The sequence below is a fragment of the Pomacea canaliculata genome, linkage group LG13 (assembly GCF_003073045.1).
Source record: "Pomacea canaliculata isolate SZHN2017 linkage group LG13, ASM307304v1, whole genome shotgun sequence".
NCBI classification, from domain to species: Eukaryota; Metazoa; Mollusca; class Gastropoda; order Architaenioglossa; family Ampullariidae; genus Pomacea; species Pomacea canaliculata.
Genome location: NC_037602.1, coordinates 7,999,475 through 8,555,532, shown reverse-complemented (window position 1 = coordinate 8,555,532; position 556,058 = coordinate 7,999,475). Strand labels below are relative to the sequence as shown.

The 556,058-nt window shown below is 39.9% G+C and overlaps 30 protein-coding genes and 3 long non-coding RNA genes across 70 annotated transcripts; 16 read left to right on the top strand and 17 right to left on the bottom strand.

Moving 5' to 3' along the window:
- Positions 1-3,812: 3,812 nt before the first annotated feature.
- Positions 3,813-10,332, top strand: LOC112554418 (E3 ubiquitin-protein ligase MARCH8-like). Its single transcript, XM_025222186.1, has 5 exons — positions 3,813-3,986; positions 5,776-6,047; positions 7,562-7,766; positions 8,078-8,287; positions 8,951-10,332. Exons 1-5 carry the CDS (start codon positions 3,882-3,884, stop codon positions 9,332-9,334), a joined length of 1,176 nt encoding a protein of 391 aa, XP_025077971.1. The 5' UTR covers positions 3,813-3,881; the 3' UTR covers positions 9,335-10,332.
- A 1,538-nt stretch (positions 10,333-11,870) lies between these two features.
- On the top strand, positions 11,871-16,603 carry LOC112554419 (nucleoside diphosphate-linked moiety X motif 17-like). The gene is made up of 7 exons (XM_025222187.1): positions 11,871-12,199; positions 12,430-12,546; positions 13,470-13,653; positions 15,073-15,098; positions 15,582-15,683; positions 15,807-16,051; positions 16,383-16,603. Exons 1-7 carry the CDS (start codon positions 12,122-12,124, stop codon positions 16,465-16,467), a joined length of 837 nt encoding a protein of 278 aa, XP_025077972.1. The 5' UTR covers positions 11,871-12,121; the 3' UTR covers positions 16,468-16,603.
- Positions 16,604-19,504: 2,901 nt separating this feature from the next.
- LOC112554303 lies at positions 19,505-31,150 on the top strand. Of its 3 annotated transcripts, none has more exons than XM_025222030.1 (2): positions 19,505-20,487; positions 28,752-31,150. In XM_025222030.1, the coding sequence occupies exon 2, from the start codon at positions 28,775-28,777 to the stop codon at positions 30,800-30,802; it is 2,028 nt and encodes a 675-aa protein (XP_025077815.1). In that variant the 5' UTR covers positions 19,505-20,487; positions 28,752-28,774; the 3' UTR covers positions 30,803-31,150. The 3 variants fall into 3 exon arrangements, with proteins under 3 accessions (XP_025077815.1, XP_025077816.1, XP_025077817.1); XM_025222031.1 differs by lacking the exon at positions 19,505-20,487 and adding an exon at positions 20,520-25,724; XM_025222032.1 differs by lacking the exon at positions 19,505-20,487 and adding an exon at positions 25,830-26,091.
- Positions 31,151-75,452: 44,302 nt separating this feature from the next.
- On the top strand, positions 75,453-92,899 carry LOC112554114 (solute carrier family 12 member 3-like). Its single transcript, XM_025221717.1, is given in 25 exon segments — positions 75,453-75,674; positions 76,393-77,365; positions 78,949-79,074; positions 79,617-79,788; positions 80,160-80,299; positions 80,403-80,628; positions 80,906-81,045; positions 81,351-81,535; positions 81,537-81,561; positions 82,096-82,203; positions 84,388-84,511; positions 84,926-85,027; positions 85,190-85,345; positions 85,709-85,805; positions 86,126-86,240; positions 86,920-87,054; positions 87,958-88,064; positions 88,240-88,376; positions 88,686-88,925; positions 89,158-89,313; positions 89,621-89,735; positions 90,136-90,222; positions 90,590-90,701; positions 91,116-91,183; positions 91,629-92,899. Coding segments are annotated over 24 exon segments (3,681 nt in total). The 5' UTR covers positions 75,453-75,674; positions 76,393-76,690; the 3' UTR covers positions 91,762-92,899.
- Positions 92,900-93,678: 779 nt separating this feature from the next.
- Positions 93,679-115,528, top strand: LOC112554596 (solute carrier family 12 member 3-like). 3 transcript variants are annotated; one of them, XM_025222460.1, is made up of 24 exons: positions 93,679-94,135; positions 101,805-102,685; positions 105,080-105,208; positions 105,727-105,898; positions 106,093-106,232; positions 106,472-106,697; positions 107,042-107,181; positions 107,469-107,678; positions 107,789-107,896; positions 108,258-108,381; positions 108,738-108,839; positions 109,252-109,407; positions 109,542-109,641; positions 109,855-109,966; positions 110,112-110,246; positions 110,570-110,676; positions 110,989-111,134; positions 111,363-111,563; positions 111,974-112,117; positions 112,380-112,494; positions 112,818-112,904; positions 113,521-113,632; positions 114,120-114,187; positions 114,609-115,528. In XM_025222460.1, exons 2-24 carry the CDS (start codon positions 101,858-101,860, stop codon positions 114,739-114,741), a joined length of 3,795 nt encoding a protein of 1,264 aa, XP_025078245.1. In that variant the 5' UTR covers positions 93,679-94,135; positions 101,805-101,857; the 3' UTR covers positions 114,742-115,528. The 3 variants fall into 3 exon arrangements, with proteins under 3 accessions (XP_025078245.1, XP_025078247.1, XP_025078246.1); XM_025222462.1 differs by lacking the exon at positions 93,679-94,135 and adding an exon at positions 98,505-99,150; XM_025222461.1 differs by lacking the exon at positions 93,679-94,135 and adding an exon at positions 100,689-101,090.
- Positions 115,529-119,698: 4,170 nt separating this feature from the next.
- LOC112554583 (solute carrier family 12 member 3-like) lies at positions 119,699-132,277 on the top strand. 2 transcript variants are annotated; one of them, XM_025222425.1, is made up of 24 exons: positions 119,752-119,844; positions 120,006-121,435; positions 122,211-122,345; positions 122,540-122,711; positions 122,826-122,965; positions 123,347-123,572; positions 123,723-123,862; positions 124,053-124,265; positions 124,547-124,654; positions 124,860-124,983; positions 125,250-125,351; positions 125,566-125,721; positions 125,919-126,018; positions 126,173-126,284; positions 126,671-126,805; positions 127,243-127,349; positions 127,934-128,082; positions 128,411-128,680; positions 128,923-129,090; positions 129,752-129,866; positions 130,179-130,265; positions 130,672-130,783; positions 131,035-131,102; positions 131,372-132,277. In XM_025222425.1, exons 2-24 carry the CDS (start codon positions 120,008-120,010, stop codon positions 131,502-131,504), a joined length of 4,500 nt encoding a protein of 1,499 aa, XP_025078210.1. In that variant the 5' UTR covers positions 119,752-119,844; positions 120,006-120,007; the 3' UTR covers positions 131,505-132,277. The 2 variants fall into 2 exon arrangements, with proteins under 2 accessions (XP_025078209.1, XP_025078210.1); XM_025222424.1 differs by having other exon boundaries at positions 119,699-121,435.
- Positions 132,278-144,649: 12,372 nt separating this feature from the next.
- Positions 144,650-154,117, bottom strand: LOC112554391. The gene is made up of 6 exons (XM_025222150.1): positions 153,777-154,117; positions 153,421-153,642; positions 152,736-152,966; positions 148,875-149,096; positions 145,381-145,608; positions 144,650-144,957 (listed from the first exon to the last, which is right to left on the bottom strand). The coding sequence occupies exons 1-6, from the start codon at positions 154,021-154,023 to the stop codon at positions 144,650-144,652; spliced, it is 1,458 nt and encodes a 485-aa protein (XP_025077935.1). The 5' UTR covers positions 154,024-154,117.
- Positions 154,118-157,233: 3,116 nt separating this feature from the next.
- LOC112554556 (fucolectin-like) lies at positions 157,234-159,435 on the bottom strand. Its single transcript, XM_025222370.1, has 5 exons — positions 159,299-159,435; positions 158,886-159,116; positions 158,434-158,655; positions 158,248-158,309; positions 157,234-157,851 (listed from the first exon to the last, which is right to left on the bottom strand). The coding sequence occupies exons 1-5, from the start codon at positions 159,336-159,338 to the stop codon at positions 157,831-157,833; spliced, it is 576 nt and encodes a 191-aa protein (XP_025078155.1). The 5' UTR covers positions 159,339-159,435; the 3' UTR covers positions 157,234-157,830.
- A 2,955-nt stretch (positions 159,436-162,390) lies between these two features.
- Positions 162,391-165,891, top strand: LOC112554225. Its single transcript, XM_025221904.1, has 6 exons — positions 162,391-162,479; positions 162,654-162,899; positions 163,038-163,265; positions 163,754-163,975; positions 164,251-164,313; positions 164,701-165,891. Exons 1-6 carry the CDS (start codon positions 162,446-162,448, stop codon positions 164,961-164,963), a joined length of 1,056 nt encoding a protein of 351 aa, XP_025077689.1. The 5' UTR covers positions 162,391-162,445; the 3' UTR covers positions 164,964-165,891.
- Positions 165,892-166,368: 477 nt separating this feature from the next.
- On the bottom strand, positions 166,369-170,536 carry LOC112554113. The gene is made up of 5 exons (XR_003097201.1): positions 170,260-170,536; positions 169,939-170,131; positions 169,292-169,513; positions 168,731-168,799; positions 166,369-168,362 (listed from the first exon to the last, which is right to left on the bottom strand). It is a non-coding gene; the product is annotated as an uncharacterized LOC112554113 (long non-coding RNA).
- Positions 170,537-173,663: 3,127 nt separating this feature from the next.
- On the bottom strand, positions 173,664-176,664 carry LOC112554458 (15-hydroxyprostaglandin dehydrogenase [NAD(+)]-like). Of its 2 annotated transcripts, XM_025222238.1 has the most exons (8): positions 176,551-176,664; positions 176,131-176,224; positions 175,599-175,722; positions 175,144-175,250; positions 174,687-174,783; positions 174,426-174,502; positions 174,013-174,158; positions 173,664-173,904 (listed from the first exon to the last, which is right to left on the bottom strand). In XM_025222238.1, the coding sequence occupies exons 2-8, from the start codon at positions 176,221-176,223 to the stop codon at positions 173,697-173,699; spliced, it is 852 nt and encodes a 283-aa protein (XP_025078023.1). In that variant the 5' UTR covers position 176,224; positions 176,551-176,664; the 3' UTR covers positions 173,664-173,696. The 2 variants fall into 2 exon arrangements, with proteins under 2 accessions (XP_025078023.1, XP_025078024.1); XM_025222239.1 differs by lacking the exon at positions 176,551-176,664 and having other exon boundaries at positions 176,131-176,365.
- Positions 176,665-176,999: 335 nt separating this feature from the next.
- On the bottom strand, positions 177,000-181,540 carry LOC112554461 (15-hydroxyprostaglandin dehydrogenase [NAD(+)]-like). The gene is made up of 7 exons (XM_025222241.1): positions 181,308-181,540; positions 180,437-180,560; positions 179,903-180,009; positions 179,520-179,616; positions 179,012-179,088; positions 178,095-178,240; positions 177,000-177,986 (listed from the first exon to the last, which is right to left on the bottom strand). The coding sequence occupies exons 1-7, from the start codon at positions 181,398-181,400 to the stop codon at positions 177,779-177,781; spliced, it is 852 nt and encodes a 283-aa protein (XP_025078026.1). The 5' UTR covers positions 181,401-181,540; the 3' UTR covers positions 177,000-177,778.
- Positions 181,541-188,858: 7,318 nt separating this feature from the next.
- LOC112554459 (15-hydroxyprostaglandin dehydrogenase [NAD(+)]-like) lies at positions 188,859-194,352 on the bottom strand. Its single transcript, XM_025222240.1, has 7 exons — positions 193,994-194,352; positions 192,629-192,752; positions 192,095-192,201; positions 191,422-191,518; positions 190,881-190,957; positions 189,214-189,359; positions 188,859-189,105 (listed from the first exon to the last, which is right to left on the bottom strand). Exons 1-7 carry the CDS (start codon positions 194,084-194,086, stop codon positions 188,898-188,900), a joined length of 852 nt encoding a protein of 283 aa, XP_025078025.1. The 5' UTR covers positions 194,087-194,352; the 3' UTR covers positions 188,859-188,897.
- Positions 194,353-198,359: 4,007 nt separating this feature from the next.
- LOC112554703 (acetylserotonin O-methyltransferase-like) lies at positions 198,360-203,613 on the bottom strand. The gene is made up of 8 exons (XM_025222673.1): positions 203,120-203,613; positions 201,515-201,701; positions 200,841-200,981; positions 200,381-200,498; positions 199,717-199,928; positions 199,343-199,483; positions 199,084-199,206; positions 198,360-198,804 (listed from the first exon to the last, which is right to left on the bottom strand). Exons 1-8 carry the CDS (start codon positions 203,195-203,197, stop codon positions 198,578-198,580), a joined length of 1,227 nt encoding a protein of 408 aa, XP_025078458.1. The 5' UTR covers positions 203,198-203,613; the 3' UTR covers positions 198,360-198,577.
- A 5,110-nt stretch (positions 203,614-208,723) lies between these two features.
- Positions 208,724-247,429, top strand: LOC112554057 (gelsolin-like). Of its 6 annotated transcripts, XM_025221643.1 has the most exons (29): positions 208,724-209,057; positions 218,425-218,642; positions 219,084-219,158; positions 219,666-219,722; positions 220,271-220,342; positions 220,560-220,612; positions 221,133-221,223; positions 222,136-222,246; positions 222,918-222,984; positions 223,647-223,782; positions 223,920-223,998; positions 224,195-224,296; positions 224,733-224,889; positions 226,249-226,352; positions 226,860-227,009; positions 227,886-227,969; positions 228,428-228,493; positions 229,199-229,279; positions 229,611-229,694; positions 230,067-230,128; positions 230,449-230,548; positions 236,298-236,390; positions 236,679-236,723; positions 237,299-237,367; positions 237,876-238,001; positions 242,914-242,985; positions 243,556-243,574; positions 244,030-244,069; positions 246,928-247,064. In XM_025221643.1, exons 1-28 carry the CDS (start codon positions 209,000-209,002, stop codon positions 244,065-244,067), a joined length of 2,469 nt encoding a protein of 822 aa, XP_025077428.1. In that variant the 5' UTR covers positions 208,724-208,999; the 3' UTR covers positions 244,068-244,069; positions 246,928-247,064. The 6 variants fall into 6 exon arrangements, with proteins under 6 accessions (XP_025077428.1, XP_025077424.1, XP_025077425.1 ...); XM_025221639.1 differs by lacking the exon at positions 244,030-244,069 and having other exon boundaries at positions 246,928-247,428; XM_025221641.1 differs by lacking the exons at positions 208,724-209,057; positions 244,030-244,069 and adding an exon at positions 212,532-212,743 and having other exon boundaries at positions 246,928-247,427.
- Positions 247,430-248,471: 1,042 nt separating this feature from the next.
- LOC112554060 lies at positions 248,472-260,439 on the bottom strand. Of its 2 annotated transcripts, none has more exons than XR_003097188.1 (2): positions 257,821-258,878; positions 248,472-252,655 (listed from the first exon to the last, which is right to left on the bottom strand). XR_003097188.1 is itself a non-coding variant. In XM_025221645.1 (2 exons), exons 1-2 carry the CDS (start codon positions 260,412-260,414, stop codon positions 252,094-252,096), a joined length of 639 nt encoding a protein of 212 aa, XP_025077430.1. In that variant the 5' UTR covers positions 260,415-260,439; the 3' UTR covers positions 248,472-252,093. The 2 variants fall into 2 exon arrangements, 1 of the variants encoding a protein (XP_025077430.1); XM_025221645.1 differs by lacking the exon at positions 257,821-258,878 and adding an exon at positions 260,338-260,439.
- Positions 260,440-263,840: 3,401 nt separating this feature from the next.
- Positions 263,841-267,149, top strand: LOC112554559 (keratinocyte-associated protein 2-like). Its single transcript, XM_025222373.1, has 5 exons — positions 263,841-263,956; positions 264,420-264,574; positions 265,412-265,475; positions 266,363-266,429; positions 266,937-267,149. The coding sequence occupies exons 1-5, from the start codon at positions 263,866-263,868 to the stop codon at positions 267,043-267,045; spliced, it is 486 nt and encodes a 161-aa protein (XP_025078158.1). The 5' UTR covers positions 263,841-263,865; the 3' UTR covers positions 267,046-267,149.
- A 509-nt stretch (positions 267,150-267,658) lies between these two features.
- LOC112554558 (DNA repair protein complementing XP-A cells homolog) lies at positions 267,659-272,202 on the bottom strand. Its single transcript, XM_025222372.1, has 7 exons — positions 272,060-272,202; positions 271,371-271,539; positions 270,412-270,515; positions 269,810-269,921; positions 268,913-269,078; positions 268,465-268,582; positions 267,659-268,316 (listed from the first exon to the last, which is right to left on the bottom strand). Exons 1-7 carry the CDS (start codon positions 272,070-272,072, stop codon positions 268,165-268,167), a joined length of 834 nt encoding a protein of 277 aa, XP_025078157.1. The 5' UTR covers positions 272,073-272,202; the 3' UTR covers positions 267,659-268,164.
- A 242-nt stretch (positions 272,203-272,444) lies between these two features.
- LOC112554533 lies at positions 272,445-278,306 on the top strand. 2 transcript variants are annotated; one of them, XM_025222333.1, is made up of 11 exons: positions 272,445-272,700; positions 273,059-273,211; positions 273,514-273,610; positions 273,924-273,982; positions 274,368-274,460; positions 274,728-274,925; positions 275,344-275,508; positions 275,949-276,075; positions 276,676-276,824; positions 277,095-277,194; positions 277,397-278,306. In XM_025222333.1, the coding sequence occupies exons 1-11, from the start codon at positions 272,476-272,478 to the stop codon at positions 277,519-277,521; spliced, it is 1,491 nt and encodes a 496-aa protein (XP_025078118.1). In that variant the 5' UTR covers positions 272,445-272,475; the 3' UTR covers positions 277,522-278,306. The 2 variants fall into 2 exon arrangements, with proteins under 2 accessions (XP_025078118.1, XP_025078119.1); XM_025222334.1 differs by lacking the exons at positions 277,095-277,194; positions 277,397-278,306 and having other exon boundaries at positions 276,507-276,800.
- A 93-nt stretch (positions 278,307-278,399) lies between these two features.
- On the bottom strand, positions 278,400-282,931 carry LOC112554534. The gene is made up of 4 exons (XM_025222335.1): positions 282,438-282,931; positions 281,620-281,853; positions 280,723-280,869; positions 278,400-280,049 (listed from the first exon to the last, which is right to left on the bottom strand). Exons 2-4 carry the CDS (start codon positions 281,825-281,827, stop codon positions 279,793-279,795), a joined length of 612 nt encoding a protein of 203 aa, XP_025078120.1. The 5' UTR covers positions 281,828-281,853; positions 282,438-282,931; the 3' UTR covers positions 278,400-279,792.
- Positions 282,932-284,791: 1,860 nt separating this feature from the next.
- LOC112554119 lies at positions 284,792-287,418 on the bottom strand. 3 transcript variants are annotated; one of them, XR_003097205.1, is made up of 3 exons: positions 287,004-287,221; positions 286,327-286,498; positions 284,792-286,102 (listed from the first exon to the last, which is right to left on the bottom strand). It is a non-coding gene; the product is annotated as an uncharacterized LOC112554119 (long non-coding RNA). The 3 variants fall into 3 exon arrangements; XR_003097204.1 differs by having other exon boundaries at positions 287,043-287,221; XR_003097203.1 differs by lacking the exon at positions 287,004-287,221 and adding an exon at positions 287,229-287,418 and having other exon boundaries at positions 284,793-286,102.
- A 334-nt stretch (positions 287,419-287,752) lies between these two features.
- On the top strand, positions 287,753-315,187 carry LOC112554587. 2 transcript variants are annotated; one of them, XM_025222433.1, is made up of 37 exons: positions 287,753-288,251; positions 288,751-288,962; positions 290,169-290,304; positions 290,635-290,796; positions 291,245-291,422; positions 291,788-291,946; positions 292,428-292,545; positions 293,038-293,114; positions 293,355-293,470; positions 293,726-293,846; positions 294,180-294,332; positions 294,873-294,965; positions 295,259-295,441; positions 295,562-295,719; positions 296,414-296,555; positions 297,138-297,311; positions 297,644-297,811; positions 298,023-298,137; positions 298,642-298,937; positions 299,809-299,949; positions 300,443-300,558; positions 301,943-302,081; positions 302,758-302,839; positions 303,117-303,364; positions 303,696-304,364; positions 304,710-304,856; positions 304,971-305,171; positions 305,341-305,570; positions 305,865-306,059; positions 306,333-308,507; positions 308,936-310,689; positions 311,444-311,610; positions 312,331-312,436; positions 312,944-313,064; positions 313,373-313,629; positions 313,823-314,016; positions 314,285-315,187. In XM_025222433.1, exons 3-37 carry the CDS (start codon positions 290,182-290,184, stop codon positions 314,476-314,478), a joined length of 9,672 nt encoding a protein of 3,223 aa, XP_025078218.1. In that variant the 5' UTR covers positions 287,753-288,251; positions 288,751-288,962; positions 290,169-290,181; the 3' UTR covers positions 314,479-315,187. The 2 variants fall into 2 exon arrangements, with proteins under 2 accessions (XP_025078218.1, XP_025078219.1); XM_025222434.1 differs by lacking the exons at positions 287,753-288,251; positions 288,751-288,962; positions 290,169-290,304; ... (3 more) ...; positions 292,428-292,545; positions 293,038-293,114 and having other exon boundaries at positions 293,398-293,493.
- Positions 315,188-315,990: 803 nt separating this feature from the next.
- On the top strand, positions 315,991-338,348 carry LOC112554015 (myotubularin-related protein 10-B-like). Of its 4 annotated transcripts, none has more exons than XM_025221571.1 (16): positions 315,991-316,148; positions 316,717-316,791; positions 322,287-322,350; positions 322,601-322,746; positions 325,077-325,103; positions 327,960-328,035; positions 328,716-328,798; positions 329,236-329,292; positions 329,813-329,900; positions 330,126-330,246; positions 330,955-331,042; positions 331,422-331,510; positions 332,251-332,378; positions 333,754-333,900; positions 334,303-334,478; positions 335,556-338,348. In XM_025221571.1, the coding sequence occupies exons 1-16, from the start codon at positions 316,080-316,082 to the stop codon at positions 336,402-336,404; spliced, it is 2,283 nt and encodes a 760-aa protein (XP_025077356.1). In that variant the 5' UTR covers positions 315,991-316,079; the 3' UTR covers positions 336,405-338,348. The 4 variants fall into 4 exon arrangements, with proteins under 4 accessions (XP_025077356.1, XP_025077355.1, XP_025077357.1 ...); XM_025221570.1 differs by lacking the exon at positions 325,077-325,103 and adding an exon at positions 323,654-323,722; XM_025221572.1 differs by lacking the exon at positions 325,077-325,103.
- A 300-nt stretch (positions 338,349-338,648) lies between these two features.
- Positions 338,649-343,843, bottom strand: LOC112554018 (activated RNA polymerase II transcriptional coactivator p15-like). The gene is made up of 5 exons (XM_025221587.1): positions 343,809-343,843; positions 343,017-343,097; positions 341,702-341,839; positions 341,508-341,613; positions 338,649-340,579 (listed from the first exon to the last, which is right to left on the bottom strand). The coding sequence occupies exons 2-5, from the start codon at positions 343,071-343,073 to the stop codon at positions 340,494-340,496; spliced, it is 387 nt and encodes a 128-aa protein (XP_025077372.1). The 5' UTR covers positions 343,074-343,097; positions 343,809-343,843; the 3' UTR covers positions 338,649-340,493.
- On the top strand, positions 343,838-347,795 carry LOC112554019. Its single transcript, XR_003097184.1, has 3 exons — positions 343,838-343,974; positions 344,909-345,032; positions 346,884-347,795. It is a non-coding gene; the product is annotated as an uncharacterized LOC112554019 (long non-coding RNA).
- Positions 347,796-349,981: 2,186 nt separating this feature from the next.
- Positions 349,982-405,050, bottom strand: LOC112554016 (FERM domain-containing protein 5-like). Of its 13 annotated transcripts, none has more exons than XM_025221575.1 (18): positions 404,797-405,048; positions 396,779-396,883; positions 396,324-396,366; positions 380,814-380,892; positions 380,244-380,341; positions 378,454-378,574; positions 378,149-378,236; positions 377,723-377,811; positions 377,080-377,143; positions 375,994-376,020; positions 374,434-374,454; positions 368,115-368,203; positions 365,691-365,768; positions 364,203-364,271; positions 363,742-363,854; positions 363,247-363,264; positions 359,281-359,307; positions 349,982-356,987 (listed from the first exon to the last, which is right to left on the bottom strand). In XM_025221575.1, the coding sequence occupies exons 1-18, from the start codon at positions 404,884-404,886 to the stop codon at positions 356,152-356,154; spliced, it is 2,055 nt and encodes a 684-aa protein (XP_025077360.1). In that variant the 5' UTR covers positions 404,887-405,048; the 3' UTR covers positions 349,982-356,151. The 13 variants fall into 13 exon arrangements, with proteins under 13 accessions (XP_025077360.1, XP_025077359.1, XP_025077361.1 ...); XM_025221574.1 differs by lacking the exon at positions 374,434-374,454 and adding an exon at positions 373,211-373,249; XM_025221576.1 differs by lacking the exon at positions 374,434-374,454 and adding an exon at positions 371,401-371,415.
- A 1,479-nt stretch (positions 405,051-406,529) lies between these two features.
- LOC112553925 (probable gluconokinase) lies at positions 406,530-413,213 on the top strand. Of its 2 annotated transcripts, XM_025221416.1 has the most exons (6): positions 406,530-406,909; positions 408,868-409,163; positions 410,016-410,046; positions 410,281-410,367; positions 410,887-410,930; positions 411,358-413,213. In XM_025221416.1, the coding sequence occupies exons 2-6, from the start codon at positions 409,123-409,125 to the stop codon at positions 411,740-411,742; spliced, it is 588 nt and encodes a 195-aa protein (XP_025077201.1). In that variant the 5' UTR covers positions 406,530-406,909; positions 408,868-409,122; the 3' UTR covers positions 411,743-413,213. The 2 variants fall into 2 exon arrangements, with proteins under 2 accessions (XP_025077201.1, XP_025077202.1); XM_025221417.1 differs by lacking the exon at positions 406,530-406,909 and having other exon boundaries at positions 407,403-409,163.
- LOC112553924 lies at positions 412,138-436,242 on the bottom strand. 2 transcript variants are annotated; one of them, XM_025221415.1, is made up of 8 exons: positions 436,074-436,242; positions 426,235-427,084; positions 425,392-426,066; positions 423,322-424,847; positions 417,069-418,167; positions 416,336-416,455; positions 415,977-416,142; positions 412,138-415,524 (listed from the first exon to the last, which is right to left on the bottom strand). In XM_025221415.1, exons 3-8 carry the CDS (start codon positions 425,641-425,643, stop codon positions 415,340-415,342), a joined length of 3,348 nt encoding a protein of 1,115 aa, XP_025077200.1. In that variant the 5' UTR covers positions 425,644-426,066; positions 426,235-427,084; positions 436,074-436,242; the 3' UTR covers positions 412,138-415,339. The 2 variants fall into 2 exon arrangements, with proteins under 2 accessions (XP_025077200.1, XP_025077199.1); XM_025221414.1 differs by having other exon boundaries at positions 425,392-427,084.
- Positions 421,162-423,295, bottom strand: LOC112553927. Its single transcript, XM_025221418.1, has one exon. The coding sequence runs from the start codon at positions 422,735-422,737 to the stop codon at positions 422,171-422,173; it is 567 nt and encodes a 188-aa protein (XP_025077203.1). The 5' UTR covers positions 422,738-423,295; the 3' UTR covers positions 421,162-422,170.
- Positions 436,243-440,685: 4,443 nt separating the features above from the next.
- On the bottom strand, positions 440,686-450,014 carry LOC112554354 (very-long-chain (3R)-3-hydroxyacyl-CoA dehydratase-like). 3 transcript variants are annotated; one of them, XM_025222099.1, is made up of 10 exons: positions 449,894-449,984; positions 449,469-449,517; positions 448,401-448,517; positions 447,930-448,095; positions 447,592-447,658; positions 447,158-447,268; positions 446,630-446,757; positions 445,586-445,805; positions 444,784-444,915; positions 440,686-442,445 (listed from the first exon to the last, which is right to left on the bottom strand). In XM_025222099.1, exons 3-10 carry the CDS (start codon positions 448,439-448,441, stop codon positions 442,348-442,350), a joined length of 963 nt encoding a protein of 320 aa, XP_025077884.1. In that variant the 5' UTR covers positions 448,442-448,517; positions 449,469-449,517; positions 449,894-449,984; the 3' UTR covers positions 440,686-442,347. The 3 variants fall into 3 exon arrangements, with proteins under 3 accessions (XP_025077884.1, XP_025077882.1, XP_025077883.1); XM_025222097.1 differs by lacking the exon at positions 449,469-449,517 and having other exon boundaries at positions 447,930-448,100; positions 449,894-450,014; XM_025222098.1 differs by lacking the exon at positions 449,469-449,517 and having other exon boundaries at positions 449,894-449,995.
- A 251-nt stretch (positions 450,015-450,265) lies between these two features.
- LOC112554315 (death-associated protein kinase 1-like) lies at positions 450,266-540,630 on the top strand. 2 transcript variants are annotated; one of them, XM_025222049.1, is made up of 29 exons: positions 450,266-450,674; positions 453,368-453,586; positions 469,835-469,973; positions 470,142-470,265; positions 471,729-471,804; positions 472,046-472,198; positions 472,958-473,003; positions 473,255-473,344; positions 474,101-474,220; positions 517,766-517,885; positions 518,210-518,308; positions 518,949-519,047; positions 519,543-519,641; positions 521,345-521,443; positions 522,775-522,873; positions 523,385-523,483; positions 523,776-523,877; positions 524,273-524,371; positions 526,786-526,863; positions 527,555-527,744; positions 528,030-528,131; positions 528,442-528,636; positions 529,227-529,486; positions 529,678-529,866; positions 530,206-530,391; positions 530,855-531,061; positions 531,609-531,824; positions 532,249-532,449; positions 532,723-540,630. In XM_025222049.1, exons 1-29 carry the CDS (start codon positions 450,610-450,612, stop codon positions 533,134-533,136), a joined length of 4,185 nt encoding a protein of 1,394 aa, XP_025077834.1. In that variant the 5' UTR covers positions 450,266-450,609; the 3' UTR covers positions 533,137-540,630. The 2 variants fall into 2 exon arrangements, with proteins under 2 accessions (XP_025077834.1, XP_025077835.1); XM_025222050.1 differs by lacking the exon at positions 521,345-521,443.
- A 211-nt stretch (positions 540,631-540,841) lies between these two features.
- On the top strand, positions 540,842-544,938 carry LOC112554317 (leucine-rich repeat-containing G-protein coupled receptor 6-like). 2 transcript variants are annotated; one of them, XM_025222053.1, is made up of 3 exons: positions 540,842-541,061; positions 542,785-543,705; positions 543,920-544,938. In XM_025222053.1, the coding sequence occupies exons 2-3, from the start codon at positions 542,788-542,790 to the stop codon at positions 544,607-544,609; spliced, it is 1,608 nt and encodes a 535-aa protein (XP_025077838.1). In that variant the 5' UTR covers positions 540,842-541,061; positions 542,785-542,787; the 3' UTR covers positions 544,610-544,938. The 2 variants fall into 2 exon arrangements, with proteins under 2 accessions (XP_025077838.1, XP_025077837.1); XM_025222052.1 differs by having other exon boundaries at positions 540,845-541,061; positions 542,788-543,705; positions 543,920-544,937.
- A 218-nt stretch (positions 544,939-545,156) lies between these two features.
- Positions 545,157-555,174, bottom strand: LOC112554316. Its single transcript, XM_025222051.1, has 5 exons — positions 555,089-555,174; positions 552,116-554,267; positions 551,335-551,488; positions 548,945-549,173; positions 545,157-548,688 (listed from the first exon to the last, which is right to left on the bottom strand). Exons 1-5 carry the CDS (start codon positions 555,122-555,124, stop codon positions 547,717-547,719), a joined length of 3,543 nt encoding a protein of 1,180 aa, XP_025077836.1. The 5' UTR covers positions 555,125-555,174; the 3' UTR covers positions 545,157-547,716.
- Between the last annotated feature and the right edge of the window lie 884 nt (positions 555,175-556,058).

Genomic DNA, 556,058 nt, shown 5'->3' with positions numbered 1-556,058 from the left:
GGCCCTCACATAAATCCAGCAATAGCTCAATGCACGAACGTTCATGCGCGATAAATCCTCGGTGTCCAGCAGCCTTCTGTCTCCAAGCGCGTCCAGCGAGAATGTGATACGGCTGACTATACTTCCATATGCCTAGTTACCATATCAATCAAAAGCGCGGGGCCCTTTGAAGCGCGGGGCCCTAGGCAGATGCCTCGTCCGCCTGCCCCTAAGCACGGCCCTGTATACACGACCGTGGGGTAACCCGGCCTTGGCCCCGATCGTCTTGTACATACAGAACACCGTAGACGAAAATATACGTACTGTTCAAAACAATGGAAAGGCCACTTGTATACTCAACCAATTTTCGTGCCAATAAATACACAGACAATAACATTGAATTAAAAGCATTTGTAAATTCATTAAATGAAACATTATAAGCCAATTTCATTGAAACAAATCATTGTAACAAAAATTTGAGGATGGACTGACATAGACTGTTTTCCAAATTCAGAAAAGCGATATCAGAGTGAAAAGTCAATATCGAGTGTTCACCATTGGCCTGAATGTAAGCAAGGCACCGTTGTCTCATAGAAAGATAGAGGGGAGCTCTGTAGGTCTTCCCCACCTCACCCCACATCATGACTGATCCACCACCATAGCGATCACATTCCATCCCGGTACCGCTCTCCCTGTCGTCTCATCTGATTTGGCCATCGTGGAAGGACTTGGCAAAGGGAGATTTATCAGTGATGAGGACTGCGCCCACTGTAGCATTGTTCATGCCAAATTCCTCTTGCCCATACCATACGAGCAGTAATGTGTGCAGGTTTCGGAACAGGGTAGACAGCGGGTCGCCTTTACCAAAGATTACTCTCTCTGTCGGTAGTGGCTGCTTATATCTGTGCCTTGAGTGCGCTGGGAGAATATGTTCTCTGTCTTATAGACGACAGAACAGTGAACCTGACCTGCTGTCTGGATGTTGACTGTGTGCATCCGGGGTGTTTTCTCTATTCAACACTTCCCGTTGCATTGCAGACTTTGAATGATAGAGTGAGCAACTCCCAATCGGCGGCCAATATCTCGCCCTCCTGCAGCCATGCAATGACCCACTCTTGGTCAAAAGTACTTAATCGTCGTCTCTGGTGCAAGATTAAAAAGGTGCATAGAAACCACCAATACTCCTACCTCCCGGGCTCTAACATTATATATAACGCAAAATCTATATATTTTGCGTTGACAATAGACATGGCTTGCACGTGCAGTACATCTTCTCTACTGTTCAGTTCTGCCTGGTCATATGGATATATGTTGCAATTGCACGCCTTTTTGTAGGTACAATGACCTTTCTTCCTTGACGGCTGTAATGAACACACACAAGACCAAACTGGATGTCGGTCAGGATGGTCATAAAATTCACGTTGACTGTTACCCAACACAACAAATTTAGCAGAAATGGATTTTGAAAGAAATTGCTCACTGCTGGTACAAATACGATTAATAAAAATGTACAAAACATGAAGATGGTCTTTCCATTGTTTTGAGCAGTTTAGTTTCACTTACACGCGTACCCACTGGGATGTTCTGGAGCTGTGAAGTGGTAAGACCTAATGTATTACGATGAAATGTTGATCACATTTAGGGGACAAAGTGTAAACATTGCGGTGCTACCGAGCACTCCTACCTCACCCCTTCATAATAGAATACTTTCAGAACAAAACGTCAAAAACTTTGAGTTAATTTGCTGTATATCTTTTTTAAAGTCATGTCTAACACACAAATAATAATAATATAAAGTGAAAGATACTTTGGACAGCAAGCTATCCAAACCACATAATCTACATTTTAACATTCCCGTAGACAAAATGAACATTCTGCCTAGAATGGAACAAACGACACACATTTGCATGGCTCTCAACCACGGACCAGTTGCACAGCATATTTCTCATCTTAAACACTTATAAGTCTTATAAATCTATTTAGTCAATCAGTTTTACGGAAACAGTCCAAAACACACAACAAAATTTTAAAACATTTTTGGCTAAAATTGTTTTAAATAAGATAAGACTGTTTAATACTTTCGTTCCCGTCCACACACATTTTGTATGCGCCTGTGCAACGCATCTAAATCTTAGAGGTGCGATTTTTGGGAAAAAAACTGTTTAAATTTGCTTCTTTACAACAGTTTTACATTTTAGAAATGTTGAATCATTAGCTCCATGTGAACAAACATATCGCAACCCTCCGCCTTATTTCCCAAGACAGTTTGGCGCAAACCGTGTGCATCACTCTCTTACTTAACGTTTTTATTGTTTCACGCCATCTTCTTTTATCGTGAAGAGGATTGTGACAAAGTCGCCATAAACTGTCAAAATGCTTCATCAGTTATGCGACATCGATTGCTCGAACTAATATCTATATACGTCCATGTTCAAACTGAGAGGGGAAAAAAAGCAACGTTGTAAAAGCTTCCTGGATAAACTTCAAATATAATTGCTGGGGCCATATTTATGAAGCAGAGGTAACTTTGTTCCAGGATTAGTCCAGGTTAGTTCCAGATACAGCAAGGAGCGGATGCGAGGTCCTATAATTGGAAACAGGCACATACCTAAAGATTCTTGTTTTGCACTCAATCCATGTCAAAGACTCTGTAACTTGAAGGCTATAAGGTCAGTGAACGTGATCCACCGTGTCTAAGGCACGTTTGTGCCAGGCGGACCCTATCCATCTCCTTTATTAGTGTTTGTCTCCCCTCATAAATTAGGCTCTCAGCAGCAGCAACAAAAAAAAAACAAAAACAAAAAAAAAAATAAATAAACCGGAATATGAATGTACCTCTGTTTCAGAACCTACAACCCTCGAAACCTGAACGGTAATAAGAACTTTAGACTCAACAGAATGAAAATTAGAATAAAAGTGGAATTGTCAGTAAGATACCATGCAACGAGTATTTTAATCACCTAGCCCAATGCATCTTTCAAGTTAGTAGCTATAGTTCTTGATCACACGTTTTTCACAAAGCAAAACAAATCAAAATTACATCAAGTGAATTAAAATAGTCGCTCACAGCGCTTTACAAAAAATTATAAGTAATAATAATAATAATAATGGTGTCAAAACAGAGTTCATTGTGTTCTCATGAGCATACATATCTTTATAAATATGTGTTATACGTGTGTTTATAAAAATGTGTGTTCCTCGAAAGCTAATATTACAGCGGAGACATCATCCTTTAACATGTTTTCTATCATACAACTGTTTATGACAACTGTCGTTTTAGTTATGTGTATTTTAATATTATTCAACATTCATTTCTCCACAATCTTCGATTTGCGGTGTTTCTTTGGCTCATTAGACATATCAAATGTGCGGAACTGCACCGAAACGTAGTTTACACGAACTTGTATTACTGGACTGCTGGCAGGCGATTTTTTTTTTTCCAGTTAACTTCTAAAACGAGGTATGATACTGCATAGCTTCCGGTTTATTCACATTTCAGATGAGCTACTAAAACGAGGCATGATACTATAAAGCTTCCGGTTTAGTCACATTATTCTGTGTAGGCTCGCCGAGACTAACAGTGGGGAACTTCGCAAGAGAAAAGCGTTGGTCTTGGCAGACAGACAGCAATCCACCTACACACGTCCATGGTTATACACGCTGTCACAATTCTTCTTTTCGTCATCAATAGAACGCCGATCATGTACCATTATGGGTTAAGACCCTTTTACACTCTCTTATAAATAGATATAAATGCAGATATTTTTTAAACACTGACGACTACGTCCATAAAACCTTCTTTCCGAGTAACCTGAAAGCGTTGGGAAGAGCAACAGTGCGCATGCGCAGTGATTGTCGACGTTGAATGTGGCAATGAAAGATGGTTTGGTATCAGTCTGCCGATGGCCTCAGATTTCTGTCTCGTTTGCGAAGAATCTGAATTGCTTATACCGCGCGAATCGAGGAAACTCGCCCGCTCCGATGTTTCCACTGAGAATCCAGTTACCGTATGTTTTGAAAACTCTTTTTAATGTATTTAAAATGAAATATTTTCTCTAGATCTCGATCATTGACATGTCTAATCTCATTTCTCCCAACTACGGGTTTACTTTCAGCACCCTCTAAACAAAAAATATTTAAATAATTGTGAAATTTCATGAAAAAGTCAAACTTCACATGATGGAATATGACACATACCTGATAAACGACTAACTCATTCTGAATGGGAGGAGCTGGAAAAAGTCAGCGTTTAGTCGTTAAAGCTGTTTGGCACAGGCAATGTAGACATCATGTCTTTTTTTTTAAATAAAAAAAAGGAGTGTGGTGATCTTACTAAGACACATAGCCTGGTTAAGTGTTACAGTTTTGAATTGAAAGAACTTGACAGATGTAAAATAAAAATATTTTCATGGGAAAAAAATCTATTAAAACCTTTCTTAATTCAGACCATACCAACCTGCTGGAGTTCACCCCTTACCTCCCGATTTCACCGTCATGCATACTCGATGCGAGTTTATGGGTTACAGATTTTCACTTGCATGGATATTTACATTTCATGATAAATTGTGCTTGGGCAGGACTTGTGAAGAACAGGCATGTTTTAAATAAATCCCATATAAATAAACAGTGCCTCCGAGAAGAAAAAAACACGAATAAAAAGGGGGAGCGCCGTAGCTATATATATATAAAACTAAAGGGGCAGTGATAAACATTTTTAAAGAAAATTTCGTAATGCAACTAGCATCACCAGTGACATTTTAATTTTATGGTTCCGCGTAATTCGCTCATCATCTGTTTATCGATATTGTACGCGTGTTATTGGGCATTTTGCACGCAATACGTTGCTAAGAATCCAATCTAAAACTGAGTTCAAAGTAGCTTACAGAGTTAAAAGAGCTTAAATGTCATTACATTGCATTTGAAAATGAGTGTCGTATTAGTTTTTATTCCTTGCCTTTAGACAAACACAGCCGTGTCGAGCTTTATAGACGCTAAGATTGGAAGTGAAGGTGTCGACGATGTGATGTAGTGATGTAAGCCCACCTACAGAAGGTTATAGGGCCTTTAATCGTCCTGCGATCTTTGCGTCTGTAAAACCTTTCTTGCGTCAACGTGTGGAGCGTGACGCTGTTAGAGTACTATGTCCAGTTCACAGCCACTGTGATGATTAAAAAGGTCGTCTCTGGTGAACAATACATTGAACTGGGGCGTAGGAACCATGGGTGGTGGGGTGGGAGGGCAAAGGTCCTTTAGCTAATGGAATAACAGAATACTAAATCAATGTTCTTATATCATTATTTCATTAAAACGTAACTGTTACGAGTTCTTAATGTTTGATTGTGTAAAAAGAAAAAAACAAGATAAGACCTCTGCAGTGATCTAAAAATATAGACTTGGGTGGTGGTGGTGTGGGGTGGGGGTTGTCTGATATGTGTAACCGGACCCCTACTCACAAAAAGTCCGATAGTCGCCTTTGTTGATAAGGGGATTTTGATAATTACATTTTTGGTCACAAGTGTCTCTTTGGTCAGAAGCGTCACTTTCAGTCAAGAAGGTAAGTGGTGAACGTAAGGAAAAAAAAAACATTTACATGAGATTGGTTTAATATCTGTTTCTTTATTCATCGACCATAAATGCATTTTCACATACAGATTGCAATGACGCGCATTTTACATTTTTCCAGAAAACTTAGTGACTCAAAAACAGAATCATTTAAATACGTAAGAAAATAAATTAGTATATTTATTTATTACAAAATTGAAAAATAATTAGCATGAAAGATGCCACTGTGTGCAGGATGAAGATGACTCGCAAATCCAGTTTCCAATACGGCAGCTAGAAAGTACTCGGTCACCTGTGATGTCGGCCGAGTCTCAAGAGACCATTCTAAAGGCATCAGATCATGTAACAGGAATATCAGAGGGAAGCTCTGTCTCAGAGTCTCAATCATCTGATCTGGGGTACGGTTCCGTCTCCTCCTTGCCATGTCCTTCGCAGCAGACAGTACGCAGTGGCACCAGTTCTGAAGTCAGGAAGTCACAGGAGAGTAAATCAGTTTGCTCACAGAGGTAGCGTAGCCAGTGGCATAGAAAGATGCTCAGTTTTTGGTAGGGACAAACTTCATGCTGACAGAAGGGGCGGCCTTAGGCATGTGCAAACTGTACACCAGCATAGCGCCGCCACGCCAACAGCAACAACAACAACAACAGCAACAACAACAACAGTTTATTTATTTAGCCCTTTACACAATGAGCGCTTTATAGAAATAATGCATAGACTAAATCATCAAGAAACATGCAACCGTATTCACAAATAACAGACACGCTCACTTCTACAGCATACACACTCACAAAGTAAATTACAGACGCACGTCATGCACGCTCATGGTCAGGGGAGGATCGCCATTCTGAGAAGATGTGTCTTAAGTTTAGATTTAAAGATGGTAAGAGAATCAGTGTCGAAGGCTGACGGGTAATCCTTTCCAAGTTAATGGGACTTGGTAGGAGAAAGACCTCTGTACATACACCTTTGTCTTAGACGGACACGCAGAAGCTTGGTGTCAGAAGAATATATATACAACAATCAATCAATCAATCAATCAATCAATCAATCAATCAATCAATCAATCAATCAATCAATCCTCTCTGTGCCGTCTGGCACGTGAGATGACAAGGGACCTCCATCTGCTGGTTTCCTGGGGTTGTTTCGAGTTATAGACCTCTGCTCTTAAGGCTCGCCTCCATTTTTCTTTGGATCTCCCTCTGTTCCTCTTTCCTTGCGGTGTCCATCGTTCTGGGGATGGATGCATGCAACACGCGTGACTTAGCCATCGCCAGCGCCGCAGTTGGGTTGCTTCTGTCCGAATCCTATATCTCTCGATCAGCTCTTCGTTTAAGATGGTGTTGAAGATCTTGTGTATGCAACGCCAACACTTGGTTTCGAACACTTCCAGCACTTTGACGCGTATAGAAAAACACTAAGGACGTTATATATATATAGAGCAGAAAGAGAAAATAACGACACAACTGACGGCAATGTGGCCGAAAAACATTATGTTTCTTGTTAATTAGTCTGCTGTATTTACTAATGTTGCTAAAGTCGGAACAGTAAGCTATAGGTAGTATTATAACCTTCAGCCGAAATGAGAATATCATGGGCCGCCACTTGGTTTTATTGACATTGGCGGACGAAGGGGCCACCGATTCTTTCTCTGCCCAAGGCCTCCACGAGTCTAGATTCGCCTGACACTGAACGACATTCACTTTCTTTCCTCCTAATTTTTTCTTCTTTTTTTTTTTTTTTGAGGGGCGGCTGTCCCCTCTCTTCCTCGTTCCTACGCCACTGGTAGCATCAGGTTTCCAACTGTAGGTGGATATTGGGGGTGTTAAGGATGAGCTCAATTGCAAACTGCTTGCAGATGGAAAGAAACATGTTTATGCTTTCTTTTTCTATAAGTTTTTTCCTATTAGTTTTCTCCCTATTCTCTCTGTGGTGTGTGTGTATGTGAGAGAGTTTTACTGTCTCCCAAAGTAATTATCTTTATTTTGGCTTCTAGATAAGTAATTATATACGCCTGTTTCAGTTCTGGAAGTGATGGTCCTGTTTGCCGCATATGTCATGATGGAGAAGATAAAGAGGAGCTCATATCACCATGTCACTGTACTGGCTCGGTGGGGATGTTGCACCTGTCCTGCCTGGAGCGTTGGCTGGGAACCAGTCACACCACTCGATGTGAGCTGTGTCGATACGAATTTATGCTTGAAAAGACAACACCCCCCCTAAGCGAGGTAATGTCTGTTCCAATGATATATTACAATGCCACAAAATTAAATTACTTCTTAAGATTTGAGCATTAAACTACAAATTGTTTTTAGAAGAATTATGTTTCCCAGCAAAGAATAAATCTATCAACGTACACGTAAAAACCTTTCATGGTTATTAAAGAGCACTTACCAGATTTTCTCGATTTGCAGCGAGCTCAATGCACTTTACAACACAGAGATCGTAGAATGAGGATGTGATGGTCTTGGGAGTGAAAGGACAATCTATGCTGTGGTTTATGGATTCAGCCTTGTATTTCTTTTAACGTCGTTTTCAGTTTTTCAAGTCTCCCCCTCATCCAAATCATGGACTCAACACCATCTGTGATATCAGCTGCTTCTTTGTGTTGACACCCGTTTCCATAATTAGTGCATACCTATGCATCAGGGGTGCCCTTCGTTACTCACAATGGCCTGGTAGCTGGCAGATGCAAGGCCTCATTCTTCTTACTACCTGTCTGATTGTTATCTACATCACCTGGCTGGGTGTAAGTCTTTGATATTATTGATTTCTGATTTAACATTAGAAGATCAAGACAGAAAATACCATCAAAATCAAACCTTCCATTTAATAGAGGGAACACTTCTCTCTTTATATTTGGAACTGCTTAAAGTTCTGAGAGGGAAAGGGTACATTTTTTTCTGAAGAGTGGGTAAAGTTCAATACAAGATACTGAATATTCTCCTTCCATTTTTGAGATACATGCCTATAAACAAGGCCACACACAAAAAGAAGTCGACACTAACATCAGGATTGTGCACATATATTTAAACTGGGACAAGTGGGATGTCAATATTAATTAGGCATCTATGACATCATGACATTGATTGGGGAAATATTACTTTTCACGGAGGTTTATTCAGTCATCAAAAAGAAATTACGACCTGCTAGGCCTTTAAATGCTTTCACCTTTTTTAGGTCACTTAAGCACCTTTGGTATGCATTCATGTAATTACTATTACTACAATTATCAACATCTGCAATACTTTTGCATTACCATGTCATTTATATAGACTGGAGAGACAACAGAAAAATAAATATAGAATTATCTTTTACTCCTGTTTATTTAGAAGTGGATAAAATGATTTGGATAAACCGAATTTAGTGTTATGTGTGATGTAACAATAAACATATTTTTTTGTTCTAATAGGTTGCCCTGCACTACCACGTAACAACATTTCAAAAATGGCGACTGAAACACCAAATGGTAAAAATCACCTCTAACAAGTCACTCAATGGCAAACCTGTCTTCCAAGCCCTGAAACGAAAAAAAATTGTGAAGCAGAACCCTTCTCCCTCCTCTCATCAGAACTCAGACCAGCAGAGCAATGAACTTAATGAGGCTATGCTTTTGTTCCATCCAGTGCTGAAATATTCCACAAGTCTTCATGCCACCAAATGGGAGACAGATTTGGAAAGTGGAAATAGGCTAGAGAATAAAGCAGAAATGGCAGATTGCATGGACAAAACCAAGGCTACATCCGCCAAAGAGCACAGTTCAGCCTTGGATATTAAGTTTGAGACAAATGTATAAAGTCTCCCAATTTCTTGAACTAGAACAACACCTATAAAATCTCTGTTAACACATCAGTTTTGGCCTTTTTTTTTTTTTAAACTTTCCTTGAGGAATTTTAGCAGTAATCAATTTGTGCAGGATGTTTTGGTATTCAGCTTTCTGCTGTAATCACTTAGATGCTTCATTTAAATGGAATGGGGATGATTGTCAATTTCTTACAAATATTGAATGTTCCACCTGTTACATCTAATCGTTTCTTAAAAGCCAATTTATCTACTACTCTGAGATCTCCTGTTTAAGCAAGCAAGATGGAATAAAAAGCATTGCTTGTCCCCAACCATCAAGAAAAAGTGTTATTCGCAAATCATGCTCCCTGTATGGATAGTTATAATTTACAAAATTGTATGTCACAAGCTGTTGATAATTGCACTGTTTACAATCCTTTGGACGCATTTTGGGTTTCCTGTCAGCTTCTGACAGATTTAATCATCAGCTAATGTAACCAAATGTTTTAAAATTACAGTGGTGTGAACAAAGAAAAACTGGCTTATTGCAACAAGTTATCCTCATGATTTGTGTGCTCTGTGAAAGATTTTCCTTCCTTTCTATTGTAAGCTAACAGCAGGAAGTAGAACTGTTTTATGAAACAAATTATCCTACTCATAAAATCTCATTACTGCATCTTTATTTTTGTATGAATCATTTTATGTGAAATAAAACTATAACTACTGTACAAATTCTGAATATATTGTATACAATTTCAGTAAAGAAAAACCACTTTAAAGTGCTTATTTTGGAATGATTTTGTGCATGCATGTGGGCATTTAATTGCAGAAACTTGCACTAGGGTGTTCATGTATATGAGAGTGGCAGTTTTGCAAAATTATTTTTTTCTCACCTTTTGCCTGCATTTCTGAACTGCATGTTAAAGAAATATTAAAGAAATAATTTTAAATAATACCTAAGTTTTGCTTATTATATCAGTATTTTATGATTAAACCTATTATTTGTTTAAATAGATATTTATGTTTTGTACACCCACCCTTTTTGTGTTTCTCAGCATGGTTGAATGCTGCCTATATATATATCCTTCTCTCTGTATGTTCCTTTTAATTCATCAGACATGTTTCTTGGATTTCTTGCATAAATCTCTGATACATGATTTTAATTACTTGAAATCACTTCCATACTTTAAGATAGTTGACATACATTTACCTTTCTTCAGCACAGTTTAAAGCAAATCTATTATATACGCAATATCTTTTTTTACCCTTATGAACATTTATAATCATGCATATTTTTGTTTAAAGTTCTTAGTTTATAAATAAATACTATGATTTACATACTATTTTGTACTGTATGTATGTTTTATATACTTTCAAGAGTTGTTGAGACCTTTTGCATTTGACATGCCATTATTCATCATCATTCTTGATTCTGCTTGAGAGTTGCAGTTTAAAATGCTTCAAATTAAAAGTTGGGAAAAATTACAGTTTTTTACATTTTGAGAAAATTTATCTATTCAAAAATAAAATGTCTAAAGTAACATGATGTTCTGAGTATCTGAGATGTAGATTTGATTAAAAAATACACCAGTGTCATTTCAGGAATTTTTATTTATATCTGCAATAATTTGTAAACTCATGATTTCTAGGAATACATTTCTATACACCAAAGAATGTACATATAGATAAATCTAATTAAAACCGCACATAATTTACATTCACAGAAGCTAAGAACTATGTTAACAAGTGTCTTCTGGCAACACTTTTGTGTGCGTAAAACACACAATTAATATGTTTACAAAAAGGTCAGGAAAAAAAATGATAGCATACTGTTGTAATTATATATAAAACTGTCATTTATTGTTTCCTGGTTCTTCAAATTTTAAAAGTTCACTGTTAAGCTTTTCGTGATCAACACGATGTTTCATGAGGAATTTGTTATTTAAATGAAAGACAGGAATGTCAAATCTGTACATTTTATACCATCTCTTGTTCTCGGGCAATGTTATATCCACTTTCTCTAGTTGATACTGAAATGTAAAGGAAAAAGGAGATCAACAAAACTAAAACACAACATTAGAGTGTCGTATACAAACCCTTTGCATATAAAAATACACTTTATGTGTCATTTGTATATGTTAGCTCCTGCTAAATTAACCTTTGAAATTGCTTTTTGTAGCATATGATTGTTGCTGGAAATTACATTGGCTATTGGGTATCATTATTTCTTTCAAATTTCAGCATACTCCCCCATCCACTCTCATGCATGCTTCTTATTATAGTGCCAATTTAGTAGACTGGAATATATGTCCATTTTTCCTACCCTGTGCTGATAGGAGCGAAGTTCTTCCATGGCTTCATCGCAAAGAGGGCAGGGATTTTTGGTAAAGAGCGTGAGACGAGGTAAGTTACTGCGACTTGAACACATTCTTCTAATGATCACACCAGCCCTTGCATAAATCACCATTTTTCGAAATGACTGAGAAATAACCTTTCACTTAAAGACAGATCACGCTTTTCAGCACATTCGCATTGAAGGGAGATAATTTCTGCGTCACTTTGTCGACAAGTGAGTTATCTAAACCGAAACGTTAGCAGTAATATTTCGATGAATTAAAATTCGAAAGCTGCAAAGTCATTACAGATGCCTAATACCTTGTGGGAACATAAATATTCAGCACTTTTCTTCTGAATGTATGAAGGCGAACAATTACTAAGCACAAATCATTGTTATTATTACCGATAGTAACGTACCAATGTTGGTAGGACGGAGTCATCAAGCAAGCTCTGTAATATTATTATGGCATCAGTCAGAATTTTAGCATGTATTCAACGAAGAGGAAAGGATCAAGCTCCAAGATTAGCTTCATTTACTGAGGTGACTGCTGAAATTTCCTGCTAAATTCTATTGCTTGAATATAAGAATAAAAATGCGACTATAAGCAGTGTACAGACCAAACAGTTTTCACCATTGTTATAAACAATAACTTCTACAACTAAACCACTAAATGTAAAACGACTTTTGGTCGCAGTATCCATTAAAGCACTTCAGTATTGTAATCATAAGTCATAGTCACTTGTGTCATCAACACAAAATGATTGTTTCAGTGCGTTGTTGACTATTTTGAGGAAGCTGATGGAAAGGCTCAAGTCAGTGTACAGCTAGTGGATGACAAACTTCTAATCACTGACAGTCCTTCAGAAAGTTGTCAGTTGTTCATCAAGGTAGGTACATCTGACTTTATTACCAAATCAAGGTGTAGATTTATTTAAAAGAATGTAATTTACCAGGAAGGTACTGCATGGTGCCCTCATTCTTGATACCCATTATTTTGCATAAAATACTACAAAATTGTAAAAAAACAAATTAATTGATGGACTGATTGTTTAATTTATTTCAGTTATATTTTGAACTTCTTGAAAAAAATTTTAAACAAGAGACTTCATGTTGTTTCTTCTGTAATGTGAATGTAACAAATGGTAAAACCTTATTATGCCAGTTACTATTGTTAATACAGGGGAAAAAAGTTTTAACTAGTTTGTCTGAATTTTTAACAATACCACTGAAGTAACCCAGTGACAACACTACAAGTACACTGTTCATTCATGCAATGAATACCTGTCTAAAATCTCATGTGCTACTGTTTGATGTTTTTTGGTCTCAACACATATACTGGTTGACTCATTATGAAGTGGTATTAAACATTGCAGAATAGGAGAAAATACCCATAAATTTTTGTTATGGTTTGTTGTTGCTGTCAGAGTGGTAGTGGAAGACTTCAGACATTGTTTAAATAGAGATACAAACCCATGACATCCAACTCTCACTGTCGTGGTAACAGCATACGTTAGCCATTGTGCCATCACCTATCAACAAAGTTCTTGTGACAAACCCTACAAAATGTTATTAATTAGGGCAGTCAAAAGGTGGCTTTGCGGCCTATGCTCCCGAGGAGTAACAAGGACTAAACTACTAACTAAAGGTGGCTTAGTTAATTTAGAATGTAGCCTTGTACGCGTATAGCTGAAGTACTTGAATGATGACCAGTAATAGTTTAAAAAAGCCCTGATATTTAGCAAAAGAGGAGAATAGCACAATGCTTGTAAATGATAAAAAATAATCAAGCCTCTTTTTTTCAATGTTCCAGCATCCGCCATTTTGCCCTGTTAAAAGTCTTAGTCCTGAACAAGCTGCCGACCTTCCACTGTCAACACATCAAAGAGGAATTAACACAGGAGCAGCAGTCATTCTGGAGTCAGCAGATGGGAAAATTTTATTGACAAAAAGAGCCCCACATCTTCACACATTTCCAGGGATTTGGGTTCCTCCAGGTCATTTTATTTTATTTTATTTTTTTTTTACATCAGTCACATAGTATAACAGAGACAAGACAAACATGTAAAGGTGCTGCTTAGTGTTCAGCAACTTTTTTTGGTAGCTATATTAATAATTAAATTTGTAGAGCACATTTCCCTCTTGTGGAGGCGAACTTGGTGTGCTATACTAAAAGACTACAAACAGTTAAGCAACAGTTATCATACAACAAAGAAACATAAGGATTAGTAAATGGATGGCATTGTGGGAAAGATGTATGGATTAAGATAAATCTTCCTTTTGTTACTTCAGCATGTAATTTAGGTTACATAATGTCTGCTGACATGTCTCTTGATGAACACGTTTCTCACATTTGTCGTTCTGCATACTCTATGAGCTCTGGAAGATCAAACTCTTTTCGCCATAATCTCCATCTCAACCACCAAAATTCTCATCTGCTCACTTGTTCTGTCTAAACTAGACTACTGCAATTGTCTTCTTGCTGGCTGTCCACAGGTGCCTCACTGATAAGCTTCAGAAAGTCCAGAACTCAGCTGCTCGCTTTATTTTCAGGACTCGCAAATCTGGATATGTCACACCACTTCTTCACTCTCTTCATTGGCTACCAGATAAAGCTAGAATAGATTACAAGCTCTCAACTCTATGCTATGGATTCTTTGAAGGCGCCTCCCCCCATTACTTTACTGAAGTCTTGTCTGTCCACACTCCTGCCTGAAACGTTTGCTTCTCATCAGACTCGTGCATTCTGTTCCTCCCTCCCACAAAGACAGTAACATGCGGACAAGGAGGTTCTCCCTCTTTGCTGCTAAGCAGTGAAACCCTCTTCCACATCACATTTGCCACTCGGACTCCAAAGTTACATTCAAACGCTCTCTGAAAACATATCTGTTCACAAAGTACTATCCCTGAATTACTATTCTTAACTCCCTGGTAATACTGTCTGTCATGCCAAGGACGTGTACATATATATTAGTTCGTGGTCATGCTAACCAACAACTCAATCTTACACTGTTTATAGTATCTACATCACTTCATACCTTGATCCATTGCTTTACTTTCTACTCTTGTATCTCATCTTTATGTTGTTCAGTGTGCCAATAGGTACCTCACTGTCCACTGGCTTTCATTTATCATTATTGGTCTGCGCAGAGAGTGCAATCTATTTTGGTCGTGATGCTGCGGTTATAAGTATTTCCTTTATAACAGTTAACAGTTTTTAGTTTTTGGTGTTCAAAGGAAACATAAAAGAAAATGCACATAATAGTTTCCTATTTCAGTTTTTTTTTAATTAATTAAATGTTAAGTCTTCAAAACTCTTCATTTAGGATGTGTGGAAGTGTTTGTGATGATTTTTCTTTAATACAAGTTTTTACCATGTTTTTGTTTCATTTTCAATCTCCAATTGACTGGACCAGGTGGTCATATAGAACAAAATGAAACAGTAAGTCTATTATAATAACTAAAAGATTTATTTTCTAATGTTTATATCCAATACTTAGTGCATAATCATAATAAAAGATGTGGACATTGTGTGTTATTTCTTAAGTTATGTGGTTGCTTGAACTGCAGAAATGTCATACACAATTCAAATTGTTATTTCTTTGTTATTAAAGAACAGGAAATGTTGACAGCGTATCTGTTCAGTTTTTAAGAGGATTGTTTTTTGATTCATTTAAATTAGGAGCAGCAAAAATTAAACAGTTTTAACATTCCTTTAACTCTTATCCAGCTTAGAGTTTCTTTCCCATCCACTGAGCAAATGTGATTTTTCAGATATAGAAGTTTGATGGAGCCAGAATAATGTAACACGATCATGAAATGGGAATAGTTTGCAGAGTAAATTATTATCACCAGCAATCTTTTTTTGTCTTACCTAGTCCAGTTCATTTTTGTCACTGTTGTTCATGTTTGTTGGTATTATCAGCTTTCACAGACAGGACTCCGGGAGCTTTTTGAAGAGACAGGACTCAGACTTACAGAGGAAGATTGTGTTGGAGAACAGCTACTGCCTTTGGCTTTGTGGGAGGTATGATTGCAAACAGTTCACTGTCGATGACTGCATCCTTTAGTTAGTAGACTATTTGATTATTTCAAATCCATCTTTTTGCCCGAGTTTTGTAGTGAGCATTTTCATTTTAATACTTTGCAGTCAGTTTACCCACCAAAGTTATCTCTTGGAGCTCCTGCTAGGCATCATGTTGTTGTCTACTTGTATGCAAAACTGAAGAGCCCATTGACCAGTGAAAGGCTACTCAAAGAAGTAATCATTGATCCTAATGAGGTGGCAGCTTGTGTATGGTTGGACAGAGAAATTGTCTCTGCTATTGTCAATCAAAGTGAAGAGAGTGGATGTACTAAGGATCTGGACTCCACCATGATGCCAGATACTTTGAGGTACTGCCAACTCTCACTTCACTTTCTTTTCTGGCTATGGCAAAATACATGCTTTAAAGAAATTCAGCAAAATAATTTTCCGCTGAGTAAATTTATTATCCTTCTGTTTATGCTAATCTTTCGGGTATATTTCTGAGGGAAGTTTTTTGTTATGGGTGTTTCAAACCCTAACCCTAGCAAGCTAAACTAAGTAAGACAAAGATGACTTTTAAGACTATGATCCCTTCAGTCTGATTTAAATTAGAAGCAGAAGATTCTGTACAAGTTTATGATTTTTGTAAGCTTAATCATATTTTATTTTATATCCAAATTTGATTTCACAATTTTTCAGAGCCCTTGTTCTAGATGATACAACAGAAGCAGGTGGAAGCCATCATTCCTTTGGAGCCATTCTTGCGATGTTCTGGGGACACTGATGATTATGAAAGAGTAAGCACGGGAACCAAATATGCCCTGGAGCAATTCCTTTTGAAGACATCAATATGAAGGCTGCTTTTATCATTGCTTTCAAATAAAATAAAACACTTCTAGCACCTTGCAGCTTCTGAAAAATCTAATCCTTCTTTTGTATGAGTCAGTGCACCTTGAGAATATGCTTTTTGTTTTGTGTTTGTGGTTAGTTCCTATACATGTTGTGGTTGGCGAAAGTGCAGTCTGATGGCACATTGGTAAACAGCTTGCTACCAGCACAGTATTGTGGATTATTGATTTACATATGACTCTTCTATATTTCTTTGTGGAGCTGGCACAGGGTTAGCGGAGCTGCCTGTGTTAAAACTTAGTGACTGACTCAACATCAAACACCCTCATCTATCCAAAGAGTATTGATTTTGTGACAAGAATAACACCCAGATTCATTTACCCAGAGGATTTCTGGTACTGACTGTATGTATGGATTTTGCTTATAATCCTGTGACTGGATGCGCAAGAAAGAAAGACAGGGAGTGAGGAAAAAGGCAAGCAGGGGGAAATTGCACAGAAAAATATGCTTGTTAATCTTTTGCCTTTGTCAAACTTGAACTTGGAAGGCTTAACTGGTGTCACCGCCTAGTGGTTGCAGGGTCAGACACTGACCAATTTTAATCCAGACGGTTCAGTGTTTGAAGTGAACAACAATATGTGGGGCAGGGACTGTTAACGGGGATGAAGTGTCTTGTCCAACAGCTTATTATTATTATTTTTTGTCCATTGCAGTGTTTCAAACACTCAAAGCATTCTCGACAAACGACGGCACGATGTGTGTGCTCGCTCTCTAAAGTACATGAGGTGCCATTTCTTCAAAACTGTAGTCGGAATGGTAAATATAGGACGCAATAAAAACATCGCGCAAACGCCCACACAGATGTGAACAAAATTAAAGCACGGACTTGCGTGCTTAAACGGTATAAAACTTGAAACAAGCATCATGAAGAGAAGAATGAGTGATTTGGGCCAAAAGAGAAACGAAATTGAGAGGGATTTTTTTTTTTTTTTTTTTTTTTGAAAAGGATTGACAGCGACCTTTGAGTATTCTTAGACATATCACAGTCTCCTCCTCCCCCACATTTGAAGACCTGCAATCGTCTAAATGATGGAGATATCAAATTATTTTAGAGATATTATTCTGGATGCTTCCTCCCACATGATTTAGGGAAGCTGTATATTAGGCTGGGAAGCTGGGAGAGTAAGGGTGGTGGGTTGCGTCGACTCAGGCAAGCTATACTTGGAAGGACGGATTCAGGTATATCTGTGGCAGATGAATGTTTGAGCAGGTGTTGTAAGGAGCTAGGAATTTTCACCTTCCGCGTTGCAAGCACCCATCTCCTCAGGAATAGAAATGCATTACATTAGGTTGTTGCAACAACAATAACAGCAATAATAATAAAAATACTAATAATAATAATCATCATCATCATCAATCATCATCATCAAGAGCACTTATTGCAATAGAGGAAACGAATAGCCGGGGGAAGCCTAAAAGCACTGGCAAAGAAGTGTACTGGTTCGATACCAGTGTGGTGCAGCAAACTTCTCTCCCAGTCGAACCCAGCTGTGGGAATATGTACAGTGTAACTGACTCCTTAGGAAAGATAAGTCATCGAGGTTGATGAGATGGGTACCACCCATGAAGCTAGCCCCAAGAAAAGTGTAGTGTTTAAATTGCATATTGAATGACGAGCGATCACAATTCAAGGCGGCATGACATTTAAGAGATGTAATAATGTTTTCTATATACTGGCAGGGGCGGCTTTGATCACATGTAATCTGTGGACCTGCACAGTGCCACCAAATTCCAGGGGCCGCCACGCCAAAACATATATATATACTTGAATATAAAACAGAAACAGCTAAATTGCAATATGGCCGAAAAACACCGTGTTTCTTTTTAATTAATCCGCTGTAAATCACACCAGCGAGTTAATATCTTACTGCGACAAAACAAAATAAATGAAATAAAATTGATAAACAGCAAACACTGACAGGATACCTTGGAAGCACAGACAAATTAAACCAGTTATTGCTAAACTTTTTCAGAAGCGTCTTAAAGAATTATTAATAATAAATGATTTGTCTGCTAATAAAAATCTTAAGTTCATGCGTATAGGTAGTAAATGTAGTTAATAACAACAAAAGTTAAAAACAGCAACGTGGATGAAAAACAAAACCAAAAATCGCATGTCCTGAACAATTGGGAAATCCTTCCAGCCCTTAATTTCTGCAGAGAAATGTGGAATGGGGAGGTCAGACACTGTAGAAAACATTGATCTGCTAGGAAGGGGATTTTTTTAAATTCACTGTTTTAGCGAATGACTTTTTTAAAAGTATTTTCGTCACGAAACTGACCGCCAGTGAAGATCTGCTCTTTTGCTTGGACACGTGACTGCGGTGTATCGAAATGGCTAATTTACACCAAAGAAGAGGTGCCACCTTTTCTCACACTGGTAATCAACTTTGGTAGAGCAATCTCTCCATCTATCTTGTTTGTTAACTTGATAGAGTTTACTTCTATCCTCTTCGTACTTGTTTTTTGTGTTTTCTTCCCTGAAAACGGATGTATTTGTCAAAACAACAAACATCGAGATGCTATAAACATTATAGACATCAACGTAAAAAGTGAAAGAGAAGTTCATTTTTGTGCTCCACCATGTCGAAGCCAACACACCTGACTGCCCTTGGAGACTATTTACTTGTCTATCCCTTTAATGCACAAGATATTTCGTTTGGATTCAAAGCCAAGAAATAAAAATGCGACATGTTTTTATGTTTTTAAATAAAAAAAAACTATCCTGAGCAATGGCATAATCTGGAATTGCTATGTAACTTGTTATATAACCTCGAAGACACGTAGCATTTTATGTTTACGAACTTACTGAAAAAATAAAAAATTAACACGATTGGCTGAGTAGCTATGCCTAGTAGCGATTTCGTACCTATTTTGATCGGGTGGCTGGAGGGGATGCTCATGAAGGGGATAGAATCATCCTAAAAAAATCTGGGTCAGGTGTCCACCATAAGAGAAGTATGTCTGCTCCTAGGAACCTGCGACTTTCTGGTCGTCGCTGTAGTGGTGACAAATGAGTGTTATTACCACTAAGCTACAAAATCGTCCCCTGTGACAGTTGTAACGGCGTCAGCCCTTTAATTATAGGCACTTAGTGCCGAGAGGTGATGGTTGGGGTGGGGGAATAATTGCATTCCTTTTTCATAAACATGCTGACTCGCCGTGTGCGAGCTGAGTTAAATACTCGCGTCGTTCTGTAACGGACCCCTAGCGGTTTGAAAACGAAAAACAAAATTATTAGGACGCAACACACAGAGGCCATCCGGCTTTTTTTTTTTTAAAGGAAGCTCCGCTGCATATTTTCGGAAAGCCTCGTGCAACATCGCACAACCACTCCCTCTCGGTGGCGTGTAGCTGTGAGAGTGCGGTGGATGAAGTCGAGGAAGGAGTGGCATAAAGGCGTTGGCTTGCCAGCCAAGTGTCGAGGGCTTGTGGAGGGCTGAGAGCAGGGGGAAGTAGACGAACGATGAAGGAGGAGTGTCAGGACTATAGGCAATCGTCAGACAATGGTTACATAAAAAGTCAAGATTGCTCAAGACATTGGCACTCCGCGCAGCAGGCTGTCAGTCACTCTAGGAGCGCGGAAACATTGCACATGCAGCAGAAGTGCTAGTACTGGCGGCTGTTGCGAAGCGTCCGAGAAACGCAGCCGACTGATCAGCCACACCACACCACTCTCCGCCATCGGCAACACACGAAGCAGACGATGCTTGGCCCCAGCAGACGCGTGATGGTCAACTCGGCCGGGTGGCTGGTGCGCCCCTGCATCTAAGGACTTAAATCCAGTTTAACTTCATTATGGTTCATTTCTAACCTGCATTGCATGATGTAAGTGTGCATACATGCCTTGCCAAGTGCGTTGCTCAAAATCTGCGAACCAGCGAATCAGATGCAGGTAAGTGCGCTTTGAAAGTTTGAATCCAAACGGCTGATTATAACCATCATACGACCGTGGAGTTACACAACACTCAGTCAGTCCATGCCCTTGCCTAATCTCTCGGGTTTTATTATGCATAACATGCTTCCAGGGTGAAACCTCGACAGCGTATCAAGTCTCTCGCTTCCTTTGTGTGCATTTAATAAGCCCTGAGCCAGGTCGGCTTGACCCAAGTGTCTTTTTTCTTCACTTTTCGCTATCCACACCTCGCTACATGTTCTTCTTTTTGGCCATCTCCAACAACAGAGATAAGCACGCTAGCCTGTCAGACCGACTTCTGGTCTACCAATGCAGTTAGTTTATTGCCAAAAGAATTATCTTTGATTTTTTTCAGAGGTCTTAGTCTTGGTTTTCGGTTCAAATTTTCTCGAATAAAGCCCAGCACCCGTTTCCCCTCCTCCTGTGTCAGTGTCGTAAACTGCAGTCGCACGCGAGCGAACGCAACGACAGTTTGAACCGGATGTACTTTTGCAGTGAACGACATCTTGAGACTGTCGTCTGTCACTGGGAAAAAATATTTACTCGAGCCAACGACAGGTTTTGATCTTCACAAACGGTTGTAACCCTGTCTAAAGCCTCAATATTAGGTGACATTCAGCCAGCTTTCCGAGCAAGTAGTATCTCAGTCGAGATCATCTGATCGTCACTATCGTGCATGTGTCAGATGTTGCACCCTCGACCTTCGACCTCGTTACGTATAATGCGTTTGAGGACACCAGATAGCAGTCCTAAAATAATAACAATAAATTGTGATGACAGTATCCTGACAAAGCTCGGTCGGGCTAAACAGCCATTGTCAAGCGAGGATAGGCTGCAAGCGACTCAGATTTCTATGTTAGATATCATTGACAACAAAGGCAACGCAGTGACATTTTTTAAATACTTTAATCCGAGTTTTGACAACATTAACACCTATGGTTAAACTCGTTGGAAAGATAGGATAGTCTGGAGGAAACCCGGGAAGCTATTTGTATTTCACTATTTGTATGTCTACTTCTGCACTGATGAACCATTTTAAAAAAATGAAGGCATGGCTTTTTCTTTCACCTCTCCATAACTACAGCTCGGTTCTCTGTAATGTTACTGCAGGCATTGGTGGTGGTTGTGGTACTGTAATAACGAACGCTCAGTGTAATCGTTCACACTGTCTACTCATTAGTAGTTTCATGACATTCTCGTTGGCCTTTTTCACGCGCCCTCACCGATTATCAGAAACCTCATCCACCGAATGACCTGAGGTCGTGACTAACAAGTCAAATATTAGCAATTATTGCTCCTGTGTGGTTTTCTTTTTTTTTTCTCTCTCTCTCTCTTCTGTCTTCGCGTCTTTCGCTGTCCACATGATTTGCGCGGCTCGTATCTGTCGTTCGGCTGCTGCTGTTATCTCTAAGCAAACAATCCGTCGACCTGAGCTGCAACCGCCAAGCCTTTTTTTTTTTTTTCTTTTTAGTTTTCTACATCCTTATCGTTATCACGAGAGGAGGGAGGTAGAGCCATAATCTTGAACATTTTTATACCGCTGTTGCTGCTTGTTATCACGAAGGAGGGAGCAACAGACAGACCGACCGACCGACTGACCGCATCAGCCCTGCCGACATCGATAGAATCAAGGGAACCAATCCATTAACATGGGTCGGATAAACATATCATCGGGTGAAGGGGAGGAATATGAGAGGGACCGTATCAAAACCGTGTCAAAGGAAGGGGTGAGGGTATGATGAAGGCTCAGAGATGGTTGAGAGGGCGCTGTTACACATATATCACGAGTGCTGGGTCGTTTGAGAGATGGAACTCCTTCAAACCACGGACGCATATCTCTGGACTGCTTCCCGAGATCATTTCTTATCCTCTCGCCAAGTTGTAGCCCAAAGAGTCATAGACCATAGAAGTATGTTTGTCAGGTCTTGGAGAATCATTTAGCACTTAAATAAAATAACTGGGACCACGATGAAATTCTTAAAGTCATCTATAGACTTGCAATAAATTTGTTATAGTTACTTTTTGTGTTGTTTTGTTTTTTTTTAAAGTTTTTTGGAAGAAGTTCTCATCCTCCACTTCCCGCGACTGAGACCCAATAAACTGAAAACATAACAGACCATAAAGCTGGAGCTTTGGTACCTCCATCAACATCATCTGCTCTTGTTCTTGATGTTGATATAAACCGGAAGTAAATTTATGCTTTGGCCTCGTTCTAGAAAGTTAACGCAGGGAAAATTTTTCCGCAAGCAGTCCAACAGAGATATTCATTCGTCCGTGCTCAAAGTTTGTTACCGTACTGAGGAGGAGAATAGTAAACTGAATTCGTTCCTTTTGTTAGTCTTTGTCAAGGTTCTTGTCGTTTCTCGTTAGTTATTAGTTCGTTTCACTTCCTTCAATGCTTGTGTGGATAATCTCTGATTCCCTCAACAGTTTCTCTTTCACATAGCTCGCGAAAACACAGAGAGAGAGAGAAACCAATGGAAGCAGAAAAAACCTGGCACACGCCGCTGTTTGTGCATGTCGGTGTGTTTTTTCACTCTGATGCCACTGGCGAGTTCCAAAAAAGAAAATAAATTGACTGTTTACTAACAGCAAAGAGCGGCGAGTGGTACTGCTACTTTGGGCAACCAGGAATGCAAGAACTATTTCTTCGTGACACCGCCATTAACCTATAACATTCTTTTTTTTTTCCTCTTTTCCTCTCTGGAGATGACAGGACTTCACTGGCTCTATCGTCAAAAGATCGTTTCACATCGACATTATTATTGGCCTGCAGGAGGATCACCAGACAGGAAGAGCGGGTTTTTTTCCTTCCCCACTTTTTTTCTGTTTTTTTTTTTTTTTATCTCGGTCTTGGTGGAGGTGAACAACCTTGATACAACAGCGCCGTGAAGGAGAATTCCGGACATTTGCATCACCAGCGTCTCCTTTCCCGACCTCTCCGTCCTCCCCGTTCCCCAATCTCTTGTAGCTGGGTCACTGTGACCTACATTTGCTGACACTGGGTCGATAGTCTCCCATGCGTAGTGAGGATGCTTGTGAATGTAGCAGTAGTGTGGAGGGCACGCAAAGAACGAGAGAAGGAGGGATGTGTGTGTGTTTGTTGTTGTTTTTTTTTTTTTTGAACATTTAAAACATTTAGATTAATGAAAGTACCTTGTGTATGTGTGGGCGAGGAAGGAGGGGGAGGTTACTACGACCAGTACATCATAAAATATCATGTCCGTTTTTCTTTCAGTTGATTCCATGCATTTTTAACAAAGGTGCGTGCTTAATAATTTTTATACAGGAAACCATAGATACTATTCGTCTCCGTAATGAAATAGACAGGGCCCCTGGTTCTTAAAACTAACGAATCTTAATGTATACATGACTTCCTTTCTTATTTGACCTTTAGGATGACTATGTCCACCCACAATCATCGTCACACCCGCTTCAGCCTCGATATCTCTCTTGTCATCTGCACTCACTGGTGCATACACTTTTTTGAATAATGTAGACATTTTGTAGTCACCACCGCCGATCGACTGTGATTACCTTTTCTTGTTTCGGCGGAGATACCACCCCAGCATGAGACAGGGTTCCCCACAGACTTATATGATCCTGTGTCTGTTTTATGTACAGTTTGTAGCTGCTTCTTCTTTCTATGGTGGGACCGGCTCAAGGCTGGCCTCTGGCATGAAACGAACCTCATGTTGACTGATTTGACCCCCAAGGGCTGTGGCGAAATGTAGGACTTGCTGAGACAAATTCCTCCCTTTCATATATTTACTTTGACTCTCCAATAGCTTTGAAGAACGCCTTAATAAAAACAAGGAGGAATGATCTCAACCTGACTCCCCTGACGGATTCGATCGCCCGGCTTCGCCTTCTCTCCCTCACTCCACTGGCCGGTATCTACATAATCAGATTTAGGTCGGTCCTTAAATGCGACTTCGGAATTCTCTAATTTGGTCAAATATGTAGGTCCGGAATACAGAGAACATTAGCTGTGACATTTTTCTTGTATAGTTAGGGGATGTCAGAGTGTATGCAATTTTCTTGCGGAAGAAGCAACTGTGAAGACAGACATTTCTAGAAGATCTACATCATATTGATGCCATGACACGAATCTGTAGCAAAATGAGAAATAATTGGCAGGTGGGTGAGGGAATGCGTTCTCAACTTGTTCGCATGTTCTGTGTACCACATATGTCAATGCCGTTGAATGAAAAAAAAAAAACAAAACAAAACACGATGATGATGTAGATGACGATGATTATTTAAAAATTTCAGACTTGTCCAAGATAACTTTCAGATCAGTATTTCCTATCCTGGGAGGGTAAAGGTGTATCTTCAAAGTATTATAGTACGCGCGCACGCACACACACAAACAACAATAACAACAACGCGGGCGTGCACACACACAAACGCACAAAGATCCATTCGCACACATTACTTATTTTTACTGTTTTGTCTTTGCTTGTCTGTTTGCTTGTCCCTCTGCCTATTTATCCACCAATCGCATTTGAAAATATGTCAGATTATTGAAAATATGTCAGATTAAAAACAAGTACTTCTGTAAACATTCACGGTTATAGGAAGTAATTCAACTTTCAATTAGGAACGACAGCTAAGTGCTTTCAGAATACACATTCTTCCAAAAGGTTATTAGATAATAGCCCTCACACCTAGTCGCTTTTCATCTTCACCTGCTTTTAACCTTCAATGTTGAGGGTCTTCGCTAAAGAGAACACCCCAAATTCTAACATTTCCCTTTCCTAACCGAGCGATCAGCTTGCAGGGGGGAGGAAAAGAATGAATGGCGCGGCGAGTAGTCTATCTGACGTCGCCAATGGACCAGCCAGTCGATGCTTCCATCGATCTGGTTGTGTGCGCGTGCGCTCTCCCATCCTTCTTCTTCCCCCTCCACCCCATTCCTCCCTCCTACCCCTTCCTACCTCCGATCGGCCTCCCAATGCACGCGCACGCCAGTGCACGAGCGGTGACTCAAACCGTGCACGCATAAGCTGGTGGAGCACAAGACAAAACGCACTCCCTTACCGTGGACGATGGTCGGGCCTCCTGGCTGGCCGCAACAAGACAGCAAAATGCCGATCCTGCGGACAGGGCAGCTGGTCCGCTTGGTTGTGGTCGTCGTACCTTCTGCAACAGATGGCACCGACACGTCGGATTTTCCGTTACAACGAACCTAAAAACCGACAACTGCCAGAGAGGTATTTTTATTATTATTATTATTATTATTTTTCTCAATGCATCGTGATGGGTGGCTAGGCTTCTCTCAAGATGCATCTATTGTATATGTTATGCTAAGGTCGTCGATGTGGAAGTGCGGTTGACGATGTTGTAGACGGAATTGCGAGGATGCAGCAGGCAGGGAGGGTTACGTGAAGGAGTTGTTACCCTGCGGATGTGTACAGTGGCGGCAGCGAACACAATCCTGGTCATTGGCAGGAACGCGAGCCTGGTGCGCAGCGCCGCCTGTCTCCGAGGACAGAGCTGGTCGTTGTGGTGATGCTGTTTGTGGTGGCTGGCACAGGTGGTCGAGGTTTCGTCGAGTGTTTGTATTGATTCAGAGTCAGTGTAAGTGTGTAACATTATGTGTGCAGCGTTTCGTTCTTGCATCATCATCATCATCGTCATCGTCGTCGTCGTTTCCGTTTATTTATTTTCCTGTTCTCAGGTGTCAATTAAGTGCACAAACACATGCTTTCATGTATTGCGTACATGTGTATGTGCGCGTGGGTATATATATATATATGTGTGTTCGCATGCTCTGTTTTTTGTGAATTCATTCATTTCATTCCGTCCATGTGATGCATTAACCTATGTTGATACTTTAAATAATTAAACTATTCATGGTATTGTCCTGTGGGCAGTCACAATTAGCCTGCAGGACTTAGCTCTTGTCATAGGTTTTTAATTTTAGTCGGAAGTGCGGAATATTCTACCAGTGCTTATTTCATCAGGTATTTTCATAATTAAGACTTTGTCAATAACTGAACTTACTAGATTGATTTATAAAAACTCCGCGTGCCCATCCCAGTCTCCCCCAAAAAGAAAAGGCTTTAAGTAATAAAAGAAGGGTGGTAATCGAGCAGATACTCATCTGGAAAGTCGATACCGCAGATACCCAACATTATAAAAAAAAAATGTTTGTAATCGATAATACTACCGGTTGAAGAATCGAAGACCTTTTTTGTGCTCTGCCCTACTAACCGATAGGCCGAGGTAAAATATGAGTCAGCTCGCTGATGATGGACGCGGGTGAGTGGAAAATACGCTCACCACAGAGACAGGTGTGGCCTGCAGGCAGGTAGAGTGCGTGCATGGATGGGTTCCAGAGCGTGAAGATGGAAAAACCCAAGGAAGTGCCTTTTGAAGATATTTCTAGAGGTCTAGTGGTCCTGCGTGTGTGCATGGTGTGTGTGTGGTGGGGTGGGGATCAGAGAATTCTGAATATACTTGCAAGAACGTCTACACGCAAGAAAAATGCATAGGTATCACGTATCCACACTTGCATACACATTCATCAATCCTATACATTTAGCTGAGGAACGGGAGGTGGGGAATGAAGCAGAGAGAATGAAGGGATTTAATCTGAGCCACACACTCGTTTTTCATTCCAACCCTCGGCGCTCGCTACCTGTTTGTAACACGACACCTAAACACGGTTTGAATAGCAAGTAGTTCCAGATCATTACCCTTGCAGAGTGTGCAGCTTAAAAAAAAAACAACTGCAACTGCAAAGTAGACCCGTCGATACCTTGACCCTCGACCCTCGACCCTGGCCTCTAGACGACCAGACCGTTCCCTCCTTCGTTCAACGTCGGCGCCAGCGTCTCTGCCTTTTATTAAAGGTTTCCAGAGATGTGGGGAGTAGGGAGGGGGATGGACGAGAGCTGGGAGAAAAAATACCTCGACGCAAATATTTCTGCTGAACAGTTCGGTGGGCAATGAAAGGTATCGATCAGTTCAAAGTAGCAGGCAGTGGTATGTCAGGTCCCCCTCGACCCCTGCCCCCCGTGGCTCGCTACCCGTCTCTCTTAACCTAGCGCTGCAGGCTGCGATAAAATTTATAATTTCCTTTTTCTTTCAAGTGGTAATTCAGAAGATAAGAATGTTTATGATTTTTCTTCTGTAAGTCAAGCTCGCGGTAGGTCTCCCAACTCCTACCCCGCTCCTTACAAAATACAATCATACAGTTTTCTTTTCCTTTCATCTGTGCGCTACACAGACTTTATTTGACACATTTCATTCCGAAACAAAACAAATCCCAAACAGTTATTCTCGATTTCATTTGTTTTCTTCTCTTTTTTTCCCCCTTTTTAATAGCATCTTATCTCCCTGCTCATCTCACTTAAAGCGCCACGAAGGAGCACTCAAAATCTCCTTCGGCGCTGGAGAGTGCAGCTGACCATAAAAGCTACCAACTCCTTCCACAGTCGGTCAGCAGGCAACCCCGGCGACAAACAGCATCTTTAATAGCTTTTATTTGTGCCAAGCCCTTGTGATGGGGTGTCATTCTCGACAGGAAGTGGCTGTAAGCCACACAATCCTTCTGCAGCAACAAATGTCTTGCAGTCAGCTCTGGTTTCCAGCCACTCAGGTCTTGCACTCCTCCACAGAAAGAAGTATAGTCTTACCTACATCCACCATTGTGAAATAGTTTGTATCGATTTCTTTTTCTCGTCTTGCTGTACAGATCTGATGTGATACGGCTTTAAAAATGTGATGAGAGGCAAGCGGACAAAGACCTGAGAGACAGAATTAATAACAGGTGACAAATCTGCGCCAGGTGACTCGCGAGTTGCCTTTAACCTTTTTACGGACAGCAGGATGATTAAATCGAGTTGCAAGGGGGACAGAGGTGGAGTGTGGTGCTGGCACCATTGTGTGAGAAAGATGAAGAGGAAGTGGGGAGTAGCGAGCAGAAAATTGCGATGATTACTAAGAAGAGAGAGAGAGAGAAAAAAAAATAGGGGCGAGGGGTAATAGATGGGTAGGAATTGAGGTTAATATCTCTGTTTATCTCTTCCCATACTTTTCTCCTATTCCTCAGTGAATTCATGCGTTCATCACACACGCAACGTGCTTGATTTTCATACCTTTAAGGTTTCTTCTTCTTTTCGCTTTTTCCTCTGTGAATTCATGCGTTCATCACACATGCAGCCATTTAATTTTGATACCTGTAAGGTGTTTTGTTTTTTGTTATCATATATCACTAAATTCTAATGTTTCAGACACGCCTGCCTAGCTCGTGACCATGGCAGCACGCAAGTCCAGGGCAGCCCCTCAACACCACAAACACCATCAAGAACTGGCACTGCATCGTTCGACGTCTCCCCGGGCGGTTGACGACAGACGCGCGGCTTCGACAGCGGCGCCGCCTACACCGTCCGACGTGCTTCAGCTGGATGGAGACGTCAGACGCATGGTCCGCAGCATGGTGGGCAGCCTGGAGACCGTGGTGGGCAGCTTGCATGGCATCGTGGGTAGTCTCCGCCAACTTGTGTCGCAGATCGACTCGGTGACAGAGAAGATTGACAAGTGCTGTGGCGGTGGTGGTGGTGGTGGTGGTGGTGGTGGCGGTGGAGGTTGCGGCAGCCGCGCAACGCCGCGCCAGGCCAGACGTGGACGGCACCTGCCATCGACTGCCACATTAGCTGTGACTACCACCACTACCACTGCCGCCACCATCACCACCACGAGCAGCACCCGCAGCTCGCTTCGTGCATCCACAGCGTCTGTCTGCGTGCAAACCGCGCACGTGCCTGCCAGAAGTGACGTGGCTGAATTATGTTTGGGAGCACGCGTTGGAAAACACCGATCCCAGGACTGGTCCAGGAGGCGCCCTGCAGTTAGGCCCGGCAACTCTGACTGGAGCAGCAGCAGTCCGTGCGAAGAGTCCTACTCCACGCTCAACTGCAGCACATCCATGGTTGGCGGTTGTTCCTACGTCACAGGGCGTAACCTTTTCGGGCAGCTCCAACTTCCGGTTCCGGTTCCGCTTCGCAGCGCAGCTGTGGTGGTGAGCAGACGATCGAGTTTCCAAGCAGATGGCTTAGGCGGAGAGGAGCCTCAGCCTGCGTCCCTTAACCCGCTTCCATGGCTGCTTCCATCTTCCGAATGGGGCACCGACCCGGTTTCTCTGCCAGTAGCCTCCTGTCGACGAAAACACTACATATCAGCAGACAGACAGAGGTGTGCTTCTGTGGAACCTTCTGAAATGGGACTTAGTCCAGAGACCTCACCTTACCTCTGGAGTTGTCCTAACCGATCGAAGGATTTTCCCCCGTATCCTAGCCACCGTCACGTGGCCACAATGTACGCACAGACCAGAGACTCGGAGGAGGAGGACGAGGGAGAGGGGCTGACCGATGCAGACATCCAGCACTGGCAGCTGATGATGGAAACTAAGTGTGGGTCTGTGGGGTCCCTAACGCCCCAGATGGATTGGTCCTACCTCGGGTTGACGGACGCTGCTGCTTCGCAGGAAACGGATCTCCCCGGAGACATGGTGCAAGGTGAGGGATTCTCGTATCTCCCCGACGGACTGTTGGTCGACCTTCCCTGCCCGAGACTCCAGCCCTACGATCTGGGGGACTGCTCAAGCCTTCAGAGACTATCGCAGCGCCGCCCGTCGGAAAGGTCGGAACAGTCGACGAGAGCCACGTCGGACTGGGCCAGTAGCGAGTGCTCGTCCATCAAAAGTTCCGATGACGAGGACGATTCCAGGACGCATTCCGCGAGTTCCTCCCCTTACTTGAGGCACAAGGTGTACCAGACTCGCTCCAGGCACTGCGGCACCGTGTCGCCCCTCGTGCAGCGAAGAAACGGACAGAACGAGCGGACCAGCGTCTTCGTCACGCGGTCAAAGTTCGTCGTGTCGCAGGCGACAACGTGCGGCGCCACGGCGGTACCGCCCGCGGTGGCGGTGGCACCTGCGGCCTACTGTGGCATCTACGAGTCGGCCATGGAGGCGGAGCTGGAGCAGCTGAGCGAGGAGGAGCTGGACGTCAGCGACTTCTCCGACGTCGAGGCCGACGCCGGCAGCGACTTCACCAACAGGTCGTCGCTGACGTCAGGGGAGGCCGAGGAGGGGTTGCTGTACGACCGCAGCGTCAACACGTGGAAGTCCTACACCATGACACACATCGACTCCGATGATGCGTTGTCGGAAAGCGCATCTGATGTCAACGAGAACTTCCTCGATGTGGCTTACGCCAAGCCTGCGTTCGACGATGTGAAATCAAAATTCAGTGATATACATTTACCGGCGCTAGCCTACTAGATACACAGCATGATATTTTAATCCGAGAAACATTGTTTTGTCTTTCATCCTGTTTACATTTGTTAGTATGAGAGCAGGCTGCTTGAGAAAATGAATAGATAAGATGCCGAAGAATAGAAAGACATTTACGTTTTCCTTTTTTTATTTTTTAATCAGCAACATCCGGGGACTGTTAGTTTGATGAGTTAGGTCGCATTTTTAACTGAATGCCAGAATATTATAACAAGGCCAAAAAGAAAAACTGTTTTCTCATTTTCAACGGGTAATTAATCCGGACTATTTATTGTTGATCTTCCGCAAATGTTCTTTTAACATCAGTTTTCGTTCACAATACATGCTTTGTTATGTCGTGTTTGTTAAATATTGCGTGCATGTGCGAATGCTTGAATGAGCGCGAGAAGGGGAAATAATAGAAACGAGTCTCATGATTAGTGGAAATGGTTAACAAAGAGCGAGAAAGAATGTTAAATCATGGACGTGTATGGGTGGATTGCTGTCTGTCTGCCAAGACCAACGCGAAGATTCGCCACACCAATACACACACAGATAAAGAAAAACTGCAGTCCTTAAAATCCAATAATCATTCAACTTATATTTGCAATATTACTAATCAAACTGTGGTGTTTGGGCAGTGGCAATGAATTCCTATTTGTTTGGAGGGGTAAACGCCATGCGTTCTCTCATCAAGGGAAGGAAAGTGATTCTTTTCTCACCTAATAGACTTCTGTGCATCAATATGACGGATAAATGGATGATTGATGGTTTGCTGAAAAGATGGATTGACGTTTAAAATTTGATTCCTTTTTCCTTTGAGAAAAATATGTCGGAGACGCGCACACATATTTTTTTAAATACCACCTTTTTAACCCAGACCTTTTATGTTTGGGGCAGAATTTCTGTAGCCAGAACAGCTCAAGAAAAAAGCAAACTACTATGTTCCAGATAATTCTGAGCAAACAGACCGTCGTAATAAGTTGGAAACCTTTGCATGTGTCATTTGGACTTCAGCATTTCCTTGTATTTGGCACCCTCTCTCAAAGCTTATGACCCTTCAACAAACCTGAGGTCGAGTTCGAAGAGGTGGGGAAGGTGGTTATAGTGGTTTTACCCCGAGTCAGCAACTCAAGTTATATCACAGTCAAAGCAATCAACCTGTAAATAGATGCTACATGCAGAGAAAGAAACAGTCTGCCTGAGACGAGAAGTGAACCAGGGCAGCCAACCCTCACTAACCGTTGCGCCACTGGACTGCTGGGTCATTGTGAGTTTTGACCATTGAAAGGTAAATAGAGCTATATTAATATGATAATGAGGATGACCATAGCGGTGTGTTATGCTTTATCCCATAAAACCCAACATTGATTATGACGACGACAAAGAAGAGGAGGAGGAGGATCTGAGGTATACTTTTCACAAAAACCCAGTCAAACGAAAGCAAAACTTGGCCATTTAGCCACGGGAGTTTCCAGACTGTTTTTCTAGTGTTTAAACGCATTCTGTGAACCTCAGTATTATATCAAAAAGCTGTATAGGCTTAGGCACCGGGATCTTGGTGTTTAGGAAATCCTGTATTAGTTGAACAAGTCGTTTACAGGCAGTTAGCAGAAAGAATATCATTTGTTTGAACATTTGAATGGGGGGAAAAAAAGCAAAATCGGATTGGTTTACAAGTCCTTTATTTTCCAAGGCATGAGCTGTAATATTGTGTCAAATAAAAATGATTTCTTCGTAAGACGGAAACTCCCGAGCGACAGCCAACAGAATGTTAGGCATGCGGACTTAATCGTGTATCTTATTATAATAATTATTATTATTATTTGCTGGAAATAGAGTAATCAAATGTGATTTTTTCTATAAAATCTTTCGTAAACCAAGGCTTTTCAATCCCTTTTTAATTTAGTCATACACACAATTGTTACACAGACACCACCACTACCACCCGACTTCATTCCAAATACATTCACGCATCAGTTACATAAAGATTTCGAGTTCCTGTCATTGATGTCTTTCAAGATGTTGTTACATTCTGCCAATGTGTTTAATCACTTTTCTACGGCTTGTTAGAGTCTCTGCAAGATAAAAAGCGTTTTAAGCAAGTTGTCATTCCGAAATACAGCCTGTCTCTGGTTTATGGTCTTGGTGGTTTTAGGCTCCAATTGTCTCATTCTTGTAAAGCTTTAAAGTGTATTTCTTGCTGTAGTCACTTATATCTGTCTTTCTCTTCCTTAAATATTAATAATTAGATTTGAAAAACAAATAATTTGTGTGGAGGTGATCTCAATACTCTGAGCACAAACGAATAAACAACAATTCAACCATAAATCATACAAATTTTGGTGTAAAGTTTATACCAGTCTCTTTGATAAGTTTTCAAAGGTCCACCTGAACTGAAATGTTGCTCAATTTACTTAGTTAAGCTATTAAAATAATAGTCAAGCTAATAACCTGAGCATTTTGACTTATGTGAATAGACGACACACTAGACAACTCATTCAAACTGGCAGAAGATAAACTAATCAAAGGGACGTAAGCCACAGAAAAAAGGTTTCACCGGTTATCTCCCATTGCTTAGTGTTTTGTTTGTTACCTGATCCGCACTGAAAATTTGTTTATATATATATATCTTATCAAGGCTTTTAAAGAAGATACTGTTACTGTTTGCAATTGTTCATTTCAATCTGTTTGTTTTATTTCTCTTTAGCAAGATGAATCCGGATGCTATTTTTTATGACACAAATAAATCACACAGGAAAGAGAAGCATTCATGCCAAAACTTTTTTTTTCAAACTACTTTTCTAAATACAGTTTGAATTTATTGAGGATTGTCCCCAACAACATAACAGCTGTTGTAGCCAAGCCCCGATCACAATCTCTCTGATCCATTCTTGCTGATGCCATCGTAACAGATGAAACTGGAGTTGATAGTAGATGCTGAGAAAATGTTCATCTCCTCGCGTGTTTTCCACGTGAGAGTTGTTCCACATTAGAAAAGGGCGATTAATGTATAACACATATATTTGCGGATGCGATTTCTATCTTAAAAACAATTAGTGAAACAATTGTCCAACGCTGTGTATAAAGTAGTGGGTCTTTAATGAAATGTTTGACAGAATTGTTCATATTAGGGAAAGAATAAACAAAAAACAAAATAAAAAAATTAGCTCCACCTAGGTTTTAACACACTCGATCATGTCAAACAAATGGCGCTGCGTGTAACCACTCGATTATATGGTTTCTCTTGTATGGTTGTGCAAGTGCGGTTTCCCACACGACTAAAGTTTGCTTCCCTTTCACCTGACACGCTGGAGTTACTGAAGCATGACTAAGTGGCAGAGTGCGCTCTATATCACCTGTCACACCTATCGTCTTATCACCTGCTTTACCCTACTACCTTGATGGTGGTAGCCGGGTGAATGGTAGGGTAGCTATCTGCCCCCTACTCTTTTTGCGTTTTTCAATTTGACTCAACGGTTTGACATGCGAAGTTGTTGTTGCGATCCCCATCACCGTATTGGACTGTTTTGTGGGTTTTTGTGTGTGTGTGTGACTGACATACTTTCCATGATCGACCTCAATCTGTAACGTTGACTAAAGGTCTTCTCTGTGACCGTTTCAAGATTCTGTCAAGATTCTCCTAGTGTAATGTGGCCTCTTGTCTGGTAGGACAACATGAGAACAGAAAGAATCTGCAATCCCAATATCCATGGAAAAGTCAGTCCTCATTATAGTTTGACCCCTGCCCTCTCTCTCTCCCTGATACCCCAGATGACACAAGAGAGAACAAATCAAGCTGTAGTCAGATAAGATTAACTCGATTTAGGAGTTATAAATTGTCTGGTCCTGCATTATCCTTCTTCTCAAACGGAGTTTTTGTTTGTTCGTTGCCGTGAACGTTATGTGAAATGTGTGTGGATATATTTTGATTCTGTCGGGTTGCTGGACGGTGGAGGATTGGAGGGTTAGCAGGCTCCGCACTCTCTTTTTCCGTTTCACACTAGACACTTCCTCCATTTATTTTCTCTTTCTTTCGTTTTGCTTGCTTATTCATCCCCCACTCCTCACATACACCACTGACCATCTTCCTGGTGGGAACCTGTTCTTAATAAAATGCATCATCATTTCCTCCACCACCACCCTTTAAACAGATGTATTAAGGGAAAGTCATTTCATAAACTCTCCTTTATGAGCTGGACCACTGGCTTTATTATCTTAGAATGGGGTAAGGACAAAATTGAAATTGGTGTCAGTTTTGCACATCAAGAGCTTAATGCTCTGTGGGCTTGTCTCACCTGGAAAGTCTGGAGTTTGACAGACCCCAGTAGTACATGTGTACTCACAGACGACAGGTCTGTCTCCACTATCATTATTGCACCAGGGACACCATATGACTGCAGAAATAATTTAATTAAGGCATCAGTCTGACAACTCACGATGACAATACTTCGCTGAGAAAAAGAACGAAGTCGAAATAGAAAGAAAAAAAAGGCGCCGGCTACAAATTATTAATTCGAAATTCCGTCGGATAATAAAATAATCTCTTATGACTGATCCTGTCTGGGTGGAGCTTGCGTGAGTCATCCCCACCCGACCATTGACGCAAAGCTGCCGTCTGCCAATTGTTCTCTAACGGTTCAGACTGGCCTCACCTGTTCAAGGGGGAAGTAATCGCTCTGAAGTTGTTTATCCCCTCCCGCTCTTGCCGCAGTTGTCGTGGATCACCAGGACGCAGAGGTCAGTTATACTAACAGACGCTGGGGGACAACCGGCGCCTGGGAACAGATTGAAATAGCATACACGGATATTAAATGTTCCTCCGTCATCTAGCGGTCGTTAAAGTGTAACCCAACACCGCGCATTAAAAACTTTGAATAGACTCTCGAAAGCTGACTATACGCCCTGAGTATTGTGGAACATCTTCCACGGTCGGGGTCGCGCTCCCTTGTTAAACTAATAACCCTGGAAACCGATGCCAGCAGTCACACGGACTAGCTGCTGTTCTGAGCACTAAAGTATCAGTCACCTCTAACCGACGACATTTGAGGGGCATGCCTTCTACACATAAACACACCACAGAAGACACAGGTAATCCTTCATAAGAGACACTAATTTAATTTACAAATCCGTATCACTTTGCTCTGCATATGAGCAGGTCTTGTCCGTGTTCTGAGTCGGTAATCGAGCATGAGTCCACAAGTTTGTTCATTTTTTTCATTAAGAAATTTTCTCTTCTGGTGGTTCGCAAAAGCGTTCTTGTTTTCAGACGTGGGTATGACATTTGAAACAAAGCAAAATCCAACCAACCAAGCAAACAAACAAACCAAGCAAACAAGCCAAGCAAACAAACCAAACAAACAAACAAACCAACCCAACCAACCAAACAAACCAACCAAACAAACCAACCAACAAAACAAACAAACCAACCAACCAACCAGCCAGCCAACCAACCAACCAACCAACCAACCAACCAACCAACCAACCAACCAACCAACCAACCAACCAACCAACCAACCAACCAACCAACCAACCAACCAACCAACCAACCAACCAACCAACCAAACAAACAAACAAACAAACCAAACAAACAAAAAACAAAAACAAACAAACAAAAATAAATAAAAAGAACAAACCACTCTTGATGACGTCCATGCAAGCTAGTTTGAGAATGTGCGTAGTGTGGAATGCCGGGTAAGGTGCGTAGCTATGTCAATAAGTTTAAATAGTTGGAATACGAATACGATAAAAGGATGTAACCGGAGGGCAAGATAGGTCAGAGTTTCCCCACCTGGGATCCAGGAACGAGGTCAAACACTCGTGAGCATTTTCAGATCCTGTAAATTTGTTGTTGTTTTTACAGAAGACTTGAATCCAAAACTATTTCAGCAAACATTGAATACTCTATCGCGGTCAGTTTTCAGGAGCTATTCAATTTACGATTACTCGGGTTTATCTCACCGGAAGTCTTCGTCTTTTTTTAAGTACACGATTGAGTGGCTCTTTAACTGGCTGCGAAAAAAAAAGAGAAAAAAAGTCCGATCTGGGAATTTCTCTCTCTCTCTCTCTCTCTCGACCGATGTCAGCGACGTCAACGTGTTTGCCAACTTTGCTGTTTGTTGATTTTCATTTGGGAGCCACCGTTGACGCATCTTATAATGGGTAACATAAAAGCTGTGATATCCGTGTTTTAGGAGGTGACAAATTTTTAAAGGAATTTAATTTTATGCATCAATCTTTTGTGTGTGTGTGTGTGTGTTTTAAATCTTTTGTCAATTCAGGCGAGAGAAATGGAGTATTTATTATATTCAATTCATATTGCGTATAAAAATCATTCAAATGTCTCTTTAATTCACTCAGATATACAAAGAAGATTTCCCGATAAATAGGGGTAACTGTGATACAAATTACAAAAATGACTGGACAAAGGTTCCCGCAATGAAAAATCACTAAAAATAGTACCCCTCACTCGCAAAAAAAAAACCAATTAAAAAACTATTGCCTTGATTGACAATATTGGAAATTCTTGGTAGTAAACTTGCTATGGCCTATGGAACAGGTTTTCCCAGTCGTTATTTATCACAGTCTTAATAAAGTCGTGCGCCATTTGTTCTCCTTAAGATTTTGAATGTTCCCACACACCGGACTTGAGAAATGCAAAGTAAATCAGATTTATGAATATTAAAAAGTAGAATGACAAAATATCAAAGTTCTTAGGATAAATATCTCTGAAAGCAAAAGGCAATGTTGATGTCAGCGAAGTATCACACTTCGCTGAAACTAGAGGCGTCCATCATGCGAATTTTCATGTGAACATTAGTCACAACAGTTTCCTTGGCTTTATTTAGAAAATTCACGAGAAACAAGGTTGGGCATTCGAAACCAACTGAGGTTACATGCAGTTTGCAAATACTGTTTTGTCGACAGATTATTTGGCAGTAAGCACGAACGTTGTTCAGATACTTCACACGTGTAGTCAGCCAATAGCTCCACATCAAAACCGGACAAAGTCTACAGTCCACACTATAAGCTGGGGGTAAAGGTCACATGATTTCATAAGTCTGCGAGATCGTCAATATTTCGGCCGCGGCGGTTCCTGAGCTTTGCAGGCCCTTTACAATTAAATTTCTCAGAAACATGTTTTTTGTTGTTGTTGTTTTGTTTTTTGTTGTTGTTTTTTTGGTTTTGGGTTTGTTGTTGTTGTTGTTTTTTTTTGTTTTTGGTTGTTTTTTTTTAATTTTTTAATTTTTTTTTTTTTTTTGCAAGTTGTGAGTGCGAGGAGTTCACTTGCTAGGAGCAGGGTCTTCAGAGTGCAGTTTGCCGTTGTATTCCGTTTATATTCAAAGCTTTAGGATAGGGTGGGTTGGGGAGGGAGGTGTTTTTATCTGTGATTATTGTCAAAGGACTTTCTGCTCCGTCCCAGCATCTGCTCGCACTGCCCCCACTCCAAACTTACTTTCGATTTCGATTTCGTCTGCGTGATGAATAAGCTCCTGTGCAATAAGTTTTTGCCTTGGGGAGGGGTCTGAAAGTCTGAACATTATTATATTCAATTTTAAAGGTGTGCACACTCTTCTACTTCACTCAACTGCGCCTTAAGAGATATAGCACTTAAGAACCGAAACAAACCAGCTAGTACCCCATCTGGCCAGATCTGACATAAACTGGAGACGGAGGTGTATTTACAAAGGGTTTGCAATGAACATTTTCGAAAGCAAAGTGTGTTGCTTAGCAAATCTGCATTCTGCGTATGTTGACGAGGACGAGTTCCTTCTCGCCGAACAGATGTGGTGAAAGAGCATGGTCGACTGACCTAAGGAGGACCTAGGCGTCTGAATGGTTCCGCGATTACTGCGCATGGCATGGACTGCTTGCTTTCAAGTGCATCGGTGCGGAACGACGAGCCGCCATTCTGATTGGTCCACGAGGGTGAGAGGCGCAGATACAAACAAAATGGGTCGAATGTCATCCGTGTTCGCATGGCCACTTTCCGTTACACAATTCTGTCCGGATGTATCAAGGTATATGAGTTTTGTGGACTGGAGCTAAAAGCACGTGTTAGATGTAAACAAATTGTTACAAATTAATTGTTTATTATTACGACGGTCTCACGTTTTGTGGGTTTCTTGGTCACTGTCAACCATAAGCAATAACTAATATAGAGAAAAGAAAAATAGTTTTATACTATACTAAACAGATTTGAGACAACTTTTGTTCCTTTAGTAGAGGTGTGTGTGTGTGACAAAATCATAAATGTTATAAATATTTTTCGAATATCTTTTTTCACTTATTCTAAATAAGAGATTTTAAAAATTATATAATAAGGAAAGATCACATATCTACTCTCTCTCCCCCTCCACACAAACACACGCACGCGCACACACACACCACAAAATATCTAATTATAAATATGTATTTTACAGACTCCAAGCACCTGTGTTACTATAATTTTGCTAATTTTAGTGATAAGAAAATTTACAGTCACTAACTTTAAGCGTGCGTGAAATTCTAGTTTTTGTATACGATCTGTAGCACCGTGATTTGCTTAGGGATTCTGCATAACTCTGTGTGTATATATATATAAAGAAAGTAAATACACATGCATAAAGAAACAGAAAAAAACATCATAAGAACAGAGACAAACGATAAAATAACTCATAAAAAAAAAACAGAACACATGTATAGCAACCTGAGTAGACACCAACTGACCACAGAATGTAAACAATGCAAGTTTAAACTTCCACTATTTGAAATTAATTTTATGTCACTCAAATCCACTCAGTATCCGTAAGGTGTATTTCTTATGTGAGAATTTAATTATTTTATTTTTTATTTAATTTTATTTATTTTTTTTTTTTTTTTGCTAGCATATTTATGAGACTGATTTAGTCAATGGCATATTCAGATGATATCTGTGCTCGTGATCAAGTTCATCAGACCATCTGAAACCAAATTCATCCATGTCTGAATGAAATATTCTAAACACTTTGCAAATTTCGAAAGGAGGACGACATTCGTGCGATCGTCACGCTAGCAATGTGTCAACCAGAAACATTTGAACCGTGTGGTTTTCTGCGCATATTCTTTGCGCACCTGATTACGAATAGATGGATTGCGGCTTTATGGCAATATATGACAATATTTGGACTGGCGATCGCAGCAGCTCCACGTTAACAGCCATATTCTTCTCGATCTCTCACATGCACATTGATATGACTAGTTACAGTTCTGCGCAGACTCCTGTGAGATAACCGCGCAAGGATGATCACGAGGTACTGAAAAAAAAACAGAGGAAGCCCAGCAATTGTTAGTTCTGCGGAATAATAATAATAATAATAATAATAATAATATAATAATAATAATAATAATAATAATAATAATAATACAACAGCCCTAAAGTGACAGCCATTTCTATGTAGCCATCGTTCGAATGGTTCATGTGAGAAAAAAAGTTCCTTTGGCAGACGTTTCTCCAGCCCCACCCCATCCATTTCTCTCTCTCTCTGTAGAGCAAAGCTGGTGTCAAACAGGGGTGGTCAAAATGCATGTGCACCTGAGCAGGTCACATATCGTTCACCTGAAAAGGGAGGACACGTTCATGCCTCCTTTCACCTTCTACGTCACAAGTGCGAGTGCAGGAGTCCGCGTGCGCCGGGTACATTGTCATATTTCGCCCACCCCACCCAGTCACCATCACCCACCACCCCGACAACAATGAAACGGATGTGGCTGGTAATGAAGACGGTGATTCTGAAAGCTTGTGGGTCAGGCGCAGGCACTTTCAAAGGCTGACCTACTCGTGTCGCCGGGTGTTTATTAGGGAGGCACCACGTGACCCTGGCGATGACGCACGAAGTAAGGTAAGGCAACTCCAGCACAGGAAAGACAACTCTCATCTGTGAAGCGATGTCGCCCTTTGCTGTTATGTGGTTTCACGATCAGATGACAGAATTTGCAGCCCTTGTCATGGAGGATGCCTCCGCTTTCCCTTCCCCCTTCTACCCTTGGTGTTCAGAAGCTTAATTAATAATACAATGATACAATGTCGAAGAAGGGTTAAGCGTATTATAGAATAAAAAATACATTTAAAAATTAGATTGGACATATTTAACATTGATTCAATGGTTCTGGTCCATTTATAGTTTATATGTGGATATACCTGAATGCATTTACTGATTTAACTTATCTTCTTTTGTCATGAGTTGCTGCCTAAGATGAACAATGTTTTTCTCTACTTAGATTCTTTCCCCGCTCAATGTATTTTTTTAAATTAACAAAATATTAATAAACAATCATTACCACAGAACAATGATTTGTTTTGAATTAAGTTGCTTTATAACTCTTGATTTCAGTCTCAAGTTTGTCTCTGAAGAAACTTTAGACAAAAAGTCTAACAATAAATGAGTCTGGTTATAATAATAAAAAAAATACCTCCCTACCGAACAAGCCAATGAAAGTTTAGCTTGAAAGTAAACAGTCTGTGATGTAGTCATTACACTTGGCGGAAACTCCCACTCTCAAAATTTATGAACCGTTCGCATATATTTGAAATGAGTCTGCGATCACCTTATTTTCAAACTGAGTGTAAACATGTTGCTTCTCTCTTGGCTCTGGCAGCCATGCGTTTTTAATGACGATCCAACCTGGCTATAATGATAAACTCGTTAATGTTCACCATCCCCACCCCAAAAGACATCACCGGATGTAAAAACAGTCCCTCCCCATCTATAAATAGTTTCTTTTCTTGGTGACGTTTCTAGGGGAGAACTACTGTGGCATCGACACTAGTTGAAACCTGATATCATCTGAACAAAAGCTCCTGTCTTTATCATTGACTCCGTCCACTATTTGTAACTGGAATCCATAAACAGTGCCGACCGCCAGCCAAGTTTTGTTTTGATAAAAAAAAAACCCAAAAAACAACAACTAAAAAACGAGTAGTTTTTTTTTTTTAAAACGTGAACTTCGTGAGATTCGTTTATTGATAGATTCGTTTTCCTTTCTTCTGGCAAAGGAATGTTTTTAAATATATTTTTTGTTTTGGACAAAATGACTGGGCAGACAAAACGATAGAGGTGAAGGTATGTTAATCAACCTGGCAACCTCATTTGGCTGTTTGCAGAAGTCAGGGAGGAGGAGGAGGAGGAGGAGGAGGAGGAGGAGGAGGAGGAGGAGGAGGAAATTGGTGTTGTACACCGAGCCAGCAGCTAGGGCTATATCATGGCAAGGCAGCCAGCCCAGTAAACAGAGGCCCCATGCAGAGAAAGAATAGCGTGCCCGAGACGAGAGCTGAACCCCGGACAACCAACCTTCACTGTATTGGTGACAGACGCTAACCGTTGCGCCACCGGGCCGCCCGACCGCCAGGGAAAAGAAGTTGCGGCCCCTTCATTTTGTGAATTCCAGATTTATAAAGGAAAGCAAAGGTGGCTGGCAGGCAGGCAGGCAGACCAAAAAAAAAACAACAACAAAAAAAGAACAAACCAAAAAAAACAACAAACAAAACAACGCCCCTCCCCACAAAAAACAAAACAAACAAAAACAAAAAAGAACAAACAAAAACAAACAAAAAACATTAAAAAACTTGTAACCATCACTGAGTCATACATTCATAATCGTCAACTAATTTGCATCCTCTCTCTCTCTCTCACACAACTCACTCATAGCACTCCTATACACCCACCTAACACAAATACTCTTACACACAAACTCAAATTCGCACATAAACATGTATACACCTACTCACAACCGTCTACATCACTTTCTGCAGTTGGACGGCGGAGGTGTTAAAGCTATTACTGTACCTGAGTGTACCTGTTCCTTTTAACAAAGAGAGAAGGAGGAGGGATTTAAAGCGTCTTGACGAGAATAGGGAGTCGAAGTACTAAGGAATGTGGTGGCTGTCATCTTGGATGATGTTGCTATGGGGAGATGACAGAAAATATTATCTACACCTTGCAACTGTGCGTTCACCACTTTGCACGACTGCTGGACGATCTTGGTTAGGTGTTGCCTCGGTCTTCCCGAGCCACGAGGAGTGAAAAGTTGCAGAGGAGTTTCAGCATCTCCGTGAACTAGGATCGAACCTTAGTTACAAACCGCTTTGCAGATCGTTTACATCGATGCTCATTACTTGATGATCTTATCTTCAGATCGTCCCATTAAAAACCTACCTGAATGGTCCAAGTTATAAACAGATTCTGGTACGAAGAGATAATATAAACATATTCTGTAAATTTCAGCGCCTGAAACACAGCAAATTATTTGTTATCCACGGCTACTAAAAAAGAGAGACTTGAAGAGGCGATGAAATAGTTTTATTTCCTTTCTCAAGAATCGTACTTCCCTTTGCGATTTTATGTTCGAGACATTAATAAGTGATATAAAAGGAGTCTCTAGACCGTGATATTTGTCACCACTCTGGTAGGTCTTTAAGATGTGACCTGAAGTCCCCCTGTGGCTTTACAATACTTTCTTTATTTCTTGTCTCCTAAGAGATGCCTTGGGGATATAATCATGCACACGACAAAAATAATTCCCATTGAAGCTAAGATTACCTCTTTCTATCCGTCATCGTGATTTCATTGGTGTCAACCCCTCACTTTGAACCAGCTAACTGATGTCAGCAGCAATACCACAGAGACTGGGGGGCTTCACTGGAAGAAAGAAAAAACACACAATAAAGCTATTGTACTTCAAACTTTACTATGACTATTTTTTTTTTATTTTTTTTTAATAGGTGGTATAAGTAGGAGAATATCCGGAATGACTTCCCGCTTCAGAAAAGGAGCAGCTAAGAGGATTCAATGGAGTTATTTAAAAGGCGACCTGAGAATGCTGGGAAGGTCTCTGATCATCCAAGGGTTCACTTTTTTTGCTGCTGAGTACAGTAGGCAATCAGTACCATAATACTAAAAACAGTTCGTTGTCTTCAAACGGGGAGGTCAGAGGTCAGTCAAATATAACTCCAGCTCAAATCGTCCTGTGTAATTATGTCAAGAAACAGTTCGCTCGTCCGGACCCAGGATGTCTACCCGGCAATTTCTTGGGCGTTTAATTAGCCCCGGGCGAGCCCCACTGTCCTAAACCTGTCTCAAAGATAAAAACAAAGGATAAAAATGTCTTTGACCTACTGAATGTATTACTGAAATGTGCTGAGATTTTCTGTCAAGTGTCTTAAGTGAGTTTTAGTTATAACTAATGTCTTTGAATTTCATTCCCTCTCTCTTTCTGCTTCCGTCCAAATGTTAGGACATGCAGTTTTCTTCCTTTATCTTGTTTTGACATTTTTTGTGGCAGCAGGCAGTCACCACCACCACGTCTGTAAATGTATCACTTAACTATCGCACAGACGACAACTGTCAGTGTTGTTGCTGCTTTTGTTGTGTTACAAGAATAAGAAATAAAACCTTTCTTTTTCACGTCGTTTTCTTTTTCCACAACCATGACAGACGTGAAAAGTTTGTTGTTTTTTTATTTATTTTTTTATATTTTTATGTTGTTGTTTTTTTGGTCTTTCAGTCCTATGAATGTCTTCTAATTTGTTTCGATAAATGGAGAGTTCAGTCACCTGAAAAGGAAAGAAACCACGAGTCTTTGTTTACCTACGACGGAGAGCGCAATACTCCTCACCCAGGACATTCGAGGAGATTTATCTTAAAAAAAAATAGTTAAATACCTGGTTCGTATCGGAAAATAAAGATGTAAGAAATCTGATTTCATTGGTTCGCATAATAGCACAAATGAAAGCGCACAATACAGATTTTTTTTCTCTTTAGAAATCCTGTCTGCCGTATTTGGTAAAGTGATAGGCATGTATCTTTCTCCGCCCTGAGGCATTGTATATGCACTTTTATCTGTAACAACAAGAACGACAAGGACCCATTATTCTTTTAGGTCGAGTTTTATCGTTTAATCGGATGAAAATTGAACCTTTTGGGATTTTTAATTTTTTTTTTTAGTATGTAAAGAATACAAATTCATCATATGCCCAAACGTGACGGCGTTCTCTCTTTCTCTGTATGTCAGTCTGTGTGTGTGTGTCTCTCTCTCTCTCTCACACACACACCTAGACACGTGTACACATACGAACACACGTACATACATGGGGATATTTTTCCTACAGATCAGTATGAGCCACTTATCCGAACGAGTGGATTAAAGAGTGATCTTGATGACAAAAGCCTCTGTCGTTCGGGTAGGTGTTCCCTGCCTCTGCCCAGCTTAATTTATCTCTGGACTAATTAGCTATAATACAACCTTGATGAACTGACACAAGATGGCAGAAAGAACTTTGTGGCCATCCCTCCACTCTAAGGGCCTTACAAGCGCTGTACATACCAGTTGATGTCACGTGATATGACGGGCGACTTGTCCACTCTGCTAACTCTCGGCACCAACCGGGGTAGATATGGGTTGGTAGCGGGAGAAGGGGGACACCAGACAGGAAAACAAATATGTTTATCAAACAAATTAAAACATAAAAGAAGTTCTAGTTGAAATGATTTTGTTTATAAGCAGATTGCCTTGTCTGATCAACCAGCGCCTAATACTTCGTGGATTCACGGCGATGTAGTGGAGCAGCCCCTCAGGGGCGGGAGGTATAAAGCGAGGGTAAGTCTTTGGGGCAAACTGTTTTGTTTCCAAAATTATAAAACGGTCCCAAGATCCAGCAGGTGTTATTTTACTCACAGAACAATAGTTATCAAGCGGTGGCAACAGGTGCTTTCGGGTAAAATATGAAGTAGTGCTCGCAGGGTCAGGACGATACTTATGAACTTCGAAAGCAAGATATTTTACCTTGAGTTGCCTATTTTGGCTTATTCTCGCTTCATAAGAAAAGTGTGTTTTCAAAGTATGCTTAGATTATGGCGAAAAGATCCCACGAAGGGCAATTTCGAAAAAAAAAATAAAAAACTGCATCAGGAGCCTAACACAAACACGAACTCTGCGTGATCGCACGTAGAAGGCAACCCCCAGTCATGTCTTCTTATTTTTCTCCGAAGTTTTTTTCATTCTTATTTTGCGTGTCACTCTGTTTTGATTCACCTCATGTGAAGGGGAAAGGGGACCCTGCGAGGTGTGACCCTTTAGAACTCTGTCCCTTTTCGCTCAACCAAGCTCCGACATTTTATGGGGCTGAACAACCGTCCCAACTTTTGTTGCTCTTGTGTTTTGAGTTCTCAGCGTAGGACGAGCGTTGAAAACTATTGTAATCTAATATCCCATAATGCATTGCCCAGAGAAATATTAAAAAGAGAAATCAATGCAGGAATTGTTGCATGGTTTGGATGTTAAGTTTTATTTGTATTTTCTCACCTTCAGAACACTTATAACATGTCGTTACAAAGGAAACATCGCCACGACAAAAATACCTTGTATCATAAACTCTCCTAGGAAACAACCTGTACACCAGTTCGGCTCAAAAGAAACTTTTCTCATGGCTTTTACTCCGCAAATTTAAGGAAAGGGATTGCTGAAAAGGACACGTTCACAAGCAGCCTTGTCATCCAGAGAAAAGAACTCACAGCTAAATTATGAGTGAAACTCAAAAGGTTGATTTCTTTGATTTACATTTACAATATTGACATGTTTGCATCTTTGATATGTATGTGTGTAAGTAGATAGGGTGTGCAAGAGACATGTATAGTGTGTGTGTATGTGTTGGAACACAAGAAGGTGCAACTGTCTAGCTGAGGGCCTGAGTGAGTCTGGCGAGGTGGAGCCTGTCATTAATGTCCCACAAAACTCCCCTCGACATGCTTGATGCCCGTACACAGGCGGCGCTCGGCCTTTATATCAAAGTTTTATTGTACTGAACGTGTGGATCGGTTCTGTCTCTCTCTCACTGTGTGTGTGTGAAAGAGAGAAAAATTATAAAGAAGAAAGGGTAAATGAACCAGTTTTTGTTGTTTGTTTGTTTGTTTGTTTGTTTGTTTGTTTGTTTGTTTGTTGGTTGGTTTGTTGGTTGGTTGGTTGGTTGGTTGGTTGGTTGGTTTTTGGGTGTTGATCTTTGTAAGACGTAGTGAGTCTGGTTGTGATACAGCGTTGGGTAATCTCTTTGTTAGTGTTGTTGTTGTTGTCGTCGTCGTCGTCGTCGTCGTCGTCATTGTTGTTCATTTTGTCTCTCAGAGACATAACGTGTCAGAATTTCAGGATTTTAGGTTTTTGTTTCTGTCTTGTCTTTTATTTCTCACACTGCTCTTGTCTCGCTTCGACATTTTTGTAACCGTGTTCGTTTTCCAGCGACAACTAAAATTTTGAACAAATTTCTTTTTCTGTAAGAGCCTCTTCTTTATAATTTTTCTTTTCCAATATTGTTCTGTTTATTAAGCTATTCCATCCATTTTCATCAACATATGCCAGGACAGAATATTGTCGAAAAATTCGACATGAAACCTTTCGGTTCTGAAGTTCCACTGAAACTATTTCTGACACAAAAGTACACACTACCTGTCTCTTGCTAGATGTATATTGTTTGTTTACGGCTTGCCTTCATTGCAATCATCCCGGTGTTTCTGGACTCTTTGTAAGCAATTGTAGCCTTGTTTGCGAGTCTGATGTTCCGTCTATTCTTTGAAACGAACGTCGGCGCGAGGTGTTGTTTACACTCCAGGTGCTAAGTGCTGAAACACTATCATGCTTAATTACCTGTAGAAACCATACCTCGTTGTGGAATTTTTTTTCACTGGGGTCACAAGGTATGTGTGCCTTTTTCTGGGATCCATCAGGTTACTTCAACGTGTACTCAAGTAGATCACACTGGACATAAATAGTATTATGTATCGATAGTGTTTGTGCATATTAGATTGTCTTTATCATCGGAAGAGTAAAACAATGGTAGGTTAATGATAGTGGGCAACAGGAATAGGTGGTTAGTCTGTTGTAGGGGAAGCTTAAGACTGCGCTCAAAGAGGACCAGTTCTGTTTGGAAAATTGCGCATGTTTTTTTTTCTTTCTTTCTTTCTTTCTTTCTTTCTTTCTTTCTTTCTTTCTTTCTTTCTTTCTTTCAACTTTACTTAAGTCGACGAGTTAAACTACCAAACTGGCTGTATTGGTGTTAGTTTAGTAGTTTTGAATTTGAAATAATTATGCCACCTTCAAGATTAACTTGTTTTGCTATTCTCTTTTTAAAAAAAAATAAATAATAAACCTCCTTACAACCTCTCAGGTGGCGAGCAAACTTTGCAACAACCTCCCTCAGGCCTGCAAAAGCTTTCGATCTCTGCACAAGACATGGCCGCATTCTCTCTGCAGCATGAAAGTATGAAGCAGATGAGATTTTACAGGATACAACAGTTTCTAACAAGGAGAAGAAGAAGAAAAAACTTTTCTTGTCGACCTTCATCCTCCTCCGTCCTTTCTCCGGGTTGGCCCTGATGCCTCCCTTGCAGTGTTTACTTAGCTTGCTTGTCTCTCGTGTCACGCGACCCTGTGATGCGTGAAGGACACGGGGATGTCGTGCACGTTGACCTCCATGTGCTCACCGTTCAGCAAGGGCACATAATTCCTCCCAGCAGGGGAGAGAAGGCGACCGTCAACTGCTCCATTGTATAGCGACACCAGCGGTTCTTGACACCGGAGACAGAGATCTGGAGGTGTGTGAGTGTGTCGAGTCCCTCTGTACCTATCAGAAATACAAACGTGTGTGTGTGGTTTTGTCTGTGTTCGTGTGCGTGTTTGCATGTTTATGCATATGCAGGCCTGTTCTTAGCCCCCGCGGGGCCCGAGGCAAAGGGCATGTGTGGGGCCCTCACGCCACGATCACACGGTTTTAGTTGGGATCTAAAGTCACTTTTTTCCTCAGGGATATCTCGTCTTTTATCATTGACAGCACGCTGCATACACATTACAACATAAGCCTACGATAAATTTATTTGTAACGTTCGTCAATAGGTTACAATCAAAAGCGCGGGGCCCTAGGCAGATGCCTCGTCCGCCTGCCCCTAAGCACGGCCCTGTGCATATGTATGTGTATGAGTGCGTTTATTCCAGTATATGGATGTTAATCCGATTGATTGTATTTGTGTGTGTGTGACTATGTATGTGTTTGCTTACGTATTTGTTGTGTGCGTGCGTGCATGTTTTGTGTGGATGGGTACAGGTGGGTGTAGGTGTGTGCCTGATGCATGTATGCATAAGCCCTTCACTTTAGTTAACGTATGAGCATGTGGATACAGGTGTGCACGTGGATGTGATCTGCATATGTACATTTGTACTCTTGTGTGCATTTATATTTATTCCAGCATACGTATGGTTATCTCTGCTCTTGCCTGCATTTGCACCTGTGTGTGTCGGTCGGAAAGAGGGAAAAGTGTATCTGTGCGCGCACCATCATGCAATGTTTAAGAACATTTTGGGTAGTGTTGCTGTTAGCCATGATTGTACTATCAGTCCGCTGATATCAACATATCAAACAATCCGCTCCAGATCGTCAACGATTCCCCCAGAGCTTAGTGTCCAGACTGGTCTCCTTTAGCAAGAGCTTCTGTTTAACATCTTCGCGTATTGGATCGGATTTGGAACGACAAAGATGTTAAAGATTACCGAGTTTTCCCTTTTTATAAAAATGTATAGCCTGCAATTGGATTCCTTGTTAGTTTGAAGGTAAACTGATACAAAAACTAGTCTTTACTCAATTTCTCGCTGTATGTTTCCTTGCGCTGTTGTATTCGAGGCTTTAAAAGGAGTCTTTCGATTGCGTTATGTTACCACTCGGGTAGGTCTTTAACAAACAAAAAAACAAAAAAACAAACAAAAACAAAAACAAACAAACAAAAACCAAACAAACCAAAAAACAAACAAACCAACAAATAAACCAAACAAAGACAAAAACAGAACCCTAAAGAGACAAGTGAAGCTTGAGCTGATCCTGTTACGCGATATAAGTTTAAAACCTCTTCAAAGTCTCTTTTTTTCAGACTGCCGACTGAGGCCTTTTCAAGCGATGTTACTGCTACCCAGGATTTTAAATATTAACAAAGCCGAAGGAATAAAGGGGCTCACCGTCTTGTAGGTCACAATCGACACTGAATCTAGTAAAACTGCTATAGTGGCCTTTTAAGTTCTCAGTAAGTTTAATAGCACTGAAACGTGTCCCACCCTTTTCTCCACCGATCTCTTATGAAAACTTGGGGACCTCGCTTCTATTCACCACCTCTGTAAACGATGTATGTTTTAAAAAATGGAGGACAAGACTAAGATATTAGGGAAACAGTTACAAATGACTGCGAAGGATACAATAAATAAAAAATTATAAATAATAGTGCATGTATGGCCTTGTTCATCCTGTGAAATCGTAGGACATGACTGCGTGCAAAGATTCACCAACACTCCAGGAAATAGGACCGAGAGTAGAGTTCAACTAAAGATGAATCCGAACTTAGACGGTGGACAAGGGGAAGGTGATCTGCAAGCCACTGAAGTCCTCATATATGACTCGATGGAAAGTGTTGTTCGGGAAGCTGAGCCATGACATTTGAACTTTTTTCCCCATTTCTCCGATCTTTGAACGATGTGCACTCACCACGAGTTCGTTTGTCCTACGTTTTCTATCAGATAAAAGTTGTATTGCCAAAGGCTTTCAGGAGGAAGAGTGGGGTCGGGGTGGATGAAGAAGGGGCTGACAGTCGTTCACGGATCGCTAACCATGTGCGTCGGGGATGTCTCCAGGCGCCACACGGATGTAAAGTCCCCTCCTCCTCCTCCCAATCCTCTCTGCTGAGTCGATTGCCGGACTTGGGTAGATGTGATAGTGATACACCATAAATATATATCGCAGCTCTTCCTCAGCAGCAGTAGGGTTTAAAAGCGTACGAGAAAAACCGGTAGGAAACCGGAGCAACCGAAGAAAACTACCGAAGGTCAGCTCTTTAAACAGGTGTTATAGACAGAAATATGTTTCTCGGATCAGAGATACGAACTCATGATACCCGATTCTCACTGTTCTAGTAGCAGGCGCTTTAGCCAATGCGCACAGTGAAAGATATTTGCGGGTATTTTTACGGGGGCAAGACAAGACACTAACAACAAAAGGGTAAGCAACTCACCATCTTGCAATCCTTTACCCAGTCCAAGTTTTTGACTGTCGACAAAGGTTTTTGCGTGAGGCAGAAGCAGCTTGAGGAACTATTTCTAGTTTCTAAAGGTATAAATCTTGCAATGCACTGCTGTCTTCATCCGTTGCTCCCGGATGTCGTTAACTGTAAGCAGGATAGCACATTACTGGTAATAGTATGATATCGCGGGCAATAGAAACGATCGGGCCATTAAAGGGACATTTCGGGCTAGTAGCAGGGTAGCTATAGCCTTGTCACTGTCTCGTTGGCTAGTTGGTTGCTTTGGCGAGAAAGTGGGTATCTAGAGGTGACTCAGGGCCATGAGGAAAGAGGGAAGGGGAAGCTTGAGTAGTAGGTCACCTGACAAGATCTGAATCCAAGACTTCTTCATTTCAGCGTTTTGCTGCTCTAGAAAGGTGCATCTTGGGCCCGTGGCTCTTGCTGATGGAGTCCACACGTGCGCTGGATACCTTTCCGCCGCAAAACAAAAACAAAAACAAAACAAAACAAAAAAAAAAACAAAAAACAAAACAAAACAAAAAAAAAGGAAAAAAAAAACAAAACAAAAAACAAAAACCAACAACTTTCATTTCTACCTAGTTTTCTCAAATGAAAATTATTGATAAACACATTGTGGTACATGATACACTAGTCTACAATGTTTAGCAAACAGCACCATCATGGCGATAAAGTTTTAAGGTTTTGTCTGAAGATTTCTCTTTGCAACGTAACTCATTTGTTTCTTACTCACATCTTTTTTCCTTTTTTTTTTTGTATTTCTCTTCGATAAAGTATTTACTTAAAACAGATTCGGCTACGATGTATTTGGTTAGGCTTGGTTGCTTCTAAGGGGAAATCATCTTTGTGAAAAGTTGTAGACAAACTTATAATATAGTGAGCTGCTTAAAGATATACCTTGTTTCCCTTACTTATCTAATCCTTACCATTGTAAGATGTAAATTACGAGAATTCGGTTTCTTACCTGAAGCAGAAAACTTGGCAAAAGTCAACTCAATAGAAGTGACAACATTTCCGGTGTTTTCAAAAATTCCAAAACAGGGATACCTCATACCTTGCTTGATTTCATTGTGCTGCGATCATTAAAAGGAAGGATCAGAATCACAAACTGGTATGTCAAGCTTTTCTTTGGTGGAAAAAAAGAAGAGGCTTTATTTTCAATGGTTGGCTGCGTTTCGCTGAAATAAGAGAAGGGCTGTGTCCTGAAAGGAAGAAACGAAGTGGGTAGAGACGTCTGGTAGGGAGGACACTGGTGGTGTCTCTCTCTCTCTCACACAAACACTCACTCACACATACAAACACAAACACAAACACACACACCCAAAACACAAACACACACACACACAAACACACAAATTTCTGGGACTAAGACAAATATTAACACACACACATGCTGTACTCAAAGTCTAGATGTCATGGCTGCCTATAAAGCACAAGTTCAAAGACGTTAGACCGTGGACACCTATAAGCGATGATAAATGCTTGAGATAGTAACTAACCGTTGAGGTCTTCACAGCCACCTTGAATACATTGTAAAGTAGTCTGGTAAACGGAATCCAACAGTCGCTTCACACCGCAGTTAAAAGTCAGACGAAAACCACATACCCGTTTCAAACAACAGTTAGGAGTTCGAGGAAAAAACCCACACAGTCATCCCAGGTAGGTAGATAGTTTAAAAATATAGCACACAGCAGGTTTTCTCGACATGAAAACAGTAAGTTACTGTTCACTTTCTCTTTTCCTGTCTTCCCACTCTCTTCTTCGATCTTTCCTTACCTGCCTCTCCTCTGTCTCTCTTTCTTTCTTACACTCTCTCACACACTTTTTCATCATACAATTTTACGATCTTATCATCAGGGTAGAAGACTACAACCTGTTTACAGTCGCTGCTTTCATTTGCATGTCGCGACACACACCCTCGTGACGTCACAGAAAGGTTATCTCGCGAACATCTCCGCACGGCTGACCTTGGGGAGAATGGCACCCCGGCCAAAGGGTAGAAAGACGATACTGTACTGCAAACAGCAGCCATGTTCGTGAACCGAGTGCAAAGTCGCGTTAGCTGGATACTAAAGGCTAGTCGCCAGCTAAAATGCTTATAAAATATTAATAATTTAATTGATTGCTATGATACTAAAATTAAAATGCAGTGAGGTAGGAACTAGCGGGGAAGTCGCCCTCTTAAAAAAAAGATACCGAGGAAGCAAGAATGTCAGCATGGAGTTTTCCACCTCCTCCTAAAAAAGATGAGCATCTACCTACGCCATTAAAATGTTAGTTAAAAACTAATATTCTAGTTGATTGCTATGAGTAAGCTAGCACGACTGTCGACCTGATGCTGGAAAAAGGTGCTATGCAATTATTATTATTATTATTATTATTATTATTATTATTATTATTATTATTATTATTATTATTATTATTATTATTTTTTCACTACCCAACCACAAACAGAAAAAACTCCAGAGGGAAAATTTATTTTCTGTCTCCCCTAGGAACTTTCTAATTATAAGCATATATTTTACAGGCTCCACACAGTTGTTTTGCTATGCTTTTCAAAGAAGTAGAGCTTATTTTTGCGCAACTAATTACTGGGCTGGGATTGAACACGTTGCAAAAATGTTCACACTGTAGCGAAACCACAGTTTGACCAAATAGAGCTGGTTAATTTTTAAGCAACTATTTTGGTAAGGCCCCTGAATGATGTTCTAAATATGGAAACGGTTCTTGGAGGAAAAATGTTCCCACCCCCACCATAAAGCTTGAGTTTTTGTACTTCTTTCAACGCGAGAGTTTGGATCGTCTGCTTTTTATTTTATTTTTTTAAATTGATGTTGATAGTTAAGCTGGATGCGAATTTGTCCTTTTCTATGCTGGACTAGTTGAGGCCAGTATAAAGTAAAAAAACAAAACAAAACAAAACAATAACAACAACAACAACAACAAAACCCGCGCACCCCTTCGGCATTCTCCAGGATGGGTATACCGTATAGCAAAATAAATAAATAAATAAATAAAATAATAATAAAATAAAAATAAAAAAACAAAAACAAAAGTGTGCCACTTGAGCCGTCGTTCCTACCACAGAGCCTGCGGTCAACACAAGATTTCCGGAAATCCTCGACGATTGGTATCAGTACATCAGTATTGGTATCAGTACATCAGTATTGGTATCAGTATATCAGTATTGGTATCAGTACATCAGTAACCAGTGTGATGACGTGTACGAGCGCAGACGACACAGACAGGATGTTGTGGGACTGGCAGAGGTACAATGGATCTGGTTTGGAGAAACACAGACGCTCCAGGGCCACAAACTTTTTATTTCATTCCTGACTACTTGTGTGTAAATTTAGCAACACAAACTGGCTTTTCGATACCCATGAACTCAGTCCTCAACACAGATGAAATCATTTCTAATGCTCCCTTTCCCTGTTGTCCTTTCACCCGTATGCACATCACGTGCGCCCTACTGCTCCAGGCATTCTCCTTTGTCCAACAGGTTGTTGTGGGCATGGCAGCTTTTATGTTGCCAGCAACACCTCGGATGATTTATTTTTTTTATATATATAATCAGCATGAATTAGATTCTATTTTTGATCGGCGTTGCTTTAACCAGGTTTCAAAAGGTTGAGAAACGGCTGTCAGTGTCTTATCAATGGTTTGCCGGATGTCCTATTGTAACTACTGCTTGGCTCTTGGTGGATTTCATCTCATGTAAAAGTGTGTCACTTAGCGAATAGCGCTGCAAGGGTTCTTTCTCTCATTAAATAACGCATATTTTACATTCTAGTAGAATCATTTATTTACATAAAAGAAATTCGGGTTTTTTTTAAACCTCTCTGATATCTCGCGATTAATATTTGTGAGAAAAGATAGCGAGCAGGGAGGAAACAGAGAGAGAGATTCGAACGATGGTTATTTTCGATGCGACATTCAGGTTTCCACAACTGTAAGGTAACCTAACCCTAACCACAATTTCTACCGGAAACGAGCTCACTCAATGCGGTTGCCCGGATGACGATTATAGATCATTGTTCCATGGGGAAAATGAGAGGTCAAACGGCGGAAAACGAATCTTCTCGTCATTTTTGTAAAGTAGATATGGTCATTGATTTATTTATAAAGTTAGAAAACTGAAAAAAATCTACACATTTAAATAAAATTTTACAGCTTTATTTGTTCTTACAATTACACTGGGTATAGGACCGATAACTCTGAAAAATAGAAGAGGGTGTACTTTGTGTATAGCATTTTCATTTAGCATCAGATTTCAGTTAAATCAAGTACAGTTTGTTATTTTTTTTTAACCTAATTGATTCCCTTTGATATTCTCCCTACAGCATATCTTAACCTGAAATATGTTGATATCTATATACGTTCATAATACATACACATAAGCACGCACAAACGTACCCACCTACGCACACACAGACACCTGCTTCAAAGGTTAGAAAATTAATTTTGAATCACTTAATTTTGTTAAATTCTTTCTACCTTTAGGTTTGCTTACAAAAGCTATAATTTTGTCAGTGACAAGTTTCTATTTTTTCCCCCTTTAGTGTGCGAGGATAAAAGATCCAGTCGCGAAAAACATTGATAATGGTACACAGCAACTATAAACCTCTTGACTTCAGAGATTACAATGATAATAATTATATTGGTGGCGATATGACAGTAATGGACAGGCATATCTGTGTTTTGCAAGATTCATGCGCATGCACTCCCTACAGAAGAGAAAGTTATCTCCCTTTGTGGCGGCCACACGCTGCTACCCACGAAAAATATTCAAAGGTGTTTGATAGATAATACAAAAAAAGTTACTATTTGTATTACCCAAAACTTTATAATATAGTGTAATATAGTGTCTTTGGTATTATTTTGGGGGATAATGTAGAAGTTTTAATTCAAACAACCAACAATTGCTATATTTCTAACTACATCATCGCAATCTCAACGCGTGCATCCAAAGTTCGGGAACTAAAGTTCTTCGATCCATCGCAATGCGTAGGGAAGCATTTACACCTGGCCGACCCTAAGTGTTGTGTGCCTGTTGTTTTAATTTCAACAGTAAACTTCGCCACGTGAAACCACCGTCTCAGATTTTGCTGAGCTTGCATACCAGCCTCGACCTTTGACACTTCGTCGCGGTACCTTGTACAAGTGTCTTCCCTCACTTTGACCTTTTTTTGTGGAATGACGGAGTGGGGAGTAGTGGTCTAGTGACCCCGAGTTGACACCGTCCAGCTGTGATGATATCGGCCTTCACCTAATCCTACCTCCTTATCTTTCTCGTGTGTGTGTAGTCGCTTTTAGTTAGTTTGTAGTTCTGGGAGAAAAGTGCTTCCATCTAGATTTGGCGCTATGAAGGGAGAAGGCTTCGCAGGCGGAAGGAAAGTACCCGAAATAAAACTAGCCCCCAAAAGATTGTTTACATACAGGTCCTGACACGAGATCCGAACCCTTGACCATTCGGTTCTGAATGTAGTAGCGTCATTCATACATGACGTTTCAAGCATTGAGAACCGGGTGAGCGGGCGAACATCAAGGATATACCACCCTTTTTTTACTACTAATACATGCAGTATTCAGTCTAATACCATCCATTCCAACACACATCACCCACACTTATGGCTCTGTTCGAGCGATTGACCGCTGCTGGTCTGAGGCGAGGAGGAGGCACAAATCGTGCTTCCTTTCCCTTTCTTCGACAAAAATAGCAAAAAAACAAAAAAAGCAAAAACAAAACAACAACAACAAAACAAACAAACAAACAAACAAAAAACAACAACTGAAGATGTGGTAATGTGGAAGTAAAAATCCGTAGTTTCAGTGGTTTTTTTTTTTTTTTGGCCGTGCACTTTTTTTCATTTTTGTAATTTTTGTCACAGTCATCCCTATTCCTAGACAAATGCCTGGCATCGTTGCATATTTGTTAATGAGCCAGCAATAAGTTTGGAATTAAAAAAAGTTTTGAGTGATATTCTCCCTCAGTACAAATTGTATAAAGTACAGCAGATTTGGCAAAAACAAAAAAATTAATTCCTTTTAATATTTATCACCCCGTTTTAAGAGCCGATATGTCCATGATCTATTAATTATAATGATGGAAAATACGTTCCGCATCAAAGCGAAACAATTTTTGAGTGGGATGAAATTACAGATAAGGACATACAGCTGTCAAACTACTGAACATAACTTTTAACAAGTGCTATTAACGAAATATTAAGACAGACTGTAAATGTTCAGAGTAGGTGAGTAGCACCGATGGGACGGGATCACTATTACCAAAAAAAAAAAAATAATAAAAAAAAAAACCCACCCCCAACCCCAACCCTCACCCTGTTCTCCTCCCGCTGGACCGTTAAAGGATGGCTGGTCATGCGGTTACTAGGTCAGCTGGAACTAGAACACAATGTTGAGGCTCGTGTGATATGGGTAGAGTGGGGTAGAGTGGGGTAGGGTGGGTAGGGTGGAGTGGAGAGGGGCTGGGTGTCACGCAGTAGCCGTGTGTTTGTACACATCAACATCTGATTGGGTGGTGTCCTCCTCCTCAGGCGACTGTCAGGTGAAGGCCAGACTCCGCGATTGGTGGATGGGTTCAGCTCCGGGTCACCGATGATGCAGGGGTGAGATGTCCAATGAACATTGAAGTACTCAAGCTCGAACACCTATACGCCTTTCTCCAGCTACTGAAAACAAACAAACAAAATCCCGTTACTGACATCTCCCTGTACCTCTCACACCACATTGCAAAGACTCTTCTCTCTCTACTCTCTTTCTCTACACACTAAAACAACAGTAATTCAGAAATATATATATGTTCAGCAAACACAACAGGAAAGCCGATGTGTGCCCAGTCGTCAGGCAAACCAACTGTAATTTATAAAAGTTTCTCTGTCGGTGCCTGTGATTGTTCGGATCATAATATATTCAGAGCATTATAACGGCCGACTCCCTGTAATTATCTAGCCCGTAAATAGACAGAACGCATGACCATGTTTCCAGGACACTGATTGGTTGATCTCTGACCTTCTGGCCCCATATGCAAATGACCAGCCTCCTTCCGCATACATTTCAAGTCTGTAAGTATGTATACAATTGAAGTGTTTAGCTAGAATAATACTTTCTGTAGCTGCAGACTGGAATTGTATACATAAAATGAATTGGATAACAGCTTCTGAGTATAATATAAATGAAATACTTTCGTTTTTACCGAGTTTTTTTCTCTCTAGCTATAGAATGGATGTATAGTGCATATATAGAATGCAGCTTCGTGATAAGATAAACTCCAAGATGTAATTAAGATTTTGAATTGCAATTTGAAGCCATTGTCGTTTGTTGGGTGGGGAATGAGCAGATAAGTTCTTCGTGTGTTAGTTCGTTCTTTCTTTTATTTTACTTTCCCTTTTTATTTTTCCGTTCACCTTTTTCTTTCGTTTTGTTCCTTTTTTCCTTCATTCTTGTTTTCTGTATTTCCTTCTATCACTTTGTGCTACTTGTGATAGAGTTTCTTTCCCTAAATGTCATTGCATAACTTAGTACATGGCACATTTAATAAGCAGCCATCTTAACAAGTAAATAGCACCTACAACAAAATGTCTAAGTTATTACTTTCAGAAAAGTAAAAGAATCCTTCGTCAGCCATATGAGACCAAGACCAAAGTCTGCACTATAGTTCTCATGAGCTTCCTCAGTTTATGTCAGCCAACAAAGGTCTGTCAACCGTGTCATGACCGTTAGCACAGTGGCCTAGTGTGACGCAAGTAGCTTTTGTTTCTCGTGACGACAGAAGACTCCAGTGACGTTAGACGAGGTCTGATTCCACGACCTACCATCAGCATTGTCTTGACCTTTATGTCTCTATTTCTCTCCACTTCTCAAGTGCCACAGGTTAGAAGGAAGGACTCTCTGTTAATGACTCTACAAAGCTATGCTCCTGGCCCTCAGTACACTTGTTTAAACTTTTCTTTGTCCTCCATTCTCCGCACGGGTACCTCCATGCTACTGTCAGGGAAGGAAGGGAAGAAGACAGCGAGCGAGTGACAAACGAAAGGTACTCAAACACAGCATGATACTGTAGCTGCGGGTGGTCGGCTAGTGAAGTGGAGAAGGGGAAGGAACCAGGATGACGCACAGAAAACCCCCGACAGCCAGCCTCGTGAACAGGTGTAAATTGCGAGAGCCTCCGAGACGAACTCTGAACATGGGGATGGACAAGTAGTGCAATGATCAAACAAGCATTTGTTATTGTTAGTGGTGGTGATGGTGGTTTTAGTAGGAAAGTGCATGCACTTTGAGGTGATTTTGCGTGATGGTGGAGAGGGAGGAGGAAACTGGAGTACCCAGTACCCACAAAAGACTCCCCAGCGCCGCGAGAAAGTCTCAAATATCGAGAGTATCCCGAGACAAGACCTGAACCCAGTGTCTTTTATTGCAGTGGTGACAAGCTATAGCACTCTACTCAAGCGTTTGTCGTCTAAAGTCTATACCATAACTGAACTGGATTTCACGTTGAGCCAGAACACTACCCACCTCTATCTATCTCACCATATTTCGGGTGTCACATCGAAGTTTCCAGCCCTATTGCCCGATAAATAACGAGGAAGGGAGGGGTAGAAGAGATGGTTGCGTTTGATTGGTTGGTTGGTTTGGCAAGAGTGCATCAGAGAGCCCTTCGAGCAAGGTATCATATACAGAGGGCGTCCCGTGACGAAATCTGAGCCAGGACCTGCAGTGCAGGGAGTCAACAGAATAAAAAGAAACAAGCAAAACAAAAATCCCAAACAAAGCCCCCAAGAAAAAAACTCCCACCGAATTACCAGCGCCTGAAAGGTACTTGACCTACCCGCCTGTATCTATGTAACGGCTGTGGATTGTGGCTGTGGTAAACTAAGAGCTGTTTACTTCAACTTCCAACCTCTAGCTATATAATTTCGTTGCTAGTTATGTCCCTAATGGGTATGTAACATCTGATTAAATCAGGGGCATCCCTAATGGGCAGTGCCGGCGATGACAGCAGAATACAAATAATGGACACGAGCTTAACTTCGTCACACTTCTCTGAGAATTCTAATTCCAAATTATTTTTTTTTCTTCTTCTTCTGCTGTTGTTGTACAGCTGTAGCATCCATTTCAAGTGCTTCTGGGAATTTTTCTTACTGCTGGACATTGATCAAGGCCTTGAGGTTAATAAAAAAAATTTCAGCATTCTCTTCACAGTTGCTGTTTACCATGCACAAATATTTCATTCACCAAGGGTTGGCAGATGATACTTCTCAGGTCCATGCATTTGGCTTATCCACATGGCCTGCTCTGCAGTGTACCCGAGAAAACAAATTCTGTAGGTAGTCCTAATTTAACTTCATTGTGAACAGAAATGCTCCTTTATAAAATGTCTTGCAGCGAGAACTGGTGAATTATTTCCAGAACAATGTTCGTCACCGAGTTATTTAGTTATTAATGATAACATTTCGATTGTAAGTTTTTCTGTACTACACAGCTACTTGTCGGGTAGAACAATTAATTTAGCTTCTTCTTGAACAAGAAAACCAAACCGAAAAACAGTTCTGTCAGGACAAACAAACAAATCAACCTTTGTCAACCGACCAAGCCATAGAAAATAACCCCGGAAAGACGGATAAAACCGTTTCCACATTTGCCGACAGGGACAAAATTGATGTTATGTCTGTTTTACATAGATTAAGTCCGTTTCTTAAATCCAACGGCTTTATAGTGGTGTGAGAAATGTGTCACCGAGGCTGTGTTGACAAGAAACCTCACTTGAAATTAGTTCTATAGCATTTCCATAGCAACGGTCACGCCGCCATGACAGGCACCACCGCGAGCTTATTATCTTCTAACAAAGCTTCTAACAATGGCCATTCATAATTAACTTCTGAAATAGGATTGACCACGTTTCCTGTGCTGAAAGATATTGAGAATTCAGATGATCGTAGGATTGCAGTTTGTGTGTGCAAGAAAGGAAACCTTTGATAACAGAGGCAAGAATCGATAACTGCTGCAAGTTCCAGTAATTTTTATCCCTCGATAAAAATTACCTGGAATTACATCTCGAGTTATCTGTTGTATTGGGATAACAAAATATCATTGAACGACTGTATTGAAATTAAAGTGGATTTTATAATAACAATAATCAAGTATGGACTTTGTTCGAGTAGGGAAAGAGGGGGAAGATGCAGTTAAACCCTGGTCTAATCCAACTCTTTGTATATGTTTTATATGTTTGTCTTTTATTACTTGTCTGCATACTTGCTCGAATGTTCTAAGTAGGGTGGCGTCTGTATATCAGACACAAAGTTGTCTTGTTCTTTCTTGGATATAGGTTTTTTTGTTTTTGATTGTGGCTGGCTTTTATTTGTTTGTCTCTGAAATAGAAAATGACATGACTCGCTCAATGGCTGTCACGATTATTTAAACGAGCCGACAAAATCAAAGAAAAGAAAAGAGTAAAAACCAGTCGTTAAGGTTCTGCACGAATGGACTTTAGATACTTGGCATGTTTCTGAGTTTAGTCATCCTTGTCATAACACTACGCTGTTCAATACAGAAGAAGAAAAAATCTTTCTTGATCATTAACCTTTCCTGCGGTTGTGAGAAGAGTGAATTGTTGGCGACATCACTATTTTGGGGGCCAGCTATTTTTGGTGATGGGGATGCCCATCTCGCCGCCACTGCCTTTACCTCCTCAACCCTCAATAAGTTTGACATCCATCCCCGACAAGATCAGTGGATGGATATGCAACGTGATAAGAACACTTTAAATTAATGATAAAACTTAACAGAAAAAAACACTATCTGTTATTGCTACCATGATGGGTTAAAAAAAAAAAGTCCGCAGGTCAACATTTAAACGGGAGCCTGAAACTGAACTCATTTAATGAAACCATTTTCGAGGTGCGCAACATTAATACCAACACTTTTCTTTTTTGAACTTAGCAATAGCCTATAGATAAATTTGAAAAAAAAATCACAGTTTTGTGCACATTTTCTAGAACTACACGACTTCCGGTTCCACGCTTTAGACATTTGCGCTTCGTGTACATTACATCAACACTTGGGGAGAGACGCAAGAAAAGACTTTTCAAGAAAACTGCTGGTTTTTTCCCACCAGGGTTTATTGGACAGTATATTCGCCACCATCTCGTGTTCCTCCCACCACCTTTTTTATTTAAACAGTGGAAAATACCGTTTGCACGCCTTCATGGAAATTTTTTATGGCGAGTCGGCATGACATCAACAACTCGACCTCACGGTTCATGAATTAATGATTGAGTGCTCGTGCGTAGTATGGTCGACTTATTGCTGTCAAGTGGCCCCATGACAACCCATTCATCATGGCTATGAAAGTAATCTGCCACATCCCATCCCCTCCCTTTTTTTTTCTTTCTTAGATGCCTGCAGGCAATAAACAGCAACTGTTTCATACAAGATGATATTCCGTCAGTCAACTGTGTAGAAGTCTGGACTGAAAAGTGGAACAAACTTTCACAGGTCATATGTTTTGAAAGACTTTTCAGGTCATTTTATCAAACACTAAACTGTTCGCTAGGTACTTCTTGCTGTTCATTGTACCAACACACGCCAAAGTATCCTATATACTCATATGGCTGATGTTTGCTAATGGTGGATGATTCCACTCAATGTAAAATTTAGACCATACAACTTTTCCTAGTTTTGTCAGGGTTACTCCACGCCATAAGATAAGAACATTTTTGTTTATTTAATCTGAAGCCAGACCATAGCCTGGAGCAAGCAAAGACTTTTCCCTTTGCGTGTTAAAAATGGATGTCAGAGAATTTCTTTCTGTAAGTGTGCTCTTGGTAAAGTTTTTATTGAAATACAGCCTGTGCCTATGACATTTTAACAATATACTCACTTACTTTCGTTGTTTCTGAGTTCCCTGTCAAATGTTGAATAATTAAATGTCTGCCAACTGGATCTACCTGCACATTCAGAACTTCCACTTAGTTCGCGATTTAACTTCGTGAATAAGTGATTTCTGTTATTGTTCAATGTTTCAAAGACCTTTGACTGTGGTTTCTGTTCGCTTTTACTCCCACCCACCACTTTCTATACCGACGTTGACAACCAATGATGGTTAATCTAAACATGATAAAAAAAATAAAGACAAAGATATATTTGGGAGAAAATTTTGAATAGTTGATTTTCGGATCGGCCTGCTAGCGCAAGACGAGTGTATTTAAACTTTACTGGTTGTTGTTGTTGTTGTTGTTGTTGTTGTTGTTGTTGTTGTTGTGGTTGTTGTTGACAAACTTCAACTCAATAGGTGAGAAATCTCTTGCAGTTTGGGACGTTTTGCAATTTCTGACCATCACGTGAGAACCTCGTTAAGATACAAGAAAACTCAGAAAATGTTAGCTTAAGCAGCTTTTATTCTTCTATGATCCACATTTGCATTGCTTTTCTACAAATTCTTCTGCTGTGAGTTATATATATATTTTGCATTTGATCATTTTAACATAAAACAGAACTTGGCTAGAATGAGTTCCATTTGTTCACTTCTGCTGAGGAAAGAATCAACAAGCACGCATCACATACACAGAGGAAGATTTTTTTTTTTTTTTATTTTTTTGCAAACTGAAAATAATAGTTTAAAGCATTTAAGCGCAATACCTCGTTCTCCTGTTCTTAAGTGAAATATTCCACGTGTCTGCACATACCTGTGTGTAATCTTTTGACGATTTCTGATTGACTCACCTTCCACATATCCAAAAACTCTACTCAAATGAGCCTCGCTGGGTAAACAACTCCATTACATAATTATCAAATGCATTCTGTAATCATATAGTTAAATTGTTTAGCTACAAAGTAGTCTATTACTCCAGAATTTAATTTTGGATATAAAATAAATTGGTTAGCAACTTCAGCATATTGTAAATCAAATACTTTGGTTTTACCGTTTTTTTCGTCTCGAATTATAGAATGAATTAAATATATAATCAATTGTGTAGCAAGTGAGAGAAAAAATGATATACATTCCCCTCTTGGTGTGCCATGGTGCACTGAGTGGGTTTACGGGGTCAGTCAACGGTGTCTGTGTACCCGGCGCTGGTCCTAATCATGCACCTGTTGATTTCTTAAGCAGTATTTTCCTGTCTATTCTTCTCTCACTTTCCTTTTCCATCTCTTGGGAGGGGTAACTTGCTTTAAAGACCGAGTGCTTCGACTCACTGCACTTTTACCTGTAACTTCTGACAAGCAGCTTGAAAGGTGTTGAAAGGTCAGTCACCTGCCACCAGGAGCCGCCGCCTCTGACCTAAAAATGTCCTCCTGTTCAGACTTTAGTCATGCGCACAGCAAAACAGGTTCACTTTTTAAAAATATTTTATTTTTGCCTCCCAGCCTCGCTTACTGTATGAACTGCGCATGTTTACATCTGCTGAACACAGCCTGTAACGGGTTATGGGTCTCAAACACAAACATTCTGTTTGTTCTGGTAGCTTTTAATGGCGAGGGTATTTACAGCCTACCCCACTCAAGAAAACACAGACACAACCCCCCATGTGCACAATTTTACATCTGAGTACAGATACACTTGCTTTCAGGACAGTTCGTGTGAACGGGGGAAACATCAGGGTGCGAAACAGCTAGCTGACGGATTATGCAAATGTTTTAGGCGTCAACCCACTTTCCCTCTATGTGAGAGCTTCCGCAGATTAGTCAGGTCAAAGGCAAAGGTCAGAATTAACAAAGACTGGAAGCTCAACACAAAGAATGTGTCAAGAAATTGACTTTTTTTCTGACCTGGTAACCCTTTAGACTTGATTTCTCATCTCTACCCTTCAGACTCAAGGGACTCTCCTATGAAACTTCTCATGAAGAATGCGCGAAGAACCCGCGTTGGAGGAGAAAATTGCTTTTTGTTGAAGCACCACCACCATTCCCACCCCCACAAGATCAAAACTTGGAGGGAAATGTTAGCCCTTTCTATTTGCTAATTTAACTAAAGTCAAAAAGAGTAGTGACGAGCACAAACAACATAATATAGTTAGTGTCATGGACAGAGAGAAATTTAAGTAATACTGATGACCAAAGAAATAGGCACAAACCCATTGAGGCCTCTAGAAAAAAAACCCACCTCATAATAATACTTTACCCTGGTGGTTTGTGCTCTTGATGGTAGAACAAAAGGCTCCGCAGGTCTGTGGTGTTGGGGGAAGGAAGTTACTCCTACAATCCATTTCTCCAGCCGGAAGTGATGTCTGATTATAAGGGAAGTTAAGAACCCAGTCAGGTGACACATTTGTACGCAGAGACAATACAAACATATTATAGTCTTTAAATTACAGCTCCGTGAACAGAATCGTTTATTTACTTATTTCAAAGTTGGCAATTTCCATCTGTTATCAGCAAGTCCCGCAAAGCTGTTCATCAAATTTTGCAAGATGCTGCTAACCAATAAGTAATAGAGACAAAACTTTTGGTGAGCAGCATCTCCACACACAAGCAAATGGAATCAAGGGAAAAAAACACAAATATCAGTTAGAGGCATTTTTGCAGGAAGGCTGTTACATTATCGTAACCACAATTTGAAAATACTGCTCTTACTTAGGTTTGTGAAATTTAACAATTATGTAGAATTCTTACAATTTGTTATAAAAAAATAGCAGCAACGCAGACATATATTTTAGATATATTAGGTGTAGCAAAAATGTCTGGACTTCGTAGATTCTATGCCACATGTATCATGTACACTTCCTTTACTGATCTTTGTTCAGCAGTACTCCTGTTCAGTTGAGTGTCATCAGTAAGGTTCGTAAACACAGGTGTAAAAGCCTTAAAGACAAAAGGTAAGACATGCATATTTTGATCAGCAGGCAAATCGTTTCCAAAGGACAGCACTTGCTGATAGGGTTTGCTATTTCTGTTGTGCCAGAGGACCCTTGTAACTGCATCTATTCTCGTGTTTGTGGTTGTATTCTTTAGAGGTCTATGTTCACTTTGTATTGTTATTGTTGTTGTTGTTGGTTTTTTTTTTTTTGTTTGCTTTTTTTTTTTTGGTAAGAGCACCTTTGAAAACTATTCCTTCTACCTGTTCAGCCACTCACATATATATATATATAATTCTTATACTTTATTCATCGACTGCTTGCCTATTTTCTTTTGAACATTATAAAGCATTTACACTGTCACACAATGCATTACAAATTCTGAAATTCTGTCGAGTTCGTCCTTTTCTTTGTATATTGCCGTGACATAACCTGATGTCAATTACTTATCGACTTCAGACAATTTCTTGTTATAGAGGACACACGATCGTAGTTATCGCTGCAGCCTCATCAATAGCTGGCATCATTGAAACTGACTTATTTAGCTGCTTATTTTACTGACTGCCGATTTTTTTCTGATTTTTTTGTTGGTCCTGTCTTTTGCTAGAAGCTTGGTGGGATCTGTAATGTGCTTATAATAGAACATACTTCTTTTGTTATGTCTACTAAGTCTTCCCCACCAGCGACCTCCCATCCTACTTTATCCAGGCAATGTTTCAAACATATTGTTAGCTCGTAGACCATCTCATTGTTTTATGGCTAATAATATATTTTTCTTTATTCAGACTGACAGTCCAAGCTGACAAGAAAGATTTTGTCACACATGGCTCCTGGCACAAGCTCGAGACAGGACTGTACAGACTGTATGGTGGCGATGGCTGAATTTATACTTGTCACCGTTGTGACAGATTCTGAGAGGACAGTCATACAAACACTAGGAATATATGAGTAAAACTGCCATGTTGCTGAAAAAGGAAATGCATTCTTCCCAGACACAGGTCCTACACAAGATCCTATCATCAGTACCTTGAATGTTTTGCTGTTATATCGTATACCTCATACAGTAACCTGAACAAGGTGCGGTTGTTCGGTTGGCACACCTCACAGGACTTTGTGGACATGGCGGTCGGCCCTCCACGTACAGAGGAAGCTGTCTTCTCAATGTGCGATCATTTTATAAAGTAGCAATTCCTTCCTGTTCATTCAGCCCATTTACAGACGGGGTATTTTATGTGCAGCTTGTGTCAACAGACAGGCTGAGCTCAGCCATCTTTACCAGGGGCAGACAACTGGCAATAACATTCTATGACGTCATACGCGGTTATGTGCCCGAGGGTGATGTGAACAGACGAGGGAAACCGCCTGTATCGAACTTCTCGAGAATCGTTTCTCCCCTTGCAATTTGGTGCTCGATTAATTATCATTAATAATTGATGTGATATTATCATTAATAATAGATGTTTTTGAGCGAGAAGTGCATCATCACTCGGTAAGGTCTTTAAATGCGGGGAACTCTGCGTGTGGGTGGGTGTGATGTATATACATATATCGTCCATGCATTTGAGATAGTGTAGTTGAAGTATTTATGTCACTGCCTTGCGGACACTGATTTTGAGGTCTTAGTCCATCCCCCTCTTTCATCAGGAACAATGAGAACTAGGTAGTTTAAAGTGTGTATCCGAACACAGCTGTTTAGTGATAAAGCGAATAGTCGAGTGTTTACACACCGGCGTTAGAGGCGCAGAAAGTAACGGGTGCACATCTTTGTGGCGTAACGTACTTCGCTCGTGTTGACCCCGGGTGGATACTACTTAGACTCTTAGAGGGAGAGGGAAGGAACAAAGATGGGTACCGCCCTCTAACAAAAACTGACCCCAACGACCGAAAGTGACTACAGTAGCCGAGTCCTCGACCTACATCAACAGGTTTCATAGGAGTCTCTCAACGGGAGTCTCGAACTTCGTTTTAGCGCTCGCTCAATCTTTTTTCTTTTCTGTTTTTCGTTCCCCCCCCCCATTTTTTTTTTCCCCTACGACGCATTTTGAACCTTTGAAACTTTTAGAACAAGGCGAGGGATATGAATCAAGTATTGAACTAAAGAACTGAAAAAAGATGGGTAGATTCTATCTCTGCTGTCCCTAGTCTAAAGTAAAATGATTTTTGTAAACACTGACGGTAAAGAAGACAGTTGACGGAGAAGACAAAAGTTCAATATCTTCATAGCATCAGAACTGCTGTGCAAAACAAACAAACAAACAAACAAACAAACAAACAAACAAACAAACAAACAAACAAACAAACAAACAAACAAACAAACAAACAAAAAAACATAAAACGAACATGCTTAATAATGGGAGCGCTACAACCCATTAAAACCTACAAAGGAAATTATGAAATTATGAAGCTCCTTGTAGTAAGATATATGGCGATAAAATGAGACACTGTAATATATACAGAATTAAGATGGTTATAGTGAGGACACACTAATCCGAAGGCCCAGTTGGGCGACATACCTGTAATTCTGTACATTATGTCGGAGAGTATTCCACTGTGCAGTCCATCCACTTCTCGTGTGATGATGCATTCCGCTGTCACGTGACTGCAGGACTGATTGCGCGCGTGATAGGAGATAAACTTCTAAGGCTGTGAGAGGAAAGTTATCTACAGGATTAATCAACCGTCCGAAACCGCCAGGAACCCGCTAATATAATGAGAGCGCAGTGTGATAGAAGGCAATAAAAGGGTTTCCGCATGATGTGTTTTGAAAAGGCCGGGAAGTCTTTAGAAGCCATTTTGGTATACCAACTGTCCAAACTGTCTTGCGATCAAGGCGATCAAATATGTTTACGCTTGGTCTTTTCAGTATGGAAAATTAAGTATGCAAAAATCAGTGAAATTTAAGGAAGAAACTACCTTTCATCATCGAATGGTTGATTCTCAAGTCGACGTCAACGACAATGATGGCATCTGGTAGCGTCTCGGCTACAGAATGCTTCTTGGTCTCGGTCATCTCACACACTATACAAGCGCAACACTGACAGACTCCACGACTACATAATCTCGTAACTGAAATAGCTTTTGTTAATGATGTATACTGCCTATCCCAGCTGAGTATATTTGGAAAAAGTTCTACTGTACAGCTTTTCCTATAAATATCCACAATACACTTAATCTCGATAATCACATGAACCGGCAACAAGTAATCGACTGATGAGTCACACAGGTGGCGGCATCAACAGCAGATTAATTGAAATCCAGCTGCTTTAATTAAAATTTGTTTTTTTAATCCTCGTCCTGTTTAGTGAAATGGTTTTTGAGCCTGGATTATATTGCATTCGACAAATTAATGTTCAGGCGTTTCTCAGGTGATAATGCGAATGATCCTTACTTTCTTATCATATCCATTACTACAGTCTACAGCTAGCATGACAGCATTCATAGCCGTTAGCTTATGTATATTTATAACTAAGGGTGGTAGTAATCACCCTGTCGTATGATTGAAATTCTAAAATTGAGAGAGATAGACATGTTACATTTTGTCTTCTTTACAAGAGAGATAGACATGTTTCAATTTGACTTCTTTACAACCACATCAAGAAACGTAAAGGTGAGCCATGAAACCCCATCCAGGTGAGAGAGGGGAGGACACAGGGTATCTGGTGTACCCGGGGCAGCGGCTGTGAAGGGGGCCCAGCCTTAGTCAGCGGATTTGTTTTCCGTCTTCTTTTTATTTTCTGTTTAAAGAAAGGTTGACGTAGATACTTCAGTGTCATTATTCTTCGTTTACTAACCACTCAGGTGTAAACAACTCTGTGTTCAAGTAGTGACGTAGATCCTAGTGTACTTGTCTTATGTTTGCTTTCTATATTACCTTACTGAATGAAATGTAGATATTGACAATCAAACTGTAGACATATTAATATAAATACATGTATATATACACTGGGAAAATAAATTATAATTACAATTATATGGTGCCCGGAGAGATCGTTTGCTGGGTCGGTGCTGGTTGGTTGGCCTTAGTATAGTAACACATGCTTTGTACATGGAAAGTGCACGTGGTATAAAATAAAGACCCTGGTGGTCCAGTCCACAAGGAAGGTGACACGTACCTTCCAAGATCAAGATGAAAGAAGGTTCCCCGTATCACATAATCTCTTGCTTCTGGCGGTGGTTCTGGTTGTATGGTGATTTGAGCTCATGGCCATCTTATCGTCTCAATGGATGTTGCCGATGTTTGGTGGGTGTGATATTTACACATGCGACTGTTCTGAGGTAAGTTGAATTTTTTTTTTCACGAGATACTAGTGATTGTTTTTAATAAGCTCATAAAAAGGTATATGGGAAAAAGAACTGAAACCTTTTTTGATGCCGTGGCTCTTCTTTCACAACCATTAACAGTTATGGGAGAGAGAAAGATTGCGCTTGACAATTACATTAATGGTCCTCGAGATCAACACTGCCTAGCAAAATTATGACAAAACTAACACAGACCACAATGGGGAACTTTTAGAATATGACTGAATATGTAGCTTGATGATGTTTAGATATGAAATACAAAGACACACAAGTTTTATAAAAAAGACCATGGCCACGAGAACACAACACTCCCGTTTATTCTCTGTGACAAAAGGCTGCACCGCCAACAGACACATTCCGAAAAACTATGAACGAAGTTGTTTCGTTCATCTGTCAACTAATCAAACGAACAGGCTAGAAACCCAAGAGAAAAATCCGAAAACAAAATTATATTTCCAGAGATTTCGTAAAAAAAAGCAGCTAATGAGGAAATCTTCAGCTGTACAGGACATGGTGTGGCCGTGGGTCCAATTATGCCAGTGAGAACATTCAAATCGATTCCTCAGAAGCGGAAAGCGACTTCAAGAAAAAAAAAATGAACAAGAAAAACAAGAACAAAAGCTGCAAGAACAAAAACACAAAGAACTGATCTGCAGAGAAAATCTTAAGATTTGCATGAACAGGAAGTAAATCCCTCAGGTCCACAGGCGCTGTAGCTGCGACATTTTGTGGACAATTTTTCCTTCACCACTCCCTCTCTCCCTCAGTCTAGGACTACCGTACACAAAATGTACGATTCATTATATCAATAAGATAGAAAAAAAAAACAACAACAACCCCAGCATAGAGAGATATTTGTCGACAAAAGCTGCTTTCTCATTACGGCAATAACATCCTTAAACAGAGTGTAAGAAGGACTAAATGGACAAAGTCATCGTGATCGCCTAGAACCACGAACATTTCTTCCTCTTGTCCCCTTTCTTCATCACCGTCAGTTTAAATACTTTGTCCAAACAGCTTAATAGAGAAAAAAGCTGTGCGATTATAATACTGTCATTATCCCTCTGAGTTAGACATTTTTAACATCGATATCAGGGTTAGTGTGTTATATTGTGTGTTTATATATATAAAATATTATACCAACGCTTATACCCACCCACCAACACACACACAAATGCACAATCGAGTCGTCTGCCCAGCCAACACATTATCTTACAGCAAATCGATTCTTCGCTTGGCAGACAGAGTTGCTGAGACAGGGTGACATTCGTCCAACTGTGACCAGGGAAAATCAGTGTTGATTGGAGGCTTCGTGTGTCAAGGTGTGGATTTTGTGATTTTAGACATCGACTTGTGGGCAAACTTCACCTACTGGCCACCCACCCATCACTCCTATCTAGGACTTCTGTCTCCTGCACCTGGACCAGGAACTATAGGACAGTGTATAGGAGGACCCGAGGCCCAGCCGGTTACACGATCGAGGTCAGTCAGACGACACGGACGAGTTGGCAGTCATCACTTTCACCTGGCGGTCCAGGTAAGACCGGTTCTGGCTGTTTGTCGTAATCGCCTCTCTCTGTCCGGTAGCCACTGTGATGTAAGGACAAGTCTTTGCCTTAGGGGACTGATGGCCTTGACTCCTGTCTCCCGCCCCACCAATCAAACCCTCACCTCTTACTGCGAAAAGTAAGCTCAATCAGATGGGGGTGGCAGAGGTTGAAGGATAACTCCTTTTCGCGGGACATTTGATGAGGGAGGAACTGGCTTGGACATTTCTTGCAGAGTGAGTTTAGGACTTTTTGAATGTGCGGCAACTTCATTGAAGCTCAAAACAAATGAAAGCTTCCTACACTTTGTACCAGACATTGTACCAGGGGACAAGGTATCTTATAAGCTCGCTTTTGTCACTAATGTAGGTAAGAATAATATTTACCTGAGTTTTATAAGGGCCAGTTGCATAATATGTTTCTTAAACTGGTCTAAAGAAGCAATTTTGGTTTTTTCGAAAGCCGGTCCTAAATCCTTCAAATGTGTTGAGCTAGAATTTTACCAACCTTTTAAACGTGGTTGCCTGTTCTAACCGGTTCCGAATTGGAACTAGCTAAAAAAAAGTTGAACAGCGATGACCACGAAGGTATCTTAGTGGTCGAGTTGGCCTATCGCGTCGTAATGGGACCTACTAATGCTCTGTTGATTTGACATATATATATATATCCCATCGTACTCAAGAGTGGTTGGACCATCGGCCACGCACGCAGCTTTGTTATTGTTGTATTCAATAGGACACCTAAACATTCCTTTCAATATTTCTGCTCCCACTTTTGTATCAAAAGTTCTCCTTTTACTGCTTTTACCATGGGAACCGCCATTTTTACATCCCAGTGGCGATCGCAACAGGTCCTCCTCAAACACATTGCTAGACACTTCATTGCCTCTCAGCAAGCTCGACATGCTGTGTACCCGGCCTCTGGTCGCCACTAACTGGACCGTGACGACCTTCGACCTTTAGCCTGTGTGTATTCATCGCGACTGGGTGGCTACAGATTCCCAATCCCCGCTCTTGTCGGAAACACGTTCCCCTCATCTTTCTTTCATCGTCATCACTAGAAACTATAGAGTTTGGTCGGAATTTATGAGGCTAAAGCGGCGATGTGAGCTGTTCGCGACAACACGATCGAAATGGCCATTTATTTGTTTTGGCTTTTATCGCTTGTGGTACCTTAAACACCTATTTCCTGACAAACAAGGGGTCCGTTACTTTGATTCTTGCCAATGCCAGTGAACACAAACAGAAAAGAACAAAGCGGCCGCCATGGAGAAGCCAGAACTTTGGTCAATACGAAAACCAACTGCAGGCAGCAATAAACACTCCAAGTCTTTCTGAACGATGCAAATAGCACAAAGGACGAGCCACGTGTTTACATTGTCTTTCTGCCCACACATTACAAAAATGTGGATGAAAGGCTACCGCAGCTTGTGGAATAATTTAAGTGCTGTTAGAATTGAGGTGCGAAGTCATTTTATGCCGAATAGCAAGAATTTTTCTTCGTATTACATGGCTGAGACACAGGAAAAGGTGAATCATTGCCATCACGACCGAAACAAACGATGGTGGGTGTTCTCTTTCAGTTGAACACAGGAGCTTGGCTGAATAATGTCAGTTGTTGGCAATTTACTTTTGGCACTCATCTAATCCTTTTATGTGAATCAATCTCCGAAGTTCTGAAGAAAGAAAAAAAGTTTTTTCCGCTGTGTTCAGCAAAATGTCGGCATGAGATTATTAGAATATATATATACTATAACATCTCCAGTCTTAACTAGAACTAAACAACTTCACACATCATCCTTTAAATGCTGTACAGTTTGGGTATTTATTGAAACAAATGATCCAGTAGTTTCATAAAATACAACAAGAAAATAAAAAAACAAACAAACACCCAGAAACGACCAAAGTAAATACACTCGGACTGTTCTTGTGGGACATTCGTCACGTGATCAGGGTGTGGACTATTCGTGACACCGAATCTTAAAGTTAAAGTTGAACATGCAGTTACTGTAATCATGAACGACAGCTGACCAGGTTCATATTTTAAATAATGAACAATGGGTGGATGATGCTCAGCTGCCGTGGTCCGTCAACTAAACGTGTTCGGGTGCGCAACCCTCCAACGATCCCAGCTCAAACACCTGCTTTTAGACATCTTGTACCCGCTTGTTTGTCTGACGATTCTAAACTGACCATTCAGCAGGTACCAACGTGTCCAGGTGACCTTACCTCGCCAGTGTATTGTGGACATTGTCACAAGCTCCCGCTGTTCGGGAAAGTCGGCGGGTCAGCAATGGCCCCAGTAAAATTATTTGTTGAATGCATGATGGCGAGCTATTGTTCCCTTAGTCTGCGGCTTTTTCGACCACACACACACACATGAGACAAAGCACAGGAAGGTTTACTGATCAGACTTTCGAAGATGTTTTTAACAGCTTTTCTTACTATGTCCTCAAAACCCTCTTCTTTCAACCTTTCCGGTCTTCGTTTATGGACATTAACCATTTCCAGTCCAATAGACATTTTCAAATTTTAAAATGTTTAATTTCACATGGCATCAAGTGGCTTAATAACTTGTGTCTCAATGTTCCTCGTACTTACTGATTAATATTAATTAGTGACATTACAAAATTTTAGGTGAGATCCATACGAGAGGAAAATCATGGAATGTCATCTTGTTCTCTAATAAGTAAACATGTCATGTAATTATTTTTATTTTATTCAATGCTGTAAACTCTAGACCATAGTCTATGTCCAAGACGCTACATCTGCAACATCAGTGTCACAAGAAAGCTTAAAAAAAATAATAATAAACTGTGCCACGATGGCTGGGTAAACAATTTTGTCGAGAAAATCGAGAAGTATCTGACATGTCACTTGACAGTTTTAACTTGGTCTCGTCCTTACCGAGAGTAACGCTCCATGGGAGACATCGTGACCTCGGGTCACGTCCAGCAGTTACGTCTCCCATCCTCCCACCCGGTGTATACTACAATGGCCGAGCTTACTTTTGTAAAGCTAACTGCACGGGGTGGCGGCAGGGGAACGGGTGGATGAAAAGGCGACTCCATGAGGTTTTACTGCTTTAATACATGAGTGATAGATTTTAATGACTGTTGAACTAACCGAACCCCTCTAATAAACACTGACACTTCAGTTTACTCGGCCTTAACTTGTGTGGATCCTCCAGAACTTTTTTTTAACAGAAAGGACCAATTGTTAGTACAGTTATGTCTCCAATACTGGAGCAAGTCTGTTGTGATTGTTAGTCCAGAGTTTTGTTAGGTTCCAGTCGTACGAAGAAGTGAAGTGTCCTTTCCCAGACGAAGATGGACATTACACGAGCTCTGCCATTGCAATGTGTTTGCTTCATGATGCAGTCATCGACACACCAGCTCGAGAAAAACAATGTCATGTCGTGTAGACTCAAACGGCGAGGAAAGCAGGTGAATGATCGGGTGGGTGAAAACAAGAAGTTGGTCAACAGACACCACATCACACCACCCAAGTCATCACATTGTCCGTTGTCCACCCCCAACCCCCCTAACTCCTCGTGCAATGACGTCAGTGGGCAACCGTACCTAGGCAAAACCCGAGAAAATGTGGCATACTGCGATCCACCCGTGAAATTCAGGGTAGAACGCGGTGTTGATTTCACGCGTAGCAGTTTAGGTGTTTTGGAAGGGAGGACTACGAGAAGAGATGGGAGGGTACTTAGACTACACCTTTCAGTCGTGCTCCGGGCCACGTGCAAAGGATACTGCCTACTATTGGAGTTCGGAAGCCATGACACCCGCAGCCAACCAATGAACAAACGGGTTGCCGCGCTTTTTGACCGCTTGACTGGTTTTCGTCAAAAAGGAGAGTGTGACACCTCGAGGCAGTTTCTATGGAGGTCGAAGGTAAGGAGGGTAGGGTGGAAGGGGAAGAGGGCTTCATCGTGAGCCACCCCGAGTCCCTGCTGCTGGAAACCGGTCATAACCAGCAGTGAGCAGACCTACAGCGTCACGGGAAGTGTCCGTAGCGAGCACCCGTATATAAGGATCTCACGTACATCGCACTCAGGAAATCTACCCGTGAAGTGTTTCGTTCATAATTCGTTGCTGCCGGTGCCTTTCACCTGTGGACATTACCTGTGCTTACACCTGGTCTGTATCTGTCGTGTTCTACCTACTTTTAACTTCAGCAGTTGTTACATACAAAACTTTAAAAAAACATTATGCATGCTTTTGAACTTTAAAATTTTATTTTAATGATCATGTGGGTTTTTGTTTTTTTTCTCGCGTTAGTACTTAGTGGGATTTTTTTTAAATTTTGTCCGTGTGCTGGTGTTGCTATCTGCCAGTCGGACTGAGAAGATAAAATGGTGGCTGCTCAACCCTGATTGTCGGAAGAAAGACCCAAAGTCGCACAGCAACTCGCGGGGTCTATTGATAATACTTTTAAAAATTTCATTTCCTTTGTGGGGATATAAATACAGATAAAAACCTGCCTCCTTTCCCCCGCTGTGACATGCAATGGCTACACATGCACTCATTCTTGTCAGACATGCGCAGTGCGAGCTGTGCTGCAAGTTGGGGTCACGAAAAGGTCGGCCGTTGACGATTGGCGAGAAGACGGGTCATTGGGTCCAGTCTGTCGTGCACACCATCCATGTACATGCCTCTGTGATAATTATTTGATATTAGAGATTTAAATAATTATTTACATCTTTTGTGGAGTATTTCATCCCACAATGAAGGAGCTAAAAACTGAGTGTAAATAGTGTAAAACACGGATTACAATCTCCAAGACATCGATCGTTACAAATTTCTCGTTAGGTTTCGCAACTTGAAATTTGCTTAACATGGATTTTTCTCTTTTCAGGTTTTCTTCGTGACGAGGGCTGTGGCTGTCGCCTTGTGTATATGTGTAAACGGCTTTGAAAGGGAAATCCTGTGTTTGATATTTGGAAACGAAGATAATTTTCTACAGCACCGATTTCTAAAAAAAAAAATCTATCGCAAAAGCGAGTTCAGGTTCTCTCAGGAGTGTTCAAAAGATTCGCACGATGAAGCGGTGACTTACAAAGCCCGGACAATTCTCAGGAATTGGCGGCACATCAAAGTGAGTTCTGCAACTAGTGTTAAAATCTTTCCAAAAGTAAGTATTATCATTCAAAGCAATGGCAGACAACTGTGAGGTAGGCGAAAGGACTACATCCGCATCCTTGCCTGCAGGTTCTGGAAGTGGTGTGCAGATCACAGTTACTCCCCTCGATGACTTCCACGTTTCCGACTCAGGTGTTGAGACGGAAGCAGAATCACCTCCCTTGGAGTTGAAAGATGAAGACAGATCGACTGGTCATCCAGATCACAGCGGTTCCAGGCCCATCCTGCATCCCGCTTACGAAAAAAAGGCAGCGGCTGGACTTAAAACAGGGGGCAGGACTTCACCACATCTGCCACACAAATTTCTCTCCCCCAACGCAGCAAGGTCGGACAGCGACCTCGGGGACAGTATCGACAGTGCTGGGGGTAGCAGGAAAGGGTCGTTGATCGATCAGATCATCCCACAGTTCAGGCAAGACTCTGTCGACAACTATTTCGACCCGCACTCCGACCGGGTGTCCATCCTTGAGAGGGACGAAGACAACGCAGCGAGATATGCCCGGACACGGGGGGGCCCTCGTCTGTCCATCTTCTCCATTTACAGCCACACCAGCAACCGGTCAGACGAGTCCTTCTGGGACCCGATGGAGTCCATCCCCAGTGCCAACCATTACGAGCTTCCAACCTCTCATCCCGATACGTTCTTGGGCCGGAGTAGGCCGACCTTGTACCAGCTGAGAGAGGAACCGGTAAGTTTTTTGACATTTTCTTTTAATATTTTTCAAAAACAGTTTAGTTCGTAAAAAAAAACAAACAAACAAAAAAAACCAACCAACATTTGTTGTACCGGTGTAAATTAAAAGCATGTGCAGTGTTATGGCTGTCTATACAATGTGAGCAAACATGCGGATCTGCATTGCAAGAATATCTTGGTTCACTCGGGTTCAGGTAAAAAAAAAAAAAAAATAAAATAAACGAAAAAAAACCTGGTTCTTTATTTAGGTGAGACAAATCTCGAAATTTTGCTTAAAGATGGCGACGTGAGGTAATTCATACAAAATAGGATTAGTTCCGCTGTTCCGAGAAACATGAACCTTTAAAGGTGGCTCTGCGTTGAGCACAGACTTCAAGCTCCACAGTCGGGTACTTGGGTATTGTTACACCCATGGAAGTATTACTCGATGGCACATGTCAGTTGATGTTGCATAACAAACCTGTTAGCACAGCACCCGACAATAACACACCCGAGCAGCAGGACACAAGCTGTGTATTGGTGGTGTGCAGGTAGGACAGGTGTGGGTGGAAAGCAACCTTTAGTCGCTGTTTAAAAGCGTCTAGGGGAGGGAAGAGACGGGGTGGATTACTATAGGATGAGAGGTGGGAGGGTGAAGAGCGAAAAAGTGCAGTCAACAGGACAGAACGACACATGCCTTTGAAACTTTCTAGCCTATTAAACAGATTCTCGATTCTTTTTGGTAGCCTGTAAAGAAAAGTGAGATCTCGAACACCTTATGACATTCAGTATTGGCTTTGAAATTGTTACTTTTTGAATACCGACAAAGAGACATTTTTAAGGCGTATTTGGCGAGGTGTGTACGCCTACAGAGAATAAAAGCGACAACATTAATAAAGACCCGAGCATTTGATGAGACCATTGTTCTTCAGAAAAATAAAGTCGGCTTGATATGTTCATACATACGTGAATATAAAGCAAATATTACAAAGCCACGCAGTAGGCAACTTGTGTCAACTTGTTGGACAAGTCATGTCAAGTGCAGTCAGACACTAGAAAGCAACAGAAAAACAAGCTGTCGATCGGAAGAATTTTTCGGCATTCTCGACTGTTTGTACAAGATACACGGGTAGCTTTCACGACCCTTTTATTGCTGAAAACATCGAGATCAAATTCACATTGTTTACAAATATTACAGACTTTTCTTTGTATATTTTGGCGCCATTCTTCGAGGATTTCAATAGTTTATTGCATGCTTTCCTTTTCATTGACTTGTCCGACTTTCATTTCTTTGAATCAAGTAGTGTATTCATAGCGAAGTCCTTCCCATGATTTTTTTTCTGGTATTCTACCCCGATCCCATCTCAATTGTTACGAAGTTTAATTTGCTTCTCCCTGTTCAACAATTCTTTTATTAGATTAATCTGGACGCCATTATTAATAATTTATGACCATGAAGACTAAGATATGTTGTCAAAGTTGTAAATATTTGGCTAAGTTTTATATTCTTATAATTTGCCAAACGTAAGTCAAATATTCGCCAATAAGTCCTCTTTAGTCAAGACATCTACAACACTTTGTGAATGTTTATTTTAAAAGGAAACACCCACGCGGCCTACCAGCACCATTGGTACTGATCTTGACGACAACGCCGTTGAAGAACCAGAAGTCAAAAAGAAAAAGCCTAAAGGACCGCAGAAGCTAGGATGGATCCAAGGGGTTTTGGTAAGTATTACACAGAAATAAGTTTGGTCTATGAATTACTGTCTGGCGTGAGACCCATTTGTTAGGCTAAAGAATTAAAAATAATAGTTATGTAACAGCAGTTGTTTTGGAGAAGTACAAATGCTAGTTCTCGGTCTCATGGTTACTTGTTTGTGATTAAAAATTGCAGCCAAAGGATGTTTTTAACTTTGCTAGACATGGAGCCGTTAAGGTCAAGGTAGAAGAATAATAATTTTGTCCATCCAATGACTAAGCTTTGTTGATATGTGGGTATCGTGGCCTTATCGGGAAAAGCAGGATCAGAACTGTCAACTAAAACATTGAACATGGCGACAATGTCATTCTTACTGTCTCATTACTTTCATGGTCTTTGCATTTTTTTTTTTTTTGTCAGCCGTGAGATGGTGTTATCAATGTTTATCGAGAGCTTTCGGAAATGTTTAGACTGCATTTTATTTACTTTGGCGCCTTGAAAAAAAACTATTTTTGTGGCCTGAAATCGTTGGTATTTGTGTTCTAATATTGTCACTGCATTCCAACAGGTTCGGTGTATTCTCAACATTTTCGGTGTGATGCTGTTTCTTCGGATGACGTGGATGACGGGGCAAGCTGGGATTGGTCTGTTCTCCATTATCATCCTCATCTCAACAGTGGTGGAAGTTATCACGGTCATGTCCATGTCAGCCATCTGCACGAACGGAGAGGTCAGGGGAGGTTAGTATCGTCTGTTGCGATTATTGGTGAAAATAAGACGAAGAAGTTAACAGTTGAGTGCACACGCTGCACAAAGAGCAAAAGGCACTTGACTGGAACCCTCAGGGGAGGAGGAGAGTTGGGAGACCAAAGCAGACTTGGAAAAGAAGAGTAGAGAGCGAGGCAAAGGACGTGTGAACTACGTGGGCCCAACTGAGTGGGGTTGCCCTATCCCCTGGCTCCTCGAGGAGTAACAAGGGATAAACTAAAACTAAGCCGAAGCTTATTTAGTTACTCACCAGGTAGAAAGGTCAACACTAACAGCGGATATACAAGATCATCTGGAATTCACGCTGGATGGCTTCTAAATGGATGCTTCTTGCGTTTTACAGGTGGGGCCTACTATATGACATCCCGCAGTCTCGGACCAGAGTGGGGCGGTGCCATTGGAATCGTCTTCTCCTTGGCGAATGCAGTATCAGTCGCCTTGAATGTTGTGGGTTTCTCGGAGTCGGTTCGAGACATCATACATGTAAGTATAACCCGCGGATAAATGCAAAAATCAAACTCGGCTAAGTGTAATAAAATTATGGACTCTTTAAAACCTTTCATGTATATGTATCTGTTACTTATAGGGCCAAGGTTCAAATTTTACTGGTGACCCAACCCACGATGTGAGAGCCATCGGCTGCCTCACCAATTTGCTCATCCTCGGCATCGCAATGATCGGTCTGGACTTTGAGAGCGCCACGCAGCAGGTGCTGATGGTCATCCTTGGTGTTGCCCTCGCTAACTACTTCGTCGGCACCTTCATCCCGCCGTCAGAATCCAAGCGTCGTCTTGGCTTCGTTGGCTACAAAGGTAAAACAGTTAGCCTGTTGGCTTTGTTGGCTGGCATGATAGGTTAGCTTGTTGGGTGGCGAATTCTTTTTATGTCTTGGCTTTTTGGCTACTACTTTGCTTAAACATTGATTCGTGAACATAACCGGATTTCATACTTCTGAAACTATTTCGGAAACCTCCACAAGTAAAAACAGTAAGTTGATGGCTGCAGTGATTTACGACGGAGAATGGTTTAGGCAAGATTTTTCATATCAACTTGATAGCGAAGAGAATTTTTTTCTTCCCTTTTTTCCAGGATCTCTTATCTCGCAAAACTTTGGGCCAGATTATCGAGTGCAAGATGGAACGATGCAAGACTTTTTCTCCGTCTTCAATATTTTCTTCCCTTCGGCTACGGGTATCTTGGCTGGAGCCAATATCTCGGGTGACTTAAAGGTGAGGGGTTTTGAACCTTTAAGGTAAAGGGTTTTGAGAAAATTGTTGCATCAAAGGCTCGAAGTTTACAGAATGTTTCAAAAATTAATTTTTATGCATGCTCATTCCTGATAATGTAGCATCAGTACTGTTTTGTTTGCTTGAGTCGTGTCCAGAGTAAGTACTGTTCCACATTAAAAAAACACCATATTTATAGCGATTGCACAACCAATACCTGAAAAGACAAATTGTAAAAACTTTGATTTCATCTTTGAAACTCCGGCGACAGGTTTTTATGACATCGGTATCTAACGTTGTATATTTAGAATCCGTCGGTGGACATTCCCAAAGGATCATTCCTCGGCATTTTCATCACTAGCACTGTCTACCTGGCTGTGGTGTGGACATGTGGAGGCTGTATGGTCAGAGACGCCGTGGGAAACGCACTTGATATTCCTCCAACATCACCATGTCCATTGAAGAGATCCAAACGTGCATCAACGAACTTGCGATTATGGCCTCGTGAACTCTTATGATGTGAGACATGATCCTTTTCTACTGTATGAGAAAAAACCTAAGCAATAAAAAAAAATATATAGATATGTTTCCTATCTTTTCTATTTTTTTTTTTTATCTCAGGCATAATGCACACACTCACACACACGCAAACTCACACATTTTTTATTGTGTGTATTATTTTATTTTTCCTTGTTTAGCTTTCTTGTATTGTTTTCCGCTATACATCATACATTACTATACAGTGTAGTTGGTAAATTTAGACCTAGCCTTAACCGGAAAAATATAGACGAACATTGGCATAAAAAAATTAAATAATTGTTTTAAATGACCGTCATGTAGCAACTAATAAACCAAGCTCAATGCAGTGTTACTATAAAGAATACTAGCACCATCCAGAACATGCAAACAGATATGCAAACAGCATGGCAAAACACACCAGGACTAGCCGGTTTGATGTAAGTATTCAAAGCAATGGGAAAGACTGGGGGGAAAGGTCAAACTAGCAGAACATAAGCGGAAAATCAGACGAAAGTGCTTTTCGACTTTTTTCAGATCATGGGAGTGTCGTCTGGATACCCGCCAATCATCTATGCTGGAATTTTTGCAGCTTCCATCTCGTCCGCTCTCGCCTGTTTCGTCAGCGCACCCAAGGTCTTCCAGGTGAGTGGTTTCCCTGTTTGTATCTCTCATTTCTCTCTTTACCGTGAGCCTCATGTTTAAAGTACGACTACACAGAGACTTCATGCGAAAACCTTAAGATGTCAATCGATAGCAGCCACATTTTTCCCTTTGTAATTCCCACGAAATGAAATTAATTTGTCACAATCTTCATATCTTACAACTTTTCCCCAGGGACACCTCAGCTAGACCCTGACTGGATCCTGCTTTATACCTTAGACCCATGAGATATGTGCACCCGGTCCCTGGTTAGCTTGGTAAATTTCTAATTTTAAGTCCTTTTAATGGCATCCACAAAGGAATTCGACTTAATAAATTCTTTTAAGTCAGTTATGTTTGTAATTGGTGTTTTATTGACTAGCCGCATGCACGCTTTTATGGTATCATCTCTCGGAAAATCTCGTACAGCTTCGCTGACTCGGCGAGAATGCTGACGATTGGTATTTCACATTTGCAAAATAAAGAATGTGATGTTAGGAAAATGTTAATATTGTCGATACTGTAGTCATACAATCGACAGCAGAAGCAAGCTGTCAAACGCAGTTCTCATCTTTCTCTGGATGGTGTGATTGTAGGCATGTATCTCGAGAACGGAAAGGGGACATTCCCCAAGAGTTTGGAAAATATCATCTTTGACTGAGCGCTAAGTGGTCAGGTTTATGAGGTTCAGTAAGAAGAGAGAAGATCTTACCTACTTTTGACAGAGAAAACGATACTTCACACAAACATTAAAGTATCGAGTAGAACATTAGTGGGATCACTGTGTAAACAAAGTAGGAAAACACCTTTGACGTAAACAGATGTCTGACACTTGACCTCATAAACTGTAGTGTCAGTGACTTTTATTGCTGGTGGGTATCTTCTCTTGGCGATGCCATGACAAACAAGAAAACGATACCTTTTCAATTCGTAGGTTGTTTACTGTTTTCAGTGCTCTTGTTTCAATTTAACGACTCGCAGCATCACAAAAGACAAGGGTTAAATGTCACCATGGCGGAGCTATCATGTCGCCTGCAAGAAAAGTATTTTTTTAAAATCTCGTGGGAAGAATTGTCTCAGCTCTTCAAAATCTCGTGGGAAGACTTGTCTCAGTAGGTTATGAGGTCGAGAGGTTGGTGTAATGAGGGACGCACTGTTCTTAACATTGTGGTGCTGCTGCAGAGCATTCATATGACCTTTTCAAGAGTTGCATCTCAGCTATTGAATGTCACTTGGAGTTACTTTCGATCGAGACTGGAAACGCCAAAAAAAAAAAAAAAAGACCAACCTGATTCACAAACATAAAGACTCATAAAAACAGGAAGTCCCCTTTTTACTTACTATAAAAGGCTTTCGTTGCAATTCACTCCTGTTGTTAAGTTCCAGGGTAATGACAGACACAACACTCTTTTCCCGGTTGTCCCTCTATTAGCAAGATCCAGAGCACAGTATTCGAAGAACACATAAATAAACTAAATTTAAAAAAAAACTGGCACAAAAATAAATTAATTTTTAATGTAACAATTAAGATTTAAATTCACTATACTACTAATTTAATATTCTCCAGATAAATTCAGTCGAAAAGACACAGACTTAACAGGTTTTCACGCAAATAATTTACTGTTTTTAACGAGTCCGGTGAGGAGTCCTACTCAGTGAGGAGTGGCTGTTCTGGGTTCAGAACTCGTCTCGGCTACACTGTTCTTCATGCACGGAATGGCCGTGATATAGCCTTAGTTGCTGCTTCGGCGTAAGCTCATAACCCAAGTCTGTTCAAGACTTCCCAACCCAGCACTGAGGTGGGCTGTCAGGTTCCGCTCTCCAGATCGAGGACACAAACAGCAACAAAAACCGTTTTTCGCAGACCTTATCTCCACCCCCTCTCAAAAAAAAAAAAAAAAAAAAAAAACAAAACAAAAACCAAAAAAATAATAAAATAAACAGTGGCCGTCATGAGATGCTCATACCCAGGTTATCCCTCGCGCAAATCACTCTCCATCCGCCCACCTCTTCCTCTTCCCGTTGGCATCCCCCGCCCCCCCCCCCAAAAAAAAAAATAAACCCAACTGTCTCAACTTGTTTGTTTATGTGCATGCCATGTCCTAAATGTTTAGAGTCGCTAGCAGAAGTAGACTGCTCTTGTAGGTTAGTGTATCTACAATGATCTTTTCCTTTTTTTTTTTGCAGGCCTTGGGACGGGATAATTTGTTCCCTGGTGTTGGTTTTTTTGCCGTGGGCAGCGGCAAAGGCGATGATCCTCGACGTGGCTATTTCCTAACCTTCTTCCTGAGTGTCGGTGTCACCTGCATCGGTGAGACATTTTCTTCAGTTTTCAGTCTTTCTTGACATTCTTGTTTCTCGCCTCATTTTCCTTCAAACAAACCGTATTCGTCATTTCACCTTGTGATGGGGAAAAAAAAAAAAAAGAGAGAGAGAAGCAAACGATATATCTATGTCGTAATTTTTCAAAGTTCTTATGCAACGTGTGTGTAACAACCCTTCTATTTTTACAAAATCCTTCTGCAACCATTTGTGCAACAATCTTTATTTAGTCTTAAGGCCGTCATTTAACTTCAATTTCATGTTTATATTGTACCTAATGTGGTTTTAAAAGGTTTTTTTTCCAAATTATTTGGTTAAGAGACAACGGCTTTTAATACAAGGGACTTAATGAAATTAGAAGTGACAGTATACATGTAGTTTTTGAACTGAATTTTCTTTTCAGGATCTCTAGATGCTATTGCTCCAATTATCTCCAACTTCTTTCTGATGTCGTTTATGATGATCAACTACGCTTGTTTTGAAGCTGCCCTCGCGAAATCACCAGGTCAGTGGCACTTAGTCCGGCACAAGTCATTTTATAACTCAAAAAGTGTAAGATTGTATCGCATTGCAAAGCATCTATAAATGGAACGAGAATGACTTTTTAATTTATCAAATCCAAAACTTCCATGCAAACACCCAGCTAATTAGGATTTACTGGGTACAGGATTCCGCCCGTCATACCGTTTCTTCAACAAATGGCTGAGCCTGCTGGGAGCCCTGATGTGCTTGGTCATCATGTTCTTGCTGATGTGGTGGGCCGCCCTCGCAACTGTCATCGTCTGTGCTGCCCTCTTCCTGTACATGAAATACAAAAAGCCAGGTCAGTGGAGAAAAATGTTCTCGCAAATTTTGCCTGGCCCAAAGGACACATCTGCTGCCATGTGTGCTTCTTAGCAGTTTGCTGCCATTTATTTCCAGCAGTTTGCTACTATTTATTTCTAGCAGTTTGCTACCATTTATTTCCAGCAGTTTTCTATCATTTCCAGCAGTTTACCACTATTTATTTCCATAACCTGTATTTTTTTTTAATTACTAAGAACGGCTCGAACAAAATCTGATTTTGCTCGCAGAAAGTAAGACGCTTTCTGGAAAGATTAAATCTGTTTGAAATAAGTTTTAAGTTTTTATTTGGAAGATCACGGCTTTCAAGTAATTAACTGAAAATAATTTGGGTTTTTTTCAGATGTCAACTGGGGTTCATCGGGGCAAGCTCGAGTGTACAACGAGGCCCTTAGATCAACTCTGCGACTTGTCAATGTCGGCGAACATGTCAAAGAACTATCGGTAAGGATGAATGATTGACAGACACTCTTTGGAAGCATTTGATAATCAGACCCCCTTTCTTCTTTTCTGATGGATCCATCTTTTAGTCGAGAGATGTCTCAAATAACATGCTTTCTCTCCCTTGTTGCTGTACTGTTCACATGACTTGTTATGTTTAGTATGAAATAATGTATTTTACATGCCAACTTCATGCCAATATACTTTGGTATCTTTGTAGGACATAATGTAAGAAAGCTAATTTTGTGTGAATCGTAAATAACATATAAATTGTTACAAACATCCTTACAACACTCAGTTTGGGTATTTTCGTTTGCTCCAGGCCACAGATGCTGGTTTTAACCGGGTACCCTCGCAACAGACCTGCTTTGGTCGATTTGGCCTCCACGATCACAAAGCGTCAGTGTCTCCTTATTTGTGGTCACGTGCTTCAGGTGAGGGAACTAAAGACACGTGTAACTAATCTTAATTAATCCTCTTCTCTCAGGATGGGGCAATGGCGCCAACGACTCTCCTCCGGCCATCTTCCAAAGAGGTGGAGATTTTTTTCCGAAGTAAATGTAGTCTGTGTAAAGCGCTGAATTCCATTCAAGTGACTGCTCCACAAGATCTGGTCTGTGCATCTCTTTTCTCTACTGGATCCTTCTCTCGTGAGCTTCTCAATTTGTTTTTATCTCAGTAGCAGAACTTCCTGGTACTGATGATAGATTGATGTTTTTCTTCCTTTAATCTTTGGTGAAATGGGCTTTAGATGATTGTCTTGGTGAAATTCCCAGTCCTTTGCTCGTCAGTCAGGTTTGACTTTCTGATGATCTGTCGGGGTTTCTGCAGACTCACTGGTGGCTGCTACACATACCCTTTTTCTGTCTCATCCTGGACATAGTAACAGGCACTTGATCAACCAAAAAAAAAAAATAAATAAATAAATAAATAAATAAAAATAAAATAAAATTAATTTTAAAAAAATCATTTGGGGTTATTCAGACTTGATTATTTCATTTATTTCATTTTTCTACCATATATACACCTTCGTACTTCATCCAGACCTATGGCGGACACCCACTACCACATTGTTCCAGCTTATTTTGTGACAGGATTGTTCTACCTGTGCAGGGTGATATGCATGAGCACCTGGCCCACCTGCGATCAACAGCCGTCCACCGCTGGTTCCAAAGCCGCCACGTGCGTGCGTTCTACACCAGCCTGGCAGCCCCCGGGGTGCGACTTGGGGTTCAAGCCCTACTCCAGGTGCGTTTGTACTTAACTCACAATGTACTATGGAAAAAAATCTATACTCAGTGCGTTAACATAGACAATTTATGCTGTATGCCCAGGTTACTATCATTAAGGCTCTGAAACTATTCCCTCCCCCTCATCTATCTACACAGCATCAAGGGAGCTTATTCACTTATGTGAAAAAGAGAAATTTTATTAAAGTTATCGCCCCTTTTAGACTGTAACGCTTCATTGCCCCATTAAATTCATACTTAGTGAATTTTTTTCTTTGTGTTATTTTAAAGTGTTTTTTTTTTTATTTATTTTTTTTTTTTAGCGCGTTTTATTTTGTGTTCTTTTCTGTAAAGACCAACCTGAACGGTTTGCGGTTTTTTTTTGGTTTTTTTTTTTTTGAGATATCAGTAGATAGTTTTGTTGGCCTGGAATGCTGATGCACAAAAGTTTTAGTGTTTGGTTTAAAATATTTGAGAACATAAGGTGTTCAGAGACTTGCAAAATAAAAGGCACGGAGAAACAATTTAACTGAAATTAAAACCTGTGAAAACCATAAAAGTAATGTAAATTCGAGTCAGAACAATATTCTGTGGTTATCGTTTTGCGGACTGTATGTGTCGTCTGCTTTGCTGTAATATATTTTCGCAGTGAAATAGTTCGTCTTTAAGAATCAAGTAAAGGGTTCAAAGTTCATCACGACGTTGACCAACACGAATACTCGCGGTTGACAAGAGTAGAAGACGATTATATGATTATATTATGTGACCCTCATAAAGCGATGGAATGAATTAACTAATCTAAATTATTGAGTTATTGAGTTATTGATGTTACATTAAGTAAAGAAGCTATTTGAAAACAAAAAGCTAGGAAACAATTGGGAAAAGTGGCTAAAAAAATAATCCATTTTTCTTCTCTTTGCAGTCACAAGGTTTGGGTAAGCTCCGACCGAACGTCCTTCTGATGGGCTTCAAGAGCAAGTGGCAGACGATCAACGAGAAAGAGGTTCATGACTACGTGGGGATCATCCAGTAAGTGGTGTTAGGGGAGCATTCTGTGCTTGAGTCATGTAGATGTAAAAATTAGTTAAAACAAATAAAAAACAAATTATGTAAAATTGCAAGTTACGATAGAACTAAAACTCCACGAAGCTCGTTTCTTCAACCTTCAATCTAGCTCTTAATTTAATTAATGATTTTTTTTCAGCGACGCTTTTGACCTTCAGTACGGAGTGGGCGTCCTTCGCCTTTCAGGCGGCCTTGACGCGCAGAAGGTCCACGATGACCTGTTAGATGTTACCGAGGAGACACTGGAAGACCTGGAATTCTCTAGCTCTGATGAAGGTAGGAGAAATGGAAAAGAAGGATTCGTGACGTGTGCTACAGTGAATTTTGCAAGTGGACAGTGTTATTGCACACTCCCCAGATTTTCTCTTATTGTTATTATGTATAAATTTATTTTAGTTTTCTGGAATATTAGTTTATTTCTCAACATGAATCATAATTTTTAAAAATTTATTTTACTGAGTGCTCTGAAAGGCGGAGGAATGTATTAAAAAATATTTTGCTGCTCAACCTATTTTTGTTTTTTGTTTTCTCAAACTTAAATATAATTGTTGCTTTCATATCATCTATATTTTGCGTTGTTGACAGACGAGCAAAAAGGTGACAGCAAATTCAAGAGGTGGAGCAGAAAGACAAAAGCATCATCCAAGAAGAAACCGAACTCCAAAGAGCCCAGTACTGCTTCCGTAGAAAATGGAGTTGTCCTCACCACCTTTCGCCAGAACCAGCCAGACGGTTATGTGAACAATGCCTTCACCATCGCGGATGAAACGAGAGAAAGGAATCAAAAGAAATTTGAAAGCGATGATGACTCTATTGACGACACAGGTAGGCAGAGCGAAATTATTTGAAAAAATTGTGGAAGAGCAAAGTGAAGTTGAAACAGATATTTTCTGTCGAAGAGAATAAGATTTTTCCATGTATTTTAATTACGTGCTTACATTTATTTCAACATTTGAAAGCCCTCAGAGTGTTTACTCGTTTATTTTGCTCAATGTAATTAACGTATAATTAACTCATCTGCCTTCTTATGAGTTTCTTCCCTTGTTCGCATCCTCAGATGACGAAAGGAGAGAGAGGGATGCTGATGCAACTCCTGATGTCCCACAAAACATTTTGGCCAAATATGAAAGACATAATAACCCCATGTTGAGCAACAAATTCCGGGGCAAACAAACCGGAAACATTGATGTCTGGTGGCTTTTTGACGACGGAGGTTAGTTCATTTTAGTAAATCTCTTAAAGTAAATAGCAATCAACATACAACTACTGCGCAATGGCTAACTTAACCACCAATCCCCTCCTTTCACCACCTCTTTCTTTTCATTATACCCTAAAGATGTTATAAATCTCACATCTTCGTTAATTCGATTCAATTTTAGTTAATTTAGAGTGGTGGTGCGTGGTTGGAAATTCAATCCGGATGTTGCTTCTTATAGTAATGTCTTGAGGAATTTTATGGCAAGTTTACTACCGATCGTGAGACAGACTGTGTAATTAAATATACAATGATGCATGTCCAGGTCTTGGGCTGCTGATTCCTTACATCTTGTCAACACGGAAGCGGTGGCGAGAGTGCAACCTGAGGATCTTCTGCGCTGGCACCAAGAAAGCCAACATGGAGAACGACCGTAAAGAGTAGGTCTTCGAGTACCTAGTACAATCTTTGCTTTCCAGCTGTTAATTGGGCACGAGTCAGGACACGTGACATTTCAAACTTTGCGCACTGAATCTGAAGACCCAGACTTCCAAAACCAGCAGGTGGACTTAGTTTCGGAGGACCTTTTGTGCTGCCTTTTTAATTTTTTTTTCTTAAAAAAAAAAATAAATAAAACAAAACTAGCGCAGGGTGATCGCCAAGTAGCAGACGATAATATTAAAGACAATATGATACGCGTTTCTTATAATGGAAGCTTCAAGCTCATTGTAATCGAATGCACTGGATGACATCTTCCCTTCGGGTGATTGGTTAAGTCAAATTCATCTCAAAGTTGTTGTGGACTGTAGAATACTAATAAGATGGCATTCTCTGTTGCAGGATGGCATCACTTTTACACCGATTCAGGATTGAATACTCCGACATCATCGTCGTGCCGGACCTCAGCAGTAAGCCTCGCAGGAGCAGGTGAGCTTCGGTCCTTAAACTGTGTGTTTGTTTGTGAGGGGAGCAATGGGGTCACCTGTCATTTCAGTCCCAACCCTAATGCCCCAGTCATATCACCCCGACTCTTGAGTAGAATTGACCCAGCTATGTTCATATCGTCTCTCCATTATCATATCATCGTCCCCAAATCGTATGTCCAATCGACCTACTTTCTCTTGTAGCACGATATAAATGCACGCAAACAAAACTCACCTGCGTAAACATCCATTAATTCGGAACTGGGACAAAGTAATGATGGTTTTCTGTCTTGAGCAAATAAGGTAATGTTTAACGGAAAGTAATTGTAGGAGTTGTGCTAACAGGACCTACTATTTCTTTATTTGTTTAGCTATAAGGAGTTTGAACACGTGATCTACAACTGGCGCCTGAAGGCCGACGAATCCCAGGAGGACTACCCTTGGAAAATTTCCGATGAGGATGTGATAACTCAAAAGCAGAAGGTATGGAGTTTGTTTTGTATTTTGCGCTCGTTAGAATGTCTCGGTTGAGCAACGCCGGCGCTAGGGAGGGTGGGGTGGCGAGCAGGGGCGACCACCCAAGGCCCCGCGCTCGAAGGGGATGGCGGGATGGTACCTCAGGAGATGAAGATAATTTGTAGTTTTCACAACCTTTCAAATTACAAGAACTCAAATTTCCTCACTCGGAGTAAAAAGTAAATTCCTTTTCTTTTGTGTGAGTAAATTCAATCTTTAGAGGACAAGAATTAAAAAAAATTATTTCCGCAACCATGGAAAAATCTTACGCTTTCTCTGTCTCTTTTCATTATATATCGCATTAAGCCAATGTCTGGGATGTAATGTTCCTCACTGTGTAACTGAAGCAAAACAAACTAAAGGAAATGACCATCTTTGCAGATTTACATGCAGCTGAAGATCAGAGAGAAACTAAAGGAACATTCTAGTGACGCATCGCTCATCGTTGTGTAAGTAAAACAGGAAAACACTTCAGATAGCTATATTGTGATGCAGGAAAATAGTTCAGTTGTCAATAAATGCTAAGTCTTTTTAATAAATGTACATCCGAGAAGAAAATTCAGACAGAAGCATGTCGATACTGGCACCTGTTTTGGGAATTCCTGCTAAAAGCAGTGTACCCAGATTAGGTCTGACACCCGGGTAAAGCTGGCCATGGCAGAACAGGACCACATTGGGAGCAGCATCAACCTGTTTAGGAAAGTCTTTGAGATGAAGACAATAAAATGAGCTTAAAGAGCATGTGAATGGAAGCATCATCAACTTAAGGGAGTTTGGTGGGGGCGGAGTAACTTTGTATTAGGCAGTTTTATGTATCATTAACTTTTATTTTAAAATTCACTAATGAGTAGAATAACGGGAGTTTTTATTATTATTATTATTTTTATTTTTCAGGACCCTGCCTGTGCCTAAGAAGTTCTGTCCTGCCGGGCTGTACATGGCATATATGGATACCCTGACACGTGACCTCCCGCCCACGCTTTTGCTCCGCGGAAATCAGCAAAGTGTCTTGACCTACCTGTCCTAAGCACCGCGGACATCAAAGGGTCACGAAACTCGTAAGAGTAGCAGAGTCTTGACCGATTGTTGAGATAGAGAGTGGCAGACTATTGCAAGGATACTGTGCTAGAAAAAGTTACCTGGAGACATTTTTACCTCGTGTTTGTCCCATGTTGCGGACCTCGTCTTCACAAGTCTTCATCTTCCTGCGCTCTTGGGTCCAAAGTGGGTGGACCACCAGCTCCGGAACCTTCGATATTGACTAACAGGTTGAACCAGATAGTTTTGTTCATGCTTAAAAAAAATGGTGATTTGTATGTAAGCAAGAAAATGGCAAATAATATGCAGTGAATTGCTTAACAGGAGTTAGACTGCAGGCAGCTAAACCACATTGGTTTTGTTTTTAATATGCGGAGATGTTTTAATGACATTTAACAGTCCATGTACATATTCCCTTGTCATCCCAACAAACTAAATCTTGCTGCTTTCAACAAGTGGGAGATTCTCTTACAGTGATGTGCATTTAGCGATGAACATAGGCCAGATGATATTTTTTATTTTGTAATATTTTTTAAAAGCATGATTAACGTTTATTTCATTGATCACGGTGTAAAAAAAAAAATCTTCGAATGTTATAAAGAGGAATGTTTGTGCTTTTAAGAAAATCGCTTAAATTTTAACGTTTTAAGCAAGTAGTTTTCTAAGTGCCCAGAGAAAATTTGCTCACTTAGTACCCCCTGGTGGCATCAGAAATAGTACTGTAGCTCTTGTGGGAGGTACCTCACTGGTGAGTATCCTCCTTTCTCAGGTTGAAGTTTCGCAGTTTATACGTTGATGCGAATGTGAAAGGAAACTACGGAATGACAACGATGTAAAATATGAATTGCGTGTGGTTATATATTTAATCAGTTGCGATGTAAATCTGCATTTATAGAACAAACTCGGAGCTTCACAGAGTGCCTAACGCAATGCCAACAATGGCTCAATTTTAATCAGTGTGATAGTGCGAATTTCGAAATGCTTGAAGTGGGATTAGTCCTATCCAACTGTAATTTCGAACTTCACTTTTATGCAACTAACTTTTTAAACTGTGTATTAATGAATGTCACGGTTTTATAACTGCACCCGACATAGGAAAAAAATGAAATAAACTTGAGAGAAATTTTGTTGTGGATGTTGATCCTTCCATTGAGCAAGAAAGTGGACAATGTCGAGGTCTCTCGAAGGTATCATTCACAGGAATTATATATATATATATCACAAACATTCAAACTATGAAACGGGAAGCTAACCAGCAAAACATGGAGATTAGTTTTTTTCTCTCTCTCTTTTTTTCTTCTACGGGAGGTGTGTATCCGCCTTCCCTCGCTCCAAGTAACCTGAGAAGCAATTCCCTCCCCACCCTCTCCCCCCACAAAGTCCGACAACTGTACTTGTCTATTATTATAATAATAGCTGCATTACAGTACGTAGGCAAAAAAAAAAAAAAAAAAAAACAGGTGAAAGGAATATTTACCTGCAGGCGACATAATTGTGTGCGGCATTGCAGCAACACCTGTCAACAACTTTTCTGTGTAATAAAGATGGCGCCTTGCAGTTTGCCACCAGCATTACAAACGTGTTTAAGTTTTGCCATTGATGATATTCTTCGAAGCTGATTGTCTATATTCACTGCAAGTATTGTGACTGTACAGGCTGGGGACAGGTGTCTTTGAAAACCTAAACTCGAAGATTATTTCTTGAAAAGAGAGAGAGAGGAACACCCCCGAAACAATCCCCCTCACCTAGATTCCCTTCAAGTCACCTCCGACCCCCACCTGTCAATCCCCACTTTTGTGTTTGCATAGCGTACGAAATAAAAACCATTGAACCGGAACTGAGCTCACATTTGTTGTGAGGTCAAGCCAGTTCAGCTGTTGCTTCGTGTAAACACAAATTGCAGTTTTTTTTTGTTGTTGTTAAAAGCAAGTTGCAAGCTGTTTGTAAATGCCAATCACCAGAGGGCGTAGTTACGAAGCGAGGGTAAGTCTATTCCCTGAACGGAAACATTGGGGAACTGGAGGATAAGCGTGTTGTATCCGTAGTTATAAATCAGTGTCCAGACCCCGCAGATGTAGAATTACCCATGGAATTGTGGTTCCAAAGCAGTGGGTAAAGTTACTTTGTGGTGAAATAACTCGAGGTACCTATTCCTAACTTAGCTTACCCCTGGTTTCTCCACTCTGCCCGAGGGTAACGTCTCACCTTGCTTCATAACTACGACCCCAGGGGTATTGAATAAACATCCGGATCTTCTCTGCACTTGAGCGTGGCTATTCCCGACCTCATATCTGCGAATAAAATGCATAATCATTAAGGGAAATATGGCGGCGGCCTCCGAGAAGCGGCTCGCTGACACGATTGTGAGTAAACGGTTTGTTTAACACCCGAAATTTAGAGCGGAAACGACGCAGCCTTACTAATTGACTACCATCCTGCTTTCCCATGTTTTTAACTTTATGTACTAAACGAAGGTGCTTTGAGTTTTGTACGATGTTAAAACAACCGAATAATGAAAGGATTTAAATGTCCAACGATAAGGACGAATATAACTGAGTGGGCTGCGTGCGTGCGTGTGTGAGTGTGTGTGAAAGAGAGAGAGAGAAATAAAGACCAACCTGAATGGTTTGCGTTTTTTGCAGATATCGGTAGATATAGGCGATATAAAACTAACCTGCAAATTTCAGTCTCCAAAACCCATCCGTCAATTAATTATCCGCGAGCAAAGTATGCGATTAGCACCTGCGATCAACGAGCGCCGCTAACTGTACTACGTCACGCTAACAGTGTACTACGTCACGTTGGTGCACTATTCACAACATTGCCTGCAATCAACACCAATCACAGCGACAGCTCGGGCTATTCGGACGTTGAAAGTCTGCATTTCTCATGCTAAAGTAGCAGGTTTTTTTTTTCAGAACAGTCGCTCATTCTCTCTCGCTCTCTCCCTACCTCTCTCTCTGATTGGTGTTGACTGCAGGCAAAGTTGTGAATGGTGTACCAGAGTGACGTAGTACACTGTTATCGCAGTACACTGTTATCAGTGCTCCTTGATCGCAGGTGCGAATTGTAGCGAATAATTAACAGATGGGCTTTGGGTGCTGAAATTTACGGGTTAGGTTTATATTGCTTACATCTACTGATATCTGGAAAAAAAAACCCCGCAAACTGTTCAGGTTGGTCTTTAAAGGGAGAGATGAAAGAGAAAGAGCAACATAGTGAGAACAGAGACAGGAACCTCCGGGCTAACATCAGACTACACAGCTTAAATCCCCAAATCCTTCTATACAAATCAATAATAACAGATATTAAACGCATAAAACATCACCCTACTATGCTAATAACACGTATAAAACCTCAAACAAACCTGACAAAGCTCCCATAACACACTCGGACCTGGCAGGCTTCTTTTAAGTGGTCTCCCCTGTATAACTCTTATACTTTTACTGTGATAACGGATATTGTGTAGAGGTCATGTCTGACTGAAAATATACTTTTTTAAATTTTTTGCTGACTCGAAATTTTTTCCGGTTTGTTCTTTTATTTCGTAATAAATAAGATTCCGCCATCCCCCTTTCCTTATTTTCTTCTTAGTTTTAAACGGTGTTTATGGTGGAGTCCGGTCGTGAAGTGCGGCAGTGGACTTTGTGACATTTTATAGCTGACACGTGTTCCTAGATTATGGTTTGAAAAGACAGGTTCACTGCGTTGGTCTGCACCGGTGTCACGATCCGAACCTTCGCCTCACAAAGTCTCAAAGTGAGCATGCGCCGGCCGGCAAGATATGCGCATGCGCAGGCAACATATACGCATGCGCAGACAAGATGGAGTCGGTTATTTTGATCTGTGGCGATAATGGATATTTTGAAACGAGGAATCGGTCATATGTTAGTACCTGACAGTATCTGTCTAGACTGTAGCGATGTAATCCAAAACAATTTACTTGTATGATAGGAAATATTTGTATTGAATAAAACGATGTAAATGATGTGTAACATAATCATTCGCTCATATTCGAAGACAGATTATATTGAATTTAAGGATGTGACCCCCAGAGACTGGTATTCACTCGTGTTCTAGAAGAGTCCAAGTTTTAAATTCAACAATGTGAAGCACCGAGAATGTAATCACTCAATACGCTGTCCGACGACCGATTACTCATATCCAAAGACGGTTTATATCTCGAATTTATTAATTCGGAAGAAAAGTCCTGAAGGGGATTTCGCACTTTTGAGGATGAAAATCTGGGGGAGGGGTATAATGGGGAGTAGAAGATGAGAAGGAGAGCTGAATGAGATTTTTTTTTCAACTTGTGGCTCAGTAAGGCTTCCTTTAGTTGGGGTATACAAAGCAGCCAGTCTCGTAAGAATCAAAAACCATAAGACCAAGACATTATTGAGCTAGTCCTAAAAAATCTGAATGCTCCCTATGCTAAATACGGAAATAAAGTAGTAGTTATTTCTTATTGTTAAAATTTTCTTTGTTTTAGTTCTGTTAGTTGACAAACTGTCAGACTACATCAGCTATGTTTTATACCATGATATAAATATCTTCCATAAAACATGTATATCATCCATCTTGTTATAAGGAATAAACTGTAGTGACTTCTTTTATAATATAAGATAGATTCCTAAAATCAGATGAACTGAATTTTAGGTGTAGGTTGAGGTCTATATCTGTGTGTTTTCTTGTTCAGCTACTTTGAACAAACATTGATAATTAGAACAAATTTAATATAGCCATTTTGTATAGTTCACCACACTTCAGATTGTCATATAGAAGCATACAAATCAAGGGTGTAAATAAATTCACTAAAACTGAGCCCTGACTTTTAACCTATTGTAATTAAAACTGACCCATGGATTTCAGAAGTTGTAAGTCATATTGGTGGATCAACATTCAATTAGAATATTCTCATCTTAAAAATAAAATGTAAAACATGTTATGATACAAAACTCGAGAACAAAATTTCTCTTAAAAAACCTTGATGATTATCATATTCCTGCTAAAGCTTAATTTTAAAGAAATAAAAGTCATTAGGCTCATCTAAACCCCCAAAATAGTTACTTTATCCTAACTACAGGATTCGTACAGATGGGAACTAATTTCTGGTCTTCTTTCCAAACTCGTCTTTAATATTTCCTAGACTGCTACTTTCAACAGTACATTAATGACAACAGTACATAATGTTTTCCAAGAGATCTGTAGCATCATAATGAGTTGTTGCTCTTTCTGTTAAACATGGGACAACTGAGAAAAAATTGACAAACATCTGTCTTATTGATATTGATATTATCTTATGTTGATGAATATCTGTGTGTTTCTATGAACCATTGTGTGTATGTGTTGTGTTGAGTTTTATGTGTGTGAGCGCGAGCTCACAGAAGTGATAGACAAGTATAAGAGTGCTAAGCAAAAAAGAAAAACAACAAAACAAACAAACAGGCAACAAAAGCCATACAGATCTTTGCAGAAGTATCCATAAAATTAAATGAAGCTCGATAATTTGCAGATATGTATGAAACGGTGCACTGCATACTGTCTAAATTCATAACCGGTTTAGACTAACAAAACTCTCCTTGAATCATGTGTTAGTTATCTCTTTGCCTTGATTTATTATCAAATGTCACAAAAGTGTTTCATTCAGCAATTGTGATTTAACATTCCTAAAATAATGGACTATCACATCCTTCATTCCCAAGACAAAAAGAAATTAAGCTTATGACTTAAAGATGAGTGCAGGATTTTGTAACTTAAAAGTGTGAATGAAAGTAACACCTCTCAAAGTTAACTAAACTGATAGGTTGGTATGCTACATTACCAGTTTTATTCAAGACCTTGTAGTCAGTAAAATTACTAAATTTTGAATACTGCTTGATGCACCTTATAATTCTTTTTATGCTTTGTTTTTCTTTCTAAGAAATATTTCATGTTTGTTTTCAACAAATTATACAAAGTGAACAACCTTTCCATGAAATAAAATGTTCATGGAATGAGATGTGTCTTTATTTGACTATTATTGCTTTAATATAACAGCCACATACAGATGGCTTATGTGACCAATATTTGGACCAAACTACATGTAAAGAGAAAGTCTTGAAGAACTGAGACTGTATTCTTTGAGTTGGCGCCAGTATCAGTAACAATGAAAATTACAACTGTGACAGTGTAGGGACTTTTAGTAAGCTGTGTTGATTTATTATCCAGACAAAAAACTGTCAATTTGTGTAGATTGTTCCACAGACTATGATCATGTATTATTCACTAAAATGTTCTTGTGAAAATAGTTTCTTAAATGCTCAGAAATACCATGATGTCATAGATAGCACACCACCGCTTAGTCTTCTTCCTGTTTGTCTGCTCCAAGTACGGGAAGTAACTCTCGTTGACAACAAACTTTAAGCCTCATTGTCTTTACAGAAATGACCCTTCGTATGACGGAAATGACCTGTTGAGTCATGGACAAGCTCACTTTGAAAGGCGAAAAGCTATCTCAAAGTTCCGATTACGACTGTGGTCGTCGAGAAGAGTTTGGTGGGAGTAGCACCTGGCTCACCTGGTTCTCCACAGCTGCGTTTGCCACACACACAGAGAAGCAGGTCCGGCTAAGGGATGGACATTACACTTCTTCCTCCGCCATCCGATTCTTCAGTTCATTTTTGTTTATTAAGCCGGCCTGGTAGACATTTCAGCCATAAAAATACATAATGATTCATAAAAGCGCCATTACACTACAAGCTATAATAAACCGTATAACACACCCAGGAACAGGTAAAAACAATCAAGCATTATGATCAAATACATAAGAAACGTGTAAACTTCACATTGTCGCCTTAGTGTCGACCTCCCTCGAGGTACATTTAAAGCTGTCACCAGTCTCGCGAGGCCAAACCAGGAAGCCTCCCCGAGCTTTGTTGTTGACACAAGAGTTCCTGTGGGGTCCATCGTGAATAGATGATAGGGAGGGTGGAGGAGGACAATGCTCCCTATAAGTGCAGCGCTGAGCAGTAGACCATGCCACTTTGCTGTTTACCAGATCATCCTGTTCTACCAAGTGAATCGGGAGATACAATATGTTTGTGCGCTTAACGAGGGAGCATTAAGCAGACAAGGAGCAATCTGAGGAATTTTGTTTTTGTTTTGGAGATTTTTATCTATATTCGCACTCAAATCTCCTCCTTGTTTGTGTGGAAGGCCTGATACAACATCCATGGCTGTGATCTAGAAAAGAAAGTGCATTTGTTCTTGTTGGTGCTTCACTTGGTGAGGTCATTGAACTTTGGCAGAAGCATCTCGAACTTTTTCTCATCTTGACCAAAGGGATTTAGAACAGGTTTCAACATCTGCGAGAATTCGTCAGGGAGACGACAAATTAAAGGTGAAGGCCTGAGCAGTGTAATACAGAACCTAGTCACCGACATTATGAACATAACCCCCACATCCGGTTTGTTATTTGCCGGTATGGAATCTCGGGTAAGACTTTCACGAACTCACCCGACAGCTGGAGGAGCAAGAACTTTTTGGATTCTTCTAAAGGCACAGGAACTCAGTCTCTAAGTAGTCAAAGATTATACAAAAGTAAAGCTGATATAAAATAAAAGGCCTACGGCAACAAAACCAGGAAAATTAAAACAAAACAAAAAAAGACAAAATAAAAAAAAAATTGAGAAGAAAAGTGAAAAGTATATCTGATTATTTTACACATTAAAACTAGTTCAGTAATGTGTTGACCTTATGGTTTTCGATTCTCGCGATTTCTGCGGCTTTGTGTAACCCCAGCTCCATGTTTAGTAGTTGTCAAAACACGATAATGGTTTCATTTCCCACTTATAAAGCTACCTATTCGATAAAAAGCTTGCTAAACTTTAAAAAAATGTAATTTAATTGGCAATAGGGGATTAAATGATAGATACTGTAGTTCTGAATCGTTTCCATTCAAAACCTTTTACTTGTATTCGTGTCGAAAACATTGATACGCCATGTTTCACTCTTTCTAGATAGAAAACAATTTGTCTCGAATTTGGAGAGTCAGCAGGTCCTCTACAGGACGACCAGTCCAGTCTTGGACATTAGTAAGTCAGTTCTTCTTCTGGACACCGCGGCGTCTGCTGCCCTCCAACGTGCCTCGAAGGATAGTCTTCTACAGGGTGTCGTGCTGGGTCACATGACCAAAGAAAACCAACTTATGTCGCTTGAATGTTGAAAGTAGATGTTCCTGGTGTCCTACTAGTGTAGCAATCTTGTTTCGTACAGTCGTTGGTTCTATGCTCTATATACGAGATCCCGAGCAATGGGTTGTGGATATCAAATTGCGAAGTGGGTCGCCGAGACCTGACAGAAGTTGAATACAACAGGATTTCATCATACGGAAGTTCGACCCGTAAATTTTTTTTGTTTATCTAGTTCATCAGTGTCAACAAGAGAGGAAAACTTGTTTTCGCCAAATAACGAGAGAAGGGGCGAGGAAAAAAAAAAGAAGAAAGAACTAGGGGAAAGAGAGAGAGAGAGAAAAAAAAGAAAGGAGAAAAAAAGGAGGGGGAGAGAGCGACCTCTGTACAAGATGGGGTTTTTTCCCCCCCATAAAATTCTGAGCAAAACATACCTACTTCAAGAAATAAGCAAGCACTTCTCAGGATTGTTTAAGGATATAGAATTCCAGCTCTTCCATTGGCTGTCGTCTTGACAATATAAAAGTAATATAACTATACATCCCCGGCAAAACGTGGAAACCGAGGTCAAAGGTTTTCTCTCCATCGTTATAAAGCATATACATCTCTGGACTGGTTGCAGATGATTTTTTCCCCTCCAAAGTTAGGTCAAAGTTCATATTTGCTTCTTGCAAACGATGCGAAATGTCTCATTGATGGAGGTACAGCAGCTCAAACTTTACGCTCTGTTGCGTTTTCAGTTCTTTGTCATGGGACGTGGAGGTCAATGACTTTTGACAAAGAAGATATAAAACATAGGTTACTTACAAATTTATTGCAGGGTTATTGTTCACTCAAGGAATTTTTATCGTGGTTCTGGAAGAAGTGGTTCGCCGAGGTCTGGCAGCCTACAACTCCACGAGAGTTGATCTCGGCAAACAGTTTAGAAATATATATCCGGAACCCAACCCTTCCTCACTGTACTTGGATTCGAAACTATATGGCATGATTCCCATATACAGGACTTTTGGATGACCTCCCCTTGAAGATTATAACTAAACAAAGATGCCAGATGAGCTTCATGAGGTCCTTTTTGTACCACTCTAGAGCTGTGTAGTTTTTTTTCAGAAGATTGTATTGAAATCCGAAATTTTGAAAGGAAACGATTCAGGTCAGTACCTATCATTTAAGTCCAGTTTGCTATCTCACTTGCCTTCTCCTTTAACAGTAAAGGTAAAAGCACTCAAATACAGCTACTGAAAATTGGGGGAGTGTTAAGACAAAAGGAACACCTGCTGTTTAAGCAACATTAGAACTTTAAGCCGATCTTAGCTACTTTTCTGATGTATTTAAAATTAGGCACCAAGACAGAAATATGCATAAAATGGCATTAAATGAGTAAAATTGTTCAAAACAGTACCATTATTTTTTTGCCACAACAGTAATAAAACCATTTAGATGTTTGGTTTGCATTCAACCATGACCCAAAACAAGATTTTTAAAAATAAAATTCGAACTGACGACCCCACCGCGTCGTCACGGTTGAGATGCACGTAGATAAAAAGATGACAAGGAGCAGCTAGAGTTTTCATGCTTCGGTGGCGAGGTTCAGTGAATCATAAAGGATTTGCCGCTTGACCGTCGACCGATTTTACGCATCGTAAACTATCTTATAGTTGAGATTGTCTCTGTTAGCCAGAATCTTCTTCCTAAGGTCTATATAAACACATTTTGGTTCTTTTGGACAGGTGCTTGAAATAGATATCATTTGGATCGCTGATTTTCTTGTTGAGAGGATTGCTGAAAACACACATCACCAGAAACTAAAGGCAGGTGGCGCTGTTTATGGAAGAGACATACAGATGACTGACGTTTTGTGTTGCAGGTCTTGGACTGTTCTTGTAGGCGAACAATAAAGATAAACCAACCCGACCTAAGATGACATCCGAAGCAGGCAAAACTCGAGAGGCTGCGGAGAAGGACATAGGTAACACAGAAGTGAAAACAGACTTTGCAAGTAAAGTCACAGGAGAGTCCCTATATGAAAACACTTCTGCAAAAGATGCAAACGAGTTTAGCGAAAGTTACAGAGATTATGCAAATGTGAGCTACCCATGTCAGACAAACAAAACACATGATTTGGATGTAGCCGGACTACTGGATGGCTTAGAGCAACTGGAGGATAAGGCATCATCAGGCTGCTCGCCAGGATCCAAAAATTGCAACAGAGATGGGTCTGACATGAACGATGACATGGTCGTGAGTGTAGAAGGTCTGCTGCTCCCTGATGAGGTCTCAGTTCCCACCTGTGGAAGAAATAATGGCTGCTTTCATCATGAAGACGAAGCGCCCAACGATGGCGGAGGGTGTGAACGCAGCTCACCAGATGTCCACGGCTCTCCACCAATCCAGATCTTCGTCATTTCCAGCGATGAGCAGGTTAAGTCTTGCTTGTCGGCACCGCCGCTGGAACGATCATCCGGTGACGACAGCATGAGGGAGACGGAGACGCGGTCTGAAGAGCCGACGTCAGGATACGTCACGCCTCGACTCGGGCAGCAGCCAGATGACGTCAGCAGTGTATATGGCATGAGGTCATGTTTGTCCCGCTTGTCTTTGCTCACGAACAGCAGTGTGTACTCTGACATCACTTTCTGGGATCCACTGGAATCTCAGCCGCATGAGGACCACTACCAGCTACCAGTGGACGGCCTGGACCGCCTGAAGACCAGACGGCCGACCATGCATGAACTTAGGGAAGAGCTGGTAAGTGTCTCGTGTGTGTGTGAAAAAGAGTGTGTGTGTGTGTGTGTGAGAGAGAGAGAGAGAGTGTGTGTTTCTCGCTCGCCATTTCGTCAGTTGTCAGAAGTCTTGAACTGCTTTCAATCTCCCGACGGTGAAAAGGTACGAAACCACGAAAACATACCTCAAACTGCAATCCTTCGTAGCAGTTCATGATAAGTACAAAGCCAATTAATCAATTTAATGTGTTCTTATATAATTCGCAAACGAAAACACAAAGTGGTTACATAAAAAAATATGAATATGAATACACTTTGTGTTAAGACCGGTGCGAATACTTAATGTGATGGTAGAGAACTAAAATGTGTTCGATCGCTGATATGAACCGTATTCATCCCTGCTACTACAAATCATGTGTTTTCTCCGCTTCTCATGCTGCTCACTATATTCAACAGATTGTTCAAAACATGATCAACACACCAATAATAAAAACTGGAAGTGCTGCCACTTCTTTCTATGTGAATCTGAACTTCTGTCATCTTTTACTTAACTTAAATGCATTCGTCGAGAATATCACATTTCTGACAGTCGGAGCTTGGAATAAAGAAAATCCAGTTTGTACCAGGGTTTTATGATCCATGGTTCTTAAACTAAGCTTTCCAACCTTTATTGATGCGTTTTTATTAGGAAAGTTTGCTCAAATGGTTTATAGTTCGAATAATATTTTTGTAATTTATTTAATTAAACCGTAGATGAGTATACTGAACAAATATATCTTTCGATTTCTTTTTTTTTTTTAGTCAATTCAGAGACAGCTATACTTATTCCTACAGACCGACACATGGCAGACCAAAGTATTCTGCATTCTGACAGTAACCTACCCACAATTATTCATAAAGGAAACCAGGAATATAGACATCAAAGCTTATACGCAATACGAAAACCGAATTGTTTATACACAAACTTGCAACAGTCAAGAGAAATAAGCCAGGCTTCCTTGGGCAATGTTTTGTAACATGAGAAAGGAAAATTCGCTTTACAAGGTGAATGAAACGAGCTAAACATTCTTAATAAAAGAAAAACTGGGAATCCGGAAGGAGTTGAATACAGCAGGATCTGACCATTGTCATCGGACTGTCTACCTCGTTCACCAGTGACATTCGGTTTTGAAAGTCAACAAGCGTGCTTAACTTGTTTTCTTCAAATAACGAGAACAGGAGAGAGAAAGAGGAAGAAGGAGTTAAAAAGAAAAAGAAAAAGAAAAAGAGGGAGAGAGAGAGAAAACATAAAAGGAGAGAGAGAAAAGAGAAAAAGGAGGGGAGAGATATTATTTTCCCAAGATCTGAGTAAGACACCCGTACTTCCGTTCTCAAGAACTAAGAATTCATCAGAACTGTTTAAGGATATACAATTCCAGCTTTCATTGGCTGTATTGACAATATAACCATGTCTGTTAGTGAGATCAGTGTCCTCTGCCCGTGTTTGTTAACCTGTATATGGGGAGCGAAGTGGGAGGGAGGGAGATCGGAGTCACTTACCTCCCTTTTCCATACTTTTTGAATATGATTTTCTGGCTTAAACCTAGTCATATGCTTACGATTCTTCAAGCAAGCGTTCCATCTGTCTGAAAACAATATCCCAGCTGCTTGTTGACAAAATATCAATACCCTAGCACCTACAATGTTAAACGCGTTTATTCTTTCAAGAAAGAAGACGGGAAGAAGCATAAATTAATTATATCCTGTAGTATCTGGTTGCATGCTATGAACTGTCGAACCATCTGGGATTTAACAAACAATTAAAAAAGTAAGCAAACAAAGTTTAAAAAACCTGTGAAAGCTTTACTCGGTAACTTAACACTTTAATTGCTGCATTTATGCACCGAGGGTAGGTTGTCCTCCTGGGAGGAAAACGTGGAAACTAAGGCCAATCGTTTTGTTTCCGTACTTAGAAAGAGGTGTAAAGACTTTCCGGATGTTAGTTCGCTCCTAAGACACCCGTGACAAAGATGCCCTTGGGTAAAATAACATAAAACAACATCCAGGGGATCTGGACAGTGCGTCGTAACTGCGAAAACAAAAATGTCTTTTATTGCCCCTATTTTGTTCCAGGACAACAACTTACCCTCGCTTTATAAATAAATTCCCTGGTGAACATTGGAATAGAACTTGATGTCCACATCTACCTAGAAAAGTACAATTACTAGATTAGTCAGACGAGGAATTCATATCGAGCCACTAACCCACTTACACGCTGGTCAAGTTGATAACCTCTGACCTTTGTAACACACACAGTGTGTCCATCATAGTCGCATAGAATCTATAATATACAGACGTAGAGAGTGAGAGAAAAATGTAACAGATGTTTTCAGTTTTTATGCGCACTGCATTTTTGATTTTTTACCCTATTTTTTTCAAGGATTATCGATTGTCCTTTTCCGGTGTCTCGAACCTTGACACCATCACTGTGGAAGATGGAAAGACTGCGGAAGAGGAGAAGAAAGATGAACCCAAAGGGCAAAAGTTTGGATGGATCGTAGGGGTGTTGGTAAAAGAAATTTCTTCATTTCTTGCTTTTTACCCCATGAAGGACTCTGAGGAAATGTCAGCACCACTACTTCCTCTTTGGTTATTTCTTTCTTTCTTTTCTTTTTTTTTTTTTTTTTTGCTCTTTGTGTTTGTTTATTTCTTTTCTTTTGTATGTTTCCGTTTCTTTCCTCTTGTTTATTCTCTTTGTTTCCCTTTTGGCATGCCATTCTCTTTTTATTTCTTCTATTATTTTTTGTTTGTTTCTTTATTTGTCTAGCCCTTTTTTAACCTTTTCTTTATTTCATGTTGTTATCGGGGCGGTCTGGTTGCGCAAGGGGTAGCGCCTGTCACTAATACAGTGAGGTTTGGCTGTCCTGGGTTCAGCTCTTGTCTCGGGCACACTGTTATTTTTTCTCTGCTTGTGACATCTGTTTACAGGGCTAGCTTCCTTGCCGTGATATAACCTTAGTTGCTGGCTCGGCTTAAAACACTGATCCCCCCAATTTTTTTTTTAATCATGTGTCATGCTCCCGACAGATCCGGTGTCTACTCAACATCTTTGGCGTGATGCTGTTTCTGCGCATGACGTGGATCACAGGGCAGGCTGGGATTGGTCTCGCTTCCGTTATCATCTTGAGTTCCTCTCTGGTGACGGTTGTGTCGGCCATGTCCATGTCAGCCATCTGCACCAACGGCGAGGTTCATGGAGGTAGTGACATCCTCCCTGCAAGCGAACATACAGAGCGATTCACACACATCCACACAACCTCCACATCCCCTCCTCACTGCACTCTACCAGAAAGGACAAGACATATTCCATATTTACTTTTCCACCTGCACAGTACAACACTGCCACATAACAAGGTTCTGTACACTTTGCCTAAAGAGGTCGTTATGTTGCAGGTGGCGCTTACTACCTGACCTCCCGCAGTCTGGGGCCGGAGTTTGGTGGCGCCCTAGGAGCGATCTTCACCTTAGCCAACGCAGTCGCTGTTGCCATGCACATAGTCGGGTTTGCCGAGACTTTGCGAGATCTCATCAATGTGAGTTACTGATAAATAGAAAACAACAAGAAAACATTAAAGCCTTCCATTCAATGTCAGCGAAATTTTTCGTGCACCAGACTGTAACTATTTACATAAAATAAAAACAATAGCTTACTATCGCCCTAGACACATTTAAAGGTCACAAGGCAATACTTTGCCAACCCCTCTTTTTAAAAGACTACCCATGTTCAATATTAAAAATAAAACTGAATTCATGAAGATCGTGTCACGTGCAGGATAACGGTCTTCCAATCACTGGTGACCCACTGAATGATGTGAGACTCATCGGATGCGGTACCATAGTGATGCTGCTGTGTGTCGTGATGGTTGGCCTGGACTTCGAGAGCAAAGCGCAGATCTTACTTCTTGTTCTTCTCATTGTCTCCCTCCTCAACTATTTCATCGGAACGTTCATTCCTCCGTCTGAAGAAAAGCGACGAGAAGGCTTTGTCGGTTATCAAGGTAAGCAAGATAAATTCAAGGTTTCAAAAAAAATATGACTTGATTGCAGATATTAATGAGGTTCACATTTGAAGAGACTTCGCGAACTTGGGTTTAGATAGACGATGGGAAAATATTGAAAGAAAGTCTGTCCGGTCGGCCATCGAGCTCTTGGCTTATGTGACTGAATGACCTGTGCTTCTATTATGATAATTATGATTGCATACTAATTACATATATCACTGCATTTACATAACCTATAATTAATGAAATGATCAGTTGTATTCATTCAGCTTTCAAAATATTTATGAAAGGGAATGGATTGTAGAGACTATAATTTTATACTCTGTAATTTTCTTCTCCAGGATCGATCTTTCAGGAAAATTTTGGGCCAGATTTTAGGGCAGCGAACGACATTGATTACGACTTTTTCAAAGTCTTCGCCATCTTTTTCCCGTCAGCCACTGGTATTCTTGCAGGAGCCAACATTTCCGGTGACTTGAAAGTAAGCTGTAGTTTGAACATTCTCAGCTCTTTATCTATGTGAGAGAGAACCTAACTATCACAGTATCCTTCACTGTCTTTCAACATTATCAAATTGTCTTACAACTTCCAGGATTTACATACATGATTTATATTTGTTTTTCGAGTTCTTCATTCCACACATTCAAGCATGCGATTGATAGTAGCCGGGATAATGTCTGCACAGGAATATTTAGCCCTAAGACACACCAAAGGTTTAGAAATTCTCACACAATCCCTTTTGGCCATAAAGTTTCATTTTTACTTCAGAATCCGTCCATTGCGATTCCTCGGGGCACCTTCCTCGCCATCTTGCTGACGACAATAGTGTACCTGGCCATCGTGTGGACCTGCGGCGGTTGCATGCTGAGAGACGCCGTGGGCATCGGGGTTGTCGCCACCAACGTGACCCTAGGTCTGGATGAGATTCGGAATTGTGGAAACGAAACATGCAAATATGGACTTCAGAACTCACATGCGGTGAATACTTTTCTCCAGTTTTTTGTTTGTTTGTAATTAACACAATCTATATATCCATCGCTATTTATCTCAAAATTTTCTGTAAATAGCATCAGCAATGACTATTTCAGATAATGGGCTTGGCATCTGGGTTTCCGCCGCTGATATACGCCGGTATTTTCTCAGCTACTCTCTCCTCTGGTCTTGCTTGTCTTGTCAGCGCACCGAAGGTGTTACAGGTGGGTTACATGTTTTCTTTTGGATCCAGTATTTTTCGAATATTATTATCGCGCCTAAAGTGTTACAAAGGAGTTAAAATTTTTTTATTTTTTTTTTTCGTCTTGTCTCTTTCTGTATTGTCACAGGAGAATTAACTTTATTCCCTAAAATATTCTCTCTTCTTTGCTTGAATTTTCTAGATATCCATCGTATTTTATTTTTGCTCCTCTTCGAATGTTTCCGTTTCTTCAATTTCTATGCCGGTCATCTTCTGTGTGCTTTCTACGTGAGCAAATGTGTGTGTGTGTGTGTTTTCTATTGTTATTATTGCTGGTGGAGACAACACTATGTATTTCTTTATTCCTGATCTCTGGTTTTCAGGCTTTGGCCAAAGATAAAATTTTCCCTCTCATTGGACTGTTTGCGAAGGGTTATGGGAAAAACGAAGAGCCAAGACTGGGTTACATCTTAACATTCGTCATCGCCGTCGGTGTTACTTGTATTGGTAATGGCTTTCACTTACGTGTTGACGATAATAAAGCTTAGTATGTTCAAACTCATATAAATATTTTTGTTCTTTTTGTCTTTTTTTATCACTTCATGGTCTTTGGAATGAATCGAGTATTTTCTGCGGTTGAGATTTCATTCTCATTACCGCTATAATTATTTTATTCTTTCTCTATTTTAATCTTATCCCATTTTTTCAGAAAATAATTGTTATTCCCGATTTTCCTTAAAAATTTTTTTTTTAATGTTAACGTTAAATTTTGTCTAAGTTAGAAATTCGGTCTCCACTTGTTAGTGCGGAAATGGTGTTAAAAACATTTAAATGTATTTTATTGGTTTCTTTCTTGTAATCAGGATCACTGGACTTGATAGCCCCAATAATATCAAACTTCTTTCTGATGTCCTATGCCCTCATTAACTTCGCCTGCTTCGACGCTGCCTTCGTCAAGTCTCCAGGTAACTTTTGTTCTTCTTGTCAAGTTTTACTGAAAATTTTAAAGTAATTTTTGACCGAAATAAATCTGAAATAAATCCCTACATATACTTTATACTATATGAGAGTTTGAAAACCTGTAATGTAAATCATTGTGGCACTGTTGATACTGAAGGTGCTCACTGGAGTGAGAGACAAGTGAAATAAAAGTAAATAGAACTCGGTTTGTTCTTTGAATTATCTTTTAACCTTTGCTCTCTTCTAATGCAGTATTTTAAATAATTTTTTTCTATTGTACAAACACATAACTTTAAAAGCTAGGATCTTGCCCACTCCCTTTTGTACAGACAGCGACAGTGGCCAGGACCTGTCACACTTCCCTATTGAATAAGGATCAGAATCCAGGATCTTAGACATTTATTTGTTCTCTTGCAGGGTTTCGTCCGTCCTTTCGCTTTTTCAATAAGTGGGTGAGTTTGCTGGGAGCCTTGCTGTGCCTTGTCATCATGTTTTTCCTCAAGTGGTGGGCGGCTCTTGCAACAGTCATCGTCGTCGGCGCTCTGTACTTTTACATCAGACACCGCAAGCCAGGTTAGAGGTCAAAGATTTTTCCGAGACCCAAATTCAAATGGACAATACTTTTCTTGTTTTGTTTCATTGACATGCTGTATTTCTGAAATCATGATTAAGTCTTAACTGGAGCTGTTTGTGTTATTTGTTTCCAGATGTGAACTGGGGGTCCTCCAGACAAGCCCGCGTCTACAACGACGCCTTGAAGGCCACATTGAAACTGCTCAACGTCGGCGACCACGTCAAGAACTTCCGGTAAGAGCCTCCCTCTGTCCATGTACACCTGTTATTTTACAGGTAAGACATAGGAAGGTTTGTGTGATTAGGGAGTCTTTGTATGAGTGCTAATGAGAGTATGCAAGACAATCCAGAAACGTACATCCCTATGTGTGTGTATGGAAATTAATGAAAAAAATAAAATAAAAAGTGCGCGCATGTACAGGTGCGATTCAGTCGGATTCCTTTTAGTCCACAGATTCTTGCGCTGACTGGCTGTCCTCGGAACAGACCTGCTTTGGTGGACTTGGCATATTCAATCACAAAACGTCAAAGCCTTTTCATTTGTGCACAGGTATTACAGGTAAGCATTCCGAAGATTCGGGAATCTAAGGTAGAAAAGTAGATAACTGTAACAATAAAATTTACGGTTAGCAAGCTATAAGCCACTCCTAAGGGAGATCACTACGATCGGGGATGACATCTGCAGTTGTTGTATTGTATGTCAGGGCACGATGATGGACCATGTACACCGCCTTCGCTCGACGACGATCTATCGTTGGTTCCGTCATCGCCACGTCAGCGCCTTCTACACCAGCGTCGCTGCGCCCACCGTGCGTCAGGGGATGGAGGTTCTGATGCAGGTGAGTAGCCTCCCCTCGTCTTCGATGTTTTGCTGTAACTACGTGATCAGTAACACAAACACGCATCATGCACTCTATTTTAACTACACCAACAAGAAATATGTATATTTACCTACATTGTTTGAAGCATATCCGGAAAATACAAGGGTTTATGTCATTTAAGGGTTTATAAAATTCTGTTTGAATTATATCTATGAGTACCTTATATGGTCAGCTATTTTGGTCACTGAAGCATTTGGTACTTAGATAAAACTGGAGTATTATTAGCACAAAGCACAGTGATAGTTTTGAAAATTATTTTGTTTCTCAAATTACTTGTGCAGTCACAAGGCCTGGGCAAGCTGCGGCCAAACACGTTGATGCTGGGTTTCAAGAACGACTGGCAGACCGTGGATCAGGAGGACGTGCACAATTATGTTGGAATTATTCTGTGAGTTCTTAATTATTCTCGAGGAACTGGTTGAGGAGGAGTAAGAGAGATGCTATTAATTGTTTGTTGATCAGAGTTTTCGTGTCAAAGAAGAGATACACAGATCCCCGGGGTTAGTGGATGATAGCACAGAAAACAGAAGATGGAAGAGTGGAGATGTTCAGGATTCTCTTCCCGATCATTCATGTTGATAAGCCCGACATTCCAAGATAAACCATGATCTCCATCTTAATGAAGTGCTATTTGTGTAACATTTACCCCCCCCCCCCATTCTATATTTGATTGTATGTTACTACATTTTATTTTCAACAGTGACGCCTTCGACCTCGGATATGGTGTTGCTGTACTTCGTCTTCCAGGCGGACTCGACACTCACAAAGTGAGCACATGCGAGTCAGAGGATCCTGAGGATTCGGTTATAGGGCATCTGGACATTGACACTGACAGTTCTGATGAAAGTGAGACTTGTTTGAGTTTATGTACAGTAATCTGAGCTGAAGAACATCAAATTTCTTGTTAGACATTGTTTGTAGTATGTTCCATATTGATTCTATTTGGCTGGTGAATGTATTTATGCACCTCACTAACTCCTGTTCTTTGCCTGGTAGTATCATCTCTCATCGTAAACAATTGTTTACTCATGGAAAACACGAGGATTGTTAAATGTCATTTGATGTGGCATGCAGATGAGTCTGACGATAGTGACAGCAGTGTCAGGAGCAACAAAGACCCTCCCACCAAGTGTTCAACCAAGTCGGAGGCAGGGACGAGAAACTCGGGATCGCCGCTGGCTGTGAGCTCACTGAAGTTCATAGATCGCCAGGGCTACGTCAACAAAGCTTACCTGGAGACGGAGGACTACATGGTGTCTGCGGATGAGCCTAGTGGTGTGTATCAAAAATATCTGGACAATTTGTAGATAAAAAGTTGACACAAAAGCTCTTAAAAAATATCTAAACTCATGTGCGGTTGTTATAATCTTCAAGAAATAAAAAGACATTCTAAATTAGACAATATGTTAAGATATTACTTTGATGTGTGACTTTTGAGCATCTCAATACCCAAATACTCTCATATCTTACTAAGAATTATTCCAATATAGAAAAAATAATAATAAAGTATAAATGCAGGTAACAGGCGGTATCCAACACAAGGATAAGGTTGATGATAAGTTAACAACTGCTGGTGTGAAAGAACCTTTAGTAAATGAATTAAACTGTGTAGTTAATTAAAGTAAGAAAATGCGAATGCAATGGATTCACACATAAAATAGTAAACAAAGTTGGATGTGGCACAGGTCACTCAGCTAAATGGAAACCTAGTACAAAAAAGTCCAGACGTTCGACCATCAGTGTGCTTCCAGAGGGGTTCTCCTCCATCGACAGATTCCGGAACAAACAGACGGGGACCATCGATGTCTGGTGGCTCTTTGATGACGGAGGTGATGATACTTCTTTGCTTACTTCTTATTTTCTTAGTGTCATCGAAATTTGCTAAAAGATTCTTATCTTTGGTATATCAAAAATAGTTTTATACTAGAGCAGAATAATTAACCCTTGCTGGTTTATTGGAATGTATTGTTTGCAGCTTACTTCACAGTTAAAATCTCGCATCTTACTGGTGTTAAGGTGGAAGAAAACTGTTGTTAAGACCAACTTTTAGAGGAAGAAAAGCATGTTTGTGGTCTGTGTGTCTATGTGCAGGTCTGGGGCTGCTCGTGCCTCACATCCTGACGACGAGAAAAAAATGGCGGAACTGCAAGCTGCGGGTGTTCTGCGCTGGCACTAAGAAAGCGGATGCAGATGCAGACTACGAAAGGTTAACTGTCATGTTATTTATAGTTTAAAAAATTAGGATGGGAAGATGTTACATCGTATCCGGGACGAGTATAGCTAAAGCAGTGCATTTATAAATGACATTGCACTTGATCTAAGTAAACTGGTCTGCAGACGACACAACAAACACTTCAATGGTTTAATTATTTTTTTTCTTCGAATCCCTTATAGTTTTGATTAAGAAATCAACTGATTAATTCGCCAGTCTCTAATTATTTTACCAGAAATGTCGTTATTCTAGTCTTCCAGTGTTATTTTCAATGGATGTAACGATGGAGTGATGATGACTATTTGTATTGCATTCAGCATGGCAGCTTTGCTGAGAAAATTCAGGATCGACTACTCTGAAATTACAGTGGTTCCAGATATTAAAAGAAGGCCGACAAGAAGCAGGTAATTAAGTGGTGGGGACTAAAAATCCTTTCACATCGCAAACCGCGATCTTTTATTTGGCAGACATCGTCTGTTTACTTGGACATTTTCTCTCTTATTTTCTTGATAATTCTTTGTGTGAGTGCAAGCCATAGAGTTTGTTGAAGGAGAGAGAGAGAGAAAGAAAAAGTGTAACAATGCTCGCGAGTGTAAATGAAAGAGTGACAGGTAAGCAAGTGTGTAGGTGTAGGTCTACTCGCAGGCACTGTGCCCACTTATTTGACCTTTCATTTGTGTGCATTCTTATTTTTCTTTCCTTTATTCTTTTTCTTTGCTTTTTTATTTAACAAATGTTTTTATTACTTGTATTTTATTTTCCCTCTTTCTCAATTTTTGTTGTTTATTCTTCTTTCTTTACATCTTTCATTTTTTTCTTTTTTTTTTTTTTTTTTTTTTTCTTTGTTCATTTTATTTTCTCCTTATTTCTTAAGTTTTTGTTTTTTATTTGTTTTCCTCTTCGTTTTTCTCTCATAACAAACACTTCGGCCCCATGTCTTTGAACTCTCGATTCAAAAACAAGTTCACCTGGTCATCATGCCTATGTCGACGTTAAGATGTTAAATATTTTTTCTTCTAGCTGTAAAGAATTCGCAAATCTTGTCAAACAATGGCGGCTGAAGAAAGGTGAAAGTCAAACTGAATATCCATGGAAGATATCGGACTCTGACCTGGCCACGAGAAAAGAAAAGGTCTTGTAAAAAAATAGACAAGAGGCTTCTGAGATGTACTAGTGACTGAACTAATTGTGTGTTAGCAATTAGCACAGCTAGTGTGGGTGGATCGGGTGGGCGGTGGGCAAAAGATATGATGTCTGGTCAGAGAAAACATCAAAAGTTGACAGATGTAAGTCAGCTAATGTGTGTGAATGTTCGACAAAATTACCTACAAGAAGCAAAATGTTTGAAGTCATAACAAATACTATTAAACAAATCGGTCAGAATGCAATTAAGGATTTTTTAAAAATTAGTTCATTACAAAATGATTAAAATTATAGTATTTGTCATGTTTACGATAGTGGAATTACAGCTAAAACAGAGAAACGTTAAGATGAAAAAGTGAAATCTTATACAGATAAAATATTTAAAGATTATTATCATATATTGCCTTGTAATCGTTACTGTGAGACATTCTAATAGAAAGTGTACTAAATTTAAAAACAACTTTTTTCTTGTACAGATCTTCATGGAGCTGAAAATAAGGGAAAAGCTTCTGGAGCATTCCATGGCTGCTTCTCTAATCGTTGTGTATGTATAGTGTCTCATGAGTGAGTGAGAGTGAGAGAGTGAGAGAGTGAGAGAGTGAGAGAGAGATTTTCAGTCACCTGTCATGAAATCATCATCATTTATTCGATCTTCACTATATTTTGCAGAAAATAGTATTTTTCCAGAGTCAAAAGGTTGTAGACTATGCTTGGTTACTGCATGTTACTGCGGAGTGTGTTTATCTCTCATCTTTATTTTCGTCTTTCTAAATTTTTTTTTAGTTCGTATGCCAGTGACTCAGAAGAAGTGACAGGTCAATAAATAACATTCAAATCACAGTTGGAAACATTTTGCAGGCGATGCGGGTTTTCTTGCAAGTATTCAGTAAATCTAGAAGTCTTTTTCCAGAAGGAGAAATACTGAGTTGCTTGTATACTAACTAATCTTTGGTTTCTCATGTCAGAACCCTTCCTGTACCTAGAAAGTCTTGTCCGGCTGGACTGTACATGGCATGGCTGGATACCCTGTCACGTGACCTCCCACCTACCCTGCTGCTCCGCGGAAATCAAGAAAGCGTGCTCACCTATTTTTCGTAAAAAAAACCCCACAAAATCGCCATCTGAGACCCGAACTCAGTTTACTGTGACTAATGGCTGAGGTTGACTCATTTTGTGTGGACAGTTTCAGAATCGAACACATTTTTTCACAGAAGCTTCAATATTAAAATAAAAAAGTTTTTAATTCTAAAAACAAGACTAACCAAGATTTTTTACATGTGCTAAAATATTATTATCTGCTGTAATCAAGAGGATTTCGATACAAATGAGATCCTACAAACTGTATGATTACGGTTTTTTAAATGATTATTAGCAACTGAAACCAATTAATCTATCAATTTGTTGCTGTGTTCGGCATTTGCTTGTCAAATGATATCTGGTGAATGTGTTTGTTTATAATTCAGTTTATCCGGAATTTCGTGAGTTTATACCAATACCTGGATAAGGTCGGGGTAATGTCGAGGGAACCAAAAGATGTCAAGAACTAACGAGCACTCGGTGGCTCGAGGGCAGGTTGGGGTCACGCCACTGAACCACGCTCATCACTCACTGAAGCATGTGACCGATGTCCAGCCCGCTGACGTCACTCGGGTGGCCTGGGGTTTGAGGAGACGGAGCCAGTCGGTAGTCGGCTGTCTGGGCGAATTTATAGTGTAGTCTGAGACAGGGTTATTCTCACTTTATCATGGGTAGCTGCTAAAAATAGCACTACTCGGAAAAAAAGAAAAAAAAAAGAAAATATATTTTTGTTAAGCCAAAAGTTTATAATATTTACAGTTTATAGAACTGAGCATGTTTCCTTGTTATCCTGTATATTATGAGAATTATGAACATACGTTTTTCCTAATTAAAGTTATGTTAATAAATTTGTCAGATTTGTGTTACTTTGAAGTGTTTGGTTGTGAAGAAATCTCTCTCACTTCATATCTACGCGCGCACACGCACACACTCTTCTGTTTTTTATTTCTTGCCATGCTTTACTTTTTTATCTCTGGAAATCTGTTTCCTGTTGTTAAATATATTCGGTTTTCCGAATGCTCTTTGTTTATGGCAATACTACATCATTATTTTTTTTCTTTAATTTAATAAAAATCCCACTTGTATCAATATGGGAGAGATTTTGACACACCCACAACCCCACACCCACACCCACACCCACACACACACTTTCGGTTGTAATGGTCCCAAGCAAGTAAGCACTTTGAGAAACACTGGAGCACATAACTATGATAGATAAAGAGTATCCTGTCTATAGCTTTCCTAAAACAAGTGGAAGATACCTTCCGACTTCCTATGACACGCGTTTGCACGAATAACTGACTAAACGAGAGTGCAGACGACAGATAACATTAGTCTGTGTCGTTAGAGCGACCCCACACACAAACACTGGAGTCCATGTCGACAAGATGTGTGGCAACGAGAGGAGATAAATCGTCGAGAAGACGGCAGACGACAGTCAACCCAAGCGCGATGACTGACATACTGACCGGAGTTTAAGACAATTGATTATTTATTAATTTAGTTATAGAGGTTCTTGATGTGACTTTTCTAAAAGAAAATTGTTCTTTTCTATTCCACAGACATATTCCATCTTTTCTATGACCATGTAAGCTGCTATTTTGATGTTTGTCTTTACGATGGAAGACGGGAGGACGACAGTTTCTTTATTATGTGCAAGAGGCAGTAAATGATGAAGAAGAAAACCAGCATCGTTACACTGATATGTTCAAAGTACTGTGTCGACACCGATGTAGTCTATCGTGCAGTAGTCTGGTCTGAGAGGTCAGAGGTCGTAAACAGAGATCCGCGGAGTAGCGGCAGGATACGGGAGGGGTAGTGACTGGTGACTGACTGGAGAGGAAGACAAAGGATGGAGATGAGGAGAAAAGAAACCGCGACCAAATTCTTTGTCATGAATAATTAACCTTTCTGGTCTGAATGTTTGAGCCTAATTATCAGCTTAGTACAAAGGGTTTTCACTGAAGGGGAAGCGATAGAGCATGTCCATTTATCCAAAAGCCAGGCTGTGGCGGTTGTTTTACAAAATTTTAAATACAATGTCAGAACGCCAGCAAAAATATTGCCAACAGGCATATATAATATTTTTTAATGTATCTATTATAAGACTATCACACTACCGTAGAAATGTCCATTGCCATTAAAAAAAGTGACCACCTATTAGCTTAGATACAACCTTTTTTCGTTTTATTAACTTTAATGAGATGACTGTATTTTCAGTTTGTCTAACAATAGACAATTAGCTTTTATAGCTTCGTCTGCTCACGACTTTCATTTCCACATTCAGAATCTGCTCTAACCTGCTCGACTTGTTACTACAGGGACACGTGTTTCTATGTATAACATTTTTAATGTATTCGTTTCTGGTAGGAGGGTTGCATTTGTTTTCTAGTATAATATATTGCGATGTCTCGTGTCTGAGGGCACAACCTGGCTAACCTTTCCGGATTATTAAATATTCAACAATTTCACGGTAGCACACACCACCATCATGATTTGACAAACTCGAGCTAAATTTCAGACCTGTAGCTGGTCCGAACAACAACAACAATGTACACAGCATCTTACCCCTCTCTCCCCCGACATTGAAGGAGAACTTCACACACACACACTGTCTATTGAATCGGACCATACTGTACTTTAATTTTTTGCCGCACCTGGATGATGCAGCTATAACATGACGAGTGATTGTTCTTTGCAGCACACTTCCAGTTCCGAGAAAGTCGTGTCCTGCCGGATTGTACATGGCGTGGTTAGATGCCCTGTCACGTGATCTACCACCAACGCTTCTGCTGAGCGGAAATCAGGAAAGTGTCTTGACCTACCTCTCCTAAATGTTATAGAAAGAACAGATAATAAAAAAAAAATTAACATTATTAACTTTAAGTCTTTTGTTGCCTCCCCCGGTGTGTGTGTGAGTGAAAGAGAGAGAGAGATTATATGTTTTCTACTTACGAAGAAGGGAATATCCGCTAATATTTGTAACATTAATCTCAGTCGAGTGACAAGCACTAAGTAAAAAGCGCCACACTGTCTTTTCTTGTACATTCAAGGTACTGGAGAGTCCGAAGTTTTCACAAATGGCAAGCTTGACATCACCAGCTCAATTCACATTTATCACATCGGCATAAACAATGCAGGAATTGTCAGCAGCAGTGTGTAAATCATACTTCACAGGATCCGGTACAGTTAGTGACGTAGATAATGACGCTGACGCCTCTAGATATTGCAACAACAGATTTTTAAATACCCAGAAACAGTTTGGGTTTATGAGAAATCAGTCTTTCAAATTTTGTTTACCTTTACCTAATGTTTTTAAATGAAAAACGAGATTAAAAGTATTAAGTAGACAGTTTAAATGATTTTTGAAGAAAACGAAAACATTTTTCGGAGTAATTTTCGACTGCTGCCTATCGCATATCGTCTTTATGTTTGTTTTCTTTAAAGTCATCAAAAAGTATATCCCGGTAAGTGTCACTGCGGATTTCATTGACAAGATTAAGAATGTGGCTCACTCGCCCAATCCTCGCTAAACAAAGAGAAAAGTGATTCATAACAATGTTGTGGTCACTGTGGCAACTCGCAATTCATCCGACGCACAGACGACAGGAGAGAGGGGAGAGCGGAGGAGACAAGATGGAGGAGGTGGGAGGGAGGAAGGATTGCGTCTGGGGACACAAACGAACCCTCGGAGTGACAAGCTCGTTTCTATGGTGTCGATGACGTCAAGAAGCGCGAGACAGGGAGCTGTGTGCATGTGTATGAGGTGGATACCAACAGCTAAAAGCTCCTACAACATATCCTGAGTACATAAGGCTGCCGACGACTTCAGAAGCTCAAAAGATGTTGATTACACCTTTTGAACTCTTGCACTTAAAAAATTTAGTGAAATGGAAAATATACACACCACCCAATGCACAAGCAAAGCTAATAAGCTAATTAGGGTTAGCATTGTAAATAGTAAACACAGAAATATTAAATGGAAAAGGATAAAAAGTAAAATTAGCGAGTAAACTAAAAGAGAGCTAAACAATTTTAAAACACTTAAAGGAAACCTTTTTATTGAATTTAAGATTCTTGTGTCGGGATAATTACAGGGATGGAGTACATTCCAAAATAACTAAAGAATCTTTTACAAATATTATATTTGATATTACACTGGGATTTACATTCCTCTCTCTGAAGAAATCAGATTCAACGGTATTACTTTGTCGAAATTTGTTTGACCATAAATTCTGTTTTATCATAGCAATTATAATTATGAAGCTCACATACTTACATACTTACTCACATAATTAATATGGTAAAACACTCCCTACATTTTTCAGTAATTTTCCCATTCTTTAACTTGCAGCAAAAGTCGTCATCCACGGGAAAAAAGCAAAGAATAACATGTAAATACAGTGGAATAAATTTATGTAAATTAGATGTCCCGAAATCTTGTCTTGCTGCTGACGAGCCCATAAGATGGACAAGGATTCATTAATCATGATGCGGGCGGGGGAATAGGGATATGGAGGGGTCATAGGGGCTCCTCCTACCTTTATCGCCTGGGGTCTAGTGCTGTTGTGCTTCGAGACAGCTCTCCTTCAGTTAAAGGGAACATATCTGCTTTGTTTCAGCGTGGTACTAAAGGGCTGAGTTGTCAAGGAATTTAGGTTGTCTTCAGACTACATATAAGTAAGTGATTGTGAGATCACACACATACACACACTCTCTCTTACTTATTCATGCACGCACACGTGATCTCTCTTTCTTTCTGTTCCACACACTCTACCAAAAAATAAATAAAAATGTCGAACACCATGCACACAGTTAATAAGGAGACACAAACTCAAATTTTAAGAAAACAACCGTTTAAACATAAGAAAATAAATTTCATTCAAATTGATTGGACACCAGTCAGAAATATAAAAATAAGACAGGTCCTCTTTAAAATACCGATGATATTTTTTCTGTTGAATGTCTAGTACACAGCCTGAGAGCTTTCCTGTTCTGCAGGTATATAAGATCGGCCCCCCACGACCGAAATTACAAGCATTGTTGTGTAGATGTGCTCACACGAGAATCTTCTACTCACCTTGTGGATCCTGAGGCTGCGGCGCTGAGTCTTCGGAATGTGAAGTATATCACTTGTTTCACGATTTATGAGATTATTGTTTTCTAAGATAATCAAAGTGTTTGTAGTGAAATTTTCTGAGGTGAAAAAAATCTCTGTTGTATTGACAACAACTTGGAGATGTCGAAACAATCCATCCACTAGTCTACATTTTGTTTTGTGGTAGAAATGGGCGACGACCTCAAGACTGTCTTATGTGTGAGAGGCTCATCGTCGACTTCTAGGTCGGAGAAAGCCCTCGAACGAAATGTTCCGTTTGAAGCAGAACGCTACACTGATCAGAATGCCTCCAACACGTTGCCTAGCGACGGTATTAAGAGTCCATCCGGGCCACACATACAGAACATGACATCGGATGTGGCGTCCAGTGACATCAGAAACAACCCCGGCGAGCGATCTTCAAGAAAGCAGGCCCCACGGACTCACGAGGTGCCCACCATCCAGGTCGACTTCTACGATGACGACGAAGAAGATGAGGAAGAGCAGTCGCCTCCTCCTCTATCCGCGGATGACAAGAGACTGACACGAAAGACCGGAGTGTATCACAAACCTCACTTCGATGACAATCATTTCGTCAATGCAGAGGTTTCACGAAGCGTTAACTTCTTTGACGATGCTGATATTGATGACGATGACGATAACGATGATGACGTTAGAAACAATGAAAACCATGACAGAAGAGGGAAGGGTGGCAAGACCGCGCAATCCGCCTCCAAGAGAGAAGAGCGAACCCCAGCATCCGTTACTCCTGACCACCGAATAAAAGATGGCGGGTTCGTACTGGATTCGGGGATCGATTCGGAAGAAACAGGAAACCTGTCCCGTAAAATGCAGTCTGGTCGTGATGTCTCTCATGGGAGCGAAGTACCAACTGGCAAGGATTTCAATCCTGACGATTCCGACTCTTCTTCTCTTCACAGCACGAAGGCCACCAGTTCGAAGCCCACTCTACGCCCAGTCCAGGAAACAAAAACGACGCGAAAGATCAGCTTTGAAGTAAATGACGATGACGAGGGAAGTGAGAAAGTAAGATTTTCTCCATGCAGTACCCGCAGGCCTAGCATGCATCCTGCTTACGAGAAGAAACTCATGGTCAGTGCTATGAAGGGAGGGAGAAAGATTTCCCAGGAGTCGTACTCCCAGCAGCACAAGCTCCCAATGACAGGGGCCGGCAGGCGAATCTCAGTCCATCAGAGGAAGATTTCTGGGGGGTCCGAGGGTGGAGGCAGTCTGGGCGCCAACATGGTGCCGAGCAGAAAGGGTTCCATGGTGATGATCGAGAAAATTCCACAGATCATCAAGGAGTCGCTGCAGAGCTACTTGGAGCAGGTCGCAGACCCTGCCTTCGCGATGCAGGAGAACGAGGAGGAGGACGATGACGAGGACTCCGATGATGTCATGAAGTACCGGACATCCAAGATGCCCCGGATGTCCATCTTTTCCACGTGGAGCTACGGCAGCAACCAGTCGGATGCCACGTTCTACGACCCCGAGGAGTCGCTACCGAAGCTGGACCACTATGGTTATGTACAGGCGCTGCCGGATATGAGTGGTTACAGGGCCAGACCGACCTTATACCAGCTCAGGGAAGAACCAGTAAGATGATTATTTTCTTATTCCTTGCTCTCATTCTCCCTCACTCTGTCCCTGCATGCACCTTCCGGTATATTTTTGTCTTAATCTGTCAGTGAAAGGAGAAAGACAGAATAAATGATAAAATGAATGAATGAAAAAACCAAGGTGAAAGAAAAACTTGTGAGGCGTGTTTACTAGTAGTATGTAGGCTATGAGCGCGGACATAAACATAAAATACTTTTTATTCGTCATTTGTCATTTATGGGATGTAAAGACTCAGGTACATGAGCTTTCTCTTCCGCTGCCTGGCCGCGCTATGTGAGTGATTCATCACACGGACAGGTAGACATCAAGCAGACCAGGCTGACAGGGTAGCAATGACGGATCTCACGGGGTCGTACGAGAAATAATGAGCAACATTTTTTAGGAAATAGCGAAGGACGAGAAAGGCCAGACTCTCAAACAATGTTTGTATGCAGAAAAGCTCACTCTTCCAAAAATCAGAAAAATGCCGAACATAATACTGTAAAAACATTTTTAAAAAAAACGAGACAATTAGTCTGAGATAAGAATGTAAGTCTAGTTTTGTCCGGTTTTCAGTTTGTATTATTGTATTCACAAAAATAGAAACAAAGTATAAATAAATTAATTAGTTAAGAAAACATGAATTAAAGAAACAAAAAAGAAAGAAAAACAGAGAGACAGAAAGGATGAATGAAACAACGAAAGTAATGGGGAAGACCGTAAATGGAGAAAACTTGCTCTGGCCTTAAATTCGAGTTTCTCTCCCCTACAGGAAGCGCCTCTTCGTTCACCAGCTGACCTCGGCCGTGACTTGGAAGATGCTGACGTGGAAGAGGGTAAAGGTGAAGAGAAGAAAGCTAAGGAAGCGCCAGTCTCCCAGAAAATGGGATGGATACAAGGAGTGCTGGTAATCACACATTTTCATGCTTTATTTTACGTCTATTTGTACCACAATCATCATCATCATCATCATCATCGTCATCATCGTCGTCGTCGTCGTCGTCATCATCATCATCATCATCATCATCATCATCATCATCATCATCATCATCATCATCATCACTGGTCACTCATTCACTGTCCTGCACTCCGTGTGTTCAGGTTCGATGTCTGCTCAACATTTTCGGTGTCATGCTCTTCCTGCGCCTGACGTGGATGACAGGGCAGGCTGGGATCGGTCTCGCTTCCGTCATTGTACTCATCTCCTCCTTGGTGACCACCCTGACCACGATGTCCATGGCGGCCATCTGCACGAACGGCGAGGTCAAAGGAGGTCAGTATACCCTGTGTGTGTGTGTCAGTGCCTGTACTTCCAAGCGAACTTGTCTTACTTTCCTTTCATGACAGACAAGGCAAGCTTCATAGTTCGAGATTTGATGTTGGGCAGGTGGAGCCTACTACATGATATCTCGCAGTCTGGGACCAGAATTTGGCGGAGCCATTGGAGTTATCTTCTCGTTAGCCAACGCAGTGGCGGCCTCCATGCATGCCGTGGGTTTTGCCGAGACTTTGCGAGATCTGCTTTATGTAAGTAGAAACTAGAAGTTCTCGGTGGGATTTTTGTTTTTGTTTGATTATGAGCTTTATTCATAACATTCAAACATGTTCCGGTTGTTTATACCACCAAATGCACTACATATTTGTTGCCAAAAAGTAGTCTCAAGACCTGAAACTTTTTTTCCTCCAATAAACATATTTTTGTCGTCGCTAGGATGGTCTTTCAATGTTCACCGGGAACGGACAAATATTCGTGGGGAGATGATGTAGTGCATGCTCTTTCCTCTATCACATTCTAGAAAAGAAAAAGCAGACATTCTGGATAATACCAAGTTTATATAATTACCAAGTTTATATATATATATATATTTTTGAGAAAGTCTCAATTTTGCTTGGTGTTATCTTCCCCAGAAATACGACATCGCAATCACTGGCGACCTTCTTCACGATGTCAGAGTGATTGCCAGTGGCACCATGGTGCTCTTGCTGATCATTGTGCTCATCGGCCTGGACTTTGAAAGCAAGGCACAGCTTGTCCTTCTTGTCATCCTCATCGTCTCCCTCTTCAACTATTTCATCGGCACCTTTCTTCCTCCGTCTGAGGAGAAGCGGCGCGTTGGCTTTGTAGGATATCACGGTCAGTTCAAAACCAATTCAAAGGCCGTACAGCCATGTAAATCATTGTACAGTATGACACAATACAACTTTATATGTAAGAGATGCACATACACGTTTTCTGGCACATACAAGTTGAAATGCTAACTAATGCACAACTTTTGTGTCTCAGGGTCCGTTTTCCTGCAAAACGTTGGACCGGACTTTCGAGAATCTGACGGAACTGACTACGACTTCTTTAAAATATTTGCCATCTACTTCCCCTCGGCCACCGGTATCCTAGCTGGAGCTAACATATCCGGGGACCTGAAGGTAAGTTGGATTAGGCGAGGTTTACATTTAGCAACTTTATATGTAAATGAGGTCATGTCACTATGTGATCATGTGACCAAGTGGCCATGTTGCATGTGCATGTTATTGTTGTCACCAGCATTAATTATTTTTTCTGAATTTCTTCTATTGTTTATTCATTATTATATTTATGTATTTATTTGTTTATTAGAATCCGTCAAAAGCCATTCCTCGTGGCACCTTCCTCGCCATTCTGATCACGACGATTGTGTACCTGGCCATCGTGTGGACCTGTGGCAGCTGCATGGTCAGAGACGCCGTTGGAGCAGCAGTTGCCAACGCCTCCAACATGTCTTTGACTTTGGAAGACATTCAGACTTGTGGCAACGTGTCTTGTAGCTTCGGACTTCAGAACTCACATGCGGTGGGCTCTAGTTTGCTTCTTCTTGTCTAGCCGATGTTTCAGATGTTCATCGTGTTTTTCTGTCTGTCTGTCTGTCTGTCTGCCTGTCTGCCTGCCTGCCTGTCTGTCTGTCTGTCTGTCTGTCTGTCTGTCTGTCTGTCTGTCTGTCTGTCTGTCTGTCTATTAATTCCTTTTCTAGAGAGAAGACAAAGCGATGGTTAACGTCTTTGATGAAGAGATGAAGAAGTAATAAATAGCATATACAACTTCTGAGGAACATTTTACCTGTATGGTATTTTCAGATTATGGGCGTGGCCTCTGCTTACGGCCCTCTTATCTACGCAGGTGCGTTCTCTGCCACCTTGTCCTCTAGCCTCGCTTGCCTCGTCAGTGCCCCAAAGGTGTTCCAGGTGAGTCCTTCATCTTTGTTCATATTATTTCCCACTTGTTCCTTCTCCTGAATGTTTCAGGGCTGGGTACACGACAACACACAACACGAACACAGATTGAACAGAAGCAATGTGTGTGAGCAAAAAGCAAGATAAAGATAAATAAGTAGACCTTGCATATGATTATGTGAATAATTTTTTGTCGTTTATTTTTTTTCCTCTCCAGGCCCTCGCCAAGGATAAACTCTTCCCCTTTATTGGAATATTTGGCAAGGGGTATGGCAAAGGTGGCGAACCACGCCCGGGGTACATTCTGACATTTGTCATTTGTGTCGGCATGAGCTGCATAGGTAACACCTGGATTTTGAATGTTAATGATTCGCATAATTAAATAATTTTATTGTGTGACCTATGTAATGTAAATATTTATGTGAGTGTGACTTATATAATGTAAATAATTTTAGACCGGAACTGAGTATTGACTTTTTTTGCGAAACTTCACTGTCCCTTTTATACTTCTTTGTTTCAATTTGTTTCTTTGTTTCTTTTGCAAGGTTTTGTTTACCTAAAAATATCTGGCTTCGTCATCAAGGATATTAAATGCTTTCTTTTTCAGGTTCTTTGGACATCATCGCTCCAATCATTTCCAACTTCTTTTTGATGGCTTATGCACTAATTAATTTCTCCTGTTTCGATGCCGCGTTTGCCAATTCTCCAGGTGAGTTTCTCATTACAAACTCTCATACAGCTTACTTTAACAGGAATGGAAGGAAACCCAAAGAATAAATGCCAATCTCTCTATGTCATGTTGTACACCTGCAAATATTTATCCCAGTTTTTTTTTTCTCCTCTCATTTTAGTGGCGGGAAGAGTTGATAAAAAAAAACCAAATGAAACTAACAGAAACTTTTGAATATATTCTCCTTCTTCAGGGTTTCGACCGTCATTCCATTTCTTCAACAAGTGGCTGAGCTTGCTGGGAGCTCTCATCTGCCTCGTCATTATGTTTCTTCTCAAGTGGTGGGCTGCCCTTGCCACTGTTATCATGGTCAGCGGTCTCTATGTCTTCCTCGTCCGCCGAAAGCCAGGTAAGGGACTTCTTCATTGGACAAATGTTGTCGGATATTAATGTATGCAAAATTATTTATATGAATATCGTGTAAACATATTACAAATCTAGTCATATATTAGACAGTTGTCTACTTTTGAAATAAAATACGTTCATGAGAAAGCGGCCAATGATGTTAATATTAAAGTTATTATCACACCTTTTCAAATTCCGCAGATGTCAACTGGGGTTCATCAGCCCAGGCGCATGCGTATAACGACGCGCTGAAATCAACCCTCAGCCTGATGAATGTTAATGAGCATGTGAAGAACTTCCGGTACGAATCTCACACTACTTCATGCTCATGAATTTGAATGTCGATTTCAGACTTTTTCAATTACAAAAAGAAGTAACTTGTAGAAAAGATATTTTAAAATATCGAAAAATGTGCTTTATCCACCAGATTCAAGTTTTATTTAACTTCAACACAGTCCACAGATTCTAGCTTTGACGGGATACCCACGGAACAGACCTGCCTTGGTGGACTTCACTTCCTGCATCACCAAGCGTCAAAGTCTTCTTGTCTGTGGCCATGTGTTTGTGGTAAGTATTAGTCAAATATGTGCCCATGTATTTAATAACAGTAAATGCAAAATTTGTAAAGCGCATTCTCACACTCCTGAGGATCATGGTCTTAGCGCTTCAGGACAAGAACGAGACACGGACATCATACAATATGAGTCAACAATGTCTTACTATAAGTGTCCGCCATTAGAGAAGAAACAATTCACTTTAGACCAAACTATCATGGCCTTTCAAAGTATGTGAACATAAATATAAAACTTACTTCACGACAGTCTCTTGACCACAGAACCCACAACCTCCATCTGACGGAAACGACACGACCTTAAACATGTGCGGTCCAGGGTTCAAGCTGGACAGGTTATCATGGGATTGTGGTTATGACTGTGAATAATTCTCCTGTGCAGGGTGACATGCAGCGCCACGTACGTCATCTCCGGTCCACTGCAGCCTACCGATGGTTCAGTAACCGTGACGTGCGCGCCTTCTATTCCAGTCTCGCTGCCCCTACAATACGTCACGGTGTACAGGTCCTGCTGCAGGTAATTTGGATAGATATTTTATTTCTCTTGTTGAACTTTTAGAAAGTCAGTGAGGTGATGATGCAAGTTGTATTATGCCTACGCATGTTTTTTTATTTTGAAATTCCTGCAAACATTCAATTTTTTAAGAAATCTAACAAACATAAAAATTTAAATGCTATAATAACCCTGGTTTCGTTACTTACATTTCTATGCATGTTTATATTAGATGCTCGCACTCAATATCAATAAACGCAAATGAAAAAAAAATAGGCCAGAAAAAATGCTTCCACTGCAAAAAAAAAATGATAAAGAAATAAAATGCATACATGCAGGATTTCATGAAATATAGTTAAATAGTTTTGCAAGCATTCCCAAGCTGAAAACACACGTGCTCACAAAACATAACAGATATTCAGAATAATGCACTCAAAACATTTCGTTTACTCCTTGTAAAGTCGCAAGGGCTGGGCAAACTGCGGCCAAACACACTTCTGATGGGCTTCAAGACCAACTGGCAGACGGCGGAACCGCCGTCCGTCCACAACTACGTCGGCATCATTCAGTAAGTCGTTAGGGTAGGTCGTGATGTAAGCACCCGGAAATCACGTGATGTGATTGTGTTGATAATGATTGGCTGGTCATGGGATGAGAATAAGAAATAAAGGTGAATTCTATTCAGCAAACTGATCTCCCTTTCCATGTTTAAAATCCTCGTACATACAGCACGCGACCTCATTGGTCTCATAAAAAGACAAAGGATCGGAAGAGTCAGTCATGGTAAGCAAGGGACAGTCACTAAACAGACTTTGGAAACATTTGCAATGACTTCATGTGTTAATTGCTATCGGAAGTTAAGCTTCCAACCATCATACACCCTCACAAGATACCTCTTCTATCGCCCACCCAGTAAATCACCAAAGAAAGCTGTATCTTGTTAATGAGACTGACCAGATGGGAAGGTGAATGAACCAAACTGAACTGTTTATTTGATGGGTCAACGACCCGTTCAAAGTAGGGTGAAATATTATTACATCATCATCAATAAAAACATAAACAAGGTGAGTGAGGTAGGGAGTGAGTAAGCGATGTATTTATCAAACTTGTCATCAGCCCTGAATTCAAACAGGACAATATTTTGTCTACTAGCGACGCCTTTGACCTCCACTACGGCGTTGGCATCCTGCGTGTACCTGGCGGCCTTGACACACACAAGGTCAGCGATGATTTGCTTGACGCAACTGACGACACCTTAGAGGGTCTGGACGAAGACAATGTTAGCATGGAGGAAGGGGCGGGTAAGTGAATTTGTATGTTCGCTTCTGCTTCCTCTTTTGGGACACCTTTCTTGTTTTAGTAATTTAATGTAGACCATAACATGGTATTGACAATGTTGAGCATTAGTCTTTTCATAAGCACGTAAAGGTGCACCTCATCAAGGAACTCGGAATGGCGATTGCTCACCTGCGTATAAAATGTCCTGGATTATGGCCCTTTGTTAAGACACACACTCACACATACAATGTTGTTAATACTGCCGTGAATTTAGGAATTTCTGTAACACAGCTCACTACCGCAATTCTTAATGTTAAAATAACTTGTCTTCCTGATCGATGTTCATTGAAGATTTTTCTGAGGACGATGATGCTGAAGAAAGCAGCAAAGACAAAGACAAGACCTCGGGTGGGCTAACAGAACCATCCGGCAACGATGTCAGTCTCAAGACCTTCAAGCACAGCCAAGGGCAAGGACACGTCAACAACGGGTACATCGACGACCTAGTTAACGACAGTTCTGATAACGATGATCACGCTTCTCATGATCGTCAAAACGACGACGCGAGCGATGGGGACTCGGGCAAGAAGGCGAAGAAAAAGGACAAGAGAGGAGACAAAGGTAAGGAAATCAAGAAACTTGCTGGTCACGTGGTAGAATGCTCAGCGATGAAGTTGTAACCATGGATGTCAAGTGATCGCTGTATCACGTGATCACGCAGCCATGTCCGCGCTGTAGAAATTTGCATCAATTGTTATGTGCGAAGTCTATTTCCATCTCATTGATTGATTATTTAATTTTTAAAAATGCTGAAATTTATTAGTTTTAACATTAACACACAATCATATTTATAATTCTGTAAGATGCTGATGGCACTGCCAGAAACGATGGCGACGAAGCACGTGACCCCAGGCCGGCGCAGTCCAGCGCGCTGTCCAAGTGTGAGTCTTCAGACGATGCTCCGAGCTTCAACAGGTTCAGAGGCAAGCAACAAGGAACCATCGACGTTTGGTGGCTCTTCGATGACGGAGGTCAGAAGGTCGATCTTCTGCTGTCTATACACAGTCTACTCAATACCTTATTACTGAGTATTGCTTATAATTGTTTTCGCTGTGTATATTTATAACGGTACAGCTAAATAGTTGTCGTTTTGTTGAAAACGTCTGAAAATTTTTATTTTATTAGTTTATTGACTAGTGGAAAACTATGGAAATAAAACAAGTTTATTGAATATTTATAACAATTTAATTTCAGATTTACATTTATTTTTAAATCGATAATTAGGCAAATTAATGTTTTAAAGGTATATATACATACTTGTTTCTTGTATAACATATATATATATAGTAGATCATTTTAATATTACACAAGTTTATTTAACTTTTTTACTGGTTTATTTTAATACGTACTTATTTTAATATTTATACAAGATTATTTCAATATTCGTATTAGATTATTAAAATATTTATAATACTTTGGTTTAATATTTATACTTTATTTAAAATAGTCTATTTCGGTTATAAGACTGTTTATATTTTATGTCCTTTGCATCTAATGTACGCAGTTTACGGGTGTCTACATCAACTTAAGTGTGCCCACTAATAGCTAAATATATCAACAGTCCTCATGTACCACCCCCAACTCTTGTAGAAGTTATGTCTGATTGTGTGCCTCCCACCTGTCCCCATGCAGGTCTAGGACTCCTCGTGCCTTACCTGTTGTCCACCCGCAAACAATGGAAGAACTGCAAGCTTCGTGTGTTCTGTGCCGGCACCAAGAGATCAAACATAGATGCAGACCACAGGCAGTGAGTTTCACTTCAGAATATTTTTTTTTATACTGATTTTAGAAAACTTTAAGGTACAGCAGCCACCGCGAGAAATTAAAATAAACCAAACGTTGCAGACGACATGCTTAGTCTCATGTCATTAACATGATAACTATACTCAGTTAATTTTGCATTGATGTTTTGTTCTTTGACAAGGGAGGGAAAGTAAATAAATGGAGAGATTTGTCTATTAAAGAGTGTCGATGACCAGTCTTAATGTAGTTTGAGGATGTATTCTTGCCATCTCTGTCATTATACGAGTGAATCACGAGGCTAATTTTTTATCATTAGAATGGCCACATTGTTAAACAAACTCAGGATCGACTGTTCTGAAATAACAGTGGTACCGGACCTCAGGACAAAGCCAAAAAGAAGCAGGTAAGATGATAGTTTATATAAGTCTTACAAAAATTATATAATTATTTGAATTGTTTTGTGTGTGTGTGTGTGGATCTGCCTTATTATTTGTCTTTCCCTGCACTTTCCCCCTCTTTTTTCTTGTTCTTCCTCTGTCTCTCACACTCCGTCAATTTTTCTCTCCTACTGCTTTCCTCCCTCCTATTGAACAGGTAAATTGTGTGAAAGTCTGATGACACAGCTTGAAAACCCAATAAAGTCTTTGTTTTGAGACCGTTGTTATTCTTATGTCTCTGTGTTTATATTTTAAGCGCCTTGATTCTGGCTGAGGATAGAAAAAGGCGCTACACATATGTTTTATTTATTATTATTTATTATTTAATGTACTTGATGCTCATATTGAATCTTGTGGTGTGTGTGTGTTTAGCTATAAGGAGTTCGAGGAAGTTATTTACCAATGGCGACTAAAAGGGGGAGAATTTCAGGATGACTATCCATGGAAGGTTTCAGACGCCGATCTCGCCTCTCACAAAGAAAAGGTTCGAACCTCAGTCTTACTTCCAACGAGCGCATGTGTGTGTGCATTCACTTATTAGAATATATGTTTATAGGGGTGTAGATTTTGTCCATAATAGGATTCAGAATACGGATAATTTGGTTCTTACACCTGTGTGTGTAAATGCTTAAAGATGAAAAATTTAGAGACCTTAATAAATAACGAAGTGAAGAGATTTAATAGTTACGAGGTTTTGAAGTTAATAGCTAGTGACAAACTTGATATCTGTTGCAGATATATATGCAGATCAAAATCAGAGAAAAACTTCTGGAATTCTCCAAGGATGCATCACTCATTGTCGTGTACGTTCTTAGAATAATAAGTTTTATATTTAAAAAAATTTCCATTCTGTTTTCTTGTACATAGCAAAACACTAATCAGGTACATTGTCAGGTAAAGATCTGTAAAAAATCATCAAGCCGTCTATTTTGTAATCCGGGTGCTTTTAATTTCCTAGAGGAAGATGATGATACATGCCAACGCAGGGGCAGCAGTTATTTTTCATATGATCCATGGTTCTGCAATGTTATTCGCGATTACTGAGCATAGTTGCACTAAATTTTTGTTCCAGAACCCTTCCTGTTCCCAGAAAGTTTTGTCCTTCTGGACTGTACATGGCCTGGCTGGACACTTTGTCTCGGGACCTGCCTCCCACACTTCTGCTTCGTGGAAATCAGCAAAGTGTATTGACCTTCACTTCTTGATGGCACATGGAGAATGTTTGGCAAAAACATCCATTGCCCTGTGTTCTACTGATACAATTCTCGATTTTCACATGAAGATCTTTTGTAAATAGCTTGCACCATTTAAATGTAAATACTTTACATACTTACACCAACTGCAATAGTTTGAAAAACACAAAGAAAAGAGAGAAAAAAAGTGTCCTTTGAAGTTAATTTACTAAGAATAACTTTTATGTACCTTTTCTGAACATGACAAATTTTAAGACATAATCGTCAGTAACCTCATATGTTTTCAATGTCATTCCAACAGAAAGAAAAAAAGGGTTTGAAGATATAGAGAAGTAAAAGTTATTATTTCTGTTTTGATGCTTTAAGTATTATTTGTGGACATTTTCCGAACATGCAGGTTTTTTCCCCCGAGTTTATTAATTTTTTCCCCACTGGTTTTAGAAAATACAAACCAATGTAGAAAATGATGTCCTTACTCTACCTGCAGTCTAGTGAGCTTTGTTACAGTAGGTGGCAAATCACAAAAGTATAACCTCCCGCTCTCACTCTCCTCCATCCTCTCCTCAGTCATCTTGTTTCCTCTTGTGACACACGCAACCTGATCATCAGATTGAGACTGAACATGGCTTGTTTGTTTTCTTCTTTCTTGGGCGTGTCTGGGAAAGTGAAAAAAATAGTATCCATACTTCATATTCATATACATGTATAAAAAAATTGTTTCTCCACAAACGTTGTATGCAACCATTGTGCGATCACAAGTAAACATCATCAGCACAATTACAGACTGTTATTGTTTGTGTTATTAGTCTTGCGCGAGACGACATTGTTTCCAATAATATGATCAATAATTTAGAGGAGTTTAGGAAGATTCCTGATCACCATGATGTCTACTAACTACGTCATCGATTAATTTATTAAAGAAAAGTATTTCGAATCGTATCACCCCGCATTAAACCTTGTTAACAAAATACATCAGTGAGGCCAGGAGTGGAACGAGTGCTTTAACGACTGAGTCGTTCATTACAACTTTAAATAATACATTCAAGACTTTCAAATATCAATAAACGGAGCAAAGAGGTTTCCATGCATCAGCAGAATTTTTCAAACAGTAGCTACAAAAACTAAATATGTGATCAATGGTGTTAAAACAATGGTGTTAAAACCTCAAACTGAGAGAAGGAGATACAGGGAGAAGGAAACAGTTGACTGTCAGGGAAAAGAGAAAGCTAAAGTTTCGATACCTTTACTGAGGATTCGGGTAATGAGTCCACAGGTGGGTAATTTGGAGATAATGTGCGTGTACCTGGGTTGGGATGCTGGTACTCTAAACAATACACTTCCCCGTGGACAGACAGGAACATGTAATGACAAGACAAGCTTCTTCAGCACGGAGGGAACAATGGCACCCTCGAAGATCACGACCAGCCACAGGACCGACTTTCTGCTCGTCAGTGTAGACGTTTTCTCAAATCCGTTTATAGTCAACATACCTGAATGGCAACTTAGCCTACCTAGCAGACCATCCGTGCATGAAGTTGAAGAACTATTGAACCAAGTCGCTCATGCTTGGCAACATCATCCCTGGTGAAAGGACCAGTCATCTGAAGTCAGCTGGATGTCAACCGAAGATCTTTTTCTTAATTCATTATTTAACAAAACGGCTTTTCTCTGGCTTTCTTATGAAACCTTTTTAATATTGCCTCAAGCTCTTTCACTGAGTTGCCAAATTACTTTTTCAAAGCCGTTTTCTACCAGACAAAATATCTTCAAGATTTTTATCTTTTTGTAAAAATATTGCATGCATGTATATTTTTCTTGTAATTCTCTCTAGCTCTCTCAAAGATTCTTTTGTTCGAAAAGCAGATAATTCCATCGATGTCGATGAACATTTTCTCTTACAACTTCCGCTGTTCACTCGAGTCTTTCCTCCCGTCTTTCGTCCCGTCTTTCTCCCTCATTCCTCTTCCCTTCTAATAAATTTTCCCCTAAGTCCTACCTTGCTCTTTTGTCTCCTTTGTTCATTTTTTTCCTTCTGTCGCTTAATTTCTCTACTGTATGTTAACTTGTCTGCGCACAAGTTCTATTGAATGACCGTAAAATATCACTATGTTGGGTGTTTATAGTCACCCAAGAAATCAAACCTGTCTTTGGTCACACAAATTCAGACCAGGAGTTAAACTGAGTACACTTATGAAAAACTATCTGCAAAAGACAATTTTATTTTCAAGGAAAGCAGATGCTGTAAAACAGTCAAACTGGGGGAGGAATATACATTATCAATCGGAAAAAGTAAATTAATATATTACAACAGTTGTTTCTCTATCAATAATGACAATGACAATGACAATGACAATTCTTTGTTTACGAGAGGTAAAATAAACAAGAGCGGTATCAATTTGTTTTGAGTCACAGAAGCTTCCTCTGGGTCTGTGATATCTTATATTTTATTTAGCTGAGAGTAGATCAGCTAAAAATTTAGTTTCCTCAAAGTTTTTAAGCGGTAGGGGATTGTTTTGTGTAAACTTCTGGGAATGTTGGTTCCATTTTTGCGCCACGTCAGGCATATAGGGAAGTGGTCGCTGCAGCCTGTCGAGGGTACACACAGACTTCGAGTATGTTGTGTTGGTTGCTGACGTAGATACGGTCAATCAGTGTCTGTGATGTGTTAGTGGATCTTGTTGGGTGGTAACTAGTTGGTGAGGCTCGATAGGCTGATCCTCTCAATCCATTGTCTATTCGGTTTCAGGAGGTCGATGTTGAAGTCCCCTAGCAGCATGTATTCTGGCATCTAGCATGGAGCTGAAGTGGTCCGTCCACTCGGATAGTTCGTTATGGTTTCTTTAAATAAATCCTACAAGAAATGGAGCCGTGTTTTTCAATTTTATTTCTAGCCAGACTGACTGTAAGTCGTAGTTTTCGAGGTGGTTCAAGCGTTTAGTATCGAGTGAGGTGCTGGTGTAGGTGACTAAACCAGTTCCATGTTTGTGTTCTGGGTGCCGACGTTCTAGTGTGTACCCGGGAATAGCAATGTCGTTATGGGAGACAAGTTCCGTAACCCGGGCTTCAAAAAAATGTAGAAGTGGGTTCCGAAGTTGAATATGAATGTTTCTACCTCAGGTATTTTTTTTAGGGAGCTATTAATGTTTAGGTGGCCTACACGAAGCCCATCTTTTTTTAGTAGGCGACTTTTTAAATTACAAGAGCAAGTTGCATTAATCACTTTTGTCCACGGAGATAATTAAGTGATAACTAATTAACCATCTAAAAGTTCGTTTGCAAAAAGTTAAAGACTTAATAGGTGTTTTTATCATATCAGTTGTTTGATTGTTCACTTCTTTTTAAGGACATTCTTCCAGACTGAGCTTTAACTCGGTAGAATCGATGTTCGAAAATCTTCCGAAAGGTAAGTGGCTAGTCGCGTGAATTAAAAAAAATTAGTATTTTTGAATGTACCAACCTCAGTATCTTACAAAGAAATCATTGGAGTTGGTTTTCCACACGAAAAATAGAAATGCAAAGCATTTCAAGTCAAAGATAAGGTTTGTTGTGAAAAGCATGATAATGTAGCACATACAAACATTACTGTGCATCTCATAAATTTTACTGTCAGACAAACATGTCTCTAACTCTAATTTTAAAACAAATTTGTTTAGAAATAGAAACTGAACATTGAAAATCATTTTCTACCTCCCTACCACCACCTCTACCCCGTAACACAGTTTTCTATATCTCGCGAGATTTGCGGGTGAGGTGTGTGAGTTGTCAGACAGAATCATCCTAGAGGTGCACCAGTGTAGAACACCCTCCAGCCTTTCTGTTGACTCACGACGGGGTCACCGAATGGGACGAACACCAGGAGACCCAGCAACAGCTCACACGTCACACTGCTGTTGGACACCGCCGCTGACGTCATAGAGTTGAAGCCAAAGCAGCTGTCCGTCTGCGCACATTCCGTTGCGCATCTGATGGCGGAAACGCCGTGAAACGATTTGAAAGTTGGGCTGATTAGTCGGGAGTTGTCCATGACAGCTGAATAACCACCTGTGCAAATAATAAATTAGAAAAAAATGATATACATAGGCCGGATAACTTTCTCTTACTGTAAATATTGGTCTAAAAATAGCATGATATATTCCTGAAAAGATTAAGAATAGTTCCTACTAGAAACGAGTATTTGTCAAGGGTTGTCTTCTCAAGTAAAGACTTCTTTTCTTCAGAATAAACATTTTAAGAGATCATGTTGTGATTCTATCATGGTCTTTGAAGACGGTATCAAAGTAAGCAACAAACCACTAAAGAATAATAAAATGAGCATTTAGCATTTATTCCATATAACGGTTACTTCCATCATCTGCTTCAAATAGTTTAGTCTAAGGATATTGTTTATGACAATAAGATAACTTTCTGCCTTTCATTATTTTGGCCAAATGGCGAGGGAGGGTTTTATTGAGACTAGTCTTCACACACCTCTACCGCGCACGAGCACTACAATTACGATAACCGGCTTTATGTCATTAATATTTTTCAATAATTTTGTCTAATCCGTAAATTACTGACTTACATGTCGTTAACAGATTAGCAGCAGGTGATGTCAGCTGAACAGCAGTTTTTTGGCATTCAACCTCAATTACTGCAAAGTAAAATAAAAATATTTAGTTTTTGAGGGAAACAAAATTTTCATTGGAAATTAGTGACTACGAAACAAAACAGAGCAAAATTTTTTTTCGTACATTTCAATAAAATCATTTATAAAATAATCATATATATCGTTAGTCAAAGTCTGAAAATGCTTCAATGTTATAGCTTAAACAGCTGCTATGAATATAAACAAAGTCCTATCGTTGGGGTGTCAACTGAACATAAACACTTCATTATCTATCATCTTTTACTTCAAAACTCGATCATTAATTATGTCTATAAAACTTCAGAACCTTAATTGTCGTTTCACCTTAAAGAAAAAAGTCATTAATCCGCGATAAACCTGTTTATTACAGTTATATCAATATATTAAATAAATATATATTAAAATATATAATAAATATATTATTGTTTTCTTTTTATACTTTGTGTATTCAAAAGTGTCTCACACCCGTTTTATCGACAAACACACGAAACTCGCAAATCGTCAAAGGATCGAGAGTTGCTTTGAACAAGCTGACGTAGCGACCGATGATTGGCTGGATGCAGTCCACTCTGAGTCCGGGTACAGGGACTTTGTCAGTCCTATTGAAATCAAATCAAATCAAAATCAAAACAGACTTTATTGTCTGCCCAGGAGGACAGAAATTTGTCTTTGCTCACATACACATACAGACATTTAACACACAGTTAGGAGTAAAAGTGAGGAGTAAAATAGTGTTGATTGCACCAGTCCATCAAGGCAGTGTATGTTTATCCTAACAACAAACCTTGGGTGACCAAGGGCCTAAAAGCACTGCTGAACAAAAAGAAACATTTGTTCATCACGGGCAGAAGCCCACGACAGAAGATTAGTACATAGAGAGGACCATGATGCTATCCGTTGGGTGGGCAGAGGCTCTACGAGCATACTAGTTAGTCCGCTTTCAGTAGTTTGCCGGTGGACCAACGAGTGTCGACGAGATTGAAACAGAGGTCGAGTTAGCTCTCGCCATAAACCCGATGTGTCAGAATGCGGCTCGTGGTTACATCTTGAGCTCGCTGGAGGGACCTGCCAGACGTCGAGTGTTGATGCTTCCGCATGACGCAAGAGATACGCCGAGAAAGATCTTGGGTGTCCTAGTGGAGGCGTACGGCGAACGGAAAGATGTCGACATCAGTGCCACAGCAACGTGATGAGGTGGTCGACGAATACGCCGCGAAGCTCCAGAATTTAAGCAGGCGAGGTAGAAGGCGGCGCAGAGCGTCGAAGTGGCGGCGATTGACACCATCTCGGAGGACTGCAGCCCGACCGGTCAGGGAAAGTGACTGCCCCCGTCGTCCGTAACAGGATGACAGGGAAATAAAGTGTAGCTGGCCTGACTGGAAAGTGTCCGACGGCGGAGGTTGTCATTTATGGCAGTTGATGTCCGACGGCGGAGGTTGTCATTTATGTCATTTATTGAAGCACTGCTGGCCATCACTGGAAGGGAATGTCACTGGATTGGACAGCGACACCCGGACTTCAAAGTTCCGCAACCTTTCACCTTCAGCACATGAATTCAATGTTATTTGTAGATGATATCACGATCCTAAACTAACTGTCTAAATGAAGAAACAACAAACAAACAACTCATTCACTAACATAACGAACGAGCAGCTACATACGATCTCTTTGAAAAGAAATATGGAAAAAATTTTTTTTAAATCGTTTCTAATAAAATTTTAAAAATATTCTCTTCACTTTTTTAAACTAAATGTACCTACTACAACAGTCTGTCCTTGTGAAAATTTCCACGCTGGTGACCTGGTAGAAACCCATCAAGTCGACCTTCCACCAGGTGGTACTTTCTAATGGCTCATCAAAAGTGTGTGTGCAGGAGCCATGAGTATAGGTCCCGTCTGAGTTTCCATCCACCGCTTGTCTGGCTCGCCCAGTATCTTTTTCTGTCACTTGTTGTGCTGGTTTATTCAAAGCCACATTCTGCGATGCTTTGAATCAAAATAGAAATAGTCAACAACAACAACTTCTGACATTTGGTGAAAGTAACAATTTCCTGATGTAGAAATAAAAAAGAAAAAGTGAAAACAAGTCTCTACTCACCTATAACGGTAGGAAGAAAGGTCCACAGTAGTATGAACATTTCGTTTTCAAACGATTCAGAAATCTTTTGTTTTCAAGAGTTGATATTCAGTGTAAACCTTCCCGTGTCTGTCACAGCTGGACAATTGCTCGTGTTTGTGTGTGTGCGTGTTGCTCGGTAAACAAGTAGAACTTGCCACTCAAAGACCACGTGACAGCTCCACCTAGGACTGCGACAAGGAGGAGGTTGGCTGCTACCTCGCAAGAACTGAGCGTTTTGTGGACTATGGAGCTTCAAGCGTGTCGAGGCGAGACGGGATGAGAAGGGATGGGTGTCTGTTCGATATGTACGCCAGCAACACTGATACCCCCACCCCTTCCACAAGACAGTGTTAGCTCCCCTGGTCCAAGAGAACATCTTGCATTTTTTCAATTTTATACAAACACACTTCTGCACTCTCAAGAAATAATTATGACCTATGAATGATGGTAAAGAAATTGGACATTAAATTATAAGCCACTTTAGCACATATGCTATTCTTAACCATTAGTCAGTATCCAAACTTAGAAGATTTTTTTCTTCCCTTTTCTATATTCCTTTTCATTCATTCATTCATTCCTTTCTTTCTTTCGTTGATAAACCGGTCTTTCGGGACTTGTTCATGTCCAACACTATCACCAGCACCAGGAAACTCCAGGACGTGAACGTTTGGGCACAGGGAAATAACTCCTTGTTAGATGGTGGACATTATATTTTAGCACATTACTTTATACGACCAGATACACTTGTAAAAAACCTTCATACCTTCTTAGCTTCATGAGCTGAAGATAAAATAAAGAGAATTAATTACACTTGACTGTATTTTGTCTTCGTAGGTTTGAAAAATAAGTCCGTTTGCCTTTTTCTTTACTCAATGAAAGGAAAGCTATAGTATCTTCTATTCAAACTTGTCCCCATACCTCCCTAAATCCCTCTTACTGGAGGGTCTACCATTGTTTCAGGCCTATCAAATGCTCTACTTGGCATCTGCCGCGAGTATGGATTAGTCTGCCACTTCATTGATCAGAAGAGAGAAAAATAAAAAATAAAGCTGTCCTCATTCAACCGTGACTGACTGAGCATTTAAAGAAGGCAAGATACCGGAAACGCGCATGCGTGAACGGACAGTCTTCCTCATCTGTATCTGTTGTAAAGATTCTTCTATCACAGGGGTGGGCAAACTTTTTTGTTGCGAGGGCCGCATTGCTGGGTCATGACTAGTCCGAGGGCCGCACCTTGTAATTGAATACAAAAACGACGTAAAATCGCCAAATTGTAAACACACGCATTTATTTAATAATGAGCACATGAAATATGTAACACTGTAGGAATAAATATAAAACCAGAATGAACAATTAAGCACACACAATTTAATGAGAAAAATGTTTTTGAATACAATTTTGCTGAACAATTCTTTTAAAATTTGGCTCAAAATTACTGGTAGATACTCTCATAACTGACTGCAAGTTAGCATCTGAAAGCAAAGACCTGTTCTTTGACTTGTTTATAGTCATGCAGGAAAAACTTTGCTTACAGATGTAACTTGAACCAAATATTGAAAATAGTTGGGCAGCAAATACTCTTAAACAAGGAAATGATTTGTTGGAGAGGCACTTATAAAACTCAACCAGTGACAGGGAATAAAACCTTTCCTTCAATGCATGATCTGATTGAAGGTGTATCAGTTCAAGTTGTAATTCATCAGGTGCATCATCAACATAAACGTCTGGTCACCTTACCTAACGGCGCGTCTACATCCCCCCTCCCGCACTGTCTGGTCATGACCTTCCTATGTTGGTCAGGCCGCTTCGTAACTCGTGTAACAAAGGGTCCACTGGCTACCGGCGAGACAGTTCAAGGCCGGCCATTACGTACGCAGCAGGCGTGGGAAGGGACTAAGCGTAACTTGTTTTCGGTAATATTTTTTTTGTGTTGCCAAAGGGCTTCTGCGGGCCGCAGATAACCACTTGGCGGGCCGCATGCGGCCCGCGGGCCGCTATTTGCCCACCCCTGTTCTATCATGTGCAACATAGACCATTACACTTCTCTCTCCGACCAAATCGAGGACACCAAGTATGTAAACAATAGACATGACATACAATTTGTGATTGCGGTTTAAAGATCTTTATATTATTAATTCCATGGGGAATAAATATATAATCTGTTGCTGAGTATCCTTGCCAGAAAGCCGTTCGTTGGAGCTTAATTTGTACTTTTGTTTTCCGCCCACTAGTGTAGTATGTAGTAAAGGAATTTCTAATTACACTTAAGAGAGAACTTGCTCTGTAGTTAGTATTATTTCTTAATGTGTTCTTCTTTGTGAATGATGCATACTGAACCCTCGGCAAATATAGACAATAGTTTCTTGAAGCGTTTTATGGAGCTATACTGTTTGCAAAGCAGTTTGCATCAAATAAAAAAGTAACAAAAAAGCAATACATAAAAAGATAAAAGATAAATCTCTTTTTTATAGCAGTTTGCAACGCATAGAAATGTGTATATATCATCTTATAAAACCTAAAATATTATTCTTATCTCCTAATGTAGACTACAGCTGCTTAACATTCAGCCGTTCTCAATGAAGCCTAAGGTAGGTAATAATCCTTTTTAAAGATTAGCTTCCATTTTTTTGTCCTAAGTTATTGACATAATGAGCAGAGGACTAGATTATAATTGACTAATTACTGTTGTCGAGACACTCGTTACAGGAGGCTCAGTCTTTCCAACCATTGTCCTTGTTGTAAAAGCTTGGTTCAAAGTGTCAGCAACATATATTACAAATGATACTCTCAAACAGACATGTGTGCACAAAATATTGTTATGAACCGTTTTCTCTTACTACATCTCTAAACATCATTACAATTGAACTGCTGTGTCATGGATCATTGAGAGAAGGATTAGATCGCAAACCACCTTAAAAAAAAACGCCCATCAGATTAATTCTACAAACATTCGCCAACCATTTTGTTGAATGTGGTTGGACTCACATTTGAGACAAGACTGTCATGAGGGACAAGGACGACACTCACCGAGAACTGCTGGAAGAACAATGAAGAAGTAAGTGTGCATTGTGTTTCTGTCTGTTGAAAACCTTGTATAACAACGGGGTCCGGACTGTGAGGAGCAGGACTGGAATCTGTCCAGTGGCGGCACAGCCTCCTCCACACAAAGACCACGTGATTGCTCCGCCTCTGTCTCCGCCCCGGACTGCTCAATTGTGTTGTCGAGTGTCGTCCTTTGTCCCGCGCGAGACCTGACTGTCGTCTCCTGAGTAGCGGGTCGTCAAGATGCTGGCGTCTTCAATTTAAAGACCAGTCATTGATGAACAAGAAACATGATGAGAAGTGGAATGAATTATAGAAAACTGACAATACAAACAATAAATCTGAGGTTCAATGAAGCTGCTACAGGACTTGATGCAGAAGATGGTGTTGCTCCAACGATCAGAGTGCCATCATGAAAACTGAATGAGCCTCATGCTGAGTCAGCTTGTACTGGAGGACAATGTGTACAGATCCTTGCACACAAACAAAGGTGTTCGCACGGACCATTCTTTTTATAAGAAAGGACTCGACTAAATCTTTTTAAGTTACAAACAAGTTACTCTGGCCATCGGCAAAACTACAGACAGTGTCTTAGCGTCCATCGACACTTATCTATCTGGTATGTTGGAAAACATGGCAACCCTCATGAGTCGACCAAAAGCTCGGAGATCATTCAAACTATCATTTAAGTAAAACTTCCCCTGGAAATTTCTTTTTCTTCCTAATTAGAAATTAACCAAAGGTCCGGTTTACTTTTCGTGTATAATAGAATCAACGTGAGTAAAGAGAAATAAATTTTTCTACCGACCTCTCCCAACCCCTCTCCGCAACCACTACATCCACATGTTCTCTCTCTTTAAGCTTTATAAAGGTGGCCAGGTGTTGCTAACTATTGCAACTGGGATGTTATCGTCAGCTTTCGGTCTACAATATCATTTGAGTCAAGCTTATTCCATTAAATAACCGACATTTGTCATTTCGATGTATCGATACACATGTGCATGAATGGTATCGGTGCGTCAATGCACAGGTATCGGTGTATCGTATAGCACATCATATAGCTTTTATTATTACTCTTTTGTTTGGTATATTTTGTGTATCAGTCGAACCAGGTCTTTTAAATATACATCCTAGTCTTGTAAGCGTTCACACCAGCAAATATCGACATTTTAAAACTTATTTTCTTTCTCAAATTATCACTTAAAGCCACTTCAATTTAATTTATACAATTATACTTGTATTTTGAATCTGTATTTCAATTTCTTTTCTTTAATATGAATTTTGCAATGCTCTGTCTTGGAAATTTTCACGTTGTCTTGCGAATTGATTTCTAGAGAAATATTTCATGAGGTGTCTCATTCTGGATTCAAGAATGATGCCACAGTTGAAGCTGCTTTGTATTTATTGTGGAGAAAAAGTCGCAGCATTGTCGAATACCATGACATACACACTTATTGAGTTTTCTTACTATTTTATTATGACACGCAAAGTAACAAATACCGTGTAGAAGAAGGTAAACAATTATTTTAGAAACATGAGTGTACTACCTACTTTTTATCCCAGTCTCTTTCGCTTCTCTTTATCTCTTTCCCTCTCAATCTGTCCATCTTTTCTTCTTTTATTCCACAGAGTCGTCTGCGTTTTGCTCCACATTGTTTAAGGGGCAAAATCTTACTGTATTAATTATATTCACAATCTGGAACTGGTGTTTATATCATGTATAATACCTGATCCTTAAATGCAGTAGCTACTACTTGCTCCTGGAAATATCTAGCAGACAAAGCGAGAATATGAAGACTAATCGTTAGCCCAACAGTTTTGTTCTTGGTGCAAATCATTAATTATTAAGTCCCTTACGTATAAACTATCTCTATGTTTTAAAGGGTCACTACCAAGAGGATGTGAATGCCAGTGAAAGCAGTGCAAGGAAGGAAAGGTCAGCAGGTAGAAGGGAACCACTAGAGCCTGGTACTAGTGACATCGTGAACTATTACTAAAATATTGATTTAATTAAAACATAATAATAGTAAAGTAACAAAGCATTAATAAAGTGACAAACTATTTACAATGTATGGAGATGTATTGAAATCAGATAATATAACCTTTACTTTTATTCTTATTTTATGGCCAGGACATCTACATTTCTCAGCTCCTTAACTTGCAATGAAAATCGAATTGAGTCTTTTCAACCTTACTACCTTATCGTCCTTTGTGTCATTAAGTAAGGAATATCAAGAGTGAAACAGACCAATCACTGCAAATTCTCGTGACACGTGACACATGTGTCACTTCAAAACGATTGTAGGCATAGTAAAGGCTTTGTCCAAGATGTAAGCAATATACAAATAATACTTTAAAACAAACGTGTCATCAGCTGCTAAACAGGTTTGTGCACAACACGAAATATTGTCATAAACTTTTTTCTATCCTACTTTACATGAGAGTACATGGTGACTTCAAAGAAAGTAGTCATCACGAAGACGTACCTACAAACTACAAGACTCATTCTACGGGCGGGTAGGAAAATACACTCGCCAACCATTTTGTGGAATGAAGTTGGACTCGGTGACCTTTGCACTGAGGCTCAGCACCAGCTCGCACGTGACTCTGGGACTTGACCCCGTGGCTGAGGTCATGATGTTGAAGAAAAAGCACTTTTCGTTCTGCGCACACCTCGCTGCGCAAGTGACGGTGGAAACAGTTTTAAACGATTTGCTAACATTGGCGACTACTCGGAAATTGTCCATCACAACGGAATAGGCACCTGTGGTATTAAAAATATTTCAAAGGAAGAATGTAATGAATTTCTTAACTTGTTTATTTATTAAATAGTGATCTTTAAAGAACGTGGATGCTCGGTTCAGTCATTTGTTCTCGTCATGTATCTAACAAAAATTCCCGATAGTATCAAGCTCCATATATCTCAAAGCCTCATTACCAAACGTGACTAGATAATGTAGGTCACAATGGCCCCTTACTATTAAAATGTGTTTCATTCAGTTAGTAATTTAACTTACATGCCGTGAGTGAATTAGTAACAGCAGTTGATGTCTGTTGAGGAGACCTTTGCAAACACCCGCCAGCACTGACTGCAAAAACAAAAATCATTGTACAGAAAGAACTAGCGGAATGTTTCAAGATATTTCACTTGAAAGTAGTGACAGACTTTTAAAAAAGGGAATACATCACAACTCTCAAGTTTAAAATGTTGTCACCGGTCTAAACTAATAACATGCGATATCGTAATAACGGTTTTTCTAGGAGAGATTGGGGATAAACATGAGATTTTCTAGTATCTGAAATATTTCTAGAAAAACTTATCCAGTAGACATTGTCCACGCTCGAAAAAAGAGTTCATGACTTGGAGTTATATTCAGAAGTGAACCAGAATCATTCTATTGCTCTGTAGTGTTTCTTTGCCGTGTTGAACACAGGAGATAACAAGGGACATGGTCATACCTGCTTTGTCGGCAAACACACGAAGTTCACAAAGGGTCAGAGCATCGAGGGTTGCTTTGTACAAGCTGACGTAGCGGCCGATGATTGGCTGAGTGCAGTTGACATAGAGACCGGATGTAGGGACTTGGTCTGTACGATAGAAGCACTGCTGACCTTCACTGGAAGGGAACTTCACTGGATTCGTTAGTGACACTCGGACTTCAAACTTTTGTAGTCTGAAGTCTGCAACAAATGAAGTTCATCATCATCATCATCAACAACAACAACAACAACAACAACAACAACAACAACAACAACAACAACAAGGTCTCTCTTACTGTTCCTTATTGTTTTCCACTAATAATTTCTTGACATTTTGAATACAATTTACTCGCCCAAAGAGGGCGTGGCACTGCGCGCCATGACCACCGCCTGACCTCAAAGTCTCATGAAAATGTCCATTTGCCTATAGATTGTTGTTGAACATACTATTTTGTACTGTAAATAATTGCTTGTATCTCCTTCATGTCGCAATAGCCATCGGTCATTAACATTAAAGATTTCGTGATATTTCATTGACACTCACAATAAAGAATAAACCTACTGTTGCATACAATCGCTAGTAATACAAAATAACATGTAACACTTTGAACTAAAACTGCCTACCACAACAGTCTGTCCTTGTGAAAATTTGAATGCTGGTGACTTTGAAGAAACCCATCAGGTCAACCTTCCACCAAGTAGTACTTTGTACTTCTACCTTCGTGTGAGAGCAGAAGCCATGATAAAAATTGCCATCTGTATTTCCGTCCACAGCCTTGCCTGCAGGCGCGTAGGAATACTGATACTCTGACACATGCTGAGCTGGTTTATTCAGTGCCACATTCTCCAACGCTGAAAATCAGTGATTGAAAAATATTTAACTTTTCTGGAATGTTTGTCTTTAACCCAAGACTGAGCTCTTGTAATATACTTTCTGAGTTTCTTGCAAGAGTAAGAACGAGGAAAGCACTTCAAAATCAACCTTTACTTACCCACGACGGTGGTCAGACAAGTCAAGAAGAACACAGACATTTTGTTTCGTGTGTGTTCACGAATCTTGATGTTTGCAGAGATGGACCTGGAAACTGATTGATGTTTGGGCCAGCTTCTCCATGAACACCCAGAGCCTGCTGCCAAAAGACCACGTGATTCTTTCTACGACCAGGATTGGCTGACGATGTTGCCAGGCAGAATCTCCAACAAACTGTTTTGTGTGTAAAATAGTGTGCATTGATTCTGTTTGGTATGCACAACATAAACAAGAAATATAAAAGTCTGTCATGCCTTCGACGTTTCTCTGCATTTTATAGCTGATCTCAGTGTTTTCCAGTGCGATAATGAAGTTCCTATTGAAACCATGGTTAAAGACAAACACTCAGAACGGAATAGAGATTGGACTTTGATGAGTGGTGTCTGGTGGTAAAGTCAAGTCGTGTTGGTAAATATATTTTAAGTGACATTAGTGCAGTCCTTAAAGTCTGTGTACAAACTATAGTTTCCATTCTCGGGCACAGTGAGCAGTTTTTAAACGTTCAACGGGGAAAAAAAATAATTGTTTCAGTGACATCATGACTTGAAATTCAATATTACATTGATATTTTATTACTTGAGACAGAACCTTTGCTATGTTTTCTTATATTTAATGCATCTTACAACAAAAGAGCAATCTGTTAGGTCGATATCGCTCTCGAACTATGTATTGGTCTCTTAAAAGTCTTCTCACTGTTTGAATTTTCTGTAACGGACATCTTTTATGGTTATTCTGTTCAACATGTTTTCTCGTTATTCAAAATTAATCTCAAGTCTTTCTTTGCGACATTACCACATGTGAACTAAAAAGACATCGAATCTTTTTCCCCTTTTTGTGTACTGGCTACTTCCTCACTCGTTCCTCTGCAGGTTCACGAAACTCACCACATTGATTACAGGAAGGAGAAGGGCGTTGAAGATGCCGAGTTGTTCATTTTTAATACATTATATAAACACTTGGAAGACCATAAGACACATGCAAAGCTGATTTTTGCTGATTTCAGTTCTCATTCAATACAATACAGCCATGACTTCTAACATTGAGACTAATTTTAATCTTCAACATCAACTGGTTTTGTTGGCATCAGATTAATAAAGTTATTCATTGTTATTGTAAGTTTGCTTCAAGTTAAAGTTTCTTTTTTTCACAACTGCGACAAATGACAATATGAGCGACCGACAGAAGTTCGTGTCTCCTGTGTCTGGTTTGGTCTCCACATGTCGAATGGTCCTTATCACTACTTATTTCTTCTTATTATTTTTCTTCTTCTTCTCTCTCTCTCTCATTCTCTCTCTCACACACACACACACACAAATCATAGAAACAACTATTCTTGTCTGTTAATTAGCTAGTGACTAAAATTGATTGATTGTTTCAGATTTTTTCTTCACTATTGACAGTTTCGTTTACTGTTTAGCTCTTTTACGGCAGTAGACAGATGTCACTCTATCTCTCTCTCACACACACACACTAGCAAACACACACAGAACCTCTTCTAATTGGAGACATTCCAAAATGGTTAAAGTCACACCACATTAAATGAGAAAGTTTTTAATCTTTACTACAATCTTTAAACAAACACTGCTTTGCTGTGCACAGAACAATACTTCAAGTTTAGAAGAAATGCAGCTACACACCAATAAAGTACTCAGTGTCAAACTGTTTAAAGAGCTCAATAATAGTTTCTAATAAAAAAAATATAGAGAGACAGACTCACAAATATCAAAAAGAAACATTAAAGATTAAATGGATTACAAAAGCAGATGCTCTTGTAAGACCCACAATTAATCACCAATTAAGAAATCGAAACCCAAATGGCAAAGAAAAACATGTTTCGTGAAAGTAAAATTAAAAAAGCAGCAGGTCACCCTTCATAAGCCGCCGAGGCTGAAGTATTGGAAGCTGGTTTGAGGACAGCTCACGCTGTCCGTGCTATAGCGTGGGTAATCATGCGTGTCTGATAAAGGTTCAAAGAAAGGTCAGATGTCTAAAGGGCACGAGTGAGGAACTTCTGCTGCTGAATGCAGACTAACTCAGCTTTAGTTATCTTTCAACTAACGAGTATCTGTCGCAGGTGTATTTGTGTGTGTGCAGGTGTGTTTATATATGTACATAAAGTTTGTGTGCGTACGCGTGCTTGTGTGTTTCCATTCTACTTTCCATGTTTGTTGGAATTTTAGGAATTAGGCATTCTGATAGAAGGAATAAAACTGCTGAAAATCGTTTTCATTCATAGAAAAGTTAACTATTAACACATACTAGAAAACTAAACTCATTATTTTAAGGGCGCCTCAGGGCGAATACCCGCCAACCATTTTGTAGAATCAGGTTGGACTCGCTGAATGGGACAAAGGCACTGAGGCCCGACAGGACCTCGCACGTGACACTGGGTTTTGAAGCTGCTGTTGACCTCCGGAAGTTGAAGACAAAGCAGCTGTCAGTCTGCGCACATCTCATTGCGCAAGTGGAGGCGGAAACGCTTTCAAATGATTTGTTAGCTTTGCCGACTGCTCGAAAATTGTCCATAAAGCCAGAATAAGCACCTGTAGTAGATAAGAACTAATATTTGAGAAGAAGAAAGCATCGAAAATAAAATGTTTCTTATTCAGTACTAATTGATTTAAAATACTTTAAGCCAGAAAAATAAAATGTTTTTGTCATGAACTACAATCACGGGCACAAGATGGCTGTCTTAGTAGAAAAAGACTTTTTTTTTTAGTTTTTGACAGTTAAATTATTGACTAATTTTTGAAAAAGATGTGAAAGAAATGTTTCAAAAGTAATGTTAAAATGTTTAGACATCATGACGATCATTATAAGAACAAGTCGGTTAAACACGCGCGCGCGCACACACACACACACACTTCTGTTCTGTTAATAACTTGCATCGCTTACATGTTGTGATTACATTAACTGCAGGAGATGCTGGTTGGGACGAATTTTGTAAACATCCGCTCTCATTGACTGCAAAAAATAGTCCAGAAAGAATCATTCCTAATTCACACAGAAGCCTCTCTTATTAAACTCGTTTATTCTCAAATGTAACCGAATTTTTAAAAAACCTAACTCAATAATGGATGAGTCCTACCTGCTCTGTCGGCGAACACGCGCAGTTCACAGATGGACAGAACGTCGAGGTTAGGTTTAAACAAGCTGACGTAGCGGCCGATGATTGGCTGAGTGCAGTTGATGTAGAGTCCAGATGTAGGAACTTCATCAGTTCGATAGAAGCACTGCTGTCCTTCATTAGAGGGAAAAGTTGTTGGATTCACCAGAGACACTCGCACTTCAAACTGCTTTAGTCTGGAACCTGCCATTTATACAATGGCTTGAAATCATGCAATAGTAGCAATAATAAGATCAAAATTATTTTAACTACAAAACCAATTTAACTTCATATAATTACTGTTTTATTGTTTTTTCATGTCTAAAATAAAGTGACTTACTACAACAGTCAGTTCTTGTGAAAATTTCCACACCGCTGACTTTGTAGAAACCCATCAGATCCACCTTCCACCATGTTTTATTCTGTAAATCTAATTCATTTGTGTGGGTGCAAGAGCCATGAAAAAAATTTCCATCGGTGTTTCCATCCACTGCCTTCTTCGCAATTCCAGTATAAAGTAAACTTTCTGACGACTGTTGTGCTGGCTTATTAAGCGCCATATTCTCCAAAGCTGCAATCACGTCCACAAAGCAGAATTTCAACTGTTAGTGAAGCTATTCTCCGAATTAATTGGGAGAGAGACAGAGAGGACATTAATGTTTAGTGAACACAAAGATTAAAATCTTCTTCCCGACACTGGTATTAGCGACAAACAATTTACTCACCAATAACTGCTGGAACAATACTCAAGAAGAAAGTCCGCATTTCGCTTCTATGTGGTAGGAAATGTTTCTGGAAAAAGTGTTCGAACCTTGTCGGACTGCAGTCGTCTGCTCAAAGATCACGTGATGGCATCGGCACTGCTTGCGTGGATGAAACGGCTGGCGGTGTGACCGCGCGAGGTCCTGCCTCCAACACACACGCGCTCTCTCTCATACACACACTCTCTCTCTGTCTCTCTCTCTCACACACACTCCGTCTCTCACTCACACACACACACACTCTGTCTCTCTCTCACACACAAACACACACAAACACTCACACACATACCCTCTCTCATACACACACTTACAAACACACAAGTCTCTCTCTCTCACACACACAAACACACACACAGAACCTATTCTAATTCGAGACATTCCAAAATGGCTTAAGAAACACCACATTAAATGAGAAAGTCTTTAATTTTTACTACATTTTATAAAACGTTGAGACGACACTATAAAAACACAATTCCCATAATTACAGACAACGATAATTTCGCAAACGATGAAAGACACACAACATTTACAAAACTGTAATAAATACATAATCGGTTGACTTTGCACAATAACATTTTCATCTCGTGCACATACAAACAAGTCAATGCTGAACTAAAATCAAAATTTGGTTTGCCTACATGATTAGTGGGAAGAAATAGAAATCTGTTTTCATATCCTGTTTCCCTGGCTTCATGCTCCCTAACAACTTGGAAAACCATTGTAAATGGTCTTTGTCTTGCGACGGAGCTGGTCCAGATAAACCTATCTTCAACAATGTCATCGAAAATGCATCTATCCCACCTAACCCTTTCAAATTTTATAGCTTAGCCAGGTCTTACATGTTCAGCACACATTAGCACAGAGCTGGGCAGTCATCTAACAATCTTTGTATAAAGTGTTGAATATTTCATGTTGCTCACTCAATATTCAGTTTGAAGTAATGAATGTGTATTACTTTCTCATCATCGTAAAGTGTAAACATCTGTCGATCCATCTTGTCGCGAATGGTCTGTCTGTTAGGGTGTCCCTCACCTGATGCATTTCATTATTTAGTGAAATCAAAAACTTGTTTATTGCGTTTTACTTCATGTGTATAGTAAACAAGGCTAACCGACACTTTTACAGTTTAATTGTAAGTATGAAGGGGACGCTACCGAGAGGACATGTAACACCAGCGAGACCAGTGCAAGGGAGGGAAGTCTCGCCGGGAGCAGACGACTACCGAGTTTAGCCCCGGACTTTATGGCATCTTCAACATCCATCTTCAGATTCTCTCAAGTTCATCTTGTAGTTATAAGCTTTGTGGATTAAAAAAAAACTTAAATATAAATTTATTCTGATGTGTTCGCAATGACATCTACAGATGGCAGTTATTCAGCTTTCAGTTTAAATTTTAGCGATCGCCCTAATAAGTGAATAGGAAAAGACTTCATGCGAAAAACTTTATCAAACTGACAGACCAGGTCACAGACGTTATGAGTGAACTTTTACATCACAGATAAAGATAAGTAAGTAGGAAGAGTATACACAATTAAATAATATACGTGTACTGGATATTAGTGATGACAAAAGGGGAGGGGAACGATGACAGCAAAATGTTGCAACAGGCTACAAGAGGACAACATGGACCTACTATGTGTATGTGTATGTGTATGTGTATGTGTATGTGTATGTGTATGTGTATGTGTATGTGTATGTGTATGTGTATGTGTATGTGTATGTGTATGTGTATGTGTATGTGTATGTGTATGTGTATGTGTATGTGTATGTGTATGTGTATGTGTATGTGTATGTGTATGTGTATGTGTATGTGTATGTGTATGTACGCGAGCGTGTTTCTGTGTGTGTGTGTTCAGTGGGTTATCTGTAGGTAAGACAGTGGTCATCAATCAAGTTTAAAAAAAATTGTCCACACAGGTGCTTGATATTTTTAATCAACAGGACAAAAAAACACTGCTTTGTTGTGCACAGAACAATATTTAAAGTTTAGAAGAAATGCACCTACACACCAATAAAGTACTCAATGCAGAAAAAAACAGAATGCATTTTTTTGACAGCTATTACTGAGTTCACAAAAAAAGGCTTTGTGGGCATGTTTGTTGTTTACTTTTGGGAGGGTTATGACAAGTCGCTGCATTTATTCATTGCGCCATTCTTCGTTGGTAGCCAATGTTGTGTTTTCTGTTTTATTTCAGTTAAATATGTGTATCTGGAAAATTGCATCTGTTTTGAGCCTCTCTGCTCAGAGACTCTTCTCTAAGAAGTCAAAATTCAAATACTGTAGTTTTGTGGAAACAGTTTGTAGTTAAGTATTGTTTTGTCATTTCCTTCGCTGATTTCAAAAAAAAATTCTTTACCGTCTAAAGTTCTCAATACTTGCTTTCTCTAAATGCATAGTACACAAAATAATCAATGCAATTTTAAATGTTTTAAGCCGAACTGTTTACAAAGTTTGATAATAGCTTCTAATTAAGAATGTAGAGAGACAGACTCACAAATATCAAAAAGAAACATTAAAGATTAAATCGAATACAAAAGCATGCTGCTCTCTTACGTCCCACAATTAATCACCAATTAAGACCTGGAACTCAAATGGCAAAGAAAAACATGTTTAGAGAAATTAAACTAAAAAAGCAGCAGGTCACCAGTTCATAAGCCGCCGAGGCCGAAGTATTGGCTGACGTCATCGTGGTTTGAGGGCAGCTCACGCAGTGTGTGCTATTTATAGCGTGGGTAATCAAGCGTGTCTGACAAAGGTTCATAGAAAGGTCAGATATCTTAAGGGGCACGAAAGTAGAACTTATGCTGCTGAATGCAGACCATCTCAGCTTTGTTTATCTGTCAACTAACGTGGATATTTCGTAAGCGTGTGTGTGTGTGCAGGTGTGTTCATATTATATCTATATATATGCTTCCATTCTACTTTCCATATGTTTCTAGGAATTTTAGGAATAAGACATTCTGATAGAAGGAATAAAACTGCTGCAAGTCATGGCTTAGTCATAGAAAAGTTAACTATTAACACCTTCTAGAAAACTAAACTCATTATTTTAAGGGCGCCTCAGGGCGAATACCCGCCAACCATTTTGTGCAATCAGGTTGGACTCGTTGAATGGGACAAAGGCACTGAGGCCCAACAGGACCTCACACGTGACACTGGGTTTTGAAGCTGCTGTTGACCTCCGGAAGTTGAAGACAAAGCAGCTGTCGGTCTGCGCACATCTCACTGCGCACGTGGACGCGGAAACGCCTTCAAATGATTTGTTAGCTTTGCCGACTGCTCGAAAATTGTCCAAAAAGCCAGAATAAGCACCTTAAGCCAGGAAAATAAAATGTTTCTGTCATGAACTACAATCACGGGCACAAGATGGCTGTCAGTAGAAAAAGCCATTTTTTTAAATAGTTTTTGACAGTTAAATTATTGACTAATTTTAGAAAAAGATGCGAAAGAAATGTTTCAAAAGTAATGATAAAATTTTCAGACATCATGATGCTGCTTTTAAGAACAAGTCGGTTAAACACGCGCACACACACACACACTTCTGTTCTGTTAATAACTTGCATTGCCTTACATGTTGTGATTACATTAACTGCAGGAGATGCTGGTTGGGACGAAGTTTGTAAACATCCGCTCTCACTGACTGCAAAAACATCGTTCAAAGAGTATGAGTTCTAAGTCACAAGGCAGCCTCTCTTATTAAACTCGTTTAGACACAAATGAAACTGAATCTTTAAAAAAAAGCAACTCAGTGATGAATGAGTCCTACCTGCTCTGTCGGCGAACACGCGCAGTTCACAGATGGACAGAACGTAGAGGTTAGGTTTAAACAAGCTGACGTAGCGGCCGATGATTGGCTGAGTGCAGTTGATGTAGAGTCCAGATGTAGGAACTTCATCAGTTCGATAGAAGCACTGCTGTCCTTCATTAGAGGGAAAAGTTGTTGGATTCACCAGAGACACTCGCACTTCAAATTGCTTTAGTCTGTAACCTGCAATTTATGCGAAGGCTCGAAAACATGTAATATTAGCAATAATATGACCAAAATTATTTTAACTACAAAACTAATTCCACTTCATATAATTATTTTTATTGTTTTTCCATGTCTAAAATAAAGTGACTTACTACAACAGTCAGTTCTTGTGAAAATTTCCACACCGCTGACTTTGTAGAAACCCATCAGATCCACCTTCCACCATGGTTTATTAGCTAAATATGATTCATCTGTATGGGTGCAAGAACCATGAAGAAAATTTCCATCGGTGTTTCCATCCACTGCCTTCTTCGCAATTCCACTATAAAGTAAACTTTCTGACGACTGTTGTGCTGGCTTATTAAGCGCCATATTCTCCAAAGCTGCAATCACACCCATAAAACAGAATTTCAACTGTTAGTGAAGCTATTCTCCGAATTAATTGGGAGAGAGGCAGAGAGGACATTAATGTTTAGTGAACACAAAGATTAAAATCTTCTTCCCGACACTGGTATTAGCGACAAACAATTTACTCACCAATAACTGCTGGAACAATAACCAAGACAAAAGTCCGCATTTCGCTTCTATGTGGTAGGAAATGTTTCTGGAAAAAGAGTTCGAACCTTGTAGGACTGCAGTCGTCCGCTCAAAGACCACGTGATGGCATCGGCACTGCTTGCGTGGATGAAACGGCTGGCGGTGTGACCGCGCGAGGTCCTGCCTCCAACACACACACACGCTCACCTGTATCAGAGAGGCCCCATCATAACTGCTTTGTGATACAATAATGTTACATTTTACAATGAATATCTTACTTAGCCTTATCACGTAGAGAACAAGATGTTGCTTTCTTATGACTATGACTACAAGTACGACTACTACAATTGTGACTATATCTACTACATCGTCAACGTTGTCGTCATGCTCATCATAAGAAAGTGACGAACTGTTAAATGTACATAACATGTATACAATAATATTTACTATAAAATATATGCTGTGTATTATAATAATACATAATAATTATCATTACCTCAATCGCCTGCACAGTGTCTAATGTGCGATAACTCTATTCTTCTATCAGCAGAAAGACAGCTGGATTATCTCCCTTTATGCTCCTTTCGTTTCAAAATGTGACTTGTTCTTTACTTTGGCAAAACACAAACATCTACCAGTGGGCTTGCCATGATTTCATGCTCAGCTGAAATATTTTTTTTCTGTTATTCCCGACTGGTCTTTAGAACTATGAACCCGAATGAAAACGACTATGATCGTGAGCCACATTACAGAGAACAAAACCTAAAAACCTTTCAGGCAGGGCAGCCTTAACAGAACAAATGATTGTGTTTTCGTAAAACTTTGTGCAAAAATCGCTTTCGTCACAAGAGTAGCCCTAAGATGATAATATATTACAGAATATTAATTATTATTCACAACATTCGCTGAATTTAAGGCAGTGAGTCGTCGCGTGCCCCGTCCTTTGCTTTAGTCAGACCAGAGAGCATGCCCCTTAGGAGTGTGAGTATGTGCTTTACAAATTTGCATTTATTATTATGATTAGCTATCTCCCTTTCCTGCAAAAGAAAAGGTTAAGATGATACAATAACCTTGTGGTTGCTTTGTGAGGGTGGTACCCATTTCTCCCTTGCTGCTTTACCAGCCCCGACCCTTTGAGGATTCTGGTAATGACTACAAAAACGGGTAAATTTTAGAGTATACTATGTCACCTCGGATAATGTGCCCCACGACCGGTGGTCTGTTTGTCAGTGTGGACGGATTTTCAAACCCGCTGTTTTTAGTCAACATACATAAAAATATACATAGCAGACCGTCCGAGTATGGAGTCGACGAACTATTGAAACAAGTCGCTCATGCTTGACATCACCTCTGGATAATAGATTATTTGTGTCTCCATTATTTAACAAATTGACCTTTTCTTTACACGGCTTATGAACTTTTCTCTCATGCCTCAAGCTTTTGCATTGCGTTGCCCAAGTACATTTTTATAACCACTCTATTCCAGACACAAGTACATTCAGGATTTTTCCCGACATCCTTTGTAAAAAAACATTTTTTGTAATTCTCCCCTGACTAGTTTTACCTGTGTGACATGAGTGGCTGTTTACTATTTTTTGACCTCTCAAAGCCTCTTTTGTTTGGAAGCAGATAATGCCGCTGCCCAACATTTTTTCCTACAATTTCTAAATTTTTCCAGTCTTTCGTCCTGTCTTTCATCCTCATTTCTCTTCCTATCTGATAAATCCCCATATGGTGTGCCTTTTTGACTCCTCCTTTGTAAAGTTTCAAGAAGCCGTCATTCAAAGAAGTCAGAGGACTGGCAACAGTAAGGATGCTGCAGCATCTGCACCAGCTTTGAAGATACTTGTATCACCTGTGACAGAGACCATGACATTTCTCTGTCCAACCAAGTCGAGAACACCAGTCTATCATCTATAGAAGCGACATACAGTTTGTGACTCTGAATTATTCACACATGAATACATAATCTATTGCAGAATATTTTTTCTTGACACCAGCTCGTTTTAGGGAAATTTCTCTTTTTTTCCACCCACTTGTGTAGTCTGTTATAGAAATAAAAGAATTTCTAATCAGACTAAGGAGCGAAACTGCTGTGTAACCAGCCGGATTCTTCATATGTTCTGTTCGGAAATTACAAATACTGAGATGCCTAGTCTCTCGGTAAATACAGGCTGATATTATGATTTGTTAAAGTATTTTATAGAATGGAGCTATACTGTCCATACTGTGTTTGAAATATTAGGCTAACATTTCGTCCATAACAGCTCCTGTAAATTTTAGTTTATGTAGGGCTTTGGCAACTTCTTGCTCAGATATAGGTTTATCCAGACAGGTTTATCGTGTACTGGTACACGAGAGGACCAATTTTTCAGCTTCTCAGTACACTATAGAACCATTTAGCAATAAATCTTCGAGAATGTTTTCCCTTGTCTTTCATTCTGTGTGAGATGTGTGGAAGTTAACAGACACACATAAAGTTTTTGTCCTCATATTCCTGGTATCGTTTGGGTACAATAAAAATCTGGGTATGCACTGTTATATACTGATCGAGTTGTGTAGTAAAAAACACATATATATATTGCCGGGATCTATAATGACCCCACTAGCAGAATTATCTTTCCAAGAATTTAGATATTAGATTGGACAGAGAAAGAGAGAAAATCACAAGAGAGGCGGCGAGCACCACCGAGAGCAGACGACCATTAACCTTGCTGCTGGTTTTCTTTTAAAAAGAGTTTTATTCCATAATGCAAAGATACTGAAAACACTGAATACACACTGAATAATATAATTCACAGCACACATATACATACAAAAGGAGCATGTACACACAAAGTAATACAATAAGTTAAAATACATTCTTCAGTAAAACAAGTCGTCCAGTGTTTACACAATCACTTGTCATACAGGCATCGCCATCTCCTACCCTGTACTGTAAATAGCATATAGTTGGAGTATACTCGTCTTTTAGAAACAATCCTCATGACCAGCCTCAAGTCACAAGACAAAAGTCACTTGGTCTTCATGTCTCCGCTTTATAACCTTCAACATTTTCAGTTTTCTCCAGGTCAAAGTACGGCAAAACTGTGTTTGTTTACAACTGCAAAGTTACAAATTATGGCAAAACTGTTTGCATGTAAATGCCAAGCAATAAAATAATAAGACGAAATTTGATTATTTAATAATCAAAAAGCAAACATCTATTTATAGCAGTTTACAACACGTAGAAATGTGTATATACTATACAGTAAAACTTTAAACTTTGTCATGTCTTGATGGGAATGGCATCTGTAGACAACACACAAATATTGTAATGAACTTTTTTTTCTCTCTTTTACTCTACATGTCGCTAGGCGTCATGACAGTTAAGAATTAAACTTCAATGTCATGGGTCATCGACAATCGCGTCTTCTAAAATTTTCTGAGTACTAACAATTTCAGTAAACGGAAGGCTGAGGGCAAACACTCTCCAACCAGTTTGTTGAATGAGGTTGGTCTCAGTGAAGGGGACAAACTCATTGAGGCTCAGCACGAGCTCGCACGTGACACTGGACTCCAGGAAGTTGAAAGCAAAGCAGTTGTCGGTCTGCGCACATCTCACTGCGCATGTGACGGCGGAAACGGCTTCAAATGATTTGGTGACATTGCCGACTACTTGAAAATTGTTCATGATAACTGAGTAGGGACCTGTAGTATATGAAAATAATATTTCAGAAGTTGAACTCTTTGGAATTAAAACTTTTTCAGTAAATAAATATTTGTCTAAAATTAGCACACAAACTCTCTGTACTGTCCCGAGAAGAACAAAAATTATTACCACCATGCACTAACTTCAAGGCTCAAGATACTTCCTCCTTGTGATCAAGTTCTTGCTGATAGCCGTCTATTAAAAACAGTTTTGTTTATGTCAAAGACATGAAGATGAAGACAAGTTGGAATTAAAATTTTAAGATGCAATTTAAAAAAATCGTCTTATACGCACATTGGCCCGCCTAATGTACCAAGTGTCATTACATATTCCTACTGGTAAGTTGTGATATCCTGAAACATGTTTCATTCTGTCAATCAGCTCTACAGCCTTACATGTTCTGAATTATCTGCAGAAGTCGGTTGGGTTGATCTTTGTAGACATCCGCTCTCACTGACTGCAAGAGATCGTTTAAACAAAAAGTTTCAGTTTCAAAAATAACAGATGTCTCTTCTATTATGTATGTTGGTTATGTATGTTTATTAGAAACTGTAAAGACTCACATCATAGCTGAGTCCTACCTGCTCTGTCGGCGAACACGCGCAGTTCACAGATGGACAGAGGGTCGTAGTCAGGTTTAAACAAGCTGACGTAGCGGCCGATGATTGGCTGAGTGCAGTTGATGTAGAGTCCAGATGCAGGAAATTCATCAGTACGATGGAAGCACTGCTGTCCTTCATTAGAGGGAAAGGTTGTTGGATTCACCAGGGACACTCGCACTTCAAACTGCTTCAGTCTGGAACCTGCCATTTATACAAGTAAATGTTTGAAAAAAACCTGCAATGTAGGCAACAGAGCATCGAGCATGCACTCGCCTAGTCACCCACTCTGTCAAAAAATAGTTAAACCAAAGAAAACAAACTAGCAATCATACACATTACTAAGAAAAGGGAAACAAATCAATTTTAGTTTTTCTCCAAATTTTTACATTTTAATAACATTTTAAATTACAACATTTTGATATATTACTTACTGCAACAGTCAGTTCTTGTGAAAATTTCCACACCGCTGACCTTGTAGAAACCCATCAGATCCACCTTCCACCAAGTTTGAATTGTCAAATTCTGCTCATTTGTGTTCGTACAAGAACCATAATATAAATTTCCATCGGTGTTTCCATCCACGGCTCTATCCGCAGGCCCAGGAAAAGATAAACTATCTGACACTTGTTGTGTTGGTTTATTCAGCGCCACATTCTCCAAAGCTGCAATCACACAAGTGAATAAACATTTTAACTGTTTCTGTTATTATTGAAAAAAATTCCTCTATGATATTATTAAAATATTTTATACGTTGTCTGGAGGAATTCGAGAGAACACTGACTTCTGGCGAGGATGAGAGAACATTTGAGACAAGACTGTCACGAGGGACAAGGACGACACTCACCGAGAACTGTTGGAAGAACAATGAAGAAGTAAGTGTGCATTGTGTTTCTGTCCGTTGGAAACCTTGTATATCGTGGTCCTACTGTGAGGAGCAGGACTGGAATCTGTCCAGTGGCGGCACAGCCTCCTCCACACAAAGACCACGTGACTGCTCCGCCTCTGCCTGCGCCCGGGACTAGGTTTTAGCGCGCAAGGTCTACTTCACACACATTATTGCCTGGACCTGACCACTCACTGCACGGATGTGTGTGTTGTTTGTGCATCAACAACTCCACTGTCCCCGTTAAAACTCTTCTCTTCCCACTACTATTGAAGGATCTGGATTTCTCCCATTCTTGCTCAAACACATTATCTCATACTCAACACATAAGGCCACACAAATAATTATCGGTCATTTTGATCTTTCCTCTGGCGAGGTCAGTCACCTTCTGTTTTCAGGTAATGGTGAAACTACATTTCAGTAATAATATTAGGATATGGACTAGTTATCAGTCTTAAAAACACAGTATGATGTGGATAAAGGCTTAGGAGATGCAGACATGTAGGATTAGTACTGGATATTCGACCGTCAAAGGCGGTTCAACTAAGCCGCCATATTGTGTTGTCGAGTGTCGTCTGTTAATCACCGCGCGAGAGCTGACTGTCGTCCACTAACTTAGCAGTCATCAAGATGATGTCCCCCTGAAGTTAAAGATCATTGATGAAAAGAGTAGGATTATGAAAAATTGAACAAATTGTAGCAACCTGGCATGACAAATAAAAACAAGGTTCAATGAAGCTGCTACAGGACTTGATGGTCGTCGTTGCAGAAGATGGTGTTGCGCCAATGTTCAGATTGCCATCATGAAAACTGAATGAGCCTCATGCAGCGACAGCTTGTACTGGAGGAGAATGTGTACAGGTCCTCGCACACACACAAAGTCAGTTATCCCAACTCACCATTCTTTTTTATAAGTAAGGACTCTGTTGTGATTTCTTGGAAGTGCAGCCTTTAAACGAAGAAGTGCTTGTATAACTATTTTGCAAGCTAATTTTTAAAAGTTTATATTGTTTTTATTTAGTACTTACACACATCAAGAGAAAGAACAGATTCTCTGTGTGCGTTAATTGTTGTATATAGAATTAGTGCGCGTGTACTACAACGAACTTTTGTCTTTGACAAACATGAAATTAATAAATAACAACTATATGTAGCATGATTTTTGGTGTCCATTGTATGGGTCAGTGCTTTTTATCTTCGTCGTCTCTTTGACTTTTATAATTATCATCTTTATCTTTCTAATTTCGTGTCTCCTACCTAACACCACAATGTGTTCTAGTCGTCACTAGAACTAACTATAACAGCATAACAGTCACACAATCATTTTCTTTTTTTGTATTGTGACTGCATACACCGCAGCATCTTGATGATTTGAACTCCACGTGACCTGTAAAGCCATCGATCTGTGTTTGCCACCGACAAAAATTGTCATTGCGACCTCGGGATATGAACTGTAACAGATCACAATCATGGTCTCTAGAGAAGATGTACTCCACCAGAGCAGCCTGACTTTCAACCTAAGACTTTTAAACTTTTCCGAATGTTTGTTTTCCAGACAGACCATGTCGACATCATTTTAACAATGATGAGAGGCAGACATAGAAATCGTAATCTCAAACAATCAAAAGGAAAGTGTGTTCCCCATCTAAGCCGCTCAATATTCCATTTTCAAGAAGGACTACAGGAGTGGTCTCTCTTTGACCGGGGGAGCGGATAAGAAGGTTGATGAAAACACTGATTGGAACTACTTCTGTGGAGAATACTCACACACCAATAGTGCAAACAGATTAGGAAACTTAAATTCTCTCTCTCTTAAACACATACACAAACTTGGGACAGAGGATACGACCAGCCACAGGACCGGCTGTCTGCTCACAAACGCGGCTCTCCTGGGTGGAATTTCAAATGATTGTCGTTTTCGTACTCCATTTTACCCTGATCATGAACCTTTTTCTTCTATCTCACTTTCCTTTTTCACCAATCCAAGGCTGAGCTATCAAAAATACTAACAGGTATCGATACGATTTCTGACAACATGAACAAAACTACAAAAATATTGTAGACATATATTTGTCTTGTAAGTCTTTCTTGTTTGGTTTAACGTGTTTGATTCTAATGGTTGTATCACACTCAGGTAGTTTTCATTTGTTACAGCTTCACCCAAAATCATTGCTCAGCATCTTTTCTTGTATCTAAAGTATTTACTACCGTATATTGCCCTGCTCTAGCTTCCCTTCTCTTACATCCGCCCTTTGTGTCATGTCTGCCTCTTTTAATTCCTCCATCCATTCCATTCATCCTTTCTCCCTCTCTTCTTTTATCCTTCACAGACTCGTCAACTGCCTATTTGTGTGCACAAACTGGCTGTATAGTGTAAGTATCTAAAGTGTTTACAGACAGTCGAATAATTAATTCTGCATGTAGTCGTGCAACCTTAAGCTACGATTAATCTAAGAAATCTTTTGTTTTACGGAGAGAAGTTGCTGCAAGGCCGCAGAGCAGAGGAAGAAACTGGAGAAATATGCGAAATGCAAGTATAAAAAGTATATAAAATATTATTGGTTATTATTCAATGATTTATTTACACTAAAATGTGCACTTTATCAGAACCTTGCACAGCTGCCTGATTGTGCACAACACATTGTAATCCGGTTTAATACAATATCTCCTTCAGTATTTTATATTGTACACCGCAAATTTCTAAGATGTTATGTCCACCCAGTAGCAAGGAATTATTTTCAAGTTTGTTTAAATCTTGACAAGTACATTCTTCTAAAGTTTAAGCCATTGATCAGATGCACTTGTAAGAAGCCGTGGTGACCATTGAAAGAAGCCAGAGGACTGGAAACTATACGCATGATGCAGCATCTGCACCAGCTTAGAAGTTATTTGTATCACGTGTGACAGAGATCATTAAATTTCTTGTCCAGCGAAGTCAAGAACATAAGCTTGCAATCAATAGAAGCAATATTTCTGACTGCCATCCACATCTGTCTGAATTATTCACACGTGAATACATAATCTATTGCAGAATATTCTTGCCCTGACACCAGCTTGTTTCAACCTAGTTTCTCTTTTATCATCCATTTGTGTAGTCTGTTGCTGACAATGAAAGTAAAGGAATTTCTAATCAGACAAAGTGGTAAAACTGTCAGATTGTTTATTTGTTCTTTTTATATATCATAAATACTGAACGCGCCTCGACTGTGGGAAAATACATGTTGATAAAAGATCACTGGAGCCAGACTAAGGCTTTAAACGCTTCGTTAGCCGGCACATGTAAGGTTGTCGTACTCATATTCAAGTTTTCTTTTAGGTACAATTCTCATCTGTCTTGGAGATTCTACCTGGCAACAGCCTCAGCCAATCCTGGACGTAGAAAGCCATCCCGTGGTATTTTTGCATCAAGTTCTGAGTGTTCACGGAGAAGCTGGCGCAAACATCCATCAGTTTCTTACCCTGAAAGACATGGGATGGTCCAGATATAAAAGCATTAAGATTCGTGAACACATTCGAAACAAAATGTCTTTGTTCTTCTTGACTAGTCTGACTACCATCATGGGTAAGTCAAGATTGATTTTAAGCGCACTGTTTGATATTCCTCTTGCAACAAACTCAAAGCTGTTATTTAAAGCATATTAAATTGCTAAACTTAAAAAATACCAGATAAGTTAAAGATGTTTTAATGATTGATTTCCAGCGTTGGAGAATGTGGCGCTGAATAAACCAGCTCAGCAAGTGTCAGAATATCAGAATTACTACGCGCCTGCAGGCAAGGCAGTGGACGGAAACACAGATGGCAATTTTGGTCATGGCTCCTGCACTCACACTAAAACACCAGAAGGTTATACGACGACTTGGTGGAAGGTGGATCTGATGGGGTTTTACAAGGTTACCAGCGTGGAAATTTTTGCGAGGACAGACTGCTGTAAGTGGGTTTGAATGGTCGAGCGAGCGAGTGAGAGAAGGAATAAGTGAATGTCATTTTTCTAAACCTGTAATCTCATAGACCTGACGACATATGTCCGTGGGACCATACCACATCATCATATTAAATTAACGCCAACCTAATCAAGGCAAGAGAACAACATACAAAAGAAAAAATTGCCAGTAACCTCCAAGAGTTAACTATTTTCTCTCACCCTACACAATCCTGGCAAGAGTTAGTTGTAATACGGTCAGGTGACTCTATGGATTATTATTGCTAAGGGGATGATGATGATGATGATGATGATGATGATGATGATTGATTGATTGATGATGATGATGATGATGATGATGATGATGATGATGATGATGATGATGATGGATGATGATTGATGGATGATTTGTGGATGATTGATGGATGATTGGTGGATGATTGATGGATGGATTGATTGATTGATGATTGATTGATGATGATTGATGATGATGCAGGCAATAAGCTACAGAAGTTTGAAGTCCGAGTGTCACTCACGAACCCAGTGAAGTTCCCTTCCAATGAAGGTCAGCAGTGCTTCAATCGCACAGACCTACTCCCTGCATCCGGTCTCTATGTCAACTGCACTCAGCCAATCATCGGCCGCTACGTCAGCTTGTACAAAGCGACCCTCGAAGTTCTGAGCATTTGTGAACTTCGTGTGTTTGCCGACAAAGCAGGTATGACCGTGTTCATTTTTATTTGCTTTACTCTAAATAAGCCGGCGAAGGATTAAACTTGTGTTTTAGGAGAGTGGACAGGTAGCGCTGTACAAGTCTTTGTAGACATGTTAAATGTACTAGAGGACGCCATGCTTCTCTTCAATGTCATTCTCAGACCAGGGAAAACATTTTAAACTTGTGGTTTATCGCACTTATTTTTAAAAATAGATATCACTCTTTCAAAATAAAAGATATCAACGTCCTGAGGCAACCAAACCATTGTCTAATCACAGTGAGCGGGTGTTTCCAAAGTTCTTCCCAGCAGGCATCTGCTGCTGCTAACTCAGTCACAACATGTAAGTCTTACATTATATAAATAGAACAATAAATAGAACATATTTTGGGTCATTACTCAATGAGTAGTAAGTAACTCCGGGATGATGAGAAATGAGCATATAATATTTGAATGCAACGAGCCATTCTTAATACAGATATATAAATACTTTTTAAAAGTTGGTTGAAGAAAATATATATAAATTTTTTTATTAAATTGAGAATATGACTGTAGATAAGAATTCGATCCCACCGAGCAACATTGTTGAACCTTATTAGTACTGTATGATACAAATGTTCATTCTTCTCTGTGCAGAATATTAATGTTATTTTCGGACTAATATTTGTTGGATAAGTAAACTATATTCACGCATGATGTTTACTCTGGAAAATATTTTTACTTATTACAGGTGTTTATTCGCTTTTTATGGACAACTCCCGAGCAGTCGGAAAAGTTTACAAATCGTTTGAATCCGTTTCTGCCGCCAGATGCTCAGTGAAGTGTGCGCAGACAGACAACTGCTTCGCCTTCAACTTCAAGACGTCACGTGACGCAGCCAACAGCAGTGTGACGTGTGAGCTGCTGCTGGGGTTCAGTGCGTTTGTCCCAACTGATGTGATGAGTGTAACTCATCAAAATGGTTGGAAAGTGTTTGCTCTCAGGTTCCTGTAATATGAGTTTCACAAGTTCAGGTTATATCCTCATGAGTATGGCTTGCTTTACATGGACATGACTTGCAGCGGTTTTCTTTTTTATAATTGATAAAGTTTAGTGACTTGAGTATAGTAAGAGAAAATACCCATTGAAATAGTTGGTCTTGTTTGGTGAGCGATTTCATTTTGTTCGTCTGACAGCATAATTTTGTTTCACACCATGAACAAATTCATTGGACCGACCTGCAAAATAATAGCACAGACCTGAAATATCACACGTGTCTTGATAGCGGTACCTGTCGACCTCCCAGTAGAAAATTATTTAAAATGGCTTCTAACAGGCAAATACATTGTGGCCAGCAATGAATACCGACAGTCCTCGACCAAACCAGGTTTTTTTACTTGGTTTTCATTAAAGACCATAACTGTAAAGATTCCTGATAGAAAGAGTAGAATTAGTTAACAGTTAATTAGTTAACAGTTGATTAAGGAAATCTGTCTGAGTAGCAGGCCTGAAACATGTAACCTCGGTCCTATTCCCTCCTCTCTGTTTGTCGATTGTCTAGATGTCTTGTTAAAACAAAAAACTTAGAGACTGAATATTTTACTGTGTTGTAAAAGGGAGCGTGTCTGTTATATGCGAATATGGGGGCACGATTGTTGGTGATTCGGTCTAGATATTATTTATATAAAGCACACTGAGCAAATCTTTTAAACAGCGCTGTAGATATCTTCATTATTATGATTATTGCTATCTAGGAAGCATTTTCAATCTGTTTCCTAAATCACCTACACACACACAGAGAATCTTGAATTTTGTCTTTACACCTGTTTGCTTTTAATGTGCATGAGATGGAGTATAAGTAGTAATCTGCAGAGATAATTTCATCTTGCTATGTTTTTATATTTGTTGTATGCTGTATGTGGGGTACAAAGCATCATTGCTATCTTTAGCATTATATATATATGTGTGTATTTTGGTGCTGTGGTTTTTCCCTAATAAAAATATCAGGGTATTATTATTATTGTTGTTATTGTTATTATTATTATTGTTATTATTATTATTATTATTATTATTATTATTATTATTATTATTATTATTATTATTATTATTATTATTATTATTATTATTGCACACTTGCAAAAATAGCAAATACCATAGAAGTCCCTAAAATAGTCAACAAGGTTAATACGGTTTTATTAGACGTTGCTTAACAAGGGCTGAAAAATAGTATGTGAAACAAGAATGAGCAGAGCATATAATAATAGTACTGAGTAATAACCACTGATTACCTTCGTTGATAGATAGCAAACGATTTGAACAAAGAATTCCAAAGACCAAATACATTTTATTAAAAGTCTTAGAAAGGGATGAAAAGAAATCACACGTGAAACAATAATTGACAGATCATATAATAATTAATTCTGAGTGATAATGAGTGATTATTTTATAGATATATAGGTTCTTTAAAGTGCAGAAGAATGGCGTAGTCCACCATATTGACCCAACAGAAATCAACCTCTCGATCGGACTGGGTTTTCAGAGCATAATAAAAGCCGGTCAGTGTGAAAACTTCCAGCTGTTGGTTACCACTCACTGGGTGATCTGTTGGGAGTTCGCCTTCCAGCTGGTCCCCTCTCACTAGTGTGAATTTGGTTGGGAAGTTCCCAGTCAGTGTGGACGACGACATGTGTATTAGGTGACAGGACAAAGAAAGAGTGACAGCAAGAGCCAAAACAAGAAGGACGCTCTAATATTTCATGGTTTTTTGCACTATGTCACAGCCACACAGTAAACAAAGGTCTTAGATTAATTTATGTTCCACACAACAAACTGTAAGAGATGATCATTCTAGAAAATAGCCAAGATTTGAATCTCCTCATCAAAAACATTGGTCTCGAATTTGGTAAAATGATGTTGACCTCGCTAAAGGGGTCAAAGGTGTAGAGGGTACAGGAACACATAGTCACTGTCATCTGACGTCGCAGCTGACGTCATGAAAGAAAGCAGGTTAGCATGTGGCGGTGGAAAAAGCTCAAAATGATTTGTTAACTTTGCTGAGTAATTAATAATTGTCCACGAAAATTAAAATCCACCAGTCGTACATAAAAAAAAATAGGAGGACGAGGGAGCTGACAATAAAACTTGCTTTTCGGTAAATATTGGTCTAGAAAAATTAACAACAATGGGCTTGTATAGAGCATTATCTCCCCTTTGAATGCTTCACTAATGACAGATGGTATGACGTGAAAATAAATAGACGTCACAACAAAATGACGGTACTCCAGGCCAAAGGTCAGCGTCTACACACAACAAGAATACAGTCCCCAGGACACACATCAAACATGTCGGAGTACACTCCATAGTAAACACAGTTCTAAATATAACATCCAGCAGACGGCACCAGTTCCACTGTAACGACGAATGAGTCCCAGCTCACGCAAAAGGTCACTGATCAACAAAGGTCAAACGGACATGAAGATCACTAAACCGTTTGTCATCTACATGTCGAAAAGTAACTGTAGCCAACGAAACGAAGAGGCTCCACATTCCACACCCACGATGGCAGGACCGTCAAAAAACATTCACAATCACGAGGAAGACATCAGATAAGACAAAAATACAACAGAGCTCAGCCTCCTCCATTCAGTTAGGAGAGACAACCACTTCTACACTTCTTTTAATAATTTATACATGTACCGTGCACTTCTTGGTTTGTATCATTATCATCCTCATTATCTTTATTAGATTATGTCTTTTGGGGAGTCATTTATAAATATATTGATCAATTAAACGTGATATCTTTCTTTAATAATGCTATACTTTATTTTTTCATTACCTTCTAGACAGATCCTCTTTGAGCTAGTATCGAGTGTATGTAGTCCGAAGAGGCGGTGTATGTAAGATATATACATATAGTAGAACTTAGCGTGCCGCCGCAATACATTGGTCTACGATGTGAACAAAGCGATTCTGTCAGACGAAAAAACTAAAACTTTTCACAACACAAGACCAAAATATTTCCATGGGTCTTCTCTCTTACTATTCTCAAACTACTAAACTTCATCAATGTCAGGAAGAAACTGTCGCAAATCATCTCCATTGAAAGCAAACCACAAACATCTGGACATACCGGAAAACTGCGAGACTTATATTACAGACACTTGAGCGCAAGCACTTTCCATCCACTTTGTTGAATTACTCTGAGCTCGTCGAATGGGACAAACGCACTGAACCCCAGCAGCAGCTCACACGTCACACTGTTGTTGGCTGCGTCACGTGACGTCTTGAAGTTGAAGGCGAAGCAGTTGTCGGTCTGCGCACACTTCACTGAGCATCTGGCGGCAGAAACGGCTTCAAACGATTTATAAGCTTTTCCGACAGCTCGAGAGTTGTCCATAAACAGCGAATAAACACCTGTAATAAGTAAAAATATATTTTCCAGAGTAAACATCATGCGTGAATATAGTTTACTTATACAATAAATATTGGCCTGAAAATTACTAATATTCTGCACAGAGCTGAATCAGAATGGTTTGCATCATGCACGAACACGAAGGCCAAACCATCTTGCTCACTGGGACAGAGTTCTTGTTAACGGCTGTCTTCTCAATTAAAAAAAGTTTGGTTTCTTTCTGTCTGTGTGTGTGTGATATTTCCTTAGACCAACGTTCATAAAGAACTTTGATAATTGTATAGAGAATAATTTGCCTTTTCAGATATTATTTACGCAGTTCTCAGTTCCCCCAGACGTGTTGCATTCAGTTCAATACCTACTGACTTACATGTCGTGATTGAGTTCGCAGCAGCAGATGTCAAATGTGCAGAAGTTTGTAAACATCCGATCCCACCGACTGGAAAAATTCGTTTAAACAAAGAGAAACATCGCGAAAACTTACAAACATTTCTTAGATTTTTTTTTTCTTCCAACTACTGATAAATCCCCCTTTAGCTATCAGATAAAAATAAATGAAACAAAATAAAATAAATAATAATTATAAAACAACACAATCTCTCTGTTGTTAAAACTAATGACTTTTTATTTCATTTGAAGCTTTAAAATGCTGCCACTATTCAGGAATAACAAAATGCGATGAGAGGGAGATTTATTTTTTTTTTTGGTTCTGTTTTTGGGCGAGACATTCAAGAGGACCATCACATCTCCTTCCTTCTGTCTTTAAGACTTGGTTGTTATTTACGTTTATGCTGCTTGACACCACTTTTTCTCTTTCCTGACAGAATAAGTTAAAGGCTGGGGAATAGTTTTCTAGATTAAAGCTACACTAGAGTCATCTAAATTTTATTGTCAGAATAACGTACAGGAAACGAAAATGGAGAAGTCATACCTGCTTTGTCCGCAAACACACGAAATTCACAAATGGTCAAAACCTCGAGGTTATATTTCAACAAGCTGACGTAGCGGCCTATGATTGGCTGAGTGCAGTTCACTTTGATTCCCGAGTTGGGAACTGAATCAGTACGATTGAAGCACTGCTGACCTTCATTGAAAGGGGACGTCACTGGATTTGTCAGTGACACTCGGACTTGAAAGTTCTTAAGCCTGCTGCCTGCAACAAAGCAAGCTAGTGTTTAAAGAGTTTCTTTGCTGTTGGCTCACACTCTGACTCTGAAAGGAGGTTAGGAACAAACGATTGAACGAACGAATAAAATGGTACATTCAAAGACATAAATAGCGTATTAAAACCATTAGAAGTGAGGTTACATTGTCTCCTAGTCCAATTGATACCCTAACCTGATAACCCTAATCCTAACCCTCACCTTAAAGTGAAATCCTAAGTGATGTGATTTTACAAGGCCCGGACCTAATTTTAGCCGATGCACAAACAGCTTGTTACGTCACACATCTGTCATGCGCACCTATGTTTCCGCTATAGTGACGTTACGCTTATTCAGTTATTATCCAAATGAAAAACAGATTTTTTCTTCAACTTCTTGCAAAAATAAATTAGCATTTTAAATGGAAACTACCTACCACAGCAGTCGGTCCGAGTGAAAATTTCCCATCAGGTCGACCTTCCACCAAGTGACGTCCTCTACTGGGGTCCGCGTGTGCGTGCACGAGCCATTAGCAAACACGCCATCTGTGTTCCCGTCCACTGCCTTGCTGGCTGCTACATACACCGACACTTGCTGCGCGGGTTTATTGAGAGCCACATTCTCCAGACCTGGAAATTAAACCTTGCAATGCAATCACCTACAACTTTTGATATGTCTCTCGACATAAGTGCAAACATTTTTACATTTTAAATGTCATTTATTATTGGGAACATTTCTGAACAATCAATTTACTCACCAGTAGTGAAAGGAAAAAGCATCCAGAGAAAGATGGACATTTTGAATCTGTTTAGGACACTTGATGTATAAAAAGATGTTCCTTTCCAGATTTAGACCGTCCTGTGTCTGACAGAGCCAAAAGCTGATAAATGTTAAATGTATATACATATGTGTGTGATGAGATGTGCAAAGATCACGTGATGTCTCCGCCTCGTCTTGTGTTCAGGACTGGCTGGCGCGGTTACTGCCCACGATGTCCTGCACAGACTTTGCAACATGAAACTACTTTATGCAAGCCATGAGATCGGTTTGTTACATCAAATCACTTTTAAATTATGTATCGTAGTTTTTCCTATTAAAGATTTTTTAGCTTTATATTGAATTAGAACGGCAAGTATTGCATTAACATGATTTAAACGAATAATATTACTTATCAAAGCTATCACAAGAAATCTGTATAAATAGTATAATATTTCACAGTACATGTTTTTTAAAGGCAGAAGACAGTATTAAATTTAATAGTATTCGGGATTAGGAATAACTTTTTCTTTCATTCTTGAAGTAATCACATCGTATCAGGTATCAGGTTCATTTTTGCTGAAGAGAAACAGAAACTAAGCAAAGAATAAAGAAAAACAAAAAGTAATAAAAAAAGAGAAAACAAGAAAGAAAAAGAAGGAATACAGAAAATAAAAAATTAATCAAAAGGCGAAAACAAGAAAGAAAAGTAAAGTGATAGCTTGATGTTTTGTTTCAGTCGTTCATGCACACAGTCCAGTATTTGTGTGAGTTTTTCATGAAAGAAGTCCCATGGTAAGTAACTACTGTTGGATAAGAGAAGAAAACAACGGATAACACCTTAGGAATACACGGAGAAATAAATAATTAAATGCAAAGCTTTTGGTTGCTTATAATAATAGAAATGTAAACAAACCCAGGGAAGAATGGCGACAGAAGTCTGATTCAGTTCATGTAGAGTGTGACATCCATGATGTTATATATATTTTAAACTTGCTTGAATTTTTCAGAACATGACTTGCAAAAATTAACAATCTTCCTATATGATGCATGATGTTCAACCTCACATCGGGAAAGAACTCTGGAAAGAACAGTTAAGTCGGGCAATGTCTTATTATTCTGAAAACACCGCCTGCGAGTATGGAGCTCTGCTGTGTATACTATTATTTCTGTAGTTTGTGTTTTGCTGCAGTCCAAAGATAATAGTCATCCTCATTCCGATCTTTCTTTCACAAAGAAGATTCTAAATCACAAGCATTGCTTGTTATTTCATATCACTAAATCAATAACAAACAATGATATTCATGTAGTTATCATCTCTCTAAATGAAAGAACTTAACCTCAGCTACATAAGTGTGTACTCATCTTGATTTTTTCCTCGGTTTTGTTTCGAGGTTATGTGTAAAATAATGATAGAATTGTTATTTTTGACAATTTTGTCTAAGACAATCTTCCATCTTTGTTTAACCTGGTCAAAAGGTCAAAATGGAACCTGACCAATCCTTGCTAATGACCTATTATGTCTACTCAAATTGAAGGGTGACACCAGGAAGTGGTCAAGCTGTGTAATGTCTTTCAAAAGATGCTTTCAGACAAACTGTTAACTAAGTACAAAAAAAGACCAACACTGATGAAATATTGTCATGTTAGTTTACTATACAATACACAGACCTATATAATTCATGACAGTTGAGAACAAAAAAATAAGTCTTTCCTTAGGTAAAAATAGTCTCTGATGAATGTTGTGTAATTGTGAATCTTAAACTTTTAATAGCAAAAGTACATGCATGTCATATTTAAGGTAAAAATTATTACCCACAATATACAAAGGTTACCTAGAAATTTAAATGTTGGCAAGTACAAAATGAATTTTAACGCCTGTTGCTGCTAAGAAAGAAGCTTAAAGTATCCACTTGCAAATACTGGACCAACAGTCTATGATGTGTTAGTTAGGTCTTCGTTTACAAGAGAACGGAGAACAGGTAGATGGCTAATCTAAGGACTACGGACTAGCCTCAGAACCTACTTGCCAAAACTTTTTCTAAAAACCACACTTTTGTGAAAGCCATTCTCATTGACTGCAAAATATCATCCAAAAATTCAAAGGTGTCTAACGCAAAAACTGCAAACTGAAGTGTGTTTATTGGTGGCTAGTGACAACCAAATAGAAGACAAACACCCTGCCATGCTTGGTTGGCATGTATTTAAAATCTGAAAATGCTTTCACAGTTGCAAACTGCAATAACTAAAAGCAGCAGCCTGTCTCTGGGATGTTAGTTAAAATAAATGCGTGTCCAATGGTCTTTGATTTCAAGACTCAAGTATGTGCCTGAGAAAACATTACACCTCTCTACTGTCAGAGCCAAAGATTGATCAACGTAAATTTTTAAAAGTTGTATTGTAATCTTTCTTCCTTGATACTTTTGTTTGCAGTACAAAATATAAAATAACAAAGGAAATGATCTTTTTATGCCAGGCACACCAATGGACAAAGCATTGTCAGTAGCTTTTGAACAAACTGACACAAAGGCTTATTTTGAAGCATTCCTGGTAAACACGATATTGATGTCTGCCTCCTTCTCGGGTTCGGACTCTCATTATTAGCACAATAAAGCAAAATCAGGAGGAGGGATATAAGAAAGGGTTCTTGAAAGTGATGACTCGTATTATTCAATCATTGCTGAGTTCTGTCAGTGAGTACATCGCTCAAACTTTAAAGCTGTTTATGAGTTTAGCAAAATTGGTTTGGTGGGTGATTATTGCTGTTCGTCAACTGCAGCCAGCCCGCCTGTCCTCGCATTTAGTTTTCTTGTGTTTAAACTGCTTTGCTATGTATTTTCAGTTAGAAATGTGCAATTTATATTTCATTAAGATCAGCTCACGACCGTTCTAGCCAGCAGCTTTTTAATCCGTTTAAATACAATGGCTGTGCTTGACAGACCGTAAAGAGTGACGCAGCCGCCAAAAGTATTTTAAATGTAGTTCCTTTGTTGATTTTTCCACTGAACTTCAGGACTGTCATTTTTTTCATGAAAAGGGACGAGTGGCTGGGGCAGTCAGATATCTTTTCCATCGTTAAGGCTAAATCCTGACTGCATTTTGAGCCTTCCATTTGGATATAACACGAAGATACCCGAAAAATGACAGACAGACGGGTGGGGCCGAGGTTATACCAGCTGAAACTAATGGCCCCTGTCTTCAGCGAGAGATTATTTGGGGCTAAAGATGTTGTAGTGTGAACAAATTCAAACTCGTCGAAGATAATCTACTGCACTCCCTCTATGAAATATAGTATTAACAAACAGATGCATTAACAAGATTCATGTATTTAATAATATTGAGCAATAATATAAAATTTGTATTCAGAGCAGGATCCGTTCAATAATATTTTATATAAAACAGAACCTCAATCCCAGACTTCTTTATTTCATTGTAGACCTAAGTGGCTTTGCCAAGTTTGGCAGCAGCCAATTCCTCAAGAATCAAAGGTTTGTCGGCAGGGACTGGGTCAGAAATGCCATCCTCATCCACAAGCATTCTCTTTAGATATCGCCCTGCCTTGAACTGTGGAGATACTTCCATAATGGCGCCGTTGTTGTTTTCATTCTGGAGAAGCCGCATAAAGGCTCCAGCCACATCTTCCAGTCTGTAAACAGATGGAGCCATAATATAAACACGTGACAGTCTAGAGCTGAGTTGAGCAGTCAACAGTAGGACTACATTTAAAATACTGTTTCTGGCTGTATCTACTTACTCAATCACGCCGAAAACATCAAGTGTGGCCAGAAATACATCTTTGTCAATAACTTGTTCTTCTTTCGGCGAAATGAAGTTTGTGTTGACACCAAAGGGACAGAGGCTAATCCATCGGACACCCTGTTCTTTCTGGTAAACACTGAACTGTGAGAAACAGCATTCGTGTGGTATAAATTTCATACAAAAATAATCGGGATAGTGGATTGTTTTCAAATCTACATTCATGTGTGTGGGTTATTACCTATATCCCTAATTGCTAACAGTAATCGTCATTATAACTGTGCCACGAAAAGGTCTACATTTCACCGAGTGTGCTACGTCTTTGGTCCACGTGTCACACTTTCCTAGGTTTCTGTGGCTATGCCCTCGGCAGTTTTCGGTATTTCAGAAAGTCTGAGTGTGATAACTTACCGCCATGCTTTGCATGTAACCGATCATTGCATGTTTGCTGGCAACATAAACTGGGGCGACACAAGAGCTTATCAGACCTGGAAACAATGTAAACCTTGATGAGTTATCACTTACGGTAGGCAGAAATATTCTACCAATTAATGATGCATTGCTCGCTTATAATTAAGTTATCTTCTTTGATGCTTTAGCTATCATTCATGCGATTCAAGACATGCTTTAGCTACTACACCAACCGTGTGTAACGGTCTTTAGATGACGTACCTCCCATCGACACAGTGCTGACAATGACACCACCACGACCTCCGCGGTCACGCCTCATGTGTTCCAGGGCCAACTGACTTCCTCGAATCTGAGCAGTCTGTAGATGGTACACCATGTTTGTCATTCCATGTTATAAATCGAATAAAACAAGGATAGATATATTTTCCTTTGTCCTTCGTCCTTCGTTGAAAGGTAAGAAGTCTTCATGAACTTTTCTCCATAAAAGCTAAAGCATTAAACGCCGCATTCGATTGCATCAAATGATGGGAGGGGGGGTAGTTAAAAGAAGATTTTTGTTCATTATAACTCCTCTCAATCATGACTGCTACTTTTGACTTAGCTTCATATCGTGACACGATGGATATAGTAAAACTCAATAAATTAATAAGCGCAAAATGGTGCATATAAGCTCTCTCTTTCTCTCTCTCTCACACACACACCCAGACATGTAACCTACAGTGTTGATGGCGATCATCTTCTCCGGCACACTCTCGTCCATGATGCCCGCATTGTTGCAGCAGACATCCACAGCCCCGAAGTTCGAGACAGCCATATCAAATGTAGCTGCAAGCAGAAGGCCAGGATGACACACCAAGCACATTCTGATTTATATTTTTTGAATAGAAACACCAATGACAGATTCCAGACACTATAAAAACTATATGGTATCTATACCGACCTACCGTTATCTCTGTTTCATGAAATATTTATAAATTCATGTGTGTAGATAGTATATCTGCAGATGTAAAAAAAAAAATACTAGTTTCTTGGCATGTACGCGCACACGCAGGCACACACACAAACACAGAGATACAAACACACATGTGGCTCAATTGTTACACGAATAGCACTATTTATAAAGTCAACATTGTACACTGGGATAGAAAGAAACATAATCCTAGAAAAACTAACCTTTCAACTGGTCAGCCTTAGTGACGTCACACTGCTGAAAGATGACCCTGTCGTCGCCATACTGTTTCCTCAGCTCTGACTCCGTCTCTCGACCTACTGACTCGTCGATGTCACAAAAGAGGACCTGCAATTAGTTATATCAGGAGAACACATTTGACACCTAGTGATTACACCAGGCATGACTGGAGAGAGTTACCGCATAGATGCTCAAGTAAAAGTAAGAATAATAAATAAATGACATCAGAAACACTGAATAACAATAACATTCTGATACCAAACACATTCACTGAACATAGGTAAAAAAATATACACGGGTAATGAAAACTAGAGTGGGACATTAAATGTAAAAAAGTTAAAACAGTCTGAAAGAGATTGCTGATTTACTTCAACCCACGTGATGAAAAAAAACCTCTTTGTATCCTCAAAGTTTGAACATCTAGGCACGATGAACTTAACTCCAGTTAATATAATATACATTGGTGCCATAAACTTGATAAGACTACACAAATGACAAAATGCAGACATTACTTACCCTCGCCCCGTTGGCAAGCAGAGCTTCTATGATTTTTCTGCCGATGCCCCTGGCACCTCCAGTGAGAAAAACTCCTTTGCCGGCGATCTCCATGCTGATGTAGAATAAAACTGTGTTGTGTGACCGACTTACACACAGTATTAACAAACTGTTGGCTGCTTATATCGTTGAAAAGTGGTCACGTGACGTGTACAGTGTTTTTGAACTGACAGCAGTGTGCACAGAAGAACTAATTACTCTTTTGAAAGGTTGACTTGACCTAGGTCATAACGTTCTCTTGTCGTGTGCAGTGGTTCTTTCTTTCTTTTTTTTATTTTTTATGTCGGTGATAGAAAGTGCTCGAAAGTGACAGATGGTGACAAGGCGAAGGACATTATATTGTGCTGCATGAGTAGTGTATTATGAATTTAGGAAACTTACTTTCTTCCACTGAAAACCACCGATATCGCCAAGTGTAGTGCACTTTAGGCAATCTCCCTGCACGCACACGAACCCAGTGCCAAAGGACGAAGAAAGTACAGGTGAGGGTCAGTGAGAATGACACGTGACTGAATTGGAGAGTGGAAGAAAATGTCGTCTGCTGAGAGTTAGGAGAGCGTTGTCTATAAAACCAGTGATTTGAGTATTGTCTCCATTGGTTCCATATGTGTGTTCTTCGTGAAAATTTATGTTTTTCTATCTGTGCAGGTAAAGGTTATTTAAGACGTGGACTAGAGCTCATTTAAACAACAAGAATCTCTCTCTCGTTTACTCTCTTTCTCTCCGTCTCATCCCACTCTTTCTCTCGTCTCTCATTATTGAGACCATGTACCTTAATTTTTTTCTGAATTTCTCTCTTTATTTTTTTTTCCTCTGTGTGTGTTGAGAGAGAGAATCAATCCGTCAACCATCTAAAACAAATATATAACAGAAAAAAAGACGGCTCTCCCTTCTTTTATTGTGAGGTCGAGGTATAGTACATCTGAAGTAAACATATTACAAATCCAAAATCTTAGTCTGACGTCTATGACGATCAAAGGGACTACTTTCTATGAAACATACATGTCATTATTCACTTGTTGTGCTTATTTGCTAATCACTTAGCAAAGTTCGAATTGATCGTATTTTGAGCAGTACATTTGGAGAGCACATTCACTACGAAATCATAGAGAGAAGGGCAGACGGACAGACCCACAGACACGGAGACCAAAGGAAAAGAGAGACCAGTGGTGAAAGATATGATTGCAGACAAACCGACAAAGCAGCGACTAAACCATAATAGTCTAAACTTATAATCTTCATGTCTTCAACGGTGAAAATGACAGTCGCCTGTCTGTAGCAAGACAACACTTTGAACTAAAGATCTCCTGGACTGGACAAATTAAAACACAACAAACGGAAATATTGCATTCTTTCTATAGGATATTGCGAACTTTACCATTTAAAACACGGGCAATCTTATAAAAGTAATACATTTATAAAATAAAGAATTTTACTAACAAAATAATATAAAATTCATTTAAAAGATTTTTTCATCTTAATTACTAACATTGACTAAGTTACCCCAATGGGTATTTGAATAATTTGGAACATTACAGTTCAACATTTACTTCGACATTAAGCGGAACCAAGATCACAGAATTTTTTTTTTTTTTTATTCGTTGTAGACTTAAGGGGCTTTGCCGAGTTTGGCAGCAACCAATTCTTCAAGAATCAAAGCTTTGTCGACAGGGACTGGGTCAGAAATGCCATCCTCATCCACAAGCATTCTCTTTCGATATCGCCCATCCTTGAACTTTTGAGACACTTCCATAATGGCGCCGTTGTTGTTTTCATCCTGGAGAAGCCGTATGAAGGCTCCAGCCACATCTTCCGGTCTGTAAACAGATGGAGCAATAATATAAACACGTGACAGTCTAGAGCTGAATTGAGCAGTAAACAATAGGACTTCACTCAAAGTACTGTTTCTGGCTGTATCTACTTACTCAAGCCATCCGAAAGCATCAACTATGGCCAGAAATATATCTTTTTCAATCGCTTGTCCTTCTTTCAGCGCCATGAGGTCTGTGTTGACACCCGAGGGACACAGGCAACACCATCGGACACCCTGCTCTTTCTGGTGAACACTTATCTGTGATAAAAAACAATCATGTTTTATAAGTGTCACACAAAACAAATAGGCGATTACCCAGAGAGTTTACAGTGAAGAAATGTCAAGATGGACCAAAATGAACCGGTCGTTGGATGGGATAGCTACTGGGAAAAAACTGTTTTGACTGTTTCGTACTTTCTTTGTTTTTTTCCTAGTTGGAGCTCCAAACCTGATAGTGGAGGCTTCAAAGAGAACTTTCTGCAGAAGTGACTGTAATAAAAGAATTTCATCTCTAAGATAAAATTCTGGTTTAAATGTGTTTTAATGTATCTATGTGAAACAGGTTACTAATTTTGTGAGATTAAAGCTGTTGAATATTATATTTATTTATTAAGTCTCGTCCGAAAGTAACTACAGTGACAGAGGGGCTAATTTTTTCGGGGTTAGTTTTATGTGAGAGCGGTACCCATCTGCTCTCCCTCGCTGCTTTACCTTCCCCAGGGTTGATTGTGTGTCTACTGTATCACTTTTCTGGACAACAGACTTTAGATAGGGCAACATAAAACACGCCCTTTAAACAGTATTAAGACTTCCGTCTACTTTCAAAACCCATTTCAGCTTTGTGGTCAGATCGTTGGATGAATGGTCAATTTTCAAATCCACGCTCATGTGAATGTAGTATAACCTGTCACTAACTGTGATAGTCGAGTGGGCTACGTCTTCGGTCCACGTGTTACATCTGAAAAAAAATTTGCAACTAATAGCTCAAAAGTTTTCAGCAGTTTTAGCAGTCAGAGTGTGAAAACTTACCGCCATGCTTTGCATGTAACCAATCATTGCATGTTTGCTGGCAACGTAGACTGGGATGTTGTAAGAGCTTACTAGGCCTGGAAAAAATGCAAAGCTTGATGAGTTAAATGATTTAATGTAAGCAGCAGTGTTCAGCCTGTTAGTGTTGCATTGCTCGCTTGTCATTAATTTTTCTTTTTCTTTTGAAAGAGGTTTACATTTTCAACAGTCAATACGCGGCTGCATTTTAAATATCAGTAATATGCAACTTATTGATCTAAGAATCAGCAGAACGCTACAACGTGCACACAGCTGCACAGCTGCCATCAACCCAGCTGTGTCGACCCGCGTAGAACAAGCGTATTATGTCATACTGCCATGAAAGACATTGTTTAGTCATCGCTGCCATGTAATTCTGACTTCTCCCATCATGCATGCCCTGTAAGACATTCTTTAGCTACAATAATCCGATGTGAGACATACTTTAGCTACTACACCAACCGTGTGTAACGGTCTTTAGATGACGTACCTGCCACCGACACAGTGCTGACAATGACACCACCACGACCACCGCGGTCACGTCTCATGTGTTCCAGGGCCAACTGACTTCCTCGAATCTGAGCAGTCTGTAGATGGTACATCATGTCTGTCATGCCATGTTATAAGTTGAATTTAGCAAGGGAGACAGAAAGAAAGGGAGAGAAAAATGGTAGAGGAGATGTCTGAGAATATTGTTCTTTATCCTTCATGGAAAAGTTGAAAATGCTTTGTGAGCTATTCTTGGATTACTTTTTTCAAGACTTCTCCAACCTTACAGTAATATATTATAAATTGAAAATAAATAAAGGCAAAGTTGTTTTATTAAGCTCTCTCTCTCTCTCTCACACACACACACACAGAAATGGAACCTACAGTGTTGATGGCAATCATCTTCTCCGGCACACTCTCGTCCATGATGCCTGCATTGTTGCAGCAGACATCCACAGCCCCGAACTTGGAGACGGCCATATCAAATGTAGCTGCAAGCAGAAGGCCAGGATATCACACTAAGCACATTCTGATTTATAGTGGGAAAAAGAAACATTCATAAGAGATTCCGGCCACTATAAAATAATCTAAATGTATCTTCTGACCTACAGTTACCTGTTAAGAAAATTATTTATAAATGTGGGGGCGAAAATGTTATATCTTCGTGGAGAAACAAGAGAGGCAACTGTAGACTTATCAGCTTAATGTTCGCATGCTACATCGTTTATCTCAAAATCCTAATTACACTTTATACCCCAAAACATTTTTCAACAAACATCAGAGATGTAGTCGGAAATTTCTGAAAAGCACGCGCTGACACACACACACAGACTCCCTCCTTCGCACAAAACAACATATGGATAGCACCGTTGACAAAGTCAACACTGAGCACTCAGATCCTTTACAAACTAACCTAACCTTTGAACTGGTCAGCGTTAGTGACGTCACACTGCTGAAAGATGACCCTGTCGTCGCCATACTGTTTCCTCAGCTCTGACTCCGTCTCTCGACCTACTGACTCGTTGATGTCACAAAAGAAGACCTGCAATGAGTTATATGAAGAGAACACATTGTACACCTATTGATTACACCAGGTAGGTATGTTTGGAGATGTTGTGTCTGTGAACAGCTTGGATGCTCAAACTGAGATGAGGTAAACATTTCCCAACGACTACACTGTTGACTATTTTCCTTTACTGTAGGTCGGGTACCACAAGTATGATTGTACGGACAGGACTAGACATGGGGCAAAGATGCACGAGTAAAGCAATAAGATATTCTATCTTAGAGCTATATATTTATGCGTGTGTCCATGTCTTCACCTGTAAATGAATATTTATTATGGCATACAGAAAGGTACATCAGTAATCAAGCTAAAAAGATAGCTAGGGTATCCATAGCTTTAAGGTGATAATGGCTGAATCCTTCCCTCTACTTTTACTATCTGCACGGAAAGCCTCATGTCTAGATGACTAGTAAAATGTTAATATCGTTGATATCTTGGTTAAACATTAAAGGACTAGTGCATGCAAATTTGTTTATGATGATTGGGTAAAGCTCAGTGCAAGATACTATTCCACACAATCTGTTTCATTCTAGAAATATGCACCTACCTACATCACGATACCCGTAGTAACTGAACCTAGGTTAATATAATTCACATTAGTACTTTGACCTTTATAACGGTAGACTAACCTGTCTGGGGCGTTGTCAATAGTTTGAACATTTTTTTAATCACCTGTTTACTAACAAGTTTCCTACCCAAATGAGAAATGCAGACATTACTTACCTTCGCCCCTTTAGCAAGCAGAGCTTCTATGAGTTTTCTGCCGATGCCCCTGGCACCTCCAGTGAGAAAGACTCCTTTGCCGGCGATCTCCATGCTGATGTAGAATAAACTTGTGTTGCGTGACCGACTTACACACTGTATTAACGAACTGTTTGCTGCTTATAGCGTTGAAAAGTGGTCACGTGACGTACACTGTGGTGTGTGCAGACGACACAACTTTCTCCGAGGGCGACAGATGGGTAATACAAGAAAGTAGCATCAGGACGTGTGTAAACTGGCTGTGATGTGCACAAAATAGTCCACTAGACTTCTAGCAGCACTAAGCGCTCTATTTACTTGTAACCTTTGCTCTTCGTCTGCAGTCTGCAGGAGAGAGTAGTTGTCGCGAATGGTCTGTATGTTAGGGTGTCTCTCACTTGTAGGGTCTTACACCTGATGCATTTCATTATTTGGTAAAAAGCAAAAACTTGTTTATTGCGTTTTACTTCGTGTGTATAGTAAACAAGGCTAACCGACACTTTTACACTTTAATAATAAGTATGAAGGGGACGCTACCGAGAAGACATGTAACACCAGCGAGACCAGTGCAAGGGAGGGAAGTCTCGCCGGGAGCAGGCGACCACCGAGTTTAGCCCCGGACTTCATGGCATCTTTAACATCCATCTTCAGATTCTCTCAAGTTTATCTTGTAAGCTTTGTGGATTAAAAAAAAACTTAAATATAAATTTATTCTGATGTGTGCGCAATGGCATCTACAAATGACAGTTATTCAGCTTTCAGTTTAAATTATAGCGATCACCCTAATAAGTGAATAGGAAAAGATTTAATGCGAAAACATTTATCAAACTGACAAACCAGGTCATAGACGCTAGTTAGTGAACTATTTTTAGGAAGAGTATACACAATTAAATAATATACGTGTACTGGATATTACTGATGACAAAAGGGGAGGCGAACGATGACAGCAAAATGTTGCAACAGGCTACAAGAGGACAACATGGACCTACTAAGTGTATGTGTATGTGTATGTGTATGTGTATGTTTATGTGTATGTTTATGTGTATGCGTATGCGTATGCGTATGCGTATGTTTATGTGTATGTGTATGTGTATGTCTATGTGTATGTTTATGTACACGCGCGCGCTTTTGTGTGTGTGTGTTCAGAGAGAGCTTACTTACTTCTCAAAGAATGAAAGTAACTACTAGATTACACAACAATTCTTTATTTCAAACAAATTTTACACACAGACTTCACAGACAGTTCAGTTTGATTGTCACAGATTATGCGCAACAGCTTTGAGAAAGTCTAAAACATCCTCCTGTGCGTACCTTGCAACAAGCGCTTGCAGTCGTGTGTTGACTTTTTGGTACTGCTTGTTTGTTCGCATCCTGACGCCCATGGCAAGCTGTTCCATCATAAGCTCGGTGCTTGCCTGCTCCTTGCGTATAACTTGCTGACAAGCCTGCCAAGTGTTGGGTGCGTGACAGACATTCGCTTATCAAAGGCACGGTGCCAGCCTTCGACCGAGTTATTAGTTCTGGGCAGGTTGTCTCCCACACGATTGTAGACGTTCCACATGGCGTCCTCGCTGCACAAAGCCCAGCCATGTACTTTCAAAGCAGGCGAGGAAGTCTGAAAGCGTCTCGTCAGTGTCGGCATCCAGCGAATCCATGAGCTGTTGAAACGCCTCGATGACGTCGTCAGGAGGCACGAAAGCCAAGGCCTGGATGGTCTTGATGAGAAGAGAGTTCTCTGGCTCCAAGTACCAATCTTGTAGTCCAAGCGACTGGAGGTTTCTCCAAAGACATTGGCCAAAGTGAAAAAAACACCCTTGCACGGCTGTGGTTGGGAAGTGTTCACTGATGCTGTTTAATGCGGCTCGTTCAAAATGTATTGTGATGGTCTCTGGGTTGAGACCTCTCTGGCCGTTGAGGTTAGTAAAGATCGCGTCCTCGGTTTTCGCATCGCCAGAAAATTGTGACGTTGTCGGCTTTGGTGCGGTCCATGACATAGGCGTAGCCTTCGTGCAACAGCTTTCGCTTATTCCTCTTTGTGAATGTCAATTCCATCTGAAATGCACCAGATGCACTAGATAAGTTCCAAAGTTTAACGTGATGTTACTAATATGCTCCAGCAGACAGACATATACAGACACAGAGGCAGGAGTGTAGAGTTGACATGTGAAAACCAAAGTAGACATTGAGGGAACCTGCGCCCACATACACATATCTATATAATTTTTGGTTTTGTGGTAGAATTGTACAACGAGCTGAAAGCTTTAAACGTTTAATTACTTCTCAGAGAGAGACAGAGAGAGAGAGACAGAGAGAGATGCTTACTTACTTCTCAGAATCTTGCACATGTGTAACCAAGTGGTGCGTGGTGAGGGGAGTCGAACAGTGACCACAACAGTCCAGCACTCAAATCAGAAAGGCACGGCTGCGTCCCTTGTCTCGAGCTTTCACTTCTCAGTTTTCTCTACTGTCCTTGCGTCTCAGCTCTGCCCTTATATACCTATCGGGCGGGTACTTTTTGCGATCCTTCGCGATCGCATGCATCAGCACTTTTTTTTCTATGCATCAGCATCAGCACTTTTTTTTTTTCATGCATCAGCATCAGCACTTTTTTCTCCATGCATCAGCATCAGCACTTTTTTCTCCATGCATCAGCATCAGCACTTTTTTTTCATGCATCAGCATCAGCTCTTTTTTCGCGTGCATCAGCACTTCCGCCAAAACCTAACAAGCGCTGGACTACCAGCCCTCTACACATGAATGAATGAAGCACTATCTCGAGGGAACGTGAGACAGATGACAAACAGAAATATTGTCCAGGTGGAAGGTGAACGTGAGAACTGGCAGAGACACACATTGATACAATGGCGAGAGAAATGTGTGAGCTAATGGTTCATAGGAGGAGGGATAGTGCGAGAGAGTTCACTGATACATTGATACAATGGCGAGAGAAATGTGTGAGCTAAGGGGCGTCACACACTTGACTTCGGCTAAAGGTCTCGCGTGAAATGCCGAAATATTCGTCGACAAAACGTCCGTCGGCTGAGGGCCCCGCGCCGAAACCTCCGTCGACGAAACATACGTTGGCTAAACGTCCGGTTGGCAAAACGTCCGGCTCCGAAACGTCCGGCGTCGAAACGTCCGGTCGACAAAACGTCCGGCGTCGAAACGTCCGTCGTCGAAAAGTCCGTGTACCGCGAGACTTATATTACAGACACCTGAGAGCAAACACTTTCCAGCCACTTTGTTGAATTACTCTGAGCTCGTCGAAAGGGACGAACGCACTGAACCCCAGCAGCAGCTCACACGTCACACTGTTGTTGGCTGCGTCACGTGACGTCTTGAAGTTGAAGGCGAAGCAGTTGTCGGTCTGCGCACACTTCACTGAGCATCTGGCGGCAGAAACGGCTTCAAACGATTTGTAAACTTTTCCGACTGCTCGGGGGTTGTCCATAAAAAGCGAATAAACACCTGTAATGAAAAAAAAAAATTTTACGAGTAAACATGATGTTGGAATATGGTTTAGTTATCCAATAAATATTTGTCTGAAAGTAATTAATATTCTGCATAGAGCTGAATCAGAATGGTTTGCATCATGCACGAACACGAAGGCCAAACCATCTTGCTCACAGGGACAGAGTTCTTCTAAATTACAGAAAATGTGGTTTCTGGAGAGCGCTCTTGTGTGTGTGTGAGAGAGAGAGATATTTCCTTAAACCAACGTTCATAAAGAACTTTGATATTTGTATTAAGAAAAGTTTGTCTTTTAAGATATTAATTACGCAGTTCTCAATTCTCTCAGGTGTGTTGCATTCAGTTCAATTCCTACTGACTTACATGTCGTGACTGAGTTCGCTGCAGCAGATGTCCCCTGTGCAGAACTTTGTAAACATCCGATCCCACCGACTGGAAAAATTCGTTTAAACAAAGAGAAACATCATGAAAACTTACAAAACATTTCTTAGATTTTTTTTTCCAACTACTGATAAATCTCCCTTTAGCTATCAGCAGAGGCGGCGCTAGGACTACGCGGGGCCTGGGGCCGACCATCCGCGCGGGGTCGGGGTAACGGAGTACGTGTATCAACATCCCTATTGATATGATGCCGGAAGCAATGATTTATATACAGTTAGATAGGCTGGATTAATTTCGCGAAATAACGCACGAATTTAGTGTTTTAATTGTTCGCAACCTTTCCCACCGTTTGTGACAGTAGCGGTTTTTTCTTAAAGAGAAATAATATGGTGACGACAACTTAAGGTGCAGAGGGCTGATGTGTAGGTACCTTGGTACAGTGATCGACGGGAGGCTCTCTTTTAGTGATCACGTGAACCAAGTGTACACAAAGGCCCAGCAACGGCTGTACCTTCTGAGGAGACTCTGCAGCTTCAATGTCAGCTCTGGGGTGCTGGAGACTGTGTACAGGTCTCTTGTTGAGAGCATCCTCTCATTCAACATCGCTGCCTGGTATGGTCACCTACTAGTCAACGACAAGGCAAGGCTGGCCAGAGTCATCCACCAGGCACATAAAATTATTGGTCAAGCACAGCTGCCACTTTGTGACTTGTACCTTCATGCAGTCAGAAGGATGGCACATAACATCATTTCTGACCTAGCCCACCCTCTCCATCCCAACTTCCAGCTGTTGCCATCAGGCAGGCACTATTAAGTGCCACGTGTACGGAAAGCTGCCTACCAGAGGTCCTTAGTGCCAGCAGCCATCACCATCCTAAATAAAGTGACAAGGACTCAGGAGGAATTCAACACACTCTGAAGAGAGGAGGGTGCTGACATCCATTATCAGCCATCACCTTGTTGAATGTGCGCTCTCTTTCGCACAAACAAGACGAGCTCTCAATCTAAATAATTAATGAAATGCAGGGATTTCTGTCACAGGCCAATAGATGACATAGATGACAATTTGTAATGTTGTTTGCCTGCAGGTGATGAACAGATAGTAGTGATTATGTGTGCTTTAAATGTCTGTATGAGTATGTATGCCTGCCCTTGTGAACAAAAGAACAATTTCTGTCTTGGGGTCTCCTCGACAGACAATAAAGTCTGATTTCATTTGATTTGATTTAATAAACTGCTTGTTATTATTGCCGGGTTTAAAGTTAAGACATGGGTTCAATAATTTGCTTAATTAGAACTTAGAAGTGTTTACTGAACGTCAATTTTTTGGTCACAACTTGTTTAGCACAGCTGGCAATAAGTCATAAAGATGACATCGGGGCTGAAGCGCGGGGCCCCTTCCAGAGCGGGGCCTGGGGCGGCCGCCCCACTTGCCACCCCCTAACGCCGCCTCTGGCTATCAGATAAAAATTAATGAAACAAAATAAAATAAATAATAATTATAAAACAACCGACTCTCCTAAATTAAAGCTACACTAGAGTCATCTAAAGTTTATTGTCAGAATAACGTACAGGAAACGAAAATGGAGAAGTCATACCTGCTTTGTCGGCAAATACACGAAATTCACAAATGGTCAAAACCTCGAGGTTATATTTCAACAAGCTGACGTAGCGGCCTATGATTGGCTGAGTGCAGTTCACTTTGATTCCCGAGTTGGGAACTGAATCAGTACGATTGAAGCACTGCTGACCTTCAGTGAAAGGGTACATCACTGGATTTGTCAGTGACACTCGGACTTGAAAGTTCCTCAGCCTGCTGCCTGCAACAAAGCAAGTTAGTGTTTAAAGAGTTTCATTGCTCTTGGCTCCCACCCTGACTCTTAAAGGAGGTTTGGAACAAACAATTGAACGAACGAATAAAATGGTACATTCAAAGACATAAATTTTCTATAGCGTATTAAAACCATTAGAAGTGAGGTTACATTGTCTCCTAGCCCAATTGATACCCTAACCTGATAACCCTAATCCTAACCCTCACCTTAAAGTGAAACAAAACGGAGGAAAAAATCAAGATGAGTACACACTTATGTAGCTGAGGTTAAGTTCTTTCATTTAGAGAGATGATAACTAACTACATGAATATCAATACATTATTTGTTATTGGTTTAGTGATATGAAATAACAAGCAATAATTCTGATTTAGAATGTTCTTTGTGAAAGAAAGATCGGAATGAGGATGACTATGATCTTTGGACTGCAGCAGAACACAAACTACAGAAATAATAGTATAGACACCAGGGCTCCATACTCACAGGCGGTGTTTTCAGAATAACAAGACATTGTCCCGAGTTAACTGTTCTTTTCAGAGTGCTTTTCGATGTGGGATTAAATATCAGGCATCATATAGGAAGAGTGTTAATTTTTGCACGCCAGGACTGTCATATTTTGTCATGAAAAGGAACGAGTGGCTGGGGCAGTCAGATATCTTTTCCAGCTAACTGACTGCATTTTGAGCCTTGCATTCGGATATAACACGAAGAGACCCAAAAAATGGCAGACAAACGGGTGGGGGCCGAGGTTATACCAGCTGAAACTGATGGCCCCTGTCTTCAGCGAGAGATTATTTAGGTCTTAAGATGTCGTAGTGTGAACAAATTCAAACTCGTCGAAGATAGTCTACTGCTCTCTTTCTGTGAGATATAGTATTAACAAACTGTCGCAATAACAAGATTCATGTCTTTCATAATATTGAGCAATAATATAAAATTTGAATTCAGAGCAGGATCCGTTCAATATTTTATATAAAACAGAACCTCAATCCCAGACTTCTTTATTTCATTGTAGACCTAAGGGGCTTTGCCGAGTTTGGCAGCAGCCAATTCTTCAGCCATATCAAATATTTAAACAACAAGAATCTCTCTCTCTCTCGTTTACTCTCTTTCTCTCCGTCTCATCCCACTCTTTCTCTCGTCTCTCATTGTCGAGACCATGTACCTTAATTTTTTTCTGAATTTCTCTTTATAATTTTTTTCCTCTGTGTGCGTTGAGAGAGAAAATCAATCCGTCAGCCACCTAAAACAAATATATAACAGAAAAAAGACTGTTCTGCCTTCTTTTATTGTGAGGTCGAGGTATAGTACATCTGAAGTAAACATATTACAAATCCAAAATCTTAGTGTGACGTCTGTGACGATAGAAGGGACATATAATACGAAATTGTAGAGAGAAGGGCAGACGGACAGACCCACAGACACGGAGATCAAAGGAAAAGAGAGACCAGTGGTGAGAGATGTGATTGCAGACAAACCGACAAGGCAGCGACTAAACCATAATAGTCTAAACTTGCGGCTCCCTGTCTTCATCGAGATATGAAAATGGCAGCCGGTAGCAAGAAAACAAGTTTGAACTAAAGATCTCCTGGGCTGGACAAATTAAAACACCACAACAATCGAAAATATCTTATTGCATTTTTTTCTATAGGATATTGCAAACTATACCATTTAAAACATGAGCAATCTTATAAAAGTAATACAGCTATAAAATATATAATTTTACTGACAAAATAATATAAAAATCATTTAAAAGACTTTTTCATCTTAATTACTAACATTGACTAAGTTACCTCAATGGGTATTTGAATAATTTGGAACATAACAGTTCAACATTTTCTTCGACATTAAGCGGAACCAAGATCACAGAATAGTTTTTTTCGTTGTAGACTTAAGGGGCTTTGCCGAGTTTCGCAGCAGCCAATTCTTCAAGAATAAAAGCTCTGTCTGCAGGGACTGGGTCAGAAATGCCATCCTCATCCACAAGTATTCTCTTTCGATATCGCCCTTCCTTGAACTGTGGAGACACTTCCATAATGGCGCCGTTGTTGTTTTCATCCTGGAGAAGCCGTATGAAGGCTCCAGCCACATCTTCCGGTCTGTAAACAGATGGAGCCATAATATAAACACGTGACAGTCTAGAGCTGAATTGAGCAGTCAACAATAGGACTACACTTAAAGTACTGTTTCTGGCTGTATCTACTTACTCAAGCAATCCGAAAGCATCAAGTAGGGCCAGAAATGTATCTTTTTCAATCGCTTGTCCTTCTTTCAGCGCAATGAGGTCTGTGTTGACACCCGTGGGACACAGGCAGCACCATCGGACACCCTGCTCTTTCTGGTGAACAGTTAGCTGTGATAAAAAAACCAATCATGTTTTCTAAGTGTCACACAAAACAAATAGGCGATTACCCAGAGAGTTTACAGTGAAGAAATGTCAAGATGGACCAAAATAAACCGATCTTTGGACGGGATAGCTACTGGGAAAAAACTGTTTTGACTGTTTCGTAGTTTGTTTTTTCCTAGATGGGGCTCCAAACCTGATAGTGGAAGCTTCAAAGAAAACTGTCTGCAGAAGTGACTGTATTAAAAGAATTTCATCTTTAAGATACAATTCTGGTTTAAATGTGTTTTAATGTATGTATGTAAAGCACGTTACTAATTTTGTGAGATTAAAGCTGTTGAATATTATATTTATTTATTAAGTCTCGTCCGACAGTAACTACAGTGACAGAGGGACTATTTTTTTCGGGGCCAGTTTTATGTGGGAGCTGTACCCATCTCCTCTCCTTTGCTGCAATACTTTCCCCAGGGTTGATTGTGTGTCTACTGTATCACTTTTCAGGACAAAGGATTTTAGATAGGACAACATAAAACACGCCCTTTAAACAGTATTAAGACTTCCGTCTACTTTCAAAACTTATTTCAAACACATAGTGTGAAAACTCTATGCAAAAAGAACACAGTAAGGTTCCCGTTTGGTCCCAGTGATGCTCATCCTGGGTCAGCTTGGCAGGGGTCAGGGGTCAGTATTTAAAGAGTGCTACGAGTGGCTTTGTGGTCACATCGTTGGATGGGCACCCGTCACGCCTCGCCTACACGAGATAAGGGAGCAAACTACCCACAAGATGGAGTAGCGGGCTCACAACACCACACTTAGTGGCACAGCTCTGTTGAGAGCATGAGAACACAAGGCTGGGAATAAAGACAATCAGCCTCATCCTTTGATGACAGGCGGTTGGGACACACGGGTGACTAGGACACGTATGATGAGCTGAGATCAGTAAGCGTTGACCTTTTGCACCTCCGTCGTTTCCTCTACGACAGCTTGTGCGCCGTTTGTTGTTGTTGCCATTTAGTATTCGTATCTTGGTATCTGGGTCTCATTGTAATCATTTGGAGGATTGTTTGCAGTCCGACGAGACTCAGCAAACTAAGTCACGTGCCACTAAATATCGCAAATGAAAGAAACACGTCAGAAAACCATCGAGATATGTTCAGAATCAATTTAAACGATATTTGTCTTCACCTACGACATTTCAAAATAATCGGCTAATCACAGACTTCTCTCCACCTACCTATCCAATCATACACACACATCCTTTTAAGTTACAAATGCCCGCCACATATCGGTGCACATTAAAAGCATCCGAAGCGAAAACAAAAACGGCGCACGATGTGTCGTACTGATGGATGAGCATGTGGTCAGTTTTCAAATCCACGCTCATGTGAATGTATTATAACCTATGTCACTAACTGCGACCAGTGATGGTGGAGTGGGCTACGTCTTCGGTCCACGTGTCACATATGAAAAAAAACTTGCAATAGCTCAAAAGTTATCATCAGTTTTAGCAGTCAGAGTGTGATAACTTACCGCCATGCTTTGCATGTAACCAATCATTGCATGTTTGGTGGCAACGTAGACTGGGATGTTGTAACAGCTTACTAGGCCTGGAAAAAATGCAAAAGCTTGATGAGTTAAATGATTTAATGTAATCAGCAGTGTTCAGCCTGTTAGTGTTGCATTGCTCGCTTGTCATTAGTCATTAATTTGTTTTTGTTTTTTTTTTGTTTTGTTTTGTTTTTGTTTTTTTTTTGTTGTTTGTTTGTTTTTTGTTTTTTTTTTGAAAGAGGTCTACATTCTCAACAATCAATACGCAGCTGCATTTTAAATATCAATAATATGCACCCTACTGATCTAAGCATCAACCGAACGCTACAACGTGCACCCAGCTGCACAGCTGCCATCAACCCAGCTGTGTCGACCCGCTTAGGACGAGTTTTATGTCATATAGCCGTGAAAGACATTCTTTGTCATGCATGCCTTGTAAGACATTCTTGAGCTACAATAATCCGATGCGAGACATATTTTAGTTATCACACCAACCGCGTGAAACGGTCTTTAGATGACGTACCTGCCACCGACACAGTGTTGACAATGACACCACCACGACCACCGCGGTCACGTCTCATGTGTTCCAGGGCCAACTGACTTCCTCGAATCTGAGCAGTCTGTAGATGGTACATCATGTCTGTCATGCCATGTTATAAGTTGAATTTAGCAAGACAGAAAGAAAAAAAGGGAGAGAAAAATGGTAGAGGAGATGTCTGCGAATATTGTCCTTTGTCCTTTATCCTTCATTTAAAAGTTGAAAATTCTTTGTGAACATCTCGCTATAAAAGATTTTAATCTGTTTCAGCATAAAACGCCGCCTTTGATTGTATGAAATGTTGTCTGTTCTTGGTTATAAATCGATTGTTTTTCGTTATATCCTATCTCAACAAATCCTGAGATGATTGATATTGTTAAAAGAATCAATAAGGACGTGAAAATAATTCGCACAGTAAAGAGGCGATAAAAAAAAAGATGGGCAGAGCTGCGCTTCAGACAGATTCCTTGAGACGCACGCTATTACACTTCTTGGATTACTTTTTCAATTACTTCTCCAACCTTACAGTAATATATATATAATAAATTGAAAATTAATAAAGGCAAAGTTGTTTTATTAAGCTAGCTCTTTCTCTCTCTTCTCTCTCTCTTCTCTCTCCTCTCTCTCTCTCGCGCACACACACAGAAATCGAACCTACAGTGTTGATGGCAATCATCTTCTCCGGCACAGTCTCGTCCATGATGCCTGCATTGTTGCAGCAGACATCCACAGCCCCCAACTTGGAGACGGCCATATCAAATGTAGCTGCAAGCAGAAGGCCAGGATATCACACTAAGCACATTCTAATTTATACTGGGGAAAAAGAAACATTAATAAGAGATTCCGGCCACTATAAATAATCTAAATGTATCTTCTGACCTACAGTTACCTGTTAACAAAATTATTTATAAATGTGCGGGTGAAAATGATATATGTACGTGAAGAAACAAGAGAGGCAACTGTAAACTTGTCAGCTTAATGTTCGCATGATACATCATTTATCTCAAAATCATAATTACACTTCATACCCCAAAACATTTCTCAACAAACATCAGAGATGTAGTCGGAAATTTCTGGAAAGCACGCACTCACACACACACACACACTCCCTCCTTCGCACAAAACAACATATGGATTGTACCGTTGACAAAGTCAACACTGAGCACTCCGATCCTTTACAAACTAACCTAACCTTTGAACTGGTCAGCCTTAGTGACGTCACACTGCTGAAAGATGACCCTGTCGTCGCCATACTGTTTCCTCAGCTCTGACTCCGTCTCTCGACCTACTGACTCGTTGATGTCACAAAAGAAGACCTGCAATGAGTTATATGAGGAGAACACATTTTACACCTAGTGATCACACCAAACAGGTATGTTTGGAGATGTTGTGTCTGTGAACAGCTTGGATGCTCAAACTGAGATGAGGTAGACATTTCCCAACGACTACACTGTTGACTATTTTCCTTTACTGTAGTGCGGGTACCACAAGTATGATTGTACGAATAGGACTTGACATGCAGCAAAGATGCACGATTGTTTGTAATCCAATACGATATTCTTAGGGCTGTGTGTGTGTGTGCATGTGTTTATATGTAAAAAAAAATTATTGCGACATACAGAAAGTTACATCCGTAATCAGGCTAAAAAGATAGCGAGGGTATCCATAGCTTTAGGGTGATAATGGCTGAATCCTTCCCTCTACTTTTACTATCTGCACGGAAAGCCTCATGTCTAGATGACTAATGAAATGTTAATATCAATGATGCATTGGTTAAACATTAAAGGACTAGTAGATGCAACTTTGTTTATGATGATTGGATAAAGCTCAGTGCAAGATACTATTCCACCCACACTTTTTCATTCTAGAAATATACACCTACCTACATCACGATGCTCATAGTTAATCTACATTTCCAGCACTCCCCTTGCCCGAGGCCTTTACAGAATAAACATATCACTATATTGACATTCGTGTTGTTCTCGTCTTTCTGTGCAGTGTGATGTTTGTCCGCTAGTATTTCGAGAACAGAAATAAAGTTTTCGGGAAAAAGTATCTTGCTTCAGCTTTACCCAATCATTAGACACACAAATTAGTCATTTAAAATTCAGATTGCGCTGACTGCAACAACATTATATAACATTACAGCAACTGTAAGCAAATATGAAACTGATTTGAAATACTTATTTCCTATCTAAATTTGTATACTTTGTGTGTACGTACATATAGGCAATATATACATAGGTACACGTGGACAAATACTTGAATTGAAGCTAGAGTGAGCCATAATTAAGTGTAAAAAATATGCATACCGTAGATAAGACAGTTTGAAAAAGAGTCTACTGATTTACTTCAATATGTGATGGAAAAGAAAAATGAGCATTCAAAATCTTGGCTTAGTGAACTGAACGCAGGTCAATATAATTCACAATAGAACTTTGACCTGTATAACGGTAGACTAACCTGTCTGGGGCGTTGTCAATAGTTTGAATATTTTTTTAATCCCCTGTTTACTAACAAGTTTCCTACCCAAATGAGAAATGCAGACATTACTTACCCTCGCTCCTTTGGCAAGCAGAGCTTCTATGAGTTTTCTTCCGATGCCCCTGGCACCTCCAGTGAGAAAAACTCCTTTGCCGGATATCTCCATGCTGATGTAGAATAAACTTGTGTTGTGTGACCGACTTACACACCGTGTTAATGAAATGTTTGCTGCTTATCTGGTTGAAAAGTGGTCACGTGACGTGCACTGTGGTGTGTGCAGACGACACAACTTTTTCCGAGGGCGACAGATGGGTGCTGGGAAATATTCAAGAAAGTAGCATCAGGAGGTGTGTAAAGTGGCTGCGATGTGCACAAAATAGTCCACGAGACTTCTAGCAGCACTAAGCGCTCTATTTACTAGTAACCTTTGCTCTTCGTCTGCAGTCGGGACTTTTTTTTTTTTTTTTTGCTTTGTATCTAGGTCAGCAGCAAAAAACCGAAAGAGGAAAAGGTCAAGGACATTTTATGGTATTACATTCGTAGCACAAATAATGAAAACTTTCAGAGAAAACCTTCGGTGTCGCCAAGTGGAATGCTCTGTGGGCAAGTCTCGCTGTTTATTCCCCTCCGGAACACTTATTCTCGCAAATATTTGATGCGCTAGACCCTCCCAAAGAACTGACTGTTGCAAAACGGCGATGTATTTTCTAAGGTCCTCATGCTATCTGAGATTATCCGAAAACTGTTTTGATGATTGTTTGTAATCTATGATTCTTAGACATCATTTCTAGTATAGGACGCAAGCGGATGAGATGTAACTGATTCGCTGATAATGGGCAGACAGTGATGTCTGGAGGGTGGAGCGAATCAGCGACGATGCACTTTATCGGTCAAGGCTTTTTTTTAGGACTTGTAGTCAAAAGTGACAACGACGGTGACATCGCTGACAAGGTGACATGCTTATCAGGGTGGGCAATGCGTTGACACGGGCAAAGAAATAAGGAAACTTTAAAGAAAGGGTGAAAGATGAATCATTGCTGGTATAAGAGAGCACTGTGTAAACTAACAGTCCCCGTGTGAAGTGACGAGGCGATTTATGCATGTCAAACCAGTTTTCGTGGATTCTATACGTGGCGACATCGCAAAACAGAAGGGAGACGAAACATGCTGCCTGCCACCCGCCCCAAGCAGTTGTATCCAGTTATTTCCACCGGCGGCAGCAGCCATTGAGAGTGGAGCTCCTACTCCCCCTCCAGCTCCACACCCCTTGCACTTGCACTTGTGTCCCAGTTCTCTAGGATGTGAAAGTGATTGTACTCCAACTTTAGCGGTACGCATGCACCTATGAGTGATAAGGCCAGCACTGTATGGTGTCAGCGCCTTCTGTCGGGTAGGTGTGTGAATAACTGTGCTGCTTATACAATGTACAGAGTGAGTGGCTCGCCAGTCAAGCCAGGTGATTATCAATCAAATGTTGGAGGAATAATTGTTTTGACTGAATTATTCACACATAAATATAGCTATTAGCGTTAGAACACACACATACGAACGCAGGCACACGAACTCAGTTCCCCAAAGTGAAGAGGGTTGGTTCAAGGGTGAAGGGTGCAGGGGAAAGGAGGGGTAGCGAGAGAGCGACACACGGCCGAGTGCATAAAGTTTAGAAGAAAGTGTCGTCTGCTGCGAGTACGAGAAAGTTGTCAATAAAAACATGTATTGGACTATCGTCTATATCGGTTGAAGGTGTTTGTTTTTGTGTAAATTGATGTTGTACTGTCTATGTAAGGACTGTTCAAGGAGACCAGCAGTTTGTAAAAGGGCTTATTCGACATTTTTTCGTTTGACTGCTGTTTAGTGGGAGGAGGGAAAACTTCGTGTGAGCCTGGAAATGTAGTAGATTGGCCGAACAGATGTGTTGTTTGGAGACTACAAGACAACATTCTTAAACTATCAAGGTGAGAGTAATCACATACAGCTGGCCTCCTTTCGACAGTAGGTGTGTCTTATTTAAAGCACACTTGGCAAATAGCAAAGTGGGACATCTTATAGGCTATGAGCAAGTGACAGACATAGGTGACACTGGCAAGTTGAATACCTGACAGTATTCGCTCATATATATGGTAGTTACAATTTTTACAAGACAGAGCGGCTCGCGTACGACATCACCCACAGTCTTGTTTACAGCAATGACAAATATTTTAATCATACTCGCACAGTGCAAGTCTGAGAGATCGTGCGCGTATCTAATTGTGTGTGAGAGAGAGCTAATTTCTTAGACATCCAGCAGCTAGTTTAAGAAGACTTTATTAGTTATCAGAAATATTTTTCAGTATTCGATGTTGACAACTATCGTCATGTATTTAATATTTCCTTTTCCCTCATCTTTACGGTCTTTGCAGTTGAAATACGCAACTAGCGTGTACAGGGGACATAGCTCGTAATCCGACTAATAATATTGTCACGGTAGTCTCCCTTTAAGTGAGGTCAGAGACAATCGCTTGAGAACGAGCAGAAAACAATGGAAAATGCAAAGTAATTTAGGTCAATAAATTGCATTCTGAACTGAACACATATTTGTAGACTAGAGCACACAAGAATCGCAACCAGAATTTATATCAACTATGAATATTTTATTATCAAATCGCCAATAAAATAATTGAGGCTGTTCAATTGGGCAATTGATTGGTGTTCGATTGTTGCAGTCATACAAATATGCTAATGTCGCATTTTTTAGCTATCATGGTCTTCCTTTCCGTCCACTTTCCATCTGTCCTCTTTTTTTCTTTCTGTCAGTCTGTCTTTGTAGTTGTTCTTTTTCCACGCTGTCTTTTTGTTCAAATAAACACGATAAAGCAGATCTTGATAGTGTATGTTTATTAGACACACGAGATCATGCTTATGGATTAAATATGTGGAATACATCAGGCACAACGTTAATAAAATATACGTTTGAACATAGAAAAATAGGATACTGACAGTAGACTTTACAATTTTGTGTCCTAAAATTTGAAAAGAAAGGAAAAGTTCTTTAATCTTTTCGGTCTTTGAGAAGCGAGGTTTGGAGAGCTCGCCTTTACCATCGAGCCCCCTTCTCCATAGCTGTCTTACATTAAATTTACATGTAGATCAAATATATTAAGTCAGATTTAATTTTGCTTTGGACTCGGGCGCTCAATATTCTCGGACTCAAAAAAGACAAACGAGCAAAAAACAAACAAGCAAACAAAAGGAGGAAGAGAGAAAATGAGCCAGATACTGACCAAGTCAACTTATCAGCATGCTCTTTTATAGACCACATACTGTCTTTTTCAATACTTTTTGATAAAAAAAAAGTATCACGTAGAATTAAAAGTACAAAAAAATTGATACAGAAAATGACAAGAAATAAGAATAATGCTTAGGAAAAATGACCAAAACTGGTCCTTTATCTCATCAAGGACAACTAACACCAAAATACATTATATAATAGCTGGATGCCTCATGCCTATAAGGGAGAATATCCATATTTATGATATCTACCATAGATAGCAAGAGACAGTGAGCTTGAGAAGTTAAATGTGTTTGCTTTTGTGTGTAGAATATATGCAAGTTTATCTTCTAGTCTCGGGAGAATTAAAATAGCAAATTTCTACACCGTTCGGATAGCAAAGTACTCGGTATCCAAAAACCCAACCCCACATACGATAATTTGATGAGTCTTGACTTCGCTCTGGTGTAACAATGTGATTCCGTAAAAGGTCAATACAAAACTAATATGTGAACACGTTTACGAGAGAGACTGATTTATCCTTTCTCTTGGCTCTAATTTCCTACATTTAATAACATTTCTTGTAAGCTATGTACACAAAATGAAGCTGCAGAGAAGGAATATTGATCTTGTAAGATGATGAAAAGGGACGAAATGCATCATCTCTCCTTTACCTCATCATCCTTCAACACATGGAAAACCAGTTCTTGATTTTTCTTCTTGCCTTTCTTTTTGGGCATTCTGCTTTCGGATAATCTTAAAAGCCGATATAACAATCCTCCGTTAATTAGGTTTCAACTGCGCAAAATCAACGCACACACACACACTATGTGTGTTTCTTAAAAAGAGAGGTGGGTGGACGCACAAGTTACGTTTGCCTTTGGAGTGCAGACGTCACATGGACCTAGTGTTGCTGCTGGCAACGAAGTACATTGAGTTTAATCCAATGAGTATTCTCCAAAGCTATCCAAAGCATTTACCATCTTTTTGTTTGTTTGTTTGTTTGTTTGTTTGTTTGTTTGTTTGTTTGTTTGTTTGTTTGTTTGTTTGTTTGTTTGTTTGTTTGTTTGTTTGTTTGTTGGTTGGTTGGTTGGTTTGTTTGTTTGTTTGTTGGTTGGTTTTTATTTTTTGTTTTGTTTTTTGGGGGTTTGTTGTTGTTGCCGTTTTGTTTTCATTTGTTGTTTTTTTTTTTCGGGGGGGGGGGGTGATTTAAATATCATTTTTTTCCTTTGTGGTATCTTCTTGGCTTTAAGGATTGTTTTAAATTCTGCTATATTATTGCCCTTTAATCCGTGACATGTTATGTCCTAACAAAGCTTTTTCTTTTTCTCCTCCTTTCCCTTTTCCTTCTCCTCTTTATCGTCATTTTCTTCAGTTTTCAAATTGTCTTTATTTTTTGTTACCAGAAACTCATTGTTCGGTCTTTATCGCATAAATGGCGTCAAAATGGTTGGAACCTTGTATTTCTTTTATCTCTATTTGGTCAAATCCGTGTTTGGCGAGCAACTTGCGATATTCTTTTCCTGATCTCTCGTGTCCAATCGACAAGGTCGCCATGCCGATGTCCTCCAGCAGGGCAGGTAAAGGACCGCCTTTGTCGTCGTGCAATGTCTTCTCCAGGACCAAAAGAGCTCCACCTGAGAATTTGAAGGTACCCAATGTTATTATGAAGTTCATAATTTTAATCGACGTCTTTAAGTCACTTAACATCGCAGGTTCATCACACTGTGTCGTCCTTCCGTCTGACTGCAATAGAAAAATCTGTTTGCATAGCGAGACTTTATTAAAGCTTTTATTACCAGCTTGGAGGTGGATATAGCATTAAAACAAACATTAAAGCAAAATGTTCATTTTCTTGGTCAGTAACACCTGGTAACACCCACCTTGATTTTGACTATTGTGGCAGCACAACCCACCTGGCGTTAGACTGTTGAAGACTTTAGTCAGCAGCACATCGTCCCTTTCTTCATCCCAGTCATGCAGAACGCGCGCCATGATGAACAGGTCTGCCATTGGATAGTCGTCCTTGAAGAAGTTTCCTGAAAGAGGAACAAGAATGATTGAATACTAGCTACTGGTTTCACAAAGACAATTTTTTTTAAACCTGTAGATACATATGTAGTGCGTGTTTTTTGAGCGTGCTACAGTATTTATGTGACTATTGTAACCTCTTACCACCGATGAAGCTGACACGAGATTTCATCTCCTCTGGCTGCTGTTGGAGAGACACTTCCACCACCTGGGGGAGATCAAAGACAGTCACGTGAACATCCGGGTACACCGTTGCCAGGTGATGGGCAAGACAGCCAGATCCTCCTGCCGGTAAAACAAAATGAGAAGGTTGAAAATATGTCGTAAAGAAATTAATGATTAAGTAATTAATAAATTAAGTTATTAACGATTCTAAACTTTTAATTCACACCATTATGCTATTAACCATGTTACTGCTTTCAAGTGAGGCAGAGATTTATGCTTACTTTTTTACTTTTTTTTTTTTCCTTCTCTGGTTTTCGAGAACGCTGTGCCACAGCTGATGTGCCACCACTTACCGCCTATATCCACAGCCTTCCTGTGAGTGGACAGGTCAAAGGCCGTGACCAGAGCAGGAATGCACCTGTCAACAGTGCAGTCCATCAATTTCATGAAGGTCGCTGGGCCTGGTGTCGTCATTTCTGGCAATGGTCCCGTGACACCACCACGTGCAAGTGAGGTCACTGCCGGTTTCGTCTTTCCGGTGTCTGTGCCGGCAATGGGCTTTTTCCTGACAGGGAGGATTTCGTGTGATATCAGACTACTCCCCACATGCTCATCAACTAAATATTGCGGCGTGAACCCTGATTTTGTTTGGTTCATAAAAACTAAAAAAAATACTTTACCAACATGAAACAACAGAAATGTGCATAGTTGCATAGAGCCACGCAGATAAAGCGAGGTTTACATATTCTGAGATAATTTGAATTTTATAGCATAGATACAATTGATTTTTGTCCAGTGGTATGTTAGAAAGTATTCACTTCAACTTCACATTCAAAGTATTCACTTTTTTCATTCTTTGTTTATTTGTTTCTACCTTACTTGTTGTGTTGTTGTTGTTGTTGTTGTTGTTGTTGTTGTTGTGTTTTGTTTTCTTTTTTTTTTTTTTTTTTAGTGTATTAAATTCATCAGAACGAACTTTAATATAAATTCTGAGAAGTACGACAGCATTGTACTAACATTAAGTCACTGGAATTATGGCCGCGGTGAATCATGGTGAAGACATCCTTGGGTGACACATCATGGCCACCATTTTCGGCCCTGCCGCCCATCATCATACTCAGTTTGTCGGTAGGCCCTGGTGACAGATTATAGCAGACGATAAGAACTGCGAGCGAGAGAAGAAAGTAGAGAACAAGGAGGTAGGGATAGTTGAAATATTTGGTTTACAAAATATAGTGTTATCTCGGTTCACGCTTTCGTTTACGCTATTTTTTTAAATAATTTATTCAGTTTTTTGTCTACAGGTAGTTGCACTTCGTAAGTAAGCCAGATTTACAGAATCCAACGCAGAAGGAAAAATATGTAGAAAAAAGTCTCATATAAAAAACACAAAAACATCATATATCAAATCTTTTCTTCTCTTTTTTTTTTTTATCTGTTCTTTAGTCTGCTCGCGGGAGAGAGAATGTCATCTTACCGTTCATCAGTACGTTGGGAAAATTAAAGAACAGTGCTGGCGTCATTTCCGAGAAGAAGACGACAGGTATGAGAGAGGCTGGCTTTGTCCTCAACAGGTAGCGCGACACGTACGGGGCATTGCGATACAGGTAGGCAGCGTCTGTAAACAATGTTTGACGATGTTTATTTTTTATTTGTTTCTCACCCGTTCTTTTAGTCGTTCTTTTGTTTGTTCGTTCAACTTTGTGGCATTTACACACTTCGTACATTTAGTTAAAGCTAAATGTTTCTATTTATTTATTTATTTATTGTAATCCCCAAACATATGTCTAAAACAGTAACCAGGTTAATATTTTAGTTCATTTTGTTGTAAAAATAGTCATTATTCATTGACATATATCAATCAGAGTAAGACTTAGACGCGGGATGATTGGTCATGATTCAGGATTGAAAAGAAACACCAAGCTGTTCGCTCTCCTTGACACTTCAAGAACAAGTGAAATATGTTTCATTTTTACGAAGGTACTTCCTGTTATCTATTTAGTAAAGCGTAATATAATATGGAAGAACAGTTCTTATAATAATTATGAATTGTAAAAGTTTTTTAAAAATCTGTTTATTACATTCGTAGAAGATTTTAAATAATTAAAGTGTCAAGAGTGTGAAGATATTTTCTATGTAACAATTTCTAACCTTTCTTCTCGTCTTCATCTTTCTTTCTCTCTAGCAGAGTTATCCCAGCAAGGACATTGAGAAAGCGTTCAGCTACACCTTGGTCATATCCACATTTCTCAACCAGGGACATTAGACTGATCCAGTTTCCTTGGCCAAGGGAGTCGATTTCGTCAAAGATTCCAAGGCGAACAGCTGCTGATAACACCTCGAGTATCAAATAAATACATAGCATTAGGAATAACCAAATGAGCAGGGGTATAACTGGCTGGCGGACTTGCCTAGTGAACTAATGAAATAACACTGAATGAATTAATTAATTTGTTTTTAAATCGTCAGTTATAAATGTATTCGTGTATTTGTCTGCCTGACTGCCTCCCTTTTTATGTCATTTTTTTTATTATTGTAACCAACAGTATCGGTGTAATTATCCACCAAGGTGTGTGTCTGCTTCCTAATCGTAATGTTTTCATTTTCATTTTATTTTCTTTCTTTTTTCGATTCCCATTCAGCCTTTTACGCCCCTGTCCACACGTGAGCATCCTGAATCCAGTGTAGAAAGTTCACGCTGAGTTCACTGCTTGTAAACTCAAGTACAAGCCCCGCCCTCCACAATAAGGTGAAGAGAAGAACTCTTAGGCGCAGGGAAGGTTTCCTTTATTCCGAATTACATCCATCGCTATGCTCATCACTAAAGCAAGCAAGGCAATTTATTTTCTAGAACGAAAAATTTTGTTTCATTTCGCTTTTTTAAAAAAGGCGTGGGGGCTGGATTTGTTGTTGTTGTTGTTGTTGTGTGTGTGTGTGTTTTGTTTTGGTTTTTTTTGTTTGTTTTTGTTTTTGTTTTTTTTTTTCTTTGTTGGTTTTGAGAAAACTAAAAACAAAAGAAAAATACATAATTTCTCTATGATTAAGCACTATAGTCGCCTTAGCTAATATTGTTGAGCGGGTAACAACGCATCTTTATAATTGAGGTTAATTTTATTGCAGCATGCTCTCTGCATTTATTTACTGTATACTAATTGAAGCCAAGACAAAGTATACCAGAAATTATCCTAACACAAATATTTCATCACGTAAGTCCAAGTCTTTAGTTCAAAAGAAAGGACCAGATAAGACTTCTGAGTCTTAAGATTGTAATTGTTAAATCTTTGGAAAAACGTTTTGCTGATAAAACATCGCAGAATTGAAGAAAACAATCTATATCTATATATACCCATTTTCAAGCAATTACCTATGTTCTGAGAGCGCCATGGAGAAAAGTCAGTTTTAACTTTTTCGCAGAGATTTTACGATTTTGAAATCTGCACGCATCAAAATTTTAGGATTTCCGTTTGAAACCCTTTTTCTTTTTCTTACGAGATGTCTTCCTGTACCAAATTTTAAATAATGACTCTGCTATTAAATAATAATTCTGATATTTAGGAGTGTTAGTACGCACTAGAAAATTTTGCAGTTATTATTTTTATTTGGGTTCCTTAAATTTTAATTATCATTTTTCATTTGTAATAATTGCAGCTTCAAACATTTTACATTACCAATGTCTAAAAAATTGACAAAGATGATGAAGAGATTATTAAAATACGATCAGATAAACCAGACTAAAAGACAAATTCATAAACCTACCAAAAACTTTCGATGTCCGTAGATGAACTCCATGACCATGTCCGACTCTGGATCAGACCGAAGAATCACTTTTTCCATTTTCGAGACTTCTGAGAAAGCTCCCAATAATTTTCAATCAAAACAAGTGTATATTATCACAGACTATTCTCAATGCTGAAAGGTCCTCGGTCTTAGGCTTTATAAACGCTGGATACTTTTTAATTTTTTCTGAAAGAGTCTTTTTTAGGAAAGAAAGGTGAGTTCTACTGACGTCATTGGGTTCATGGGGTCACTCTAAGCACGCACTACGAAGTGTCAGGTGATGATGAAATCGACTGTTTGCTGCCTCGAATAAACCGTGCGTCAGAGGCCTCCTAAAAATATGTTATTTTATCACATATAAAAGCGTTTGAGATTAATTTTAACTACAAACTCAGTAAACAAGATACAAAAAATAAAATAAGGCTATTTCTATAAACTTTATACTTCCCAGTTCTGTCGTTAACTTATGTAATAACCACCAGAATTTTTTTTTTAAATCTGAGCTGTGTGCATGAGAGAGGTTCGCCTCCTCGTAGTGCCAAGGTAATGTTATTCTCGTGCAGAAAGCAAGCTGCCAAGAATTAGGGCCAAAGAAAATATCAGGCACACTGCCAACCTCTTGGCCAATCAGCACACGATGTATGTTGGTCAACGTAGATTGAGAAAAGTGATAAAAAGTTCGGTTCAGCAATAACATGTTTCTCGGCCCTCCCTTCGCACGTGCGCCGTGCTGATGCAACCGCACTCACCCAGTCGGCCAAGCCAGCGACAGAGCTGCAAAATCATTCATCGCTTCTCATCTATTTTCAGCTCAGTGCGTGTGCTTTCATTATCAATGAAGGTTGCAGTAGATGCCAGCTTAAGTTACCAAGCCTAAGATGTTCCTCCTTTCCTCCCTCCTCCTCCCCTGTCAAGAGATACGAGGAGCAGAAGACAGAACCACTGTGGAGCACCCGCATCCAACGAAATTTTTTATGGCGTGCAGCCAATGGGATCTCTTTTAGGCAATATGTAAACAAACACGTTAAGTTTTTAATTTTTTTTAATCTCACTTCCTGTTGCAAATTTTCTTAAGTCTACCGTGTCGGTGTCTTAGGACGGGTGTCTGCTGCCAAGAGGATGGTTCATTTAGAGATAATGCGTCATTCTTCTGCGTAAGAAAGATAGTTTTGTTTTTCCTTTTTGTTTATGTTTATTATTTTATTTTTTTCTTGAATGAAGAACACCGTGCACCTTGCACTTGTTGCCACGTGTACTAAGCTCTGATTCTGAATGCACTTTTGTGTACTCTTACATTTTCAACACAAATCAAAGACCTTCCTCGTCCCTGTAGTTTGAGTCAATTAAAGGCCTACACCAGTTCAAACATATTTTCAAATGAGTAGATTTTATTAGTTTGTATAACATAACTATTTCCTAAATATATGCTCAAGAGGTACACGATTTGGAAAGTAGAGATTCTGACATGGAAGTTATTTTCCTTACTCACTCGCGAAGAGGGTAACTAAAAATTGACTGCGTATTTTCGTAAAACTAACTGTAGACAGCTCTACTTTCTGTAAGCATTCCAGCAACAATTACTTCAGTTTTGTATTCGATTCTAGAGAAGGGAACGGTTGAGAAAGAGTCTTGTTGCTGTTGGTATGTATGAACAAAATTAGGGAGAGTTTAGGGGAACGGTGGAACAGAAGGTGTGTTGTACACCTCAACAGTCTGGCTCGAACAAGGTGTGCAAATCATATCATAGTATACCGCACAGGCATATGCACAAAAAAGGGGGAAAAAGGGCCACAGTCAGGCATCGAACTCTGGGTTAATGAGAGCGCCACTCCTGCTTTCTGATTAGCTACCATCCTGTAAAGGCTCGAGAACTGTTGTACAGTTGTTCCTGGAGCACCTCTGACTAGCTGCCAGATTCACTGGTTAGTCCAGCTTCTTCAGCTGCTGATACCTACTACTTAAGTGCACCTTTAAGACGGATTTAGTTTCCTTTGCAACTCCAGATCTTGTAACATTGCTAAGGATTCTATGCAAATTCATATCATCATCGTTGTCGTCGTCGTCCTCCTCATCATACTCATCTTCATCTTCTTCTTTACGAACATGTTCAAAGTTATGAAGGGCTTTCTAAAAGCCAAGCGATTAAAGAGACAAAAAAACTTTAAATGTTTGCTTACATCATTAAGTTAAATAATAGTGTCTATGGCAGGGGTCTCAAACACGCGGCCCGCGGGCCGTATGCGGCCCGTGAAACATTTTTGTGCTGCCCGCGGTCACGTCCGCGGTGTATATGTATGTTGTGCTTGGTGTTTTTTTATGGGAACTACAGTTTCTGCTTTTTTATTAGTGACAGAGACAATGTCAACTTATTTTAATAAACTAAACTGCCTGTGCATGTAATAAACTACACTAAATGTAATTAATAATTATAAAAACTTTATTTTACATTTAACTGCAGTGACAGTAGTGTTCGTAAAATTTAATGAAAAAAACATTTTCTTTTCGTGGTGCGGCCCGCTGACTGGCTGTTACTTTCCACTGCGGCCCACATGCTAATATGAGTTTGAGACCCCTGGTCTATGGTTAAACATCATGATCTGTTTTCATAATGTAATATTTTAGCAAAGGACTCCCTGCCGTTTGAAAGTAAATTTATTCTTCTGTAGTTCCATTCAAACAATCTGTACATAGAGGGAGAACAGAAAATAGCGAAATGGTAAAGTAATCGTTGCTATCAGTGACCGGAAGTTCAGGTCATGGGTCAACTGATAAGCTACAGACACGTGCCGAAACATCTTTCCAGTCGAGTTAGTTTTAGACATTGCACTTTTGCGTATTTTGGTTTGGTGAAAAAACTCCTGACACGAAGCCAAGACCAGTATCGCACTTGGCGATAACAGCCATTCTTGGACGGGTATGGCGCGTGAGAAGTCACTTAATGGATGGTTACAGCAGGTGTCAGCAAGGCGACCTGAATACCACATAAAACATTCCTGCTAGCGCCTGGTGTACACATGGTTACTGTTTAACACTACTACTAATAATAGTAAGAAGAAAATAGATTTGAAAGCGCATTTTCCACAATTTAAAGAAATCAAAATACTACTTACAAACACAAAACGAAGTAAAATATAGAAATATTCAAACTAAAAATGAATAAAACATACGTAGATCAAAGCAAATACACACAAGAACAACCAACTGTCTTGATGGATAGCTACAAAAAATATTTTCTTTGGAAGTTAAGCTGGAGGGACAGATTGTCTTCATAACCGGCGTTTATGAATGTTTGTGTGTGCAAGAGAGAGAGAGACCCTTAATTATATAGATGCATCTATGTTAGAATAATGGTTGGATGGTGTTTGTATGTGTGAGAGGCAATGTGTTTATGTGTGTGTGTGAGTGAGTGTGTGTGAGAGAGTACTTGAGTACTAGGGCGCCAGTGTCTTGGTGTCAGTGTCTTGGAATGCATTAACGTGTACGTGCCATGGTGCACGTGCTTACCGTGAGTTCGAGAGTGACCTACCCTGTGTGATATCGAATATGGGGACGTGGCCGAGTCATGATAAACTGGGTAAGATGCGGATTCCACTTAATGACCCTCCCACCCATGCCTTCATCCTATCATCCTCACACACGCACATACCAATAAAAAAAAAAGGAGCAGCTACAAGTTCAGCTCATGGTTTTCGTAATGCTGTAAACAGTCCAAGATGTGGGTCCATTTCAGCAACTTTCATTAAGGAGATACTCGTGTATCTCATAGAAATTGAATGAATTTGATTTTGCTGTATGATAAATACGTGTGAAAAACGAGTTCTCCACGCTGTCTCTCCACTTTTTCTCGAACAAACGATACGTAAATCCAGTATAGGCAAAGTATGCTCTAGGTCCGCAATGTTACAGAGAAAATTCTGTTATCATTATTGTTGTTGTAGTTGTATTTATTTATTCCTGTGCTAGACCCAACTAAAAGCAAGCCCATTCTGCCTTCAGCGCACGGCAGTTAGCAAAAAAATGGGAGGGAACTCTTTGGGACTGCTTCGCAAGTCGTCAGAGTTGTAGTTCTTTTAAAACAAAGCAGACGACTTGCTATAGCTACTCATACCTATCGCCATTTTACCATCTATAGCAGATGTCAAAAAAATTTTTTTTTAACAATACTGGAAAATATTTCAGTCATTTCAATCCATCGCAACAACGGTTAGTCAGGAAATCAATGTACGCATGTCTATCAGCTATTTATAACCTGCAGAAGGAACGGGCGTTGTGTCGTCTGCTTGTGTAAAGCAAGTTGTTGATCTCGTCGCTGCAGACCGCATACTGTTCCGAACAAAAAAGTCTTACAAGTCCTGCTGTATGATTTGAAGGTAAACCACTTCACTGCTCGGTAAATTATACAGTAAGCTAACCTACTCTCCCTGGTCCGCTCCAGTTTACTCCTCTAGTTTGCCAGCTTATTTCTATTGTTTGGTGATCTGCAGGCCTGTGAATGAATAAAATCCGTGTCAGGATAAAAACCACTCAAAGCCTTCAATGCATTTTGTCCCGCGGTCTTTTATTCTGAAGGTCTGAGTACTGTTTAATGGGCCTGATAGTGGAGTTCTAGTGAGAAATGTCAAGACTACACTGGGCGTGACTGTAAAACACAGCCAGGAATTAGACAGGGGTGTGTAGTGGGGTCTGGTTTGTGGTCTTGTCCTCAGGCTGGCTGTTGTCATATGGGTTATAAATAAATGAATGAATCAATGAAAAAAAGAAGAAAGAAACCATAGAAAGGGCGCAGACATGTATCGTGTAGTGCATAGTGACATATCACAAGTAAATGTATAAATTAATGCATGAATGCAATGTTTTGTTACCATCAATAAGATACAGCATAAGTGGTGACGATTTGTATGTGTGCAGGTTTGCTGCTATGTGGCATGCCAACTTGGAAGCTCATTCAAAACATTAAAAAATATAGCTGAAAGGAGTTGCACTGCATGAACTATGTTTAGGCTCCGGATCAAGTTGTGAATTATAGACAAAGGAAGCTTAATTTTAATTAGTCACTGCAGCGGCTTGGGCGAAGGACCGTGCCATGACCATGATTGAAGATGACACCTACCCTCCATATATCTCTTTGTCTTTTTCGTTGTCTTCTTCTTCTTCCTTCTCCTCACCTCGTCCCCTCCACTTCTATTGCACGTTTACTTGGAATTCTATGATCTTGCTTCCTTGATAAAGTGTCACCCAATGTCTCAAGCTCACAATACTGGGCGGTAAGAATTGGAGCGAGAATAACAGGCGAAGCATTGCAAGACATGTTCAAACCTATAAGTCAGGAAGCAGATTTTTTCCCCCTAATGACAGCCCTATCAGTAAATGTTCTACTAAGCGAAGAGCAAGCAAGCCCAGCCGATCAGCTGGTGTGTACCTGCAGTTTAATGGAATTCTAGCGGGTAGTGTACATACCTGGGACTACTCCATATAAAAATAGCCGTTCCATTCAAAGAAGTCATTGTCAACCTCATTTCAATAATTTTTCAACGAAGGTTACTGCTCTCATCAGCGAGGGAGTTTATTTCAAGGCGCTGGTTGCGGAAAGGCTTACTAGTGCGACAGACTTCAAACATGCGGGGGCTGTTTCCACAATCTGTGGTTTGTTATGAACACTTATGAACAGGAGGTGTGAATGTTAATCATGACAACAAAGAGTTTTCTGGTGTGGTTTCTAAGCACAGCATGACTCACGGCTCACAGGCGCAGACACGTCAACAGATTTAAAACTACATAGGTGTTGAGAGCAGGTGACTGGCGCTCAGGACTAACACCTGCTGAGGAAGGTGTGAAAAGGAAAATCGAACAGAGTTGCCGATGGACTCGGAGCAGATAAGTGAAAACGGACAGATCGAAGAGATGGCATGGTCTCCAGGTGAGTTCATTGAATACTGATGAACTTTCTGATTAGTCTGTATGTTTTTTGCTTTTACCTCTGCTCCTCCGTTTTCTTTTTATTATGGGGCCTTCTGATTCCTTATTTGTTCCTTATGTAAGTGTTTCTTCCTACGTTTTTCCGGAAGACGATCTTTTCTTTCTCCACACCCATGTGAGAAAGTGCAAACTTCACACAAAATGTGGTCAGGACCGGAAATAGATTTTTTTTTCAACAGCATTATACCAAAACAACATGAGGTGAGTGGTTACTCTAGCTACTGTCAGAATGGTGATTTTCGGGTGATTTTAGTAACTGGTAGTTACAATGGCGGGTTTGGTAGTGAAAGCTGTGTGGGCTTAAAAGAAAACTAAAAAGTACAGGAAGAGGAATACAAACACAAACAGAGCAAAAACACAACAAAAAAACAAGAAGAGCAAACAATAAAGAACACGAACAAAACAAGAAAAAAAACATCAATACAAACTCGAACATAAGAACAAAGAAAAAAAAAAGAAACAGGAACAAGCACAACAAGCAAGTACATTAACTAATACAAAAAAGGACGAGGAGAGCATGTTGCCAGGATTTTTTCATTCTATGGAAAAGACATACATTTTTAATTGCCCCACGTCTTGACCCTCAACAGGCGACAATCAGCCTTCTCTTATCCCCACCTCTTTCCTTGCTCTTGGCAAGGTCTCGCACGCAACATGAGCGCACTGGCTAGTGCACCCGTTTTATGGCCTGTTTTCTTCATTATTGTCGGGGTAGAGGTACATAAGTATTCAAAGCGATTGATCAACAAGCCCTGCCTTTGATGTCTGTTTGTAGTTTAATACCTCACCGTGTGCTTGGCTGCAAAATTGCTGCTTGTGGTGCCGAGTTGTTAGCAGATATGAGTCAGTTGGAGAGTCAGTTGGCGAGTCAGTAAGCGAGCGTGTGTTGTATATAGCTCATGATCTTGATGGTTGTGTTACACCGCTGTCCATCTCCGATATATCGATGGCTTAGTAGGGTGCTGGTGTGTGGCTAAGGCTGTAAACTAGAGTACAGCTGTCAATTCTGAGACGAAAAGAATTTACCCTGGGCTGTCAGTGGAAGCATTGCAGACTTTTCACTTCCATTGCGAATTTATTATTACAGCCAGCATAACTGAACACAAAAACAGTCATCTATCCTTGTACTGTGATTTTAAGGGGGATATGAGTTTCTTTATCCTGAGATTATTGTTTGTTTTGCCACATTCAAATGTAATAAAACCCGTTCTGGATACAGTATTCTTTTAAATAAGTAATTAGTAAACGTCCAGTTAAAAGTACTAGCTGAGTTGGTAACAATATTTAGATATTCATATGAACATTTGTCATACACATGAATTTATTAACATGCAGGATGAAGAAAAAGACTTTAAAAATCCATTCCAGACTGTAAATGACCCCGTGTACTCAAAAGAGATTTAACATAGCTTATCTTTTGCCGGCAGTGTCGTCTCATATTTCATTACAGAGGCCACTGTGTTGATAAAGCTTTTAACTCCATTAAAAAGTCTTACTTCACAACGTGGCTTCGTGCTGTCACAGAAGAAGGTAATGGAAAGCCATGTTGACACAAGACTCATACCCAAAGTGCAGACTTGTTCTATGTCCTCTGTCTTGCTTTACTTACCGCCGTTCAAGATTATATATTGATGACCTGTCTAGACGTAGGCAAAGTAGGCAAATAACGGGTAAGACACCTCAGCATGTGGAGGTGGTAGGGAGAGATCTGTGTTATCTTTGCATTGCTGTGTTTCCGACCATGTTCCGGATGAAAAACGAAAAGCCACCCATGTTGCTGATCGATATTTCTTATCGATGTCCTTGGTGTCTCAGATTAGTAGTGACAGTCGGATTTCTGGTTCAGAATTCGATTCGGGAAATTTCTTTTTTTTTTTTTTTTAACGTATGGTAGCTGTTTACAGAGTCGGATACTTGCCAGTGACTGTCAGAGTTGCTGATTCGGTGTTATATACCAGTTCCCTTCTCACCCACTTTCTCAGCTCATACAAAGTGACTGCAGGTGACATCACAGAGACTGAGGGGGGACCCTGTATATAAACTGAAAGACTGACCGAGGGAACTTGAGTTCGATTAAAGCACTAGTTGGGGTGACCTACCCTATTTCTGCTCGACCCCCGCTGCTAAGCACAAATGAATGTATCAAGGACAAGTAAATAGAACTTATGTTGAAATCAAAAGGAGGGTGACCTGGATTATATAGTATTACTGCACAAGAACAACATTATTCCCATAAAGATAGTTGGCAAACTTTACAAAGCCGGAACGGCTGAAGGTATAGGAATGCTTTGGATTTGTCCTCATTGGTTTTATCTGTTTTATCGTTGTTGTTACAGAGAGTTAGTATAATGTATATTGTATATAAGCCAGAATTCATCCTCACTAAGATTATATCTAATTATTTATCTTTCTTCCTCAGTCCTTTTTCTTCTCTGTCTCTGTCTTTCTTATTGCTTGTGTTCGTGTATTCTTGTTTGTACTTGCGTGAGTCTTTGAACGCTTTATGCGTGTTTCTCTCACGTTCTTTTCTTTCTTTTTTCTTTCCTCTTTTTTTTTTTTTTTTTTTTTTCTTTCTCCTCTCGTCTCTGGTTCTGTTTTTCCCATGTTAAACAACTGCTATTCAAACGGCTTCTCCAAGGCTACGTTAACATACACCTACTGCTACTTAACCGTCACCCTAACTGACCTCTAATCAGGTACAAGACAGCAACAACCGTTAACTTTCATGCACAGCCCATAGAAACTCCTTTTGACATTCATAGCACTGGAGACACTTTTAGTATGTACAAGCCTGCCTGTTATTCGGGTGTACTATCTTTACCGATAAATAAAGAAAACCATGTCAACATGTCGCTTTATACTTACAGGTCGATCTCAGTGCTGTTTATTGACTGCGTACTAATCCAGCACCTCTTCTCAAAACCCGATCTGTTTTTATCTTTATTGTCAGGTCGTGAAGGACTCGCCCCGTCCCGTTTACGGTTGAAGAAATCTTTAGAGTACCCACACTGTGAAGTTCGTTTGGCAATACTTGAGAGACGACAAATATTACAGGCTAACCCTATAACAAAGATTTTTTTTTTTTTTTCGAATTCAATACAAGATAGTTTAAAATGCAAGACTAACTAAGCATGACCATGTCGCAGACCAAAATTCACTCTGTTGGTCAGCTTAACCATGGTATTATTTCGCCGTTCATCGCAACTTTAACGATAGGATGTTTCAAAATACACCAGTGTGACTGATAAAGCCACTGTATTCATCAGAGTTCACAACAAGCCAGCCACCAACTGCAATGCCTTTGTACCGTAGAAAGTATCACGTGACACAGACGCATCGTGTGCCGCGAGCCGTGAAGCGCGACAGCAAGACGTCTCGGCTATTCTCCCAAACAACAGGGCCATCAGATACCGACTGATCAGCCAGATAAAGCCAGACACACAGACTCCAAGTCTGATGTACACAAACCGGTATCTACGGTGCTTGTTAAGACCATTCCCTGGATAATAAATAACACTGCAGTTGTTTGAAAGTGTGCACCTGTCGGGCTGAAAGTGCCTGGCAAGCCAGCTTCAAAGTGCTGAGGAAATTTATGATAAGGGATTGGTTGTCAAGTAGTAGACAAAGGTAAGACAATTCTTGCTTCCTAGCTAGATTGGACAACATGCTACTTCTGAACATTGCGTGTTATTAAGTTGTAAACCACGACATCTTGAAAAATAGTTAGTGTTTCGTTGGTAGAGATAGAGCTTGTATAGATAATTCCCTTCTCCTACCTCTGCCATTAGATTTTTATTAATAAACCGGTAAAACCAGCAATCAAACTAGCACCACACGTTTTATAAAAAAAAGCAGTAGTATACAGGTACAAATCAAACTGATTTCTATGCCAATAGGATTTAGCCCTAGGTTATTATTTATATCCAGACGTTGCACTGTCAAGTCCTAATCAATCGGCAGCATCCTGTCAAAAGATGGACAGGCGGATACTTTTACTTGTCTCACGAGTTCTGACCTTGGGCTGTGGGATTTGCTGCCATCGTAGACCAAATGATAGCAAACGCTGCCCTTTAAAAAAAAAAAAAAGACCCCTTAAATAGTAGCAAGAATTCATAAGCGAAACAAGGAAAATATGTACAATGTGTAATTTAGATGATTTACGTCCAGTATGGCAGAGAGGAAGCAGAAGAGGGAAAGCAGGTACTCCTGCATGCTTTATTTATACCTCTGTTTATAAATTAAATCTTTCACCCTAAGCAGTAAAGAATGAAAGCTAAAAATGTAGATTGAGAATGTACCTTGGCCCTTGATGGGACTTTGGGAGTAGCCTTATTCTCAAAATCTGCGCTAAAATTAATTTAAATTTCATTTCAACGTAAATAGTAGAAACAAGTGTCTTAAATGGTTGTGTGGTGGGCAGAACAGGAGTTCTGGTCTGTGATCACATGACTACTATAAGGCTGTGGAGAAGGGCTGCGTTGCATAGGCGGTCTTAACTTTTCGTCTTAAGATGCCTTGCTTAACTCGCTTTTCGTCTTGGCTAAGTTCGCGGTCTCAAGCCTGTTGCATGAGCGAGCTCAGCCCCTTGCTTAGCTGAGAACCGGGTCAGGTCAGCGCGGCGGTCGAGGTCAGCGATATAAATAAATTCGTCCAGGGAGCGGCCGAGGCTTCCCTTGCCAACCGTATATTCCACCAATGAAAACTGCGCTACAGCGATGGTGCCGAGCCGCGAAATTCGTCTGCACACCATGGCTGAAACGAAGTAGAGATGTGCGACAGCGAAATATTAGTCTTAATCGAGGAGGTTACCAGGGAGAAGAAGAGGCTTTACCAGAAAAAGAAAAAGATGAAATAAGAAAGAAATGAAACAATTTAAAATCTTCCACAATTTCATCTCGCAGTCGTCAAAAACATCCACCAACGGGCGGGGGCAACCACCAGAAACACCCGTGATAAACAGAGAAAGTGATAAATATTTTAGATGATTGCAGACAACTGATGGCCGGCATAAACATCGAAGGTTAGTCATTTTGTTTACCTGTGTAGACTTATTTTTTCACGTCTGTGTCATCCGCAGAAAAAGCTCTAGATACCGAGAGAATGCAAATGCAAAGCCGATAGTCAGCACACAACAGCCGGTTTAGAAAATAAATATTTCCATCCGAAATACAGTTATTTAAAATGACTAGGTACATTTCTCATTTAGTTTTTGTGACAGGTGGTGAATCATTTACACTGGTTCCTCAAGAAGTCTTTTATGATAGGGGAGAGTAATAAAATAATATTGACATATGTAGGAGGTGCAATATGTGTACTTATGTAGAACACCCCAGTACCATCTTCTAATTCAATAATGGAAATGCTTTTGTTAGAAGTATATGCAGATGTATTATTTTCTTGAATAACAAGCAAGAAGGAATTGAACATTTCAGACGATGTTTTCAAATGGGAAATTTTTAAAATGTACTTTATATCACATAGATATTCCTGATAGTAAGTTTGAACAAAACATAAAATATTAAGGAAAAGCGCCAATGTTTTTTGTACTTTACTTCCAAAGCTGGCTTAAAATTATAAATTATTTAATTCAAGTGCCAAACATACACTATGACATAATTTGGGAGGTGTACACAGCAGGTTTGTCTGTACATCCACAGTCAATTTGGACATTTAACCAGTTTTAACTACAAGTCTAATACATGTTACAGTACCAGTGTTCTACAGCTTAGATTCCAGTAGACACTGATCAGCTTCTGAGTGACATGGATGTGCAGTGTCTACATTCTTTACCAGTTGCATGTTATAAAGTTCTGAAATAGCTATACCTGGGTCCAGTGAAAAGTGCTAAATATTAACTCTAAAGAGAAAAACATGTCCTTCACAATACCACCAGCAGCATGTAGTAAATATCAACATTACTGCTTTTTATAGTTACTTTGCATCACAAAGAATAACAAGCAAGATAACAAGCAGGTGATGTACCAAGCAGCCAGTATTCCATCCGTCAACTGAGTCATCTGAAGAAAACAAAATACCTGATGATACAAAAGAATCCACAACAAAGATTAAAGAAAGAAAAACTTTGTATCTCCTGGACAGTGAACTTGATCGTGTAAAAAAAGAATCGCAATTGATGGAAATCAAAATAAATCTGGCACAGGCTGAGGTAACAAATATTACATGGAAAAACAGATGGAAAATGAATTGGTAATGCCAGCTGCTCAAAGTGTTGACCAACTGGTTGAGGCGGATGCTGCTATTCAGCCAAAGTCAAATTGAATAATAAATGTTGTGACCATTCAGTTAGAAACAGCACTATGGAACATCTGATGATTTTTGCTGCTTTGGCAGGGATGTATCTGATGTCACACAATATATTCTGGAGCACTGGATATTAAAGGGGAGGAGTTTATGTATTTCTAAACCATGATGCAAACAAAAGGGTGCAATATATTACAACATGGAGTAAAGTAGTTGTTTCTGAAGAAAATGGAACCAATTTTTGAGAACATCATTGGTTCTCTTAATGGTGTCACTTGTTGAGCTGTGGGCACAGTTGAACTTTTCCTTGGCTCTAGTGTCTGCATTTTTAAAAAAGGGGATACTAAGCCAATCAGTCAGCGGGTAGCTACTGTCTCCCATATTCATCCCATGTCAATGCCAAAAGTGTCAGCCACTACAACTTGCATTATGCCTTGTTGCATAAAATTGTAATGCCACCATCACCTGCAAAAGACATAGGAAACATTATTGACCCCAATGATTTATATATTTTAGTACTCACATCTCAACGAAACAGTCCATTTTTAGTTAAAAAGGACGATGTGAACATTAACCTATTATGATTATTTACCTCTTGAGCCACATGCTTACAACTTGAGACATACTGCAAGAAACTGCCTGTCAAATTGATAAACATGTATTAAATCAAACTATATCAGAGATTCTGGGTGCTCTGCTACTTTATTCTGTGTTGTTTTACTTAAATACAATGACATCAATTTTTTAATAATGTTAAGGTTAATAATACTCTAAAACAATACTTGGAGCACAGTGGATGGGCCAGAATTGTGCCTCTGCTCATATGAGCCAAGTATAGCAAACTGTGAATTTTCTTGGATTATTGCTGTCACCAGAGTGAAAGTAGAAAATTTTCATTACTTTTATTGCAAAGTTCAAGTTTTATCCTTTCCAAAAATGTATTGGTTTTGTGGTCTCATGTTTACCTGAGAGCAGCAATAATAACAACAAACATCACCCACTGTCGTCAACACCGTCTTAAGTTATACGCCATTGTTTTGTTATGTGATTATATTTTGAAGTCATGCTAACATTATTAAATATTTGTAACGTAATGCTGTCAATTACACTTATTAATTATATATTTATATAGTGGTGGTGACTGTAGTCTTACCTGCAACAAAGGCGGAATAGAGTCTTTTCGTTGAAAATGATGGTCGAAATCATTTTCCACTGTTATGTTCGCTCGACGGAATCGAAAACGATGAAACAAATCGACGTCATACATTTCAAATGGATTTGATGGATCGCTGAAGTAGTCAAAAATCTGTATCTGTCAATGGTATACGCAGGGCAACTCAGTAAACAACACGATCAAGCGCCACTGTTACTACGACAGCCGCCGTACGGTCATGCGTAAGCAGCGTGTCGCGGCTAAGCAAGGAGTTAAGACAGGGGGGGACCAGTCTTAAATTTTAAGACAAAGACCGCTTGCTTAGCGAGTTGAGACCGCCCATGCACCGCGCTTAGCAGGCGTCTTAGGTTAAGACAGCGTGCTTGGCTTAACTGCGGTCTTAACTCGAGTTAAGACCGCCTATGCACCGGAGCCAAGGTAATCACAGTACATCTGATGCAATCTGTGCATGTTTCATGCAGCCATTCATGTATCTACAGAAAGTGCAAGCCGTGACGTGCTTCTGTTGTGACCCCAACAAACATTTTTTCGAGGCCACGGCCATGTTAAATGTCAGAACCATGCCCCTTCACTTCTCCTTGTTCATTTGCATTGCTCTCCCATGGCTTCAGAAGTTATTCCAAAGCCTATACGAGCTACAGCCGAGCCAGAGTGCGAGGCACTTCTCATCGACACAGTCAATCGACCTCTGACAAACTGTATTGATCACTAGAAGATTAGTTCACCGCACCACGCCTGAGCGGACATCCGTCAAGGTGCAACTATATAGTTCTGTATATACAAAATTAATAAGCAGTTTGTAATCTGCATAGTTCCAGAAGCATGATCCTTTTGTGCGATACTCAAATGATGTCAGTAGTACATGTCTTGCTTTTTACAGAACTGCTTTTCAAACCCTCACTCCACCACGTAGAAATATTACCACATCAGACTTAATTTAGTAATAAAGTCATTTCTATATTGGTAGTCAAGTATTACTTTAGTCACAGTGTATCATTAAACTGCAGTATATAGCTACTCTGATGTTCGTTTCTGTAAAGGGCATGCGTGGGTTTGGAGAGTTCGATTACTTTATTATGCGTCTTGCCATTTGCGCCGAGGTCCCAGTGTCATAGGTTGACTGGAGCACAAGTTTTTGTCACGTGTAGAGGGCAGCTGTGATTGGGAATTATGGAGAAGAGCTTGAAAAACACTGTTGTCATTATGGTTGGTTTCTCTTTCATAAAACTTAAATCGGTAAGCGTTATACTGTACGGCACGTCTCTGCAGATATTTACAATCGCTGTATATTTTATCTAAATTACTTTATTGCACAAGCTTTTAAGACATAGTTTCCATTTGCTTTGTGAACTAGGTATGTGACTGTGAGCGCTTATGAGCTGTGTGACTGTGAATGCTTGTGTGAATGTGTGTGACCCGTATACTTTGCCTGCTTTCTTCTTACTTGCTTTATTTAATAGAGGAATAAATGTCTCTGAAACTACCATGTGTTTTTATTATTTGATTCAGTAAAACAGTTTGAACAGTCCACTTACACTGCAAAAATTAAAAACACTGAAGTTGTTGGTACCTGTACTGGAAATTTCTTCCATTCGCTAAAATACCGATACTCCTGCTGTTAAACATTACTCTCTATGTTACTTGTCTCCATGATTATGTCAGTCTTTTGAAGTCTTATGCCTTTTATTTATTTTTTTTTTTTCGTTAGTCCACAAAGACTTTGCAATTTATATTTACTTTTTATTTCCTGCTTTCCTCATTCCATTTTCCGCCTTCTTTCTCTTTATGCAGAATATTGTACTGATCATTTCACAATTCATAACAAGTCTTCTGCCAAGAGTCTTTCACCTTGTATTGTATTTTCTAATTTTAGCGCTGACGCGCGAGCCCCGTGGCATGACGTCATCCTGCGGCTGTTGCTCTGACTCTCCTGTCCAGCCTGTACACATTCTACCTGGAAGAGTCAGCATGTCGGCAGTACCTTCATTCGCTTATCTAGGGCTAAACTCCAGTGATGATGTCATAAGAGAAGGATCTCCTTTTACCGACGTCAGCGTGAACAATCCTTGCCTGCTTGTCTGGAGAGCTTATGCAAGTTGATTTACCATGTCGATACGCTGCCGGCTTTTGCCTTGGCTTTGGGACGTTGTGTATTTTGAGTTTGTCATAAATGTTTAGCTTTTATCGTTCCTTTTCTTTTCCTTTTTTTGTGTCTCGTATATTATTTTTTTTCAGCCATTACTAATATTACTTTAAGACATTGATTAATTTTTATTAAGTCGAAGCATGTTTTACAGTAAGCTTTTTTCATATTCCCTCCATCGCCATCTTTCAATGTACAGTGACGTCAAATTGTCAATAAGCTGACGTATACGCACGCAATGTACGTCAAAGTTTTGCTAATGCGTCATCTGAGCTGGTCTCTCAAGCCCGCCATTTTATTCAGACGGGAAACAAGAAATACTTGCAAAAAATTATTCGCCAGCATTTTGAAAATCTAGAAAGACTATAATCAGAGAACTCACTTTTCAGGGCTTGCGTATCCGGAGCATAGAAAAGAAAGATTATGGATTTTTTGATGAGAGTGGCTGTTACATGGTCCTGAAGGTAAGGCACTGACTATTTGTCCTGTTAACCTTCTTTCTGACGGCCATTTTATTGTTGCCTTTCACTTATCTTCTTACGGAAGTATTTCTTTTCATCATTCCATTCAAATTTAGGTGCTGGTATTTTTCTCGGGTTTTTTGGGTGGGGTGGGAATTTTTATCTTTCTTGACTTAATTTCATTTACATGCATCCATAATACCAGTGCTGTCTTTACCAATAATCAATACCATCAAACACTTACCTGATGGCGACATCACAACGTTTAATAATGTAACTTGACACATTGATTGATGAAGTCTCCGTTGTGTTCCCAGTATCACGTACCAAAACAGGGTACTACCCGCACTACCCATTCAGTGCGCGGACTAAATGATACGGGAACACATGTACCAAAGAACTCGCACACCTGTGTACATACAAGACTAGACTGATGCTCGCATGATGTCAGCGTGTAACATCGAATGGTGCTGTCTCATTATTATTACCATTTTTTCCTTCTCGCTGCAGGTGAACGAGGATAGAACATGCTCCATCAATGTGTGGCAAGGGCGAAAGGCTACCAGGGTACACATCTTTAATAATTGACTCTTAGGGAACAGGTAAAGCTTTTTGATCTCGGGGTCCAAACCTTGCGCTTTCTACAACTCCCGCCTAGTGTCCCTGGCAACGGTTCAAGGTACACACAAACCAACCACCATTTACTACCAAGCCCGCTAACTACAAACCTACGGTGGTGGTTGTACTACGCTCATTTATTTATTCCATCCATGCTAGCAGACCCCCTAATCTTTTTTATTGATGTCGTCTTTTTTCATTCATCACCTCGCCCTTGAACATCATGAGTGTCAGTTTACATTCTGTTCTTTGTTTCACCATTTCTTCTGGTGTCTATGTCTTTACACCACCTGGCCGAGAAAAGCTGAGTCTCGTTCTTCGTCATTATCTGTTTGCTGTCACTGTTTATCTGTGTTCAGGCAAATATGTGTAAACAGGCGAGCGCGCGCGTGCGTATATGTGCGTGAATGTCTTTAAGCATATGTGTGAGTGACTTTCTCACAATTGTGAAAATTTTTTTAATTTCTTTAAAATTTTTTGTTTTTGTTTTTCAATAGACAGATACGATAGAAAAGATGTCCCGTGAACTTGATGAACACATACATAAAGCAGCGATCTTCACGAGAGAGGTACTAACCATCACATGCACACATACAAGCACGTTTGAGAGTCGATTAAATCTTTCCACATCACCGTTCCTAACCCTGCTTATTCTTGTGAGTATTTGCAGTCTTTGAGGTCAGAGTTCATGAGCGTACTTTACAAAAGAAGGTAACTAAAGAGTGCGTGCCAGACTATTTCCGAGCGATGACAGGTCAATGGGTTTTCCCCTCTTTGTTTTTGCAGATGCAGGGTCACGAGACAGACTTCTTTCTTCGAAATTTTCCAGAGGGAGTCGTGTAAGTGGAGTTGAGTCAGTTCGATGGATGGACCAACGCAAAGGCAGACAAACATAACGCTAAGAGTTGCTTCTTCCCTACAGATCACTCCTGGAAAAAAAAACTTAGAAGTCAAAGAAAATCCGTATGAAAGAACTATTAATTGTGAAGATTTTCACATTTTTTGTAAATTCTGTTTAATGTCTCAAATTGAGGTTATTATCAGTGTAGGGTAAGAGTGTAGCTACTGAAAGCGTGTGAGCTCGCATACGCTGTGTGTGTACGTCGGGATCGGAGTGGGGGCAATGGGGGTTCTACTGTACTGCAATTCAAATGTTAGCGAGTCATCCTTATTTGATATGTCCTTTATTTCTGTTAGTACTTGTTCATTATGTCTTCCTGTATGTTTCTCTCTTTACTCCTTTCTTTTCCACGTCTCTCCATTCCTCCCTTTTCATTCCTTCTTCCCTCTCTTCCTCATTTACTCAACCAATTAACCAGTCAGTCCACACACACTTTTTTCTCTTGTATTTTACTGCAGGTATGTCGATATCAAAGGCAAGGGAAAGATGAACAAGACGGCAAAGAAACTTTATATTATCAAAGGAAGGAAGTATGCCGTAGCATCCATGGTAAGCTCTCACCCGAACAGGATTAGTAACACATCCACAAAGTCAGGGACATCCAACTTATTCAGGTGGTTGGCAGGATTAAAACAATGCCAACGTTTTGTGGCCAGTGGATGAACTGTTTGCTGCTCACTTGCTCCTGTTCTTTTGTATCTGGGACACATGTCTGACTCTGCGAATCGGTATAAGTATCGGCCACAATGAGGGTATTTCATTAATTATTTAGCGCATGCGCAGTCCGCGGTAATCGGTGGTTAAAGCGAAAGTTGGGGTAATCCATTCAGCTGATTTTACCAAGACACATGAGGGTAGAGAGGGTCGGAAAGATCACTGTTGTTTTATAAATTGCCGCAACAGTAAATTTTAAAGAGGAAGGAAAAAAGTTAATATGATCTGCTTACCAGATGGTAGATGTCTAAAAACTCGAGACGAAAATTGTGGTTACACACGTAGGTACGAAGAGAGAACTTCGTGCTGACAGAAGACTCAACAGTAGGCGGTCATTTCGCATTAGGATTTTCACATAGATGACCCTTGTTAATTCAGCAAGATACCAATATTACATCGTGGGTATAAAAGCGAGAGTAGACAACCGTCACCGCGTCGACCAAAACAACTGCCTACAGTGTCCGCTAGAACTTCTTTGCCAGGCTTGGAGACAAGTAAGGTAAAAGATGCATCAGGCATTGATTCCGAAATAACAATAGGAGGGGAAAAGACACACATTAATAAATGGATTAATAATAAATATCCATTAAGCTGTTACACAATTAATACTGTTTCTGTACAGGAACGGGTCGTTGGATCAAATATGAACTTTATATTTAAAATATCATTTATTTAAATTAGAAATATCTTTTCTTAAAATTCCTTCACAGTTATATCTGCTAATAACGTTCCTCACTTTTTAATTAGGGGGAGATCAATCCGGATGAGTTGGATCCCTCGTCAGTGATCTTGTTAGATGGCTATCCTCGGATGTACTTGTGGATGGGTCAGCGAACTGACACTGTGACCCGTGTAAAGGTGAGCGCCCATACTGAAAGACTGCACTAGGATGCCAAACGATGTCTGCTGTCATTTATTAATGGTGTCACAAGGGATGTCGTTTGTCTAACTACATCGAAAATGTAAAGACAGAAGATAAGCGGAAACCTTGCACCTTTCGTCTGCAAACTAGTCTCGCAATCGACTCGAATGGACAGACTAGGGTTATAGAGGAAGAGGCTTTGATTCCCAGAAGTCCCTTGCTGTGGAGAGCTGGCGCCGTAAACTTTGGACCGTACACAATCCATCAACGGCAGCCAGAAACATTAAGTATTATATTAACTTTGATGTCAGGCGTGCTTAGGAACTCTCCTGGGCTACGATTAGTGAGTTCTCTTCTAGAGATTGTGATTAGTTCCTCCACTTGTTTGACACTACAACTGTGTCATATTTTTTCCCGTACAACTTCCCAATATCGATAACGACTATTGGTTTGGATGGATTGTATGAAAAAAACTTGCTTACAGTATACTACTTTCCTATATGAGAAGCTGAACAACTGACTGCTGACGATTCAAGGAAAAGACAAGATTAAGCACACTAATTATAATATATGTTGAATGTTTATTTCAAAGAACTATTCTCATTTCGGTCATTTTAATTTTTTGTGCTTTTTAAGTCTTAAAATGGTGATGGATTTTGTAACGCAGGCTATTCAGCTGACCAAGCGATTGAGGGCATGTCAGAGGAACGGAAGAGCACATATAGTCGTCATAGGTAGGTACAGCGCTCACTACTCTATCACACAAATCAGACGACCAATATTACAATGTTTCTGTTTATGATGGTGATGTTCTGGATGTTTTCTTCTACAGTTGTTTTTGTTGTTCCTGTTGCTGACAATGCTGCTTTTATTTCCTTCTTCGATATGAGTAGTTGTTTGTTCTTTCTCACTAATTGATTCTATAACAGTTTTTCTTTATTACTTTTTTTTCTTTTGTACTAGTTGTTTTTCTATGCTTGTTGTTCTTTGTTATATTAGAAGTTCCTTTTGTATACTAATTGTTCTTCCATAAAGTTGTTTTTCTTTATTAATTGTTTTCTTTATTAGTTGTTGCTGTTTTTCTGTACTAGTTGATGTGTGTGTGTGTGTTTGCCAATGTGTGACATTTTTCTCTTATGATTAAAGAGTAGTTTGAAAGCGTCTGTCATAAAGCGACTGAAAACACACTGTCATGCAAGCGTCATTGTTTAATATATAGTACTGTTGCTCACAGATTCTTGTGTGTTGAACACGATGGCGAGCAGATTGAGATCGTCCTGTAAATCATCCTTTAATATGATGTACTTTTGTGAATAAAAAGCTTCTGCCATTTAAGTGTTAACATAATTTTGATTAACCCTGTACTAATGTCATGTTATGCCTGCTTGTGCTGCAGATGATAATGACACGGAGAACAACGCGACCTTCTTGAAAAAACTACAAAACACCAAGAAATTCCACAGCTCTCTGAGCGACAGAGGTCTACAAGACGGCAGCTCCACAACTTCTTCCAATGTTATCAATTTACACCGGTAAGGCCCTTCTAGCGCGTTTTCTTATGACATCATCATCACATTATTATTAGTAGTAGTGTTGCCTTTTGGCAATCTGTGCATGTGAATAAACAGACCGCGATTGCGCTATTCATGCCTAGTGTGTCTTTGTGCAGGGTCACAGGTCAGCGAGTGCTATATGACATGCCCTTTGCGACTTCTGTCCCACTGCATCAGCGTTTCCTTGTGTCCACGGTCAGTGCCGGTACTCTCGCTTGCTTTGCTTTGTTGATCACGTTGCTGTAGTCATTGCTGCTGCTGCTGCTGCTGATTGCTGCTGATGATGATAATGATGATGATTGATTGATTGATTGATTGATTGATTGATTGATTGATTGATTGATTGATTGATTGATTGATTGATTGATGATTGTTGTTATTATTATTATAGGAGAGCTTCCTTCTGGACCGAGGTCCTTGTCTGCCACTCTTTATTTGGGTCGGAGCAAAGGCCCAGGAACAAGATTACTTTGACGCTATTACCCGAGCAAGGGTAGGCTCCCTTGGAATGTTTGTCTAGTTACGTTTTATTTCCCCGAATATGCTCCACAAGCGCGCTTGTGTGCGTGTGAGGGGAGAGAGAGTGCCAATGAACCCAGAAAACAATATTCAAAATGTGTGTATGTGTGTGTGTGTGTGTGAGAGAGAGAGAGAGAGAGAGAGCAGAAATAGAAAGTCACGCTTTCGAAGACGAAAGCCAACAAAGGAATGCAACTAATAAAAAAAATAAAAGTTATGTGACTAAACTATCACCGTAAACTTTTTGTTGTCTGGAAATTCAAATGACGTTTAAATGGATGCGTATTTCATCTTAGTGTAACAGCTTTCAATTTCCACCCCACCCCACCCTCATGTCTCGTCTGTAGCCTGGCTTCACAAAGTTTTGTGAGAGAGATCGCCTCATTTGCGACTTTTTTCAAATTTATTAGAAATTTGCGGAACACCTGTCTTACCCGGCCTGGCTACCATTGTGTCGTGTGATGGAAGCAAGGGAACCCGTGTGTTTCAAATACTTCTTCCGAACGTGGAAAGAGCTGTTAATGACTAAGCCTTTCGCCTCGCACAGATACAGCATCGCCAGTATAGGTAGGATGAGTCTCGAATAGCGACTATCTTTCTTTTACACCAAAAACGTCAGGCAGTGTTTTTGTCTAACCAACCATCAGCAAAACTCTACAGTACTATGTAATTTAGCTTTCTGACCTTTCTGCCCTCCTCTCTCTCTTTCTCTTTCTCGCTGTCTTCTGTAACGGTGTACCATGATTCGCCAGAGAATTACGGAAATTTTAACAGCTCCTTTGTATACCCATTAAGTTCGCTCCTGTAAAATTACAACATTATATGACTAAATTAATTTCAATGTTTATTTTTTATGCTATGTTACGACGGGAAGGATTAAGTATGCTGGTACTGATAAGCTGTATATAGCATATTGTTTATATTTACTACGGTTGGTTTTTGTTCCATTTTTATTGTTTAATCCCTAATGTATAGACTGGTGGCCTGGTAATAAAGGTTTATATGTGCGACAGTTCAATCGTATCTATCTATCCAGCTGTAGGTGACCGCCTTTCCCTCTCTCTCTGTTTCCTCTGCTCTCGTACTTTTCCTCACATTCTTTTATACAGCACAAACGCCTTTATAAGACAAACAGGCAAGCATGAAGAAAGAGGCGTACTGAAAACTAACCAAACTTTTGGCCGTAATTTATCAAGAAACCTACCAGAATATCTTTACTTGTTAAGATCAAAACAGCTGGTTTGTGAGACGTTAGACGTCTAGTGGGGTGCAATTTTGTTGACGACTGGGTGAAGCTGAAATTAAGTGTAAGATACTATTTCGCATTATCCCTCTTCCGGAGTTTTCATGTTTGTCCACAGATACGCTTAATTAACTTATGGACCCAAATCTCCCATTGGCTGTAGCCTCCACAACGTCAACGTATCCGTATTCAATTCTGATATTTGTGCTTTTGATCTCTTTCTGTAAATTTCTATGTTAAGAGGCCCACGTGCGACAAGGGATAACGAATGTCAGGAAGATTATCTTGTGTTAGCTGAATAATAATAGCGTTTCTGTGCTCTCAAACTGATCACAGATCACAAAACACTTTTGAGGACAGATGCTTAACACTTTACAACAGGCGTTGAAAGAGCTGCAAGTTACGTAGGTAGTGTGTGAGGGCAAAACTTAATCTGTATATATAATCATTTGTATCTTGTTTATCTTATATATTATATGTGTCATTTGTCTTCTACTTTGAAAGGTTATGTTGAACGCCACTTCATGAAAATCTCTCTGATATACTTTGTAATATGCATTCTCATTAACATCTTGAAAAGGACATTTACTCAGATTTTAGAAAATGGTGTTTTACACTGTGCTTTACTCGTTTAAAAAATAATGCTCATTGCACGGACCTACGTCTGTCTTGTGTCCGACCAGAACACGGACAGTTTTCTCAATGGGAGCCTGGGGCTGTTCCTTCCAGTGCCACACATAAAGCTTCAGAAGATGATCTTGAGCTCACCACTGATGGCTCGACTGAGGTACTGATCTCAATATGCTTTCCCTTTTCCTTCAAACGCTGATTTTTTTTTTCCTTTTTCTTTCTTCTTTATTTCTCAATCTTTTCCTCTTATACTCCTGCTGATTCAACGTCAGAAGCTCTTCTCCTCCTTCTGACATTCTCATGCGCCTTTTGTTCCTCGTAGAGTTTTAGTCATTAGTTTATTGCTGCCTCTTTAAGGGTGAAGGCTTTTACTTTCACCTTTTTGATTTAGCATTTTGCTATGACACGTCTTTAGCTTTTTTCTACGCTGATTTGCTTCACTTTACTGATTCCTTTCTTATATTTTTCTATTTCCCCCCCCCCCCATCTGCCTATCCAATCTATCTCTCTCTTTTATTGTGCATTAAGTTTCCAATTGTGTACATTGCATATTGCGTGGGTGTTGGGTTTGGTGTAAGCTTGGAGGTGTACGGGAGTTGGTCCGTCAACTGTTGGCAGCTTTTGCTGCTTGAGGAATATGAAGCTTTGCTGCTGATATTCGCAGATGTTTCGTGTTGACCATGCGACCCTAGCCACCCTAGCCACCCAGTGCCGAGAGCCTGGTGTCTTCAACAGTTCAGACTGTTATGTTATACTGCACCGACCGAGCTCAGACCCTCAATTGAATTCGAATTTCACCATTTTCTATTGGCTAGTACGTATCACGTGGTCTGTATGTTTCCCTTTGCTAGTAGCCATAAGGTCTAAGATGTGTGTGCGCATAATTTATTTGGCTCTGTTTTTTGGTCTTTTTTTTTTTGTATCTTAAGCGAATCTGTATTATTTTAAGTCTCTAAGGTTTTATGTATATATAATGTACTCTTTTAATCATTAAATGCATGCACTACGATTAACTTTATAATGTTGAAGAAGAGTTATTTTAACTGTTTTGATATACATGTACCTAAGAAATTTTGTAAAAGAAACTTTCACATGGCCTTGACATTACTTTTGTCGATGTTCTTTCTTATTACTTTTAACTTTAGATATTTTCCTATTCATAGGTTATTTAAAATTGAAGTATTATTGATCTACACGTTAGCAGGTCATCTTTAATTAATACAATAACTTATGGTATTTTTGTTTCAAATCACTATCAATATTTTTCATCGTATTTTACGTGTATAGTTAGCCTTCATTCTTTCCAGTCAATGAAAAATATTTCACTAACCATTTGCAACAAACATAACTTACGTATAGCCTCTTCAATCAGTATTTGCCTTGATCAATACTTATAATTTATTAGACTTTACAATATTTGGGGAAAACACCAATATAGTCAGTATTTAGCAGGATCTGTCAGATATTTTATTCCATTGTGGGTGCAAGGTTTTCTCAATAAATTTGACCTAACTCTGATTGCTTGTGTGTCACTATTACTGCAGCTTAGTGAGCTTCTCGACCTTTTATTGTATTATTATAAAATATTGCTTGTGTTATTTCGATGCCATTTTTTACAAATATTTCTTTAATTGTGGGATCAGGCATAAACACGTGCGTTAAACATGAGTGTCGTATTTGTCGCTTACAGGGGAGAAGGAGCTCAGCAGAGACTCAATCCACTGCCCTGGCGTTGTCGATGAATTTATCATCTAAACTGGACAATGCAGTCGTGGTGAGGGGACGACTTTCATCTGAACCTATCTTTAATCCATCCAAATACCAAAAACGATAAACGCGGTATTGTGGAGTGAATAACAAGAGCTTTTGATCTGGCAGGGGAGGTTGATAGGGAAGACAACTATGTTTGAATGTTAACGCATTTCCTGACCTGATTGACTTTCACTGCTTTGGCGTTTACAAGTTCCTTACAACGTTTTGTATGTGTCAGATGTTTTTGCAGCACAATCGAAGCAAAATCCTGACTCTTTTTCGTATTTCGCCATATTTACTTCTGCTGAAATCAAAGCAATTTTCGCTTGGTTATGTCGGCGAAAATCATTTTATTCCTTCACGTGCTATATGAAATTACTCCGTTTCTAATGCAATCTGTTTTAAGCTTCTTTGTGGGCACTAACAGCTCAGCGCTCGTGAATCATAGTAACAAGTGTTTGTGTGTGGGCGTGTACTCAGATCCGTGCGCTGGATGGCCATGAACCACGCAGTCTCTTGACCATCTTCGACAGAAGCATCGTCGAGGTGCGTTACCCATGCCTTTGTTGTTGTCGTCGTCGTCGTCGTCGTCGTCGTCGTTGTTGTTGTTGTTATTTGTAATACACAGCACCACGACCAAGATAGATCTTCCTCGCAGATCAGAACTGATAAAATATATGTAATGTCAGATAAAACTATGGAAAGTCTACACTCTAAAGCATTAAGGGGGATAATGGCTGTAGTCCGGGACTGAAAAAAGTGCCGTGGCACTGACTGAAAACTGAACTGGATGAAGCAGGAGTTATCTGTATTTTCACATTTGAACACCGTGGAAAACGTGGTGAAGACCACATTGCATCCTACGGTTTACCGTCAGTGACACTGCTCATTTTTTTTTTGGGGGGGGGGGGAGGGGTGGCTCCATGTCCATGTCCAATATTTTGTACTCGTGTCTGATATTTCATATTTGTTTCATTTCTTTTCTTTATACACTGTCTCCAGATATTTTAAACCAACAGTACGAAAGAACGCTTTAATTCACGATGATCTTTTCAAATTGCTCTGGCTAATTATTACACAATTTTTTGGGCGTTATTGAAGAAGACTCGCATTAATCGTAAATTTACATCGGTATTATGATTCTACGGAGAAGTGCACCTTTCGCACGATGCGAGGTCCCCTAGAAAATTCGGGGTAGCCAGTCCGTTTTATACTCTCAGCGCTTTGACTACAATCATTTAAATTTTATAGCTGGAAATCCAGGGGGACGGCGTCGATGTCCAGATGTACTGCGTCAGAGAGTGGGCTGAAAGTGGCATGAGAGTTCATCAGGTATCGGATACAATATCTTTAATAGATTCAGTCTTCACGTTTTATTTATTATCGATGATGTGTTACATAGTTATACTTCTATATTTTATATTTATACTTTATACTTTTTCTATCTTTAATCCTAGACGAGCTTTGTCAAGTAAGTGGCCTGTAAAGGTTTTGTGATAAAGAAAGCTTTTTTCGTCTTTTCTCAATGTAAATATAAGTAATGAAAAATTTATACACATACATGGTGACAAATATATACACATACACACATTCCACATACAATCACTCATGATCAGCAGCATCCATCATGGCAGGATCGATAAAAACAAACATCTCTCTACAGGTGCCGCCTTCTGCCTCTTCGCTTAACTCATCCGCTGCCTTCGTTCTAATAGCGCCCAACCGCAGTATTTTGTGGTATGGAAAGGTCTGTACCGAGGATTATTCTTTACCCACTCCAGTGTAAAGACGCCTGCTTAGTTTCGATTTTTTCTTTCTTGATAAGTATTTTCTTTATAATGTTTTCTTAACCTTAGTTTAGTTTTGTTTTTGTTTTGGCGAAAACACGGAAATTGGTCACGCTATAACTTCTCGTACTTTTTACATCTAACATGTACTCCCCATTCCTTCCACCCATCTCCAACTAATGGACAAACACTCGTTCACAATGCCATTGTCCCTTCTTTCCATTATATTGACCTGTAAGGTTTACAATGGGTAGAGAAAAAAATCTTTTCTTTTACCGGTACGCTCTAAGGTTTTATTATTATTTTTTTGTGTCTTCTCAATATTGTTTCAGTTCACAGGAGGCCTTGTGAGAGAGTTTGCTAAAAACATGCTGGCGTTCTTAGACTCCTCGAGGTAAGACTCTCAAACACTCATGTCAGAGTTTTTCAGAACGTATGTCAGTAGTAAAAGTTCTTCAGCTGAAAAATTAGTTCATCAAAAGAAACCAGTTATTATATTTACAACTGTGAGTTTAATATATAAAAGTCCTTATTCCCATATTTTTTACACGGTCGTTTTCACATAATTACGACACAGCCACGTGGAGGAGGCAGACTGTTGTCATGCATTGCTTTTTTCTTTATATTTATTTTTCTCTTTATTTCTTCTTTCCTCTATTTATTTGTGGCTGTTAGATTGTATTCTTACAAAGTCGCTCATTATGATACGGACAGGATGTATACATACGAAGCCATTACTGAGGGCGGTGAAGCAGACGACTTCTGGGGCATCATTGGTCCGCAGCAGCCCTATCCAGAAGAATTCATTGACGTTGTGAGTTGTCATCATTCTGATTGGCTGGTTGCTCTCGAGCGCCTGTCCTCTCCTTTTTTTTCTTTCTTTTTTTTTTCTTTTTTTTTTCTCTTTTTCTTTCAAATCAGTGTGATGAAAGTGGGTTTGCTTTTTGTTGTATAGCGTCATGTATGCCCGGAACTAGTTGCAGGAAGATTCATGTGTCCTCTCTATACATGAATGAATCGGCTGCGACTTTATTTTCCACCCGCCTGCGTGGGTGCAAATTTGTTTTAACTGACAGCAATGGTCATTGTGATAAACTATCTTCCTAAATCTGGGTTAATATCCTCCTACCTTATGTTCTAGAAATAAATAAATGTCCATACACAGAAAGGCGTCCTTTCGTGATGTCACATTTGTTCACGATTAACATATGGTCCCAACTCCTATTTACTGTCACTTTAAGAACATATAGGTATCAGTTGCAGCCCTGACGTCTGTGGTGTTAGCCCCTTTCTGTGAGTGGGGATATTAGTAGGCCTGAATCTAGATAACGGATGTTGAGCCAGATTTGAGGTAATAGTATTTACTCGATCGATACAAATAAAATGCAACCCACTACACCTTTAACTGTTGGTCGTTCAAAAAAGCCCTTGACTTGCTTGTCTCTGAAACTGGAAGCTTGCTACAATTGCAACAAAGGCCCAAACTGGCTCAATGCTAATACTGGCTTCCCTGGCGTGAGCAGTTTTACGGTGACTTGTATTTATTTTGGAGTTAGGTAGTGGGAGCTAGGTCCTGGACTGTAGACTCCGACCACTTCCACGCGATGTTTTTTGTTCCTCCACCCGATAGTATTTAATCTTTACCAGTCTGTTAACGTGTAACAGGCCATCTCCTCATCCTTGATTGGCAGTTTGGACACCTGAAGATATTACCACCAACTCTTGACATCTTGCTCGGTTCTTTTGATGCACTCAATGAGAAGCCAGCTCACTCTTGGCTGATTTTTGTCAAGTTCTTTGATTTGCTTCTTTTCGACCTCCCTTTACTATCGTCCTTGGAAACAAGAATAGTCTGAAGGTTTGCACACACCACTTCCGTCTTTTTGTTGAGGACAGCGTCTCTTCGAGTAGCGAAGTCATTTGCCCGAATCTCATTACTACCTCCTCAATGGTGCTGGGGTCTTTGTATGAGCTAAGAATCTTCTTGCAGAATCTCATCTCTATGGACTTAATCTCTTCGGACATCTGTAGTCATGATTCGAGGCGTAATATTATATTATACTGAAAATACGTTGTTTTACATTTCATTCCTTAACTCAACAGAGCAAAACGACGCTAGGGACTAACTGTCGCGTGATGTGACAAGGGTAAAATGGCTGACACATGTCAGTGTGTCGTGGCTGACACATGTTAGTGTGTCACTGCGCGTTCACTAATCTTTGCCTGGCGCATCACAGCGTGAAACGCAAGAGCTCAGCCAGCTTCCACTCGTCAGTCTAGTTTTGCGGTAGCTCAGGCTAAGAAATTAGGTAACAGTTACTATGGTAACGGAAACAAACCCTAAATATATCTCGCCTGAGGTGGAGCACCGTGATGAAGGGTCCAGAAATAGACGCGTGTCACTTTCTGCATCAGATCGGCTCCAGAATATTACATGGCGCACAAGCCGTCATGTGTTATGAGCAGCTAACGAGCTTTTGCCCAAGTTCAAAGCCATTTCAATGACATACACAAATAAAATTATTAATTCTGGATACATCATTATCCCCATCATCGTCATCATCATCATCATCATCATCCCCATCATCATCATCATCATCTAGACCCACACACTTGGCCCACATTTTGTCGTCGTTAAAAGATACAGAGGCTGACCAAACAGGTTAGATGAATGAGCATCGTTAGAAGATATCACCTGCAGGTCACTAGAGATTTGCTAGTGGTGAAAAGTCGAGAACTGCGTTATTCAGTCTGCAAGGCATCCGCTCTACGAGCCTACAGAACGATTCCTGAAAGTCGTCTGGGAAGAATTGTCCTTTTTATTATTTTCTTAGCTTTCCGGAGCAGAATCGTGAACTTGACAAAGAAATCGTCTGTCAGATGCAAATGAGATTCCATTTTATTAGAATTCTCTGTGTGCTGTCATTTTCCTGCGCGCTGCGCCAAAATCCAATAACATTCCTCCCCAAGAGGAGTTTGCCTGGCCCTTGAGACGATGGAAATGGTGACGCTGTTGTCCATAACCTTCACAACAGACTCTAATTAGGCAAATGCGGGGCCTGACCACAGTCACTAAGGCCTAGGTCACTGTGCAGCCAGTGCAAGGGTTGGAGGGGGAGATAGGTTCTTAGGTCAGAAGAAGCTACTTTATTTGTATGGCTGGCTGAATGAACAAACTACCCGTATTCTCGTTCTCATTGTAGGTTGTTCGTTCATTCACTGAATGTCTCTCTCATAACTCCCTTATATATTTTTACATGGATTTGGTGGGAGATGGGAAAAAGGTGTGTGTCAGAAAGAGAGGAAAAATATGTGTAAATGCGGGAGAGAATGAGTGAATATGAAAAGGTTCTGAGGAATCTGTGAAAATTCGGGAGTAGTAAGATTAGTTTTGCTTGCAAACGATAACTTTAGAAAGATTCTTAATGTGACAGCCTACATGTACGCGTCTTTTTCAGTCTCTGGTGTGAAGTGTTTCACTAGGGAACGATCTGAGGTAATTGCACTCCCTCTTCTATCCCAGTGACTGACTAGAAAAGACTTCACCGGCTTTGTATCGCTTCCTTTCGCATTCAAAACAGTTTTTTTTTAAATCAGAGGAAAGGGTAGGCTCATTTAACAAAATAACTTTGCGGCAGTCGCTTAAAAGCATTCACATGCGAAATGCCCGTGGTGAAGTTGCCGGCGTCTCAGATTTTCTTCAGCATCCATCAGATACAGTGCGCTGGCCAGCTGAAGGGGAAAAAAATGCTGGTTTGCAAGGGAGACAGCACCTGCCTTGCTGCGCATGCTGACACTGGATTCCACAGCCATCTTGCCTGTTGTATGTTCGGACTAATGAAGCCGTTCAGCAAGCGAGACGAAATGTAATGACCACGCAGCAATGTCGTGCAGCCTGGTTATTGGGTCTGTTCCAGAGATAGTGTGACCTTAAAGGGCAACTCGAGTGCAATAATTCTTTTTCTTTATGATTGGGTTAAGTTCATTTCAAAAATAATAATTCTCAAAAATTTGGGTGCATAATTGTGCTTAATTTTCAAGATATACGCTTTCAAACATAGGAATTATCACCAGTTACTAGGAAAACAAAAGAAAATTAATTTCCTATGCTGGAGGGTTCCGTTGGGCGCAAGTAGTATTTGTAACATGGAGTGTGGCTCAGAAACCTATGCATGTTTTTGAGTCAGAAGGAGAAATATCGCTCAGGTTGTGTCCAAGAAGCGATTTTATTTGCCCTCAAAATGAAGGCTGATTTTGGAATACAGCCCTATAGAATTAAACTTTATATAGAAGCTTGGACTGAAGTTAAAGAAATAAAAAGGTCAAAACTGAATTACCTTGACAAACTGGTAAGTAAGTCTTCTCCAGAACACAATTTAATGGGCAATAATTAGGGACATTGCTGTCTACACTGTATTATTATTATTTTCTGTTACCAAGTGGGCCCATTTGAATTGATTTTTCCATGTGTATTATTGTTAATAAAATATAAACACATTTCAAATGTGTTTGTTTACGATAAACTCCCATAATTTTTTATACTTGATAAGTAATTTCCAACATTGGATTTTTATTTTATAGTTACAACTGACTGTTGATAATGACTTGCTTACCATTAAAACTATAATACATCATAAAAATTTAATACACATTTACCGATGCATAAACTTATTTCCTCCTCATTTAGCTGCATACAAAACTTACTATTTACTTACTCGCACGTCTTCCCGTTTAAGCTCATCCTACGCTTGTCAACCGCAATTTTTTCTTAGCTTTTTCAAGAAAGCACGTCAGTGGTACCCTCAAACTGTCGTGTCTTTAGCATTGTGCTGGATAAGGATACGACTGATGATGTGTTTGTGACTGACTCACCACGCTGCTTCTGAACCATAACAATACAGAAAGCGTCGATGGGGCATATCTGGTGCTTGATCTTTGTTTAAGCTTTTTACCAGCAATCGCATTTGGTTTTAACAGCTCGTCCTTTCGTATGGTTGGCAATGCTGTAGGAAGGTCTCGTTTTACTGAAAATGCAAGATTTAGCTGCACTGTATAATTGACTGGATAACATTAGTTTTTGAAATGTTTTGAGCAAATTATTGAGTTCAGTGTTGTGACAAAGTTTGCACTTTTGAACAAAACAGAGATCTGTATAGACAGATATCTGAACTGTGTTAATCCATGGATTTTGGCATCGTTTTAGGTAGTCGGATCACTCTCAATCTTTCTTAGTAGCTTGGATTTTCTACCATATTCTGATGCTTGGACAGTGGACATCCAGCGAGACATGAGGAGAGAGACACAAGAATCAGATACGGAGAAACTGACAAACCGTCGAACAGAAGTGGAGTTCGATCGCTTTAATGAAGCGCTCCACATTGTCCAAGTTCTCTTCGGCCTGCAAATGCACTTTACCCTTTGGCACCCGTTCCTCCGATGCCCTGATCCTATCAATTCTAGAGTGGGCCGAAGGTCCGTACACTAGCTGCCACCAGCCTTCCAGCCCTCTGCTCCCTCCAGACGAGTCATTTGTAGCTTGGGGGAATGAAATGCTTGAAGGCAGCGCACTAGCAAAGCGGTTCGATGAGGATGCAATTCCTGAAAAGTTCTCGTTAGACGCACTTAGAGGGCAAAACGCTGCTGCCAATGAGAGATGAGATGACAGGGCTGCAATGCAGGATGCCTAAGCTCGTGCGAACATCAGGTCAATGGGGAGCCAGCAGCCAAAATACAGAAATAAAAATGGCTCTTAGATACAAAATTTGCACGCTGAAACATGTCAGTGCGTTACAGCTCTAAATTAAAATACAAAAATTCCAGATATTGAACATTATTTTTCTTTGTGTAAAAAGAGAAAACACACGCGTCTACATACGTACACAAGGTCTCATGTGACGGAAAGAAGCTTATTTGCTGTCCTCCACAAACGATGCTAAATCGTCGTAATACCTGCTCTCTGGTAAAATATCTGCTCTCTGGTAAAAAATGATGAGAATCATAGCAAACTGCCCTGCAAGCTTTTCATTGATCTCTTATTAGAGAGTTATTCTCGCGAAAGCAATAATTTGCGAATTTTCTTCTCCAAAAACTTCAAAACACTAACGTGACGACTGAGTTTAGTTTTCTACCACCTCACTAATTCAAACCTTGATCGTATCCGCATTTTTTCACGAGGAGCCGATCAGTGTTTCCCGTAAACTACTTTGAAATCAGCTCGAAATAAATATGAAAGAAAATGATGTTACCTCTTTTCCGCTCATCGACAAAAAAGATGACAATTTCCCCGTCAACGGATCACAGAAATGGCTTCGCGGTGCGCCGAGGACGTAAAAATCAGAGCAGCAGGTCATTCTGCTCGGAATAGATCGGAAATAGGGTTCAAAGGGAAAGTGCGCTCCATCAAGAAGGTGGTGCAACGCGGACAATCAACATGGCAGTTGTCATTGCAAAATTGGGAAAACCTAGCTTTACTGTTTTCCTCCATTCCTTCATTTAGTCATAGAATTCCATCTTTCATTTATTAATTTATTTTAGTAGCTGCTGCACATCTGCTGTCTCTGTAGGTACTGCCGAGGAGGACGGCACGCCTGTCTTGTTGCAATCGTAGGCTGAATGGTACTCTACAGCTGGAAGAGATCGACAGCTTTACACAGGAGGTAACCATTTTGCCTCGCCTGTTTAATGTGATGGAGAATATATTCGCACATGATACCATTTTTGTATAGCTTTTAGTGTATGCTTGTTACTTAACCGATAGATTTTATGCAGGCACAAGGAAAAGTTATTTAATCATATTTTCTTGGAGTAGTACCAGGCATCTATTTTCAGATAGATATGTGTTTTCTGTCATATTCTGCATCTGTAAATTGTACAAGAATACTTTTAAAGTTATTGATCAAGTTCGTTTTGCAATAATCACTTCACTTTTTGTGAAATTGTTCAAGGATTTGTGTGAATCGGAAATTTTCATTCTGGACACCTTTGATCAGGTTTGTATTTTCTGGAAAGTAAGTTTTTTTTCAGAATTGGTTAAAACTTTTTCTTTGATGTGTGCTTAGTTACTAATGATTAATTCTATCCTTCATTTTCTAAGAAACAGGTAATAGACTAAAATAGCAAGGTAGGATATTAGATATTAGGATACTGTCACTAAAACAACAACATATGGCCACTTGTTGTTGTTGTTGTTGTATCAGTAAGATAATAGGGGAAAGATTTTAAATAGCTGGATTAAAGATGGACTATCAAAGAAATGAAGAAAAAAATAGCTAATTATGGAAAGTCTAGGTGGGTGATAGAAGAATATTAAAACGAACATTGAACCTGAACAATTAATGTTTTAATTCTATGTAAAATATTTTTTAAATTGTTGATGCTTCTTACTCTCCAGCTCTTTTCATATTTCTTTGCCTTTCTTGCTCTTCTTAATCTTATTTCCGATCTCTCCCCCCTCCCCTTTAGTTTTTTTGCTCTTCCTCTCCTCTCTCTTCTCATATACAAACATTTCTACTTGTTTTCCTTTTTGTGATTACTTTTTGTGCGTGATTGACGCTTTCTTCCCTAGGTATTTTTGTGGTGTGGCAATGCTTTGGATGACCACACCAAGAAGACACTTTTGCCGAATTTGCTACAGGTGATGACTATAACTGAAACTGGCCTGACCATGTACCTGCTTCCTTTATAAATGCATACTCACTAACACACTTGTGTGCCCATTGTTCACTATTTGCTTCCCAGTTGAGATTTATTTTTATCTTTTTAATTATTTTCGCTTCCATTTAATATTTTGCCTGTATAGGATTCTTTGTTATGTGTGACACATTTGTTCCTCATCGTTTACTTTCTAACATTTCTAACATTCAGCCCTTATCCTACTTACTTCCAGATTCATTTTTTCATTCAGTTTTTCGTGTCTTTGTCAAAATGGTGTGGGCGAAAGATTGTTGGTATTGTGTAAGGGAATCTACGGTCATTTTGCTTTTCTTTTGTTCATTTCTTTCTATCTTCATTGTGTTGTCATTCTCTACCTTAATTAGCTTAATTATCATATGCTTCTATCATATGCATATCACGTGCTTCTTTGTATTTTTATGATTATTTTCTTTCTAAATCTTTTCACTTTTTTGTTCTCTTTGGGTTAGGATTATCTGGACTGCGATCCAGCCCAAAGGAATAGCAGTGAAGTACAGCTCTGGATCGTCATGCAGGGAAAAGAGCCTAAGATATTTTACCAGCACTTTCCATTTTGGGATAGGGATGGATATACGGTGAGTTATTAGTGCTCTGTACAGTGTCGTTTCTTCTAAGCAGCCAGAAAAAGAAATTGAAGATGATGGAACCTATCCTATACTGAAATATTTGTATAGGTCAGAGTACATGGTATTTTTTACAAACAGGTCGTGCGTTTGTAACCCCATAGTTGACTTTCAATGATTTTTTTTAAATTTTTATTCAATCGTGTTAGAAAATGTGTGCTTTTCTTACGGGTGGTCTTACTGCGCAGCGGTTAAGTGCATGCCATCGAGACAATATCAGTGGTGGGTCTAGCACACGTGATATCTCTCAGGATGTCTGAGTAGGTCCCAGGATTGGACTTACTAACCCTGATATTGTCTTAGTAGCGGGCAGGAAAAGATTAAAAGGTGGGTGGGTCTAACGTAGTGGCAATAAACTAAGGAGTTCATTTTGTCTAGAGTACGGCTTGTGCCCAACCCTTTCCGTCTGCGCTTTTAAATTGCTCGGATAAATCAAGCAACTTATCCATTTTCTGGGTAACCAATGGGATATACAGTCACAGACCCGAAAAACAGCGGGCGATCTTTCGCTTTACAGTCGAGTTTTCTAATTACGAGGCCACATCCCTTCTCCTCTAACCCAGTAATTAACTCGCCGTAAAACACCAGCAGCCATTTCTAGAGTTCTCTAGTCCTTCACTTGCAAGGTACTAGTGTTTTCCCTCCAAGGTAACCATTCTAGGTCAAGCATCGCTTTTTGATGATAGTCAAAATTAGATACAAAACACTTGGACATCAGAAGATACCGTAGGATCGGATAAGTTCTTACTTGTCACCGCGGTACCATTTGGTCGACACCTCCTTGCAAAAGACTACCGATTTTGAACTGATTATTTCTTATCATCATCCACATTAATTGATCTTCACTTAACAGGTCTCCACTGGTGCCTTACTTTCTGTGGATCAGATTTGTAATTTGTTATCATCTTTAATAGATGTGTATACATATATGGCATACCTTGTTTCAGGGGTTCTAAGATTAACAACAACAGAGAGTGATACAGAGGAATATGAGAAGTTATTTACTTTATTTTTTATTGATCTGTCGACATTACTCAATGTCAATACCGTCTCGAGTTCTAAATTTTTAGCTTTGTATGGGGGAAATAGCGTTACATATTTCCAAATGGTGGAGTAAGCATTTTTACACGATTTTTACACGTGTTAACACTCAACTTATCTTTCATTATCTGAGTAGCTTTCGAGTTCTGGTTCGGGCATTTCTAACTGCCAATACAGTCTGGCGCATCTTGGCAGGTTCAATTTGTCTCTGGCGCGTCTGCACTAAGAGACAGTAAAAGTAATCATGTCCAAGCTGCTGACAGCTCATAAAGAAACATATCTCACAGACTGCCCTATAGTTCTCTCTTCCATGCCGACGCCAATCCATCACATGCAAAATTAATGAGAGGAGGAAATTAAAGCTCTGCCTGTACGGAAAACTTGTAATCATCAGAGAGAACTGTTCCAAAAAGCGCACTGATATAATAAGAAGTATCCTCCTTTGTGCTTATTATTACATCATTATAGCCAATGATATAGAATGTATCATTTATGCCCTTAGTTTCCGTTTTCTTCGTGAAGGACATGAAAATGGGATTTCGGTTGAATGACGTTCTCAAGTACCGCTAAACTGTCGTGGTCTACAAATGGTCCAGCTGATTGGAAGAAATATCATTCCACTTCTTTTCCTCTTCATCCAGCCTTCTCCAGCAGGCTATTGATGACCAGAAGGGTTACTTCGCCACCGTTGCCTGGTCATAGCTGTCACTTCTTTCTCTTCAGCGTCTCACATCCATTTTGTTCGTAGTGGAAATGTCTTTTGTGTGCGAGCTTGTGTTTCTTGCTGCAACTGAACAGAGCATCAGAGAGTGAATGTCACATGCTCTTATGTTAGCGCCAAGGTGTTGATCTTTCTCTCTCACTCTGTCGGTCTGTCCGTGTGCGTGTGCATGCATCGATTGGGCTTGTCCGAACCAACCAATAGTTCAAACCAACAGTACATGGTTTTGATTTTTTTTTAAATTTCTATTAGGTAGACACCAATGGAAGTACACACTCTTTCATGGGGGAGTGGATGGTTATTTGGATAATATCGTGGTTATTAGTCGCACGAGCAGTGATATCTGTACTCAAAGGAATGCCGGCTCGACATCCTAGTGGCACAAAAAACTCTAAAACTTCCCTTACAATCCCGGAAGATAAAGCAGGAAGATTCCAGACAACGCGCGCATGACAATAGCAATGTGCACGTCACGATACAAACAGTGCGCACGTCACAATACAGCCAGCGTGTGCGTCGCAATACCAGACAAGACACAAGAAAATGTAGGAAAAGACCTAGAAATAAAAAGGTCGTTAGAAGGAGTAGTCCAGTCCAGCACTTTCGACCTTTGATATTCAGTTAACGAATTTCTCCTTTTCTCCTTGATTTGTCACCGAGCGAAGTTGCTGCCAACAAGCCTAGGGGGCAAAGGTCTAGCTCGGGCTTTAGGGGAGTGTTTAGAGGTAATGTGTTGTGTCTCATCTCAGGAAAGATCAGTGGGGTATGCGTGATCCAGATTTTGACTGAGATCGGAAAAACATTGAACTACGCAGTTCCTCCAAATCCTAAAGATCGAAAGTAAGATCTTCTGGGAGATGATTAGTCGTTTAGTTGCTTTACTGAGTCCGAAAGGAGTCTCAGATTTCTTGGGTTCGCCAGTTCATGACAAAGACTGTGAAAGATTAAGAGCACCAACCGTTTCCTATTGCCCAAACTAACACGCCTACTCTGACACTGTGGCAGCAGTTAGTAAACACGAAAGTATCTGATTTATGTGGCTTGGGGCTGAATTAGTACTAAGAAAGCAACTCTTGGTCCGCTTCACCCAACAGCAGCAGTCCATCGCCTATAGTTGGGATGACATCCGTACCCAGAAATCCCTAGATCTTTTCACGAGAATTGTGGTTGCTTAGGAAACGATACAAAAAATGAGGTAAAAGTCATTAATTGTGCCAAACGAAATGTCTGATCGTGATGGAAATGTCTTGAGCTCCACATATCTCAACGAAGTCTAAATAATGTAGGCCGATGTTCTGGGACATTGTCCCCATGGATCTGATTCTACAGCTGGCTTGCACTTCCATAGCAAGGCGATGAGACAGATTACCTCTACTACACGCTTACTAAACTGCCCACTTTTCTTACTTTTCATGTTAATGTTTGGTTCACGTTACTCAACGTTTCCCAGCGCTGTACTCTCGCGTGACCGATGAGGTTCGAGAAAATTTTGTGTCTTGCAACTCGTCTCCCGCATACACTCCTTCTGGCAAGACCATTTCAAGCACGACACGACCAGATGTCACACGAGGCAAAGGAAGAGGGCAGGTGGCGCCAGTCGAGGCGGTCCCCAATAAATGGCCTGTCTGAGGCCGGTCAGAAAAATGTGGACACCGACATCGGATCGAAGTTGCGAAACTTTTCTCGGTCTTGTATTTAGTTCGTCGTTCCCGAGATTCTGCTTCTGCCTTGAGATACCGCGAGAGCAACAGAATGTTTGTTTTCCCTACGCTTTCTCGTGTTCTTCTGCTAGTTGTTCGTCTTGCTTTTGTTCTTGTTCTTTTTTTCCTCTTGTCCCTCTACTTCTTCTTTGTCTTCTTCTTCTTGTCTTTTTCGTGATCGCTTAACCTTTGCTTTTTATGATTTAGAGTTTCTTCGATGAAAAGTTCTGAATGCGGTCAACGATAACCTTAATAAGCTTGCTTCCACCTTGCGTGAAAGCTTGTTCGTTCGCGTGCAAAACATATAACAGTTTCCTTCTTCCTTCCTCTGCAATTTCTCTTTTCGGAAAGCTTTGAATTATACCTTTACTTGTGTGTTTATTTTCCGTATGAATCAGAATGCTTAATCAATTGTGATATCGTTGTCTGGATCATCGACAGGAATAACTTGTTAACGTATAGTGATTACACGTGGTTTTAGAGAAAAAAAGAAACTAGAAAGACAACGAGACTGATTTTGTTTCAAATGTGAGGAAACCTAGAGTGCATCTTGTTTTTATTGTTCAAAGCCTGCTTGTTCTGATTTGTTGTTCAAAGAGGATCTGTGAAAACTCTCAACAGCATCTTGGATGAAGGAATCTCCCAAGTAACTATTGATTCCTCCGCGTTTTTCTGATAGAACTTGCAGCCTCTGGGGATACAGGCGGCCTGAAGTAAAAGGACGAGCTCTGTTTTAGCCAATAACCTCAGTGACGGAAGGACGGGAAAAAGAGGTGGAGAGGAGGAGGGAGTGGAGTGGTCAACAGTGCGCATGCGTAAACGTAGATCCAGGAAGCTCTCGCTGTCCGATGTCCCATCAGCATCAAGTTACACGACACGCGTTCTGGATTTTGTTTCTCAGTTTTTATGAGTATTTCCGGAGCTTTTTTATGCTCCGCCCTGGAGCAGTTTGTCACGGATGACGTGCCGGTGCTTGTATTCAAACGCTTAACGATTTCCCGTACACCCGGCGACGCTTGTAAGTCTTCCCTTCCCCTCTCATGCACTCTGAGCTTTATTGTGGATGCGTCTTTGGCGTGCTTTCTTCGTAGGGTCTAATCTAGAAGTCCAAAGCGGTAAGTCTGGAGGGCCGATATTGTTTCGCAATAACAGGGTTGTTTCTGTGTGTGTGTGTGAGGTGGGGGGGGGGGGCTCTCAAGATTCATGGGTGTGCATCGTGTGTGCGTGTACGTATAAACATTTTCGCTTGCATACCCTACTCACCTCTGCATGCATTGTGTGAGAGAGAGAGAGAAAGAAAGAGCACGCTTTTTGCTAAACTTTCTGAAATACATCCAAGACACAATTGTCGTATAACTAGATTCAGAAGGCGGAGTAAAGTAATAGATCCTGTCTGTTGCAGGGACAGGATGTGTACCAGTTGACCAGAAAGGCCCTCCGACAAGAAAATGCTCGAATAAAAATCTTCTGTCAGGTGAGTTTCTTGCCTTCGGTCACAGAGGTCGAGGCTTTAGAATTGCGTCCTGTTGTTCTGTCATTCTGTGCTGGCCATCTCTTTAATATGCCTTAGTCTCTGAGCTGTCAGCCCTTCTACATGGTTATTTTCTGTTTTCCTCTGCCCAGTTCCACACTCTCTTGCAGTTTAGTGGTTTCGTCTCTTCTGTCGACCCTCTACCCTCACACACGCGCGCGCGCACACACACACGCACGACTCTTGAGCATACTTATTTAATTATGCGTTTTATCATCGTCACCACCACCATTTTCTACTTTCACTCCTTCTCTATTAGCTTTGGTTGGTGGCCTGCTGTCAGGTTTGCTGTCTTTCTATTTGTATTCTGGGGAAGGGGTTTTTCTGACTAGTACTGTACATTGATCCTCTGTTTCTTCACATTAATATTTTTTTTAATTTCTCGATTTGTCTTCTAGCTCCTCCTACCAAGCATTTCCAAAGTATTATTATGCTTCCCTTTTTGATAAATATATAAGTTTTTGCTTTTCCTTTTTGCTTTTGTTACTACAGAAATTTCTGTTGTTTGTGCAGGAGAAGCGTGACTCATCCAGTGAGTATCTGCGCGTTTCTATCACTTATGCTTTTCTTGGATGCAAACAGATTTCTTCCCCCTTGTCACTGTTTTTTTCTTGCGTTCCTCTCTCTGCACATTCGGTTGTCGCTTCTTAGAAATCATTGTTATCTGTACTCACACTCCTCCAACTCATAGTCATTAAATTTTTAGTTCAGTTACCACTGTAAACATCTGTTTACCTTACTGTGTTTGCATATTCTTGCATTCAGCTAATGTGTGGGCTCCAAAACCTTTCTAGATACACACAATACTTTTTTGTCAATAATTATTCAATATATAATTCAAAATATATTTGGCATTATTTTCCGTTATAAGAATAGCTGTGAGCAGGTTAAGTGGTCATGAAAGTTTGTAAGCTGGACAATACTTCAATTCAGATCAATCTGTAAGCACTTGAGGTTTTTAGATGCTTATAGAATATTTCGTTTCAGCCCTCCGAAGCAGCGCCCTACGCTTAGTTCCGAATTAATTGTGAGTCAGTACAGTTTCGCTTCAGAGTTTCTAATCTTACTTCAGTGTAAGCCACTAGCGGGATGCTCAAGCCCGGGTTTTGGACTAAAAGCACAATAATTACATGAACCTCGGTAACTGAGGGTTTGCCATCACGAATTGAATTTTTTTTTAAAATTTGGTGAGCTTCGTTTTCAGAGAATCTCAGACAACGCATGCAGACTAGAAATATCAAGAAAAGTTTAATAAGTCATCAATGCACAAGTTATTTGTGTTGTTGATCAATTTTTTATTATTCACTACCATCAATATATACACACATTTTTTATAAAAAAGCTAAATTTTGTATTTAAAAAGTTTCGGTGAGTTAAAGCGCAGTATTGAGAGTTAAGACTTGTGGATGTGGGAGAAAGAGTTACTCGTGGACTTTCAACAATGGCAAGTGTTCTTCACATCTAACGGTTCCTCATTCCTTCCCTGCGAACAGCTAGGGCCGATTGCATGACTTTTTCAAGTATTCCACCTGTTTTACATCCTACAAACAGCATCGTTAAGATGATTTAGCCAAGTCAGTTATGAATTAAGGTCAGTTTTCTGACCCCTTTCTGAAGCAAACTGTAGTCATTAAATTTTTTATAAAAATGCTATTTCCACAGTAGACATTTCTTTATTAAGAATCCGCCAAGCTCACTTCAAGATTTTGTTTCCAAAATTTTAGCTAATAACATCCGTACTCCACGTAGGTCTCCATGCTAAGAAAGAAGTAAAAAAAAAAATCTGCACATCATGTAAATACATTTTTAGACTTCTGTTGATATGTCACCAGAGCTAAAGCCAATGACAGTATGTTAGTGTATCCGTGGACGTTCCGAACGTCTCAAATGCTCAGACTTTAAGAATAAGCACTTATTTTAATCCTATTCATTTGAAACGATTTTACGCTCGGGTTAGTCTTGTCGTGATCTCGAAACTCTACTCGGAAATCGATATTGATAAATGGCCAAGGCAATTTCCCTTTTGGCCTGATGATGTTAGCCTCAAATCTCCAATTATTGTGAAAAGATTTCCAAATGCTTTCTGTAAAGCTAGGGAGGAATTCTGATGAACGTTTCAACTTAAATACGTTTGCTGTTTTTGAGTCCTAGCTATATTTTTTAGAGTTTCATAAAATATTTTCATTTCGGAGTTCACAAAAATAAGGTTAATGATAGTCTGAAGTGTAACTGCTTCTTTGTGTTTTGTTTAGTGTTACTCTTAAGTTTTGTTTATGGACTTTTGGGGTCACTGACTTCTTTGATTGTTTATTTGCTTGGTGAAATTCTTGATTCGTGCTTTTCTGCGTTTTTCTGTCTTTTTTTATTCTTTGTGTTTTTTACACCCTTTGTATGGAACGTTATGTATGGTGTTTATCAGAAGGTTCAGCGAATTTTAAAAAAAAAAGAGTAATCAGATTGGCCTGAAATGGAAATGTGCACTAAAATTACACTTTTTTAGCTAACTTTATTGGATCTGATGTTTGTTTCGCATAAAGTTCAGTTTCGTTTTCCTTTAAGAAAGAGGAACTATTTTATTTGTTTTGCGCAATCGATAATTCATTTTACCGATAGTCCTATAAAATCCCTGCCAAGCCCAAGCCCACCCCCACTTATCCCAGAGAAGCATTTCCCATAAAAATGTCTTGAGGGCCTGCGCGAGCAAAATATCGAAAGACAATATTTAAACTTAGATCCGACAGTTCACTCTTCTGCGCGAGCTGGTGAAAGTTTGAGAAGTCCATAAACTTTGGTGAGACTGCTCTTTTATTCTTATTCAATGCTGTGATTTTCACGTTAAGACAATTTCTCCTAAGTTGAAAAATGCTATTTTTCCCCAAATCTTAAAGAACATTTTCAAGCTGTCATTAAGACAGAGCAAGTTTTCCAAGAGAAGGAAGGCAAACGACCTAAATGTCTTCATCGATGACACGTGACACAGGACAAAATCAGCTGCAAAAATTCCTTTATTTGCTGTCGTATTGTTGCCTTACACCACCAGGACCAGCTACATGTACAATGTGGTTATTTTCTATGTGACCACTGCCTTAACGAACTTGCAAATCGTCTGCTTACAACTTAGAGAACACTATCTACCACAGCTCAACACAGTTACCAAAAATAATGTTTATTACAAGTTAAATATTATGACGACGTTTGCTTGTTAGTGTCCCTCAAAATTCGTTCCTTATTTACCATTCTAAAACCCTTTTTGTCCGTATCCATTCCAATTTGTTTCACTTACATTACTTCATCCTGTGGTTGGAGAAAGGTCAAATGTTCCTTTCCTGTCAGATGTTTCACGACAGGGGCTTGTTTCAGTTTTTCTTAAGGACCAGTGGTGTACAGATTTTGATCGGATAAAGCTCAATGCAAGACAGTTTTTCTCCAAATCTCTCAGTACACATAATTTTTGTGCATGATATGTTTTGGTATGTACTTTGGTGTGGTGGTGGTGGTGGTGGTGGTTGTTTTTTTTGTGAACTTGTGCATGGTGGTATACGCTGTTGCAGTTTGTTTCATCTGTATTTCAAAGATTTTAAAAGGCTTGCTTCATTGGACAGAAGACGTCGAGTACGTGATTGAAATGTAATGTAGAAACGTGCTATCACATAGTCGATAGTGAATGCGGAGAAGGAGCTAATTAAGTTGCTAGCTGTTTCTTAATGACGATGCGTGTGACACTAAAATTTAATATTTAATATGTAAATATGTGCAGGACTGCGAGTTCCCGCTTTTGTGAATGTGCATGTTCGTGTGTGCGTGCGTGCTTTCTACCCTATGCCGGCCTGTTTGTCCACGTGTTGATAGAAAGATCCCACTGCTGTTTTCTCTGTGCATTTGCAGCTGATGACGAAGACATGACCTCCGATGCCTGTACACCCGTCCAGAGCGCTAATCGAGTCAGACACAACGTGTTACGAGCATTTGGATCATCGAGAGGTCGGGCCACCCAGAAACTAGCCCCCGGGCGGAGGTCTTCCTCTTTGAACGGCTGCTTCAGGTCTATTCACACCGCGTAGGAGGTGTACAGTCAACAGTCCATTCAATGCAGATTCCTCACAGTCGGATGTCTTTATCAAACGTCACTTCCCTTTGACCTCTGTCTCGATTGCATTCCGCTAGAGTAAACAAGTTCGCAACCTCATGTTCAGTGTAGGGGCGCATAATCACTGCACATCATATATGGACAGCAGGACAACGTCTGGTGTGGAGTGCTTTCTATTTCCTATTTCTTGAAACTATATATATGGAAATGATTTTTGATAGAATGTTAGTATTAATATGTTCGAAAAAATATATTTATATCTACACACACACATTGGTGTGAACACTGAATTATTTTAATATCCTAAGTCATAGGTTACCATTGCATGTGTATGAAGCATATGATGTGCATGAAGAAAGATGCACAGAATCTGCGTGCGTGCGTGTGTGTTTGTGTGCGCGCGTGCGGGCGTGAGAGAGAATTTGTGTGTGTTTGTGTGCATGCGAGGTGCCGCGATGGACAGTATGACTGACAGACGGATCTGGAGACACCACAAATCTGTTCCGGTGTCAAACCACTGGAATGAAGGCTCCATGTCAGCCAAGACTTTGGGAACTGGAGCAGAAGTCCTACTATTGACTTGAAAGAAATAAAATCAAACGTGTACTACCAATTACCATTCACACATTAAGTGTGCGTCCTACAAAAAACGCTTACAAAAAATAGCATTTTGATTTCGATGTTCATTTGCAGAAGGCGCATTTATAATAGCTAAAAAACAATAGTTATAACTTTTTCCCAAAAAGGTTCTTAGTAAGATTTGGGTTAAAATACTGAAATGGAAGAAATATTTGTACATTTATTTGAAGTATAGTTATTTCGTGTCCGTTTGCTTGGAACTCATAGCAGCTTATAGTAGACTTTGCAGCTGGTAAAACTGGAGCAACTTTGCAATTACTGGAACTACAAAGACTACTACCATTGTAAATACTGCATTAAAATTGTGACAGCCCTTTTTTAATTCTTCTACTGACACGGCATCACTATAATATTTATTCTTCAGTTTCATTCGACGACTTAATGTTAATATCTTTGATCTCTTCTCATTCTACAAGCACAGTTGGTGATCGTCTATATTACATTTGTTATATAAATGAATTATCACTACTCATAAGATCTTTTACAGGGCCAATCGTTGTCAAAAAGCAAAAAGAAAACAGTTTATGAAGGACTGGCTTTTCTGAAGAGTGGCATATGCGCATGGAGATTTCCCCGAGAGAGCCTAAATACTTATGCAAATGCCCGAACTGATTTTTTTCGGTATTTTCCGAGCCATTTCTGGTCAGTAATGGACACATTATCGAACCATTTCCAGTCTCGTCAGCCGGAACTTATTTTTTTGGCATCTCATGCTAAAAAATGGCCACACACATTTTTCTTCTCTGGGTGGCATGGCGATGATTAGTAATGCCATGGACCATAAAGGTCAGCCTTTGTATTAACAAAACATTGAAGTGTGATACAAAAAGAGAACTTATTCCCTTCATAAACTTTCCCATTACGTGACATAAATAGCTTTCTCTCTGGCACCCCTGCCATCATTTTCAGCAAAATTGGCCCTGAAGTAGCTCACAGCCTTTGCTCTTTCGTTCTTTCAATGGATCCTCTGCTTCTTCGATCCAGAATAGCTCATTTCTAAAGGAATGAAATTACCATTTAAAAGCAAAAATCTTAGTGGTTTCCAAATTGCTTAATGGTGTGTAATCGGGATTTTTTTTATCAAAGTGCTGTCATCTTGAAATGAAATATTCATAACATGCTGTAGTGGCTCAAACAAAAGCTAATATCTCGGAAAAGTTTCTTATTCTCATAAATACCTTTCAACAAAACAGTAAACTAATAAATTAGAGAACAGCCCTCCATGGTGCTAGAGGCATGAAGGAATGTGTTCTGTTTCTGTCAAAGTACTTTTAGAGGGGTATGTTACGACTGTAATAGCAAGCTTACCAAAGATTTCGCGCTTCTTGTGTTATAAAGCTCTAATGCTCGGTAGAAACCCTGCGCATGAAAGTTTGAAAATAGCATCACCACATCAACTAACGCATCAAACTTTATTTGTTCTGCGAGTTTTGAGTTTGTCGACTAAACAATCCATTCAGTAGCTCTGTCTGTTTCCACTTTGCATGAAAATGGTTCACTTCCCTGGTTTTTCACTGGGCCATATTTTTACATTGGCATGTGCAGATGGATGTGGATGTCCGGCTTCAGTAGTTTTCTATTTCTAGTTTTCATTTCTTAAAACATTTTTCTTATCTTTGTTTAGTTAAGAAGTTTTTTTTTTAAATCGAATGTACACTGCCCTTTGGGGCTGTTTTCAAATCAAGAGATTTAACGCCTAAACGTGTTTGAAATAAGAACTGTGTTGTGCCAATAGTTCCTTGAAAATTGAAAGCAATCTGACGGAAATTGTCAGTCAGTGCAAGCAAGCCAAAACAGGAAGCGCAAAACGATTAAAACGGTGCGCGATGTAAGCAATTTTTCGGCTTTTTAGCGGCTCCTTTAATGTTATCAAGCGAAGGCTTAATTAAACCGTAACCGACAACACCTGCTGGCAAAGTTATTTTTGAATATTGACTGTTGAGTAAGTACATCTATTAAGTCCATAGGAAAGAGACCGTTAGAAAATAACCTACCCTCTCTCTCTCTCTCCGTGTGCATCCACGTGTGGGTGTGTGTAAAAATCAGATTAAGCGCTTGGAAGAAACGTTCATGAAGCGATGTGAGAGGATGTGAATGAGATTCGTTTTGCAACTGGAGAAGAACCATGAGAGATGTTACTTACTTCCAGAAAATACCCATAATCGCCATTTCCATGGACAGCTGGTCCACTTAAGCTCTTAGATTGCTCGCATTGATTTCTGTGCACCTCTCTCTCTCTCCTCTCTTCTCTCATATCGGCTCTTTATGATCTTGCCTCACCACTCGTTCAACGAAACCGGGATGAGTGAACGCAGCTCACAGGATAAAGGCATAATGTTTGCCGTGAACCTTCAGACATGTCATTTTTAGACAATGCTCCTCAAGTTGACAGTGAAATACTACTCTACGCATACCTCGCTTCATGTTAGCAGATAATATCTAATGAGAATATGAAGGGTAATCGTCGGCAGTGGCGAGATATCTTTGCTATCGCCGATCGTTGAAGACCCGAGTCTCATGTAAGCCTCGAGGCAGATGGCTGATAGGAGAGGTTAACACGCTGCTTATGGAGGTCCAGTGCTAGTTCTTGGTGCAGCTCATCTGCAGTTTCAATGAAGACAAAGGAACCACGTCTCTCATCTATTGACATCTGTGACAAAAACACATCTGAGAAGCTGATGGAGAACAACTTACTACGAGTCTTGATATCTCTCTCGCGCAAAAAAGTGTAAGTAGTTCGTCCACCATCTTTAGGGTTGGAAAATTCCTACTCTGTTTCCTTGTGTTTTTTATCTTGCCAATGAGACTCACGTATTCCATTATCTTATTCTATTTTAAGGAAAAAAGTTTCTGAATTGCGAAACTATGCCTTCCAGAAGCTAAAATCAGAAAGACTACAAAGTATCATTGACAAAGGAACTGGGTGGGTGGGAGGAAGAGAGAGGCAGGACGGGTGATCCCTGTCATGAGAGCTCAATGGATGGTCGGTCTGATAACTTTGTCCTGCCTGTCTGCGGCACGCGGCGGCACCGCGGTCTTGGAGCAATGCCAGGATATTGCTACACGCTGGCGACGACCAGTGGATCAAACACCACTCACAGACAGCTGGCGCGTACACTCCCTGACCTCCTCCAATACTGTTTCTAATTCATTTGGACTCCATTATATTGTCAACACCGACAGACAGAGGAAGACACAAGAACAGACCAGCGGAATGATATAAGAGAGAGAGAGAGAGTGCAGTAATTTTCCAACACTAAAGAGAAGTGGAGACAGAACATTTCTGCTGTAATTTTCCAAAACTAGAATGAAAGAAGAGACGTACTCCAGGATGACTGGTGAAATGGTTCATTTATCCTGGTGCGTGTTTTAGCTGACGTTTTGTCTTTTCAAATTCATAATTGTCGCCTTTGAGATATTGCTAGTTTAAAGATTCCTTGTTAAAGTCCATTTAAAGTGCTGGTGTTTATCAAGACTTACGGTGCCCTGGAAACAAATAACTTATGGTGTACATTTTTTTAGAGCTAAGACAAAACGCATCCATGGACATCCATTTATCTTCACTAGACCATTTATTTCAAACGTCTTCATACAGAGGTTAGAAACAAAGTTAATATTTTCTTAACTTGATTTCGAAATATTTTGCAATATCTCCTGAAGAGGTTTCTTTTAATTATTAACTTTTTTCAGGTCTCTGTGTGTTATTTTCTATATATTGTATGCAATAAAGTTTTATTTCATGATAAAAATATATAACAGTAAGTTTCACAGTTTCTTTACTTTGATTAAAACTCCACTGACGTTGTGAATGTGAAATTGTAGTATGTGAAAAACCACAAGCAGAAATCTTGCGAGGCCTTTAACAGTCAGAACTTCTCTCAAGGTTCTGACATTCACTTCCACCTGGCTTTGTACATACTTCTCTAATACATACAATTTATGTACGAGTACATGCGTCTTGAGGTCCTAGTGTACTGTACAGTACAGAGTACTTCTCATTGTAATCGTCAGATATGTTCACTTCTCCAAAAGATTATAAAGCTTATATATGCAGCAGCAGATCTGTGGTAGTAAATTGCAGGATATACATCCTTAAAACAAAGTCATCAAATGTTCCAAGACTTGTCAAAGTAGATACTGATTATATACACTGGTCAGAACTGAACGATGCCTGTCAAATCAGCAGAGCTGTGTAATGGAAGTGGTCGTGATGATGATGATTTGAAAAATGGAACCCGGACAATAAATAACCAGCCTTTTTGCAGTTTTGTGCACAGTTTGTCTTAGAAAAAAAATGGCATCCATGACTCGTTTCAGTTTATATTTCAGTGCACAATAAGTCTGAGAAACGATACGCTTAACACGAAGATCAGAAACAGGATCATACCGAACCCAAAAGCCTTCATTTTTCTGGCTCCGACAGTGTTCACGTCTGAAACAGAAACGCGAGGCGACACCGAGGAGCGACGCCGGCTCCACACAGCGGGTGAGGTGGACACGCTGTTCACCTCCAGTGACCCCGGAAGCGACCGCCGCCGGAGCTCTGTCTCCTGCGGCACGCACAGCAGACTTCCGGTTGCAGATGAGGACGTGAAGGATCCTCGCTTCTTGCTGCCCTCGACGATGCTGAGAAGAGAGGAAGTCGAGGTACTGAGTGAGGAGCGACGGTTCCTGAGGTCTGGAACGGCCAGGAAATGGCCGCTGGTTCCACCGTTGGCGATGCTGGAGCCCCGGCGTTTCAAAGGATCCAGAGGAGAACATCCGGGCTCCAGGAGCAGGCACGCGCTGGAGCGGCGACGCTGCTCTGAACTCGTCCGTAGCTGCGGTCTCATGGCAACGGGTTCCTGGGTGTGTAGACTGGTGCTAGAAATGACCTCTGGTATACTCCTGCGACACATAAAGCGGTCAGTCGTCAGATATGTATGAGTACAAAAGAAATCGATGTTCCGATCATCTGCAAGGCAGGTCTCAGTCAATTGCGGGGAGGGAGATGTTCATATGAAGTCTCTTACAGTCATTAGTGCTACTAGTGTTTTGCTCGACTATCGGTGACTGTTGGTGCTCACTAAAAGGTCAATGTCAGTGTTTTCTGATACATATGTCGATAACTGACATGAGCGTGAGTATGTGGATAACGGACTGTACGTTGTAGTAGCCGTGAGAGTAAGAGGAGAGGGGAAGATTTGTAGAGTTTATTACGATGTCGCAGGTACTCGTCCTTACAAAATGCAGGAAACAATATAAAAACTTTCATAACAACGACAAAAAGACTCAAATGTTGACCCTAACCCCTCCCTCACCAGCTTCTATCCACGTTTCCCCATTTCCACAATAAACCTTGTGGAACTCAAAACAAAGGTTTTATTTGCGAGTACTCTGGTTGTATAAAAACTAAATGAAAATTTACTAGTTAACGTGTTTCTCTAGTCCACCATGGCTAACCTAGTCTGTTTCGTCAAAAATAAAATTGCTTCATGTGTGCTCCTACCACTCATCGCATTTGCGCACGACTTACTTTATATATACTGCGGTATAGTAAGTACTGCTGTAAAGACTAAAGGAAGGCTCCGTGAAATCCTCTACAGATCCTTGTTCGTCTGCCACTAATTGCTGGAAATGCATATCTTGATACCTTGCTCTGGAGAGATCAAGCGATTACTTTCATGTGACTTGGATGCGACAAGCATGGTCTCAACCCACTGATGACCCATGACCTCTCCAGAAATAGCTTGTCCTGCTAACCGCACTCTACTGCAGTATTCGTTGGTTCATGCCGGTGGGGTCTGATCTTCAACCCTTCAGCTAACATCAGTCCTTCTTACAATAGGGAGTTCAGTCACGTTGGAGGAAGAAATCCTCTTCTGTAACGTTCTCTCTTCTGGAATAAACCCTTAGTCTCATCATGGACTTATGGACAACCGTTAACAAAAGCGTCAATATACTTCTGTCGGTTCGTCGTGGTTTTTACTTTCAGATGAAAGTTTGTGTCGATAAACCGAACTCTAGCTGCATTAGCGATGTTTATGCCATTGAAGATTTTTCTCTTTCGCAACTGTGTCATTCGTTCAAGCCATAGTGACGTGTCAGCTTCCCCCAGCCAGTAACAAATAATAGACAACATCCCTGTTAACGAGGTCAGGCGACCTCCCCCGGGCTTCACATGAAGGATTATCTCAACCTGTCCAGACCTAACGATGTTTATTTTATTTTTATTTTATTTTATTACATGCTTACTGAGCTTTACCTGCGTGACTGACGTTCTCGTGTAAGCCATGTCAGGTTATTAGCCCTCGGGGTGGGTTTTGTTTTGTTTAGTTTCGGTTTGTTTGTTTGTTTGTTTGTTTTTTTGTGTTGTTTTGTTTTTTGCAGCCTGCAACGTCAGCCTCATCGACTGACTTCCCCTTCGTCGTATTCATACCTATAGCCAGGGCACGGTCACATAATCAACCTGTAGGAACTCAGTGACATGTCCAGGGTTTTCGTTGCCCTGAACGAGCGAAGCAAGTTGTGTCCTGCTCAGTTCGAAGTCTTGATCATTTTATGGGAGATAAAAGGATTAAGCCAATAATTGTGCATTATTTAATAATCAAACGATCATATATAGATAGTTCGTGTGAAAAATATTAAAATGTGAAGGTAAACAGAAATAAGAAGAAAAATTCGTTTTAACAGTAATCACACTTTTTAACAGTTTTAACGAAAAACAAGGTGGCATCACCCCTTTACCTGCACTCACATTCTCAATCACCGCTCTTGTGCCTTATGATAAGCCTGAGTTCAGGTGTAGCTACATGACAAAGTTGGATAACGAAGGTGACAAATTATTTCATTCCTCCAATCTTTGTATGCACAAGTGTTTATCTCTCACCGCAAGTTGTCGCTGTGTCACACCAGTTCACTGTCGTAGAACCTATTTTTAGTAATTTAATACCTCCTTTCATTTCTCAACATAAGAGATGGCTGCAGTGTTGTTTGTTGTTTTGATTTTTATTAGTTTTTTTGGTAGCAGCTGCTTGGGCATTGTGGTGGTGTGAGGGAATGTCTTCGTGCAACATTTAAATATGCTAATCATGTACCAAATATGATAAGCAGACAGTGACCACAAGTAAAATAAATACGGATTATAGAAGTTACAGAAAAGGGACACAAGGAGTTATTTTTAACTTTGTCTTCTTACTTTCTGCTTCTTCTTTTTCATTGTATCAGTAGCTGTGAGTGCTTGATGTGTCACGAATCATAAAACATTACTTATGGGGTTTTATTATCTACCCTGAACTTCCATTACATTTGAATAATATTTGAAAAATGCCACTCCAGAAGAGATTTTGAGGACGAAGAACAGAACAGATTTTTTTCTACATTTGACAGTTTTGTCAGAAAGTAAAAGAATGAAGGGTTTTTAATTCAACCCCACCAGCTTCCCTTCCTGGCATAGGAGCAGGCAATATATAATTTGTGAAGAAAGAAATAATCTTATATACAGATGGGAAATCTTGTTTATTCTGTGGACACCTCAACATTTAATTAGGTAATATAATATACAGTGTTCTTGAAGGTACGAAAAAAACCTTCTCTTGTCAAATCTTTAGCGGGTACATAGTTTTGCACCGCGTTCACGACACTTGATGTCTCACCAAAGGGTATCTGAGGGAGGCTCGTGTAAACCCACTGATGTTCCGCATGGGCGATCTTTTTCTGTAGCCTCTCCCTAAGGACCTTACATTTTACCGAGTGGTGACACATACCAGGCTAAAAAAATCCTCCTTTCATGTCACGTATTAATTTTTCGAAAACCAAATTGAAATGAGGAACAAGAATCTCGTGTGGTGTATACAAGAGAGAACAGTCCATCAAGAAACTGCGTGTGGTGTCATGTAATGGTATTGCCAGTCGTCTGCTTCTAGTAGAGATTGCTAAGCTCGGAGTCTCTGTTGGCACAAACTGCACAGACAATGCCAAATCTCTAAAACACAAACACGATGGAGGCGCGTGTGTCGTTGCTGAGTGCGCGAGAAAGAATGTTGATATGATAAACGTTCATACTTTACCTAATGACCCGACACTGAGAAGACAGCATGTCAACTACAAATAGGTCTGAGAATTTTAAAGACCCTTAAAGAATATAGAAATAATGAAGAAATAAATTACCGCCAGAAATTTCAATGACAGTTACTGAGCTAACTCTGCGCGGATCTTCGATTTTTGTCCTTTTGTTTTTCTTGTCTTTCTTTTTTTCTATCATTCCTTATTTTTTCCCCAGCCTGAGGTACTACTTGTTCTGAAAGCCCTCTAAGCCACAGGTCCTCTCTCTCTCCTATTCCGGAGTTATCTCTCTCTCGTTCTCTTTGATTCATCCTGTTTGCTTTAGCACGCGCATGCGCAGGCCGTTCCATGGCGCATCGATTCCCAGGGTGCAAAGCACAAAAGAAAATATATCGGCTTTTAATGCCGTTTACTGTGCGGCCTTGCTTCGATCTTGAAAGGTTTACTTCTCTCTGCCTCAAGTTTGTCTCCAGGGTCAGTGGAACACCGGCTTTAACTTAGACAGTCGCGTGCACCACTCCATTCTTCAGGACCTGAACAAACATGCCAGGCTACCAGTAGGTCTTTGCCGTGTCTGGACCTCATGAATAAATCAGACTTTCTGACCTAAGTATCGTCGCCTGTGCTTTGGTCTCGAGCTCATATCAGTGAAACTAGCCAGCAGCTAGAACTATGCAAGAGCAAGCAAACTAGTTTCATCTCTTGAAGAACATTTCTCAGAAACTTCTAAAATCTTAACTGAGAAAATTATCGCAGTAAACGTGTTCATATAGAAAATATTTCAAAGTTACTCCGAGTTAAACATCTTGAATGAACATCAATGGATGATGATCTGCAGACTATTTTGGTCATGCGAGGATTCATGCGTTGGTAACTGTTTGTGCGTGGGATTTCTTCCGCATTAATTACGACAATAATATTGAAGAATTTGTCTCTAAGAGCTCGTCCCTGAGTTCAGCTAAAGGACTTGTTTGTACCATAAGGACACACCATCGCAGTTTCTGTAGCCTTTGCTGTTCAGTGAAAAATTATCGCAGCAAGGGTCCGCCTTGTGTAATTAATAACCTCTCTCTCTCTCTTTTTTTTTTTTTTTTTTGCATTGTAAATACCTGTTAAGCGAACCCTTCGTGCAAGGGGTGAGCAAATGTCAGCCATTTCTGATAATTGATGAACTTGCCTGAACCACGAGGCACCATTAGACACAACAGACTAACTCGTCTCACTGAAAGACTGGGATGGTCAAAATCTCAGACTAAAGCTGCCTTGTAAGTTTTAGTAAGGGCAAAGATCGCATGATGAACCAACTGAAGAAAGATGCTGAGGTCCAGAGTCTCAAAAACCGTTGGCATATCCAGAATGAAAGAAAAAAAAATGTCTTGTACCACAGAACACCAATAAACTCCATCAAATGATCAACAAATTTGAACATATAAAGCAACAGTGATGTCCAAGAGGGCTGACAGATTGTCTATTAGCTCCATAATCCATATTTTAACGGAAATTGAAGATTTTAGACGGTTCATTTTATCTATGCCAGACTCTTGCAAATAACAGTTTTCTAGACAGACGAATGAAATGGGGTGCTGGTTTTCTGGTTAGTTGGTTTATTTGGTCGGGAAGTGTTTGGGAATTGATTATACATCCGTTCTGTGAACACTTATCATGTGAACATCCAGAGAAACATATTTGTGCCCATGACAAGATTCAGGGGGACAACCCTTATAACTTGATGCTAAGTCGTAGCGATTGCAATTATTATCACAATTTCATGCGGATCTTCATGCTATACAAACACATAAAGTTTTACATACTTGAGAGTGCAGAGACATGCATACTGCTTTGAAGTCTCCCTTCCCATTTCAAATTTCAGCTGCCGAAGTTTGCCGACTACCAGTTTGAAAGTTCAGTTTTTAGCAGTTCATGCTGTCTGGATTTATTATCCTATGAATTTTCGTTTTGAAAGTAGGGTTGGGGTTAGGGTTAGCAAGTAGTGAGAATATGTTACTTACCAGACAAAGAAAGCGATAAATCTGTTTTCACCGAGATGAGTCGCCTCCAAGCTCCCTGGCTCCTAATGGTAAAATGTCTTCTCTTCAGAGCTGTATTCTTCTTCTGGTTTCCTTCACCTTGTCAGTCGTGAGGATAGCGATAGTTTATACCTTCCAGTCCTCAGTAACCTCCAGTTAGGCGTTGCTTGTGAAAAGTTGATCTATTTCCTTCCTGCACCTGTTATCATCGCACATTAAAGTAACAAGGAGCCGGCCATGTTATGATCATGCTGCAAGCCCACCATGTATACAAGTGAGAACAGTCCACCAAAGGTCCTTGAAGTCGTTTCATTGTTTATGATTAGTCTTCAGGACTAAAACACTTGCTCAACAGCATTCTGGTGTGATTTTCTTCGTCCTTGTTCGCTCCCTTTAAAAATCACACAGTTAAAAAGTAAGTTCTATCTACTTTTAGACACACCGAGCATTTAAACACGCCTGACGGTGTTGCACTCCTGGGAGAGTGCGTCATGAAAATTAATTACTCTCGATCGTGCAAGCACTTGTCGGTCCAGGTAGCATAATCTCCACACGCACTTGTAAGCCAAAGTGAAAGGAGAATTTGCAGGTCGGGGAAGGTGACAATAGCAATTCTTGGTCACTGCACTCGGTCAGGGGCTGGCCACACAGACGCAGACTGAGCTGCTGCTGCTGGTGGTGGTGGAAAGACAGGTAGCAGGAAGGACCGCAAGAGAGGAGGAGGTGACGGGGGAGGCTGGAGCGTTTCGCCGAGGGAGGGAAGCTGCTGTCACTCCGAGTTCACAGACGTGGCACCTCCGGTCTGGCAGCGACTGGCTCGCGGCACGGTTTGCCTCTGCGTGCGTCTTGCTACGCGGCTGCGTGGGCGTGCTGAAACTTGCTTTGCAACTCTGTGCTTATGTCTCACGATTTTGTTGCTGTTTTTATTTTTCTTTTCTTTTTTTTAAAGCTTCTTTGCTTGACGAGTGAAAGAGGGGGTGATTTCGGGTGTGAGTTTTGACCTGTTTGTATTCTCAACCGACTGTAGTCTTGACTCTTTAAAGACACACAAATAATTGTTAAGAAAAAATGTGTTTGTGTGTGTGTGAGAGAGAGAGCTATTGGTGCATTTACATTTACTCGATGTATGCGCTTTGTTCGTTTACACACACACACAAAAGAAAGATAAACAAGCATGTTTCTTTTGACCTGACCTCGACCTAGCTCACTCTATCTTCACTTTCTTGACTTGGCTGGAAGTTCCCGCAGCTCAAAAAAAACAAAAAACAAAAAAAAAACAAACAACAAAAAACAGACTGGGAGCGAAAATTTCCCCCGTTTCATGCAAAGTGAAAGTGAAGGACAAAGGAAGAGTTTGTCAGTGAACCACTAAGGTTCCTGACAAGCGACACCATCCGTCAGCTGCCCAATCTCATCAGACAGGGTATCACCCTGGCAACAGCACTCGATGCCGGACTCGACGATCATCAGCGATAATCGTGCAATTGTATCGAGAGATTGTGTTCGACTCGCTGTCTCCCTCATTGCTGACTGACCTTTGACACCAGATACCCGAGAAATGCCAGACTGGGGTCAGTGAAGCCTGAAGCGTCAGTCTCGGGGGATCGGGAAGAAGCAACTCGCTTTCACCAACACGCGTCCCTGAATGGTTATAATGATTGAGACTTTTTGTATGTCATCACACATTTCATTATCTCAGAACCTTTCACGCCTCTTTCTTCGTCCATCCATCTATCGCATCGGTTTTGTGAAAAGTCAGAATGATGGCTGGCGATGTCCCTTTCTTTCCCTCGTATGAACGGGCTGACTGCTCTCCATCTTTGTTCTCATCCCACTTTTTCTCTGTCGTGCATTTTCGATGATTTTGACTGTTTAGCTGTTATATAGATATATTTAGGACTGTTTTTATGCCTGCGCCAGCTTGTTTTCTTGACTAACGGTCTCTGCAGCCACCTCTCTTCCATCTTTTTCTCTGCAGTTTTTACACTTTCATCTCTTGTGGATTGTTCTGCACTCATGCCATCTCTCTACCACAAACTTGTGTGCACTCAAAAACAAAAACAGAACCAGTTGCCTTAATATAAAGCCTTAGCTGTTGGCTCACCGTAAAACACCAATCCCACCCCATACCTACAAAAATATTATCTTCAGCGACCTAAGGGATAAACAACAACTTCTTTCCGCCTGCCTACCCCACATACACCATATACTAGTTTATGGCAGCCTTTAGAATAATGAACCGGGGTCGGACAGCAGTATTTATGTTTTCTCAAGCCAAGCAGTTTATAGCGCATTTTTTTTTTCAAAACTGAGATCCCTGTTGCTCATGGCAACAGCACTTCAACAGCCTTAAGGTATTAACCTTTTAAACGGCAAGGATGATTATTCAGTAATCATTTGATCCGAAGCGCCTGAGGCCAGTGTGTGTTAACGCCACCTGAAATGAGTTCGCGTGTAGTCTAGTGAATCAATACGTGTCTGATGTTGTAATGTGCTTACTGTGTCGTCCGTGTCCATCTTGTCTGGTCGCTGCCATGGTTTTTACAGTTACTCTGGCATCGTACAGCTGCACGCATTCACTGAAGCGTCCTTGCAGGCGGAGAGTGCTAGCGAATGGTCAATAATAATAATAATAATCATCATCGTCTTCGTCGTCGTCGTCATCATCATCATAAAGCTGATTTATATAGCACTTTACACCACTATCAAAGGCAGGCTCAAAGTGCTTTAAAAAACCTACAAAAGCACAGACATAATAATAATAATAATAATAATAATAATAATAATAATAATAATAATAATAATAAATATAAAAAAAACAACGCCGATCTCAAAAACAAGATTATTGCATGTCCACGCAAAAACGGCATCAGTACATATGTGATCTGCAGCCTTGCCATTGCATGAAATCTTCATAAGTCAATAAAGTTCTGATTTTAAAAAATTAACTGAGAGTTAGTACGATTTTTTTTTTTTTTTTTTTTTTTTATGGAAGCTCAGCTGGAAATCTTTGGTGGCGTGGCTTAACTTTTGCAGACAGAAACATGGTTCCCTAATAAAGACTCTTGTCAGAGCATCACTCTAACGGTCACAAACTAGTTTCAGAGAGATGCACAATGTTAGCCTACCAGACCTTTGTTTGCAGTGCACAAAGTTTGCTGTGATAGCTCACCATCAAAACTTTCTGGGGCAGTTGTAGAAAAGGAATCAGTTTGAAGCTGACACTGCTGATATACAGATACAAAATGAAAGTTATGGCAAGATGGCGCTGACGTGGCAGTAGAAATAACATGGTGTAGAAAATAAGAAAAGTGGCACAGACACAAAATTAAATCCAGGAACATATGAAATTGCATTATAGATGCAAAGATCAATATTGCACTCAGAACTTCACTCAGATTTACGGGAAAAGATGAAAAGCGACGGAGAGCTAATCCCCTCTAGCCAGATGAAGGGACGTCACTCACCTTTTGTGAGGAAAATAAAATAGTAATTGACTGCTCACATCAGCGACGATTTGTTTTCAGCCAACCTCCCATGATGATGAGATCATACCCGTACATGGGCTTCATATTCCTGAAGGCGTCTGTTCTTGTTATTACAATAATGAGACTGAGAAGGAAGCAATAACCTAGGGAGCAGCAGGGGTGACTCAAAGACACCGGAGAGTCCGAATGAGATTGGAAGACAATGACAGAGATGGAGAGACTGGCCAAATGAGAAAGACAAAATGTAATAGAGTGAAGAAGAGATAGAACGGATGACAAAATGTCACGGAGTGAGAGAGAGAGAGAGAAATTATGAGGGGACAATAACAACAGCAGCAACAACACAAGAATAAACTAAATTGACACATACGAGTTACGAGACAAAATCCATTCTGTCACGTTTGGTTATTATCTGTCGACACGCTCCAGCACTCCATCCTTATCGCTGGCCTAGTCGATCGATGTGTTTATAGGGCTTTGTGCGGCCTTCACCATTTCGACCCAAACCAGATCGTGGCCATTTGTTTTTTCAAGTGTTATTTTCCGGCAGTGGAAAGCGTGATTCCAATTTCGGAGGTAAATAGTTTATCAGAATTGCGTGTCTCTCTCTCTCTCTCTCTTGTCATTTACACTCCTGGATAAAGACCTGCCTGTAGTTCTGAAGTGAACTTGGACAAATAAACAAGGATTTCATCAACTCATTTAATATTTAAAAAATATCCAGAAAAATTGTGCCTTACAGAACTACAATCCTTTCGACATCAGAGCCTGTGTATAGGACCTTCAGTCTACCTTCCACGTGCGATACCACTGGTCTGTGTCGCAGCCAATACGTGGCAAGTGCCTGGATTCAGCCAAAGAACTTATTTTTGCTTGGGTGAACACGATATTGATGTCTCCCCTGGGCTTTCTGTCGTCTGCTTGTGTAAGCACAATGAAAAGCGTTTTTAAAACAAACACACACATACAGAGCATTGGTCGAACAAGAACAAAGAAGTATTTTTTAACTTTTGTCCCCCGGGTAACCAGTAGAAATAATTCAACTGCAGAAACTGAAGGAATCCTGGGATCGATTTTTTTTTAACAGGAAAAACGTTTTATGACAAAAGAGTTCGAAAGTTGTTGTGTACTCTGCACTGAAAAACGAGAGTTGACAGTTTGACTTCATCTTCAAATACTAATCATTACCACTTTCCTCTATAGAAACTGTTCATTATTAGTCGTTCTTGCGTCTCTACCTGTACACGGCAGCTACATGAAAGCCCTTAATCTTAAATTCTCTCACCTTACCTGTTCTCTCAGGTGCCTTTAACGCTAGTCGCATTACTGCCTTTGCCCTATTTCTCCTATCAATACCATAACTGCATTATTGTTCTCGTCCTCTCTCTGCTATCAATAGTAACTACATTAATTACACTTTGCATTTCCCCCACCCCACCGCCAACCCTCCCCTCCCCCAGCCACTGATTGATTGCTTGACCTCTACAAGGACTCCGTCTTTCCTTCACCTTCATCGACTCACTGAGAACATGTCATTCCAGCAGGAACTAACTTGGCATATGCTCCGTGAGCACATCTCTAAAACGATCTCGCTATTGCGTCTTCTGTATGCACTTGGGTCGTTCGGGTCAAGACGACCATTAACCATGCAGTTTTTGTCTCTCGGTCTTCGCTCAAACTTAAATGCAGCTCCCAACACAACGGCGGTGGCCTTCATGTATATCAGCCGCCACTGTTTAATCCATTTTAATAACCGCCATGAGCACTCACTTGCTTCGAATTCTTTGTCAGAGGGGGGCCTACCAGCAGGTACATGCCTCTAAACAAGATGTAAACGTCACAGCAAACTTTGTGATATCCACAAACACTTACTGCAGGCACAGAGTACGTACGTACATGCAAAATAAACAAAATGAACTATTCGCTCCCTGGCAATTAACATTTGTTTACCGCTTTGACGAAAAACATGTTTACCTATAACCTCTATATTTAATTCCATTTTAATTATAAAATGCAAATTGATTAAATATATCAAACCATGTATATAGGGGAGGAGAACGGGGTCCGATGGAGGGGTGTGGTTGCGGCCCCTTAATATTCTCCACTGGGGGCGACTATATATATATACACCAAGAAGAATATAATTACTACAAAGCAAAAGCACTACCCAAAAACAAAGGGGAATTTTTATTATGTGTAGAAAGATGGGAGTTCATGCCTTGTCTAACAGAATTGTTTTTACTAATGAATAAGTAACAGGTGGTATATTCTCATTTTTTCCCATGGTTACATGTGCGTTTACCTTGGGTGGGAGGCCTCTACGTAAAAGCGATCATAAGTTTCGACTTTCGATGTTTTGGGAGTCATGCTTTAAACTGACATAATTATATTGAGAGAGAGCAGAATTATAGAAAAAGAGATAATCACGCTTATAACTAATTTAACGTTATACTAAAAGTCACAGTAAGACATAATGACGACAGTGTATGTACGAAAACCAGACTCGATAGGGTATAGGTCGTGACCTCTATTAGGGCGCATGCGCGGTGACCCAAAGCGGAAACTACGTGTAGCCGACTGGCACAGAGCGACGACGCTGATTTCCTTACACGTCGAAACTTTAAAAATGGGTACGAATGCCAGATATGAGCTATTTACATACCGGGATATATTTTATTAACGGTTCTTTTTGGTATATTTGCTTTACTTATTCATTTTAAAAATCACCAGAAGTAGAAAAATTCTTTGCAGACAAAATAAAAAAATATTACAGTGGTGAATCAAATGAGTACGGTATACTACAAGTTGTATAATTGCAAAGAAGTTCAATGTTCTTATTACAGTCTTAGTAATAATGACACTGCCTTTAAGAAGTTCATTTTCTCATTGACTAGTAGCACATTTGTGACTTGTCTGTGCATGTGCTGTGAGGGCTATCTGCATTGCATTTGGATGTCGAAGTGGGTGGGTTGGGAAAATAGTGTAAGAACGATAATCTCGCCAAAGACAGATTTATTTTATTCATAAATTAAGTTATGATCACTCTTCACTTTAATTTATACCTTTGGTAAACACTGTAATCTTTGTCTACAGCTTTAGCTACAGCTACTTCCAGTATGGTGTCACTGACACTAGCCATTGTCTTGTTTGCTGTTCAACAAATCTTCCGGCAACAGATAGCAGGCACTGAATACATGACCATAGCTGGTGGCTTTCTTGGGTCAATAATATTTATTCTTCTGCTGACTGTATCCTTGAAACATATTGCTAATCTGTCAGTGGGGTTTGGAGAGGTGGTGTGGTCATGATTGTGCATGCACTGATGCAGTCTCACTCATGTGCTTCAGGGGTATTTGTATGTATTTACAACCAGTACATTTTATTTGCTGCCCATGCTAGCATAAATTTAAAAGGCTTCAATGAAATAATGATTATGCAAATTTTGTTAATATCTTTATTACTGTACTCCTAAGGCGGCTTGTGTTGTCCTCTGTGCCATACATTAGAAAAGAGAACTTCAGTAGGCACGCATTCTCCTCTTCATGCTCCACCGTTTGCAATTTTTGCCTGTTTGAACCATGGCTACATTTGAAATCTTTAAATCTGGTTTCAAAACCCAGCTTTTTAAAGAAAAAAAATCTTACACAAAGAAGCATTTTATTTCACTCACTTTTCAGTTCTTAGTTAATGTTTGCCATGGTATCATCCATTTGTTGATGCATGTGTTTCTTTTATGGTTGACTGTCGGTTTGCTAGTAGTCTTGTATATACAATGCATTGATCTTACATCCTCATGGGAAAATGCACTTTACTAATTCTACTTTGACTTGTCTTTCTATTGATGCAAAGATTACAAAATAATCACAACTAGGGATAGTGAATGTGACTGTTAAATTGAGGAGTTGGATTACTTATATGACAATAATTTTCATCGACAATAGTCAGTTTTTTTAAAAAAATCATCAGACATGTTCTTTTGTTAAAATTATTAGTTTATTCTGCTTGTAGGTGTGCTTTTAAAATCAGAAATTTTTTTTTTTAAATCATGTGTAACGTGTTTCATAACCCTCCTTGACATGCAACAGTTTGTTTCAAACTTGGAGCAAGTTCTTTTTTTCAAAGGATTCCAATCTAAATTGTTTCCTGAAGGTAAGTGTTCATTGCTAGGAATAGAATGGAGTATTCTTATATAAAATGTGTCCAAAACTTAACAATAAGTAGTTTGTGTCTGAGTTACTTTAAAAACTTATATAGATTACAGGAACTTAAAAAAAAAGGTGATCATAGGCTCAAAAAAAATTAGTGGAAGAAAAGTTAGCAAAGAATATAAAAACCTGAGATTGTTCTTTGTATTCTAAAGTTTTTTGGTTTTGATTTTTTTAAAAGGTTCATTTGTATGTTACTACTTGTGAAATTTTGGCACGTATGTGCCAAGTTTAGACTGAACAAATATATCTTCAATCTAAGCAAAGTGCTTAAAACTAAAAAGCATTACAGTGTTCCCTCGTTTATCGCGGGGGATAGGTGCTATGATCAGCCGCGATAAACGAATTTCCGCGAAGTAGGGACATACATGCAATAATAATATATACACGTAAAACAATATCATGTGAGTGTAAAGTAATATAGTAATCATGGTATTAATGCAAATTAGTGTAAAAAAATTATAACTTTACTCAGAGAAACCCAAAAAACTGATGCGAACTGGCTGCGAGATGGGAGATAACAATCATGGCTCGTCGCTTACGCATAGCAATGGATTTCTGTTACACAATTATTTCTTTCTTTCTATCTACAAAATAACCATGGTATTTTAATAGAAATACTAATATAGCTACATTTTTCGACTTTTTCCTGTTGAAATATCTATGGTATTTTGTAGAACGATAATTCCCAGCGCGGAAATATCGATCTGATACTTCACTCAAAAAAAAAACGCGAAGTAGTGAATCCGCGATAGATGAACCGCGATAGATGAACCGCGAAGTAGCGAGGGAACACTGTATACTTATCAGGTCTCCATCTGTTTGTTTTAGTTATCGGCTGTCTGCTAGCTGCGATGTTTGCATCAGGGCTGGTACACAGGGTTTGTGTTACAACATGGTATGTATAAAATGCTTGTCTTCAGTTTTACTGCAGTTTTTCAATACATTTCCTTTACTTCTGATGCCCATGTAATGTCTTCAAAGTTTCTCTGCAGCTAAATTTAAAATTGTTTTCTTGCACGTAACTATTGAGAAAGTTGTGTTAGCAGCGAAGAATTTAGTTAATCATCATTTTCCTTCCAGCAAAAACAATTTCCACCGAAAAAAAGATTTATTTCTCAGCAGTCACATGAATTTTTCTGCCATTCATTTCTCATAGACTGTAAAAACGTAAGGACAATAAACCAGAGAAATGAGGGAGTACAACAAAGAAAGGCATATAGCTGTACTTATTTCCTTAAGTTTTCAGGCTATTTAGTGGGGCTTAATCATCTGTTACATCTATTCATGCCTCTTCGAAATATAACCTTTTTTTTTTTAAATCAAATAAAAAGACACGAATGGTATAAATTAGACATTTTAGGACATCAGCACATGAATGAAAATCTTATCATGTGTCTTTCAGCTTCATCTTCTCCATTGTGGCACTGTACTACATCAACAGAATTTCTCAGGTAAAATATGCGCCTCCAGTTACTGTAGCTTCTACGGCAGCTAGCAAGAAGAAGAAGTAAAAGAGGACCATCGTCTTACAACTTTACAAGACTGAATGCAATCAGAATCATGTGCATTGTATTTTCCACATAATACCTATGAATAAATGTTACCAGTTTTCATGTATTTGAATTTGTATGGATGCATGTGTGTACATGCATGCACACGTCAGCATTGCCTTTTTTCCACACTTTTGCTTGTGTGATTAAACCACACCCCCAAAACAGAACTTCTCCTTGCCTTTAGTCGCAGTTTAGCTTTTTTTCTTCCACTTTAGTGAAATGAGGCTATATTTATGGCAAGGTAGCAGCACTGTAAACAGACGTTATGTGCAGAGAAAGAAGAACATGCCCAAAACACTTGTATATGAACTCTAGTTCCACAGGATCTACCCAACTATATCACTTTGTCACCGTTGTGCTGGGTAGTCGGGATAAACAACTTGCTCTTCTTTTATCCAACTGGTATATGGTCATGCAAAGGATTATGAGGAGAGTACATCCTTGGAAGACTATGGCAGGGTGAGAAGATCTGCACTGTGGTTATTACAATGAGACGAGAGGATCAGCACAGATCTTCCACATAAAACAAAGGTCTCTAGCTTTCCATGAAAAGAGAATGCAAAGTATCATAGGAAGCTGTTGAATAAAGAATTTATTGGGATATTTGACATGTTCTAGCTAAACCCCAGTGTTATCTATGCTGTTACCCACCCTTTCACTTGATTTACATGATCATTTTACAAACTATAGATAGTTGCTACTACTATATCTTATTTTCAAAACTGCTTGACATTTTTTTAACAAGGAATAATTTCATGGGCAATAAAAGATTGCAGATATGGGAATCTGGCTTCTATAATATATATAAATTGGATTTAGGTCAAAGCTATAAAGTATAAATGTATGACGTCATAAAAAATGAATTCTGCAGTATATAAAACATTTATTGAACACATTTCCTTCCCAGGTACAATAGAAAGTTCTTGAGCAGAATTTTCAAATAGCTGCAAGTCTCTTTGCGGATTAGCAGCAAACACTAATGCCCTAATGAGTTCAGCATCATTACTGCACATTCAGCGACTTCTCTCCCAGATATTGCTGTAGGCACCAAGGACCAAAATGCTCATCAATTCTTTGTTACATCTTCTCATATGTCATCACATGACCACAGGTTGTGCACGTTTTTGAATATTCATCATCATCATCATTGTAAGTTTCTTCACCATATACATGTTCATGGCCAGTCATCTCTTTTCTCCATAAGCTGCTGCGTACAGCCATCCTGAGCGCTGATAAAGAAAAAACAGGCAAACATTTCAGTGAAAACTGTTGTTTCTGATGACAAAGATGTACCATTCATAAAAATTACTCACATATTTATGTCATTAATTCAATAATGAATAAAGAAATGACAGGATACTTCTGTCTCATCTCTACCTTTCACCCTCTTGTCGAATTTCTTTTGCTTGGCTTTTTCTTTATTAGCAGTCCGCTGATCTCTTGCTTCCTCTAGTTTCTCTTCATCTCCCCACACTTCAACTGCACGTGCCTGAACCTTGAGCATCATAGCAAGTAAGAGCAATAACAGTATTTTCAGTCAAAATTCAACTCTGCACCCGCATATCAACAAAGTCAGTACCTAGACCTAGATGAATACTTGACCAAATTAAACAGTAGTCAGGACAACAGTTCTGTTCTTAGAACACTTCCCATCATTATTTACCAGGCAGAGAGAAGTCAGCATCATATGTCTTGATCTTGTAAAATCTTGCTGTCCGCATCACAAAAAAGCCTCTTGAGCAACAATTCTTCCTAACGGACTGTCACACATGATCTTTTCACAGAACATTAGAACACTTTACTGTATTAGAAATCTACTTGTTACCTGTAATTCAAGGTAAAGCCTCATCTCTCCCCATCGTGGATTGTGAGGGTTCTTCCTGAGAATGAACTTAAGTGGAGGCTCTCTAACATCAAAGTCGGCATCCTTCAGTAAATACTTGTTTTTGGCATCTGTCTTTGTGATCAGTTCATACTTCTCCTTATTCTCCCTGCAGCCCAAAAAATTCTTCACTTGGGAGTTTTCTTTTTTCGCTTAGGTGATTAACTAACACATTTTAAGTTACTGTACAGTTAACTATGGGCTGATGGTGTATGCAGCTGTACCAAGCTAAGTGAATGTAACAGGTTCCAGTAAATAAGATGAGCAGCATATTTAGGATGGGCCCTGTTTCCACGATCCCATTATACCTTATTCTGGAATATCTTTATTAGCTGACCTACTTGTCCTCACACTTTCTATCATCTTTATATCTACCAACTGATGATATCAGGACAACATATTATAAAAATAGCCCCATGGAAATAAAAAATGACATTGACAACAATTATGCTGGCTGCACATCTTACCTCCCCTGGTAAGCTGCTGTACACAGCAAGGCCTGAACATTTGTATTAGGAAATATTCTGCCTATAATTTACTCTGATTTAGTTTACCTCAAAAGGTCTGAACATTTTTAAAAGAGGAAACTGTTCTATGATATAAGCTTAAAGGCATAATTTATTTCCTACAATTCATCTTCTGTCACTGGTGCTAGCTGATGACCAGCTATGTTGGCCTGTCAGTATTTCTGGGGAACTGGATAGATGCAGCTGCTAACAAGGTTAATACAACTGAAGACAAGCAAATATGAATTATTGTTGCTGGTAATAACACATAAAGTCTAATGTTACTTCTTTTCTTTATCGCAACTAATTTCTAAATGATGATGATGATGCTCACCTGCAAAGGTCACATACAAAAGCATCAAAATGATTGTGAAGATAAGACTCCAGGAACTCCTTTCCACAGTCTTCACACAACAGCCTCTCTGAGATCTGTGGAATAATGGGTCCTAGAAATAATGGACATCAGTAACATAAATTTGAAAATTTCTGTATAAACACTTTTCTGGAAATCAGTAAAATAATCTGCCTCATTACTTCAACCTGAATAGGATATTTATTTATTTTATAATAAAAACGCCATGAGGTTGTTCTTGGAAACCATGGATGGCTGTGTAAATTTTGCCATAACAATGCTGTAAATGCACCCACGGTAATATGTAATTTCTTCCTTTTTCAGCTTAGAAACCCAGACCTACAATACCCTTTAACGATTACAACTGCTAAAAACAAATCTGTTTAAAAAAAATCAATGCTGTTTGTTTGGGATTTGTTTTAACATATCCTGTCAGTCATACAAAGCAGACACAGCTGCTGAGTCACTAAAATGTTTTAACATCACTCTGTAAATTCTACACTTTTCATCAGATCTGAAAATCTTGCAAAAATAAAACATCATGTAACAATATCTTGAGTGTTGATCAGTTTCAACTTACTTACCCAAAGGATGCTTGATTTCTCTTTGAATCTGGTCTTCTTCATCCTCCTCTATAAAGAATCCTGCTCCAGTATCGATAGTGCGGGGTGGAGCTTTCACTTTATGCCTGAAAGAAGATGCTATGTCACCTGTATGACAGAAGTTACAAGACTGCTAGACTATAACTTAAAGCCTACAAACATGGCAGACGTATTCACATATTATATCACCATGTACTGATCAGGCTGCTCAAATGACATTTTCTCCAGTTAATGTCTCTTTTATCATAGAAAATGATACTACGGATGAATAATTATAAAGACCCTTAAGATCAAAGATGCTGTTGCTTACGTGACAAAATTATATTTTGCACTTTTTTCTTAGAATATCAATACGCATGAACTAGGCAACACTAACGCCTCTTAAATATAACAGTTCCCTCTTCAGCAAGCACAAACAGATAATGAATATTACAAATAATGCAAAAAATAAAAATTTGAGACAATCCTTTGTACTTTCTGATCCATTACTAGCTTTTAGACTATATGTTTTAATTTCTATGAAAAAAAGAACACAGCCTTAAGTTTCACACATGATACACATTGCAACTTCTTCAAAATATATTTTCGGGTGATCCAAGGATAAGGGATTAATCAAAAGTCGTATAGCTAAAAACCTAGTTGTGATCCATCACACTTTTTGAAGACTGGCTAACGGAATGTCAGGTTTTGATTATGGTATTCTGTAATGGTTGAGTGGGTTTCCCCCACTTCCAACTCACTTTTTTCTTTTGCTGTCTTGTATATTATTTTACATTTCATCATCACATCATCACAGATTATTTTTAATTTTATTGTTTTTATTGTTACACTGCTTTATAGCAAAAGAAAATTTTCCATTTCAATATGTTATGATGGATTATTTAATGAAAAAGTATTATTAAACAGTGCATATTATATCAATTTTTTGTTTAATCACCAACCTATCTTTGTCTTGACCGTAAGGATGGTTTGCAAGTCGTGCCTGTTTAAGCAGAATAGCTTTCTGCCGGTTGCGTTCTACACGAGCTCTCTGTGCATCTGTCATTTTCTCTTCTCTCTTTTCCTCAGCAGCTGATGAAACTGTTTTTGAGTCTTGAACATTTTCAACTTCTAAAAAAATAAAATTTTCCTTCAGAAATTCAAGAGTAACAAAGACATTCAATGCATTTAATTTGGTTATTATATTTATGCCTATTTACAAATCAACACCCAAACTGAAAAGCACAAAAAAATATGAGGATGTACCATTCTAGTTTTAATAGGTATGACTTTTTTCTGTCATACCTATATAGTCATTAAAAAAAACTCAAGGGGAAAATGTGGATTAAATTTCGGGATACGTTATAGCCAATATGTTTTTAAGTACATGTACTATGTGCATCAATATTCCTTCCTTGATGAATCTCATTTAGTTCATCGCGGAACGGGAAACGATCGCTTACTAAATTCTGTTTGCCTTAGTGCTACCTTTCATGAATATTTTAAGCCCGTTTATAGTCACCACAATTAAAGCCCCCGCTCCCATCTCTCTGTGTGCTCCCTTCTCTCCCTCTGTCGGAATACTCATCGTCTTATGAGTACAGTTTTTATACAGTAAGAATTACAATATTAAATAGGTTCTGCGCTCAACCTTGTAAGGACATCAGAAATATCAGGACACAGTTGACTGAAGTAATCGTTTGCTCAGATGAAGTAGCTGATAGGCAAACTCTAGAATAACACCACTGTTATGCAACAACAGTTTTTGTATTAAGAGTTCTCTCCCTTATCTATTAAAATTTGTCAGCAAAATCTGAGACAAAGTGTAAATGACACCGCTACACCAGGAAATATACTTCTAATATAGTTGTTTATCTTTACCCTTTTTATTTTTCTAATTACTTTTTGTATTAGTTATGTAGCGTTCGTCGAGGAATATACTAAAAATAAAAAACTTTTTGATTGGCCACTATTTTAAGAAATCACTGAGTGATATATTTAGTAGTGGTGGTTTCCTGGTTAAAAGCAGACGACAGGTGAGGGAAAGAACCATTCCAAAACAAAACAATGTCGTGCCATAAGATAGATGTTTACGTGAAGATTCCAACAGGCAGAAATGCCAAGTATCTGATGATGTCGCACGATACAATAGAGAAACTGTGTGCAAAGATTGCAGAAGAAGAAAAAGTCAAAGTCAATCAAGTAAAATTGAAATACCAAGGAAAAATTCTCAACGAGAAACATTCGATGTCATACCTTGGAGTTCGTCCGGAAACAATATTAAAGGCCGAGGTAAGTTTTGTTTACGCTTACTTAAATGTTTATCTTCAAGGTAAGTTTAACTCAATCTCTTGAGCTGAAGACAAATGTCATCATAGTAGGATCTTACTATTATAGAGAAAAGTCTGTTTTTAATAAAGGTAAAGGCATGTATTATCTTTCTTCCAGTTTGAGAATGTCTACTCTCTTTTTCCACTAATCTTTAAACTCTCTTTCGTTCTTTTTTTTTTCAATCTTTATTTTCCTTCCCTACATCCTTCTATATCTGTCTTATAGAAGGGTATGCATTAAATGAATTTTCATTTTACCTTCAGTTAAAAGATTAATGTTCGTTTCTTGCTGGATAACATATGTGTTTATTTCCTTTCAGATCCTGGTGCCTCGTGATATAAAGTTGGTGGTTTCATTGCCAAAAGGCCTAGGAGAGAAGACCATAAACACAACCAATTTGGAAACCGTCAGCTCTGTTATTAACACAATAGCAGAAGAGATTGAAGAACACAGCTCTCGTATATCATTAAAAGTACTGATTTTTATCCCCCCTCCCCTCCCCTTCTTTCGTTATTTAGTCAAACTTCTCACTTTAAAATTGGCAAATTATTCGTTCAATCTGATTTGGACTAGTCTTATTGTCCGGTGGCTATACTCTTTAATGAAAAATGAAAGGTTGTCCTACGACCCTTTTCAGGCCGTTGGGGAATGAGGTGTTATGAGAACTCAACTGTCCTCGGGGCCAGCTTTACGTAAATACCACTACTACTGCTATCTAAATCGTATCTGATTAATAAATACAAGCATTTTACTTGATTCTGACATATTTTGCAGTACGATGGAAGAGAGGTCAGAGGTCATACGCTGCTGGAAGCAGGACTTGCAGATGGATCTGCGCTGGATGTGCAACTCAGGGAAGCAGAAAAGAAAGGTAAAGTATTGAAATATCTACAAAGCCTCATGTTTGAGTTTACTTGGAATAATAGCTTGAAATCTGAGATCGCTCTGAATAATGTGCGATCCTCATAGCAAGACAGATTAACTACCCGTAGTGAATATGAATGTATGTTCTCTGGACTTGGTACTTGAAAATGTTGATTTTTTTTGGAAAAGTTCTTTTGGCCTAGCATGTTTTTTTTTATAACTGCTCGGCGAAACTAGTGGAGCGTATACAACATAAAGGATTAGAAACTTTACACTCAAGATGCTACGACACAAACGTTCGCAGATTTCTCGTGTTGCAGGTTCTCCCGATGGGGCGACTACAGTGGACGAATCGGAGGTTGATAATGCAGATTTACAGGTAATACTTTGTCTAAATTATTGCAAAGTTATATGTCATCATTTCATTGAATAATCTGTGAAATATGTTTGTCAACAACTGTATTTGACTAACTTAATTGCCTTTAAGATTTTTCATCCCATTTTATCGGTTTGAAATTGCTTGCTTGTATTATTTAAGTATTTTTGTTGTTTTAATTTTAGTTTGTTATGTTTTCTTTAACAATGAAGTCATTTCCTTGAAGAATCAGTAATATATTGTTTAGTTTGTCTGGTGTGTCTTTCCTACGCGGATTTCGGATGCTGTTTTTGTTCCCGCCATTGATCTCAGCCCTTGTCCCTCCACCACCGACTTACCACAGACAAATTTCTTACAATATTGGACAATATTGTCACGACTGTTGCAGGCTATCAAGGACAGTTTTCATGCTGGTGGTCGTCCAGTAGAAGTCGTTTTTTCCTTCGACACGACTGGCAGCATGTACTCTTGTCTGCAAGAGGTTGGTGTTAACTGTGTGCATCTACAGACGCCCTGAAGTTTTGCTTGCCACTACTATTTCAGTGTAATATTATGAATGATTCTCTGAAGTTATCGTGCAGTTTGTTTTGATACATTTCATCTTAACTTTACCTGAAAATAAAAATGTTTCCGACTTTCTTGTGTGCTGCTCCACAGGAGCTTCTGCGCGTGTTGTGATCGATCATACATTCATTTACTGTAGTCTTGTGGTATGACCTGCAGTATTTTTCGGTTGTCCTGGTACCAGGTACGATCCAAACTTCGCGAGTGCTGCACGAGACTCATACAAGACATTCCCAGGATTCGCATCGGCGTCATAGCTCATGGTGACTATTGTGACCAGAGCACTTACGTCATCAAGAGCATCGATCTGACGTCAGACACGCAGGCGTTGGTGAACTTTGTAATGGGCGCTCCCAGTACCAGCGGGGGGGATACACCCGAGGTATTTGGCTAAAGTGTTTTCTGAATACATTATAGGACAGATGTAGTCTAACAGCTCATGATAAATTTTTAAAACTTTTAAGTCTGCCTCAAACCCCACCTCTTTCGAAAATATTTTGCTTAATCCCAAAAAATTGTCTGTTCACCCCTCAATTTACTCTTCTCCGTCAACACAGTTTGTCCAGGTCTGCAACTGTGTCGTGCGGTGTAATTTTTTTTTTTCTTCGTAGTATGGTCGACTGTCGGACTCCTTCGTTCGTTTGTTCGTTCGTGCCTTCGTCCGTTCCTTTCGTTTCTCATAGCTTGCCCCTTCACAAGGAAATGCGTTGTGTGAATTATTTATTACTTAAAATGCCTGCAAATACAAAAAGAGAAGAAAATGTGAGTGACGACTAAAGAGAGGCATTTCCAATGTTCAGTGTTACGAGTGGGTGTTACGCAAAACGCAAAGTTTGGACTGGTCAGAGGAAGCAGCCAAGGCATTGGTGGTCATCGGTGACTGCTTGCCTCATCCCAAAGGACACACCGACCAACAGGTCTTCTGGCGGGATGAACTGGCTCTGCTGTCTGGAATGGGGGTAAAGGTTAGTACTAGGAGGACTGCATAAATATATAATTATGTTTGCCTATTATATATATATAATATTGTCTTCTTTGTCTCTCTCACCTGACTTATTGTTTAGTTGTCTGATGTTTATTTTTTGTTTGTTTTTTAGTCTCCATTTTGTTCCCTATCTTAATTATTTTACTTTTGTCTTTGATTAGATGGGGGTACTTCATGCGCTGCGAACACTTGCTTAATTTGTTTTAACGCTGTACAGTAATGGTAGTAGTAACGGGTTGGAGTGGTCAGGAAAAGGTTTGAGCATGGTTGTGTACCGAAGAAAATTTTAAAAAAAAAACAGAGCAAGTGGAAAATATTATGCTCTCGTAAATTGCATGATTTTAATTATTTTTTGTTTCAGAACATATTCGTACCACCTCAGAATGTATATTTTAAACATAATTTAAAACATGTGAACAGGTGTATGGTGTACAAGCCCTCGATCAGAGGGAGGCTGTTCCATTTTATCAGGAACTTGCCGAGGCTTCTGGAGGCCGGTACTTAAGACTCAGACATTTTGACGTCATCGTTGACATGTTTTTGGCGGGTAAGTTTCCCTTTACTATAAGTTCTCGCAACCACCCCTTTCGCCATCATGCAACATTTCTTTAATTTTGACCATCTAACGTCGCCATATAGCGGGTGCAAGAAAACATTATTATCTGAGGAAGAGAAATCTTTTGTTTTGCAAATAAAAGAAATGTGAAAAGGGACAAAGAATTCACAGGTTAAGAAACATGAAAGTTTTTGACATTTCGTTAGAGATATAGACCCTCTCTATCGTTATGCATAGTGTACGGCCAGCCAGGGCCGCCGAGAACCAGCCCGGGCCCCGGGACAGACGACCTCTCCGGGCCCCTTGTACTTGTAATCGTAAATTATTTTCCCAGTATATAATGTATGTTTACAATTCTAATCTCAATATCTACACTCAAACTCAACTTCTGTATGTGTAATGCTTGGGTGTTCTGTCCTTAGACCTTTCTTTAAAAGAAAAAGAAAAGGAGAAGAAGAAAAAAAAATCCACTGACCAAGGCCGGGCCCCCTTGACAGCCGCGGGCCCGGGTACACTAGACCTCCCTGTCCCCCCCTCTCGTCAGGCCTGCGGCCAGCAGAACAACTGATGTCTTTTCATGTTATAATTCAGTATGCTACCGGGAGGCAGACAACGACAACTTGCAGGCGTTTGTACAGGAAGTCGAAGAAGCCGGAAGAATGACGTCAGAACGCCGGGAACTTTTTCGAGAGCTGGAGCGGCCTTCCAACGCTCAGTCCTCCGTCTTGAACAATCAGCAGGTTAGTATTCTTGCACTGTCTTTTGCAAGTGTGTGTGTGTGTGTGCGCGAGAGAGAGAGTTGTTTGTATCTGGGTTTTTTCCTTGGGGGAAGGGAAATTTGGTATTGTGCATCGCGTATCTCTCGTATTTGTTGGTTTCCATCAGTGAAAAGACCCACGAGCTTGATTATCTTTTTAGCCTTAGCTTATAGTCACAGTATGTCATGTTTATCTCAGTAGTGGCTTTTTTGCTGCCTTACTTCACAGATGACTCGATCTGCTTTGTTACAGAGGTACGTTCAAGCAGAGTGGTGGGATCCTTCCTTAGAAACCAGAGCAAACCCTGTTTACCATTATGACGCAGCACGCGACAAATGGATTCCTATAGAAGGTGAGATATCCGTTCCTCCTTTCCTAGCCCTGGACAACTATTGCAACTCTTCATTTGTAACTGACATTGTCTGACAGCCTTTTGAAGAATTTTTATCACAGAAATACCTTTATATTTAAGGGCATAAATATGTGACAAGGATGGTGACGGAGTTTAAGAGTGTTTACTGAGATGCTAACACGTCTGCCACTCATTCTCGCAGTATTTCGCGCGGAAACCAGAAGTGAAACTTTCCATCACCCAGCGATTCACTCGGTCATCGAGCGGCCTCTCCACAGCTTCCAGCGCAAGACACGTCATGGCAGCAAGCGATGTGCGATTATGTAGTTTATTGACTAAGAATAACAAATAAATGTCAGTGGTGTAGGTTGTGTGGATTACACAAGGGCATAGGCACACACGAGTGCAAGAAGGACTTCACTGGTGTCTTGGAATACGTTTATTGATTACTGCTCCCATTACTTAATGTACACATGTGACGAAAATGGTAGAATTTTCTGTATGTGTGTGAGTATGCAAAAGCGTATTTGAACTAATATAGTTAACTCAGTTTTACCCAATACTGTATACATAGTGTATATAGTGGCGGGCGGGCCGGTCAGAGACAGGAGGCGGGCCGGATCCTGCCCGCGGGCCGGCCTTTGCCCAGGTCGATCTGGTTTAGACTGTCGTTCTAATTTGTGAAACGCTTGCTTTTAACAACAGCTGATGTCTATAAAGGACAATAATTCCTAACCAGAAATATATGACTAAGAACTTTTTTTATTTTACTATTCAATAGTATGTAATGCTATTTTTCCCGTTCGCGGTCGTTTTTGATTTTGCCATTCGCACTGGTAGAATAGAACGTATTGTCATTTGCCAATTATCATCCCCCAGTACATTTTATCCCTACATATCACATCAAGACTAAATGCGCAGCTGCTGTGTCATGTTTATTCACGTGATAATTTTTGCACTTTAAACCTTTACATTTCGCGACTTTCGAAACATTTCTTTGATTTCCTTTTCTCCTCTCGTTGTTTCGCTACATAAAAATATACTTTGAATGAGAATACTTGGTGCTTATAAAGAAATAAGGTGGGGTGGAAGTTGTGACACGGAACAAACACTGTTTCTTCATTCAATGTATGTAGTTATCAGCTTCGTCGAGGCATGACGAAGCATGAAGGAATAAAGCGAAGAAATGATGAAGCATTGTGTTCTTTGCTCGTAGCATAAATTTATTAGAATATATGAAGGCATTGCAATACACAGTTTCGGACACCTACCCTTCTTCACACACACAGCCAATGTTATAGTTCTCGTGAAAATGTGTTTTACCCTAATACGTGCACATGCAATTTCTTACAGAAACAGGCACGCATATGTACACACTCGTATACAAACGGGCACGCACATACGCACGCACACACTAATGTCACATAATTTCAATATAATTTGTATAGATTCATTACACATTTTATGTACAAAGGATGCATCAATAAAACCAGGTAAAAGATATTCAATTATGACACTAATAAGACAGAAGTATAAGCAAGAATTATAAATATATGAGGCTGGAATTTTTTTTTTTTTTTTTTGCCTAAAAATATTTCGGGCTCTACTTTTGACGATAGGGTTCAACTGAATGTTTTTCTCTGCACTGACCGAAAAAGCTCCACCAGTGACATGTAAGTAGATGCTAATTTCCGGTGACATTATAACAGAAACTTAATTTTCAAAGGTATCATATAATAGATGCGAATTTTCTTCTGCATTTGAAAATGACGGAATATCAGATGTTTTTACAAAAGATTACAAGTAGTCAAGTAAAGTATTATGCAAAAAGTTTTCATGAATAAATCGTAAACACCTCTGCTATGTTTTTACAAACTTTTACTATGTAAAGAAAATAATTATCACAGCTTTATTTGTTTTCTATCTTTCTTCCATTACATGTGATCACGCTGGATGGCAGAAAGATTTTAAAATACTTCCAAATACACTCCTATGCTGCCTGTAACGAGTGGTCAGTGTGAGACCCCTGGTCTAGCAGCATGAACTTATCTGGGTCCACCATAGACTGACTCTTACAATGAGTTAGCAAATACAGCGTAAGAACAACATGATAGTAACTCATGCACACGTACATCCACTTCTTTCACCCTCTACACACAATTATATACATCATATATACATAGAGAGAGAAGTGCATAAGAGGCAAAGACACAGAAACATGTTACACAGAATAAATATCACAGCCAAGTAGATTGAGGGAAATTAAACTCTTAACTATTTAGGACAAAAAACAACAGAGTGCATAGGTCCATCAATTTTTCACACATCCTCAAGAGGACAAAAACTGTATGTAAAGAGGACAAGAACTATAGTCCTGTATATGACCTCCAAGAATATGGAACAGAAGGGGAGCAGAAGATAATACATACGCACTATACACTGTAAAATATTCACTTATTTGGACATCTATTTCCTTTCTTTATCTATCTTAGCATCAGTTTAGGAGAATGACTATCTCCCTAGCCTCTATGAGGACAAATTTCAAAAGATTTTGTGAAAATTTCGACTCTGCTGGTAAGGGAACTTACAGGAATTCGTCTACCACCTGTTAACAGCACCACCGCCTTTATAGGAAAGAGGGGTAACCACAGTGCGGCGGTCCGGGGGGGTGTAGGGTGTGATGAGGCCTGACCTGTTGTAGGAATCCATAGGTTCGAACACATCAGGAATGAGCAGTGTTCCGGCGATGAGGATGAGCAGAAATCCGAGAACTGTGAGCCCCATAGAAAAGGAGACGATGAAAGGGCTAGGCAAGGTGACGAGCCATATAATCATCCCACAGATAGAGGTGGCACCTGCAATCAAGTCGAACAAGTCTGACGCTTAGAATGGCAACATGCATAATTCGAGTTTAAAAAAATAAAAACGTTTACACTTCACAGGCAGACAGACAGGAAAAAAAGATTTTAAAAATTCAAACAAAAAGCAGTATGAGTTTCTGAATCGCTCCGGCTTGAAATTTAGGACTGCAAATCAATCGCGTCTATAACGCAGGTATTAGTGAAAGGGAAGCCACTGCATTATTGTTGAGTAAGGGTTATCGTTACTTAACGAAATTATCTGCCACTTGCAGACGTTCGTGTTTTCAGTCTCGTGAATGCAGTAGTCGAAATGCTGATATAGTGGGTCTGCGAATTGTACCACACAATTTCAAACCCGAATGCATCGAAGAAGACTTGGTTGAAGTGTGAAATAGAGAAGACCGTCGTGTCAAATAACTCCTCTCGTCATGAATGAGAGTCCCTTTGTTTTCCTTCACAAAAGAGTTCCTCTTCCTACAACCGACTTTCAGATTTTTCAGACACAATGGTAAGTAAATGCCTCGAGCATAACACACAATTTTGAATGAAAGCAATCCAGAATGTCAATATCTGTAAGTAAATCCAACTTGCCGTTACACTTGACTTTCCCGTAACGAAACAACGAAAAAACCAACGAGCAAAATGAAGAAAAAATGAAATAAAGTACCTGCTATAAAGCACAGGATCATAAGAACAATGGCCACTGACTGTCGGCGAGCGCTGGGGGCAAAGACATAGATGGTCATAAGGATGGCAGTGAAGGCGGCCACACAGAAAGTAATCGTCTCCATCGCCCGCACCGCGTTGAAGTCAGCTGCAAGGATAGAAACATTCAGAGACAACTGCCCCTCCATCATTCTTAATTTTTTTTTAGGGATAAAAGTCAGGAAAAAAAAACATAGTTTCACTCTTCTTCCATGACAAATTTAAACCTAGTGAATAAATTAGTCAGAGGCATTTGATGGCTACTGATAAAGTGTGTGCTCGTGCGACTTTATTTATGTAAGCGCCTTCATCGACATCATCATCATCATCAGTGGAAGTAGTAGTAACGTTGAAACTATCAGGCGTAAAACGTATATAAAAGGAATTAAGGCCGCCATAGCCTGGGGTCGTAGTTTTGAAGCGACAGTAAGTCATTTACCCCTGGGCAAAATGGAGAACTAAAGGAGTCTCGGTTAAAGCGGTGTCCGGGTCCTCCTGACACTTCTTATATTTCTTTACCTTAAGACAACTTTGCCACCGCTTTACACGTAGGGTTCCAGGGATAAAAGAACATCTGCGAGGTCCAGACATCGCTTTATAACTTCGGAAACAAGACGATTGTCTTTGAATGACCCATATTGCCCCAGGGCAACGCCTTACCCTCGCTTCATAGCTAGTTCGAAGCCTCTGTCCCGTGGAAAGAGGCTTTACCCTTCACCTAGCAGACAAAGGTGTCTAGTTTATTTCAGCATATACAAGGTAGGGCTCTGACGTACCACGAGCACAGTGAACCACTTACATTCACTGTTCCTAGAGCCATTAAGCTCACTTATAGGAATTTTTTCAGTTGCTTCCTCACCTGTCACATATTTATCGACTGCATCTTCTGTGCAGACATTATTTTGGCACGTCTTCTGACGCCAGAGCCCGATGAATGTCTGTAGCACGGAACCGGAAGTCTCGTACACCATCCAGTACATGGAGGCCCAGCCAGCAATGTGCAGTGTCATACCGAGGACCATACACCCGAGGGCCAACTTGGCCCAGACACTCGCCGTCCCACACATTGGGTCAGTTGTAAGCCTTGTGTGTCCTTCACAGAACGACAATTATGTTATTAACGTAGGAGTGTCCGTCTTTTTCCATAAATTACAATCGTTTGTTAATTTTTATTTTTATTTCATTTTTTTGTTCGATTTACTTAAACAGATTTTTATTATCTATTCCGTGACAAACAGAATAGAAATTTGGGCTTGTCAAAAGCAACTAAAATGCGCGATCACAACTAAAATCCCATTAAGAATGAAGTACATCATCACAAATAATCGAATCCTCAAAAAAGAACTAATACTTATTTGACATTTCCATATATGGTTCTTGTGTCATTTCTGTTCAATTTTTTTTTTTATTTACTGAAAACGAGAACAGCATTTGTTTCAACATTTTTTTATGTTATTGATATCTGAGTGAATGGCCAACTGTAAGTTTCAGTGAACGTTCGCACGTTTTCTTTCTTTTGAGCCTAGGACTAGGTGCGCGTGAATATATGTGTGTGTGTTTTGTGTTCGGAGTAGAAATAAAGTTATTTCTCTCTGTATCATTCCAACAACTTCAAACAAAACTATACCATTCAATCTTAGCCTTAAACCAAAACCTGGTAAACAAAACGAAACTTACTCCTTCTTGATTGTACCTGCTCCAAGCGCTTGTTTACCGTCAATGTTTCTTCGAGCTTTTTGTCCCGGACTATCCGTCACTCCCTCCTACCAACACCTCTACCACCTGAATTAAACTTGATCAGCACCTCCAAGCACTCTCAGCCTTCACGGACGATCGTAAAACCGTTAAATTAACCGTCGATCACTTCAGTGTCAGGGTATAGTAGTAGTAACTCCCGATATCTCTGCGCTGATTTGGTTACCTAACCCTTTTTCTCACCAGTTCTCTGTGGTGCTTTGCAGCAAAGGTGGAAGACCAGAATCTGTGGTAATATCTTCGTGCTCTACCGCAATGAACCGCTTCGATGACTGTCAATGGTCCGACTAGCTCCTTATCGTTACAGCAATGTACCCTCGGGTCTACTCGACCCTTAAATAAAGAGCTGTGGGCTTGGCTGCCTTAAAAACTGACTTGACCTGTTTACGTTCGATATTAGTTCCGCGGTGCCTATTTTTTAAGACCATATCATAGCTGGCGCAGTGATTTAAAGATCATTTAACGGGTGGGGTGGGGTGTGGATGGTACAAAGCGAATCGTACGCAAGTTGGTGCTCTCTCTTTCTTTCTCTTTCAGCTTGTTTGAGTGATCAGATGGTTTCCATTCCAATGAGCGCTTTTGAATAGTGTGTATATCCCCAGGCCATTCTCGTCTCCATAGAGAGGATAAACAGGTAGACAGGCACTTAGTGCAGCTTGCGAAAGTAAAGGGAGGGGTTACGGTACTTTGCGGAACTTGTCACTGATTTTTTGGAGGTTTCAGGCTCAGGTACTGAAAAAAAGTTAAAGTTAGACGAGTAGAGCTGAAAAGTGAACTGTTTTAGCTTTTTGTTACGACGATAATATAAATGAACACACTGAGAAAAAGCTCAAGCAAAGATCAATCTGTCGCTTTGACATGCTTGGCAGGTAGACAGAAATAAATGCATGCAAAGACACAAGTAGCACACTTATATAAACACACACAAACATGCACGCACGCACGCACTCTCTCAGAGAGAGAAGGAGAAAGAGAGAAAATGAAGTTAAAAGAGAGAGAGAGCAAGAGAGAAAGAAGGAGAAGAAGAGGGAAAATGAAAAGAAAACAAAAGACATAGGAGAAAGAGAAAGAAAGAGGGAGAGTAAAGGATAGCAAGAGAAGGAGCAAGCAAGAGCGACAGAAAGAGAGAAAGATTAACGAGTTCCCACACTTGTTTACGAGGCACAATGGCTGGCTTAGTATTTTTATGTTTACCGTCTCCTTAGAGCACTACTTCACAGACCTGTCAGCTACCTGAATGATTTGGATTGCCTTGTTTAGTGATCTTTTTAAAAGAAAACTTGTTCAAGGTATGCTTGTAGAACTTTCTATAGATCTCCCTTTCCGTCTGGGCTTGTAGTATGTCAGTGTGTCTGTGCGTGTGTTTATATGCTTAGTTGTGCTGGCCTGACGACCGTTCACAATCACAGAACTACCTGTGTATACTATATACTGTTCAGATGTTGCAAAATTCATAAACACACTTTACCTCTGCATGACTTTTGATCTGAATTCATATCATACATAATTTCCTCACCTGGCCTTTGATCTTTAATTCATGCCATACAAACTTTTTGAACAGTTAACCTCTGACGGCACTACTTGTGACCAGGTTCTTTGTGTACAAAGCCTTAATTCTTGCCAAACAGGTTCACAACTTTTGAAGAGAAATATTTATTCATATTTGTAGACCTTACGTTTGTTACTATCCATACATGTCCACCTGGAGAAAAAAAAAAGAAAACGATAAAAACGCAGACTCATACACAAATATTCAGTATCTTGGCTCTGACTAGAGTAGCAGGTAGTGAAGCACCTGTGCTCATTGCTGACATCCCGACACCGATGGCGACCTCAGTAATGTTTTATTCCCGTCGCCATTTTACTTTTTGTCACTCTTCTCGTGTCTGCCACCAAGACACTTCTTCCGTTATCATACCTAATCATATTTGTTTCACAAATCAACTCGTGTCTCTTTCTTATCATTCGAAAAATTATGTTCACTAGCACGCGAACAGCTTAGTGGAAGTCTAGTTACAGAGGTATTTGCGTCAGCCAGATACTTACCTCGATATGCTTGCCTATTCTCAGTGAATATCTGTTCACGCCTTCGTTGATAAAATCAATGTGTGTGTGTGTGTGTGTGTGTGTGTGTGTGTGTGTGTGTGTGTGTGTGTGTGTGTGTGTGTGTGTGTCTGTGTGTGTGCACGTGTGCATAAGAAATGTGAGAGAGTATATTTTCTCTCTCTCACACACACACACATATGTGTGCTAGTGATGTGGAGTCTGTGCAAGTATGTGCGAGTGAAAGAGTTTGTGAGAAAGTACACTTTTGTGTGCGTACATGTGTGTTAGAGAGAGAGAAAAAAAAATAATCGGTTCGTTTGTCTTTGTGTGAAGGAAAGAAGGAGAGGAAAAAAGGGGGATAAGAAGTATTTATAGAAAGGTCACTTTAAGACGCTAGAAAAAATAGTGGCTTATCTTTCATGTTTCTTACTTATGATCGTTGACTTCACGCTCAAAACATCGGTTTCAAATATTTCTCTCTTTTCTTTTCTTTTTTTTTTTTCTTCTTCTCAAACTAATCAACACGGCCACAGTTTGTATAGAGCCTATTCACAGAGCAAGTCCATGTCATACTTGTTTTTCTGTAAACAACACTGACTACTGCAGTGTCTAGTCTACGGGACTACGATATCGAGCGAACCCACCCGTGCGCCCTGAGTGCCTCATCATGACAGGAGTGACATGGTCCCATAAGACAGGAGTGGCATGGTCCCATATAACAGGATATCATGGTCCCGTATGACAGGAGTGTAAACATTTCAATATACTACAGTTTTGAATCATGCAGGTGATGTACTGGATTAAGACATAAGTGGACAAACCATAATTATATTTTTAACGGATTGAGAAATGTGGATACGATGTGTTTTAAGGGAAGCAGCTGCAAGATGTTATATCTGTGATTCATGTTGCACACGCCTCTCGACTATTGAAAAAAGTACAGAATACACCGGCACTCGAACACGTAAGAAAGAAATAAAATCATTCAAATATGCTTGTCACGTGTTTATTAACGTACCATATCTATGTACAGATGGGTATACACACAACATGAAATACAAGCTGCGTGTAAACATAAAGTACTCGTTAAAACGGCGAAGTTGGCAAATAAGTCTATTTGTAGACATGAGCCCTCCAGTGTGCTCGCAAACGCACGCACACACACACACACAACTAAGAATGTTATAATATCACCAAAAGCAGACTAAGATGTTCCTCTACATTCTGTTCTTTCTCTCACACACATTATCATACCATAGCTATGTACAGATGTGTATATACAAGAGATAACATGATAATTGATGTAAATATTCACACACAATGAAAGACTTACATATACGAGCGTCAGACACTTTTCAACATGAAGACAATCATATAAACGCATATATACGAGTATCAGACACTTTGCAACACGAGGCAGAGGAGGACAAACGCGGCTATTGCCATTCGGCATTCCAAGTTCATCGGCAAGAAGAAGATGACCAGGAGGAATATGTTGAAGGTGGCCGCGATGATCCTCACTATATCCATGATGTTGTTCCCTGCACAAACGGACAGAAAAATACACCTTTCATTATCCGAAATATTATCCACAACACCTATAGGGATAAAGAATGCAGCTTTAGAACACATTGCTGACTTCTCTTCGGTGATAAAATTCAATAATTTCAATCCACGCATTTATTTTAAAGCAATGAATTTCTGTTGTTGTTGTTGTTTTTTTTTTTAAGTTCTGATTTATATTTAAGTTGATATATGTTCTTACATGACTTCTGATTCCAAAGTCCCGCTACTCTCTCCAGCACGGAACCGGAAGTCTTATATGCCATCCAGTTCATGTAGGTCCAGCCGACAGTGTGCAGTGTCACGCCGAAAACCAAAGTCACCATGGCCATCTTGGCCCAACAGCTCACCGTCCAACACATTGTTGGTATTGCCTGTGTCAGAGAACGAATAAAATATAATTAAGGTTATAATTTCACGCGCTTGTAAAAGTTCAGCTTAACCCTCTATGGAGACAGATATCCATTCCTGACAGTTTGGCTGAGGAAATGTTCGCTGCGCCAAACGAGTATCGAACCGGCGTGCACCCAAGTTCGTTGTGCGTGTAGGCGTCCGCAAGTGTGTGTGTATGGTGAGGACGGATAGGTGACTGGGTGAGTGTGACATATTTGTTCAGCCACCCCTGTAAATGTTACAATAGCTGGCATGCTTTGTTTTCTCAACAACAACAAAAAATCCCAAACAACTAGAGAATCAACGAGAACAATCGACGTTACGTCGTTTTTATAAAAATCTTTCGCGGCGAATAGTGAGCAAGCGCTCAACCGTTTCAACTGTTTCAGGATATGTGTGTGTGTTTGTTGAGTGTATGCCTGCGTGTAATATAAATACAAGTTTTAGACTCGCCAGTCTATTAATACTCAAGCCATGAACGAATACCTAGTAGGCAAAACGAAACTTGCTTCTTGTCCACCTCACCTTCCAGCGCAACAGAAGTGTCTTGTTCAATCACTTTAAAATCACTCCACTTAATGCCAGCTAACACTGAATTCACTGGAGTTAAGCCTGAGAGGCTCCTCGGTAGCTGTCAGCTCTACCATGAAGTTTAACCAGTATCTATAGTATATTAGTGTCTGTAATATGACAATATAACAAGACACTCACCGTCGACTCACAATGTTTGTCTGGAGTGAAGTCCCTTAGTTCGTACCGGACCAAAAAGGCGCCGCCCACACTCAATGAGCCGACATTTCCGTCAATTTATTGCAATTGTTGACAAATTTTACTATCTTCAGTGATTCGGAGTGCACAAAATCGACTGCGATCTCTTAGTACTGACTTTAGACTGTCAAACCCTTCTCCTATTGACTATCAATCTTCTGTAGACTGTCAGTGCTTCTCTTATTGACTATCATGCTTCTCCTGTTGGTTTCCAGAATTAGCTCTAGTGTCCAGTGAGCCACTTCGATGACAAAGTCCTTAAAGACTCACTAAAATCAGAGCACTGAGCCGCAAGAGCCACTCAACCCTTGAAAACTTCCTGGGTTTTGCTGTCTGGAAGTAAAAGCGTGTTATTCATTTTCCTTATTAGTTAAGGCCATGTCGTGATTAAGACCAAATTTCCCGCCTGATTTTAAGTCTCATTTAATGGACGTTAATATTATCGAGGGCACAAGACTCAACTTTGATCATCTGTCAGAAGTTGGTGGTCTTCTTTCTGTTTGAGTGATTGAGTTTGATCAGCTCTATTGATGGTGACTTGTATCAATAAATGGGTCGAGGCAATGCAACTTTATTTGTACCAGACCACATGCAAAATGCTAGAAGCTAATTACATCCGCGCATGCCAGCGCCATCTACACCATCGCACACATACCATCGCACAGATGGGCAGGAACCAGCACATACAAAGCTGTGGACTTTTTGAAGCTTATCAATGAGGTCCTGTGGACAAGAGAGTTGCAGTAGTCTAGTTTAGACAGAGCAAATGAGCAGATGAGAATGTTCGTGGTTGAGATGGGCAGAGTATGACGAATGGGGCTGATCTTTCGAAGCTCATGGTAATCATGTGAGAAACATATGTTCATCAAGAGACATGTCAGCAGACATTATGTAACCTAAGTAACACGCTGAAGTAACAAAAAGAACATCGGCACCGTCTACTCGAACAGAGACAGGCAGTGAAGGGTAAACTCTTGCTCTCTTCTGTGAAAAAAAAAAAATAAAAGCTTTTTTTTTTGGGGGGTGGGGGGTGGGGTTGTCATTTAGTTTTAACTTGTTGTGGTCCATCCCTAGTCTAATATCAGAAATACAATCCTGTATGCCGAAGATGTTTCAAAACTTTGCGCATGTGGAGGCGAATTTGTCATATCTCGTCTCGGGGCACTCTCTGTATAATGACACCTGTTCACAGGGCCAGCCATCGGGGTTTTTTCCCCGGGTACACCGGTTTCCTCCCTCTCCCCTTATAGTGGGATATCATCTTTAGGTCTAAGCACTTTCCCGAAGTAACCAAGCTAACTTTCGAACCCTGAGACGACTTTCTCTCCTTTAATTGAGAACATTAACCGCCTCTCCTTATGATTGCATGGTTGAGCGTGTTTGTCGACTTTTCTCGCTCGGCTTGTGAGATGTGACTACATCTGTGACGGTGTCGCCTGCTTATACGACTTGTTCGTGCATACAGAGAACATCGCTTTTACTCGCTCCACCGGGTCTCGTCCAGCGTGACGAGATTTGAACCCGAAGCTCTGGTCCAGAGAACAATCAAGTGATCACTCGTCAGCTTGATGTCGTCACTTCCGGAATTTCCACCGCCAGTAGCTGGTGCAACAACTGGCACACACCTTGAAGTTTGCGTGATGGTTCTTCACGAGTGACACCAGAGTTTGGAACAGGGTTGGTGATTATTTTGTGTTGCAGACTGTTAGATAATATGGCTTGTATCACATTTGTAGGGAAATCACAGGTTGGTGTTAATTTTTTGTTGCTGTTGTGTTGGTTTTTTGTGGTTTTTTTTTTTTTTTTGGGGGGGGGTGCCGTGTGTGATGGTCAGCAAAGTAAACAAATTCGTTACTCGGGTGGCATGAGACGCCAAGAGTCTTACACTGTCGGGCCTCATTTTAACCGATGTTAAAAAAAAAAAATAAAAAAAAACCAATGAAAAGTCCCAATCATCCGATTCATAAAACTTTAGTAAAGGCACACAACTCCCCCTCCCCTTCCTCACCCCAATCTGTTCAATTTTCTCAGCTCTACCTAAATACCACTTTAGTCACACGAATAACGCATCTGTACCCAGGATGGGATTATGGGGGTAGGGAGCAGTGGTGTGTGTGGGTGTGAAATCTCGTTTTCAAAAGTTTCCGATTTTTTCATTTATTGTATGAAATATACCGGTGGGATGGAATTTTAAGCATTGTCTTCCAGACTCGACTGCTGCACTGAAAGTAAGCACCTAAAATAAAAGTTCTTATTTTCACTCTCTTGTAGCAATGGCTAAAAAGCCCTCGATTTGTTATGCAACAGGTAACAAGAACTAACCAGGTATCAGACTGGAAATCCGCCACAATGCACAAAGTTTGAGAAAAAGTGTTGTATAAAGTTTATGCAGAAATTGATTTATAGCTTACTTGTAAACCATTGGTCTAATTCAGTTATGTAAGGGTAGCAAGCACTGGAAAAGATGAAATGTGGGACAAGCTTTTTTCTCTTTACAATCGCAAAATTTGTTTACACAAATGTGTGAAGGTGGGAAGTCTTTGGACTATGATAATGCCAAATCTTTAAAATCCATTCCATCACTCTAGTACATAAAGGGGAATGCTTTGAACAGTCATCAGGAGACCCATTGAATCCTTGTTAGACTGGTCTATCTTGTGTGTGTGTTATTCCCTTAATGATTGTCATCATAGGTAGCAAGGACTTATTATGACGGCTGAAAGATAATTTTTCTAGCTTTTCCAAGTTGCATTCTCAAGTAAACTTTAAATTTTAAGCCTTGTTAAAGAACTTTGGACATTAACTGTTCATTGAAAGAACCCAGACATTCTTTGCACTTGCTTCCTTCTCCATTCTGAAAACTTGCCCTTGATTCTTTTGCAGTGCCAGGGGCAAGATGGGATCAACCGCAAGTATCATGCAGCCTGGACAAAAGGAAATTCGGGCATCAATAAGAACTGTCAGGGGAGTGTATCTTGTGGGAATAGCAGGCAGATTTCCAAATGCCAACAATGTGGAGGTTAGAAATATGTTATGTCTGCTTTATGACTTAAGCAGGTTGATAAATAATATTAAAAGTTCTCTTGTACAGCTCTTTATAAAGTAAATGGTAAAGCCATAGTTTAACCACAGTGTGTCAACACTTTTGCAATGTGTACACTCCCAGGCAGCCTGACACTGACTGTTCTTTGAGTAACCCCAAAATTCGGCTGCTGCAATGGTCAGTTTTTAAAAACTTCCATTTTGTAACAACCTTACATTATTTTTAACATTACAAGAAACAGTCATTGTTTATGGTATGCTTTTTTTTTTTTTTGGTTTCATATTGCTACATCCTTTAAAATTTCAGGAACTGTGGGAGCAGCTGAAGGTTTATGGAGAGTCGGGGATTACAGGACAGAGCCCTGCACGGTGGCCCAACACTTGCTTGCCCTACTTACCTAAAAGTGTTGGTCGGATTAAAAATGAGGATGGATTTGATGCTGACTTTTGGTATTTTTCTGACACAAAGGTGAGGATTTCCAGCCAGAAAATGGATGAAAGTAGAAATACAGTGTTTCTTATCCATAAAATCAAAGGAATTTTTCAGACCTAAAGTTAAAATTGCTGGAAGTCTTCAGAACAGATAAAGTTGAGGAATTTATTGACCATATTCTAAAAGTGGATGGCTTGGAGGGGAAGGAAGCCACTTCATGAGCATTTATGTAATTTTTATTTTATGCAATGTGTACCCTTTTATGTGGTAGGAAACAGCTGGTTGAAGTTTCGTCTCCAGCTCTCTCAACTCAGTTTTTGTTGGTTTTTACTCCCATCTCCCTCGTTCACCCCGTTCTCTCCCTTAACTTATTGAGAAATTAATTTTCAAGCATCTGCTAGGTAAGTGATTATCAGCCCATTAGTCCAGCATAAAATTAATGAAATGGCACAGACTCATCAACATTTCGATCTTCTGTTAACAGACTTTTTCTGGCAACCCAATTCTTAGACATCTTCTGGAGGTCATTTATGAAGCTGTCCTAGACTCTGGCTTGCCTCTGTCCACTTTCCAAAGTTCTTCTGAGCCAGCTGGACTCTACATTGCACAGTCATCATATTTAGATTCTGTCCTCACATCCAAACAGTTCAAAACCTTTTGGGGTCAGTAACTTCTGTGTTACAGGATTGGTTTTAAAAATAGTTTTGCTTTGTATGTAATATATGCGAAGTCATACTTGTATACTAAGGATTATAAGCCTACATGTTTATGCACTTTAGTTCATATTTAATTTGTCATCTGCTTGCTTAAAGTGTCAGTTTATTTGTAGTCTTTCAGGTGCAGCACATTGACCTCCTAGCCACACAGGAATTTGCACTGTAAAAATTCTATTATTAAACCTTGTCTTTTACAATTGTCTAGGGTTTGACCCACAAATTGTGCAAAATTGAAATGTGCTTTGAACTAGAAATAGCTTGCACTATCCTCAGAAAAAGTTACAAATCAATGGCACTGAACTGTTTAACAGAAGCTAGAAGTTCCAATGTGCCAAGTCATATTAGTCATCTACTGGGAACATACGGCCCATCAGTTGGTGTCGATGCAGACACCAACTCCTCATTGGTTGCTGTTGACATCGCAGTACGTGACTTGCAGAGAGGGGCAGTTCATTATGCCATTGTAGCAGGTGAATAAATGTGAAGTTGAAAAGCATTTCCATACTGTTTGTCCAAAATAAAGTGCATTTGTTCCTAGATTCAAGACCTCACTGAATATAATTTTCTACTATGTATTTTGTTTTTCTGTGATAAATCTGCTTGTCAGCCAGTTTTCTACTTAAAAGACCACTGCACACTGGCCAATATATAGTATCTAGTAGACCTTGGATTGAGCGAAAGTGAGAGACCGCAAATTTGTCCGTTAGTGAAAGACAATTATGTTCCTCTATTTTAAAGCGCTATCCACTTGTAGAGGTGTTGTATGTAGAGGTGATATTCATCATTAGATTTTGAGAATGTATATCAGAAACTTGCTGATATCCCCAAAAAATTTATGAATGTGTTCTTCAATTTCACAGGTGTTGTCAGCGTAAACTGGTATTTTATGAAAATTTTCATATAATTCACAACCTGTGCAGATTAATTAAACAAGTGGTGTTGAGGGTACAGGTGGGAACCTTGTTGTTAATCCACTGGTGGCCCAGGGACTGGAATACTTGAGCTTGGGATCAGATGGACTTTCTTGTGGTTCACAGTCAGATGGTGTTGCAGCTATCATCTTGACACGGTACTTTTGACTTTAATAAAATACAGGAAATTTATTTATGAATGCAATTTCAAAGTACACCAGTTACTATTGATTACAAAAGCACTATCATTAAGCTGAAGGCTCATATTTACTTGAACATTTTCTTTGATCTGACCACCTTGAAACTTTTCCTGAATTTTTTTCTAAGCATTGAAAATATCAAACTATTATAGTGCTTTATAAATGATGTGGATGAGTGAGTGAAGGGTTTTTGCTAGCAGGAAAATGTTAGTGCTATCACATTATCACATTATGACAAAGTGTGACAATTTTTTGCAGGTGATACAAACATTTACAAAGGGCTCATTGCCATAAGGATCAGCTTAAATTTGTTTACACTAATGGTAAACTTCATTTCAAGAAGTGTTACAGCACAGAAGACCAAGATTAACATTTTCAGCTACATTTGTCTAATTGAATTATTTCCCTAACATTTCTTTGTGTTGCTAAGAAATGCATGTTATGTGTCAGGGAGATGCTGCGCTGCAACAGAATCTACTCTTTGCTTCTTGGAGTTGGGATCAGCTCAGATGGTTCCAGGGAAAGCGGTTTGTTCTCATTTTAAATTTTCAGAAAATATGCTGCAGAGTGATGAAATAAGTGAAATAACAATAAAGATGAAATTAAATTTAATAGTCCTTAATCTAAAAAATTAATTTAAAAGTTTGACTTCCCTTATCCATCCTTAAAGTTTGACATTTTACCAGATTTGGCTTAGCCTGTATAATTAAAATCTTACTGTTTTAAACAATTGTTTAAGAATCCTATGGTATGGAACATGTGTGCAGGCACATCTCATATTGATTGCAACTCCATGGTAAAGCTTATCAAGGAAACATGCAGGAATTCAGGAGTTGATCTTGAAGACATTCTATACATTGAATCAAGTGGCCCTGGAGTTCAGGTCTACATTTAAAGATCATTAGTGTAATTATTTAGGGGAGATAGCACGAGGATGGACTGTGTGTGGCAAGGGGAATGAGGTGAGAGGGGTTGTATGTGATGGGTATCCTTTGAGCAAGTGTAGGGTTTTTGGGGGGAAGTTGTTGATGATAGGTATTGGCCTTTTTTAGTGCAACATACAACAAATAATTTTATTTTTACCTACAAATAGTTAACTGCTGTATGTATATTAAATATAAACTTTGAAAATCTTCAGGCAGTTGATGAAGAACAGATGAAAAGACTTGTAAAGACCCTACTAAAAGGCAAGAAAATCGATAAAGAGGTCATCTGTGCTGCAAGCACTAATGCCATTGGGCACTGCCAAAGTGCAGCAGGTAGAAAACATGAAATGCATTCAGATATATGTATACATAGATGAGGTAGATGGAAGCAAGTACACATTTTAATGCCCCAGCTAGTTCATGTAATATCTTGCCATTTGTAACTTGACTATGAATGTACCTTCTGTATCTTAGAAAAACACGAAATGAATTGGATGAAAGTATTCTAAACTTGCACTTTTGCTTATTTCTGTAAAATACCTAATCATTGGTATGATTTTTTTTAAATTTGGCCAAGATATTAAATGTTAAAAGTAGATTTTATTTTTTTCTTTACTTTACCTTACTTTTTTGTTTCAGTTAAGTTTAATTTATTGTGGTTTGCAGGGCTAGTCTCAATCATTGTCAGTGTGTTTGCCATGCATTGTGATTGGGTCCCTCACTGCTTTACCAGCAGAATTACTGACCTGCTGGATACGACTTATCATGCAAGTGATGCCCCTGCAGAAGCTGTGAAAGATGGTCATACATCTATAAAAGGTGCTCACAAAAATTGGTCTCTGAAATATTGATAAAAGCATGATGTTACATTTAGTAGACCATATATAGTGCTCAGAAAAGGTGATAAAACTGAACATGATCAAAAACAGAAAAAATTACTACCAGAAAAGAGTCAGCTAGCCTAGTGATGAGACTTTCAGACTTACATGCTTTTTCCACCATTAAGCGTGTTGATCAACAGATTATGTTGCATCAATAGAAGTAGTAGCAATGCATTAAGTAGTCTGGATTTCTGATGTCTTTGTTTCAGAAAGTGTCAAAGTTTCAAATTGGACATAGCAACTGATCAGGTGTTATTTTTCATGATATATCTAAGACTGGTCAGTTGTATCACCAATATTAAGTAACCTCAGGGGTAAGAATACCCAAAACAAGCGAGTATTAGGGGGAAAAAACTTGGGATGAGGATAAAACATGCAGAGTAGTGTTATTGATGCATGCTTCATTGTCTGGGACTCATAAAAGCTAGACATCTTGTAGGAACATTTTTCAGTGACAGTGAATTTGTTTCAATTTCAGATGGTGCCACAGTGGTTATAAGCAGGGGACTTGGCGGAACAAGTGGATGTGTGGTGCTGGTCCCCTTCAGATGCAAATGGCCACAAACTACCCGTATGGTTACCTGTTTTATTTATCTCCCTTTCAGTTCCATCCATGATGTACCATATAATGTCATAGCATGAGTTTTAAACATGAATATCAAAAGTACATTTTTGAGACATGACATTTTGAACCTTGGAATCATAAAATGGTCGAATGTCAGAATAAACCACTCTCATAAACAAAATTTGAATTTCTAGAACTTGATTATTATTTTTTTTTTTTTTTTTTTTTTGTCAAGTTGTCCTTTTTCTCTAGAACATTATATTCAGTCAGCCTGTCATCTTGCATCTCTTGGTCTGCAGCACCTGCTACTGTTCTTCTGCCATTATATGCAAGATGTGGTGTGGGCCTGGATCGAATATGCAAAGCTGTGGAGAATGCCAGCAGATTATACCCTGAAATGCTGCTTCTGATGGAAAAATCTGTACTTACCTCAGACACACTACAGCCTACAAGAGGCTACATGATTATATCTCCAGAAATGGGCAAGTTGCATTTTAGTCAAACAATTCCTTCCCCAACAAAGTATTTTGGACTGCATCTACATTTGTGTATATGCTTTAGGTAAACAAAAGGGTTAAAGGTTTCTTGCTGCTTTGTTTCAGAGATACTGGCAAGTGAGAAATTGCTCCCTTGTCAAGTTTTTCAGCCTTCACTGACATTGGTCTTCTTCTGGGGTGATTTTTCTTCAGTTGAAATGTCTGTTGATCCTGAGCTTTGGCAGATTCCAGCATTTGAAGAATCCATGAAAGTTTCAGATAAGGTTAGCTTGTGTGCTTGTTATGAATTAAAGGATGAAGCCATTTGTGGGGTGGAGCCAGCACTGCTATAATGGGTGTTTGATCTCGTTATGACATGGCTGGTGTCAGTGGATAGCTTTATCCCAGTCCATCTAGACTTTTCTAGTAGGTACAAGTATGAATGAATACCATAAGCCTTGTCAACTGGAATGTTTGGTGTGAGTAAATGTTTGCGTGATGAGTAAATTCTGGCTCTGACTAGATACCTTTGAACTTGTATATAAGCCTTGAATAGTAAGTGATGAAAAAGTAGCCGCAGTCAGAGCAAGAAGTGGTGGAGAGATAAGAGAATGAGAGCAGTTATGGAAGCTATATGGGGCATGTATCACCATTACCAGTGTGTGTCGCTGAGGCAACTGTTGTAAGGTGTGTGTCACTATTTAGTAAGCAGGAGTTGCTAGTTAAGCTTTAGTGTATTTTGCTGATTTGCCAGTGTGTTTGCAAGTGAAGACCATTTGTATAAAGCTATTAATAGAGCGTGTTAGAAACTTTTGTTTAACTCCAACACTCCCATTTCCTTGTTACGGTTTTTTTTTTTTTTTAACAAAAATCCTGGGATTGGATGTTGACCATCAGGTTCAAATTTCCTTTTAATGGTTTAGAAGATGGCCATTATGCATTAGAATTTTTTTTGTGCATCATACCCATGTTGACCAGATCTTTGAAGAACTGAGTATGGGAGCATACCACACAATTCTGGAGTGCATGGCTATGCCCCACAAGAAGCTGGACAAAGAAACCAACAATGGAGGAAGTATGACTCACACCCATATCATCACTGGCACTGCTGTTCAGATCGGTGAGAGAGCTTGATAAAGTAGCAGCCATCATGTAACAGCACAAGGTCAATGGGAAGCAAACATTAAGCCCCACATTTGAAAATTTCTGTATGTTAGCTTTAAAGACTAGCAAAAATATCAGTAACCTGGTAGAATGAAATGAGTACTTAGTCTACCATTTGCATCTATGAGATATATTTGTCCACTTTTGGCTGACATAAACAGCATTGCATCCTATAATTTTTCTTGAATATGCAAGGGGCATTTATTTGAATTCTTCAGTCTTCTCTGTTCACCTGACTTAGCTGCTTGTAACTTTTGGTTATTTGGCAAAATTAAAGAATCTTTGGATTGAAAAACCAAGTCCTTAGAAGAGCTGATTGATTCTGTGAGTAAAGAAATTTTCTGTACTGATGGCTTAGGTGTCTGTATTTGAGAAAACAATTTAGCCCCTTAAAACATGCATTAAGAGGGCAGCTCATGTCGAGAAATGTTGAATAGGCGACCTTTCAGATGCTACACATTTTTAAAAAATTTGTATTAATAATGGCACAAACTTTCTTGATGCCCATCATAAACTCTTAAAAATATTGTGTTCACAGGACTAGCAGAGATTATGAGACAGGCCTGTGGTAGATGGGCAGCAGTGGCTGAAGGGGGTCTGGGGGTTTTGGCTGCAGCTTACTATGATGGTTGTTTGACGCAGAAACAATGTATACAAGTGGCATACACCCTGAGCTCAATTGCAGGCTGCTGGATAGATGATCTAGAGAGAAGTATGACATCTTTCTTGGCAGTTGCAGTAATGACTTGTATTCTGCACCACCACCTGTCACTAGTTGACCCCCTCTCGCTCTCTTTTGGTCACTGGGTTGTCACCCGGCCAGTAGCTACCCCCCCATCGCCATGTATGTACCTGTTTCCTTTCCCTCTGTGCATGTGTATGAGTGCCGTGTTCCATACTACTATAATATTGTCATGGTTTCCATGTAAGTCTCATGTGAAATCCATGTCCTACAATTTCACTTAACATTCAAGCCCCATCTCTGCTCTTTAAATAGCTGTTAAAAAGCTGTTGCAAGGTTTCTTTCAAATATATCCATTTCAGGTTGCAGATACCTGGTGGCTCTGGTCCATTTAAAGGTTGATGAGGTTTACCGCTTAGGTCCAAACATCTACATCCTCGCCATTTTGACAGATTTCCTGGCAGTGATTGGTGTGCCAAGGCACGTTCCACACCTTGTGGATAATGTGGAAAAGCAAGTTTCATTAAAAGGTAAATACTGTATATGAACAGCACTTTTAAAAGTCCACTATTGTGTAGTATCCAAAAAATAGTATAGTCATATAAAGTGACATGCTACTTCATCATTCTCAATACAGACTTACATTGCAAACTAAGTGCTTACCAATTTTTTCCATACATTGATGCATTTATAGCTTAATCACACTTGATGCCTTATTGTGAAATTACTTTACTCACATAGGAGGACAGTTCAAGCCAGTCATCAACTCTCCATTCTTTAACCCTCACCTGTTGCTGAAGATTAAAGACCTAGCAGTTCAGAGAGTGAGACACATCATACCTCACCCAAAGCAGTGGTAAGCTTTTACCAAAAGCTGTGACTGATTCTCAGGCTGGAGATAAAGGAGATAAATGTATGAAGGTGTAGTGTCTGTTGAAAGTATCACTGGTTAACTTTTAGCATCACAACTTTATTTATCCACAAGGGCAATTCAAGATAGCGTCATTTTTTAAAAATGAAAATTCAGATGGTTGAGGGTGGTTGATGATTATTTGTAGTTATTAGTACTTGTGTGCCACATTAATTGGAAGTTTACAGTTAAATTTATCTACTTTGCACGCTTCATAATTTATGTTAGCTAGTTCTTAAATAGTTACTGATTAAATGGGAGAGCTTGGAGTTGTGGGAATTTTCAAAGGGTGGTGGGGTTGGAGTGCTTCTTATCAATGGTTATTAATTTTAATGCTCTTATGAAGATTTTTTTCTCTTTTAAATCTCTTATTTGGTTAGGTATAGTTGTTAAGGAATGCAGCTTTTGTACTGACCACCATATTTGATTGAAAAACGTTTGTTTCTTCAGGTCAGACTTGACTCTTCTGCCTCTCAGCAGAAGCCATCCAAACTCAGTGGCCGATCTTCTCTGTGATGCAGAGTACATTATCAACTCTATCCTTCATCCTCTCGACCAGCCAGTGCTGATGAAGCAATTGCTTAGAGAGTCTGACTTTGTTGTGATGGCTCATATACCAGGATGTGAAGGTGCCATATTTTCAGAGGCTCAGAAGAGTTTCATCCAGCTGGATACAACTCGCATCATTCATTGGAGCCCTTCACTGCTGGATGTACTCAATGTTCTGGGCAAGGTTCACATCCTTGGTAAGTTGGCTACTAATTAGATCCTTATAACTGGGTACAAACTGCTGTGGGTTTGAACGGAAGTCCATTATCTAATATTTACAGTTTTCTGATACTGAAGTGGCAAAAGTTTGAACACCACAAGAACCTGTTTTGCTGCCACATTCTTCAAAATGTTGGATTTCATTGTCACTAGAAATATTTTTTTAATTTAGCCAAAACATCTAAGTCCTAATTTGTATGTAGAAAGTGATAATGCAGGAAGAAATGCTATGTGCGTATTTTATTAGCCTTGTTAAAGCAAAGTCCACCTCTTGACGAAAGATAATTTGCATCTGTGTACCCAGTAAAAATTAGCCAAGTTCTTCACTTGATTCATCCATGTTCCCAAACAGCAGGTATTCTTGAGCATAGTAGTATCATAAAGGTGGTCTTGTTCCTTTGTAAGGTATGCAGCTTGAACAAGATTAATTTTTGCCTATTCATCTACCCTCAACCACCACTGTAAAAACGAAAAAAAAAAAAACCATCAGAAAGAAATGGTAATTGTCAACTAATGCCTTGTGCTCTTTTTAGTTCTAGTATATTCTCAAAGCTATCACATTGGCTGTAGCTTTCATTGACAATAGAAATTATAATTTAGGTCAACTGATTTGAACTCTTTGACCTGTTCCCCATCCACATCCCCTCTCAAATATTAATAAAGATAATGGTGTTAATAAAGATGCCATAAAGCATTTGGATGTCAAACTGATGGTGATACTCTGCTGACCTGCTAGCTTCTTGTTTATTCAAAAAAGGGAGACAACTGTCCACAATGCATCATGCAAGATAGTTTTGAATTTGTAAAACAAACTGAGTCTTTCAAAAATTGACCGTGCAACTCTTGCAGGATGCAAACTTGATTTGTCAGCAATACATCACCAGCTCAAGTATCCCTTAGACTGCTCTGTCCCTCCATTATCTCCCTTGGCCACCTGGGATCACAGGACTTCCTGGCCTCTACCACAGTGGATGGAGTTTACCTGTAAAGGTGTGTACAGGATATAGATGGAAAAAAATACACAATACCAAGTGTTAACACCTCCAGTCATACAAGTCAAGTGACAGCCTAATTTACTTGAAGTAAATTTGTAATGAAAATACATTCAAATGCATGTGTGTATTTTTTAATATAACTGTGACTAGCATTAGAGTAAGCCTTATATTAAGCAGTAGGCAGTATTAAGAAAAAAAGGGGGCGCCCAGTAGGGTAGTGGTTACAACACTTGCTTGTCACCAAATCAGTGATCGAGTGGCTCAGGGTTCAGATCTTGTCTCAGGACAGTCTCTGTATGTGACACCTGTTAGCAGGGCTGGGTGTTGGGAGTTTTATCCGGATACATTGGTTTCTTCCTCTCCCCCCATAGTGTGAAATTGCCACAAGGTGAAAGCACTTTCTTGTTAAATAAAACAACCATCCTTAAAACAAATATATCATTTTGGCATCTTTTAATGGGCATTTATTTTTCCACATCTCCTTTCAGAGAAGGATGAGTTTATGACCACATACCGATTCTCTCTTGATGAGGGTGGAAGTGAAAGCAGTTTGGTGGCAGGTATCCTCTACCACTCTTGGTTTGCAATTGCCACAAGGCTGCAGGTAAGTACTTCCAAGGGAAATTTTTAATAGTAAGATAGCATTTAATGAAGCTTGTGAAAACTTGTAGTGTTCAGGCTGCATAGTGAAAGTGGAATCACCTGGGATATGCATTAGGTACTTTCATGTAATAATGATATTTATCCAGTTTTTGGGAGGCCATATGGCCCATATCACCATAAGATACTGCTGGTTACATGCATTTCAACAGTGGGTGACTGTACAAGATCAACAACTTTTCAGTTATGTTTGATATTTCAACTTAAAAGTAAGCAATATAATGGCATTCAATATTTAGTGATTATATGTACACTGTCATGGTGTCCTCATTTTCAGGCATTCTGTTATGTAGAGGGCAACATTAACAGCTACTTTTCCCTTAAGGTTCTTACACAAAAGATGAACCTTACAAGGGAAGGGGAATTTATGATAAAAGAGTGGGGTATATCTATTATGTAGGAATGTATATTTAGGGCATATTAGCAAAAAATGGTACAGGTCTTATACACTATGACTATCACACTGTTCACCCTCAGGTTTATTGCTGGTTTGGTGACGAGTGATCCCATTTAGTGGTAAACAGTTGCTTCTTAGCAAACACAGGACACGTCTGTGTTCACATCATGAAAATACCAGGTTTTTCAGAAATATTTGACAAAAGAAGGTGGACACTTTTTTCATAGATTTTTCGAAAGCATTCCACAGTACTGATAGATCTTAATTGCTATATATTCTGTTGAAAAGGGGTGTATAAAAGTGTGAAAGCTGCTATTAAGGTTGGATCTCAAATAACTGACTATTTTGATTGTATATCTGGTGTCAAACATGGTTGTATGTTAAGCCCTGAGTTATTTTCTATCTTTCTGTCTGAACTTTGGCCAGACTTAACATTATGTGGTGCACGTGGTATTGACATTGGGGCAGATCCACTTGGGATCTTACTTTTGATGTATGCAGATGACATTGCCATTGTTGCTGATTCCCCTGTTGACCTTCAACATAAAATCTGCTGTCTACAAACATTTTGTAACAGATGGGAACTTAAAGTTAATATGGATAAAACAAAAATCCAATACTACTATACTACCATCCAGACCTTATTAAAGCAACATACATAAACCAGGTACTTTCATGTGCATGAATTTATAGTTCTGAACAAGATACACAACTGATGGTGAAGGCAGACCATGCAATCTTCCACATTTATTAGTACCTTGGAGCTAAACGCTATCTAGAAAATGCTGGAAAACTTATGCATAATGCATTTCCTTAATTTTACTTATGACATACTGTTAGGTATGCATGTAAGGTTTTGTTTCTGTAAAAGGTAAAATATCCTGCCACAGCAGGGTCAGGAAATGCTGTTCAACTGCTTAACATGTTGCAGAACATGGGCTCATTCAAACCTACAGCAGTGCGGCTTTTCAGCATTGTGGAAGAACAAGACATCATGTTAATAGACAGTAGCACATCAGTCTTCTTGCAAGCACAGCTTGGTTGCAGAACATTTAACATCTTCAATGAAGGTGAATTGATGCAGTCATGCTATTTGTATTTTATTCCTCGGGAAAAGTTTGTAAGAATTTGATTTTCCAATTGAAGTCATATAATGATGTAGGAATATTTTTGTATACATGCATTTGTCAAGGAAGGTGGCTGGGGGATTGGTACTTTATGCTGTCAGCAAACAAGGCTATATCATGGCAAAGCAGCCAGCCCTGTAAATAGATGCTTTTTGCAGAAAAACAACAGTGTGCAACAGTAGAATATACCATTTCATCATATTTTTTTTCCCCTCAAAAAAAGATTACTTTAAACTTTTTTCCAATTTATCCAGTAGATAAGAATGATCAGATCAGTAGTGTGTAGCCGTTGAGAAGCCAACTAATTATCTAGTCAGAACTAAGAAAATCAGTCTTTATCTAGTGTTCCCATTACTTGTTAATACAGTATTTGGACATCAAAGAAGTCTTCTAAGTAATCATTTGAGTGATAAACTATATAAGTAGTGTGTCAACTGAATATTATGAGGGATTTAGGGATTTGTAATTTAGACCATTATTTAGGCCCTTATTAGATTCTGTTTAAGTCGTTTTTAGCTTGTTACAATTTTATTAGTTTTTGGAATCGGTAGCTTGCAGGTGAATACTAGTTACCAAAGTGTTGGAAAAGCGGGGTTAGCTTTCATTTTTACTTATACAGATGGTATAATACTTGGTGGCCGTTTTGAGGAACTCCGAGAACCACCAGACCAGCCCATTGGAGATTTTCACTATGCATGGTGGTAGGTATAGAAGTTGATGGTACAGTTAACAAAGATGGCAAAGAAGTTAACACACAAACATAAAAGCAAGTTTCATTTATGAAATAGGACAATGCACTCATGCTATTTCAATTGCATTATTATGAATCATGAAACATCTTATCTAGTTTCAGATACCAAAGCTGATTATGAACGTTTGCAAGTATTTTTTTTTTTATCAGCATGGAGGTTTATTAAATAAAGAATAAAATGCATTTTCAACAAAGAAAGTGTCATGTAATTTTTATTTTTTGAGCAGTGATGTAAATCAAGACATCACTACAGGCCATGAGCAGTCTGTCTGGACAGTCGAATGGGAGGACGACTGGCAGCTGTATCTCCAGCAGATTCTTCATACGTGGAAAGAAAATGGAGATCACCAAATTGACAAGGGTCAGAGACTAGTCACCACCTTGCCAGAGGAAGCCCTTTTCTTGCCCCAGTATCATGCGCAGCTGCTTGACCACAATCAGAATTCTGTGACTGTGTCCTTTGAAGCATGCACAGGTACCTCAGATTGTCTGCTTTACAAGACTTGTGAATGTTCATAGACACACACATTGAAGAAAGTTTTAAGTTCATTTGAATCCAATCTAGAAATGCATTTTTGAATCCATGTTTGAGGACAAGGGAGAACTGTGCTGACATCTCAATACATTAAGAGATCCTTGTTGAAGTATATGGTCATTGCAATTTTCTGACATGCACTATATATATCCACACACACAAAAATTGTTTATAAACTTTCGTTTTCAACAATTTAGTGCTTTTGTTTTCTCTTTCACATTGTGGATAATTGTCTTGGGGCTCAATGTACAATGTCCTGCTGGTTTTTCAGGTTTGCTCAGGGCTGGTGGGGTAATCTTTTATTTTCCTCTCCTGCCACTTGGTCTGACGAGGAGGGACAGGAAGTGTACTGAAGCCTCAATATTTGAAGTATCACCTGTTGAAGAACAAAGTCGTCGCCATTGCGTCTTTGATGAAAAGACAGGATTGGTCCATGTGACAGTGACAAAAGATTCCATGGCTTTCCAGCATCCTGGTAGTAGATTCACTGCATCCACTCATCCTTTCAACTTTGATGTGCAAAGCAGCCCACAGCAGAAAGACTTCTTCCAGCTAGAAGTTTGCAAGGTTGAGGTTGAAAAGATCAAGTCATGCTCTGCACCTGAAAATCCAACAGTTGCGTTTTGTCAAGACAAACAATCACAAGAACAAATTGAAACTCAGAAACAGATAGACAGCATCTCTTGCCAAGAAGTACATCCTTGCCTTGAACAAATTGGTTCATCAGGGCATGCTAATCTGGATGAGGTGAAAACATCTTCTGCTGATGAAGTGGAAGAATTGAAAGGTTTTGGAGCATCTGAAATGCTGGAGAAGACTGAGAGGATTATTGTGAATCACACAGAGACAGTCTGGGTGTGCAATGATATTACTGTCCTGTTGTTCCATGGTGTCATTGCAGAAACCCAGCAACAGGTTGCAGGATTTTGGTCAGAAGAATGTAAGTATACAGCAAAATATTTGTGCATTTCTTTTAGGAACAGCTCTGTAAACGAAAAATCACATATGTCTCATTTTACTAGCATTTCAACAGTTCAGAAGGTTAACTGAAGATTTTATGGATTCATTGTGATGACTTGCTGCACTAGCTTGCAACCTACTTTTAACAGTGTTGTTGCTGACTATAGCTATTCACTTTCAGGTATAGTGACCATTTACTTACTGATACTTTAAGCAATGTTTATAATTGTTCAAATATATTTTGTAGTGTTGATATGCATGGTAGCTGCATTTATATTCGTGTTCCAATACTTTGTGCAGTGATAATATTTTTCAATGCTTTCAGATCCACACACAATGTTGCAAGTCTCCGTGCCAGGCTGGTGGAAGCCCATACATCAACACTTCCTTCTGCTGTGGGTGATAGCAATGTATATCATGGACATGGTGGACTTGGAAACCACACACACCATTCTAGTGTATCCACCATTTGGTGAGCATGGTGCATGGGGCATGTCCCTGCCTCTTGTTTCAATTAGAGATGCATAACTCGAACTTTGCTTTGGAGTGCTTGCGCTTTTAAATTTTTGTTGTCCTTTCTTTCCAGATTCACTGTCATTGACCTTGCTGATGGCAGCAAATGACTTCAGGTGCCAGGTCTTTGCACTTACACAAGGTTCCGCAGTTCCTGAAGTGTTTAACAAGATTTGTCCAGGTGTTGCAATTATTTCTCAGGTGTTTTGGAGTCAGCAGCTTCCCCAACATGGCAGCATTAGGGGGTGTACCTGTGTGAAGTGGATTACTGGAGGTAAGGTGATGCAATATTGAAAACCTGCCATAGAATATGTAGTAGTCACTGATTTACATCAAAACATATTTTGTTCATTTTAGAGATTAAAAGGTTTGATAATGTCTCATGGAATCCAGGAACTTAGATGTACTGAGAAGTGTAATTTTATAATTTGTATATGCTTCAGACATTACATTGGCAATGGATCAGCTGCCGCCATCCAGCCGCTTGATCCAGTGTGGACAGCCACGTAATTCAGCTCATGTCTCCATGACATTCAACAAAAACAAGACTCTGGTTTGTGTGGACCCACAGCAAGCCATCAGGGGCTCGATTGCCAGGCTGTCCCAGTTGAAAGATGAAGCATTTCTTCATCTAGACTGCCTTTCATCGTTAGACAGTGCCACATGTGAACTGGTGAGCTGCTAAATGAATGAAATATTTAGAGAATGGCAAGTTGTGGGGTTATCTGGTTAGTGGTGGCAGACTTTACTTCCATTGTTGTCTTTGCCTTACTGGTCCTGTCCAGTTTATGTTTACTTCACAAAATTGGCAGCTACTCGTCTTCTGTTTAAGAAATTCATTTTCCTAAGCTTATACAGGCTTTTCTTCCTAGAGTGAATATTGGCTTGGGTTAGTGTATCTGTTGTAATAAACTGCATCATTTCAGGTTAAAATCTTATAAAATAATCTTTACTTGCATATGTGTAGATACTGTCTCTGGAGATGTCAGACTGTCTCGGCTGTGGCTTCGAGTCACAGCATTCTGCTTATTTCAATGAGTGCATCTCTTTGTCCTTGGTGCTGAAAGTTAAGCAATCTGAGGAATCATATGATGCTGTGGAGATTTCCACTGACAGTTCTACTGCTAATTTAAATTTTAAAAGAGCAGCAGACCTGGAGAAGGTGAGCTATGTTTCATATCTCAAATGTCAGTTCAGGGCTTCTGCTAAGGCTAAATTCTTTGGGGTCCCAGGGACCCCTTCTTCAGATTTTTAAGGGGTCCCTGTTCTTCGCCCAAATTTGAAGAGGACCCCATTGACGAAAATTGAAGGGGTCCTCCGAACTTTTAATGCGTACTGTATGCAATTTTTTGCATAAACAGAAGCCCTGCAGTTGAAATGTCAGCTCTTTATTATGGAGTTGAAGTACAAGTTTTCTTTGTTTGTGGCCTTTCAGGATAACTACACTGTCGCTGACAACCAGAACAAGCTCGTGGAACTGGCAAAATTCCATGACTGTGATGCAGAGAACTTTGGTCTGAAAAGGATTTCCAGTATTTCAAACAAGTTTTCTTATCCAAACAGAATTGGGAATACACATAATCCTGAATGGGAAATGCAATCAAATCAGTTTTCATCTGCTGGCAGTGACAGAGAAAATCTGTGTGACTTCGAGAGTTTTCCAACTTCCATCAATATTTCAGAACCTAACATTTGTCTGGCAACTACTGGATGGCATGAGGCAAATTACCTCCCATTAAGACTTTCTAATGAGCAGGTAGATTCCAGTTTTCACACAATTGGTGCTACAGCACCTGACTTGCCCCATGGAATGGAGAAAGTAACTGATCAAATGCTGTATATGGACTCTTTGAGTAATTGCTTTGTTCAGGGTTCAGCTGACATGCAGCGTGCACCAGAAGTTTCAAATAAGTTTCCTGAAAAGGCTTCTGATGCCAACACCAAATGTTACATCCAGACAGGTTTACCAGCCTTTGGCACTGAAAAAAAAGACATGTATACTGAGAGACAAATTGTTTCCCTTTCTGGGTGTAATGCCTACAATGAGAGATATCCATCAGATTCTGAAATGCAAGAGGTACGCTATTTTTCATCCTTGGAGGAGGATGGCTATTCAGATAAAGATGGTCACCAAGACACTTCTTCATTCAGCGAGAAATCATTCGAGAAAGATGGTTGTTTTAAATCTTGTAGCCAGATGAGTGACAAAGGCAGGGAACTTCAACTGAACAGCCAAAGCAGCAGTAGCTTAGCAGCAGTAGACAATATTAATCTAAAGATGCCTTATGACTGCACTACTCTTATGTATGATCAAAGTGCAGTTCAGCATCAAGTGAATTTTCTGACAAATGATAAGCAGAGTATACCAATCCCTAGGCCTGTAGCAGAAAATTCTTCAAACATCTACAGAACTTGTACAAGTGCTTGCCCACCAGGTCTAGGAGAAGCTTCAGGACTCGGGCTTAGAAATGACAGGATGCCAGAAGGAAAAACTGTTTACAAGCAGGGCATGGATTTCCTGATTCCCAGTGAAACATACTTACAGTTGCCATTCGATGCCATTCAGAATATTGAAGGTAAAGAAATATTGGACAGTCTGTCATCTCAAGAAAAGAGAGCATTCCCAGACAACGAGAGTTTAGCAAATGAGCCTTCATCATCTCAGGAACAAGAAGCTTCCACCACTTTCTGTGAGTGGCGTGATCCAGTATCACAAAAACTGGGGCAGCAGTTGCTGGAGCTGCTGGAAGACGCTTTGGAAGAATCAGGTTTACTGCCACTTGTGACTTCAGCAAGTTTAACAGATTTGTCAGCAGAAATGGGACCGATCCAGAAGCTTACAGCAGGGACAACAACCACCGTTGAAGTGTCCAGCCAGATCTCTGCAGAAACGGATTCCTCTTTAGCTGATCATGTAGACTGTGATGGATATGTACTTGATTCAACAGCTGATTTGTACAGTTCAGCAACTGGCGCTGACTTGTGCAGTTCAACAACTGGCACTGACTTGTGCAGTTCAGCAACTGGCGCTAACTTTGGGGCTGTGGACCTTCGGAACAGTGGAGCAAAATGCAAAGTGCAGACCTCTGCTACCCAGAAGAAAAGCAGCTTTGCTCAGTCTTTCCAAGACACCAGAATTCCATTGTGTGGCTTCGATTCTGCCCCATCCAGTTTTTCAGTAAGTGAGCATACATGTCTTCAAGGGTATCAACATCCACAAGGTCAAACTCATTCTGTTTCTACTCCAGAGAATTCGTCTCCATTGTTGAAAAACTACTTTGAAACCAGTTCAGGGCTGGATACAGCTATAACTTCTCAGAATAGGTTTGAAGAACTTCCTGGTCAAAGGATATCAAAACACTGTATGACCTATCCCATGCAGTTGGCTACAGAAGCAACATGCCATATGGCAGCTTCAAATGAACCTATTGAAGAAACTAAATATACTTCAGGATGTTTAGATACCAACCAGGAGAAGCCAATAGAATGTCCTGACTCAAGAAGTCAAGGAAAAACAGCCTGGCTATCTGGTCATGATGAGTTGTCCGAGTTCACTTCCTGTCTATCTGGGTCCTGTATTACCCAGGAAACAGGGAGGCTTCATGGCATGGTAAGTGATTTTTCTCCCCTTTATTTCAGTAGTTTTGTCCAGGTTTGTCTTTAGTTAGTGCTTTTAGGCATAGCAAAGAGATGGAGGAATTTTATTTTAGGATAGTTATGCCCATGTTCATATTTTCTAGAATGTATAAGTGATCCTCATGCTTTTATTAAAATGACCATGACTTTTCTTTGCTTATATTCCTGCATATGTAATTCAGTGAATATGCAGTCTTGTAACTGACTGCTGGACTGCTGCTAGTTCACATGTGTAGAGCATGGCATGGAGGAGATAGAAATATATCCTCTTCTACTGTCTTTAACCTTTCCAGAGATCTATAGTCCAGCTTGAAATGTAGCCCAAAGAAGTCAGACCCTTAAGTTCATGGTTGATTTCTTTTAGTTACTTTATTCCTCTTACTTTTTTTCCTTGGCTTGCAGCTGGAGAGCACGCAGTCCTTGCACTGCACAGAATCAAGTTGGAGAGAACAGGTCAGGCATGAAAAACATGGCGAAACATATTTTTCACAGGAAATATCTATGTCTGAAAGTGTATTGCTATTCAACTCCCCAGACTCCATCTCTCCAAGGAAACCGGCATTCTCTCTGGATCCCTTCACAAGCAGAAACTCTGCACTCTCATCCAGCTTGTCTCACCAGCAACAATCACCTGGTGCTATCAGCTACCTAAGTGCCAAATCGCCCTGGAGTCCGGATTTTGCCAGCATGTATCAGTTCTGTGATGATGCATTAGGCTTTGGTAGAAGAAAGGTGGAAGTTAAACATAAGAGTAACCAACCTACTGAAGGTTTATTTCATAAAAGTAAGAGCATAGATAAGATATCTTGCAGCCTGGATGTTGACTCGGGTCTTCTGGAAAATCATGAATCGGTGAAAACATTGGACAATGTTGAAATCCTTTCTCTAGCAAGGCAGCCATCACAGCATAACCTTGGCAACTCATCAACTCCTAAACCAATGTGCCAGATCACTGGTGTATTTCTTCAGCAGTCCTGGTCTGATGATACCAACTCACAAAATTGTAAGGAGTACAGAAACTTGCCAAATCCCATTCTACCTGAGTTGCTGAAGTCAGAAGATGCACTGGTGTCTCCACCTGTGAGTTTTCATTTCAACTCTGGCCTCAGCAGAGAAGAGCATGAGGAATCTCAGGCTGAGCATCAAGAACAGTTGGCCTCTGACACAGATGATAATGTAGATCTTGATTTTGCTTTTCAGTTTGATTCTTATAACCATGAAGACAGTGTTATGTTAGACTTGCCCAGAAATATTCCCTTGCCTTTGGGGAATCTTCAAGGACAGGAGATTGAGGATGAGAGCTCACAAAGTGGAGATTCAGGTATTGAATTTCATCTAACAGAGGAGATCTCTTCATCCAACCAGCACAGATATGCCTTTAATCTTGTTTCTAACTCTAAAAAGGACTCTCCTCTGGTATATAGTCTACCAGATGAAGGTTTGGGACCAATCACCTATGATTGTCCACCATTCAAGCAACGGCTGTCATCTTATGAAGAGGTGAGTTCTATGCAGTATCAGGATTCAGCAGTTGATGTAAGTACTCAGCAAGCGCAGTCTCCAGGTGGCAAGACAAGTTTCAGGCAACAGACATCAAGCAGTGTGGAACATGTTGATTTTGACAGACAGCTGCTTGCACATCCACACAGTTTTTCAGATGAAATACCTGCTTGTTCTCAATCTGCTCAGTCTTGCCTACATCGACTCTGTGGTGGTTCTGAAAGTCTTCAGACAGCTGCTGGAGAAAGGGAGAGTCAGGAATGTGTTTTTGAGATCAACAAAAACAAAGCTTCAGACATCTATCAAAACTATTTTGAACCTAATGCCTTAATTTCAATCACTCCTAATAATGAAATTCAGGTTGAGGAAAACCCAGAAAAAAGTCAGACCTTAAAATCTGATACCGTTCAAGAGATTTATCAGAATCAGGAAGTTATTCCTCCTGAAAAAGGGGCAAGCTGTGAAAATGCCAGATATGACAAAGAGCTAAACTTAACTAGCAATACACTCAACCAGGGTGCCATGCTGTCTGGGAACAGTGTACTTCGCCTGCTGGATTCTCAGGATGTGGAACAGAGGACAACAGATGAGAACAGCAGTGGTGTTCTGCCGGCATGTGCTACAACACCTATTGAAAATCTTCAGGCTGAGAAACAGTAAGGAACTATTTAAAGCTACCCCTACTATTTGTTCTTTTTGTCGTTTAGTTGAGGTATTTTTTTATTACCAACCTCTACTCATGTTAACAGGAAATTACTATGATAGCTAAAACATTACATTTGTCTGATCATTGATCAAACATATTGAATCAGGATTACAATGTTTTCCCTCATAGGATTACATGGTGTTTTTTGGAAGTATTACAGGTTGCTCACTCAAAGCATTAACTGGCTTGTGTTGAGCATAATTTCTCTGATTTTCTTATTTCTTCAGCAGGGTTAAAATTGACCATGGCTTTATTTTGATAAGGACTTTTTTTGAAGTGGAATTTATGAACAATTGTGTTTACATCTTAGAGGGTTTTGTTTTTAGCAGTCTACATTTTGTTATAAAATATACTAGTCCCTTAGTTTTTGTCTTAATGGCTACAATTAAACTGAACTTTCCTTATGCCCCTCTAGACAACTCCACTCTTCATCTGATGACCGTCTCCTAACAATTCCTGTCACTAGAATAAAATGGTCACAGAATTCTTAGTTACTGTGCAGCAAAACAATAGAACTGTCTCCTGTATTGGTTTTTATTCATCAGCACTGTTGTTTATCTTACCATAGTTCATAAGTTGTTTGTTCTTCTGTCCCTCATATATTGCCCATGTCTTGTTCTTAAGTGCTATGAGCATGCTCCTTAAGAGTGTATGTGCTATACAAATTTTATGTTTATTAAGTGTGTAAGTATGCTTTTCTGCAGGTTTCAAATTCTACAACCAACCTTCACATCCCTTACACATTCTGCTCAACACTCACTCCTCATCGAAGATTTCCCATCATCTACACCAGCCGAACTGCAGCAGCTAAATAAGCCATCTGCTGCATGGCGGTTTAAGCGGCCATTATATCTTGTTCATCCTATTACTGGTACATACATTTGGTCACTTTTTCTCCTCTAGCTACTGGTCTGGAGAGTGTGTTCAAAATGTGTAAACTTACAAATCGGCTAAATTTAATTGCCCCTTACGTACTAAGTATTTTTACCCATATCTTATTTTTTATACGTTCTTCCTACAGTTTTATGGCCGTCTTTGCCAATAGACGGTGTAATTCTAAATCCCAGCTGCTCCATTTTCTATGTCGACTCTTTTCCTATATTATTTCTTATCTTCTGTGTATCATAGGGTTTGTCTTTCTCTTTTCAAAGTGTTCACGTTAAATAATCATTTTCCTCAGCTGTCCCTTTAAAAGAGAATTACAATAATCCATCTTTGACAGCACAAAGCCACAGATTAGAATTTGTTGCATCGGGTGAGATAATGATGAATGGTACTGATCCTACAAAGTTCAAGGTAAGCAATTCTGCAGACATGAGAAATTTGTTGATGAAAAGTCAACTCTGATCGAGAATGACGCCCAAGCTGTGGACAGAGGTGGAGAAAGGAATAGTTTAGTTGTTTATAGAAAGAGACTGAGGGAGAGAAGGATGATGCAGAAATTTCTTTGTAGTAGTTCAGTTTTATCATCATTCAGTCATAGCATGTTTTGGAGTATCCAGGACTTTATGTCAGCTATGCATTCCTGTGTCCATGTCAGTAGTCTGGAGAATTCATAATTAATTCATAACTGTTCATCTTTTTTTTCCAGGATCCATTGAGATTTTCAGATTGCTGGCTTCTAAGTTGAATGTCTGCTGCATTGGTATTCAAAGGACTCCAGATACTCCTACCTCTTCTGTTGAAGATGTTGCCAGGTACCTACCTCATACAATATTATTGGGATCTGCTTTGCATTTGCAGGTGGCAGATTTTTATTTGAGGTATTCATGGAACATATCTCAATACTGCCTTTGAGCCCCTGACTTTTATAGCTCTTAGCCATGAGTGCTCTTGTATCACTCTTTCTCATTTTGACCATATGCCTAATATTATTGAAATTTCTGTGTCATCTGCGGATATGTAATAGTCAAAACAAATTTCTCATTAAATATACCAGCTATTTCAAGCTTGACAGATCTCTGACAGAATCTTAAATGTTAAGTGAACTTAACAAGGGGAAGCAAATCTTACTGTATTGAAACAATGCTATAAACCAAACTGTATTTTATACTACATAAAATGCAGGCTTGTTTATATTAGTTTCACATTAAAAAAATGCAGGATGCCATACCCTTTAATGTTTAACTTAAAGGATGCAAGAATTTTTTTGTGACCACTGAACAAAACCATTTATTTGCTGATCCTCTGCACATCTGATGCAGACATTACTGTGCTGCAATCAAGTGTAATGACAGATTTGGTCCCTATCAGCTTGCTGGGTATTCGTATGGAGGTCTCTTGGTCTTTGAGATGGCACGACAGTTTCAACAAGAGGGGAAAAGAGTGAGGCATTGCTTTCAATCTTGACTTTTTAAAAAAAAAAAAATCACATTCAGGGGCTTAACAGAACTGGCTGCATGCATTGGCACCTTGTGATATTTGACTGGCTAAAGCCAGTTTGGATTCTAGATCAAATGTAAAATATAATAATACTCATTGATAAAAAGATACCTCTGTATCTACTTTTTTTTTTTTGTAAAGACCTGAATACAATCTGTCTTCATGATTAACATTATTTGTGAAAGGAAATAAGCATATTTGTCATCTGGCCTTTTGATAGCATATTATAAAGACACCCAGTGTTTTTGCAGGTGGAACTTCTGCTTATGTTGGACGGATCACCAGACTATGTCAAGGGGCAGATAGAGTATATCAGAAGTCGAATGCCTGCTAACACTGGCCAGGAAGGACGTAGGATTATGGAGTCACATTTTCTGCTTCACTTTATGGACTTATATGGCCATGTGCTACAGAGGACTCTGGTGCAGGCAGAGCTAGAGAGATCTCCTTCATTGAAAGAAAGAATAACTCTGGCTGTGAAGCTCACCAAAATGACAGCCAAGGACACGTGAGTTTAAGAATATTTTGATTATTGAATAGATTTGTTGCATGTGAAGGATGAGGTTTTGTGTGCATAGATGTGGGAAAGGAGCCTGTAGGTGTGTGGGTGGGAGGTGGAGTAGGAGAGATTATCGGCTTTACATGCATTATTGTTATAGTGCATCAAATATTTAAACCCCATATCCTATTGTTTTTGCCAGCTCCATCTTATCCAGTTCCCAGAGCCTGAGGCAAAAGTCAAGCAATTATTGTAAAACACATGATGATGCCATTTGTGAAGAAGTAGAAAAAACGGTTGACTTTCGACACCAACAGAAAGCTGCCGACTTCCTCACAGCTGCCTTTATGGCCAGCAAGTACATTGCAGTAGAAGCTCAAGAGTCCAGATTTGTTGGTATGTTGATGGCAGAAATTAAAATGTCTGTTTCATTCAAAAACTTGATACTTGTACACAATCCAAGATGTTTCATCCCAGTAATATAATTTTCAATTTTTATATTTTCTATCAATTGGATGGACTTTAGCGGGATGAATGGTTATGATCATTCTGTTTACACTTGACCATGAACAGTCAATTCCTAAAACCTCTTTGAAATCAACATTGTACCAAAAAGACAGTATATTAGCAATTATTCTTTTTTCTTCCTTTTTTTGGCACACAGGAGATGCACACCTTATCCGCATTAAGAAATGCCCTCTTCGTTGCATGCTCCTACCTGCAGATTATGGACTTAGCACACTGTGTACTGGAAATGTGAAGATCTGCTATGTCAATGGAGATCATGAGTCCATATTCCATGATCCATATGTCCAGTCTTTAGCATCCATCATCCATGCCATTTTAGGCAAAAAATAATAAAAGCAAGAGAAAACATGCTGGTGAATCATTTTCTGATATTCTATTGTGTTCATGTAAAATTATTCAGTTGTTTATTAATTTATCATAAAAGATTTGTCTATCCAGTTTTTTGCAAACAGTATTATTTCAGTGATGTACAATTCTTGTTAATAGTGTACGCCATACCAGTAATCAAATTACTGATAACCAAACCAGGTTTATAAGTTTAAGAAAACACATTTGTCAGGCATTTTTTTTTCTTTGAAGTCAGTTTTCAGCTTATTGTGCATTAACCTTAAGATTCCTAATATTTGGTCATATTAGTATTATACAAAACTGTAGTTTGATGTTTTTTATGGGCATCAAAAGTCAAACGCTTGAGATTCCCAGATATTTCTAATGAAGGAAAAATCTTAAATTATAATATTTCACTTGTCTTGCTTTTTTTCGAATTGAGTATTTGAGCTAGTTATTTGAAATTTCGTATTGAACACTATCAGCTGAGTGATATAGAGCTTTACAAAAAAATTTTGTTTAAGTTGATTAAACCATTTACATAAATTACCTTTATTTCGACTTCTTTTTTTCTAATTTGAAGCTTGCAAGGCACTATCTATATATATCTTCACATCTAAAGAATTTGATAAAAATAAAGTACACCTTTTGTACACTTAAGGATCTGACATCTGAAATTTCCATTTGATTTTTTTAATCCCATGCTCAGTATTAAAACTAAATAATGACTGTTATTTAGTGTTATAGCACTCCCCATTTTCGTGGATTTTAATAAGCAACATTTCTACAGAACTGTTAACATCACACAGGGAAACTCATTAAAAGAAACAAGCTTTAATGAAAAATTGCTAAGATATGCAGACCTGAAATTAATAGCCTGCAGGCATTAAAAAATGTAATCAAAGAACTAATTTGACTAATAATTACTAATTACAAACAATAGATGTCTACAGGGACATACTAATTTGAGTATCGGTCTACTGCTTCAGCCCTTTTCATACGTCGACTAATGCTGCAAGCACTGTAAATACCCTACAGAATAGTCGGTTGTGAATCAGTAATATTATGCTCAGCTGTTCAAACGTGATCAATGGCAGAACCAATTTTATTTTAAAGCGTGGGTATCGCTGATCTAAAGAGTAAACAAACAAAAAAATGCATAAGTGGTGGTTACAGGAAAAGCTGCAGTTTTGATCTTTTTTAAGTTTATAAATAAGATTTATCGACGACAGATTAGGTTACAAATAACACGTTCAGCAGAAGCCATGACAAGCAAATGCGAAGTATACAGACAACAGATGGTCGATAGCATTTTTTACAGGGGGGGGGGGGAGAGATGTAAAGGACTTGATTTAATTCGACAGACAAAATCAATATCTCCCATCGAGCGCACAACTTACAACACACCACGGAAACACGCGCTAGCTGTACGAACTTTTATCCATTTCCATGAGCTTCGGTTAATGTCACCATAGACATACATCTAAAGGGGAGGCCACTCACGATGACGCTTTTGGGTTACCTGCCCATAACTTTGGAGGCGGAAACACAGACAGACGACATAGACTTGAGCCGGATGGATTTATAACGCGGTTAGAGTCACCATGGCAAAGCGATTCATCTCCTACCTCAATAAACACGAGGTTGTAGAAATGAAAGAGAAAGGAAAAGCGGTAAGTTGCATAAAACGAAACATAGTCTTCCGTATCTCTTGCGTGATGTGACCAACCTCCTTTCCCTGTTTGTGTCAACTGCGATGGTTAGCTTGGGAACCTTTCTATGTAGCAAGTGATATTTACAAAATTTTCATTTTGTCTCTTGCAAAATATTTCATTATATCTTTTTCTATGCTTTAAATCTGTCATGCGAAATATATGTCAACGCTTCTTTCATCAGTTAAATTCCTGTGTGAGATGATCCAATAAAACCAAAAAGAAAAAACAGTAGCATAATACTAATAGAATCCTTTTAAAAATTGGAAGATATTCACGTCTCAACAAGTAAGCAATTAAACAACGCAATATTATTAAATTTCATAACTTATTTAGTTCTTAAAGAGGAATTCATAAGAGTTTCACAATTGTGTGTGACTATATAAACAGAACTATGACATTGCCACAGCTGCGGTAACACATGAAGAACTGGTCGTGCGGTTCTCCGTTTCGAGAATTTGTGACCAGGAAAAATATCCTACTGTACTAAATCCCATTGTTTGCATTTTTCAAACATTGAAACTTTCAGACATTTAAATCATACATCAGTGAAATTAAGGATGGAGATGAGGAAGACGAAGAAACAAAAGGGGATGATGAGGATGTAAGTATATCATGTAAGCAGATGTAAGTAGATCCTGGGTGATCATGCTCCATGCTGTCATGGTTGTAGCTCTTTTTCACTGTATGCTAAACTCTTGCAGCAGCTTACTAATACAGCACTTTACTGTGAGGGATGTACTTTAAGCTTTAACATCGCATATCCGAGTCTTCTGTTATTTTTATACTCTTGAATTATGTATTTTTGTGTTTTGGAGTAGGGAAAGCATTTTTTTCATTTTGCAGCTGCCATATGATAATATGACATTAATACAATGAAAACTTTTAGTATAAGGAAGCTTCTTGTAGTATTACAGTGATGATTTCATCCAGAATTGTGTCACTCTCATTTGTTGGGCCTTTATCACACATTAGTTTGCTTATACTCTCTATGAAAAGAGCAAAAAGGAGCACAGTTTTAGGAGAAACTGGCAGCTAGCATCCTTGCAGTTGCAGGGTTTATGAAAACCAAGAAAGGTCAGCACACTGTTGGTAAATACATGAGGCAACTCTAAAGGTTTTCATAAAAATGGCTTTTTTTTCTCCTGTTCAGGGTGCATCTTATTTTTTAAAACTGCAACGGTGAGCTTGGAAGTTTTCATCAACCCTGCATTAAACTAGTGATAGGCTGCTAGTAAAGCATGTTGATGTAACAGCCTGTTTTCTCTCCCTATTTTCACATTCCTTATCTCAGAAGGGATTAGAAATCTATTAGCTCTCTGTGTGAGAGATTGCATGTGAATTTAAGTCTTTAATTGTTGCATAAATTCATGGGCTTATACATGTCACTCACAGCTCTTATTTGGATTTGCATGCCTGTGTATATATATATATGGATGTTGCTTTAGTACATATCAAGTAACAGGAATGACAGTAAAGAAAATCTCTAAGTGCAATGGCTTTTGATATATGTGTTCATTTCAATCAGTGCTTGCATGGCTGTTTTGCATGCCAAGGTCTGTAAATTTAAGGCAGTTTGCAGTGGTTGGGACATCAAAATCCATCTTGGTAGTTCATCTCCCCAAACAATGTGACAAAAATGCTGATGTGATTTGGGTTGATCTTTTAGATGTCGAAAGTGTTACTGCCTAAAATCATTTAAAATCAAGGTGAGGGGTTTCAAGGCCACAATTTCATCATAGACTTGCTATATCTTCTTCAAGTTGATGCCAACTACCAAGATGGCTACTTCTTACTGTTTGGTCACAGTAGGCAAAAACTGTATACAAGCTGAAATACCTCTAGCACATAATGCCAGAACTAAAATACACCAAGATTGAAACACTGTCTTTTATTGTCTGTTTCCCTGTCTTTCTTTCTGCCACTCTCTTTCATTCACACACACACTCATGTATGACAATCACACATGCACTCACAAGCATATATACAAAGAGACCTGCTATTCATTCATAATGATAGCTGGCTGCTGAAAATTTAATTTATAATTAGTGCACATAGAATCTCCATGTTATTTTTTTTATGTATCTATCTCTTTCTGACCTAACTTGTTTGATCTTTTTTTTACTTTTCCAATGGTACATTTGAGCAGATTATGTGGTTTTTTTCATGTCCTTAAATATGTATGAGTGCACTCAAAAGATATTTTCTACCATCATTCATTCAGAAGTATTTATGTTTTCTACCATCATTTATTCAGAAGTATTTAATATTTTTATCTATACGTGCATTGCTTTACCAGTTTATAAGCTTGTGAAAGTGTATATTTTCTTTCATTTATGAGCATTTGATATCCCAATATCTTTAGTGCCTAACTTTCTTTTAGAATTGAAAATTGATCATTACCTAGTGTTAATTAGAAACCAATTATCTATATATTCAGTGGCATGTACTTGGAAAGTGCAAAACAGAGAGACAAGATGTGGTGGAATCACATTTTACTTTTTTTTTGTTAAGATTAGTATTTAAACACATATGTATGTTAACATCCGTTGGTGTGTACCCATGCATCCAGGCAGACACACACAAACATATGAGAGCTAGTACACTTGTGCAGAGAATTCATTAATGGGTCAATACAGTAATGGTCTGGATCCCCTACCCAACCCCTATGCCCACTGCTTATCATCCAGCCTTCTGTCAACATTTTCTTTCAGAGTTATGTGCACTATATAAACATGTGCTAACAGAAAGGAAAAAGAAATCAAATCCTTCAGAAGACTCGAGTCATTAGTTGAGAGCAGTTTTTAAATCAACAAAGATTTGCTTTATACCCCAATAAAATTATTCACTGATGTGCAGTGGTATAAAAAATTAAAATCCAGTAGTGGGTAGGTGACACCAAAGAAAGCCGAAAAGGGGTTTTGAAAATGCTACATAGGGATAATTATCTGTTGGGATATTAAATCAAGACACTTTCAGGTTCTACAGAGCGCACTATGGCAAAAGCCTTGACTGAAAGTTTGTTTCACTTAAAAACTCATTTATTTCCTATTTTGATACTTTTTATGCTCAAATATCTTAATTTTCTCTGCTTGACTGGCTTCTCGCTTCATCTTTGGAGACAGCAAGTTTTTGGTCACATTAGTGTTGGTTTTGTTAGTGTTTAATAATGCTATTGTCATAACATCTTCCTTATTCTAGTCACATTAATTTAATTTGCACCTCTTTTGATATCTGCCCCCCGCCCCAATTACTTCCTGCAGCTTTCTTTGTTCTTTTCAATTATGAACTCATCCCAGCTCACCGTAAATTCAGTTTTTATGTATTCACACATAATTTATCAATGCAGTTGAAATGACAAAGTTATTGTGACTGATTGTATTGAGAGTGAACAGTTGATATTTTTCTTCTCATGTATACCTAGAAGCTCAAAAAAATTATTCCTGACCCCCGAATCCCAGACACATAGATCTTCCTTTTTTTTTCTGTTGTGGTATTTTGGATATTAGAGGGGAGGGCTGAGCAAAACAGCATGTTACTTTGACACACCATACTAGTTACAAAATTTGGAGGTACAAATCAGAGTACACACTCAAAAATATCAGTTATGATAGACACTGTAATCATAAAGCGTGTGCACACAAAACACACATACAGATGGACACACACAAACACAAGTGCATACACCACACCCTACACTTAAGTGCAAATTTGATACCTGAAATAATTTGTTTAATCATGAGAAAAGTTGTCAGCTTATACTTTACCTTCTTAATTTCAATTTTCTGCATGATATTTGTTCCTCTTGTACTATGGTTATATTTAAAGCAGTGTCAAAGAAATCATTTTTTTCTCTTATATCATTATAAGCAAAAACTTTTATTGTTTATCCGTTCCTAAAAAACTAAAATATTTTATCTATAGCTTTACAAGTGTGCAGATGGCACACTTCAAAGCTATGAAGAACATCAAAACCAGTTTTGCTGAATAAATATTGCATATTTATCTAAAGCTTCATCTTTCACATTGACCATCAAGTTAAGATGGAATGAATTAGTGGTCACTGCAAAAAATTAGTTTTCTAAAGCTGCCCCACCATAGACTTTCATTAAAGCAGACAGTGCAACTCTAGCATGACAGTAAAGGCAGCTCTTATTTTTAGTGTCATTTGAATTCATCTCTGATAAGAGCACCATTAAAGGCTTCCGTAAAACACTTCAAGCTGATGTGCTCATCTGTTCACAAGTGCTCTTTGTTCTATCAGGACATTGAAAACTCATTGTTGTATCTTTAGATAGATCCGTCATGATAGTATGCACACACCAACATATAGGCTCTTTCTCTTCATATTCTGTTTCCTTTGTTAACGTTATGCTTGAACCTCCTTCCTGTGTCACCATTACTGAACCAGTAAAATTAAAGGTGTCAGGGTCAAAAGCTCTTGAACTACATTTTGTGTGTTGGTGGTTGGGGGAGGTATGTATGCATGTGTGCACGCTGATTGGTTGTTTTGGTGTGAAAGTGCTTCCACCTAGAGGTGATTTCACTCTATTAGGGGAGGAAACTGGAGTACCCAGAGAAAACCCTTGATGGCCGGGCCTGTAAACAGGAATTACATACAGTGTCCTAGGGTGAGATCTGACCCTCTCAATGCAGTGGTGACAAGCAAGTGTTTTAACCACTACACTACTGGGTGACACCCCCACCCTCCAGTGTGGCATTCTTGCCTGCATGTGCATTTTTTTAATCTGTTCTTATCTTGATCTTTTTTATTTCTGTTTTTATCAGTCACTTAAGATCATACAGTGAACCTTACTGTTATAGTGAAACAAATTTTACATGACAAAACTTGTTACAATTATATTTCACTTACCTAAATTCAAAAACACTTAGCTGAGTAAGGAAATCCGGATGTTCTAAATTTGTGTATTCATTTGCAGAAGGAATGTAAGGGCTCATTGATGGGCAGTTTCCTTGTGAGATTTTGCATGGTCTTCTTACTTGATGCTAGGGAAATACCTACTACGAAAATAGAAGTCTTTTCAGTCCAGGTTTCTGCAGAAATCTTTACATGGATAGCATTGACAGGGCAAATAAGTTATATATTTACTTAATAATACAACTGAAAGTCTGTCATTAGGCTTATGATTGTTTCCCTACTTATAATAAAAGGAAGAAATTGGTTTGGAGAGATTTATCAAGTCTTTGGCTAGATTCGTGTTTAAATGGATTGAATAGTGTGTAATGTAGGTGAGGGTCAGAGTTTCTTGTCCATAAAATGAGGGTATTTTCAAATTCCCACTTAAACCTATTTTAGCCTCCCACTTCCTTCCCTCTCCTAATAAAAGTATTGAATATCTTTATGACTAATTCCAGAAAAAGTGCAGCGCAGTATTTATTTGTTAAAATTATTGTGACCTTTATTGTTCATTATGTCACTAATTTTTTAGAACAAGTAATGGGGAAGTATCACCTTTTATGTCAGGTTATTTCACAATGTCTTATGTGATGATACCTTCAGCCTAAACTCTTAGATTTTCATATCTCCAATGCCAAATTACTTTTCAGACCCCCAGACAATTTTTGTTTGTTTTTTTTTTTTTGTTGTTGTTTTGTTTTGCTTTTTGTTGCATGACTCATGTCCAGTTTATTACACAATGTCTTGTGTGATGAGACCTCCAGCCTAAACTCACTGAAGTTTTTAGGCCCCTGTTGCAAAATCACTTACTTTTTCAAACTTTTTTACATTAATTGTAACACTCTTGATTTATGCATGCAATGGGACAGACTGGTATGGGTGCATTTGTGTGTGTGTAAATTGTGTATATTTAGACATATGTGTAAATTGCATAAAAGTGTATTCATGAGTAAATTAGAGAGGGATAAGCATTCAGGTAGAAAATAGAGATCAGAGAGAATGGATCTCTGTAAGAACTGAGGAATTCAAAAAATTATTTTAGTTTTAATGTAAAAATTCTGAAATGACAAAATGCTGCATGGAAGGATGTGATATCTTGCTTGAGTGTGATCGTTAACTAGTTGGAGAAGGGTGGCTGATGGTTTTTGTTTTCATGTCCAAACTACCTTTTTTTTGTGTAGGAGGAAGTAGAAAAGAATGCCACCGCATTTTTTGAAAATTTAATGCAACCCAATCTCCTTCCAGGTACGTGGCACAGTGTTTCCTAATGACCTGTCAGATTTGTCTGGTTGGCTGTCAGCTTGCTGATCTATGTCCGCCAACCCCCAACAACCACTCTAAATTTTGCTCACTGTCTCCTTTTTTTTCATAAAAGATAACATTTTTAATGTGGACAAACAGTATGAAAATGTTAACATTAATACATCAATACAATACCATATAAAACCTGCTTTGTCCTTGATTGAGAATCTGATAGAAACACTTTTGTTTCCAGGGGAGCAAATAATATCTCATGCTGAGAGTGTGTTGAAGTATGCACCATACTCTGACCGTAAACAAGGCATGTCTGGCAATTTATTTGTCACCAACTTCAAAGTTTGCTTTGTCACAGCGGATAAGTCATCCTACACATACAAAGAGGTGAGTCAAGGAAATCTTTTATTATTTTACAATTGGCACTTTTTTTCTTTATTGCTAAATATCTGCTATGTATTAATGTGAAAAGCTGAAAACACACCATCTACATTTTTTTTTTTGCATAATCAATCTGCTTTGTCATGTTTAAAAAAAAAACCCAGTGGTTCATGGATCATCCTTGAAGCCCTAACTAGTGAAAGATCTCAGAAAACTAAAATAGGCTAAGTTGAAAAAGATTAAAGCTGCTAGTTACCATTTCTTGTACACAAGTGCCAAAGAACCACTGGCATTTTCTCAGCATGGATTTTCTGCTTATGGGCCTTAGCAGCCTACTTGACCTATGATCTCCATGGTATAATTACTAATTCTTCTGCAGTTGCCTTAATGTCTGTTCTGTGCCTCTGCTCCGTTCTTTGGATCTCTGTTCTTTCTCTACATATTACACCAGCTTCCAGGAGTAGCTGCTTTGCTGTAAAAGAGCCTTATTATCATTATTATTGTTTTATTATTACAATTACTGGTGTAGCATAACCACCATTGCCATCCCCTCCCTTATTGTATTGCAGCCCCCCTCTGTGCAGTGTCTGCATTGGATTCTTGTTGTACAGTTTTATCTGTTTGTGGCTTAAGTGTTCTTTTAAAAACAGTTCTTCCAAATAATGGTATGCATGAAATATGGAAGAAAACTTGTATTTCAGAACTTGTGGACATTTTTCATATTGTACAGTGAAAAATATTCTGCAGCAATATGGTCCAAACAATGATGTGCAGAAATTTAGGTTATACAGGACTTAGAGCCAGAAGTGGAAAAGTTAGTGAGCCCTGTCATAAGTAAGTGGTTGAGCAAGAATTTCTGCAAGAAGTGCTGGACATCAGATTGTCAAATAAAACTCCCATGCTTGTGCCGCAGAGCTTACCAGATTTTTCACCTACCTCCAAAATTACGGATTGGCTGCTGATTGATGCGGTTCCTGTTGTGGTGACTAAAGTCTCATATACCTGTATTTTCTTTGCTTTTCATGCCTTACCTCTGCCTGGAGATACATATATCTCACACCATCTGCATGCTTGAGCTGTTCATCAAGTTCCTTTTATTTAGTGTTACTAGTTCATCGAGTTCTTTTTATTCACACCTTTAATTTGCAGATCCCCAAAATTCAAGTCCTTTCAGTTCACAAGGGGTCTTTGGTGCTGGGTCCATTTGTATTGAACTTGTTATCATTCTGTTGCCCTCCTCATTTTATTAAATCATTTTATTACATTGACATTATTAAATATTACATAATAATATTAAAAAATATTATTGCTATTTTCTTATTTAGAACCCTTTCACATTTACTCACATCCATAATTCCACACAATCACTTGCTGTGCATTTCCAAGTGTGAATGCAGAGCACTAGTCACATCAAGTCCAATTATTTATATATACTTTGGTCATTTCTTAGTCAAGTCTTATGTAATTAAACTGCATCATATCAACTGACATGATGATATCATTAATGTTATTGTTGTTACTAAAACCATTGCAGTTTCTTGAAAGTATCATGACATCAAATTTTTATGTTGTTAAGTATCATAGAACTCTTATATACTTTTAATGTTATTTCATGTTCATACCATTTCCATTGGTCAGTATATTTCATCAAGTTTCTTGTCAGAAATTAGTCTGAGCCAAAAGTGAAATTTTCTGTTAATGATTTATTTAAATGTATGCCCTGGTGCTCCATTGCTTGTTGCTTTGGTTTAGTTTGTTTTGTTTTGTTTTGTTTTTTTAAGTTTTTGGGAGGACATGCACGAGAGAGTTTTCTAACAATTTTCCATTCATGTATTTTATTATAACTGAAGAGAAAAGAACACATTATTTATGTTCATAAAATTATATCTGAGTCCATGTGCAACAGTTTAAAAATAGCACGCTGTTTAAGTTTATATAAACATGTCTTAATCCATGTACATCCATATTTGCATGCTTGTGCACAATCAGGCATCTTTATGGGGTGGAATGGGTGGTGGGGGCTGGGCGCTTATGGTTTAATGAGACTTGAACACTAAGCTTTGATAAGCATGACAAGAAAATTGTTAAGAGAAATTGGGGAAAGTGTGATCCATAAGAATCCAGATGAATCTGGATAAATATTACCTCAGCTACAAATGATGTAGGTGTATATCTGTGTGTGAGTGTATTGATGTAACTATAATATGGCTATGGGAAATTTTATTAAGAAGTGGATATACGTGCATGTGAGAAACTGTGAGCAAGAGACTTAGTGATTGATCCCCAGAATTGTAACTGAAATGTGGAGTTCATGGTTGGTCTCTGAATGTTTAAAGCATGTGGACCCAAAGGACCCTTACTATGTGAGTACCTAATGACTTCACAATTAAAGTCAGAATTGCTTTGTATATACTGCTGAGGAGACATACAAGCAGGGATTGTTTCAGGATGGGCCACACAAAACTGGCACATGCTGTCCATTTCATTCTACGTCTAATTACACTCACCAAGAGATACCCGTCATATATGTGGCCCACCCTGCACTTCGCTGTAGCATTGAAAATGCAGCACTAATGACACAAGACACAGCAACATTGCACTGCAACAGCTGGGGTAGCAGCCTTGTGCGGTTAGCACAAATGAAACATCAGAGGAAACACATATGTCCAGTAACATATAGTTGTCACAGTTTTGTTCTTTCTTTGAATGATTTTAATGCTTTTAATGCTTTTAATGCTTTCTGGTACTTTTGTATGAAAGTTTTCCTTTATGAAGATCTGCATTTTGCCCAGCAAATATTAATACACTATGCATAAATAGCCACATACATTTGTGCGCACACGCACACAGATCTCTCTCCCACTGGCTGATATTTGCTTGTTCACTCAAGAAAATTGTCTTTAAATAATATTGTGTATATCCAAATTTTGTTGGTCCCCTATGCTTGTTGAAGAGTAATAAGGAATAAACATATCCAGATTTAGCTTTTACTTTTCTTTATACTTTATTTGCTTTATAGCCTGTTACAGTCACAAAGAATGTAATTTTTGCTTAAAATTTATCATTTAAACAAGATTTACATTTCTGTCAGTTCATTCCACTCCTACAAATTCTTTCAGAAGTCCAGATAATAACTCACAAAACTTGGTCTTCATTCACTGTGAGAGGACTTTAAAAAAAAACAACCTAACTGCTTTTAAATTTGTTCACATTGTAGATACTGTAGATAGTGGCAAATTCTGAAGCATAAGCATTCTCAAAGCAATATACAGCACCTTGTGAACAGCAATGAAACTTGTAAACACAAAAGCCAGATTCCTTGAGGGTCCCAGGGTAATTGACTGAGAATCTTTCTCAGCTCTCATACATCCAAGAAGGTCTCTGTAGAGAAGTCTCCGGTCTTCCAACTGGTCTTTCAAATCTGTATTGTGTAATCAATCAAAAACAGAAATTGCCACCTAAGCAGCTGGAGAGGGTGTAGAACTGCGTGTGGGTGGAGAAGAGAAAAGGCAAGTGGGCTGCAATGTTAGCTGAAGTAAAAAAAGATTTGAAGGTTGTATAGAGGTTGTATGGTGTTTAATTACTGATACCGAGGAACATGAGGTACCATCATGGTAACTGATGCTGAATTGAGCAGATTCTACAATGAATTCATTATCTCAATACTCATTATCTTGATCTCTAATGACTTTACGCAGTAGAGACAAAAAGACAGTAGTTAAAAACAATCTGGTGTATTCATCGTGTGTTTTGAACTCCCAAGATATTTACAGATTACATCACAACCTACTGAAATCCCTCTGCCTCTCCTACCCTATTTGGCTTGAAGCAGATTACTTCTCAACCTTCTCAAAAGCTCCCTCTGTACCTGTTAAACTACAGCAGTTGGCGCAAAGCAAAGTTGTTAATAAAAGAATTATTGGTGTAAAGATTTTAATTACAACAAAATTTAACAAACCTAAGAAACAGTCACTGTACATATGTCCTTGCAGGATGTTTGAAATTATTTTTTTTATTATAGTACACATATAATTTAATATTTCTGTTCACATATTATAACTCTTTCTGTTCAAGTATTTTATCTAATGCAAGAGATGAGTTCTTTGTTATTAACAACTTATTGGAGTGTAGGCTGAGTTTCTCTTTTTTCATTCCCACCCCAAACTTTTTTAAAATGAAGTAACGTAAGTCTATGCTGCTACATAAATTTGGAATTTCTGTATTTTTAGTAAGTTGGTTGTAGTGTTTTCATTAAATTTACAAATAATATATATAATCGGTGAGAGTTTTTGTGTGATAATAATTTTGAATTTTCATTTGAAGAATACTTAGACTTCTCAGTTATGAGATCTTCATTAGGCAGAATGTAAATTGTGTGTGAGAGAGAGAGAGAAAAACAGTGTACAGATATGAAAATGTAAGTTCTTTTCTAGTGGTGTATGTTGTGCCATAGATATACCATTATGTTACACACAGTGGAAATGTTAAGTCTTGTACAATAATTATTTACTCATAATTAATTGCCACAATGCTTTTACATACATTCATCATGATTTGTTTGTACACCATTGTGTTCAAATGATTATTATGACTCATGACAAATGACCAACTTTATTAATCCAAGTGGGAAAGTAGAACTTGGGAAGAGTGCAGTTACCAAAAAAGAAAGAAAGACAGAACAAGTGCTAGTTACAAGATAAGAATAAGGCAAAAATGTAAAAATATGTGCAGTATGAAATATGTAAAAGTGCGCAGTGTTTATTCATGCGTAAGAGTGATGGATGGGGGAAAAGGTAGATTAAGAGTTTGTCTTCAGGTCTTCATTACCAGGAAGTAAATGAAGCATTTGGTATACTAAGAAAAATATTTCATGCATCTCAAGTCTAGAGGAGAGAATAGTACTTAAAATTTGCTGAGAAAGTTCTTGGTACAATTTTCAGTTGTGAAAAAATAGCAAAGCTTACTTGCTCACTCAGTATTTCCTTATTTTCCCTCCTTTTGTGTCATTAGCTGTTTCAGGGAGAGGGGTATTTTTTGATACATTATAGCAGCATGCTGTGTTATGAAGTTTCTTTAGAAATTTTAGGCGGTCTGATGTGTAATAATTCTGGTGAAGGTAGACTCGACTGAAGCTGGCTTTTAGTGTGTAATTAATTGGGGGTTTTTGAGTCACTTTGAGAACAGTCCCCTTAAAAAAAATATATTATTTGTGCTTCCAGACAAAATCTCGTCAACGGAATAAGCTGATTGATGACAACGATACACCTTTGACCTGCATAGATAGCATAATTCAAGGTAAAATATATTACTTTATCACTTCTGCCACTTTCACTTCATACGAGTTGTCTTAGATATAAATATTTATAAACTTTTATACTAGGTCATAAGCTTATCAAACTATGCAAGATAACCTGGTAAAAATATATTCTATTGAAATTCATGGCTGATCTGGTTTAATTACTTCTGTAGCAGACTTTGAAGGCTTACTCACATACACATTTTTCTGTTAATGACTAGGTTTAGTTTATTGCAAATTACAGATCCTAAAATTTTATCAAACAGCTCTGATCTAGATGCCAGGAGATTAATGACTAAAGACAGCGATATTTATTATTAATCTTTCAACAACATTGAAGTTAAGTTTGTTTTGGATCAAAAAAAATCAAAAATCAAAATCAAAACAGACTTTTTTGTCTGTCCAGGAGACCCAGGACAGAAATTTGTCTTCGCTCACAAGGGCAGGCATACATATACAGACATTTAACACACAGTTAGTAGTAAACATTAGGAGTGAAAATAGATTAGATTAGATTTTTAAACAAAAATTCCATCAACATATATTTGAAGTGATCTTCATATTGTGTAAAAATAACAGTAGGTAGGTGTGTGTTATGATGTAGTTTGCTCTTTTGTTGGTGGTGAGTTATCAAGTACACTGAGGAACACTATTAGAGGACATGTTTCTAATATTTCAGTATTTTCTGGAGGAAAAAAAAAGACTCTACAACCGGGCAGTGTTGTTAGTCCCAGCACCAAATATCTGGAAATACACTGTAAGGTAATGCAAGCATCCTTATCAGATTTATGCCTTTTTGCAGTCTTCTATGATTATTTGAACTTTTGCATGACAGGGTGCACATGTGAATAGCAAATGTTTATAAATCAGTATTGTCGGATGATGGTCACTAAAGTGGTTTGAAATTGTGCAAACATAAAAAAAAGAGCTTTTGGACAAAACAGTGCCCATGTATATGATTAATCATATGTGTGTGTGTGTGCATGCAATGTGTGGGTGTATGAGTTGAGTGCATGTTTGTGTGCTTGCATATGTGTGCACTCTTGCATTTCTGTCTGTGTTTGGACCAGTGTGCATGCAGGTTATTCTCTTGTTGACTGTCACAATTTGGTAATACTGTATATTGACCAAAAAAATATGTTATTCTTATATGGATTTTTCTTGTAACATGAAATTAAAATTAATTTTCTACTTTTCAGGATTTTCAGCTACATGTGTTTGGCTTTAAATTTGTTCCAAAAGATCAGGCAAAGAGGGTAAGTAATTTTTGTTGGTTTTGTTTTGTTTTCACTAATGAATAATTTTCATGATATATCCATTAGATGCAAGAATATTTAGATGATATTTGTCAATAATTTTTTTCTTTAAATTCTGTTCTTTCAGAATTTTGTTAACAGGATGCAGTTTTTTTAAAGAACAGCTCTAATTTAATATATTTTAGAGTGGTTTGTGTTGCTACTAATTTTGATGCTTGTTCTTTTATCATTATTATTATTATTATTAGATTTATTTCTTATATTTAAATGTCTAGACTGCTTGACAGCTGTGTGAATGACACTAAGATTTGAAATACATCTTTATGTATATTTTTTTAACTTTATAAATTTATTACTTAAATAGCTGGGAAGCATCTGATGTACATTCGAGTTACAATTATTGAGGCTTAATTCTATCAGTGACCTAATAAGCAATTCCCAAGTATTGTTGTAATTTCTCATCAATGACTATAACTTAAAGCAATAATTATCTTTCTTTGCGATCTGCCTTGTGTTACAGATAGTCCAAGCCATTTTGCACCACTCCTGCCCCAACCGCAGTGATCTACTTTTTGCCTATGAATTTGGGCTTAATGGCAAGTTTACAGGTAACCATTGTTTTATCCTTCTGTTTTGTAAAACTTTCAGCAGCCAGCAATCTGTCAGTACGAGAGATTTTTTTAACAATCAGATTGAAAGTGATTTGCAAATATTAGTTTTGGAAGCTACATATATTTTCCTGTAGTTGTTGACATTTTGCAGCTAACCATTTGGTCAAAACAAGTTCTTTTTTCATATTTTTAAAAGCCAACATTTTTCTTCATTTTTTTCAGAAAATACACTACGCAACAAGTTTTACGAACAGAGTCACTGGGATGCAGAATTACTTCGCCTCCAGTGCAATGGGAAATGGCGAGTCACTGATGTCAACAGAGAATTTCATATGAGCTTAAAGTGAGAAACACCAGTTGTGAACCCAGATCAAAACATCTTTTTCTTGAAAAGTCCTTCTACAGTTTACATTTCCTTCTTCTTTATACCATGGGTTTGCATGCTGTGGGCACATCAACAACATTTATTTTCTCATATCAGATTCATTCTCACTAATTTGGATGATTGATAACAAAAGAAGCTAAATATCTCCACATCTGTTATACACTGGCATTTTATACTTGTTTAAATTAGTCAAAATTGTAATTTTAAAAAAGGTAGAGTTAGAGTCCCATAGCCTAGTGGTCATAGAAATAGTAAACCTTTTGTGGTTCCCCATATCACAGCTTCATTTGCAAGGCTCAGACCTCAATCTTCTTCCACTGCCCTAGCCTTTCCTTTTAAATCAGATCCTTCTGCTAGTTGAGCAGAGTTTTTGGCCAGTCATAGATCCCCGAACTGGTGAGCTTCTACTCTGAAATTAAGCGTACTAACCACCAGGGTCCAGCACTTGTCCTCGTGATTCTGAGCAGAATAAATTTCTTCATAATTTATGGAAATGCTATTGGTATGTCATCGTACAGTATTACTAAATTTATGTGCACATGTGTATGCATTCAGAGAGCATATTTAATTCTGTCATTTGTAGATGTCAATGCGTATCATTATAAATAAGACACTATAACAACACTTACTCTAGCATGTCCATTTCTGGGATTTTTCTTTTCACAGCTTGCCGGAATATTTTGTGATACCCACATTCCTTACTGATTCTGAGCTTACCAGAATGGCAAACCAGTATGTGGGAGAGAGATTGCCAGTAAGCTTTTTTTTTGATACATTTCTTAAAAGCTTCTGATAAAAGCTATAGCTATTGAGTTTCACATGTAATGGAAGATCTATTCTGATAAATGTATTTCTTTAGGTATAATTATTCAATCCAATTTTTTTCCAGCATATTTCATTGTGTACAGAATGAAAATTTTGGAAAATAATTTCAGTTAGCATCTTTTAAGAAGTATGATTTGTTTTTTTCATTTTGCTTTTTCTAAGGCTTTGAATGTATTTGTATAAGAGATATGTGTAATAAATTCTTTTAAATGTGGTTGTATAAAGGCTTTATACTTTATATGAAAACAAATTCTAATGATATGGTGATGATTTGATCAGTTTTGTTTCTTTTACAATTTTCTCTTCAGACATGGTCATACACATGTGCAAACGGAGCCAGTCTGATTCGAATGTCAGTCTTGTTACCAGACTCTGATTTCAAGACTTGTGAAGAAAAGTGAGTTCTACAGTCAAACTGAGGCATCAAAATGTACCTCCATATAGAAAATGGTTCCAATAACAAATATTTCAGTCATATTGCCATCATTGTTATGGGAATAATTCGTACCTCGCTGCAGTGTTACTAAATCCCCATACCCACTTCCCTAAATACTGTATACATAATTCACAACACTTTCATATTTGTCACACAGGTCAGCATAATATGAAAGAAAATAAATACACTTATACATGTAGTAGAAATTTATATACGAAGACATACAGTGCTGAGGTTTAACTATATATATTAAACATAAGTTGTAAAATAGATATTAGTGTATCATATTATCAATGTAGTAATGAAGAGCTGTATTATATAAGTATCTAAAACTACATTCCTGGCCTGCAGTGATTGCAGACCTCTGCCTATGTGGAGATCTGAAAATTTATGGACGTTTGTGTGTGAAACTCATAGAAACCCCCACTGGTATTTCTTTTTTTTTTTTTTTTTTTAACAAGCGAATCCTTTATTTACTGTCAACCTGTACAGTTCCTTCTTTTTTTTTTTTTTTTTTAACATTTATTTTACATTAACACATTACATTTACATTAACACATTACATTTACATGACAAAATCATCAAAATCATATTCCTTGAATTATAACGAGCATACCCACTGGTATTTCTTTGCGAGCAGACCTACACATGAACATGTGCAAGAAGGCCATTTGTATTTAGGATGTGATTTACTTCTGCAGAATGGTGTTAGCGGTCAAGGAGGCTAGCGGCAACAGGGACCTGAAGATTGTTGACTTGACAGAAACCTGCCCATCTGTGGCTGACATTCGCACTAGCAGCATCAAACTCAGGGCACTGTGCATGACAGGTAAGTCTTTCCACCTTGGGACCACAAAGGTGACTGTATTGCTCATTTATTCGCCTAACTGGCTTGGGGGGACTGCTCTGTCATTTTGTATCGTCTGTGAATCCATGTTGAAATTTGGTGTTTCCAACTGACCTGTGCTTTTTGTTTGCATTGTTTCCTTTGTTCTTGATTTTATTCAGTGCCTGTGCCACATGGTTTCTTCCCATAGACATCATTTGCTAACGGTCTCCAAATCCTATTCTTCATTTTGCTATCTTGCTTGAAGTTCTTGACTTTGTGGGATTACTTGTGCCTACTTCACTGAAACTTAACTTTTTCGACACTGCAGACAAAGAGGTTTTCCTTTTTCTGATCTGTGAAACTGTGCTTTATGGCTGCAGGTTTAGCAGAATAGATCTTGGATTTATAAGCCTCAGCAATGTTGCTGATGATGAGTGTTATATCACAATTTGTGGTTTTATGTCATCTTGCGCCATGTGTGTTTTTAGCCTTCTGTTGAGTTTACTTCTTCAGTGCCTAGATACTCAACAAGTTGTCCTAAAACTTGAAATGAATTATTCCAACGAATCTTTCTTCACCTCCCATTGACTCAGGGAGACCTCAAATGTTGCTCTGTGTGATATGGCTGTTTTACTTGTTTAGTTTCTGTACAACATATTGAGCTTGCCTATGGTGAGATTGTGCTGTAGAATCTGCTAATCTACATGGATATTGCTGACCGATTGCATATGTCAAAGCGTTTTGAGCTTTGCTGCTAGCTAGGAAGTGAGCTATAGAAGTGCTATTATCATATCTATTTGTGGCAAGCACCTCTTTCCACCATGTAACACCACAGGAGACTGTTCTGTTCACATGTGCATAGAGGTAAATCTGGCATGTCGTCCTGAAGCGAGGGTTTGTCATCATCCATGAGAAAAATCAAGGGAAAACATCTTGTCTGCATAGTTACGATGCACTTCCCAGACTCCATGGATATTACTCTGTTACTTTACCCCAGGAGTAAAGCAGCATCTGTTGAATCTGGACGCTACTTTATAACTGTGGGGACAAGATGTTTTCCCTTGATTTACTTGGACCAACTTACCTTCTTTTCATTACTATGGCCTGTTGTGACTGCACAGAAGACTAAGACAATGACTGACAGAAAATGTTAATCAAAATGTAACTCTCATGTTTCATTATTCTCTACACATCTGTTGACAGCTTCCACCTCTGCGGCAATTATCTCATTTTATTTTCAGGAATGACAGAAAGTTCTCATGTTTGCACATACATGCACACAATTATTAGTTATCACCTTAATCAGATCCGTTCAGTTCACAATCTATATTTTTCTACCAATTATTTTTTTTTTAATTTTATGGTGATCTTTCAGACACATATAGTGAATTCTTCAGACAAGATGCAACGTGGCTGTCACAGCTGGATGGTAGCCAATGGCTGATCAACGTAGGCCGTTGCCTTAAGACTGCAGCGGAAGTAGCGGATCTTTTGATCAGCAAGGTGTCAGTAGCCTTGAAAGGTGAGGACAAGGCTAACTCAAGAGAGAGATTTTTACCAAGAGTAGGAATTAATAATGGCATACTGATTCGGTGAACAAGTATCAGAATGTCATATAGTTCTTATAAATTTGTGCAATAGTGGGCTTTTCACAAATGGTACCTGGCATTGCATGGATTGCTTTCTTTCATAAACTTTTTCCAGTTATAATTTTATTGTCAACTTGCAATTACCACTTCTCTAAGTCAAAGTTATTTAGTGTAGTCATTAACATCTGGCCTCTGACTGAGTAGCCAAACAATATGACTAATCTTGCACTTGTTATTCTTGTAATATCCATTCTATAACTGGATAATGTCGATGTCACTGTTGTCATAATGTTTGCAAAAACTTACTCTGGTTGGGGTTTTTTTTCTTTTAACAGAAGAAAGAGCTGTTGATTTGAGTTGTGTGGTGTCGTGTCTGGCACAACTTATTATCGACCCCTACTTCCGAACACAGGAAGGCTTTTCATTTCTGGTACAGAGGGAGTGGACGGTTATGGGTCATCCTTTCCAACGAAGAAATCATTTGATACAAGGAACACCTGAAAATGACAAGGCAATTTTTTTTTAACACTCTCTTGATTTAGTTTGCTATTTTGTGAATTAGTCTCATCAGTGCATATTATTCGTTAAATATAAAAGCTGAAGATTGTGGACAGCTAATTTTCACCACAACACTTTTCAAAAGACCAAGCTTTTTGACTTCTGCTGGCATTACGGGGTGGTTAGCCCATCACCAATGCAGTGAAGGTTGGCTGTCCTGGGTTCAGCTCTTGTCTTGGACACGTTCTTTCTCTGCATGTGACATCTGTTTACAGGGCTGGCTGCCTTGCTGTGACATAGCCTTAGTTGCTGGCTCGGCGAAAAAACACCATTTCCCCCTTATTGTGCTGGGATTACAATTAGTGATTGATAACTTTATTGGTTTTAGTTCTTTTTTTCATCTTTTCCCTTCTTTTTCATTGTTTTTTTGCATTTACCATGAAATAAAAGATTTGATAAAGTTATTGATATGATGGTTTGCTGAAATGTCATCCTTTTTAAAGATGAAGTTGCACCACTTCCTGTTTGTCCATGCTTGCATCTTGTACCTGTCATGGAGACTGGCACTTACATCAGATATTGGAAGATTCGATTTGGATGCTTATTTAGTTTGCTAAGAACCTATTTAAGCTCTTACTATTTGTTTTGCCTCATGTAGAAGGAAACTGATTGTCTCCATTTTTGCTACTTGGAGATAAAAAAGATGTTTTTGCCACAACTTATCCTCATCTTTTTCGAAGATAATCACTAGATTCACTACATAATCACAAACCTGATTTGGTTTCAGCTATCTGGCATGTATGTCTGTCTCCATGGGTGTGTAGCTTATTTGCTAAGATTGTTTTGATGGTGTAACATGCTTTGTGTCAGTGATTGGCCCTCTGAGATCCTGCTGTTGTGGGTCATATCTTAAACGTTTGAAACAACAGTGTTAATCATGCTTTATTTGGAAATGAGTTGCTTGATTTTGACATTGATTCCCATACTTTAGATGTCTTGTGGATGTAATTCTTGATTGGCTTGTCTTCATCATGTTATCTTAAGCTATACTTATGTAACTGATTTTTTTCTGAACTTTTCATTTTGGCAGGGCCCAGTGTTCCTCCTTTTCCTGGACAGTGTTTGGCAGTTGCTGCAGCAGTTCCCTTCACGCTTTGCCTTCAGCGAGACATTCCTCACCACATTGTGGGATACAGCACACCTGGGAATTTTTGACACCTTCCTCTTTGACTCAGCCTGGGAGCGCAGGCGTTTCTTCCGTGAAGGTCGGAAATTGGCCAACATCTGTTTACCCAGTGCTTGGGAGTGGAGCCTTCAGTTCTCTGAAGACGATGTCTTGCTTTTCAACAACCCTCTTTTCGTCCTGCACACATCTTCTGATCTGGAGGGAGTGATCAGCATTGCTCGAGGATCTTTGAAGCGACAGCAGAAGACAACTACCTTCAGTTACGCACACATGCTGACTGACTTCTACGACCTGGAGAAAAAGAAAAGTGACTTGTTCCGAAAGCCTGACAGTGATGTTCTGGCTCCTATCAACTCTGCACCTGCCATGTTATGGATCTGGTCACAATGCTACCTGCGATGGTGCGTCCCAGCACAGATTCTGCGTGGGGGTCGACCAGCAGAGTACATGCACCAGTGTTTACTTGTAGAGGAGATCCTCTGCCTTCAACACCGCATCAAGAAACTCGAGGAGCAGAAAGACAGGAGGAAAAAATCCGTGGGCAGTTTGAAGCTTCCACGTCCTCAGTCAGGCTTGGTTTTCTCTCTAGAAAGCAAGTCTGTGTTGGACTCTGGTTACCTTACCTCGTCCTTCCCTTTTCCTGCTGCAGTGACAACTCAAACCCAGCACAAACTGATCGATGGACCTTTGAGCATGTTTCTGCATGAAAGCCTCGTTCAGTACAATTACGATGAAGACATGGCTGAGGACTGAAGTGCACTTCTGTAATAAACCAGTCAAATGCATCTTTCTTATAAACTATCAGCCAACAGAACTTTCCTGTGTTTGTTGTTAACAGTCACAATCATAACTTGCCAAAGTAAAATCACTCAGCTATGCTTTACACTTGGCCATTTGTTGCAGATTTTTGCTTTGCCTTTATACCATCATAACATTTGGTACTGAATTGACATGATTACATTAAAAGTACAATGCAAAATAAAATTTAAACAGGTCTCTAAATGAAACAGGTAATTGCATCAGAGCAGAATGCATACTACTGTTTGCATATAGAGAAGCAGCGAGTCAGTGTGTTTAGAACCAGTCTTTGTAATCTTCATTATGTTTACAAAAACATCAGTAAGCTCACAAGGTGGTTTTTCAGTAGGTTAGAGCTGCACAAAAAAGACCACCAAATTACCACTAGCATCAGAAAAATGTCAGTAAACACTGGCTTTGTTATGCATATGATAGATGCTAGGTAATAAATTGTCACTGTTGTTATCAGTCATGTTTTAGCACTTTTTTCTCAGTTACAGAAAAAACATTCGCAAGTATAATAAAACATTTTTTAAAAATGTTCACTTCCTCGGGCATATATATGTGTGGAAAAGATTAACCCTGTAATATATTAGGAAGACTGCTGCTAACTACCCATGACAGATGTAAGATCATGAATACAGGAATGTTTGAAAAGGACAGTATTAACATTATCAAGAAACTATTTTTTGTTATAATTTGTTGAGATATATTATGCTGGAACTGCTTGGTAATTTGTATTCATAGGATTCAGCGTATTGGCACCAGTTGTATGCACAATAGGAGTTTCAGGAGTAAGTATGCCTGAATTACAAAAGAATGTGGTAATAGGTTTCACAGGTTGATAGCCTACCAGCTGTTTTAACACTACAGGTAACGGAATACTGCATCTCAAGCTAGAGCTATCGTGCCTCAGAATCAGCACCTCAGTACTTGTACTAGTCTGTACATACGGTGTAGCACTTTCATAACATTTGTGTGCATAAGGAAAACGTCATCAACTAAATATTGTGTAACCATGTCATTGTCAGAAAAAAACATTTTAGTTATAAAAATAGGGATTATTCGTGTCTAGATTTCTCTGATTGGAGGGGAGGGTTGGGAACTGCACAGATGATTGTGGCAATGCTATAAGCTCCATACCGTTGGCAAAGGCCAGTAATGAACTTCACAACCTGTACAGCTAGTTTTGGTAATGAATGCAGCCCTATGCTGCTACATATGGAGTGTTGGAAGAGAGATGTGTGCAGGCTCTAGTGTAAAAGACATGATTGTCAGTTTGTATGAATTTACTTGCAACGGTGAAATATAGTCAGATGTGACCTTACTGTGAATAGTTTATATGGAAAACTTTTTTTTTTTTGAACTGAAGTTTTCTAGGATGTTGCCTAGTTGCAAGTACTGTTTGCACCCATTACAAAACTGAAGGCAAATGTTTTGCATTCATCCTCTTCTTTTCTTTTGCATTCTTCAACTTTTATTATTTGTGAATGCATAAGCCCTGTAGCACTTCAAAGCAAACCTTGCCCCAAGACATGCATGTGTAATCAGTCTTGGTATTCATTTATTTTTTGCCCATTATTTGTACTGGCTGATATCATTGTTGTAATTCCTTTCAATGTATCTTTTTCCCTGTAATCTTTTACAAATGTTCCAAGACAAATCATGTATATATCCCCATGGTTCAAACCTAGCCGTTAATTTCATATCTAATAGACATCCCATTTCCCTGCCTCATTCAAAGGCAATTAAAAATACCCCTAACTAAATACTGCTTATCATGAAAAGGGTTCACCAATGGCCTTTTGTATTTATTTCATGCTCAGTCATGCAAAATGTGCCACATATCACTAAAGATATGCTATGAGGAGCAGCAAATAAAGAACGGTCACATTTCATGCCCATTTGTTGTGGACAATAAAAAGTGTTTTCCATGAGAGGGGAAAACCTTGTGCCTGAATGCTACAGTACTGCTAAACTCAGGTCTCGTGTCTGTAATTACCATGTCAATATTTTAATTGTCAAATTAATTCAATGAACTCCCACCCTTTGTGACATACCTCACAAAAATTCTAAATGATGCGTGATTCTAGCAATATACAATGTTATGTTGCAGATGAAACAGGCCATTCCCTGCAGCCATTCACTCATTCACTCTAAAATGCTGTCATTTTCAATATTAAAATAATGACAGCAGTGTCATTATGACCAGAAACCTTTACTCACCAAGCAAGCAGCACATCAAGTTTAAATGGACACTTTCTCTGCTATTCTAAAAATATCATAACCCATTTTCCCTTTAGAGAGGGTTCACAAAGTATAAATGAACAACAAAAAAAGCAAAGTGAATTCACCACATTCAAAAGTTGAAGAAAAGATTGAATTATGGACATGTATGTTCTAGTAGAATTGCATTAATTCCCATAGGTTAATAATCTCTCTCAAGCAATCTTTTACTCACTGAAAATACATGACCATTTAGACAGTTTTTGACTATATTAATGACAATTCCTGAGTTGTTACCATAAAAACAAGCTCATTTTGGTCACTTTGTGAGAAATGGGGTCTTCGCTTCTTTTTGAAACACAGATGGAAATTCTAAGGCTTGCATATTATGAACAGAAAATTGATTCTGATCTTATCAGTCAGTATCTTGTTTAAAAATAATTTTGCACTTGGATTAGCTTTTACCTGTGAAACTCCCCAACCTCCCCTTTCACAAAAAAGGTAATGAATATTACATATGCATTTATTACTTTAAAGGATTAATTTTTTGTACATTTCACGTTTCTTAATAATTGTCCAGTAATGTAAAAATAATCCACACTCAGACCAATATGAACCAATTCAGCCAGTAATCATTGTTTTACTATTTCTTTTTAGTCTTTTTTTTTCTCATTTACTGATTTTTGTTCACTCAGTTCCATAAAGAGTAATAGTGGTCATAGAGATTAACTGTCTTTTAAAAAATGCAAAAAACCAAAGCTTTGAAGAAACATGGAATAAGAACAGTTAAACATTATGTTGCACAAATAAGAAACCAGATAAGGTGACAAGTACTACTTCTGCCACCTAAATGGTACCTTGCAAAAATGAACAAATATGAATACACTAACATTTTTTACTGGAATATTTTTTTAGTACTAAAAGTTATTTTAAACATCTTATTGAAAGTTTAAGATTAAAGGTACCTGGAAAAAAAGACAATTTTTTTTATTATTATTTTCTGCCCAGAAATCTCTGGAAAATCACAAATATTTATCAATGAGTACTGCCTTAAAAATATTTCTGAGAATTTTATATAAGATGAATGATCTGAAATATATCCACAAATTTCCAGTCTCACAATCCATGATAAAAAAAAATTACAAGTAACAAACATCTATAGCTGGAAAATACATTTACAAACCTCAGTAACTTACACCAATGTGCTGGCACTTGTACTCGGAGGATCCTCTCAATTTGTAACTTATTTTCTCACAAAACACATAGAATTTAAGATCCACACAAATTTAAGATAAGAAGTCACATGAAACACGTGGCCATGGATTTTTGTGATGGTACAAAACATGAAATAACACTATCAGCATGCTATTGATTAAAGTGCTCACATGAGTATGTGCTCACAAAGTATATTTTGCAAAAAAAAAAAAAGCATCAAGCTTGAGATCACTGTACCATCCATAAAAGGAAAGTGTGGAGGACACTGCTCCACCATTCAAGCTCAAAATAAAGACTGCATGTGAAAATGCACCTGTCCTACCATCATCATTCAGGGAATTTATGCAACATCATCAAACTCTGAAAAGGGGCCAAACGTAAAATTCTTAGCTTCTGCATATGTAATCTTTAACTTAAATTCCCCCTCCCCCTTTTTTTTGTGGATACGTCTGATGTATGTGAAACCTACACAGTCATTCGACAGAAGTATCCAAGTACATACTTTTCTTCAAAAATATCTTATTAGACTGAAAAGTCTTTAGCACTGAAAGCATTCTGCTCCTCTGTGCCAAGAGATGATTCGGATCCCTGAAGATGAAGTCTTCACCTGCTGATTTCGTGCAAAGCTTTATCAATGTCATCAATGTGCTCCTTCAGGGCATGCCACTGCTGAGGATTTAAGCTGATACCTGAAAATGTTTTTGCACAAAAGTTCTTAACGAACACCACAAATACACAAACATACAGACAACATGGCCTGTTTGTCATTTCATGTTTACATGTGACCTCATTACTTTTTGTAATTTTGAAAATGTGCTATGCATGGATGGGAGATAGAAATTATCTTTTTCCTTGAGCTATATCACAAAAGCATACATGCACCATTATTTTCACATATGACACCACCTACAACCGCTCATAAAATGGCTTTATTCACACATAGCTTCACAATACTGCATTTTGTGTTTGGATCATGTCATTGGTAGCACTGTTACGTCTATTCTTAACCCTTTGGCTGCTTCACTGATAATTCAGTCGGAAAACACCTGTGCCTTTGAGTGCCCACTGAGAATACAGTTGGTGGAAAGTTCTATTTTTAAAAGAGAAACTAGAGCGATGGCTGCATAACGGTTGGCAGATATGTGATTCCCCTTATTTATAGCACCAGCTCTGACGTAATGCTTGGTTTGATTGGAGTTTTATCGGGCTGGAAATAGAGTGATCCCCCTCTAGAGTATTCCAACCACACAGAGTATGCGAACTGCATGCTGGGACTATCGTGTGTAAGGAACACACTAAAGGAGGACGTAGCAGAGATCACAAACAGTAATTTGGATGGTCTACAGTCAATGAATTCCTGTGTCGCTTCACATATTCCTTGCAATTTATGTGAGCATCAGCTGAAGTAGCAGCAGACATTCTGTGCTCATCTTTCTTAGCCAACAATTGCAGAGTGATGGCATGAATATTAACATATAATGCATTCATTGAGGAAATCATTTCAAAAGCTTCTTCATTTAAAGAACTGGAGAGAAGTAAATATTTGCATCCCTATGCTCTTCAAAGGAACAACAAGGAATAAACTTAACTAAACATAGGGGTTGAACACAAACTGACCTTTTTTGGTGGGAAGTTGTTTGCCATCATTCATATAATATTCACGAATTCCAACCAAAGCTTTCCCGCGAAACTCACTCACCGTTGCATAGCGATTCTGTGAAATCTGAAACACAAAACTGATATTACATCACTGCCTGCTGCTTAATGTCACTGTAAATGTTACAATATATCTGGACATCATTATAAGTTACCTGAAACATGTACTCCCCATTAGGTCCTCTTTCCACTCTACTGGAGACTTCTGAAGATTTTTCTTCTTTGGTGGATTTCTTTGGCTGCACAGCCTTAGCTGGAGAAGATTCTACCTTTTTCTTTTTTGGCTTGGGAGCCTGTTACAAAGTTAAACAAAACTGGTTACAATACAATTTACGAATAACATTACTTGTATAACTCGTAAATTTAGCATATTCCCAGGTTTTCCACACTTCCCATTACCAGACCAATTTTTAATCATGCCTCCCACCAAAAAAAAAATCTCAAGTACATTTGAAAATTGCTTTTCTAGATTATGACTGGATTATGCGCAAGACAACCCAAGACACCAGTATCCAGTGGACCGTCACCAAACAGTCAGAGGACCTGGACTTTGCAGATGACATTAGTCTCCTATCTCATCAAACCAAACTGAGTAAGCTAGGAGAGGAAGCAGAGAAGACTGGCTTAAAGGTCAACAGAAAGAAAACCAAAGCGATGAGAATCAACAACAAGCAGGAACTTCCAATCAAACTTCAAGGAGAGACCATCCTGGAAACAGACCTCTTCACGTATCTGGAGAGCATTGTCAACAAGGACGGTGGAGAGGACAATGACATCAAATGCCGCATCAACAAGGCCAGGCATCTTTTCAACAGCCTATGTCTCATCTGAAACTCCCGAGCATTATCCTTCCACAGTAAGACCCGTATCTTCAACACCAATGTGAAGGCTATCCTACTGTATGGTTCTGAAGCCTGGAGAGTGACAAACACCATCAACAACAAACTCCAGACCTTTACCAACCAATGCCTATGCCATACTCTGGGAATAAGATGGCCTGAAAAGTTCTCCACCAGAAGCATGTGGAAAAGAACAAACCTTATGCCACTAGCCAAGACATCAAAAAATGCAAACCGACACCATTATCAAGTAGGCACTTGACTGGAATCCTCATAGAAAGAGGACAGTAGGGAGACCAAAGCAGACTTGTAAAAGAACAGTAGAATAAAGGCAAAGGACATCGGAACCACATGGGCTAAACTGAAGTGGGCTGCCCAAAACTGAGTTTGCTGGCGAGGTGTTGTTGCAGCCCTATGCTCGAGAAGTATCAGGGTCTAAACTATTCGAGATTATACCTGGCAGCATCCTGACAATGTAAAATGAACTATACTTGTGTGGGCATCACTATTTACATTTGGAAAAGTTATGATCTAATCAAATTTAACTCATAATTTCTATTACTCTTTGTATATTCTACCGTCATCTAAAACTAAACACATTAATATTTATTCCCTAAGGTTACAATCTTACTTCACTGTCGGACTCTGAATCATCAGATGTTGACAAGAATTCTTTGGACTTCGGCATTTTGCAATTCACAGAGATTTCAACCTGCAGTAGAATGTTTAAAAAAAAATACACATACACAATTTCAAAACTTTCCTTTGACTTTCGATTTTGATATAAACGGGGATAGTACTGCCGATCCCCAAGAGTAATGTGCCTATGCTTTTTCATCAATCCTCTAGCAATGTTTTTCAAAAACACATCATAATGTTACAATCTAATTCAACATGCTACGCTTCTACAAAAACTTAAACAATACAAAGTAAAGTCTCAAACGCTGATCGATTAGGATAATTAATACTCCAGACAGACTTTCATTCAATCACGAACTTGTATTACTGGACTGCTTGAAGACGATTTGTTTTGTTTGATTGTTTTTGTTTTGTTTTGTTTTTTGTTTTGCTAAAACGAGGCAAGAGACTACAAAGCTTCCGGCTTAGTCACATTCTTTGTTTAGGTTCGCCGAGACTAATAGCGGATCACTTCCCAAGAGGCTAAGCGATGGTCTTGGCAGACAGATAGCCGTCCACCTATACACGTCTATGGTTCAATATACTTCCGTCGTAACTCCACACGCAAAAAAACCAACAACCTGAGATATCCTCAGTTTTGTCTGGACAAGGTTTTTGTCTTGCTAAATCACACGAATGACAGGAAATTTCTAAGAAATGCAGTTAACTATCTGTAGATTGCTCTACCTAATGACTGCATGCATGTTTACATTATTTGTTGCAATGTGTACATCCTCACACTCACCTTGCTCCCGCTTTTGACTGACGGAAGTGACGTATGAGTGAGGCCTCATGGGTAAATTCTAATGCCTGTAAAGATTGCGCTGTATGGTGTTGTTTAGTTGTCCAACTCCGTGGACTTTTTTGCCACACTGGCAAATTAGATCGCTCTTGATTTTTTGAAATGACTCGTAAGTGGCTAATTTTTTTCTCCGTTATGTCCTCAACATTATTTCTATAATGTAACTTTTTTAGAAATCTATGTAATCACTAAATCAGCTGACACTGTGATTTAAGTTTTCTTCACCCCGATCGTGGCAGTGGCATTGCCATAATTTGACTGCTGAAATCAAGCGCCAGTTTCTTCACAATTATATTATTCAATTTTGGTCGCGTAAGTTTGGCATAATTGTATATGCCTAGATGGAAGAATTTGACCTGGTCGAGGTTATGTTTTGCAGATTAACGAAGACGGACTGAAATATAAACTTTGATAATGTCAGTTGATAGTTCGTAGTGACAGCTTTAAATAGACAAGCATATAGTTCCTTGGTCAGATACTATTAGTAACGAAGTACACGCAAAAAATCTGATCATACTGGTCACGTTTGGAGCACTAAACTTTCAGGAAAACTTTCAGAAAAATGAATTGTGTTGGACTGTGTAAACTACTAATATTATAATAAACAAATAGATACGGATAGTCACATTCACCTGCGTATATTAAATGATGTGAATAAAGTTTTTCTGAAGTATTAATGCGATGAACCATTAGTTGTATTTTCAGATATTGATATGAGGTCTGCACATGAATTTTGATTACTTTCCATCTAACGTGTGTAACATTTATGTATAACATTTTGTTTTGTGGCTGTGAAACTGAGGATTAACTAAAGATGATCTAAATCCAAATTGTGCTTACACATACAATGGCCTTTTTGGTCCTTAGACTGTATCTCTGTGCCCTATTGATCTTTTAACTAGGGCTCTGTCAGTAACAGATCTAAAAACATCTGTAGAAGTAAATTCTCCATAATATAAATGCATTTGTAGAAAGGAATAAAGTTGTGTTGTTAAGCAGATTCTTTTGGAGGATTTTTAAAATGCATTCTGTTGGGATGGCAGGTGGAAACCAGCGTGACAAAGCCCGTGAGAAGACTGCAAAAAAGCAGAAAGAAGCCCAGAAAAAGCAGTCTTCTGGTGAAAAGGGCGGCAACAAAGGAATGTCTTTGGAAGAAAGACGGCAAAGGTACTTGTACAATTGTCAGAAATGTTTAGCTAATGGATGAAGAATATGTCTACAAAATTATTTTTAAATGACTGGGTTAAGCTCATTACACCATAATAATTTTCAACATCATAGCTGGTAGCTCTGTTCCCATTTAGAGGCTGAACTTTTTAGCTTTTGTAGGTAAGAATGGTTCAGCCTAATGGAGGATATGAAGAGCACACTCTATGCCAGTACACAAGGGATTATTCTTTTTTGATTGCTTCCATGAGGCCCAACAAGTACCCTCACCCCTTCTGGATTGAATCCAATCATTTTTTTTCTATTTAATAGCAACACCTCTTTAAAGGGTGGAGGGGGGACGTTACTGTGTCTCACTTTCGTCCATTACGTTTTTTGACTTGTTTAATTTCTACTGGAATTTTGCTTCTACTAGCTTTCGCATGGATGGACAAAAGTGGTACTGCAATGTGTCTGACTGTGTTGGGTTTCTGTGAGTGTCCATGTATGGGAGACTTTTTCTCTTTTTAAACTACAACCGGTCAAAATGGTAACGTAGCCAATTTAGTTTACACTCAAGACTTTCTGACATAAGGCCACACAGGACCCTGATGTAAACTGAAGTGACATTCTGACAAAGAGCAGGAAAAGAAATTGAATCTAGAGGAGGGATCAGAAAACAGACTAAAGAGGAGAGGGTGTCGACATCCATTACCAGCCATCACCCTGTTCATTATGCACTCCCTTCAAAACAACAGAATGAACTCTCTGCATTGATTAAATTCAGTGGGGACTACCAACATTATGACCTCTTCTGTCTTACTAAAATGATGATGTAACATTAGAACTGGTGGGATACACAACTATTTGATTCGACAGAAATGCACAAGCAACAAATAAGTACCTTAGGGTAGGCTTGTGTATGCATGTAAGTGAGGAATGGGCCACGAACTTATCAGTATAGGAACAGAATAGTACTCCCCATCATGAGACACTGACTGTTCTTCATCCACACTATCTCATGATTTTGGCCAAATCACTTTGATATTAACCTATGTGCCTGGCCCAGACTTCAACCTTGCAGCTGAGCATTGCAGACACATATACTCAAGCAGTTACTAGCCAGTATTTTTGCTTGGGGACTTCAACAGCTGTGATGTTAGTAAGCAGCTTACCTGTCTCTGTCAATATGTGACATGACCCACCCACCTCAACAGAATGCTTGACAGGTGTTTTGGTAATATGCTGGATGCATTGCAGATAAGACCACAACATTGTTCATCTGCTACCCACATACAGACAGTTCCTTAAGCGTGAAAAGCCAACAACAGAGTGTATTAGGATCTGAACATTTGAAGCAACTGAGATGCTTATACTGCCTCAAGGCCACTGATTGGGATTTGTTCTTTAATAGCTGTGGAGCCAGACAGACAGAACTGTCTGGCAGACACAATCACCTCTTACATCACTTTCTGTGAAGAGTGTGATCTCTACCAAACAGATATGCAGCTATCTAAATAAACTATGGATGGGCAGAGAGCCGAAATGCTGTCTCAGTGAAAAGAACATAGCTCTTATGCAGGGAGACAAACAGAAAGTGAAAGAAAAAGTGAAGGAGTTCAGGCCAAAGGCAAAAACATCTAGGGTAGAATGGAAAAAAGTGTGTGTGCATGTTTAGCAGATATTAAACTGTAAACATGGGGAAGAAACTACTTTTAAGGTTTTTGGTTTCAGTGGATTTGTAAAAATTGGGAATGCTATTTATTTTCAGATAAAAAGCTAGGTGGCTGAATAGAAGATTTTTTTAGCTGTAATAGAATATATCACGCTTATACAACTTTTGTTTTCAACATTTTTTATTGTGTATTTCAGAGATGCAGCCATAATGAGGCAAAAACAAGAGAAAAAGAAAGAGCCGGCAGAAGAGGGAGCAGTGGGTGGTGCTGCCAAATGACAACCATGGAGATGTTCTCTCTGCTAGATTTCACCTGTCCATTCAGCTTCTTGCTCTCACGTTTGCAGTGTCAAGCCTTTGACATCCTCTCAGTAGGATCTTACATGCATCTTCTATGTTTCCAGTCATATGTTTGTGTCGCCCAGGATCTTGTAACTGTAGAAGAATCTTTTTTGCTACCAGATTGAGATGTTTGGATCAGGTTTATTGAGCGACCTCACTAAAATTAGACAGTACACAGATGCAGAAAAAATACCTACATACCCATTTACCACCCCTCTTTTTCTGAGAAGCAATAGAATCTTATCCATCAGGTTTGTGATCAGTGACATTTCATTTGTGAATAAGACTGTTATAGGTAAATTTTTAGCTGTTGCATGATACCAATCATCATCAAAATATTTGTTTCTGTTCATCTTTTGATCCCATTTTTCCACTTTTTCTTTTTTTTTTGTACAAGCTATTCTACACTCGGGTGAATGCTGTTTAGGTTATAAGTGCATCTATGGAAGAGGAACATCATATCATATGTTGCCAGGGAATACCCTTGCAAACTTTCATCAACATTTTGACATTTTCAAAATAATCCAGTATGGTACTAGACATTGTCTTGGAATATAATATCTAGAGATTGTCTTCAGAGAAAATCGCTGCAATGTGTTAGCCAAAACTGCAGGCTCTGGGAAGTATCGCTTGTCTGTTGCAACATGGCTTGCCTTGTTACATTTACTCAGCCATGCACAGCATACTTGCATAAGAGTTTCTCTCATCCTCATCAGCAACTGACTCTTGTGCTCTTCATGAAAGTGGAAATAAAGATATTTCATATATTTCATTGTCTGATTAGAGCCTGTGAGCTAGGTGAGTTGATTATGACAATAGTGTGGGTATTCTTCGGCACAGATGTGTATTTGATGAGGTACTGCAACCATTCTAATGAACTGGTAGTGGTAATAGATGCAGATGGAGTCGTGCTGGAAAGATGGAGTGGATGGGACATGGTGAAGACCTAGCAGAAGTCGCTAGTATTGACTAAGACAACAGATGATGGTCATGAACATCTACCAGACTGAAGCTGATCTGTGCAGTGGCGCAAATGGGGCTGGATATGACACACCTATGTGACACCATTGCCAGACAGGCACTTGACTGGAACCCTCAGGGGAAGAGGAGAGCTGGGAGACCAAAGCAGACTTGGAAAAGAACAGTAGAAAGCGAGGCAAAGGACGTCAGAACTACATGGACCCAACTTAAGGGTGCTGCCCAAAACCGGGTCCGCTGACAAGGTGTTGTTGCGGCCCTATGCTCCTCGAGGAGTAACAAGGAATAAACTGTAACTAAACTTTGAGAACTTAAGCCTAGTAAATGCAACTATGGTATTCTAGAAAGCACCAGCATACATTTAAATACATGAGGTACATTTAAACTTCAATCAATTCGCTGATCTGTACTGTATGGATACAGTAGTCGACAAAATAATCCAGTGTGCTTCACGGAGCAGGAGGTAGCCGGGGAGGAATTGAAGTTTTACTCTGAGCCAGCAGCTAAGGCCATATCGCAGCAAGGCAGCCAACACTGTAAACAAATGCCACATGCAGAGAAAGAACAGCATGACCAAGGCGAGACCTAAACCCAGAACGGCCAACCTTTACTGTATTGGTGACAGGCACTAACTGTTGTGCCCATAAAAGTTGGGCACTAAAGATGCAAAGGGTGTTGCATAACTGATATTACCATTTTCTTCAAAATATCCTCTTTTGCAAAGCCAACATTTCATTTTTAAAAAGGACACATGTCACCACGAACTAATATCCCTGGACTGCTTGCAGACGATTTTTTTAGTCAACTACTAGAACGAGACTACTTGCTACAACACTTCCTGCTTAACCACTGTGGTTTAGCGAATAACTTCAATGGGTATGTCAGCAAAGTCTACAAGAGTAACAACAATAAAGAAACACACAAAAGGTGGTTTATACTGCTACTTGATAGAATGCAACTGCAAGTATCAAATCTTCCGGTGTAAGTTTTTTTTCTTTGTTGTTGTTTTGGTTTGGTTTTTTTTTTTTTTTCACTTCCGTGGACAGGTAAATCGAAAGAGCAAGACAAGTGGCGAGCGGCTCACATTCATGCTTTAGGCAGACCAAAGTTCCAATCCATTGAGAGCCAAGATTTGTTCAAGGCACTTTGAAGAAGAGTGTATAAAAAAAGTGCTGATATTATTGTGGGCTCTCTTATTTACCTCTTACTCTGCTCTTTCCTGTACATGTTTTTAGTTTGCGACTATAAGGCTTAGAAAATTTTCACAGCCGAAGATATGGCCATATATGCGAACACTTCAGTGATTGTAGATCTCCGTGTTTATGTGCGTTTCGTAGTATTTATTATTTCATAAGATTTCAGACTAGTGAAGCAAATACGTTTGTGTTCTAAATAGGCACAAGTTTGGTTAATAGTGCAACAAAGCAATACGGTAATTTTAATATTGAACTAAAAAAAAAACTTGTCAAATCCAATCTTCGCCATGCTCATCCGGAAGTTGTCTGGTTCGCCGAGACTGACCGCGGAGAACTTCGCAAGAGTCTCGGCAGACATCAGTCCTATATATGTTTATGATGTCACCCAGGCCTGAAATAGAATTGGCAGGCGGCCAATTTTAAGCTGCACGTGAACAAGTGAAGCAATCCAAGAGAAATGTCAAAAGAAGAAAGACTTTGTCAGCATGGTGCCTCGGCACAATTATTTCTCTACCCTATATGCATCTCAATGGGATCTGTACCTATTTTCAAGACTGGGTTGCATAGGCACCCGAAGGGAAATAAAGCAACTTATTTCTTTCACTTCTTTTCTCATCATATGCAAGGGAGCAAATATAGTACATTCCTATGTTTGATCATTGAGCCACATGCACAGAGACTTGAAAGAGCAAGTTTACAAAACTGAAACTAAAATCTTTTCACCTTGCACATCTGTAAAGGACAAATAAATGCACACCATCAAAAGTCGGACACCTGACTTTTTTCTACAGTTTATTTTATGACATGAAGTGATGTGTCGTACAAAAACCAAATACCCACAACACATTTGCCTACTGCAAGCAGCATTTTAAGTATGCACTAAACCTTTATTCCCAAAACATGATTCAAGATGGATGTGTTATCTAGATTCAACCAGCATGCACACTTTTTGTTGTTCATCTTCCCCTTCTTGTGTATGCTCAATTTTGAGCATTTGAAATCTAAGATGACTAAATAATGTTCAAATATCAGCCACAAAGAGAAGGATTGTAATATAAACCTATGTACTTTCTATTCATGTTTATCTCGATACATGAAAATCAGATCAATGGGGCATGCGTCTGTAAATGAAATAAGGAATTAGCAATGTCACATAGTTTGATCTTTAACCCAGCTACATACCCTTTGAATTTCCCAAACAGTATTTTAGTCTATAGAGCACTGGGCACGTCCTCATCTTGCAAACAGAAGGGCAAGCATATCAAAAGTTACATTTTCAGTCTGGTCTACAAAACTGGTTTTTTTGTTTTTTTTTACTAAAGCCTGCTGGGTAATTGGCTTGTATAACAAGAACAGATCACATAAATGAGCCATTCTAAGTAGAATTTTCAATGCTGAAATCCTGGAAAAGCCTCAGAAGAGTACACATCCATGACAACTGAAGAAAGCTTAGCCTATTTGTAAAAAATAAGGTCACTCACCCTCTCAATGCTGTCTCTTGCATTCTACTCACCAAAAACTAATTCACAAAACTTTCCCTCAAGATTTTTTACACTTCCAAGGCGAAATCATCGAAAAATGGGCATGGAAGAAATTTTCACCATAAGGGCTTTCTTAACCAAACACATGCTGAATGTTTGGCAAAACTTTTATATGACCATCATGCACTAAACTGCCAACCACAGTAACATATTTCAGAAAATGCATAGGGTTAAGAAGGTCCTTTTTATGGTGAGCGGAAAAATGGGACCCAGAAGAATTCTTGCAAAATGGTTATGTGTTGTGGTAGTTAATAATTTCTGAAGGAATGCAGCTGTTCATCGCAACTTGAAGAAAAAAAGAAAATTCATGTGCATTCAAGTACATAAACAACTCAATCATGACCCCCTTCCCCCAAGTCCCAAACCCACATGAAGGAGGACAGTTGGGCAAGGGAATAGTAATCCCACCCTGTAAAGCAACCCCTGCTACAGAAACCGCAAATGCAACACAAGCACTTGTGTGGTGTAGTTGCGGCCCTATACTGGGGGTGAAAAAGAAGAAGTACACAAGCATGCAACCTGTGCACAATCAGTGTTTTTGTATGCATGCTCACATTGAAACTGTCTACAGTGCTATGAACAGAAAAACAGTTCAGAAAAACCAATGCATTTTTTCTTCCTGCCTACTGTTGTAACAAAAAAAGATGAATGATGAAGAACCATATTGCTATTAAGGACCAACTCATTTTGTTGTATGCAGGGCAGTCGTTTCTTGCACTGTACCTGTCGTGATCATAGACCTAACTTTGTAGCAATTTTGTAAAGGACAACATTATAGTACAAAAATAAAATCCTGCCTACCTCTTTAGTAATATTTGTGTTGATTTTTAAAAAAATGAACAAATAATAACTGACAACAACCAAGAACAGATAACCATGTTCTTGTAAAAAATTACTTTTGAACATCTAAATCAATGTAAAGTACAGACATCCCCACCCTCCACCCTTCCAACACATAATGTATAGATAATTGTAAACTAAAAAAAGAAATCTAATCATTACCACATGTGGAACCATTATTTGTCTTATGTGACCACACAATCAAACTAAACCTCAAATTTTCACATCCCTTGTTCATCATATTCATTATGCATGAACTACAAGCCATGCAAAATAGAATAGCTTTCATTTTTGGATGACTTCACTCACAATGCCAGAATCTATATTCTGAACTGAAATACACACAAATATCTTTCTAGGAAATATACAATAACTTTATAAATACTATGTTTCCCAAGTCAAAGGCTATGTACTCCTCCATTCTGACAACAAAAGCTTCAACATTTTAGAGGTCACTTTAACGAAGTAATGCACCCCTTCAACCTTTAAAAATGCCAAAAGACAAGAAGACTTTATTTCAAAACATAAATGGAATTCTTTATTTATTCACAAATGCTTTGTTCCAAAACATACACAAAAAATACAATTCATAACCTCTAGCCCTACCAGCAGATCTAGATATCTTTTTATTTTTTTTTTTTTTGCAGTAACTTTGGAAGTTAGAACAGAAATTTGAAAAGACTTTCTGAACATCTGGCATTGATTCATAACACTTACAGATACAACATCTAAGTTTTTAACTGTGCTGTGTTCATGTGTGTGGATGGTGATGTGAGTGGTGAGTTTTTTTTGCTTTATATGCATATATCATTTGGTCTGCAAGTGTATTTTAAGCCTCTATAGCATTCCTGGTTTTCCAGAATTGACAGGTTTTGACAAACCTTGTTCAGTTCAAGTTCTTTCTCCCCTCTCCATACAAATCCTTTCAAATATATGTATTTGTCACAGTTTTCATTGTATGTCAAAGACACAACGTCAACGAAGAAAGGAACATTGAAGCATCTTCACAGAAAGAAATAGGGTTTTCAACTTGGCGGGATGGATGCTAGAAAGAGTAAGTGTCCTTTGCAGATGATCTCTAGGAAAAAGATTCTTCAACTGTAAGGAAGTATGCAGGTAAACCTATCCCGCTGAGATCAAGTACAAAGCCTTAAGCACAAACAAGAACCACCTTTAGCTCACGTTTGTGGAAAGGTAGGTAAAGGTAGACACAAAATTAACACAGAAAATGGGATTAGCGTGCAAAAGGTACAATTGATTAAAAAAAAGATTAACAGAATTGCACATGATTATTTACATAAAAAACTGTCTCTATCAATTGTAAAATTTTGTTCATTCTAAACAAATAAAAACTTTACAAAGCAGACCAACATACATGCAATTTTCCCACACACAACTCAAAATAAGGTCTCTGCCTAGGCTGGGTTTTTCTTTTTCTGGAGGTAAAAGAAAATGATTATGGATGTGTTCAGATAATACTCTCTCGAATTCTAATTTTTACTGCAAGTATCTCTATAACATTTTTAAAGGTTTCAATCTTGGCTGTTCTCTTAAATTGGCAATTTCTAATTTAACAGTAATGATGCAATTGTCTGTTTTCGTATACTTTTCATAAAAAGATCACCTAACTGTACATTTCCGATCACACCATTATGCCATAATGTATACCAAGTAGGGCACGCAATACCAATAGTGCAATATATACCCCCTGCGTCTGGTAATATTGATGAGAGTGGGAAAAATAAATGATGTAACACCTGCCCCGAATCCTTAATGCTAGGGAATGTTGACTGTGTGTTTCACTTAACTGGACTGGGGAATATACGCCATGGGCCATATGCTGCTGGGAAATAGCACACTAAATCTGAGGACATGCTACATTACACATTACTGAGAAGTGCAAACCTTTTACTTTAATCAGGGAATAAGACTGTATTATAAGAAAGAAAATGTTAAAGGGGATAACAACTTTGATGAGGACTATTAACAAGCAAGATAAATAAGCTAATATGCTAAATGAGAAAAGTTGGACACATGATAAAAATCTTAATTTGTTATGCACTGAACTACTGGCATGCAAAGTTTCAGACCTATCTTAGGTCAACAGCGCCTAATAAGGTGTGTCTCACCTGAGCGCCAAACTTCAGAATACCAACAGTGGAAACATGTAATGCAGCACCAATAAGATCCACAATATCTTGTGTTAACAGAGGAAAACAAATTGACAAGTCATTGTATTTCTGGCATTTTAAAAAATCCGAAAGATTCAGGCTTAATACACACTCATACGTAACGACCTTCACTCAAATCTGCAACAATCTGATATGTCAGTGAGAACAAAAGTAAAAAACTTCAGAGCAGTTAGGTAGCATACATTTTATATATAGTGTTTAATAATAATAATTTTTTTCGATTGGTGTATGGCACTTGTTACTTGAAAACTAGTTGTTGTTAACAAAAATGAAAAATTAATATATGAAAAATTAATATAATAAGAAATCTCCAAAGTTTTCCATTACATGATGTGTGCCTCTGGAACTGAAACTCTATAAACACATGGCTGCAGGGGAATGATACATGCCAAGTGTAAAGCCCATTTCTTATAACAGTACAATAACTACAAAGTCTCTTGAAACTGCCGTTCTCACCAATTCCTTAAATGGTTAACATCAGTAACTCATAACAAGGATGGCAAGGCTGCTGGATAAATATATATATAAAAGAAATGCATCTGGAGCCAGAGAATGTCCCTTTAAAACATAGCTCTAAAGGCTCACAGAAAATGGGGTGGGTTGGTAAAAGGCATGACGAGCAACACTTTCCCCATCATCTGTAAAACTCAAGGAAAACTCAACAAAAACCTTGCTTCAGGTTATACACATCTCCTGATCATCACAAACTGTGCTTCACCCATATAAAGATCTCATTTATACAAATTATAAAACATATTCACAGATCACATAACTAGAATCTGATTTACCATAAAAACAACAAAAGTTACACATTTGTCAGATGATAATGAGTGGCCTGCGAAAGTGCTAATAGATCTAAACAGCAGACTAGTACAACATCAAAATATTCATAAGAAAATGCTTAAGAAAATTATGCTGTCACCCTTTTGAGAAAAGTTGTGTAATAGCAAGACATTTTTTTTAAGCCTTGGTACATCCAACAGCACTAAGGAAAAAAAAAAGCAAAACATATTTCCGCACATTTATTCTAAAAAGACATGAAAAGTTAAACCGAAAAGAGCATGTTCTATTACCTGGAACTAAAGCTAACCCCAAAATGAACTGAAATTTCAACTGTATGAATCAATGTGAGGTCAAGGCAATGTTTACCAAAATTTATAGCTTTTCATAGAAACAAAGCAAAATGCACAAAATCTTCAGCCAAGGAATTAAAATGGAAAGCTTAGTTGTATCATTCCACCCAACAAACTTATAAAGTGCTGAATTCATGATCATGTCATATGGTCTTCCAATGTAAGAATTAATGAAAATTAGAACTGTCGATGGAATCTGACTGCATAGCAGAAGCTTTAAAAAAAAAATTCAAGGGCTGGAATAAAGAGGCCCGAAAGGTGATATTCCATTTCTCCCAAAATCTCTTTAGGAAAATATAGCAGATACTGTTTTCAAACATTTCATAAATGAGGAAGTGAGTGAAATATAGTGTATCTCATTAACCGGCACCTACCTTATATTACAGACATTTCCGAAATATGTGCTTATGCACCTTTATTAAAAAAAAGGTATAAACCTACACAACAAGGGCTTCTCATACATATATAAATGAATACTTCTTCAAAAAATTTTCTCACTGCACCAATTTTCTCACAGCCTCAAAAGAGACAATTATGTTCCTTCAAAATGGCTAGTAAACAGCTTGTAAAACTTTCACCACAACCTATGAGCTTTTTGGCAACAGCATAATGTCTGCTGCCAAGCATGCTTAATAAAGTTTTCTTTTTCATCTAGATTCTTTCTTGCATTGTTCGTCTGTGAGAATTCTTAAATCCTTTTGCGACATCTCTGAGAAATTTTGACCCTCCGAATGTGAATGCATTAATTATAACTAAAAAACAATATATGAGTATGCCACACTGAACTGGCCATTTTCCATCTACTAACGGTAACAGTGCCATCATTTTTCACACTATGCCAATCAATGAAGAAGTGCTCTGACACAGTTTCATGTTCATCGTCTGTATCTGTCTTAACAAGCAATAAAGTCTTATTTCTGTCGTTTGAACCAACTGTAGCCGACTGCCCCATAATGTCTTTCATAAAAGATAAAGAGCACAGCACTAAAATCCTATCTGTGGTGGAACTGTTCTAGAATAAAGGCAACCCCCCCATGCTACTTATTGCCAAGATGATATGTCTCTCACCACCAGCTGCATGTACCATAAAGGTCTTCCATCTGAAAGCTGAAAGAAAATAATGTACCAATGTACCAAATGGGGAGAAAATGGCTGGATATGGGTTAAAGGCCCAGGCTGGGAAGCAAATGCCTGCTTGCCATGCGACTTTCTGAGCACCTGTGCAAAACGTCAGGAGCACAGCTCACTTGCTGAAGCTCTGGATGAATTTGGCTGTTTCGTCAGCCTTCTGAGCCACAAAGTCCCGCACAGGTTCGAGGAACTGGATGTGCCGTTTGATCTCAGTCAAAGCAGGGTGCTGTAGTCCAGAGAAGTACAACACATAGAACAGCACAGCTAGCAGCAACAAGGACACCATCATTGAGAGAACAACGGACAAGCAAATACCCCCCTGTGACTTCTTTTTCTGTCCAGGAACAGACTTGGTCACAGGTGCTGCTTCAACTGGAACTGTTTCTTCTGAAATCTCTGGTGGCACTGCAGCCGAGATGTGATTCAAATCTCCCTGCACAAAATATTTGTCTAACTGTCGAATCTCATCTTCGAGCGACTGCTTAGGATTGAGATCTTCATCTTCATCATCTTCATCCTCGTAGGTTGTCACATCAGGTTGATATGGCATGGTTGTGTTGATGCTGGCATTTGTGTCACCTCCATCTTCGACCCCTGTCTCTGCAGCATCTCGGACAGCTTGGCCGTTGAGGCGAGGAGGCAAGCCCTCGGATGCTGAAGCTGCTACAGCTGTAATGATAGGTTCGGCAACTACAGCAGAAGAGGGGGTAGTTGTGGTGGGACCAGTGATTGCACCTCCTTTACCCTGCTGCTGTTCCTGCTGCTGTTGTTGTTTCTGCTGTTGCTGTTGTTGTTGTTGTTGCTGCTGTCTCTGCTGCTGTTCATCAAAGGCTTCCTGTGGTGCCAGAGGTGCTTTTACTACTGGACTAGGTTCCAGTTCATTAGGACGAGCTCTTATTTCAGATTTTCTCTCAGATGACCCACCACGAACCATATTTGCTGGTGAATCTGCAACAAAGATAAATTAAATTTTAAATAATTCAGTCTCACGTTTCAATTGTTATCACAAACTGTTTTCCCCATTAAAAGTCACCATTAACAGCCCTTGTGTCTCCTTTCTTTACATTGGAAAGAAAACTACCTAAACACATGTGATAGGTGCAAAATGAAATTCAAACTCTCAGATGTGCCAGGAAACCCAAGCTCAGCAAAGTAAACACCACAAACAGTCTTTCTGTCTTTTTCCCTTATAATGGGTAGAAAACTACCTACACAAATCATATAGTTTGTGCAAAATAAAACTTTCAGATGAGGCAGAAAATTGACTACAAACATCATATAGGTTGGGCAAAATAAAACTGTCAGGTAGAGCAGAAAACTACCCACACACCTTATGATTTGTGCAAAATAAAATTAAAACCAAAGCCCCACAAATAAAATTTCAAAAATACAGATTTATGCATAGATATCCATAGGATTATGAAAGTTACCTGTGTAAGTAAATAAATTGAAAAAAGTTTTGTAAACATTTTGGAAACAAAGTAATTATATAAAAATGTTCTGCCATTTCTAGTGCATAAAGCAATAAGTGCATTTAAAGGACAAGCAATAAGTCGCACTACAACAACAGCATAGTTTAAGTGCAGATAAAAATCATAAACATGAAGCTTGATGGCACAAAGCTTTTCAATTATCACAACACAACAAATCATTGTGCCATTGTGTGATTAAAATCTGTACTCTCCACCATTTTCTCCAATATCAAAAGAACAATAAACAACAACTAAGTTGCCTTCTGCCTGAGATAATCCAATACTTGATGTACACACACAGAGCACCAACCCTGCTGTAAAGTGCCAACAATGCTGTTGCAAACATTTACAGTCCATCTTGGAGTTTTCTCCTCTTGGTTATCTATATCAATAAGGCAGAAGTGGCCACAGCAGTGACAATGGCTGATGTGAAGTGTGGTATTTCACAAACAAATCAACATGATTTTGTGTATGACAGCAGCTTCGGTGATTCAGAAAAGCAACAGTGAGACAGGTTCTGAATCTAGCGACAATAATGTGTTTGAGATTGAAATTACTGCACACATGTGCTTCACTATCATTTCACATCTGAATAGGAGCTGTCTAGCACTACTTGAAGACGCCATTTACTAGATCTTCAGACAGGGCTAATTAATAAAATGTTTGGTGCAAGTGTGACTGACTGCAACAAACATGCAAAGCAACTGATCCAAAACTGCACCAAGAAACAAACTTCAATACTGGAAACAGTTTTTGCCAAATGAGACTGGCAATTCATTGTATACTTGTTTTACCTTGGAAGCTAGACATGCCTCATTTTCTTAAAATAATTTAATGCCAGTGGTTCATGATAGCAAAAAGTAGTTACTTTTCAGCTGCAAATAATGGTAACTAACATGCATTATGTGCTATAATAAAAGCAAAAAATAAAATACATGAATCTGATGGAGTTTGTATTGTTAAAAAAATTGATGACTTGTTAACTATGAAGACACTAAATCATTTCAAAAACCCATAATAAAAATAAAAACCATAGTAAACTCAAAGGATATTCAACCTGTCTTATCAGACAGTGTGTTCCTCAAAAAATAAATAACTGAAAAAAGAGGCAGGGAACAAACACAAAGCCTAAAAAATTACTTAAGGAAACAAGTTTATAAAAACTGCATTTGACCTTTAAGAAGTGTTTTATGGCTGCACAGACGATTACAAATTAAAAAAGGAGTAAAGAAAAACAACTGACCACACAATTTATCAGTCTGAAGTAAACAGCACGAAGAAACTGCAGTTGGGAGCATAGTGAAAGGAAAGAGACTGTGCAAAAACCCAAAACAACAACCAAAAAAACCCCAACAAAATTAAAAATGTTGCCAAACAATAAAGTGAAAACAAAACGATAGTCCAAAAAGTTAGTTCTCATCAAGTAAATATATGTATATGTGCATATTTACATAACCCGCTTTAACTCTTCGCTCACACCACCCCACCCACCCACTCACCACCACCATCCCCCATACACACATCATTCACTCTGCCCCAACCCAAAAACTACTGGTTATGAAGCTGCCTGATGCTGCAATTAGGCTACTGTAAACAAAGCAACAAAGCAAGTAACTAAAGTTTGAAGATATTCAAATATTTGCTTTATGTTTCTACCTATCGACAGTGCAAGCTAAAATTGTATGATAGCAGGGCACACAACAAGACACTAAAGAAGTAGACTGTACAATGTCTCAAAGATGACTGCTGAAGCATTGCTCCATGTTTACCTGGAATCTTTCCGGAGGCCCAGATAACTGTTTTAAGTAGACAACAGGAGCAGAAGATCATTACAAATATGACAGGGAAATAATATACTCAGCACTTTGTCAAGAGAAGATATTATCTCTCACAAAATCACAGTTTTTTTTATGTACTTCATTTTTTGCTATGATGGGTTCCTAACTCTAGATTTAAAACAAGGATAATTTTAACAGGACTGTTAACTTGGAAACTAAGCTTTCTGTTGTTATACATGTTAGGTCACAATTTTAAACAATGACAATGTGCTGATAAGCCAGTGTCTTTCGATAGCTCCTCTGGTTGGAAATTGCATGAATCATACCATTTTTATGCAGATTTATGTATGTCAACAGTAGACATTATGCGTGAGTGGCTGCTAACCTTTGTTGTTATAAATACAAAATTTGAGAACTGCAAATATTAAAGGATGTATTCAATTTTCACATTTAATAATATTGCAGACAACTACAGTTGAAAGATTTAACATGATTAACAAGTTTGTAGTTTAGTGGAGAAAACCTACATGCTAGAAAGGTTTAATATGTTACACTTCCAAAACTTATCCCACCCTCTCCAAAACAAATAGCAATATTTCAAAAAGCTACAATGACAAAATACACCGAAAGTTCATGCCCTCATGCCTACGATGCTCAAGAATGCCAAACTCCTAGTGTGACATAAAATGTTTCCCAGGAGATGAGCACAAACTTAAGTTTAAGCAAAAGTGAGGAGCAAAATGTCCCAAACCATTAAACTATCTGTTAATCTATACAATTAAAAACAGAAAGCTTTAATATCTACGTTGTTAAAACAAAGCTTCAAAAAGTAAACTCTCACAGAATGATGTCCCATCTGTTCAAGTTTCAACACTGATCTAGTATTCTGATATCTCTTATGTTACAAATGTAGAACACGAACCATCCGAATCGATTTTAAGCTGGATCACAATAGCTGGTGATCTGAATTTTTACCACATGCTTCTTGACAGCTTATATGTACAGCTGCTCGACTGCAAACTTTTTTAAAAAGAAAAGTCCTATAGTCATTGTTATGTTGTTTACTGCACTGATAGCATGTCATGTGGAGGACAGAGCTAAAACATGTCCTCTTGCCAGCTTTTTCCTTATTTAACAAATCAGTACCACTCACTGTTGGGTGAAGAGGGGTGGGGTGGGGGATTTCTAGTCACTGGACCAAGTGAGCCTCCAACTAGCAGTCTTAAGATAAGTACGCTAATAATAACAAGAACATGGAGGTCACTTCAACTTCACTCAAAGTAAAGCTTAAGTCCAAGCCGTAATTATACATCATTGCTTCTCTAACAAATTACCTTTGGTATATAGGAAACTGTAACTAAAGGAAAGATGAGCGCCATTTTTGGTGTAAACTGAATAAATCCCTGTTCAATATGGAGGAAATATACATTCCATGCCCATGATTACTTCCCAGATTGTGTACAACATATCCCCCCTACTGCCACTATACAACGGGACTTGCTACAACCAAATATAGTTCTCATGTCTGTCACATATAGAAACTTTCTCAAATTAACAGCTTTCTGCCTTAATTAATTTTTTGCCTCCTACCAACAGTTCCTGTACCTTCCATTCCCAATCCAATCTTTCAGCCTCCACCACAGTTACAAGACATAAAAGTTGGTTTTTTCTTCAAATTGCTAGCTTGCATATTTTCCCATATTCACCCCAAAAGATTTTTAAAAACTTGCAGTTTCAAAAACGTAACTAGCAAACTTCATGTCTTGTTTTTACAAATGAAATGCTGCTTGTAAAAACAAACAAAAACCCAGAAATCAGTAAAACTATGTCTTGAACCAGGTGATTTTCCACTTAACTATATAATGCAGCAAAAAGCCACATAGCTATATGTGTTTAGAAAAAAGAGATTAAATGAAGATTGAAAACTACCAGAGATGAGTTGCAGAAGCTTTTGTCTTCAAAAAACTGTTACTAGGTCTACTTCAACTATACCTTCTTATGTATGTAAAAACATGACTTTATGCAAAATGGTCTGGGACAATGTAATTTTTTCTATATCAAGAAAAGCAAATGAATGGCAACAGAAAAATGATATAAATGTATAAATCTTGCACTGCCATATTACAAAATGTATACTAAGTTCACCGGAAAACAAGTACTGTATAAAAAGAGAACAGGTTATGCTATGCATTACATGTGATGTGCTGAGACAAGACATCTTAAAAACAAAACATAACTGGGGAAAAAACTGGAACGTACATGGAGAAGAGATGTCAAGTGCTAGAGATTTTCAGATAAAACAAGACATCCAAGGTCAAAACTCAAACCACAACAAGACAACAACTAAAAGATATCCTTGGTTAAACTCAGTCAAAACAAGACAGAGGCTAAAGGAAGTGTACAAAATACTGAACAATGACATGCTTTGTCCTGACTGCTGAAGACAAACAAAAACACTGAAAGAATATTTAAGCAGTGGAAGAAGAAAATGAAGAACTGACATAAAACATAAATTGTAAGAGAGTGAATTTCACATTAACTGTAGAAATGACTCAGTCTGGATCTCTCAAGTATTGGCATAAGGCTTCAGGCCCGTTCTTAGCCCCTGCAGGGCCCAAGGCATAGGGTATCTGTGGGGCCCTTGAGCCATGATCACCACATAATCAAAAGCACGGGGTTCCTGATGATTATCCAAAGTGTGGGGCCCTAGGCAGATGCCTTGTCTGCCTGCCCCTAAGCACGGCCCTGCAAGGCTTAATAGGACATTGTGAAAGTGACACGGTTGCCCATGTGTACCAATCCATGCAGAATTTATCAGAGGTTTTACAAAACACTATTTGCTGATAAACACTACAGCAAAACAAATTTCAAGCTTCCAATCCCAGCAGAAGCTTTGTTCATGTACAGCCATTAGTCTCTACCAACAACCATGTAGAAAAAATGACATTTATCATTCCCTGACTTACTGGGCACCTAATAAAATAAGGAAACAGATTCTAGTACAATCCAGCAGATCAGCAAATGTCTTTTTAAGACATGCTGTTACTCTATGGCAGTTTTTAATTCAAATGCACAACCTACATTTTTCACTGAAAAAATATTTCAAAACTCTTTTTTTTAACTTAATGAGAATGATTAAATGAGAATAATTAAAAATGATGGACATGCCTGTTTGTGACAGAACCTTTGATCATCAGACATCTCCAAAGAAAGCAGAATGCTCACCCTACCTCTACAAATTCAAAAAGAAGCACGCCTATGTGATACCAGTGAAAATGTATTCTGCAAGAATGTTTCTTTACAACAAAAATATATTTGAAATGGAGCCAAGCGTGAACAGAAGTGTTGAGATGGGTGGGTAGGGGGAATTAGAAGGGAAGTGTTATAGAGGGAGTAAAACCTTCTGACAGAATGTAGACAAGTGTGAAGCATGATCATATCCTACAAGCTTTTTCTTTCGCACACAACATCAAGCATAACAAAATGGACAAGAAAGACAATGCTACATCAATAGCAATTTCTTTGACTGATCAAAATTATAAAGACAGACATATTTTGCCTTTATCAGTGTAGAACTTGCTCAACCATTTTGGAGATAGACTGGCTAGGAAAGTATATTATGTATGATAAATCACACGAATCAAAAGAATGGGTTGGGAAGTCAATGTTGGTGATTAAGGATCGAGAACACAGAAAAGATACTTAAATTCAATTACATCAGCAGAGGTAAGGAAAATAAATAAGGCTGTATTTTAAAATGATAGCATGAAATTGTCTGAAAAGCTCACATACGCCTTGCTTGTGATACATCAAAGAACAAGAAAAAGAAAATTAGAAAATCTTGAGGCCTCGGACCAGGGAAACAAAAGAAGCCAGAAAGGCAGGTGTAAAAAGGAAAAGCCCAGTGCAGAGAAGCAAAGGAGAAGATTAAAAAAATACAAACGAAAGCGTACTTACCACTGTAAGGTCTTCGATCTAGCACATACAATATGAGACAGTATAAATTTCAGCAAGTGAAATGGCAAGTCAGAAGAAAATTTTAGAACACTGGTTCCTAAGTAGATTGAAATACGCTATAATGTGCTTGCTGATTAAGATGTTCATACTGATGAGAAGGAACATATACAAGCTGAACACACAGTCTGAATGTTAGTGACAACAAACATTTCATTGGCAAGGACAACATGAGGTACCACTGAAGATACTATCATTCTCCTTAGACTTTTGGGCAGGACAACAAAAGTGTAATACAAAGAAAAATATTATTTTGGAGGTCTTTTGGTGATCTCTTAAAATATGGCAATAAACAGACAGACATGCCCACTAAACGACATCAGTAAAAAAAAAATGGTCTCAAAAGTAAATTATAACAGAAATATAAATGCAGCCACAATTCACATACTGAACAAAACATTTACTACTTATCAAAATTTTTTTTAAATCAATGCATACGTAATGCAGTGTCTTGAACAGAGTCGTTCAGGGTAGACACGTCCTTGTGACTGATGGTGCTGTTGCGACTATTTCCTGTGTTTCTGCGTGCAAAGTTTGGCAAAGATGATGACCTGCAGGCAAACAGACATGTTTCTAACTGCTTCTTTGAAATCAAAAACTCATCAAATGGATATCCATCTGAACAAGGCAATGAAAAATCTTGCTTCTTAAATGTTCTCCCCCTCCCACCTTCAAAAAAATTCAGCACTCAATATACTGTTTCTCATATACTGTTGAATTTTGTAATGAAAGAACAGCACAGTTCTGCCTGAATAGAACTCTCACGACCCTTTCTCCCTCTAAAAAAAGTCATCCTCTCTCACACACACATACATAAAAGAAGTAACTAAACTAAGAATTGCATGGGAATTTTTCTCTTTAAAAATAAATCACAAAAGAATGGTTAACATGTCTTTCACCTTTGGAACTTGGGCTCCGTTCTTCTGATGTGTTCACTGGCTTCATAAGCTTCAGTCTGGCATCGGCCACTGTGAGAACATTCAATGTGACATGCTGAGAGTATGATCGGATGATGATATCATCGTGGCATGAGTAAGAGTACCAATAATTACAGGGTCTCACACAACATGCAGCACTGGGCTTGTACAGAGCCACTTGAAACACAGTACAGACAACAGTTAAAGGCCCTGTTATCTAGGACTCTTAATCACAACTCTGTAGACAACACCACAGGCCCACACCTATACTTTAGCACACCCAGACTGGAAGAAATAAAACACGCTGTTTAAGTCAGAACATTTTGCGACTGACACAAAGTTAAGAACTTTCTAACATTAATCCCTTACAGGACATGCAAAATCTGCAAGCAGACAGGACTGGTCAAATTAAAACATCATCAGATATTTACAATGTTAAACTGACATTTTTCACCAAGATTTGTTCTCTTGTCATATACATTTATTTTGCACAATATCAACCAAGCTCTAAACATGCGAAGTAAAATGAGACAGATTTTTTTCTGGGTTTTCTGTTTCTCTAAAAGCAGATGTAATGTGCCTGCATCTTTATCTTATACTGTCAGGAGACGTTCTCCCACAAGACCAGACACAGCTCTCATTTGATGTGACCTTAAGTGTGTGCTTTTTCCCCCCCTCATTTTAGAAATCTCTGAGTTTGCTGAACCATATTATTTATAATCATTACTGTCATGAACCATCAATAGAAGAATTTGTTTCAGCATGTTCAAGAAAAGGCAATTCAAATTCTGCTTTTAATGTGGCATTAAAAAATACAAAGAAACAAAGATAATGTTGCTAGTGAAACAAACTAGATCTTGAGGCCAAATGGTTAACTGCCAAATAAACAAGTAGAAAGTTTTGTCACTAGGCAACACATGAACATTAGTGGATGAATCTGTGCTAAGAACTTTTTGTGTGCAATGTACTTGGATAATTCAAAGAATTCCAACAATGTGACATTTGCTTTGAAAAAAGCACATTTTTAATTTTAGAAATTTGAAGGCAGCCAAAATAGTGATTTATAAACTGTGAGAGAACTTCTGACAATGAATCCTGTTTTATGATGATGACATTTAATCTGTCTGTTCAACATAGTAGACATTTGATAATGGAAATATGCAAAATGCATTTCTTATTTTAAAATATAAATAAGCAAAAGAGCATGCATGTTTGTACCCAACTGAAAGTTATGTCTGGTCTTAGGGGGTGAGTCATGGTCACTCTCAAAACTTCAGCTGACAAACAGGTTCATTACACTTTTCCCTCACAGATGAAAACTTTACACAGAGTGATGCTGCTTATTCTCAATAAATGATGAAACAATCTTCTTTCCCTTTTTGTTTTTGATGCTAATAAAATGGAAGATCATAAAAAAAAAACAACAAAAAAACAATGATTCAGGAAAACAAAAGTGAGACAAGTTTTCACCTGAATCGAAACTTGGAGCCCCGAGAAAACAAAGTTCCCCCTGATCGCATCTTGGGCGCAGAATTTGAAGTAGACAGTCTGTACAGAAACAAAGAGGAGGCCGGGTCATGCAATGGCAAATCTGTGCACAAGACAGGGGATTTTTACAGGCAGCCATCTTTACAGGCCAGTCCATGCTGCAGGTAAAGCGTTGAGTTGTAGGGTCAGGTTTGGCTGATAAAGATCATGGTCACTACTAACAGTTTACAAACACAGACAGCTACTGGATTTCACCAACAAATTGTTACAATAGTGGTTTTAAGAGCATTACTTAGAACATTACAAAGACTAATGGATGGGAATTTACAACTCTAATTCTTAAGTGTATGGACACTACTGAGGTGAATAGTCACCAGTTACCTGCAAAAGTAAGGAGCTTGCTCAAACAAAATTTATATATATTGATAATAAAATAAAAATGTTAGTGAAAGCTGGGCATAGTCTAAGGCACATCAAGGCAAACTGATGAGTCATTAGCACACTGGCCACTACTGGTTTACTATCATGACTTCAATCCAAATCTTTATTCTGTGCTTGCCTCAGTGTTTACACGCCTTCTGTAACTGTCGGCCATAAAGCTGAGCAACTTATAAATCTGTGGTTTGAAAAGCAAAACATGCCAAATTCTGTATCTTGATCATTTAGTATAAAACCACTCGGATGGGAACTGACAGCTACATGTGATTGACACAGAAAGGAAGCAATGTATTATATGTAGTGAATCATTAGATCTTAATCGTGTTAAAATCTTTGTGGGGAACGAGACGTCATCATAAAGAAGGTAAACATTTCCACAGTGGCCAATGAATGAAAATGGTACACCATGTCTACGGACGTCATGTGGAAAGTGCAGCCTGACCACCTTCTCTTCCCTATACCTTTCCCTGGTAGATCAGGTACCCATTACTCTTGGAAAGCTTCTGTGCATAAAGGGAGTGTCTTTTTTAGCTGCAGGCCTTGAACCAGAGACCTTTGACTCCATGTCAAATACGCTGACCACTGGGCTATGATGCTTTCCCATCATCATTGTTACTGATTAAGTAACAGCAAAACATGCTTCCTTGTATGTACTACACCAACATTTATTAAGGACAAAAATATGACAAACGTTTCCAAATGGATAAGGCTAATCATTGGTATGGGTATGTCAAGAAAATCATACAGAGAATGTCTCCCTGAATATGCAAGATTACCTTGTTTTGAGGATGTAAGCACAGGAGGGAGAAGGAAGATAAGGCAAGTTTAAAAATAAAAGAGTTCACTGAAATGGAAGGCGAGCAAATGGGCTTGGGTGAGGAAAATAAATGTTATTTTAGATGAAAAAAACAAACAGAAACCAAGGAATGTTGCAAGTTGACTATCATATTATCTACTGGGATCCTGTTTACTCTTCCTTGCAGATTACAGGCATGTCAACATGCACCATTTCATTAGCTGATTCAAGCACTCCTGAAAGCATGTCAACATGCAGATGCAAACATTATCTCTTAACACTTGGCCTACATCAGTTTCTCTTTTCTGGGAACATGACACAAAATTCTATGCTGCCAACATAAAGTGAGTATCATGAATCACAGTATCATGCAAACACAGTCTAACAAACAAGTTAAAACTGCTAAAATGAAAACAACTAGATGCACCTCCATGACTAAGAGACCTAACTACTGTTTATGCATTCCATTTCTCTTATGACTGAAACCTGTAAATAATGTATAGCGTTCTAAGCAGAACATTCATGCACGAAAATACTTTTCACAAGGAAGTGTATCAATGCCTACTACAAATGCATCAACATGCACACTCCAATCACACACTCCTGCCAGTTTCAAACATGCAGAGAAATTGTTTGGGGAAAAGTGCTCAATTCCAAGTGAGTTTTTACCTCACCAATATTTGCTATTCTTGTAAAAATAAAAAAAATAAAAAAATAAAAAAATTCATTTCTAAGTGAAATATTACATAATCTTTTTTTTTTTTTTTACAAAAGCAGCCCAGCATATAATACTCTTTGATGTGTTTTAAAAAGAAATAAATTTTTCTTCTTTGAGCTATACACAGCAGGGTAACTGATGAAACATTTAAATTTTAAATACAAATAAGTCAGGAGGGGAAAATAAAGGAAGAAAATTGTTTTTATGGAATATCTCAAAGACCGAACAGCACTGCATCAACATAAAGTTTTTGTGTGTTTATTATTAAAGCAGAAAGTTGAGGAGTAAAAAGGTCAGTTAAAAAGAGAGAGAGACCTATTGTGTTTCATTTGGTCAAAGATAGATTATCTTGCCTTGCCGTTGTTAAGCTCAATTTTATCAATCTCTCTACTTTACTTAAGGCATGAGTTCCGCACAGTCAAAGCAAACTGATGTGGGGTGCCTGAAAACTCACGTGAAGAACAACTGCTGCTCCACAGCGCATCTCCACAGGTACTTGGCTCCTGCTGGGGTTAGACACTTGTAACCCACTGGCTGCTGTTTCTGCAAATACAAGCAAAGACACCATGAAATAGCAACAGTTACTCCCTCCCCCCCAAAAGAAAATCTTGCATAGGATGACTCAGGTGCAATCAATGCACCCGAGTAACAATTCATCTTTCTAACTACAAGTCTCATGTTTGACTGTGATCTTCTAGCTGAGAAGAAAACTTAAACCATTCTGATAAGGATATACACATCCTAAGTAATTTACAGAAAATGCCACTATTTTTGTTTACTGTAACGAGCAACTGTATATACACTATTACTTAATGGTACACATGGTAAATCTACTGAAGAACATATGACTGTCATGGAAAAATAATTTCCTACTTTGACTTTGTCAGTATAGTTAACACTGAAGAAGTCATGTTTCTAGTGAATATGACATTTTTCTGTACATCAAGGCCATTGAAAATCAAAGTCTATTGAAGGTGATCTCTGTCTTTCCAACCTGATAGTCATGTGACTCAACATCTTGAATGAGGAAAGTGAGAACAGAACACAACACAAAGCAACGTTTAAACCCCTGTTACAAGTTAAAACCATCACAGCACATCAGTCTGTCTAAAGAGAAATGAACAAGATTACCAGTTTAACCATTTTTCACCTCACTCCACAACCTTCTCAACATTTTAACTCCAAACCTTACATTTCTGATCAACATCTTTCTTTCATCTCTACCTTTTTCCCAGTCTCCTACTGCTATAGCAACCCCCACCACCCCACCATATTTTCTGTGCACACATGAAACAATACAGAATCTTCAAATCATCAGTACCAGAATATTTCACACAAAAAATCTTAATATATTTCAGCTGCTAAGCATGAATAAATGCATGGGTATATTTCAGTCTGTTCATGATAATGAAAACCATTTTTTGAATGTATACATTCAGCAGTATGCATCTGCTTGCTGTACAAAGCTTTCACTGTGAAATGCCCCTAGCTGCTAAGACTGTTTCTTAAAGGTATAGTGACAAATGGCTTCTCCTCAAAATTGTCAATTTTCAATCTATATCAGTCACCATCTTGATGAACTTTCAAAGATAAATTATTGTATGATCATCATTAGAATTATGTTTTTTTGCACCAAAAGCAAGTTAATATGTTTCCATATACAGAAGGGTTGCCATACCAGAACCAGAATCATGCATGACTCCCTTACTGGATATCCTTTGCACGACATCAGCATCAGAAGTACTTTTTAGAGATCATACATACAAAAGCTGTCTTTATTCACTTTAGAAGTACCAAACGTTTTCTTTCATTTCAGCCTTTGCCATTACATTTATTTGAAACTTTATACTTTGACTGATACCTAATTGAACAGCAGTGCACATCCTTACCAAAACAAATGTCTTGTCTTGCATTTCGGTTTATAGAGAAAATCATCATACCAGAATGATGATGAAGAAATGTTACAGCACAACAGACAACAAAGTTGCAGTACACAGAAAGACAATCCCCAAAAATACTGCTGTTATAACTTTATCCTTACACTATATTTATAAAAATGGATTACAACAGATACTCTACTTTCTAAAGCTTAATAGTACTTTAAACCTTGTCACTATACCTTTTATACCAAGATTCACGCAAATCTTTCAGCTCCCTTATTCAATGCTATGAGAAAGTTGTCAAACCACTTACTGCCCATAAATTTGCATTTGATAAAAAGAGTCCACCACCACAAAAAGTAAACTACCATTTGTTATCTAAAATTCAGAATATGTAACACCACATTCACAGTTCCTGACAATATGTTCACAACACCAGACATCACATACACAACACCTGCCACTATATTCACGTTCACAACACCTGACACCATGTGAATTTTGTAGCAATACAACCATGCTTCTATTTCAGACTGGATAAGCCTGAAAAAAGAGGCAGGTCAAGAATGCATATGCTACATCATTGTCATACCAACAACCCAGAATTTCTAGAACTAACAACACTTTGTGCTTCTATTGTGCTTCTATTGATATCCACTTATGCTTTACCCTATGGCCACTAGAATGAAAATCCACAATGACAATGAACAGCTAATCTCTGAGGACTTAATGTAATCAACTCCATATAGGCTTTTGAACCCCATTTAAAATTATTGTTTTGACCACTTTAAAATATGTAAAGAGATAACTGTTTGCCACAAAAATGTGATCTAAAATGCATTTTAATGATAAAAATAAAAACTAGTTTACTGCTCTACTTTGAGGACAAAGTTTATCTTTGTTTTTAAAAATCTGCACATACCAGGACACCCTACGCTATTTTTCCAAAGTATTTCAGACATACGCGGTGTCTCTGTAAATACAAAGTATTTTAAATAGTAGTAAGTTCCTTCAGCACACTGATATCCAAAAGTGAATGGAAATTAGGAAAACAGAATACTAAAACTGGGTATACATGACGCATAACTTTAGGTAGCCTTTTTTTGGGGGGTGGGTAGGGTGGCGGTGCAGCTACACCACAAAGGAATTCTGAGAGTAAACGACTAGAAATACTTTTTAGAGTAATTGTGAAATAAGGGAAGTAACTTGTTGAGAAGAAGTCCTTGAAATTCAGAATTTACTTCTCTTGTAGCAGTTTTTGTTTGAAAATTTAAATAAAACTTAAAAAGCTTGACAAATCTGCACACAGTGCCTGCTGCATTATGGCCAGCTGTGGCAAGCCAGTGTACTTCAGTTGGATTATCTCTCTTTACAGGTTGTTGCTGCTCATCCACCAAGTTGATGAGGTTCTTCAGCTATCCATGTTTGACAAAACTAAAACAGTTTAATGTAGCAGTGAGCACTGTCTACTGCGTGTTGTGGCTTGTATGCTTCTTAAGACCAAGCTTTATAATCTGTTGGTAATCTTCATTTGGAGCCTGATTCTTATTTACTAATCCTCACTAATGAACCAACACATTGACAACATGGCAACTTAAACACATAAGGAATGAGATGACAACATATAACGACATTACTGTGACTGAATGAGGATTACAAAACAGACAATTAAGCACTGTGATGCCTCAAAAATATTTAAATCTCCTCCAATGACAGATAATAACAGTTACAAACAGTGATGGAATAAAGATTGCAAATCAGACAATTAAGCATTTTGAAGCTTCAAAAATATTTAAAATGTAGATCTACCAATGACAAGACCAAGAAAAATGTTAAAACAAGATGCAAACAAGAGATCACCTGTCCCTTCTTCCTCTACAGCAAGCCAAGGGCAGACAACACAAAAATATGATTTAACTTCATGGTCAACTGCATGGGCCTTTCTCTCAGAGCATGCTCTCAGCTACCCGTGCTTCACAACTGATTTTTTCTGAGGATGTATCAAGCAGTAAACTGAACCAAAAGTCTAGATAAATATAGGAGGGTACTACCGCACTGTCTTGACATCTGAACCAGCTCAAACCACCTCAAATAGTCATTAAACATTAGAAATTCATTCAAATCCAGAACTAAAGAGAATCTGTTCTACTCCATAGTCTACACAGTTATAGAGTGGAGAAGGAAAAATTAGCTCCCCATGCCAATGTGAAATAGTAAATACAAAACAGTTTAACATTAACCGTTTATTTGTGGTTCTGTTCTTCATAAAATAAATGCTGATAATTAAAATAGGTTTGATTTAGGCCAGGGATGCCCAGCCTACGGCCCGCGGGCCATATCCAGCCCGCGAAACTTCTGCCCAAAGTGCAGGAAATCGGCATGTTAGTAATTAAAAAAAAAAAAAAATACACGAAAAAAGGGAAGAAGAAGTATTTATCCCCACGTAGGGGTGTTTCCTAATCTTTTTTTTCGATGGACGAACATTTCGATTCAGTGCTCCGACTTGGTGTCTCTACGATGCAGCCGGACATTCAGAAGTTGGTTTCGGGAAAACAACTTCAAATATCCCACTAAGTACTACATAATTAATGGTAAGTACAACTTGTTTCTAATAAAAATGGTATCTGCTCTATTTTGTTTTCTTTTTTGTATTTTTGCGGTGAAGTGGCCCGCGATACAGCTGTCCGAAATGGATATGGCCTGCGACACGGCTGTCCGAAATGGATATGGCCCGCGACACGGCTGTCCGAAATGGATATGGCCCGCAGGCCGAAAAAGGTTAGGCATCACTGATTTAGGCTGTACATATTTCTTTTTATTACAATCATGTGTAGCCACCAGACGTAATCAAATAAAAGTCTGGAGATGTATACCAAGACACCTCTCTTAAACTTGTGTGCAGGTCAGAGACAAAAAAAAAAAATAAACTTTTTTTTTTAAAGCGGCACTACAATAATAAAGCTTTCCACCTTGTCTTTAAGTTAAACAGTAGATTATTCATGATAATATTCAGAATGAGATCTGACAATATTTTGGAACACTATTGTGGGCTAGCTACATCTACTGGAAATATTTTTAAGAGCAAAATGACGAAAATTTGGAAAAAAGTAATTTCAAAAATCAGGCGACAGTCCTAATCCTGAAATTTTAGATTTTGATTATGATTTACAAATCCATTCACTCCGACCACAATTTTCTACAGAAATGTATATTTTCCTACACATCTTACAATTTAATGCCAAAAATTAGGCATGCCATATTAGTTTCAAAGCTAATGAATATTTTGTGTACATATTTTTACCCACTTTAGTTTTAATGAATGTTCTCATGCAAGATAACTCTTTCTGATAGCAAAACCAACAAGATAGTGACTAAGTCCTGTTTTATTTAGCTCAGCATGCTGAAATAAATCTTAATTCATTAACACAACCATTCCCTCCTAAAAATAAGCAAGGGTAAGAGCGTGCTTAAATCAGCTAAGAGGAGGTGATCCAGTTCAGAAATGTTTGTAAATGCTGTACTGTAAACATTGCAGTCAGCATGTATCAGACACTTCACTGCATAAGTTTACCAGATGCCCTTTGTCCCCTATGATCTAGAAATTATGAGGGAGTTCTTAAAAAAAAAATAAAAAGTTTGCATAGCAGAAATACAACAAAAATGTTATTACACGCGATGACTGTGTGCAGAGTTGATGAGACATCATGGACTACAAAATCAATTGTAAATAAACGATAATTACTCATATGATTAAAACATTCAATAACCATTGGATATTTCACACTGAAAAAAGCTGTATAAATAGACACTAAATTCATACACTAATAAAGCTAATATATATATATTCCATATCTGCATATCACCCACTCATGCAGGTCAATAACATGGGAGGCTTAAGTGCAAATAACAATGCACAGTAAACCTGTTATTACATTACTCATTTCAAAAGACAGAGCCACCTTCATCTGAGAGTACATCTAAGAGCCTGATATATATATTATGCACAAACAAATTGGAAGCATCATATATATAATGCATTGCTTAAAGTTTCCACATTATAAACTTTGCAATCCAGGCAGAATCCAGCATACAAGCAAAAGGCAAAACTAGTTGATGCTCTGATACAAAAGAAAAGACAGATGGGCAAAGAAACAAAAGCAAAGAGAAGAAGACTACAAGAATAAAAGATATAGAATAAGAATGAGAAAAAAAGAATAGGAATAACTAATGAAAACAAAGCTTAATGAAATACAAAATGTTTATTTTTCTAAATAATAATTCTTAAAATTATTTAGTAATCCAAATCTACTGAAAACATGCATCTTCAAAAATATCAAACTATGGAAAAATGTAAATGATTTAAGGTATTAGCAAAAAGACACACTGGTATGATGATTTAAGTGAGGATTAAATAAATTATCAAAACTACATGGTAGCTGAAACTTTGCTCTCTTTTTTTTCCTCTTTTTTTTTTTAAATTGGGAACTTTTTAATTAATGGGTTTGGGGCATCAGCAAACTGTCACACCAGGACGATGATAAAATTATGAGCACGAGCAGGGAGGGCAGCAGATACAAAAAGGGTTATGACAGAAAAATGATGTCTGAAGGTCTTTTAAAAGTATTGACAAAGTGAAAGCAGCTGCGTATGAATCAGTGAGAAGTTTAAATGACACCAGCAACTTCTGTGGCATCAATGATGAGGTGGGTGTGTTAATAAAAAATGGAAACAACTAAGTTAAAAACTGACGTCTTTGATAGGGTCACCTACAGATGGATGAGTAGGAAAAATGAATTGTTAGTGAAAGAAAAGAAAACTAGGGCTCACACAAAACTAGCAAGGAAAAAAGAATTAAATATGAGGGCAAGAAGAACCATGTGCTTGTTCCCTTACCAAGCCAGCGACATCTTCTAGCTGCCGAATATGGTAACAACAGTTTTCTATAATTTATTTCTGACAATGTCCCTTTCACACATAAATTATCCATCTATAAATGCCAAAAACAATACTGCACAAAATTCTAACAGAGTGCTAAAAGGAATCTCTGTTTCTTCCACCTTTTGGTATTGTGCTAAAATACAGACTGTATATTTGCCTTTTGAAGCAAGTGGCTACTTGCTGGTTTGAATAATAGACTTTTTCAACCAGTAACTGTACACACCTACATGCTATACAATTTTTTTTTTGTAAGCAAGAAAACTAAATTACTGAGACCTAAGTATACTTAAAAGACAAAGCGAGTCAAAACATGTTGGACTTGAATGATAAAAAACTGATGTTCTAATTCATTTCCACTCAAAAAAAAAACCAAAACAAACCACACAGCTCTGATGCAGCTTGGTGGTAGTCCATGCTGTGTGTGACATCACAGAACCACTGGATGCAAGAGCTAACTGTCAGTCTTGTAAGAGGGTTGTCCTCAATACAATCCATCCTAGATTTTGTTATCATGCTACAAAATTTCAAAGCCAAGCACAGTGATGAAAAGTTGTGCAAATTGGAGAATACTGGTGTGACAAAGGATAAGATTACAAACAGTGACAGCTTCAATGTAGCCCCTGCATGCTTTGATGCTATAACTGTTGTCGAAAAAGTTGATCTCTAAGCATGAAAAATAGAAGAAAGCCACTGGAAAACTTTGAATAAAACCTTCAATCATTTCTTCCTTATTTGCACTGAGACCTGTTGGACTGGTAGTAGAAATGTATAGCTCCTTGCATACAAAAGAAACCAGTTCTCAAACACCTCAAAGGTACTACACAATCAAAACAAGTCTCCTTATATCATTCCAAGAAGCTGTGCCTTTCTGCAGACTGTAAATTCTCCATGCTTTTGGTAGACTGAAAGCTATAAATCAAGGCTGTGCTGGCAAGTGAAAGACTGCTAAAAGCACTGCTGCACTGCTCCACAAAACTACCAACACTACTCCACTGCTTGACACTTTTCTCATCCAACAAGGTCCACAGATGTCACTCATTAAAGTCAGTCTGTTTTTCTTTCAAGAAAGAGTATGCATAACATAGTGGCCTTCATGAATTGGCCTGAAGGTGCATATAGTTCATTTTCAACCAGACATTTTTATCAGACATGATTTAGAATGTCAGTATCTATCATTTAAGCCCAACTTAACCAAAGCAACATAATATTCCTATTACTTCTATTGAAATATACAAATTTAAAATATAACTATTAAGCATATAGAAAAGCAGGAAATTCCCACATTCAAGCTGTCAATAATTCCAATTATATATTTTTTGTTAATTTGAAGATACACAGAAAACAATATATTAAATTAAAGCCTCCTCCAAAACTCTACACAGAAAGGTGCCTCCGTTACATGTACTAAATGCACAGACAGGGATTAACATATACTTTGGCTAAAATTGTACAGGATAAAACAATGCAGCCAACATGAACATTTTCTAAAGCACATCCTGGAACAGAAATGCTCACCTTTTTGGTGTTTCCTGCATCTTCATCCTGGAAAACATCAATTTGCTGTACAACACCTGTGGATTTTACCACCTAACTTGATGCTACTTTGCCAAGAGGCTGTGATAAAAATTGGAGGCTCAAAATATTTTCCCCACACTTTTGATGTATTGGAATGCCTTCATTTTCTCAGTTTCAACTGCATTTGGTTGTGGCATCTCCCAAATTACAACAAGTTATTTGGAGAGCAGTTTCTGTTCAAACAACTACGCACTGTTCTCACATCTCAAAGAAGTAGATTCAGCAACAAAAGGTATCTGATGACCTTACTGTCTTGAAATATAAGGTAACTGGGATTTATGAAGTGCTATCACATCTGCCAGTGAAATTTTGTTATATGCTGTATATGGTAACAGAGCCTTAATGTAAAAGCTTAAAGCAATTTTATCTCCTATATCAGTTAAAAAATTATCACCTGGTCTTGTTTTGCAACTTTGGAGAAGAAAACAGAAATACCAATTTCTTCCACAAATGGATGCCATTGGTGGCACAGTGACTAAAGCATCTGTTTCGACAGCAAGAATTGGGTGTCTTATTCATATCTTGGATCCAACTTTTTCTCCCTGAATGTGGCACTTGTTATGCAGCTGACTGTTTGTAGTTTGTTTTTGTTTTTTTTGGGGGGGGGTTTGTTGCTTTGTTTTGTTTTGTTTTGAGGGGAGGTAATACTCCCATTTCCTCCACTGTGTTTGTGAGCGCCTGAGCGAGTAGTTATGATTTGAATTTTGGTTAATGAATTTTTAAGACATATTTGATAAGTGAGTGCTCCTGCAACTTCAATGTATGAGCACCTTGAGTCCAGCTCTGTTGGTGGGACAAGACACTCTACAAATAACCATTATTACTATTAAATAAAAACATCTATAAAAAGCCTACAATTTGTCATTAACAATCTTATAGGTTTACATTTGATCAGTGACACCAGTTCACTCTTCATCCACGTGTCCTCCTTTTTTGTAACTTATAAAAACAAACAAGTTTTGAGTTTTGCATGCATAAGGTGAACAGAAGTTTTGTCTTAGCTCTTCTAACATTAATATATCTTACCTCATTCACACTGACATGTGCTATGAACATCTTTCCTTCATATGCGATTCGCCTGATCTGACCCCTGAAAACAAAATGCCATTTAAGTAGCTATAAAAATTATTTTGTGCAGGACGAAAATTAATGTGTTTAAGTATATGAAAAGAGTTTTGTCAAAATTCTTGTGCTGAATATGAAAAAGAAAAGAAACATTGCTACAGAAATTCCAAAAACTTGGGCAAAAATGAAGAGAATGATGGTTTCTGATGATAAAATGGTCTATCACATACACTCTTCTAAAATGACTAACAATGAACACACAACTTAACTGTGAAACTGTCAGCTCTGTTTTTTGGATAGATTATAGAAGGGTTTTCTCTGTTACACATCCTACAATTAGAGTACACCTTCACCCTCCAAAACACACACACACAAATACCAAAGAACTTCTAAAAAAAAGTAACACTGATAGCTCTTCTCCGGTTCCAAAACAATAGGGGTAAAGGTCAAGTAAATTCAGAAAATCTCTCTAAATCCCTTCTTGTCTAAACATAATTTAATATTTGTTCTGCACTTTGACAACAATGCACTGAAACAAATCACTAAGAGAAAATGATAAAAATAAACAACTGAATATGACTGAGAGACTGGCATTTTCTCTTACCATTTGTATAGCTGTGTGCGGCGACTCCCTCGAAATGTCATGATGCCCTGATGTGTAATACCAAGATATAATTGGTCTCCCCTTTGATCCTGAAAAATAGGAGGCGGAGATGAATCTACTAGATGGCATTATTGAACAACTTCACTGCAATTTTTTTTTTCAACATCGATGTCTAAGATAGTACTATACAAAACAAAAAACACTTTCCCATTTCTAGTTCTTGACAAAAGGCTCTTCCAACCAAATAAGGTCCATTACATTAAAGGATAATCTGTACTACTCCACATGTAGAACTCAATGTCCTTGTTATGCATGATTTCAAATGCTGATTATATTTTGAAGAAGGATCAGTAAACTTAACAGGCAGAAAGATTATCTGTATGCTAGAGTTGCTGGCAATTAAAATAAGGGAATCAAGTCACCCACCTTTACTTGATGTGGATCAACACCGTAAGTATCCAGTGTGCAAGCTTTCCTTAGAAAGTTGGCTTCTGCATCTGATGGCACCTGACCACTGCAATGAGCATGTACGATGTCTTCAGTTCCGATAGCTGTTTTATCACGTTCGAATAAATACTATTCATATCAAGAATCAGCATAAAGAAATGAATAGAATCTGTTTATGTTAAATCTGTAGTCACATGTGTCACCTAAATTATTCAGCGAGTCCTAATAAAAAAAAATTATGAATGCAGCTTTTTAGACATTACAAGTTCAAGAGTCATAGTTACTGAAGAGACTTGTGGAGTTCCATGACTCGTTCTTCCAGTTTTGGAGTCTGTTTAGGCAGCATCTTGAATTCTGAGATGTAGCCAGGCTGGTGGTCCTGTGGGTCATAATCACCAACTTCCGCTGCAAAGATAGCAAAGAAAATAAAATGCAATAGCACAAAAAAACTGCAGGTTAGCTTTCTCCAAAAAAATATTTACTTTGAACAGCAGTTACAGACTGTTTTGACCCAATTTAAAAAAAAATTAACTTTTGAAACAGAGCAATAGGATAAAATTATAACAATGTTTATTACAGGTGTTTTATTTTGTACAGATATATATTCTCTCCCTAAAGCTCTGCTGCTGCCTGAATATCTCAGGAAGAAGGTTGTTTGTTTAGAGGAAGTTTAGCATCAACATCTCAAAATGAAAACCGTAAATAACCTCATGTTTCTATCACTGCTAAACCTAATACAGCGGCTGTCATTTACTCACAACTACAGCTTAATTGTCTGAGTTGTTTTTGCCTTCATTCACATTTATATTATTATCTCCCCTCCCTAGGGTACCAAACATTTCTTTGACAAATGTTTGCATGTGCATGGTTTTTCTTAATATCTATACAACACCTTGACTTTCTGTTTCAAGGATTCTTCTTAACTCTGACTTTGAACATTTTCTCTTAATCATCTTTTAAATTCTGCTGGTGATGTTTGCAAAACTTCCAATATTTATAAAGTTCTCAGTTAAAGGCTGAACTTCTAGGGTAAAACACTTAGAGCAAGGGTGAATGGTTCAACACAGGGAAGAGACTGAGGAACTCATATAGTGCTGGCTACCCTAATGGTCATGCTTCGATGATCCCTTCCAACTGAAAAGTACCCTCACCTTCCTTCCCCCAATTAAACCCTCCTTTCTTGCCAAAGCAAAGCATACCTTCACCTAATGTGGCTGTGACAAGTGGAACACAATGTTCCCTTCAGTTTATCACATTTAGCACTAGCTGTCAGCACTACTTATTTCCAGTAAGTATAACAAGCCCTATATCCTACTGGCCCAAGAGGAAGTGATCATACTGGTTCAGTGTGTCTATAGTAAGGTGCAGCCAAACCCTTTCCTTTATCTGTATCTTCCCGTTCAATCAGTTATTTTTCATGCTAGGCAGGCGGGAGTTTTTTAGTCCACAGTCAGAACACTAGACACCAAGCTACTGACATCCTCCTCATTATTTAAGCTTGCTCAAGTTTACATCTTGTTCTACCCTGCCATTTATGAGGTTTTTCCTGCACTGACACATTTTTACCTGCTTGTGAGCATGTATCCATGCCTAAACAGGCATGTATCTTACAATATTGGTAATGCTTATGCTGCCAATTATATATGTCCATGTTGTGCACATGCACATGTGTTGCAAGTTTTTCGAGCTACCACAGGCCATTGCAGCAGCTGTATTTAATATTGCACAATGCAACAGCAAAAATATTAAAACTGCACCAGGCAATAGCAGCAGTAGAATTAACACTACACCAGATAACTAAAGCATGGACAACATTGCCCCAGGATTTAGCCTGTATGACAATGATCCTGTATGATACAAACAGGTATTATTCTAGCTCACAATTATTTTTCAGGTTTATAAGCAGCTGTTGCACGTGAGTAAATGATGTGTTTACCAAGACATGTTCAAAGCACCTATTAACATGCTGTGGTGTTTGACAGCTGTCATGAGTCGGATGGTGCTCAATGATATAAAAATTCAGTGGACTGAAACAGTCAACACACAAGGCATAATGAAGAGGTTCACCACCTACATTGCACTATATAGGCAGCAAGGCTAATGGCATCCTCAGGTGCACACAGCAAACGGCCATGGTGGAGGTCACGGCGGAGTTGTAGGAACAGGTAGTACCTGGAGAATACAACAACACATAAATACCAAAAAGATTTCAAACCCTCCCTAACACCCAATCTTTCCATCCGATGAAAGGACAAAGCCCATAATGTAAACTTTGATGATTATTAGTTCTTCATCCATGCACTTATTTTATGTTTGGCATATCGTCATCTGTTTGCTGATGCTTGTGTTTCTTGTATAGGTGCTATCAGTTGACTATCAATTTGCTTTTGTGTGTAGCACAGTGGGCCTTTATCCACACGGGAAAATGCACTTCACAAACTTATTTATTATCATTATTTATAACATACTTTAAAAACACTGTTTAGTCTAATGGAAGTAGGAGAAAAATGCAGCAAGATTGTAGGAATATTCTCATTTTTAATGAGCATCCTGAAAGCCTAGTGAAGGATATACCAGACTGAACTGACAAGTCAGCAGTCAACACTGATACTTTTGATCTTAAACTGTACTTTTATGCACTGACCTGGTTATCTCTTCATGAAGTTTCATTGGGTCCTCTGCATAGAATTTTACACGAAAGCACAGCACCATTGGGTTCACACCTGCCACAGAATTTTATAAAGTGTCATGCATGATGCCATCTTTCTCTTTGCTTCCATTTGTACACACTACCTGCCTACTCTTCTTCTATGCAGGCTATGCAACTGAGGTCAATGCTTTTAATATGAAACATTATCAGCAAAACAGATAGGTAAAGAAAAGTATAACCTAAACCAATACTTTTCCTTGGTCAACATGGGAAACGTTAAAACAAAACCTGAAAAGATAATTTTTTTCTGTGCTTTTGGCTAGCATGTTTTCAGCACAAAGAGCAGATTTCATTTCTTTTACCTGTATATAAACCTTGTGATGCATTAAAATTGCGGGGGGAGGTTGGGGAATAATATATCATTCCTTTTTCAGCATTTCTCTCTCACAGCTTAGTGTATCACTTAGTATGCCATCTTAAAAGCCTTCAAGAAAACTGAAGACAATAGCACATGTTCCTGTTTGAAGAAAAAAGGGAATAGGGGAGGGTGGGGGCTAAAAGCATGTCAAAAACATTTGCTGTAAAGCAAAGAGTTACAACAGGTCCATAAACATGGCAGTTGTAAGGTAAAATATGGTGGAAGCAACAAAGTGAAGCAGAAGGAGAAAGTACAGTGTCAATAACTGGTGGCCCACCAAACAACAGCTATAACACCTATCATAAACACAGGAGTAAAATAATGGAACTATTCCTTGGAGTATAGAAATACAATCAATTTGAAATGCATTCTTTAAAATTCATTTTAGAAAGCCTAGTAAGTATGAACTCTTCACTGACATCATTTCTACTTCATACTGCAACACTTCTAAGTTTTTTTTATTCAGATTTCCTATTCAGCTTCGTTACATATCACAAACACTAGTGCATTTCCATTTTAAAAGGCACCAGAACAAACTTCTGTAGAATAGAGGATGAGAGGTATAGCTTCAACTGTAGTCACAACCTAAAAATGACAGGTGGACAGAAGTGACAAATTACAAGAGGAATATAATATCACTCTATAAATGATGTAGTCTGATCATTTTAAATATATTTTAAATGTGTCTATGTGTGGTCAGTAGTCTGGTAGTGATTTATGGTTGGGCTCTCAGCACGTCTGCCCACGTCTATGATAAAACAAACCTCAAACAGCTTGTTAATCACTGAGCAAAAGAATGTAAATCTACTATGCACTAGGTTTTTTATGAGCGGGCAATTCTGTGTAACAGCAAAAGAAAAGATTTACCAAAATATAAAGGTGTTTGACACGGGTTGCATTACTCTGGTTACCCAGTGAAAAAATTATTTAAAGGTTTGAGCTGAGTGAAGGGAGATGAAAGTGGAAATAACAATCAAGATGACCAGTTGCATGATGATTATTAAAGTGGGGTTGAACTGATAATTAACCAGGTGACAAACATATGACCTGTGATCAAGAGATGTGGCCTTAAGCTGACATTTAATATTCAATCTTGATATATGCAGATAACCACAGAAGTCTGTGATTTCTTCCTGTCCAGTTTATTCTGTGTCTGACTTGGCACAAAATTCCTAAGATCGCAAGGTTGCACAAAGAAGTGATCTTTAGATGCAACCTTTTGTTTTCACACTCTCAAGTGAGTACGAAAATTTCCCCACCACAGTGCTGTGTCATAAAGATATGATATCAGATATCTGACTTGCCCCACTTTTGACACTCATTCCCCAGGGATCCTAGTTATAAAACATTGCCTCAGGCCAAAGTGGGAAAAAACAAGGACAAGTGTCTTGTCTCTGAAATTTCAAAGTGGTGTGCTGATCCTACAGACACTGCTTTAGGTTACTTTACCATGAGGCATCTTTCCCACTGCTTTCTAACTACAAGCCCAGTAGTAAAGCTACATCTGTGGTGCCTGGACACCTAGCCACAGAGGCAAGATGCTTGTTCTTCAGTTCTCCCTGTTGTTCTCTGTAACTTGCCTTTAGTTCACAACTACAGCCCCAGAAAATCAGCTATGGGACTTTCATCAAGAGTGAGCAAACCTTTTAAAGAAAGAGGCTCTTCTGAAATGAAGGAGAGAATGGATTACACTTTTTAGCCTTTAGCTAGCAACTGCACTATCTTTATATATAAAACATAAAAACACATCTACCATTATCAATCAAAAACATAAGTGCTCTTGGTTCCTCCTCTGTACTATTTCAAACCATAAATTTCCATTCTAAAATTAGGTTTACATGGCAACTAAGGCTCCTCTACCATTCCCCATCCATCTCCGAGCCATCGTCAACCTCCTATGACTCTACCAGCTGCCAAAAGTTTGTTGTGAAGCTATACTACATGAAGCGTGAAATAATACTTATATTGTGACAACCGAGGGCCTTTTAATGGCCAAACAAGGGGGCAATATGCTGAAAGTAGGCAAAAAATGTCATGTAAGCCATGATGTTCTAACAGACATAACTGAACCTTTCTGCTTATTAGAACTGAGAGTGGGCACATTTTCTCAGCATATCATGATCATGATGGTTCAATGTGTCTAAAGTAAGGTACAGCCAAACCCTTTCCTTTATCTTTACTTTCCCGATGAATCAGCTATTTCTCATGCTAAGCAGGCAGGAGTTTTTTCATCTATTGTCAGAATACTAGACATCAAGCTGCTGACTTACCCCTCATTATTCAAGTTTACATCTTATTCTACCCTGCCATTTATGAGGTTTTTCCTTGTCTTTCCTAAACCTTATCTGGTGAGTGTGATGCAATGCATTTGTACAGCATTAACCCACAATAAATCCAGACTGACAATTTACCCAAATACCAAAGCTTGGTGCTAAGACTTCAGAATCCTTGACTTTGGCACCCAATGCTAGTTGTTTTCACATCTGCTACAACTGTACTATATTCTGATGTATGGTAGCTCTGGCTTTTTTGAAACAAAGCCTGAATTCTAAGGTAATGCAGAAGGTCCATATGGAATATGAAGTAGACAAGTGAGGTGCAGAAAGTGGGACAACTCTGTGACCTGGTTCCAAGTATTGTTCCCAGAAGATTTTGAGGGTAATATCCATGAACCTTCCTGTCTGGGTCTCGTTGCCAAGCGAGTAACCTTGATACTGGTCACCCCAAGGGCCATAGTCCTGGCTTTCTCTCCTCCCTATTCCTCTCACCCTACGGAAAAATAAGCTGCCAAAACTCATGCCAAAAACGCAAAAATGCACCAACAGTTGCTGTATCCTCAAAAAACATGGGGAAAAATAACTGTGGTGCTGACCATGATCATGACGCATCACTAAAAAGTTTTAAAACAAAACTCTTGATCTCTGGAGGGCAAAGCTGTAACGAGACACACCATTACGGAAAAGATGGTGTGTGTGTGTGAGAGAGAGAGATGGAGGTAGTGGGGAAAAGGCGCACCGTTGGAGACCGGGGGTGGGGTAGGGAATGACGATCACGATGACGTAAGAGTCACGGTGCACGCGACTGTCAGTCCAGCCTTGAGCTAGTCACCAGCTGCTGCACATGCGCGCCAAACCTACGAGGGCTCTGTCACCGAGGTGAAACGAGATGCACACAAAGCACACGAGCAAACTGACAGACCGACGCGTGCGAATACTCGCACGTGCAAGGCCTTGGTAGTGCTCTGAGGACTTTGGGATGAGGGAAGGTGGTAGTTAGAAGACAGAATGAACCACATACCACTGTGCATACCACTATACCACTATGCGTATGTGTGTTGTGTGATAAGACAAACATCGCCGTCTAATTCTGTAACCTTCAAATAACATCTGTGTTTGTCCAAGCATGCATAATATCTCTTTCTTGCTCACTCACACGTGCACGGACGCACAACACAGCCAATGATGAAAAGGTTTCCCCGTGCACTCTCTCTCTTTACAAAAGAACACGCTCGTGCAAACACGCGCAGCGAGCAGTGAAAAGGTTACACCTATAACCGGCTGTTGACAATACCAAAGCTACACGACGCCGTCGTTTTTGTGGAACGGCACGAGCGCTGACGGGCAGCGGGGATGTTTCCTCTCTGAGGACGCCAGCACCACCCTGTGACTACCGTTCTCTAGCAACAGCTTCTGCGCGCCGCCGCCATTTTAAACACACCCGCCCTCAGAAACAACCGGCCTGCCAACCACTGCCATCCACGTACACCACGCCATATTGCCAGCAGGACTTGGGCGAGGTGGGGAGGATGGAGCGCGGGTATGTGTGTTATGGGGGTGGGTGGGCAAGAGAAGCGTCAATCGAGTGAAATCCTGGCTGGGTCTGATAATTATAGACGGCGCTCTTTGTCATGAGGCCCGCGAGGCCGGGTGTAGAGAGCCGGGTAAACAAGGGGATGGGGTGGAGGGGCCATTACCAAACAAGCTCACGCGCGCACGCACAGACGCACACGCACCATGCACTCTCCTTTAATTAGCTGAAATCCAAAAAAAGGCCATTTGCAAAGTGAAACTAGAAACAGGGTTCATTCGAGGAGACCTGACGCTCCGACACCGCCGTCCTCACATTACTACCATTACAGTGCCGGCTAAAACGCATTACCCACACCATAGTGTCGTCTGCAGTGCATTACTAGCGCTATAGTGTCGATCGTGTCGCATTACACTACGGCAAGGGATCGATCACAATCGAGAGCATCACAGGGTTGCGGACAGACAGCAATCTGGTGAACCATGTCACAGCCGCCTGCATCCTTTTGTCCCAGCGCGTGCAACAGATGTCGTGTGGTTGCTTGTTGCGCATTACACATGTAAACGAGTGCTACACAAACTATGTATTACTGTCCCTTAGTGCACTATATAGTGCTGCAGCACGGCACTACAGGTGTATCACAGCAAGCAAGCGAGTGTGACGAGGGACCCTCTATGGCGGCAGGAAATGATGTTTGCGTGCTGCAAAATTTACGAGTAGTAGACGACGGCAGGCGAGAAAGTGGTAATTGGCAAAGGATATGGACAGACGACAGCCGTTGTGATGTGGGCAGAGGAGTGATTGATCGTTACTCCCACCTCTTCCTCCATCCGTTCGCAAGCACAATCACTGGACTCTGTGCATACGCAGGCACACAGGAGGCAAGCTAGAGCGCATGCGTGTGAAAAATCACTTTTCGCGAGTGTCACGTGCGCGTCCGTCCCACCAGCAACCCAGGGCTGTAGTCATGATGCGAGGGTACGTCGTTACCCGGGGGGCAAAATTAATCATGGGAAACTATCTTGTGTCTACGTAATTACGACGCCATGTTCTGATCCCGCGGATATTGCTTTATATTATTTCACTCCAGGGCATCTTTGCCACTTATTTATCACTACGGGTCAGTAGTAAAGTCTGAACGTTCTTCATTACTACTCATACGCTTGCCCTTGATTTACCCGAGACGACTACTTACCTTAGCTTCTTGAATACGGACCAAAAACATTATCCACCCCCAACAATGCATTTAAAAAAAAAAACGGACTGCCACCCGTTAGCCACCAACAGACCCTTATGCAAAAAACTGCTTTACACAGGCTGTGTCGTGAACCGCTTACCCACACATCCGCTAACACGTAGCTCCTATACAACCTACCCCAACAGTCCGCCCCTACTACATCCGGTGTAAAGGGCACCAATTCACGCTTTACTGCAAAGATTCACAGTTGTGGCCACACAGTTTCTGGGGATAGGGGTTGGTTGGAGGAGAAGAGAAATAAGAAATATGGTGAGAGAGATGGCGATACGTGCGGTGTGCATGCACAAAACTGCCTGCAAGAAACTGTTTTGGTTTCCAGCCGGTTAGTTTGTGGTAAGGGGAAGTGCGGCGACTCGCGCTTTGAAGAAAAAAAAAAACGTGGGCGATAACGGACTCCCTTGTGCCGTTAGGGAAAAAAAAGTTCGTATTGGAACAACTGTTAGCTGTTTCAAAAATAGCTTCTGTGTCCATGGCCGCTCCCGCTATTGTACTGCATCCCTTCCCCCTCCCGCCTACCATCCACCTCTCTTCCGGTCCTTTGCAGTTTGCATGCCGATGTGTGTGTGTGTGCATGATAATAACAACAGCGAAATCAATCTTCCTGAACACGCGTGTGTGTGTGTGCGGGTGTGTGTGCGTGCATTTATCTATCAGCAAATTGTCTAGTCTTTGCACGTTCTAAAGTAGGCAAAGTACATGAATACACAAAGACAAATGTTGTATTAACATATGGAGAGCCGCTGCAAGATTGCATGGACAGACACTGTACGAGTGCCAATTTCTACAAAGATGCAGCGGGCATGCAACTCCGATAAAAACATCGTTTCCCTAACACGCTACCGGTAAAAAAATAAAAAGGATTTGGAAACAAATGGTTTCCAGCTGAACGTGATACGTCACAACAATATGGCTGTCATCCAGAAGTTCAGGCTTTCAGTTTATACAAAAACAAAATCAAGGAAACGAGTAGAGTGTGGGGCTTGGGCGAAGGCAACAAGTCGGGGCTAAGAATGTGCACGTCAATCGACAAATTCTTCCTCCTTCTTTCGCTTTCTCTCCACCTCCTCTGCCCTGCTACGACATGGCGGCCTGCAGATGTTACCCACACTTCTGTCGCCGGGCGGCTATTTTAATATCAATTTCGTCGCAGACTGTCGTGCGATCATCATGAAGTGACTCACGACTACACGTCCGCGCCTCGTTCGCTGGGGATCATGCAACCTAAGGTGCACTCCATGCACGGCTTGCTGACTTGACACCGCACACCGTCTGCTGCAGAGTTCAGTACTCTTTTCTGTGAAGGTAAAATTCGTCTCCTGTCTTCTTCAACTGACAATAATAGTCAAATCCTTAAAGCCGCACAGCAAAATAGCAAGCAAATAATAATCCTGCAGTCAACTTGTCTGGAAAAAAGTTGCTGGTTGCGCGAGCGTAGACAAGTTGCGATGCTGAAGATATATATAATATACAGGCACTCGCGAGCAGACGACAATCAACGCAGTTAAAACTCGCGGTCGCACGCACGCGGTTCTATTTCTGTAACAACAGGCTATTTCTGTCGCCGAGATCTTCTTGACCGTCCTATTTCTGATTCTGTCAAAGCTGATACATTGCTGTTCTGGGTTCCCTTCCCCTCTTCCCCATGTCAGGCCATTAACACCGACTGAAAAAGTTTTTTTTTTTTTACTTTCCGGGATAAAACTGTGGCCTAGCAGACATCCTCAGGACAAATCTTTCTTCCTATTCTCTAGCGACTTCATTTTCGCAGACTGCAGCATCTGAGTTTGGCAAACCTTTCTAGCCGGACTTTTTTTTCCTTCTTGGGTGGGAGGGAGAGGAGAGGGAAACGTGAAAGGAAAACACTGATCCTTCGACTGTTTGTTTAGTTGGATAGCTGAAAATAATGGAAAAAGCTGCGACACTGGTTTTTCAAGTTTCCTAAAGCTTGTGATTGAACAGAATACTCTGTAACTGAGGCAGCAATTATATGCTGTAACTACAGATATTGTGTAAGTACATCATCATCTGAAAAGCACTTGACTATGTTCTACGTTCTAGTCTTCTTCGTCCATTCTGTATGGCCTTCACATCTAACCCCATCAAAATCTGGTACATCTGAGTGGCAAGTTATAGTTAAAGAGTTAACGATAACAGAAAAAAAACACGCTTATGATTTGAGGTGGACAATGAAGAAGTTTATCTATCACACTTCAATGTTGAGGCAAAACTTGCTGTGTCAGTTGTTATCAAACACCGCTCTCTTGAAAAAGGGGTCAGGGGATGCAGAGGCACTCGTGCAACTGCTTGCACCACCTGTGGGAAACTGCGTTCATTTCTGCCTGAACCAATGAGCGGTTAGTATAGTAGTCCATATCAGTACGCTCCACTTAGAAAAATATTAACCTTCCAAAAGAGGTCATTCATCGCTAGTTCCTCAACTACACGCGCTTCCTTCGCATTCTTTTATTTTTTAATCTATGCTGACCAATGTCACTATAATTAAATCTCTCAAACCAGCTTTCTAACCGTAAGGGAGGGGGAGGGGAGGTTGGTGTTTTATCCCTAGCCAAAAACTAAGAATATGTCACGGCAAAACCCTATAACCTCACTCCCAGACAGAACTGTCACCAAAACGATAAATCGATTGACCACACATTCCCTTTTAATCACTTAATAATTACAACCACCCAGGTCACGACAAAGTACATCGTACACCCAATAAATCTTAAGTGTCAGACCCTCGGGAAGAGCGGGGAACATGGAGGCACAAACTGAGCTCTGAGCGTTTCAGCTGCAGGAACCACCTCCGCAAGGCAACGACGTCCTCAAACGCGGTGGACCCTCCCCTTTCCCTCCCCACCTTCAGCCTCGCTTCCGACTGCACGCCTGCACGCATCAACGGGCAGGCTATGGCAGCAACAGTTTATGAAGTGGCATCGATCCGTCGGAAGGCCGCCCGCCCTCCCGGGTTATCTGTACACACGCCGTCGCCAAGAAACCACCACCCGCAGCAAGCGCCTCAGGGGCAGAACGGATGCTCGCGGAGATTCGCGAGAAACTCGCGAGAAACCCCGAGACGCGGCGCCGGACATCGCACGTTCTGGAAGGCGAATCCCCCTTCTCCCCCCAACCAACCAGCACACGCGCTTCCTTGAGGCGTCTTACCATGCAATCCTTCCCGACCCCTCGACCCATTCCCCCGTTTCCCTAACCACCACCAATGCATGCGTGTTAACCTTGCATTGCGACATCATCGGGTCTCTGTTTGGAGAGACAATATTCGAAGGAAACCTGAACTCGCCTTTCTCGCGAAGATCGCTGTCAAGTGCAGTTGCACCGGAAGCTCGCTTCACGCAGTCATGGTGTGATAACAGTGGCGACTCCCAACAGCCCACCCCCAACCCCACCGTCTCCCGCCACCCCATTCATCGCTACGTCACTGTCATCTCCTTGGTCGGGATTACCTGTGTCGTACCTGAAGCGCTGTCCTGACCTAGATACCTGCGTCAAAGTTTGAGCAAACACTCGGCAGTTCGCACTCGCCGGCCCCACCCCCCATCCACCCGCACCTTCGATCTCCATACTCTTTAGACAAGTGAACGGACGCTCCAAACTGGTCGAACCACAAAAAAAAAAAAACACATACACATTGTGAGACTCTACGTCCTTGACCCGACACTGTCTCGCTCTAAAAGCTGTTGTTTTGTTGGTTGTTTTTTTTTTGCCACATATACAATCAGGTTACCTCTGTGTCATCTTTCTCAACTGTGTATGCCACTCCAAGCCCCCTTCCACCCCCCCCCAAAAAAAAAGAAACTAAACTGTGAAAATTCATTTACAATGCCAGCTGGCTAATAACATGAGTCGGAAAAACACGTAAAGTTATCCGGGAGCAACAGCTGACACCCGACACTGTTCGGAAAATTGTCTCCGATAATCTTCCTCACAACAGCTTCTTACACGACCCTGATCCGACGGTCCTATCACGAGGGCCAAATCGACAATTTTGTTTTTATAGGAGGGCAGAGAAAGAGTACATGAACTGTCCACACCGATTTCTGTGACCTGCAGCGAAATTAGTTTGCGTACTTTTTTTCTTTCGTTCCCCACTCCCTCCCCAGGAAAAAAAAAAGAGAGTCCGGCAGTCACATTCGAGCTGCACGCCTGTCTGTAAGGTCAGCGGAAAGGAAGCTTATTAACAGGCAGATCTCGTGCTGTCCACGTGCAACAATGACAGCAATCTCGAAGACAAAGCGTTGTATGGAAGAGAAGCCGTTGATGAAAACCGGTACGCACGCACGAATGTAGAGACAGCAGCAGGACATTGCCACATCTGTCTCAACCCACACACGACAATGCAGAACAGTTACCTCTAGCTCAGTGGTTCTTAAACTTGTTTGAGGTACCGAACCCACAAGTTTCATATGCACATTCACCGAACCCTTCTTTAGTGTCATCACGAATTGCGGGTGTGTCTTGACCTCCGTGGCGGAGGCTCCGGCGAACCCCTGAGACCGACTCACCGAACCCCCAGGGTTCGATCGAACCCCGGTTAAGAACCACTGCTCTAGCGACAATCTTGTCTTAGACAACATGGATTCATCCCAAAGTTAATCACAACTGATATCACCTCTTTTTTCTCTCTGGAGGTGGGAGTGATGGGTAGTGAAAATGATGATGATCTTTTATACAAAGCATACAGCTGCCTGATGTCAAAGATGTTGAGAGCTGGGGACTCACAAATTAATGTTAATATGTTTTAGTCTTTAAGGTTAGCTCGACAGGTTAAATGACCGTGGCACAAAGACATCTTGTGATTATTGTTTGGTCATTAAACCGGCGAAAGGGGCAAATCATGCCAGAAGATGCAACATGAACCACAACTCGTCAGCAGCGCATTCACATCACTGTTGTTGTCGTGACTGACACAACATTCACAGCAGCACTCGTTGGCTCTGGCCCTACGTGCGAGCCCTGTTGCTTGATCGTTCGCAACCCGTTACTCGGCTGAGGAGAAGGCAATCAATAGCCGCACAGGGGCTCTAAGGACAACTGTTTTTGCTCTCCGAAAGCTGCTTCCACTGAACCAGTTGTTGCACTGTCAAGAGGCCGAGGCCGAGCCCGGTACCACGTGAAGGAGTGAGTCACGCTCATGGGACCAGTTAGGCTGTGTGTCGGCCGGAGTTAAGGTTATCGTGTCCCTTTCCCCGCAAACTTTGGCTTTTGTGCCGCGTTTCCTTTTTCTGCAGACTATGTTCCCAAAGTACGGGTGTAGGATCAACAACACTCACGCTGGTGAACGTGAGACGAAACAATGCAATTACTTCAATTGTTCAGACCAGCATTATCTGTCACAAGCCAACCGTCATAAAGTTCAAACTGGTCAAGATACGAAGCAATAACATGCATCACATGGCGGCTGAGCATAACTCACAGGAAGTGGCATGTGACTTATGTTATTCTGTGGTAGACCTCTGCTAGTCGACATACTCTTGAACCAGACGATGAGTACACGCACAAACATACAAATCCTTGTGAACATACCCGTAAGATTTTTTTTTTCTCTCTCTCTCCGCAACTCTGCAAGAAAATGCCATCCAGCACCACAAAAAGGCAAGCCCCAGTGCCAAACTGCATGTGTCATGAATTAACTCAGTCCTGTTTACTTAAACACGCATGGACGGAAATCTTCATCTCCTAAGGTGAGAAAAAAAAATCTGAAAATTTAAGCAAATGTCTAAAGTAAGAAGCAAGAGAAACTCGGCCGAAAAACCTTCAGGCACTCAGCAGTTTGCGACATCCTTGGCGTGTAAAGATCCCCGGCGAACGAAAAACTTGAACAAGCAAAATGTTGTGAGACAAAGTAGGGGGACAGGGTTGAAGACACGGCTTTCCGTTTCACAATTGTGTGACACATATTTTTATTTTTTGAACTGCAGTCAAGCCCAAATGTGTGACAAATATTATGATTTCAGTTAAGCCCGGGAAAGGACCGTTTTTGTGTTTGAGTAATTATAATTATTTTGTGTTTGAGTAGTTATTACCATCAAATTATCATCAAATGGCAACAACTACTTATACCTGTCATTGTCTTCAGGAAAATATTTCGTAAACAGACGGCAAGACTGAGAAGCAAATATATGACTGGAAAGAAAGATGGATGGACGGAAGAGGGAATCTGCTTCATCAATCCTCTGAAAGGATCTCCTGGTCAATCACGCTCGACTGCCGGATGTGTTCTTTCAATCTGCCATACTGCACCGTGTATACGAGACTAGGGGGCGATACCGCCTTCCTCCACACAAGCCCTATTCAAAGCCATACAACAAGTGCTTTCTAATTCAGAACATAGTTGAGCACTTGTGTCCCCTGTATCTGAATCCCAGGTTACCTTGTGCTGAGCCCAGATTCAGGACATCAACAAAGCTCTGCTTTCTAGCATGTATCGAAAGTTTTCTTGGTCACCTGCGGTCAATGACCATCCCACAAACGTCAAGATGTTAAACATTGTTTAATCGTAAAAATGACTTCATTTACAGTACAAACATTATTTTCAATAAGCTGCGATATCATCATTTCCACACATACTTTAAATCCCCTAGGTAATGAAGTAACACTGAAAATAACGCACGCGCGCGCACACACACACCACACAATCAGGAAGACATCTTAATAGTCCAGGTAAGTCATTCCCCTCTTCCCCACGACAAAATCACTTTAAACTTTTTTCAGCGTGCTCAAATTAGGACACTTCGAGATTTTCACGAGATTAGGGCGCTATCACAAAACGTGGGCAGTGGCGCTCGACAACAGCCTTCCTTGCGCCACTAATGCTGGTGAACTACAACCATACCCAACAGACGTGCCCTCCCGTTCTGATCCACTTCCTCCTGGAGGGGTGGATGGGTAGCGTTTACGACTCCAGGCGGACGTGGCTTGTGTTGGCTGAGCACAGGGGTTCGCATACCCCACAAACACACTCGAACAACGCTATCCCGCATACCTTGAAATCCGAATCTTGGCCTTCAAAGGGAGGAAAAAAAAGATCGACAAGCCTTTTGGCTTCATAAAGTTGTACAGAACAATTCTGAAGGCGACAAACGACATGGGAAAAAAAAGCTTCTATCTCCCTGCTGTCATTGATGAAGGAGAGAAGGAAAGGGCACAGACTAACAACATAACACAACGACCTTCTAATCAGGGTCATCTGTACTGTGGCGGGAGAAAGCAGCTAATTTCAAACAGATAGTGTAGCCTACTTGCTTCAGTTGCTTGGTCCATGTGCACCGCTGCAGGGGAGCTAGATAGTTCAGGATTAGTATTCAGGTAACATGCAAATAAAATACAAGCCCTTCGATTAAGCCCTAACCTTTACGACTTCGCTCCTAACCCCTAACGACATGCTGTGCATCAACAATGGTTGCTTCCTACTACAGGCAATAAAAAACATGAAATATTAATACCATGAGTTTGTTTTTATCAACTGATTATATAGATATATAGCCCATGCATCGATGCTACGTGAAAAATTCCCTGTAACAAAACACTGACAAAAAGGGGCTCCAAAACTAGTGAGAAGAGAAAGCAGACGTCCTGTTAAAAAAAAAACCACTCTACAAATTACCACATATTCTCCATCAATAGAAGAACTGATGGTGGAACTGGCGCGGACTGTTCTCACAAGTAAAACAGGGCAAATGATCAACAAATGCCTGATAACATCATTTGAAAGAATCCTTTTTTTTAAATTTTTTTTAAATGTAGCCTCTAAACATGCGGTGGAAAGGTGCAATAGACCTTCAGTCCTACAACCACCCACTCTCGCTGGAGTCCCTGCAGCTCACTTCACATAACAATATTAATCACTAGTGCTTTTATCCCCAATATTCTCACCACATTACTCCAGCAGGAAAAAAACCGTACCTGTAATGCACCAAATATTTATGAACTTGCATTTCTGCTGGTTTGTCCCACACAGCAGTTATGTCCTTGGGCACTCTGCTGCAAGTCTTCTGGCTTAATAAAACCATGGCAACTGAAGCAACTAGCAAAGCTAAAAAGCTATCAAAATTTTATTACTACAGCCTGGGAATAGGGGGGGGGGTGTGGTTGGTGTTTTATGCCGTCCCAGCAACTAAGGCTATATTACAGCAAGCAGCCAGCCCTGTAAACAGATGCCACCTGCAGAGAAAGAACAGCGTGCCCGAGACGAGAAATGAACTCAGGGCAGCCAACCTTCACTGTATTGGTGACAGGCGCTAACCGTTGCGCCACCGGACTGCTCGCCTGGGAATAGGGTAAGAGTATGAGGATCTGAAAAGATGAAATTGAAATTTCGTTGTCCGCAACACAGAGAAAGTGGGAAGCGACAGTCTATGGACAAAAGAGCCCCTAAATAAAGACCTGCATTAGTGATCCTGGGCACCAAGCAGGTAGCTCTAGTGGTGCTCTAGGTGGGTTATAATGGAGACCATCCTGGTGACAATTCTGTTACCCATGAAAGTGGATATGGAACTGAACACAAGGTGCTGAAACTCCCAGTAACATTGAGCGGTGCATTGCAAATTTTTTTGATTTAACACTGCAATACATTTGTTATTCAGATAACTGCACGGCTGTAGGCTTTTCACCTGTTTTGTTGTTGCAATCTACTAGGCTCACCTGCAGCATTCCACGCATGAATGCAAGTGTGTGCATGTGCACACATACAGTGTTCCTAGAGTGCACAGGAACAGCCTAGGAATGTAACGTCGCCGTCTAATAAATGCAAGTCATTAATAGATAGAAGATCTGCCTAGTGTGAGGGCAACAAGGGGCTGACTACAGTTCACAACTATCCTGAGCTGAGGCAGTCAATGTGGTTGTGGAAGAATGGAGGAAAAAAATATCAATGCTCATGCAAACGATCCCAGTCCCATAAGGACCTGAAAGCATTACCCCTGAGGTCAGCACTGCCAGTAGGCCAGAATTCTTGAGCCTGTTTTGATATAATAGGTCTGTTTTCTGTAATGCTACTTGCAATGAAAGTAACTCATTCGTGGTCTTTTTTTTTCTCCTTGAAAATTTAAATCTTTAGCAAAAAGATAATTCTGGCAGCAAAGGCCACAGATCTAGAATCAAGACGAAAGTTTCTATATAAAACAGCCACTTCGTCACTTACATCTTCAGAAAGATTGGGACTCCAGGTGTCCCCCCCTCCTCCTTAAAATCACTGTTAAATGCAAGCAGAGTGGGGATGGGGTAAGTGGGAAAGGTAGAAGGATGAAGAAAATAAAGACAACATGTTAACTGAAAAAAAAAATGGCACTCTAAAATACCTGTATGTTGGATAAAGGAGAGGGAGGTAAAAACTGGAAAAAGATGAGGGTACAGGTGGGTTGGAGGCAGGCCTGACAAGAGGTGTGGGGACGGGAGTCTGGCGTATCCGGCCCGTGGCTGTGAAAGGGACCTGGCCTTCTTCTTTTACTCTTCTTTTAAAGAAAGGTTGACAGTAACATTCCTCACTCTGGGGATTTTTTCTATGAAGCAAGGTACTACAAGTTTGATCCTTTAACGTCATTTTCCCTCATTTACTAATCACTCACATGTAAACAACTCTATGCTCAAGCAGTGATGTAGATCCTAGTGCACTTGTCATAATGTTTGCTATCTATGTTATGCTATTGAATGAAATGTAGATATTGACAATTGAATTGTAAGCTTATTATCATATGCTGGGAAAATAATTCTTGATTACAATTACAAGGGGCCCAGAGACGTCGTCTGCCCTGGGGCCCGTGCTGGCTCTCGGTGGCCCTAGTTGGAGGAGTGACAGTACTGATAACTTGGGTTAGCTGGGTTAACTCTGTAGGCCAGATAGCTTAGGGGCAACATGGCTATGTAAAGCTCTCTTCTCTCAAGCACAGCATCAAATTACTTACATGCCATGTAGAGTCTTTTTTCAAAATAAAGCCATGCTCAACAAGTGAAAACTAAAACATCTGAGGCAAGTGAACTTTCTCCTCAGAAAGTAGCAACTCACCTTTTAGCTGCTTGTAAACAGTTTTCAGAGGGTCCAGCCAGTGCTGAAATGTTAAAAAATTACGCAAATGTCATGATCTTAAAAGTGCTTTAATGCTTTTATTTTTACAATGTATCAGTAATAGATGCTTCTAGAATCAACTGGTACAACACAATGCTTCACTTCCATTACCGTTAATGATTGTGCAATGATGCAGCTAAGCTAAACCAGAAATTTCACCCTTGCTAATCCCTTTAATAGTAAAAAAAAAAAAATGGTCTATAATTCTACCTACCTAACAAAATGGTGGCACAAGTATCATGTTCCCTTGTCACAAATACAGGTGCAAGTTTCTTCGTTTATTTTGAAACATGAATAAAATGCCATATACTTTTCTCAGACGAAAGCAGAAAGATGACCGAAATCAAAATATTGAAGACTAAGCAATCATACAAAAGTGCACTAGTATCATTTACCCGTTGCTTTTCTGCATCCACATAGCGCAGCCCAAAATAGTCTTTCTCCATCAAGTTCAACTTCTCGCAGACACGGTCCAACAGCCATTGACCTATAGTGTCTTTCTGCAACATGAGTATCAATACAACTTAAAGTGGGGATCTGGTAATCCTGCTTATTTCTAAAAGGGAAGCAAATGTACGCATCCCTGTTCATTTTAAGATTTATATACTCAAGTCTGTTGAGTAGACAAAGTAGACACCCGAACAGGCATTCATCTCATTTGCTGAAAGCTTAACTCTAAGCAGTAATACAAACTAGCACATACTAATTTCTACAGTTTGCATTGCTACTTTGCCTTAAATGTTGGATCAAGTATTTTTTTATTCCAGCTTGTGTGTCACAAAATAGATGCTTTATGTGGCCATCACACAGATACTGGCAGAATACATTAGAGATCACAGGTCACCCACGGCAAGTATTATATAAAAGAAAAAAAAAAAGAAAAAAAATCCAGGAGTAAGCTAAGTTCGTGCAAAAGATGGAAATCCACATGAATACTATAAAATGAGAGGAGATGGATGATGTGTTGGAGAATCTCTAGTGTTAAATCATGACGAAAGTTACACTTCTGATTTGACTATATGCTGGTATTAAAAAGTCAAAGCATTACTTAAAGTCACATTTACAGCTATTTTGATATGTTATGGCACTGTGACTTGTGACTGTAATGGCCAAGCTCCATCATGTACTCATATGTGTCCTGTCTATCCCTCAATGGATGCTCCTTGCTTGTCCTTTAAAATTTATGTCACTATTACATTCATTTAACTGAAACATATCTTCCATATGAAAAAACTCTTAGATTTATTGAGGCACATATTGTATCCTATCTGCTTCTTTCATGTTTATGCTGTTAGCATGAGGCCACCGTTTCCTTGACAACATACTTTATTTTAAATGCTTCCACATGGCAAAAAAAAAAAAAGACCAAATATCAACATCAAATCTACTTATGAAAAAATCTAGAAATACGATGCTCTAGCAATATAGGACTAGTTAAAACCACAAAGGTTAGTGGATAAGTATAACAACTAAAAAAAAAAATCACTATCTTCTCCCTCTCAAAAAATACACTGAAAAGGGAATAAAGAAGGTGAATAAAACCTAACAGTATTTAAATATTTAGCAGTGGACAAGATATTTTAGAATCCCCTGAAAGATCCTTCTGACTTTGATGTTGAAGGTCTATGCAGTGTAGTGTCATTGTCTGTAATTCATTCACAGCAGTGACAAGGTTTGTGACATTCAGACCCAGCAGGTGCTTCACTAACAGAAAAAATTTCCTCGTTCCCTTTCACACACACACATATGTAGGTGGGTGAGGTCAAGCAAACTTCTCTGTAGGCTTAGAACAACTTTACCAAGGAGCCTGGAGTTGAACCTTTCCTGTAACAAAACTTAAGTTCAGCAATCAGCCCTGTAAAAACGCTTGTAAAATGGTCTGCATTCAATAGCCACAAATATAACAAAGATACTACTGGCACAAGGCATGCACTTGCTAACTTTGATCAATTCCAAAAGTGTGCAGATGCATCATGGTACAAATCATGAGAACTTATCACACAAATCAAACAAAAAATGTAACCAAACTAGTCTTGTTCTTCTTGAAAAGTACTGTCATGTTACTTCTTATATCTTGCCACTGTTTATTAGTATGCCATTAACATTAACGACTATGCATGCTTACACAGATTAGAGACCACACCTTCTCCAGACCATGGACCCAGACGGAAGTGGTGCAAGCACCCTATGCATGGTCAAAGTTCACAGTCTCCTATGGATGATGGCGAGAACCTACCACACCCAAAGGGAGTTCCTAATTAAGGTGACCAGACGTCCCGCTTTAGGCGGGACAGTCCCGCTTTTGACCTCGTGTCTCGCCTGCTCATCGGGCGGGACGCCCCATGTCCCGCTTTCTGGCTTTCTGGCAAGTCCATCAAAGGTCTCAGTTGTCTTTAAAAATCACTTTTTTCGGGGTTCTTTGACGGTGACGACACCATCATCGGCACGTGTCCCGCTTTCGCCCCCAAAACGTCTGGTCACCTTATCCTAATCAAAACTTGAAATAGTATCCATCACTTGTCATTTGATGCAAATAGCATCTGTATTTAAAACAATATCTGATTTGTCTGAATATTTAGAACAATACACTGTGCTGTTCTAGATGTCTCAGAGGTATTTTATGTGGCTGTCATGTGTTTATCTAATTCGGCCATCCTAAAATGAGCACTTTTTTGTGGATTTCCCACCTTCAAAAGACTGTCACCCTTTCCATCAAAATCAATGAAAGATTGACAATCCCTATACCCTTTCAGCACACAGAACATTCTCCCTTCCCCCACAAGCAACAGAGACTTAAGCATACAAGATCTATTAACTCAAAAATATTCAGAACAAACAGGAATGCAACTACTGCTGCTTCCATTGTATCTAAAAACAGACTTGGCCTTCACCACCATAGAATGATACACCAAGCAAGGTGGTGCAGGATAAGAAGTGAATATAAGGATGAAGAAACTACAATATATAAATTGGCATAAGGATGAACTATGATGAAGCTATAACAGACTATTTGTAATATTTGTAAGCATTAAGGTGCAAGCAGCAAATCACACTTTGCATGCAGATGTTGATGGCATAAAAGTACCCATATAGGGTTAACACATCTGTTCACTAAAAAAAACCCTCTCGTGTTCTAATCCTCACCTGTGTTACCAACCATGTCTTTCCTGCCATCTAAAAAGGCGATTACAATATAGCTATTGATAAAAATCTTTCTTCCAACCTCCCCCTCCCCTGCACTTTCATGCATCAGAAAGTGTACATTCAGTCAACAACTCAACTCTAACAGCCATGTCTAGTTGACTCTGCTATGCACAAAAATGGCTCTTTTATGATCACCTTGTGAACGCCTAAATGCAAATAGTAACAGGAAATTTGACATTTTTTTTTAATTTCCCCTATCAGGATGATTCTATATGATGATCATAATAAAATACAATACTTTATGGAGGTTTAAAACATTCTATGCAAGACAATGTGGGACAAAGTTGAAACTGTGGTCAGGTGGACTTTTTGCACTATGCCAGATAGCTTTCAGCACAAACATCCAGCACTTTTTAAACATCTAATGTTACTTTATAGCTGCCTGCTAGTCACTCAGGTGTAACCTGCTACAGACTAAAGCTATGTTTAAAAAAGTGTGTTTTATAATAAAACAAGCTAAAGCTACCCATTGCCACACAATCAAGTTATGCATGTTTGCATAACAAACTAGAGCAAACAAGCACATATAATTTTGTCCACTGTACATCATACAAGGTATTATTTACTTGGGTGCAGGGGGAAATGTTTGTTCCTTACAGCGGCTGAACAGTAAAACACTTGGAAGCAAACTGGTGGGCCTGAGTGTGTGGGCGTGTCAAGTACAGTTTAATCATGAGAGATTTCTGGCAGAGCAAGTGACTAAATATAGAAGCATTAAAAAGAGAATGAAAATTGTATGGCATAAAAGAAGAGGAAAGACACTCAGAAGTGCATCAGATTCAGCCTATTTTGGAAATGCATTACACGAAAATTAAGCAATAAAATTTCATATCATGGCTTTTGGAAACAGATCTCTGTAGAAAATATTACACTGAGTAAAGCAACATGATTCTAGCCTATTATCCACTGTTGCGTGAAACAGTAAAATTTACAATAAAAAAGAGCATTAGTACAATTATATAAAACCCCCATACTCCTATCTTTTTCTGGCCATAATATTCCTTTACTTTATCCATCCCTATCACATAAACTTTTATCTTATTCAGTCTTTCGTTTTGCTTCACAACATAAACAGAGGTCACTCAGCCAATACCTTTGACATTGGATTATTCCTTTCTTTATTCTCTTGCTCAAGTGCAAATCCACTGGATATCATCTTCACACAAAACAAGTGGTTAGTGATAACTTTTATCTTGCAATGTCATTGATCCCCATGGCCAGAAATGACAGATAAAACTACCTACAAGACTGGGCCTCTAGTTATTAGTATTTTTTAGGCATTACAATTTACATAAATTTTTAGAAACTAGTTGACAACCAGCCCTTAGACTGAACACCCCACTACTTTCGAAGAAAAATGAACAGAGTCAGCTGGTGGCAGAATAAGCACTATTTATTTAATTGTCCCTTGACTGGTACCCCTCAGTGGAGAGACCCAGGGGCTTGATAAGGTCAAGAGCATAAGCACCACAATCACAGTGAGGTTAACTGCAATTAAGATGGTCTACAGCTGCAGGCAGTGAAGCATTTCAATAAATATATCCCAACATTTTCAGGTAGCGAATGGCACTAAATGGCCCAACTTTCTCTTATGTTCTGTAAGAACAGTTTCTTGAAAAAACAGGCTGATTCCCCCAAATAATAAAGTCATGAATTGCCGAGCCTATGATCTCTCCTGCATTCCTACTTCAACGATCTGCTTGATGTTCAAAGCAATGGCTCAAGAAACAAAACCATGAAATGTGATGAGAGAAAAACAAAGCTATCTGTATCATCAACTTCTCGGTGTGCACATGTGCATGTGCGATATAAAGTAAAATGGACAATGTAAACTGTTCCCAACCCAAAAAGAATGATGGTCATTGAACTCTCTGTGCTACCTGTAATAACTAGTTTTTGTTTTCTTAAATCTAGTGCACAACCACTGGACTATATTTGTCCTGCAAAAATACGGTGGCAATATTAAAAAAAGGTCATCTGATTTGCAAGTAGCGTTCATCTCCACTGTTGGCTGTCCATGGGAAATTGGCATCTGATTGTTTTGTTGGTGGGTTTTTTTTTAAATCTCAGACACTAATTGATTTGTGCATTTTCCATCAGTATCAATTCTCAAACGATGAGTGCGTTACTGGTGCTGCCGTGGACATCAAAGCTTTTATTCCAAAAATAAATAAAGACAGACTGTGAGCTATTCTGAGATCTTTTTTCCTCCTTCTCTTTTCTTTTACACTTTATACAAAAAAATTAAAGTGTCAATTCATGCTGCCATGTTCAAAGGCTTCTTGGTTGTCATCAAATCAAATGTTAGTGTTGGTTCTTAATTTCCATATTTTATTTTTGAACCTCAACCCCAACCTCTTACCCCTCTTTTTCTCTCAGAATTATTGATTTAAAATTGGCCCCATTTCAAGCACTGCTTTTAGTGGAGAGATGGAGAGTTTTATAAATTCCCATCTCATTTAAGATTTTTGCTGTACTTATCACCCATATCTGTTCATATATCATGCTTACGCCTTGCAAACTACCATAATCAAGCATAAGAATGGAGAAACTGCAATGTGACAAGTTAGCCTCTCCTAGTTGTATGCTTTTTGTATACATTTTCAAAAAGTAATTTGTCTTTTCATAATGTGTCTCAGTGGTCAGACATTTTTGCACACCCTTTAACATTAAAATGTATAAATAGATTTTGTATATAATCCACACTGATTGTGTAATCACTTGTGAGATGTTCCATCCCAAGATTCTAACACATAACACCAACCTGATGTCCACTCTAAATGTGGGTGGATGGCTAAATCAATAAAAATTTGTATTCATATTTGTATTCTCTCTCTCTGTGCTGAATCAACCCTTCCCTTTCCCATGCAATGACAGCAATAAAATGAGCATCCCATTTTATCATTAACACAATTGTCTGAACACTGTAAAGAACAAAATCAACATAATTTTTTTCCTTTTGGTTTATCCACTATAGTTTGACACACCACATGCATGGTACTTCCAGTCCCGTTGTTTAAAAATATAAAGATATTCTTCTTAGATTTGTATCAATATTGTTGTCCACTTATTTATGCTGTTGGCCTGCCAGAGCCTAATAATGTAGGTCCTTTCACTTTTCAGATGCCGCAGATGGCCTACATCAAGTCATTTGCTCTCAGTTCATTACCCCATTTTTTTTCCCCAACTACCCTGTCTCTGTAGAGGGAATTTGGGCAAAGACATACACATGTACAAACAGTCTCTTATGAGTAGCTGCATGTCAGTTACACACACACATTCTCAGTCATGCACACTCCCACTCACAACACAGAACAGTTATACACTTCACAATGCTTTGACACTACCGTCTGATAAGTAACAAGCTCCAGGGAATAACAAGACTAGAAGAAAGCAATAATAGGGGGCTACTACACAGTAATGAGGTGGAGTGTGCAGTGCAAGTTATAATCACCAGCATTGTCTATAACAAGAAACTTTGTGCCTGGTCTTTCTCATCATGTGCATAAATCACATAAGACATCCAAATTATGTAAAGCAAATTTGTCAAGGGGATAAGAAAACAATTTGGTGGGAGTCTGAAAACGCAAGAGATTAAAGGTCTTGTCACATAAAATATTTTGGAATAAAGCAGGTAAAAAAAAAAATTCAGCATTACTTGTCATCAAATATCAGTGGGATAGTTTTACATGCATAAAAACATAGAACTAGTAATTAGAATTATAGTAGATTCTTCAACTCAAGAATTAGATCACAATAAAATTAACTCATGTAAACTAATGTGCACTTTTTTTGTGAGACAGTTTAATAAATCCCCCAATAATTGTAATTGGAAAAGGGGGCTGAAAATCCTTTCCATTTTATGGATGGAAAATACTGCAGAGTGATGAAACTTGTTTCAGTTATGATCAAATAATGTCTCAATGCATGCATATGCTTTTCTTGTTGCTTTGGAGCAGGTTGTCTGTTCAGACCAGTAACTAGAATGTAAATAAGACAACCCCCTTTGCACCCAGCACAAGATGTATGCTTGACTTTTATGAGGAATGTGAAAGTCTCAAGGAAGGGTCCAGTGTCCGAGACACATGTACCACTAACATCCATCTAAGCATACTTCCATCCCCATAACATACAAATAATCAATAGACAATTACAGTTTAACGGTACCATCTTTTACTAAAGAATATTTTAGTTTTAAAGACTTGTGAGGTTCATTGATGCATGTATTTGTAACCTCCCCATCTCCCAGCACCTGAACCCCACACACCTTATTCTCCTCCTCCATTCTCCAACATTTACCATCATTCTTAAAAAGTTTTTTTTTTAATGGATTTGGGTTATAATGGCTTATCTAGATAAGAACCTGTTCTCTTGAATTAATTGTTGTGGACAGAATTGAATATCAAACTGTGCCCAAGAAATGCATAAGACGCATCACCCTGACATGTCGAAAAACAGCCAATTTAGGCTCCTCACTTTGCCAACCACCAAAGTAGTCTAATAATGGAATCTGCAACTAGGCGACCCCATCCAACACAGCTCTACTGATGTATCATAGTGGCTTAAAAAAATAGGAAAATCAATATTGCCTTGGTTTGTTAGTTTGTCCCAGGGCAAAGTTAAGCCTCTGACCAGACCCTTGCTCTACCAACTATGTATTACTATCCACTTCCAGCCATCTACAGACAAACATTTATAAATATTACAGACGACTACTTTTTCCGAGAGAACTACACAAGAAACTGGAGAAATCGCTCCCGTATCCTTGGATGGGCCTGCCCGCGATCCCCGCTCTTTCAACACTGTCGGAATCCCCAAATGTCACGCCCATTTGCTGCTTGCCTGTAGCACATATGCTGGAGCACCCGGCACACGCAACAAAATAGCGCCCATGCAGAAGCAAACACCAGTCAGCAATGACGGCCAAACAAACAACCCCTTTAACGAATTGCATCTAATTCGTGGTTCCTTCTAAAAGTTGCACTCCTAAGTCTTTGATTCAGTGATTCACAAATTCCATGAACACGTCGTCATTCACTGACGATCTATTCGAATAATCAATAATAAGCAAAGCGAGACCCGTGAGAAACGTGCTGGGTTGCTTTGAAGTGACACCCCGGCTGTCAATCTCAAGTGCGAAATGAGTAATCGGTAGATAGGTATCAAGTCAACACGCTGGGTGGGAGGGGAAAACTCTCCCTGCACTTACCTTAAACGTAAACTGCATCGGCTCGTCGTCCAGGAAGCGGACACTGCAGGTATATTCCGTCTGCACATCGTTCTTCTTTTTCCGGAACATTGTGGAAGTACGCTTGAGTACGGACGCCGCGACTCGCACCACCAGAACCTGTTTGCAACGCACACTGACAGCCGCTAACCCTACTACGCAAGCACCAAGCCGGACCGAGACTCCTGCCCTAATCTCAAGATGGCGCTCACTGATCACGTGACTGCAAGGTCACGGCAGGTGACCGACCTACACACCGTGACTGTTACGTAGCAGATGAGCAGTGGCAGGTATAGGGGTTCCCCATCTCCCTGGTTCGGTTACGATGTATCATTGAGGGTAGAAAAGTAGAGAAGAAAGACAAATTTTCACCTAATTTCTTTCCCAATATAGCAGCGAGGATCCGACAAAGAGTCACCAGCGAGCATACTGCAGCGTTAATTCTTACGTCAGTATAAACAGCACATCTCGATCTGTGTCATTTCCCGTTATCAGATCACCCGCTTCCTAGCCCCTTATTAAAGTGTTGACTTTGCGCAATATTGTTTATGTTCTTGTCGTCTTTGGATTGTAAGCAATACCTATATATTATTCTCTTGAACACCTTTATCATTACGTTTTAAGCGTTATATAATGTTCGGGAGGGCTGTATACGTGCAACTGCTATTATAACGACAATTAACCTCTTAATATACAGAAAGTTTGTATGAACTGAATGTTGTGAGAAAAAAATTGGTCCCACCCACTCATGCATGCAGTGCTCCGATGAGTTAAATGCCATTATGCACAGAACCATGCAGTACTAACGTACGTGGTACTTCGTGAGTCAGTTGGCTAGTTGTGTGTAAAGTGTGTGGGAGGGCGAACAGAAAGGGAGAGAGCGGTGAACGTTGGCCTCGAGCTAGTGCACCTACCCCACCTCCGTTATGTGTCATCGGGAGCGCAACGGAGGTGGGGAAGACTATATGAGTAAATCGAGAGACGAGCCAAAATTTCGTGGAAATTTTGTTCTTACGAGCAGAAATGCGATATACGAGCTCGTGTGTCATTGAACAATATGTCGTAGCGTAAAGCGCTTGACCACTCTTGCTCTGATAGTGCAGGAGGTGAGTGAGCAAAAACATTCAAAAACAAGTGATGAATAAAGTCGTAGTATTTAAGTTTATATGTTAAGTTAAAAAGTTATGAAAAAAAGATTTTAAAAGTGATAAAATGTAGTCTTAGTGAAAATCTAAATGTTTTGAGTTTTTAACAGCGTAAGTAGCGTACAATAACGTAAATAATATAGATGATCGAGACAATGCGCGTGTCATTAACATTTACTATACAGTTATGAATTATTATACCGTATTTACATTCGGTTGTTATGGGAGAGTTGGAACGCATTAATCCTATTTCCTTTATTTTGTGTAGGAAAAAATAGTTTTAATATACGAGCTTTTATACATGAGAGCTCGGTTGTGGAACGGGTTAATGTCGTATGTATGAGGTACTATATATTATTGTATACATCAATATAATTAAAAACTAATGAAGACACAACATTCTTAAAAATTTATATGATGCATTTGAAGCTGTTAATGTGTGTCACTGTGTATGGGGGTAATGGGGAGAAATAACAAATCCACTGGTATGAATTCGTGGGTCGGTGGATAAAAATTAATAACAGCTATTTAAATGTGTTATTCCCCTTTCTCTGCATTACCTCCCTTGTAGTTATGGTTTGCGATGCCAAGAACCCAAACAACATGGTGGTCGTCGTCCGTACGTGTAGTGTTAGTTCAGGCTGCAATCGTGCAAACTGTGCAGATTGGGGCAAAAATTTGGATATGTTAGGGATCCTATCTTTCCTGACTGTTTGTTGCTCCTAATATACAAACAGATGTCAATGATGAGCTTTGATTGATATGTAGCCTTATGATTGCATTATTTCTTTTGTTAGCACTGGGGAAAACATACTGTGTTGTTTGGGCATTTAAGGTCAGTTACTGTCTGCAGCCGTGTACATTGGAAGCAGGTCTAAAAAATTTTCAAAACAATCAGAACTTCTAGTAGCAACAGCCTCCTCTGGTTCCACTGTGAGGTTGTGGCAAAGGTATGTTTGCTGATTTTATGTGAAATAGTTATAGCTCTTAGCTAGAGTCGAAGAAGAAGAATTCATTTATTAGTCAAGTGATATTTCACTTGGACTTTGACCTGATGTGGTCACCAATTATTCACTAATTTTGCAGATATATTTTCTGTTCACTGTTTGTTTGGTTTTTTTTTTTGTTTTTTTGTTTTTTTTTACACTGGCTTTGTTCTGGATCTTTCATTGCTGGTGATTCCAGCCACACAAGATAAGTCATGAAGATACAGACATATGAGGAATGCAAAACACACATTTTTTTCTCAATGTGGAAAAGCTGTTTGGCTTGTGTTTGCCCTTTTACATGTTCAAAAATGTCAGTGTTTTTTTTTTTTTTTTTTAATTTCAACATCACTGCCAAAGCTGTTCACCAGCTTGGCTGAACAATTCATTTAATAAGTAAATTGTTCAACAGTCATGAACTATGAGTCCTATACAAAACAAAAAAAAAGAAGAAAATAACTGAAGGCCTTTTTGGCAGGCAGCATATTGACTGCTAGCTTTGGAGATAATTAAAGGTGACTAGCATCACTTCATTGGAGATTTTTTGAGTGGCTATATTGTTCAGCCCTGTGTTTGGCCCACCTCCCTTTCCTTTATGTTTCATTTCATTTCAAAAGCATATATCGTATTTATTTGTGGAGAACAACTATATGTATGCACTTTTATGGATGCTTTGACCTGTGTTCTTCAATGTTATGTAGTGATATAGTGTTTTAATATTCACTTGTGGTTGATAGCCCTCGTCTGTTTTATCAACATATTTAGAAAATCTTTATGTGGTAAATATTGTTTGTATTTATGTATGTACTTTGTGACTTATTTTTAAGATTGAAATTAGATCTGTTCTGCTATTGTTGTTCAGTGTATTATTATTACTGCTTCTGTTGTGCTTTTGGGACAACTGGTATTTCAGAAAGGACATATCCCCTCCCCCACCTCTTTCTCTCATTCTCATAGTCTCTTACCTGTGTTGTCCTCTTTCCACCACTTTTTCATCCTTTTTGTCCAGATTACAGAGTACTTTTTTTAGGGAGGCACGTCAGTCCATCATGATATGATAACATTTATTTGATAACCTGGGAGAAACATTTTTTGTGGGACCTCTTGTGACCTCCATCATACAGATAAAACAGGTTTATACATAGATCACATTATCACATAGATGACATCTTTTGAATTTTAGCACAATGGTTTCTGTTTAAGCTGTGAAGAGCCTTAAAAAGCAATGCAACTTTATTGATCCCCAGGGGCAATTCAAAATAGTGCTCATGCTAGCAATAATATATACATACACATGATATAAAAGAGATGATATAAATGAACATGTTAAAATAGTGTCTCTCTCACACACACACATTCTCTCTCACACACACATTCCTAACAACAGCAGATTCAGTGGGTAACCCCAGGCCACCTCAAGTTAGTACAAAATCACAGCCAGTAGAGTTTATCGAGTGAATGGCACGAGGAATAAATGGGTTGCAGTGACGATTGGTTCTACATACAGCTAGAGCCAGACCACAAGAGTGAAAACTCACATGCCAACACATGATCAGAAATAGGATGCATGCTGCCTTTCTGAGCATTTGCTGATGACAAAAGCCTGCCAAATCCCATATAATTATATATATAAAATGAATTGGATATAGCAACTTCTGAGTATAATATAAATGAAATACTTTGGTTTTTCTCTCTCTAGCTATAGAATGCATTTTATACTTAAAGAATTAAATTGTATAAATAAAGCATGAATTGTTTAACAATAGAAAGAAGTATAAAATGCATTGTATAGCTATAGAGAAAATATTCCCTTCTTGGCACCCCATAGAATCCATCAGTTACTATAATTACAGTTTATAGGGGTTTTATTTTTTTATGCTAGAGCTAACAGTGTGTATTTTCATGTTGCGTTTATCGCAAAGGTTTGCCCCTCCCTTGACTGGAGAAACATGGGCGAAACCATTTGAAAACACGCCCACTTCGACATCGGCCTTTAAGCAACAGTACGGAGCCTTACCAAGGGAAGTAGGTCGAAGTTCAACAGAGCTACTGAAACGTGTCAAGGACAACCTGCACGTGACTCTTTCTTTTCCACTTTTTGCTGACCTGACGGCCCGCTGCTGCATCATCTTCATCAAGACCGTAGCAACAACGACTGCAGTCACCATCGTCCAGCCATGGTTGTCGTCGTGCTGATGGGTGTTTGCGGAAGCGGAAAGTATGTTAGTCCCGTTAGTAATCGTGGTCAAGGGGAGCGTACTTTGCCTCTGACCTGTTTTAAACTTTCGAAAGGTTATCACACACACACAGAAATGTAAAGATATAAATTAGCAGAACAAGTTGCATATAATAGACCGTGCATACAAGTTGAGTGAGTGGACATTGAGCAGTCCTAGTTTAGCCATGGACGTGTATTGGGCGAGATATTAGTTTGTGGTACAGTACCCTGAACAGATCAGTCGTAATAAAGCACGGTGTGTTCGTGGTTAAAGACCAAGCAGAATGGTTTGCGTTTTTTGCAGATATCGGTAGATGTCGGTGACATAAACCTAACCTGTAAATTTCAGTCTACTGATACCTAGAAAAAAAATTGCAAACCGTTCAGGTTGGTCTTTAGTCATAGGTTCTGTGCAACACATTTTGATAACAATACAAAGTGTGCAGTTTAATTTATGCACTTAAGTGGAAAAATTTGTAGTGGCACCCGGTGTGAATCAAAATGATGCAGTTAATGCTGTAACTGTGCATATAGCAGTGCTTCCCATCCATGAAAAGCAAATGTTTTCAGACCCTCAGTTAAAATCATTGAGGGTTTTATTGACTATTTGCAAAAGAAAGTACACATTAATTTTAGTCTTTGTGTTAACGTTAGGATCACAGACATTAGAAACAGCTTTCTTCGTGTTTCTGTTCATTACATCCAAAAGCAGTGATGAAATATCATCCTGCATTTGGTATGTGATGAGACCTTAGACCTTTACATTTTCAGACTCTTAAAACTGAACATACATATATTGTTTATGATCACATATATGTTTTTCCCATGCAAACTGATTTTTTTACCTTTCAGATCCACAGTAGGGAAGGCACTAGCAGCCAAAGTAAGTCTCACCTAGATTTTCATTATATTAATTTTTTTGTAAATTACTGATCAGTGAAACTAGAGATTTTAAAGCAGAGAGAAAAGGTGAAGTAAAGATAGACTACAGAGTGGACAGTTCAGTAAATAATAATAGTTATAATACTTTATAAAAGTTTGATGTATCACCTCAAAACAATTAGTTACCATTTTTAATTCTTATTTTTTAAAAAATATCATTTTTTGTTGTTTTCAGATGCATTGTGTGTTTCGTGATGCTGATGAATTTCACTCAAGCGAGAATAAGCTCAAGATGTCCTCTGGTATTCCTCTTACAGATGAGGTGGTTTCATAATCTTTATTGTCTGTGCATGCTAATGAGTTTACTATCAAAGGTTTATGAATTAAATCTTAGAGTCCAGGGCTGAGTTTATAAACATTTGTTTCTAGTTACCATCCAAAGTGCTCATAATTTAAGAAAGTCAACAAGTCATACTGCCATTTTTATGTATGAAGAAGGATGAAAATGTTTTAAAGGAAAACTCAGGTGCAATCATTTTTTTTCATAATAATCCAAAGATTGTTGCATGAGTCTAATCTCTAGCACTGCCTGCTGCCTTCATGACATCAGAAATAAAACTTAGATCAACATACTTCTTCCCTTTCCCTCACCCCGATGTAAAGAGCACAATGTGTTTTTATAATGAGATGGTTAAGGTCACTATATATTCTGTTAACTGGTCTTCAACATTTAATTAATTTCATGCTTGATATTTTGTTAATTTTTAAATATGTCTACTTATAAAGTAGAAGTTGTGTGAAATTAATTTGGACTTACTCTTTTTTGTACTGATGTTTGCAGGACAGAGTTCCTTGGTTGCTTGCAATCCATGATTTTATCAAAAGGTAAGCTTTCTTGCTCATTGTGCATGCACTTATGTATTCTGTTATAAAGTGATCTAGCAGCCAAATGCATATGCAGCTGTGTGCTCAACATGCATGACAAACCCTCAACTAACAATGAAAGAATTTCTGTGGGAAATGCTTGTGCCTATGTGCATACTTGTTAGGATCACATCACATCCTTGGCATAGTGCAGATTCAGGAGAAAGATTATGACCAGAAGGGAAGAAAGAAATCAGATTCATATGAACAAAAGAGGGTCTTCAAAGAAAAGTTGGTTTCTTTCACAAGACTTTGCAGTTTATGCTAGTCTATGAGGGTGGTGCTGGGAGGAGAATGAAGGAGAGTTTTTTTGTGGAAGGTGAAAATAATGTAACACATGAAGGAAGAAAAGAGTAGGAATATCACTATATCACTGTTTCCTTTTCAGTCTACAAGACAGTTCTGAAACTGGTGTGGTGACTTGCTCGGCTCTCAAAAGGTGGTACCGTGACATTCTTCGCTCGGGCAGAAGTGACAAAGAATCTGAAAAGCAGCCTTCAAATGACAGTAATACAGCACACCAAGAGTCATTTGCCTCTGCTGACCAGGCATCTTCTAAAATTGTCTTTGTGCTGCTACATGGTTCACGCGATCTCTTGGCAGAGAGGATGGCAGCACGAAAAGGTCACTTTATGCCATCCACTCTTTTGTCATCTCAGCTAGAGATACTGGATGTACCTGGAGAAGACGAGGATAGTTTTACAGTCGATATTCAAGCCAGCATAAGTGGTATCGTAGATACAGTCATCAACAGGCTCAGCCTTGTACATTAACTGAAGCAGGTTTTGTTTTCCAAGACAAAATTTCAGCCTGGGATCAAACCAGACAAAAATTTAACTTTATTAAGATAAAGACTCTGACCAAGAAAATCTGTTGCTTTAATAAATCCAGAGCTTCCGAGCATGAGACTTCAATGACAGACAAATTGTGCTACTCTGCTTTGTCATCTCTGCTTACCACATTTTGCTGCATAACGCCACCCAGTATTTCATCATTGAACTCCTTTTAAGCATTAACCTTGTACTAGCATTTTAAAGTGCAAACTAGTTCAGGCTAATCTAATCAAGTGAAACAGTTTAATCCATCTGCGTGTGTGTGCACACATGAGCGTATGTATTTCATGTAGTAACATAAATCATGCTTCTGTCACACCAAGACAAAATCCTTGTTTCACTTGGCAAATAAATTTTATTGTTTCTTAACTGCATGCAGGCTAAGATCAAGCCTTAGAGACAATGTTAAACAAAACTACTTAGAAATTAGTATTGATTTAACTGCATCTGGACCAGTAAGTCAACCAAGAACCATTGCCATACTCTGGTTTCCTCCTGTTCCCACTTCTCTCATGGTGTATGTAATATCACCTCTAGGAGAAGCACTTTCTTGCCAAACTAACCAACCTGTTTCAAATGTGGAATAGGTTTTGCTGTCAGGAGACTAAATAAAGCAAGATAAAAAGAATACATTTTAAAATGAATGACATTTCTACCATTTATTATTGGTGCAATATCATTAATATTTTGATATTCGTGTAATTGACTGTATATATCCTAAATAACATATAATAAATGGCAGTTTTAGATATGCCAGTATTTACAAAGCAAAATGTCATAATTATATATATATTATATATAACTATCATAAATGTAAACCATAAGTTTGAGTAAGATTCAAGTTTATAGCTGTATACTTTTCTCACTGGTTCTGGCATCAACATTACATCATGAAACTTTACACTTGTAATTTGACACTGAACAATGAGCCATACAGCACTGCATTTGACATGCCCATCATTGTACCCAGTGACTAGCAAGTCATGATCTTGGATATAAATTATGGCATCCATAAATTTTTGGGTTTATTTAAACCTGTGCTAATTATTGTACTAACATGGTGATATTTTGCATATTAGTAATTGAATTTGTAAAGTGCATTTCCTGTGTGGATGTGATCTCAATGCACTGTGTATTGATGTGTCATGACATGCCTGACTGTTATTCTAAAACATTGGTTTTTCAATGTTGCTGATGAGTGCTTTATTGTATTTATAAGTATTACTATTTACATCTGTACTGCAACAAGCCTGGTGAGTGCACCCACTGTAAAAGCATGATGCTGCATCATACACTTACATCATGTTATTATTATATTTATCCAGTGTTGTAATCAAATCTATGCAAATCTATCTTTATACTCTGACCATTTGTTGACCAAAGGATTTTTAAATACAGAGTGTATATTTTATCATGCAGATTCATTTTTAACCTTTCTCACCAAATTAGTGTGACAGGAATGTGGTTTACTAAACCTGAAAAACTCTGCAACCATAATCCAGTATGGCAGGAACTCTGATATCAATGCCCTCATGGTTTGTAGACAATGATCAAAATGTTAAAATAGCAAAACAAAAACAAGAATTTTTCACAAATCTGCTGTCGAAATGTCGGCAACCAAATAAAAGACAGTTATTATTTACATATCACAACTAATGCACTATTTTATGTAAATAACTGCAACAAATACAAACGCCCACATGTGCATATCCACATAAGTACACTTGCACATAGTGTCACATTTAATCCTCTTCACTCCGACACTGGTGCCAACAAATCTCCAGTGATCATTTTGATCCTAGACAAACCAATCGACTTGGTTCCAGGTCTTGTCCACCTCTTTCTTCTGCCTGATGCTGTGTACACATTGGCCTGCTGCTCTTTCTCCTGGTAGTTCCCATGTGAGGGCAGTGTGTGGATGTCTGATCTTGTTTATCTGCAGGATGCGGCCCAGCCACCTCCATCGACTCTGTTTCACCTCCTCTGTGATGTTGATAATGCTTGTGCATCTGCTCGCTTCTCTGTTCACAATCACCCAATCAATGATAAGCAAGAGGAAAGGTGAGATCACATGTCCCTGGAACCTGTTGGTCAGTTCCAAAATTAACGGGGCCTTCACAGATGTATCTTTCATCAGTGTACTTGAATTAAAGAGTAAAAATTGCTGCTCATTGTTCTTCTTTGTCATCTTTAGTTAACTTGCACAGTATAAGGTGGTAGTTGCTACTGACATTTGCCGCCCCCGCCCCCGCCCCCACTCAATATTCATGGACTTCCTCCACTTCTGGTTGATGGCAGTGTGGTCAATTTGGTTACTGGTTCTCCCTCTGGGCAATATTCAAGTCAGCTTGTGTTTGGTCTCATGTTGAAAAATGGTGCTACAAATCACCAGTCCATTTTCTAGACACAGGTTTGCAAACTGCTGCCTGTTGCCATTTCTCTCTGTAATTCCTCCGCATGTTATGCAGGATTCACAGCCTACATTGTCCAGTTCTACCCTTACATTTTAAGTCCCCCACTGCAACAAGAATGCCATGCTGTGGCATTTTGTCTATCTTGTCTTGAATATTGCTGTAGAAAAAGTCTTTTTCCTCCTCTACAGGTTGTTCTGTGGGCAGATAGCACTGTAAAATATGTACACTGGGAGAGGAATCTTGTTCTGAGCTCTAACCAAGATCACAACACCACAAATTTTTGCCTTTAAAAATGCACACTGTATGATCTGTATGTGCACATATAAGATGCACAAAATACAATATGTACCAGAAAGAAAACAATATTCCATTCATGCAAACATTTAAATCATCCACAAATGCATATCAACACAAATATGCTCTCTTTCTCTTTAACCCCATGATAAAGCTAATGGCTGACCATTTAGGTTAGGTTTTTTTTTTTTTTAATCCCCTCATCTTTAAAATTTGTCACTGGGAGAAAACTACCATTTTTTACTAAAATTTTGTTACTAGTAGACAAGAAAACAAACAAGTAGTCATACACAGTGGGTAGCTGCACCAGATGGTGGGAACTGAGTGGCATATGAGGTATCTATTCATTATCAAGGTAAGAAGATTCACAACAAGCTTCTACCGACATTTCAGGATCCAAATTTTTCCATCCATTTCTTGTCAATCAGTTGCCCCTTGAGTTGTACTAGTTGTTGGAGGGCAGTACATAAATAGATGCAGTAACTGACAAGGCCACCATTCAGGCCTGTCTTGAGCAACATTAAGCAGGTCCAGCATGGGACAAGAAGTTCACTCCCCTTTGTAAGCCAATTCTTTTCCTGGCCACCACAGTTTTCACCTCCTTCCAAGGTACTTTGAAGCACAGTCTCCGACAGTGTCATGCTTGGTCACACAGCTAAACCAGCTTACACTGCTTAACTGTTGCAATTAGGAATTCCTAGTGTCTTTCAAGTGTGGTGATCATGTTTTGTACAAAATCAGACACACTGATTATAGGTAATAGTACTGAAGCCACTCTCTGATCTCATATAAAGTAAAACGTTAATATTTTCTCTCTCTCTCAGACCTACTAAGTAAAATCCTCTATAGTCTTGACAACGTCCATGCGCTGTATATGCAGCATGATAGCAGCCAGATCTCGCAGCGTGGCAGTAGGAGCACGGCTGGCCCAGTCCTGCAAAAGGGCATCACATGGGTCTCTTGGTGCACGATACCGCAGAAGTTCCACCTGCCTTGCTGTCATTCCCAGCTCACCTACAAATGGCAAGGAAATTTAAATAAAATTTCATCCTCAGAATTAACCAAGAAAACATTATTTTTTATCAATTTAAATACCTGCCACATTGATAATGAAACGTTATAAGATTCACCATAAACTCTGTGTAAACTTTAATTGGTCTTTTTGTGGAAGTTTGTTGCCACAAAAAGCCCCCAAGCAAACTTGTCATCTTGTTTCCCCTCATACTCTTGCTGGATCAGTTGAGGGGAGCTAAATTCTGAGACAATGTCAACAATAATTTGTACATCTTTACTCTCAGCTTTAAAGGACAGACTGACTTTCTTAAAATCAATTTTCCTGAAACAAACTTTTCTGTTTATTTTTATATTTTTAACTTCTATAACATTTTCTGTAATATATCTTGTCAAAACAAATGCTTCATATGACTAAAATGGATTGAAAGTTAGTAGCAGTCAATCTTCCCCACCGGCAAGTGCAGACCAGTCATTTCCCAAAGCATGAGGAACATCCAAAAGATCACAGATCTGGGCATGAAGAACTTGTGGAATATCACACAGTGGTACTTCAAGGATTGGAAGCCTAGGTCTGACAGCTGCTGGTGTTGTTACTCCTTTTAAAGTACATTCATAGACCTACACCATGAAAAGATTAGAAGTTAGTTAATTTTGAGACAAATCAAGAAACAAGCGTAATTTCTCATAAATCAACATAAAGTATTTGGAACAAATGTTAGAAACAAAGAGGAAAGTTATAGACGAGGCAGGATTTATTGCCTTCAATTTAAAGATTTTTTAATAAAAAGTTGCAAAAAATGTGTATGCTTACCTTCCCCCTACTATACAAAACTCTTCTGCCACAGCACCAAAATTCTTTTTCTTGTGAGACAACAAAGTCTTGGTTTCCCTTGTCACGGGTGTCACATAGGGTGAGAAAATGGAACCCATCCTTGAAAAATAGTAAAAACAGACTAATTCCTAGATTTGCTTGAAGGAGTCACAAAATGATCAAAATTTTCCTTATCTTACTACAGTTTGATTCAGTTTTAACATACCTTAGTACTCAAAACACAACCTACTCTACCAAAAGATATTATTTTTTAGTCATATTCCATATAAGTGAATAAAATCTAAAATGAATTTATCGTATACTGTCAGACTAGCATTTCACATGCGCTTTTATTTGAAATACACTCAAACAAAAAAACTGAAAGGTCATTCTTAATCGAAAAATTACAGACAAGCAGGTGCTCACATGATGCTTACGTAAAAACTTTCGTCTAGCTAGATAAATTATTCCATATTTTTCTCTGGTTAAAGGCCATTCGTAACCAGGCAAAGTGCCGATCGAAGCGTTCAACCTCTGAAGTGTTCTAAAGTCGTTTTACTGGTAAAAGTATTGGCAAACAAGTTTGGATTTTGAATGCCCCAGACGTTCGCCCACTGGTTTCGTAATTGTGACCTTTCCCCCAGAACTTCTAAAACTTGGTCAAACGTTGGTCATTTGCACGGCTAAGAAAGACATTTAAGAAGTAAGCGTGCGAGACAGACGCCACACTCACGTCTGCTTGCTGCACGTTTTGATGCGGCATCGCGCACGGGCAGCTCACTCCTATCCTCAGATGGCAGCGCCGGAAATCTCGCCGCACGATCCCCACCAGCGACTGCCACACGAAACGGACCACTGCTTGTGACGCAGCCTCACGGCCGCTGCCTTCACGACTGGCGGAAGCGGTGGCGGCGACGACGAGCTTCAGCAGACGTCCGTGATAGGAGGTGGTCACCTTGGACGACACCAGCTCCAGTTTGTAGCAGCGGGACCGTCCGAAGGTGAAGGCCGCTCGTGACTTGCAGGCCGTCAGCACGGAGCTGCCCAGTTCGTCCTGCGCGTCGCACACATCCTGTGCCGCGCACACGCTCAGCAGCCGCAGAAAGGCTGGATGCGGCAAGACCGGCAAACCGTCCATCAGGAGCTCCCAGTCCCCAGAACTGGTCTCCCAGTAATGATGCGGATAGGCCAACTTGTCAGGGAGGGCGGCCGGCACCAGGTAGCACTCTTCCTGTTCCTCGTTGTGTTCACAAGGTTCACGGGTCCCCATCCGTTCCCTCCCGCCTTCCAGCTCCCTCGAACGGTGTCTCACCAAGGCCGCCTCGGCTCCCCTCATACCCAGCGGACAGATGAGATTAAGCGTCTGCAACAGGTAGAGGACGGTGTCGCTGTGGGTCTGCAGCTCCTTGGCGTGCTTGTGTAGCACGTGGTCGAAGAGGGCGCGAGAACACACTCCTGTCGTCTGCAGTCTGCTCCAGGCGGTGACCAGCCCTTGCGCCCTGTCCGTCATTTTTGGTACGTCCAGCAGCTTGCTGAGCAGGTCCAGCACGGCGTGGGGACTCAGCACCACGATGGACTGCAGCAGGTTGTTTTCGGGGAAGTACAACACCTCTCCCAGCCTCTGGAACAGCAGCAGCATGGCGTCAAAGTCGTCCTGGTCTTTGATGGCGCACTGGTTAACCTTGCACTGCGCCAGGAGCACGTCAGACTGTTCGAGAACGAGGCCCTGCGCGCGCCTCTCCTCCAGTAGGTGGAAGAAGTAGAAATAGCGCAGCGGGTGCTTGTCCACGTTCATCTCGTTGACGGTCTGAAGCAGACGACTCCTCAGGTACCTGTTACGAAGCACGAGGAGAAAAATGATAGCAGTTGAAATCGCTTGGTTTTTTTTGGTTTTTTTTTTTTATAAGTACATGTACACCTTAACTACGACTATTATTTGGAATGTTTTATTCAATTAACGATTAGGGTTAGAGCTCATGTTGAACTTGTAACCCACTTTGCCGATCAAACCGATATACAAACACCGATGCGCCACCAAACCGCCCACTGCACTTACAGAAAAGGTATCCGCCATACGCGAAAAAACGTAACGAAAAAGAAAGTTTGCGACAAGGGCTACAAGGGATGGGATGTGATTGCTGGTGGGACATTAGAGGAGACGTTTGGTATTGCTATGAGTGTGTGAATGTCTGACCGAGTTTGATCCGAGATTGCTTCGAGAGTGGAGTTTTACTTCTCTAGTCGTTAAACAAGAGAATTGGATCCATATTTTTCTGTTAGTCACTATCTAATAAGAAACAGTCCTTCTCTCTTAGTTTTTTTGTAGAACAGCGAAAAGCCCCATAGCCCTCTACCGCCACCCACCAATGGGAAACTCGAATAAAACCGAATATTGACAAACTTTCAGGACACTTAACAATTTTAATATAATTATGTATTTTACGGAAGAATGAACATTAATTACCACATAATAATATGTCAAAGTAGCCTAAACGGAAGACGGTGGTGGTTCATGGAGCGTGAACTGATCAAGTCTCTCACTTGTCCTTAAAATGTGTCATAGGGAGAGGGAGGGATAAACACTCTACCAAGCTTTTTCCCCTTCCTTACAAACCAAGAACCTATAACGATAGCGTGTAGTATTCCAGCGCTTCTACTCAACCGTGCGCACAGCAGTCAGACGAAATTTGATCTATCTAGACATCATACGAGATACGAAAAGATAATTTTTGGCTCTTTCACCTCCCTCTCTACTAACCCTAACCCAACTCCCCGCCGTGAGCTATTAATCACTGCTATGTTACTCCAAGCTCAACAATAATGGAAAATTTATGCACATACCTTCCCTTCAAGAGGGAGCTCAAGGGGCGTTTACAATTTTTTTTTTAAAAACCCTAGAACACTTCTATCCATTCAATCGGCCTTCCAACGCGCACAGCAAGTTGAATACATAATTAAAATAACAAGAGAAACAAAACTCAAATGATTCTGTCCATCGGATCAGTCTACGCATTCGAACGCGTACAGCAAGTTAAAAAAAAAGAGTGTGTATTTGTGAGGGTGTATATGTGTGTTGGGGGGTACTTTAAAGCGATCGAAAAAAACGTGGTCTGCAGGATCTGAATGTTGAACTGAGGAGAATTCTTACCGAAACTTGTCAGTTGGTGGGAAGTCGGACAGCAAATATAATAATAATACAGTGTGATTGAAAAAATTGCCTGCCAGCATGTATGAGAAGTATCGTTATGTATCTGTTTATTGTAAAGACAAACTGGAAATATAGTTCTAAAAGTTACTTGAAAATAAAAAGTTATAAGAGAGGACTGAAGATAGACAATACAACATTGGAAAAAAGACTGGGCGTCCATGAAATCTGAACTAGAAAAGAGAATCTGTTGTGGTAATCCTGGATGTTTGTGAGAAAACTTCCATACGTCAACACTGCTAGACCAGACAGTTGGGAGATGACATTATTCGGGCATATCTCCTTGAAAAATAAAGCAAACAAGGCACGCACTAACTTTGTAAATGTTTGTACTTGACAAGCTGAGTGTAATCATGCTAACAGAAACTTAAGAGTCAAATTAAAGTACGAACAGTCAAAGTCCTCTTTCTCTCTTTGTTGAGCTTGTCTGTAGCAGGGTTAGATGTGATTCTTCCCCCAGTCTCTCCACAACACCAAACACAACACTGTCGTGGGTTCTAGATGGTTTTAATCCGACGCCAGTCGATATTTCTGGCAGTGGCGAACCTTGATCTCACATACTTTTTTCCCGCAAGCATCAGCACTTTTCCCGCATGCATCAGCAAAACTATTTTCGGCCTCTTCCGGCGACCATCCACCATCGCCGCCCCCTTGTCTACACACTACCATATACACCCCCTCGAGGAGAAATGTTGTCCTCGACATTTAAAACTAGAACCCATATTTTTTCCAAATGTAACGTGCTATAAAAATATATACATCTTAGGCAAACTTATAAACATATATGTACAAATTGTTGCTGTAGCCATGTTGCGTTTATAACAGTGGCCAGACAGCCTTAATGAGCGTGGTCACCACAGTCTCAGGCAGTTTTTCTGATGATAACTTGCTCAGCAGCATTTTCAGTTTGTCACATTTAAAGCTATAATTGTCTAGTGTTTGCTGCTGGCGAAGTATGTAGTCTTCGCTCCTCATCCACGTCGGTTGCTGACGTGGCCTTGTGGACGCTCGCGGGGCGTGGCGTGGTGACGGGGGTGGGGTAACCACCGCACGTGGCGTAGCGCCCTCCTCGTCTCTCCCTCCTTCCTGCACACCCGGCACTTCACTGTCGTTGTCATTAGGCAGTGGAGGAAGGGTGGTGCCTTCTGAATCTGGATCAGGGAGTGGCCTGGGTGGTTCTGCCTCGTTTTCGTCCCTTGCTTGCTGTTCTTGGTCACTGTCATCACTCGCCGGCGGCTGTCCTCTTGATCTGGTGGTGGGCGGCCGGGTATGTACGACCACAGAGCTAGACGTGTCACTGTCGCTCTCATTTTCACCGGCGGATGACTCTGCACTAGATGTGTCGTCCTTTCTGAACTGGCGGCGTGGCTTTCGTTTCCTCCGATAAAGCGAGTAATCCCTCGCATCTTCTGGTTGATGCGCATCCTGTATTAATCCTCCCACTGATAGCAACATGTTGCGGCGGAGAGTCCGTTTTTTCTTTGATCCGTTTGTATGCTCTGTTGCGTCCTTTACACGTGTGAATTTGCCACTATTATTAGTTCCACTGGTTCCAGAATTGTCGGTCTGGACGCTAATCATGTCTCTGCCCACCTGCTGTTTCACTGTCAAATCAGGCGAGATAACCACTGAATTTACAGAGTTTGGTGCCGCTTCCGTCATACCCATGGCACTTTCACACGGAACATTGTTAACTGGTCTGATGGTCGTTGTCTGTAAACCGCGCGCGTACGGCTTGTTGCGATTCATGCGCGGCGCTCTGTTCCGCATCGCTAGGCAGCGAAAGGAACGATGCAGCACTGGTTGTAACTGTGCGTCCTGCTTGTCTTGTGCCTGGTGCATAAGCTGTTCCAGGACATTGGTACCTAGCTGCACCGGAACACTGTCACTATATCTGGTTGCTGGGATGACCAGCAGTAAGCAGGGGAGACTATCAGCCCCGCCCCCTGCCCCCTCCACTCGTATATCCGCTTGGATGTATCCTAAGTACGGGAGCAGTCGGCCATCCGCACACTCAATACGTAGCACTTCTTGAAGCGGACGGACGGCCAGGTGTGCCAGCTTCCGGCGATGGAATGTCTCCGTCACCGTTGATACAGTGGCACCTGTATCCAGCAGCGCTGCCGTGGCCACACCTTCGATGCAGACATCTACACATGTGCTGGGTCCTATCAATGTTTTCTCGCCAGCGGTACCGTGTGCCGGCGGACGCTGGTCAACCCGTTGCCCCTTTCTGCAGGTCAGCCTGTAGTTTAGGGGCTTGCGCAGATGGTCAATGCGCATGCGACACCCCACCTTGATGTGGCCCTTGCCGCCACACCTGAAACATGTAGGCCCGTCGTCCTCGTAGCTGGAGCGTGGTGGCCGCTGGTCTAGCGCCTTGCCAGCCGCAGGGTCGTTGCGTGGTCCTTGTTGCAGTTGGCGCCGCAACGACTGCACCTCGGCCGACAGCTTCCTCACCTCTGCACTCCAGTCTTCGGCGTGGGTGGCTTGTGCAGCGTTGACTGCCGCTTGCTTTCCAGCGCCTGTCTTTGGTGCTGGTCCCTCGGCCTCCTGCTCGGCCTGCCTTAAGCTGCGAAATAGAGCGTCCACGTCTGTCTCTATTTCGAACTTGTAGGCAGTTCGGTCTTTTAGGGGTTGCCGTAGTCCTCCCCACAGTCTGCAGCGCAGCGTCTCGCTGTATGCGCGTCTATCAGACGCGCACTCAGGGCTTGTGTCAGGATGTCTTCTATGCGACACCGCCACTGCGTGACATTCTCCCCGGCCTGCTGGCGCGCAGTGTAGAAGGACCCGAGTAGGTCTTGGTCACACACCACGAGATCAAAAATACTGTCAAATTTCTGCAACAGCTCGTTCAATGTCGCGTGCGGGCCCAGACGCATAGCCACTCTGGCCGCCTCTCCTCTCAAAGAACGGCGGACAGCCTCCAACACAACAGCGTCTGTATACCGCCCCCGCAAACACATCAGTTCATACTTCCACAGGTCCAGCGCTGTGTCGTTCTTGCCCCCGGAGAATGGCGGCAATCGCGGTGTCTGTGGTCCGCTGGCATTCAGCGGGGCAGCCTCCACTCCATCCCTTGTCGCAGCGTACCCTGTCGCCCATTGGCGCAGGTCGGCAGAGGTGTCTGCTGTTGGCTTCACTTCCAAATTCCTGAAGGCCTCCAACACTCGCTTCTCCTCTTCTGTTAGTTCCATTGTCTCTGGCGGCACTTAAGCTGACTTGAGATGTTCAGTTTCGCCCAGTGTCCCACATTGGGCGCCAAAAATGTAACAGGGTTAGATGTGATTCTTCCCCCAGTCTCTCCACAACACCAAACACAACACTGTCGTGGGTTCTAGATGGTTTTAATCCGACGCCAGTCGATATTTCTGGCAGTGGCGAACCTTGATCTCACATACTTTTTTCCCGCAAGCATCAGCACTTTTCCCGCATGCATCAGCAAAACTATTTTCGGCCTCTTCCGGCGACCATCCACCATCGCCGCCCCCTTGTCTACACACTACCATATGTCTGTGCTCAGTCACCCGAGACAGCCCGCTTCCTCATAAACTTTCTCCTCCCAACAAAATTTTTCCCGTCAGCAAAGTCTCTCTTATGCACACTCTTCCCCCTTCGCCACGAAAGCTCCCCCAAAACTCTTTCTCTTCCAAAGTTACATCAAATGCTATTCCGTTATTAATATTCTATTACCCTCTAATCCATACATGATACCGAGTAGTAGGCTTTCACTTGCTCGTCCATTCACTCACACAGGTTACTACCCGGCTGCATGTCTTACCTGTAGTCATGGTCGTGCTTGTCGCGGATGGAGTTCTCCACTGGAAACAGCGGCGTGTCGTTGTCCGTCCACACCAGCATGTTGTGGAAGTGGCGTGGCAACTCTTTCCTCAGGCGGAGCCCAATGCCGCCCACGAGGTTCATGCCGGCCTGGGCCAACTCTAGGTCATCGCGGTGAGTGCCCACGAGCATGACCCTAGTGTCCGGGAAGCCGGTGTGCAGGTAGATAGACTGCAACCAGCCGATGACCTGGCGCAGTACGTAGTCGAAGTCTCTTTTGGCCTCCACCAGGGAGAAGACAAGCATGTAGATGCATTGGCCGGCCATGTAGACATGGTGTGCGGAGTAATACAACGGATGGCCGGCAAAGTCTCGGACTACGATGCGAGGCGTGGGTCGCGTCCACTCCGAGGTCAGCACGCTGCTCGGCTGCTGCACGCCGATGGAGGAGGAAGCCTCTGTCGGTCGTGCTTGCCGCGACGCGGGGAAGTTCATCTTTCCGGGGCTGGTGGTGGTAGATGCTGGTCTCGACGGCTTGCCCGACGGAACCAGAAGTTCGTTGACCGCCACTAGAGCTATGGCAACCGCTAGGTGGAAGAGTGCGAGGCTGGAGGGTGACGTGACCAGAGACCACCCGAAAAGCCAGGTGATGAGCAAGCCTGGGAGAAGCCCCAGGCAGTGACGAAGCATGTGGCGGCCGCTCACTGAGCTGGTTACTTGTTTGGTCACGTGGTTCAGGCGGGGAAAGAGAATGGACTGCCCGCAGCCCAGGAACACTCCGTGGGACACGCCTGTGGCCATCCCACACAGGAAGACGTAGGAGAGGAAGGGAGGAAGCGTTGCCAGGGCGACACCTACCACGGGTACGATTACCAGCCGCGAGCAGCGGTACTGGGTACAGCCCAGTCCCAGCAGGGAGCTGACGACCATCATGTGAAGCTGTGGCAACAAGAAGGGGCTCCCTTGCAGGAAGTAGTCCGTTTGAGGCTGGCGGGACGCGCAGAAGACACACTCCAAGCCCAGTCCCAGCGACATTCCAAACACAGCGGCCACCATGGCTTCCATCGACCCATACCACAGCACACCAAGGGTGAAGGTTGCGACAATGCCGTTCTCTTCTACTACGTCCTCAAACCAGTCACCCGTCCGCCAGCGAATCATCGACTCGCACAGGACGATGAAGTGGTATATGCCGACGGCGATGCCGAAGCCGTCCCTGGCGCCAAAGACGAACCCGCAGGCCAGGCAAGTGCCCACGGAGGTCAGGCCAAATACCGGCCAGTTGCTGAGCGCCGGTGAGGAGGCGGCGTTGAAGAAGAAGAGGAGGGCGACGTAGGTGATGACGGCGATCTTGGTCATGGTCAGCACGGAGTTGATAATGCGGCGCGCCGGTGGGATGCGGTGCCGCTGGCGCTCCAGGCGCTCCCGGATGTGACGTCCCAACATCTCGGAGAACTCACTCTGGTTGGCTGTCCTCAGCTCTAAGGAATGCCACTCGCTCGACTCCGACGATCCCGTGTCCAGTGCCTTTACAGAACATAGGGATGCCGTGTAAATACTCTCTCTCTTCTTGCTTGCCTTCCCTATTCCCCTCTCTGAACCTTAGCCTTGTTCTCTTTTCGACTTTCCTTTGGTCTTCTCAACCAAAATTTTGTTCTCTCTCGGTTTTCTTTGTGCTACCCCTGCCTTTATTCTAAATCCGTTAACCTAGATAACCAACGATTGCTGAAATTTATGCCGAGGTTGTAACCCACATATAATGCTGATCAAACGGATAGCCTATGCCTCGTATGCCGCTATGCAAACTGATCACGGACGAGTAACACCTGATGCCAACAAACCCGCTTATAATAGAACAGAGGATATCAGCTTGACCTACCTAAAATTAAATTCCAGATACGATATAACTTTTGGCTCAGGTAGTTAGTTCTTCGCTTCATCTCTACTTCATTCTGTCCGCCAGTCATTCAGGTCAAGTACAGGGATATCAACTAGACATTCACACAACTGTCGGTCAGTGTAATCATGTTAGCTCGCCCAAGTTCCCAGCCACAGAAAACCCTGCGCTCACCTGGGTGTCCACGAGGTCTCTCTCCAGCCCCACGGTGCTGGGCTCGTGGGGGTCAAATGGCTCGCCGGACAACAGACGGCGCAGGCTGGTCTTACCCTGGCGCTCGCGTCCAACCAGGCTGACCACTACACGGCGAGCTTGAGAAGTGTCCAGCCGCATGGCATCCTGCTCTGCCCTCTGACCCTGCGGCCCGGTGATGAATCCGATGCCTGGCGTAATTCGGAGCTCGTAGATGGACGCGCTGATTTCCATGGAGACAGTCTCCGATGGTTTTACAGCTGAGTAGCAGTTAACTAATGCTCCTTTTAATAAATTTTATAGTTCTTCACGTCTATAAATCTCTAATGTTTCAAAGGAACAACAAAAAGACAAATACCGCAGTCACTCCAAACAGGTTCTCGCTAGAATACAAAGCTCACTTCCCCTCAACAAGGAGGTTAATTAGTATAATTAACTATCATCATGACTGAACATGATAAGACATTCTTACATTCATTCGATCCCAAGGCGAGTCATGAGAAAATTACGCGTCAGTTTCCATTCCTGGATCTCCGCGTTGAAAGAATGTGTCACATGCAATGGCTTATTTTACAATTCATACCCTTAAAAGGAAGAAGACAAATGTCCATCGTTGACATAGTTCTTTGCAGTAAACATCAGCAAGCTTCTTGATCACTTGTCAACAAAGGTAAAATAAATATTATATGGACAAGGTTGTTTTTTAACAAAATAAAACAAAAGAGGAGTATAGAAATAATACAACGAAGAGTCTACTGAAAACTTTCATAACAACTGTCCTTTCTAATCGAAATTCGAAATAATGCTCATTATCGTATTGCTTACGATTTCACCTCTCCCGTTATGGTCCCATGTCGGTCGTTTTCCTACCAGCTAGTGCAGGAAATAATAACTCACGTGCGGCTCTCGAGCTTTCGCGCTACTCACATAGGTCACATGCAGTGCTTTTCGTTCTTACTTCTATGGTCGAGAGCAGCTTTCCTTTTGACGTCCGGAAACCGCCAATGTTCGGCATCTGTGATTCAGAATGATGCAAAGACCACGAAGTCGTTTGTCATGCACTCACAATCACATCTTTATTTCAAGAACTTCTCGTCCACCAAAAACAAAGGACTAGCTCAACCGCGCACGTGGCTCACTCAGTGTGCAGTTGACAAAGAGAAAGTGTGTTTCCGCTATACAGTTGTTGTCCTGTCCATGTTTAAGTAAGCGAAGCTGTGAGGTTAAACCTCGAAGTCAACTGAACACGTTGCTTGGGACAGTCTTCTCTCGGCAAGGAAGTGACGATTGAGGCAAACATCAAATCACATTCACGTGGAAAGGTCAGCTTTGAAAGTTTGGTTGGTTGTGGTGGTGGTGGCGGCGGGTGGTGGAGGAGGAATACAAAGATATCGCCGCTTCTACTGTTGTTCTTTTCTGACTCACTGAGTATAGTTAAAGTTGACAGTCGTGCAGTTCCGGGGTTAACAACGTTCTTAGGCACATTGTTCTCTGCTGATAGCTTCAAGTCCTAGGCTCTTGAGCTCATTGCTTGTTAAACAACGGCACCAAACTTTCTCCCGCGGAGGTCACACCCACCTGAACTCTACATCCATTTGGAGGGGTCGTTGGAGATGCTCACATCTCACTTCGAAACATTCCAGCGATTTTTGGTTGTCGGCGCAGAAGAGGAGAGCTGAAAACAAATAAACAATGAGTTCACTGAACTGTTTGTGACGTAGTCAAAGCATGCGTGGCGGATAGCTAGCCTCCGATCGCTCAGGATCAAACTGCATCTGACATCTGTTAAGAGAATCAATATAGGTCACAATAATATCTATAGTTAATGACTCAGTGGAAAAATACAACCGACTACCCCATCCTTCAATCAGCCCTGATATGGTTTAAAATTCTACAATGCATAGAATCAATTAATTCATATTTTAAGGCACTTAATAACTCCTCCATGCAAGTGACTGTCTCCCACCTTAACCTTGTTGACATGATTTTGAAGAATTCAACAACTCACTAAGGGCTCATTTTCAGTCTGCTGCAATGTCATCTCGCTCACATTGCTCTTTGCACATGTTTTATCAGTTTCCTTAAATGCAGGATAATGAAAGTGTGTTTTAAGTGACATATATCACAATGTCTTTATACACTGACAGCTTGAAGTCTCCTGATTAACGTTCTTAAATCTAATTAATTACTGTTTCACAAATAAAGAAACACCCACATTGTATCTGGTATTCTCTTAAACGGACATGAATACCACATCCTCATTGTACAATACCTCAAAAAGGAACCCGGAAACGCATTCTCAGAAAACTAAAATCAGGAATGTCAAATTTGTGTAGTGTAAGCTGAATAGACAACAAAACAATGAATATGCCGAAAATAATTGCTTTATTCCTCGAACACTGATAAGATAGCTGTTCTCAACTAACAGGACATAAACAATTTTGCAGATGTCAATGGCTCATTTCGTAAACATGCCAAACGTTTTATGCAGCTACCACTTAAACATTGATAAGGTTATACTGTTTACTGTATGTCATAATAATAATTAAAAGAGTTGTTAAAATAATTAAAGACTGTAACAAATGTTCTCATTTATATTATACTACCCGTTATTAGTTTTATGACATTAATGAAGTGCTACATTTTACATTCCTTTTGAAGTGAGATACATGTAATTTTGTAAATTTGATGGTCACAACAAGATACGACCACAGTTGTCATTTTAATAATAGGACTAGAGTTGGTGCAAGTTGCCAACCGAGAACTATTTAAAAACAAGTTGACAAGATCGTTTGCAAACGTAGCACATCGTTGATTCTGCTTCATTGCAGTTATCCTCCATCGCAAAAACATGTCTAGACAAGCTACTGTGCACTCTTGTTGATAATGAAATTAAGACCAGATTAATTTTTTACTATTAAAACAAACTTGTCAGAACCTCAGCTGGAAACACTGAGCAACATAAGACGGGAAGAGACCTCCAGGAAGGTCACGACCTTCATTTGCATACCACATGATACGCAATGTGAAGCAGTGAAGCAGGTAGTGACTACACCCTCCCTACTCTATAGGTAGTGATTAGACGACGAAGTCATAGTCGCCACAAGTAAATATGAGTTCGATGCTACTATGAGGTATTGGTATCCTCTTTGTTACTATATGTAACTCCTACAGTCAAGTAGCAGCTCCTTGACGTCAGTATGTACACAGATGACATCATCGTTTATATTTGTGCAAGTCCTGCTAACAACGCTCACAAACTGATTTTCTGACCTACTTTACAGCTAATAATTAAGGACACGCCTCCAGACTGGGAGTGGGTGGGGTATGACGGTGAGGAAGGTTCTCTAGCATAAGTATGCTCCACAAGGAACGATAGTGAATGTTGATGTGAAGTCACTCCCGGAAGCTAGATATTTTTAGTAACTTAGACACGACCTCAACGGATTCGATCCGGATGGACACAAGAATCTTGTCCTTTCTTTTGCACTTCCCTGTAGCTTTGGGAAATATTGAGAACGAATGAGAGGACAAAGGTCACAGTCACTGTCATTGTTTCGTTCCACTGAAGTGGTGAAGTGGGTAGACTTGTAATGCGATGAGTGGTCGATATCATCATCGCCATTAAAAAAAAAATCATCGTTGTTCTCATAAGTGTACAGCACTGATTAGAGGGGTTATTTATTTATACAAAGCTGTTGTCATCTGTCGTTTGATATATTTGACGTTGACACGTGCATTCTTCTCTCCATAAACAAGCGCTTAGTAACACCTTTCTTCATTCTTGTATTCCCCTTGAATATATAGAAACCAATACTACCTTTGAAAATTGTATTTATCTAGGGTTTATTGCCACACTTTTAGTATCTTGCGTAATTGGCGGGATCTCTCTCCCTTACAAGTTTTGTTTTCACGTGCCACTTTATTTATTGTGGTTTGACAGCACTGCCTTCTTTATTTGTGTCTTTGTACTTTTCTTGAAGCTTACTTTGTGACAGACCGTCGCGTTTCAAATGAATTTTTTGTTTTACACTGATCCCAACAGCTGTGAGTGGCTGATATCATTGTTACTTTGACCACGTGCGGATTTCAATGTAAATCGAGACATAAGCACTTGGATGGCAGGGAGAGAAAGAGAGCGAGAAATCATGCATCGCTAGCTTCTCACAAACACCAGGCAGCAGTATATGGAGTGTTGCCCTTTGGAAACTGTATGAAACTTCAAGGGTGTCAAAGATCGCGCTGCTCCAGCTCCCCAGAGCGAAAAGCGACCTGGAAAGGAGTGGGGTCAGGGGTCGAGCAGTCGAACGAAAAAATGAGAATGACATTGTGCGATTGAGTGCGTATCCGATTGGAAGAAAGTGTCGTCTGTTGTGAGTGAAAAGAAAGCGTGGTCTGTGGAATAGTAGTTCGCACAAGTGCCATCTACGTGGGTTGCATATGCGTGTCCTTTCGTTGAATTAGTGCTTTTTGTCACAGAACAAGTAGTTCTGTATGTGCGTGTAAAGTTTATTAAAGAAGTAAATATGTATTACTGAGGGAGTTGCTATTTCTAAAAGGAGTTAGTCAAAGTAGAAGGAAAACAACCTGGACACTCAAGAAAAAAGTAGCACTCACTAAAACTTTCACCAAAGGTTGTGAGTTCATCTTCCATATAAAAAGTCAGTAACTTTCAGCTACTGCTAGAAGCAGAACTTTATTGACTTATCGAAGATTCCATGCAATGGTGTAGGCTGCAGACCACGTGTGTTGTCGGCATTCACATTCTTCTCAGCATGAGTAGCTACATTACCGTGACCCCTCCTCTCGAGACCAGCTTCCATCATCATCATTATTTCTGTTTTTATTTTTTATAACACGTTTTGATCTTATCTTTGTGGGGTGAAGCGCTGTATAAATAAACTTGTTTATCATTCCTACTATGCGACATCCTATACTACTATACGATCACAGTGTGGCAAATCGCACACAACATACTTTTTATCAAGTCGGAGCTTCCAGGTTTAAGATTCAAACAGAGATGACAAACGGTTATGCGGAAGCCCTCTCAGGGTATGAGCAAGGAACAGACATCAGCAGCTCTGCCCAATTTGAAGTCACATATCGCTCTTATCGGGATATGACTGTTCTTTCGAGACGGACCGCCTACACGACTACAACACAATCGTTTTTCACATCCATGACATCCATGATTTTATCAGATTCGGTGTCCATGTGCAATATAAATATCTGGCAAATATGCTTCCTCATCACGAATCTGAGGTCTGGAGAACCAGCCATTGGCCTGCTGTACCCATCGAGACATTGACATAATGTGGAAATCTCTAGTTTCAGTTTCTCAAGTCTTGGAGGACAGTGCTTAGATCACTCATCAGCCATGTTTGTTTGTTTATATGTTTATTTGTTGACAAATTCCTTCCCATTTCCCAAAGCGTTTTCGTTGAGAACGTTGTGGAACTATAGAATATATACTTCGTTGAAATTTTAACTTTTTCGGCACTGCAGACCATACAGTTTTTCCATTTCCTGATTTACAAAGCATGTACATTCTTGCTGCATGTCCTGCATTTTGCATATATATGCCTCAATATCGTCGTCAGATCAGGGAGTTGTATGCAAGTCCGCGGTCTGATAATACACAAATATATATATACGTACACATTGGCACCATATACCAGCCCTACAGGCAAGCTCATGACTCTATACAAACAACAACAACTGTAATCAAGGCAAATGCTCCTATCTGCATAACTGTTCCTGTTCTAGAACTGACCGCACATGTGCGAACTACTTTTCAGTGTTCAAGGTAGTCTACAGAATTCCTCTTTGAAAAACTGTGAGTTATAAACCAAAGAAAGAGAAGCAGTGCAAATCCATCAGCATAATGCTTTCCATTCAACTTCATCATTCTTCATGCGTTGCAGATCAGACTGCTTGCTATTTTGTATTGGTCTGCTACTTTATAAAGTGTCGAAACACTGCCATATTATTCTGGAGAAAATTATATCACAAAAGACATATTTCTATTTCTTTCTTGAGAGAGTACCAAATCAACTCATCGCAATACATGCTCATGTAACCCAAAATGGCAAACGCAGCATCTTTTCGCATATGAAGATATGTACATGTTACAATAGTTCTACAGGTCGAAGTTCAGACTAGACAACTTTTTTTTAGGGGGGGGGGGGCACCCCTCTCCCCAGGGAGGGGAAACGAAGAATTCCATTCCTACAAGACCTTGCTGCTTTATTTACGAAAGCCTGAGAAAACTGATCAGGGGTGACGATGCAAATAAGGCGACACGAGTAGACAGTTCGCACCTGGGACATGCTACCCCCAGACGTAATGTTCAACTTGGTAAGGTCGTCTTAATGCCTGCAGGTGTAAAACCATGATTTACGTACGGCGAGTGCAAAACTGCCGTCACGCGCGAGTGAATGTCTACTGTCTCCTGGTCCAATTTTCCCTGCTGGCGCAAAGGACGAATTCAACTGTCATAAAACCTCGTGACAACTGGCAAGATGCACCGCTGTTTTTCTATTATTATTATTAACCCTGAAAGAAGGAACATGCATTTTTTCGACAATGAAACAGTGGGTTAGATTATAATGTATTTCCCTCGTGGGCGCATCGCACTTTGATGAATTTGTGGGTTTTACTGCTAGGGGGGGCGGGATAAGGTGGAGGACAAGTTAGTCTTGTTTATTTGGATGTTTTTGCTCAGTTGTTAGTCATTTCAAATAAGCTAGTTAAGAATCAGAATATCTTTGCAAGGACAACAGGAATAAAATTTGTCCTCCCTTCACCTGTCGCTGCCTATACAGCACACATACAAAATCCTAGAATTTAAAAAAAAAACCTATTAACGGCCAACGAAATAAAACAAATAGTAAAATATAGGCGTGTCTGTAAATTGTCTCTCATGCTACAGAAGTGTGTGAAATACTAAAGCTCGAAAAGGCCAGTTGACGAAGGCCGAACTTTCTCTACAGTCTACACAGTGGCGAGAAGAGTTCACTCACATCTTGACTACTTCGACTGCCAAGTGAGGTCAAACACTCCACACCATCCCCACAAAAAGTGATGTCACATTCCTGATTATTCTTCCTAAAAGTAGCAACTGAAAGAACTATGTTCTGTGATTTCAGATGTGACTTTGACGTTTTTAACCGGGCATATGTCAAACGTTTGACCAAAGTTGGTAAAATTGTGTGGCAAGATTACAGGAAACCACAAACTTGTATTGCTGGACTGCTGGCAGACGATTTTTTTTCCAGACTTTTTTTTTTTTTTTACTTAAACGAGGCATGCGTTGGTCTTGGCAGACAGACCGGTCTTGCACGTTAGAATGTATAGGTACTCTGAATGTCAGCCCTCTTGTCATCCTCTAGATACATTCAACTGTCCAGAACTATGTAACACAGAGCCAAGACGAGCTTTTCGCTAGAAATAAAATTCTTAGAATACGGGGAAGAATTCGGAACCTAGTGCTGGTGCAATATTATGTCTGCTGAAGAATTTCACACAGAAATCTTTCATTTGTTCTTTGTGTCCTTCTTCTGCCTGTACGCTGTCCAAATTGGGGACAGTTTGATAGCTATGGAATTTTCTCACTGACGCGCCAAGGGCATGTGCAAGTTAGGAGATAAATCTGTTACAGATTTTTCAAATGGTAGGGAGGGGATGGACTGTCTAAGCGTAAACCTGTAAAAGATATCTTTTGTACTTTTGTACGCGATTCCAGAGTCGTTTCTTTTTTTTACTCAATCTTTACAGGTCTACACTCAGTGGTATGTTGGAGTTGGAAAACCGACCCACGTCGAGACGCTATCAACTTGAATTATGTGAAAGGCTGAGCAGCACCAAACACGAGAGTATTTTCTAAAAAATACTGCACTCATCACCAACTCCAGAGCTAATTAGGGCACTGAAGCTGATTGTAAGACGCAGAGCACAAATTCAAGACTGAACAATTTTCAAAAAACACAACCTACAACAATCTGACGTGTTGTAAGTTGATAATATCTAATGTAAGACAGTTTACAGATGAATTTAGCAGATTTTGACTGGCGACAGTCCAGCTTCATCGAGGGGGAAAAAAATCTGGTGCTATTTGCTTACCATTGTTAGCTTTCTCTGTCACTTTGAACCTGTTCATGTCACGCCGACACAAAGGGTAGGCTGCGACGTAAATCGTGCCGAGATGTCGTCAGGTAGCTTCAGTTAGTTTTTCATGGGCAAAAAGGTTGTTTTTAAAAAGTCGTTCCCTGACCGCATTTAGATCGTTTACACGCCGGTAGAAACAAATTTAAAACAGGATATTGTGCAAGAAAGTCTCCCAGCAAGGACAGAAACCATTGTTCAGTCTGCAAAGTAGGGGGTAGTTGGGGGGGGGGGGGAAGTCATTAAGTAGGCATTCTTCACCTGCTAACTGTTGTGGGCTTGATCCGGCCATAGTCTTCAAGCTTACATTATTGCTATGTTTGTGGCTGCATCTTGCCACCGAGTACGAGGATCACGAGATCGCATAGCACACCCAGGGCCATGGCTAAATACCGATGTATCTTCGGTCTGTGGGTTTGACTGTGTACTTTTATATCCCACAAAGTGTCTACTAATACCCTATTAAAACTCTATTGTTGTTGACAATACCTAGCGACTAGTTATTGCAACGCATCGCTGAAAGTTAATGCTTCTTCTTCCACAGGTCACAGACAACTTTTGTTGCTTTTTTTTTTTTTTTTGAGCCGTTGAAAACTTGTATGACTTCGGTTGAGTTAACCTGGCCTATGTACAATCCACGCTTCACAAAGCTTTCAAAGAAAAATACAGTGTGGCTTTGTCACCTGCCAATGAACCATTGCTGAAAGATACTTTTAATACGCGACTTATGTGTGTTTGCATCAGGAGCATTCACTTGGACCCACACTCAGCAGTTTCTCTACCACTAAAACTAAAACTATCTCAAAGGTGATTTAAGTGACACTTCAAAATAAATGAAAGAAAAATGACAGAAATGGGGTCAGGAGGGACGGAGAATGGAACAAATGTGAAAGGAATGTTACGAATCAAAAAGGAAGGGGGGGAGGGGAGGGACTGGACTCACTAAAGAATTTCCTATCGTCCTGTGTGCATAACATTCTGCCTGCATCATGCTGGGTCGCCGAGACGGACACTTGCACCAGAAAGATAAATAAGAATCAGGTCAGTTTGGTACTGTGACCTCGCTGGTTGTTGAAGGGAAGGGCGGCGGCTGGGGGAGGGAGCTGGAAGGAAGTCTAGATCGAGAAAGATAGTCAAATATACACCCGACCGCAAGACTTTCTCTCTCCCCTCTAAGGAGCTCGATTTAGTTAAGTGCAATACTAAATCCCCAAATCTTGCCAATAGCACTGCTTTGCTAACGGTGTACACGCTGTTGAGTATCTCCGTCTTGGAAATAATCATTTCCCGTGAAATGAACCAAGGAATTGGAAAAATAATTTTCCCCTCTAGCTAGCATTTAAGACTGAGCTGCATCAAAAAGGCCACATAAAGCAGACGAGGCAACACTCGTTTTCTTTTTTTATTTAAATAAACATGGTCAGCACACACAATTGATATCTCTACCGCATGTCCCGACATTTCACCCGGGGACGACATGCGCAAATGCGACGTTGAAGTGTTTTCTTGCAATTCTTCAAGTGGGAGGGTCAATAGCTCTCAGCCTACGAGTAAACATGCATATGGGCATCATGATGTTTACGGATGTGTGTTGTGCACAGGTCACATTTCCACTGCACGTCCAACAACTGAACGGCCGGAGCCTTCGCCAGTAATTCATCATCAGCGGCTGGCAAAGCACCTTCATTAATTCATGACCTACGTCCGTGGATTTTCTTCACAATAAAAGGCATTCAGTCAAAATGACTGAGGATGTTCCTGTTGTGAAGCTTGTACCGCACTCTAGACGTGTCGCAGGTAAGAAGCCGAAACACCATACCTGTAATTTGACATGGGGTTTGAGGTCACGTTTACTCCCACGTCTCCTGGGTTTTCTCCGCAGCAGATTTTCACCCGTGGTTACCCTCTCTGCAATTTTTCTTTCTTATTTCTTTTGAATTCTTTTTGTTTCATTTTTAAATTCACTGAAAATGCTATAGTAATCTAAGGACACGGAAAGAACAGACGAGCAACAGCTGTCGAAGTGATGTCGAGTAAGGAATGCTGGTCTGTCGCTGACTGGACACAGTTCAGTAAACACGTGGGTCGACACTCGTGACGAGGATGCACGACGCATGCATCCCCTAGACACACATCCTCCATGCGAATGATGTCACATCTCTCTCATCTCTCTCACACACACACACTGATCTCTCTTTGCTTGCTAGCTTTAGCTGAATGGGCGCGAGCGTTGTGGAATGTGAAGGACTTGAGCAGCTGATTGAAAGATTCGGTAAAGAACTGCAGTCTGCATGAATGTTATACATTCAATTCAAAATTGGATGAAAAGTGTAGGATATGTCGTACGCTGATATTCTGCATCTTTTTCTTCAGAGGAAGTTTTCGATTGCAATTAGATTACATCTTTGACCACTCTCTTGTTTCAAGTTACAGTCGGTTAGTGTAAGACAAGCGTGAATCAAAAACACGTACACAAGCAAGAATAAGTTTGAAGTACTTACAATTTTCAGTGCGTTTCCACTCCTGTCTCTCAACGATGAAGGAAAGAGAAGAAAATCACAAATGTGTCGCAAGCACAGTCGCAGGACTGGACGGCTCGTAGTGTTTACGGCCAGGAGGCACGTGTGTGAAGTGGCAAACGTGATCGTCTGCTTCTGATCACAGCGCGGGGACGACGTAACGAGCGCTGCGATTGGCCAGAACACGTCACTTCGTCAACGCCGAAGAGACTATAAATAACAAGGACTGCCATCTCTCGCGCGGCAACAGATCTCTTGCGACGCGCATGCGCTTGACTACGTTATTGCTTCGACTTTTCCGGTTTCGAAGTAAATTAAATAATTGCCTTTTTGTACGCACCATCATTAACATAAATAGGATTACTTAAATTCAAACCATATATAGCAATATATCTTTTAAAAATAAATCAGACCACTTAGTGTTCCTTCTTCAAAAGCTCAAATAACTCTGCTGGGGTGGACTAAATCAGTAAATTTGTGTTAGCTTTATGACTTTTAAATTTGGTTCACTTGGCCTAACTTCATGAAATGGAGTAGGGAAATGGATGAAAAAACCAGTGGACTAATTCTTTACACAAGATAATTAGCTTGAGAGACAACAAAATCACCATCATACCTTTAATTTCCATTATACCAAATGTTTGCAAATGGCGTTTTCTTTTCACAGCAAAGAAGACAGAATGAAGAAATATTAGTACATACAAAGAACATGGGGCAGTCAATAACATAAATCAGGAATCAGTTGTGTTAAAAAAAAAATATTAAACCACATATAAAAATACACATATAACAAAAGATTAGGTGATGGAAGGAGAGTATGTGCCAGATCACAGCACTGTATGTGTGTTCAGGAGTGCAAATCATTGACCCATGTTCTGGATAGAAGTGTATTTTCAAAATTAAACCCCCAGTTACACATTTGAGCTAATTTAACAGATTAAGCAATATTTTTCCTTTTTTAACATCTAGCCCCCTATCTAAAGAAATTACTCTGAAAATGAAACACTATTAAAAAACAAAGGCATTTAAATGGTAAAGAGGGAAAATTAGAATATGTACAAAGAGCGAGGGTTTGGTGTCTCATTGGACATGCAGTCTTATATCTAGACAAGGCTTACAACATTCCTACATTATCAGTACGAACGTATTGTGATATGATTCAAGTATCTGTGTGTCTATATGTCGTGTATTAAGTAACCAAGTGAAGGGAGGTTTTGCTAGGTATGAGCAAACAGTTTTCCTCTCAGTCACAAACTGCAGGTGGAGAAGCGGCAAACGAATAGTTGCAGTTTGTTTGAGTTGCTGCGCGAATCCACCAAGACATCCTACCACCTGATTCATCATACCAGGGCCGTCAAAAGCTCGCGAGTCACCTCTCTCTTTCGACAATTTGTTGGTCCCATTCGGAACAGATCCGGGTTCTCAGCAGCCCTGGCCTTGTAAACCCGTCACTACTCTAAATCTTAAAGGGCAACACGAGCGCTCAGCGAAAATCGCTGAAGTAAAGCATTAAGTATCTCAAAAGCATATCCGGTGTCATTTTATGACAAAGAGGAAGGAGAAATGTTATTAATGTATTTGTTTCCTAATCACACCTTTATTTGTCGAGAAAACAGGACGTGCCAAAAGGATTTACTCCCAGAAAGAATCGCCTCCATGAATTGAATTGGAAGAGGAAAGATGCAATCCTCGGTGAAAGAAAACAGACTAGGACACAAAGTGCTGTTTCTGAATGTTCTTTTCGACACTCAAATGAAGTTAGTTCCTAAAGATAATGGCTACAACGCCAGTGAATTAACTTTGTCCAGAGATCTGTATAATTATACTTATTAAACAAAGATAAAGCACCAGATATGCAGCATCGACGCTTTCTACACCGTTCTGGACTTCTGGTGTACAATTAACATCGTGACATAGTCACAAACACAACATCAGTCGTATCCCTTATCCATCACAATTCTAAAAACAACTGACAATGTGAGGACACCCTTGATGTGCGTGCTTGGAACAGCTAAATAAGATTTGAGGGTGACAAACGTATGAAGAGCTTATAAGTGGGAACACGTGCGAGTAAGTAAACAGTAAATTTTGCATGCAGCTAAATGGGGAAGACATAAGTTTTTACATCGATAAATGTGTATAAAATTTGTATAGTGTTATTATGTTTTTAATAGTAAAAAGTCACCATCAGCAATCAGTTGTAACTATAAAATAAAGTTGCAATATTTACCAATCTGTTGAGTGAACTCCGCCATATCTCAGCCCAGCTCAATTAAATTCCAGTTTTAAATTACCACATATTTTTTTCTTTTGTTGACATCTCCTCTTCCTTTTAAAAAAAAAAAAGAAAAAAAAGAGCAAAGACCCTACCGTATAATGAATTCGCATTCACACAGTCAGATTATTGAGAGCAAAAAGACAACTGATGTGTGGGAGGCAGTTGCACCAAAGAGGATACCACTGACAGGTAGAAAAAGCACAGCAATGAGAGGAAAGTAACTGTCTGTAGCGACGTAGGATCGTAAAAGTTTAACTATGTACATCACATACAGTTGTTTAACCGCACTCCGAGACCATAAAACGTTCGGATCTCTATTCACAAATATTAGGGTAGGGATGTCAGAGGGTGAAGAGGTCCTGCGGTATATATACATAGAAAAGGAGACGCAAACACTTTAGCCTTCTAGGCCAGGAAATTTTTGCAACCAGGCGATTTGGATATTGTGATGGGTGACGACTTGCATTCCGCTCTTCATCCAGATGTATGACAATGCCACTGGTCACGAGTTCCATATTTTATACAGATGTCTGTTTGTATTACTATTATATACAATACCTACAACAATTTGTTAGCCTGTTTTACATAATATGTTTGTCAAACAGGCGTTCTTTAATCCAGTAATGTGATTAAAGGGAAAACCTGTTCACTCAAGCGGTAGTCTTAATGATTATCTCGTGTTATCTGTCATATGTGCGGGATGTGAGGCGCTTTCCAAATAATCCCATAAACTGACTGAATGAAAAAAAAAAGTTAACAACAAGGTAAAAAGAAATTGAACATAAATTACTGTGGAACCAAGGTGCAAATACAGACAACATGGAAGTCTGTACAGGAACACAAGTCATCATCGACATGCGACTGAATATGACACAAATAAAGTGGTTGAGCGTTCACAAAAGCTAAACAAATATCGTCGGATCGAAAACAACTATCGAGAAGGAAACAAACACAATTTTTTTGCCACACTCCTTGGGGAGACGAGTAGGTCAAGGTTTTCCCCACAGTGAGCTTTCCCAGTCAACATTCCGTCAACGGACATAATGAGAAGTGGTGAGGCTGTCAAACCCGCGCAGTCTCATTGGTTCATCGATGCTCTTGTCCGGGACGGCGTGGAGCTGGGATGGGTTTGATCGTATGACCTCTTGCCAAGATTGAAACACTGACATTAGGTCGCTGATAACACCGATTGCAGGCGTTACTCTATACACATATTTTTAAAACCACTCCCAATGTATTTTCCAGCAACCGAAAAAAAGGGTCCCAAGTTGCACAACTGCTCATCGGTGGAGGTAAAAATGGTGCTTATTAAATTGTTTCGAAAGACATACATCTTAATCGGGGAAAATGCTTAACTTTTTGAGCAAGTTTGGCGAAGGGGTGTGTGTGTTAGGGTCACATGGAATCAGTTATTTTGAGACAAATATTCTGGGCATTTTTACCTAAGTTGACATGCTAAGGAATGTCCCAACTTGTTTGTCAATACAATGGGACCCTGGGGCACTTCAGGGATTGATGCTTGACACTTTACCCAGTTAAGACCAGCCTTTTGACAAAATATAACCCTGCTCCCTTTTTCATACCCACAGAGACGTGCATAATCAAAATACAGTTTTAATCATTTTACAAATCGTATGATAAAGAAATGTTATCTTTCTTAGTAAAGCAAAATCAACAATAACTAATAATCATACACAGGATATTTTTGATACACGTTACAAGAAGATAAATTGTCACACCCCTTGGTGGTTAAGGTTGGCTAGTTTATTAATAGTAAAAGTTTTACCTCTTGAAAATGTGTATTAGTGGCTTCTACCTGCACACTTTGTGAGACAGAGTTGGCAAGGGAGGAGAGATAAAGTGGGGAGGAAACTGAAGAAAATCATTGTCAGCTAGTCCTGAGTTACATCATGAAAAATGTGATCGTCCTCCGAGAAGATGTAAGCCAAGGACCAGTCTTATCTGCACTGTAGGACCACGCTTCTTGTACTGAATAGCGAACCAAAGTTGATGCATTCACATCGTTGCCAGAAAGCACTTGGTCTTAAATGAGCAGTCTCAAACTTTCCTGACTGTGTTATATATTGGCAACAATTGTATCCAATTAGTTGTTCTCCTTACACAGTTGATTCTATCTGGATTAGTCTTACCTGATGTCTCAGAACTGTTACAATTGAATTAAAAAAAAAAAAATTCAATACTCCTATAATTTGCAGGTTGCCATTTTTCAGAGGATAAATTGAAAGGTAAATGTTAAGAATCCCATAGCCTTAGGAAAGTGATTAAAATAAACAAGAAATAAACACAACAAGTTTCTTAATCAGATTAATGACTTTAATAAATTTTTCATGCATGCCACAATCACATATGCTTGCAAATGACCAGAAAAAAATTAAGAGATCATGCAATGCCTCCTTAAAGAAGAGTACTCTAAGTCAGGTCAACACACCATGTTGCTTTTTGTCACCGAGTTGAGCACTTTCTTTCGCAACACACATGCTTCTCATTTTTTGTCTCTTTCATGTTTCATAAAACAATTTTGTTTGCTAAATAAAGTTACGCTCAACTCCTTTTCCATAGACACCCCCTTCCTCCAATAAAAACTGACGTTGGATAAGATCCTCACTGACCATTTCATATTCCTTAATAAATTTTTCATTCGAATACTTATAACAACTTTTCATTAAAGGTATAAACTAGACTAAATAATTTTTTTAATATGTGATTGCATTACTCAGATTGGTCATGGTATGCACTCTAGCAGCATGAATTTTAACAAAATACTACTGAAGTTAACAATGTGCCAACAGAAGGGAAACAACTGGTTGCAGGATCATGTACTTCTTGACAATCTACACGAAACAGATTTTGCAGTCATACACCATTTATGTAACTCCTACTACTCTATGATCTGGATGGAGGAATTGGATTATAAGTCTTGCAGACAGACGGACTATTTTCAGGCACTGACTGCCTACTTTGAACTATTTCAAGCCCAGAACCAGAGAGTAATCCAGAAATGTTATCATATGAAAATTCTATGGACTTTTGCTTTACTTAAAATAAACTTCTTTCGTTTAAGTTTGCTTTTTGTGAATTAGAAATGTATATGCTGTGACAGCAGTGACAGCAAAAGAATAAAAATGTTTTATCTGAACCAGACTTGAAGTGACAACTTTTCAACTGAACAGTGTGAACAATGTGCAGTTTTGCTGTACTGATATATCATGTCCCCTTAAAGACTGAGAGTTCCAGCTAAATGCACAGAACAGCTAAAACAAATATTTACACAAAAAAAAAAAGGATCTTAATCTCTTGCTCCATGGAATTAAATTTTCCTTTTTTTGCCATTAACTTACACAATCCATCCCCTAAAGGCCTTCAAGAATAATCTATACAGTAGCTGAATTTAATTGGAAATTGCACAATATCACTATAAAACATCAACAAAGTACACATAACAAACATAATAACCAAAATTATGGCATCAATATGCATTTCTGTATGCTGTGAAAATGTGCTCCAAAAGAATATTGATATTTCATGTCAATGAATCTACATAATTATATCCACATTGATGACAGTTCTTTATTCCTAAGGCCTTGCTCATCATTAGCATCCATCACATTAAACATGAGGGTCTGCAACTGCATGTTATGCTCACATACAAAAACTTACCTCTGTATCTTTTGTATAAAAATGTGAACTTTCATACAATACTTTCAATCAAAAGTTATCAGATATTATAGCATCATTATCATTAGCAGAAAATGTAAACCATAATAAACCAATGATAAATGAACAAAGATAAGTTTTTTTAAATGATTTTTTTTTTATACTTGCACAACTTTTCCAAATGATGGGAAAATTTCAATGGGACACTCAAATGTTAAAAATCAGCTGCAGTGTTTTTCATGTTCATAACATGCTAAATATGGGGTGAAAATACACTGACAGAAAAATAACAGCAGCCTGAAATCATCTGCTTTTCTTAGCAAACATATGGCGAGAGAAAAGGGCCGGTCCTAGCCGTCTCTTTCGCTGCCGATACATGTGCTGAAGCATGAAGTACCCAGCTGAAGCAGAGAAAAGAATTGTGCATATATTTTAGAAAACAAGAAGCAGTTTCTTCAACCAAAAAAGTGCAGAGATCCAATCCAAAAAGTCGAATATTTTTAATTGTTGTTTACACAAATTAATGTTATATGTGACCCACCATGACAAAATGAGAATGGTTTTGTACTAGAGGCCCCAAAAAGTGATTGGGGTAAATTTTGTGCAGTTTGATTTTTCATTAAAAATGGGTTCCTTAGTTATTAAACTTACAGGAAAATACACTGCTGTGTTTAAATAAAAGTTATAAATTGTCTTAAAATACAGCTAAATTAAGGTACCCCATGGCTATCTATGTTGATTTCCACAGGAAAATGAAAAATTCAGTCTGTTTCAGTTTAATTTTCTTGTCAAAACCCCACTGTATTATATCTTGCCAAAGAGCCTAGAATCTGTATTTTCAGTCTCTTTAAAGACTCATTCAAATATCAATGAATCAAAAGATTTGTCTGCAAAAGTTTAGGAGTAAACAAATACGGTCTTTGATCTTGACACTATCCAATGGGAGAATCAGATACTGAACTTTCCTTGGTAACAAAAAGAAAGGCACTGAGCGATTGGCTGAAGGTCATGAAACTCGTTCCTGCCGCCAGGTTTTGTTCACACGTGCTATGAAAAGTGAAAGCATGGCAAAAACGTATCTGAGTGGCGCAGCATTATTAGATTTTAATTCATGAAACCAGTGGATCATTTCATGCTTTTTATTGAATGAAGGGAAAGTGTTTATTTAGTGCCGAACGAATTAACAGAAGAGTACATGTCTATGAACAAACACAATTTGGCACGAAAGTTGTTAGTTTAGTCCTTGTTACCCCTTGAGGAGTACAGGTCTGCAACACCGCCTCGTCAGCGAACCCAGTTTTGGGCACCTCCTTTCTGTTGGGCCCATGTAGTTCTGACGTACTTTTCCTCGCTTTCTACTGTTCTTTTCCAAGTCTTCTTTGGTCTCCCAACTCTCCTCTTACCCCGAGGATTCTAGTCAAGTGCCTGCTTGGCAATGGCGTCGGCTGGTTTGCCGGGGTGTGTCCTATCCAGCCCCATTTGTGTTTTTTGATGTCTTGGTTAGTGGCATTCTGCTTGGTTCTTTTCCACAGGCTCCTGTTGGAGATCTTTTCAGGCCAGCTTACTCCCAGAATATGGTGTAGTCATCGGTTGGTAAAGGTATGGAGCTTGTTGTTGATGTTATTTGTCACTCTCCAGGTTGCAGAACCATACAGCAGGACTGCCTTCATATTGGTGTTGAAGATGTGGGTCTTACTGCAGAAGGATAATGCTTGGGAGTTCCAGATGGGGCGTAGGCTGTTTAAAACATGCCTGGCCTTGTTGATGCAGCTTTTGATGTCATCGTCCGCTTCACCATCCTTGTTGACAATGCTCCCCAGATACGTGAAGCAGTCTGTTCCCAGGATGTTCTCTCTTTGAAGTTGGAATGGGAGTTCCTAGTTGTTGTTGATTCTCATCACTTTGGTCTTCTTTCAGTTGACCTTTAAGCCAGTTTTCTCTGCTTCCTCTGCTAGCTTACTCAGGTTGGTCATGAAAGTTGTGCAAATATTCATTTCTATGTATTTTTTGTTACTTTTGATGTAACGTGCTGTATTTTATCACAAAATTTAACACAGTGTGAACAATTAGAAGTATCCATTGCTAAGGAAAAACCTGGATGAATTGCTAAAAAATCTTAAAACCTTTCTCAAAAAGGCCACCTCTGTACCTCCATACTTCAAACCTTTATAACTCACTCAGTTTTAGGGATAGAAGAATAACTTTGGTGTCAAAAGAAAGGCCCAGACCTGTACATTTTGAAAATATTCAATTTCTCAAATTTCAAGTTTCCAACTTAAGACTCATTTTGTTGTGGCTGGTCACATATTATTTAATGGACAACACATTTAAGGATCACAACAGTTGTAAATTAAATGTTGTCATAGCAGTCCCACCTTATGACAGTATTCCAAAAAACTATTTTTATGGATACGTTTTCTGTTCGGTCTTGACACAAGGGCAGATTTTTGTCTGAACTTAAGAACCTCTACTGCCTTAATAGCTGAATTTAGAATCTGTGCAAAATTGTCTTCTTACTTTAACCTTTTATTGCACATCTTTTCTGGTTTTAGGTCTGTCAAGGGGAGTTCACTCTTTAAAACTGAATGGTGGCTAGGCTTCTGTCCCTCCTCAGCTATTTTGTAATCACCCACATTTACATTCTCACAAGCATGTCTTCATTGCACAATACACAATGCAAGGTATTAAGTCATAATGAGCTAACTGCACCACAAGTTTAAATTTTCAAGGTATACTTACCACCAGCTAAGATAATAGGATAAATCTGCAGAATCCAAGGAAAGTAGAATGCCATGTTAAGTGTGTTTGGTAGCGAAAAGCTGAAAAACCCTGTCTCTTCAAACAATGGAATTGCCATGAACACAAGAGTGCCTGCCAAAAAGAGATTTCGGCTGGTAAAAGATGCAGTGTAGAATGAGGTCAACATTCATCTGTCTACCATGCAGACCATACTGACAGGGAGAGATAGAGTAAAGGTGAAAGGTCAAGACTCATGTCCTGACCAACATGGGGAAAAGACGAGAGCAGTGCTTTGGTCAGCTACAAAAGATATATTGCCTGGTGATGTTGCATATTTTTGTCTGCTAAAAAAAAAAAAAAAACAAAAAAAAAAAACCAACTTGACAGAATAACAAACTTCTGTAATGGGATATGTTGCATAAGTGATGGTAATTTGGCAAAATAGAGTACCAGTATACACTTTTGTCAGTAATTGTTTTGCATTCACTGTTTGCATCACATTTTATAAAGGAATTTTTTGGCATACAAAATTTGATGTTTATATATATTCCTGAAATTTCTCTGTACAATGCATACTGAGCTGTATATATATATTCTGTAGTTTTTAACAAATCTCTCTTTAAGTCTTTAATGATCTCTGTTCCCCATTTCTCTGAAACTAACATTCTATTTCTCTCTTTCCATCACTCACACACACAATCTCTCTCAAGTCCTAAACCTAATGATAAATTTTAATTATTAAGGACAAATTTTAAGAATGAATAAATATACCAGCAATTTAATCGGTCTATGTGAGCTTTACCTTCTAGAAGTATACCCAAAGGATAGAGTGGAATCCACAGTGTGTAGCGCAGCCATGTGACAAGAGCCAGTTCTTGACCCATGCTCTGCAGTATATAAAATGGATAGCGCACGAGCTCTATGCCACCCCATACTAGGATAAGGTAGAAAACAACAGGTTGCTCCTGTAATCGAGGTTCTTGCAAAATCAGGAGAAAGAGAATAAAGTTTCTTCCCAAGACCTGCACAGAATCACACAAAGATAATAAGCTACATAAAAGAATCTGGAAATTTTTTTTATTTATATTCTACAAAAACCATGGAAGAATGAAAATATTTGTATAAACATTGCAATATCTATGAGAAAAATATTACATATACTCTTATAAATAGAAAAACACAAGACAAGTATTTTTGAAACTTTTAAAGAGAAGATACAACTTAAAATATCATTTGCTATCTAACAATGTGGTGAACTATAAATTATCTGGCTGCTGTACAATGAAGCATTACTACAGTTTATATTGTTTCCTTATGGTCAACTAAACCCTATTCACTTTGCTCCAGAAAACCATTAGCTTTAATTAAAAGGAAAGATATATCATTCAGCAAGTACTGCATCCTCCATTAATGTCCATTAATGTCGCATTGAGCGCATCTTTGTGATGCGGATACTAGCGCGCTATAAAACTACATCATCATCATCATCATCATCCTCCCTCTATCTTACTACCCCACCATGCTCACATGCTACACACATGTACATACAAAAAACTACTTTTGCAAAATACTTAAGGAATGTCTGTCAGCAAAAACTATCACTGAAAATATAAAATAAATGGATTAACTCCTGACAGTTAATTTCAACATGTATAATAATAAAAAAAAATCTACTGGTCAGATGAGTAAAAAAACAAAACACCCTGAACTGTAAACAGTTAAAAGTATAAAAAAACTTCAGTTAAATAACATTTTCATACTCTTTGTTTTTTTCATATCTTACTACTAACAAATGTGTTTGGAACACAACAGAAAATGCCATAAAGCAAGCAGCAGTGTTTCCTACCTGTGCAAGAGGAGTGACAATGTCTGTTTTGACTAAACCTAACATGGGATGAAGGACCTCCAAAAAAGCTGCCAGTTGGCAGATCATCAGCTGCAATCCCACTGCTTCAAATGCAGTGTGCTTGGCCTCTGTAACCAGACATGGAAAATTTTATTAATTTAATTGTTCTTCAATCTCTGCTCCTTTCATCTAGATAAGTAGAGATATAACCAGCAAAATATTTAGCCACCTACTTCAGGTGTTGTTGATGGGAGTTTCCCTTTACTTTGAACATGGGACTGAGTGGAAGAAGGTCATTCTACACTCTGCAGGAACTGTGAGAAAACTTTCTCTTTCATTTTATTTATTTAAATTATTGGGCATTTAGAGTTGAATTCAACTTGGAAATATTATTCTTCTATTGCTAATGCTGTGTATGCATTTAAATCATTTGTCAATCCGCATGTTTTCAAAATTTTCCATTAAAAGAACAAGAAAATGTACAATCATATAGATGTGACATAAAAACCAAAACACACCCACACTTACCTAAGCCTTTGGTTATGTAATGAAATAAAAGACCAAAGATTACATAGCTAAAACCTATAAACTGGAACAGGTTGTAACACACCAGGTAGTTCAGCTTGATAGTGAATGGTTCTGAAATCCGACAAAATCTGGAGTTATTAGTAAGTATATTCATTAAGCACCAAAGTTCTTAGACTAGAAAATATCTACAAAGATAAATAGTGAGGAATAAGATGATCATGACCTCTATTTCTACGTTTAGGGTTGATGCAATCACAGGTGCATCTGGTTCTGCTTTGAAGGCAAAATGTTACAAGCAATAAATCTGGTCAAGCATTCTATGGCCATTCTGACCTGGTGTTTGATAATAAGTCTTCTAAAGAATGTATACCAATAAATGCAAACCCATTAAATTTTTAGTCAGAAGAATCTTCGCGTTATAAGAAAATCCTTACTTGATTCTGATGGCTTCTCTTTATTGAAATCTTCCATAAATTTGTCCATCATCTCTTTGTCAAAGTTCTGTAAGAATATACAGAAAAGATATGAAAACTTTTAAATGACAATTACATCAAAAATGGTTGTACTTTTAGCATGTATGTGAATGTCATATACACATTTGGCATGTGTGTGTCAAGATTGGATTGAAGTTTTACTCTTAATCTCCCAGTTCCCCTACCTGCTCACTTTTCAGACCAAACGCACACACACACACTGAGTCTTGAAACCAATGAATACAAACACTAACATAAAAGTGGAAGGAAAACAGCCACCCAGTTATTAAGTTACTTACACTTTGTTGTGCTTTCTCTTCATCAGATTCATCATCGACTAAGAACTTGTCAAAATCTATTTTAAGCCATGGCAGCTTCACTCTCTCCCCAGTTAGACGAGGCCAGCTCTCAGGCTGATCTTTCTTTATCTGGAATTCTACATCTGTGGCTGTCTTGCGATAAAAGCTATTCTGCACAAAGTAGTACCGAAGTTAATAATACTGAAACTAAAACAAAAATACCAAAAATAAACCTAACGACTGGGAAAGAAAATAAAAATACAAATGAAATTTGACTATAGCAAATTTACAAAAGAGAAACCAATACAAGATTTCTTTTAAACTGTCACAAATACTGCCAGTAACATTTCTCCTTTTACCTTTATATACAAATCTACAGAATACAGGTGATAAAGAAAAATATAGAAAATGTGACATTTAAAATAATGATGTCAATAACCATGAAAATGACAGCTGTTTATGCTCACAAACCTCAGGATCAACCGGTTGATAGAAGCTGAGACTGACACCATATAGGCTATTTCCTTTCACTCCATCTCCTGTTGCTCTAAATGAGAGATTTTCTCTGGTCAGATTGACCTGTTCATCCTAGGAGTGAAAAACACAACACTCACAAACGTATATTATTACTAACTGCCAGCTGAAAAATAGCAATAAAATGATACGAAAGACTATTGCATGATGTTGATATTTGTAAGGCCTAAGTGCCACTAAAATAAAAAAGCATTCAAATTGTGATTCACTTTTAAATCTTACTGCAGAAAATGAAGACAGCTACACGCCACATCTATGCTAGAAGTTATAAGATACCCTGAATTCCTCAGTATCTGCACAAGCATGTAAACTACATCCATTCAGTTGGGGTATTATGATGGTGATGTTAATGAAGCAGCAAACAGTGCAGCAATAACAGTTTTGGACTCCATGATGCTGAAATTCCTAGCACTGAGTGACGTTTATTACATATTCACTTCTGCATATTAGAGATTTGCAAGATTAAAGGGGACCTACACAAAAGTTTAATATCAGACATTCAGAAAATTGCCTACAGCACTGAAGGATATGGCTGGATGGTGTGGAAAAAATAAACAGCTTGCAGTCAATAAAAATAAAATTTTCTTCACATGGTTGCCTTTGCATCAATTTGGGTCAAGCTTGATGGTTTGGAAAATGCCAAAATCTGCTGGATGTGAAACAATTTTCACATCACTACCATTGTCTTTTTATATATCTATATTTGTGCAAATAATGTTTACGTTTAATGCGTGGTAGCACTAATTGGCATGCATGCACTAGAAATAAGAAAAAAAGCTTAATATACTGGAGTGAAAGGAAAAGTATGTTACATATTGACACTGAGGCAGCTTTTACACTCTTTTACTTTATCTCACATTACTGGTGATCTTCCATAACACCCCTGTTTTCAAGCTTAATAACGGCACCATAACTTTCATTAGCACACTCAATGTTATTGGTCTACCACTTCTCTCTCTTCATGCATGTTTATATGCATTTAAGGCAAAAGATCGAATAACTCACCCATCCAGCCACATCTTCCAGTCATTGCCCAGAGGAAAGTGTTTCCAATCTGTTGGGACCAGAACTACATAGTTTCTGAAAAGATTCTATTCCCGTGCTATTTAGATCTGATCACATAGAACGCTATCTCGTAGATGGAAAGCACAAGAGGAAAATCCTTGACAAAGAGTGATATAGCGATAGATCGACGTAAAAAGGGAGAGTGGGAATAAGACAAACTGAATGTGTAGTGGAGTTGTAAATACAAATGTAAGCAATTTTGTCCTGCTTCAGCAACATTTTTCCATCGAAATACCGGTCCAAAAATCGTCAGCACTCAGCATTACTAATGAATGCAGTCGCAATCATAACTATTAGAATAGCTTTTTGGGTTTTTTAGAGCAAACTTACAAATACACAGGTTATATTAAATGCCAAAAGCTTACTTCTATGTTTCTCAGTGCAATCTTGAGTGAAATTTTGTCATTTGTTTGTCCCCAGTAGACAAACGGATTCAACGTATCGGCCATCTTTAGTAAGTTTTCACTAAAGATGGACTAGATTTTAATGTTGACTATTAAAATGTCACATTACTTGATTTTAATTTATCATTCAGCATTCGAAAAAGATACAATTTTAATCAAATTGTAAGCAATATTTCATAGGGAATTCTCTTCTTTCTGTATATCTATCAATACACATTATAAGGTCCAAAGATTTAGTCTAGCCCATGTTTTCTCTTCGCCTTTTAAAAAAAAAATATTTTATTTCTTTTTCTTTTTTACTTTCGAAATGTCTTAAGCTAAAAAGGAATTAAGATGAATGAAATTTAATCGCCACGGAACAAACTGTTTGGTTAGAATAGCTGAACATTCTTAATGCACAGATCGAAACAAACTTTCTGCAATGTTTCATTTGTCACAACGAACTGTCTACGCCTCGGTTCAGAACGTGCTTCCGCTACCGAGAAGCAGATGATAAACATTTTCAGACCTCTCTAGTCTCCGGCTAGGGCAGTTGAGTGTAACAAGACTGTGGGAGTGTTGTGCACGTTGGGATATTCATCTCGAGACTATTGTGTTGATTTTGTTAATGCGTTATGATCGAATGCTTCATTTTTATTTTGGGACTGTATCAATAATGAATCACTCTTCATTCAGATATGGATTCTGTCTTCAAGCTAGAGCCGTTCGAAGACAATTATGAAGTGGGTGAAGATCTCGGAAGGTAAGGCAAACGATTTTTTCGCTTGGCGTCTGAGAATGATCCGTTACAAAAGCATTAATAACAAGGACTGGTTTTTCATTTTGGTCAGCAGGAAGTTCAAATGAGGTCGACGGTCGTTTTTACTTTCATCGTGTTGGATGCCGGTGGCAGGACAGAAAGTGAATGAAGCTTACTTCATGATTACTGGAATCATATTCAGCAAGCTGAACATTGGCATTGAACATAATAAAAGTAGAATCACATCCCTATATATATGTTTTATTTACGGTCAGCGACCTTTCGGTAACAAAACTGCAGAGGTAGCAGCCTTGGCAATATATACATGTATATATCCCAAACATGTTGCAGACAGCGTAGATACATCCACGAGTGAAAAATATTCAGTTAGAGATTGAGATGGTCAATCCCACGAGTGACAGTGCTTTATGGGATGGTGCTATTGAAAATGAAGAAAGTTTCTACAATATTTTTATCAGAGAGTAGTGTTAATTATGGAAGGTGGAACAATTCACCACAGTAACTTTGGTTGAATGTATGATATTTTATGCATTATTGAAAATGTAGTTTACCTTGGGGCTGTCATAACAGGTTGTATGTAACACAGGTTTTGAAAAGAAGTATGTTCAGATTCCTGAGCGCATTAATGTAGATTTGGCTAGTCATTGCTTTTCAACCCTAGTGAAAATGCGGAGAAACAGTTTCCTACCTTGGATACGGAATGTAAATCTTTAGTTTTAAATGGAGAAGATTGTGCACTTCAGTTTGTGGAGAAGAAACACATACTACTTTGATAGCCATATTAAGTCGATTACTTTTCATTTTTATTTATTTCTACAAGTTCAGTTTGTTTTTTTTTTCTGTCAGAAACACTGCAGTATTATCACCATCTGTGCAGTGTAAACTAAGGATTGTTTCAATATTTGATCAATGTTTCACTGTTGAGAGCGGCATTTCTCTCTCTTTTTTATTGTGTAGCCACTCTGTCTCATTCTGTTTGCCAATGTGGTTGTGGCTATGCATTAGAACACAAGTTCATCAATACTTCCTTGTGTGAGATGAAGGATTCCTTTGCCTCCTCCTACCTTCTGCCCCTGCCATTTAGGGTACAGAAACAAGACACGAACCTCAGTTCCATTTTTTAAAAGTGCAAGCGAAGAAATAACATAGTAATAAAGACAATGTCACTTTCAGTATATAATAAAATATTTGCATCATTCTTGCATCAGTAACAAACAATAAAATACACGTATCAGTTTATTTACATCAACTAGTATCATTGATATTAATATTGTTCTTTTTAAGATTATTGTTAAATTCTTAATGTAACATTATTTGATATAAATAAAGTTAATGAAGACATCAACATCAAGGAAACAAAACTTTCTAACATATTTCATTAAAGAGATTATTTTGTGAAGTGTATAATTTTCTTTGTCTGATTTTCCTAAACTAACAGCATAGGCTATTTGGATTAAAGTGAAAGGAATGTAACCTGTACTGGAAATGAAGCTATTGCAGGAGGAGATTTAACAAACATTAAAAAGAGGCCAGAACAAATAAAAATTAGGACACCAACGTTTACTTGTTAGTTTAAGGATTATGTGTTACAAGGGATGGTCTATAGAAGAAGTGAATAAAATCAAGCAAAAAATTCTTGCCTGGAAATGGGCAAAAAAGCCAATTATTTCCTTTCTGTAGTATTCACATTTTTCTGCAGTCAAATCTTTTCGTTGACTACATTTTATGAGGTAGGTTTGGAAAATCGTAGTCACAGAAATAAATTTTTCATTTCATCTTTGAGTGATACAAGTGACTAACAGTAGTATAATGTTTTTGATTGGCCTTCAAACTACTTGGATACATAGTGCATACAACAAGCACATGCTCTTTAATAGCTGGTATGTTTTGACACCAGGGTTCTTGTAGTATCTCATAGTTAAAATGGTAGGCAAGTTCCAGTAGTTCTTAAAGCAGAGTTCACTGGCTGTGTGTTGAGAGGTCAAGCCATTCATTTTATCAGAATTTGATCTTGCTGCTGGCACACTTGAATAGCTTTGGTGGGTACTTCTGCACCTTGCAAGAAATAAGTAGATTGAATCAGATTGAACATGTTGAATATATTGTGACCTCATGATGCATAAACTGATTAAGCACAGTTAGCTTATGTTATTGGTAACTGTTGAATCCCTTGACCAATTAACTAGCATTGATTGTTGATATTTAAACAATTGTGGCTAGGATCATGTAATAGGACAAGAAATTTATTTCTTCACTCAAGGTCAAGATCTGGACTGGCATTTTCATAAATTGGTACATCTGTGTATTAAGATTCAAATCTTTTGATATTATCAAATTTTCTTATATCTAAGAGCAGATTTTGTGGCCAGGAAAACAGTATGCTGCATTCTTGTCTTTTATTGACAATGTTAAGGTTAAAATTTAAGATATGGATGTGTATTAATTGCAAGAAGTAGCCAAATAATAACTTTGTAGATTCCTGTAAGGGAAGATATTCTATTTTTTTAGTTGTAAGTGTTAGCAAGCATGCAGATCACAGCATGTGCCTCATTGTATATTTAGGTAGAATTGTGTGTACTTTTTCCAGCCCCCAAACCACTTTTGTGCTTATATTGTTTGCAAGAAGTAAATAAGTTATATAGGCTTCATTATTTACAAATGTAATTTATCTACAGTGGCCACTTTGCTGTGGTGCGAAAATGCATTCACCGGAAGACTCGGCAAGCCTTTGCTGCCAAATTCATCCGAAAACGGAGGGGAGGAGGGCGGAAAGGAGCAAAAATGGAAGACATAGTGAAAGAGATCAATGTGTTGCGGTGTATGAACCACCCCAATGTCATCAGCCTCCATGAGGTCTATGACACCAAGCAGGAAGTCATTCTTGTGCTGGAACTGTGAGTAGTTTGGGGTGTTCTGTACTCATTTATTTTCCACCCTTTTGTCTTTGTTGTCATGAGACTGTCAGTAGTACAGCATGTGAATTTTTTACTTTTTGTGCAAACAAAATAAGTCAGCAAAATTTTGGTTAGGAGATAGAAATATGTATGGTATACAATAACCATAGAGCTCTATAACTGAGTCTGAATGGAGATAAAAGAAAGATTTTTGTTATCTCCAACTAAATAGTCACAAAAGATGGTGTGAAGTACTCATTTTCAGTGTTCTAGAACCTAATTCCCCACATGCAGAGGACATTTACAGTGATTGATATCTCCAAGTCAAGGCAGCTTTAGTCACAGAATTATTGTGTGTGGTATTTCAATTTATCAGTCTTGACTTTTATTAAAGACCCACAAATGGTACTTTCTTTGTATGTCAGCGATATGTGTGGTCCTTTAGAACATCATGCTGGCCTTTAAATAACTACCTATTATGCTTAACAATATTAACACATTGACTAGCTTGTGTTGCATCAGTCAGTGCTGAAATAAGTGAGTAGAGACTGGTTTAATGACTAAATAAGTGTAACAGCATTGGTCAGTAGTGTAACATCACATATTGTGTACTCATCCCTGTGACAATAAAAGAAGCAGCAAAGTGTATGTGTAACTCTCAGGCCATCAGTTGCTATGGTTATTTGTGATATTTATTGATCTACTAGCCAGGGTACCTGGCATCACCCAGGTAGCTTGTTGACGCCCACATTTTAAATAATAATGTGAGCTTTTGAAACTTGTTTCCCCAGCCAGAGCCATTCTCACTGCGCTTTACAGACACAAATCCCTTTGGCAGTTTCTGTAAATGGAATTCCAGTATTGTTGTTCTTCTGGATGTCATCCTGCTCATAGATCAAGATGTTGACAAGTCACAGTTCAGATTTGCAGATCGTAAAGTCATTTGAAGAAAGTGGAACAGATAAGTAATCAGGAATATCAGAATTGTCAGGAGATTGTTGGTTTACACATGATCACCAAGCAGAGAAAAACTGCATTAAAATGTTAAAGCACATGACTTTTGGAGCTATGTAAAGTCGTGGTGACTACAAAACAAGAAAGTGTTATTAGCTAGAGAACATTAATCGTCCATGAGAAATTTCAAATCAGTTGAGGAAAAACACAAAGCAAAGGCGAGTAAAGTCCAGTACAATACTGAGGACACAATCGAAAAGCTTAGGTCAGTACAATGGAGCTAAAATGACAAATAACAGCAGAAAAATAAAATGTCCAGAACTAGCCCCCTCAAGCCAGTAAGTCTTTTTTTTATTTTTTTATTTTTTTTGGGGGGGGGGGCAGTGGAAGAGGAGAGAAGGGCCCTAACGTTCAGCTTAAGGAGATAAACTATGTTGTAATGTTACTGGATGATGTCCTATCGACTGACAGTGCAGGACAGATCAAAGGGCTTTATGGTTTGGTTGGGATGAGAGGAGGGAAACGTTCCCTTTGTAAATAAGATAAAAATTGCTGTTCCCCTCCCAACACATGCACACTTGCTCCCTTGCTGTAATCCCTCTCTTCTCCACCTCTCACATTGGTGCCAGTCGCTTGAAATGGAGGAAAAGATAAAAAGTTGCCCCCCACCCTCCTCTTCCCTGCAATGCTATTGCTAGTTCTCTCTCCCTCTCATTTTTATTTTCTCTCTGTCATCCTTACTGTCTCAAATGATGTCCAAGCTTGCCCTTTGCAGAAAAACTTGGCAACTGGCTATGTGCAGTAGATATTTTTGTAGCATTTGGAGCCACCGGCAACATCTTAAAATGAAACATAAATGTAAAAAAAAAGAAAAGCAATGTACAGCAACCATACACAGCCTACACACTTCTTACCATGTTTGGCAAGGATCAGACTAACCATGTAGATTTGCATAAGGGCTGATTTGCATGGAAAATGATTACATGCAAGTACCTGCCAATCAGAGAATGATGTTAAAGTGCTAATTTATTGTTATTAAGTGCTGTGCAGATTTTACCACAAGGTGATGAAATAGGCAAGTTAGATAAAGACTGTATCATTGCAGCTCTAATTCCTGTGCTGTTAGCTAGCTTAAGAGCTATCATCTCATTCCTTTACTAAGAAACCAGAATCTCTGCATATGCAATATAGCTTGCAAGTTGAACTGAGTCTGTTTCCTGAATCCAGTGATTAACTGTGTTCAGATCTGGTATGATGCAGTGTTGGTTTAATCTGCCAAGTGCAATAACTTATACACATATTACTGTAGACTTTTATTATATTGCATACTTTGTCTCATTTTCTGTTACTGTGATCCATATTGTTGGTTGTGCTGCAGTTGTTTTTGATGTTTCTGTTTTCTTATTTATTCATTTCCTTTTCCTAAAGCCAAGCACACATCTTTTATTAATTTGATGTTACCATGCAGAAATTTGTTTCCAATACATCAAATACTTATTTTTGGTTCTATTTATAGTCATTTGCTATTCATTTCTGAAAAAGGAGTTCTGTATAATTTGTAAAAATGGGCATGCCAAAACACAATGTTTTGTGCTTTCTGCATGAAAATGCTTACATTTAACTATCACTAATTCCACACATAATTCCTCTGGGGCATTGTGGGAAAATGAGAATATGCCTGTGTCTGCAGAAAGGAGGAGGAGAAAGACGACATAATCTTTGTGAACTTTAATACTCTGGAAGGAAAGATAAAGTGGACGTTGCTCTGTTTCAAGGTTTGAGACAGTGCAGAAGCAACAATGCAGAAAACTGACACCCCCCCCCCCAAAATTAAAGACATGTCGACCATGGCACTTTTTTTTCTCTTGTTCTTTTTAACATCAGCCTTTAGGAGGTAACTTGAGACAGAACACTGGCGTGACGCGAACTTTCCATAAAGCTGTATGATTTGGACATTTATAGCTGCGTTGGGATCGTGTTTGGTACATATAAAACTGCAGAAGAATACATGTCGAGATGTTTCAGCATATCTGCAAAACAGGTAGAAACTATTGTGTGTTGCTTCCCGAAGAGTAGCAAAGATAGGTTACGTCAAACGCTGACTACGTTGCTATGAACCCCTCAGCTTGACAGGTCGTGTTTTGTGTCTCATTACAATCTAATGTAGACAGCTGTGCGATAGTGTTGTTGGTTTTTTTTTTTATATAAAGGAGAAGGGGGTTAGGATGGTGGACCGCGCCAGCTAGGATGGTTCTTGTCGTTGCTACAACCGGCAGCCTTGAGAAGCTTCGGCAGTCCTTGCTAGCAACTCTGCAGCAGTTGCTTAAAGAATTGTTATTGCTTCTGGTTGCTTCACTGCCAGCCCCCAGAACTGTCGTAGGAGACATACCAGGTCTTACTTTTATCTTGCGCACCCGTCTTGCACTTACCTCGGTCATGCAGCACTCGCTTACTGGTGATGTCGACCCGAAATACATGCAAAGACTTTTTATAATACTGTATATATAATCTATGGTGCGCGTTCTCTGTTAGTTGCCTTCACTGCTCTCGTCTGCAGAGCCACCGGTGTTACATTAGCGGCGGTAGTGTTGAGTCATACTTTTTGGTCCTTTTAGTTCCCCCCCCCCTCAAGCACCTGTACTATTCCCCCCTACCCTTTCCCTTCACACACTTTTTTTTATACCTTTCTCTCTACCCGTTCTGTTGCTGGGACCCTCTGCTGTCACTACTTATGGCGTCACTTTTCTTTCCCTTTTTTTTTATCGGGTTGTGGTGGGTTGGGGGTGAGTGGGATAAGAGAAATAAGTCTGTGGTTACATGCCGGATCCAGGAGCTGGACGTACGATATGCCACTAGCCACAGGCAGTCAGGCCAAATAGTCTTACATTGTTACCATTATGAGCAGTTTGCTAACTTTAGCCATCCAACTAGCGGCGTATTGCGCACCCTGACCGTTCTTGCCGCGAGCCGTGCTTCCATCTCGCTAGTAGAAACTGCATTAGAAAGAAAATCAGTGCTATCAGGTGCATGTTAATTAAAGGTCTGCGGAGAATTAAGGAGAGCGGTTCCAGGATATTCCCAGATCGTTGAAAACTCCGCAGACAGAAGCCAGGCGGCAGGATGCCGATAGCATGTCTGTGTGACGCGTCGGTAATCTTGTTTCGCGCCAAGATTTTTGTGTCTTTTCTGTTCGGAGAATTTCGCATGAAAAACTCATTTCAAACAGTTTTTTTTTTTTTTTTTAATTTCATGAACTTAAAAAAAGTTTTTCAACCATCCGTGTTTTCTCCCCTAACCTCCTGCTGAGATTTTAAAGGCTGGCAGTTGCACATGCACATAATACTGTCTTGCAAACAGCATTTCTTTGTGCCGCATGAATTACCCCCCAAGAAGCCGTCTGCGTCACGTTACGTCATTTGTGCCCCGCAGAGCCAGTTCACGTGATATCTCACGTGACAAGGACTTAGCAGGGTGTTCTGCCGCATATACTTTGAGCTTGAACTATTGTCTGTCATTTGATATTTTATTTGTTTAGCGAACGATCTAGGTGTTGGACAGGGAAACTCTAATCCCCCACCCCTTTTTTTAAAAAAAAAGCTTAAAAACCAGCTTCTTTTTGTAGAAGACTGAAGGCAGGTGCTATCGATCTGTTGGGAACTTTGTGAGCTTAATTTCATAGTGGATTTTGCATACCTTTCAGTTCTTCGCCGTCCCGTTTTTGTGTCATACGAACCTGTAGCTCTGTTGCTCTACTTTGTTTTGCTTACTTGTCCCACGAGGTTGTAGCTCTGTTGTTGTGTATTCCGTGTTCTTGTTCCTTGAGTTAGTATTTCTGTTGTTATGACCCACTAAACCCACTATGCACTCCTTTCATTCTGTCCCGTAACGAAATCTCGATAATAGACAATTGAGAAATTCCGAAAGTGTGTCTCTCCCGGCGCTTGGAAACACTGTCAACACGATGAGGGTAACCTGGGGCCTGTTTGTAGGGGAAGGCGTTGAGTACTGACCTTTCACCTCATCCCAGCAACATATCAGAGTACTGTGGAACTGTGAATATAACGACATCTTCGTGCGCGTGATGAAACAGGATGCGAAAGGTTTGTAGAGTCGAAAGTGCAAATGGGTCGAGGAAGAAGCAGCTGTTTAGGACCAGCAATCAGCCCCACCCTTCCTACCCAGGCAAAGTTTGTTGAACTATTGACCAGGTTTGGCAAAGTTGTGTGTGAAGATCACGGGAAAACAATGGGTTTGGGGTGAACTTTCGGGACATGGGAACTTTGGTCGACATACGGAGCTATGTCCAAACTTGTTTGCCAACACATTGTTAATAATATATTTTCCAGTACGATGGGACTTGGCGTTTCGGATGTTTGATGCTTCAGCACTTTTCTCGATTAAGAGCGCATTTGACATACATGTCTACCTGTGTGATCTCTCGGTTACTTACATGCTAGGAGACCTCGGTATCTTGAACGTCAGAGATAAAGACGCTGATGGAAGACTCAGAAGTAGTTACCTACCTGTAGCAACAAAAGATCAAAACCACGTCGTGACGAATATTTATAGAGGAGCTTGCTGAAAAGGTCCGGTAGGAGGACTGTGACCTGCATTAGTTTTCTCCCAGAGATAGCTCTGTTCTTAAACAAAGATCCCAACGTCCATCATGTGGAACCAAAGTTGCTAGACCTTAACAGGGTGGCTAATAAGAAACAACCAACTGAAGTAAGAATAAAAATATATGCAATTTACTGACGGCTCGTGATTTAGGAGACAGTGGAAACTAGACTCTTTTTCGAGTCAGTCTTAGACTTCTCACAGCCCCCCGCCCTGTAGACCTTGCTTGAATTAGTCGTCCTCGACTGTTTGCATCAGCATAGGTAGGTTGGGTAGGTGAGAGAGCAAGCGCGTGTTTATGATGACGCCAACATCAATCGGTTAAAAAAAATCGAAATAAGTTTAGTGGATCGCGTGTGCAAGTATATATGGACCGTTGTGGGATGAAAGGGTGTGTAGTATCGATGGCTGCACAAGGACTTTCCCTGTTGCATGCTGATGGCAATAGCGCACAGAAGTGTGCTGTATTTTGCAGTCTGCTCGCTTAAGTCATAGAAGAAATGTCATGGTACAAGAAGTACAGGCGCACGTGTGTGTGTGGGCCTGCGGAAGGTTGGGTGGCGTAGGAAAAGCGGGTGGTGGTGATGAAGTTTCCCAGCGTACCTGAAAGAGGCTGCGTCAGACTCGTAGCACCTAAGCGGGGTCCCGCCCGTCCGCTCGCAAGAGTCATCATCGTCCCAACACCTGAGCTGGAAGCTGACGCCACGTGGATCAGCCAAAGTAAACTCTCGAGGGAAACTCGTGAGAAGAGACGACAGACGTCTCCTTGTTGCCTTCAAGGTCGGGCCCGCCTCTTGTCGGACTCTGCTGCTGACGGTGGGATCATCACACACGCAGACAATGCTGCCAGCATGGAAGAACACTTTATGTCGCCGACTTCTGCTAGATCGATCATAACAACATAATCAGAGCAGATCACGCGAGAAAAATTAAAGCTGCAGAAGTAACAGCAGTGGAACGTTTTATCAGGCTGAGATCAGATTGATGCAAATGAACTGAAGTACATTTTTTTAGGAGTGGCATTGGACTGTTTGAGTTATAACCTCTAACCTTACCACCATAAACGTAACAAAAAAAAAAAAAAAACCAAACAAACAACAACAACAAAAACGGCGACACCACTTGGTATTGGTTTAGTCCTTGGGCGTCCATTTGACTAGAATTTTCTTGGGATTCATTGCTCTTCTCTGTGTGTTTGTGTTAGAGAGAGAGAAAGTCTCTCGCCTGACTTACGGAAACACGGGGATACTCTTAAATTTGCTGAACCCGCTGACGTAACTTCCCAAGTTCCTCTGATTACCTGTCTAAGATCGAAAGGTACTTGCTGTTGCATTCATTTAAGATCACGCATCTAGAACCTTTCCTTCTTCCCCTCACTATATTTCTGACTGGAATCGAAGTAAAGAAGCTGGCGCTAACTGTGCTATGTCCTAGCCCCTCGGATTCCACCGAGGATCAAGGGACTTCTGTTGCACCCTAGGACAGTGGTTCTTAACCTTGTTTGAGGTACCGAACCCACAAGTTTCATATGCACATTCACCGAACCCTTCTTTAGTGTCATCACGAATTGCGGGTGTGTCTTGACCTCCGTGGCGGAGGCTCCGCCGAACCCTTGAGACCGACTCACTGAACCCCTAAGGTTCAATCGAACCCCGGTTAAGAACCACTGCCCTAGGAGGTGCCGTCATTTGCAGCAGTCTCTAAGTCTCAGACTTGTAGCGCCTTCAGATATGTCCCCTTTTCAGACAACTTTCTGAGCCAGTGTAAGAGTTGGCTTGAAACTAAGCTGACTGACGCCCAGCAGTTGGCTTAACTGATAATAACTGTTTATAACCATTTTATTTGACCTGGTGTTAACTGTCCGGATAGCGGCGTACTGCGTAGAAAGCCCCTGTACTCTGCACTCGTATTGCCATCTACATCGGTACTCTGTACTCATCGCTTTCCGAAAAGACTATCGGACCCGAAAGAAAAAGGTGTCTTCCTCCTCGTTGACTATTTAACTGCTGCGCAAATCCTGAGCCTGCAATACCTGCAATTAAAGCCTGTAGAAGCTTGGAGGTAGCGTTTACGTGTGAAGGGTTAGGAAAATGTCAGATGAGTTTGGACGCGCTCAGTTTCAACTGTGGCAAGCTGTGTAAATCGCCCGACCGAAGTAAGACGAACCTTTGTTGTATTGTTGATGTCCGGCTGTTAAGTCATCAGCGCTTCTCTGCCTCAGCTGCGTCTTGTCGGACAGTGCAAAGCCGGCATAAGCAGACCAAGCAAGCCACTCGGTTCCGTTGGCTTTAAAGTCATTGTTACAGGCCATGCGAAGACTTGCGTTCACTTCTCGTCCTCGCTTGAGCTTCCGTCCTCGCCACTTCCTTCCTTACCGTCAGTTCCTGATATCATACCATCGTTTATTCGGTTGGATTATCCAGCCTCGTCGCCCTGCGAAGTACAACGCACTGTAACTGTATGTGTGTGTGTGCACGAGCGCGCGTCCCTTCTCACCCAGAAGGTATGCGATGCAATCTCGCGCTGACAGAGCCCTGAAGAACAAACCCCTCTGTTCCACGCGGTGGCGGGCAACGACCCAGTTCCCGGGCCTTGCCCTGGCGTAGATGAGACCACCGTCCCTAAGGTCTGCAGCAAAGAGGTCTTCCAACATTCATCGGCCATGGACAAGGCAGCGACCGTTGTTGGTAATGCACGGTGTTGAAGGTCCTCTCATTTGGTTAGCGTTGCAAATATTCCTTTGTAGATGTCACTGCTTTGCCTTGAACCGCCTCCCGTAAACATGAACCGTAAAGCGTGGAGTGTGTGTGAACAGAACAGGGAAGGAAATACATTTGAAAGGGGGCCATTCCAGAAATAAGCTCTTCCCTCCTGGATTCATATATTATTTTTTTTTCTCATCTTGTTTACAAAACATCAGACTACCCAGGCCAAAGTAGTCGTTAATTGTGACTAGACCACGAGGTATTTTGACACGAGAGGTCGACGAGAATAGAACTTTATCGCACCTGGCATGACTTCAGAAGCCGCCAAGAGTTGTAGGGTATGTTATTTCACAAATTGACGCGGGTATCTAAGTTCTCACCACGATAATGCTGGACCAGCTAAGAGTAAAGCGCTTAGATGACACACACGCTTTCAATATACCCAGCTGGCAGGTTTTTTAGTTTACTTTTATATCTCACACAGAACGTTAAGCTAGACAATCTGGCTTCTGCAGAGTTGTTAGCGAGTGAAGAGCTGTACAGTGCATGCACTTCATTCTCCTCACTCTTCCACTTTTTTGGTTTAAGGGCTATGAGTCACTATTTTAGTGGAAAGGATGTTCTAACTACCTAGCCAGGTGCGAGATGCTGCTGTAATGCGCGCACGAGCGAGCGAGAGAGAGAGAATGCACCAGGTGCAAACACATTTTTTTCAGGAGCTGCGCTGAGTTAGACGTGCAAGCGCTGTTTCTGTTGTCAGTAGGCTTTACGAGAGAACCGTTTTTGGTCTTTTTGTGTATTTACTCCTCCGTCCACAGGTCTCCCTTTCCCTCCTCTCATACCGACCAGCGCTCAGCATCCCTTTTTGTTTTTTTTTTTTGTTCGCTTTCACTTCTCTTTATCTACTTTAACTTCCTGCCTTTTCTCGCTCATCAAAGGATTTAACGTGATTATATTCGCTTGCACCACACAGTATTTTACAAACCACTCGGCTTCTTCAGTTCCACTACGTTTACACGTATGCTGTGTTTGGTAAATGTGTTTTACACAGACGTATGATTTTATCGTCATTTAACATTTTCAAAATCAAAATCACGCATGCTACAAGATGTGTCTGGTGATGGACCCTCATTCGATTTGTGGCTGTGGTGAGTGAAATAGGTAGTCTTCTTTGATCATGTTCAGTGACCTCTTGTCACTTTTTTTATTTTTGAGGTACCTGCGCTAGTTGTTTAGTCAGCCATGGGGGCTAAACGAGAGCTGGCTTAGCAATTTGCTGTGGATTTCTGCCAACATGGATGTGTATAGGTGGATTGCTGTCTGTCTGCCAAGACCAACGCTTAACCTCTTGCGAAGTTCGCTGTTAGTCTAGGCGAGCCTAAACAAAGAATGTGACTAAACCGGAAGCGTTGCACAAGCTCGTTATAGTAGTTAATCTGAAATGTGAATGAACCGGAAGCTTTGTACACAACTGCCTTGTTTTAGTAGTTAACTGGAAAAACTCGTCTGCCAGCAGTCCAGTAATGCAACTTCGTGCTGCCAAGGTAAGGCAGAAAATCCCTTGTCTTGGTTTAACTTTAAACGTAGCATCCTCTACTGAGAGTGCGAGGTCATGCCAAGGCCCAGATGACATGTCGCTAACTGCTGCTTAAATCTAGAAATGATAATAATATGAACTTATAATACGCGTCATCTAGACCAAGATAGATCGCACTCTCTGCGCAGACCAATAATGATGAATGAAAGATAACAGTCAGTGGACAGCAAGGTACGTATAGACACACTGAACAACATAAAGATAAGGTACAAGAATAGAACGTAAAGCTATGGATGAAGGTACGAAGGGATATAAACAATGTAAGATCACTGATCACACGTCTGTAGGATGTGTGACGTCACTACGGAGTGACCTCGAGGTACCGAGGTGTGTAAGAATAGTGACGTCATCACAAAGTGACCTCGAGGCGCTGACGTGTAGGAACTGTGACACCATACTCATCTCTGGTCTGGCCAGCACGAGGGGCTCGCCTTCGTCCACGTGACACGAGATGAAAATGATCAGGTGACCGGCTGACGTGAGCTTGATGTTTATCGAGATGTTTTTACACCTGCTGCAGACAGACGCACTCGCGAGACCTCATACGACCCATCAGCATGTTTACATTGCTCTGGCCTGGCAAATATGGTGAGCTGTAGTCATTTTAGCACGGACAGATACTGGCAGGACACACTGTGGTGATTGTTTTATGCACACGCACACATGTATGAAGAATGGAAGGAGCGGAGAAGCAAGTGATGTTCAGGGGCTAGGTGGACAGAATATCAACAGATGTTAGTTTGATGGCCATCTAGAACCAGTCAGCTCAAATGCTTAGCTTATAAATAAAGTCGCGTGTGTGTGTGAATAAGAGAGGGAATTCACACGTTTTATCCGAGCGTAAACATCCGTTTTGATAGAGGATGGTCATAAGGTGTTTCTGGGCATTGGCAGTTCCGCAGAGTTTAAAAGTACGCGATCACCAGGTCTACGAGAGAGAGAAAGTCATCACGACGAAAATGAACTCTTCTAGCCGTTTTTGGTGGGACCTCATCTAGGAGGGTTCTCGGCAGAAAAATCCATTGCAAAGCCGCGTGCCCTGCTATAAGAGCTATACCTTCTCTCACTCTCCTACACACACCAAACAATATGTGGTAACAGCTGTTGGAAATGAAAGCAGTCAGAGCTGTCCTACCATTTCTCACTTATACCTCCCGCCAAAGTAACGAAAACAATTATTACAGTAAAGTTGGTGGGAGGGGGGGGGGGAGGTGACAGCTTCGTAAAAATACATTTTAGTACTTTATCGTTAAATATATTCTTTACGTGATACATTTTAAAAGCACACTGCGCACGACGCCTACTAGCTCGCCGAAACTGAGCTATTATACGTATCCTTAGTTTGCTTACTAAGAGAATCGTTTTGAGGTTGAGGGCTTGTTTGAGGCATTTTGCGTCATTTTTGCAGTCAGTGCCAGTGTGTGCAAGCTTGCATGCACGATACAAGCACTGACATCCACCCTCCATCCCAACACACACTCTGGTGGGCAGAAGATTGTTTAAATGTGCACGAACATTAAGAAGCAATTTTGTGGTCCTTTCAAACGCCAGATGTTTGTCGATAGCTGTTGGTTAGTGCGTCATTACACGTTTTCGGTTTGTGTTTTGCAGATGTTTCATTAGGCTCTTACACGAAAGGAAAAACCAACAAAAAACCCAAACAACAAACTAGCAATAGGTGAAAATATCAGCTGACGCCTCGACGGCAAGAAGACCTAAACGTTGTCGGCCACTTTAGAAGTTCGATCGGGACATTGAACATTGTGTGTGGGCGGTGGCGGGGGAGGGGGTGGGGGTGGAGCGAATCACGGCTGCGACAATCTTCTTGGACAGGATGAAAGGGCGTGGAGAGCCAGGTCAACCTGCTCTGAGGCTGGGAGGCTGCGTGACTGGCATCACGACCTGCACGTGCGCGCACGGCCTCGTGACCCGTGGACGACCTGCGCCACCACGTGGAGATCGTAATTTGCTCCCGTCGCACTCCATTCCAGCCGCAATCAGTTGTCATGACAACGGCTATAACGCTAAGCTAATTTCCGGGCATTGGGTTTGTGATGCAATATCGGCATTGCTGCATTCAATCAGCTACTGCATCACCTGTTGGACGCTAATTTGCGGCATCGCTTGACCCGACTCAAGCCAAGGAATCAGTTGTAGAGCTGGAGGCACAACTCTTCCTGGTGATCTGGGGGTAGGACGCACAGTGCACGTTAACCACTAGGTGGATGCCTAATGGCATGCCAATCAGCAAAACTTGGTAATACCTTATAAACAGTTTAGCCGTTTACATGATAGCCGTAGCTATTGTGCACTCGGCTTCAAGGGAAAGTATCCCCTTTCTCCTTCCCCGCATTACAGGCGCGTTTTATACGCAAAGGAGCTGGCGCAACAAAAGATTTGAGAGAATATTTGTGATGGCGACTCTTGCAAGCTGTTATGTCATTCTCCCATACACACATCAGTAGATTCCCCAGCACCCTTTTTCGACTTTTTTGGCTGTCATTTAGATTCGTTGCGCAAGTGCATACAAAAAAGTGCGGACGGAAACGAAAGTTGTCTTAAACTATTAAAAAAAAACTTTCTTAAAACAATTTTAGTTTTTAATGTTCTAAAATTGCGTTGTACATCTTAAACCTGACATTGTGTAAGATTAGAAATTTGTTGTGTAACTGGCCACTTATATCTCGTCTGATCCTCTTTCTCGCTTGAAAGTTCTTTGAAGAAACTGGGAAGAGGTGGGCAGAATTTTTGACAGTGAGTGATGGCTGACAGTTTGAAACGATCATTGTGACTGAACTGCGCTTAACGAACCGAAAACCCTTAATCTAAGCGAGGCTGCAAGCCCCACAATCGTAACGTTCACATTGCACATTCATAGAGGATACGCAGCTGAATTCTGTCTACACAGCAAGCCAGCGCTTTAGCGACAGTTATTGATATACTTAAACACACAGATACTTAAATACACGTGCAGATATACTTATATAGGTACGTAGTACACACATACGGTCCTACATATTAAGCCATTTTAGACAGACGGGATTAATCGTTACAGGCTCTCTCTTTCTCACCTACACTCGCTCTTCTCTCCACTCCATCACCGACACACACGTCTTTCTGTTGCTATGTCTCTGTATAATTTTGTTGATGTTTTTGAAGGTGTGCAATGAGTAGTGTAATCTGTATTTAGAGGTGGTCTGATTCGTGTAAAGCGCGTTGAGTCTGCTTTACAATAGAGAAATGCGCTGAATAAATCTGCCTTATTAGCACCATTACATTGAGTTTTTTTGTTTTTCACACACGCACCTACACCGAGTAGCGCACAGCCGTAGGGTCGCTATCCACTTTAAAAAAAAAAACTAAAAATATTAAAACCGCAAGTCTGAAGGATAGCTGGCATCTTTTTTGTACCTTTCGTGTGCCTTTTAACTGATAGCTTTTACTGACATTGAAGGTAGAGAGGTGGGGGGAATTTGATGCCACCAGCGGCTGAGGCAGGCGGTCTGAGACCTCCGCATAATTGCAGCAGGAGACCGAGCAACAGCCAGACGATGTTTGTGCAAAGCTGTAATAGAACGATGTATGGGGTGGGTTGTGGAAGGGGGTTCAGGGGGCCACAGGTGGGTACAGTAGACGATGTCTGTCCTTGCAACCTCGGGTATTATCCTGGGGAGGTTTGGGGCCGGGGGGAGTTCGTCGTCTGCCGTTGCTGATAAAGGAGGCCATTTGCTGGATAGTGGTCCGCCTCCAGTAGTTTGATGGAGTAACTGGAATGTTCTTGCAGCAAACAAGGACGTTAACTCGAGTAATGGATTGGTTCTGTTTGGAATAGGGGAGACTAATCTGTCCTCGCTGGAGAAGGTGCTTGAGTAGGGTATGAGCTTAGTACTGAAGGTCATACGTACCCCTTCTGGCGGATAAACGACCTAACAAATATTGTTAAGGGTTTATTTTTTTATTAATATCTATATGTTAATAAATGTTACTCTAGTATTAATCTCATTGTTTATCAATAAAAGTTTACTTTAGCTAGTCTGGACTTACTCCTTTTTTATATATCGCTATCAACTTGCAAGTGGTACAAACACATACCAATACCCTCATTCAAAAAGTGTGTATATTACTCCGAAGTTTTGAGGAATAGGGTTTCAGCTGCTGCAATTTCTTACCATTACTGAATCGGTAATAAAGTGTGCTAGAGCAAACTCATTCAAAAAGTGTGTATATTACTCCGAAGTTTTGAGGAATAGGGTTTCAGCTGATGCAATTTCTTACCATTACTGAATCGGTAATAAAGTGTGCTAGAGCAAACTCTACCCACATAGAGATAAGATTACGCATTAAGATCAACAAGCCAGCCATCCAGTTCAACCTAACACATTATTCAATTTGTCATTCGTTATTCTGATAGCACCCAGTCTGATTGCGGGTATCAGAAATATTTTCGTTTAGTTAGGATCAGCATGGATGCACAGAAGCAGATGTTTCGGCTCCACTGACATTCTGGTATGCCAACACGCCTCTCTTCCTGCTCTAAAGAATTTTTGACGAATCTGCTTCGATAATTGCACCTGCCCTAGAAGACCTAATTAAGTTTGGGCCAAGCTTCAGGAACGTTATTTTAAAAAAAAAAAAAACACCTGTTCTATATTTTTCTGTCCAGCGAATAAGACCCTGTTGGTGGGTTTGTTGATAAGTCAATTCACATGGACAGGGGGTTTGGGGAATAGGGGTAGCACGTGTAAATGCATATTTTTAAAATGCAGCTATGGTCTATTTAATTTAAAGTTCTGCATCCAAAAATATCTTAAAGTTATTTTGATATTTGTATAGAAGCTCATCTCGCAATATTCAGTACATTGGCCCAACGTTATCAGATAGAAATATCGTTCCGTTAACAACTCTTGTGAGAGCAACACGCTAACGGTCATTGTAAGCTGAGCTTCCTGGAGATACCTGATGTCAGTCATGGCAAACTTGTCTGTATTGCACGAAAAGCTTGCTGTGATAGCTCGACATCAAATCTTTCTGAAGCACCTGCAGGAACGTAATATGATTTTAAAGTCGACACTGCCATGTGTAGATCTAAAATCTCAGTAATGGCAAGATGGCGCAGATGTGACAGTAGAAATAAAATTGCCCAGGTAAAGATGAAAAGTGGCGCAGACACAGAAATCCTCACAGCAACGTAGCAAATATCGTAACATATGTACTGATGAGCATTGGACACAAAACTTCGCACAGATCTATGGGCAAATATGAAAGTGACGGAGAGAGAAGTCACCCTATATCCAGTTAGGCGAAGGGACATCACTCTCCTTCAATTCTCTGTGGTTCTTCATTTTGGCAAATCCTAGCTCGGTACCAGCAGAGCAGCTCACTTCTCTGGTCACGTTTTGGGGCTGAGGGGGCAAGAGGAGAATTATGAGCTTACACCTCAAGTTACTTGACTCCTGTTTGTGGCACTTGGGCAAGATACTTCAGGACATCACTCGTGGTCCGAAGGCGAGAGTTACGTCCCATGTGTCCTGTTACCGCTTTATCGCTTTGATTAGGGCTCTTGCGAGTCGGTGTTGCCACGGACTCGTAGCACCGACTTGTTCATTCGTCCGTGATGTTACAAAGAAATTTTATATTTTCTTGTTCACATCCTCTTCATAAATTGCTCTATAAAGTTGGTTTTTTTTTTTTTATCCCTCCACTTTTTTCCTTCCTTTTAATTTTCTTTTTCCGCCATAATCAGTAGGTTTTGGTAGCAAAAATAAAAATAGGGCTTTCTGATTACACTTAAATTCTTCCTGGTCTGCTGAAAAGAAATGAACGTGAAGGAGAATGAGGTTTTTTTTTTAGTAATGTTATTTTTCTTTCAAAATGTGTTGGGGAAGGGCCATAAGTTCAAAGCTCACCCAAACTGGGAAATTTCTGGTAATCTGCATCTGATTTATCAGTAAGGCGGCTAAGCTGTAAATATAGGTTGTTTTTTTTAAAGTGTAGCACTTACAGTTCAGAATTTCAATAGCTACCAGAAACCCTTTGCCTTTTACTTTTTCTGAAACTGTTATAGAGAATAAAATAAAACGGAACAAAGGGTGCACCAGGGTTTTTCATTGTATTCTTTCTTTCTTTGATTAATCATTGTTTCTGTTTATTTCTTCAAGAGCTGTTCCTTTAATTTTCTGATGTTATCATCGAAAGTGACATATACTTTGTGAAAAAGTAAATGATTTTGCTCACATATTTCAATCCATTTTCCTCATTTTTCATCTAGTAGGATGAATTAAAAAAAAATCTGACAATAGCATTGATTATTCCAGTGTCTGGTGGTGAGCTATTTGACTATATTTATCTGACAATAATGTTAATTCATTGTTACAGAGTGTCTGGTGGTGAGCTGTTTGACTACATATCTGAGAAGGAGGCTTTAAGTGAGGAGGAGGCCTCAGCTTTTATCAAGCAAATACTGGAGGGGCTTAAGCATTTGCATGACAACAGTATTGTTCACTTAGATCTTAAGGTGAGAGGCTTTTATATGTACATATATGAATACAATTGTGTCTGTAGATATTAGGGAAAATATAAATTAACTATTCTTTATGACAGCTTAATATAAAGAAACTTTTACATATTTTTTTCTTAAGCATGGATCGATGATGTTTGGTTCTTCTGATATTTTGTGTCACAGCCAGAAAACATTATGCTGCTTGATAGGACTTCTACAAAGATCAAGCTCATAGACTTCGGTTTGGCCCGCAAAATCAATGACAAAGACGATGTACGTGCCATGATGGGCACGGCTGAATTTATAGGTAATGACACATTCATTTTTTTAGTTTACAGTGAACTCAGTGCTGAAGTTGTCAAAGATGATGCAATTGTTTTGAAACCAATAGGTGAAGTATTGACCAGTCCTGTCATTTTGGTAGTGTATTTAAGTGCATGTCATTATGAAATATTATATAGTTAACTGAAGAGTTGGTAATATGTCATACCAAGTTTATTTTTATTTATTTTTTTTAATCAATCTTTGGTTGTATATCAGTGGACCACGACAGAAAGGGTTTTTACTTCTGTTTCGACACATCTTTTTCAAAGTTTAATGGAGTAACTTTTTTTAACATCCAGTCAATGGGGTTGTTTCTAGTGTGGTGAGTACACAAAATGAAGACTTCACTGAAATGTATTCTTGCATAATCTTGTCTGAGCCACACCCTCAAGTATGTTTTAAAGAGCAAAGCACACATGACATAATCATGACCTTATGGCCAGAGCAAAAGAATGTTTTAAAAAATTGACAGAATTTGAGGCAAGCAACAGTGTTGTGCACACAAATAGCAAGTTCTGTGGGTTTCTTAAAATCATGCTTTGGTTTTTATATAAAAACAAAGGATATTTAAATTTAAATGCAGAAACGAAATTGCAAATTTTACAAAAAAGGAAAAGGGCTTAAACTTCCTTTTGAACCATGCTTGGTTTTAATAGTGAGAAAACAAGACCATTCCCACAAGTCAGAGTTGTGACTGCTTATACCTATCGTATGCCACTAAATCAAAACAAATTGTTAAAACATTGCTTATTTTCTACAATTTTCTAATTATTTAAAAGCTAGGTACCACATCATAAAATACACAGTTTCTCTTTAGATCTTTTTCTTTTTGTTTGTTTGTTTAATGAAAAACAATGTAAAGATACTTTTCTCCTATTGGTATGCGATGCACACACAGTAAGAACAAACTCATCTTCGTACTCACGAGCTACTGCTATTGTTATTTGGCATTTTCTGTAATCAAGAGTGGGTAGCAGACTACACGAGGCAAGTCACGTGACTGATGTGAGATAATTTTAAAGCAACTTTTTTGCTTTCCCTCATAGCAAAAGAGTAGCAGCTGCATTCAGTCATTCTGGCTAAAAATCCTTTCTGCCATGGTCCATGCAGATATATTTTTTGACGAAAATGCAGGTTGTGGATTTTCTCCCTATTTTTTTGTATGTGAAAGTGAAATTTAAGTGGATAAGTTTCTTTGTGGTTTCACTTTTTTGTGTTCTTGTTATTTCTTTTGTGTCTATATAAACATAGTTATTTTAATGGCAGACATAAAATTGTCTCATAATTTGGAAGAATCCAAAATAATTAATTTTTCCAGACAACATGACCAAACTATGCAGTTTGACAAATATTAAAAAAATCACTTTGTTTTCTTAAAGTGTGTGTTTGGATGTTGTCTTACCACATCCAGTTTTTATAATCTTTCTGCATTTACTCTCTTCCTAGCTCCTGAGGTTGTGAGCTTTGAACCCCTGTCTTTGGCCACAGACATGTGGAGTGTGGGTGTTATAACCTACATCTTGTGAGTGAATATGATCTTCTTTCATGTGTTATAATTATAGACTTGATTGACCACTAACAATGCATAAGCATTAGCCATGTTCTAGTCTTAAGATCACCTTGTACATCCCTTAGTAAGAACTAACAATTTCCTCCCAGAAAAACACTTCATAGTTTTAAAAACACATGAGTAATATATAAATTTTCGTTTCAGCTGCAAGTTATATCCATCTTCAAAATTTTTGCTTTGCTTTTTTCTGCAGGCTTAGTGGCTCATCACCTTTCCTTGGGGAAACCTTGCAAGAAACATACCATAACATCACTGCTTTGAACTTTGACTTTGATCATGATCTTTTTCAAAATACAAGTGACCTTGCTAAAGATTTTATAAAGAGGCTTTTCATAAAAAATCCACGGTAAGTTCTGTCCTGTTATTTGTGCAAGAAGTGGAATCTTAATTAAAGAGACCAAAAAAAAAAAAATGCAAAGCTAGAAAGAAAATGAACACAAATTTTATAATACTTGAGCTACAATGTTGATGTTAATTTTGGGATGCATTTGCTGAAGGTGCAGAGACCAAATGAGAAATATGATATGGGTTTATTTAAAAATGGTATTTACCTTGGAAGCACTGTGTTATTCAATGGGTTTCTCAGATGAAAACCTAAATTTTTTCCTTTTGTATTTCTTACTTTTTTTTAATTTAATTTTTTTTTTTTGTTGTTGTGTGTCAGCTTTGTTGATTCTGTCTTCTTTACACTCTGTTCCATTTCGTTGTGACTAATGTTTCCTTTCATGTCTTTACTTAGGCATTTTTGAAAAATATTCCTTGTTATGGTTGAAAATACCGAAAATATAGTTTGCATCCATATGTTGTTTTGGGTTGTGATTTTGGTTTTTTTAAGGTTATTTTCTACCCAGCTTTAATTTTTCTGTAAGAGCATGTAGCCACCAATTTACAGAATCATGACATCCTGGACGGCCTGAGAGTTTACTGCTGATCAGCAGCTGGATTTGCAGTTATTTAAAAAATTTCCTAATCAAGATCTATATCTTTGTTCTTGGGAAGGAAAAATAGTTGGGAAGTTAAATTTGCATGTCATGATAAAGTTGGCTGATTGGACAAAAGAACTGTTGACAAATTTGTTGCTAATATTTATATTTGCCTATTTCAGTAAGCGAGGAAGTGTGAACGACTGTCTGAATCATCCATGGATAAAGGTGAGGCATCATTTAAGCAGAAAGTATCATTGGGAAAAGAAGAAATCTGCACTAAGAGAACCTATTTTAACTTCAATTTTCTGGCAGTGAGACATGGCAATTATTCAGAAGTAAATAGAAAATAATTATTGGCTTCTTGTTGTTTGCTTTAATACCAGGTATATTTCTTGTTTAAAATTTTGTGATTCTGTGATGTAACAAGAAAAGAATCCAGCATGTTTGAAGTTTTTATTTAGAATACATCTTTGTAGCCCAGTGAACCAAGGGAGGCTATAGCCCGGCGTTCAGCAATGATCAACATTGACAACTTCAAGTCTTTTATGGCACGCAAACGATGGAAGGTTGGTTATGTTGTTGTATGCATGCATATGTGTGCTTGCTTGTGCTGATACATTTGTGGGTGTACATTCATACATACATCTGTTTGTATACACGTGTAAATATATTCATTATTTGTTGACACAATTTACAAAGCACTGTTCATCAGTAATCTACAAAGAGATGGGGGAAAAAGTTTAGAGGAACTGCTATACATTGGTGTTGAGTTTCCACTGAATTCAGCATACAATCTGTAGAATTTGTAAACACAGCCCTATGTTGACATCTCTGTGATGCTAAATTCTAGTTGAGCTGTTGTGACAGGAAACCAAACGATCTTCTGTGGTGTTAGTTTCCCAATGTATAGGAAAATTTAAATCATAAAAATGATTTGATCATTAAAAAGTATGTGTCCTTACTACATTGAAACATGTCTTTAAATGTGTTGACATTTAGAACTTCAGAACAATTTTCAGGTTATCTTAACAGAGATTCAAGACCTGGAATATATTTATAGTGTAGTTTCCTTAATGTTACCTTAAATATTTTTCAGTGTATACCGTTTAGTTGAAAGGCTAACAGTGATAACTAAAAAGCATAGAATTTGACATTATCAAATGGAAAATTCTCAAATGGATACATTTGTGACCTTTCAATTCATGTTGCATATGCAGCTCTAGTCATTGCCAAATTTATATTTTTCTCTGGTAATAGTTGATTTAAAATAACTGCAAAAGAACAGATGTGGAACTGTTGTTTGTAAAAAATATTTTCTCTAGCAATCAATGCGTGTGGTGAGTCTGTGCAATCGTCTCACTAAAAGTATACAGCTGCGGAAGAGCACTGACACATTGAGCAGCCGCAACACACTTAGCAGTCGAAACAACTTAGATGAAGAGGTAAGTAATTTTCAGTTTCTTGAGGTTCCTTTAAACTGTTCCTGTTTTACTTTTCCCTGGAAAGTTTGATGGTCTGTCAACATCAGTGGGAGCAGGCTAAGCCAAGAATTTTTAGCAGAAAATCTGTAGAAGCAACTTTATTTTGGAGAAAATAAAGCTAACTATAGAAGCAGCTTCCTAGAGTGGTCTGAATGGAAGTATCACTGTCCTAGTTAGATCAATGAATATTCATTGTGTGGGTTTTTTGGTGGTGATGGTTAGGAAGTGGGGGATGTTATGTATTGTTAAGGCTTTCAACTTCTACATGTATTTGTTGGCAAGTAACAGCACACTTTTCTCATAGTGACTTAGCTATTCGCTGCTCCTTGACAGCATTATATCACATTTTGAAATGATATGTATTTCTAAGGATAGCAAAGAATATGATAAAAAAGGTATGAGGTAGGCAATAAATTCATGTTTTCATTTTAATTAATTAAATTTCTAATAGACTGCTGACTCTGGTCACATGATACAACCAGTCCCAGTCCTGGTGCCAGAAACCAGGGTCTTTTTTTTCTTTAATCATTTGCACATGTCCTATGACACCTCTGCCCTGTGTCAAAAAAATTCTAGCTGTAAATAGGTATTTCTTTCAGCATGAATTAATCTTAGATTAAAAGAAATGCACAATGTGCACTTAACCAACAAATCAATTTATATTGGGCATATTTATAAACATGCACACTCACACTACAAGTTTATGTCCTGCGGCCTCGTACAAATCACTTGACTTAGATGAGTGCTCTGAATAGGGGGTAAGAAAGAGCAAAAGAATAGATAGCAATCCACTTAATGAATTTCCTGGATGCTTGAACAATTTTTTTTTAATAAACAAAAGAAAAGTAACTACTTATAAAATAAAAGTTGGATTTGGTATTGGACATCTTCAGAACCAATGCTGATGCACATAAAACATGCATGTCAGCAAATATAAAAATAAACTTTCTTTCTATCCGTCCATAAAAAAAATGTTTTCCCATTATGCTTTAGCATTTCTCATGGATGCATAAACTGATATCTGTATTAATACCTGAACAGATGTTCACAATAGTTTGTTTTTTGTGTAACATTGCATGTAAGTGAGTGAATAACTGATCACTATTAGGGTGCTAGAGTATTCTGTTTTTGACAACATGCTCATCATGCCATGTTCAATATATTATATCTGTCACAGTGTATGATCTGCTTACATTTGATGTTGTTTCATGTTTATCTAATGCTGCAATGAATGTTCACACAGTGCTGTTAGAAATAAAAACACACTGTGCTAACCAGTTTGTAAGAACACTACTGATAACATGTATGAAAATAATGTTAACTTTGACTGGAAACCTTGTTTCCTATCAGCCTTTTGTATTTTGGCACGTGAATGATGCATATGATTATCACCTTGGCCTCGAGACTTTACCATTTATAGACTGATCTGTGGTGGAATGATGCTCAAAAGGATGGAGCAAAGTCTAGCTTCTGTAAGCAGCACACACAAAAAAAATGTAGGGTACTTTTGTGCTAATATTAAGCGGTTAAGGTCTGGCTTAAATGGCTCTGATACTGATCTTTCATCTGTTCAGCAATTTTTTTTTTACTGGTTCCTTAATTTCAGACTTGTTTGTGTGGGCTGATGATGTGAATGAAGTTTGGGGAGGTATGCCTCGTTAGGGTTTTGCTAATTGACTACGTGTGTGGCCAGCAGAGTTTTTAACAGTTTCAACATAATCAACCCATGAAAATGTGCAGGGTCTAGAATGTATTATCTCCTGATATTGGATAGTACTTTCATCATATGTTATTGTAGTTTACTCTTGGTTTCAGTGAATTCATAGGCTGATAGTGAGTATCACACCTTGCTTGTGATGGTAACGTTTTATAAACTAAGCAGTCCAGCTTGAATGTTTTGAACGTAAATTGAAAAATGAAAGTTTCTTGCCTGCTTGTTCACAGGTATATACACCTAAATATAGAGGTGAGATTTAGAGGTCGAAAGTTGCACAGCTTACATCTTTAAGGCATAAAGTTACATAAAAATATACCAGTTTGTCAAGTTTTACGGTAGGGGGAATAGCCATCTTAAAAAAGTCCAGTTTGTTAATTGGAGCTGTGCTAGTAGAAAACCATACTGATGGAAATGCGTGCTACTCTCAATGTTTGAAAAAAATAATGTGGATGGGGTTTTGTGGGTGTGTGAGAGAGAGAGAAGAAAATGGTGTTGCCAAGGAGTTTAGGGATAAACGTCTCAGCAGAAACAGGAAATGACTTCAAAATTAAAAAGAAAATTCCATCATTTCTGTCAGTGAGATAATCTTTATGATTTGTAATCTCAACATCAGTCTGTTGCTTTCCTTCTGCCTTAAGGTCCTGTCTGTCCAAGGTAAAAAGGTAGAAGTTGCTTTTCCTTTTGCAGGATAATGGTGCTTTGGTGTGTTTGCCAGTGTTGGTAAACCTTGTAAGTGTGTATTTACAATACTTATTATATATGCGTATTGTAAACATCCACAGTAAAATTTCAGTTTTCATTTACTGGCCGGTGTCAGGTAGTTCTCTAATAACTGAAACCATTATTAGGCCTTCACACCAACACAAGATGGGTTTTTGTGTTTTGCTGCACATTTCCATTAGTGCTGCAATCATCGTTTTTCAGTTAGCAGACCAGATTCTCTTATTTTCTGAAAATTCATATATGGTAGAAAAAAATGTTTTTGTGCTTTAAGATGAGAGTTGGAAGAGAAGAGACAAAGAAATGCTTTTAAACTGAAATCAGCTCACTTAGAGAGCTACATGTTAATTGAATGTGGTCAAAGGTTGTTTTGGACTCTGCATCAAAGTGGAAGGATTACATATTATTAGACTTTGCAGTCTTGGAAATATGAATGCTAGCTTTAATTTGGCTGCAGTCATACTAATTTGCCAGAAAGTAAGCCATAACTTGACAAATACCAAGACATTCAGCAAGGAAACTGCAGGAGCACATAAGAAATTCTGATACCCCCCACTCGCACTGCACCTAACTCATGCACACACATTCGCACTTACATGTGCATACACACACTGTCCATATGCACTAAAAGAATAAGCCATGTTAAACACACATGCACATTGTTCATGTATACTGAGAGAATAAGTCGAGTTACACATTAAACACCCATAAATATTTATACATTACAAAAGTAACAGATAATAAAAAATAGCTACTCATTTTTGCAGATGCACATCTACCATAGAGTAAAAACTTATGTAATGGAGCTTTGAGGCGTACAATCTTGTTATATTACTAACTGTTATCTTGCAAACTATATCTGTTGTCATACTTTGTGACAGAATGCATTTCCCCCAAAGTTTTTTTACCACCCTCACCTCTTGCCCAACACTTGTGTAGGATGGATAATAGTGGGATAGTTAAGACTTTAGTGACTGTTCCAAAGTGATTTTGAAACTTAAGCTACAAAGGTGAAAACTTGAGGCATGTCAGGGAAACAGAAGAGGTGGTCATGATACCTTGGGTATTTTTATAATGTTCAGCTTTTACTTTTTTTCCCTCCTTTTTCATTGTTCAAAGTATGATCGTATGCTCAGGTGCCAAGCCATTTGTGTGTTGTGTGAATAATTTTTCCTTTGGACATACATAAATGATAATAAAAGTCACATACACTTTTATATCCAATGGGTCTGCAGTATCAGGGACAGACTTCAACATAGACCTGGAGGATGCTTAGTACCTAAATAATATATATATACTTTGTTAGCATTGTACAACCTGGTTATAAAGTGTAACCAATTGTTTGTTACATCGACTGGAACACAAACTGTCATCTCTTATAACATTAGTCCATAGATGTGCTTGAAATGGGGTTTGATGTGCTATCAAAGAACAGATTTGAGCATAAAATTGCTGTTTGGTTTGGTATGCTTTTGGAGCACAGATCTGGGCATGAAATATTTCTTATGCTCTCAGAGTGGAGATATATATATAATTGGAGTCTATATTGTCGCTGGCGCCAGTTTAGTTCAGAATGACACCATTAATCCATAGAATAGGGCATGAGGTGGGCCTGTTGTGTTAGAAAAACTTGTATCCAAACATGAAATTTGGAACTGAATAGTTGTTTCTGTATTGTCTCTGTTTGGTTTAAATGGTAGGACAATGGTACATTGCATGAAGCATAAAATGAAATCATTGCATAGATTCGAGGCATGTAGCAATTATGGCACTTGTATCAGCATGAGAATCAAATTTCGACATTAAAACATAACACTTATACCGATAAATACAGATGAGAGTATTAGTATAAAAATGAAATTCAGGTTAGACTATTGATATAGCATTAAGCATAAGTTAGAATATTGGTATAGGCATAAAGTGAAGATTAGAGCATTGGAATAGAAATGAAATTAAGATTAGAGCAATTATATAGTTGAGCATTGAAATGGGTTGAAAATACAGATTATGGCAATGGTGCTGTGAAGTGGTTACCTCTTTTGTTAGCGACGTACAGGTTATAGGCACAAAATAGTTTTCTTATTCTTCTTGGTCGTTCTACATTTTGTGTAGCCTTTTGCCTCCAAAAAGCATTTATGACATCAGAAGAATTTACTGCTATTGCTACATGAGAGCTGAATTTAGGATGTTTAACCATCTATTTGTTTTATCGGCTGTAATTATTGTGGAAGAGAAGCAGCCCTCTGATCCTCTTGTGTCTCATCTTGGCGTGGTCACTCTGGTTTAGTCTTAATGTTGTCAGTCATGCTAGCCTCTTCAAGGCATGTATTATTGTAATTTTACTTCTTTGGGGGTAGGGGGAAAATTCTCTAGATCATAGCATTTGTTAACAGCCAGTTCCTCACTTAATTTCAGCAGCCTACACTAAAGCACCATGTGCATTATCATCCTATTAAGTACAGTAATCATTTATTGTGTTGTGGGGAGCTTGTTCACTTCTATGGGAATGACTGAGCTACTTTTTTAAGTTTCTATCGTGTTAGACATTGGCATTAGGAAAAAACTCTACATAGGGAATGTTAATGTCAGGGCATGAAGACAGTTAAAAGTCATGGACAGTCTGCATGATGTGTTTGTACTGCAGAAGTTAACACTGGTATAAGAGCATCATTGCCTCTGACCCTCACTTTGATACCTACTCCTGCTTGTTTGTTGCCTGTACACGGTGATCCCAAACCTACTTATACATTGAAACTGCAAAATCACTAAAAATAAGCCCTCCAAAAAAGGTTTGTTACAGAGCATTGAAGCATGCATGTGTAAAGAGCATCCTCATTGAAGCATCCCCATATAGTTGTTTCCTTAGTTCCCTGTAGAATACATCTTATTCTGAAAAGTAGTTTTCAAACATATAGAAATAGTTACAGGATTTTTACAATCACTTGTCAATTCAGATTTGCTTTTCAGGTCCAATCCTTTTGTTGTATGCAGTTTTCTTAAGCATAAAAAGGCATGAGACTGGCTTAGTTATGAATCTATTTATGTTGACATTTTATTGTGTGCATGAATTAGTCATTAAACACATGCTACTGGGAATAATTGCAATTTTTGAGTCACATTTAAAAAAAATTCTTTAATGGTGTAATTTATAAATCTGATGCAGCATTTCTAATTTTTTTTTTTTCCATTGGCTTGGGAATGTACTGTGGGATTCTGTTTCTTTTTTAAAGACAGCTTTCATGGGTTGCACACTGTGTTTTGTATAGTTTTTTTTTTTTAAATTATAAACTTGTTTTCATAGTATTCTTGAGTCTGATAGTGTAGTGAGTGTTTGACAAGAGTGGCTTGCCCTTGCAGTGATGGTAGCTGCCCTTTGCTGTGTTTTTCCCAGACCACTGAGGAGGTGAATTGCGGGGCTTGGTCACCCAGCTCATTGGGGTCACCTGGTCATGACCCTGCCCTAGACTCCCTGGTGGTGGAGCAAGAGTCTGGCCAGCCCACCCTTACTAATTCTGCTGACCAGCATTTTGAGCATCTTTGAGTAGCTGAGGCACTTTAGTTCAAGTGCCCTTTCCATTTTCGCCAGTCCTAACTCCATCCCATCCATGTCTCTCATTTTTCACATTTCTACTGTTTTACTGTGCTTGTCATTGGCATATTTTTAGATCATTTGGTAGCATTGTTTGTTTGTGAGATGTTAGCATTTTTCATTGAAATTTAACCCCTTTATTTTTATCATCAATTGCTTAGGAGCCAGATACAAAAATCAGTCATTAAATTTTAAAAAATCTTATAATAATTTTTGTTGAACCTTGTCTCAAACTAATTTTATTTCACAGCCATGACCTTGTTTTTTAATCCCCTCTTTTGTTTCTTCCTGGGCTTTTTTTATATTTTGGTTGGTTTGGTTTGCTGCCATTTTTCTGTTTACATTGTGAAGCTTTACCTGATGTGGTGATATATCAGTTTACCAATATCTCTCAGTATCACTGACCTCTTCCCTTAGTCACTATGATTGCTGTTGCACTGCTTTGTTTATTGCAGAAGACTTGATAACTATGATAATAATGAAGTGTCTGATCACCAGACATGTCATATATAGCTCTTCAAGCAGTGGTACCAGTTAATACTTCTTTGGAGTTCTTTGTCATAAGAAGATCAATTTGTATCAAACACGCTAATTTGAACTTATTGCTTATAGATTTTAGTGGTGAAGAACTTATTGTAATGAGAAAGTATCAAGTTTTTCTTTAAATAGAAATTTTGTTACCTGCAGATATGATTGTCAGATAATGTTTATTTGTCCTTGGCAAGTAGAAGTACTACTTTTTTGCACTAACTAAAATAAGGGTTAAGTACACATGTAATGAGCATCCCTACAGCTTTTGGGCAGGGCGGTCCAGTGGCATAACAGTTAGCGCCTGTCACCAATACAGTGAAGGCTGGCTGTCCTGGGTTCAGCTCTCATCCCAGGCATGCTGTTCTTTATCTGCATGTGGCATCTGTTTACAGGGCTGGCTGCTTTGCATTCATATAGCCTTAGCTGCTGGCTTGGCCTAAAATACCAATTTTCCCCCCACTCATACAGCTTCTGGGCAACAAAAGCTTGAAGTATATGAAGCATTTTCTTTTAGTAAAATTTACCAAAGTATGACCGTATTAGGTGTTGCCTTTTAGAGGGCATAGAGACTAGACCTGTACTCAAAACTACTTGGGTTAGTAAGGTAGACTTTGCTGTTTATTAACCACTATATTTCAGTCATCATAATCATACTGTTCTAATTCCTTTTTGTTTTTCTATAGATTAGTACTATCATATGATGATCATTGTTGCAGCCCTGTGCTCCTCAAGGAGTAACTAGGAATAAATTAGACTATGATGATCATTTTCTTCTTGCAGCGAAACTACCGTTTTGCCTTATGAATAACTTTTTGTTATTTTGTATGTTTCAAAGATTTTAACTTACAGTTGCATACTTAATCTTACTCTGTGGTGTGTGTTACAGCGACTTTTACATTATAGTATATTTATTGTTGGTTTTCCTAATGCTATGCTTATAGGATCATGACCAATTACTTACATTAGTGTTTTCATCATGTTTATTTGTTGGTTTTGTATTGTAAGTTTGTAAGTTGGCATCAGTGATTCTCCCATGTTCATGTTTCCATATTTTTCCATGTGTTCGCGTCTGTTATATTATCATTTTATGTATTTACTTTTTTGTAACCATGGTGTTTTCATGTTGCATGATATGTTTATACGTTTATATAGTGATCATTTTTTTTTTGCTTAGGCTCTTGTATGGATACATAAACACATTGTTTAAAAAGTTTACTAAGAACCTTGTGCATGCACATGTGTTTAGAGAGGTGGGAGGAGAATGTGTGTATAAGAGAAAGAGTACTTTATTTTTTTAATAATAATAATAATTATTATTCTTAAACTGTACCTGGTTCTAGCTAGAAGCTACTCACCATGCACAACACACACATGCACAGGATTCAATCTGTTAAGTATTGTTTGAGAAAGATGTGCTTTAAGGTATGTTTTTACAGTTCCACGTGTCTGTGTATGTTGTATGTTTGTATGTTATTTATGTAAGCTATATAAAGCAAGTTTTTTTTTTATTCGTATTGTGATGTTTCTTAATGTCATTTTAAAAAACACTTTGGGTAGAAGTTGTACTTTTTAAACTATGTTTTGAAGGCTCATTAATTTGGACCACTTAAAATTATTGTTTTTCAGTAATTTGGACCACTTAAAATTATTTGTGTTTTTTCATTACTACTGTTTTGAATGAGACTATGATTTTCTTCTGGTTTGGTGGATCTCAGACTTACTGCATAGACCTTTTACTGTTTTGCTCATGCATTACAAACCTTTCAAAACATTTTGTACAAGAGTAATGGCAAGATTGGTGAGAAGAATTTTAATTGTTAACTTGGTAATTTTTATGGTAGTCCTTTTGTTGGACCAAGAATAGAAACTGGAATCTGATTATGAACAAAAGATGTATATGTATATATGGGTACATAAAAATATGCAAGCAGACACAAATGAACAAACACTTAAGTATACGTACACAGACATGTATGGACTCTCATATTTCTCACTCTGACGTATACTTGTCTCCTCATTTGTTAATTGCCGTTTCTAAATACTCAAAGCTTCCATGTGGCCTGATGAGGTGAACTCATTTACAGAGTTCCCTGTCTCTTCTCTGCATTTCTCTATGCAAATACCAGCCATAGTAGGTTGTCTTCTTTCAACCCCTAGTTTAGCATTAAGCTCAGCATCATTTTGAACAGCTTGAAGGACTGTTTATGGAAGTGATTGAACCAGTACTATGACCCAGCATTTGAGAAGGTTACTTCTTCAGCAAAGTGCTCAGTGGTTTTATGTGGTTGTGTTAAGTCAAACAGGGTTTGTGTGACCATAGTCCTGATGTCATCCCAGTCACACAGTATACAGGCATACAAGATACCTAACTGGACCAGACTACATCTTGTAGTCGCAGAAATTTCTTGTGATACTCATAACCAAGTGTGCTTCATTCACGCTCATTTCTAATTAGTCGTGTAATATGTTTGTTTTCATGACAAAAGAGGTGCTTGCATGTTTATGTTATGCTGTATCAGTAGATGCATATGAGTGGGCTGTTTGTAAATAAGACTGGCAAACATTTTGGCCTAAAGGACAGGTACTTTTCTCCATATACATTTCATATACTTTCATGTATTTATCATACTTTTTCCCCCCATGTACATTTCATATGTTTATTTTACTTTTTCCATGTGCATTCACTTTTCCATGTATATTTCATGTGTTTAATCCTACTTTCTCCATATACATTTTATTTGTTTATCATACTTGTTCTGACTCCCTACCCCCTTCCATCTTCTCATTATTGCGGTGTATTTTACTTTACTCATTTTTCTTTCAGACAACAGGATGTACAAAAGTTGGTCAGGAAGGGGGCAGGGAAGGAAGAACTGACTAAAAATTATGCTTTATATTTTTTAAAATTCAAAATTCCCAGGACACTTCACATTTTGTACTTTAATCAATATAAGCAGCTGATGATCTTGGTGCAGGTTTTAATTCCATTCTTTCTGATGTATTGTGCCTGTGTACATATTTTGGGAAGGGGAGGTGTTTCTGTGTATGTAGCACTGTGATTTCTCAGACTTGTGATGGTATAACAGTTCCTTGCTACTGATGTGTTCATCTTTCAGTAATCCTGACCTAATGTTTATATGGCAAGTTTGGAAGTTTGGTCTTCACAAAACTTTCTCTGTGCTGACAAAGTTCATTTATTGTCATCAAACTTCTGTGTCTCTTGTTGTTTTACTCCACTTCCAGTGGACTTTGTTTATGTTTGGTGCTTTCAGATATTGCTTTCATCAGCTTAGTGTTTTCTCCTGTTCTACTACAGTTCCAGTGATCTTGGCTTTCATGATATACACTTTTGGATTGGAAGTCGAAAAGTCTTTCCTTGTTCATCTTGAAGTGATGTTCGCTTTTATGTACAGAGGTTTGCAAGCACTTTGATTTGGCCTTCATTTATCATTTTTGTGATTTATTCACAAGTTGTGTCTCATGGTCCGTCCATCTACAGTGCTATAAGTGCCACGAAAAAGACCTTTTAAAATAAATGTGTTTCTAGATCTCAAGTTAGTGATTGTATGATTTTGAGGGATTGAGGATGAGTGATGAAAATGTTTTTATAGTCCCCCTACTCCCACCTTACATGAGCTAGTATATCATCAGCTGTTCATGCCTCTTGCAATTTTGACAGAGAAAAATGTCATTAGTCAAAACACTCATTTTCATTTTTGTTTGTGAATTTATTCATAGGTCTTAGGCAATATTTAACATGGGCAAACAGTGTATGTCGTGTCAGGGTATTTTTAATGTGCAGTACATTATAAGTTATTTGTATCAAATACATAGCAATGTTTTGGAGCTAGTTGTGTAAATTGCATTTTGAAATAGCTTTGCTGTAAATAGTTCTGTGAAATCCTTGTTTCCTTAACATTAGTAGTATTTGCTAAATTAATAATCCCTTGCCTTTGTGTCTGTTTCTACAAATATAATTCTTTGTGTCCATCCTGTCATCCAGTGTGTATATATGTCCATTTTCCTTATACTTGATGTGAGCAACATGGTGGCTACGTAGCTTGTAGTAAGCAACAGGAGGGATCCACTTAGAAGATAGCGAAGATAGAGACACTCAAAAAGTGTATGATTTTCTTGTGTGAAAAGTCCTCTATGAGATCATAACAACATCAGAGTAGAGAGATCTTGATTGTTGTTAGCATAGTCACTTGCAGTTGTGACTTAACATGGAATAAACCTGTCTACTTTTCATGAAATTCCCCTTGAAGGAGAAGATTTAGGTGACTTAAAAATACATACTGTTATATTTGTATCCTTTGTTAACAATTAAATCTTACCCCAAAAGCCATTCTTTAAAAAAAAAAATCAGCTTGTCAAAAATCGCAGCTGTTGATAACTTTTAAAAATCCTACTTTTTGTAAGACATCACATCAGTCAGAACCTTTAGATTTGTGCTCTTCAAAATTGAATCAGACAGGGCCTGATGACATTGTTGTGGGGGTTATCATCAGCATGATTGTTTAAAACTTGGTGTGATTAGAAAGCTGATCTGAAAAACAAGGTAAGTCATGCAAAACAGTGTGCCTCCACATTTGGTGCTGTGCATTTTGATTCCATTTGATGCACTGATCTGAATTCCTTTTTTTTATTGGTATATAATTTGTGGACGTGCTTTTATAGCGTAAAATATTTTACCAGTATATGCAGCTTTGCTCAAGTCTTGCGAATAGTTACCTGACCTCATTTTTTTTTTAATCAGTAACTTTTGCATGTTACAGCACAGTAGAAAATGTAATGGGGTTAACTTACAACTTTTGTAAAGGTGTCTTGGAAGGAACCACATTTTGACCAATTATTTTGACCAACTTAATGTTTTTAATAAAGATTGACAGTGTTTTTATTCCATGGTTCAGATGGTTCTTAATTTTACAGTTTCATGTGATTTGGGGTTTTAATACATTACCTGAAGTGCAGTTTGTTGTGTGGAAATGATAGTGCTATTGCTGAATTTCCTCCTGTGTTAGAAAGCTTCACTTAAACCTAAAACTAATAACAGTGGGTTGTGGCATTACCTTGAACAAATTGGCACAATTTAAAAGCACCTCATGATTTGACAAAAATCCACCACTTCATTCAGTATAAGGGTTACTCAACAAATTTTGAACGGCAGTCGCAGTTGGAAGCATCTGCAACTGGTCATTTGGGAGTGGCATTGCAGGACTGCAGACAAAGAGGATAATTAGAGCGACCACTTAGGCGGGAAAGTGAAGCCTTGCTGACCTGATGTGACCTCGGCCACACCAGTTAAATCCACCCACACGATTAAAACCTGTAACTCGAGGTTACACTATACTACAATTCTAAACTATTCTCCAATCCACACATCTTTCTCTATGTTTACAAATTCAAAACCTACGTAAGTTCTATTACAATTTCATAAGTAATAACAGAAAAATATGTCCTTCCTCTTCTAGGCGAGGTTAATCCCAAAACAGGTCAGTACCACACTGAGATTTACAACTCCTGAATCAGGCACATCTTCTTCCTTCGCTATCCCGGGCCTGAGTAAATTTCCTACCTTTTTACCTTTTCTCTTTGTGCGAAAAACATCTATTCAATTAATTTCTTGTTAAACCGGTATGCAGACTTGAAACATTTCAGTTTTTTCCCTTAATTATAGAAGTTGCCCCTTTGAAATATGTTTTCAAGCTTCCGAAAGGTATAAAAGCATGCGCCTCTGTGTGTTGCCAGTCCACGATCATCAGAAGAAAGTCCCGAGCGCCATCTGACTTCAAGCTCTCATATAACAGTGGTGGCTCTTCTTATCCTCTTAGCTGCAGCACTTTGACAGCTGGTTGTTAAGATGGTGGCATGTAAGGTTTTGTTTTAGGGGCATAACAAACACCAACAGGTAGTTAAAAATTAGTGTAGTCACTACTGTTAATGACCAGCAGTGTATGCCATCGGGCTTTTAAAAGAAAAACATTCTTGGTTACAGTAGGCTGTGTGCAGAGAAAAAGAGCAATGAATATATCTAGCTATGTAGTTTCTGCAGATAACAAATGCTTGCTTACATCAGTCTTTTTCTTCTATTTCCTTCTCTTTGTTCCACATTTGCTTGTCCCTTTTCTGTTGGTCTTTCTTTGTTCCAGTTTTCTGTCTGCTTTGGAATTTAACTAATCACTGAGGCAAAGTTAGAGACTAAAACCTAGTTGCTGTTGTTTTTTATGTATCTGCCAGAGGATGGCAGCGGTTATTGGCAGTGACAGGTTTTGAAGGTGTATGCCTGTGTGAATGTTGTACGGCTATAGATTTAAAATACATGTGCAGGTTGTGATGCGTGGCTGTATATTTGTAACTTGTGTACAAGGTGGCTGGAAGGTGCTATTTAAAAATTATTATGTGCTAGTGCAGTCTGCCGACTTGGGGCCCATACAGCTTACCTTCACGTTTTTCTTGGCAGCAGCGGATTGGTGAAAGGTATCGTGCCTTTAGTGTCGCTTGTAATCACTTATCTCTGCAGTATCTCTGCCAGCATCTACATTTGTTGCACACAGTTGCTTCAGCTTTAGTAGAATGTGGCAAGTTGCGAAGGTCTCGTATTATAGAGTCGTCTAATTCTTGCTTTCTCTCTGTTGCTGCCTCAGAGACAGTACTGATGTACGTGCACGCTACCAGTAAAGATTATTTTCAGTTGCCATTTGCTGGTTTGTCTGATCAGGTGTGATGACGCAACATACAGCCATAGCAGACTTCAAGAAGATGGGCTAGCTGTTATTTGCTGAAACAGGACTGTGTGTCTGGTTTTAGTGCTTCGCGGTCTCCAGTGTTCCAGTGTATTCCATGCCATTATTTGGGTACACTAAAATGTGCATTGTCCTGGTAAAGGTGGCAGTGGCTCAGCATGCCTAGGGAACTGGTTGCGCGAGGCAGACTCCAACGTTATCTACTGCTGTCTCTACTTTTCCAGTCTCACCAGCTTTCTGCTGCAGTCTAAAGTGACCTGTTTTGTTTTGGAAAAGGTTTTTGGAAAACTGCAGCAATTATTAAATGAGCTTAATTATGTCAAATCAGAACGGTAATACACAACTTTCATTTCCTACTTAAATGTGTCGCTTATTGTAATAAAAATTAAAAAGTGGGTGGGGTTGGGAGCGTGTTCGTGACATGATCATGTTAGCGGCACATGCATGACGCTGAACATCACGACGGTGACATCTCAGCCACCCTCGCCACTCCTCCGTCGTTCCTGCATCCACCCGACTGAAGGAGCGAACAGGTCAGCAGTTGCCTCCCGTGTGCTAAAGAGCTGTGTGATCGTTGGGATGAGGAACGCGCGGCAGTTACATCGCTTTTTTGTTTTCACTAGGATTTAAAAAAAAATAAACGAATATTTGTGGCCGATAGCAATAATAGCAAATGGCCGAAAACTGTCACTGAGCCGAAGAGCGAAGCAGTAAATAGTTTTCTGTACAGACGTTTCTGGGAAGATCTTTTGATAGTGCTGTGGTTCGGCGATTGTGTGCATGTGTGTCCCAGCTTGTTCGACTCGTGTGCCCTGAACTCTCCAGGACTAAACAGAAATATTGACGTGTACAGAAGGAGAGCAGTGATAACCAGAGATGATGTTCCCGTCAGTCGCAGTAGGATACACGAGTTCCACTGTTGTAGGGGACGTAGGTCTGGTTTACTTATTTTTTTTTAACAAGGGGAGGGAACTTCACCCCAGCCGGCAAATTTTCGACTTCGAGCGCTGTTGCCTCATCTCTTACCCACCCAACTTCCAACTGAATGTTTGAACACCAATTTTAAACCATTACCGATATTTAGACAAGCAACTGTACGATATCGAACTGTTGAACGAAGGTGTAATAAATGTGAGTAGGTTTAAAGAAAAATCGAATGTGTACAATTTTTTGTTCAAATGAATAAGTCACTGTAAGGAAAATCAGTGGTCGGAAAATGCACTAAATATGGTTTGCTTGATATAATATTCCAAAATGTCCTAAGTCAGGGCTGGAATGATCGGTGAATCTTTTAAGAGCAGGTCCAAAGAGGTACTCATTTCGGTGGTCCTTTCCCCGCCTCCCCGGCGCCCACAGCTGGCAACAAGCTGTGATGTCTGTAGGTTACGATGGAACAGCGACAAGGCAAACTTGTGTTGCCATCGGCCGGCTGACAAGCCCTTCGGGGACTGGCCAGATCGACACTGCTCTGCCTGTGTTGACAGTTGTCAGGCTGATCAATGACAGTTCTGATAGCTGTTATTCCCTCGCTTTGTCTCTGGGCAATCACTCTTTTAAAAAAGATTGCATAACAATTTCGGGAAACCTATTTATAAGAGCGATTTTCATCTGTCCCATCTCCAGCTTCTCTGCTGTCTAAAAAGAGAGGGTAGAAACAATACATCCTCTCTGTAGTATTGGGCCTAAAGCTACCCGACCTCTAGCGGAGGCCAGAAATAAACACTGTACATTATTGGTAAGGCGGCCATGGATATGTCGGCCATTTACTTTAAACAAAGAACGCAAAGCTGTTGTCATGACAACCGAGTGTTGACTCCCCGTCAATTACGATGGTTCCTGTTTTATCCTGTGTTAATACTCCCACTTTAAGTGAATGGTTGGACACTTAGTTGGTTGGCATGTATCTGCATCAGGTTAGTTCGCTCAAGTGCTGTATGATTTGTCTTCCGACACACATCAGCAGGCAGGTTGCGCCAAAGACAAAAAGAACCGCTGAAGTGGCGCAAGGAGCGTTTCCTTGAAAATAAGATGTACCGGTCCCACCACCTCCGGCATCTACCATGGCCCAGAGTGAGGACGTCATATGAGCCCAGAGCATCTTGGACTAACGCACCTGCGCTTCCGGTCAGCGTTTTGTGGTATGCACCCCGGGTGTAGCGAGCACTGTCAGTATCCTCACGCTTTGTGACAACTATGCGCAGCCTGGCGATAAAGCTACCGTCCCTGTATGCGCAGCACCAGGTTTCTGAACACAGTAGGCAGCTCTGTTTGCGCAGTGTCAATAGGTCAGGGAGAGGAAGGGGCGCTCTTTTTAGACGGGGAAATAATAATTTAAAATAACACCAAAACACACACACACACAAAATAAAACTGCGAGTTACGGGCTCATATTCGATCAGTTCGGCGGAGAAGAATCTTAGCGTTGGAATTTGGTAGATTATAGGGCTATAAATTGCGTGTGGGGTAGTGAGTGCAGGAGGAAAATTATCTTCTTCCTCCAGTCCACGAGTTATTCTGATAATGCAAGCCCTGTCTGTTGGTTTCTGTTTCTATATACTTGGCCGTGGTATAGCCTTAGTTGCTGACGGCTAAAACACTTATTCTCAATTCCCCCGTCCATTGGCCTTTTGATGTCCATTCACCTTCTATGTCTAGTGACCCTTCCGTGAGAGTTGAGAGACCTTGTGAGGAAAGAAGAAGAAAAAAATGAAACCAAGCAATCCACCCAAAGCAGGAAGGAGGTGTAAACAAAACTTAGGAAAGAGACTGAATAGTCCACCTAACGGAGTGTTGACATTAAGGCTTGCCAATCGATGTCAGGTGACTGGCTCGTGGCCGGTGGACAATCACAGCACGAACTTGTATTACACGTCCGTGATCACAGCGATCGTCGCTGATCGACGATAGCTCCTGACCTCGTGGCAGAGCGGTGCGAAGGGCGTGCCTCAGGTGGGAAGTTTAACACGGCAATAACTCGCTTCAGCAGCTCTGGGAGCAGCTCGTAGCCTGAAAATCACACTTTGTCTGGGGCAACTCCGAAAGCGTGTTGCAGTCAATCTTACCTAACCACCCCTTCGTCGCTCTCCACCCCTCCTTTTTTTTTTTTTTTTTTTTTTGTCAGGTTACAGGGCCACAATACGAGTGAATGGCGTGCATTCGTGGCAGTATTCAACACTAGGGAAAGGCGCCAAATGGCCGAGGAAGTGAGTTTTGTATGGCTTGCCATTAATAGTTCGGTGTGTGTTTAAATTCTGAAGCAGTGCGTCAGGTCACATGAAACCATGCGTCTGCCGCATTGTCGCAAGCGGGTTGTCGCAGCAGGCAGTGCATTTGTACGCTGCTAGAACTCGTTGGCCGTGCAGATCCCGGTTTGGTAGTTATGCCTGCAAGTTTGCAAGGTAGTGGATGGGCGTGCGACGGGGTACAAGCCTCGAACTCGGGTAGCAAGCAAGGGGTGGCATGTGCGACCAGCCCATCGGCCGCCTTCGCTTTTCGTGGCCAAAGAAAATACCCCCCTGCCGCCCGCAACCGCCTTTTTTTTTTTTTTCTGAGAAGTAAACCTGACTTGCTGGTCGACTGCCGGTGGCGCTCTCCCTCCCTCCCAACAACTACGACTCCTACCTCCTTCCTCTGAATTCGGTCCGCCACTAGCGTCAACCAGGCGACGTGGGGGAACGTAATTGTCGCGCGTTTGCGAGCAGGAGCCGTGGCAACAGGTTGCAGCTTCGGCGCAAAATCCGACCTGGGACGTACAGCTGACAGCTTGGTCACTGTTGCAGTGTTGGGCGAGATTGGCTAGAAGACTTATCGGAGAGACAAACCTGTTAACACAACGTGTAGAGAGACAGGGACGGGCGGGGACAGAACACGTGACAGGCGGAGCAGCCGAAGCAAGAGGACGTAGGGAAGGTCCAGCTCGTCGCGTGCGTCTCTGAATCTGATACTGGCGGCAGACGACACGTGTGTGTGCTCTACGTTCTTGTGAGGGCGCTGCTGTACATGCCGTCACGCGACAGCCAGAAACCGTTGCCAGAGACCGCAAATGGCTGGCGCGAGCTGACAGGTCTCGCCGAGTAACGTCTGGAGCGAGAGTTACGGGAAGTTGGGAGCTAACAGGTCTTGTTACAAGAACATCTGGAGCCAGAGCTGGATTGTGTCTGGACCAAGAGTTGTGTAGTGTTTTGATCCAACAGGCCACGTTCCTTGAAGATGTGGAGTCGACTGTTGAGCTAGCAGTTCTCGTTCGAGTTTGGGGTTGTGGTGGTGTATTTGTCACGTGGATCAAGATCTGTGTTGTTATCGGGACATCTGGTATACCAGCTGTGTAGTTTTGGGGACATCTGGCAAACCAGCTGTGTAGTTATTGAGACATCTGGCATAGCACCTGTTGTAGTGTCGTTCCAGAAGCACCTGCCTCACGAGCGGTGCTAGTGCTTGAAAGGCCGGAGGCAAAACTTGTGGTCAGAGCTCAAACGACTGTTCCAGACACGGTGGGAGGCGGTGCCGTTGCCGGAACGTCGATAAATGAAGGTTAATTTTTGCTGGATCAGACAGACGGCTGGCGGGCATGCACCAGACCTACGTTGTCTTTTCCTGGTCGGACGTCTATCGACTGGCGACGGATTGTAGACCAGCCGCTGGCGGTGGCGTTGACGGTGCGTGACCCACGGGTGACCGCGGCTTAGCGGTTGACGCACAAGGAAGGTGGCAGTTTCCAGAGTTTGGACGTACTAACTGAATTCGGTTGTCTCTTTTTTCGCCAAGGCTGGAAGCGAGAGAAAGTAGGGGGGGGGGGGGAAAGGGAGGAAACAACCACGTGATTCTTCCCTCTCACCTTGCAGGATTTCCGTCCAAGACAGTACAACCGGCATCGTCTTGTCGTCTCTGCAAGTTCAACAACTGATGTCAGAGGACTTTCTTCAGAGCATGGTGCCTAGCAGCAACAGCAGCAGCCTCCTTCTGTTGCTTGGTTGCAGTTTCGCTCAGGTGGTGGTGTCACTGCAGGAAACACGTGATGTTTGGCTGGCCATGGAGGCGGTAGCTACGGATGCCCATTTGGTGAAGCTGCTGGACTTGCGCATTCGCCCCGCTTCTTACAAGTACGTCAAATGTGCGCAGCTGTGTGGGTAAGTGTGCGCAGCTGTGTACGGTCAGTTTATGCAGCTGTGACAACCGATACAATCGGCAGTGGAAACCACGTATTGTGCTTGTATGGGGGTTGGGAGGATAAGGTGGCTACTTGTTTTTCGTTTGGTCGAAAACCTGTCCAGGTGCACTCCACAATCGTACACAAGCGCGCTCGCTGCCATCAACATCTCAATGTAAGCGCTTCACGTTCGGCTTGTCACCGATGCCGGCTGCAAAGAAAAAAATTGCTTACACGTGCCGCGTAAACTTACAGCGCATGTGCGGCGATAGTGGCGACATCTGTTGCCACCGGATACCTCACTATAGCGCCCGCTCCTCGGCTCAATGCCACGTGAGGTCCTTCCCCACTCCCGCCCCCATTTTCTGTTTCGCAAAGAAAAATTATTACTGACTGGTGTGTACACCAAAGCTTAGTTGCTTTTTTTTTTTTTTAAGTGGATCTACCATCCGTCACCATGGCAATGCATGGACACCAAGGACTCCTACTTCAGTGCCCGCGTGCTGCCCAGCAAAATTCTTTAGCGGCGGAGACCGACTTGTGCGACTATGTGAACAAAACCGGCTAGCTTGATGTCTAACAACGCATATTTCGCAGCTCCTATTGCACACCTGTCGCTGCTAATTTTGCTTTTCAAAACAGAAACGTCCCGCCGCCGCCGCCACCACCACCACCACCACCACCACCACAACCACCCCACGTTGGCTGCTGTGGCGCGTTCACAAGCAACAATCAGTATATGTTGCGCCTGACCTCTTCTCAAACACTCACCCGCCTTCCGTTCCACGCACCTCACCCTTCCATTAAATAGTACTCAATCTGCCACCTGTTGCGTTCTTGTATTCGCATGGCATCTTGCACGGGTGGAGATCTTGTGTGACCCAGTTTGTGTTATTCGCAATCTGGCTCCTGGCGAGCACAAGACAAGCTGACAGCCTCATATTGTGAGTAGACATGGCCGTCACTCCGCCTCGCCGACTTCTGTCCATCGGTTTCTCCTCCCATCCCTCCCTTTCTCCACATGTGCCCAGTTCACTTCATTATAAGGAACTTCCCGTTGACCCAGAAATCGTGTGCTTTCTTTAGTTGCCTTTCCTAGTAACGAAGCATCCGTTTTCCATAGGAATGTCTTGCTTAGCACTTTTACAAGATTTTCTCAGAGTTGCACATCGATATTGTCTAGAAAAATATACTCTTTAAAGAACTGTACAGTAACTATGTCGTGGAGTATTGTCTCTTTTACTGTCATGATAGAAATATACTTCTCTATTGGTCTAGGAGAGGAGTAGATGTCTATCCTTAAAAAAAAAACAAAAAACTTCTGCAATATATTCAGCTGCGTTCTACTTTTGAGACGGATAGCTAAGCTGCTGTCAGACAAAAACGAGGTCTGAAAGAATTTCCGCACGCAATGTCGCTCTCAGAGATAAGATTAAATTACAGAAGACGAATGAGGACCGGAGAGGAAGCTGAATGCAGCAAGCACGCGGCCAGACGTCTTGTTTGTGTTCGTACGCGACCCGCGTGCTGTCTGCCGGCTTGAGTTTGTCCAGTAGGATTTACCCGACTGTGTCGGTCTCTAGCTGAGCCAGTTGTTACGTAACTACGGTTATTGCCCTCCCCGTCCCCTTCGTCTGGAAAGTTTCATTTCTCAAACCTTCGTCATTCTCTAAGAGGAGCTTCTTAACCTGACGAACATTGTCGAGTACGTGACCAAAAAAGCACGAAGACCAATTAAAAAACAATTCAAACAAAAATGTCCGGGTAAAAGGGTCTCGTGAGCACTAACATTCAGTGCTTGAGGCCACAAGTGTTGGTGTTGAAAGATAGATAATAGACGTGACGTCTTGGGTCTGGGTTATTTTCATCGTTAAGTTTTGTTTTTGCTGCAGCGGTTGCTGTGTGACAGTCATATGACGACGGTTAAGTGGGTCAGTGCGAGAACCAGATTATTTGTTCCGCTGTTACAGTTTTAGTAAGAAACAGCCCGGGGAGGACGAGACGACGCCGGGATTCAGTGAGTGAAGGAGAGGCTGGAACCATTCTTAACGCCATCCACCCGACAGAGGCGACCGCCAACAGCACAGCAGCGGCTTCTGCAGGAGCAGTTGGGAGCTGTAACCACAGGTGTTTGAAGGAACTGTTTTTTTCTCCCCACCCCTCTCCAACTCCGGAGATCAGCGAGGTTCTTAACTGGGTACCTTGCTCTGTTGGCAGACTGTATGTAAGGTGGGTGCCTGTTCTCGCGTCCACCCTCACCCACCCTAACACACACATGCACGTGCCCCCATTCTATCCGTTGGCCGTTGCCCAGACGTTTTGATTCGGTCTTGAATCCTGTCTTTCACGGATGCGCTGGATGTGACATTTTTTGTAGTGGGAACAACTTTCCAGATTTTTTTAAATTACTCATGTCATCAGATACCTATGTTCTTAACTGAAAGCTTCTGCGTGTGTGATTGGAAAGAACTGAGCTTATGAACTCTTCGCAATAACTCGAAAAGAAAAACAGGATAAAGACATCTGAACATGTGAAGTATGTGCTGACTTGCAAGTAACGGTGACAAATCGGGGTGGATATTCAGCCCCAGGGTGTGAACCTCTTTATCGGATACGTAGGAGATCGATACTTGACAAGGCATCGTTCAGGAGCCTGCTCGAGAGGAGAACGCTTTGGTGATGGAAACATTTGTAGGTGATGCTGACCGCGTTGCCGGACCCGTGTCATGCAGGTGCACGTTAGCACCGACAGTCGTTCAAACAAAGCCAACCTGGCAAGTGCTCCAACAGCTCTAAAGCAGACCAGTGGTTGAGGGAGTTGATAGTCTTGTCGAGTCCGAGGTGGGTCGTGAGTTGCCAACGATGATGGTGATGACGACGATGACGACGACAAAGCAAGCCTCTCTGTACGAGTCGACGAGCCACTTGCACTGGAGTTCGGATGAGGATGAGGACGAGGTCGGGTTGAGGTCCCTGACCACTGGATGCACGAAAGCGCAGTCGGAAGAAGAGGTTACAATTTCCGACGTCTTTAAGGTAAGATTTCGACAGAGTGTTGTGGTGGGTTAAGGGGAAGAGTAGGTGGGAGGAGAGAGATTGTGCTTGTATGTGTAAACGCTGTTTACTTTATTGGTGTCGATACACCCTAAATACATTCCGCATTTAAAAATTCAAGTTTTTACTCGTTTCTCTTACCTTCATTGAGCCACTTACTCGATGTCTTCTTCCCTCACCTGTTTGTCAAGTCCGTACCCTGGGGTCGAAGACCATGTGTGGCGAACGCCTCATTAGCGGGGTTCTACCATCCGGCTTCTCTCGTGTCCCACCTACCCGTGTAGGCATAGTTCGCTGCTCTGCTGTGGGGTAGTTAGGTGGGTTAGTTATTTGAAGACGCGATGTAAGCTGCTTTTCGTCCTCGTTGCTATCCGCAGTTTGAGGGCGAGTTTACTGGCACGATAGCTTGCACGACCTGAATACCCATGAGGAGGGGTTGGGTTGGTTTTGCAGGAGGGAGTCTTACTGTAAACGTGTCGCAGACTAGCATGTCCTTGTCGGTGCATTGTATTGCAGTCGGAGGAGAGCAGACGGTGCAGTGGTAATGTGCTGGTCACTGAGACAATAAAGGACAAGTATAGGAGAACGGTTGTGGCGAAACTGTCTTGTGAAAACTGTGGGTCGTGGAGTCAAATCATTGCATCCGGTGTAGGTCTAGCTGCACCAACACACACACGGACGCACGCGGTTACTAGACTCGCGTAACCTCGGGACGCGCCCAGATAGAAAACTCAGGTAGTCTCAAGACACACAGTTTTACTATGATAAATATTATTATTATTATCATCATCACCACCACCACCACCACCACTACCTCCACCAAATTATGTTGTCTTCCTCGGGTAGTTAAACACACACAAACTATTCGTACGCAGTTAAGAGCGGCCACTTATATGTGAGAGACTATCTGCCTGAGGCGAAGGTTTATATATGCACTCACGCTGTGCTCATGTATACTGAGAGAATGCGTTTTACATATAAAAATATGTGCATATATATTACGAATTTTACGGCTGATAAAAGCTACATTCGCTGATTTTTTCAGGTACATATCTACCACACTAGAGTAAAAACCTATCATGTTATAGAGATGTTAGACATACAGCATCAACACACACGCGCTATCAAGCCATCCGTAATATAATTTAATGTACTGGTGTAGGCTGTGGTTGTGGCAGTTGTTTTTGACACAGATGTTATCGTGATTAAAAGAAGTGTGGAAGTGGGTGGTCGTGAATTGTGTGTGGGAAGGTGGGGTCCAGCCTACACCTGTCGCACGACAAGTGATGTCTTCGTGCAGCAGTCGTTAGCGCCTGGCGTCGCACAGCTGCGTTCCGTTGCCGCGCGGCTATTGATCGAGTGCACGAGCACCGGCCCCGTCCCTGTGTTTACCGCCTGTCCTACAAGCTTCGATCTTAAGGCTCTACCCTCCCTCTCCTTCCTTTCCTGTCTCCTTGGGGAGGAATCCCTGATTAGTATGGGAAAGGGGAACCATACAATGGTGCAAAGCACAAATCGCTAATTTTTTTGCTAAGCGTCAGCAGGTGAAAATCGTGGTGAAGCATCAACATCGTTGAGTTCTGTACACCACCCGTGAACGGCGAGTGGCGAACGAGTGCGGCACTGTATGAAAAGGAAAGAGAGCTTGATAACAGTTTTATCGTCTGGATACATTGCGTGTCACACTGGTGATGTGTTTTGTTGTTGCAGTTGTGTGGTTTTGTAGCCGTGTATGTTAGTGTGATTTCACGTGTGGATAATTAATGAATACTTTATAAACCACACAATAGCAGTTTTTCGCATTGTGTCGATATTACTGGTTCACTTCTTATCACACTGATCGGTCCACATTTCTGATGACAAAACTGATAAATAAAGGTGTGCTGGCTACCGTTGGAGTGGTTCTGCTTGATGGACGAGTGCAATCCTATTAATGATACGCAAAACATGAGTAACACCGCGGTACCTTTAAACTTTTTTTTAATGCAAAACTTTCTATTAGAGGTTCGATCGGATCTTGTTGGCATTTTGTACGGGATATCTAATTAATCAAACAGCTTCCTTTCCATAACCGTGCAAAATGCAGAAGCATCATTCTTATAACTGCTCCAAAGTTCCATTATCAAACTTATTGGACTTAGCTCAGCATATTGATCAACGTCCAGTGTTACAAACGTTCGCCCTAAACCTGTTGTTCTCGAGTGACAATCACTCACGACTGTGCCACACCTGGTGAAATCTTGAACGACGGGATCGGGTAGAAGAGTGCTAAGGGAGAACATTCCTCGTTCGGCCTTGCTTGCATTGTCTCCCTTGTCTCGTAGATTCCTGTCATCGTCTCCGTTAGCGCCGCCTGATGGCATGTGTGCACGTACAGAGGGCTTGCATTCTTGCAGCGTGCATGCGTGTTGTCATCATGTGTCAAACAAACCTTCTCATATTTGTTTCTCGAAGCACGTTGATACGTGTTATCTTGTAAAGACTTTGCGTTCTGCTCCTTGTTGTTAATCTTCCTCTTGTTTCAGTGGCATCTGTCGTGAACAAACTGTAAGTGGCACTGCGTTAGTTTTAATGCTCACGTAAATAAAAAAAAATCTTAAAAAAAAAAATCATTTACATAACGATTTTCCTACAGATCGACACGTGTACGCCACATGGCAAGTGTTTTCCATCTTAACGGTGGCGTGGTGGCACTAGTGGGCAGTATTATGATAACTCTGATGAAGCGTGACACTCCCTATCCCCGGTACAGGCGTGCCACCAGTGAAACATAATTCTCATCCAGTTTCGCTAATTACTTTGGTGGATACATATGTTTTCGCAACCTAGAAAATTATGGCCTTGTCCCACCACTAAAAGAGCTCATCATTTCTCGTCACAACTCTTTCCCCCACCCTAACCCACGGACGTTCACAGCTCCCACAATCCCCTCTCCTTTCACGCTCGCCTTTCCTCGCGTGTCCCCCTCGTCCTACGTTCGCCATTACCCTGCGACGTTCGCGTGTCTGCTTGGAGCGTGACTGCGACGGACGCGACACGTGTGATATCCGCGGCAGGCGTTTGATGCATGGGGGTCATCATGCCTTCTGCTCGTCGTTTACTTTACATCCATCTTCCTTGTCGCGCTGGCCTTCATTGATTGTCTGGCGGCCGGTCTGTTCCAACGCCCGGCAATGTATCACACGTCAGCCGCATCTTGATGGAGGCCACAAGGTCTTCCCCGTGAGGTCGCTCTAAACACTGACGTTTGCCTAACAAATAGCAGATGGAGATAGGATTCTGTCTGAAATCGGGGTTTTCTAGACAGAGGCTAAAAATGAATGTCTCGCCTCACGCCTCCTCTCTCTATGTTAAAATGTATTCTCGCCTCACTACTGTCCCCTCCTTTCGCTCTGTTGTATTTTCAGAGGATTGGATTTCCCCCATCTGTTGGTTTATCCATCCGCTGAGCCTCTTTACTGAAAACACCGCGGACGCAAAACTCTCCTACACATGCACATGCACGCTCACTTTCAGTTCCTACGTTCGATATCACATTGTGGTACATATGTGTAAGCTTGTCTCAACTTCAGGTTATGCATGTCGATTGATGACTTGCCTCCGAGATAATATTTTTGGACCAACTACCTCCTGAACAGGGAACTCCATGACACCGGACGGTTCTCCACCGATTCTTTAAATAACTGTAAAGGCGTTTTTCTTTAAGTTGGAGTTAACTGAAACTTGTTATTGTTGTCCTGTTCACAGATTTCTCCCCGCTCGTTCCCGCTAATACGACAGTTGTAGTGTTGTCTTAAAGTACTTGTGTAAGTCAGCTGTCAGACAAGTGCACGACCTCCTTCGCCTAACCGTGAAATGTAATAACCTTAACATCAAAGAGCAAGCTGTGCTATTAGTATCGGCCTTCAAGTCATTCGACCATTTGCCCCTGATCTAGACAAATGTAGTTTGTGTGGTCCTTAACACATATGTCTCCAGGGAGGACAGTTTGAGTAGTTCTCACTACGTGAGATTACGTCGATGCAGTTTTGTATTCGCATCGTGAGTAGTGTCTACGTTCGCGTTTGTGGCGAGGACAATTGGAAACAGCCTCGCACAATTCGCTTGGTCTCCGGACATTATCTATTTCAGCCCCTCAAAGCCAGCTTTCCAATTCAGTTCCAATGCGCTTAAAGAATCCACTTTATTTTCATCAGCATCATCATCCATCATCATCATTATCAGCGGGCCAGGTGTTGTTCATAGAGGCTCGTGCCGAGGTGATAGTCTAATGCGGGTAGCCTTGGAAACATAGTCTCCTCTGTACATTGAAGATGTTATGAGTAGTCTGGTGAGATCCTTGCCAATGTGCGAGGGCAAAACGACCTTTTATTTTGCTATTTTGTATCGCGCACAAATCTTGGGGAGCGAGGGCGGAGCTGTGGTGTAGTAAGTAGCAAATGAGTCTCATAATTAGGTCCAACAGCTAATTCATGTCACAGCTGTGACAGAGCCGGTTGTGTCGGTTGCGAGCACTCTAGCACTGTGACGTCACCGAAGACCTTTTAATTAGTGAAAGACTGGCAGAGGCAGGAATGTGTGTGTGGGGTGGAGGAGCTTTGGTTATTATTTAGGTCTCACTTTAGGAGATGAACTTTTTCTCTGATACATTTCTGGCTTAATATCCAGCTGTTATTGCTGGGTAGAGATCCGGATTTCTTGCGTAGCTAGCGGGTGTCTAGGCTGTTATTGTACACTTTTCCCCATGACAGGTGCTCAGTCATGCATGCATACGGGGTTTTCGCTACAAACTTTTCCGCTTTCTGTCGATGACTACAAAAATGGACCGAAGAAGGGTGGCTTGCCCTGCAATCGACTAAACTGCTCACAAAACGTTAATATTTTTGTTGACTGCTTTGCCCTAACCATTTATTAAGGACCTCAGGAAGTATTGCGCACCTGGTATCGGCGATGATGCTTGTAGTCGGCAGCTACAGCCGACTTCAGCCGTGAACAAAACTCTGGCAACTCATTGTACTCACCTTATCGACATGTGCAAGCTGCTGCATCGGGAGGGTACAAGACAATGGGGCGTGTGTGTACCTATTCGACAGTGTGTCTAATAAAAAAAAAAAGGTCTTGGACCTCATAACCGGGCACATACGATGGAAATTAGCATCTCCTTTATTTTAATACCCGTCATTAACGGTTGTTGCTACCACACAAATCTGCTGCAGACTTCATCGCTGAATATATCGGATCGTGTTTATTTGAACCTTCGTGACATAAAAAATATATATAAATAAATAAAACCCTCACAGTGTGGACCCACCATAAAAGAGCCATATTTCCCTCCCCCCTATTGCTGATGCGAGATGTCCCGAGACATCAAACTACTTACAAAAGCATGAAAACACTCCACGCAGTGTTTGTAGGTAGGGAACGCGCGAGGTGACGTGCGGCAAACCTCGTTCCCACGCCCAGGTAAGGTCAGCGTTGGTCGTGCTTGAGTGTGGGTTGACACTTTAAAGAGTTTTTTTCAAGCTCTTCCTGGCCCGCTATCTTCACCTGGTGATTGCAGTGTCTATGTTTAGTGTCGGGAGTGTCTATATTTACACCACGCCACTGTATCCAGGACCTTTGCCTCGACCACATGGTAACTAAAGTCGTTCGGATGGATCCCCAGACTTTTCAATAACTGTGCTCCCACGGTGTAGAAAAATGTTTGAAATGTGTTGTGCAAATGGCCACCGGATTGCATATGAAAGGATATCGTTTCAGTTGTCAGAGATATGGCCAACGAAAGAGTTCGGACCATACATTGATTAGGGTATCTGTGTACAAACATGACCTCACGAGTTTTTATCTTTCTGTGCATGCGGATGTTTGTAGGAACGTGTCTCGAGAGCTGTTCAGATAGCTGTGCAGCAGACTGAAACATAAAGCGGGAACTGAAAACATTCCATGTTTTTTTCTTCAGTGTGCTCTCTGTGTGTGTATGTGACCTGTGAGTGTATACACGTATAATTAGATGAAAAGTCAAAATGTTCTGAAAATGAAAGCTTGTGTGGCCGTGTTAGTACGTGCAGATGTCTATAGGAGTGTATTTCGAGCACGGAAGCGGATAGGCGAGGTATTCACCCAAGTCTTGGAAGTAGTATTTGGCATTGAGCTTTCAATAATAATGTTGATGTGATCTTTTAAAACGCAATAATCCAGCCAAAGCCTTGCTCACCTCGCTTACAAACACAGACACAAATCCCAAAGCTGTTTCTGTGACGTTAATGGAATGCCAGGATTGCTGTTCTGCAGGATGATATCCTGTTCATCTACTCATCGTAAAATCATTTGACGAAAGCGGAACGGATCAATCAATAATCAGGGGTGGAGATCAAATGTCAGGAGATTGCTGGTACTCACGGGTTCATGAGGGAAAAGTTTCACCCCATTAGACCTCTTTATATCAAGCATGTTTGTGTATTTTCTATTTATTTAAGAATTCATTAAAACAGGGCTTAAACATGAAAAATACGTGTTTTACAGTCCCTATGTGGAAAACTGCAGGCCTTTCCTGTATATATTAAGTGTAGGAATCAAAATAGAAGGGAGCTTTAAAGGACAAAGCCGAGGTTAATGAAATGGTGTACACCTCTCCCCGTCTGTTCTGATTGATGTCCGTGCGATGAAGGTGGCCGGAGAAAAGAGACCACGCCCTGATGCCCGGCACATACCGACCTCCGTTGACTGTTCTGATCGAATGACACTTGGACGATGGGTCAACATTATGCATTGTGGTAAAAGGCATTTGGCCTGGAGACGATTTTTATGTACTAAACATTCGGTGGGGAAGCTGTGCCTGGACAACGGGTCAGCGGTTGCTGTGTTTGAGAAGTGGGTGGAGACCGTGGAGCGCTGCACAGTTGCAGGACAGGGAGGAGCGACTCGTGAGAAGAAAGAGCTTTGCAGCGGACTCAAACAGCGGAACTGAATATTTGATTATTTTTCAGATCACTCTGTGTGTGTGTGTGAGTGTGTTTTAGAGATGCACGCATAATTGGAAGAAAACTATCATTGAGAATACAAATCTTGTTTGTGTCTGCTATCTAAAGATTCACGACGCTGGTTACTTAGCATGTCGGCAAATTAGTTGACCTTGTTTACAAAATTAGCTACGTACAAAAAAAAAAAACCAAACATTTTAAACATGTAGACCCCACTGTAGCAGTAGCATGTAGACAGTTGAGTAGACACAGACTAAGTAGCAGGCACACAATTCATCACACAAGTTGCTTTCGTAGCATGTAGCTATCCCCTGGACATAAAGACAGACCCTCGAGATAGTTGGAGGAAGTGTTGTGTGTGCCTCGGTGAGTCCATCACGAGCCAGCCAAATGTAGTAACGGAGAGCTGAGCTCGTGAGTCGGTCTGCCTCACCTTTTTGAGGTCTGCCTCATGCTTTCCCTATGACATGACTTTGTTTGCCCTCGACATGGTGGTCATTGGAGGGCTTTGGCGACCATCGAGCTGAAACTAAGGGATAGACCCTAGCTGGAACTACTTGCAGCCGACTAGCCACCATATTGAAACACGCAAGGCGATGCCGTGCTATTGTATTTTCGTAAACTATCATGCTGTATTTTTTGTGCTTTCTTGTATTGTTTTAGTTCGTTAATAACTCTTAGAGGGAGGTCTCAACCTGTTCGTGTTCCACTTTGGTTTGTACGACAGTGGGAGTGGTAAAATGGCTATGTGGTAACTTCGGAAATTCTTTCTCCAGGATAGTTTTAGATCGTTGTTGACGTCCCCCCGAGAAGGATGCTCGACGAGCGACTTCCGGCTGCGCCAGCTAGATAACACGTGTCTTCCACGCCTCCTAGGTTCCCTCCACCTTCCACCGTTCCCTCTGTCCCCCATCTCCCAAACAACAAACAGCCGCGACAAACGCCGGAAGGTCGTGCAAGTCTCAGCGTCTTCATCTCAAAATGCTCAAGTTTATGTGCACATGCCGCGTGGGGATGGCGAAGGGAGAGAAAGGATAAGCCCTCTTAATGCGTTGTGTAGACACGACAAGAAGCGGGAGGGAAGGTACAAAGGTTTGCGGAGGGTCCCTGCCGGTGGCGATGGCCAGGTAAAGCGGGGTGCAGGTGGGGGGAGAGTGTATCGACGCAGAAAGGCAAGCAGGTGCGTCGGGCCGCGATTAAAAAAAAAACAACACCGCCCCGCTTGTTTCCACAAAGAATTTCTCCGTGAAGCAAAACAAATAAAAAATAAGAAAACCTTGAGGAGGAATGCTGGGAATAATATTGGGCGATTGGTGCTTACGGCAGGTAGGTCGCCACTCTTCATCCTGCCCATCTTCTCTGGTTAGTAACAGTGGCGTAGGAAGATGTTCGGCTTTGGGGGGGCAAACACCCTGCTGACAGTGAACGGCGTTCGCACTCGCACATTACATAAAAAAAAGGATGGGGGGAGGTACTGCATGCACGCACGTACACAGTGGTAGCATCACAACACGCTGCTTTATTGTTAAAAGGCAAAGCAGCATTAAATAAGAAAAAACAAATTAAAGAATGACTCCCCGGCTAACGCATTCACAAGAAATGTGATAAACGTTATAATCATATAAATCATATTAATCAAGGTTGGCAAGTCAGTGTGCCAAAAAAACTGTGTCTTCGGTGATTTCTATTAATGAACTCCATTGCAATCTCGTCCAGATTAAGCAGATCAACCCTCTCTTTAAATACATGCATAATGAGACAGTTATTCAAGCGCGTTTGTGTCATGGAACTTTTCAGGTATGTTTTTGTTCGTTTTAAGGCAGAAAAACTGCGTTCTGCAGTTGCCGTGGTAACTGGGATAGTAAGATACAGTTTCAAAAGCTTATCGATATCGCTTAACATCTTTCTCACTAACCCTTCCGGCCAAGAGCAATCCCCCCGTCTCCCATGTTACCTACTGGTCAGCTCTTCCAGTACCTCTATTACAAAATACACTACCAAACAGTATACCTAAAAAAGAAAACACCAAACCCCCGTGACAGCAACGGTCAACATTCCAGCTCTGCACATATACACCAGCGCGCACACACCTATGCACACCACAGGCCACGCAGTCACACTCGGTCACACACCGTGGGTGACAGCGAGTGGGTGGGGGATGTTTTATGTTGGTCAAACGAAAACCGCCAAAGAAAAGGCGTCGCATTATGGGGGAGGGAGGAGGGAGACGACACTCGATGTACCGATGTACTGTCCGGCTGCTTTCTTCACTCAGGCTTCAACACAGCCTGCAATTAGTATGGCAAACAAGACCAACGGACTGTCCCCGATCTGATCGTCAGAGGTGTTAGAGCCTCCACTTGCCTCAGGGCCCGCTTTTGTGACGGTGATGACCGTCTCCTCTCTACGTTCCCCTACCTTTCTTCAGTTCTCTGCTCTTTGTGAGGAATTACGTCTCAAATATTGGGGGGGGGGCAAAATGATATTCCTGCCCCCCCCCCTGTATTTTCCTTGGGGGGGGGGGGGCGGCTGCTCCCGCTGCCCCCTGGTTCCTACGCCACTGAGTAACCCAAACTAGTCCTAGTCGTTTTCGACGACTCATCCTTCCTACCCCAGTCCCGTTGCTGTGATGACGGACGTGGATTCATGGGCTCGGCGCTTGTCACTGCGCATGACCGACATAGTGCGCGCCCTTCATTCAAACGGTCGTGTTCAAATGCCGCCTGCGAGGCGATGACAAGGTTAGGCTGCACTTTACTGTTACCGTAATTGGTTTTTTTTTTAAACAAAGCGATGGTGAAGGAAGTTCCAAAAGCTATATCCTTGAAAGCAATGTAGGAGCTGTATAGGGTATCTGGGGTCAGTCGGTTCTCCAAATGGAAGGCCCGGTTAGCTTCACTCTCCTTCCCTTCCCAATAGGCGAAATCTTCATCAGAACAACTGATGAAACACCGCCATTCACAGTTGACGACCGATGGGTGCGATGAACAACATTGATGTTTGAGAGGTCTGGTTGTCATCGGATGAATGAAAGGTGGAGGCATGCGTGAGTGACAGCGGCAGACGATAAGCGCGCAGGAATGTCCCAGCTTTGTGTTACCCATCATTCCCTGCGCGACACACCGCCGCGACCAGCGACCAACAATTTTGTCGTCTGCTCCTCGTGTGTTTGAGAAAAAGTGGAGGAAGCCGCCGTCTGCCGGCGTTCGACTCGAGGCGGACTTGGTGCACGTGACAAGGGGCCTCAGGAGGTGTCATGTGTGCATGTTCTCAAGTTCTTTTTTTGAACAGCGGTTATTCAAGTGGCTTACTCTGACTCGGCAGAGATGTGCTTGTGTGCGCGTGTAGTGTCAGCATTCCCCCTGGGAGGTACTGGTGTCCCGAACTGTGCGTAGTCGTGGCGCAGCATCGTACGGACATGTCTGTTTTCACGCCTTCTGCCTGGGTCAGGTATACATGTCAACTGTCGTCTGCTTGTCCAAACTTCGCACTGGCGTGACCGTGAGGAGGAAACGCTATTTTTAGACCAATGCCGCTGTTCTGGCTGTAAAGCGAATAGCGGGAGATGTTGAGTTACTGTAAAGGAATTTTTACAGCTAGCATTTATGGAAATTTTGCGATCTCTGCGTGATTAGCCTGGTCGTGAACTCTGAAACACATCACGGAGAAGCAGGACGCTCGTTTTGAATGTAACCTTACCACGGAGGTATACTGAGCAACTTTGGTTGATTCGCTTATTCTGTAAGTTTTGGCAATATCTACTTTTAGGTCCAGCATGATTCTGTTCGCGGAAACACGTGATTGAAAACAAGGTGTGATTGCAGGTAACTACCGCACCTCTACAACACCATGGGATCAATCACCGACATTTTAAAGCGGTTAGTGTGTGGAAGTGTTGTTCACTGAGTGGTTGTAAAGAACGAAGGAGGAGGAGGAGGATAGCACGAGGAGCTAGGTTGTGAAGGAATGTCAGTGCGCATGTCTGGTCGTCATCCTAGCATGTGTGCACGCTTCAAACAAGGCGTTACCGTTAACGGGGGTCAAGGTCACCCGGCTGGGTCAGCAGCGGCCAGCGAGAGGTCGTCTTGCCAAAGTGCTTGAGGACAGCAGGCGTGTCTGGTGCGGCCGGGAGGCACGCTGCCGCCGTCGTCTTCGTCGTCGTCTGCCACCCCCTGGAGCCTGCCATGTGCCGACACAACCGCTATTACTACTACCTCGACCGGCAGTGGTCTCCACTTTGGTACGGTGCTGCTGCTGCTTCCTTCATCACCTTTACTCTGTGTCTCTTGATTAGACAGCTGCATCCAAGATGTACGGGAGTTACATTAATCTAGCACAGGTAGGAGTAAGATTTGTGTTCGTATTTCTCTCTCACCCTCACCCTCAATTAGAAATATGCAGTTCACACAGTAAGAAATCAAAAGCTTAGTCGTGCTTTAAAGATATTGTCCACGTGTGGGTTGTTTTTTTTTGGGGGGGGGGTGGAGGGGGTCACATATGTTTTGATTGTAGACATCAGAATTAAATGCTGTACGAGATTTGTCACAGACATGCTTGGTACCATCCAGAATATACAAGCTGTCTGCATCGGTCACAGCAACTCATTCATTCCTCGCGCCACATACTTGATTGTTCTACTGGCCGTGATGTTAGCTCGAGGTAGCATAATGCAGTGTCTGATTTTGTGTGTATATTAAGAACTTCAACTGAAGTCAGCGTGTAGATGTATGTAATCACATATATTGCTATCCTAGACGCCATTGTCTATCGTAGCACTCAGAGACATGCTTCATCGTCGGTAGAGGCAGGTGTGAATTTCGTCAGCGTTTTCATGTTTTTTAAATCCGTAGAGAGGAGGAGTCTGCCATACCTTGAAAGCCCGCCTCAGTCTTCGACTATCCCTCATTCGGGACGTGTAATTTCGTATTCGCTGACTTGGTATGATTGAATGATGTGCATTCGCTCCAGGAACAGTGTTTGGTAAAGTACTTGTGACAAGTGACAAGTCTCCTCCCAGACAACTGCTCCCTCAGCCGCGTCCTGGCGCACCTGTCACGGTTTGAGAATTCACTCTTGGTCCTACAGTCATCGTGACCCACTAGTGACTAGTAGAAGTCCGGGTTATTTATCATTTGCTTCTGGTGGATAGACGGGAAGGTTACTCGAAGAAAGGTGTCTCTTGACAGCAAACACGTGGGAGGGTGTGTCACCCAGACGTGACAAAACAACGTAGTTGGGTACGTGCTGTGACTGGGTATCCGCTAGCTTCCTGTGGTACCTGGGTAATGCTGGTGTCACAACGAGACCTTACATGTGCCTTTTGTGCACTGTCTTGGTGTGAGGTGACACAGGATTGTGTTTTATTTGCCTGTGTCGAGAGAACCAAAGCTGCATTTTGCAGACGGCTTTGATTCAAATCTGACGAGAATGAAAACCTCGACCTCACGGCTTGCATGTTGACATTTTCTCGTTGATTCATTGGGGTAGATGGGAGTATAGCTGGCCATCCGCCCCTTTATCTTGTTTTCGTCCTCTCTGGCGTTTGTTTGTTTTGTTGTTTTTTTTTTTCAAACCGACGTTTAAATAAAGCAAGAAAAAGAAAACTAAAAGAAAGTTACAAGGCGATAGCACATCCGTTATAGAACTACACAGCTGTGGCAGAGAAGGGGGAAAACACTTTAGGTTGAAATTTGCCGAACCGAACAACTTGTGGCAGTAGAGGAGATTCGGGTACCATCATCATCGTGGCACGTGATACGGCAGTACATGCATCGTCCTTCCCTCCAGTCTGTCTCTCTCACACACAAAGAGACTAAATATATATTTTTCGTGGCTATAACATACATTTTCAATTTTAAATACTCCACCCCACCCCCCCCCACCCCCCTGTAGGTGGATACATCCTGCATACCCTTTGGTTACTTAACAACTGTTCCTTCAAGATCCTTTTGCATGCTGGGGCTGTAGTAAGGATTGGTGTGGGAGGGGTTTGTTGTGTTCGGTCGTCCTTTCAGCTTACTTAGCAGCTGTCATCCATTGAGCTCCTGCTGCCGAAATCGCACTTCAGTGGCTGCCTGCAGCTGGTGGTCTTGTCCACCGTCTTCATCCGTGCAGTAGCAGCACAAGGCATTTCTGTATCGCCTTTCTCCAGCTCCAAAGCCGGGCTACCGGCGCTTCCTATGGCGGGAAGGGTGAGAAGGCAAATCAAACGAAAGCGGTGCTAAAGTTACTGACAGTCTTTCGGCTCGGTATTAAGTTCATTTTATTCTATCAGATTAACACTTTGACCTGGATTCAAACATTCTCTGTTCCCTCCAGCCAATTATTATTTTTTAATGGCGCTTTGAGGTGACTGCACCTTTCAAGACTTATCCTAATATTTCAAATAATCAGAAGGTAATGTGTAAAACTGCTCTTTTATAAAATGATAAGATGGTGTAGCGATATTTGTGTTTGTGGTGGGGAAGAGAGTGTTACTAGCAAGTAGAATGTAATACCTAGCTAGTTCAGAATTATACTGTTTAACATTTAGATACAGACTTTCGATGTAAAAGAATTAAATATATGAGCATGAAGATTGTTATTAGTGCTTTTGGGAGATTTCACTTTTTAAGTTGGCCACAGCATTGAAGACTACTGATACTGTGTATAGTCATCAAGAATATTTTTTTTTTGCTATAATAGTAGCCAGTAACATAGACTATAGAAAACAATGAAGACTGTTAAGTAGTACCCGTTGTGGAAATTATTACTTCAATTGTATTGTATTTCTCGTCATAATAAGCCTCTGTTGTATCAACAACCAACTTACCAACCCCTATACTCTTACAGACTGTATATTTGAAACACTCGATCATTAATGCAATAATAATGTTCTTACAATGGTGTAAAATGTTACTAGCATCGGTCCAGATCCGTTGGAACCCATACCTTGGTGCGTTCTGTGGCTACTAGTCATACTTCCAAGATGGTTTGTGGTCAGCAGGTTAGCAGTGCCAAAAGCCTTGTGATCTGTTTCCATTCGTCTTAGTCCACACTGGTACATGTCACAGCGATGAATGCCCGAGGTTCGTGTATGTAAACACTGGTTGGACGGGTGGCCAGGGTTTGCTGAAACAGTGAAAGTGGTAGATGTTGACCAGCCAGGAGTTTGCTTTGGAGTGGTATTTTGTGTAGAGCCCAACCCTGTTGAAGAGGTACATTGTTTGGGGTCGGGAGAGGGGTTCAAACATAGGCCAATACATCGTTTAATGTGGTATTAACCGTGTATTAACCGTGCATTTTACAATACGCCGTCTTCTACAAAGCATAGCCAGTGGCAAAAGAACTCACTCGTGACCTCTGAGCCCCGTCAAGCTGCGGGGATACAGCCGAGCTTTGCCACGTGTCGAAACTGTCAGGTGCCCAGCATCGCTTGAACTGACTTGCCCTTTCTGTGGAATTTAATTTTCGCGTATCGTGGTCAGTCCTAAGGATCCCGGTATGTATGCGTGCTGGTCTCTCGAAAGTTCGGTGCCTACAGAAACATTCGCTCCGAGTGTTGACAGATCAGAGGGTCTGGGAGTTGGCAGCTGCGTTATTGCAAGTCGGTGTTCATCTCATATAACTAAAATGACAAAACACAGCTTTGACTAAAGATGACTGAACACTAATTGAAGAGGCTAAGTATCCTTCAACTATAATATGGCCAAATGCCGATTGTGAAAATTACTGGTTGAACAAAAAAAGCCATAACGCTGTGACACACTTTAAATGACCCCAGCCATCGAACAGCACCTACCTTCCCCGTCTAATAGAAAGGGAGGGGAAAAAATAAAATAGCGCAGTTACAGTTTATCTGACAATGTTACAGTCTATCCGGCAAGTTGACATTGCTGTAACAGTTTACCCAGTAAGGTAATATCTTTGTATCAGTTTATCCAGTAAGCTATTCGTTTTTGACGGATGACCAACGTGTCCTTTTAGTTTTGTATAATGCTACTCGCTGAAGTTCTGTCCTCCGTTTTCAGCAACAAGCGGAGTGTGTGTAGTTCTTATTGAATTTCATAATCGTTTTATTTTTAAATTTTTTTAAGTCTTGGGGATCTCTGTTGGCGAGAGTTAACCAACCGTCGAAAGACCAACCTGCTGAAAAGATCAAAATGATAGTACAATCGAGGGGAAGGTGTATGAGCTGTAGCGACTCGCCGGGGGCCAGATATTAAGAGAAAAGCACGCAAACCAACGCCAGTGAACAGGATGGAATCCCATGAGGACAAAAATATCGATTGCAGACAGAAGACAGTGGCTGTCACAGCCGGAAGGTTACAAAAGGATTGGATTAGCCGCAGAGGCATTGTCAAGAGACCTGTCTGCCTGGCCATTTTCCTTCTTCCTTTTTGTGTGTGTGTCTGGACGTGGACTGTCTTCCAAACAGGTCACTTCCGCTGCCAGTAAAATGACCCGTCGGCGACATGTCAAGGACGTGACTTCGTCGCTGGCGAAAAAATGGCGCACGTTTATGGCAGCAAGAACTGTGACATGTGGCAGCAGTCAGTGCAGAGGTATATCCAGGCATATCCAACGTGTCACGAGGGACGACATACTGTCAGTGTCACACGAGAACTCGCCGCAGTTTAGGCATGACACATCGTAGTCGACGGTGCGACCCGAGAGCGATAGGAATCAGTGCTCAGCCGCATCTGACAAGAATGACAAGCACATACTTGACCTCCCCCCCCCCCCAATACACACACACCCTACACACACTTTCGTAAGATTTTTTATTATTATTATTCTTTTCATGGTCGCCAGCGGCTACTAGAGTCGACTCTGGGCTGTGTATGTGTTCCTAACCATTACTCAGATCCCTGCCAATGTACAGTGTTTAGGGACGACATACATTTACGCGCAGATTTTACGGATGGAGTAGATGTCAACCTTGGTGCCATACATCCCTAGTCCTTTGGCCTCTGTTCGTTCACGAACTGAGCTTTATAAGAGTTCGTTTGGCTGCTGTTCGGGTGTGTTGCGAATAATGATTATTTGAAGTTGGTATGACTGCTCAGATGTGACGATGTTAAAAGCAGCCAAAAGTCCTGATGACCTTTATTTGTCGAGAGTGATAAAAAATGCAGTTTTTTTCTGAAGTCCTGAGGACATTTTTAGCAGCAAACAAGTATGCACTTTTAGCGACAATTATGAGGAAGCGATTTGCTGGGCGGGAGGAGCCAGGAAGCGATAGCGGGGAAGAAGACAGCCGTGGGCACATCCATCACATCGCCATGACGGTTGTGGCTGGAGATGTAGGCCCTCCTGCCCTCCACACGCCCACAGCTTCCCACAGCCTCCCGCTCACCCTATACTTTTGGGGCTGCACGAGTTGCCCACGACCAGAGATAATCAACATGTTCAGTTTCGGGTTGTAGTTCATCTTACCTGTCTAAACTCTCTGTTTTACACACGTGTACGTGAGCATGCACATACCTCTGAGAGCGAAAACCGTGTGTGCTCGCAAGTAAGAGAATGTATTTCTGTTGTTCTTGGATGAGTCGGGTAGATGAGGAATCTCGTAGTATATAGAATTTAATGTTGTTTATTGTATATATCCACGATGCATTCCCTCCTCGCAACTCGTCCTCACATCCCTCACTCCTGCCATTTATTTGACCCTGCCTTCATGTTTAATGTTGGATTGGAATGTGGGGAAAAAGTGAACACTCACTTGTTGATTGAAAATCGAAATTAATATCTAAAATAATGACCATTTATAACACGAAAAAAATAATAAGCATTTATAAGTGTCCGTAACGCTAAATAGCTTAACATTAACGAAACTGAAAGTTGACAAGAGAGTGCACTTGTGATAGTAAGCTTGATCATTGGCCTTTCGAACAGCAGCATACAAGGGGGAAGGTGAATGCCATGTTTTCGTGTCAGATGTTCATGTCATTTGGGTACCCGCATAGAGACAGCGACAGAAAGATAGAGGGTAAGTAGCAATAACAAATCACTCATATTTACCCTATTAGAGACAGGGACAGAAGGATAGAGGGTAAGCAGCAGTAGCTTATCATTTACCCTGTTAGAGACAACTGAAGATTGTGAACTAGTGCAGTACTGATCAGAATAATAACAGCACAAGACTATGTCAGTAATAATAAACATGCATAAGAATTCGAGTAATGATAAACATTTACTAGACTGTATAAAGATAAGTATAACTCCCGGGGAATGCCTTTTTTATTACACTCATTGTTGTAGCTCAAACATGGCAGTCTCACACGGACACTTAGCTTTATTGACTGTCGAGGAAGCCGGCCGTTGCTGCTTTTTTCAGCCGATGAAAACATTTGTCAGCTTGATCTGCTGTCGTCCTTCATCAAGGAGTTATTACTGTGAGTAAGAGTGTTGACATGTCTGCAAACTTCTCTTGATGCGCGTCTGGTTCACGATTATTCACGAGGTGGGACCATGAGGGGCTGAGGATAATAGAAAGATATGTCACCTTGTGTCATCACCTGACAGGTCACTGACGAAGCTGCTGCCAGGACCCCCAGCCTCCGTCTCTCACCCCCATCTCACCTACTTCCCACGTTTTCTTGGGCGTCGGCGAAGCCCACCTTGCACTTTTTGTCTGTTGCAATGTCTGTCACGTGTAAGATGTAGCCGCGGCCCGTTGCTTGTCGTGGTATGGGACAGTCCCCCCTGTCTTGCGAGCTGTTACCATGCAGAGTCAGCCGTGTGTATGTATTGGCCTTATGATTTTGGTTTTGGGTAATAGTGGTTGATGTTGTCGTGTTGTCTTGTGTTACGTTTACAGGCGCAGTCTGTCCTTTCACCAGGTCGCTGTACGATGTGAAAGAGGAAAAGGTGTGTGTGTGTGTGCATGGTGTGTAATGGGGGCTTGGTGCATAAAAGAGGCGCTATGTTCATTTGCACAAGCCATTGGAAACTACTGGAGCGCAACGATTCCCACTGCCGGGAGTTTATTGTGTTGTGCTAAGTTTAAGCCGGTCTTGTTACACACCTTCCGAGAGAGTTCTGCTCATCTTAACCATTTTAGTCTGCTTGATATATATTTTTAAGAGTCTGTTTTTGTTGGGTTTCTTTTGTTGCTGCTGTTGTTGTTGTTGTTGTTGGTGGTGGTGGTGGTGGTGGTGGTGGTGGTGGTGGTGGTGGTGGTGGTTTTTGTTTTGATTTTTTTGCCGTTTTCGAAACGAGTTGTTCATGGAGGTGTCGGTTATGCGACGTCACATACGTGGTTTTGGTAGCCGTGCGTCACTCAGCGATCACTCGCTTCTCCTGAGGGTGTTGAATGTTGGTGAGGGGGTATCTAACTAGTGGTTGTCCTGTGTGTCTACGGCACTGGCAGACGACAGCGACAGGGAGGGCTGCTCAGTGTCGTCAGGTTGTCATTGACTCTGGGACTCTAACTTTCGCAAAATGAATGCACATCCGTTTGGTGCAACTTTCACACGCGCGCGCGTGCCATGGAGCGCTCCGTTATGTAACAGTACCGTGTGGGCCTCCTGCCGACCAGACGCTACATTCACGGATGACCGCGCTTTAGTGAGCACAGACGTTGAGTGCCGCGCTTCACGCTCTGCGGCAACCCTGTCGGTGCCGAGGAACTGACGGCCTGCGATCACCTCCCGCTGACGGTAGGGAGAGGTAAGTGCGATGACCTGCAGCATCCGAACACAACCCCGATATAGTGGGGCACTATTGGGAACGACCCTGCTGCGTCTGTACTGGTTCTTCCTTGCTTTTCCTGACAAGGTTTGTCTCGTGTCGAACGGTGGCTGTTTTTTTGTCTGATGCCCTTCGACCTTTCTGTCGGTTCAACTACATAGTTTTGAAGAAGAGATAAGGGCTACCCCAGTGGTTAACTATGGACCAGAAGCTTCGGAGTCAGCTACTAATCGAGTGTTGCATCTCTTGCGTACGTGTATGATCCACGCCCAGGGCTGCTAAGGGTTGTAGGTACTGAGGTAAAGCAAATCCCGGGGTACGGACTGACCTCTGGCTCCTAAATAACGGTCCCAGTAGTAACGTGCCAGGACACCATCGAACATTTAAGACAGTCCAGGGCCGTCCGTCCACACAGGAAAGAAATGGGGGTAATGACATGCGTGCGTGCACAGGAGTGGGGGTGGAGTGGAGCAGTGTATAAACAGCGGGCGAGGACATGAATGTAGAGATATGTGTGAGAGGTGGGGTTGTTGCGTTGGATAGGTTGTGTTTGAACTATAGTCGCACAGCTGCCGCGTGCAGGCGACGGCTGGCGGAACCCGTCCGTCCCCCGTGTAGCTTGAGCGCAACATCGATAGAAATCCCTCGGAGACTAAACAAACCGCTTGCCAGCTCAGACCGTGCAGCCAACTTTTAGGATTCTGCAGCGGCACCGGCGACACTTGGGGTGGTGTATCAGCTCTTGACACAGGAGTCGGTGCCGCAGCGTGTGACAGTCACCACGTCGTCTGGTGTGTCATGTGGAGCCGCAGGTAACGTCCTCCTCTTCCTTTACGCTTTCACGAGGCCGTTCTAACACTCCATCCCCGCCCCGCCCTCCTCTCGCTCTTTTCAGCAGAAACGTCTGGATGGTGTACGATGTTTTTAAAGCAAAGCACCTTGGGTGGTTGTGTACTAGGTGTTCGTACTTTTTTTTTTCTTGCCAGCTTTGATGCTCGAAAAGCTGTACCGGAAAACAGCAGTCGCCAGTCACGAATTTTTGGCCTTTGCTGGGGGCTGGACTGGGTGGGCAAGGGAGACTGAATTAATTTAGAATAGTTTTATTCCCCGAAATATATCATTTAGAAATACTCTTGCTCATATTATGGAAGGTGATGCACGGTTTGTGTTGTGAAGTTCCGTACTGGTTTAATAAGACACGTGCGAATTCTCACTCCAGTCAACGGTGTCAGAAGACGGTGGACAAATTAGTCTTATGAGGCCCTAAATGGACACAGCACTCGAGAGCATATCACACGAAGGAGTAGTTAGACCTAGAACTGAATTAAAGGTGGGTAGGAGAATGTGTCTTTTTAAGGCATTGAGATTTTAAATGTTTCTAAGTTGCGAATTTTGTCTTAAGTAGGCAACAAATGGCTGTCTCATAAGTGGGGAGTTTTATTGTTGTTTTTTAAAACTTTTTTAGTGAGTTGATTAGAGATTTTGAAGGAAGTAGGGAGTGTTTACACTGTCAGACAACATTAGCTATCTGCAGTCACGTGGTGTGATTGCATAGATGACGTGGTGGGTCTGTGGTGTGGGCGTAGGAAGGACAGACTTCTTAGGTCACAGTCACCTTGTGTGATCATCTACATATTTGCAAAAAATGTGAAGGACATCGCCAGGTTACAATCAGACGGTAGAAAAGCGACATAGGTGTAAGGGCTCAACGGTGACTTTGATAATAATAAACTCAAGATTTGTAAAGCTCATACTCACACTCATAAGGAGCATGCTCATAGTGCTTAAGAACAAGACATGAACAACATAGGAGAGACAGAAGAACAGACAACAGAAGGATAAACAACAGTACTGATGAATAAAAGATATACAGAAAACGCAGAGAGGAACCAGGTAACAAGGACTGAGAGTATCATGAGTTTGCAAAGGAAGATGAGTAGGTAAATAGCAATAAATGGGAAAGAGGGGGGGGGGGGGCAAAGGACAGGCAGATGACCCATCAGAGAAACCCTAGTTAGATAAGGTATGTATATACATGGTCACCAAAGGCTTAGATGACATGCTAGATCACTGCAATGAACTAGCTAAATTAAGAATTCAGCATTAAAGACATGTAGGCTCAGAGAACTAGCCAACTGAGGAACTTGCTCAGCATTTAAAAAAGTGTCAACAAAGAATTAGCTAAATGAATCACTCAGCATTAAAAAATATGTCATCTCAAAGAACTAGTTGAGGGATTTGCTCAGCATTTTAAAAAGGATACTTCTTAATGCTGACAGACTCATTCAGTTCCTAGCAATGACAGAGTCTGTGAGCATTAAAAAGTGTCCTACAAAGATTTGTGTGGCTGACTTACTGGTCACGGAGAGGCTGTTAGAACAAGATCTCTGTTAATCCATTGATAACATGGCTTTGAATGAAGCAGCACTGTATAGTTGAATGCTGTGGATAACCTTCACATGCAGTCAGGCTTAAGCTGTCAGTGGAGTCATTCTTCCTGCCTTTCGAAAAGATTCAAAGATGGATTTAGCTGGCACATGCTAATTGTTTGCCAGCTTGCAGCTGACGGTGATTAAGAGAGGTACTCTTGGCATATTACGTGACTGCAGATGTTTTACTGGACTGCAGTTAATAAAAGAGGTTATGACAAACTATAGTAGTTTTTCTCACCCTGTGATTACTGTTCATATTTGTTTTAAAGCCCACAGCAAATAAAGTAGATTTGGGTTTGGTAGACAAGAATCGACATCCTTGTGTTGTAATTTGGGGTGTTAACTGGCCAGCAGGCTTGAGTACCACAATAGGTCACTTGTGACACTGGTGGTGTGTGTATATACATGTTAAAACTTTGAAAGGTAAGGGTAGTCCCAAACTTGGGGCCTGTGAGGCAGTGAGATGTCAGAGCCTGCAGTTACCTCAATGAGATGATATTGAACAGTCTAGTTTATGTGCCTTCAGGTTCGGATTACTGTGTGGGAATGAGCATTTGTGAGTGAGTGTGTGTGTGTGGAGGGGGGAGCTAGATGAGGATATGCGTGCTATAGTTTCATTGGTACTGTGTAAGACCAAAAAATGTATTTGTAGACAAATTTGTAGACTCTGAAGTCAGTCGATGCCGTGAGTAGTAACATACCCTTGTGATGTTAAGCCTCCCTGTCAACCACAAGAGTTTCCTAATAAGTGCAGAAACAATGTGATACCATGTCTTTTGTTGTTTCTTGTTTAGTATGTCATAAAATTATGAAACGACTCTGTGTCTCATGATACCTTGTCAGATTTTTTTTACTTTGTCACCTAGTGGAAAATGAGCTAGTGTAAGATCTTACCTCTGCTTATTTTTTCTTCCACAGGACAAGGCTGAAAACTTTGTCATGGCAGCACTCTTTTGTGCATCAGAGGAAGGCAATGTTGATGGCCTAAAGGAGCTGTCAGAAATGGCCAACAATGTAGATCTTAGCACAGCTAACAAGGTGAGCAAATGTTTGGTACACGTAACACAGTCCACAAGAGATTTTGCTTGCAGCAATGTTTTGTTTGTTTTAGCACAGCTAAAGATTATATGATTGTGCAGCGTGAACAGGATATTTTGATACTGGAGGGACATAAAGAATTCTTAAAGGGCAACTTGAGTGCAGCATTTTTATATGATCGGGTTAAGTTCATTTTAAAATAATAATTCCCAAAATTTGAGTACCTAATTACACTTAATTTTCATAATGGTAGGAAGACTTTAAAAAACATGTAGATGACATAGAGGCAAGAAAGCGAAACCAAAATGCAAAAGGATGTTTCAGCATGGTGAGACTGCTGTTCACATGGCAGCAAGTGGGGGGCATGTTGATGTCCTTCGCTTCTTGCAGGATAAGGGTGTTGACATCGCTGTAAAAGACAAGGTATTTATTCTCTCTTTCTTTTAACCTATGTGTCCCCACTTTCCCAATGCCACCATTCATCAGCTTATTTCCTGCTTCCCCTTACTCTGACTCCCCTCTGGATTTTCATAAATGTAGAAACAGGAAAAATCACTATTAACATATTAACTACTATCTATTCATAAATGTGATCATAGAGGACTTATTTTGTTCTGGTCGAATTCTGTTTGTAGCAGCTTGATTTGATTAAGTGGGTGGGGTGTTGAATGAGCAGTAAATGACTTAATCAAAGCCTGTCACAAAGTACGGTGTGTTGAATAATTCTCCTTTGATGGCATTGCTTTGTACTGTTAAGATTTATTCTCAGTGGTACCCAGAAGGTTTGTCAGAGGAACAGTTAAAGGAAAACTCTGAATTATTGTATCTTATGAGGGGGAAAGTAATATGAAATTACTCGTGGGACTAGTAACTGCTGTTTAAGGCGTAGGGGGAGGTATTGAGCATTTGTGTTTGTTAAGGGGACAGAAATGGGATCTTGCATAGGGAATTAATATTAAACAGATAAGGTAAAGAAGCATAATCTAATAAGAAAGGGATCAAATCAAGATTATAGATTAAGTTTTGCTGCACCTGATTTTTATCTATTTTTAAATTTTGCAAGCAAGGAGACTCTGCCATTTACTGGGCAGCCAGGCAGGGTCATCTAGATGCTATCAAATGCCTGCATGAAGCGGGCCTTTCTCTCGACTCTCAAAACAAAGTATGCATGTTTCTCTTTATTGTTTACAAAAAAAAATTAATCAGAGGTAACAAAAATTCTTAGGAAAGTTACATGAAAATAGGTATAATATCTCATACTACTGCTCAAAACTTTGATGGCTGAAGCTTATGGAAGCATCTGGGAACGTCTGGGTGTGTGCATGCAGATAAGATACCTGTGCAAAGTTGAACATGCTTGAGTTCTGACAAGTGCATTTGAGAATGACTCAATAAGTTAAGCATTGGACCATAGTTGTTTATTTTATCTTTCATGAAGGCCTGTATGAATCTGACGTCAGTGGAAAAAAAAAATTCTTTTAGTGAGAGTACACAGACTGTCATTTGGTTATCTAGATTCATGACATATAAGAAATGTAGCTGGCTTAAATAATGTAAAAAATTTGCTATTTTTAAAATAAAGTTATCAAAGATTAGTGAAGTGCTATGACCTGCACAGCAAAAACTTACTCCTTTGTGTGAACTTGTCTTGAAAAAGTCAGAGGAGACTGCGCTGCACGTGGCTGCTCGCTATGGCCATGCCCAAGTTGTGGACTTCCTCTGTTCATCTGGTGCCAACATCAACATACTTGATAGTGTAAGTATAGAGCCATTTGTGTCTGTAGTCAGTGACTTTTGCTTAACATTGTCACTGCAGAACTATAGTTTATGCTGCTGGCCGTCACAGTGCAGCAGTGGTGTTCTGTACTGCCAAGACATTGATTGTCGCAGTTTGCTTGTGGAACATTGTTGGTGTCTTCCACAGCTAGCAGGCTGTTGATCTCCTTCACCAGAAATGTTTTTTGCTGGGAATCGGTTTGCTGTGGTGTTTACATTGTTGTTTATTATTGCATGTTTTAACAGTTGTAGTAACCAAAGCTTCCAGTTATTATTTGGGTTGGGCCATTACTTTTGTTTGTCCTCTGAGTGAGGTCATCATTTCCATCATTGTACTGGCATGTGTCTAATTGTATGCTTGTGTGTGTGTGTGTTTGTAAGGTGACCAGACGTCCCGCATTAGGCGGGACAGTCCCGCTTCTGACCTCGTGTCCCGCCTGAATATCGGGCGGGACGCCCAATGTCCCGCTTTCTGGCTTTCTGGAAGTCCATCAAATGTCCCACTTGTCTTTAAAAATCTGAATACCGTACGCTGATACGGCGTTTTTTGTCGTTGACGACACCATCTTCGGCACTTGTCCCGCTTTCGCTCCCGAAACGTCTGGTCACCTTAGTGTTTGTGTTGTCAAACATTGGTAGTGATCACCACTGCACAGGGCCGCCGAGAGCCAGCCCGGGCCCCGGGACAGACGACCTCTCCGGGCCCCTTGTACTTGTAATCGTAAATTATTTTCCCAGTATATAATGTAAAGGAGAAGAAGAAGAAAAAAAAAATCCACTGACCAAGGCCGGGCCCCCTTGACAACCGCGGGCCCGGGTACACCAGACCCCCCTCGTCAGGCCTGCCACTGCACTCTTCACAAAAACTTAAAATTGAACAAATGATATGGGAGAGTTCTAGAAGGCCACAGATAAATGTAATTGCAGCCTATAACAACAACCTAAAAAACTTAACCCAGACTCACAAAAGCTCAGTTTCTCATGTAATAACAATGAGAAAAATCAAAATTGTTTGCATCAGCATCTTACACGAAATGTATTCAGTCACATTTCAAATGGCAAGTCGTTCAGAGTAGAGGATAATTGCCATAAGGCAATACAGTGCTGACAAATTCCAAGTCAGCTGATTGCCAGATGTCATGGGTGGCACAGAAGGCTTCCTATCTGATTAATCTTCTTATGTTGACAGGGAATGAGGTCAATTATTCATTATGCCACTTCTTAAAAATAAATCGTTAAATTTTTTAATACATTATTTTGTGCTAAGATTGATAATATACACAAGAAGTCAACAATAATCTTTAAACCCATTTTAACTTTAAATTTTGTTGATTACAAAAAATCAAAACAAAGTGGCAAAACTTGCACAAGGTTGATCATAACTGATACAATTCTCATCAAAAATATTTAAATCTTTTGAGCTTTTTGTGTCATTGATTCCCTTTGATACCATTGCTTAGATTTTTTTTTTAAAGTCAAAACTAGTAAAACTTGCAGTGTTGGTTGACAGCTCATGTTGCTGTGTAGTGTGCTGTGTGCATGGCAAACTGATTCTCCCACCACCACTACCACCCCCCACCAAAGTAATCAGATCAGTGCTAGATTTTGTTTTGTTTGTTTCTATATTTTGCAAGAGTGATGGCCAGTTTTGTTTACCCTGCAAGTTTTGTTTTACACCGGTAGCTTGGAGAAACACCACTCCACAGTGCAGCATGGCATGGCTACGTGTCAATCGTGCAGACTCTCTGCTCTTATGATGCTGTGGTGGACATACAGAACAAGGTAAAACATCAAACGGATCTGATTTTTGAAACAAAATGTATTCAAAGATGTCTTTCTGTGATCCTAGATGGTCCGTCACATTGACTGTATCAAATTATAGAGGTTTGTCAGGTGAAAAGTTTCAGCGCACTCTGAGTGTTCAAAATGAGCGTGAATGGAATTTATATCAAAGGTGACGCAACCTTGACCGGACTTTTTCTCTTTTTGATCAGCAGTTACCTAATTCATGCATTCAAACACACAAAACATGCAAACAACAACACACTAAAGGCCAGTAATATCATATGCATCTCCTGAAACCTTTATTCATCCATTGATGTAGTTTCAGGTTCAACAAAGCAATAATAACAAGGATGTAAGCAATCTAAGTCCGACTGTATGCCAGAAGTGAACTTTTGTCACAGTGTCATATCTAAATATTTTAAATACAGATACAGACAGGTAAGATTAGAGCTTTTGTATTTATGCTCTGTGAATGCATTTGACATGAGTCAGTATAAATGTTTAAAAAAAAAAAAGAAGTTAAAGGCAACAGTCATCTTGTTGGAGTGGCAAGATTGAGCTAAATGTTATGCAAACCATCATTCAGTCAGTGTAGCATTGAATTCACATGACCATTGAAGCTACTGCAATTATGGAAGCCCATTGTGATTGCAAGGCAGGGTAAATGAGGGATTTATACTAGTTAAATGAGAACAGAAAACAATTTATTAATAATGATTCACAGTTTCAGCTGTTCTCGACAGAACAGTTGTTGATCTTGCACACCTGATGTGATTATATTTGGTCATGTTAATGTCATTCTACTTGTCTTCAAGCCACCTGTTGGGTGAGCTGGCAGACGCATGATGTGTTGTCTGTTACATGTTAAAAAAACTTAAAATTGAACAAATGATATGGGAGAGTTTTGCCTTCACAAATTAGATGTGGGGTTGTCCACATGCACATACGCCGATAAAAATAAGTGAACTTCTGTTGTTCCAAAGGTATTTTCCGTTCTTGTGCAGATCTTCTTTCCTTCTGTAATGTGGATATGATGTTTACTCTGCAAGCATTCTTGTGTTTGCATGCATGTGGGTAATTTGTGCCGTGTTTTGTGATATTGTGTGATTTGCTGCATCAGTTTTATGTGCATGCTTGACAAGTATTTGTTGTTTTCACAGAAGTGCATTTGCTGACATTTCATTGTTTTTTATTATCTCAGTGGTGTGAGTGTGTCAGTGGAGGATGCACAAGGGGAAGAAATCTGTACCTGGCTGGTGCTTCTCTCCCCTCTATCTCTCACACACTTTTTATACACTGACCTATTTGTTTTATTCTGTTGATTATAGGAAGGAGAAACACCTTTACATTGTGCTGCTGTCCGAGGAAATTTAGACTGTATTAAGGTTCTCTTGGAGCATGGAGCACCAGTCAACCGACTGGACAAGGTTGGATAAATCGTTTTCTTTGAAGAGCACGATAGATTTATTCTTACAAGTTTGTATAATAGGAGCAGTGTGTGACAACACTTGTCAATTGCTGAAAGGGCAGCAGTAGACATTGTTTACATCTTGTCTGAGAGCATGCACTTAATGGCTTTTTGTTGTTACTTAAGGGTTAATACCAACAAACTCCTGTCTGTAACCTTGATGTGCTCCCATCTTGGCTACATTTTCACACCCAGTCAACTTCGGTTTTTTTCACTTCATTACTACTTTGTTATACTGTCATCTAATCTTTGCCTTACTAAAGAGATGGAAAAGAACAAAATGTCTGTGTTAATCATGCTGAAGTGTTAGATTGTATAATTATTTTTAATATGTTAGGCTAAAGGTAAATGCTTCTGCGTCAGAAGTGTGAGTTTGCATTGTTCTGATTCCTCACAGACACAAAAATCATTTATAATCAGGTTTATTATTGAGCTTTAGTTTTACCAAATTTTTTTGGTTTCTATCACAGCGGGGTAGCACAGCATTACACATGGCCTGCCAGCGTCACCATGCCAACATAGCCCTTTTACTGTTGAGAGCCAGCTGTGAATTGGACTTAATTGATAAGGTACATAAAATCTGCAATCAGATCTTTTGTTGTGATCATGCAGAGATATTTGTTTTGGTGGTAAGATATGTGATAAGGCTTTTATTCTGATAAAGCTAATAATCATGGTTGATTTTCCCTTTCATGACTCCTGATAGGAACATTTTGCTTGAGATGTTTATTCTTTGACTCCTGTTTGGATAATGATTTGAGGTATTCATTCTGTGACTCCTGATAGGATAATCATACTGATGAGTACTCATGTTTGAGATTTTGATTCTGTGACTTCTGAGCTGTTCATTCTTCTCGGCAGGAGACAGGGGAGAGTGCCCTGCATATATCGGCTAAAGAAGGACTGCTGGAAGTTGTTCGGCTCATGTGCACACTAGGCTGTAAAGTCGATATAGTCAGTTCTGTAAGTTTTTTTTTTTTAATCTTGTCGCCAACACTTGCAAAACTTTTTTTTGGTGGGGTGAGGATGGGGAGCCCTTAAAAGTATAGAATAAACAAGAATGTTGGGAAAAAATAAAGATGTGTGCATGACATCAGTTCTGAGTTTGCCCCTGATTAGACTACTTAAATTCTTTCAGAGGTAAATGACTTACAAATGAGGGCAAAGGCAACTTCTGGTTTAACATGATCTATTAAATTAGTAGTGTTTTAGTGTGGGTTGCTTAAGTGTAAAATTGTAGTTGTGCTTAAAGTACAAAATTAAAATTCTATGTTCACTGTGGAAAATGGAAAAACCATTCCATAGATCCCAGAGTATTTGATGAGAAATTTTGACTTGATAACGTTATGCGTCCTCAGGATGGTTTTACACCACTCCACCTGGCAGTGAAAGCTGGACATATTGAGATTGCACGCTGTCTTCTCATGGCTGGTGCTAAACCGGACATCCCTAACAAGGTTTGTTTATCCAGACAATCAGTTTCGTACACAAGCAGATTAGGAGTTAATAGTTACTAGTTTACATAGTTTTCAGGGGTGGTGGTGGTAAGAGATGAATGCTAGCTTGCAGCAAGATTCTGTTGTGTGTAGACATATTCAATTTGCAAAATAGTGCTTAAAATTGTGGATTATGGTAGGACAATTTTGGCTTGCAGATAGTTCTCTGCTTATTTCTCATTTTACATGCTGGTATTTGGAGGAAAATTATTCAAAATCTACATTTGAGTCAGTATGAAAGGTGCTTAGTGACACTAAAACATGGGCTACCTAAAATAATGGAGAATATTGTGCTATGAAACTGAGTTTTTGCTCATTTTGTGTGGTCAGGGAAAAAGTTAAAAATAGAACATTCTTCCAAAGATGTGGTAATGTATCCAACTCTTCAAGAATATTATGGAGTTTACCAAACTGGGAATAACAGACTAATAAAGATATGTCTGCAAGTTTGTCAGTTAAAAAAACAAAACTATTCTCAAAAGTATTTTTCATCCATGAATGAAAATAATATTAAACAAGGATGAAAGTTGTTTTTATTAATACTTTGACTCTGTGCCTCAACCTTTGATTCTTATGCCAAGGTATGCACAAATTGAAGTATTTAAAAAATCATAAAAACTAAACATGAGAGGAAGATGAACCAAAATTATATTAAAAGTTCAAACTTAAGAGGAAGAAACTGTTCTTACTTTACCCCATGGTGAAATTGGACTTTCTTGTAAATCCAACAAAAATATATCAAGTTGTCTTTCCATAATGAACAATTTTGCACATTTTATACACAACTAAGGATCACTGATGGTCCAGAATTCAGTGAATCAAAATTCAGTTAAAATACAAATATTATATAGCATGTAGAGATGAATAAACATAACTCATGAATAACTTTATTGTCAGAAATAGGCTTGAAAAATTATGAAAATTGCTAGCTTTTGCATGTGCATTTGTGTTGCCATTGTTTTTGTTAAAGAAAGGTACATCCAGAAAAATTCAGAACTTCAAAGTAACATCACCCTGTTCCTGTGTTAAGGAAGTAACTCATTTCTAATGTGATTCTTATAGATAAACATCAGGATTTTGTCCCTTTCTGTTTACGTAGGTTTCTTGGTAGTAAAAATTATTAAAAATGACCGACAGAGGTGGGCAGCCCAGATTTAATAGTTGCTGAAGGAGCTGGAATCGAAGAGTTGACCACCCACAAGAAATAATTCTGCAAAGAATATGCCTTAGAAATAATGTTTTTAAACCTTCAGCTATTTTGCATAATTAACAGTATAGAAAAATTTAGTATCCAAACTGTATCAAGTAACCAAGAAATCGAGAATATAGGAGTAGTGCAGCATAAGGGATCTAGCAACTGGAATAGTACCTCATCACTGGCTTGATGTCTGCCTGGACCCTGGGAAAACGGAATAACAACCGAAAGAGGACACCAACAACAGTGACCACCATCTATGTCACGGAGCAATGTCTCTCCTACACCTATCCAAACCCACCTCCTCTTCATTCTCTTCCATCTCCGCGCCTGACCCCTGACTTCCCTGGGAGTGCACAATCACTTTTTAGGTGGAGGCACTTTTTTCTCTTTCAAACACATTTTATTTGCTTTTGTTAAAGTTTAACTTTATATTCCCCCGGAGCTCCATCAGCTACAATAGAATTTGCTGTATAGCTAGTTCTGGATGTTTCTATTATGACCATATGTTCATTAGCATCATGAGTTTGCTTTGTGTGTTGCTTATATTTATTCTTTTTTTCACTAAAGAAATATATAAATGAATGCCTGTTTTTTTAATTAACTTAATTTTTCTAATCTTTATTTTTTGCTGTTCACTCAGCTCAGAGCTGCGAGTCAAGATTTTGTGACAAAGTTCTAATTTCTAATAAGATCATAAATATTTTGTTACCCTTTCCAATTTTCATAATCATTATGTCATCTACCATGATATCACTATCACTTAGCATTAGGGGTAACTTTAGTTTTTATTAGTCTGTACTGATTGATCTGTTTCATGCGAAAGCCTCACTCTTTCTTTATTCCCTGCTTGCTCTGCCTCCTGTCTCCCCCTAGTGTTCTCTGTCACTGACTTAAGCATGAACATGCATTCATGTGCATACACATACACACCTCCACATACCCTTACCATGAAACTAGAATTATATGCCTTTGAATGAAAGCATTTTCTAGGGATAAAAGCAAATGTAGTTTTCAAATCTTTTAAATCTTCTGCACAAGTGATACATTTCTGCAGCATGCAAACAAGATTATCTGAAATGCTGATATGTTTGTAGTGTCATTATCAAACATGGTTTATGCCATCATCATTCAAAATAATTATGAAGTAGTGCTGCACTTTGCATGCTGTCTGTTGCAGGATGGGGTCACTGGGGAGATCATGGCTCTTGCACAGGGATTTATGGACATTGCAGAACTAATGAGCAAGGTCAAAGGGGTATGTAAGGTTTCCATTAAGATTACTTTAAATTTCATCTTATGCGCTTTACTTTTCCTTTCCTGTAGTCCTACTGGGTCATATGATAGTAGTTTGAAGAAATGTACACAACATTTTGTTGAAGTCCTATACCATGTTCCCTGTTCAGGCTTGGGTTTCTCAAACTGTCAATTAGAGGGCAAAAGGAAGCTGAGCAAGGTTTGACTGGCTTGGTCCTTAATACTGCCGAGCAAGATTTAATGAATTTGGTTGGCTTGAAAGGGCATGTATGTGTGAGAGAGAGAGAGAAATACCATTTGGGTGTGCATGGATTTGTTGGAGTGGGGAGAAGAGATTATGAATTATTTTGATGATTTTTTTTTTTTTTTTTTTTTTTTGAGCATTTCACTGTTAAATATAGCGAATATTTCATTTTCAAATATTATGCATTTTTCTTATAAAATTGCCTGGCAGTAAAATATGTACATGTATTTTCTCATGAGGCAATAAAGTTGTATTGTATCTTCTATCAACGTTTCTATAAGCAGTAACATAGCATAAGCATTAAGGAGCAGGAGACAGCTTAGAACTTTAAACCTGTTTGGGACCTAATGCTTCCAAGTTATTGATACGAAAACCCGTAACTGTCAGCTCTTGAATGTTCCAGAATGAGATATGATAAAGCAGGTAAGTTTTTGGTTGTGTTTTACAGGAGAAAGGTCAGTTATTTATCCAGCAGCTCTCTCCATCAAGCAACAGTCTTCCCCGCATCAAGCTTAAGGTCCTCGGATCTACTGGTGTTGGCAAATCTTTAATGATTGAATCTCTTAAGTGCGGCTTCTTGGGCAGCTTCTTCAGACGAAGACTACCAAACAGCACAGGCAGTTCCTTCAGGAGTAAAAGTAAGAACTTCTGTAAGAACTTCTGTGTGCGGGTGCTTTGACAGGGAGTGTAACCATGCACCCAAATATTTATGTGAATATGCATACATATATATTATATATAGATGCAGCAAGATTGTACAATACTACAGCAGCTTTATCTGCTGTGCAGTTGTAGCTGCATATTAGTATAGTTGTAATGGCACCCAATAGATAACCAGCATATTATGTTTTGCAAATCTGGTAACAGTATGGAGAGGAGTAGAGATAGCATTAACTGACGCCCGTTCATTAAACTGTTACCAGAATCACTGTCTCGGCAGTTCAGCCTGCCAACACCACTCAATTATCAGGTCGCAAACCCTACGTATACCAAAGGACTTGAAATACAGCAAGCCACTCTAACAGGTAGGATCTTACTGCTTTGTGATAGTGTGTTCTGCCTCTACATCTCTTAATCTTTAACTACTTGTTAATGATTGTATTCCAAGAAGTTTAAATGTATGAGTGCATTTATATATCTATAGTATGTACAATTTTTGGCAATATGTCACACTACATAGATGTGCATTCATGCACATGTGCACACACACTAACACTTGGTACTAGCCACTTTGTAGGCAAAAAAGAAAAGCAAAAGCACAAAAATAGTTGATGTTTATCATGGGTGCTACAATTTAGTGTTAAAGCAATGTGTATTCATATTATTTTTAAACAGGTGCTGGCGACTTCAGCATATGGGATTTTTCTGGATACGAGCCCTACTATATGCTGTACGATCACTTCTTGGGGGACACCCATTGTGTACACCTGGTGACCTTCAGTCTGCAAGACTCCTCTGATGAACAGCTTGCTCAGGTTATTTTCTGGCTCAACTTCATCAAAGCTCGTGTTGCACCTGCCTTGCCAATTGGTGAGTCATGCTTTTGCCAGAAATAAACACACTAATCTAGCAACAACTTTCCATTCTCAAGTTCAGAATTCAGACAAAATAAAAATGGCAAACCTATTGAGAGTTTGGTAGAGTTATTGCCATAAAAGGCTGAGAGGACAAGCACTCATTTTATGCTATGTTCATGTGTTAAATTTCTTCTTCTATCCAGGGATTTTTATGTAAACGCTATGTCCGCCACTTTTTGTGGCATTCTCAACTGAGCCATAGATATGTGTGTCCCGTGTGATATATGATAGGATTTAATAATTTTTGTCCATCATCAAAACTTTCGATCCGTGACACCATAATACTGATAGCAGCCAGTCATCATCTCGCTCAGAAAGTAATGTGCTCTGAACAACTGCTGGTGCAGTCAGAATCATTTTCATATTCCAAAATTGTCCAGGTTTTCATAAACACAGAATCAAGATTACAGGATTTTCCTAGGGTTACTGGTTAGTCATCCTAAAGGTAAACAGTTCTAAGCTTTCTCTTTTTTCAATAATACCAGCAGGGGAAAGAGACAAATTAGAAAAGTGTTTCTACAAAACTGTTTTGTTTCCATATAGGCTTCTGTGGCCGACTTCCCAATACTCCACGAGTTATTTTGGTGGCCACACATGCTGACAAGGGTGGCTGCTCGCGCAACAGCCGGGGAGAGTATGTCAGTCCTGAGGGTTATGCTCTCCATCAGAGGGTTCAGCAGATGTTTCAGTATGATGTGGAGCTTAGTGACCGCCTTTACATCATTGATGCACAGGTGGCAACATCTGCAGACATGAAGGCACTGAAACAGGAACTGATGGTGGCCAGAAGGAATGTTCTTGATGTAAGTGTAAGGTTTGAAAAGTATAGCTTATTCTGCTTGGTCTTTCTCTTGGGCTCAGTATGTCTGTCACATTCTCTCATAAGGTTGAAATATATTCTTAAAATTTTATTTTCAATGTATAAAATGCAGCCCTGATTAGTGATCTATAGATTTTATCATTTTTTATTTTATTTTTAAAATTTTGAACCCAGCACCTTCCCAAGTCAAATGGTCTGCTGGAAGCCGCTGTAACCCAGCTTGCCGCTTGGCGACGTGAAGCACATCTGTTCCCAGTGCTTACTTGGCCACAGTTCACTGAGTCCATTCGATCCAGGGTCAACCCTCTAGCTTCTGATGATCACATCAAGGCTCTGGTCGAGCAACTGCAGCTGATGGGAGAGGTATTAGGAATGAGATAATTCTGACGGAGTGGGGAGAACAAATTTTAGACAGTTATCATCTAGCAGGCTTATGAGAAATTTGCATGATTTGTATGTATAAGATGCTGAAATTGCTACATGCTCAGTGGTGTTTTTTTATAATTACATGTTCATGCATATTTTTTTTTAACCAGACATGAGAGCAGGTGGGCCAGGTGGAGATGAAGCATGTATTGATCAATAGATGAACAGATCTGTGTTAATGCTGTTTTCTGAGTATGTTTTGGTCTATGCTTGTATGGAGAAGGAGTGTTACAAAGGATGCTTAAGGATTGAACAAGACCTGAAACTTTGCATCAGGTGGTGTACTTGGAAAATGAGTCTGGGACAGACTTAGTGGTGCTGTCCCCTCGGTGGCTGTGCGTGGACGTGATTGGAACACTGCTGTCACATGAAAAAATAGTGCAAGCTCGCATCACTGGCTGTTTCTCAGTTGACGAATTTCAGATCATGTTTCCTGACACAGATGCCAGCAGTTTGCTACAAGTAAGATATAAGAATGGACTGGATGTAGTCATGGTTTACAGAAGGCATTGTTTTCATTCATTCTCAAAGGTGTCTTACGTTATAGATCATATTTATTAGGCACCCAATGATGGATATAGAGAGTATTAAAAGTATGAAATATTATGGATAATCAGAAGTTTATTTCATGAAAAGATGCAGTGTTTTTGTTGGACATATTTTGTAATTTGTGTATTTTTCATAACGTTGCTTGAAAATTCGAGTGGGGATAGAATCTATATCCTCCACTTGTGAATTCTCTTTGCATGAGAAATTTTGTCTAAAATACTATCACATTGTGGCACTTTCTCCACTTTTGCAAATTTCGATTTTAATCAGATAACCTTTATTTCTTTAGGCTTTCTGTTCCCCTTTTTGTGTAGTTTTTAATCCAATAACTGTTTTAACTGGCATTTATCAAAGATGCTGTTTCATATTTTCTCAGGTTCTTGAAGCCTTGGAGGTCTGTACACAGTGTGAAGTGGAAGGGGATGTAGAATTTGAATTTCCTTGCCTCAATTTTATCGAGACTTTGTCAGGGTTGTGGCAGAGAGATGATGAGCGATACATTGATGCTGTGTATGGAGGTGTACGACTTCACACCAGTTTCCAGTCAGGAGCTCAGCTCAAGTACCTTTTTCCTCGAATCCAGGTAAAGTTATTTCTTTAGGCTTTATACACCAATTAGAATGAGTTGATAAAATGTTAGTGCTGACGTGGTCATTGTCTTGTGTATTCTGGTGACTCTACTGAGAAATAACATATCTAGTCATTCAAAACACAATTTTAAGATCACTATTTTTGCCTTACCTTGACTGCTAGAGTTTCCTGCATACTTTGATGCTATGCCGTTGTGTCTTTGAATATTTGTTTTATTTCCTCTTTTTTGCCAGTCTCTTCTGTTTTTGTTTATTTTGTGTTTATATTTGTTTTGTACTTGTTAAGTGCATTGAGCCATAAAGGAACTGTATAAATGCACTTAGTGTTTATTATTATAATATTCATTAATGTTTATTATCATTATAAGTTCATTTATCTTTATTTGGCATGTCTTTTGTCTTCGAAACTCTTGTACTTTTGTACAACATAATAAGTAAACATGTTTGGAAGTTGTTATCTGAGGGAGGGGGAGGTTAAGTAGAAGATTGAACCTGATCTGACAGAATATTTGGGAGCAGTGGACCTGTATGTTTGTCCAGGTTTTCTTGCGTCGAAACATGCTGGGAGAGAGTGAAGATCAGGAAGTGGACTTGTACCAGTGGCACCATGGCTCCAAGTACTGCTGCGGAGCTTTGGAGGGCATCATAGACATGGATAACCATGAGCAGTACATAGAGATCAAAGTCCGTGGCCCTCCAGCATCCCGCTATTCTCTATTCTTTTTTCTGGAAGATTTTGTTAATGTAGTAGAAGAGGTGAGATGATACACAATGATTGGTTATTTATAATGCGGTCTGTAAGCAGTGTGGTTGCTGGCTGTATTCTTACCATGAACACACCTGTCTTCAGATTTTTGCTTGCTTGCTCTCAACTGCTTCCTTGATTTTTGTGCGTGTGTATGTGCCTCTCATGGCTAAAAGCATCATAAGAAATAGTTTTGTGCCATTTTCGTTACCTTCAATGACTTTTTCTCTCTCTCTTTTTTTTTTACTATTCATCAGGCTTTTTCTGTTACATTTTCTTTGCACATACTAGTTTTTTCCCCTTGTATTTGTTCATGACCATTTGATTTTGATTAATTGCTTTAATAATAAACTGATCGCTAATTTTTCAGAAAGTTTTAAGATGCAACAGAGAATATAAGTTTTATATAAATGCCAAGCTAATTTTTGTTTACAGGTGATTGAAAGTGTATGCCAAGGACTGTGTACTGAACGCTACTCGCTGTCACCATCCCAGCTTCGGCAACATGGGAAGATTGTACGCAGTTACTCCCCTACAGAACTTCTTCGTATGCAGCTCGAGAACCGGTCTTCAGTGGTGCTGAGTGGAACAACATATGAAGACTTTCTTGACATTGCCTGCATGGGCTCCGAGGAGGTAAGACATGCTGGTCAGATGTCTTGCTGGGTGCTTCTGTGAAGTGTTGACAATGCATGATAGAGGCAGGAACAGAGGAAATAAAAATGATTTTAGATATTGTTTCCTGACATAAAATCAGGGCTTTCCCAATTATAATTTGAAATGTTTTAATGTAGTATTGCTACCATCACTATCTTCCATTAAAACTATTTTAGAACATTTAGGATTCTGGCGTCTTGTCCGTAGTGTTTTAAAAGAACATGGAAAGATTTTTTGTTTGTTTTTTGGCAGGTCCTAAACCATATAACACTAGGTATGGACTTGGACATCACTCATCTAACAATCCACACGCAGCGCCTTTTGTCCCTCTTACTCGACCCCCCAGATCCAATGGGGAGGGATTGGTGTCTACTTGCTGTAACTCTTGGATTGTCAGATTTCCTCCCAGCACTTGATGGCCAGGAGACGCAGCAAGTGTCGCAGACTCAGCGAGTGTTGGCTGAATGGGCTCGTCGCACCAGCACACAAGTGCGGAACCTGGTTGCCCATCTCAAAGACTTCAATCGCATCGATGCTGTAGAAGCTATCTTACGGACTACTGCTCCCTTTCACACCTTAACGTACGAGGATCAGAGCACAGATGAGAGTGCAGGGGCCCATGGCACCGATGCTTCCACTAACACTCTCTCCAACTTGTCGAGATGACAGCAGGCGCATCTGTCTTTCTGACTGCGCTAACAGTGTTCTAACAATGGTCATGCCACATTTGTCTCCCTGTGTGCCCCTGCTCATGTGTGTGTCTCTTCAGTTTCAGTGATAGACCTTGTGGAAAGTTGCATGTTTGCCATATTGGTGCAAGGCTTTGTGGCTTTTAGAGCAGAGCATATAAAAGCCTGTAATTCAGTTGATCCAGTGACCATCTTCAGCATTTTTAACAGTGAAACCACATTCCTTTAATAATTTACCAGTTCAGAGACAGCAGGTCTGCATTCTGGATGTAAAGTTATTGACTCATCTTGTGGGAATTAACTCATGAATTTTGTGATATGTTTATGGTGTATTTCCAATATAACCTTCCTGTTCATTCCTCAGATGTTGAATAATCCTGCAGTTAAGAAAGTGAGCTGATGACACATCTCAACATAAGATGTCAAAGCACATCTGGGTTGTTGCTGAAGCAATACCTTTCTTTGCTTTTCCAATGCAAACAACATTCCTGATGTGAAAGACTTACTTGTGAGCTTTATGAGACTGAAGTGAATGAAGCGCTGCTTGACCCTTGATTCTGCATGCGTAGTGAGTGGTTGTTGCTATGTGACTGGCTTGATGGATGACAACAATTTGACCAGCTATTATCTGTGTTTACTTAGCCTGCATCTTGTGGACAAGAGGATAAGCATGGACTGAGCAGTGTGCAATGAAATAACTTGGTCGCATCACTCTGTGATTTAACAGCAACAGTGTGTGATGTCTTCAAGCAGAATATGTATTATAATACTTTTGGAGCTTTTTTGCAAAAAAATGTTTGAGAAGAGAGAATTTCTTTGAAAGGACATGATAAATCCCATTTTATAAAATCTGTTTGTGAAAGGTTGTCTGAGATGATTTTTTGCTTTCATTCCATTGAGTTGAGTTTAACATTCAACATGAATTTAGCATGATACAAAAAATGTTAATGCTGGATGTGTTGGGGAGTTCTTCTTTTGTAAACATTTGCACCTAGATTGAGCACTGTCTTTTGTTCGCAGGGAAGAATTCAGCATGGATTGGCAACGTATTTACTTCAAGAAGTGGGGCAAAGAAGATGGTGGGATATTAATTGGTAAAATGACCTCCTGGTACACAGTGTTCAACAGCATGACTTTGTTGAAATTAGAAAAGACCCACAAGCTCAGACTTCTTTGTGGCATCAATGACTGCTATTCATATTTTCCTGGCTTTGCTAAAGCTGATATTTGTTAGTTTGTTCAGCTCCGTCATTTTGGGGGAAGAGATGTCCCTTTTCACTTTTGGCCAACTGAGACATTCTACAATCGCTCTTCAGGATTTGGATGTGACTGAGTGTGCAAATTTTTGATAAGTGGAAATCAGTTTTGATTGTTGTTTATAATTCTGGTGTGGAATATTTTGAGTAGGTTGGAGTTTGTTGTGAACAATGGCAGGTCTTGTACCACCCTTCCAGTTTTGCGTGCCTTGTACTCTTGTTTTCCAAGCTGTACCTGCTTGTGAAGACAAGAGGCTTCTCGCACATGCTTTTCACTGACAGACAAGGAACATTACATTATGAGCTCAAAATAAGGAGTTGGGGGAGGGGGAAATGGAAGTGTTGAATTTTCAGATGACATTTTATTCTCCTGGAATTATTGTTTAAAAACAATTAGCCAACATGGTCTGGCTTGTCACTATCAGTGGTCTGTGTCCAGAGATTTTTGTAACAAGAATCTTTGCCTGAGTGGTTTGCTGATTTTTAGTTTGTTTTGTGGAGGGGAGGACTGTTCTGTTAATCACTACCTCTGCATATGTATATGAATATCAAATGTGTAAATATGTCCAGTGTACAGAAAATATTGATGTGAAATAATATTGGTTTTGTCTGCTTTATAACTTCGTCATTTCTGTTATGACTTGCACTTGTTGCAAGTACAACAGCTACTGCCATTTTCATCAATGCATATTTTGACACCATCAGAAGGATATGGAAGTGTCCACTGTAGAGAAAGATGATTTACAAAATGAATCTTTTACCTGTGCATAATTCTTTACTACCACTAGCATTATTTTATCTGTATTTGACAACTGAGTCATCATTGAGAAACTCCTTGTAAAAGTTTTCTCTGTACCTCAGTTATTTTCTGCATAACGTCTATGCCTTTCCTAGAAAACTTCTTTAAAATTGAAAATTTCATTAAAAGTGACTTTGTTCAAGTCCACCACCTCACCTATTTGACCTCTGCTTCCTAAATTTCATTTGCAGTATGGAAATAGTTTGATTTAAGCATGATATGGTCTACAATTTAAAGTTCTTTCAAGGAGCGTTTTACTGCAGTGGAAGCAGAATTTTTTAAGCATTGTTGGACGATTGTTTATGAAACAAAAGAGCAGGATGCCTCAAAATGCAGAAAGTCTTCAAACAAGCATATTTGCTTATGTCCAAATAAATGACGAGGTTAGGTCTAACTATAGATGTAATCAGTTTCAAGTAAAAATATTGTGCTGAAAAAAGTCAAGGCATAAAGCAAAAAGTCAGTCCAAAATTGCCGACCCAAAAGAAGAAAAGGTCACAAAACAACTAATTTTCTTGCATTGCAAAGTTTTTTTAATAAAAGAATCCTGCTCTTTGTTCTCAAATATTATTTACATTGTGGGTGATGATTAATACTTTCCTTGTCTTTCATGACTTCAAGAATGCATCACCTTGTTTCTATAGTTCACAGCATTTGTCACCTGTACGGTCCACTTCACAATTGTCACCTTCCTTATAAATCAGCAGTAAAAGTTTTGCAGAACATATTGTTTATGTAATGGCAGAGACATAAAGTGTCTTTCGTAGTTATAGCTGTCTAAAACGTATTTTTTCATGTGCTTCAACTATGATCTTCCATCATCTTCACTCTCTGTAGTGCTAGTTAATTATCCAAGCATCCAAACTCACCAGAAAAACTGCATTTATTGCTAGAGATTAGAGTAAACGTAAGTATCCTCTTGCAAAGCAAGTGGTCTGTCCTGACTTCTAGGAATCTTTAATTTCAGCAAATGGATGTCTGATGCTGCTTTTGGCCACTTGAAAAAACTTCCTGCTGTTCGTGTTTTCTGATAGCATAGTTTGGTGAAAACTATGTATGCATCTGCACATTTAGATGCAATAATTCCTTTTATAACACATACCAAGATGGAAATGAGACTTAACAAATGAAAACAAATCAAGGTTTTTGTTCATTTCAGCAAAAATGCCTGCAACGGCTTACAATTTTCAGAAACAGTAACCTTTTTTCTCATTATTGCCTTCATGGACAGGGATTTAAAATCTTTTGTCTTAGTAAGGCTTTGATCATCTTCAACACTTTTGTTTTAGGAGTGTTCCCGGTCTTTTGTGTAGTGTGGATATTTAGCTTTTCTACATTGTGTACATTGTATTATCTGCAGCTAATCTAATTGTGTAGAGGTCAGCTTTATGTAGTGCTGCAACCTATGTACAGAAAACTGCTTAAACATTACAATTTGTGGTTCACATTAGTGAAAACGCATCATGGTTCCATCAAATTTCTCTGGTATCAGATAGTCTGCAGACCATGAGACCCTTTACTTTTGTGATAATCTATTAACACTCTTTCTACAGAGTTGAGGACCTAAAATTTATACATTTTTCAATTTGCTGTTCTCAAATTTTGGATACCTAAACATAGTTATGCTGATATATGAGTGTAAAAGGCTTTTAAAATACCAGGTTTGTCATCCTCTTTGAGACAGTCTTTTATTTAAAACTGTCATGTGGAAACTTTTGGAAGTTGGATAAGTAAAAGGATGGATGGTCTGAAAACAAACATTCAGGAGCAGTGGCTACTTGAAGCAGTTTTAGGGAAACAGCAGACGGGCTTTTTCTTTTACTGCTGATATTTGGGCATTTATTTGGTGACAAATTTTCATTTTCTGTGGACAGTATGCTTTCAGTCTTCCACAAGATTAGTTTTCTTGCACCTAGAGAGCGTATGTACATATGCATGCATGTGCGTGTGTGTGTTTCGTCTGTTGTGTTCTTGGGCACAGTTAACTTCCTTGCAAAATCTCAGTAGGCCAGTCGTATTGGAGATGGATGTTTCACACCAAAAGCCATTGCAGGGTTATCACAATACTGAACCATATTGCAATCTTTCTCAAGCCAGTGTTCAATTCTGGTCCAGATTTTGTACTTTATGAACAAATCACAGTCTACTATAACCTGAAAGGTCAGTTGTATTCAGTCATTAGGGAAATGCCAGCTCAAGCTTCTGTATTATGTCAGTAGGCAAAGCTTACCAGCTTTAAGATGCAAATTCTGCAGAAGAAATTTCTTACCAAAAATGTCAGAGCCTGTTACTGAAACAAAGTAGCAGTGAAGCAAACATGCATATTAGCTAATAAGATGTTTGAACTTTGCGAACTTTGCACTTTGTGTTCTTGTTTTATTTGGATACACACACAGAAAATAGTTTCTATTACTGGAGAAATTCAGTTTTCATACCAAGTCCCACATTACAGTGTATAATTTTTCACATTAGCAGTAAACATGCAACTTGTGACTAAATCAGAATTCAATACAGTGTTTGTAGAACTATAGATGTATAGATTGCTTTAGAAGTTAATGATTCACATGTTGTCAATCAGCATTTACTGTGACCAGAAGAATGATGATGCCATCTGCTGTGCTGTTAGTGCTACTTCATGGCTGCATTAATTAAGCATGCACATATTGTATTTTGACAGCAGAGCTGTGGATGACTATGAATTAAAATTATTTACAAGCAGTTTAAAATAGGAATGACTTGTTTTCACTTATACACCTATGAACAAAGATCCAAAGCAGCTGTGTATTGTAATTTTAGTGCAAGTTCAGGAAAACATCCCATTGAGAGATAAACTATAAAGAAATCTTAGCTATGTAATCCATATCTCAGCTATCGCTGTCAGGATACTACCATGGATTTTTTTTTCAAAGACTAAGCGGGTCTGTGAGAGTATTACTACTAGTCTCACGTGAGCTTTGGGGGATTTGGTTTCCTTATCAACGTATTAAAAGTTCTTAGCAACATAGTCAAGGCTTAGTGCATTGGTGTCTGCAGCCGACTTCTTATGTGCATTATCTGCCTGGGTGTAAGGTTTTTCTATATACGAACACATAAGGCTGAGATAAAGAATGGTGGATGAGGTTCTTCTGTTACTTTTTTTTTTTTTTTTTACCAAAAGTGGCATCAGGACTGGTTCAGAGCTTTAGTCTGGCATTTTCAACTGCGTGCCTTGTGTTCTTGCTTGCCTGATGCGCCCCTTTCCCTCCTCACCCACCATTCATATCATCTTGCTTTGAGAACACTTCACTTCCGTGCCATTGATGTTCTTTTACTTATAAAACATTCATTTATTGTTAATATTATATACCAAATGGTCAAATAATGGAACACTGTCAGAATGTGGATGCTGGCAGAAAAGATTGAAGTATGTGTGGACATGTTTTGGAGTGTCTCCTTAAATTATTATTATAAGTGTGCATAGCATGTTTTATTAGAGGGTCATTGCAATTCTTGGTTTAATTTTCAGGTAACTTTTGAAATGTACATCTGTGGTAGATCTGTTTTAGACGTAAGATGGATGTTGGCATCGCAGATTTTGGTGCTTCTACCTGCATACTTCTGTACTTTATCTGCTACGAAAATCTGTGTTTACAGAAGCACTTGTACATGTATATATCAACAAAAACTTGTGCAGGTGCACACGTGATCATGCTGCTGAAGTGGCAAACAGGCTCAACTTCGGCACTCGTACTTGGCCAAAAGACAGACTGGTGGGCCACTTTAATATCTTGGTTGTGTTTAACCAAGATAAAAAGGCTGGCCCATTTTATCCCCTTAATGTTAGCATCATTTTAAAATAACTTCTGTACCAAGTGATTGCTATATCAGCAGTTCATTGTGAAACAGTGCTGCTTTTAAGCATTCACAGCTGTGCTTGACAAAGTGATCTATAAATCAGAATCAAGCACCAGCAAGCAATGGCTGCAAGACTGGTGCTTTTATGCTGAATGACTATTCATCGGTGTTTTTTGCAGATTACAGCTAGTGATCTGCCCACTGTCCATACTTTCAAGAGATTTATCAAATTGGTGGTAATTTTCTGTCTTAACAGTAGTAGTAACAGTTGTGTGCATGCATGCTTGTGTGAATGGATGGTGGTTGAACGTACATGAATATTCAAGTGTGGGTCTGTGAATGTACATTTGTATTGTCTGCTAATAATTGTAGATTTGTTGGTATATTTCGATCAATTTCCAACGAACTTTTCAATTCTCATATTGAATTATTTTTTTTACAATTTTGAAGCAGTTATAGAATGCGTCATCTAAAAGTCGAAAGAAAAAATCCTGCAGAAAGCTCTGATCTTTGTGAGAATATATATATATGACCATATTAGAGATTTCAGTGTGCACAACATCCAATATTAATATCCTATTGGTAACACACATCTTTCACAAAATCCACTTTCTGTTCATGACAGCTTTGATTTGACAGTGTAAAGTGTTTTTTATACATGTACATGGATGTGAAAAGGAAAGATCATCAAACCATTTTTCAGTTCAGTCCATTCCTTTTACAAACTTTTACATGCCAGTGTTTTCTTGTGTATTCTGCTGCCAGGTGCTTTGTACTATCCAGCTATTGAACACTTTGGATGGTATGCACTTTGAATTGTGAGCATCTTTGGTATTATTCCAGCTGAAATTTTAAGCATCACAGTGGACCATACGTTTGTGCATTTACCCTTTTTTCTTTATGAATTTAATGCATTTTTGCATGGCACTTTCTTTGTAGCAATTTTTTTTTTTTTGATGGGGAGGAAGTGAGTGTCTTTATGACCTACATGACAAGAAAAGCTGTTATTTACAATACACACACACACACTGTCTTTAAATGATATGCTTTATTGGCTGGAAATTTATGCCAGTGGCAGCAGGTTAGATTATTGAATGTAATATACAACTCTGCGGATGTTGTACAGGATCTTAAAGATGGTGTGCCTATCGGTTTGTCTTTTGTTACTAACAAGCCATTTGTGTGTAGGGCAGAGTTGTACAGAAAGAAAAAAAAACTGCTTTTACAGAAAGGAACAAATTGAGATCATTGTAGGCAGATTGTAGAAGTAATGGAGGTGATGATGTCTGGATCATGAAACTTTTCTGTAAAAGTTAATGATGTTTGGTATTTTATGAAGGCGACTGGCATGTCAACAATTTACAGTTGTTTTGACTGATGTTTATGCATCCCAAGAAAGGCGCAGCCTGTTGTTCCGGTGCTGCTTTTAGAGACTTGTTTCCTCTCATTGAACAAATGCCAAAATGCGGCACACTTCATGCACGTTCTTGAAAGAAATCTCCTTTGTGTTTGCATAAGACTGGTATTTCTTTTCAGAATGCTTTTATTTATTCATTAAAAATACCACTTTCCTGCAAAACTTTGTCTTGCCTTCAGCCTCTCCATTTTCTGGTGTATGTGTGTGCTGACAGACTCAAACATAAGGCAAATGGGCGAAAGCACAGGAGCGTTTGTGGTTCTAGTTCAGCCTCTGTAACCAGACCCGATGATGTCTCGGGTAGAACTCAATCTCACAGTCTACGCATGTCGATGTTCGAAGGCAGAACTTGGGGTGTGGGTGAGTCCAGAGAGCTATGGTGGGTGCACAGGTTACGGTACGCAGGTTAGAGGTTATCGGTTTGTCCGACTAACTCCCTCCTGTAGACAAGATTGAGCGATAAGGCTGAAAGACTCGAAGCACCGAAGTACAAGCACTTCAGGTCACGTGGAGGGCTGATTCCAGGTGACGTGACAGGTGGGGGAGAGCTGCAGAGATTCCAGACTGTCCACACCGCCCTTTGATTTACAACAAAAGCAAGTAGAAAGTTTATTTTCTATAGTTTTAAATTTCGACACACGAAACGCTATGTTATTATAGTATAGTCCTACAGTTACTGCGATACGATACTTTAGAGAGTGAGAGAGAGAAAGTGTTCATGAGTGTAAGACCGTGTGTATGAGCGGTACGGTGTGTAACAGTAATAAAACAACGTGCGATTTACGTGGCACGTGATCACGCTCTCTTCTCTGAGCTTGAGAAAAAAAAGAAAAAAAGAAACCGGACATGGACAGCTTGTAAAATAACGGATAGATGAACGATAGCTCTGACAAAGTAATGAAAGACAAACAAGACGCAGAGGAATATAACAAGAACAAACAGTAACGACTTGAGGGAGTTTCCAGAGGACAAGGCATTAGACATCAGAGACAAGTCATTAGACATGAAGTAAGTGGGAGAAAGGATTGATAGATTGGTATTATGTGAACTGTTGTCATGGAAGAGGTGTGTTCACATTTAAAGAATTCGATGGAGGGTAAATGGCAGGTATGCTGCACCGTAGCCAAAAAGCCGGTGACCATATGTTGAATGATTTTAGTGACAGGGATAGTTGTTATGCAGTCATCAGTCCAAGATTTGAGTTGTAGCTGGGAGGCAGAGGGATCAGAAATTTAGGGAAACACGAGTCTACAAAGAAATCGAACCACAGCACTGACAGCTTTTAATGAATACGAATACTGGCAGCCAGTGCAGAGAGCGAAAGAGAAGACTGACAGTCCTGGCTCTTAGCACCAGACGTGTAGCAGACTTCTGTACTTTCTGGAGTTTGTGAAGAAGGTATTCAGGACAGTAATCAAGGTTTACAGTAATCAAGTCTTGTTAGAACAAACAGACAAGAAAGTTGGTTGAGCCCTGGTAGACAGAATGTGACGGTTGGCGCTGATCTTTTGAAGCTCATAATAGGCAGATGGACAGACACCTTTAACTTGATTATCGACGATGATGGCATCAGGGACGATAAATCCAAGATTTCTAAGGGATGGCTTAAAGGTGAGGTTGGTTTATCCCACCCTGACGTATTCGGGTAGACTGATGAACGATGGTCAATTCCTTCTTACCTAACATACGAGGACTTTCGTTTTATCGTCGCTAAGTTTCAGTTTGTATTGAATTATCAAGTCTTTGACATCACTGATACAGGCTTCTGATGACAGAGCGAGTCGCAGTCGGCAGAGTGAGCAGAACAGTTGTGTTATCAGCTTATCGCTGATGATAACAGCGAGACTGGGGGATTGATTACAGGGGTTTAGTGAACAAACTTAAAAGAATGGGGCCAATACTCAGCCTTGGTGGACCCCGTAAAGGGGAGCAGAAGTAATGTTTGACCACCGACAGTCTGGGTCCTATCAGTCAGATAAGACTGGAACCATGGTAGTGTCGAGGATGCTATTATGCGTCCCCGACTCACTCATGCATTCAGACGATTGCGCGTTCTTTTGTTCTAAACACAAGGACAAATTACACTTACCTACTTTAACTATATCTTAATAATCAAATATTCTAGAAACAAAGGCACGCTTGATTCAAAACCAAAAGAAAAAAAATTAACACTGTCACTGGGCGCTCGTGTTGGCCTTTATAGTTCGCACTTAAGTGTTATGTAGATCAGTAAATAACATATTCAGTCAAGTTGAAATAAAAAATAACAAGCGAAGTAGTGGTGTTGTTGGTGATGACAGCTGATTTCTTGTCTCCCAGCAGATGACAAGCCTGGCAGCAGTCAGCACACTACTGGTGCTTCTGGCCTGGATGGGATCACAGGATGAGGCTGCGGCCTTGCTGGTTGACGACTGCCCGACAGAGGCCTGCACCTGCCAAAGCCACTCCGTGCACTGCAGCAAGCAAAACCTAACGGTAGTACCAGACTTCCGGCAGACCGGGACACGGTTCTACTCCCTGGAGCTCGCGGACAACGCCATCACCCACGTCGGAGCATCTGCATTTGCCAGCGTCAGCACCACCATTCTGGATCTCAGCAACAACCCCATCAGAACTTTCCACGATGATGCCTTCCTGGGTCTGGAGGACATCCTGGAGGACCTGGAACTTAACAACTGCACCTTAGTGTCTCTTCCGGCCTCCATCGGAAACCTGCGGAGACTCAAGACATTGAACATCCGCCATAATCCTGCTCTGACTGCTCTTCCCAGCTCTGTCATGACTACCATTGGCATTACCTTGGAAAACATCGACTTCAGCAACACTGGCATTTCAACCTGGCCGGCTGCTCTGTCTTCAAACATCAGACTGAAGAATCTCCGGGCATCCGGAAATAAAATACCCCGTATTCCTAATGATGCTTTCCTAGCGTTTGCAGCCACTCTGCAGACTCTAGATATCTCCTATAATCAGCTGACTGCATTCCCAGATGCTATCAATGAGCTCAGGTCGGTCAAAACCATCGACCTTTCCTTCAATAATCTAGTCACTATCCCTCCGGGGAAGTTCACTAACTGCAGGTACACTCTCTCAACTCTGTACCTCGTTCACGTGTTTTTTCGGGAAATACCCCATGGTCTCCAGGACCTGGCAGCCATCAAGAATCTTTACCTCTCATACAATCCTATCAACACAGCTCAGGATGATGTATTCCATGGATTAATTTCAACTTCTTTACAGGTAAGCCAATTGTCAATGTTAGGTAATAAGTTGTCCTTGTGGATTTTATGTTGCAGAAATAACATCTAGGAAATATAGAGGTCTTCTTCCTTAATTAAGATGTATTTTTGCCTCTTCGCACATGAGTGAATTTGGTGTGCACACGTAGATGAAGAACTATTCTTCATTCATCCAAAGCCTACTGTGTACATGAACAACAAATTTAATATTTCAGGTACTGCACCTAGACCACAGTCTACTTGCGACTGTGCCAAAGGCCTTGAACAGCTTGACAGCGTTACACGAACTGAATATCACCAACAACCGTCTGAGCACCGTGGACAACTTTGCCTTCAGCGGTCTGCACAATCTGGAAGTCCTCTACCTGGATAACAACCCAATCACCAACGTCAAGACTGCGGGCTTTAGTGGACTGAGCAAACTGAAAAAACTTTACATCCGCAACACTCCACTCTCCTACGTCCCCAACTCAGCCTTCTCCTACACCCCTGACTCCACCCCGTCTGTGGCTTCTGTCCTGCAGGTGCTGGACTTGTCCAACAATAAGATCACCCAGCTCTTTGAGTACGGTTTTCCTGGAATGACAAGCCTTCAAGAAGTAACTTTTTCTGGGAACCCGTTGTCCAACGTGTCTGCGAACGCCTTTGAGGATCTGACCAACGTGCAGATGCTGAATTTTGAGCATTGTCAGCTCACAAGCGTCCCCCAGGCTGTGCGTGTCATGCCACGACTGCGCAGAATCCGTCTGGAAGGCAACAACATTGAGTGCTCATGCCAAACTCTGGCTTGGGTTGAGAAATGGAGGGAGACTTCTGGGCTCATTGCTCAACTTGATGGGCATTGTGCCAACTCCACCCGCTTCATTCAAGATTTTGTGGATACTGATGCCCGCTCATGCCCATGAAGATGTCTGGTCATTCATTCCCTGTGTTCCATAGACTGATCTTGGCAGCGTCTTTCAAATGTCCTGCCATTCTTTATTGTGCCAAACAGTCTGAAACAATCAAGTCTATCCTTACCTTTCTCATGGCAAGAAATACGAATCGCTAGCAAGCAGCCTGATTAGATTTTTAGAAATGCTGTGCATTCTTTTAACTGGAGTTGCTCTCTTTGTGATGAGAATGTGAATGATAAACATTTCAACACTCTGCACTGTTAACCAAATTGAACATATAATGGCAAATCCTATGTTTTCAACTTTGTCAGTAAACATAGCTCCAAGTCTTTACTGATTTTTCCAATAATGAGTATGATTTTGTGTGATCTTAAAAAATATAGCATTTTTTTTAAAGTGTTGAAATCTGGGCAATAAAAAAATGTAGGTGCAATGAGGAATAGCCATATTTTATCATGCAGTTGACTTTTTAACTGCATTCAGCAACAACAACACACGCACGCACACAACAGAAAATTGAGAAGGTTGATTAAGCACGCTACCACAGTCATGGACAATGGGAACACCAATAACATTAAGATGTTTTTATTACACAAAAATATATTGCACTGTAAAAACAAAAGTATAATCTTTCTATATTTTTGATTGATCAATCATGAATTAAAATGTTTGTTTACTGGATAAACATTCATCCAGCAAAAAGACTATCATGTTGCACAGCTGAACTATTTTAATTCCTAGTCCTTTGCTATTAGCAAGCATTACAATTTTGACAGTGATCTACTTAAAGGGAATGGTAAGCCAGCTATCACGTTAGGCTTAAATATCTAGGTGCTCAATTGTTCTCATTCAAAGTAGTGGGTTTCAAAATGCTGTTTAATTAAAATTGCATCTAAACCACAGCCCTGGGCTGGTTCATGCTGGCCGCCATGTTTTGTTGTCAATTAATATCAGCTTCCTTCTGATGTAGGTGTTCCCTTTTGGTTTCTCAACTACGGTCACATCCTGGATTTAGAGATAATGCCACAAAATTATGAATTTGATCATAGTGATGGAACAAGAGAAAACTGGAGAATACTGGCGTGACAGCGGACAGGGTTATAAATAGTAACACGGCAACTACATGCTTCAACATAGGAAGAACTTGGTTTAAGCAATTTTTTAAAATTGGTCTTTTACAAAAGATAGTGAAGTATAATGCTGTTGATCGCATATCAGGCTAATGATTAAAAATATCAGTATTCTTAAGTTTTTATACTGATCTTACCAATTTGATCCACTAGAGTAAATGATACCAAAATGCCAAAGCACCACATAATTATGAGGTGTAAGCATTTCAATAGCAAGGAGATAAAACTCTTGCTAGATGAGATGACCTAAGGAAATAATTATCTTTCTGGATGCCTCAAAGACTCTTTCAAATCCAGATTCCAGGGAACTGTATTGTTGTGGCAACAATGTAATATCAAATAAAGAAGTCAAGACTAGTTTCATTGGAAATACAGAATTAAACAATATGGGCCTAGGCCTGAGAAATGCAAATGAAATGAGTCAATATTAATTCCAGGAAACAAAACTGTGAACAGAACAAGAGTAAACCACTTTTTAAAATCAACTGTTAATGTCACAGAAGTGGTCTGCTATGCACTTACACACCTGAGCAAGGGCAAATCCAGTTTTTAGCATTTAAAATGAAAACAGACTAGTATACAACTGTACGTAGAATGAAACAGACAGAAGCAAGCGATCTTGCAGAGCAGACTAACACTTTTCTGATGCCTTTTCATACTTCTCAGTCATTTAAGTTCCCAGTCTTAGCAAAGTGAAGAAAAGACAGACCACAAAATTCAATAACACATAGCTGTTCATGAAAATTTCAGTTAACTTATCTACAACATCTCACAACAAACTGACAGTATTAGGAAGTAAACTGCTTATTTCACCTACATATCTTTACATCTTGATTATTGCTATAATGAGCCAAAGTTACATAATAATCTGCTTCACTTTCACAAAAGCTATATATATACACACACCCACATACAAAGCAGCGGAATTAGCTAAAATACATAAAATAAAAATACAATTACAACATTTCTCTTCTACACTTAATGACATAAGATGTAACAGTCAGAGTATCATGGGAGATCTGTCTGCTTGTCTATAATCTAAGGGATGAAAAGGTTATAAACACAATGCACTCATGCAAACACATAACAAAAGGCTGCTATGGTAAGCTTGTGTCAAGTCCAAGTAGACAGTGGGATGAATGTGCCAGTCTTCTTTTCATCCCTTGTCATTGGGGAGACACACTAGTACTGGTGAATGCCCACCACCAGGGTGGTCTTGAGAAAGTCCCTTAGTGGTCCACTCATTCAAATTCATCACCCAGCTTTCCTTTCATTTGCTGCGGTATCAATTGAGGATTATATTCCGCAAGGTGTCATGCTGGACAACATGACTGAACCATGCTAGCTTCTGCTGCTCGACAGTAGAAAGAGGCTCCTGGACATCTATCAAGCAGATACTTCGGACAAAATCATCATCTTTTGTTCCCAGTAGGATATCCAAAGAGGTCTCCTGAAGCACTTTGTTTTGAACACCTCGATACGTTGTTTATATTCTGTGAGAAAGGCCCAAGTCTTGCAGCCACACAGCATGATGGGTGGGACAACAAGAGACTTGTAAAGTCTGAAACTGGTGCGGATTTGCTGCTGTCCCAAATCTTTTTGAGCCTGGCCATTGCAACTGTTGCTGCTGTGATCCCAAGATAACCATCCACTGTGCAGCTACCAGATAGTCACACCCAGGTATTTGAAGCATTGCACCTCCACCATTCAGATCTCACTTTACTAATCTGAGGGCTTTGACCGTGACTTTGCTCTTGTTGAAAGCCACACAACTACAGGGAAATATCGAAATCTCGTATAAAGGTTACTGAATAGAGATTCATGGATACATTTTAAATTAAACCCACCTCCCTCCAAAACAGTTTGCACATAAGCAAATTTTCTTACAGACCTGATTTGACGACTTTGTTCAGCAGACTCTAATTACTGCTCTGTTCTTAGCTCATCATTACCTGAACTCTGAATGGGTTTACTAGCAAGTGGAGTTTATTTAGCTCCAGAAGCATGAGCCAGATCCATCAAGTTAGCGACACCTACTGAGGGAAGAAGGAAATTTTGAATGAATGAAAACGTGCTGGTATAGTCCCCAGACGTCTGCTGCTGCTGTTGCTGTTGTTGCAGTCCTTCCATTCCTGTGCCTGCACCATCACTTCCAGGAACATAGAAGTTGTGCTGTCGCTGCACACTTGCATCCACCATGCCAGCTGCTGCGCTGCTGGTGTTGGCACTGGTGTATGGCACCATAGCAGGTAAGGTCTGCAGCTGATTATACTCCAGGGTGTGGTGAGGGAGGTGAGACAGGGGATGGCTTGGTTCAGCTCTGCTATTTGTGGCGACCAGAGTCTGCTGGGGGTCATGGTGGTGGGGATGCATGGTGTAGTGAGGGTCCATTGCCAGATGGGGGTGGGGATGAGACAAGGGGTGGTGAACTGCATCATGAGGTTGGCCCACCCCACTGCTGTTGGAAGTAGAGGACAGGCCTGGGTAGGCCTCTACCCCATCCAAACTGACAGCCTGCTGCTGGAGGTCATGTGCAGGCATGGACATTGCCACCTGTGACAAGAGATGCATGCCATCATTGTCCATCACCCCCACGTCCACCCCACTGTCTACCCTCTGTTCCTCCTCCTCACCACCCACAACGACCGCTGCTGCAGCAGCTTTTTGCTCTTCCTGAAGACAATCAGCCTTGACCTTTCTGGATTTGACCAGCATCTTCTTGGCAGGAGGAGTGCTAACTGGCTGCTTGATGCTCTGATCAGAGTCCAAGACCTCCACTTTACGCACTGGTGGGAGAGCTTCATCATTTCCATGAACGAGGCGCATGTGGCGCCGGAGATTGTAGAGGCGATTGAAGGCTGCACCACACCAGCAGCCATGTTCTTTTGTGCGTGAATGCACCTTAGCATGGCGCGCAAGAGCATTACGAGCTTTAAATGTCATCGGACAGTCTGGACACTGTAACAAATACAAATATTGTCTCACAACTTGGCTGGCAACCAACAGCATGGAAACTTAAAAAGGTTTGTTAAACTTATGCAAACAAAATCTCTGATGTAAATATTTTTGTAGGACTTTTAAGCTTTGAAAGCAAATGAAAAAAAAACCAAATGGAAAAGAATTTTGTAAAGATAAATAAGAACATGTAAAGATTTGTTCTGCATTTAACAGAAGAAGTTTTATATCTTTTGCAGGCATCAATTCAAAAGCATACCTTAAAACGACGTTCTGAGCTGTGCTTGTAGCTGTGGTGCATCTCCAGTGTCTTCTTTGCATGGAAGGCAGCCCCACACAGTTCACAAATGAAGTTCCGTTCAGTAGAAAAATGGCGAGCAGTGTGACTACGAAGATTATCTTGTTCGCTGCACCGGAAATTGCAATACTGGCAGGCAAAGGGCTTGCTGTTTCTGTGGTGCCGCAAATGTCTCTGCAAAGCTGGACGTCTATTTGGCAGAAATGAACTGAATAATTAGATCTGCAAGCAGACCTTAAAAATTGCACAACAACAGATTTTGATTATTGAAGGATGGCAACTGTAAAATCAAATTACTATATGACTATATATACATTTGTATCTTAAAGATACATTTCAAAGAAAATTTATGCTAGAAAAAACAGTTGTCATCTATTTTCAACTCCCTTTGCTAAAATTTTAGATAATATGTTTGTCTCTGTTATTTGAGAATAAACTTAAACCCTTATGTCAAAGAAAAAAATCTGAATGCACCCGAGCAAATAAATTAAAATTATATTAAAAAGAAAGTCATTTAAACTGGCGTCTTATTTATAAAATTATCTCATGTTTGTAACATTTCAGTCTTTAAAAACTGTTTAAAAGTTAAACAGAAGTAATTTTTCATTCCACATCATACTAACAATGATGATGATGATGATGCTTGATTTATATAGTGCAGAACTCATTCTTATACAAAATCATAAACTTTATGCCTTAGAATAATAAAAAAAAAAGCGTAAGAATGGAAGGATAGGCACCAATATAGACAAACTCTTACAGAAATAAGGTAAATACACAGGGACCTAAAGTAAATTACAAGGTAAACTGGGAAAGCATATAGTACAACTTAAAGACACTAGGTAAATCAGCATAATCTACAATTCTTTTGGTAGGCCAGAAGAATTAAAAAAAAAAAATCCAAGAAGCGAGAGAATGGATTAGTAGATGAACAAGGATTACTTAAAGTAGTGCTCATTGAAAGGATGAGTTTTTGGTGCATGTTTGAATGTTTCAGTGGGGGCTAAGTGATAGATATGAAAGGAGAGAACTGTTTTGCTAAAAATAGTCATGTTGGTTCAATTTGGTAACAGGAACCAACACTCTGGTATCCTCCAACTTATGCTGACTGCTCATATTTTATAATCATTTTAGCTGAACTGCTTTGTCCTAGCTATCAAGCCACTGCCTACAAACATTTTGTGTAAATGGTCCCATGTGAATCTAACCCCTCTACCACCCATGCTCGTCTCCAGGCTTTTTCTGTAAAGACAAGATCTAAAACATCTGGTCATTCCCCATTTTGTGAGTTTAAAACCAACAGTCAGTTGACGACAAGATTTAAAACATCTGGTCACTCTCCATTTTGTGAGTTTGGAATGGTCATGGGAAACTGGGTGATGCTAGTTTTTAAAAGTTCAGATTTTCTTAGGTTATAGTGTACACAGATTACTAGCGTACCAGAATGAAAATGTCATGCTGTTCTCAAGTGACCAGATGCTACTTCTCATAACTTGTAGCCATTAAGAACTGGGTCACACCATGAAGAATGATAGATAAAACATGCTCTTCAGAAACTGGCATCTCCCCTGTTAAAACGTGGTGCCCTGCTTGGCTTTAAATTTGCTGAAAAATTCTCCCCTCTATTACTGATAGATTAAAAAAAAAAATCAGTCAGTTAAAAATGTCAGCACACCCCACTTCCTAAGCAGATTCAGCTGATCATAAAAAGTGGAAATAAACTAAAAACATACCATGAGGTGCAGCAATTTTATATTCCTGCAAAGACAATTGTTTTGCTATCCAGATGCTAACATCTCACACATTTATCCCATTTTTCAAGTTTCTGCTTTAAATGTACTAAAATACAGAGCTAAAATGAATGATTAAAATTAAGTATATCAGTAATGGACCAGACTCAAACTTGACAGGTTACATGCTGTTCTTAATAAGAAGGGTAGGAATGAGTAGAATTGAATATTCTCAAACTCTGGAATGTTGCACCCTACTCACTGACCCTTTAATTCTAGACTTGTATCTTTTACCTATAATAATTATAACTGAATTTTAAAGTGCATTTCCCCTTGTGGATGCAAAATCAGTGTGCTGCATATCAAAAACTATAAAGAAACCAACAAACATAAGCCTTAGTAAACAGATGACACTTCTAGAGGGTAAAAAGAAAAATAATAAAACCCCTCCCCCACTACTCTGAAATGATCAAAAGCATCATAAGCTAGGTCTAGTTCCCCATTCTGAAGTGCTGTTGACTGACTACGAGCCTCTACACTTGGCTAAACGATGCGCCATTATAGTGTCCATATACACCCTTGGCTTATTTTAAAATTCTGCTGCATGTGTAAATTACTCACCTGAAATAGGATTTGCCGCACTCACTGCACAAGTAAAGTCGTTCATCAGATTTGCCTGCACGTTGGCGGTGTCCCATGGTCTGCCGATGCTTGGCCAGTGCCTTAGGTGTACGGAAACTTAAGGAGCAAAGAGTGCACTGGACAGGCTTCTCACCTAGAAAAGACAAAAACCATTTAAGTTAAATAACTAAGCTGACAAACATATAGATGTCAGTAATTCTACAGATTTAAAGACCTGTAAGTAAATGGAAAGATTTTTGAAAGGACATCACTGTCCTTGTAAATGAGCCTTTTATATCATTGTTTTAGTGGATGTTGCAAGCTAGGACTAAATTTTAGGCTGAAAATAAATCTTTGGGTTTAGAGTTTACATCTCAGCTCTCCAACCTGTCATTCTTCTCAATACTGTGCATCATGCATCATGAAATGCTGCTACTATGAAAGTTAGTTTATAAAACATCTTCCTACATCTGAAAGTGGGCTCAAAAAGCTTTACATAAGTATTTGAACACACACAGGAGGAATCAAGTACACCTTACAAAGTCATTATCATTCCCCCACCCGCGCTCTCTCTCTCAGGGTTTTCTACCAACAGACAGCTCAATGGACTGAAGGGTACAGTAGTATTGCATAAGTAAGACTATTTTTCATCATAAGGATAAATATCCTAATTCCACCCTACCCTTCACCCAAAACAAAACAAAAATAGTAAATAAAGATGATAATTTAGTAAATAAAATTGCCTATTCGCTTTCAACACTTTCTTTCAAGCAGTACTTACCTGTGTGGAGTCTCGAATGTAGCTCCAACTGTTTAGCCTTTGCAAACTGTTTGCGACAAATGCCACACTTCAACTCTTTGTTGTCGTTTGAACTGTTGCATGTGTTCAACTTCTTCTTCACCTTGGCAGAGATTTTAGCCTGGTACTTTGCCAAGGCATTCTTGTGGTTGCAGCCACGCACCCTCATGTCTGTCACCTTTGACTTTTGGCAAGGGTGCTGTCTGTACTGAAAAGACCGTCTAAATGTCTTCTGACAATGCCTGCAATGAAATCTCTGTCGTCTTGTCTCATGACTACACATATGCCAGGAGTATTGAACAAAGTCATTCAGCATGGCGCCACACATGCCACACACAAACCTGCCTCCTGCATGCTGCCTGTAGTGCATAAACAGCATATACCTCTTGTTAAACTGCAGGCCACAAAACCTGCATGTCACCTTTGCATTCTCTGGGACCTGCTGCTGGTGGATGCCTGTCACATGAGATTTTAGCTTGCTTTTTGAGGTAAAAGTCTTGCCACATTCATCACACATATGGATCTCTTTGCTCAGGAAAGCTATTTCCTTCCACTGCAGACCAGTGCACAGGTGGTGCATGAAAGCCACCTCATTAAAGAGCTCTTGATGACAAAAGCGACAGCTGACAGGACTTGAGCCATGACTGAGAACATGGGCTTTAACTGAGCGATGATGTGTTAACATCTCTCCACATCCACGACAGACGAAAAGTCGCCACCTTCCAGCTGCAAGATGCTGCTGATGCTGTTGTTGCAGCTGGTGGTGAAAGTGAGCAGAAGCACTGACCATTACCTGACTGATCTCTCGACCTTGCCCAAAGGCAGCGTGGGCCACAGGGTCGAACACTGTTCCCCTATAGTGCACAGCACTGCAGCCTGTACCTACTGGAGAGCCTGAACTCATGTCAAAGTTTGTGTTTGAATACTGACCATGTGACTGTGACAGGGACCCTTCACAATGGTTGCTGCCAGCTGTTGACATGTCCAAAACAGAACTCTCAAACTGCTGATGACTGCTAGTTTCACAGCTTGGGTTAGGATTATGAAGAACGGTGCCACTATAATGAGCTGAGCTGTACCTTGATCCCTCTGATAAAGCCATGTTAAGGACTTGTCCAGAGTAATGGGCTGAAGCACAGCTGGCAACGTGCTGTGGCATGGTGAAAATTGTCCCAGCATATTGAGCATGCTCTTGATGTGCATTGCATGCTGGGATGGCTTGAGTGGCAGAAACATCCAGAACAGCAACTGCATATTGTGGTGTGCTGCCACTTGTGTGGACGGCTGGTATGGACACCACAGCTCCGGTGTATTGTGGATGGGACAGGTCACAGGTGGTCTGGGATGTCGAAGGTAATATTGCACTGTACTGGGGATGGGCATTAGAAACTCCGCAGTTGGCTTCATTGTGAGCATGAGGGTCAGATGCGTTAACCAGTGGAGTAGCAAAGTGAGGCTGTGTACGAGCACAAGCATCACTATCAAGAGGTGCTGGGATGTTCAACATGGGGTCTGAGTACTTCGGAGCACAATGGGGCAAATGACTAGTGACTGTTGCAGGCACTGAGCAGTTTGGGTTTTGTGCAAGGTTTTGGCTAAAGTCATAAGCACAATCAAAACTGGCAAGCTCTTGAAACTCATCGTCAAAATGCTCCTTGCTTTCTAACCCTTGACTAGAAGATGAGGGCATCTGGTCCTGGGAAGCCACATTTGCTTTTTGCAGATCTGAAGTCTGGCACTGGCTATCAGGCTCACATGCCAGCACCGAACAGCTACTGTCTGCAACATTGTTAGTGGAAAACGGCCCTGACTGTTTGCCACTGCCAACCCTCTTCCGAGCCTGGCAGATTGACTTTCTCCTCCGCCTGTTTCTAGACATGCCGCTGTTGTCTGTCGATTGTGCATGTCCTCCATCATGAGGATCTCTTTGAACCACTTCAATGGCTGCATTATGACTGTTTGCAAATGATGAAGATGCGATGTCATTTCTGCTTTGAATGGCCCCAAACTGTGAGTTAGTGCTATCACTTCCTGAGAAACTAAGAAGTTTGTTGATGGATGACTGGAGAATATTTAAGGCTCTGCCTCTTTCTGCTGGATCTAGCAACAGAAATGTTTCTTCGACTGCCTGCACCTAGGTCAAGAAAATGTTGATGGCGTAAGTTGTGCAGCAATATATATTTCTAAAATGTTTATTAAATAGTATTCCAAGTAATTAAATGCTAAATAAATATAGTATATATAATATATAGAATAAATAGAAGTAATAAAACATGATGAAGAAAATTGCTGATTGATGTGTAGTATGGTGTGATTGTTTAATCAGATTACTGCTGTATTTTTCATTATTTTGTTTACTGCTGTTGTTTTCCAATGAATTTTAAGATTTAATGTGAATGTGATTAATTAAGTGGTATGGCAAAAAAAAAAATCTCATTTACTATTCAACATTTTAACCACACCTATGTACAGCTCCATTTTTACATAAAAAAAACAAAGGCCTAATAGCTTATCATAACAATGCACTATCAAAGCTTTACTCAAAGAAACATTTTGGCAGCCACATGCTGTGCTAATTAACTGGCAGATTTGATGGACTGAATTTTATTTATGGTGACCTGGCTAAAAGTTGGTCGCCATGACGATCACATCACTAGCCTCCTTTAAAAAAGAAATCCATTTAGGTAGGGACTGTTATGCTGTTATGGAATATCTGAGGGAAATATGTTCAAACGTATATAAATTTGCACAGCAAAGTGAGATCGCTAGCCGCTTCCAATGTAAACGATTATGTAACGATTTAGACAAAACTTCTCAGGCAGCTGACGTACAAGCGTCTACAAAAGATCATTGGCAAAACGTATTGCAAATGTAAACGCAATTATTAACATATTAAAGCTTATGGAAAGATGGATATACCATAAACTGGACATTTTTCAATTCTTTCTCATATACCTTTAAGAAAAATGATGCAAGCTTTTCTTCTCCCATTTTCGCTTCGAAATATTCATCTCGAGAACAACGCTGATCATACACTTCCGGTGGGATGGGGAGTGTTTAGAATTTGAAACATCAGCCTGTCTTAGTTTGATGCAACGCTTATATCACAATATACTCGAAACATTCATACGTGTAATGTTTTAATAATGAATTTTCTATAATCGAGTAATATTTTATTCGCTACTTTGTTTTGCATTTAAGATATGAAACGTGGGGAGCAGTGAGAGCTAGAAAGTGTAGGCTGCATGGACGATTCCTTATTCTGGTTCGAGCGACCGGTAACACCAGCAGTGATCAGAAAGAAAGGCTGGCTTCATTTACGCACTTCGTTCATGTTTATCATGGTGTCATGAGTTTATGTTTTATCTATGAGAGTCAAGAGGGAATCTCTTTGGTTGTAAATATAACTTCGTTTGTGTCTTTCGTGCACACACGTTGGACTCGCCTTCGAACGAGAGAATATCAACAAATTCAGTTGTTATATATAACCTTTCCATGGATTGCGTGCTCATGTGAATCGAAAGAATTCTTTAAAGTGAGAAATTTTTCATACGTTTGGTATATGACAGTAATAAGGAAATTATTGGGGAATCAAGGAGGGAAATACTAGACTATGTCCAATGCATCACATCAACACAATAAAATAACCATTGTACAATGGTTGATGGGAAAAGTCATTTCAAGTTGTGTTTTTGACCAGTAATAAACCTGCCTACCCGAGATTTTCACCCCAAAAAGTGGAATAAGTTTAAAAATTCACAGTTAAAATTGGTTTTAACTCCCCAGCTCAATGAAAATATTGCAAGTCATTTTATACATAACTAACAGAAAAAGTGCATAGCAATGTGCATGTTATCATGACATTTATCTTTGATGTGTTTTGTGCATAAAAAAATGTCACTGACAGTTGGTAATGATCAAGCAT

What these genes read in the sequence shown, in the direction of transcription:
- LOC112554317 (XM_025222053.1), top strand. Translation starts at nt 542,788, where the DNA reads ATGACAAGCCTGGCAGCAGTCAGCACACTACTGGTGCTTCTGGCCTGG. An exon ending in TAATTTCAACTTCTTTACAG is followed by an intron (nt 543,706 to 543,919) that starts GTAAGCCAATTG and finishes TTAATATTTCAG; the next exon opens with GTACTGCACCTAGACCACAG.
- LOC112554016 (XM_025221574.1), bottom strand. Translation starts at nt 404,886, where the DNA reads ATGTTCCGGAAAAAGAAGAACGATGTGCAGACGGAATATACCTGCAGT. An exon ending in TTGATCCACATCAAGTAAAG is followed by an intron (nt 377,812 to 378,148) that starts GTGGGTGACTTG and finishes CCTATTTTTCAG; the next exon opens with GATCAAAGGGGAGACCAATT. An exon ending in CACATGTCAGTGTGAATGAG is followed by an intron (nt 376,021 to 377,079) that starts GTAAGATATATT and finishes GATGTTTTCCAG; the next exon opens with GATGAAGATGCAGGAAACAC.
- LOC112554583 (XM_025222424.1), top strand. Translation starts at nt 120,008, where the DNA reads ATGGGCGACGACCTCAAGACTGTCTTATGTGTGAGAGGCTCATCGTCG. An exon ending in CTTTGCGAGATCTGCTTTAT is followed by an intron (nt 122,966 to 123,346) that starts GTAAGTAGAAAC and finishes TATCTTCCCCAG; the next exon opens with AAATACGACATCGCAATCAC. An exon ending in TCGCCTCTCACAAAGAAAAG is followed by an intron (nt 130,784 to 131,034) that starts GTTCGAACCTCA and finishes TATCTGTTGCAG; the next exon opens with ATATATATGCAGATCAAAAT.
- LOC112554225 (XM_025221904.1), top strand. Translation starts at nt 162,446, where the DNA reads ATGAAAGTAAAGGAATTTCTAATCAGACAAAGTG. An exon ending in TGTGTTTGCCGACAAAGCAG is followed by an intron (nt 163,976 to 164,250) that starts GTATGACCGTGT and finishes GTCTAATCACAG; the next exon opens with TGAGCGGGTGTTTCCAAAGT. An exon ending in TGCTAACTCAGTCACAACAT is followed by an intron (nt 164,314 to 164,700) that starts GTAAGTCTTACA and finishes TACTTATTACAG; the next exon opens with GTGTTTATTCGCTTTTTATG.
- LOC112554303 (XM_025222030.1), top strand. Translation starts at nt 28,775, where the DNA reads ATGGCAGCACGCAAGTCCAGGGCAGCCCCTCAACACCACAAACACCAT.
- LOC112554057 (XM_025221639.1), top strand. Translation starts at nt 209,000, where the DNA reads ATGGACTCGGAGCAGATAAGTGAAAACGGACAGATCGAAGAGATGGCA. An exon ending in GCGTTCTTAGACTCCTCGAG is followed by an intron (nt 230,129 to 230,448) that starts GTAAGACTCTCA and finishes TGATACGGACAG; the next exon opens with GATGTATACATACGAAGCCA. An exon ending in CAGAAGAATTCATTGACGTT is followed by an intron (nt 230,549 to 236,297) that starts GTGAGTTGTCAT and finishes CTGTCTCTGTAG; the next exon opens with GTACTGCCGAGGAGGACGGC.
- LOC112554419 (XM_025222187.1), top strand. Translation starts at nt 12,122, where the DNA reads ATGGCATCAGTCAGAATTTTAGCATGTATTCAACGAAGAGGAAAGGAT. An exon ending in ATATAGAACAAAATGAAACA is followed by an intron (nt 15,099 to 15,581) that starts GTAAGTCTATTA and finishes TGGTATTATCAG; the next exon opens with CTTTCACAGACAGGACTCCG. An exon ending in TGCCTTTGGCTTTGTGGGAG is followed by an intron (nt 15,684 to 15,806) that starts GTATGATTGCAA and finishes AATACTTTGCAG; the next exon opens with TCAGTTTACCCACCAAAGTT.
- LOC112554703 (XM_025222673.1), bottom strand. Translation starts at nt 203,197, where the DNA reads ATGGAAAAAGTGATTCTTCGGTCTGATCCAGAGTCGGACATGGTCATG. An exon ending in TCCCAACGTACTGATGAACG is followed by an intron (nt 200,499 to 200,840) that starts GTAAGATGACAT and finishes ATCTGTCACCAG; the next exon opens with GGCCTACCGACAAACTGAGT. An exon ending in GAAGGCTGTGGATATAGGCG is followed by an intron (nt 199,484 to 199,716) that starts GTAAGTGGTGGC and finishes TTTTACCGGCAG; the next exon opens with GAGGATCTGGCTGTCTTGCC.
- LOC112554596 (XM_025222460.1), top strand. Translation starts at nt 101,858, where the DNA reads ATGACATCCGAAGCAGGCAAAACTCGAGAGGCTGCGGAGAAGGACATA. An exon ending in GTGGCTCTTTGATGACGGAG is followed by an intron (nt 112,118 to 112,379) that starts GTGATGATACTT and finishes GTCTATGTGCAG; the next exon opens with GTCTGGGGCTGCTCGTGCCT. An exon ending in AGAAGGCCGACAAGAAGCAG is followed by an intron (nt 112,905 to 113,520) that starts GTAATTAAGTGG and finishes TTTTTCTTCTAG; the next exon opens with CTGTAAAGAATTCGCAAATC.
- LOC112554018 (XM_025221587.1), bottom strand. Translation starts at nt 343,073, where the DNA reads ATGCCGAAGTCCAAAGAATTCTTGTCAACATCTGATGATTCAGAGTCC. An exon ending in ATTCAGAGTCCGACAGTGAA is followed by an intron (nt 341,840 to 343,016) that starts GTAAGATTGTAA and finishes ACTTTGTAACAG; the next exon opens with GCTCCCAAGCCAAAAAAGAA. An exon ending in ACAACTTCCCACCAAAAAAG is followed by an intron (nt 340,580 to 341,507) that starts GTCAGTTTGTGT and finishes AAACATTTTCAG; the next exon opens with GTATCAGCTTAAATCCTCAG.
- LOC112554459 (XM_025222240.1), bottom strand. Translation starts at nt 194,086, where the DNA reads ATGGAGATATCCGGCAAAGGAGTTTTTCTCACTGGAGGTGCCAGGGGC. An exon ending in GTTACATGCAAAGCATGGCG is followed by an intron (nt 189,360 to 190,880) that starts GTAAGTTATCAC and finishes TTTTTATCACAG; the next exon opens with CTAACTGTTCACCAGAAAGA. An exon ending in GATGCTTTCGGATTGCTTGA is followed by an intron (nt 189,106 to 189,213) that starts GTAAGTAGATAC and finishes ATCTGTTTACAG; the next exon opens with ACCGGAAGATGTGGCTGGAG.
- LOC112553927 (XM_025221418.1), bottom strand. Translation starts at nt 422,737, where the DNA reads ATGGAACTAACAGAAGAGGAGAAGCGAGTGTTGGAGGCCTTCAGGAAT.
- LOC112554587 (XM_025222433.1), top strand. Translation starts at nt 290,182, where the DNA reads ATGGGATCAACCGCAAGTATCATGCAGCCTGGACAAAAGGAAATTCGG. An exon ending in CAAATGGCCACAAACTACCC is followed by an intron (nt 294,966 to 295,258) that starts GTATGGTTACCT and finishes CTTGGTCTGCAG; the next exon opens with CACCTGCTACTGTTCTTCTG. An exon ending in CAGGGAGGCTTCATGGCATG is followed by an intron (nt 308,508 to 308,935) that starts GTAAGTGATTTT and finishes CTTGGCTTGCAG; the next exon opens with CTGGAGAGCACGCAGTCCTT.
- LOC112554559 (XM_025222373.1), top strand. Translation starts at nt 263,866, where the DNA reads ATGCGCGGTGACCCAAAGCGGAAACTACGTGTAGCCGACTGGCACAGA. An exon ending in CGTCGAAACTTTAAAAATGG is followed by an intron (nt 263,957 to 264,419) that starts GTACGAATGCCA and finishes CTTTGTCTACAG; the next exon opens with CTTTAGCTACAGCTACTTCC. An exon ending in ATCTAAATTGTTTCCTGAAG is followed by an intron (nt 265,476 to 266,362) that starts GTAAGTGTTCAT and finishes TGTTTGTTTTAG; the next exon opens with TTATCGGCTGTCTGCTAGCT.
- LOC112554556 (XM_025222370.1), bottom strand. Translation starts at nt 159,338, where the DNA reads ATGCACACTTACTTCTTCATTGTTCTTCCAACAGTTCTCG. An exon ending in CACAAGAACTGACTGTTGCA is followed by an intron (nt 158,656 to 158,885) that starts GTAAGTAATATA and finishes TATAAATGGCAG; the next exon opens with GTTCCAGACTGAAGCAGTTT. An exon ending in CGTGTTCGCCGACAGAGCAG is followed by an intron (nt 158,310 to 158,433) that starts GTAGGACTCAGC and finishes GATCTCTTGCAG; the next exon opens with TCAGTGAGAGCGGATGTCTA.
- LOC112553924 (XM_025221414.1), bottom strand. Translation starts at nt 425,643, where the DNA reads ATGGAAATCAGCGCGTCCATCTACGAGCTCCGAATTACGCCAGGCATC. An exon ending in GAGACCTCGTGGACACCCAG is followed by an intron (nt 424,848 to 425,391) that starts GTGAGCGCAGGG and finishes TGTTCTGTAAAG; the next exon opens with GCACTGGACACGGGATCGTC. An exon ending in AAGCACGACCATGACTACAG is followed by an intron (nt 418,168 to 423,321) that starts GTAAGACATGCA and finishes GCTTCGTAACAG; the next exon opens with GTACCTGAGGAGTCGTCTGC.
- LOC112554015 (XM_025221570.1), top strand. Translation starts at nt 316,080, where the DNA reads ATGGCAAAGCGATTCATCTCCTACCTCAATAAACACGAGGTTGTAGAA. An exon ending in CATAGATAGCATAATTCAAG is followed by an intron (nt 328,036 to 328,715) that starts GTAAAATATATT and finishes CTAATATTTCAG; the next exon opens with TATTTTCTGGAGGAAAAAAA. An exon ending in GAACACCTGAAAATGACAAG is followed by an intron (nt 334,479 to 335,555) that starts GCAATTTTTTTT and finishes TCATTTTGGCAG; the next exon opens with GGCCCAGTGTTCCTCCTTTT.
- LOC112554316 (XM_025222051.1), bottom strand. Translation starts at nt 555,124, where the DNA reads ATGGGAGAAGAAAAGCTTGCATCATTTTTCTTAAAG. An exon ending in TTGCATCATTTTTCTTAAAG is followed by an intron (nt 554,268 to 555,088) that starts GTATATGAGAAA and finishes TTCTTGACCTAG; the next exon opens with GTGCAGGCAGTCGAAGAAAC. An exon ending in TGCGGCAAATCCTATTTCAG is followed by an intron (nt 549,174 to 551,334) that starts GTGAGTAATTTA and finishes TCTGCCAAATAG; the next exon opens with ACGTCCAGCTTTGCAGAGAC.
- LOC112554461 (XM_025222241.1), bottom strand. Translation starts at nt 181,400, where the DNA reads ATGGAGATCGCCGGCAAAGGAGTCTTTCTCACTGGAGGTGCCAGGGGC. An exon ending in TGCTTGCTAAAGGGGCGAAG is followed by an intron (nt 180,561 to 181,307) that starts GTAAGTAATGTC and finishes AACTCATTGCAG; the next exon opens with GTCTTCTTTTGTGACATCAA. An exon ending in GTTACATGCAAAGCATGGCG is followed by an intron (nt 178,241 to 179,011) that starts GTAAGTTTTCAC and finishes TTTTTATCACAG; the next exon opens with ATAAGTGTTCACCAGAAAGA.
- LOC112554533 (XM_025222333.1), top strand. Translation starts at nt 272,476, where the DNA reads ATGTCGTGCCATAAGATAGATGTTTACGTGAAGATTCCAACAGGCAGA. An exon ending in TGTACTCTTGTCTGCAAGAG is followed by an intron (nt 274,461 to 274,727) that starts GTTGGTGTTAAC and finishes TCCTGGTACCAG; the next exon opens with GTACGATCCAAACTTCGCGA. An exon ending in CCGTCTTGAACAATCAGCAG is followed by an intron (nt 276,825 to 277,094) that starts GTTAGTATTCTT and finishes GCTTTGTTACAG; the next exon opens with AGGTACGTTCAAGCAGAGTG.
- LOC112553925 (XM_025221416.1), top strand. Translation starts at nt 409,123, where the DNA reads ATGGTTGTCGTCGTGCTGATGGGTGTTTGCGGAAGCGGAAA. An exon ending in GGTGTTTGCGGAAGCGGAAA is followed by an intron (nt 409,164 to 410,015) that starts GTATGTTAGTCC and finishes TTTACCTTTCAG; the next exon opens with ATCCACAGTAGGGAAGGCAC. An exon ending in GTATTCCTCTTACAGATGAG is followed by an intron (nt 410,368 to 410,886) that starts GTGGTTTCATAA and finishes TGATGTTTGCAG; the next exon opens with GACAGAGTTCCTTGGTTGCT.
- LOC112554534 (XM_025222335.1), bottom strand. Translation starts at nt 281,827, where the DNA reads ATGTGTGGGACGGCGAGTGTCTGGGCCAAGTTGGCCCTCGGGTGTATG. An exon ending in AGTCGATAAATATGTGACAG is followed by an intron (nt 280,870 to 281,619) that starts GTGAGGAAGCAA and finishes CTATCCTTGCAG; the next exon opens with CTGACTTCAACGCGGTGCGG. An exon ending in GATCCTGTGCTTTATAGCAG is followed by an intron (nt 280,050 to 280,722) that starts GTACTTTATTTC and finishes ACTTGATTGCAG; the next exon opens with GTGCCACCTCTATCTGTGGG.
- LOC112554354 (XM_025222097.1), bottom strand. Translation starts at nt 449,977, where the DNA reads ATGGCCGATACGTTGAATCCGTTTGTCTACTGGGGACAAACAAATGAC. An exon ending in ATCAACCGGTTGATCCTGAG is followed by an intron (nt 448,101 to 448,400) that starts GTTTGTGAGCAT and finishes TACTTTGTGCAG; the next exon opens with AATAGCTTTTATCGCAAGAC. An exon ending in TTACATAACCAAAGGCTTAG is followed by an intron (nt 446,758 to 447,157) that starts GTAAGTGTGGGT and finishes GTCTGGTTACAG; the next exon opens with AGGCCAAGCACACTGCATTT.
- LOC112554458 (XM_025222238.1), bottom strand. Translation starts at nt 176,223, where the DNA reads ATGGAGATCGCCGGCAAAGGAGTTTTTCTCACTGGAGGTGCCAGGGGC. An exon ending in CAGCACTGTGTCGATGGGAG is followed by an intron (nt 174,503 to 174,686) that starts GTACGTCATCTA and finishes CATTGTTTCCAG; the next exon opens with GTCTGATAAGCTCTTGTGTC. An exon ending in GTTACATGCAAAGCATGGCG is followed by an intron (nt 174,159 to 174,425) that starts GTAAGTTATCAC and finishes TGTTTCTCACAG; the next exon opens with TTCAGTGTTTACCAGAAAGA.
- LOC112554315 (XM_025222049.1), top strand. Translation starts at nt 450,610, where the DNA reads ATGGATTCTGTCTTCAAGCTAGAGCCGTTCGAAGACAATTATGAAGTG. An exon ending in AAGTCGATATAGTCAGTTCT is followed by an intron (nt 523,878 to 524,272) that starts GTAAGTTTTTTT and finishes ATGCGTCCTCAG; the next exon opens with GATGGTTTTACACCACTCCA. An exon ending in AACCGGACATCCCTAACAAG is followed by an intron (nt 524,372 to 526,785) that starts GTTTGTTTATCC and finishes TGTCTGTTGCAG; the next exon opens with GATGGGGTCACTGGGGAGAT.
- LOC112554418 (XM_025222186.1), top strand. Translation starts at nt 3,882, where the DNA reads ATGGCCTCAGATTTCTGTCTCGTTTGCGAAGAATCTGAATTGCTTATA. An exon ending in CCACTGAGAATCCAGTTACC is followed by an intron (nt 3,987 to 5,775) that starts GTATGTTTTGAA and finishes CACTGTGTGCAG; the next exon opens with GATGAAGATGACTCGCAAAT. An exon ending in TCTACATCACCTGGCTGGGT is followed by an intron (nt 8,288 to 8,950) that starts GTAAGTCTTTGA and finishes TTGTTCTAATAG; the next exon opens with GTTGCCCTGCACTACCACGT.
- LOC112554391 (XM_025222150.1), bottom strand. Translation starts at nt 154,023, where the DNA reads ATGGGTGTGATTGCAGCTTTGGAGAATATGGCGCTTAATAAGCCAGCA. An exon ending in CGTGTTCGCCGACAGAGCAG is followed by an intron (nt 152,967 to 153,420) that starts GTAGGACTCATT and finishes TCCTGGCTTAAG; the next exon opens with GTGCTTATTCTGGCTTTTTG. An exon ending in CACAAGGACAGACTGTTGTG is followed by an intron (nt 144,958 to 145,380) that starts GTAGGCAGTTTT and finishes CATTTGTTGCAG; the next exon opens with ACTTCAGACTACAAAAGTTT.
- LOC112554558 (XM_025222372.1), bottom strand. An exon ending in TACGGTCAAGACAAAGATAG is followed by an intron (nt 270,516 to 271,370) that starts GTTGGTGATTAA and finishes ATCTTCTTTCAG; the next exon opens with GCATAAAGTGAAAGCTCCAC. An exon ending in AGAAATCAAGCATCCTTTGG is followed by an intron (nt 269,922 to 270,411) that starts GTAAGTAAGTTG and finishes CATTATTTCTAG; the next exon opens with GACCCATTATTCCACAGATC.
- LOC112554060 (XM_025221645.1), bottom strand. Translation starts at nt 260,414, where the DNA reads ATGCGTGCAGCTGTACGATGCCAGAGTAACTGTAAAAACCATGGCAGC. An exon ending in AGATGGACACGGACGACACA is followed by an intron (nt 252,656 to 260,337) that starts GTAAGCACATTA and finishes TATGTGTCGCAG; the next exon opens with GAGTATACCAGAGGTCATTT.